At 43.7% G+C, this 576,716-nt stretch overlaps 12 protein-coding genes and 4 long non-coding RNA genes across 42 annotated transcripts in view; 7 read left to right on the top strand and 9 right to left on the bottom strand.

The window, feature by feature from the left end:
* The window catches only part of LOC308484919, a 6,312-nt gene extending 264 nt beyond the window's left edge, over window positions 1-6,048 (bottom strand). Inside the window, exons 1-3 of the long non-coding RNA XR_013990163.1 lie at window positions 5,814-6,048; window positions 1,070-1,266; window positions 1-320 (exon numbers count right to left, since the gene is read on the bottom strand). The exon at window positions 1-320 is cut by the window's left edge and continues 264 nt beyond it. This is a non-coding gene — a long non-coding RNA (uncharacterized lncRNA). The remainder of the gene's footprint in view (window positions 321-1,069; window positions 1,267-5,813) is intronic.
* Window positions 1-7,076, bottom strand: part of PLCL1 (phospholipase C like 1 (inactive)) — a 188,441-nt gene extending 181,365 nt beyond the window's left edge. The window contains exon 1 of the mRNA XM_081015810.1: window positions 6,334-7,076. Within this exon, the coding sequence (XP_080871936.1) occupies window positions 6,334-6,516 (183 nt within the window). The 5' untranslated portion in view covers window positions 6,517-7,076. The remainder of the gene's footprint in view (window positions 1-6,333) is intronic.
* Window positions 7,077-21,016: 13,940 nt separating this feature from the next.
* On the top strand, window positions 21,017-57,753 carry BOLL (boule homolog, RNA binding protein). Of its 6 annotated transcripts, none has more exons than XM_081018765.1 (12): window positions 21,143-21,291; window positions 32,706-32,849; window positions 33,474-33,565; window positions 37,972-38,026; window positions 39,277-39,352; window positions 41,359-41,486; window positions 42,386-42,457; window positions 43,518-43,565; window positions 44,549-44,677; window positions 49,078-49,173; window positions 52,654-52,692; window positions 54,006-54,098. In XM_081018765.1, the coding sequence occupies exons 1-11, from the start codon at window positions 21,202-21,204 to the stop codon at window positions 52,681-52,683; spliced, it is 960 nt and encodes a 319-aa protein (XP_080874891.1). In that variant the 5' UTR covers window positions 21,143-21,201; the 3' UTR covers window positions 52,684-52,692; window positions 54,006-54,098. The 6 variants fall into 6 exon arrangements, with proteins under 6 accessions (XP_080874887.1, XP_080874891.1, XP_080874886.1 ...); XM_081018760.1 differs by lacking the exon at window positions 52,654-52,692 and adding an exon at window positions 54,853-57,753 and having other exon boundaries at window positions 21,145-21,291; window positions 54,006-54,196; XM_081018764.1 differs by lacking the exons at window positions 21,143-21,291; window positions 52,654-52,692 and adding an exon at window positions 21,462-21,556 and having other exon boundaries at window positions 54,006-57,753.
* Window positions 57,754-66,512: 8,759 nt separating this feature from the next.
* RFTN2 (raftlin family member 2) lies at window positions 66,513-113,530 on the top strand. Of its 2 annotated transcripts, none has more exons than XM_081017864.1 (9): window positions 66,513-67,209; window positions 71,748-71,931; window positions 72,237-72,348; window positions 73,937-74,252; window positions 78,720-78,923; window positions 81,638-81,759; window positions 84,235-84,338; window positions 107,495-107,573; window positions 112,732-113,530. In XM_081017864.1, the coding sequence occupies exons 1-9, from the start codon at window positions 67,071-67,073 to the stop codon at window positions 112,993-112,995; spliced, it is 1,524 nt and encodes a 507-aa protein (XP_080873990.1). In that variant the 5' UTR covers window positions 66,513-67,070; the 3' UTR covers window positions 112,996-113,530. The 2 variants fall into 2 exon arrangements, with proteins under 2 accessions (XP_080873990.1, XP_080873989.1); XM_081017863.1 differs by having other exon boundaries at window positions 66,519-67,209; window positions 112,729-113,530.
* Window positions 113,531-114,053: 523 nt separating this feature from the next.
* On the bottom strand, window positions 114,054-141,260 carry LOC308484430 (MOB-like protein phocein). 4 transcript variants are annotated; one of them, XM_081019392.1, is made up of 11 exons: window positions 140,084-140,133; window positions 139,565-139,627; window positions 138,493-138,562; window positions 137,855-138,019; window positions 123,998-124,060; window positions 123,349-123,449; window positions 122,490-122,532; window positions 122,211-122,297; window positions 118,576-118,655; window positions 117,540-117,651; window positions 114,054-116,331 (listed from the first exon to the last, which is right to left on the bottom strand). In XM_081019392.1, exons 1-11 carry the CDS (start codon window positions 140,128-140,130, stop codon window positions 116,200-116,202), a joined length of 963 nt encoding a protein of 320 aa, XP_080875518.1. In that variant the 5' UTR covers window positions 140,131-140,133; the 3' UTR covers window positions 114,054-116,199. The 4 variants fall into 4 exon arrangements, with proteins under 4 accessions (XP_080875518.1, XP_080875515.1, XP_080875516.1 ...); XM_081019389.1 differs by lacking the exons at window positions 137,855-138,019; window positions 138,493-138,562; window positions 139,565-139,627; window positions 140,084-140,133 and adding an exon at window positions 127,712-127,870; XM_081019390.1 differs by lacking the exons at window positions 114,054-116,331; window positions 117,540-117,651; window positions 118,576-118,655; ... (2 more) ...; window positions 123,349-123,449; window positions 123,998-124,060 and adding exons at window positions 134,655-134,868; window positions 135,871-135,960.
* Window positions 141,261-141,719: 459 nt separating this feature from the next.
* On the top strand, window positions 141,720-156,276 carry HSPD1 (heat shock protein family D (Hsp60) member 1). The gene is made up of 12 exons (XM_081017081.1): window positions 141,720-141,868; window positions 144,106-144,281; window positions 147,504-147,756; window positions 149,224-149,306; window positions 149,582-149,677; window positions 150,270-150,363; window positions 151,390-151,558; window positions 152,292-152,391; window positions 153,418-153,663; window positions 154,547-154,721; window positions 155,396-155,574; window positions 155,676-156,276. Exons 2-12 carry the CDS (start codon window positions 144,108-144,110, stop codon window positions 155,820-155,822), a joined length of 1,716 nt encoding a protein of 571 aa, XP_080873207.1. The 5' UTR covers window positions 141,720-141,868; window positions 144,106-144,107; the 3' UTR covers window positions 155,823-156,276.
* COQ10B (coenzyme Q10B) lies at window positions 156,122-175,406 on the bottom strand. The gene is made up of 5 exons (XM_081019381.1): window positions 175,249-175,406; window positions 167,724-167,873; window positions 165,267-165,459; window positions 164,455-164,556; window positions 156,122-157,602 (listed from the first exon to the last, which is right to left on the bottom strand). The coding sequence occupies exons 1-5, from the start codon at window positions 175,323-175,325 to the stop codon at window positions 157,435-157,437; spliced, it is 690 nt and encodes a 229-aa protein (XP_080875507.1). The 5' UTR covers window positions 175,326-175,406; the 3' UTR covers window positions 156,122-157,434.
* On the bottom strand, window positions 157,635-161,197 carry LOC308484949. The gene is made up of 2 exons (XR_013990206.1): window positions 159,419-161,197; window positions 157,635-159,295 (listed from the first exon to the last, which is right to left on the bottom strand). It is a non-coding gene; the product is annotated as an uncharacterized lncRNA (long non-coding RNA).
* A 3,773-nt stretch (window positions 175,407-179,179) lies between the features above and the next one.
* LOC308479996 lies at window positions 179,180-188,156 on the bottom strand. The gene is made up of 3 exons (XR_013987915.1): window positions 187,969-188,156; window positions 184,994-185,150; window positions 179,180-183,251 (listed from the first exon to the last, which is right to left on the bottom strand). It is a non-coding gene; the product is annotated as an uncharacterized lncRNA (long non-coding RNA).
* A 5,511-nt stretch (window positions 188,157-193,667) lies between these two features.
* Window positions 193,668-219,044, top strand: SF3B1 (splicing factor 3b subunit 1). 7 transcript variants are annotated; one of them, XM_081015538.1, is made up of 25 exons: window positions 193,669-193,823; window positions 199,264-199,430; window positions 199,631-199,732; window positions 201,125-201,239; window positions 203,047-203,126; window positions 204,134-204,301; window positions 204,942-205,179; window positions 205,682-205,894; window positions 206,156-206,277; window positions 208,000-208,197; window positions 208,290-208,391; window positions 209,007-209,186; window positions 209,713-209,799; window positions 210,039-210,309; window positions 211,367-211,512; window positions 211,607-211,753; window positions 212,279-212,404; window positions 213,087-213,308; window positions 214,326-214,508; window positions 214,599-214,710; window positions 214,806-214,926; window positions 215,161-215,292; window positions 215,995-216,267; window positions 217,449-217,665; window positions 218,400-219,044. In XM_081015538.1, exons 1-25 carry the CDS (start codon window positions 193,796-193,798, stop codon window positions 218,556-218,558), a joined length of 3,909 nt encoding a protein of 1,302 aa, XP_080871664.1. In that variant the 5' UTR covers window positions 193,669-193,795; the 3' UTR covers window positions 218,559-219,044. The 7 variants fall into 7 exon arrangements, 6 of the variants coding, with proteins under 6 accessions (XP_080871669.1, XP_080871667.1, XP_080871668.1 ...); XM_081015539.1 differs by lacking the exons at window positions 193,669-193,823; window positions 199,264-199,430; window positions 199,631-199,732; window positions 201,125-201,239 and adding an exon at window positions 201,300-202,717; XR_013989271.1 differs by lacking the exons at window positions 204,134-204,301; window positions 204,942-205,179; window positions 205,682-205,894; ... (15 more) ...; window positions 217,449-217,665; window positions 218,400-219,044 and adding exons at window positions 201,426-201,479; window positions 202,662-202,717 and having other exon boundaries at window positions 193,668-193,823; window positions 203,047-203,123.
* Window positions 219,045-230,156: 11,112 nt separating this feature from the next.
* Window positions 230,157-387,336, top strand: ANKRD44 (ankyrin repeat domain 44). 10 transcript variants are annotated; one of them, XM_081016185.1, is made up of 28 exons: window positions 230,157-230,337; window positions 290,750-290,833; window positions 296,755-296,833; window positions 315,607-315,677; window positions 320,816-321,016; window positions 322,532-322,619; window positions 327,662-327,804; window positions 329,295-329,507; window positions 331,705-331,783; window positions 333,794-333,908; window positions 336,415-336,497; window positions 341,606-341,723; window positions 344,194-344,262; window positions 346,787-346,927; window positions 351,834-351,917; window positions 353,618-353,729; window positions 358,829-358,900; window positions 362,692-362,893; window positions 365,471-365,549; window positions 367,819-367,936; window positions 369,628-369,844; window positions 371,077-371,164; window positions 373,036-373,119; window positions 373,911-374,056; window positions 374,389-374,471; window positions 376,678-376,760; window positions 377,146-377,237; window positions 380,291-387,336. In XM_081016185.1, exons 1-28 carry the CDS (start codon window positions 230,311-230,313, stop codon window positions 380,557-380,559), a joined length of 3,240 nt encoding a protein of 1,079 aa, XP_080872311.1. In that variant the 5' UTR covers window positions 230,157-230,310; the 3' UTR covers window positions 380,560-387,336. The 10 variants fall into 10 exon arrangements, with proteins under 10 accessions (XP_080872311.1, XP_080872317.1, XP_080872313.1 ...); XM_081016187.1 differs by having other exon boundaries at window positions 230,158-230,337; window positions 341,660-341,723; XM_081016184.1 differs by having other exon boundaries at window positions 230,159-230,337; window positions 341,660-341,723; window positions 381,813-387,336.
* On the bottom strand, window positions 378,226-380,284 carry LOC308484982. The gene is made up of 2 exons (XR_013990263.1): window positions 379,918-380,284; window positions 378,226-378,488 (listed from the first exon to the last, which is right to left on the bottom strand). It is a non-coding gene; the product is annotated as an uncharacterized lncRNA (long non-coding RNA).
* A 7,432-nt stretch (window positions 387,337-394,768) lies between the features above and the next one.
* On the top strand, window positions 394,769-459,794 carry PGAP1 (post-GPI attachment to proteins inositol deacylase 1). Its single transcript, XM_081016420.1, has 27 exons — window positions 394,769-394,971; window positions 410,219-410,372; window positions 412,883-413,058; window positions 413,806-413,977; window positions 420,555-420,715; window positions 422,261-422,313; window positions 422,427-422,493; window positions 422,631-422,736; window positions 423,768-423,823; window positions 424,827-424,910; window positions 425,058-425,107; window positions 432,431-432,482; window positions 432,757-432,834; window positions 433,945-434,020; window positions 434,401-434,474; window positions 434,601-434,652; window positions 443,336-443,402; window positions 444,161-444,269; window positions 445,500-445,538; window positions 447,958-448,051; window positions 448,745-448,835; window positions 449,015-449,212; window positions 451,999-452,134; window positions 453,214-453,264; window positions 455,064-455,296; window positions 457,185-457,289; window positions 458,687-459,794. Exons 1-27 carry the CDS (start codon window positions 394,819-394,821, stop codon window positions 458,823-458,825), a joined length of 2,826 nt encoding a protein of 941 aa, XP_080872546.1. The 5' UTR covers window positions 394,769-394,818; the 3' UTR covers window positions 458,826-459,794.
* A 7,948-nt stretch (window positions 459,795-467,742) lies between these two features.
* Window positions 467,743-491,050, bottom strand: LOC308484288 (maestro heat-like repeat-containing protein family member 7). Its single transcript, XM_081019094.1, has 14 exons — window positions 491,034-491,050; window positions 489,088-489,434; window positions 487,772-487,914; window positions 486,164-486,295; window positions 484,272-484,351; window positions 482,472-482,577; window positions 478,486-478,581; window positions 476,859-476,963; window positions 475,199-475,334; window positions 473,586-473,680; window positions 473,092-473,244; window positions 472,875-472,971; window positions 471,364-471,504; window positions 467,743-470,624 (listed from the first exon to the last, which is right to left on the bottom strand). The coding sequence occupies exons 3-13, from the start codon at window positions 487,787-487,789 to the stop codon at window positions 471,449-471,451; spliced, it is 1,074 nt and encodes a 357-aa protein (XP_080875220.1). The 5' UTR covers window positions 487,790-487,914; window positions 489,088-489,434; window positions 491,034-491,050; the 3' UTR covers window positions 467,743-470,624; window positions 471,364-471,448.
* A 2,436-nt stretch (window positions 491,051-493,486) lies between these two features.
* Window positions 493,487-524,576, top strand: GTF3C3 (general transcription factor IIIC subunit 3). The gene is made up of 18 exons (XM_081016577.1): window positions 493,487-493,697; window positions 495,724-495,829; window positions 497,282-497,469; window positions 498,333-498,456; window positions 500,637-500,828; window positions 502,196-502,361; window positions 503,801-503,948; window positions 507,936-508,005; window positions 508,823-508,926; window positions 510,639-510,810; window positions 512,239-512,441; window positions 515,108-515,209; window positions 516,358-516,493; window positions 517,021-517,258; window positions 517,690-517,880; window positions 519,622-519,746; window positions 522,610-522,762; window positions 523,745-524,576. The coding sequence occupies exons 1-18, from the start codon at window positions 493,596-493,598 to the stop codon at window positions 523,865-523,867; spliced, it is 2,643 nt and encodes an 880-aa protein (XP_080872703.1). The 5' UTR covers window positions 493,487-493,595; the 3' UTR covers window positions 523,868-524,576.
* Window positions 524,577-525,090: 514 nt separating this feature from the next.
* CCDC150 (coiled-coil domain containing 150) lies at window positions 525,091-571,402 on the bottom strand. Of its 3 annotated transcripts, none has more exons than XM_081016150.1 (28): window positions 568,803-569,004; window positions 566,849-567,069; window positions 564,098-564,276; window positions 561,954-562,022; window positions 560,169-560,285; window positions 557,765-557,894; window positions 554,950-554,993; window positions 554,563-554,655; window positions 553,431-553,538; window positions 552,698-552,822; window positions 551,725-551,902; window positions 549,878-549,946; window positions 549,309-549,401; window positions 548,520-548,603; window positions 545,281-545,388; window positions 543,958-544,020; window positions 540,352-540,480; window positions 538,482-538,651; window positions 537,039-537,129; window positions 536,537-536,706; window positions 535,715-535,841; window positions 533,327-533,521; window positions 531,033-531,101; window positions 530,208-530,369; window positions 528,342-528,428; window positions 527,411-527,536; window positions 526,516-526,654; window positions 525,091-525,241 (listed from the first exon to the last, which is right to left on the bottom strand). In XM_081016150.1, the coding sequence occupies exons 1-27, from the start codon at window positions 568,967-568,969 to the stop codon at window positions 526,550-526,552; spliced, it is 3,279 nt and encodes a 1,092-aa protein (XP_080872276.1). In that variant the 5' UTR covers window positions 568,970-569,004; the 3' UTR covers window positions 525,091-525,241; window positions 526,516-526,549. The 3 variants fall into 3 exon arrangements, with proteins under 3 accessions (XP_080872276.1, XP_080872275.1, XP_080872274.1); XM_081016149.1 differs by having other exon boundaries at window positions 525,091-525,196; XM_081016148.1 differs by lacking the exon at window positions 525,091-525,241 and adding an exon at window positions 571,310-571,402 and having other exon boundaries at window positions 526,199-526,654; window positions 568,803-568,973.
* Window positions 571,403-576,716: the final 5,314 nt, after the last annotated feature.

Below are 576,716 nucleotides of genomic sequence, written 5' to 3'. Positions count from 1 at the left end.
CGTGACTTTTATTTCATTCGCTCTATAGAAGTAACATTCAGAAACTTGCAGCCTCATCTAATGCATATTTCCTCTGAAGTCTTATTTAGTTCAAGGAGGTGTGCACAGTGCTTCATTCCAAGTTTGCTTTATTAAAAGAAAAAGACAGACGTGTACTCTCCTTCTGGCATCCTTGTATTGCAAACCAGACATCTGAAATATCTTAACTGCCTGACCCACAGTATCTTATAAGAGCACAAGCTGAATGAAATTAAGCATTAAATTCTCTGTTATCTGTGGCTTTTAAAGGGTAAAGATGTCAGTGAGATGAATAGAAGTTCCTGAAGCAAAAAAAAACAGCCCATTAGCAAGGCACTCGAATCACTTTCCTAGGCAAGACATGCCTTCCAGCTACTGAAAGTCAGAACAGCTTTCCTGCCACTCATAGCTGTTCAAGTTTAAGAGCTCCATGTGTCTCACCCCTTCCTCAGTCCATCATCCAAAGGATGTTGCATCATTCACAAGCGCTGTCAGAGACAAACTACACACTAAACATTACTGGAACAAATTGCCAACAAGGTTTGGTAAGGTGAGGGTTAAGGGTGTTCAGAGGAACTTAACCCTTCCCCTCACCATTTTTCTGTTGATCCACCTCTCCCCACCCCCCACAATCTACTTCTCCAACTCCCATGAAGTGCCAGGTGCATGCTTACAAAGCTGCACACTACACAAGCATGCTTTAAAAGCCCACTTAAAAACAAAATGAAATGAAAAAATGAAAAAACACCACCTTGCACTTGTAAAACTATCTAGTCAAAGAGAAGTATTTCCATTTACTATCTCCCTCTTGCAGCCTTAAGTGGCACAATCCACTATGCTGAACTGAGCAAATGTATAATCGCTAAACATGCTTCAGTCTTGTAAGGTCTTCAGAAAAAACCATAGCAGCACAATGCCCATGAAAGCGAATGAGGATTATGCCAGAGGGTCACCTTGAGGATGCTACTTACTCCACAACTAATAGAGAGTGACAACTTCCTCCATGAACGTTGAAATTAATAAAGAAAAAGCTGGTTTACAAGACGTTCACCGTCAGCAAGTCAACCAGTAGCCTTCTTTCCTACAGTTTTTTCTTCTAAGACTGGGAGGCAGAGAGAGAGAGAAAACTACAGATAAAAAAAGATCAAGCAAGCAGAAGAAACATTGCAACCAGATGGCAGCAGAAAGATACTCAAGGAATTCCAGATCAAAGTTTGTTCTGTCCTGCATGTTGGGTGGGGGAGCTTACTGAAACAAAGCAGATGGCAATCAGCAAGACACATGGCATCTTCTATCATTTCCATTCATTTCCATTTCTACATCAGAGTAAGACGTAATAAAAAGCTTCAAACACCTCTTATATGATTAATAATAACAATCAAATGTCCCTTCCAGAATACCATTTTTGAGCCTTACAATGTCTAAATATGTCAAATGTCATTCAGTGGGCGTTACTCCCAGATAAGTAGGGTTACGTTTGCAGACTTACTCTGTACTCTTTAATCTGACTACCAGCAACAAGCATTCTGATGGGGTTGTTGTTTTAAATTTTGTTCAATAATTATGATAAATACCATAATCAGTGACATGGCTCTGAAGGTCCAAACAAAAACTGAAGCTAATAGGTGTCTTTCTTGGTTGCTCACCACCTAGCTAGGTGAAATTAGTGGGCAGAAGTGAGATGGCCTTTTCCATGGTGGCACCATGGCTCTGTCCTTTGCAGTGAAATAACCATGAGAGTTGCGTTTTCATAGTTTGGGCTTAGTGAGTGTTTTATTCTTGGTGATTCAAAAAGAAATTACCCTGAATTTTAGATTTTTGCATTACTGTTGCATTTTTGCATTTTTATTATGTGTGCTACACTGAGACAGTTCTGCTCAGAAAGGCAGCCCTTAAATAACTTTTGATAAAATAAAATATTAACAACTGGCTCAGACTAGATTATCCACAGATAAAGCACTTTAGTTATTGTATTTTAATGCAGGAAAACTTAAAGCGCTGGTGGTAAACTCTGCATGATGCAGTCCCGAACACATTGGAAGGGACCCTGAGGATCATCTAGTCCAACCCCTGGCAGTGCAGGAATATGCAGCTGTCCCATACAGGGATCGAACCTGCAACCTTGGTGTTATCAGCACCTTACACTAACCAACTGAGCTATCCAGTGCTGTAGATACATGGCTGAACCTTGAATGTGTACATATGTTTCTACACAAAAAGCACATAGGTAAAGGTACCCCTGACCATTAGGTCCAGTGGCAGACGATTCTGGGGTTAGACTAGATTATTAGACTAGATTAGATTATTCTGGCTCAGACTAGATTATCCACAGATTTCAGGAAACAATCTACCAGATTAGCAATTATAGCAAGTGGTGCTGTGGGTTAAACCACAGAGCCTAGGACTTGCCGATCAGAAGGTCGGCAGTTCGAATCCCCGTGACAGGGTGAGCTCCCGTTCCTACCCGGTCCCTGCTCCTGCCAACCTAGCAGTTCGAAAGCACGTCAAAGTGCAAGTAGATAAATAGGTACCGCTCCGGCGGGAAGGTAAACGGCGTTTCCGTGCGCTGCTCTGGTTCACCAGAAGTGGCTTGTTCATGCTGGCCACATGACCCGGAAGCTGTACGCTGGCTCCCTCGGCCAATAAAGCGAGATGAGTGCCGCAACCCCAGAGTCGGTCACGACTGGACCTAATGGTCAGGGGTTCCTTTACCTTTACCTTTATCAGAAAATTAGCAGGCAGCAGCAAGGAATGCTCTTGTCTTGTGTATTCAACCTACCAAGGCACCTTACAATCACAACCCTACAAAGTACCGGTAAGTTGTTAGAGGGAGAGAGCTTTACAAGACCACTGAATGGTCAGCCACAGCAGGGCTGAGCAAGGATATGAACCACATCCATAGCTGAGCACTCTAGTCATCATACTAGCCATGTAGAATCAATGAACAGACATACGGTACCATTCCGCATGCTGACAAACCGTAACACATGCAGGAAAATGGGCAGGGAGATGCTTATCTTCCATCTGAGTATAAAGTATTTTTCCCACTTCAAAATATAATGCTCCACTGAACTCCAAGAATGACCTGTCTGCTGACACCCTACTTCACATCTCAAGAAAAGGCCACATATAGGGCAAATCTATTTCTTTGTTTACCCAGAAGTCCAGTTTTCATTGGTACTTACTCCCTAGTCAGAATACACAGGATTTCAGTCTTAGCAATTCAGAACCTCCCCAGTCAGCACATCATCGCTTATTATTACCTCCACTAGGTATGTTTTGTAATGTAAAAATATACTTCTGTGGTTTTCAGAGCCAACCCAAAGAAGCAAGTTTCATCATAGGTCACATACACAAACAGCATTCTCATAATACATCACTTTCATTTTTTCTTTTACATACAGATCTCTAGCTCTTTAAAAATAAAATACAAATGGTTTTTACATTGTTGTGGCTGGCTGGCAAGATAGCTACAGCAAGGGAAAGCTATTGAACTGAACTCCTGCTTTTAATATAATTTCATAACATATGTCCACTGTCAAACAACAATTAACACAATTACTAAATGCTTAGCAATCTGTATGTTGTGCCCCAGCATCTTAATAAAGCCTCTCTCTCAAAAACAGGCATAATACTTCCCTTTTCTCAAACTCTGTATTTAAGGTATTCACAGCAACTATTCCTTGTACAGTCACTCCCCCAAACAAAAACAAGAAAAATCACTTTCCGTATAATCTTCAATTCAAAATAACAACTACATTTGTGCACCCCAATCTTTATACTCCCCAGTCTTAACTCCTATGCTGTTCAGAAGATAACACAAGGTTATGTTTAGTAGTTTGAAATTGTCTAGAGGTCCAATTTCATTACTACCATTAGGCAGGCACCCTCCCTCTACTGTTTTAGATGCCTGCTTATTTCAACAAGCTTAGCCAGACATATAAATTTAGTTATGTACACTGGTTCTTAACATTTTGCCTAATTTATCTCTGCATTCTTGATTTTATATTATTTTACACACACCCATTACAGATCTTTTAAGATTAAGCACTTTAGTTATTGTATTTTAATGCAGGAAAACTTAAAGCGCTGGTGGTAAACTCTGCATGATGCAGTCCCGACCACATTGGAAGGGACCCTGAGGATCATCTAGTCCAACCCCCGGCAGTGCAGGAATATGCAGCTGTCCCATACAGGGATCGAACCTGCAACCTTGGTGTTATCAGCACCTTACACTAACCAACTGAGCTATCCAGTGCTGTAGATACATGGCTGAACCTTGAATGTGTACATATGTTTCTACACAAAAAGCACATAGGTAAAGGTACCCCTGACCATTAGGTCCAGTGGCGGACGATTCTGGGGTTGCGGCGCTCATCTCGCTCTATAGGCCAAGGGAGCCGGCGTTTGTCAGCAGACAGCTTCCGGGTCATGTGGCCAGCATGACTAAGCTGCTTCTGGCGAACCAGAGTAGCGCACAGAAACACCATTTACCTTCCCGCCGGAGCGGTACCTATTTATCTACTTACACTTGATGTGCTTTGGAACTGCTAGGTGGGCAAAAGCTGGGACTGAACAACGGGAGCTCACCCCGTCACAGCGATTCGAACCACTGACCTTCCGATCGGCAAGCCCTAGGCTCTGTGGTTTAGACCACAGCGCCACCCGCGTCCCCATAGAAAGCACATAGTCTGACTAAAACATAAATGGAGCCCCCTTGATGGTAACTTACTGAAAATACAAGCTGCATTTCCTGCCCAAGCCTGGTCAGCTCCTAGCCCAGGCTGCACAGCCAACCAACGGAAGAATCTTCAGTGACTCAGGGATGGGAAGAAGCACCTGAATGTCTCTGCTTTGCAAATTTACACAACTGAGTGGGCAAAATTGGGAGCCTAGTTTACCGCTCCTTAAGCATCCTTCCTTGTACCCAATGAAAACTGGGCACACAGCAATAATCAAGGATAACTCCAGGGCCAAAGCTGTGGGCATCTTATCCCATAATTCTTTTTCTACAAATATCCTCTTGATCCGACTTCATTTAAGCAAATGAAGAAGCTCCTCCCACTTGATTATTCCCCATACGTGTTGCATCATCTAAAAGTTTTTCTGCTGAGTAAAAAAATGTAACAATCACTGATGGTTTCCTAGTTAAGCTGGCAGGGCTTACTGTACTGTTACCTTATGATTTTACCTGCTTCACTAGCAGCAGATTCAATTTAAAGCAGATCTGAAATCAAACTATGGAGCACAATAGTTGCTCCAAGCACTTCCAGGAATAAGCAATAAAAAGGGTGGCGGCAGTACGTGAAGAGATGCCTGATTTGGAGTAACTCCTGCTATCCTGGATAGAACCAATTAGCTTAATGCAACCATCCGAGATGCAGCCTCCTCCAAGAACCCTTTAAAGCACCACTGCCAAACAGCATGGCCAAGCCAGTGCAAAGGATGAAATGCAGGCACACGACATAAGACTGAAGCAAAGCACAATGTAGCTACTCCCTGGAAAAAGGGAAAGTACAAACTCCTCTCCTGGCTGTTATTTCCAAGCCTAAGTTAGGAAAAGCAAACAACCACAGCACATGTTGACATGGCGTTCATAAGAACCAGTCATCCAACATCATCCTTACCCGCCAAAGACATTCCAGAGGATTACACATTATTCTGGTACAATAAATAGTCACAGCAAGAGGGGATGCAGGTAGCGGTAGATCTGACTACTGTATAGGGAAATTTCCTCTCTTTTTTTCTACTTCTATATTTAAACTATTTCCCTGCTTGCAACAAAGAGAACTGACCACGTGGTGAGCCAGTCCTCAGCAAAAGGAGGTGGAGGTGGCTCTCTCCATCCATCACCTGTGACAATCCTCTTTCTTTTCAGAAACTACCGAGCCCCCTTCCTCTCCGCATGTTCCACTTGCAGCCGAACCTCAGAAAAGAAACTTTTAAAGGAAGCAAGTCGGAAGTATCTCTACCTCTTCCCCCCCCCCCCCCAAAAAAAATCTCCCTCCTCTGCATGTACCGAAATACACGCCGGATCGCCACAGCTTAGGTGGCCTAGACAGGCGCCCCCAAACTGTGTGGGTTCATGGTTTTCTATTAGAAGGGGGTGGCGCTCGTCGGAGCTGCGTTACACGTGTAGCCACATGCCGGTCGCAGAGGGATGGAAAAGGAGAGGAGCTGATTTTTTTGTTTGGCGAGCTAGCAGCAGCAGCATCCCGGGTGCAGCGAGCGAGCCGAGCGGCTGAACACGCGCGGCGGCGGCGCCGGGCGTCACGTGTGAACCCACCCACCCACCCTCAGGCGGCCAATGCTTACCTTAATGATGCTGCTCCTGCGAGGGGTCGCCCTGGCCGCTTCGAGGAGGATCGCTTCGGGGTCGGCGGCGGCGGCGGCCAGAGACACCCCGCTCCTGCGCTCCCTCCTCCGGGGCGCCTCGGGCTCCGGGAAAGGCTCCGAGTCGCCTTCGCCCGCCGCGGGCGCCGGGGTTGCTTCTGCCATCGCGAAGCGGAGCCGCGTCAACTTCGAGGGGCGCCAGGCTGAATTAAAAAAAAAAAAACAACCCCTTTTCTCCTCTTCCCCCTTCCTAAAGCGCCGCTGAGGCAAGTTTCCGCGAAGGAGCCGTCGCGCTCGCCTGCTGCATTTTCTGTGGGAATATGAGGAGAAAAGCCGCCCCGCTCGCTCGCTCGGGCTCAGGCGCCCCTCCGCAGCAGCCGGGGCTCCGTCGCAAGCGGGGAAGGGCAGGGCGGGGAGGCGCTAAACTTGGGACAATGAGGGAGTTTTGCAGCTGAGGAGAACCGTGAGGCGAGGCGAGAGGCGCACTCCGCCTCCTTCTCTTGCTGCTGCGCGCGCTCTTCGTCCTCTTTCTCGCTTTCCCTCACACCCATTCACTCGCGCGGGGGGCGCCGGTCACGGCCAGGAGGCGCCCCCTATTTCCCGCCCCCTCAGAAGCCGCATTTGAGCGCGCACATCTCCGGGCTCCCCGCCGCCGCCGCCAGCCCGCCAACCGGCAGGAAGTGCCGCCGGTTTCAACTCCCCTCACACACACACACACTCGCGCTTCTCTTTCTTTTCTGTTGTGACAGGGCCGGGGCTTGTGTGTTTTGACAGGCGGAGGCTGACGGGCAGCAGCCCCGACCACTCCGCCGAGGGGAAGCGCTCCGCTCGGCCAATCGCCGCGCCGAGGGGGCGGGGCCGGGGAGGCCCAGAGCGAGCGGAACGCGCTCCCTTCTGGAGATCGCTAGGTTTCCCGAGGGGAGCAGAAGAGCCAAGCCGGAGGGGTTTCGACGGGGCGGGCATTAATTAGCCTTTGGCTAATGAAGCGGCCTGTGACCTTTAAAGTTGTGTGTGTGACGGGGGGTTGTTTTTGTTTGTTGTGTTTTTATATTGTAAACTGCCCTGTGATCCTCGCAGGAAGGGCGGTATAGAAATTTTAATAATAATAATAATAATAATAATTAATAATAATAATAATAATGCCACTCCCTTCCCCATGCAGGAAACCCACAACTACAGCCCAGTTTTATGTCTCTTTTCTCAAAAAGTAACCACCTTTTTAATCATTCAGGTCCACTGTTTGCAGCCCTGTCATAAGAGATCTGGAGGCCAAGATCACTAAGGAGTCTAACAGCCCATAATGATTTCAAATATAATAACAGCATAAAAACTCAAGTCGGCGAAAGTTAAAAAGGAACGCACGTTTTAAAGGGTTTTGAAATTAGAAAGGTAACATTTCCTGGCACCAAAACAGCATCAAAAAACGTCCGCTTGGAAAAAGGCTCTCTGGAAAGGGCGTTCCACAGCCAGGGAGCCACCACTGAAAAGATCCTGTATCCCGTGGCCACTTTACTATAGGTTCCGCCTTCAGTATTGTAAAACATACCATACCAAATGCATTTTCAGTGATGCTGGTTACTGCCCAAACCTAACTTAGTTAACGAAAGAGGAAGAGTATGATCCGAAATGAGTCTTATTTCTTTTTCACTTCACAGTTAGATGCAATTTTGTATAAAGTACATATTTTATCCCCAGAATCCACACAGTGTTCAAGGTTTCTTTCTATTTAAATAAATAAAACACTCAGCGCTGTAAAATTACTGCAGATACGATGCATGAACATGAAAGGGGATAAAATGTTGGATATTTCTGGAGGTACTGGGGAAATTGCTATCATAAATAATTAAGGGCATGTCATATCTTACCTTTAGCCAATTTACTGGTGGACATTTGTTCATGCAGTCCGTAAACAAACACCCAGGAGAAAGTGGAATTAGTTAGGTTAGCCTAAACTAGCTGTCAGGCTTTGTAGCTGGTGAAGTATCAGGAAATGATAGGATCTTTAGGCAGATGCAGTATTCATCTCCTCACTTACAAGGATTCCTATGGGATGAAAGATGTAACTGTTCCCCCACCACCACCATCCAGAACTGCCGTATTATCCCAAGGTGACTTGGGAAGAGCTGTTGCTTTCTTCTGATTGTGTTTCCTATGTGCACTGGATAGCTCAGTTGGTTAGAGTGTGGTGGTGATAACGCCAAGGTTGCAGGTCCAATCCCCATATGGGACAGCTATATATTCCTAAATTGCAGGGGGTTGTACTTCATGATCCTCAGGGTCCCTTCCCAGTTCTAAGATTCTACTTTTATGAGAGCTAAGGGATCTCTTTCTCTATTTCCATTTCTGTGGCCAGAATTGGATTAGTAAAGGGACCCCTGACCATTAGGTCCAGTCGTGACTGACTCTGGGGTTGTGGTGCTCATCTCACTTTACTGGCCGAGGGAGCCAGCGTACAGCTTCCGAATCATGTGGCCAGCATGACTAAGCCGCTTCTGGCGAACCAGAGCAGCGCACGGAAACGCCATTTACCTTCCCGCCGGAGTGGTACCTATTTATCTACTTGCACTTTGATGTACTTTTGAACTGCTAGGTTGGCAGGAGCTGGGACCGAGCAACGGGAGCTCACCCTGTCACGGGGATTCGAACCGCCAACCTTCTGATCAGCAAGCCCTAGGCTCTGTGGTTTAGACCACAGCACCACCCGCGTCCAATTGTATTAGTAGCCCGGTCCAAATATCTTGACTCGCAACAAGAGGCTGCATGGAAGGATCAGATCAGTGGTACTTGGGACTTAACGTACATAAATCACCCATGTTCAGAAAGTTTCAGAATATTGTTTCATTTATTTTATTTTAGATATCTTTGCCAATGTTTAAAGCAAAGCCCTCACAAGGTGGCTGACATAAAAAGAATAAAACAATCCTATGCAGCCATTTTAAAAAGTACAAATTTCTGTCCCAGCTTCTGCCAACCTAGCATTTCGCAATACACCAGTGCAAGTAGATAAATAGGTACTGCTGCGGCGGGAAGGTAAACGGCGTTTGAGTGCGCTCTGGCTTCCGTCACGGTGTCCTGTTGCGCCAGAAGCAGTCTAGTCATGCTGGCCACATGACCTGGAAAGCTGTCTGCAGACAAACAGTGGCTCCTTTGGCCTGAAGCGAGATGAGCATCGCACCCCATAATCGCCTTTGACTGGACTTAACCATCCAGGGGTCCTTTACCTTTACTTAACCTTACATTACATGCAGGGCTTTTTTCTAGGAGTACTAAAGGGTATGCAGTACTGGCACCTTGTTATTCTAAAAGAAATGCACTGCCTACATGATACTGCACTGTGGTTGGTGTGTCAAGAGAAAAAATACTTTAGCACATTACCCTTTCTCGTGTTCTGTCACAATGTGAAAAACCATGTGCTGATGTTGATGGACTTTGGAGAGCATGCCCAGAACCTTCACTCTTTGGTCCTTTGCAGCCTTGAAGGGCGGTGTACTTTTGAAAGAGTTTACCGTATTTTTTGCTCTATAAGACTCACTTTTTCCCTCCTAAAAAGTAAGGGGAAATGTGTGTGCGTCTTATGGAGCGAATGCAGGCTGCGCAGATATCCCAGAAGCCAGAACAGCAAGAAGGATTGCTGCTTTCACTGCGCAGCGATCCCTCTTGCTGTTCTGGCTTCTGAGATTCAGAATATTTTCTTTCTTGTTTTCCTCCTCCAAAAACTAGGTGCGTCTTGTGGTCTGGTGCATCTTATAGAGCGAAAAATACGGTAACTGCTTTGAAAAATAGCGCTGAGATCAGGCAAGAGGAAACTTTTCAGAAACAAGATCGCCCTCTAGCTTTTATCTGTAGAACATTCGCTCAGCAAAGGTTAGCGTTGCTCTCAAGGAGCAGCCAGATCCTGGAGGCTTCCCTTTGTTGGGCCTGCCAAATCAGACTGTTCTTCACCATAGAATGACCCTTGGAATCGAATCAGTTTAAATGCTTTGAATTTTGGTTGATGTCAAGGGCTATGAGCTGAACTCAGCATGCGCCAGAAATAATGACACACGCCAGGGCTCTCAAGCAAGTGTGAGAGAGCCTTGGGTAAGGTGCCCCCCACCCTGAGCTCCTGCCCACCCACTCCAGCAAAATTAACAGGGGTAGCAGGTTGGGTGGTGCTCATGTGGTGGGAAGCATCAGGGGTCGGCCCAGAGGTATTTCAGCACATTTAAAGCGCACAGCTTCTCCCAAAGAATCCTGGGGACTGCAGTTTGTTAAGGGTGCTGGGAACTGTAGCTCTGGACAGGGTAAATATGATTCCTGTGCTTATTTGGCAGGAACCATGTCCTTTAAATGTATGGTGTGGATGGTGCTCTTCATCAAAGTGGCATGCTCTTAAAAAAAACAAATGTTGATGATGCAGAGGCTAGCATTAGTCGTGGTGGGCTCTCCAGTTCCCACAGACCCTGGCACTCCAGGACAGGAAAACATGTTATTTATATTTATGTATCACCAGTAGCCATCTTGAACTGGGTAGCTGAAAAGTCGGAACGAACAAACAATCAGGATTACAATGTCCATCTTTGGGTGAGGTGTGAAGGAATATGAGGCCATCGCCTTGCTGAAGCTAATCAAGCCTTGGTCTGGTCAATACTTACACGGGTGATCACCTGGAATCCACATTGTGACATTCCCAGCAATCCCTCTCTGGACCCTGTCTCTGGATTGGTCAATCTCCCAGCTACACTAAGTCTTGACTTCTGCTTAAAATATCTGCTGCCAACACCTACTGACTTAGAGAGCAGCAGGACTCCTCCCCCCCTCCCGAAAAAAAATATTACAGTGGTACCTCAGGTTACATATGCTTCAGGTTACATATGCTTCAGGTTACAGACTCCGCTAACCCAGAAATATTACCTCGGGTTAAGAACTTTGCTTCAGGATGAGAACAGAAATCATACTGTGGCGGCGCGGCGGCAGCAGGAGGCCCCATTAGCTAAAGTGGTGCTTCAGGTTAGGAACAGTTTCAGGTTAAGAACGGACCTCCGGAATGAATTAAGTTCTTAATCCGAGGTACCACTGTACAATCATACATGTCCAAAGTCTGTTTTGGGGGCCTAATCCAGCCCACCATTCGATTTAATCCTGCCCCCGTGGCAGCTCAACAACTTTGGGGTAAAATTGTAAAAAAAAAAAGCTCAGCAACTTCAATCCTGTGCTCTCATGCAATTTTGCAGAGCAAACCCCCCCCCCCCAAGCCATGATATGGCATGTCACCCCAAAACACACATTTATTGGTGCCGTGCCCAAGAAAAGCACTTTTTTGGAGGGGAAATGTGATGCGAAATCACGCAAGATCATGGCAACCAAAATGGCTGCTGTGATAAAAAACGGGAAGATGGTATCCTGGATTTTGGCTTCCAGATGTTGGAGAGAATGCACAAGTGTTGAGGTGTAACATCCACTGAGCTTGAGCATAGATCAGGAAACATAGACATTTGTTTAATTAGTGAACCCAACAACTAAAACAAATTAAATGGAAATCATTAAAGGCTGCATGCTTCTGACTTAATTTTCTGACTTGACGTAAACAATGGCAGAAATTAAAACAAAACCAACGTAGCGTCAAAAAGATTTAAAATATCCAGTGACCTTGAAACACCTGGAGAAATCAAAAGGTCTTCAGGTGGTGAAGACAAGAAAGTTGGTGTCAACAGAGCCTTCCGAGAGGAGCATTCAATAACCAGGGCACCCCGGTAGAAAAGGCAAGCCTTTCTCAAACTCACCTTATTTCTGAATTTAGGAATTTGGAGAAAGGCCTCTGATGATTACATTAATAATTGGGTGGCTCCAAAAGGGAGGAAATACTCCTTCAGGTATCCAAGACTTGAGCCCTTTAAAACTCCTGTTTTTAAATGTGCTAGGAAATTGACTGGGTGCTGGTGTGTTACAGAATTTCTAAACTGGTGAGATGTGTTCCCCGATTCCAGTCCTGGTTAGCAATCCAGCTGCCGTATTTTGTATTAACTGAAGTTACTGATGTTACTGGATGCAACAATAAAGAAGTCCAATAACGCGACGTCAGAGCGTGGCAGGATAACTGAGGCAAGGTTACGTATATCTGTCCAGGACAGTTTGCAGACAGCACACCAGCTATAACTGGTAAACTTTGTGTCCCTGAGGGCTTCTGATTATCGGATCAGCTCCAAGCTGCAAACATGATCCTAGGGGAAGTGCAACCACGTAGAAATAAGGTAAAAATCTACTGCTTCTTTTTAATTTCCTCCTGGAAATCGTTTTTTTTTTAAACAACAACAACAACCTGTATAATTAGTAATAACATTGCTAGTAAAGTAATGTTTGGCAAAAGATAGATGATAGATAGATAGATAGAGATGTTGATGTTTCAAACAGTTTTGGGAGGAATGTTCTATTTCTTGGAAAAGTGTAGGGCTTTTTTTCAGCTGGAGCTGACTGGAGCTCTGCACCTCTCAGGTGGGCGCCATTGCCATTATAAGAGAAGAAGGGAGAAGTTCATGGTCAGTTCTGACACCTCTTTTTCTAGAAAGATAACACGGGAAAAGTGGATATGCTTTTGCAATTCTGGAATCAAACAAGTATTTGTCGCAATCTAAGCTTAGAGGTGTAAGAAATTATATTTTAAAAATACACAAAATGGGCACCCGTGCTTAATCACATTTTCTTTTTAATGTGAGTCTTATATGAATGGTCCACTGAATATGTTTAAGCCTTAATCAATTGCTTGCTAATTGATGGAATGTTTAATGCATGGCATATTTAATGACAACCTATTTCGTGTATTGTGTATATACACTTTTTCCTGTTTGTATCGTTTGTGATATAGCATAGCTTAGTGATAGCACCGTTTACAAATGAATATGCTGTGTTCCATCTTTTTGATATATTGGTATATTCATTTCACTCAGAGGCAGCTTACGCTAAAATCCCTCAAGAAATGCAATGAGGCACAAAAATATGAAGTCTGGATCAGAATGCACAGGTCCATTAAATTCACTTATGGGTGGGGTTTTTTCAATTTTATGAAGAAGTATTATGGACTTGTAATGTCAGCTGGTACAATGGAATCTATTTTTAACCTCAGTCTGCGACATAAACCTTAATTTTATACATATAAAATCATAGACTCATAGAATTGTAAAGTTGGAAGGAACTGTGAGGATTATCTTATCCAACCTCGTGGAATGTTATATGTCAGTCTTTCCTCTTTCTCTGTATTTCTTTCTCCTCCTTTCACGGACCTTTCTCGTCTTAAAAATATCACTTTTTAAAGGGGGAGGGCTCAGCTTACTTGTGGGTAAGCTGAAGACCACTTATCTGTACATCAGAAGATACAGTGGTACCTCGGGTTACATACGCTTCAGGTTACATACGCTTCAGGTTACAGATTCTGCTAACCCAGGAATAGTACCTCAGGTTAAGAACTTTGCTTCAGGATGAGAACAGAAATCGTGCAGCGGCGGCGCAGCAGCAGCAGGAGGCCCCATTAGCTAAAGTGGTGCTTCGGGTTAAGAACAGTTTCAGGTTAAGAACGGACCTCCGGAACGAATTAAGTACTTAACCCGAGGTACCACTGTAATGTTGTTTGATAGTGTAGCAGTAATAAACCAAACTGGGGCAGCATTTCATAGAAGTGAATGGGGACGAAATGTGAAAATGGACTGCCATTTTACAATGGTACCCACAATGACTACAAACTCACTTCCCTAAGAGTCTATTCAGTGTGTGTTATTGTGCCAATATAATATTATTTTTTCCAATGTGCACCATTATAATTTTTCAACATGAAAATCCATCAGCCATTTTGCTTCCCATTCACCTAGCTCTCTGGCATCCGTTTGTTCCTATTCACAGCCAGCTTAGACTTAATTGACCTAAAGCAGTTGGTGTCGTAATTTTGCCGTTTCGCTCCCCCACTTAGCCTCTAGACAATTCATTAACCTTTTTATTAAAAGGTAATAATGTAGATCTGGAGGCGGACAACCTTCATCTACCCCTGGTATTGTGAAAACTGACAATTCATTCTTATCTCTCCTCGAAGCAATTACTGAACAGTAATTACCAATACAACAGAATCGGTAATTTGTATCTTGTCATCAGAGCATCACAAAAGTTTATAACAGTGTGAAAGTAACACAAGGTGACGTCAGCAGAAGTTAACTCGCACTCTAATAATAATAATAATAATAATAAATTTTTATTTATACCCCGCCCTCCCCGGCCAGAGCTGGGCTCAGGGCGGCTAACACCAATAAAATCACAGTAAAAACATAATGGGAGGGGGGAAAGAAAAGGACCCCCCCCAAAAAAAACCAATTTAAAATACAGGTTAAAATGCAGCCTCATTTTAAAAGTAGCCATTAAAATAAGCTGCAACACACACTATCTCAGAATGCTACATTTCACTGGCAGATTGTAACATGCCCCTCTTAAAAACCTCTTTTAGCAAGTAAGAAAATGAAATATTAAAATAAAATGGGATGTGGAATAAAATGAATTTATGCAAATCCGAATAAAATCTAAATGAATATAAGGATAAAACAAACTGAAATTTCTGATTCTTCTCTGACAAGACACAGCATTCTCTCTTAAGAACTGTCTCCTCTTATCAGTTACTGCAAATAAGTCATTGTCCCAGGATAAAAACATTATCGAATTTGTCAGATGCTTTTTCCTGAAGGATGGGGCCTCCCTCTTCACCCACATTAGGAAAATCCCTACTGAATTACAACAGGACATTGCCTATTATTCCATAGCTTTGTAGGAGATGTGAGGGTTAGCCCATAAGGTTAGCAGTGAACAGTGAGATGAGATGGGGACACTTACCACACACACACACACACACACACACACACACACACACACACACGTCTATAGCTATCAACGTTTCCCATTTTTTAAGGGAAATTCCCTTATTACAAATAGGATTCCTTGCAAGAAAAGGGAAAAGTTGACAGCTATGCACCCGTCTCCCATGTCACTGCTGCACACTGGAATGGAAAGGGGTGAGGCAGCAACGAGTTTGCCATGTTGCAAACTCTCCAGGAGAGCTAATTGGGCACGCCTACCGGTGTATTTGGGACACGGGTGGCGCTGTGGGTTAATCCACAGAGCCTAGGACTTGCCGATCAGACGGTTGGCGGTTGCTCGGTCCCTGCTCCTGCCAACCTAGCAGTTCGAAAGCACGTCAAAGTACAAGTAGACAAATAGGTACCACTCTGGCAGGAAGGTAAACAGCGTTTCCGTGCGCTGCTCTGGTTCGCCAGAAGCAGCTTAGTCATACTGGCCACAAGACCCGGAAGCTCCCTCGGCCAGTAAAGTGAGATGAGCACCGCAACCCCAGAGTCGGTCACAACCGGACCTAACGGTCAGGGGTCCCTTTACCTTTACCTTTACCAGTGTGTTTGCACCGTGCAGATCTGACCACCGCTGTGACCCTCTGCATCTATGAAGCAGCCTCACAACCCTACCCTGCTGTCTGCTATTGCATAAGGCTTTTTTTGAAATCCAAGTATTGCTAAATCCATGTGACATCTCTGAAACACAGCAGCATTTGGCATGTGTATATGGGCCTCAGCACAAGTCCATACTGATGGCCAAAGTCATACATGTGACATCAGTGAGGGTCGTTTGCTGTTGCACAACTGTGCTTGCAGCAATGCTGTCTTAAAACAATTTGCAACGTTTACCTGTCAAGGGGTGTTTCACACACTAATCAAAAGGCACTATTTGCTGCTGATAGAAGCCTGCTGATATGAATCTAATAAAATTAGCATTTGTTATATTCTGTGCTTTTTTCCGAGGGTACTCAAAAGCATGCAGTACCAGCATACTTTTGTCCTAGAAGAAAAGCACTACTTATATTCACACTGATCACTGGTCAGATTTTCTCCCTTCTACAGCCGAAAAGGAACAAATTGCCCTTCCTCTTCATTCTGCAGCACCAGACAAACATGTTGTCCTTGTAGATATGTTGTTCCTAACACAATCAGTGTCTGACGTGTATTAAATTCAAAACTCAGGAAGGCAACCTTGAGTTTCTTTCTCCCTTTGCTTTGTTTGGGCTACAGCTTGCAGGATATACATTTTAAAATAAAGATACCTCGCAAAGAAGCAGAAAACAGAGAAGGACAAGGTCTCATGACACTGTCTGCAATATATTGGTGGTGGATTAGACACTAGTACAGCATGATAGGGAACATGCCCCCCCCCCGGCAGCATTGTTGGACTACAGTTCCCATAATCCCTGGCCAATAGCCTTGCTGGTTGAGGCATATAGGAGTCCTACAACCTCTGGCGGACCACAGGTTATTCACTATGTAGCCAAGCATTCTTTATTCAACACTGGCCAACGAGATGCCTCTGGAAAGTTCACAAGAAATTGAATTATATTGAAATTGAAATACTTTATTGTCACTTGTACGACTTGTATACAGCGAGATTACACGAGCACCCCCCACTCAGCTCTCTGAGTCTTAATTCCCCTCGTTTACTGACGCACACCCACCAAACCCGAAAGCCAGTTGCCCTGTTGTTATCTTTTCATTCAGCAGCCTAACAGCCCACGGATAGAAGCTGTTCTTTACCCTGTTGGTGCGACTAATCATGCTTCTATATCTTCTGCCTGAGGGCTGGAGATCAAGAAAGTGCCGGCCAGGGTGTGAATCATCCCTGAGAATTTTCCTCACTCTCCTAAGGCAACGTTCTTCTGCTATTTCATCCAGTGGATTCACGGGACAGCCCATAATATCTTGTGCTGTATTCACCACCCTCTGTAGGCACTTTCTATCAGCTGATGTCAAACCAGCGTACCACACCGTGATGCAGTATGAAAGGACACTTTCTATTGTTGACCAATAGAAGGAGACCATCAAATGTTGATTGACATTGTTCTCCCGCAATACTCTGAGGAGATGGAGTCTCTGTTGGGCTTTCTTAACCACCTGGGTTATATTTATTTTCCAAGTAAGGTCTTCACTGAGATAAATTCCTAGGAAATTAAAGGAAGAGACTCTCTCCACACAGCCCTCCCTGATGCACAGCAGGGCTAGTTCTCCTCTCTTCCTCCGAAAGTCCAACACCATCTCCTTTGTCTTGCTGATATTAAGGTGCAAGTTGTTCCCTAGGCACCATGTAGAAGAAGGACATGATGTAACACTCTCCTCTATTGTTCAGCCCCATTTTTGAATAATGGAGGCTCTATTTGTCTACATATCCCAAAACATTTCTCGGATGAAAATAGGGACATCCTATTTCATAATAATAATAATTTTATTATTTATACCCTGCCTATTTGACTGGGTTGCTCCAGCCACTCTGGGCGGCTTCCAACACATATAAAAACATAACAAAACATTAAACATTTTAACACTTCCCTATAGAATGCTGCCTTCAGGTGCCTTCTAAAGGTTATCTCCTTAGCTCTGGAGTCACATAACTCATAAACCTCAAACATATATCTGATGAAAATAGGGACGTCCTACCATACCCTCCAACACTTCTCTGATGAAAATAGAGATGTCCTAAGGAAAAGTGGGACATTCCAGGATCAAATCAGAAACTGGGACGGCTTTTGTAAATCCGGGACTGTCCCTGGAAAATAGGGACACTTGGAGGGTTTGCTAATATCCAATGATAGACCTGTCACGGCTAAAATGGCCGCTGTTTCTTTAATGCGAATAAAGCTGGGTCAGCATGAGTCAGCGGCCTGCACTGGGTTGTATATATAGAGAGAGAAATGTTAGGCTGGTGTTTGGGTTGGTTGGTTGGTTAGTGCTGGTGTGTATAGTTATTCAGTCGTGTTTTGCACAAAGATTTTTACGAATAAAACTCTGCAAGGATATTCTCGTGGACTCTTTTTGTGCCGACAAGGGTCCGAGGACCAGGCTGAGGAGACAAAGGGAGGTCAGAACCTTTTCCTCCTTTTTTGCTTTTTACAAACCTGTATTCCATTAATCTGTATAATCCGTATTTAATCACCCTCTGAAGATGGTTATTCAAATAGGACCGGAACAGCTGCAAAACAGTGCTACCCACACCAACTGAGACATCTGCTCCAGAAGAATACCATGGTTCATGGTATGAAAAAGTGCTGAAGGATCAAGGAGGATTAACAGGGACACATTTTCCCTTTCTCTCTCCTGATAAAGGTGTAGGGTGACAAAGACAGTTTCCATTGCCTGAACTTTGCTTTAAATTGATCTAGAAAGTCAGTTTTATCCAAGAGAGCTTCAGTCTGGACCACTACACTATTTTCCTTTGGGTGTCTCCTGAAAACTGTGGGTGGGATTCACCTAACATGCCCCATCTGTGGCAGCCCTGTGCAATGACTTCCACTTGCACGAACGCCTTTCCCACTTCTTCCCCCCAAGTCCCTGAAATTGACTCGGAGGGGTCAGGAGAAGCCCCAGAACAGCACATGAGGGGAGGAGACTGGGGATTGTTCTATCTGGCAAACTGAAATGCAACATTCATCATAGCTCTACATTGAATTTAGACAGGCCTTTAAGATGAGAATTTATTTTACCAACCAGTATTTTATTTATTGGTCGTGCTTTCACTGATCTTATTGCGATGCTGTGTTTTAATACGTTCTGCCTTGCTAATTTATTTATTTTTAGTACAGTGCATTTTATAAATATGTAAGTAAGTAAACAAATAAACGTAAAATGCTTTTTAGGTGCCCTTCCTCAGAGAAGTGTACAAAAATACAGAAACAATTTGCACAGCAGATAAATATGTTAATGACAAACAACAAAACCAAAAGTAGTCCTAAACCATAAAACTAAAACATGGGGTGGAAAGCAGTTTTGACTAACATTCTATCTAAAGCTCTGGGCAATAACTACCAGTAAAAGGAGCAAAGAGGAAGCATGAAAGAGAGTGGCAAATTATGTCCGAAATGAGAATGCAAGAAGAAATGATAGAATAATGTCAGTATTTTTCATATGATTATGCTAGTCTCTGCCTCTGGTTGCCACCATTTTGTTAACACGCGCTGGCCTAGGACCATCGTTTTTGGCTGTCTTAAGTAGGCTCTGCATGTAGCAAGACTAAGAACCTGTGTGTTATGTACTGAAGTTCTCACCCTGGGCCAGCAGGGGGATACTGTAGATAGTTTTCACTAAGGTCTGCATATGCAAATAAGGGATTGAAAGTGATGTTCAGTGATTGGATAGTTACAGAAAGTGTTACAGTTGCGTTGTAGTGGAGCTCTATATAAGCAGGCTGGCTGAACCCTTCAGTTCAGTTCAGTTCTGGCCTGTGAATAAACAAGAGCTGTTTGAAGAATCGCTGTGTCGTCTGATATGTTCGCCCACAACTTAACACTGCGTCCATCCAAAAATGTGATGTTGTACCGTCACACATTTTCTGAATGTACATATGGCAATGCAGAGGTGGTCAGTGTGGTGGCCTCAGATGTTTTAGACTGCAACTCCCAGCATCCCTGGCCACTGGAGCAGATGATTGTACTCCACAAAATCTGGAGGGAACATTAGCCACCCCTGAGATATACAACAGGAAATTGGTTTCCTTTTTAATCCACTTGTCTGCTTTTGCCACCTTGCTTGAATGCCGTCCACTTTTCTTAACCCCTTATGCTATTCTGTTCTGCTATTCTACTAGTATGGTGGCATCTCAGACTGCAGTCCTATGCATACTTACCTGTGCATCTCAGTGTTTGCTTCACTGAACTACAACTCAAGCCCCCTGGAAGAATTTGGTTCCTATTGCTGTGCTTGTATAATCAATCCGGTTTGGAGCAAGTAGAAAACTGTTAAGATTCTTCCACCTAACTAATACTTCAGTCTTCTACGCACTTACCTGAGAGTAGGTGGAGTTTACACGTACAAACTTGGGCTGCATATTGCTGTTCATGGTGCTGCCAGAAGATACATGTTTGGCAGTCAACTTTACCTTCTTCGCTTCTTACTTCTAATGCATTTGTTCTCATTTTCTGCACTCCTTTTGTGTAATAATGATGCATCACTCTTCCATCTTTTCTCTTTTGATGATTTCTGACTTTAGTGACATTTCTCTCACTCCCAGTCCTTCCTGCCCAGTTTTTAATTATTCTGATTTCATTTTCTCACTTTTATGGAAACCTTAGGTGTTTATTTCAATTACATTTAACAACTGGTACTAGGACTTGTGCATCGGTTTGTGACTTCGTTTTTCCTAGAAGGCAAATTTTGGGGATGCGGGTGGTGCTGTGGTCTAAACCACTGAGCCTTTTGGGCTTGCCAATCAGAAGGTTGGCGGTTCAAATCCCAGCAACGGGGTGAGCTCTGGTTGCTCTGTCCCAGCTCCTGCCAACCGAGCAGTTCGAAAGCACACCAATGCAAGTAGATAAACAGGTACCGCTGCAGCGGGAAGGTAAACGGCGTTTCTGTGCACTCTGATTTCCGTCACGGTGTCTCGTTGCGCCAGAAGTGGTTTAGTCAGGCTGGCCACATGACCCAGAAAGCTGTCTGTGGACAAACGCCAGCTCCCTCGGCCTGAAAGCGAGATGAGCGCAGCAACCCCATAGTCGCCTTTGTCTGGACTTAACTGCCCAGGCGTCCTTTTTTTTACAGGGCACAGTGAGAGAAATGTCAGCCACAACACAGTGGCATTTTACATATTGTATTACATGTTCATGATCCAGTTTATCATGAAAACTCTTGCATCACTCGTCTCTACTACCATTCCTGTTGAAGCCTGGCTGTCAACCAGCCTGGAATCAGGTGTGTGCGTGTGTGATTGTTGGCAAAACGATACCCCGAAAGGGGGAGGAGGAATGCAAGTGTCAGAAAGCAAACAGCACGCAGGAAGGGATCTGCAGCCAACGGCTAGATGCTGCCACCTTCTGCTGCTCTGGGCTTAGAAATAAGATATTACCCCTGCTTGGTCAGGCCAAGGTGTAATAATTCTCACTGCGCAGAGGTGAGTAACCCCCCCCCCGACTCCACACACTTTGTGGTTTGTGTGTGCAGGAGGATCTATGTAACTCTTGAGAGCTGAGCGTGCGTATTTCAGGACAGCAAGTTTCTCGGAGTGAGTGACAGCAGCAACAGGACAAGGGGAGGTGGCAGAGGTGAGCAGAGAGTCTTCTTTCCCAAGCATGGCAAATAAACGCTGGTCTCTTCTAAGCAGCACTAGGGGCGGAGGCTAAAACTACAGATAAGCAATGCAAGGATAATACGGAACGGTATGGGCATGAGGGAACCGGTGGTGATGATTTTTGGGACAGGGGTAGGAGGGGGACTACGAGGTGCAATGGACTGAAGGGGCAGGGTAGGTTTTCAAGGAGGGGACAGAGTTATGTAATCCTGGGGTGCAGGCTGAGATGTTATAGAAAGTGGCAAAAGGAAGGACCAACAGGCAACAAATGAAGGGGAATAATTAATGTGAACTGTTTAAACTGCACAATGCAATATGAAAAGATGGAATTGTATACTCTTTTGGCAGCCGAGATGTTGAGCTATCTTCCTCCTCAATATTCTCCTGAAAGACTGAAAAATGCTTGGTATTGCAACCTGAAGATCTCTCCCTATAGGCTAGTCCATAATGTGCGAACATATTCAAATGAATTCTGTAGCTGTAATAGGTGAGGAGGACCAATGTCAGAGCTTTGTGACTGCATGTAAGCCGATTTGTTAGGATGCGTTAGTTGGACCAACGATTATATAATGCTGGTGTGTAACGATTAACATACATAATTGCTGTCTAGCAATACAAGGCCGAAAGAAGAATGTGGGAAATAGGTTCAGCTACAAAATACCCATAGATGTCAGTTTATCAACAGGCCAGCCTTTTACTGGTCTGTATATAATTTGTTCTTCAAGCCATTTGATAGAAGGGAAGAATATAAAATCAGAAAAAAACCATTTGTGTCTATGTTTTCATTGTTAGCGCTCACATCTATTTCCAGGAGTAAAGGCTGGCTTGTCTCAGAATGTTGTGAAGTACCTAAAGCTTATGCTATTAAAAAAAACAAACCCAGACTTCCTTCCTTGACCTTTTTGCCACTACCAACTTGCATAGCTATAACCCTAAATTTTTTACTCAGATTAATTTACGGCTGAAAGCATTAAGGGTGAGAGCACAGTGGACACACTTGGAGACACTTGTCCTTAAGGTGCCAGGATTGCTGAAGTCAGGAGCTGAAAATCCTGTATATAAACTATGGTAGCATTTGTGTGGAAGCCATTTTTGGGAGAAAGTATGGGCTGCCGAGTGGCAACTAACACAAAATAGTCTTACGGGAGAGATGTGTAGAGATGTATACGATATTAATCCAGAAAGCGGCAGCTAGACTGGTGACTGGGAGTGGCTGCTGGGACCATATAACACCGGTCCTGAGAGATCTGCATTGGCTCCCAGTACGTTTCCGGGCACAATTCAAAGTGTTGGTGCAGACCTTTAAAGCCCTAAACGGCCTCGGTCCAGTATACCTGAAGGAGCGTCTCCACCTCCATCATTCAGCCCAGACACTGAGATCCAGCGCCAAGAGCCTTCTGGTGGTTCCCTCTCTGCGAGAAGTGAGGTTACAGAGAACCAGGCAGAGGGCCTTCTTGGTAGTGGCGCCCTCCCTGTGGAACGCCCTCCTACCAGATGTCAAAGAAATAAACTATCTTACTTTTAGAAGACATCTGAAGGCAGTCCTATTTAGGGAAGTTTTCAATGTTTAATGCTGTATTGTTTTTAATATTTGATTGGGAGCCGCCCAGAGTGGCTGGGGAAACTCAGCCAGATGGGCGGGGTATAAATATATTATTATTATTATTAAACAATACGGCAGCAAGTATAGGGAAGCCTTTTAACATGTAATGTTTTACGTGTTATGTTTTTATATATGTTGGAAGCCGCCCAGAGTGGCAGGGGCAATCCTGTCAGATGGGTGGGGTACAATTATTATTATTAGCGTTAAAAGTGCTGTTCCAATGCGCATATACTTGAGGGAAAAGCTGGATGCTGCTGTGTGCGTTAGGCCTAAACCAGCCAGGAAAATAGTGACAGCATTTCTGATACAGCCATATGGATGTGCTTGTGAATAACCTGAAACTAACAAGACTTGTGCTTTCATATTTGGATTGTATTTGCCTCCGAGGTCTGCTCAGAAACCTGAATGGAAATAAGTGTGTGTGTGTGTGTGAGAGAGAGAGAGAGAGAGAGAGAGAGAGAGGTTGGCGATGAAATGCTAAATAGGACAAAATGCTAATCTTCAAAGTCGTTCCTCTCTTCCTGCCTAGAGATTACACGGCTCACAACTGGTCATGGATGAAAGCCGAGTTTCTGGGCTTCCAGAAAGTAGGACTTAGGTGTAATTTGGGGGGCCAGGAGGCCAAATAAAGCTACCGCCCGCCTAACTTTCAGGCTCCGCCGAGTCCCCTAAACACAACCTCAAACCCTTTCCCTCCCGCTTTTACCCCACCTCTCCGCCCAGCCGAGGCTCCCACCACGTGTGGGGAGCGCGAGTTTGCCGCGCCCGCCCGCCCCCCGTTTTGCCCCAACTCCCGCTTCGCCCTGGGGCTGCGTTGAGGGAGAAGAGCTGCGTGCGCGGAACGTGCCCGCCGGGAGACCGCCGTGTATACGCGCGCGCGAGGGGAAGAGATGGAGCCCGACCCCTCGGTTAGTATTATTGGGGGGGGGGGGCAGGCCACCTATGGGGAGGAAACCGTTGGTTTCCTGAGGAAACCATTGGGGCAGGTTATCTAAACACAGGGAGGCCGGCGGTTGCGGCCGGGCAGCTCCGACGGCGGCAAAAAAAAAAAAAAAGCGTTTTATTAAGCGGTGGCGTTATTTTGTGTGGGTGGGCGAGCGAGAGGCGGGTAAGAGAGAGGGCGCGAAATCTCTTCAGAAGCCTCGACGGCGGTTTCCCGCCAAAACCGGCGAGCGAGGCCCATAACGCTCCCGCTCCCTCCCCTCCTCGCTTTAGGTCACGAGACAGGCGTTGGCCACGCCCTCCCTCCGTCAGCACGAGCCCCTTCCCGCTTTTATCCTTCTTCCTAAGATCCAGCCCCCGGGCTCGCGCCAGCTGCTTTTCTCCCCCAAGAGCGAGCGCTCCTTTTGCGCGTGCGCCCTAACGGCCGGAGAAGGGCGGTTGGAGCTGGGGGGAGGGGAGCGAGGTTCTGTCGAGGAAAAGTCAGTGCGAGGTGCTCCTAATTCCCCCGCATTCCTTCTGTAAGTGCTTCCTTCTCTCCGCCCGCCACTTTTCGACACCTTTTTGGCACTCATTTGTTGTTGTGTCGGCCTTTCCCAGTTTGCCCCTCTCTCGCCCCCCCCTCTTTTTAGCTTCTAAAACAGTGTTTCCAAACAGCTGTTTTTGGACTACAACTCCCATCATCCCTAGCTAGCAAGACCAGTGGTCAGGCGCGGTCTTGCTAGCTAGACGCAGGTGGCGCTGTGGGTTAAACCACAGAGCCTAGGACTTGCCGATCAGAAGGTCCCGCGATGGGGTGAGCTCTGTTGCTCTGTCCCTGCTCCTGCCAACCTAGCAGTTCGAAAGCACACCAGTGCAAGTAGATAAATAGGTACCGCTCCGGCAGGAAGGTAAACGGCGTTTCCCTGTGCTGCTCTGGTTTCGCCAGAAGCGGCTTAGTCATGCTGGCCACAAGACCCGGAAGCTGTACGCCGGCTCCCTCGGTCAATAAAGCGAGATGAGTGCCGCAACCCCAGAGTCGGCCACGACTGGACCTAATGGTCAGGGGTCCCTTTACTCTTTACCTTTAAACAGCTGGTTTTGGACTACAACTCACATCATCCCTAGCTAGCAAGACCAGCGGTCAGGAGCAAGAGCCTAGCCAGGCTTTATGTAAGGGGGGAGCAGAACCCCAGTTAAGTATTTGTTATTGATTTACTTGATTCGGGGGGGCAGATGCCCGCCCTTGTCTCCACCCATGGTCAGGGATAATGGGAATTTGGTGGTCGAAAAGCAGCTGGAGACCCAAGTTTGGGAAATACTGTGGAATCTAGAACAAGAGAGAGAGAAAGAGAGATAATAAAATTAAGGGAGAGCATCCGCTTTCTAGTAAATAGTCCGCGAAGAACTTGGCAGTGCCAAGTTGGTAACTTAACTGTGGCACTAAGGAGTTTATTAGATATGCCTCTTTCTCATTTGGTGGGTGTGTTTCACACGTGGTGTAGAGTTTTGGATCTGCATTTGGCGATTTGAATATAAAAATGAGAAGTCTGATTGCAGATTTATTTGCTAATGCCAGAATAAAAGGTGGAGTTCCTCTCGGTACTTCCAACTCGTGACACCTTTTGGCCTACTTTTGGTTTGTTAGTTAGTTTTCAATCAGTTATGTACATGGAATCTCCCAGTCCTTTTTACAAAGAGTTATTGATTGATTGAATTTATATACCGCCCTATACCCAGAAGTCTCAGGGTGGTTCACAGAAAAGACCACAATATATAAAACCAAAATAAAAGCAGTAACCCAATAACATCCCCCAATAACACCCCCCCAAGTGCTGGAGTGGGGAATACAAACACAGATTTTAACAAGTATACAATATGACAAAATGTAGTAAACAAAACATCCTGGGTGATTTTTTAAGAATGGCTTCATCTGGAGCTGCAAATGTAACCGAAATTGCACCAGTAACCTTCCCTGGGGAGACAATACATGAGGTGGGGTGCTACAATAGAAAAGACTCTATCCTGGGTCAATCCCATATATACACACAGAAAGATTTCTGATGAGGATCTTAATAGCTCGGCAGGTTCAGATGGAAAAATGCAGTACTTAACCCAGCAAGGATGGAGTTCCATGTATATTGAACATACTGAAAACCCTTGTTTTCTTGGTACCTCTACATATCCAAAAGAATCGTTTTTGATAACACATATGCCATGAAGAGAATGCCTCAAAATCATTATTTGTTTTATGAAGAGTGTCTCCATTTCTAGAGAACTTGATATTTTGGTTAGATTGAAGAAGTGAGGGGTGTTGTCTCTGTTATTTGCTGGATTGAATGAAATATCAGGACAGTTCCCTCGCCACTACCACTCTGCTCCAATTGCAAGTAGAGGACAGCAACTTGTTGCATTGCTCTTATAGGTATTCCATACCTGATGGGACAATCTACCACCCTTTTCTCCAGTTTGAGGCTTGGGAATAGGCAAGGGCTTTTCACATGCAGTATGTCAAGCAAAATTGTGCATCCCTTTTTCTTTATACATGTGGAGTCTTAGCATATGTACAAAAACATGCAGAGTTCAGTATGTTCAACAGATGTGGAAATCCATCGTGGGTTATCTCATGGGTAAAACTTGCTATTGCTAAAACTAAATGTGTAAGTACTCTACAGTGGTACCTTGGGTTACAGACGCTTCAGGTTACGCGATTTCGGGATGTGCACCGTGCCAAACCCGGAAGTACCAGAGCGGGTTACTTCCAGGTTTTGGCGCATGCACAAAAGTGCTAAATCATGCTTTGCACATGCGTAGAAGCGCCGAATCGCGACCCACGTGTGCGCAGACATGGCGCTGTGGGTTGCGAACGGTGCAGGTTGCAAACGTGCCTCCCGCACGAATCACGTTCACGACCCGAGGATCCACTGTAAATGTAATGCCAGGAACAGATTCAGGCGCAGACAATATGCTACTCACAAACACCTTTAGAAAAGGATAAGCTGTTTTGGAGTGGAACTTAACCTCTTCCTTCCTGCCCTCTGTTTCACTTCTCCAAAGTGCCTCCTGTAGTTTCTCCCTCAGAAGGGTTTCCCATGCATGTTTTGAGAAGTCACCAGGGTTCAAGCAGTTGCAGTTGAGGCCTCAATGTGTATGTTCAGTGTTATGGCTAGAAGAAATCCACATATTCATTAAATCCATTTATTCAGAAGTAGGTCCCTCTGTGGAGGTTTCTCACTAGGACATAAGTTTAGGGTTGTAGTACTAGGTAGGTAAACAGAAACCCCAGCCTGATAGAAAGGACAGCCAATTTTATTGTATTATATTTTTCTTACTTAAATCTTCAAGAAATTACTGGCTAAAAATAATACTCTGCATTGCGTTACTTGAAATTCTGCCTTATCTACATTACCCTGTATTATTTTGTATTTTTGAATTAAATTAGTTCTTCATAATAGCACTTCATCCTTGTGTTCTGAATTAAATGCTCATTGCCTTAGGCTTCTTCCTCTCACCATGTCATCTAATGATTGCTGTTATGCAGACAGTAAAGATGTGCTACGAATTTGCGTATTCCCATTGCATTTTTAAGTGTTTATCATCACAACCAAAATACAGATAAGTAATATACAGGAGCAGATTGCAGTCTTGAATTACCATAATGGGAATACAGTAATATTTTGTGTTGCAGTAAGAAATTATGCTGTGGGCAGAGCTTCAGTGCTGAAACTGAAAATACAGTATTAATGTTTTTCTCTTAATGGCCTATATGCACGTAACATACGTAGTAAAAGATTTCATTGTTAATAACATTAGAAGAAAGGACATGATTTTGTCTATTATGAGATCTCTGGTTGTGTAGGCAGCAACTATTTTAGGCGCTGACTTGCGGGTCCTTTTTGCCCTGGGGGAGGGCCGAATCGGGGCTGGGCATGCTTATGAAGGGTATGGGGAGTGGGAATGGAACCCCCAGGTGAAATGGTCTCCGCCTGTACAGTGGACCCTCCGGATACGAACTTCATTGGTTCCTGGGGTCCGTACATACCCCCAAAAGTCTGCATCTAGAGGCACTGCTTTTGCACACGTGTACAGTGCAATAGAGGGCTTCTGCGCATGCACAAAGCACGCAGGGTGCTTCTGCACATGCGCGCGTGGCAAAACCCAGAAGTATACACTTCTGGGTTTGCCGCATTCGCAGCCTGAAAGTTACGTTACCTGAAGGTAACATAACCCGAGGGTCCACTGTACTTCCTTTTACATAACCTTGCTTTGTGCTCTTAAGTTATTGTGGGGAAAAGAGTACTAATTTTATAATTTTACTGGATAAAATAGATTAAAGCTACTCTGAGGTTCTTTTGGTTCTGATTAGTTCGATATGGTCTGTTTGCTTAACTGATTAGCTATTTAAAACTCCATTTTTAAACCAGAAAATACACTTTAAAAATGTCAGAGTTGTTCCATGGAAAAGTTTCCAGCCAATATCTCAAAAAAGAGTCTCGGTTTTTCACAAGCTGCAGTAGATTTTAAGAGGGCCGCAGGTGGTGCTGTGGTCTAAACCACCAAGCCTCTTGGGCTTGCCATTTGTAAGGTCAGCTGTTCAAATCCCTGTGACAGGGTGAGCTCCAGTTGCTTTGTCCCAGCTCCTGCCAATCTAGTGGTTCAAAAGCATACCAGCATGAGTAGATAAATAGGTAGTGCTTTGGTGGGAAGATAAACAGCTTTTCCTTGCGCTCTGGCACTCGTCAGTGTTCCGTGTGCCAGAAGCTGTTTAGTCATGCTGGCCACATGACCCTGTCTGTAGACAAACACTGGCTTCCTTGGCCTGAAAGTGGAGAGGAGCGCCCCACCCCATAATCAAATTCAACTGGACTTAACCGTCCTGGGGTCCTTTACCTTTTACCTTTAGATTTTTAAATGCTTCTTTATGAAAAATTGTTTTTAAATCATGGTGAGGAAATATAGGCTGAATTGTGTTCTTCAATTACAATTTACTAATGTCTTAACTATTTCCTTTTAATAACTTTTAACCTCTCAATTGACATATCAGTGTATTTTTCTTTTCCAAATTGTTTTTGTTTTTTTTCAACAGACTCAGGAAGGACCTTGTCGTGGTTCTGTTGCTCATAGCAGACTGTGCTATGCTAACGCTTCCTGTGCATTCCTAGATACTACACTATGAACAATTATGACAATTTTTTCCTGGAAAAGAAGCTGATGTTTGGAATTTATTGGCTGATGATAATGTGTTTTTTATTATTGTTTGATGGTTAACAGCAGTAGATCTTTATCTCATGTTGTTCATTGTCATTCTGTGCCTTCAATCTGAAGCAAAGGGAGAGAAATTTATTATTATTTTAAACAATGATGTGTTTTAATTATTAAGCGGAGGTTTGGGTTTAGAAATGGTTAAAATAGGTATAGTGAATTTTTTCTTCCAGCTCTTCATTTATTTTTGATGGGTATCCATTACCATGATTCTTGTTGGGGGTGTGGGTTGTATATACGTATACAAATACACAAACAGTATGTACTGCAGGAATATATATTTATGAAGTTGAAATGGCACCATTTAGAAAATCTTTCTGGAACACCAGTGCCCCTCTGGTTGGGAATCACCCAGAATTGCCAATGAGAACTGAGCATGCTCAGTGGTAATGTAATGCTGACTGGCTGTTGGGAAGGATGGAATGGAGTGCCCTATAGGAGGGTATGGCAGGGTGTCTGAAATCCTGAACACGAGCATTCAATTTTACAACATTTTCTTGCAGGTTACACTTGTTTCAGTCTATTCAAAAACAGTTGTTACAAAGCTTTACGGCCATGATTTTTACAACAGAATTTTGTTCGGATTTTATACACCATTCCCATTCTCTGATAATTTCATGTTGTGGGAATATTTTTGCAGAAATATTTTGAAGAATATAATTTCTGCTGTGAAGACTAATTTCTAAAAAATGAACTAGATAATGTTTTGTACAATATAATTGTGGGTTTTTTCCTATGCAAATTTCAGTCTTTTCCTGGTGGTCTTGCCCAGCATAACAATAGTTACTACTGGTTTTAGTTTCTAGCTTATAAACTAATAATGGTGTACTTTTTTCATTATTTCTAGTACAGAAATAATGTTACTAGGGAAGAAGGTGTGGTTTTTTTAGTTAATTTTTGATAATTTTCAACATAGGATACAGTAAAAACTGAATCAATCTAAAGAAAGAAGTAACAAACCAAGAAAAAGAGAGAAAGAGAAAGCTTCCCCCTGTTCCTTCAGCCTCAAACCCTGAGAGAGCCTCTCTGGCTTACCTCACATGCAGGTTCCTTCATCTTCTGTCCATCACCTTCCTATTTGTATCTTCATTTATCTCAAATATAAATATTCAAAGAACAAAACATACATGTAAATAGGGTTAACAGAGAGCTAGAGTTAAAAGTCATAAAGTAAAGGTAAAGGGACCCCTGACCATTAGGTCCAGTCGTGAATGACACGGGTTGCGGCGCTCATCTCGCTTTATTGGCCGAGGGAGCTGGCGTACAGCATGTGGCCAGCATGACTAAGCCACTTCTGGCAAACCAGAGCAGCGCACGGAAACGCCATTTACCTTCCCGCCACAGCGGTACCTATTTATCTACTTGCACTTTGACGTGCTTTCGAACTGCTAGGTTGGCAGAAGCAGGGACTGAGCAACGGAAGCTCACCCCGTCGTGGGGATTCGAACCGCTGACCTTCTGATCGGCAAGCCCTAGGCTCTGTGGTTTAACCCATAGCGCCACCCGCGTCCCGAAATGTCATAGAAAAAGCAAGATATGAAGAAAAAAATAAAATAAAAGAGAGTCTTCCAATTCTCTGTCTACCAATTATGTATATGACAATTATTCAAAATATTTAAAGTATGCACTTCAGAGCAAATTCTAGCTGTATTAATAACCAGCTTTTTCTCATTCTGCTAGATGGTATTTCTCACCCTCCCTGGCATCTTGAATTCACATTTTTTCACTCATGAAGTCCAATATAGCACTTCAATTATTACCTTCTAGTGTCCAAAATAATCTCAGAAAGTAAATTTTAATCACCATGATTTTGCAGTCAGCAGCATTTCATTTGAACTGGGTCATGGCTCTGTAACCAAAAGTTCTCTTCCTTTGAAAGAAGGAACTTCTCCCATCAAAAAGTTTGCAGAGGGTAGAAAAATGGGATTCTGCTGTGCCAAATCGCCAATTTTAAATTGTCCAGCAAGCCACACATAAAGAATGGGAATGTCTACTTGCTTGTCCTGCTAATTTAAATTTTGGAAGAAGCTCTTTTAAAAGATCGCATAGTTTGCAAACCTACACACGTTTAGCTCTAAGTCCCACTAAATTCACTCGGACTGAGTGGACATATACAGGATTGCACTGTTAATCAGGTGTGATGTCTCTTTTGCACACATGTATATTCCCAGCCTCTTTCATATATGTCCCATCTCATCATGCAAGTTGTAAGGCTGTAGTCCTGTAGTCACACTTATCTGGGAGTAAATCTTTGAGTGGGTTTTCCCAAATAAATATGCACAGGACTGCACTGTAAATGACATAGAGAAGGAGGTAAGTTGTCTTCTTTTCATAACTATGAAAGGATCAATCTGCCAAGCTGAAATTCATCTCAGTTTCTTATTTTTCTGATACAGTACTAAGTTCAGTTCTCCACCTAAAGCTGTTGGAGTCAAGGGTCTTTGGGGCAAGGAGAGAGTAATTAGGGATGTAGGAAGTGCTTTCTCTTGGTTCATAATTCCTTAGCTTCAAAGGGATTAGAACCTTTAAAAACTTGTAGAGTTGGCATGCATCATGCGACACGACCCGCCCCCCAATACCATAAACAGTTAAGGAGTATGTATATCTCAATTTCCCCATCGTGTTTTCCTCCCCCTTAGACTATTTAGGGTGTCAGTTGAAGAAAAACTATCTCATGGAGGTCAGTGAGCATGGTCCTTGCTGGGTCATTTTAGGGGTGGTTTTTTCCTTCTCCTCGCCCTTTTAATTTACAAACAAATTGTTCTGTGCCCCACATAAGCTGTGAGTACCCTGGTTTCACTATTCCAATGAGAGGCCTGAGACCAAGTTTGCTATTGGATATAGCATGATTATGATAAGCAAAAACTTGGTCCTCTTCATTTTTCATTTGATTTGTATTGTATGAACCTTTTGAATTTTTTAATAAACCGTATTACTTTGCATGTGCATATAGGGTGGGATATAAACACATTAGTAAAATGCTTCAACATTCCAGACCACAAGTGAATTGGGTGTGTGTGGAAAGGTTTCAGTTTGTTCTTATTTCTTGATAATTAAAATAAGAAAATATATCATAATTAAAAATCATAAGAACATTAAATATTATCTACCATTCTCTTGTTGCTTTCAGAATGAATTTATTATGATTTCTAAACATAACTAGGTGCAACAGGTGAAAAAAAGGTAGTGTGTACCAGGTTGAAACCATTTATATGAAAGCAAATTCTATTAAAATCAGTGGAATATACTTTGAAGCAAATATTCAGTGAACTTATATGTATGTAGAATTTAGCTGGCAATCTTAGATTTAGTATATGTGGCATCCTGAATGAAGATACTACTGAAGGTAGCTTAGTACATCAAAAATTAAATAATAGCTGTGATTTGTCTTTTTAGCATTTCAATTTTTTTGTGTTGAAAATATATCTTAACAAGACTATATTCTCTTAAACAGCAAACTACAAATCAGATGCAAACTGATTCTCTGTCTCCGTCTCCTAACACTGTGTCGCCAGTGCCTTTAAATAACCCCACAAGTGCCCCAAGATTTGGAACAGTCATTCCTAATCGCATCTTTGTTGGAGGAATTGATTTTAAGGTATTTTTTTTCCTGATCTTTGTTCCTTAGCAATACAATAATTTTTTTTTCACTTCTGTCTTAATAGGTTGCTTATATCATTGGTTGTGTAGTTTTATGTGTATAAATGTAGAAATTAGGCTCTAATTTTATGTATTTGTTGGACAGGTATATTGCTACCGCACAAGAATTTCACGATACAAACACCAACCAATGAGAAAATACTGGATTTGTTCACTTTGCTGGTCCTTCTCATCTCTAGTAAACTGTTACTTAATAGAGAAGAAAAGGAGAAAGAGTTGTAATTTTGGACCTGGTAGAGCCTAGAAAGTATCTAGCCCAAATCCTCTTCCAGTACTGGTTCTAAGGGGGCAGGAACTTCTACTTAACCTCTACTTGAAAGGTTGCCTTTAAGGCCAGTAGACTAAAAAATAGCATTCACATTATGATTTTTAAAAATTGAATTTAAAAAGACAACAGATATGATTCAGTTAGTGGAACTGTTGATACAGAATGGTGTGATCAATATTAATGTGATTTAAAAAATAAAACATCCCATAAAGGAAATCAAAGTTAAATGATGATTTTAAGTACATTTATAGTAATGATTTGATGATGTAATCATTTTCTTTTTTCTTTTACTAGACTAATGAGAATGACCTAAGGAAGTTTTTTTCCCAGTATGGCTGCGTCAAAGAAGTAAAAATAGTAAATGACAGAGCTGGAGTATCAAAGGGGTTAGTACAATAAAGCATTTGTTCATCAAGTAGAAATAATACTAGTTCATGCAATACGTGCAGGAAAAATTCCTTATTAGGGTTAACAAGATTAACAAGACATGAGCACCTTAAAACGACAACCCCATAAACACTTAACTTGGATTAAGTCTCATTAAACTTAGTAGGGCGTGCTTTTGGGTAGATGACTTGTATAGAATTGTTTTTGTTGTTGTTTAGTCGTGTCCGACTCTTTGTGACCCCATGGACCAGAGCACGCCAGGCACTTCTGTCTTCCACTGCCTCCCACAGTTTCCTCAAACTCATGCTGGTAGCTTCCAGAACACTATCCAACCATCTCGTCCTCTGTCGTCCCCTGCTCCTTGTGCCCTCAATCTTTCCCAACATCAGGGTCTTTTCCAGGGAGTCTTCTCTTCTCATGCGGTGGCCAAAGTATTGGAGTCTCAGCTTCAGGATCTGTCCTTCCAGTGAGCACTCAGCTGATTTCCTTCAGAATGGAGAGGTTTGATCTTCTTGCAGTCCATGGGACTCTCGAGTCTCCTCCAGCACCATAATTCAAAAGCATCAATTCTTCGGCGATCAGCCTTCTTTATGGTCCAGCTCTCACTTCCATACATCACTACTGGGAAAACCATAGCTTTTACTATACAGACCTTTGTTGGCAAGGTGATGTCTCTACTTTTTAAGACGCTGTCTAGGTTTGTCATCGCTTTTCTCCCAAGAAGCAGGCGTCTTTTAATTTCGTGGTTGCTATCACCATCTGCAGTGATCATGGAGCCCAAGAAACTTCCACTGCCTCCATTTCTTCCCCTTCTATTTGCCAGGAGGTGATGGGACCAGTGGCCATGATCTTCGTTTTTTTGATGTTGAGCTTCAGACCATATTTTGCACTCTCCTCTTGCACCCTCAATAAAAGGTTCTTTAATTCCTCCTCACTTTCTGCCATCAAGGTTGTGTCATCCGCATATCTGAGGTTGTTGATATTTCTTCCGGCAATCTTAATTCCGGCTAGGGATTCATCCAGCCCAGCCTTTCGCATGATGAATTCTGCATATAAGTTAAATAAGCAGGGAGACAATATACAGCCTTGTCGTACTCCTTTCCCAATTTTGAACCAATCAGTTGTTCCATATTCAGTTCTAACTGTAGCTTCTTGTCCCACATAGAGATTTCTCAGGAGACAGATGAGGTGATCAGGCACTCCCATTTCTTTAAGAACTTGCCATAGTTTGCTGTGGTCGACACAGTCAAAGGCTTTTGCATAATCAATGAAGCAGAAGTAGATGTCTTTCTGGAACTCTCTAGCTTTCTCCATAATCCAGCGCATGTTTGCAATTTGGTCTCTGGTTCCTCTGCCCCTTCTAAATCCAGCTTGCACTTCTGGGAGTTCTCGGTCCACATACTGCTTGAGCCTTCCCTGTAGAATTTTAAGCATAACCTTGCTAGCGTGTGAAATGAGTACAATTGTGCGGTAGTTGGAGCATTCTTTGGCACTGCCCTTCTTTGGGATTGGGATGTAGACTGATCTTCTCCAATCCTCTGGCCACTGCTGAGTTTTCCAAACTTGCTGGCATATTGAGTGTAGCACCTTAACAGCACCATCTTTTAAAATTTTAAATAGTTTAGCTGGAATACCATCACTTCCACTGGCCTTGTTATTTGCAGTGCTTTCTAAGGCCCATTTGACTTCACTCTCCAGGATGTTTAGCTCAAGGTCAGTAACCACACTACCTGGGGTGTACGAGCCATCCATATCTTTCTGGTATAATTCTTCTGTGTATTCTTGCCACCTCTTCTTGATGTCTTCTGCTTCTGCTAGGTCCTTACCACTTTTGTCCTTTATTATGGTAATCTTTGTACGAAATGTTCCTTTCATATCTCCAATTTTCTTGAACAGATCTCTGGTTCTTCCCATTCTGTTGTTTTCCTCTATTTCTTTGCATTGCTCGTTTAAGAAGGCCTTCTTGTCTCTCCTTGCTATTTTTTGGAAATCTGCATTCAATTTCCTATATCTTTCACTATCTCCCTCACATTTTGCTTGCCTTCTCTCCTCCGCTATTTGTAAGGCCTCGTTGGACAGCCACTTTGCTTTCTTACATTTCCTTTTCACTGGGATGGTTTTCGTTGCTGCCTCCTGTATAATGTTGCGAGCCTCCATCCATAGTTCTTCAGGCACTCTGTCCAGCAAATCTAAATCCTTAAACCTGTTCCTCACTTCCACTGTGTATTCATAAGGGATTTGATTTAGATTGTATCTTACCGGCCCAGTGGTTTTTCCTACTTTCTTCAGTTTAAGCTTGAATTTTGCTATAAGAAGCTGATGATCTGAGCCACAGTCAGCTCCAGGTCTTGTTTTTGCTGACTGTATAGAGCTTCTCCATCTTTGGCTGCAAGAGAATATAATCAATCTGATTTCGGTGCTGCCCATCTGGTGATGTCCATGTGTAGAGTCATCTCTTGTGTTGTTGGAAAAGCGTGTTTGTGATGACCAGCTTGTTCTCTTGATAGAACTCTATTAGCCTTTGCCCTGCTTTGTTTTGATCTCCAAGGCCAAACTTGCCAGTTGTTCCTTTTATCTCTTGATTCCCTACTTTAGCATTCCAATCCCCTATAATGAGAAGAACATCCTTCTTTGGTGTCACTTCTATAAGGTGTTGTAAGTCTTCATAGAATTGCTCAATTTCAGTTTCTTCAGCAGCAGTAGTTGGTGCATAAACTTGGATTACTGTGATGTTGAAAGGTCTGCTTTGGATTCGTATCGAGATCATTCTATCATTTTTGAGATTGCATCCCAGTACAGCTTTCGCCACTCTTTTGTTGACTATGAGGGCCACTCCATTTCTTTTACGGGATTCTTGCCCACAGTAGTAGATATGATGGTCATCCGAACTGAATTCGCCCATTCCCGTCCATTTTAGTTCACTGATGCCCAGGATGTCAATATTTATTCTTGCCATCGTATAGAAATGTACTCATAGTTAAAAATCAACATTTTTTCCCTACAGCGGAGGAGGATATCCTCGTCTGAGTTGCTCCTCCTGCTCACTCCAGAAGGCAGAACTATGCAGTCATAGTCATTCATGGTACATTCAGGTCCTGGAAGGAAAGTACCAGCTCTTTTACAAAAAGTGAAAAGTTTACATAGAGTTACAAAAAGTTTCCTAATTAGAGGTAATTAGTATATATCAGTTTACGCTATGATTTTCCAAACCATAGGAACAAAAGGCAAGGTGGCATTTCATGTTTTCACAGACTAGGATACTTTAGGTTGACTATCTCACAACCACAGGCTTCCCCCCCTTGTGGAAGTTCTAAGGGAGACTCTGCCCACTGCCCTGCATGCTCTGCTTGAATTCTCTGCTCTAGCCTCCCTCTTTTTCAAAAGCCCACACTCCCCATCCCCAATTGGACTGCACAGGTACAGTGATGGGTAAGAGACCGCATGCATTTGAAAGTAATTCTGCTGTCAGATCTTGGTTGGGAGTGGTGCCAATTGAGGCTTGCAGGTAACTGAAGGTGGGTGGGAGTTTGCTTCCCCACTCTAAAGGTGAGCTAGCCAAATATGGGCCAACAGGCCCCACCTCCCAGGGTGGAAAATCCAACAGGTTGGTGCAAGACTTCTTATTTTCACCACCACCACATCCACGTTCTCCTTCAGCTCTTGCTACTGTCCTGAGGTCCTGGTGCTCCTCACTGCTCTGAACTGATAGACCAAAATGCCATAGGCATTGCATTTCCATCTCACACAGAGTGCTGAAGGAAAGCTGCTCCTCCCTCCACTTCCATTCAGCCCGACCTGCCATGGGATATGCTGCTACTTCTGTCAGTCAAGTCTTCCCAGTTCACAATGTGGCAACAATCTAGTGAAAATAAAGTATAGAGAGTATACATACATACATACATACAGGCAAGCAAGCATGTAGACAGACTTCTGGTTCATTATGTTAACTATACATATAAACATTTCTGTCAGTTATCTTTTTATTTGTGTCATCTTGGTTTAATCCATTCATTCACAAACTTGAATATGTAACAAATCCTGAAATTAACCCATAATAAGGTGTTGCGCATTGATAGAACAGATTAAAATAGGAAATTTTAATGACTAGTTTTAAGTAGAATAGTTTAAACTAAGTTTAAACCGCGGTAAAAAGCCACCATCCTGGGCCATGAGAATTTGTTTTGGGGAAGCCAGCCAAAAGATTATGTTTAATGGATTTTTAAATCTGGCTTTGTTTGATATGGTACATATACTGATCCATAGCGCTCAAGTCAGTCAATGGTTCTTCCTCATTTTATGTGATATTAGAGGAGGCATTCATTTTATGCATGTCAAGCAGCAGTTCTTGTTTGGGAAGGTTGCAAATATAGTATATGCTAAGAAAAACGTATGCTGTTTTACTTAGGTATGGTTTCATCACATTTGAAACTCAGGAAGACGCTCAGAAAATTCTACAAGAGGTAAACATGATTTCATTAAAAATTATATATTTGTGCACAGATAGGAACTGGTAATACCAAGTAACATTTGTTTATAGTATGGTAGTGGGGAGTGCCTGGTGCTGCCCACAAACCAAAAAATATTGTTATTTTTAAATGGATAATGTGGTTTGTGAGTTTGGACCTGCCACACCAAAAATCAAGTGAAGTTAATCTAAAGTCTCGTTTTGGTCCACTGCCTTGATTCCAAATGGTGCCTGGCATTCCAACGACAACAATCTCTTCCATCCCCACCTCAAAAAGTTTCATGCCAAGTTTGGGAACCATATTTTGAGAGGTGTCCAAACGTATAGAGTACAAACAGATGCACAGAAAAACGAACTACTTTGCAAAATAATGGGGTACATTAGACATGGGGACCTGCAAAAACAGTGTGTACTCTATTAGTTATTGGTTCATTTGTTTAGTTTATAATTTCACTCTTCACACAATATTCGTAACACAAGAGTAAAAGCATTGAATACAAAATATAAAACAGATAAACGTTACCAAAGTATAAATAAACAGCAACTGTCAAAATTACTGGCATATTAACTCAACCACTATCTGAAGGCTTGGACAAGGAGGTACATCTTCAACCGCTGTGGAAAGGTAAACTATTTCAATGCCAGATTTACTTCAGAAAGGAGGTGATTCCAAAGATAAGGTCCTACTACTGAGAAGGTCCCATTTTGTGGTACCTCAGGGAGGCTTGCCCAGCTTTCTTCATTACATATCTTTAGGTGCTAGGCCAAAACATTCTTCTTCTCCCAGGCCTTTGGCTAATTTAGCAATGCATGGGAGCTATTGTTTTTTGTTTGTGGCTATGGTTAGTTATAGTTATAAAAGTTATAAAATTTATAATAGTTATCAAAGTTTTATGGATCAAAATATTATGCATTTATATCCACTTGAGATGGTTTTATTTATTTTTTAATCCACTCTGTTTGATTCAATCCTTATGATCACTGTAGTTAGTTATAAAGCGCAGTTGAATACATTATTTAAACAAATACTTGTCCAGTTCAAAAGAGTCTTACTCACCATTTGGCACAAAACAAAGGACTGAGTTCACAAGACATTTCCATTAAGATTTGAGGTGAACTGAAGGTATCTGTAAAACGTGTTGTTGAGATGTTATTGGGATTTTTGAGACATTCATTATTTGAATATATTTGAAAAATAAACTATTAAGGTAAATAATTGTATGTATTTTCTTTGCTTTGGCTTAGGCTGAAAAACTAAATTATAAGGATAAAAAACTGAATATTGGTCCAGCAATAAGAAAACAACAAGTAGGGATTCCTCGTATGTATTTGCTTGCTTGCTTGCTTCCTACCCCCTATCCCCATCTTTTACGGGTGTTTTGGAAAAATCTTGGGCTATGCCAGTGCTGTGAAAAATTATTTAGGCTACAATCCTATACACACACACACTTGGGAGTAAATTTCTTTGAACTCAGTAGTATTTACTTTTGAGTAGACATGCATAGGATTGTACTGTTACTGTTCTATTTGCCTACTAGTGAGTGTTAATATTCTCTTAGCAAGATTACCGTATTTTTCGCTCTATAGGACACACCCAACCATAGGACACACCTTGTTTTAGAGGGGGAGAACAAGAAAAAAAAATCTCCCCCTCTCTGCTCAGCACTCCTTCAGCAAAGCGGCAGGAGAAACGGAGCCCCTTCCATTTCTCCTCCCGCTTCGCTGAAGGGGCACTGTGCAGCTCTCCCTCTCTGCTGAACCCAGGAGAGTCTTGCTCTCCTGGCTTCAGCAAAAGGAACCCGAAGCCTTCGGAGCACAGTGCGACTTCCCGCTGCAGTCCGAAGGCTTCAGGGATAGCCGCCTGAAGCCTTTGGAGCGCAGCGGGAACTCGCGCTGCGCTCCGAAGGCTTTAGGCATCTATACCTGAAGCCTGGAGAGCGAGAGGGGTCGGTGTGCACCGATCCCTCTCGCTCTCCAGGCTTCAGCGAAAGCAACGCGAAGCCTCTGGAGCGCGGAGGGAGTGCTCCCTCTGCGCTTCGGAGGCTTTGTGTTGCTATCGCTGAAGCCAAGGAGCCTGCATTCGCTCCATAGGACGCACACACATTTCCCCTTAAATTTTGGAGGGGGGGTGCGTCCTATAGAGCGAAAAATACGGTATCTATAGTCGAACTCATGCTCATGATAGTGGAAGGCTTCTGGCCCAGCTGAGGCACATGCCTTCTGATGGTGATACAGAGTTGCTTCTTTTCATCACATTAGTCCAGGCATAGGCAAACTCTGGCCCTCCAGATGTTTGGGACTACAACTCCCATTATCCCTAGCTAACAGGACCAGTGGTCAGGGATGATGGGAATTGTAGTCCCAAACATTTGGAGGGCCGGAGTTTGCCTGTGCCTACATTAGTCAGTTTCGTAGAATGATTGTTACTATTCTTAATATTAAATTGCAGTGAGCTGAAATTTTCTGTCAACACATTTTGCGATTTAGAGGGAAATTCTGATGTTGTAATTTGAGGGGATTAGGATGGGGTGGAAATGCTTCTCTGCTCTGTGTTGATGGGGGACATGTCTGACCCAGAGCCCACAGTCACATTTGTGGAACGTTCTGTAAGCTTAGAGGTACAGGATCAGAAATGGGACATATTGGAGATTCCCTTTGGTTTGCTTGATCCAACAGCATTAATTCCTCTGAGAGGCCCTAGGATTGGATCTCTCAACTACACCAGCCTGGAGCTGGCACAGTTAATCCCTCCAACCAATTATTATAGTTAAGTGAATTGGTTTCTTGCCCCAAAAACTAATGAGTGAGAAATTAAACAAAAGAACTGCCAAGATAAAAAGAAGAAGACCCAAGCATGCACACGTTTCCTACCTTGGCCAGCACAAGCCAGCAGGGCCTTGAAAATGGTGGAAACTTCTGCTTCGCTCCCTCCCACCCACATCCCAGTTAAAATTGCTCTACTCGTAATTGATAAAGTATATTTACAAGCATCATAGCTTGGATCCTAAAAGTGTGTGTGCTGTGTTCTGCTCACAGAATAGGGTTTTTCTGCCTCTCTTCCCATTGCAGTTCTCTGCATCCTTCAAAAAGCCACTTGTTGAGAGTCAGCCCCCAACCCCTCATCGCGTTTGTGTGCTATGGAGAGCTGTAACTGCAACCTAAGAAATTTGCAGAGGTTTAAGAGCTCTCGGTGTGCAAGTAGAAGTGCTTTCTGCTCTCTTGGGTTCAAGTGGTCTGTTGGATCCAAACCCATATGTATTAGAATTTTTTTTAAGGATAGAATGCAAAGTACCTGTGAGTTTTCAATTTTGTTACTGCTTATTTTAGGATCCAGTATAATGCCAGCAGCTGGAACAATGTACTTGACTACTTCAACTGGATATCCATACACGTATCACAATGGTGTAGCTTATTTTCATACTCCCGAAGTTGCTTCTGTTCCACAGCCATGGCCTGTACGTAATTTCTTTTGTTCTGAGACAATGCTGATGTACCAATAGCTGTTTGGGTTTGTTATTGTTAAATTTTGGAAATTAAAGCTAATCGTCTTCTCTGAATAGCTATCAGCACAAATTTATATAGTATACATTGTTGCCTTTCTAACTGTGCGACCTTGTTTCATACCTCTGTTGTAAGCAACTTTTGTGAAAAGTGCAACTCTGCTGTCCAGTAACAACTAAAAAGTATATTTATTCAAAGGGTGCAGTATATTCCCCTGAATATAAAAAAGCAATTGAGGGAGTCAGCAGGAATAACTATGAAAAAGAATTTGGATGGGCAAGCAAATGGCAAATGCATGCAACACAGAATTGTAGCCATTCTATGGGCCCTTGTAACTTTGATTAAATAATAATCATAGGAATGATCCTAGTCTGATTCTCCATAGGATTTCAAAGAATCATAGAATTGTAGAGTTGGAAGGGACCACAAGGGTCATTTAGTCAACCCTCTGCAATGCAGGAATCATTTGCCCAATGTAGGGCTTGAACGTACAACCCTGAGATTACTGGCAGTTTTGTGTATGCAGTATCCCACTCCAAATTCACTTTGTGGTGAGTTTGCGGCATTCGGGAGCCAATTTATTTGGGAGTCAAGCCGTTCCAGTACCAAGGTACCACTGTACTGTGGTTAACTATGAAAAGTGTATTGAAGGGGAATTTGTTTTGGAGGATATAGGACGATAGATAGCAAAAGCCCAAATGGCACTTCTGATCTGTGACTTAATGTAAATGATTTGTTTGTTTGTTTATAATTTAGTGTTTTAGTGTATTGCATAAAATGTATTTCTTAGTAGCATATTAATAATTCTTTGGACAACTCAGTAAGATTCTAATTACTGTTCTCTTTTTTAAAGTCACGTTCTATTTCTAGTTCTCCTGTGATGGTAGCTCAGCCTGTTTATCAACAACCTACATATCATTATCAGGTAAAAAAAGTAAATGATGCTTTTGGCTACTTTATAGCAGCATAGGAGAGGAAATTGTGCTTCATAGTTTAATTGACTTCATAGTTGTTTGTTTGTTTGTTTGTTTGTTTGTTTGTTTTACCACTCTATCCTAAAAAAAAAAAAATCTTAAGTGGTTTACAGTAATATTTATATTTAACAAAAAATATTTTCAGAAACCATAAACCATTATGGAAAGATGTATTCTTAAATGAAGCAGGCTCAGTAGTACAGTGGTACCTCAGTTTAAGAACACCCCCGTTTACGAACTATTTGGTTTACGAACTCCGCAAAACCGGAAGTAGTGTCCCAGTTTGTGAACTTTACCTCGGTCTAAGAACGGAAGCGGAACAGTGGAAGGGCACCGGCGGCGGGAGGCCTCATTAGGGAAAGTGCGCCTTGGTTTAAGAACGGACTTCCGGAATGGGTTAAGTTTGTAAACCGAGGTACCGCTGTAGATGGACAGCCAGTGTATATATTTTAACAATGGTGTCAAATGGAATCTTTGAATGTTGAATTGGAAGGGACATGTTCTTGGCCATGTGCCCCCATCAGTAGTCTGCCCCCCTGCCCCCCCCCCATTCTGCACCAGCTGGAGCTTCTGAACCGGGCACAAGGGCACAGTGCAGTAATCCAACCTTTAGGTTACCAACTCAAGAACTACTGTGGTTAGATTATCCCTGTCCAGGAGCAGTCCTAGCTGATGAACCAAAGCTGGTAAAAGCCACAGAGGACACTTGGGCCTCTGGTGACATAAATGTATCCAGAAGTACCCACAAGCTAGGCACTTGCTCCTTCAGAGTACAAGCTCAGCCAGAACAGGTAACTTGCCCATGTCCTGAACATAGGAACCAAAGATGATTAAACTATTATATGTTATTAAAGAAATAAAGATTGACAATATGTCCACTTTGGCGTATATTGTGTTTAACTCTGCTGTATTGCTGTTAATGTCTTCAGCATATATTTTATTTTACAAACGGTGTAAATGTGGAATTTGGGGTGTGTTTTTTTAGCATACTGTTGTTTTCAATTACCACAGGCTCCTGCACAGTGTCTTCCAGGACAATGGCAGTGGAGTATTCCACAGGTAAATCATATTCAGTCTCCATAATCTGTTTGTTTATTTATAACATTTATATTGCACCCTTCCTCTAAGTAGTGTAAGGCAGTATAAATAGTCCCCTTTCCTCCACTACTATCCTTGGAACAATTATGTAAGATTAGATTAGGGCTGTCAGATAGTAACTGGCCAGAGGTGACTAGTAGCCTTTGTGGCTGGGATTTGTGGTATGGATTTAAACCTAGTATACCATACTACTCTCTGTGGGTTTGAGGTATACACTTCATGATGCCACGTGATATACTGATTGCTCCTGGTAGACATGCAGGTCCAGACTTAATGGAATGAAATGGACTTTTAATTCAGGGGGATACTGCTGGTGGATGGGAGTAGGAGGAGTAATTTTTTGCTGTTTTCATGGGGTTTCAGCCCCTTACCATTCCTGAGAGTGGGGCTCCCTCAGCCCTCTGGGAGCAGTTATTCAGAGAGTGAAAGTGAGGAGGCAAAAGTCTGCCTATAGGAGCATCCCCTTAGTGGAATGCTGCTCAGGGAATATTCCTGCTGGCAGGAGCGAAGTGTGGGTACAAGCCAGTAAATTCACATCCTAGAAATTTCAAAATTATACAGTTTCAAAATACAGCCTTCAGTAGATTCATTACATTACCTCAGGTATTAGCTGGGACTGTTTTTGGCGCATAGTCCTAATTACTTGCTTGTAGAATTTTGGGAGGAGGGAATGTGATGGAGATGGAAGAGACAAACTCTTTGAGTAAGCTAGAATTCAATTCAAACTGGAAACAAGCTATCATTCAAATGCATGCACACGTTTCTGAACACATGGGTTTGTAAGTGTCAATGCTAAGAGTACGTCCAGGGGGAGAGCATTCCACTTAAATAATAGTTATCATATTTGCATTGAAATCATATATTACAATTTTTCTTCTTCTTTAGCTTGAATTCTTCTAACAGTTGAGAGTGTCATATGCAAAACAATGTTTTCTCTTTTTTAGTCTCCTGCCTCTCCCACCTCATTCTTTTATCTACATCCTTCTGAAATTACTTACCAGCCCCTGGAGATTGCGCAGGATGGTGGATGTGTCGCTCCTCCTCTTTCCCTAATGGAAGCTGCAGTTCCAGAGGTACTTATACTCAGAAAAAGTATTTGTAGGCTGCATCTGCTCTACCTATTTAATTATTTGTAGATAATTTGATAAGATTGCAATGTATGAAGAAAGAATTTGCTATAATCAAACATTTTAGAAATCTGCGGGGTACCTTTCAATGAGGGCTGTGTGCTAGGGGGCCATTCATAGACTGAGTATTCTCCATTCACATATGAGAGAAAGTAATTAGCAGTACTAATTAATTGAGTATACTACAGTGACACTTACCCCTTCAGTAGTCTCACTGAATGTAGTGATCCCTTTATTTTATCTTACAGAATTTTGAGGGAACAGTTTGGAAATAAAGCCCACTTCTATCAGTATAGCTCTGGTCTTTTATCGGTTCGGTATTGCATAGTCCTGATCTCATATCAATTTTGTAGGGTGCTTCCAGACAGGGACCTTATATCACAAGGTTATACAGTAAAGGCACTTCTGCTTGTCCTCCATGCCAGTGGGTGGAGCTTGTCAGATTGTATCTGGGTTGGGTTTTTTCTGTCTCTCCCCTCAGTCATTCCTCCCTTGTTCTCCCCTACCTTTTCCCATTCTGGGCATGTGAGCAGATATTTCTGTATCTGTGTCCATCCACCTTAAAAAATAATTATCTGAGAAGTGGTGTAAGAGCAAATGTTGTGCAGCTATGAGTTGAGTTTTTGATAGGTATTTCAATAATCCCCCTTTATTCCTGCTGCCAACATCAGATAATGTTTATCTGAACACACCCCTAGTGTTACCAAATAATAGGCATGTGGTATAATACAATTTATTTATTTATCTTTCTTTATCTTATTTGTTACTTTATTATACGTACAACAATGGCTACAATAATACTGGTTCTTTACTAATCAGCTAACCCTGCTACACATTCATCACCAATTCACACACCATCTACCAGGCACTCCCAACAACACTCCCACCCAGTCACCACTCATTCTCTCCCACTCTCCATAACGTTTAATTCCTCTAATTTACTTAACATTCACCTTGGGTACTCCATACATACATGTGCTTACAATATTATGTACAAAAGCACCAGTCTCACAAGGTCTACATTAAATTGCTGTATTAATCTTTTAAAAAAGTCTGATGCATATATTGCAATGTACTCCAGCATAATCCTTCACATGTACTATGTGGAAACCTTGAAAGAAGAGTTCCTCTGAAGTGGGTTAGTGGAAGTAGACACATTTACATTGGTTGGATCTAGACACAGCCAGGAAGCGCTTCAATTAAACACATCGCAAACTTTGTACAGTCATACATTGGAAGTCAAATGGAATCCATTCTGGAAGTTCGGCTTCCAAAATATTCAGAAACCAAGGCGTGGCTTCCAATTGGCTACAGGAAGCTCCTGCAGCCAATCGGAAGCCGCGGAACCTGTGTGGGACATTTGGGTTCCAAAGAGCGTTCGCAAACTGGGTTTGCGGCGTTCGGGAGCGAGTTCGACTCGCAAGGTGTTTGACTTCCGAGGTACGACTGTGAGAAATTGCGTTGGCAAAAATGGAACTTCACAGCACCATCTGGTGTCACAGTGTTATAATGCATATAAAACGCTTTTTCTAGCTGAGTCCATTGTTTTGGCTGCTAGAAACAAAATAGCTAACTTACGCTCATGTGAGGAGCCAGTAGAAATAGGGGTGCACTGATAGAGCCACCCACTGAAACATCATCACACACATGACAAACTGCCCACCCTAAAAATCCAGATGAGCAGTAACCATGGATGGATAATGGGTTATTTTTACTTCTGGGTTTTTGTGTTGAAATCTAGTTTAGATGTAAAAAGTATGTGTTGGCATTTTGATGGCAATGACATCATGTGGATGCTGTAAAAAACATGTCATCCACAATCCGTCTGGAAGCAATCTTAGTCTTGCTACTGTGTGACAGAACCCAGTAAACTAGCTTTTTTATTATATGCTATTAAATTCAGTTTGGGTTCTGCAAACATAGGCAGTATATTCCTGGCTGACATTAGAAATCCCTTTCACCACCAATGCTCATAGAAGCATTTGAAGGATCAAAATAATAATAATAACAGTAAAATGTATTATTATTATTAATTAATTATTACTTTCACAACCCAGCTTTACATTTCATGTGCAGTTATGTGTACTCTATTATAATGGTCTCATTTATGAGGTGAAGCCCTTAGTCTTGAAACTTGGTTTTAAAAATGTCACTTAGAGAGAAATGTACAAATGTCCCACTTTCAAATTTTTAAAGTAATCAGGATGTCTTGACTGCAATTTGACATCTAGCAGGACATAAAATTTAACTCATACTGAACAGCAAACCAGCACAGAATGGTCAAACCCACACATATTAGTATAGCTAAATTTATATAAGTGTATGCATGCATGCACACACAATAGCGGCATTCAAGCAGGCATGGAGGCTTCCATCAGTGGAAGACCTTCATGTAGAATCAAGTGGAAGGTTTTCCTGACCATGATTTGAGAAGTCGAGAAGATCCCAGTTAACTTAGGTGTTTGGTAGTTTCATTGTCCCATTCATATTGTTGCATGCCACTCCAATCTCCAACCAGTGTGGGATTCTAGGGTTCCAGGTGCTTACTCGGGGTTTGGTTTCCTCGGGATTAGGGACGGTGGAAACTGTGGTGTCTTTATGATATATGGTTTATTTGCACATATATACAACCTGAGCATACAATAGAGGGGCTCACAGCACCAACATTGCAGAACGTATTATTCCCCCAATAGCCACAGCCTTGGATTCAAGCAGAAATCAGACATGGCTCTCACTCAGGCTTCTGTCTGCTTCTGGCTCCCAGCTCACCCCCCTAACTCTGGTTTTTGTCCTTCCAATTGCTAGCCGGGGGGGGGGGGCACCCAGCCAGGTGAAGGGGGATCTACCCATTTATCCTCTGACACAGAGCAACTTCCTTTCTTATATTAACAAACCATACTTAGGGCCATTATGGCCCTTGGCTGGCTAACTCAACAATGGAATATTCCATTTCATTCCAACCCTTTTTGGAGCCAGGAATTAGAAGGGACTCAGGCATACAGCCTAACTCCTGCCCCTAAACTCTCAACAGTATGAATAGAGATAAATAGGAACCCTGATATCTTAGCAAGTTAAACATATTTTTTAAAATAAAAAATAGAAAAGAGAGTATAAATATAGCTGACCCCATAATTGTTAAGGCATACATGGAATATGAAGTGCTTCAGGTTTGCTAAGTTTAACAAATATTTCAAACAGCTGCTGGACTCCCCAGTAACCCTGCTGACTCCGGAGGGTTAAAAATAAATAACTTAATCATTCATTTCTCATCTACTTTCTGTAGAGTTAAAATAGGAGACACATAATCTGCAAAGAGCCTTGAGTGCCAGTAGGCATAGAAGGGGCATAGGCAATCTTTAGTCAAGATATGTTGGCTCAATAAGTACCTGAGAGCAAGCTAAATTGGGGGCGGGGGGGGCACTGTACAGTAGGGATGGAAGGATCTGTCAATTTCAGTTCTCATTTTCTCATTTTTCTAATCTTCATTTCAGTTCTCCACGCTTCTGCAGCAATTTGAGAAAATCCTCATGAAAATTCTTCAGCATTTAATTTCTCCTAATAAACACATATTGTATACATGTTTGACTAATATACACATTTCGCAAGCAATTTTTTCTAATATAATGCATTTTAATCTGTTGTTTTCACTAATATATAATTTTATGCACACTTTTCCCTAATATATGCATTTTTTTATAAACGTTGAGAGAACTGCATCGCAAAATGTGGATAGGTGTGACTTTCTTACGGTGGCTGGGTTTTGGTTCTTATATTGTTTCGGAAAGTGCAAATTGGATTGATTCGTTTTTAATGCAATAGCAATCAAATTTCTTCCCAGCCCATTGTGCAGTAGATGGGCCAAAATTCTATAGATATATTGACAACTTTATAACTTGCAAACCAAAGAATAAGATTTCCCCCTTGCATCATACATTATATACATTTAGCACTGCCAGTTCTGCATTATTACATGCTTCCACTAATTATTTAAATATACTGTGGATCTCTTCCAGTCATTTTGAACCTTCTTGGCCCCAAATCAGGTAAAAGGGTGTCTGTAATAGCCCTAACATCTAACCTACAACAAGCAGAAGTCAGAATCAGGTCTGTACCTTTACATCTATTCTGACAAAAAAAACCAACCTGGAAATTTGCAGGTAAACAATTAGCCCAAGGTCAGTTGGGTTCTTGGATAACTAACATAACATTAAAAAGCAGTTCTGAAATGATGGAATGAAAATTGCTTTCTGTGCACTTTTTCCCTGTTTACGCTATTTTTAATATATACTTGTTTTGTAAATATATTTGTTTGTAAATATGTTTTTCAATATTCATTTGTTTACCAGCCATATTCTGATCATGGAGTTCAAGCATATCACCAAGTTTATGCTCAAGGTGCCATAGCCATGTCAGCCCCTGTGATGCAGCCTGAGTCTGTTAAAGTAAGGTCTATAACCTTCTTTTTCTTTGGGGGCGTGTTTTAGCTGATGGGGACACAATTCAAGTTGGATTGGGAGGTGATAGTGTGAGAAAGGCATAAAATACCCTTTCCCTTGCAAAAGTATAGGCATACTTAGTTTTAATTTTTTTATTGTAAATCACATTGAGCTTTTGGAAAGGTGAAGTAAAATAGATTAAATAATTAACAAAAAATGAAAATCCTTTGCCACTTTATGTTGTTCTTTTTCTGACTTTACACTTGAAATTCTTTGAAACATTAGATGTTTGAGTAGATACTTAGTATATGCCATAGTCACAAAAATATTTCCAGTAGAGGGTGCTACAGTACTAAATGACATCACCAACAAAATTCAGTAGGAGCTAATCAATAACAAGCTATGAAAAATAATAATCATAGAAATGTTTCAATGAATTACAAATTCTATTTTCCTTTTCTATATTTTCTTTTATTTTTCAAAAAATTAATTACCTGACATTGTTGCTAATTGTGTGAATAGTGACATTAGCAGTAGCAGCCGGTGAGGTGGGATGAAAGCAATACTCAGCTGCGAGTGGGAGCGAGTGTCCTTGTGGCCATCAGCAGCTGCCTCTGCTGTAACTTTGTGGTGTCTTACCAATAAGGGCAGAGGGTGCCTATACTCCCCACTGCCTGCTATTGATTTGGGTGAATATTTGGTGTGTAGTTAAGCCTGGCAGAAACTATTAAAAGACATTAGTCTACTGCAGAAGAAAGAGTTGCTCTTCCTTTGTTGTTTTAGTTAGATTTGTAAAATCATTTTGTAAAAGTTATATCACGATGTCTTATTTTTTTCACTTCCCTATTTATGTTGCAGTATATACTCTTAGCAAAGTGTAAAGGAACTTGTCCTTCAAAATCAGTTCAAATTAAGTTAATTAGCGATACACATACTTGCTTTGGGCTAGACTCATTATAGGCAGAAAGAGGGCTAACAATTTCAATGCAGTCTTTTTTTAAACTTCCTGAAATAATTCTACACACTGCTCTGCTTACTTACGCTATTGTACTGTACAGTACAATTGCATCATGCACAGAGGTTATGTTCTGGGGATGGCACTTCAACCCCAACCCCAACCCCCCTCATGGCCATCTTTACCTTTAAGCAATTTGCAGGGCCGTCCAAGTTCTCACAAGAGCCTCCGAAAGCCCTGCTAGCAAGCCCGAGAGCTTAAAAGCTCTTTCCATGCCAGGAAAAGCCAGGGCAGAACAAGGTTTTGAGCTCTTCATTTTGCGTGCAGTTAATTTGCGGTATTTCAACCAGCCAGCTTTCAACCACATAAGGTTGAAATCATGCAAGACACCATTGTACTGTAGTTCTTTTTTCCTTTATTTCAGGCTTAAAGAATTTTAGCTGTAGTTAGCTGCATTTAGAGCTTGGGTTCTTTTCCTCTCCCTTGACCTTAATGGGCTACATAGCCTTCTGATACTAGAACAAGGAGTAAGAATCCTAGCCAGACATGCAATTGGATCTGTGATTATGTTTCTGTTTTCCTCCTCCTGTGGCGTATGTCTTCCAAAGCAGAATCATGCATCTACCATACTTGAGAAACTTGCATGTTTTTATTAGTATAGCTGTCTACATGTACAGCTCTGAGTATGGAAAAGTTCTGAAGCTTGGCTGACCAGTGCTGTAGCAGATGGTTTACAGGGTGTGCATAGAATCATAGACTTGGAAGGGACCCTGAGGGTCATCTAGTCCAACCCCCTGCAATGCAGGAACGTATCTTCCTGCTTAGATTTTTGTGTTTTGCTGCTGCTGCTGTGGCAACAGGAAATTTTGTTTTGTGGCTGCTAAGTAGATTCTTTTTCCTTTCCACTATTTAGAATTCATTAATAAAGCAAGCTATTGGGTAGTTGTGTTCCCTCATATATTTTCATTTGGGAATCCTGTAGACCTCTGAAAATTGGGGAGGCATGATGTGCCCAACTCAGTATTAATCACAGCTGAAGAGGCATACTCAAAGCAACATCGTGCATCAGCCCTTGGTACTGAGCTGATTTCTAGAGATGAGGAAAAAACATAGAGAAGGAAATGGCTAGAAAGCAGTCTACATAGGACACAACTTGCTAGACTAGCTGTGCAATAGGCCACCCACAGCTGAGAAAATGGCACACCCATTGAGTTTTCAAAGTCAGATTTTCTGAGCTCTGAATGAGAGGCAGGTGTTTTAGTTTTAACATTGTGCATATTCCCTGGAAAAGTGAGTGGAGAAAATGTGGCAGTTCCACAGTAAATGCAAAGTGTGGAAGCAGCCCAGGTGACAATCTGTCAAGGAACTGAGAGGACAGAAATTCTCTACACCATGAAAACTGCATGTCTGAAAGATGACTAAGCTAGAACCCTACTATCTGATATCCAGTATTCAATATGTTGAGAGCTTTAGCGCCTTCCCTTTTATGCCCACCTGGGGAACTCAGGTATATGGTATCCAATCTGGACTGCATGTTCATGTGTTTTCAGCCATTTTAAAGAATGGAGTGCCTTGACTCCTGAATGCATAGCATCACAAGCCAGTAATTTCTTTTAAATAAGATTAAGCCTAACATTTGTTATCTAGGGATGTGCCTTTTAAAACAACAAATATGCAACTAACCAGGACCTATTATTTCAACTTAAATTTGTTATAAAGCTAATGAACATGCCCACCAATATCTTCTAAATGTCCTACAGCTCACATACCATTGCCACCCAAATTCGCCAGAAATCCATCCCTGGTTGTATCCTGACAGATTATAATTATTTGGCTTCAAATAAATTCAGCATTGTGTTTGGACCCACCAAAGAGATGGCTACCAAAAGCAAACTTCTCCAATGAAGAATCTCCAATATTATAGAATGGAGTTGCTACATCTGGGCATTTCAGTAAGAATGGGGGTCCAGCGGGCTGTTTTCATGGAGCTGGATACCATGTCCCTAAATCTTGACACCCCACTGCTAGCCCTAGTATGTCACGAGTGCTTACTTGCCTTCCATGTTCACAGAGACACCTGGAACTGGAAATAGGCAGCTGCATAATGTAAGAGAGACAGACTGGAGTTTATGCCTTAATCTAAACCAGGGAACCTTTGGCCTTCTCGATGCTATAGGCTCAGACATGTTGGCTTCTGTCTCTTGTTTTATCTGCAGTTATTTGCTCAAACAACAGTTTTCTGTGACTTACCTTGGAGTAGATTACAAGATGGATTTAGAAAATCCGCCCCTCCCCAGTTTTCAACATGAATCACAGTATATATAGCTCAGTTGGGGTGAGGAATCTCCAGCCTCCCAGTTGGGCCTCTAGGTCTAAAACAAATGGGGAAACCTTGAAATAAACAGGATAAGCTTCACATGCTCACTTAGGAATGTAAAGTGAACAAAGTAAACACTAACGAATATTCAGATAGCAATTGATCATACTGTTTCTGTCTAATAACTAACAAGGTGGAGTTAATTTATTCTCAGGGTTTGGAGATGCTGATGCAGTACTTCTAGGAGTGATAGGTATGCTACAGTATTTTCAGTACCAGTTCATCAACCTGGGTATTGTTCATCAACCTGTATTTTTTCCCACCCAGTTATGGGCAATTCTAAAAGACTTGGGTAATCTCTTTCCCTTAGATTAGAACAAGACACATTCCTTTGAAACCTCAGCCTTGTTCAGATAGTTCCAGGCTGATGAATCTTTCTTGTGACCTCTGTGATTACTTCCAGATAAGTACCATCCCCCCCCCCCCCAAGAAGAGTTGTCCAAAGTGGCTAACAACAAATATAAAAATAAGCGACAGACAATGCAACTGATTTAATAAAGTGTCTCATAAGATTTAGCAATGGTTGGGATTTTAGGAGCGTTGTCTTTCTACACAATGCACACACATTGCAATAATCCTTTCTAGGAGCAATGAACATGAGTGACCATGGCTGAGTCTGGCTGCCCAAAGAACAGGAAATCAGAAATTAGTCATGCTTTAATGCCATTAAAAACAGTGGGAATTAAGTTAGACGTTACTACCTTAAGTCTGATTAGTTCCAGTGTGGCTAAAATAGGACTAGTTTCCTCTGGAATACGTGAATTAACCCAGATAGTACTGGGACTACCTTGACTGAATAGAGAGCTGGCGTCCCGCAAGTACGTCATTACTGAAGCTACCTGAGAGCCTAGGAATTTCATGGTTGTAAAAAGAGAGAGAGAAAGAGGTGATTTCAATCTCTTTCAGAAGCTGCTGTTCATGAACCTGATTTATAGGAGACTGTTCTTGGCACAAGACTAATCGAGAAGAACGATGTAGTACGTAACATGCTGAAAAGCAAGTGTAGGAATTTGCATACATGTACTAATTATTTGTGGATAAATAGAAAATTTTGCATAACTGACACTTGGTAATTCACATTTAACCAGAGTGATCACCTAGGACTGATGGGTTTGCTGATCAATCAGAAAATTCTTTGAAATTATTTTCCCTCAGGAAATTGAAAACAATCAAGAGCAAATTTGCTTTATTATGGTATAACTCCATAATCTTCAACAATTCCATGGGGAAACTAACGTGCCAGAGTTTCTTTTAGTGCTTTTTTAAGTCGGGTGGGAAATAGTTTTATATAGTCTTGTTGTTGCTGTTACTGTTTTAATGAAATAGATTTGTGTACCACTCTTTATCCAAAGATCCCAGTTTAGTTCACATGTGGTCATTTTGTGTTGTAAATTAATTCCTTCCTTTGCAGACTTTGTTTATATATTTAGCAGAATTGTCATATACCTACTTAAAATGTATTGTAATAAACTGCTATTTTGAAATGTAGTTTTTTCCTCTTTATAGGAAGCCAGGATACATTCTGTAAGAAGAAATTTTTCTCATCCTTCTTCTATGAGTTTAAAGCCTCGTTACGCACGAAGTCCTCACTTTCATCCTAGAAAAGATTACAGATCAGATGACACAGTGCTCACTGCTCCTTCCTCTACAGACACTGTTAAATAGCACCATAGTTATACTTTATAGCTAATATGAAGGTGTGTAATTTTGTAGCTCCTAATGTATATTGAATACTGCTAAGTCAAAATGTCCTTGCTTTTTGTAAGGTGTTTAAAGACCTTGCACTTGTAAACATAAATTGCAGGATAAAATCATGGTTACCTTTATCAATTGGTATTCTTATATGGTGACAGACTTGTAATTGAGAAATATGCAGGCTATACATGTGCTGTTTATTATGCCATTTAAAACTAGCGTATTTGTGCTGCAAACCAAACTTAAAATTCATTTTCATCTGATAGGTTACAAGAATGACTAAGTACAATATTAAAAAACGTTTTTGCTTGATGGAAAACACATGCTATGCTGGAATCCGAATATTTTATTTAACATTTGTATTTAAGCATATTTTGGGGTTTTTTTAAATAATTTGGTGCAAATACTGTTTTACATATTGCAACTGAAATAAAATCAATCTTTTTTTTAGTTTATAAAAATTAAAAGTAGTTCCATCTGCTTATGTCCACATATTTTTTTCTGATTTTTGTGACTGATACTGTTCTGAAGGATATAAAATACTACACACATTTTTGATACTATTTTGGATGTGCAAAAATACAAGCTTTGCATTAATAACATAATCTATTACAGTATTTGAAAACTTTCATTAAGCCTTTGTCTTCTCCCTGTGCAGGATCAAAATGAATCACTGCCTGTATCATGTCCTGAGGAGGAATACAATTATCCTCTTCACTACAAGGATTAGAATTGTTTATTCCCTGCTTTTGTTTTACAAGCTTTTTGCTGTAGTCTTTCAATTTATACTTATTCTGGCATAATAAATATGCCTGCTGTATTCAATTAGAATTGAAGCCTTTTTATCAAAGGTGAAGTCCAATTGTTTTATTTTTAAAAAAAAGTCAGGTAAGGATTTCATAGAGTCAGTAATACAACGTCAGCAAGGTAGCATTTAAATAAATCTTTTAAGAACTACTGATACTGTCTTAACAGCGAACAGGAAATAAACAAACATTTAAATACAACCATATTACCTGCTTTTCCCACAGTGTACCTACCATTACACGTGGTTGGAGTTAGGATAAATTCAGACTTTTACTAAAAATTTATTTTTCTAGTAACATGTTCACTCTTGAGTCTTTAAATAGGTTTGCACCTTTATAGAACGTAAAAAGATCATATGCAAAAATAATTTATACCTTTTGTAAAAATGTTTGTGATAACCCAGCAACTATCAGATTTAAGTAGTTTTTATGTCAAGTATAAAGAACTTGAATGGTTGGGGGTTATCTGTTTAATGTTACTGTTTTTATATTTGCAGAGGTTTTAAAATATATCTGTATAAATGTGTTCACATCTATTGAAACTGCTTTATAACTGTGAAAGGATTTGCTCAGTTGTATATATCCTTGTAAACAATATAAAAGTAGCCAAGAAAAGGCCATGTGTTCTGTTACTATGGCATTATTTCTAAGTATATCATGAAACCATTGTATATAGCTAATTTCATCCAAGCAATCAGGATCAGTTTTGAATCTTTTGCTTGGGTTCCCATTTTTACTTCGTGTATTAGACTAAAAAAAACATAATATTCTGAAAATATTTCAAAATTGAGATGTCCAAAGAATGTCTGGCATTTAGAACTGCAATTTAGAAAACAATGTCATTTATACTTGAAATCCTTTGTTCTTACTGCTTGCGTTACGGAGTTATTGATATTTATATCAGGTTAAATAATACCCAAGACTTTCCATTTTAGTTAATTCATTTAAGAGAGCAATATAAACATCAGGATTAGATTTTTTTTATCCCTGTTTGACGAAGAGTAACTCAATACACACAAGTATAGTAATATAAAGAAATGTCTAATGCATAAACAGGTCCCTCCCTCATACCTAATTCTAAGGGGTTATAACAGAAGTAAGAAAGCTGTCTTCTACCCTTTGTATCTGAGGGCTGTTATCAATCCTTTTGAAATGCATGGATTTTTTTTTTTAATGCAACATTACATTATAGAATTTGGGCTAATACCTGGTCAACCATATTATCTTGAAGGCTAGTTGAATCTAATCTATTCCTTCCCCAGTATTATGTTTCTCCATAGAAAAAAATAACTCCTGAGTCTAGTGTACTTATTAATTCACCTCATTTATATATTGAGGGTTAGCAAGCAAACATTAACAACACCACTCTGTGTTACAATCCTGATTTTAAAACTTTTATTTGGGATACATGAGAGAATCATATTTGCCATAGATTTAGAGATTGAATGAATTATTTAAGTAATGTTTATGATCATAACTCCAAACGTATTTTAAGAAATAAGTGAAGAACTACCATAATGTTAATTAAAACAGGACTTTTCCTATGACTGTTTTGAAATGTTCGAAAAATGTGAACACCAAATTGTTATTTGTGCTAGCGAACTGGGGAAAATTCACTTTAATCATCACATTGTCATTTGACATATCACTTTGCTATTTCTTTATGCTTTTTAACATACTCTATAATCCATGTAACAAAATAAACTACTCAACAAACTGCATTCTACTAATAAGATAGACAAAAGTAACAGAACACATGGCTTTGCATACAGACTTTCTACCTGTATTTTAGTATAGTTTTACAATGTAAGTTTATTGTAATATGTGTTAGTGTAAATGTTAGGGTAAAATGGTAGTTTTGAGACGCTCATACTGCACCAGCTTTTTAAGAAATGTAAATGTCACAAGCAAGATATTTGAAGAGATACGTATACAAATATACTAAGACACTAGATTTTTTTAATACACGGTAATTCCATATTACTGTGGAGCTCTGATTTTGAACAATGCTACAAAGTATAGCAGAAGAGTATTATTTTGTTTTGGGCTTCATTATTGGACAGTGTCGATCAGAGCTTTTGGTGTGATAACAAAACATAGCTGTAAAATGGCACTTGAAAGCAGGATGTATCGTGGGGTATTCTTTAACATATTTTCAAAGGAATATAAGAGTTTACTTTTGCCATGGTAATAAGGAGTAGTTCATAAAAATGCTGATCATAAGTAGAGTGTTTTTGCATTGTCATACAATTCTAGCTAAATTAACAGGGTACCAACATGGCTCCTTATGCATTTACTATAGTTCCTGCAACCTTAAGTAAGTTAAGATAAATGTACAGAAAGATGTTTTATCAATAATTTTATAGTACTTCAAAGTTTTACAGATTTGTTCTCTAATCATTTTTTGTTTCAACTATGGGTATAATCCAGTCACACTGAAGGATTCTGTTAGGCTCAGTAGAGCCTTGATTTACACAAATCCCAAACAAGCATGAGGCAAGGAAGCAGCGTTGTAGGCCTATGTATGGACTTTCCATTCAACCTAATGCCTTTTGCACAACCTCTATACACACAATGGAGAAAGCATGTCTCTATGAACTATTTGTGCAGGGCTGCTAGGCCCACACTGGACTGGATTCTGCCATGAATGTATGATATACAGTAACAATATTGGTTCCTGTAGCTTGTACCATTTTTAAGAAGCCAATGGCTTTGTAACAAAAGTTTCATCTAAATAAAGTATTCTTTATCTACTATTGGTAATGCAGATTTATTTTTTAGAAAATAATAAGAGACAGCAAAATAAAAGCAAGTTAGGGGGGTTTCATATAACACCTTATCATCAAGAAACAGAATCCTGGATAGAACTATTTTGAAGGTGTCGGGTCATGGAATAGTTTAGATCTTAATTATTCCAATTCAGGGGTATTCTAGAGGGAGGACAAGGAGGGGAGGTCATTGCTCCCCTTCTGGTATTTCAGACCACATGGCCACATTAACTCTACCTGTGTATTGAGCAGCTATTGTTATAAACAATAAACTGGGCAATGTGTTGCTGTTTGATCTTAGTTGCTGCTGCTGTAGTAATAGGATGTAAAACGAAATTAACCACAAAACATAGATCCTTAAAATACCCCCCCCCCCCGTTTAATCTTGAACAGAATTTCCAAGAGTAAGCCTTTAAACCTAGCTGAGAAACTCCTCTTCTCAAATAATTTTGCCCCTTTCCATGTGAAATGGCTCGCAGCTCCGCTTGTATTCTATGGACAAAATTAATGGAATGCAGTATAAGACCAGGTGCCCCTCACCAGCTCCAGTTGTGCTATTGAATGCATGCCTTTAATTTGTTTCTGACCCAGCTACGTGAGAAGTTGAGGCAGCTGTGCACAGGAGGTCCTGGGTCCCCAGCGATACATAGGAAAGGTGCTCCGCCTACAAGAATCCTCATCCGGTGTACCCAGTGACTCTAGTAGTTATCCTGACACCCCACTATGGCTCCCCTTTATCACATACACAGCCCAACAAGACAATGACAATAATCCACCAACAGCATACAAATCAATATGGCTAACCTGATCCAAAACACCCACCCACCTCACTCACACACGAAAACAAAGATCACCACAGCCAATCACACCCTAGGCCAACCCCAACCTCTCTCACCACCAAAGGAACACAAGTAACGCTGACACCAAACTCTACATACATTAAGCATAATAGAAACATCGCCACCCGACCCCACCCCCATCCATCTTCCCTCCCCCCACTCCCCCTTTCTTTTTCCTTTCTTTTTTTTTTTCTTCTCCCCCTAATGCCTCAACAAATGAAATGGATTTGTAAAAATGTTACATGGAAAAAAATACGAGGCATTACACTTACTTCTGTAAAACAAGAAAATCCTTAATAAAAAAAAAATAGTAGTTATCCTGACTCCAAGGAGCCTTCCACTAGCAAGTGAGGTGTTGTAGGCAAGGTGCAATAATGGCAAAATGCAATATCGAGACAGCATTTTGGCTCCTCGGGTACAACAGAAGAACTGGCTTTATATTTGAGGGCAGTTGGTTCATCAACAAACATATGGGACATTTTGAATTGTTTTAAATATGGTTTTTAATGCTGTAACCCACCCATCTGTTGTATGTGCAGCCTTTGAAACCTTCAGCACGTTCCTTGAGAGGGCAGTGGGACACCCAACAGGTCACCCACTGCCTGGACATTTTTTGTTTGTTTGCGGGAGCTGGTGAATCCAGGGGCTGCCAGGACCTGCTAGCGGCCTTCAAGTGGCTATATGACGACTTAAGAGGTAGGTCCTCGCTGCCCACAAAAAAGCTTAAGGGTCTTCAGGTAAGCTCATTTATTTGGGCCTCTGGGTAGACTCTGGTAGCTTCCTCAATCCCTTCCACTCCTGTTTGCCATGGTGGCGTTTAATGCTGTACATCTCCCATGGGTGCTTCCCAGCCGACTGGCAGCAAGAAACATCCCAGCAGCAAGGGCTGATGGAATGCAGACCAGATCTTTGCCCTCCTGCCATGCCAACCCTGCTTATCTGCTGTAAAACCAAAATTAAGTGGCCTGTTTCAGCCCACAAATGCCTATTCATTGTGCTTATTTCCACTGCTCCAACATGCCTGGTACAGAATGATAAACTGATGGAGCAACATGAGATTTTTAAAATCTCAATTTGACATGAAGACCAGGAACTAAAAATAACCCCTGCATGACTAAGCATTTTTTTTGTTGTTTAGTCGTGTCCGACTCTTCGTGACTCCATGGACCAGAGCACACCAGGCACTCCTGTCTTCCACTGCCTCCCGCAGTTTGGTCAAACTCATGTTAGTAGATTCAAGAACACTGTCCAACCATCTTGTCCTCTGTCGTCCCCTTCTCCTTGTGCCCTCCATCTTTCCCAACATCGGGGTCTTTTCCAGGGAGTCTTCTCTTCTCATGAGGTGGCCAAAGTATTGGAGCCTCAGCTTCAGGATCTGTCCTTCCAGGGAGCACTTAGGGCTGATTTCCTTCAGAATGGATAGGTTTGATCTTCTTGCAGTCCATGGGACTCTCAAGAGTCTCCTCCAGCACCATAATTCAAAAGCATCAATTCTTCGGCGATCAGCCTTCTTTAGGCTCCAGCTCTTACTTCCACACATCACTACTGGGAAAACCATAGCTTAAACTACATAGACCTTTGTCAGCAAGGTGATGTCTGCTTTTTAAGATGCTGTCTAGGTTTGTCATTGCTTTTCTCCCAAGAAGCAGGCATCTTTTAATTTCATGACTGCTGTCACCATCTGCAGTGATCATGGAGCCCAAGAAAGTAAACTCTCTCACTGCCTCCATTTCTTCCCCTTCTATTTGCCAGGAGGTGATGGGACCAGTGGCCATGATCTTCGTTTTTTTGATGTTGAGCTTCTGTTATGTACTGAGTTGAATAGGATCCAAACTGTAGCAGTCTGATTGGTCCTAGAACAATAGGATCCAAAAGGCAGCAGTCTGATTGGTCCTAGAACAATAGGATTCAGAATGCAGCAGTCTGATTGGTCCTAGAACAATGCAGCAGTATGATTGGTTGGCAGGAACCACCCAATCCTGCTCCAGATAGAAGTGAATCCACAACCTGATTGGCTTACAGTAGAATTCCAGAATTAGCCAATCATGTGCAGCCCATTGTGTAAATAATGTATATAAAGCAGATACTGTGAGGGGACATTCATTCATTCCTCCTCACCACTATGAGCTGAATAAAGAGCATGAAATCACTTTGCGACTCTGAGTATATTTCACTGGCGACGAAGGTGGGATCCCGCTGAGCTGACTGCCACACACAGCACCGCAGCACCGCCAACTGCCGCACCGCTGCCTCGCACCGTGTATCCAGGCTTCAGCTCCGGGGCACAAGGAACTCAGAATGGCAGCCAACAGCAGCTTCTCGCCATTCAACCCAGCATCTGGAGACTGGGAAGCGTACGCCTCCCGTTTCACCTTCCTCCTAGAAGCCAAAGGGGTCACCGACGAAGAAGACGCCAAGAAGAGGGCGATATTCTTCAGCGTCTGCGGAGAGGAGACGTTTGAAATCGCCCGGGCTCTCCTTGCGCCTGAAGACGTCGCTACTGTTCCATACAAAACAATAATGGAACAGCTGAAGGGGCACTTTTCGCCGCAGCCCTCAGTGGTGGCTCGTCGAAATGCCTTCTACGCAAAGCGGCAAGCCCCTGGGGAAACCATAACTGGGTTTGTGACCTCTCTCCGCCAAGCCGCCCGGTTCTGCAACTTCTCAGAGCTGGAGAACATGCTTCGTGACCGCCTCGTCGGTGGCCTGAAGGATGAGAAGCTGCAACGACGCCTCTACGCTAAGAAGGACCTAACGTTCCAGGTCGCTCTGGAGGAGGCCCTGGCAACAGAAGCTGCCGAGAGGTCGACCCAAGAGGCACGGCCGAGCCTGCCATCCCAACCGAGGGTCCACCATGAAGACCTCACCGACGACTCAGGATCCGACAGGGAGGAGGTGCACCGAGTACAGCAGCGCACTCAAGCAGCGCACAGACCACAGCTGCCTCGACGAGAAGGAGGGAACTGCGCAAGCTGCGGGGAGAGTCACGAGAGGAGGACCTGCCGTTTCCGCAACGCAGAGTGCAGGCAGTGCAGAAAATCGGGACACATCGCCCGGGTGTGTCGGGCTCGGCCCACCCGACACCAGGCATCAGATGACCAATCCAAGAGCCCCAGGTCCCGGGGCCCAACGCACCAAGGCAACTCGACGGAGCTCACGGACTTCCAGGTATACCAGTTGCCCCACCCCAACGTAGAGAAAATTTATGTAGAGGTACAGATAGAGGGGGCCCCATGCCGCATGGAGCTTGACACGGGTTCAACTCTATCCATAATCTCGGCAAGGACCTTAAGGAAACTGTGTCCCACTGGGGGTCCCAAACTCAGGCCGGCCCCATTCACCCTCCGGGACTTCCAGAAACGTAAGGTCCCCACAATGGGGGTGGGGACCTTCAGGGTGCAATACCGAGGGCGGACGCGGCAACTGGACTTGCTTGTGGTCAAGGGCCCCTACATTAGCTTACTGGGATTGGCATGGTTTGGACCACTGGGGCTAGCTGTCACCGGGGTGAACCACACTAGCTTACAAGTGGACGTGGACGCCATATGCAAGGAATTTCCAGGGGTTTTCGATGGGAAATTGGGACAGTATACGGGCCCCCCCATTGCGCTACAGCTTGACCCCGCAGTACGACCGGTCAGGCTCAAGGCCCGCCGGGTCCCGTTCGCCTTGAAACCCCGTATAGACGAGGAATTGGACCGACTCGTAGAGCAAGGAGTGCTGGAGCCGGTGCCTAATGCTCCCTGGGAAACCCCAATCGTCACACCCGTCAAGCCTAATGGTTCGGTCCGCATCTGCGCAGACTACAAATGTACCATAAACAAGGCCCTCACGGCCCACGCATACCCAGTGCCAGTGGTCAGCCATGTCCTTGCCACCCTGGCTGGGTCGAAAATTTTTGGCAAGCTGGACTTGGCCCAAGCATATCAACAGCTGCCAGTAGATGAGGCCACAGCAGAGGCACAGACGATTGTGACGCACAGAGGAGCGTTCAGGGTAAAGCGGCTGCAATTCGGTGTCAGCGTGGCACCAGGCATATTCCAGAATATAATGGACTCTCTCCTTAAAGGGATTCCTGGCGTCACCCCCTTCTTCGATGATGTGTTGATTGCCGGCCCCACACCAGAGGAGTTTGAGGACCGCCTCCGCACCGTTCTGCACCGTTTCCAGACGGCGGGTCTCAAGGTGAAGCGGGAAAAATGTCTACTAGGAGTGCCTCAGGTGGACTTTCTGGGATTTATGGTGGACGCAGAAGGGGTCCACCCGACTGGGGACAAGGTACGGGCCATTTGTGATGCCCCAGCGCCCAAGAGCAAGACTGAACTTCAGGCCTTCTTGGGGCTATTGAACTTTTACCATTCCTTCCTTCCCCACAAGGCGGCGGTAGCGGAGCCCCTACACAGACTCCTGGACAAGCGGGCCCCTTGGGTGTGGGGCCAGCGCCAGGAGGCCGCATTCCAGGCAGTCAAGGACTTGCTTGTCTCAAACTCGGTCTTGGCACACTTCGACGAGAGGCTGCCGGTGGTGCTAGCATGCGACGCCTCACCCTATGGCATTGGAGCGGTCCTGGGGCACCAACTCCCGGATGGAAGAGAGGTACCGGTGGCGTACTTTTCCCAGACACTCAACACAACCGAGCGGAACTACTCGCAAATCGACAAGGAGGGTCTGGCAATCGTAAAGGGAGTAAAAAAATTCCATGATTTCTTGTACGGGCGGCCCTTCACCGTGGTGACTGACCACAAGCCGTTGCTTGGCTTGTTTGCCCCCGAAAAGCAGACCCCCCAAGTGCTGTCTCCTCGCGTCCTCAGGTGGTCAATTTTCCTTGCCAGCTACCAGTATGCACTGATTCACCGACCTGGGAAGGCGATGGGCCATGCGGACGCCCTCAGCAGGCTACCACTACCGGAAACAGGCCCTGACCCAGCACCTGCACAAGAGGTTATGAGCCTGGAGCTGCTTCCCGACCGCCCCATTCAGGCACAAGAAGTTGCACACCATTCCAAGAAAGATAGGGTCATCTCCCGGGTCCTGGACTGGGTGTGGAGGGGATGGCCCAGCAGCAGCCCCGGGCCAGAATTCGCCGGCTACACAACCCGCAAACATGAACTGTCGGCCCACAAGGGGTGCCTGTTATGGGGAAGCAGAGTCGTTGTTCCCCAGCCCCTCTGCAAAAGGGTCCTCACAGCCCTACACGAGACACATCCAGGGGTAGTAAGAATGAAGGCCCTTGCCAGGAGTTATGTGTGGTGGCCGGGGATCGATGGAGAGATAGAGGCCTGGGTCAAACACTGCCAGGCCTGCCAAGAATCCCGCCCAGATCCCCCAAGGGCCCCAGTCCAGTCCTGGGAGTCCGCCCGAGCACCATGGTCGCGCCTGCATGTGGATTTCGCTGGCCCCTTTCAGGGGAAAACATTCTTCATAGTGGTGGACTCCTACACCAAATGGCTGGAAGTCGCACTGGTACCGTCCACTTCCACGTCCGCAGCCATCCGGGTACTACGCAGGCTGTTTGCAACCCACGGGCTCCCTGACACTCTCGTCTCAGACAACGGGACTGCATTTACGTCAGGAGAATTCCAAACCTTCACAGCGCAGAACGCCATCCGCCACATCCGTTCGGCGCCGTTCCACCCTGCCACCAATGGCCAAGCAGAACGCATGGTGCGGACCACCAAGGACACCCTTCGCCGCATGACGCAAGGGGACTGGGAGTACCGCCTTGCCACATTCCTTCTAGCACAGCACAGCACCCCCAGCTCAACGACTGGCCGGAGCCCCGCTGAACTACTAATGGGTCGGCGCCTTGCAATCAGATTGGACCGCCTTCACCCCGATAGAGCTCAGGATGAGATAGTGGTGGGGGAAGGCAGGAACCCCCGGACCTTCGAGGCCCAGGACCCAGTGTACGCAAAGAATTTTGGGGCAGGCCCAGCATGGGTACCCGCCACAATCACCAGGGTCACTGGCCCCGTGTCGTACGTGGTGCTAACGGATGGGGGGCAATGCTGGCGCCGCCACTGCGACCAGATACGGCGACGATTCCCGGGAGAAAACCAGGAGGAGGACAGGTCAGAGGAGTCCCAAGGGAACAGCGGGGCAGTGAGGCCCATAGAGCAGGAGGGGCCAGCAGGAGAGGCAGAATCAGTAAATACAGAGAGGACCCGTGAGGCCGAAAGGACACCGGAACCAGAACCACGACTGAGCGAGCCGGTTGCACCAGACCAAACAGCCGCATCACAGCCAGCATCCTTGGAACACGAGCCAGAACCCGGAGCCCGGACCAGGGAACACCCCAGGCCACAACGCACACGTAGGCCGCCGGCATACCTTGAGGACTATGAATGCGACCTCCCGGGCAGGACTGGAACTTAGAGGGGAGGGGTGTTATGTACTGAGTTGAATAGGATCCAAACTGTAGCAGTCTGATTGGTCCTAGAACAATAGGATCCAAAAGGCAGCAGTCTGATTGGTCCTAGAACAATAGGATTCAGAATGCAGCAGTCTGATTGGTCCTAGAACAATGCAGCAGTATGATTGGTTGGCAGGAACCACCCAATCCTGCTCCAGATAGAAGTGAATCCACAACCTGATTGGCTTACAGTAGAATTCCAGAATTAGCCAATCATGTGCAGCCCATTGTGTAAATAATGTATATAAAGCAGATACTGTGAGGGGACATTCATTCATTCCTCCTCACCACTATGAGCTGAATAAAGAGCATGAAATCACTTTGCGACTCTGAGTATATTTCAGCTTCTATGGGAAATTTGGGCTGCTTTGTCTTATACAGCTGCCCCCAGTGCCTTTCTCTATCTCTGCAAGTCTAAAGAGAGAGATAAAAAATTCAAAACAGTGTTAACTAATATGAATAATTTAATAATAATTTTATTATTTATACCTATAACTATAAATGTGTTGTCTTACTCTCAAGGAAACTTAAATAAGCTGTATAAAGAAATCATTCATAGACGGGTCAAAGCTGAAGCAGTACATTTACTTGTAAGCGCTGGGATCATATAATCAGAATTGTAGAGTTGGAAGGGACCTTTAGGGTCATCTAGTCCAACCCCCTGTAATGCCGAAATCTCTAATGCTAGCTGCCAACTTGCAGGGGGCTTAAGACGCCTTTGAACAATGCAGTTGATAAGATTGTGGCTTAACTAGGCTGCATGCCCTGAAGAAATTAAAACAAATACAGTGGTACCTCGGGTTAAGTACTTAATTCGTTCCAGAGGTCCGTTCTTAACCTGACACTGTTCTTAACCTGAAGCACCACTTTAGCTAATGGGGCCTCCTGCTGCTGCCACACCGCCACCGTGTGATTTCTGTTCTCATCCTGAAGCAAAGTTCTTAACCCAAGGTATTATTTCTGGGTTAGCAGAGTCTGTAACCTGAAGCGTATGTACGTAGCCTGAAGTGTATGTAACCCGAGGTACCACTGTATAAGCAACTAGTTGAAAATTCACTCCTTTGCTCTTTGTTTGCAAAAAGCCCCTAAAACAGAAGTTTTAAGAATTAACAGAAGCTTAACAGAAAGATTGCCATAGAGCTCTTTCTTGTATAATGTGAATCAAATCCCTCCTCCGGGTTTGCTATGATGTACATTTCTAAATGGGACCTATCAAAAGCAGAGAAGGTGCTTTTTTATATTTTTTAACTTACTAAGTTAATTACTCCAAATACAATTTGTACTGCTCTCTAGCCAAGAGAATCTTTTGCTATTGTGTGCATTTTTCCCCCAGCTGTCCTGTGCGAAGGAAGTCAGATCCAAACTCACATTTAAAACAAGAGTCTGAACTGCTTTTCATTTACTTTGCTCCCCTTTGAGATGCCAGAAGCAATTTCCTCTTGAAGTTGACTTCCTTTCTGGAAACGATTTTGTCTCAAACCATGTTGAGGCTCTCTGGTCCCATTATCTGACTGACTTGCTCTTTTTTGTTCCCTTTTCTTTGCTACTGCAGCAAAACAGACCTTCTGGCTGCAAGGGAATCACACTGAAGTTTTGCAGGAACTTTTTATTTCGGTTGTTTTCTCACATCATTATCAGCCAGCCAAGAGGGACAGACAAAGCACTCATTGGTGCCCTCTGCAACAGAGCACTGCTAGCGGGGGCTGGCTGTAAATTGACGTGGCATGGAAAATCTCTGCTAAGTTTGTAACACTTTGTATGTTCCTGCAAGAGCAGTAACACTCTTGCCCAGGAGGACTTCGTCGCCTGAAAGCATAAAGGGTTATACGCCTGGGTGTAACTATGGCTGGAAAATTCCTCCTGTTTCTAACTTGGGACTTGAAGATTCTTTTTTCTTTGGTGTTGTGGCTAGCAGTAAACAGCATCTAAAACTTTGAGATTCCTTCCTCTTCTTTTTTTTTTTCTCCAATCAGAGGGAAACAGATTTTGTGGCATTCTCCATTTCTACCTCCACCCTCTTTGCACCTTCCTGCTCCCTGCCGGCTGTGACCATGGGGTGCGGACTCAGAAAACTAGAAGACCCAGATGATAGCAGCCCTGGAAAAATATTTTCAACGCTAAAGAGACCGCAAGTGGAAACAAAGACGGACTCTGCTTATGAGTACATATTGCTTGATTTTACTTTGGAAGGTAGGTATCTTGTTTCAGCAGTACTCTGTGCCAAAGGCTTAAAGGGGCAAAAGTTTTCCTTATTTTATTTCTTTGGGTTAGATACGGGGAAACTAATTCACGAGAATCTTTCAACACCAGTCACTGTTAATCATTAGGCCAATGGTTTAGAAATGTGTTAAATTGTGCGTATGAATGCCAGAAAAAAATGTGTATGCACGTAACAGTTAGCACATTGGTGCCTCTGTTCAGAAAAAAAGGTCTTTTTCCAAATCTGTGCATAGCTGAAAGCCAGTTTCTGTCAGTATCGGCAGTTCTGTTAAACTTGACAGTAAGCACTACTTAAGAGCACTTCTACAGTGGAAAATACCTTTTAGCTTCCTATTCTTTGTTTCATGTTCTGTTTTGTTTTTGTAGCTTAGGCATGGAAGGAAAACTGAATTTTGTGCAGTTAAAAGGCAGACAGTGTGGGTCTACTTCCCTCTTTTGTAGGGTTTTTCTTGTTCCTAACCAACTCCCTGTCCCAGAAAGTTGAAAACATAAACAACCGACCCCAGACGGCTTCCCATTAAAAACAGGCAGTTCTATTCAGCTGTACAGTAGTTGCTTCAGGGACTCATAATTTTTGCTGAAACGTTTTGGTGTAGCTTCTCCATGGCTATACAGCAGTTCTTGTGGGTAGCTGATACTAGTTTTAATTGCCATGGTTGCAGTAGCCAGAATATATTAATGCAGATTACAAGTATAGATTTCATGAAGATTGTTGTGCAGGACACATTTTAGTCCATTACCTGCATTTTTGGCTTTTCATTCCGTATGCAATTCATTCATTTCTCTTTGGGTGAAGCAAAACTTCTTTGTGTGGAGAAACAGTAGCAACAACGACAACGTACTTTTGAGTCTCATGCTGGATTACCTAATACATAAGCGATATACCGGTCTATAAGTTTAAATTGGCAATCGATTTAATGCATTCTAGATTTTGTTTGCAGCTTTTGTTTTGCTACATAGTACGTAGCATTTTGAGTTGCATAGCTTTTGCGTTCCTGAAAGTAGTCTGATGGTGGTTATTTCTTGTGAAAAACAATTATTTTTCATTAAAACATACGTTTTAGCAACTGAACGCAAGGAGGAGGGGAGGTGTCTTTACATCACTGCAGTGTTCCATGACATATACCAAAAAAATCAGGGTTCGAGCTAGAATTTCGGTTTTGCAAATGGAAAGACTCTATTCGTGGAAAGGGTTGCAATCCAGCAGAGACTCCTTCTGGAGGAATGGGGGGGGGGCGTAGTAATCAGGCCCAGAGTCAGCAACTGGCCTGGTGGGGGGCAAATGTTAAGCCCCAAAGAACCCACTGGGGCTGACAACAGTCGCTGGCATCTTCCTTCTACTTTTTCACTACTAGGGCAACCCACCATTTTCTTTTTCCCAGAATGCTTCTGGGCATAGATGGCTGCAGCCTTGGGCGGCGCTCTGCTTCAAAGAAATAAAGATGTTGGTGACCAGTCATCCCTCGCAGCTGTTCTGGAACCCAATATTTCCCCCAACACATCAGCTGTGCCCTCTGATTTGGACTGCCTCTGCCCTACCCTGGCCACTGCAACAGGAGCCTCTGCTGAATTGCGGACTCTTCTGCAAACAGGAGTCCTTCCTGTTTACAGAAATCTGGGACTCCTGTGCACCACCTGGCGAGCTTATTACGGAGGATCTTGCCAGCATCATGGATGTTTTGTGTGTGTGTGTGTGTGTTTCCCAGAGGGCATCATGCCCAGATCCCCCCAGAACTGGTGCCAACCCTGGAAGCAATTTTCACAAATTCATCCTTCCTCTCCACTGCCTCCCACACTGTTATGGAGTACCCCTCCTTGACCCTCTGGAGCAGATTTTCAGAGAGGAGGAGAGATCTGTTGAAACCCATTTCCCACAAGCAGCACTGTGAGCGAAGTTCCCGCTGCAGCAACTCTGAATCTATAATCTGTCAGCAATATTGTGCTTAAATCCTTCCCTGTTGTTAAATTCGCAAACCCTTCAATGAACATGATCTGAATGTTTAGATGCACTCAGCTAGTTTTCTGTACAGTGGTACCTCGGGTTACATACGCTTCAGGTTACATACGCTTCAGGTTACAGACTCCGCTAACCCAGAAATAGTGCTTCAGGTTAAGAACTTTGCTTCAGGATGAGAACAGAAATCGTGCTCCGGCGGCACGGCAGCAGCAGGAGACCCCATTAGCTAAAGTGGTGCTTCAGGTTAAGAACAGTTTCAGGTTAAGTACGGACCTCCGGAACGAATTAAGTACTTAACCTGAGGTACCACTGTAATCTCATTAGGATTTCAGCAAAGACACAAGACCCCTTTTACTTGCAGTCTGATACAGTGATGCATATTTACTCAAATGTAAGGCTCATGTTCAAAGGGACGCAGGTGGCACTGTGGTCTAAACCACTGAGCCTAGGGCTTGCTGATCGGAAGGTCGGCGGTTCGAATCCTGTCGACGAGGTGAGCTCCTGTTGCTTGTTCCCAGCTCCTGCCAACCTAGCAGTTCGAAAGCACGTCAAAGTGCAAGTAGATAAATAGGTACCGCTCTGGCGGGAAGGTAAACGGTGTTTCTGTGCACTGCTCTGGTTTGCCAGAGGCAACTTAGTCATGCTGGCCACATGACCTGGAAAAACTGTCTGCGGACAAACGACGGCTCCCTCGGCCTGTAAAGCGAGGTGAGCGCTGCAACCCGAGTCATTCGCGACTGGACTTAACTGTCAGGGGTCCTTTATCTTTACCTTTTTAAGGCTCACGTTCAGGCAAGTATTATTGCAACCATAATCACCTAATTATGGATGTCATCCTAATCCTAAAAGTTCATAATGATGTGTCTGTCTGCAGCTCAGAGGCAAGAGATACATCTCAGCAGTTCCATGGTACAATTACTGCTTCTAACGTTCTTGTGCAGTCTTTAGAACATTTAATCTTATGTTTTCGTTTGCTATCTTACCAAAATTTTGGAGCTGGCTCTAGGTCACCTTGTGCAGCTAGGATTGACGTGTGTGTGTGTGTGTGTGTGTGTGTGTGTAACAAACAACGCCATCTAAATATGACACCTACATGTAAACACTGTACAAAACCAAGAAAACACACTTAACGTTTGGAATAATTCATCTACCTTACATGAACATTCCCAACAAGCTTCAGCCACATGATACAGCTATAATATAATACCATTTATGTGTGAATATTTTATTTAAGAGCATCCACATATTAACTGGTGAATGTCTAAAGGGACTAATTATATTGTACCATTTTATGGCTACAGTTGGGTACTTAGCCTGCATTGTCCTGTACTGCGTATTTTAATGCATAAACTGGAAATTTATTTACGTATTTAAAAATGTACTTATAGATTACCCTTTCGGGAATAGTTGAACATTGATTGATACATCTAGCATACACATATTTGTTTAGGTCTGGTTCTTGCCTAAATACTGTCATCAAGCTGACTGAAAATTAATTTATAGACTCTGCATGTCATTTAAGTACAAAGTTTTCATTTCATTTCATTTTTTATTTTATTTTTGTTTGCCTTCTGTCCATCCCGGGGGAGAAAGTTACTTCTAGCATAACCAAGTTAGCCTAACAGTGGTTTGCCATAAAATGTTGATGTCTGTAATCTATTGTTTTATATCTGTGTTACTGGGATTCAACATTATTTTGTTTTCTACGTTCTTTGAGCCACCTTGAAAGGTCTCTGTCCTGAAAGGAAGCTTAGAATATAACTATACAGAATCAGTTCAGACCCCAAAACAAATGTGAGCAAACCAATGGAAAAATGCTGGCATCTGAGCTCGTCTAATTTTGCGATTTCCATTGACTGAAATTATGGTTCAGAGCTACCGACAACTCTATGGTACAGAATCTAATATTGAGCAGAAATTCCGCCTGCTGAAAATCTCAGCTTTTTCCTTCTTATTTACTTTTAATAGATACAAGTTCCTAGCTCCCATCGATGCAAAAATAGGTTCGACAATATGTGAACAATGCCTGATGAAATCTAAAAAGCCATGGGATAGGTTAAGTAGGACTTGTAGGGGACAAGGCTTTGGTGCCTTATCCAACTCCTTAGCCCTGCCCACAAGTAGCAAAAACAAAATAAATTGTGCCAGGTAAATGCCTACCTACAAATGTGTGTGGTTTATATAGGTCAGAGAATCTAGCTATCTTGATGTATAGAGTTTGCGTTTCTTAAATAAAGGTTTTTAGTATAGACTACATTCCAGCCCTCGATCTGTACTGTAGCCGTAATAGCTACTATTTTAATTTTTATAGCTTTCTCCCTGCACCTGTTGTTGTAACCACTAATCCTCCCAGCTTCTCTGAGTCAGTGGTGTGATATAGAGCCATAAGCAGAACAGCCAAGTTGTTTTAATTTCTCCTATTAGCAGATACCTACAGCGAAACCCCACATTGCAGCTTAAATTTTATATACAGAATATATATATAAGCTACTGTTTCTGTCCAGTGCCGTTGGAAGTCACTGAAATGTTTGTGTAATTGAAATCCCTTTAGCTTCCTCAAATCCAGAGGCGATCAAGATCAGCTCTGTGCTGGAAATTGCAAAAAAGGTGGAGGAATATTATACGAAAGGATATGTGGTAGGAGCTATTCACCCTGTTTTATTGTCAATTGGACGAAGAAGACACTTCCCAGCAAGTCACATTTATCGAGTCGTACTACTGCGTCTCAAACTGAGGTATGTACCATAGTAAATAAGTGTTTCTATTATTGTTTAATGTATTTATATCCTGCCTTTCTCCCAAATAGATAAGATAAACATAGAGCCAGGCCATAAATACTTTGTCTCAAAAGGTAATTCGGTTGCGTTCCAAGTAACACATTTGGGCGACTTTGTAATCAGGCCTCCATGGAGCATTAGCCAAACAAAAGAGTTGCCAAGACTGAATTCATAATATTTTGGAACGAAGGAAGTTGTGCGTGCTGGCATTTTGCACAAGATACATCAGACTGTAACAAAGGCTGCTTTCTTTCTGTCTCCAGCCAAAAGCATCAAGCATCCAGAGGACAGAGACAACCCCGACTCGTGATTGAGGAGTGTCCTTTGACATATGAAACGCTCACAAATGAGGTGGTCAAAGGACTGTTGGAAAAGGTAGGACGGTCTTAACAATTTCTCCTTGAAATATTTTGCTTGTAGGCTTTTCAACATGTCATGTAGGTTAATTTTTTCCACATATGACTGAGCCTCCTCCCCTCATGTGCTCTTCTCAATTAGTCACCTCTTGATTTGCAGACCATAGTTTCATTTTAAATATGAACCTGCAAATGATGGTTTGTTCTTGTCTCGCAAGCCTGGGTTATACACCAGGATTTAATCCTGCTTCATAGGGCGGGCACAATCCATAGTTTGCTAGTTCAGATGTAATGAACTATGGCTTGCTACAATCCGCAATGTAACTGATGATGGATATGTTGTCACGTCACTCCTTGGTGTGTGGAGTGCCGCAGGGCGCAATCCTCTCCCGGATGCTTTTTAACATCTTTATGCGCCCCCTTGCCCAGATTGTCCGGAGCTTTGGGCTGGGTTGTCACCAATATGCTGATGACACTCAGCTCTATCTGCTGATGGATGGCCACACCGACTCGGCCCCAAACACACTGACCAGATGCTTGGAAGCTGTGGCTGGGTGGTTTCGTGGGAGCTGATTGAAACTAAATCCTTCGAAGACAGAGGTCCTCTGGCTGGGTCGGGATGGTATGGGGATGAGGGACCAACTCCCTTCTCTTGCGGGGGCCCAATTAGTGCCATTGCCTTCCGTTAAGAGTTTGGGTGTAATCCTTGACGCCTCCCTTTCCATGGAGGCGCAAGGTATAGCAACAGCCAAGGTAACAGTTTTCCACCTTCGCCGCATCAAGCAGTTGGTTCCTTACCTTTCCTGCCCTGACCTGGCCACAGTGATCCATGTGACGGTCACCTCCAGGCTTGACTACTGTAATTCGCTCTACGCGGGGCTGCCCTTGAAGCTGTCCCAGAAACTCCAGCGGGTGCAGAATGCTGCAGCGAGGCTCCTCACGGGGTCTCTGACATGGGAGCATATTCACCCAGTGCTTTTCCAGCTGCACTGGCTCCTGGTGGAGTACAGGGTCAGATTTAAGGTGCTGGTTTTGACCTTTAAAGCCCTTCACAGCCTAGGACCCTCATACCTATGGGACCACCTCTCCTGCTATGCCCCCGGAGGACCTTAAGGTCCATATATAGCAACACCCTAGAGGTCCCAGGCCCTAAGGAAGTTAGATTAGCCTCAACCAGAGCCAGGGCCTTCTTAACACTGGCTCCGGCCTGGTGGAACACTCTGTCTCATGAAACCAGGGCCCTGCAGGATCTGATTTCTTTCCGCAGGGCCTGTAAGACAGAATTGTTCCACCTGGCCTTTGGCTTGGAATCAGTTTGATTCCCTCCCCCTCTTTCTTTTTCCTTTCTCCTCCTATGAAGAGATTGCACCCTAATGTTTTAATGTTGTATTTTAATCTTTTAAATTGTATTTTAATCAACATGTGCTATTTTCGCACACCAGTGCGCACTTCTTTCTTCCCGCACCCATACTCCTGTATAAGGAAAGCATCACATGCAAATGACCCCTCACCGTGTTTCTAATTTCTGAATAATAATTTAGAAATGATTTCTAAATGCACACAGCTTAATTATAACTGTATTTGTGTGTTGGGGGGAAAATATATAGATCAACGATGCCGCAAAAAGAGGAATGAAGTTTGTTGGATTTATAACACAACCTTGTCCAAAATCGAAAATCTGCAATGGCACAAGCACAGATGGGAATGCAGAGTCCGATTCAACCCTAAGCAGAAGGAGTAGGGAACAGAGAAGACACAACACAGATGACAGTGATAAGCCCTGGAATGAAGGGACTCTGAGTGGACAGTCCTCTGAGAGTGGCATAGAAGAAGAAATCCAGCCAGACATTGGGCAGTTGCGGGAGACAGATTTTCATGATGGAAGAGAAGGCAGTCCTAGCCCCACTAAACTGAGGAAAGAAGGTACTGAAAATTGCTACATATATAGTCTTAACTATTTCCAAGGAATGTAAGTATCCGTTTTTGGACACGATTACCATCCAGACTGGTTCAAGATCTGAAGGTGCTTTTGGACCCAGCCACCCCCCCCCTCCAACATTAGCAAATACCGTATTTTTTGCTCTATAAGACTCATTTTTTCCCTCCTAAAAAGTAAGGGGAAATGTGTGTGCGTCTTATGGAGCGAATGCAGGCTGTGCAGCTATCCCAGAAGCCAGAACAGCAAGAGGGATTGCTGCTTTCACTGCGCAGCGATCCCTCTTGCTGTTCTGGCTTCTGAGATTCAGAATATTTTTTTTCTTGTTTTCCTCCTCCAAAAACTAGGTGCGTCTTGTGGTCTGGTGCGTCTTATAGAGTGAAAAATACAGTGGTGATGGCAGGAGGTGATATATCAATATATCACCCAAAACCATTTTGAAGTCCATATTGTTATACTGGTTTCATAATTTTTGTCCTGGCAATATATCGCAAATTATGGTGTGTGTGCGTGCTATGCAGAAATCACAATGTGGAGAAAACCGTGATGCCAACCACCCTTAGCTCCATCCTTATTTCAGACATCATGATGTATCAGTATATCACAGTGTTTAGCTGGCGATATATCGTGATGTTGAAATCTAGATATTGCCCAGCCCTACTGTTCGCCTCTACATAGTTCCATCCTTATTTCAGATATTGTGATATATTGATATATCATGATGTTTAGCCGGTGCTGTTTCGCGATGTTGAAAACCAGATATCACCCAACGTTGCTTCCCAAACACAAAGCTCGCTGTGGGTAACTGAGAGGAGGAGGGGCAGGGCAATCAGCATGGCAAAGGCACAGTGTCAAGAGTGTCCGGTTGGTGGCAGCGGTGCACCTGCACTGCTCCAACCTCCCCACCTCCTTGCACTTCTCCTTCTTAAGTTACTGGCAACAACCTCCATGATGAGAAGCTGGGTAAGCTCCACCAGCCACAATGGCCAGCTTCAACTTTTATGAGTTCCTCTTGCTGTGCAAGCTGTGCCCCTTTTTAGAGCAAGGAAATCTTACCATGCTGATCCATGGTTTTGTGACCTTTGTTATTGCAAGGTACTCCTTAAGTGCGGGTGGTGCTGTGGTCTAAACCACCAAGCCTCTTCGGCTTGCCGAGCAGAAGGTCGGTGGTTCCAATCCCTGTGACTGAGTGAGTTCCCGTTGCTCTGTCCCAGCTCCTGCCAACCTAGCAGTTCGAAAGCACACCAGTGCAAGTAGATAAATAGGTACCACAGTGGTGGAAAGGTAAATGGCATTTCCATGCATTCTAGTTTCCGTCACGGTGTCCCATTGCTCCAGAAGCAGTTTAGTCATGCTGGCCACATGACCCGGAAAGCTGTCTGTGGACAAACACCGGTTCCCTCGGCCTGGAGTGAGATGAACGCCACAACCCCATAGTTGCCTTTGACTGGACTTAACCGTCCAGGGATCCTTTATCTTTACCTTCACTCTTAAGGCTGCTCTTGAAGATGAACTTCCACAACAGGGGTGGGTCCCCAACATCTGGAGAGTCACAAGTTTGCCACCCCTATGGTATAAGATAATCTAGAAGAGGCAAGGGCTTTCTTGACAATGACATTCTCATTATTGTAAGGTCCTCTCCAAAAAGGTTCACCTGGTGACAACACTGCTGACATTTGATAGCAGTCAGCAGAATTTTTATTTGCCCATGCATTATAATAGATTATATTAATTTAACTGAACAAGTTTTAGTCTGTTTGAAAGTTTTTTGCTGATTTCTTGTTTTTGATGGGGTGTGGTGTGCTTTTATGCTGCACACCGCCCTGATATCAGATTGTTTATTTTTAAATAAAATAAATATTAATTTAGCCTGGAGCGCTTACAAAATGCTTCAGCCCATCTGCTGATGATTGTGGCAAGAACATAGGTAACCCGTTCCAATGTAACTCCACTGAATGCTTGTGGCGTTTTGGGCCCAGCTCAACATGTTGGTGTCGACTTCACAGCCTGAAACAAACCTAATTCAGGGAACTGCCTCTCTCTGTGTGAGTCCCTTTGCCAGCTGCAGTCCTCAGAGAGAGCGTTGCTCCATATTTTCACATGATGCCGCATGCAGTCATCATCAGCTGATCACAGGACTTTTGTTGCAGTCACCCTGAGGTTTTGGAATGTCCTCCTGAATGAGGTCAGAAATAGCATGTCCCTGATAGCATTACAGAAAGCTTGCAAAATTCACCTATTTTGCATGGCATTGCTTCAATGAATATGATGGTCATTGGGTGTAGTCTCAATTGCTAGGATGTGGTTTTGTGAACTTGAAATTGAATTATTGGTCATTATTACATGCATGCATTAGGGACGCGGGTGGCGCTGTGGGTTTTATTAGGGATGCGGGTGGCGCTGTGGGTTAAACCACAGAGCCTAGGACTTGCCGATCAGAACATCGGCGGTTCAAATCCCCGCGATGGGGTGAGCTCCCGTTGCTCGGTCCCTGCTCCTGCCAACCTAGCAGTTCGAAAGCACATCAAAGTGCAAGTAGATAAATAGGTACCACTCCGGTGGGAAGGTAAACGGCGTTTCCGTGCACTGCTCTGGTTCGCCAGAAGCGGCTTAGTCATGCTGGCCACATGACCCAGAAGCTGTACGGCAGCTCCCTCAGCCAATAAAGCAAGATGAGCGCTGCAACCCCAGAGTCGGTCACGACTGGACCTAATAGTCAGGGATCCCTTTACCTTTACCTTTATTACATGCATGCACAGTGCCCTTATCCAGAAGGTCCCCATAAACCTATGGACCTGTTTTGCCACCTCCCCAACCCCAGCTACAAATGTGGATGTGGATGGAAACAGGCATGTGAGTATGCTACACACAGCAACAGGATGGCCTTCAGTAGGAACAAGGGGTCTGTACTATGAATGGGGCAGAATTTCAATTGAATTTGCATTTAAAGGCCAACCTACTTAATTTGCAGTTACTGAAACGATGCACAAACTGAAACACGACTAGCCTGTGAGAACAGCACTTCTCCGAATTTTTCAGTGCAGTTTTCCCACCAGGAGCTGTGTGTGCATATACTGGGCTCAAGTGTGCATAAAATGCACGTGTAAGTGAAATCAATGTACAAAACAATGAATTACATTAGGGGAAATTGTTTTGCAAAAAAAAAAAGATATATTTGACAAAAATGTCTTGCGAAATGAGTATGATGAGGAATTTTTGGAAATAATGGTGAATTTTCAAAAGGAGTTGGGTTGTTTTTTTGTTTTAAGTAAACTGATGTGGTATTGTGGAGTACTGAACTCAAGCTTGGGAAACTGAAAAACAACAGATTTGTGCATCCCTGGTCTGTGAGCATCCCCATTTAGCCCCCTGACTTTCCTACAAGTTACTTAGATTGCACATTCAGCTCAAGCAAAGAGACAGGGGTGGCGTACAAAAAATATGCATTAACCTCCCATTTCTCCTAAGCACCAGTTACACCATCAGTAGGCATGCCAGCAGGTGACATGGTGATGGTGAAACAGAACTTGGTTGACATACGGTCCCATGTGGCTGTGCCCACATTGGATCAAAAAATGCTCTTCCTCTTCTCCATCTTCTTCCCCATCTTCTATTTAACACAATGTGGTTTTGACTACTGGAGGAAGAGAGTAATGTAAACCTTTTGTGGCTTAGGGAAACTGTTCTATGAAAGTCTTACAGACAAATGAAGCTCCTAAGGTCTTTGCATTTTCCAGACAGAGGCAGTGTAGGCATTCTGTATTAACCGAAGAACAGATATAGGGCACGAAGATAGGTAATCAAGAAGAAAGTTATAGCAACTTAGGCAAGTATGCGCAGAGTGAGAAAGGTGAATCTTGGAAATGTTGAAAAGGAAGTTGCCGTTGTCTGAAGTTCAGTATGGGGAAAAATCAGAACTCTTTGAAGGGATGTCGGCAGCATAATTGCAGAGACCAGATTATGCCGTGAGATGCCAGCAGTGTAAAAATAGATTGGATAGATGAGAAAATTAGAGCACTGAGAAAGGGGATGTAAAACAAGACGGGCAAAGTGCCTAGGACTGGGCAGGGAAGATTCAAAAGCAGAGCTGTCCAACTTAAAAAGAGACAGAGAATGAGCATTTTGAGAGTTAGGAAAAGAACTCAAAGATGAGACAACCTTGTTCTGTCTAAGGAGAAGGAGGATTTCAAATGTTAAGCACCTCTATTAAGTTGTCTGTTGGCTCAGAAGCTTCCTGCAAATTGACTTTCAACACCCCACTTGAGTTTAAATAGTTTTCATTTGCCATGTTGAGGCTTTATGTCATGATGTATGGACAAGTTTAAGTCCTCTCCACTTGAAATACTGATAACTGCTCTTGATAAGTGTTCCATTTTTAAAAGGTTAATCTTAGTTACTCCATTCCTCCAAACCCTCGTTATCCCTGACTTCTTTATTTTCTAATATCTTAACAGATAACAAATTGTATACAGTCTTCAACGTCTTTGAGGATGATTCCACCTGTTGGACATATCACGACGGTGTTTTGTCTCTAAAAGTGTCGAGGAAAGGACCGGTGATTAGTACTTTGGATGCTGACTGGCTAGAGTTAACCACGTTTTATTACAAACAAGGGTTGTCCTTAATTGACTCATTCGTACACTGGGAGGCTTCTAAAGGTAACTGTAATCATACCATTCGTCTCTTTGCACCTGAAAAAGGCGATAATAGTATTATTTATTTCAGAACAGTAAAGGACCTAGATAATGTAGTGGCTTCTCTTACTTAATCAATGTTGTACAATAAGAGTAGGAAGGAGGAAATGATTATTGTGAAGGAAGACACAAATAGTAGAGAAATATTCTATTTTTTCAGCAAGTATTATTTTTCTAACAACATTACCGTATTTTTTGCTCTATAAGACTCACTTTTTCCCTCTTAAAAAGTATGGGGAAATGTGTGTGCATCTTATGGAGCAAATGCAGGCTGCGCAGCTATCCCAGAAGCCAGAACAGCAAGAGGGATTGCTGCTTTCACTGCGCAGCGATCCCTCTTGCTGTTCTGGCTTCTGAGATTCAGAATTTTTTTTCTCCTGTTTTCCTCCTCCACAAACCAGGTGCGTCTTGTGGTCTGGTATGTCTTATAGAGCGAAAAATACGGTAATTTTTCTTACAGAATTAGATGGCAAAAAAGTAGGGGTGTTTGTGAGTGAACCGACCTGATTCACAACTCCTAAACTAATACACGGATAGGAACACATTTGTCTTTCGTTTTTCTGAATTTTGTGATACCATTCATAGCTCTAATAATGCATCAAAATGCATATAAAAATGTGTCTTTTAGGATACCCTATTTGATATGGATGTTTCTGAAGGAGGAGAATAGCACATAATTGGTTACTTATGTGATTGGAAGTTCAGGCTTCAGTGTGATTGTTTGGTAACTGAAAAGCTTCAAGTTCTTTAAAGTAGCATGCTAATTTTTCACCCAATATTCATTTCTTTACTGTTACTATCACTGTTTGTGATAGCTGGGTATGAATGGAACAAAGGGCATCAAGAACAGTTTCTTTGTGTGAGGTCTCTTCTCTGAAGAGCTGCTTCTAACAAACATTTCACACAGTCCTTGTATGGAAGATATTCAAGTGAGAAGCATTAATAGCTAAATGATAACATTAAGAAAACCTCTTAAGTGAGTAATTTTATGCCTGCTTAGTGCTTTATATGTTACACATTAACATAAAGTATATGTAAACAAACAATAACGTGGTTCATTTAAGAGGTCTTCTTAATGTTATCATTTGGCTATTAATGTTCATTTTAATGCTTTCCATAACTGATTTTCCCTGTATGGAAAATAGTTGAACATAAACAATTTTAATATGGCAATTAGATATATTTATTAAAATGTTTTTATTCCTTTATCTTTGGAAACTAAACCTTTCTAGATTTTGTTTTAGTATGTTGTGGGTGATTGACTGTGTTTGGCATTTACAGAGGAAAGTACATACAGTATAGTAACGTAACAGATCGTGGAATTAAGTGTGGGGACTCCACAAGTTGCTAGCGCCATTACTTGGAAATAGCAAATGATGCCCTGGGTTGATCTGTAGGAAAAATGTGTCATCTCCCTTTCTCAAAAGGACCTCTAAAATGGTCATGTGTTAAGAGAGAGAAGGAAGAGTGTGCTCCCAATGTCTCACCTGATGATGTCACTTCTGGGCACACTTAATTCTGCAGCATACTTCACAGTGATGATAATGTGTGAGGGTGTGACATCTTGGTATATGCAGGTGGCGCTGTGGTCTAAACCACTGAGCCTCTTGGGCTTGCCAGTCGGAAGGTCAGCGGTTTGAATCCCCGCGACCGGGTGAGCTCCCATTGCTCTGTCCCAGCTCCTGCCAACGTAGCAGTTCGAAAGCACACCAGTGCAAGTAGATAAATAGGTACCGCTCCGGCGGGAAGGTAAACTGCATTTCTGTGCGCTCTGGTTTCCGTCATGGTGTTCTGTTGCACCAGAAGTGGTTTAGTCATGCTGGCCATTTGACCCGGAAAGCTGTCTGTGGACAAACACCGGCTGTCTCGGCCTGAAAGCGAGATGAGCACCACAACCCCATAGTCGCCTTGGACAGGACTCAACCATCCAGTGGTCCTTAATATCCTAAGAAGTGTGTGAGAGAGAGGCAGGCAGGCAGAGATCATCTGAACATTATACAGCTACAACAGATCAGAGGACAACAGTTCAAGCACTGTTTCTCTCTCTTTATCTCTCTCACACACACCCTTATATCTAGCACATGCAACGTGCCAGGAATCAGGTACAGTGGTACCTCAGGTTACATACGCTTCAGGTTACAGACTCCGCTAACCCAGAAATAGTGCTTCAGATTAAGTACTTTGCTTCAGGATGAGAACAGAAATTGTGCTCCGGCCGCACGGCGGCAGCAGGAGGCCCCATTAGCTAAAGTGGTGCTTCAGGTTAAGAACAGTTTCAGGTTAAGTACGGACCTCCAGAACGAATTAAGTACTTAACCCGAGGTACCACTGTACCTCCTTTTTACAGGCTCTTTAGGAGAGGGAAATGACATATTTCTTCTACACAGTAATTCCATACCAGGTTGTGTGTGTGTGTGTGTGTGTGTGTGTAATCTCTCATGGAGAATAGCACTAGAAGCTGGTGCAATCCACACTTGATTCCATGATCAGTTTAGTTAGTAAAGGTGACATTATTTTTCTCTGTAGACTCCAAACACAGAAGAGTGCTGACATGCTAAGACAGAATAGGAAGAAAAACACCCTAATTTGAATGTAATAAAAAGCAGCTACAGTAATGATATATTTCTTAACAATTCAAGGTTTCTATCATTTACTTCCTTCTTTTCTTGTTTCCCCAGCTGACTACTTGCCCAAATCATTAGAAGGTTTATTTATATATGAAGAAGAAGGCACAGGAGTGCCCGGTTCAAACAGGAAAGGAAATGATGCCATTGTTGTAGAACAATGGACTGTAATTGAGGTAAATGCCTTGTTTTTGTTTTTATGTATGCAAGTTAGTCTCAAAGGTTTGTTTGTCTCCTGATTCAGAATGATATTGATTACAAATTTAGTTCAAATTAGTAAATCAGTATAAGCCAGTCTGTAAAATGGGTGCAACTGAGTTGGCTTGAGTTGGAAAACCCAATTACTATATTTTCTTGTAAACGCTCTTAACTAATACATAAATATTACTAAGGAAATATTGATAGTGTAGCTGTTGGTCAGGCCTTTAAGGTTACATACCGATTCAAACTTTTGAGGCACACACTAGCAGATCATAGTATCTGCTACTTAAAATACATCATAGCAGATTATTTCATTCAGCAAGAAGCCTCTGAATAAATATCAGGAGCTTGCCACAGTTGTATATTGCGATTTCTGCGTCACACATTCTTATTTGAACATTCCGTGCAAAATATGCCTGGCAGACAAACTTGAAAAACCACACATAGGTTTGGGTTGATGTTTGGTTTGGGCCAAAGAAATTAGCCATTGTACTGCTGACAGTATATATGTGGTGGCAGCTTCTGCTGGAAAAACTGAACCTCTTGCTGAAATGATGGAAATGGTTTCTAGGAAATGATGAAGCACAATTAGCTGACTCGTTAAGTTCCCCAATCAAGGTGGCCTCTCAAAAATGTGTTTGCCTTTGAAATATTTTTTCCCCACCCCGCTTTGGGGATGAGGGCAGCTTTTCTAACCACTAGGCATTCTACTTTTAAATTACACTGCATTTCAAAAATCCTTAACTTTGGAAGGGTAAGCCTTTTGAAAAAAAAAAAAAAAGTAAGGGGAAGTAGTGCATAAAATAAGTACCGTATTTTTCACTCTGTAAGACGCACCAGACCACAAGACGCATCTAGTTTTTGTAGGAGGAAAACAAGAAAAAAAATATTCTGAATCTCAGAAGCCAGAGCAGCAAGAGGGATTGCTGCGCAGTGAAAGCAGCAATACCTCTTGCTGTTCTGGCTTCTGGGATAGCTGCACAGCCTGCATTCGCTGCATAAGACGCACACACATTTCCCCTTACTTTTTAGGAGGGGAAAAGTGAGTCTTATGGAGCAAAAAATACGGTATCTAGTAAAGTAGTTCTGTTAGCACAGGGGCTTTTGGCTGAGCAACTGAGCTTCCTCTCCCCGTGTGCCTCCTGCACACCCCATAAATCTGTTCTCCCTCCTGAGTAAATTTGAAGTATGGGGACATGCAGAGAGAGGAAGTTCCATTGTGTAAAAGGAAATCCTAGAGCTCGCAGAACTACTTCAGAACTACTTTGTTGTGTTATACCACCCAATGGCTCAATTCTGATGTCCATGCATTCAAACAGAAGGAAGAAGCAGGAAACTTAATTTTTCATTTTAAACATGGCTTGTTTCCTCATCAGCAAAAGTGGCTTTGGCAGAATATCCAGATTTCTCCCACACACAATTGCTATGTTTGATCAGCATTAATTAAGAAAGCAGAATCACAGACTCATAATTTCCTTGTTTGCTCTCAGTTCAGCGACAGAGTTAAAGGTCAGTCAGGCACATAACATCCTTTTCCCTTTTCTTTTTGCTTCTGTCATGGGAGGAAGGGCAGGGCATACATTAAAGTTAAAGTAATAATATAGTAAAGTAATTATAATAACAAATAACAACTGGGTATGGGGGAAAGAGGGGAGATGAAATTTATATGTGAGAATAACATGCAAATCAGATCCAATGTACGTTTACCAAGTTTGAATAGCTAAATAACCAAGAATAGCCTAAAAGCATAAACAGACTTTGCCAGTAATTGTCTGAGATATCTAACTTCTCAGGTTTAGCAGAGTTAATTGTGTTGGGCCAATAATGCCATTTTTCAGAGTTCATCTGCCTGCCACGCACATTCTTTTTCAGTCATGGGATTAATTAGGCATTAGAACTGCTGTGCCCTTCCTGATGGGGGGGCAGATGCCCCCGCCTCCTATCAGGAAATGGATCCTAGCCTGTACCCTGCTTTGGCAAATGGGGATGCTGGCTGGGACTTGGGCTGCGCCAGGGGGCGGAGCTGACAGAGCGGGTAGGCTTCCCTCGGATCTGCCCATTTAACCAGCCCCTACCTGGGGCTCTACCTGTTCGTTCCCTCGCCGATTTTCTCGACCCACCCACCCTCAGTTTTTAGCTGATAGTCAATAATAATAATAATACAGTGGTACCTCGGGTTACATACGCTTCCAGAGGTCTCTTAACCTGAAACTGTTCTTAACCTGAAGCACCACTTTAGCTAATGGGCCCTCCTGCTGCTGCTGAGCTGCCGGAGCACAATTTCTGTTCTCATCCTGAAGCAAAGTTCTTAACCCGAGGTACTATTTCTGGCTTAGCAGAGTCTGTAACCTGAAGCGTATGTAACCCGAGGTACCACTGTATTTGGCTTGTGGAAATGCTTGCTGCTCTCCCCAAATATACTAATGCCTTTGGTTGTTTTTTTTATATAGGGCAGTGAAATCAAAACGGATTATGGTCCTTTGCTACACACCTTGGCTGAGTTCGGTTGGCTTTTAACGTGTGTGCTGCCTACTCCAATCATCCGACTGGACAGGTAGATGAAAACGGTGCCTTTCTCTCTCTAGTGCATGGCAGCCCGACTTGCGGGGACATACCTGCTCCTGACAACACACAGGGTCTGAAGTGATGCCACCTGGCAGGCAGGGCTTCTGCTTTCACCTGAGCAGCTCTATCTCAGAGGCACAGTTCTCCAGAAGCGCCAATCAAGGGCTTTCAAATGAGTCACACGCACGTCCAAAATTAAAATGCTGAGCAGGGTCTCCATCCCTCTTGACTATAATAATAATAATAATAATTTATTATTTATACCCCACCCATCTGGCTGAGTCTCCCCAGCCACTCTGGGCGGCTCCCAATCAAATGTTAAAAACAGTACAGCGTTAAATATTAAAAACTTCCCTAAACAGGGCTACCTTCAGGTATCTTTTAAAGATAGGATAGCTGCTTATTTCCTTCACATCTGAAGGGAGGGTTTCCACAGGGTGGGTGCCACTACCGAGAAGGCCCTCTGTCTGGTTCCCTGTAACCTCACTTCTCGCAATGAGGGAACCACCAGAAGGCCCTCAGCGCTGGATCTCAGTGTCCGGGCTGAACGATGGGGGTGGAGACGCTCCTTCAGGTATACAGGGCCGAGGCCATTTAGGGCTTTAAAGGTCAGCACCAACACTTTGAATTGTGCTTGAATTGTACTGGGAGCCAATGCAGATCTCTCAGGATCGGTGTTATGTGGTCCCGGCGGCCACTCCCAGTCACCAGTCTAGCTGCCGCATTCTGGATTAATTGTAGTTTCCAGGTCACCTTCAAAGGTACCCCCACGTAGAGTGCATTGCAGTAGTCCAAGCGGGAGATAACTAGAGCATGCACCACTCTGGCGAGACAGTCCGTGGGCAGGTAGGGTCTTAGCCTGCGTACCAGGTGGAGCTGGTAGACAGCTGCCCTGGACACAGAATTAACCTGCGCCTCCATGGACAGCTGTGAGTCCAAAATGACTCCCAGGCTGCGCACCTGGTCCTTTGGGGGCACAGTTACCCCATTCAGGACCAGGGAATCCCCCACACCTGCCCACCCCCTTTCCCCCAAAAACAGTACTTCTGTCTTGTCAGGTTTCAACCTCAATCTGTTAGCCGCCATCCACCCTCCAACCGCCTCCAGGCACTCACACAGTTAACCAAGTCAGCCTGAGGAGGGAGGTTTCTCAGTTCTGTTTGTAAGCAGCAGCTGTTGGGTTTCTTACCTCATTGTGAGGGTCTCCAGCTGTTTCTGGACTGCAACTCCCATCATCCCTAGCTAGCAGGACTAGTGGTCAGGGGTGATGGGAACTGTAGTTCAAAAACAGCTGGAGACCCAAGTTCGGGGATCCCTGAATTAGAACAATTATGGTATCCCTCTTCTGTGATAGATTCAAATAGGAGTGACCGTTTCACCATAATTACAAAGGCTACCAACTACTTCACCAGAGTTTGTTGCTTGGGAAGGAAAACTGTCCGCGTAATTTTGGTGGTGGGTGGAGTAGCTCAGGAACTGATCCAAGCAAATACGTATTTTTTCCAAGGGAGTTGACCTAGTTTCTGAATCAATTCTTCTTTTTAAGTGGAAAAGCAGCGCTAGTGTTCCAGATAGTGTTGATAAAATACTCAAGTGCAGGGGTTTTTTTCTAAGGGAGAAGAGTACATTGTTGTCCCAGAAAAGAAAAACAGAAGCAACTGAGATTTGGGAGTTCCCTGTTTTGTTTTTAAAAAATTGTAGCCTGAAAATCTCCATCGAGACTTAAGCTCTGATTAAAAATCTGTCCTGAAATATTTGGTGGGGTTTTTTTAAAGAGAAGAATCACGATTTTGTTTTTGTTTTTTGTCCCATAGTTTCATTCTGAATATTTTCCGCACTTTTGTTGTGGAAAATAAATTGGGGATTTTATTTATTTATTTATTTATTTATTTATTTATTTATTTATTTATTTCTAACCCATCTGGCTGGGCTGCTAGTCATACAACTGAATCACAAAAACTGTTACGCAGTAGTGAGACATCTGTCAAAAGACATTCATTTTAGCATGAACATGGTATTGCTGTTGTCTGAATATGCTCATTCTTTTCTGATCAACTGAAACCTTTAGAGCAGCATCGCATTTGCTATTCTTCAGGATCTGAAATGATCAAGTAGGAACAACCAGCAGAAGGGAAATTGTCCCAAATTGCTTTCCATCAACATCCTTGCGGATTTTAACCACAACAAGCGTTTAAGGCAAACAGGAAACGGCTCCTGGCTTGATTGCCTGTAGAAGGGAACTGGGGCATCATAAGCAGAAAAGGGGAGGTAGAGGAAGTCGGAAATATTGCATAACTAGCCAACTCTTGCAGACAATAATATGTGAGTTATTGAGTGGTATGATTTATCATGTGCTAATACTGAATGAGCACTGTTTCTGAACCATGATGGGTATGATTGTGGAAATAAAGGTAGAAAATTAAAGGAATATTCCAGACATCGGTAGACTAAGGAATCTCCACCAGATGGTGGGGTGCAGATGTGCATTATTGAAATATACTCAGAGTCAAGAGTGGATTTCATGCTCTTTATTCAGCTCATAGTGGTGAGGAGGAATGAAAGTTTCCCCAAAGTATCTGCTTTATATACATTGTTTACACAATGGGCTGCACGTGACTGGCTAATTCCGGGATTCTCCCGTAGGCCAATCAGGTGGCGGATTCACTTCCATCTGGAGCTGGATTGGGTGGCTCCTGCAGACCAATCAGACTGCTGCATTGTTCTAGGACCAATCAGACTGCTGCATTTTGGATCCTATTCAACTCAGTACATAACAATTATCAACAGCACATGCAGCCAACCTCACAGAATTGTAGAGTTGAAGGGGAACACAGGGGTCATCTAGACCAACCGCCTGCAATCCAGGAATCTCAACTAAAGCATCTTCAGATGTCTTCTAAAGATTGTATAGTTACTTATCTCCTTGACATCTGGTGGGAGGGTGTTCCACAGGGTGGGTGCTGCTACCAAGAAGGCCCTCTGCCTGGGTCCCTGTAACTTTACTTCTCGCAATGAGGGAACCACCAGAAGGCCCTTGGAGCTGGACCTCAGTGTCCGGGCTGAACGATGGGGGTGGAGACTCTCTTTGAGGATGAATGAAGCCGTTCAGCCGTTCAACACTTTGAATTGTGCTTGGAAACATACTAGGAGCCAATGCAGATCTTTCAGGACTGGTGTTATGTGGTCCTGCCAGCTGCTCCCAGTCACCGGCCTAGCTGCCGCGTTCTGGATTAGCTGTAGTTTCCGGGTCACCTTCCAAGGTAGCCCCACGTAGAGCGCATTGCAGTAGTCCAAGCGGGAGATAACCAGAGCGTGCACCACTCTGGAGAGACAGTATTCATGTGAGATGTTTTAATTGCTTTCAAACTGTTGTAACCCATCCTGGGACTTCATGGTGAAAGGCAGGCAAGTAATCTCAATAATAAACAACAGTAATAGGAACAATAACAGCTACTCTTAAATAGAAGGGCTCCAATCCAACAAAGTGTGCATATAGACTTCTTTCATTTCATTTCATTAGTAAAGACTAAATGGGGGCCTCCTCCTTTACTGACTAGCAATTCCAATTGCTGTTTGCATAGCCCAGGATGTTAGATCAGGTTGGCGAATCACACACCTTGCACGTGAATTCCTCATCTTGCTAGGGTTCAATCTAAGGAAGTTAGATTAGCTTCAACCAGAGCCAGGGCCTTTTCAACCCTGGTGGAACGCTCTGCCTCATGAGACCAGGGCCCTGCAGGATCTGATTTCTTTCCGCAGGGCCTGTAAGACAGAGTTGTTCCGCCTGGCCTTTGGCTTGGAGCCAATTTGATTCCCTCCCTCTTTCTTTTTTCCTTTCCTTCTCCTCCTGCGATGAGGCTACATTTTAATATTTTAAGGTTTCAATATTTTAATGTTGTATTTTAATTTTGTTTTTAAGTTGTAATCATTCAACTTGTTTTTATTATTGCTTGTAAGCCGCTCTGAGCCCGGCCTTGGCTGGGGAGGGTGGGGTATAAATAAAAATTATTATTATTATTATTATTATTATTATTATTCATCCAAATGTCTGCTTCTGGCACACACATATGTGAGTTGGAGTGCTGGTGTAATGTCTGGCAAAACCATTACATGATTTATATTCAAAATTTCAGTGTTATGTCCTTCAACTGATAAATCATTTCCACTGGTATCTATTCTGCAAAGTAAACATAGCAACAACATCATTAAAAATAGGCAGACAGAGGAAATGCCACATTAATTAGTATTTGTCTGATGGGTTTTATGCTGTCTTTCACATGGCGGATTTCCTTAAGAATGCAAATCACATGTCTGAATACAGAACAGCATATTCTGCAGTCTACGGTTCTCTTTCCCTCCCCGCACCCCCTGCCACTGACTTTGAACTCTTAACATCAGAACTCCTGTTGAATCTTAATAACTTTTAGTATCCCAGTGTCTTGTACCTTTCGGTGCTAAATGTAAGGACAGAGCTGTTGTTTTCCCCAAATCAGCTGGCGCAGTGCTCTGTGCAGAGAATTAAATCAGGGAATGCCTCCCTAAAAGAATAAATAATAATGGGAAATTATGGGTTGGTTCCTAAGACACAAAAGCAGAGTTCTACTCACATAACAGGCCTTTCCTGCTAAGTCCCTCTGGGCACTCTGAAAATCAACTCGTGAGGCTCGGGGTATCAGAGATGGAACCAGGGAGACTGTACCTTTTTTGAACAGGTGCCTTACTCACGGTAACCTTTGGATCCAGCCATATGTATAAACTTCTCTGGGCAACTACTAGAGTAAAAGCAGTCACACACTTGAGAATAAATAAAACAGTGAAAGAAGCACTCATTAGCTTCCCTCAGCAGCTTTCGTTTTCACACTCATATTCTACCAATTAACAGTTTTTTGCAGACTGCCAAGCCATCCCACCAAGTGATGATGCAATTGCACTGCTTTGAAAAGGTGTGAATCTCCAGTAACTTAGCAGTAAGAACAACAAAAGAGTCTTGTGGCACCTTAAAGGCACCTTATGTTCACGGACCACAGTCCACTTACATCTTTTTCCTTTTTTTTGGTGAAGCAAATGAGAGCAGAAGGAGCTCCCCTGACTTGAAGACTTTTGGGTCTGGCTGAGCTGTTTCAATAATAATAATAATAATAATAATAATAATAATAATAATAATTTATTTGTACCCTGCCCATCTGGCTGGGTCTCCCCAGCCACTGGGCAGCTTCCAACAAAGATTAAAAATACATTAAAATGTCACACATTAAAAACTTCCCTGAACAGGACTGCCTTCAGATGTCTTCTAAATGTCAGGTAGCTGTTTATCTCTTTGACATCTGATAGGAGGGTGTTCCACAGGGCTGGTGCCACTACCAAGAAGGCCCTCTGCCTGGTTGCCTGTACAGTGGTGCCCCGCAAGACGAATGCCTCGCAAGACGGAAAACCCACTAGACGAAAGGGTTTTCCGTTTTTGAGTTGCTTCGCAGGACGAATTTCCCTATGGGCTTGCTTCGCAAGACGAAAATGTCTTGCGAGTCTTGAGATTTTTTTTTCGCTCCCCCCCCCTTTATCTAAGCCGCTAAGCCTTTAATAGCCTTTTAGCAGCTAAGCCGCTAAGCCGATAAGCCTTTAATAGCCGCTAAACCGCTAATAGTGCTAATCCGTTAAGCCGCTAATAGGGTTGCTTCGCAAGACGAAAAATCCGCTAGACGAAGACGCGGAACGGATTAATTTCGTCTTGCGAGGCACCACTGTAGCTTGTTTCTCACAGTGAGGGAACCGCCAGAAGGCCCTCAGCACTGGATCTCAGTGTCCGGGCTGAACAATGGAGGTGGAGACGCTCCTTCAGGTATACTGGGCTGAGGCCATTTAGGGCTTTAAAGGTCAGCACCAACACTTTGAATTGTGCTCGGAAATGTACTGTGAGCCAATGTAGGCATTTCATTTTTCTCGTTGCTGGCTTGATAGACATATAGACTATCTGCTGCTGTTATTTTTAACTTGTTTTTATTAAGGGTTGTATCCATTGGTGCCCTTCCACAACCAAATTCTTCCGTTCACAGTCTTTGCTAACAGGACAGGAAGAGCAATGATTATTGCCATTCCTTCCTTCCTTCTGCCGCAGCCCACAACCACCATCGTAAAATTACCAGAATCGTAAAATTGTAGATTTGGAAGGGACCCTGAGGATCATCTAGTCCAACCCCCTGCAACCTTGGCGTCATGAGCATCACATTCTAACCCACTGAGCTACCCAGTCCCAGAATATCGGAAGCAGATTTTCAGGGAACTGTACAGGAGAGGGAAATTGGCAAAAAGCCCCTCTCCTCCTCTTGCAGGGGATGCAGGTGGCGCTGTGGGTTAAACCACAGAGCCTAGGACTTGCCGATCAGAAGGTCGGCAGTTCGAATCCCCGCAACGGTGTGAGCCCCCATTGCTTGGTCCCTGCTCCTGCCAACCTAGCAGTTCGAAAGCATGTCAAAGTGCAAGTAGATAAATAGGTACCACTCCAGCAGGAAGGTAAACGGCATTTCCGTGTGCTGCTCTGGTTCGCCAGAAGCAGCTTAGTCATGCTGGCCACATGACCCGGAAGCTGTACGCTGGCTCCCTCAGCCAATAAAGTGAGATGAGTGCCGTAACCCCAGAGTCGGCCACGACTGGACCTAATGGTCAGGGGTCCCTTTACCTTTACCTTTTACCTCCTCTTGCAGAGTCATCCTGGATCAAAAGTCTTCCCGCGAAAAGAAGAGCACCAGCAAATTCAGCCCCAAGAAGTGTGCAACATGCCCTCTTTAAAAATAATTAAACGTCTAATCCCATATATACAAAAACCAACATAGCCCCAGCAATTAATTCATTTCTAATTACTTCTTTCTCTATAAAATATCATGAAGTAGGAAGCACATCCCTCTGGCCATGACTGTGGCTCCCTAAGCCTGTTTTTCAGTCAACTTTATTTCCTTTCCCAGGATACTGCAAGAGAAGCCTGTTCTGCCCTCAACAAACTTGTAACAGCTATCAGCTTCAACAAATGAACTAAATATACCCTTCAAAGCAGCCAAATTAAAGGAAAAAAACACAACTGTTAGGAAGGCGAAAAACAGTGCTAGAAAGGTAAACTAATTGCAGTGGCGTGCTATCTCCTCGTCAGCCTAAGTTATGCATTCTTTGGCAAAGGCGTAAAAGAGAAAGCGGGGTGTGTGTGAGAGAGATTTAACTTATAAAAGAAACTTCCTTTTAATGCACTTTCCCTCCCTCATTGAAATTCAGTAGAAATTCCACCATCACTCAACTCAGTTGTGAATTAAAGTAAGCCCCTGGACATTGTCGTGTTCAGCATTTTAATAAGCCCAGACATCACACATGTTAAATTTGCTTCCAGTCTAAGTAGCACTCGCTTGCTTCCTTGTTAAAATCAAAGTTTTGCCGTTGTCAAACTATTTTAATTATTCCATGCCTTTGTTCAGGAGGGTACACAGCAAAGGAAATGCCTCGTTGCCAGACAAATTCCTGGAATCAGAATCCTGCACATTTTTTTACCTATCAGGAAGGTTTGCATGTAATACAAAGTTTCTTCCTTCTCCCCCTCTCACCTCCCTAGTCTTTCCTAGTGGAATCTTTGGAGTTACCGTATTTTTCGCTCTATAGGACGCACTTTTGCCCCTCCAAAAATTAAGGGGAAATGTGTGTGTGTCCTATGGGGCGAATGCAGGCTCTTTGGCTTCAGCGATAGCAACGCGAAGCCTCCGAAGCGCAGAGGGAGCGCTCCCTCCACGCTCCGGAGGCTTCGCGTTGCTTTCGCTGAAGCCTGGAGAGCGAGAGGGGTTGGTGTGCACCGACCCCTCTCGCTCTCCAGACTTCAGGGATGGCCGCCTGAAGCCTTCGGAGCACAGCGCGAGTTCCCGCTGCACTCCACAGGTGTCAGGTTCCTTTTGCTGAAGCCAGGAGAGCAAGACTATCCTGGCTTTAGCAGAGAGGAAGAGCTGCACAGCACCCCTTCAGCCAAGCGGGAGGAGAAATGGAAGGGGCTCCGTTTCTCCTGCCGCTTTGCTGAAGGGGCGCTGAACAGGGAGGGGGAGAATTTCTTTTTCTTGTTCTCCCCCTCTAAAACAAGGTGCGTCCTATGGTCGGGTGCGTCCTATAGAGCGAAAAACACGGTATTTCAATAGCCTGAACACTGGCTCCTTAGGCACATACTAGTATGTGGTGGTACTTAATGCCAATCGACATGTTTCACAGAAGATGCAGGTATCAACCTTCTAGTGTATACACATGTCTGTGTATGCATTGTTTTTAATTAAAAGTAGCAGGGCTGCAAATTTGATGGGAAGAGTTGGTCCCTGCCCGCCCCTCAAAAAAACTCCCAAACAGCTTTTTAATTGCTCCTCTTGCAGGACCAGAGACATCACCCATTAACTCAGCAGGGCAGTGTAAGAATATGTAGGAAGCTCAAAAGTAATAACCAGCAATAGCAAAGGGAAATGGAAATGAGCTAAAGAGAGTGGAAATGAGGGAGAAGAGACAGGTTCAGATTGTTCGATGGGTTAGGAGGCCCAATAACTGCGCTGCGTGAAACTATCTTAATAAAATAAACTGCTTATATTTGGAGCCCTTCCAGACAGCCTGTTTACGGAGGATTCATTCTGATTTACCTAATGGTCAGGGGTGCCATCGGGTGGGGGGGCTGAGGCCCCCCAAAAGATTTCAAAGAAGGGTTTGGGTTTTGCCGCGGCTGGGTGCACACAGTTGCTGGTGGTTATGTCTTTCTAATAATAATAATAATGTGTTTTTTATACCCCGCCCATCTGGCTGGGTTTCCCCAGCCACTCTGGGCAGCTTCCAACAAAACACTAAAATACATTAATGCATCAAACATTAAAAGCTTCCCTAAACAGGGCTGCCTTCAGATGTCTTCTAAAAGTTTGGTAGTTATTTTTCTCTTTGACATATGGTGGAAGGGCGTTCCACAGGGCGGGTGCCACTACCGAGAAGGCCCTCTGCCTGGTTCCCTGTAACTTGGCTTCTCGCAGCGAGGGAACTGTCAGAAGGCCCTCAGTGCTGGACCTCAGTGTCTGGGCAGAACGATGGAGGTGGAGACGCTCCTTCAGGTATACTGGGCCGAGGCCGTTTAGGGCTTTAAAGGTCCGCACCAACACTTTGAATTGGGCTCAGAAACGTACTGGGAGCCAGTGCAGGTCTTTGAAGACTGGCGTTATATGGTCTCGGCGGCTGCTCCCAGTCACCAGTCTAGCTGCCGCATTCAAGCGAAATATAACTAGAGCACGCACCACTCTGGTGAGACAGTCTACGGGCAGGTAGGGTCTCAGCCTGCGTACCAGGTGGAACTGATAAACAGCTGCCCTGGACACATAATTGACCTGTGCCTCCATGGACAGCTGTGAGTCCAGAATGACTCCCAGGCTGCGCACCTGGTCCTTCAGGGGCACAGTTACCCCATTCAGGACCAGGGAGTCCTCCACACCCGCCCACCTCCTGTCCCCCCAAAACAGTACTTCTGTCTTGTCAGGATTCAACCTTTTGGAAGTGGATGTGATAGACCAGAGATGTCCAACAGGTCAATCACAATCTGCTGGTAGATTCCTGTGAGGTTTTGGTAGATTGAGCTGGATCTCTGGATCCCTTTCCTTAGCGCCGCTAAAATTTACTCCTTCCCTGCCCCCTCACCCCGCCCTCCGTTGTTGTTTGATCTCTGGAAGGGAAGATGGAGCTTTCTCTGCGCTGCTGTTTTCATCCATAGCGATCTTTTTGTGAGTGACTTTACCCCTTTGTCCCTTGCCTTTAACCCCCCCAAACGGAAGTTTAACCCTCCAAAAAAGCTTTTTTTAACCCCCTAAAAAACGGGGCTTTTCTGCTCCCTAAAAAAGCTCAGCAACTTTGAGCTGAACCCCCCAAAACGGAGGTAGATCACTGCCAGTTTTTAATTCTGAAAGTAGATCGCAGTCTCTTGAGAGTTGGCCACCCCTGTGCTAAACCAGTGTCTTGCCTGGGCAGTGGGCTGAGTGGTGATAAAAATGACGACGATAAAAATAATAAAGGAAGATCGTACAGTGTATCTTAATTTTCTTAATGCAGGGAAAGTCAGCACAAGCAGTCCAACCATATCCAGTCATCTTTCTGTGACAAGGCTTTGTGCCTTGAACAGCTGTGATTTGCATGCGGAAATTCAGCAGTTCTGTCCCCACGTCAGGAAGAGTTGCACCTGTTGGATTTTATCAAGCAGCTGTTAAAGGCACAGAACATTTGTCAAGGGGGAAAAAAGGTAGCGACTCCAGGCCATAGCTGTCAACTTTTCCCTTTGGTTGCAAGGGATCCTATTCGGAATAAGAGAATTTCCCTTAAAAAAAGGGAAACGTTGACAGCTATGCTCTGGACATAACAGACCAGAGCCTTGTCTGGATTGTTCCTTCAAGGTGCAATCTGTCCCTGTCCAACAAACACGGCTTCCCCCATAAACAGATGGTGATCCAGGATTTAATCTAATATGAAACATTTTAAAGAAATAGATTTTGCCCCTTACCAGATTCAGGAAATAGAAAATTGTTTTCAGTACTTCTAGATAGTTCACTGAAAACAAGATTTCTGTTTCAGTTTTAGCTAACTTTAGTTGCATCAAGGCCTAACAAGTCTAAAACATTTAGACTTTGATGCAACTGAATGTAGTTGTGGCGTGATTCAGTTCATTTGAAATCAGTGATGCAAGTTAATGGCGACTGAATTAAATCCTGTTGCTTTCAGTGGTGCTGTAGCTGTGCACCTACCTATCTGAGAAAGTAAGAGTTGTTCAACAGTGGGACGGTCTCCATCGGGAGCTTGTGGACTGTCCTTCATTGGAGGTTTTTAAGCAGAGGTTGGATAGCCATCTGTGGATGCCTTAGGTGAAATTCTTTCATTGCAGGGTTTGGACTAGATGACCTCTGGGGTCACTTCCAACTCTAGGGTTCCATGAAATACTGTTGTTGTTGTTGTTGTTTAGTCATTTAGTCGTGTCCGACTCTTCATGACCCCATGGACCAGAGCACGCCAGGCACTCCTGTCTTCCACTGCCTCCCGCAGGTTGATCAAACTCATGCTGGTAGCTTTGAGAACACTATCCAACCATCTCGTCCTCTGTCGTCCCCTTCTCCTTGTGCCCTCCATCTTTCCCAACATCAGGTTCTTTTCCAGGGAGTCTTCTCTTCTCATGAGGTGGCCTAAGTATTGGAGCCTCAGTTTCACGATCTGTCCTTCCAGTGAGCACTCAGGGCTGATTTTCTTAAGAATGGTTTGATCTTCTTGCAGTCCATGGGACTCTCAAGAGTCTCCTCCAGCACCATAATTCAAAAGCATCAATTCTTCGGCGATCAGCCTTCTTTATGGTCCAGCTCTCACTTCCATACTCGGCATAGTTCATAGCTTCTCTGAGTTATTCAAGCCCCTTCGCCACGGCAAGGCAGTGATGCATGAAGGGGATGGAATACTGTATCTTCATGCCTTTCCGCCCCCCAAAACCAGCTTCGATCCGAATTGAGAAAAAGAATAACCTCACTGTGTTCCAAGCTAGTAGTGTTGCGAGGATTGTGATCAAAATGGGGCCATTGTGAAATAACAGAAGTATCAGTATGGTTGGGGGAATCCCAAGATTTGCAGAAGTACAAAAATATCTTCACACACACACACACACACACACACACTCACACACAAGATCAGACTGGTGTAAGGAAGCTAACAACAGTGCAATGAGGAACGGTGGAACGTAGACTGTCAGCTGGAAAAGAGAAATGGAAAGAGCGTGGGAATCCCAGATTGGAGAAACTAGCTGTCTAGAGCGCTGAACAGAAGCACATTTTACATGCGGATCCTTTTGAATGAAAGGGCAGGGTAGAAATCAGTTAATTAACCGAATATTGAGATAAGGTGATTCTTTATTTACTAGTCTTTTTGCTTTTGTCTGTAAATGCAACTGTCTCGTTAAAACCAAGGAGGAAAATGCACAGACAATACATTTGAAATCTACGTTTGCAAGCGAGTTCTCGATGGAGGTTGCAATGTCGTAGGAGATGCTTTCACACCGAGGGGAAAGCCTATAAATGACTGGCCGCAAGCCAGAACAAAAGTTGATATGTTTATGAAGCCCTGTTGGTTTCAGTGAGATTCATGGCTGTTGTCTACAGTCATTGCTATCAAGTTTGTTAATACTGCTGATGGGATTGTGAAATCACAGGAGTGATTTTATGACCTGTTCTTCTTATGTTCTACTTCTGCTTTCGTCTTTCTTCTTTATGTGACGCTTTGCTTCTTCTAACATCCTGACACCTCTTTCTTATTTAAGCCTCAAATAATCTAACAGCATAATCTCAACACGGTCTACTGAGAAGTCCTATTATATTGCAGTTTTATGTTGCAAACTCCCCCAATATCTATGGGTATAGGGCTGTATACTAACTAAATCAATCAATCAATCAATCAATCAATCAATCAGTAGGGCTTGCTCTCAGGAGGTGAGGGAGTAAGCACTACTGAATTCAGTGGTATTTATTAGTGCAGGTGTTCCATTTGTACGCCACCATTTTCCTCCAAGAAGCTCAAGGTGTGACATACATAGTTCTGCCTTTTTTCATTTAATTCCCACATAAACCCTGTGAAGTAGTTTACCCTGTGAGAGGCAATAACTGGCCCAAGGTCACTAAAGGACATTCTGGTCTCCCAGATCTTAAAGGTAAAGGGACCCCTGACTGTTAGGTCCAGTCGTGGCCGACTCTGGGGTTGCGGCGCTCATCTCGCTTTATTGGCCAAGGTAGCCGGTGTACAGCTTCCGGGTCATGTGGCCAGCATGACTAAGCCGCCTCTGGCAAACCAGAGCAGCACACGGAAATGCCGTTTACCTTCCCGCCGGAGCAGTACCTATTTATCTACTTGCACTTTGACATGCTTTTGAACTGCTAGGTTAGCAGGAGCAGGGACCAAGCAATGGGAGCTCACCCCGTCACGGAGATTTGAACCGCCGACCTTCTGATCGGCAAGTCCTAGGCTCTGTGGTTTAACCCACAGCACCACCCGTGCCCCTCCCAGATCTTAGTCATACTCTAACCTCTATAAAAAAATCCTTCCAGTAGCACCTTTAAGACCAACTAAGTTAGTTCTTGGTATGAGCTTTCGTGTGCAAGCACACTTCTTCAGATAGTGTGCTTGCACACGAAAGCTCATACCAAGAACTAACTTAGTTGGTCTTAAAGGTGCTACTGGAAGGATTTTTTTATTTTGACTATGGCAGACCAACACGGCTACCTATCTGTAACTCTAACCTCTATGCAACGCTGCCTATATGTCTACTTCTGAGTATAAATGCTTAAAATTGCATTGTTCATCTGATTCTTCAACTCTGCATCCTTTTTCTTTGACTGCTTCCATTCCTTTCCATAAGAAGTTCAACTTCCGTCGCCCACTTTTAGAGACACAACCCCCATTTTTCTCTGCATTCTCTTGCTGCTATTTTTATTATGCTCACTTGCCTTTCATCCTGAGTATTGTGCCCCTTTGCTCTCTCCCCCCTCCAATCCCAACCAGCTCTTTCTCACTTCCTCTTCAATTGCCACCCTTCCCCCTCTTTCCTTTACATTTCCTTGACTGCTGGTCTGTAGGCAAGGCCACAGCTTCCTTAATCACTAATACAGAAGCTAGTTTTCCTGTAGGAATCCAATAAAAATACTGTTCTGTATCATCAAAGATGCTAAAATTATACCGCCTGCAGAAGATATACCGTATTTTTCGCTCTATAGGACGCACTTTTTCCCCTCCAAAAATTAAGGGGGAATGTGTGTGCATCCTATGGAGCGAATGCAGGCTCCTTGGCTTCAGCGATAGCAACGCGTAGCCTCCAAAGCGCAGAGGGAGCGCTCCCTCCGTGCTCCGGAGGCTACGCGTTGCTTTCGTTGAAGCCTGGAGAGCTCTCCAGGCTTCAGGGATAGCCGCCTGAAGCCTTCGGAGCACAGCGCAAGTTCCCGCCGCGCTCCGCAGGCTTCAGGTTCCTTTCACTGAAGCCAGGAGAGCAAGACTCTTCTGGCTTCAGCAGAGAGGGAGAGCTGCGCAACGCCCCTTCAGCCAAGCGGGGGGAGAAATGGAAGGGGCTCCGTTTCTCCTGCCACTTCACTGAAGGGGCGCTGAGCAGAGAGGGGGATAATTTTTTTTCTTGTTCTCCTCCTCTAAAACAAGGTGTGTCCCATGGTCGGGTACGTCCTATAGAGTGAAAATTACGGTAAACATTTGAAGATTGCCTGACTTAATCCAGCCAAAGCTTAACAATTTGGATTGATTTCAGAGTCTTCCTTTCTCGATGAAATGAATTGAACTTTGAAGTGATTGACTTGACCTGGCTGTGTACACATTAATGTTTACTCCAGCTCAAGCGCACTCCCACCGCTGGCATTTGAAGCCAAGTAATGCGGGTGGCGCTGTGGTCTAAACCACTGAGTTTGGGCTTGCCGATCAGAAGGTCGGCGGTTTGAATCCCCATGACAGGGTGAGCTCCCGTTGTTCGGTCCCTGCTCCTGCCAACCTAGCAGTTCAAAAGCACGTCAAAGTGAAAGTAGATAAATAGGTACCGCTCTAGCGGGAAGGTAAACGGCGTTTCCGTGCGCTGCTCTGGTTCGCCAGAAGCGGCTTAGTCATGCTGGCCACATGACCCGGAAGCTGTACGCCGGCTCCCTCGGCCAATAGAGCGAGATGAGTGCCACAACCCCAGAGTCATCCGCAACTGGACAATGGTCGGGGTCCCTTTACCTTTACCTATGCATGACATAAGACACTGTCCCTAGGTATCCTGCAGTTTCTTGAAAAAATACTCCCGTTTGATGTGCTTTCCTTCAAACCAGCTTCCATCTGATTAGAAAACGGAAGCCATGGTTGAGCTGAGGTGTGTACATTGCAGGCAGTTGTCGCACATGCTCAGATGACCGCTTCCGTGAATTGGGAGTTTGGTGCAGGGAAACAAATCAGGTAATGGGCATAAAGTGAAGGCATTGCTGCCCCTGCTCAGGTGTCTGCAACAACATAAAATGTGACTTGAAATGCAACAGGGGATAACGGCCTTGCTGCATTTTAAGCCGCAAATTTGTACGCAGCCTGGGTCGTGCGCTATCTTTGCAAGGACTGAGTTTAGTATCATAATGGCACATTGTGCATCAGCGGCGTAGCTAGCTGCTTGGGTGCCTGGGCAGCGCGGAGCATGCTGGCAAATGAGCCACTACATCGCTCCCAGGAGAGAAGCATGGCTCGGGCACAGTGCAGGCCCCGCGGTAAGGGCTGCCCCCCGCCCCCCCCAGCTATGCCTCTGTTATGCATTTATATGAGTTGCAGAAGAAGAAGAGGAGTTTGGATTTGATATCCCGCTTTATCACTACCCGAAGGAGTCTCAAAGCGGCTAACATTCTCCTTTCCCTTCCTCCCCCACAACAAACACTCTGTGAGGTGAGTGGGGCTGAGAGACTTCAAAGAAGTGTGACTAGCCCAAGGTCACCCAGCAACTGAATGTGGAGGAGCGGAGACGCGAACCCGGTTCCCCAGATTATGAGACTACTGCTCTTAACCTCTACACCACACTGGCTCTCCTGCAGGAATGGGGTGGGCCAAATTGTTTCCCTCCTTTCCAGTCCCTAAGGGGGAAAGGTAATAGGGTTCACAGCAGTTGGCGGTTTCGTTTCATTCCACTTTTAGTTTGCATAACCGCCTTTCTATATTACTCTATGCAAGGCGGTTTACAAGCTGAAGAAACAACAAATATCACACACCTTATAACAATCTGATCCATTTATTTTGTTTTTATATTCTGCTGGAAGCCACCTGGAGTGTCTGGGAAAAACCGAGCCAGATGGACGGGGTATAAATAACAACATTATTATTATTATTATTATTATTATTATTATTATTATTATCCAATGCAAGACATAAGTTAAAAATAATCAACTTACATCAAATAAAGTAATATTCAATAATCCGTTATTGCGGTATGAAATTAAGTATCAGCAAACAATAATTAAAAAGAAGTTCACTCTTAACAATTACAATTAATGATTATAAAACTGTAATCAATAATCTAGGCTATGTGGGAATAGAGGAAGCTGCTTTATACTCAGTCAGACCATTTGTCCATCTACTCCAGTATTGTCTACACAGACTGGCAGCAGCAACTTTCCAGGGTTTCAGGTAGGGGACATTGCCTGGAGTTGCCAGGCATTGAACCTGAGACTTCCTGCCTCCAAAACACCTGCTCTGCCCCTGAGCTGTGGCCCTTCCCCTGAAGGAGCGTCTCCACCCCCATTGTTCAGCCCGGACACTGAGGTCCTGCTCTGAGGGCCTTCTTGCAGTTCCCTCCCTGTGAGAAGTGAGGTTACAGGGAACCAGGCAGAGGGCCTTCTTGGTGGTGGCGCCCGCCCTGTGGAACGCCCTCCCGCCAGATGTCAAGGAAATAAAGAACTATCTGACTTCTAGAAGACATCTGAAGGCAGCCCTGTTTAGGGAAGTTTTTAATGTCTGATGTTTTACCGTGTTTTTAATATTCTGTTGGGAGCTGCCCAGAGTGGCTGGGGAAACCCAGCCAGATGGGCGGGGTATAAGTAATATATTATTATTATATGTAGGAACCCCATGCAAAATGCACATCAGCGTGTAGGTATTTCCATTAACACTTTACTAACCCCGCCTCTCCTCTCTCTTTGACATGCTGCTAGAAAGTGAACCACCAAAGGGTAAGCTGAATTGTGCAGTATGCAATTTCCACAAGGACATTCCTGTGTTTCTCGTCTTTTGGGGGTCAACTCAGCTTCACTCAAGGCAGGCCTGGAAGGGGTGCTTGGAGCTAGAATCTTTAAATATGGTGGACTGGACTGTCTTAATTAAATGCATAGTGCCCTTGCTGAGGAAAACATTGCTTTGCGTATATTGATGGAGAACAGAAGCGACATGATTTTGGTCACAGCAATTCACAAAGTGTGTTGCTGTTTGTCTTAAGCCCATTTCTGTGTTCAAATAGAAGTGCTGAAACTGCTTTTGTGAAAAGCGTCTGGCTTAGAGGTGGTGAACATGTGGTCCTCCAAATGCTTTTTTTGGTACTGTTTTTATTAATATTTCATTAAGAGAATTTCATTTGTAAAAAAGATAAAGAAAGAAGGGGGAGAAAGAAGGAAAAGAATGAGAGAGATTGAAAAAAGAAAATAAAAAAATGCTGTTACATTTCCATGCATTATTATACAGATCTATGTATTCTTTTTATCCTAATACAGTGGTGCCCCGCAAGACGAAAGGGTTTTCCGTTTTTCAATGCGCTTCGCAGGACGAATTTCCCTATGGGCTTGCTTCGCAAGACGAAAATGTCTTGCGAGTCTTGAGATTTTTTTTTCGCTCCCCCCCCCCCTTTATCTAAGCCGCTAAGCCTTTAATAGCCTTTTAGCAGCTAAGCCGCTAAGCCGCTAAGCCTTTAATAGCCGCTAAACCGCTAATAGCGTTAATCCGCTAAGCCGCTAATAGGGTTGCTTCGCAAGACGATAAAAACCGCTAGACGAAGATACTCGTGGAACGGATTAATTTCGTCTTGCGAGGCACCACTGTAGTCATATAATTGTCAGTAACCTAACCCATTCTGTGTAAACTCATTCCAGATACCATTGTATTAATCCAAAGAAAGACTGCGTCTATAAACTGTCCATTCATATGTTCCCAGTGTTGTCAAGCCATTGTTAAAGGGGAATCGTATCTCTATTTTTCCCATTCATCAGTATCAGTCTCTTGGTCACCATTAGTGCACGTAGAATCCATTTTCGCTGTCCTATTGTCAATTTCCATACAATGGGTATATAGTTCAAGAGCACATTCACCTCTGAAAATCTTAAAAATTTCCCCAAGTGTCTTGCTTATAGAATCCAGCACTTTCTCCTAAAACTTAATAAGTGTGGGACACAGTAAAAGCATATTTTTCGAAGAAGCATTATCCATATTACATCTCCAACAAAGAGCTACATTAAATAGTCTTTTCTTATACAAACATAAGGGAGTCCAATAGATTCTAAATTGTATTTTCTGTTGTAGAAGTCTTAGTTTAAGATCTAGCGATATATCAAATGCCAAAGCCAAATGTGGTCCTTTAAACATTATTGAACTACGGTTCACAGCAGCCGTAGCCAAAGTAGACAGTGATCAGGGATGATGAGAATTGTAGCCATTTACCACAATATCAGTAAAGAAAAAGTAAAGGGACGCGGGTGGCACTGTGGGTTAAACCACAGAGCCTAGGGCTTGCCGATCAGAAGGTCAGCGGTTCAAATCCCTACGACAGGGTGAGCTCCCGTTGCTCTGTCCCTGCTCCTGCCAACCTAGCAGTTTGAAAGCATGTCAGTGCAAGTAGATAAACAGGTACCGCTCCGGCGGGAAGGTAAATGGCGTTTCCGTGCGCTGCTCTGGTTCGCCAGAAGCGGCTTAGTCATGCTGGCCACATGACCCAGAAGCTGTACGCCGGCTCTCTCGGCCAATAAAGCGAGATGAGTGCCGTAACCCCAGAGTCGGCCCCGACTAGACCTAATGGTCAGGGGTCCCTTTACCTTTACCTTTAAGTAAAGATCATTACAGGCTTTGTGATAATTCTGTGGGCAGGCTAAATGACTTAAGAGTCCTCAACTCCAGATGCTTGATGGAATAACATGTAACATTGGCTTCCTTAGCAAATTCCAAACTTATGAACTGGGTGACATCCAACTAAAGTTGAAAATGAAAAAAAATAATAAAATTAATAGCAGCTGTGACTCAGGGGATAGCATATGGCTAAGCTGAGCACACACCAAGGCAATTCTGAGAATGTCCCTTTCTCAGAAGCTGCTCTCCACAGAATTCCCAAATTGCTGTTCCCTGGACCCTGAGTTCAAGACAGAGTGCTGAATTCATCTAGCCCAGAACGCTAGCAGAAGGCAGCTCAAGGACTCCTGCTAGCACAACTGCCCCCCCCCCCTTAGGCTTGTACAATAATCTACAGTGGTACCTTGGGTTACATACGGTTCAGGTTACAGACTCCGTTAACCCAGAAATAGTACCTCGGGTTAAGAACTTTGCTTCAGGATGAGAACAGAAATCGTGCAGCGGCAGCGGGAGACCCCGTTAGCTAAATTGGTACCTCAGGTTAAGAACAGTTTCAGGTTAAGAACAGACCTCCAGAACAAATTAAGTTCTTAACCCGAGGTACCACTGTATCCATATATCGCCCAGGACCGGTATTAGGGGCAGACCGCCATGACGGCTCCTGAGTCCTTCTGCTACCATCGCCCAGCACGCTGAGGGAAAAACAAACTGCAGCCAGGCGCTGGAGGCAGAGGGACTCGGGAGCAGTGGCAGTTTCGCCAGCGATGTACCCCTGAGTGAAACCGCCAGCTTGTTCCTCCCTCTGCTTCAACAAGCCTCATGTCCCTCTGGCTGGAGCACGCTGAAGGAACATGGGGCTTCCTCAGCTGGGGGGCAAGAAGGCTCGAAGAAGCACTCCTGCCCCCCAGCTGAGCCTTGCCAGTCTCCCTTGCCTTCCGCCACCCTGGGATGGGTGAGGGGAGGTGCCAATGGGCTGCTTCTTCATCCAGGGAGGGAGAGGCTTGCTCCCGTCCCTGCCCGTGCCAAGGCAGCGGATGAGGCAGGACTACAAACAGAGGGTTGGCACCGCTGCCTCATCCGCCGCTGCTTGGACATGGGCTCTTTTCTGACACTGTGATGTACAGTGGTACCTCAGGATGCGAATGGGATCCATTCCGGAGCCCCGTTCGCATCCTGAATGGAACGTAAGACTCGACGGCGTGTCTGCATGTGCGCGGACCACGTTTTGCAGCTTCCGCGCATGCGCATGATGTCTTTTTGAGCATCTGCGCATGCACGAGCGCCAAAACTTTTGGGTTACTTCCGGGTTGCCACGGAGCGCAACCCGAAAGCGCTCAACCTGAAGCACATTCAACTCGAGGTATGACTGTACCGCCACATCGCGGTATTTAGCGGGCAGTATATTACGACGTTGGCAAATAGTTATCACCCAGCCCTACCCCCCATGCCTGCCCGAAACTTACTCTGGAGGGTCAGGAGAGACCCCAGGACAGTGCACAGGGCAAAGGGGGGGGCGTGTTCCATCTGGCAAGTAATAAATGCTTGCACTGCTGGGACCATCAGAAGAACATGGCATCAAGTTCCCCTGACAGTCTGGAAATTTCATGTGCTCTTTTTCCACAGGCAAAATATTTTCAGGGCATGAATATGCTGTCTGCCCAAGTTTAAAAACCTGTTGAAATCATTCCCCCCCCCCTTATGTGCAGCCCTTTGAGACAAAATTCAGCTTGTATCTAGGTGGTCGGTGGATATACCACTGGGGAATGCAGCCAGTTTTCGATACGATACGATATCTTTATTGTCATTGTCCCATACAGAACAATGAAATTGAAAAATCTACATAAGACATTTAAAAACCCCTAAAAACTCTGAAACCCCATTTTAAAATACAATATACTATAGAGACTGCTTATAATGCGTTTAAAACCAGAATTGCATTTGGATAGAAACTGTTTCTCAGGCGGCTAGTCCTGGTCTTTATAACCCTATACCTTCTTCCAGAACGCAGAAGCTGAAAGAGATCATTTCCGGGGTGCGTACTATCCTGTGCTATCTCTGCAGCTTTCTTATGGCACCTGAAATCATAGATTTGATCTAAGGTGGGAAGAGTGCACCCAGTTATTCTCTCTGCAGTCTTTACAACCCTGGACAGCATTGTTTTTTCCCTGGCCGTGCGGCTCCCAAACCACACACACAGACCATGAGTTAATAGACTCTCCACAGTACAATGGTAAAATGCCATCAACAGGTCCTTTGAGAGATTGTTTTTCTGGAGGATTCTCAGAAAATATAACCTCTGCTGTGCTCTCTTCACCAGGTCTTTGCTGTTTTCTCCCCAGGTTAGGTCATCTCTCAACTCCATTCCCAGAAATCAAAACACCGAGACCTGTTCCACGCACTTCCCCTCAATAATAAGTGGCTGAATATTCAATTTACATTTCCTAAAGTCCACAATAATCTCTTTTGTTTTCTTTAAGTTGAGGAGTTTCCTCTTTTTAAAAAAAAGAAAAAAAGAAAGCTGGCTAACCGTAGCCATTGCATCAGTAAGTTTCTGCTTAGATTAGTAAGAAGAAGAAGAGCTTCAGCAGTGGGCAAGACCGGTCAGGGAGCCTCATCTCCTGACTTGACATCTGGCAGGAAAAATATCTTACCCTGGAGAAAACTAAGGCGTGAAGGAGACAGCTGGTTTGGAACGAAGGGGAGATTAAAAGCAGCTTTAAAACAACAACATAACCTTGCATGTCAAAATTGGTAATGATAGCGCTGTCCAATGTGACTAAAATGAGATGGGCTGTGTTCTTGTGTGTGGACTGTGGAGGCCAGGGGTTGGGAACTTTGTAGCCTCCAGATGTTGATAAAATGCAACTCCCATCAGCACCAGCAAGCGTGGCCAACAGCCAGGGGTGATGGGAGCTATAGTTCAGTAACATCTGGAGGACCAGAGGTTCCCCACAGCTGGAATAGATTGATAATGTGGGTGGGCGTGAGACGTGGCACAAACTGATCCTAAGTTAGTCTCTCACATTTCAATTAATAATAATAATAATAATAATAATAATAATAATAATAATAATTTATTTATACCCCGCCCATCTGGCTGGGCTTCCCCAGCCACTCTGGGCGGCTTCCAAAAAAATATTAAAATACTGTAATACATCAAGCATTAAAAGCTTCCCTAAACAGAGCTGCCTTCAGATGTCTTCTAAAAGTCTGGTAGTTGTTGTTCTCTTTGACATCTGGTGCGAGGGCGTTCCACAGGGCGGGCGCCACTACCGAGAAGGCCCTCCGCCTGGTTCCCTGTAACTTGGCTTCTCGCAGTGAGGGAACCGCCAGAAGGCCCTCGGTGCTGGACCTCAGTGTCCGGGTAGAATGATGGGGGTGGAGACGCTCCTTCAAATATACTGGACCGAGGCCCTTTAGGGCTTTAAAGGTCAGCACCAACACTTTGAATTGTGCTCGGAAATGCACTGGGAGCCAATGTAAGTCTTTCAAGACCGGTGTTATATGGTCTCGGCGGCTGCTCCCAGTCACCAGTCTAGCTGCCGCATTCTGAATTAGTTGTAGTTTCCGGGTCACCTTCAAAGGTAGCCCCACATAGAGCGCATTGCAGTACTCCAAGCGGGAGATAACCAGAGCATGCATCACTCTGGCGAGGCAGTCCGCAGGCAGGTAGGGTCTCAGCCTATGTACCAGATGGAGCTGGTAAACAGCTGCCCTGGGCACAGATTTGACCTGTGCCTCCATGGACAGCTGTGAGTCCAGAATGACTCCCAGGCTGCGCACCTGGTCCTTCACCTGGTGGAAAGGTGGGGAAACCAGTTTCCAGAACAATTTAGCATCGTTCTTTAAGGAAGCGTTTAATAGTAAGGACCAGGAAATATATTCAAACGGCCTTTTCTTCGTTGCTGACAGTGCTTTATATTCTCTTTTAAATTCAAGATACGACTTAAGACCCACTTTCCTATACTCTCTGCAAGAGTCCCCAAGATCTTTTTTCTTTCCACGACAATCATGGTCGAACCAGTCACACCCTGTGGAATTAATGGTTTTGTCACCTGAATTTTCATTAGTTGAGACCACATCCTTTAGGAATTCAGTAAGATTATCATGTGCCTCAATAGAAGCTTCTGCAGATTAACCATTTATAATTTTTGATCTTAAATGAATTGCTGGTTCCAAATTGAGTCTGGTGTTAACTGCAGTAGACTACGGTGGTACCTCAGGTTACATACATTTCAGGTTACAGACGCTTCAGGTTACAGACTCCACTAACCCGGAAATAGTACCTCAGGTTAAGAACTTTGCTTCAGGATGAGAACAGAAATCATGCTCCGGCGGCAGCGGGAAGCCCCATTAGCTAAAGTGGTGCTTCGGGTTAAGAACAGTCCTCCAGAACAAATTAAGTACTTAACCAGAGGTACCACTGTACTTCAGAGACCGTTTTATTCTTTGCTTCATAGGGACGTCTGCCTCGCGGTTTGGCATCTGTAATTAATTAACTAATAAGCAAACGTTCTAAAAGCAGCTTCTTTCATTTTTCAGCGAGGGAAATTTGGCCACAAAGCAAGTTGTTTTCCTCCAGAGGCCTGTTATGTGGAGTCCAGCTGCTCAGACGCCTGAGGTAAGAACGATGATCTGAGTAGGTATGAGTGAACGGAAAGATGCAGGTGTGGCGCAACAGCTGTTAAAATTAGCCTATGTTGTTTGCATGCTTCCACTGTGCTTCATGACTGACCAAGAGGAGTTTAAAGCCTCAGCCAGAGTTGTTGGCTCAGAGGATTTTGCCCAACTTTTCTCCTGTTCTCTTCTTTAAACTTGCTTCTTCACAAATAGGCTAAGATAACACTGTGTAGACTTAGAAAATAATACAACAACCACTAGCTCCCCCCCCCCTTAGATTCTTTGTTGAATTTTCTGCAAAACCATTTGGCATTCCGCTGCAATCCAGGGCAAGCAGACAAATTATGCCTGGGGCTGTGTCTGGGAAAGAAAGAACTTCATTATAACCCCAGCAGCAGCAACAGAGGTTTCCTTCCCCCTACTCCACAATAAGGAGCACATTGTGTGGGGTTACGCAATGACTAGGATGAGCTGTGCGACAGACTATTATCCGTTTCCTCACGGGTTGGAAAAAAAAGACGTTAAAAGGGCTCAGAATAGTTTGTGCAGTTGCTGACCTCAGATGATCCGTCGTCCAGCTGGGTAATTTCCCTGCGAGGAGTATCTGTGCAAAAACCACACTGGCTATTTTGCTGCTGCCTGAGCAGGGTGTGGTGGCAGAGGCCCCACGGCTTGCAGTTGCCCTCTCTCCATAGTCACCGTGGCCAGATCACTGGGTTATTATTAACATTTTCTTTTTTTTCTTCTTTTTTATAAATTTTTAATTAGATTTTCCACAAGGATAACACAAACCACAAAGCAGAATGATACACAAAAACAGAAGGGGGAAAAAGAGAACAATAAACAGATAAACAATAACAACAAACTTCAATTCTTCAGAAATCCAACCTTTTAAACATCTTGGTTGACTTCCGAAAATCCCTCCCTTCTGAGTTTCCTTGTAATTAAAAGTAACAGCTTTCCAATATCATTATTAAATAAACAGTTTCCAATTATAGTCCATCTTAGTCACTTTTCTTAACATTCTAAATCCCATTTATTTAATTATAACTTAGTTTAATCCTAGGCCTATTTGTTTCTTTCAAGTAATTTCTAATTTTTTATATTACAATATTTATTCAAATAGTCCTTAAATTTCCTCCAGTCCTCTTGAAACTCCTCTTCTTTCTGGTCGCGGATTCTTCCAGTCAGGTCAGCTAGCTCCGAAAATGTTAATTTATTAACATTTTAAATGTTAAATTATTAACATTTTCCTTAACAGGGCATCCCTACAAGCTACTGTTATGGATACCTTAAATGCAACCTCTGGCAGTGAGGTTCATGTATTCCCAAACTTAGGGCTCCAGCTCCTTTTGGACCACAACTTCCATCATCCCCAGCTAGGATTTGTAATCCAAAAACAGCTGGCGACTACTGCGGCCCGTGTTTTGTCAGTCCCAAAATGGAAAACGAGCGAGGTCCCAGCTAAAGAAGAATGACAACTTAAACTGGTGGGATATGCGCAGCTTGAGGACCTAACACAGAATAAGAGGACATACGTTTAAAGAAGATTGGGAAATGTTTATTGAATATTTTGGGGGGGATTGTGCACACTTGAAAACGTTGGCAGCGTTAAGATAAATTCAGCCGTGTATACAAGTTTTGATGGATGTAATAATGGGAAAGTGAATGTTTTTGTTTATGTAAAATATGCAGGGATTTATATGCAAAATGTACCATGGAAAGTGAAGAAGGGAAGTCAGTGATGTTTTAAGGTTGTTTAAATGAATATTCCAAATTGTAAAACAGAAAATTTAATAAAAATATATAAACCGCTGGTGACCCAAGTTTAGGAAACCCTGCTCTAAACTAAAAAGTCCCAAACACTGTTTCCCCATCCCTTCAGTCATTTGTGTTGCCCTTTTTTGAACCTTCCCCAATTCTTCAATATCCTTTTTGAGGCGAGGGAACCAGAACCGGGCAGAGGACTCCAAATGCAGTCACACCATAGCTTTGAATAACAGCGTTATGAAATCAGCAGTTTTATTTTTTATTCCTTTCCTAACAATCCCCAGCGCGAAATGTACCTTTTGCCGCAACTGCTGCACACCGCCTCTGATCAAAGCATTCAGAGATGGCTGCACATTATTCCTGTTCGGGCATCAGAAACATGCAAGCAGCAACTGTCTGGTGCATCCAGTTCTCACTCCATGTATGCACAAAAGCCTGTTTCCATGGGCACATGCGTTGCTCTCACTGATTCAGGGTGAATGGCATGTGCAATAGAAAACATCTCCTATTCCTCAGTTTGTTCAAGGCAAATTCTGGATGTGCCCAGAAAAAGTTAGCAACACTTACACTGCAATCCTGCACATATCTACTCACAAGTACTAATTAATTCAGTGGGGCTTACTCCCAGTATATAGGTCCTATTGAAATCAGTGGGATTTAAGTCATCATGACTTTTTGAATTCCTTTCAATGATATCAACCAAGTTGCGTTGGATCTAAGTTAGCATAAACTTTTCTTTTAACATTAAGTGCCAACTTTTTAAAAATTATTAAATTGACATTCCAGAAAAACTGTCCTTTTAAGGAGCTCCAGAAAGGCACATTCGTTAACATTATCCATTATCTTCTAAGCTATTAAACCTAGAGTGCAATGCAAGTTTACTCAGCAGTTAAGTCCCAGTGGGGTTTGCTCCCAGGTCAGTGTGCTAATACAATTGCCTTAACAACTTTCTGTGCATAACATCCTCAGAGACTTAAGATTAAAATGTGAGACATCAAGCACAAACCGCCCCCTCCAATTAAGAAATTTATTATTCCTACTTTTATTTTATTTTTTTAAAAAATAACCTAAAACAAAATAACTAGAGTACAGTAATGTAACATTTACCGTATTTTTCGCTCCATAAGACGCACCAGACCACAAGACGCACCTAGTTTTTGGAGGAGGAAAACAAGAAAAAAAATATTCTGAATCTCAGAAGCCAGAGCAGCAAGAGGGATTGCTGCGCAGTGAAAGCAGTAATCCCTCTTGCTGTTCTGGCTTCTGGGATAGCTGCGCAGCCTGCATTCGCTCCATAAGACGCACACACATTTCCCCTTACTTTTTAGGAGGGAAAAAGTGAGTCTTATAGAGCAAAAAATACGGTATTTAAAATTATCTTCAGTGAATTGGCAGCCCTCTCTCTCCCTGTTTCCTTCCTTCGCTGCTTTTTTATAATGAGGAAAACAGAAGAAGGAAAGAAATGTGATCGGGGGAGCAGCTCTGTTTAAAAACCTTCGCTCTGGCTAAACCTCTGCTGCATTACATGCCGAAGTAATATTAAGTTCTGGGAGATTTCCTTCCAGAGATGTAATAAGCTAAGCAGCACAGGAAGCATTTAAGAACTCCCATAACTTTTACGTACTTTAATGTGCCCTGTTTTTGCATAGGAAGGATATCAGCTGGCTGCCCCATTCTGGCAAATACCTCCCACATGCTAGTCCAGGAGGCTGAGGTTTTCAGTTACAACGAAATAAATGAGAGGGTACAGAATGGCAACCTTATGCCTCAGTACCTCAAAGGCTGCAAAGGTCAAACAACTGCTGATTCCCACCCCCAGGGCTATTTGACACAGAATATTTAAACCGTAGGGCAGAGACAGACGGCCCTCCTCTTCTGTGCTTCAAAGATTCACCCGTCCCTTTTGATTCAAAACCTTTAGAAGCATTTTTCAAATCGCAGTCTCCTATAGCTAGCAGCTGCCATTACGTTGCTAAAGTTGCCCATGTTGTGGCGCCTTGTAAATGATGCTGTTTAATAAACCATAGGCGCTTTGATGAGACAAAGGCTCCAAGCTTACAGGGCCACCCTGACCATGTCTACTGAGAAGTAAGTCCCACTGAATCCAAGGAAACTTATTCCCAAGTAAATGGGGTTGAGGATTGCAGCCTTTGTGAACAGACCCATTGAAATCAATGGGATTCGTCGGTTTCGATGGGTCTTCTCGAGGCGTTTTTAGACTTTGTAGAAGGGAAAGGGGAAGAGGACAAATCTTATTCCTAGAATTGCTCACTCAGTACTAAACAGAGGCTAGGTAAAGGTAAAGGAACCCCTGACCATTAGGTCCAGTCGTGGCCGACTCTGTGGTTGCGGCGCTCATCTCGCTTTACTGGCCGAGGGAGCCAGTGTACAGCTTCCGGGTCATGTGGCCAGCATGACTAAGCCACTTCTGGCGAACCAGAGCAGCGCACGGAAACGCCGTTTACCTTCCCGCCAGAGCGGTACCTATTTATCTACTTGCACTGGTGTGCTTTCGAACTGCTAGGCTGGCAGGAGCAGGGACCGAGCAACGGGAGCTCACCCCGTTGCGGGGATTCGAACCGCCGACCTTCTGATCGACAAGTCCTAGGCTCTGTGGTTTAACCCACAGCGCCACCCGCGTCCCTAAACAGAGGCTACAGGAAACCAATTTTCCAGTGGGAAGAGCAATGCTCTAATCACACACGTCATGCTCCTGAGACTCAGATACCAGTTCAAGTATTGGCTATGAAGTATTGATTTAGATTCCTAATGCAGACCCAAGTCGTATCTCTGAGAGCTTACTTTTATGTTCTGCTTGGTTAAGAATGTCTTTGGAGAATTATTCTAGGTAACCCTCTAGGTCAAAATCAAAAGCAGCATCTCCAGCATCACAAAAATATGCTTTTGAGCCCCAGCCTGTTATGCAGACAGGACCAAATTAAGGATTCTTTATCCAAAAGTTTCAATGGGTGTTGGGAGTGTGAGATTCTTTGCCTGTTGCATTAATTTTTGGTCCCTGTTACAATGTAAGAGTATGGTGCAAAGTTATTACTTGGCAGGGTCCCCCCGTAGCTCACTTGCACAGCATCTAAAGGCTTTTCAAACTCCTGGGAACTTGGCTTTCCCCAGCATTGGCCACACATAATTATGAAGACAGGGATGGGGAACTGCATGCCAGAATTGGAGCTAACTTTCGCTTCAGACAATAGATGTCAAGGTTTCTATCACTGCACAGGAAACCAGTGCGTGGGACCAGACTGTAAATTCTGCAAATATTCAGCCATTTCATTCCCGATTCTTTTGTTCCCAGATCCAAGTGCACATTCTTTCAGCTCCCTTCCTCTGTGAACTCTTAATTCAAATATTCTTTTTTTTTTCCGTTTCAGAAGAAATCCACCAAGCAACTTAGAGAAGAAAAAGGAAAGGCTCCCAGCAGAAGTGTTGGATTAGACACAGCTACTTCCCAGCCTGCACAAAATACACAAGCTACGGATGAGTTTCATCTATCGCCTTCTGCAGAGTGTTGGCCCAAGGACAGAGCAGTCCACTTTGAAAGCTTTGCCGGATTCAGCAGCAGTGATGGCATACTAAGGGAACTAGATGATGGGCAGTTTGACCAAGAAGATGGAGTCACTCAGGTCACTTGCATGTGACCAGGAAATGGATTAGATGGACCTGTACATATTTTTTTAAAAAATGTAAAAATAGAAATTGCTTTTTATATGTGTCGGTATAATTTTCTCCCTTTGTCTTATACAAACATGTGCACATTATACTTCCCCTCAACTCTGTAAATATGCTCATAAAAAAGGTAAATAGCACAACTCTTATTTGTTTAGTGTTGGCGGAAGTGCTAACTTTTGAGTGAGGTCTGTTTTACTGGGATTTTGAATTTCTAGAACAGCACTATATGACATCTCAGCAGTCTTTCTGTCACTTGGAAGCAACTGCAGATAGGGTGTTGCCTTCTGCTCTTCTGCAAAACATAAGACTTTTTACAAAGTGCTTGAAATGTAATACAGCAGCATTTCTCTTAATATACTGTTTTAAATATCATAAGGTTTAACACCAAATTAAAACTGTACATAGAGAACCGTGTGCCATTTTTAGGTTTCAGGTTTAAACTCTCCTCGTGTTAAAAGAGTGCAAACTCAAACACTATAATAAAAAATTGGTACTAAAAACAAATCACTAATAGTGTGCAGTCATAAGTGTTATTAGGTGGCTATTTGTGAATGACTGGAAATCATGACCTACAGAAGAGGGATAAACGGGTTTAAACCCAGTGCCTTGATTTACTTTTTGTTGTAGAGGCCTTATGAATATATGAAGCTGCATTGTACAAAGGTTCAAAATACATGTGAGATTAAAAGTTCCTGTGCAGGCTTTTAAAAACACAAATTGCATCAGCAGGAGTGATAATTAACTGGATCAGAGCAGCCAAGGGGTGGGAATTCGACCCTTTCCACCCCTGCAGTGGTTCTGACGAACATTGCTCTTCTGAAGCTGATTATTTCCTTTATGGGAAAATCCTCCAGGTAGCTTTATTTCTAATAAATCCTCTGCAAGTAAGACACGACACATTCAAGTCATCTCCAGTTAACTCAATTAATACAGACTCTTTGGCTACACCAAGGAATTCTATATATGAAACTTCAGCAACTCTGTTGATTAAAATAATTTCAAAACAATTTAGCAAAATAGACTGGTATGGAAAAAGAAAAAGATTTAATTGCAACCTCTACTTTTTTTTTTACAATGTAATTCAAAAGACAGACACATCTCAGTTTCCCTATAATGCAGAATGTAAGTTAAACCCTCAATATATATTTACCATACAAAGTCAATAGTTCACTTATGCGTACTGAAGTTCTACAGTATCAGCCAGGCACATGTGTGCACACATTATCAGAGGTACTCGAGTCAACAGCATTAAAGAAGGTTACAAGCAGTGCCCCATTTACTTAACTTGATTATATGAAGTCAAGTTTACAGTGCAGAATTGGATTTATTTGATAAAAACAAGATGAGCCATTTCAGAGGCATACACCAGAATAATATGGAGATGCGTTGAGATTTTGTTGCAGCCTCAAGCACCACGGACTTTCACAGAAATGCTTAATGGTGCTATTTCATTTTCCGGCTGGGGGAGGCTGCCCTGAATCAGCCATTTCTTACAATAACCATATATATCCTGCTACCTCTGAAAGGGAAATTCTTTAGCCACTTGCTTTGAGGTATCAATCGCATCTACATTACTCAAGGTAGGCCTTACATTGGGTGAACTGACATAACTAGCTGTTGCTAAGAACACATCTGATGTGATGACCCTGTTATCCATTAAAACCATATTTTAAATTGAAAAGTAAGAACAGCACAGAGGGGCAGAACCTCTCAACAAAGTTGCCACCAACATAGCCCTGTTAAAAGCAAGTGGGGCTAAGTGTCCCTTCTCCTGTAAAGGGATGTAAGGTTGCATTCTTGCTGTTAGATAGGCCCAATTTGAAATATTTTTTTTTGCAATTAAGGCATGTACACAATGCTAATCTGAAACACAAATTATGAATATTAGGAAATAAATTTGCACCTTTCATTCTGCGTTAATGAGCACTCTTCAAAATGAAGTGTGTGTGTGTGTGTGTGTGTGTGTGTGTGAAGTCAGCTTGGCAACATAAAAACCAAAACTTGCCCATTTCAACAGATCAAGGGGCACTGGTTAATGTTTTAATGTGAATGGAGAATACACCCACTTCAAAAAAATAAAAAATCTCTCCAAGTCCATTTGATCACTGCTAGTGCTTTTAGATTTCTGCATTCATATACACTAACACAAACCTGCGAATGCTATTTAAGGAACATACACTTAAGATTTTGGGGTGGGGGGTGGAATTCAATTACTAGAACATAAAGCAGGTGGTATTTGCATGGATGAAAGGTAAGACAGAATCTCCAGCTGCATGTACTGTGATGAGTAGGGTTCAAAATTCCACGGAACCCTTTTGTTACAAATGAGCAAGGCTATTTTGGCACACTCTGCAGTAGTGTAAAATGAACTTTTAATGCAAGGTATCACCTGTAAGCAATTACTATAAATATGCACAGGTATAAGCCACAGAGCACTTTACTGTAGGCAGAAAGGAACACAAATTGCTTTTACCCACTGGCAAGAGGTGCAGGAAGGAAAACACGGAGGGGAATCTTTGCCTTAAGGTGACTGAAGTGAACATACGGCCTTTTGCGATACACACAAGTCTCCACCGATACAGAAAGGCAAGTCCATAAAGAAAAAATCTAGAATACACTTTTGGCAGTATAATAAGTGTTATCCTTTTGGTATTAATACTGTAATAATGAATATTTGGATACACACATACTACAAGAGTTTAGACGCTATATATGCGCACACCCAAAAAAGCAAAAGTTGGGCACTAAAACAAGGGTACTTTCTATAAAATACAAAACGTAAAGAGTTAAATGGACTTGCAAGCTTCTGGTGTTAGTCAAACTAAGGCTAAAATTCCAACTTCATCAGTATATAGGAAGCTTCAGGTTTAAACTGGACAAGGTCTGAAGATTGTGATCCAATGATTGTTTAGCAGCAATTTTACAGAACTGTAAATTCTTTTATTAACAGGCAGTATAAACAGATAATTCTAATTTTATTTAAAAACCATGAGTGCCACATTGAAGAATATACAGCTCATGAATAACTTAAACCATATTCCATATTAAGAGGCAACGCACACAGCATACAAAAAGTATACTAAACAAAGCTCTAAGGATACATGATTGACGTTTCTAAATGATATATACAGTACACAATGTTAATTACGGAATCATTCAGTCCACGACACTCATCATGCCTCACTTTCGCCAGAAACTGAATTCTGCACCTCCTCTTCTAAAATTGGTACGATCAGGTTATCCTTGGACATCAGGTTGTATTTCATCACAAATTTGGTAAACCGGTGACACAAGAAGGTTTCATTCTTAAGACAGAAAAATAAAAAATGCATTAATATACACACATACACACACAGCATGAAATACAGACTTAGGAAAAAAGTTATTCAAAATTCCCATATGGAGACTTCCGTTCAGGAGAAAAGAAGATACCGCAGGCCCACCAGGATGAAAAATCAACACTCTGCTCTTGAGACTCTTCCCGCTCACAAAAGCAGGGGGGTCAATCAGGCAGACAGAAATAAGTCTGGGATGCTGCTGCAGTTTCATACACAGAATGCTAGTTAGGTAGGCACTTGTAACAAATAAGGATTGTTGCACTATTGTCAAATCATCTGAATTACTGCTTAGTACATGGAAACATTTTGTAATTTCTGCTGAATCTAAAGGACAGGGTTTCTGCAACAAGGTAATGCACACTTAAATATACTAGGAAGAAAGCAACATAATTTGCTTTCAGATCTGAGGCACGTGAAACTTTTAAGTCCCACTGCCTATCTCAGACAAAACACTGCACACTAAGTATGTGAAGAAGAGCCAATATTCACCTACTCTCACTGGAATCTGTCTGGAGTTTTGGATATTTTGGAGTAAAAGGTAAAAGACCCCTGGGTGGTTAAGTCTAGTCAAAGGCAACTATGGGGTTGTGGCACTCATCTTGCTTTCAGGTTGAGGGAGCCGGCATTTGTCTACAGACAGCTTTCTGGGTCATGCGGCCATCATGACTAAACCGCTTCTGGCGCAACAGAACACTGTGATGAGTGCCAGAGCACATGGAAATGCCATTTACCTTCCCGCCGCAGTGGTACCTATTTATCTACTTGCACTGGTGTGCTTTTGAACTGCTCGGTTGGCAGGAGCTGAGACAGAGCAACTGGAGCTCACCCAGTCACGGGGATTTGAACCACCGACCTTCCGATCGGCAAGCCCAAGAGGCTCAGTGGTTTAGACCACAGCGCCACCCACTTTCCACAAGCTAAACAGAATTTCTACACATACTACATTTTGAAGCAAAAAATGAGACTCAGCAGTGGTCTCTAAGAACAACTCAGTTTCAGTTGAGTTCAGAAATAATTGCTGGTACTAAAACAAAGTGTCAAAAAGAGCAGAGCTCTCTGACCAATTGCAACATGACCTCTAGTTCAATACCGTATTAAGGTACTTATAGCACAAGCCTCTATCTACTCCCAGGCAGGTGGGTATAGAATTGCAGCTTTAGTATCAGAGTACTTACTTCGTATTCATCAAATATTTGGCGATGATGAAAATATGCATGTGAAAATATTCTGTAAATCCTACGGCAGACCGATCCTAGTTTGGCTACGGAGGATTCCTTTATACTAACCCTGTAAGTAATAATAAAAAAAATTATACATGGACCTTACTTTCTGCTATTGTTGGACTAAATGTTTAATGATGGTTGACAGTATTACTTTCATATATTATCCATGTAAAAATTATTTCTGGCAATAATTTGTTCACCAAATCTATATATAGATTCATTCAGCCCTGACATTGAGGTCCAGCTCCGAGGACCTTCTAGCGGTTCCCTCACTGCAAGAAGTGAAGCTACAGGGCCTTCGCGGTAGTGGCGCCCGCCCTGTGGAATGCCTTCCCATCAGATGTCAAGGAAATAAAAAGTGATCTGACTTTTAGAAGACATCTGAAGGCAGTTTTTAAATGTTTGCTGTTTTGTCGAATTATTATTGTTGTTGTTGTTTAGTCGTTTAGTCATGTCCGACTCTTCATGACCCCATGGACCAGGCCAGGCACTTCTGTCTTCCACTGCCTCCCACAGTTTGGTCAAACTCATGCTGGTAGCTTCGAGGACACTATCCAGACATCTCGTCCTCTGTTGTCCCCTTCTCCTTGTGCCCTCCATCTTTCCCAACATCAGGGTCTTTTCCAGGGAGTCTTCTCTTCTCATGAGGTAGCCAAAGTATTGCAACCTCAGCTTCTGGATCTGTCCTTCGAGTGAGCACTCAGGGCTGATTTCCTTAAGAATGGATCGGTTGGATCTTCTTGCAGTCCATGGGACTCTCAAGAGTCTCCTCCAGAACCATAATTCAAAAATTATTATTATTCTATTATTAATAATAATATTCTGTTAGGAGCCGCCCAGAGTGGCTGGGGAAACCCAGCCAGATGGGTGGGGTATACATAATAAATTATTATTATTATTATTATTATTATTATTATTATTATTATTATTGCCTTCAGAACCAATCATGAATATTTAAAAAAGCAAGCAGATTCACACAGAGCTTTACCTGCTGGGAAAATATTTATTGCTATTCAGAAGACATGCAGCTCCATCCAATGTGTGTCTGGTGTAGTCAATGGCAGGACACTAGAAAGGACCCAAGAAAGAGAGAAGAGAAACTGGAAATCCTCTTGCACAATCAGGTTTCCATTACACAAGTGGGTAGGCATAACTGAATGCCATCTGAAGTTATTACTAGCTCTGATCCTACACCCATAAAGATGGCATAGTAAGGGGAAAAGGTTGTCTTGCTTTAGGGGAATGAGCTTTTGTAGGAAAACACTCAGAATATTATGTATACTCCTGGCATGAGAGTGACACACACAGAGTCACAGTAGCATACTCTTATTTATTCATCCATGTAACAATTACAAAACTCATTTCCAAAAAATAAACTCCTGTCAAACCTTGCGCTTCCCTTGATATTCTGTTCTCATTATTTTTAAAATGTCCCATTTATCAAACAAACATAATATTCTGGGAACTACAATTTCCCCTGTGAATCAAGTCAGTTAATTTGCCCATCTCTTCAAGTTCTAGAAACTTAACTAGCCATTTCCATATAGCCAAAATACGGGCACAAGATTTTAGCTGCTAAATTTATTTTTAAATGTCACTCCCCATGCAATATCCTCCTCAATCTTAATTTATGCTATGTATTATTTACACATCCCAAAATCAGATGCCATCTGACAATTCCACCACTTCTCATACTGACAGACTCGATGAGAGACTTAAAAAAAAGACCCCACCAGATCTCATTCCATTTTTCTCCTGGGACAGAAAAATCAAGACCCATTTCCTACCTAATGCTCATTATACTGATCCTTCTTCCTAAAGCCAAAAGTACTTTGTAGTTTTTTGCTGACATGCCGTTTGACTTTTTCTTCAAGCTGTCAAAAAGACAACTGTCTTAATGCAGTTGTGATGCGCCCCCCCCCCCCATCCTTAAATGGAAGTATGGAAACCGTAAAAATGTCCACACTCCTTTTTGAGTAATTTCATACCTTCATAACATCTCCCCATTCCCTTCCAATGGCTTAAATAAGATACACCATGAATTCCCTAACTTTCAGAATCTTCTGGTCCATTTCCCCTAAGAAACCTAATACTATGCCTTCATAGAGTACCTAACAGATAAATGTACACACTTAATTTCCTTCTTCCATATTATAAAAAGTTGCTGTGGAATCAGATTTTGCTCCAACTGTTCTCCTCTTTCCTTGACACCCACACCAATAATCCTAAATAAGTGTTGATATAAAGCTATTCCAGTTAGTATACGCCTTTATCCTTAGTTTGTAATAACCATACATTTAGCCAATTCAATTGAGCAGCTTCATAAAATGACAATAAATTTGTAACTGCTAGTCCTACTGTCTGATTGGAGGTATTAGCTTCTATTATTGGTGTACATCCTGACATATAGTTACCAAATTCTCTGCTTTTCTATTCATGCAAATCAAGCAATATTCACAATGACGTAGACAAAAATAGAAACCTTCATAAAATTGCTTGATCATATTTTACTTTGGCTATCCAAGACAAACTCATTTTTTCCATCTTTCTAAATCTAGTTTTACTTCCTGATCCAATGGCTAGTAATTTTCTCAGCCCTTTGGCTATCTACACCACCTTTATTCCTAGATATCTAGCTTGTTTCTTTGTTATAATCACACACACACACGCTTTCTGCCTGTTTATCTTATATCCCAAAATAGCACCAGAGTTTTCTATGATCTGAAACGCATATTTTTCCAAGGATAAAATTATGTCATCTAGATATGGTGCATTCCAGATCTGCCCTTTCAACCTGACACCACAGATCTTTCCATTTTGCTATAGTGAGTGGCTCTATTGACAATACAAGTAATAGAAGTGAGGCGGGCAACCCGCTCTTGTTCCTCTAATTGTCTGTTCACTAGTATTCTTGCTGATGATGCAGAATAGAGATAAAATGGATTAAAGCAACTGAGAAGATTAAAGGCTTCCATGACAGCAAGAAAGCAAGTCAATTTGACCCTGTCAAATGCCTTTGTGGTATCTAAAAACAGTAATAAAGTTGTGTATTGTTATATGCTCATAACCTGTATGATTATCCAATCAAATACATGACACATGGTTAGTTTAAGCCATGGGTAGGCAAACTAAGGCCCATGGGCCAGATCCGGCCCAATCACCTTCTAATCCAGCCCGCAGATGGTCCGGGAATCACCGTGATTTTACGTGAGTAGAATGTGTGCTTTTATTTAAAAGGCATCTCTGGGTTATTTGTGGGGCCTGCCTGGTGTTTTTACATGAGTAGAATGTGTGCTTTTATTTAAAATGCATCTCTGGGTTATTTGTGGGGCATAGGAATTCTTTTCTTTTCTTTTCAAAATATGGTCCGGCCCCCAACAAGTTCTGAGGGACAGTGGACCGGCCCCCGTCTGAAAAAGTTTGCTGACCCCTGCTTTAAGTCCTCAACAATGTGCCTGATCTGTGGATGACTTAATCCTGGAGTTCCGCTTGGTGAGCAACAGAGAAAAAGAAAACAAATTAGGGGAATGTAGGAGTAAGTACCTGGATTTATTACCCTATATATTCACACTGTATTTGATATAAAAGCCCTGTGATCTCCTGACCTGGCTGTCCTGACTCTGACCTAAATGCCAGAGGTTTTCCGTCTTGCTTGTTGAAAGGCTTACAGGATGCTGGAATTTTCTGTCAAACATACAAAATCTAAAATTTATGAAAGTTGGAGGTTGCACCACCCCGACAAGACTGTGTGCTGAAGAGAGATTGTTCCAAGTTGCTATTTGTAAGATGAATATGTGCTGTAAAATAATAGGTTTTTGTTTTAACACTGGAACTGAAATTTAGAATTTGTCAACACTGTGCACATTATCACAAAGGGATACAAATTTTTCACTAATCCGGGGGGACAGGGACAAAGAGTATATAAGGAATTCAATCATCAGAACTGACTGGAGTCACCTGGAGTCTATCACTACATCCAAAGGCTGTAACTGGCAATCACGATCCATCTCTGGACCAAATCCCCTCAGCTATTTCTGTATATATTCTTGTGTAAATGCTCAGTAAGAGCTTATCCATGGAAGTGTCTGAACATATTTGTCTTTTCACGAACTATTAGTATTCCAGTGTGAAGGCTCTGAGCAACATGCTACAGGGTAAAACTACCCAAGTTCTTATGCAGAAAAACAAATTATTATTCGGCTTGGAAAAGACTAATGAAAACTTTTTTAAAAACCCAGTAAAATGTGCAGTCATGGCTAGAAAACTAAGTTTGTCATAAGATGATGTCAAGATTCAACAGCTGTGGGCCAGGAGCAAATTAAATTGAACCATGACTACTATGGTGACGTGGTTTGAAGGAATGACACTTGTATCTACTACTACCCACTACCAAATCACAAGTACACAGTAACTCATGGTAGCAGGTAAGTATACTCCTCAGATGAAAATTATAGCTGATCTCCAACTTGCACGTGTGCTTATCCTTCATGTTGAACAACTGAACCATCTTACAGACAAATAGTGAATGGAAAATGGTAGCAGGATAAGGACTGGAGGTCCAGTTGTGTGAAGTTGATAAGCAGGGAAGAGTCTTGGCAGCTGCTTTTTATATTCCTTTCTTACCTCTTTGGGAGTTTTATGGGCTGCACAAAGAAATATCCACTGCTCAGTTGCTGTCATCTGCGTGCATGTATCCGGATGGCATTCAGTCTGTTGAAACATTTGTACAATAAATAAAGATTACACCAGGCGTAGGACCTCACATTCAAATTTCTCTCTCTCTATTCCTACAACCATGATTAATAAGAAACAGAGCACTGAAGAACAATATGAAGCATTAAGATGCAAATACATAAAAAAGTTATTCCTAATTGTCAAAAGGAAGATAAAATAATAAATTACCTGAAGTTTAACCGCAAGGCCATTAAGCTCAAGACAGAACTGCCTAAAATTTTAGAATACAGAAGGTTAGAATTCAGTAGTGTCCAAACTTTTTTCAAAGAGGGCTAGATTTGATGAAGTGAAGCGCCATAAGGGCCAACCGAAGGGCCGACCAAAATTGTTAACCTTTTTTTTTTTTTTAGGATTTTACCCCAGGAAATAAACTGCCACAGGGGCTGGATTAAACTGACCGGCAGGCCGGATTAGGCCCCTGAAACGGACTTTGGACATGCCTGGGTTAGATAATCGCTTCCCTCCCCCATTAAAACACCACAGTCCAATGATTATGAACTACAATATTTTGGATTATATCTAGCATTATAAATGATGTCATTTAGCATTCTCTAACTTGGTGTCCTTCACATGTTTTGGACTACAACTGCCATCATCCCTGATCATTGGCTATTCTGGCTGGGGCTGACCAAATATCTGGAGAGCAGTAGGTTCAGAATCCTGAAACCGTAATTTGTTATTTCTGGAATTAAAGTGCGGTTGTGGGGTAGGTGGGAATCATACAAAAACTGGCTGGCTAGAGAAGCCAGGATGGCTGCATTTGACCCTTGGCCTGAAGTCCGCCCCCCACCCCGGACTGTAAACTTGAGTATATCATAAGAAATTTGAATTTAATCAAAATGGCTTTGGTAGTGACAGAAACAAGTATGTTTAACCGTAAAATATATTTTTTCTTATGATACGGACAATGAATTGGACAATACCAAGCAGGCACTCATTCAAGGATGAAGGCCCCAAGGCCTTTTTTCAGAGACTGGTTTCAGTTAAGCTCAAACAATTTATTTATTTTTTACAGCACAGATCATACCTTAAGTGTTCATACTTCCAAACACCTTCATCCTGTCCTTCTGGAGGTTCAAGAATTTTGTCGATGTTTGAACAATCTGCCCTTATGTTTTGCTGGATATACTAGAGGAAAGAAATATTTAAATAAGATACATTTCACTGATGTTAATAATAATGTCAGAAATAAACTTAAGTGTGTTCAAGACTGTGGTAAAGTTTTATTTAAAATGCATCTCTGGGTTATTTGTGGGGCACAGGAATTCGTTCATTTTTTTTTTCAAAATATAGTCCAGCCCACCACATGGTCTGAGGGACGGTGGACCGGTCCACGGCTGAAAAAGGTTGCTGAACCCTGTATTAGAAGAAACATGGGCTCAGTGGTCCAAAGGCTATTATTGTGAAGGCATTTGAGGATCGAACAAACCCAACTATAATTGCAAGGAAGAAAGCTAAGTAACAGCATGCATGGAACACCACTGTCTTCCTGGTGTGCTAAAGGCTAACCTATCACAAACAAGCACAGCTGCTCTTTACATACCACAAGTAAAATTGTCTTTGTAACTATAGAAATGCACTGATATATATTCTAGGCAATTAACAAACAGTAAGAAGCAGAAATAAATGAAATGGGGAGGGGAGAGGTGGACAAAATGAAATTAAATATGATGTACCTGCTGAACTGCCAATGTGCTGTCCATTTCTTCAAAAGATTCATCAGGCCAATTATAAAAATCCTAAGATAGTAAGGGGGGAAAAGACTTAAAGCAAACTGAAGAAAAACAGAAAGATTCCAGTCCAAAAGATATTCATTACCGCAAGAGCACATAGGGTGCTATACATCAAAACAGAACAGACACAGCTGTATACTGTGCAGTTGCGTACAAACGTCCAAGTGCAATTCCATTCTATTATTAGGAATGCTCAGCTGTTCCAACAAGACTGTAAAGTCCTTCAGGATATCCCCAATTTCACCATCTCTATTGTCCAATTCTGAGTTAATGCAACTAGCTGAATGTGGGGATCTAGTAAAAGTAGCTATTGCCAAGGCAGCAATATGCAAGCTACACTTACAGCAGGGTCAGGTAATGACATCAGTGCAATATCACAAGCCATGACACTGCAATGATGTAGCAGTCTCTGTATCCCATCTGATATACTTATCGACCAGCAAAGAAAGAAGTGAAGCCAACTGCAGCATTCTAAATATTTCACTACAGATTGCAAGGGGCGGGGAGGAGAATATCTTAGTTATTCTGCTGAGACATGTTCACCTATTACCTAATTGTCCTCAGTGACTACAAAATGTCAGCTGCAACTTTGCACACTTAAACAGAAGTCACACAAATCAGTGAAACTTACCTGGCAGTGTACATGCACAGGGCCAGGCTATTAGACTGCAATCCTAAATTCTTTGGTTTTGAAAATAGTGCTATTTATCTCAACAGAACTTAACTCCATGCAAAAAAATGTTCAGGGCTGCAATACAGAGTTTCCAATATCCCAGTAGTCAATAGTAAACTAGTTTTCTGTGATGGGCATTTTGACTATATGTACTTTTAATGAAATAGGTTGAATAACTATGATAGTAATAATTCCAGATCTTTACAGTGCTATAGTCTGTCCTTGTTTGCTCTAAATGAATGCACTGAATTTTAAGATGTGCCAGGAGAAACTCAGAAAAGTCTGCAATCTTTTCTAAATCTATCTATCCATCTATCTGCCTTTATATAATACAATGACAGTTATCAGCCCACACCCCTTTTACAGGAGACATTTAAGGTATGTCTCCCACAGCTTTCTCAAGAGGATGACTCATGAATCTTTTCAACTGGAAAAAACACCATGTTCCTGAAAAAGAGTAATGCTATAGATAAGAACATACATGAAAATGACTAACTAGTCGCATCATATTTTTTTTCACTATTCATAAAGGAAGTTACAATCAGATGGTGGACGAAAAATATCCCGAGTATGTCACAGTTTTCCTGCTACTTTATTCAAGCCATAATGCTTTACCAGAAGGCACTATAAAAACGCAAGCCATAAGACTTAATTTGCACAGAAAAATGATGACCAATACTTTATACAGAAATACTGTATTTTAAAAAGGCCTGGCTACATAACTTTAGCAGTAAGAGGAATAACTTGAAAATAACAACAGAACTCATATCTAATTTAGTATCCAGCCATTTGTATGACACCAACATCTCAATGCTGCATATGATATGCAATCCTTCAAGATGAATGTACCTATCTAGTTACCGTATTTTTCGCCCTATAGGCCGCACTGGCCCATAGGACGCACCTCCTTTTTTGGGGGGGGAATGAATAAAAAAAAATCCCCCCCCAGCCCCCAGAACAGGCTGCTACCCGCAAGCCTTGCGAGCCCGGTGGCAACTCCCGCTGGGCTTGCAAGGCTTGCGGACACCTGCGCAAAGCACAGGGCACCCTCCGGAGGGCGCCCTGTGCTTCGGGCTGCAGGCTGCTGCCCGCAGGCCTTGCGAGCCCATGGGAACTCCCGCCGGGCTCTCCAGGCTTGCGGATAGCTTCCTGAAGCCTGGAGAGCGAGAGGGGTCGGTGCGCACCGACCCCTCTCGCTCTCCAGGCTTCAGCGAAAGCCTGCATTCGCCCCATAGGACGCACAAACATTTCCCCTTCATTTTTGGAGGGGGGAAAAGTGCGTCCTATAGGGCGAAAAATACAGTAGTTTGCTATAGAACCCACTTATTACTGGGCATTTCATGCACACACTCCCTTTTCAGTTGGTACATTCCTCTATTATCCTAGGATAACTTCACAAATGTTTTCTTTAAGCTAAATTATAAAATGAACTTACTTGCCTCCAGGTTATTTCCTTCAGTCAAAATAAGGCACTTTGCTGTATACAAGAGTCCCAATGATACAACAAATACATATAATTTATAGCCGAGAATTTGTCTTTAATAGTCAAAACTTGCAGGCATGGCCAAGCTTGGCCCTCCAGATGTTTTGGGACTACAACTCCCATAATCCCTAGCTAACAGGACCAGTGGTCGGGGTGATGGGAACTGTAGTCCCCAAACATCTGGAGGCCCAAGTTTGGCCATGCCTAGAAATTGTTGTGCTTGTTTTATTTATCAGCAGTTCAGCCTACGAAAAAAAGAGGGTAATACTACCTATACTTTTTAACTTGCCAAGTTACTGACGGTTGAAAAGTCAAGCAAGATGGACTAAATTTATATGTATACACTACATGAACTGCTACTATAAAAGGATGGCAAGTGGGGGGGAAATAAATAAGACAAAACATACATCAGTACAAGTTGCATCCAGTTTTGAGAGGAAATGGCTGGAACACACATACTCAAGACAGCAGTTAAAACAATACACCGAGAAAAGGGAGAGCGAGAGACAGAAAAGATTCACATTTCTCAATACAGTAACGCCAACTGTTTTGAAAGGTTAAACACAGATAGGTGTAACCTGGGTCTTAATTACAGCAGGCAAGATTCATGTCAACACGAATCTCTGCCAAATATGCATTTTTTAAAAAAAATATAGACAGCAAGTACATGAGCAACCTCACAGACACCAGCCCTGAAAAATACAGGCTAGACCGCTTCTACTCCAACCACCACCCTCCAACTCCTCCCAGCTGTATTCATGAAGTCACTGCCCCCTTTACACGCAATCTTCCCTGCACCCAGCACCTGAAGTCACCTTCCCAAGACCCCACCCCATGGACTCTCTCCGTGGGGCAACCAACTCCGTCAAACTCTTCCCTGCGCCCCTATATTCTTCTCCCCCAAACACCCTCTTTCCTCCCTGCACAGGTTACATACCGTTTCTTTTTCCTTTACCTTAAACCCTCCCTTCCTAACCAACGTCACGTCCCTAAATTCTCTTTATTTCCGAAGCAGCTGCTTTGAAAAAACAACAACCCCACAACCCACGTCCCTTCCCCGCAACTCCCTCTTATTCTCCTCCCTTTCCAGAAATCCCTGCTCGAGCCGCAGGGACACGCAAGGCCGTTCAGACGTTCGCGAAGTACACGGGGGTGGGGGGGAGGGGAAGAACCGCCCACCACTTTTTGGTCAAAGCCGGATCAGGACCCTGCCTGAACCCCCGACCCTCCCCCAAAACCCAAAAAAAATAGAGCGGCCTGCCATTTTGAGGGGAACATCCCACCCTCGCGTTACTTTCCCCTTCGCACCGGGCGGCGGCGGCGCCTCATTCCACTTCCCCGGGGAACGGAGCGAGGCGGAGAGCGAGTAGGCCTCGGCCGCCGCCGGCTTCTCGGCCCCCGTCACCCCCCTGCCGCGCCACCGGGTCCCCCTCCGCCGCCGCCGCCGGCACCCCGCTTCCCACCCGGAGCCAGGGACCCATCGAGCGGGCGCCGGGCTTACCTGGGCCTTGGTGCCCGGCCTGTTCCTCCTCAGCACAGCCGTCCCCTCCGCCATGACCATAGTGACAGCGAGCGGCGCCAGGACCCGGATGCGGCGGTGGCACAGCAGCAGCAGCAACTAACCAAGCGGGGAGGGCGGGGGGAGGAGGGAGGCGGGAGAGGCGCGAGACGACGGACGGGACAACGCGAGACGAGCGAGCTTCCTCCGCGGGGAGGGGGGGGGCCGAAAGCCCGGCGGGAACGGGTAGGAGAAGCACGTGATCGGCTACGTCAGGTCGGCGGGGGCGGGAGGCAGGCGAGAGCGCCGAAGAGCAGAAGTCTCACAGGGGCGGGGGTGAGGGAGGAGCAGAGGGTAGAACAGCGCGCGCGCGGGCGCCCCCTCCTCCTCCTCCTCCCAATAGCGGGGAGGAGGGCGAGAAGCGCAATAGAACGACGAGGGGAAAGGGGGAGGAGCGAGTATGCGGAGGGCGGGAAGGAAAGGGCGGGAAAGGGGGTTGAGGAGAGGTTGTGAGCCGCCCTGAGAGCTTGTGAGGGAAAGGCGGTGTATAAATCTAGATACAATGGATGCCATTAATCTGATTTTATAATGAAATGATTTTAGAATGTTGTATTATTTTATTGTTGTTAGCCGCTTTGAACCCGGCTTCGGCTGCGGAGGGTGGGATATAAATAAATTATTATTATTATAGATAGATAGATAGATAGATAGGGCGCCTCATATATAGGCGAAACTGCGCGGGAAGAAAGCATAATAATAATAAAAATTGCGCTGCACTAGAAAGAGGCCTGGACAAAAACAAAGGACGTGCTGTTTTTCAAAAAAAAATAATGGGTGTGTCAAAGAAGCTTGCTTCGACGTTCACAGGAACAGGAGGAGGGGAAATAAAAAACACCCTTAGCAGCGGGCGGGAGTCGAAATACCATATAATTATTATTATTTTATACCAAGCCCCTCTGGCTGGGTTTTCCAACAGAATATTATTATTAATAACAATAAAAAGTGGTAAAACATCAAACATTAAAAATTTCCCTATACAGGGCTGCCTTCAGATGTCTTCTAAAAGTCAGATACAGTGGTACCTCAGGTTAAGTACCGTATTTTTCGCTTTATAAGACGCACCAGATGCACCTAGTTTTTGGAGGAGGAAAACAAGAAAAAAAATATTCTGAATCTCAGAAGCCAGAACAGCAAGAGTGAAAGCAGCATTCCCTCTTGCTGTTCTGGCTTCTGGGATAGCTGCGCAGCCTGCATTCGCTCCATAAGACGCACACACATTTCCCCTTACTTTTTAGGAGGGAAAAAGTGAGTCTTATAGAGCAAAAAATACGGTACTTAATTCGTTCCGGAGGTCCGTACTTAACCTGAAACTGTTCTTAACCTGAAGCACCACTTTAACTAATGGGGCCTCCCACTCAATTTTTGTTCTCATCCTGAAGCAAAGTTCTTAACCCAGGGTAATATTTCTGGGTTAGCGGAGTCTGTAACCTGAAGCGTATGTAACCCGAGGCAGTGGCGTAGCGTGGTTTGTCAGCACCCGGGGCAAGGCAAGTAATTTGCGCCCCCTAACCCGTGGATTTTAGCACTCGAGTGCAAGCGCCCCCCCCAGGTGTTGCGCCCGGCCCCCCTGCACCCCCCCACGCTACGCCACTGGGGCTGGGGGCGAGCGAAGGAGCCAAGGACCCCCCCCAAAGGCTCAGCAGGAATTTATTAAATTTATTATTTGCGGAGCCCCCGCGGGCCGAGGCAGCCGAAGCCCCCTCCCCTCAGGCGCCTCCCCGCCCCCTCCTCTCCTTGGGCTGTAGGTGGAGCTCCAGATCCGGGCTTGGCGAGCGCCTCTCCTCCTCCCGGCCGGGTCCGGGGGCTTCCAGCCGTGCTCCGTCCTCGCCCCCCCCCGCGGTTGAGACTTGCGCTGAGAGCCGGAGCCAGCGGCGCCCCCTTCTGCCGGGAGACCCTCACCCGCCCGCCGGCTTCCTCTCGGAGGGTTTTGGGGAGCGCAAGGCGCGGCGAGGCCCCTCGGAGCTCTCCTCCCTCCCAGTCAGCAGAAGCAGCCGCCGCCTGTGGCTGGGCCGAGGGGATGGCGGCGGGGTGCAGAGGCTGCCCGTGCCCGGCCAGGCGTCGGTGGCAGCGTCGGCGCTGCTGCAGCGGCTGCTCCTCCTGCGAGCAGTGAGTGGAGCGCAGTCGCAGCGGCGGCGGGGAGCGCGCACGCGCTAGGGCGTAAGGCTGGCGGTAGCGGCGGGGAGCCCGGTGGAGGAAGGAACTTGTCCCTTCCCTCTGGACTCGCGCCCCCCCCAATGTTGCGCCCGGTGCGGCCGGCACCCTTGGCACCCCCCACGCTACGCCACTGACCCGAGGTACCACTGTAGTTGTTTATTTCCTTGACATCTGCTGGGAGGGCGTTCCACAGGACGGGCGCCACTACCAAGAAGGCCCTCTGTCTGGTTGCCTGCAACCTCACTTCTCACAGAGAGGGAACCGCCAAAAGGCCCTCAGAGCTGGACCTCAGTGTCCGGGATGAACGATGGGGGTGGAGACGCTCCTTTGGTTCAACTGGTGCAAATAGGTTTTTGGACAAAAAGGCGGAGGTGTTTCTCATCGCTTGCGACCATGCTACCTGCCCTTGCTAACTTTTGACAACAGGGCAAGGCAGTGGCCAGAACATGTCACCTCGCAGATGCTTCTCTGAAACAGCACATTATTATTATTATTATTATTATTCCATTTACAACATAACCAACTTTTCCTCCAAGGAGCTAGAGGTGGCATGCATAGGGCTCCCCATTCTCTCCTCACAACCACCCTGTGAGGTAGGCTAGGTGGAGAGGCAGTGGCTGCCCCAAGGTCACCTGGTGAGCAAGTTTCATGGCTGAGTAGGGATTTGAACCCTAGTCTCCCTAGTCACCATAACCGCTAAGCAGCCTGGAGAAGGCCAGACTGCCTCGGGGGCTTTTGAATGCGCCTTCAGGAGAACAGTGCTGATCTGAAGGGGGAAGCTAGGAAGCAGTAAACAGAAATATTGCATCCGCTTTTATTTGTGGTCAATCCAGCACATTTCTTAGCCTGTCCATTGCAACATAAGAGTCATAAGAGTTCAGAGCTGGGTTTCCTTTTAACCTCTGAATGGAGCCTTTCCATTTTAGAAGAAGCACGGGTGAACTCAAAATCTTATAACTTTGGTCTATGAAAACAAACCATTACTACACCCTTAGTGCCTATGCCAAACATGTCTACAGCTTCCCATCATTCACCAGGGCCAAACCCCAGCTTTTTCCCTCTCAGAAAACTTCGCTCACCAAGCCCTTTCATATTTGCTTGCTTTTCAGAGCGGGTTTAGCAAAGCAAGCAGAATTACCGTAATTGCCCTTGAGAAGATCTTCCCCACGGACAGAAAACTGGCCACAGCTCCTAACCTTAGTGGCAGGTCAGGGAGCCTAGCTTTCATCTGTTGGCATCAAACCTTTCTATAAAAGGTAAAGTAACATTCAAAGAAGGTTTGGGGTTTAAAATTTAAAATTTGACTTGTTGCTCTGGTGGATCTATTCCATAACAAACAAAAAAAGGGGGGGGGGGAGCCTGGCTTTTGGTTTAATCAGGATCACTTTTTCACTCTAGAAGGGAAGGTTTGGCTTATATCGAGCTTTTTATTTTAAGTGTTACAGAAATTGACAATTATTTGCACTCCTGTCACTGAAGCAGTGCAATCGCATGAACTCACTCTGTTCTTTAATAAAAATAGCTACCAACCCCCCCCCCCATAAATAAATTTCCACCTAAAAATTGGGGGGGGGGTGTAAACTAACCTGAATAATAACCATATGTGCCAGGCAGACTAGACAATGGGACAAGGTGTGTAAAAGAACAGTACAACACCAAGTTTATCAATTTTTTGTTTTGCTTATTACATTTACATTTGTAGGCGCAACATAAACTATGGGAACAAAACTTTCATTGTGACTTGGCACCAAAAAACAGGTGTTTCCAGTGTCACTTCAGTTTCTGGCTAGATCAATTTCAACTCAGCTACACTAATTTAATAAAGATGACAGGTGTTGGGTCTCTTTGGCATATTAATAGGATCCAAAATGGTTTAAAAGAATACCCTAGTATTTTTGTGTAGGAGCACCAATCTGGCAGACCACCTACAGTACAGTGTGGCTAAAGAAAGGAGAATTATGTAAGGTGACTGTGCACAAACATACCTTTGTCTGCTTTACAACAAATTGGATTTTGGGTAAAACATTTACTTGACAGAAAGCTAGAGGGAGCAAGGCACTTGTGTCATTATTTCCTTTCATCTCAATGAGAACCTGGATTTCTGGCAGTGGTCCACATCTTTCTAAGGAAGTTTGGGTAGAAGCAGGGGAAAGTGGGTGCACCTTTCTGACCTCTCAGTCTAATTAAGTCTACCGTTTCATTCTTATCCAACTGTGTTATCTGGTAACACTGGGAGATCTGTGGTGCAGGTCTTTTTTATTTGCAACTTATTTGCATTCATTTCAGTAGACAGTGCTTCAAATTCTATGATATTCAGAGCCACGGGAGTTTAAGGAGTGACCTCATTTATACCATTCTAGAATTAAAGCAAACAGCCACCCATAAAGTTCTGCACACTTGGAGGGTGGGGTTCAGATAGCATTTCTTGAATAGAATCCCCTCACCCATGCCACATGGCAAATCTATTTGATGATGAGGAAACTTTTCAAAATTAGCAACGGTGTCAATATGTGCTGTTAAAGGCAAAATCCAAGCCCTTTGGGCATACTTTAAAATAGTTTATTAAATCCTGGGCCCATACTATCATGCTTTGGATTTGTTTATGGTGTTGGAACTTTTTTTTCTCTCCCTCTCCACATGCACTTCATAAATTCCTTACAATATTGACTATCCCTGCTGTTAAGGGGAGGTGTAAAATATATTTTGGTTGTGATCCATAATTAAAGAGAATCATGGTTCGCAGCAATGCCCCTTCCTGAAGCTGACCTATCAACCACTAAACCATAAGCCAGTTTCAAATAAACAGTACTGTCCTTGTTCTCCGTGATATAGCCTTGCAGTGGATGATATAACATTCTCAGCTGTTGCGCATAACATTCTGCATAGCTTGTGCATCATGTCCCCCCATAATTTACAAGGGAGAGGCTCTTTATTTCTTGGCGTTTGAATCCTAAACATAGTGGCTTAGATACTGTTAACTTAAGTAAGTACACAGAAGGAAAGATTCCCAATTTTTCCTTCCCCCTTTTTTCCTTCCTTTATGGAAGATGGGGAAGGGGTCTACGATGGGGTAGGTGGTAGAGGTCCACTGAGCTCAACTTCTCTCAGCTGCCAATTAGGGTTTGAATGCTGTTGCTTTAACCGGGGCAGAAGTCACATGTTGGATTTCCATCATTTGGATTGCTCTCCCCATCTGTTCTCTAGCCAAGCAAGTATACAGTATTCTAAATCAGGTTTCTCATTCATCAAGAGCATTGATTATTTCAGTGTCAAAGTTTTGCATTTCATTTCCAAGTCTCTTGTTATTGTGATTTTGCAGGTCTGGGTCTTGATGTGCCTTATATTATCTCTGCATGCCTTCCTCCATTTTGTTTTTAGGGCAAAAGTATTTCCCACTTCTTTTCATTCCTTTAAACATTTTGAGAGATATCATTACATTAATCAAAATGGGAGGTCTTCAGAGCACGAATCCCTGTGGCCAAGCTATCCCTGTCCAGCAATGGCTAGCAGGAGCGAAACCTGGGCATAAGCACTCCATATTACCAAAGAGCCCTGGCTCCAGTGACTATGTGGTATTGAGGAACAGTCCTAGATAATGTAACTGTTCCTTCAGGGTATGTGCAACTCCATAAAAACAGGTGGTCCCCCAATTCCCAGACCTAGGAAATACCCCACTTCCACATATTAGTGGCATCCAAACTTCAAATTTTCTGATGACCTCATACAGCAGTTTCATATAGAGAGAACGGGACAGAATAGAACCCCGAGGGACCACATGGATTAGTTTTCATGGGGCTGAATGGAAACCTCCCTATGATACCCTCTGAGACCAGCCCTGCAATTAGGAGCAAGTGCCCTCCACTCTCAACCCACAAAGTTATTTCAATAAGATACTGTGTCTACAGTATCAAAAGCCACCGAGAAAGCCAAGAGAATCAACAAAGTTGCACTCCCCTCTACACTAAACAAGGTAATCAGTCGTGGAAACCAAGGCTGTTTCAGTTCCAAACTGGAGCTCAACACCAAACTAGAATGGATCCAGATAATGATGTCTGGAGCCGACCAGTAGGTGTCATCATTTTATATTTGCCTGACAAAGCTAGTTTGGTTTTCTCAATATTGGATATGCTTCCCCTTGTTCGATTTGCTGGCATGCAGCATTTTGAACAGAACACAGTAGCTTTTCTGGGAACTGTTTTACATCCCTAATTTTAAAGAATTGCACATTTTATTTCCCTCAAATGCTGGTAACCCTTCCGTAACAGCGCAATAGCATGGCCATTTTGAGTTTGTGCACCAGTAGCTCCTAGTGAGAAATGTGATGTTTTCCAGGTTGGAAGCAATTATTTTATTCATTGACTTGAATAATTTTAGGGATTTAAGGGATAATTATACTTGACTTGTGAACTCTCCAAGCATTCTGATGCTCCCCCCCCCCAAAGATGGAGAAATTGGTCCAAAAAGCTCTTTAGGATTCCACGTTGTAATGGCATGATGTAAAGAAGGCTGTGATGCAGCACAGGAGGGATGCTTTTTTGGGGAGGCAGGAAACTAAACCCCAAACTGGTTTCATGGTTCTTTGGCTCCTAGTCTATAGCTCCTTTTTTATTATTATCACAAGCCATCACTGTTTCACCCTGAAATGCTTTGGCTACTTAATTAGCCAGCAAGCTGCTCTAAGTATATTTAAAAAAAAAAACAGAACACACGGAATAAGATAGTAAGAAATGTATTTTGGCTATACACATTGTTTTATTTTGAAGTCACAATGATACTTGGTAATTTGGGAGAATTTGCATTTATTAGAAAATAAAATTATTTACATGATGGAACAGAACCATTTGAGCACTTTTTGTGGAATGAAAACTTAATGATAACGCAGCAAGATGAACTGTTCAGTCCACGTATTTTCCAAGAATATCACCATCTCTAAATATGAAATAGTCCTGCAAATAAAGAAAACAAATTTGTCCATGTTGAAGATAAACAATTAAGTAGTTCAAAAACTGGAACACTGACGCTCTTCCAACACAGAGATTTATGACATGTCCTTGGATCAGTGCTATACAAATATTAACCCAAGGACAGTTCTTCTACTTCATCATTGCTATTGCTCTGAAAGGGGCTTGAATTCCCCCAGGACAGACTTCAGATGAATTGACTGGAATAGTTTACAGGGGTTCAAAAGAAAATTAAGAGATTCAGCTGGAATTCTTCTATAAAAGACCCATGTACTCTTGAGATTTTAAATCTCACCTAAGGTTTACATACATATACATAAACTTTTAACTTTCCCCCACTTTACATTGGTTTGCAACCTTATTTCTGCAGATGGTTTGGCCCTAAAATAGTACATACAAATGCTATAATTTGTGCAATGGTTGTTATTTTTGAAATGCAGGTCACACACTTAGCAAACTTCTGTTCCAATACAGACAAGTTAAACCACAAGGAAATTACTGCAGTGACTACAAGGGGCGAGTTTTGCCTGTTCCATACTCAGGTTTCTCCCCAAGGAGGTAAGTCACAAATGTGTTTCATTACTTCTTGGTAACAGGCCTAAAAGCAGTAAAATCTCTTCTCCACCTCCCACAACAAAGGAATGGGGTTGCAGAAAGAGGACAGTGGCTATTCCAGTCACAGTTACTTCTGGATGGAGATGAAGGAAAGCAATGAAATGTTTATAGAAGGTAGGCAGAGACTGAGGCAGTGTGCATACATCTCGGAATATAGCATATGGAAACTATTAGGTATATGAGAGTTAGGTGAGCAGACCACTGAGGTTTCTTGAGAAAGGGCATGAAGATTCTAACAAAATGTATGTGATCTTCCATAAAATTAAGAGAAGCACTGCTTTTGGCTTTGTTTATAAAATAAGAGTTTAAGCAAGTATAAAAGTGGCATACAGAGTATAATATACAGTATAGAAATTTAATTCACATACTAACCTTGTCATCCAGTACAACTTTTGTTCCACCATACTCCGGTAGCAGAACCTTCTCACCAACTTTTACACTAACTGGACGAGTTTCTCCCTCCTTAAGGGGACAAAGAATAGTTACTGACAACGTATGTTACAATGCTCTTAAAAAGTTTTCTGTAGTGGAAATGCAGCTGCAATATTGCATCAGTTGGAGCTTCTGCACCAGGCCCAAGGGCAGCCTCATACCAAGCTCACTGCCCTCATCCAATCTCAGGGCTACTAGTGCATGGTGGTCAAGTGATCCCGATCTATATATGGCTGTAGCTGGCAAACTAAGCAAAACTGGTAAAAGGCACTCGCAAGTCACAGAGGTCACGTGAGTCTCCAACGACAAAGATGTATCTAGGAGTACCCACAAGCTACGTACCGCAACCCCATCCAGAACAGGTTACTGGGGCCACCTATCCAGAGAGCATCTTCCCAGGCTTTCGGCAGAAAGGCAAAATATAAATACAGGGCTGTATCAACACTACTGTTCCAGTAGCTTGGCAGACTTCTGCATGCTCAATGTAACTACACACCCTCAAAAACTGCTCCAGGATACACACACCTGGAACAGATTTTGAGGGTACATGCAGAGAGGAAAGGAAAGAGGTGTCCAGTTGTGAAGTACTGGGTGCAACCCATAGTAAGTAAATAAACACCACATTGACCACGGGTGTCAAACAGAAGGCCCGCGGGCCGAATCCAGCCTGCCAGACCTCGTCATGTGGCCCGTGTAGCCGCCGCTGACCTTCACCTTTTATTCTCGCTTTTTTTTTATTGACACAAGAAAGCCGCCTCTTCAGCGCATGCACGGCAGCCTACAAGCCAGAGAACGTCTGCCCTCTAGCGGCGCCGGCCGTTCTACACAGGAAACCTCCACTTTACATGCATTCAGGAAACCTCCACTTGTTTTTATATTGAGCGCATGCCATCCTGCGATGTGACAGATCCAACGGCTGCCTGAACCCTTCTCTCCTGTACTGTAAGTACATATGATGTATGGGGGGGTCTGCTTATTATTCTGCTTAAAAGTCTGAGCGGTAAACTTTGGATATACATACATTGAGGTTATGACTTGTTTGCGGCCCTTTGAGGGTGACCAAACTGCTGATGCGGCCCCCGATGAATTTGAGTGTGACACCCCTGACATAGACCATTTATGAGCCACTTACCCAACAGGAGGAGGCAAGTAAAATGCATTTAGATGAGTGCCCTTTGCCCCCTCCCAAAACCAGAAAAGACACAATGAGTGGCTGGAAGAGGAAGTGCTCAACACAACCTTCACAGTGGCCTCCAACCTGATGTTTTGTTCTCCAACTCCTATCAGCACCAGCCAGCCATGGTCAAGTGCAGGGATGATGGGAGATGCAGCTTAGCAACAACTGGAGGGCACTGGGATGGGGAAGTCTGCTCCATAACATACATCTGTTACATGCACAAAAAAACCAGTTCTTTCTTTCTTCCAATCTTACATCCAAATCCTATGAAAGCTTGCTTGGAGACAATGTTGTGCCACATTTAATGGGACTTACAGATAAGTTTGCATTGAGTTACAGCATTATAGGCCTTATCACTAAGAAAAGCAAGGAGTTCAGCTACCATTAGCTCTGTGCTATGAAGACATGCCAGAGCGTCAATGGCAACTGCCCATTCCAATTCTTTCTCAAATAGTCTAAGAGCTTGGGGGAAAGAATCATAGTGGTGGTTGAGGAAAGAAGAGGCGTATGATGATGCTGATGTGCAAGTGAGGAAAGGCAGAAAAACAGCTGGGGGAGAAAAGCCTAGGAGAGCAGCAAGCAGATAATCACACCTTGAAATGTTAATTAGAAAGCTGTTGCCACTGTACCACACTGCTCATGATGCTTGATGTAGAGTGGAGAGGTGATTTTGCCTGGAGCACTAAGAAATCTCATGTTTCTTATCTGAAAAGCTATAAAAAGCTTTGATAGGAAAGGTCTGCTTACCTTGCTTTTAGAGCCTGTTCCAATTGCCACAACAGTGGCTTGTAACACTTTTCCTTGTGATTTTTCTGGAATCATAATGCCTCCTTTAGTTACTGTCTCAGCTGCACACCTTTCCACCAATACACGGTCGAAGAGGGGAAGAAATTTTTTAAATGCCTGTCCTGCCTGTTAAAACAAATCACAAGTCATAATGTACCATAAGCAAAATTGTGTCTCTCAGCCACAAGCACATTGTCATCTGAAGCAGCAAACATGTGATTCTACCACTTTTGCACCACAGTGAAAGGAATGGTGGGGAAATAAGGAAAAATCTGGGGGAAAACATAGTTACACATATACAATCCCCATTATGGCCAATGAAGTGTTACACATGTCAGTACATTTTAGGTAAAACAACTTCAAGAAAAAGTTAAATACTTTGTGTAGGTTTTTACACATGATCTTAAGATACATGCTTCCTAATTACTCAGTGACTCCTTTCTACAAATAAAGGACATCATGAATGTTAACCACCACCAAAATTATTGGCATCGCATGCTGTTAAGAAATGAGTCTCACTCCACAGATCTTGTTCAAAGGAAGAATTCTGCAGAAAAAGCTATCTGAAAAAGCCATCTTCCCTAAAAAAGATTACCCACCTTATTTAAATATACCTGGGTGATCTTATTTAAAACAGTATTAACTGCATTGGAATAAATAAGGATGTGACTGGAATATAGAAATGAAAGGTAGAGAGTTATATTGCTTATGTGTTTCAAATTGGAAGAATAGGCATGCCTGTAGTAATGGCTTTCGGACAACTTCCAAAGCTTTGGTGATTTAGAAACTTACAGATACCACGGAAAATCTACCAACATTCAATTTAGTGTAATAGCTTTATTAGGGCAACCAAATTATATCACAGAAAGGTATGCAAGGCTCATCAATAGGAACCTTAAGTTCAAGTTAAACTAAGCACCACAAGAAAATGTTTAACAGCAAGAAATGTAAATTAACATTCCACAGTGTAAAGCATGTTGAACTTTGGACATTATTAACAGTTTTTTGGGAGGCCATTACTTGTGCCCACCCACTGGTGCACTGGAAGTTCGCTTGCACAACTGAATACCCCTTCCTCTTGTTCCCTCATAACCCCAATTCTGTTCTGACTTGAGGACTCTGGGGCAGACTTGGAGGGCATGGAGGAAAAGGAAGGGAAATATTCTCATGCAATTTTAGATATTACCCATTAACCAAAACATTTTATCCAATAATGTTTTGATCTGGAAGCATTAAAATAGTAAAGGGTGGACTTCTACTTTCTGTAAAAAGCAACGTACAGTATTCAATTTCATATTTAAAAGGAAGCTTTTTGCAAGGCTAGATGCAAAACAAATCCACATTTTTAAGCAGGCAACTATGTATGGGTTAAAGAGCAACTATGTAGGAGTTAAAAGAAAACCAGAGAGTGCTAAAATGAAGCTAGCCAGATCACATGACGCTGGCTCACTTTCCCGGCCTTCTCGTGGTTTCCAAAGATATCCAGCATGGACACTTACAGAAACAGCTAGAAACCAGGAGAAGGCCGGGATTATCTGTACTCTTTGGACACTAGAGGTCGCTACCGCAGAAGGAAATTTGAAAGTCTTCTCGAACAAGCTGAGCAAATGGACAATGGAACCAGAGAAGGAATTACCTAAATGTGACCAGCAATTAAAGTATTTCCATTACCTGGGAGCGAGTCCCACTGACTTATTTCCACAGAATCCAATTTCAAGTCTGCAGTCTTCAACTCTGAAGACGAGTGATTAAGAGACTTTAAAACATCTGAAAACCCATCCTCAATAGTTTATTAAGAGATTTAACATGTATGTTCCTTCCAAGAGTATTCAGCAACAAATATTATTAAGTAAAAATAAAAAAGAGTGTCAGCCACCTATTTGGATACAAGTCAGTAAAGCTTTTGCTAGAAACTTCTCTAGAGCTAGGAATTTACAATACATTGTGCAAAAATACTTGGGACTCTACACAAACTTTGGTTTACATCTTAGTAAGAGCATATTGTCAGCACCAACTCTTTCAACTGGTACCAAATTGCTTTAGATTAGTCCATCATATACCCCACTTTTGGCAATAACAATCCCTGCATGTTCCTACACTATTATGAGCAAGGAGACTGCTACAGAGGAGCAAGTCCCATAGAACTTACTTCTGAGTACGTATGGTTAGGCTTGTGCTGTAGGGATTTACCTTAAATCAACTAATTTGACCCAAAAAGGATTCATCTCATCTCCCATTATTTTGTCGCTTGCCCAATAATTCCTTTCCTTTGAAGCACTACTGAACCAACAACTATCCACTCTCAGTAACAGTCAACGACTGATACAGCAAAAAAACCTCTGACTTTGCAATTTGCACTCTTCACCACACAATAGATACAACTTGTTGCAAAGCAGAGGACGTTCCTGTCACTCACTGTCAAGAGATTCAGAAGATAAAAGGATAAGACAATAAGGAAGAATAAAGAGCACATGGAGTTGTCAGAGTTGATTGACTAGTAGTAACCACTCCTTCATATACTGGGGAAGACAGGGTCAAGGAGGCATGTGCAAAAGACTTCCTCCTCACCCCCTCACACCCCTTCAGGACTTGGAAAAGTACGATGGGCTTGAATCCCTGTACTTCCATGCTGCACGTGTGTACTTTACCAAGGGTTGGAAGGGATCACGAGAGTCAGCTATTCTCACTCCCTGCAATGCAGGAATCTTTTGCCCGAAGTGTTGTTTGAACCCATGACCCTGAGTCTCACGCTCTACGAACTGAGCTACCCCTCTGCACTAACAGCTAACGCTATGGAGTTACTCTTCCAGGGATTTGCCTCGTCCACCTCCCGCCATCACGCCTTGTGGAGGCGAGTCCATTCATACGTGCATAACGCGGATGCTCCTGTATTGGGTGGGGTGGGGTGGGGCTAGATGACCCTGGGGAAACCTTCCGCCTCTACAATTCTAGGTAGGCGTCCGCTCTCCCCTGCCCTGGGCTCTGCACTTTTGCACCGGGGCCGCCCCACCCTTCGCCAGCCAACTGAACCCCACTGGGGGGTCCCCTTCTGCCTATTTTACAGGAGAACACCTTTCATCGTGAATGGGTGGAGACAGAGACTCAAGAGTTGCATTAATGAGAGGGAGGGGGGAGAAAGAAGAAAATATGGATTATTCTTCCCAACCCTTTGCAAATACTTCTCGAGAGGAAAGCGCGAGCAGCTTACCATGGCGCGCGCTTTACAAGGCCTCCTGCTCCCGCTGCGAGGACTCCTTGCACCCCTGACCGACCCACAGAGCTAGCACGCGCGGAAAGGGTCACGGCCCGCGCGTGCGCAGACCTTGCCCCGGAAATGGCGGGGAAACTACTTCCTGTGGCGGTTAGCTGAGGCGTAGTGGGGGTAGAGGAGAATAGTTGGGATAGACTTTAAAACTTTTTCGGTTCGCGCTTTCTCATTACTTGCCGCGAACCAGATTTATTTAAAAAAAAAAAAAACACCAGATAAGGTGTTCGGGTTTGTGGGCGTGAGGCGACACTCCCGCCATCTTGAGCGAGGGCGAAGGGGAGCGGAGGTGACGCAACGCCCCGCGCGACCTTTCGCGAGCATGGGCATTCCAGAAAATTCTGGAACCGCGGGGCCCGGGAACCTGCGCAAGGCATAAACGCCCGCGGTGCCTTTTGCATTTTGAAACCCGTCCGAGCGCAGAGCGCAGGCGCTCCAAGCGAGAGAGCCCCGCCCGCTCAACCCACCCCCGACGTCTCCTGCTCCCGAGGCGAGGATTGGGCGGGGCGCGAGCGTTATGCCGCCAGGCTGGTTCCCGGGTTCCCTTCCGCGCCAACCTGTCACGTGGGCTCTGGAGAGGGGAGGAGGAAGGGGCGGGGCGCCGGAGGAGAGTCGCGAGAGAGCCGCGCTGCTTCCCAGGCTGTGCGCGTGCGGTCCGAGCCGAGCCCGCTGCCGTTGGTACTGCAACCGCTTCCAGCCGCCGCCAAAGAGTAAGCGGGCGGGCGGGGGGGGGCGAAGGAGAGAGGAAAGGAAGAGATTGACCAATGGGAGCGGGGAGGGTCCTGTGCATGAAAACGGGGTTTTCCCTCCCCGCATGGTCTCCTGACCACCCCCCTCCCGGCCGCACGAGGTGGTTTAGTCCCCATAGGGGAAAGAGTAGATGGGATCAGGGAACTCCTTATGGGGGGGGGGGATGGCGGCGGCGACGCGTGTCTCAGTCCTTGATTTTATAGAGGGGTAGCGGGAGAGAAGAGCCCATTTATGAGGGGGAAGAAGCGGCCTTTGCAGCAGCCACGCCAAGCCTCTCCTTCAGGCCGAGCGCCTTTCTTCTCGCCGCTCCCTTGTGTGAATGTGTTCACACGTGTGTTGGGAGATTGGGGGGGGCGGGACCTGCGAGTCTTCCATGCCGAGGTCCGATCTCCGCTTAGGCTGAACCTCCCTAAATCACAGCCTTGCTAGGCTCTCGTGATCGCTTGGCCCTTTTTTGCGTGGGGACGCGGGCAGAGGCTGCTTGGGACCCTGGCACGTGCTCTGGCGCCCCTCTGCGACTTCCCTGGGGAAGCTGCTGCGGAAGGAGACCTTTCCGCGTTTTTCCCTCCATGTTAAAGGTGGGGCAGCTCCCCTCTCTTTCCCACCCCCACTCCGCCCTGGGGGGGGCGGAAGGTGGGCCAAAGTCAGCCTTCCCCTTGCATTGCAGCGCTGCCCTCCTGGCGGCAGGGGGAGGCCTGGGTCCGCATGACCTTGTGTGCCGACCTGATGGTAGGAAGGAGCACGTGCGGGGGGCAAAGGATACGCTGGGCTTGTTCATTGAACTTTCTTCTTACCTGTTTTCTCCTCCTGAGGCCTCTTTCCTCTCTCCCACACATTCCATCCCACTCCACCTCCCCGTTTTCCTTCATCGGCTTTTCCTTGATGACCTCAGCAGTTTCCCTATCTCCATTATTCCTGGTGTTTGGTTAGTTCAGCATTGTAGTTCCCTCGGCTCCTTTGCATTGAAACTTAACGTCAAGGTAACTAATTGGAATCAATAGGATACCCCTTCCGATTTTTAGGACCATAGAGTTGGAAGCGTCCCTGTGGATCATCTAGACTAATGCCCTGAAGAAAGCTGGGATATGCAGCTGTTCTGTATGGGGATCAGACCTGCAAGATTGACATTTTCAAAACCAACTGAGTTATCTAGATATGCCCCATTAAACAAGCGTTTGCTCAGTAGTTCTGATCATGTGTATATGTTCTAAAATGCACATGCATTCTGTTGAAATGAAATCAGTGCTGAAATTATATAATACTTTCTCCCTCAGGATAAATATGTATGCCAGGGTTGTGAAACGTGGTTCCCTCCTGTTGTTACGTTCCTAACATTTATCAACTGCATCAACTGGGCAGTGGTTAAGGAGCAGTAGTCCAGCAATATCTGGAGGGCCTTAAGTGTCCTATGCTAGCGTACAGGGTTAATTGGTGCTAGCACATAAAATAATAGAACTTTAGAGTTGAGAGGAACCCCGAGGGTCATCTAGTCCAACCCCCTGCAAGCAGGAATCCTGCCCACAGCTGTCCCTAGGTGGGCTTGACACCTTCTGGTTAACAGTCATTGTGCCACCTGAGGGACCTTCAAATGAGCAACCCGTATGGGTACATATTGCTGCGTTGCAGGGGCTTGGACCAGGTCAGGCATAGGCAAACTTGGCCCTCCAGATGTTTTGGGACTACAACCCCCATCATCCCTAGCTAACAGGGCCAGTGGTCAGGGATGATGGGAATTGTAGTCCCAGAGCATCTGGTGGTGCCTCGCAAGACGAAATTAATCTGTTCCGCGAGTCTCTTCGTCTTGCGGTTTTTTCGTCTTGCGAAGCACAGCTATTAATGGCTTAGTGGCTTTAAGAAAAAGGAAACAAACTCGCAAGAACTCGCAAGACGTTTCGTCTTGCGAAGCAAGCCCATAGGGAAATTCATCTTGCGGAACGACTCAAAAAACGGAAAACTCTTTCGTCTAGCGAGGCATTCGTCTAGCGAGGCATTCCTCTTGCGGCGCACCACTGTAATTCAGTTGCCATTTTTCAAAAGGCAGTGCTTGCATTCAGATGACTTCAGCCACTTTGTGTACCTTCAAGCAATGGTCGCGACTGAGCTCATGGCTACAGGCATGGAATACTCTCTAGCACGTGCCAGATAAAGCAGTGGTTGTGTTGGCAGTGATTTCTTTTAAAATTTCATTCGTTTGCAGAAATGCTCCGTTTACCAACAGTGCTGCGTCAGATAAGGCCGGTGTCCAGAGCACTGGCCCCGCACCTTACGAGATCCTATGCAAAAGAAGTTAAATTTGGAGCAGATGCTAGAGCTCTTATGCTGCAGGGTGTTGACCTTCTCGCTGATGCTGTGGCCGTCACCTTGGGACCCAAGGTACTGAAATGGCTTTACTTGCTGTTATGCGGAAGCTTGTGCTGAAGGGATGAGCATAGTCCAAAATATATCCTACATGCTTGGGGTACGATCCAGTCAAAATTAAGAGCTTTGGGGTCTGACTGGTTTTTCAGTGAGAGAGGTGAGCATGTGCTTAAATAACCTTCCAATGGAATCATTGGGGCTTAAAAGTGCTTCACTTTGACTGGACCTTGTCCTTTGGGTCCTCTTTAAAATGGTTTGCTAGAGCATTCCTGTAAATTTATTGCCACTGGCATGCATACTTAACACAAATTAGAATTTGTTGCCTGGCAAGTAGATGAATGAGATAGTTGGGACATGTTCTTTCATGCATTCTCTCACTTTGTTATTCCTTTGAGCTAAAATCCTCAAAGGTTTCAAGTCTACATGGCAGCTGCATATATAGCTAGTTTGAGAGAGGCAGAATGCATCACTCATTTGCTCTCCTTTTTGCCTTAATGGTGGCTAGACCTTCAGGCAGGACAAAGGGTATCAAGAGGTGTGTGCACAAGGTGGCCTTCATCTGAATTTCTTTTGGGCTTCTAAGGCCAGCCAGGGGAAGCAGCAGCAGGGAGTCTCGCTAAGTATTCTAGATGGAACCTTACAATATGCTACAGACATGAATCTTTAGTAATACGTAAAGTATCTCAGTTAACCATTAACAATCCCAAAGCTCTGTCCGTCTTCATTGCAATCACTCACTGCTCTTCAGTCACATGCTCTTCCTGCCTCTCCTGCTCCCTACTTTAGTTTCCTGCACCTGTGTAACACATTCCTCTGCTCCTTTGTAGTCGCACCATTGTTCACGTATAGCAGTCCATAAATGTGCTCATCACTGGTAAAATGTGCTTAAAGTGAGCAAAAGTCCCAACAGTACTCTGGACAGTCGCTATCCTTGACCTCACACTGAACAGAGAGGCTCAGGAAAAAAACTGGTGATATTTCTTTGGTGAGCTTTTTGGCTCAGCGCAAAGTTAGAAAGTTTCCCACAGCCCAACTATGCCATTCAATACCTTAGTCAAGCAAGACCTTGTTCCTCAAAGAGTGTCATTGCCAGCAGTGGGCAGAAAGTTTAGCTGGTTACCAAGGCTAATTGGAATTGGTGGGCCCTCGTTTTAAGCGGTTCCTCTGATGTCCTCAGAGCTGGTAATTTTTTAATTTTTTACTAATCTGATAAATATGACAAGGTGATTTGCAGACAAATTCTTAGAAAAAGTTAAAATAAGATACAAGAACAACAGAGTTTAGATATAAAAGCCACACGATAACGAACAACTAATTTACATTTTGTATTATCTATACCAACAGTTTAAATGGAACTGTTCCTTTACATTCACATTATCTGTGCCCACACTTCCTTACGTAAGATATTGCTGCTGCTGCTGCTGCTTCTCCAACATTCATTGTGGTTCCAAATGCACCATGTGTACGGATAAATAAATGTTACATATTGCTATATAAATATCACAAAATATGCCCCTACAGGCATTGCAGCCGTGGCTGATGTGCTACTGTTGTGTCAATAGGTGGCAGAGAGGAACAAGCTATGTCTACGCTCAGTGTTCTGCAACCCGTGAGCACTCAGAATGATTAGTAGCTTGACAGGTGTCCCATAAATAAATATCATACATTGAAGTTTTACAAGGGTCCTGTTAGAGCAAAAAAATTGTGCTTATGTAGCAGAATGTCCGTCCCACTCGCATGAGCACTAGCTATCCCCATATCTGTTCTAAAAGGTAGAGGGAGCCCCTAAAACAGATTTATTTTTGTTGGGGGGGGGAGTTCCATTGTTCAAGTGCAAATACTTCATGCAACATTAGTTGAATGCCTGCTAAAAATATTTTTGTATGTATGTAAAACCTGAAGTTCAGAGCTGGTTCCATGTGTATACCAAGCATCTTGACATAGCTCTCTGCTTACTAAGGGATCATCTGCTGGTGGAAAAGTCTGTAAATGTTAGCCAAAGCCAGATTGTGCATCAACATTGCAAGCCACACAACACATAGTTAAACTAGTGGAACTTGCTGCTGCAGGAAGCAGTGATGACCACCAATTCAGATGGCTTTAAAAGAGGGGTGGACAAATTCATGGGGGAAGAAGGCTATTAATGGCTGCTACCCCCAGTGGTTCTGCTTTGCTACCACTGCTGGAGGTCATAGTGCTTCCAAATACCAGTTGCCGCAAACAACAGGAAGGGAGAGTACTCTTGTGTTCAGATGCTTATGGGCCTTCCACAGGCAACTGGTTGGCCACTGGGGGAACAGGATGCTTGGCTAGATGGGCCGTTGACCTGATCAAGCAAGCTCTTCTAATCTTCTATAATCATGTCATCAAGGGACATGGAAAAGAGTTAAGAGCCTCGGACACAAGATCACCAGGTTGATGGACCATATGGAATTGATAGAAAGGACTGGCAGAATCCGAGACCAGGGAGAAGAGACGGTGGAAGAAGACTGGAAAAAAGTTTAAAATTTATTTATAGAAACATTGTAAAATTAATGAGTGTTAGAAAAATGTTGGAATGAAATTACACGGTTTTAGTAGAAATGTTATAAGGAGTTAAGTACAAATAAGTTTTAGGGCATTAATGGTAAGATAAGGTTAAAATAAATTAAGACAATTATATGACAGAAAACAGTGAAAGATGGAAAGGATTTGCTGAAATAATTAATAATTAGAACACAAAAAAGGGAGGTGTGAGGAGGTCGATGAAACAAGTTAATGAAAGACAAAGATACGGAAATATTGGATGTGTTTTTAATTGTTTTTGCTTTTGTTTTGATGTATTGTGGTTTTTTGTGTTTTTGTGTTTTTTGTTTTTATGTATTGTAATGTACTGATTTCTATTGTTTATTTTCTTTCTTTTTTCCTTCTTTCTGTAATCTTTAAACTTTTAATAAATATTATTTTTTTTAAAAAAAAAATCTTCTATAATCATGACATTGTAGAGTTCAGAGGGTCCTCTAGTCCAACCCCTGCTATGCAGAAATCTTGGCTGAAGCATCCATGACAGATGGCCATCCAATCTCTGCTTAAAAATCTCCAAGGAAGGAGAGTCCACCATCTTTCAAGGGGGTCTTTTGCACTGTTTGCACTTTTGCATATCTGCCTTCCTGGAAGCGTTGCGGCTTCCAGCCTCAGGAAGAAATTACCTTAGTAATCCAGTGTTTCATTGTGCGTGTGTGTGTCATGTTTTTACAGGGGAGAACAGTAATTATTGAACAGAGCTGGGGAAGCCCTAAGGTGACGAAAGATGGCGTGACAGTAGCCAAGTCAATTGACTTGAAGGACAAGTACAAAAACATTGGAGCCAAGTTAGTTCAGGATGTTGCCAACAATACCAATGAAGAGGCGGGAGACGGTACTACGACCGCAACGGTACTGGCACGTTCGATTGCCAGGGAGGGGTTTGAAATGATCAGTAAAGGAGCAAATCCAGTGGAGATCAGGAGAGGTAATGATGTGGATAACGTTGGCTCAGACCTGCCAATTCCTCTAGTTATCTTCCTTGTTTATCTTGGAATTTGTTTTCAAATTACAGTGGTACCTCGGGTTAAGTACTTAATTCGTTCCGGAGGTCCGTACTTAACCTGAAACTGTTCTTAACCTGAAGCACCACTTTAGTTAATGGGGCCGTCGCCGCACTGCCGGAGCACAATTTCTGTTCTCATCCTGAAGCACTATTTCTGTGTTAGAGGAGTCTGTAACCTGAAGCGTATGTAACCCGAGGTACCACTGTATGTACCAATGTTGCAGAAACATTACAAGGTGCTACTTTCGTGAAAAGAAAATGGGAAGTGGGGTGTCTAATTTTCTGGTCATAGATATGCGTACATCCCTTCCTCGTACGCAGGTGTCCAGCGACCCACATCCAGTGGAGCTGTGGGCATGCTATTAGCGTTAGCTGAGTATCAGCAGGAAGTGAGTGTAGGTATTTGGCATTGCAAATGCTTCTTTATTTACAGCAGATCAAAACAACAAACATGATTGAATGTGAGCAGCAGCTTCACACACGTCTCCTCTGTCCGAAAGCAGAGAACAAAGAGAGAAAGTACAAAAGCACATAGAACGGAAGTACAGTGTCTGAGTTCTGTTCCCACACTCCTATCACTATAGAATGTGGATCATGAGATCCAACAGCAATGAAAGAATGAAATTACTAACAATATATTGTGACCCCTGTTAAAGCACATTGGTCAGTGAATTTTTGTATATTGTTTCTGGTGACCGCTTACGTTACGTGTTGTTTACCGAGCATAATGGTACCTGGGCCTTTATCGGTCTTTTATAAAAGAGGCACATAAAATGCTTTTGTGGTCTTCTTAAAAGCATGAAACAAGTGTGTTGAGGATTAAGACCCTGAAGGTCTGACTGCATGGCAGGGTAGGAGGGACAGTTACTGCCCAAAATGAGTAGCACATGCCCGCAGATAGGCAGTCTTAATAAGCAAATTGCATCTTCATCTTACCTCCTATCTCTGCCTTGTGTTGTCTGGCACTATGAAAGTTGCATTTTTGGTTCTGCCTCCTCTTGCCTTTTTAAGGCAGAGACAGATTCGAGTGAACCTGCATGGCATCAGATTGGTGTTTCCCTAGCTGGTGAAAAGCCCTTGATGCTGGAGGTGGAGGTAACCAGTGGCACAATGCGCTGTGTTTTCCTAGGTGAAGAACCCCTCCTAGTGAATGCTTTTTTGGGGAGAAATTCATGATGCAGGGAAGAGGAAGAGGCAGCTCTGTGACATGTGTGGACCCTATCTTCCTGGTGTTTAATGTGATAACTGCATCCTAGCAGTCAGGGATAATGCATTGTATGATCATTTATAGCCTTTTTGTTGCTCTTGGAGCATAGTACGATGGTGAAGTTTTGTTTACTGTTGACTGAGTAGACTGTTTAATTGCATAGCTGTACCGTGTTCCCTCAGGGGTGATGCTCGCTGTAGATGCTGTAATTGAGGAATTGAAGAAGTTGTCCAAACCAGTCACAACTCCAGAAGAAATTGCTCAGGTAAATGGTATCTCTTTCGTAAAACAAACATCTTCCTTCTCCCTGCTACTTTTATATTGTGTAGGTGCACCGTTTAAGAGGGCTTGCTAAATGTAATATTTCACTCCTTTAACAATATTGTATCTGTGAGAAAATGTTCTTGACGCTATTCCTTAAATTTGCGTTAGTAATGCCTCTTTGACTATGCTTTCAATACTCCAGCCTCTTTTTTTTTTTTTTTAAAAAGGTAGTATTTGTAGCTAGTTCACGCAGACCTCTCTCTTTTTGTTGTACAGGTTGCTACAATATCTGCAAATGGCGACAAGGAAATTGGCAACATAATCTCTGATGCCATGAAAAAAGTTGGACGAAAAGGTGTTATCACAGTTAAGGTAAGGGTAACTCTAGTAAGGTCTACTTATTGTATGCCAAAATAGGATACTACAGTGGTGCCTCGCAAGACGAAAAGAATCCGTTCTGCGAGTCTCTTCGTCTTGCGATTTTTTCATCTTGCGAAGCAAGCCCATTAGCGGATTAGCGCTATTAGCGGCTTAGCGGATCAGCTGATAAGCGGCTTAGTGGCTTAACGGATCAGCTGATGGCTTAGCGATCAGCTGTTTAGTGGCTTAGTGGATCAGCTGATAAGCGGCTTAGCGGCTTGGGAAAAAGGGGGGGGAGGAAAAAACCCCCGCAGGAACTCGCAAGACATTTTCGTCTTGCGAAGCAAGCCCATAGGAAATTCGTTTTGCGAAGCACCTCCAAAACGGAAAACCCTTTCGTCTAGCGGGTTTTCCGTCTTGCGAGGCATTCGTCTTGCGGGGCACCACTGTAGCTCAATGTTGAGGAAAAGACCTCATCATTGTAGAAAAAGTGCAACATTATGGGGGAGCCAAAGATCTAAAACAGAAAATGAAGCAGCTTGTTATGAGATAGGTTGTGCACACAGGGTGCAGCTAATTTCCATGACCTTTTTTAAAAAAACAGGACGGAAAAACTTTGAATGATGAATTAGAAATTATTGAAGGCATGAAGTTTGATAGAGGCTACATCTCTCCCTACTTCATTAATACAGCCAAAGGTAAGTTAGAACAGGACTCACACTGCTCGTTTGCCTTAACAGCTTGGTTCTGTTGGAATAGACTAAACGCAATTTTTAAAAAAATCTTAGTAATGTGTTCCTTTTTGCCTCAAAATAGAGGTGTCTGCAAATATTAGAACCCACTCCCTAATTTACAGAATTAGATCTGTGGCACAAGTTGTGCCATCTTTTCTGGCATGTGATGTAGTTTGTACATACGGATAAACACGCAGGGAAAGGTGAGAGCTCCCCATGCCACTTGTCAGGAACTTAATCTCACAATCCAAACCTTAATGAAGCTCTTAGGGTTCCTGATGGAATACCCTAGGTACGTAACACGTGTTTGCCCTTTTGTGTGCCGTTGCTGACGAAGCTGCCTCACAAATTATAGGTGCTGGAACTCTCATGCTTGCATTTTATTTGCATACTTGTGAGGAGGCAAATTTGGGTACAGGCAAAAAAAAAAGAAAAAAAGATTGCTACTAAAATACGTAAAAAATGGAATCCAGCTTTAATCTTTCCCACAAGTAACAAATTATATTTCTCCCAAGCTTCCTTCATTTTAAGCAGCCTAATTTAGAGGGAAGTTGAAAAAGCTTGTTTTGTTTTGACCGTTACACCATTGTTAAAAATTTGCAAGCCAGAAATCTTTGATCTGTTGCAGATCACAGAGAGATCTACCAGTAGATCCTGATCTACCTTCTGCCCATCCCTGAATTAAACTGAAATACTGTATGTTACTGGTTTCAGGTAAACAAAACCAGTAACATACAGAATTATGCAAGAATTAATAGTCCTGTTTTTGCATGTCCTTTGGTAGCATTTTAACAGCACCAAGTTCAAAGAAAAGTTGTATGTTAGAGACCATTGAAAGTCTGCTGTAATTGGGCATGTTTTTTGAAGCATTTCAAAGAAGGTGGCTGCATAATGGCTATGATAGGATTAGAAACTGAGGAATGTTAATAGTCACTATCTCTTGAGATAGTATTTTGTAATTTATTTCAATAACGTTGCTTTCATCTGTAGGACAGAAATGTGAATTCCAAGATGCTTACGTGTTAATCAGTGAAAAGAAGATTTCTAGTGTTCAGTCCATAGTACCAGCTCTTGAAATTGCCAATAATCACCGCAAGCCTTTAGTTATTATTGCTGAAGATGTTGATGGAGAGGCCCTCAGTACCCTTGTATTAAACAGGTAGGCGTGGAACAAGTATCTGTCTTTATTTTTAACACTTTTGAGTTTAATCCATTTGATCTTCCTTAGTAATCTTGCTGCAGAAAGGGGTAACTGTTGCAGGGTAGGGCAAAAATCTTCGCTATAATTAGATAAAACCTTTTTTTCCCCCAGGTATTGTCTGGTCCAAGAAATTGTACACTTTATAGCCAGATCATAAAGGAAATAAGCCTTATTGATTGAAGTAGAAAGTCCATAAAAGAATACTTAGCATTGCAGATCTAGTGGGCTTAAACTATGTGGGGGGGGGGGATGTTCATCAGTACAGTGGTACCTCGGGTTACAGACGCTTCAGGTTAAAGACTCCACTAACCCAGAAATAGTACCTCCGGTTAAGAACTTTGCTTCAGGATGAGAACAGAAATCGTGTGGCAGCGGCGGCGGGAGACCCCATTAAATAAAGTGGTACCTCAGGTTAAGAACAGTTTCAGGTTAAGAACGGACCTACAGAACGAATTAAGTTCTTAACCCGAGGTACCACTGTAGTCTTCAGCCTTTAATATGAAAACAAATTTAAATCCTGACAAATAAACAAACAATGAATAGGAGATCACTTTCACTGATTTTCGGTTGAGTTTTCAGTGTTGCCAACTATGGAGAGCCTTATTTTACGAGAACACAGTTGTACCATTTCGGAATAAAGACGTGAACAACTAATAACTCGGAGTGCTGACTTTCTCTCCTTTTTTTCCAGACTGAAGGTTGGCCTACAGGTTGTTGCCGTGAAAGCGCCCGGTTTTGGTGACAATAGAAAAAATCAGCTTAAAGATATGGCAGTTGCTACCGGCGGTGCTGTAAGTAAATTTTCATACGTATCTTAAGTATTAACACTAAATAATTAGCATGGAATACTCGTTTACCAATTTTTTGCAGAGCCATAACTGATTATATGTACTTTTCTAACAAAAGACGTTGGATGTTAATTCAGATTGCCGTAGGAACATGGGAACTTTATACAAAGACAGGCCATTGGGCCACCTAGCTCAGTAGTCTTCCTAGTCTTAAGAACTCCAACCAACCATCAACAGATGTTTGGGAGATGTTTTCCTGGGGTTCAGGCAGGAATCTTTCCTCTTTTTGCCTAAAGATGTCAAGAGTTGAACCTGACACCTTTTGCATACAAAGCACGTGCTCTACAACTGAGCTACAGATGTGTGCCAGTTTAAAGAAAGCACCACGCACTGATCAGTTGAGTCAGGCCTAAGCCATGCTATGCCCTGTTCACCGTTGCATACATCATTGGTTGTTCAGAACATAGCCCTTCTTTCCAGTCATAAAAGATTTGCTTAGAAAATAGATAACATTGCCAGTGTAAGCTCTGTGCGTTAAGAAACCAATTCAGAATGTGAATGTAACGGGCGGAGACATTCGTAGTGGTTGAACCTAGGTTGGGAGTCCAAATCCGATTCAGCCATGGAACTTGCTGGGTGACTTTGAACCACTTGCTGTCTCTCAGTCTAACCTACCTCAAGGTGCTTGTGGGGATAAGATGCTGAGAGCAAGAGCTTTGTATGCAGCGTTGAGGTCCCTGAAGGAACGGTGGGGCATTACCGTAGAAGTAAATAAAATAAATCAACCAATTTTTGCAAATGTCCAGGAAGCTGTTACTTCCTGTAGGTCACTTTGCAATTACAAGTACAGAAAATCTAGGTGAAGAATTAAGAGTGTTAATAAGCCCATTCACTGAATTTAGTGGGGCTTTCTCTAGTGAGTGTGTTTAGGATTGCATTCCCAATGAAGCTGTCCGAATGAAACCAGCTAATCAGTAATTTGAAAAAAGCTGTGGACTTTTTAAAGTATTTAATACTAATCTGTTTCAGGTGTTTGGGGAAGAAGGCTTGACCATAAATGTAGAAGACATTCAACCTCATGACTTTGGTAAAGTTGGAGAAGTCATTGTGACGAAAGATGACTGTTTGCTACTTAAAGGGAAAGGTGACAAAGTACAAATTGAAAAGCGCATTCAGGAAATAGTTGAACAACTGGAGGTTACAACAAGTGAATACGAGAAGGAGAAACTCAATGAACGCCTGGCCAAACTTTCTGACGGAGTAGCTGTACTAAAGGTGAATCTTCGTATTACTATTTTTTTATTATTTTTTTATTTATTTATTTACTTACTTACTTACTTACTACTACTACTTTTATTTGTTGCTTATTGCATAAAATTATTTTACTATTATATACTACCTTGGAAGTCAAAATGAATCGGTTCTGGAAGTCTGTTCGACTTCCAAAACGTTCTAAAATCAAAACATGGCTTCTGATTGGCTGCAGGAAGGTCCTGCAGCCAATCAGAAGCCATGGAAGGCCTGTTGGACTTTTGGGTTCCAAAAGAACGTTCGCAAACCAGAACAATCACTTCTGGGTTTGCGGCATTCGGGAGCCAAAACGTACGAATTCCAGGGCGTTCGACAACCAAGATACGACTATACCGCCCTTCACTCAAGGACCACAGGGCGATTTACAATAATGAAAACACACACATACACAAAATGTTTCTAAGCAGTTTACAGTTGTTTAAAAAAACTTTACTGTAGATGTTTTAATTTGTAATATCAGAAGAATACAGTATTACTATTTTATTTACTAAATGCTCACCCAATAATATTATGAAAGAAAAAGTCCTATACCTGCCAACTAAAAGATGATCACCACAGTGACATTCACCGAAAGTAGATCACTGCACAACGATAGCCTTTTCCCCTGCAGGTGCAAGTAGCGCTCTCTAGGCTATAAAGTGAGAATAGGAAGCCAGTGGCCCTCCAGATGATGGTAGATTCTGACCCGCATCAGCCCCAGCTACCCTGGCCAGAATGAGAGTTTTCCCTCATTCCCTAGGGAAGGCCATAGATCATCCACCTTCCCCTGCTATAGAGCTGTCTTTGTGAAATAACTTTCAGATTAGAGCTCGGAACAGCAGCCTTAAAATAAGATTTCTTTTCTTAGGTTGGAGGAACGAGTGACGTTGAGGTGAATGAGAAGAAGGACAGAGTCACGGATGCCCTCAATGCCACTCGTGCTGCCGTAGAGGAAGGCATCGTTCTAGGAGGCGGCTGTGCGCTGCTTCGGTGCATTCCGGCACTAGATACTTTGACTCCAGCCAATGAAGATCAGAAAATTGGTAGGTGCGCTATACATGCTTTAAAGAAATGAAAGTAACAGTTAAGAGCTTGGATCCTGATAAAAACTAACATGAGGTTCCCCAGTACCTTCTCCCTCCCTCAGTAGTTCCTTGCATAGAAACCTTGGTTTCTTGGGAGCATTTAACAGCCTTTCTTGGGGGGTGCAGACAGTTGAGTGGGCAGGAAACTCCTTTGGCTAACCTGTCTTTGAATTGCTCCTATTGGCTATGTTGGTGGGTGTTGGGAGTCCCTATATCTGGATGCCCTCGAGGTCATCATCCCTTAGAGCAGGGACTGGGAACCTCAGGCTCAGGGGCTGAATATTTCAAGTTTAAGGATGCTTCTTGCTTGCCTGGGTAGAAAATAGGGGGGGGGGTGTTGAAACTGGCCTACCATTAGGTAACAATTTTATTTACTGCTCTGTCCATCACTGGCATATGTCCAAAAGGTTGTGCAGGCCAAAGGTTTCCCCAACCCTGATGTGGGAGGTGTTAAGATTTTTGAAAGGAACAAAAGGTCTGCTTGTTCTTGCAGTCTTCTGGCAAGCGTATGCGCAGGATAGAGAGGGTTGCTATAATCTTTGTTGGCTCCCTTGCTGGTAATGGGATTTCAAATGTACCCATTCTGTTGCCGAGACTAGTTTCTGCTAACATCACTTACCTTTTCCTTTAAGGTATCGAAATTATCAAGAGAACCCTGAAAATTCCAGCAATGACTATTGCCAAAAATGCAGGTGTTGAAGGATCGCTGATAGTTGAGAAAATCATGCAAAGCGCAGCCGATGTTGGCTACGATGCCATGCTTGGCGAGTTCGTAAACATGGTAGAGAAAGGCATCATTGATCCAACGAAGGTAAGTTCTCTTTATTTCCCAACGGGCCTATCATCTCAACACAATAGATAATGAGCTGTACAAGTGTCTCACTGAAATATATCTTAAACTTCTTTTTTTAGGTTGTAAGGACAGCCTTGATGGATGCAGCAGGTGTTGCTTCCCTTCTGTCTACAGCTGAAGCCGTAGTAACGGAAATTCCTAAAGAGGAGAAGGAAGCTGCCATGGGAGGCATGGGGGCTGGCATGGGAGGTGGTGGCATGTTCTAATGCTCAGCTACAGGGATGTCCCATCATGGAACTACAGTGAGTGACCTGACAGTTTTAAGTAAAACTTCAGGTCAGGGTGAAACAGGATGGATAGTGACTGCAGAAGGCCCTGTGTTTGAAGAATCACTGTAACAATAGTTACTGGGTTTCAGTTTAGACATGCATAATCGTTTACAGTCATTGTCCATGCCTACAGATAATTTATTTTGTACTTTGAATAAAGACATTTGTACATTCCTGATACTGGGTGGAAGATCCGTGTACTAATGCTGTGCTCTAAACAGTTCAAGCACTTGCCGTTCTGTTAAAATCAGACTTTTATTGGTGCTTGCTATCACTAGGACATGCAGAAGCCATTGTGTGCAAGACTGAATAAAAATTGTGTACAAAGTAGACAAATATACAATTATGTGACAACTTTATGTAATAAAAGATTGCTCAAAAAGGTATGAAATGTATTCACTTATTCACAACTCCATCCTGTTTTGTATCGGGTATGTGAGCCTGAAAACATTTCTGGGAGTACAGAGCCAGATGCCAATCATCCTTAAACCTTTTTTTTTTCTTCTAGGAATGGGAGAAACGTTAGCCTTAATAGCTCCTTTGCCATCAGCTATATTAATTTTTGCTGGTTTTGCTCAAATTTGGAGGGCCCAAGGTTGTATTTCTTGTTCTTGCTCAAGATTAAGAGCTATTAAAGTTTAGGCAGCTACAGTCTTTGCTTTATTACTTTAAATTTGTGCAACCCAGTGTATTTAGCATCACTCAGGATAAAATGCCACGGCTTCTCTTGATTATGATGCCTAAACTTTAAAGACTCTTCCTAGTTAAAGGTAGTAATCTTGAAGCCGTTTCAGGAATCTGTTGAAAAGGATACATTTAGCTGCACAGCCAATTATACAACTTTGGAAAATGACAAAATTCAGTGCTAGCTGTAGAGAGGATTGCCCAAAAACTTGCTTTAGTCTAGACAAAGGGAATAGTATGTTTTTATCCTAGCAAAGTTGTGCTATAATATACAAACAGATCTGTGAAACTCAAGTCACTTTAAAGTTTGAATTCATGACTCCTTACAGATTTACCTGCTAGAATCTTGTGAAAGCACTTGACAATGTCTTTTTAATCAATGTTTATTGATTAAAAGAGCCCTTTATATATTCATTCCACTTACACACTAAACATTCCCTACTAAGTATAGTTACACATACTGAGAAATTTGTTCTCAGAATTATATGTGCTAATTTAAAGCTTTTCCTGAATAGCAAAAATAACTTAAATATGCATTTGAAAGACTAATAACTTAAAACTTGATTCCAATAGTAAATATTAGAAACACTGCAAAACATTAGGCAGCAGACAGTGCTGTTTCATAAAAACTGGCAAGAGGAAGAAGGCAATTTTGGTGTAGTTTATAGCTGCCACTCTTTATCAGCACCTTATAATTGCACTTGATTGAAGCTTTATATTATATACATCTGCATCTTACAGGCCTGTGTTGTACAGTAGTATTATACATAATTTTCAAATTCCCATGTAACTAGAAGCCCGCATGGGAGAACACTTCACGTAAAAACACGATGTCCAAGTAGTTTAACACGACTTCGCCCCCCTTTTATGTGTGATGCACTTCGTGAAGCATTAGCTCTCGAGGTATGATTGTTTCTGGACCGTACAACTTGGATGCTCTTCTTTCAAATGCTGCAACCATCTGCTTAACGACTTCATCGAAGAACAGTGTGGCAAGCTGAGAATGTAGAAGGGAACGAAACTCAAAAGAAATCTGTTAAAACAAAGGTAAGTTGTGTCAGTCACTCACAAAAAGATGGCTAGGCCCATTCTTTCCTGCATCCATTTCAGCAAAGGACCAAAGAACTTTGTTGGATATATTCAAGGCAATTATGGAATCATAGTAAGTTCCCCTGGGTATTTTCCTCTTGGCTGCATCTTCTCATGATAGCCTCCCTCAGCTTGCAGCTAACGAAACCCCCTTGTACAGAAAAGGTTTTAGCTGTAGCTCTTTGCATTTTGCCTTCCACTTATGCATAACCTTTTCAGTGCATTTTGAATTTAGGTGCCAACAGCCACATACCAATGTAAACACGAAACATTTCAGTGTGGAGTACGTTTCTCTTTTTGTTTGATTTTCTGTAGTTGGGCAGTCTTCTGAGTTTCCCTCGGGTCTCCTAATTTTTGTGGATGGCATTTCACTTGCATAAGCATCACCACTTAGAGCTGAATTTCATTAATAAAAGAATTTATATAGGCTGAAATTTTAAGATCTGACGAAAGAAAACTGCTGCGCACCACCTTTCTGCTGATACAGGAATTAAACCGGTCACTCTTTCAATAAATGAAACAAAAGCAATTCCACTACTGCCACTGTCATGTTACAACACGTGGTTGCAACCAAAACTACACATTAAGGATATGTGTGAAGTTACTGAGAATGTATGCCTATTAAGGACATGACTCGTAAAGAAGTGAGAGGTCCAGGGGGTCTTTAGGCACCAGGCAAAATGTTCCGCTGTAATCAGGCCTTTGGCCTTTAGATATCTGGTCTTTTAGAAGTGGGTGGGATGCTTTGAATTATATATTTTCCTCTTGGTTTTAATCTGGGTTAATAAATAAAATCAAGCTGTTTATAAGCTGCTCTGAGTGCAGGGTATGCACCTTACAAACCTATGCAGATGTAACACAGGTTGGAAAAGGGATCGTGGAGATCTGAAATTGGGCTCTACATAGCCCCATGGGTTTGGCCAGATCCATTAGATCATTACTGTTTATAATTAATGACAATGCAGATCAGATCTCCAAGGAGGCCAATTCCATAAGGATATCCACCATGTGAGCAGTTAGGTGGAATGGGCTGGGTTGATCCCATTCCCATGCAGATACAGTCCTATCTTGTCTTCAGCAGAGTTTGCTGTTATCTACTGCCTCTTCAGTCAGTCATGACAAAATCAAATTGAAAACAATGAAACAATTAGTTACTGTATTCGGGCATAATCCTAAACTATAGCAAAGAAAATATTTTAAAAGTGGAATCCCCAAAAAAGGGGGGGGGAGTTAATTTGAAAGCTTTTGGCTAGAAATCCCTTAGCACTGAACATTTCCCTCTTCGTACCAGACTATGGTTGCAATGTCTAAAAAACTGCTTGGGATTTATTCTGGTAGAACCACTCAAAAGGTCTGCAATTCTATGCAATTCTATGCAATCATGTACATATGTGAAGGCAGAACTAGAATTATCACAGCAAGCACAAGTTTGTGTGCTGAGATAATTGGGTGGAGCGGGTGAGGGGCACTGATAAGAGTTTTTAAAAACCCTTCGCATGCTGATTCTTCCAAGCAGTTTTTCTTAGTTGTAGAGCCCAGCTGGAACACACACTTTTTGGGGGGTGGGGGACTATCAGCAGGGCAGGATTAGAATTGAGGATCCTGCTTCTGATCACCTATTTGCAGTTGCAACCACTCTCAATCATCGCATTAGTGTTACAGGTAGACGAGGAAAGATGGGGTTACCAATGTAACATTGAATTTCATCCTAAATTTATCTGAGCCAAGAGCAGTTTGTGCAAGTGCTAACTGAACACAACAAAAAATACAGAGTCCACCCAGTTTATTAAGAAGGTTCAACTAATTTGCAGAAAGTACGAAGGATCGGGAAATGCTATAGAATAGTCACATGCTTCACTTCCTTTCCTGGCAAGGTTTGAAGATGGTTTGTAAAAATAAGGCTGTTGCTGTTGTTTTAAATGTTGCAAACAGCAGTTATAGACTTTCAGAAGCACCAGAATTGGAAAGAGAGTGTGACTGAGCGTGCATAGCAACACACATTTATTCTTATTAAACTTTGACAAAAAGTCAGAATACCCAAAGTGAAGGGATAATAGGAGACTCTTAATCTCAGGGTTGTGGATTCCAGCCCCACATTGGGCCAAAGATTCCTCCATTCCAGGGGGTTGCACTAGATGATTAGATTTAAAATGTGGAAGAACTAAAAAACAGCCCCTGGATAAATGAACTGTTTGCAACAGTTTGGTTTTCACTAGTTTGAACTTGCATGGCAATTCTCAAACCAATGTAGCTAAAAGTAAATTAAACAAATTCTCAAGTTACAGAAATGATCTCATCATACAAGCTGTGCTCCTTTTTAAAAAGAGGAACGAAAAAGGAAGCTAGGGAGTTAATGGCAGGTGTTAGCAGAACTTTTGGACAGACTATACTGTTCATTTAAAAGTGCACTGGTTTATTAATAAGTTTATAGACTCCAGGAAGAAATCCATGAAAAATATACTACTTAGGTTTATTTATTATGAGGCCTGTGATATAAAATTTACAATAGTCCTGCTAGGTTAGGCACCGGTGTGACCAGTCTGGATAATTTCATTGCAACCCAGCCAGATGGGTGGGGTAATAACAACAACATTCAAGGCAGCAACATCAGGATATGAGGAAAAGCCTGTCATTTCATTGAGTGATAGCCAACCTTGGTATTCTCTTGGCAGTGTGTCCTAGAAGACCTCCCTGCCTTGCAGGCCTTTTTCCACCTGACCTGGGATGGCGAGCCCTGACTGACTCCAGCTAAAAGAGCTGAGGTTGCTAAGCAGACTCTTGGGCTGGGGCATGGGTAGGCAAACTAAGGCCTGGGGGCCAGATGCGGCCCAACTGCCTTCTAAATCCAGCCCGCAGACGGTCCGGGAATCTGTGTTTTTACATGAGTAGAATGTGTGCTTTTATTTAAAATGCATCTCTGGGTTATTTGTAGGGCATAGGAATTTGTTCGTATATTTTTTTCAAAATATAATCTGGCCCCCCACAAGGTCTGAGGGACAGTGGACTGGTCCCTTGCTGAAAAGGTTTGCTGGCCCCTGAGCTGGGGTATTGTTTAGGAAGTTTGCTTAGGGTGTGGTTTGTTGCTCTTATTGCTGTTAATTTTTTGTATATTTTACATCTTATGATTTATGAGGAAATGGTTCAGTTTGGTTGTGTACTTCTTGATATTTTATTTATTGTTTATGACTCCTTTTGTTATGTTTGTAATCATGCAATTTTTTATATGTTGCAAGCCGCCTTGAGCATGGTTTTAATTTCTGAAAGGGAGCGTACGCACAAATAAAACGATGGATTGTTCATTGTTTTTGTGCAAGTGGAAATCGGTTCATTCTCCCCCTCTGAAGCCCCTTGCACCTACCCCACCTCAAATCTACTCCTGAAGGTTGGAGGGATCTTCTGGAGAAAATTAAGTTGGGGTGGGACTGCAGGAGGGAGGGAGGGCAATCCCATCATGCTCTCTGGTGTGATGCTGGATCCCACCCTCTGTGAGAGCTCCAAGGCTCCCTCTGAACCATAAGAAAACTACAACCATGAACCATAGGAGTAGTGTCAGGGGTTCAGGAGCAGAGGCAAGGGCAAGGGAGGAAACAGAGAGCGAGGGAGAGGAGGCAGAAGAAAAGATGAGTGATGACGACGACCCGAGATCTCCGAGTCTTTCCAGTGAATCAGAAGATTCACAGAAAGGAGCACCAGTGGCCAGGGCAAGGGGGGAGCCTAGGGGGACACCCCAGGAAGATAGAGCCAGAGGGGACTCAGAGGGGAGCAGTTGGAAATCGGGACCAGCGTCACCGCCAGAGAGCAGGGAAGAGGAAGGGCGCCAGGGATCAAGCGCTGGCAGCTCACAACAGGGGGGAGGGCACGAGTCAGGAGTGGCCACACCTCCATCGGGGAGCGAAGAAACGGTCAGACGGAAGGTGGAAGGTTGGGCGCGCGTGCCAAGTTCAAATGCACAGGAAAGTGGCGCAGTAGGCAGCCCGGAAAGGGAGCCAGGTCCTAAAGCCCGCCGAAAGGAGGGAGAAGAGTCAGGGGGGTCAGCGTCAGCGTCAGAGGAATCCCGGAAGGAAGAGACCCCGGGGGGCAGAGGGACCCAGAGAAGAACAGTCAGGCGGAAAAGGTGGAGCAAGGCTAGGATATTAAGTTGGTGTACAAGGGGCGGAGACTCAGATGGAGCTTCGCCGATCTAACCATGAGACGTAGAGTTGCACGCAGCAGCTTGAGAATGGAAACTGTAACTCAATAAAGACTTTTATTTAATGATCGCTGGCTAGCGTGATCCTCTGTGAGCTAGGATCTGGAAGCAGCTCTGACAAGTAGGTTCTTGGGACTAACTTTCATCAATGCTATCTGACACATGTTTTCGTGCTCTTTTCCTTAGAATGAACAATATATGGGCAGGGTTGGTTCTACAAATCCAAGGGGCTTACAGCAGTCAACCCTCTTCCTCTCACTACATGACATACCATTTGGAAACTAAGGGGACTTTCAGAAACATAGTGGAAGGAGGCATGAAAGATCTGCTGTTGAAAGAGGGAAAATCTGCAAGCTCTTTGGTGTGCCCAAAATGGCACTTTGGATCCTGCCCTATGTTGAAACTACAAATCAGTAGTAGCAAATGAGAATCCATCTTTCTTCTGAAAAAATAATAAATGAAAAACAAACTAAGTTTGAATGATAAGCTAGAAACAACACAAACAATGGTGTTGAATTGCTTAGTGAAGGAAAGTGCGATTTAGAGTTTTCCAGTACCCCAAGTGTATTCAAAGCAATTAAGAATCAGCCTTCTTTCATAACATGTAGATAAACACATTTGAAGTGAAGATAGTTCACATACCACCCCTAGCAGAAAGAAAACTTTAAAGTTTATAATAATTTATGTTTATATATACACGTTTAAAAGGCATGTTTAGAATTCAGGTCGCTTTTGGTTTCTTTAATTAAAATAAACACAGTTGGGAGCAACACACTGACGGCATTTGCACATTGTATTAAACTGCATTTACAAGTATCAGGTTTGTGCTCCCCTCCTCCCATGGAGTTTGGAAGCTTTCACTTCTCCTTTTGATTACCCACATTGTGGCACACAGGTATTATTAATAAGGGGTGACCTTGAAAGCCAGAACCCCAGGTCTTTTGTACTGGGCCTCAAATCGCTTCCCCATTCGCAACTTTATAGAAAAATCTTTTTGGCTTACAGGGCAACTGGGGACATGCTGCAACACACAGGAACAGAAGTGGTAGAACTAGAGCTGCACTTAGAGGTCCAGCCTCTCCAAAATGAACACCCATAGAACAGCAGAAAATGGGGGTAGAAGCAAACATGCCCCGTGACTGTGGTCACTGCATCATCCTCTCTTATTTTTTAAAGCACTCTATTGTCGGAGACAGCTGACTAGGCATGTACATATTGCTACTTTTCTTTTAAAAAATATACAGTGGTACCTTGGTTCTCAAACACCTTGGTACTCAAACGCTGAAAACTTGGAAGTAAGTGTTCTGGTTTTTGAACGTTTTTTGGAAGCTGAACGTCCAATGCAGCTGTCGGCTATTGTTTCTGGGGCGCCTGAACCAATCAGAAGCTGTGCTTTAATTTTCGAACATTTTGGAAGTCAAACGAACTTCCAGAACAGATTAAGTTTGGCGCTTTTGTTTTTGCTATTTATTTTGCGTTTTTGTCTTTGAGGCTTTTTCAGTTAATTTGTTTTTGTGACTGTGTGGAACCCAGTTCAGCTACGGGTTGATTGACTGTGTGACTGCAGATATGGATAAAAGCCCCCCATCCAAACAATGACTATCATCAGTGAAGGTAAGGGAAAAAATTAATTTTCATTTTTATCATCTACAATACTGTCTCTATTTTATAGTACAGTACATTGATTATTGCTTTCATTTTATGAATCAGTGGTCTCGTTAGATAGTAAAATTGCTGTTTTAGGGATTGTTTTTCAAAGTCTGGAATGGATTAATCCATTTTGCATTACTTTCTATGGGAAAGCACACCTTAAAAGTTTGAGAACCAAGGTGCCACTGTATTATATGTTTCCCAAACAAAATGTGTATTCCCGAGTAATCAAGATGGTGCTATGACTTAAGTGAGTTTAAACTGTAAAACTGCACATGTTCAGAGTATTCTTTTTACATAAACTAGGTTGACAAAAATCACCTAGCTGTACTAATGTATGCCATCTAAATTTGTTTCTTTACACAGAAATTATCACACAAATTATCAAGCAAATTTGTGTCATGGGCTTGGGCCCCAGTCTTTTTAACTACCTAGCAATATCCGTGGCTTATCACGTCATCTAAATATAGTTCCAGGTCAGATTCTAACTATGGTTAGTTTAAACAAGCCAAGCTTCAACAATCATGGTTAGTTCTGAACAAGCTAATGTCAAATCACAGTCAGTGTTAACCAGAGTTTGTTGATTTGGGTGACTTAACAAACGGCAGTTAAGCAAAAGCTTCCAAACCCCTCGCAACCATGCAGCAGGGAGAGGAAGGAAGTGCACAAATCAGAGGTTCATGGCAGCTCATTCCCGCTCTTTCACACCTTACTAAACCAGGGGTAGTCAACATGGTGCCCGGCAGCTGTTGTCTGACTACAACTCCTTCATCCTTCACCACCAGCAAGGCTGGCTGGGTTAATGAGAGTTGTAGTCCAACAACATCTACTGTGCAACATGCTGGCTGCCCCTGCCTTAAACTATAGTTTAGTGTGACATGCAAGCACAGCTTGTTATGGCTTTAAAGGTATATTTCGGTAGTCTGAAGAGCTTGGAAGGCTTATTCTCATACTTACTGAAAAATCCAAGGTACACGTTCTTGGATAGCCAGGGATTCCTGGACTGAAGCGCCACACTGTTTCCAGATGATTAAATAGTTTTCCATCTGTGCATGATGCCTAGGAAAAAGGTTAACCGTTTTAACACTTTTGTATTGGATTCAAAACCCTCAGACCTAGATGTTCAACTTATTTCGGCTTCCACATAAACTAGAACTACAAGACCAGAATAAAATCCATAATTTCTCATTTGTTATTTCATAATGTTAGAAAGTGCTTCCTTTTTATGCCCGGAGAAGGAGGGGAAAAAATAAAAGTCCCAAAGGTATGGGTAGAGACCATGGATCAGTGGGGGTCCCAGATTCAAACTCTAGTATCTCCACTTAAAAAGTTCTTAACAATGCCATCCGCGCTGAAAAATAAGCAAGGAAAAGGAGCCTCTGTTGGATTCAAGTGCTGTTCATGGAAAAGACAAATAGGATCCAACCCAATGAAACTGAAGGGAGCTGTTGCAAGTTTTTGAAGAATCTCTACAAATGTGTCTTATACTAGAGAAAACTGGCAATGTACGTTCCAGCGTATTAGCTTCAGGTTTCTTTTCAGCGGATATAAAAACAAAATAATGCATTAATGCAAAATAGGTGCATTATTTATTGCACTTCTGTTCTGTATAGAGAACCCATAACTTAAAACAAAAACTGGATGGGGAGGTAGCAATTTCTGGAGTGTGTGCAATCTGTATTGAACAAGCACATCTGTCTACATATAATAGAATGGCAGGAAAGCTGCAAGCAATTATACAATACAAGATGCTTTTAAAAAATCATTACCTTAACCAAATGAGGTCTCACTAGTGTACAAACCGAAGTGTATTTCTCCAACACAGGAGGAAATCCAACTTCTAAGTGTGCCTTGCAATATCCTGAGCGCTTGGATAACACATCTGACTTTTTGCACCATGGCACAAAGTTCTTGTATTCACTTACAACTGCTACCACATCATACATTTCTTGCATAGAATACCTGACAAGAAGAAAAGTGGAACTTAGTATTACAAGCAGTATTCAAAGGACCAAGTCATGCATCATTTTTGTGCTTTCCTATGCTTGAGCTGGGACGCAGGTGGCGCTGTGGGTAAAAGCCTCAGCGCCTAGGGCTTGCCGATCGAAAGGTCGGCGGTTCGAATCCCCACGGCGGGGTGCGCTCCCGTTGCTCGGTCCCAGCGCCTGCCAACCTAGCAGTTCAAAAGCACCCCCGGGTGCAAGTAGATAAATAGGGACCGCTTACTGGCGGGAAGGTAAACGGCGTTTCCGTGTGCTGCGCTGGCTCACCAGATGCGGCTTTGTCACGCTGGCCACGTGACCCGGAAGTGTCTCCGGACAGCGCTGGCCCCTGGCCTCTTGAGTGAGATGGGCGCACAACCCTAGAGTCTGTCAAGACTGGCCCGTACGGGCAGGGGTACCTTTACCTTTTATGCTTGAGCTCTTCAGTTATGAAATGTATCTCTTCCTTACACACACACACACACACACACACACACACACACACTAGCCTACCTCACAGGGCAGCTGGGAAGATAAAAATGAATGGAGGGTGAAGAAATGTGTGTGCCAACCTGAGAACCTTGTAGGAAGGGCAGGTAACATTTTTCTTTGGGGTCCCATTAGCTCCTGTAGCCTTTTAACATTTATATATATAGTTTTGGTAAAAGGTAAAGGTAAAGGGACCCCTGACCATTAGGTCCAGTCGTGACCGACTCTGGGGTTGTGGCGCTCATCTCGCTTTACTGGCCGAGGGAGCCGGCGTACAGCTTCCGGGTCATGTGGCCAGCATGACAAAGCCGCTTCTGGCGAACCAGAGCAGCACACGGAAACACCGTTTACCTTCCCGCCAGAGTGATACCTATTTATCTACTTGCACTTTGATGTGCTTTCGAACTGCTAGGTTGGCAGGAGCAGAGACTGAGCAAAGGGAGCTCACCCCGTCCCGGGGATTTGAACCACCGACCTTCTGATCGGCAAGTCCTAGGCTCTGTGGTTTAACCCACAGCGCCACCCGCGTCCCTTCATAGTTTTGGTACACACACTTCAAAAAAAAAATCTACTCCAGTTTTCTTGACCCAATTAAAGTTTATTTTATGATAAAGGCAAAATGCGAAGGCTTTCCCTACCCTACTTTGAGAAATTTCTGAGCATACAGTGGACCACAGTTACCTTAAGTGTTTGGTATTTTCACTTTTCCATTCATTTCAATAGGAGTTAAATCAGGCTCAAACCTGTTTTACAGCACAATCCTATGAATGTACTCAGAAGAAACTCCACTGTATTCGGTGAAGCTTAATTACTTCCATGTAAATGTCCGTAAGAGTCTCCTTCACTCTATGGTGCTATTTGACTCAAGGGATTTATTTTTACACTTCAAGCCACATTGTAACAGCATAGCAATTTCTACCAAAATTAATATTGCCAGTACAGCTCTGCAAATTATTAACACAGAAATACACGCTTCAGCAACTTAACTACGGTAACCTACTTATGTATGGGAATCCTTGCACTGTAAACATGAAGACTGCTTAACTGTTTCTAAACAGTGTAACAGTTTTTATAACTTTAGGCAAAGAGCCATTCTGTGGTTTGGATCCAAAACATACTTTGCACACGGAGAAAACAACTTCCAGTTGGACAATTATCTTCTCTCTCTGCAGCCCTCCAAACCTGTATTCTGTGCTGTTCCCAAAAAAACCCATTCTGAAGAGCAGGTTTCCATGGATACAAGGGGATGATGAGCCAGAAAAACCCAAGCACGGGCGCAAAACATAATAGCTTCATCAAATTTGTTAAATACCCTTGCCTTCCAAATTAGTAAAAAAAGTTCACATGTGTACTGGTGTGACAATATGACACTATACGGTGCACCTAATTTAAGCACACCATGTACTTTCTAAACTGCACTGTACAATATATTTGCTTCTAAATTAGACAACATGATCTCAGTGAAGATCCCCATCCCCATATAAAAAATTATGCAGCATCCCCATACAAAAAATTATGCAGCAAAGAGAGAGATGGGAGTCCCATGTTTGCCTCATAATGTGACTATCTGTGAAACGTAAATTCTTCAAAGACTGAGAATGAAGTAACTCACAAATAAATAAGACTTGAATCAATTTTAAGTAAACACATCTTGGGCAAAACCAATAGAAGTCGAAACATTGATCAAAATTTGGTCATGCAAATCAACACCATGCATTCATATACAATTGTAATTCTACTTATTTGTATACAAACCCTATAATTCTTCTTTCTGAATATTCTTTCCTTTTGTTCCCTAATGGTGAAGTAATGTTGAAGAAAGTTCTTCTTGAAAAAACACAGTGCGTTCCAGGTACTTGAAGCAGAGGGGCCTTGCTCAACAAAATTTCCCAAGAAGTCAAATGCCTGCAATGATTTAAATTTCTTTATTAGAATTAGCCCATGCTTAACAAAATAATTTATCATTTATCTAAATAATAATGTGCAAGATCCAGCGTCAAGCCAGAGGGCTGCCCCATCTCCTTTCCCTGAAGCCCTCCCCTCCAATCTGCTCCAGAGGGTTCTCCAGAATTTCTGGAGCTGATTGGGGAGCTGAAGGCTTATGGGGAGAAGAGGAAGGGAAAGTCCCATTTGGCAAGTAGAAGGCTGTTGCGCAAGCAGGACGTCGCAGTTGGATCTCGCTCATTAAATCAAAATGTAACACAAGGACAATCATAGCTTGCAAGCTGTTCAGGATTAGGCTAACTTTTTAGGACAACCTAAATATATCTCAGTCATGAGAAAGAACCTGGCAACAGTACAATACAAAGGCCATCCACCCCTTAAGACTTGGCTCCAAGTCAGTCTGAGGCCACGTTACCCTATGCTCATCTGTTTGAACTGCCCTATAGCATCTCTAATACTCTGTCCCTTTCTGCTATAAAACAGTAAAATAAGCTTGAACCATACATCCTTGAAAACAGTAATTCTTGTTCTTGCACAGGCAGGGATTCTTCAAGCTAGAAGTAGTAGTCACGTGCTCCTCTGTACCAAAATGTTTTCTCACCCCTCTTAGCACACCGAGAAGAGCAATCTTGCATAGGAGTCTTCTAACATCTTCTGTGACAAACTTGCTGGTAATGGTCAGGGGAAATTTCTCCCTACCCCTGAGGGTCCCACATGCCACAGATCTGCACTGGTACAAATGTTGCTGGCTTTGAATGAAAGGATCTAGATTTTCAAAACTTAACCATGGTGGCAAAAGCAATTCCACACTAATGTCAACACTGCTTGAAATAGCAACATTTTTCCACAAATGAAGCCCCCCTCCCCTAGACATCTACCGTATTTTTCGCTCTATAACACGCACCCGACCATAACACGCATGTAGTTTTTAGGGGAGGAAAATCCGTAGGCATGCCACCCGTAGGCATTCCCTCCATAACACGCACAGACATTTCCCCTTACTTTCTAGGAGGAAAAAAGTGAGTGTTATGGTGCAAAAAATACGGTAAATTCTTACCCCCAAAGTAATAGTGCTGGCAATATATGTGAAAGACCCTGAAAGGCAGTCACTTAAATAATTTTCTTGCATAATTTTCTTACATAATTTAGTGTTGCCATATACGCTCTGGAAGTCCAGAAGCAAGATACAATAGTGATGACCATTTTGTATAGTGGTCCTTCAGTATCCAGAATTCATATTCCCTCTCTAAACACAGTGGTTCGTGTTAGCTATCATAGCTGATTACTGTTGTATCATAAATTTGTTTTAACTTACAGTCATACAAGCTTCTGAAAAAATCAGGAAAAGTAGGACGCCTTTTTCTGATCTCAAAATCCCTCAGTGTTGTGTCCAGAACAAAAAAATTAGTGCAGATATTTTAATATATGCACTCAAGCATGTGCTAATAACTCTTTTTATGTTGGGATTTCAATTAAGAAATCTTCTACTTAGCTTGATGGCAAAATAACCACTTTCTTTAGCAGGACCAATTATTTTTACTTGCAAACTAAACACTGAAGCTTCTATTGTGTGCAGGATTTTTTTTTTTTTTCATTTTGATCTAGCAAACTCTGTCCAGATCTTTGATATTTCACTTAACTGCTAACAATATTCTTTGGGAAACAACACTGGATGCAAAATTAATCAGAACATTAGGCTTCAGCACTGTTTTCAATGGAAACACCTTTCCCCGCTTAGAGCAAGGAACTGCAAATAAAGAAACTGAGAGATCACGTTGAGCCCTCAGAGGTTTTACATTATGTCACTTATGATGTCAGGTGTGGGGTAAGTGGATGTGGTTGGGGGGAAACAGCCTTATGGGTCAAACTGGGATCCCTGACAGACAAAGCTTGGTCTGCAGACCAGAGGTCCCTCACCCCTACTATTTTATTATTTATTCAATTTCTATACCACCCTTCGTTAGAAGATCAATGTTCACAGTTATGAGTTGAGATTTCAAAGTGTGTATGTTTGGGGGGGGGTAATTTAGCTTAGTGGCTGGGAATCCTCTATGTATCGGGAAAGCTGTGAAGCTTTTCACAGTACTGTATGTCCTCATCAAAACCTCAAATGTATCGCTTCAGCTATAAAACTAGATTAGAATTACAACATTAGAATTGAACAGGCACAAGGATGAGAAGTTAGAAATGAATTTGACCTTTCCCAGCTGATCTCCTTGATCAAAAAGGTAATCTATGAATCACAGAACTCAAATTATCAATGTTTCAAAGTGCTGTTTATTCTTCTTCTGCCTTGGGTCTCTGAACAAAGACAAGTACATATTGCATGTACCAAAATGAATAGAAATGGGAGACAGGCACTGCAGGGGAACCTTAGAGACAATAGCTAGCGTACTGTTGTACCAGTTTCAAAGGAATACTTTTTGTGGGCAACACTGAAAGCACTACTATACAGACTGTTGTAGTTACATAACATTTTTTGAAGGGCAACTAATTTTAACTTCTTAAATATGTATGTTAAGCAATGCCACAACTACAGGGGGGGATAGCCGAGGGTTTTGCCCTGGGTGAAGCCTCCAGAGGACTCCCAACCTGTGTGTGTACGCAAATGCACATGTGGGGGGTGCCAAACTGGGTCTTTAACCCAGGTGAAATAAAGTTTAGTTTCCCCCTGTGTTTACTGTAGCAGCAGGCACATTCTTTCAAAGTACCGTATTTTTCGCACCATAACACGCACCCGACCATAATACGCACATAGTTTTTAGAGGAGGAAAACAAGAAAAAATATATTCTAAACGAAACAGTGGATGTATGATTTTTGTGGTTCATGCTGTGGCCACAGACATGTGATCTGACGGTGAGTTTGGGGTAGCCCAATGCAAAAATCCTGAGGATCCATGTGGATCCATGCTTTGTAACCATGTTTTTGCACCACTGCGGCCCCAGGCAACAGTGGGTGCGTGCTTTTTTTGGTGCAAGCTGTAGCCATGGACATGCTATGTGATCTGATGGTGAATTTGGGGTGACCCAGTGCAAAAATCCTGAGGATCCATGTGGATCCGTGCTTTGTAACCACGTTTTAAGTGGGGAGGGAAGGAAAAGCACTCAAGGGACAAGGAACACGTGTGGGGTGGGTGGAGAAGGATGCTGTTAATAATGCAGAAGAGGGGTATAAGGGGAGAAGGCTCCTCTCCTCTCCCGCTTTGCTCCTTTAAAGGCTCTGCTTCTCTCCCTCCTCCCCGGCTCGCTGAAAAACTTTGCTGCTATTTAGCCAGCTGAGTGGGGAGGAGAGAGGAACAGAGAGCCTGCTTGCGAAAAATTTTGCTGCTATTTAGCGAGCTGTTCTCTCCCTCCTCCCCGGCTTGCTGAAAAACTTTGCTACCATTTAGCCAGCTGAGTGGGGAGGAGAAGGGACAGAGAGCCTGCTTGCGAAAAACTTTGCTGCTATTTAGCGAGCTGTTCTCTCCCTCCTCCCTGGCTCGCTGAAAAAAATAGCTCCGGACTCATGTAAGCGGCTCCTCTCCTCTCCTGCTTTGCTCCTTTAAAGCAAGCAGGCTCTCTGTCCCTCTCTCCTCCCCATTCAGCGGCTCTTCTCCCGCTTTGCTGTTTCAAAGCGAGCTACGGAGGAGGGAAGGAAGGGGAACCATGGATCCTCTGCTCACGACTGCAGCAGATCCCCCTGCCATCCGTAGGCATTCGCTCCATAACACGCACAGACATTTCCCCTTACTTTCTAAGAGGAAAAAAGTGAGTGTTATGGTGCGAAAAATACAGTATTTTCCATTTAATCAGCAGACCATAGAATAAAAACCTTGCAGTTAGAGAGATTGTCAGTATCAACCAGATGTTACTAGACTCCAAATCTCAACATGCCCAATCAGGAATGCTGAGAGTTGTAGTCCAACAACACCTGGGAACCCCAAGGTTGAACAACACCAAGTTAGAAGATACAACGATTAATTGACAGTTATTATTTGACAGATGCAATGATTAATTGGGGAGGTGGGTTCTGGCTAGTGATGCAGGGTGGGTAATTTCCAGTGGGGGGAATATTTCATCATTTTGTTAGCAACAATAAATGGATGCTAGTTACAAGTAATTATTAGGCAATTTTAGTAGCTGCAGGGTTTTTAACTTTCTTTACTAAGTACAACAAACATGCTAAATTAGTTCACTCAAGGGCATCAGAAAATTTTCTGATGCATATAATTCAATGCAACTTTACCCTAATTTGCATAGGGTGTTACAGGTAGGTAGCCGTGTTGGTCTGCCGTAGTCAAAACAAAATAATTTTTTTCCTTCCAGTAGTACCTTAGAGACCAACTAAGTTTGTTATTGGTACGAGCTTTCATGTGGTACCTGAAGAAGTGTGCATGCACACGAAAGCTCATACCAATAACAAACATACAGTGGTGCCTCGCAAGACGAAATTAATTCGTTCCGCAAGTTTTTTCTTCTTGCGAGTTTTTCGTCTTGCGATGCACGGTTTCCCATAGGAATGCATTGAAAATCAATTAATGCGTTCCTAGGGAAACCGCCTTCAGACCAGGTCCGGGGACAGTCTGTCCCCCGACCTCTTCTGAAGGCTGGGGGGGGGGGGGGACAAGGGCTTTTCTTCCCACCCCCAGCCTTCAGAAGGCTGTTCTGAAGGCTGGGGGTGGGAAGAAAAGCCCTTCTCCCCACCTCCCGCCCCGCAAGCTCCGGGGACAGGAGGGCTTTGCTGCCGACCGCCAGCATTTTAAAAGCCCCCGCTGTCCCGGGGCGATTTTAAAATGCTGGTGGGTGGCAGCGAAAGCTTCGCTGCCGCCCGCCAGCATTTTAAGATCGCCCGGGACAGCAGAGAAGTCTCCGCTGCCCCGGGAAGGCAGGCGGGGGGAGCAAAGACTTTTGCCCCCCGCCGGCCTTCAGAAGAGGTCCAGGACCTCTTCTGAAGGCGGGCGGGGGGGGGGAAGACTTTGCTCCCCCCGCCTGCCTTCAAAAGCCGTCCGCGATAGCGGGAAGCTCTTCCCTGCTATGCCGGACTGCTTTTAAAATGCTGGCGGTGGGGAGCAAAGCCTTTCGGCCCCCGCCGGCCTTCCTGGACCTCTTCTGAAGGCCGGAGGGGGGGAAAGGCTTTGCTCCCCACCACAGCATTTAAAAGAGGTCCCCAGAGATTTCCCTATGGGCTTTCGTCTTGCGAAGCAAGCCCATAGGGAAATTCGTCTTGCGAAGCGCCTCCAAAACAGAAAACCCTTTCGTTTTGCGGGTTTTCCGTCTTGCGAGGCATTCGTCTTGCGGGGTACCACTGTAGTTTGTCTCAAAGGTGCTACTGGAAGGAAATTTTTTATTTTGTTTTGCATAGGGTGCTTTGCACCAGAAAATTTTCATAGGAAAAGTTACTCTAATTTGCAGAATACAATTCTCAAAAACACAACAACAAGCAAAAAACCAACCCACATCATTGGTTCTATTATAAAGACATCAAGAATCTATTTCCCAAGTTGAATATCTTATGTGGGGCATGGAAACGGGCAGGGTCTCTGCTATCAGTAGTTACATTTTACCCTTGCCAAAAAACCCAGGGATTTGGAACATCCAAAGGGTGGAAAGGGCCAAGGGCTGTACAATCATGCAGGACATGGCAGCTCATAGCAGTGCAAAGGCATTAGGCTCTTAGTGGAGTCTGGGAGTTGGAAAGGAATAAAGGCAGGCGAAAGTGAGCAAAAATGTGCTAAGACGATGAACAATCTCTGATGTTCACCATCCAAGCTCAGATGACAGGTACCAAAGAGCAAAGGGTCTTTGCAGGAGGAAAAGACTATCCTTTCACCTCTGAAAGGCAAAAGGGCTCAGTTTACAGTGCATGCATTGTATTGTTTCTTTACACAACAATGTTTTTTGTTAGCGGCTTTGGATACTAATGGGGAAGTCGAAGAAAAACATTAATGATGGGAGGCTGCAATCCTGTATTTGCTTACCCTGGAGTAAGTCTTCTCAAGCTCAATGGGACTTACTTCCATAGGACTGCACTGTAAATAAAAGCCATAGGACAACATATCCTTTTCTTGCAGTCAGCAGCGTTTTGCAAACAAGATGCCACAGAAACACTCCAGACAAGCGTAACAGGCAAAGCGTTTCCGAGAATTGTCTCCTAATGTTAATGAACTCCAGGCGGGTAGACAAGAGAGTCTCATAGTGAAAGTATTTCACTATTACATCCCCCTGCCCCTTAATATGAGTAGTTACAACAACAATGCACATTTAATTCCATATAATATATAGATGTTTAACAGGTGTGGGGCTCTTTTAAGCGAAATAATTCCACTTCGCTCCCTTCATTTCGTAGAGCAAATTAAAGCTGACTTCCTACAACTCATCTTGGTTCTCTGGGCTTTTTGTTTCATTTTGTTTTGTTGCGACCAGCTTTGTCCTGTGCTTTGTCTTCCATGGCAGAGGACCAAGTTAGACAGCCTCTTAAAAAGCAGAGACATCACCTTGCCAACAAAGGTCCGTATAGTTAAAGCTATGGTTTTCCCAGTAGTGATGTATGGAAGTGAGAGCTGGACCATAAAGAAGGCTGAGCGCCGAAGAATTGATGCTTTTGAATTCTGGTGCTGGAGGAGACTCTTGAGAGTCCCATGGACTGCAAGAAGATCAAACCTCTCCATTCTGCAGGAAATCAGCCCTGAGTGCTCACTGGAAGGACAGATCCTGAAGCTGAGGCTCCAATACTTTGGCCACCTCATGGGAAGAGAAGACTCCCTGGAAAAGACCCTGATGTTGGGAAAGATGGAGGGCACAAGAAAAAGGGGACGAAAGAGGGCGAGATGGTTGGATAGTGTTCTCGAAGCTACCAGCATGACTTTGACCAAACTGCGGGAGGCAGTGGAAGACAGGAGTGCCTGACGTGCTCTGGTCCAGGGGGTCACGAAGAGTCAGACACGACTAAACGACTAAACAACAACAACAGGAGGAGGAGGAGGTGGAGCGAACCCAATTCTCCAGGTACCCAAGCCTTGGCCCCTTTCCACTCCTCCCCACAGCACAGAGCGTGAAAGCAAGCGCGAACGCCACCTGTTGAACTTCTGCCTGTCACGCTGAGGGAAGAAGAGGCGGAGAAAGGGGAAACCAGAGCAAGCCTAACAAGGGCAGGGAGCCACCCTCAGAGCCGGGGGTGGGGTGAGGTGACCTCCCTCGCCTGCCTGAAAAAGCTCCCCGGAGAGGTCGGGCTGCGAAGGGTGAAGCTCCTCGCACCCCTCGCCTCCCCACAGCCGGCCTTTTCTGGGTCTGAGGAAGCTATTTCTCCCCCACCTCAGAGAGCGGTGGGCGGAGCTTCTCACGACCCCGCCTTTCATACCTGAGAGCGGCTCTCCGCGGAGTCAAGGCCAGCCGCGCGGCGAGCGCCTTCCCAACGGCCCGGCCGCTCCGCGCCATAGTCGACCCTCCGCCGCCGCCACTTAGGTCTCCCTCACGGCCCCCATCCCAACCCTTCCTCCACTCCGGAGACACCCGCCCTCCCGGCGGCTTGTCAACTCCTGGGCCCCGCCTCTTGCCCCGCCCCGCTCGTCGGCCGGCCCAATCGGCCCCGAGTGCCCCCCAGCTCTCAGCCAGTCAGCGGAGCGCTCGCCACGCGCTGCCCTCCCCCCTCCCCTGTCTTGACGCGCCCCTCTCCTTCGCGGACGCCTCACCCCGCCCACCCTCTTCCTCCCACCCCCGCCTCCCCAAGGCACGTGATTTGCCGAGCTCGCGCAAGGCCGTCGACAGGTTCGCGGGGCCGCGCGCGGTCACAAGGCCTTTGCAGACGGGCGGGCGCTTGGGTTACATAAGGGCCTTTTAAGCCCGTGGAAAGTTAAAATTAGCAGCCGATTGGTTGGCGGGGGTGCCTGTCACTTCGCTCTGTTGTTCCGCGGCGCCGCGCGAACCCGCCAGTCATAGTTGGGTGTGGGAAGACGTCGGAGCTCTTTTCCCTCCCTCTGCCAAAAATGTCCTCTCTCTTTCTTATATATTATATAAAATATAATAACATATTATATATATATATATATATATATGTTTTTAAATATATTATATATTATGTACGGTATATTTAACCGTCCCCTTACAGGGGTGGAGAGATAAAATAAACATGTACACATAAGAGACACACACACACACAAACGGGAAATGGAGATATTATCTATCTCCCCTCTCCCATAAATAAACAGGCAAAAGTTCATATTCAAGTTGTATGGCTTGTCCTTGCTCTCAGTTTTCCCAACACAACAATCTGAAGTTTCAGATTCAGGCACTGCTCATGGCATCTCTTGGCCCCCAATCAATAAACTAGTAAACCCTCCCAACTTCCAAATGTCCCTATTTTCCAGGGACAGTCCTGGAATTAGAGAAGTTGTCCCGGTTTCTGATTTGTTCCGCTTTTCCTTAGGACGTCTCTATTTTGATCAGAGAAATGTTGGAGTGTATGGAGTTATGCGATCCCCTGCCCCAGCCAAGGAGATAAGTCACTATATAGCCTTTAGAAGTCATCTGAAGGCAGCCCTGTACAGTGGGACCTCTGGTTAAGAACTTAATTCATTTTGGAGGTCCGTTCTTAACCTGAAACTGTTCTTAACCTGAAACACCATTTTAGCTAATGGGGCCTCCTGCGGCCACCACGTGATTTCTGTTCTCATGCTGAAGCAAAGTTCTTAACCCAAGGTACTATTTCTAGGTTAGCGGAGTCTGTAACCTGAAGTGTCTGTAACCTGAGGTACCACTGTATAGGAAAACTTTTTTAAAAAATGTTTAATGTTTTATTATGTTTTCGTGTATGTTGGAAGCCGCCCACTGTGGATGGGGCAACCCAATCAGTTGGGCCGAATATAATTATACGTATAATGGAACAGGACGTCTCTATTTACATCGGAGAGAAAAGCTGGGAGAGTATGGACTAGACCAGGCACCCCCAAACTCGGCACGCCAGATGTTTTGGGACTACAACTCCCATCATCCCTAGCTAACATGACCAGTGGTCAGGGATGATGGGAATTGTAGTCCCGAAACATCTGGAGGGCCGAGTTTGGGGATGCCTGGACTAGACATTTGCCTGGGTGGGGTATGTGTGTGTTGAACCCAGGCCTTGGTTCCTGCCAAACCTAACAATGTGTGTGTTTGGCAGGGGCAGCCACATTTTGCCTTTTCAGAGGAGTAAAGCAAGCCGTTTCATAGAATCACAGAATCCACAGAGGTGGAAGGGACCCTGAGGGTCATCTAGTCCAACCCCTGCAATGCAGGACAGGTGGCCAACCAAGCTCTGCTTAAAAACCTCCCCCTCCCATCCTCCTATGTCCTGGGTCCCCCCCACCCGAAACCTCCTCAGGGAACAGTTGGCCGTCACCAGCAAAGGTAAGTGCTGGCATCTGCACCCCCAGTCATGCGTGTTCCCTCCCAGTTCCATCACAGCCAGGACCCCCAAACAGCTGCATCTCTCCTGCCCAGGGAAATGGCTCCTGACCCCTGCCCAGCACCACCCCCCATCCCCATATGCCCTCTGCTTGCAGAGCCCAGGGACCCGAGTTCTGATCCTGCGCCACGATGGCTGGCTGGCCTACAACTACAACTGTCAGCGAGTGAAGCTGGTCCTACTGAAAATGTGAAAAATGCAAAAACAAATAAATAAAATTATTTATTAAATTTGTACACTGTACTGCCCTTCATCTGAAGACCGCTGGGTGGTTTGCACATACAGTAAACCCGCAATGTAAGTGCGAGTTATGTTCTAGGGATCACATCTAAAGCCAAAAGCACATATAGGGTTCAAAGTCTTTCCCCCCCGTATGCCTGTTCCTTTTCTGCCCCGTATTTATTTTTTCAAAAGTTTGCCAAGCATGTAAAGCTCAGTGTGCAGAAACTAAATGCACATAAGTTGCGGGCTTATCAAATGTTCTGCACATGACAAGAAGAATGGCAGTCCAAGAATGGGGAATAGAAGAAACAGCTTTTTACTCTTACAATTTCCTCTTAACTCCTATCTTCCTCTAAAACTGGTAACTTAAAAGCCCAAGGTCTTACTTAACAATATGTTAATGAAAGAAGAATAAAAAATGGGGTCCCTTCAAGTGGTTCAGCTTCTTGAGGAAGACTGGACCTTCGGAGAGAGTGTACCTTTTAAGGCTCAAACCGGTCGAAAAATGAACATAGACCAGACCAGCAATGTGGCTATAAGTCTGATCTTTACTAAAGCTGTTGCAACAGGGTGCTCCCCCCACAAGCAGGAGAGAGGACGACCCAGGACAAAGGTGTGCAAGCCCTTATATAGACTTTGAAATTGCCCACCCTGTAGCTCCAAGCACGCCCTATTCATATCTTAAATGTGTCCTTAAGACAGGATTTGTGAGAGACAATGGGGAGATTTCCTATTTCCTTTGACCTTGCAGAGAAATATTTGAGGTTCTTTTGGGGAGATAGAAAATGGTTTCAGGACTTTTCTGTGGGTTTCAGACATGTGGTTTACATATTTGTATGTATTTGCTTGGTACATTTGTGAACATCTATTATATATATATATATAAAAGACCTTAAAAGTCTTGTAACAAGACCTATTATATCGAAGGCAGTAGGAATGCGGTAACTACTCAACCCTGCCTGTTTCAGGCACAGAGGATTCTAAATGAATTATCTGCTGTTCAGGATCACACTCTTCATCCCCCAAGCAAAGTCTGATTCAGTCACATTTCTTGCCTCAACATACTTTGCTGAAGGGAAACAAAATCAGGATGGGGCTATACTATAGAACTAATAGAATAATTAACATCACACTGTAAATAATGAAACTCGATGAGATGGGTGTAAGTCTGTTTCAATAGCCTTAGGCAGAATTAAGCCATTATGGTGAAAACTTCAGCCTGCTGGATCTGCTTTTCTAAGTTTCAAGGAGAAATCCTGACTCCAGTTGACCTTCAGGTAATTCAGGACTGGCAAATCTCCCACCCTAAGCAAAGGAAAGAGCATTTACCATTTTTAAAGGAAGAGTTCTGCAACATCCGTTTCAAAAAGTTTCCGCCAGGCAGAGGCTAATCTTCCAGATATCTGTTCTATGTTTAGAAATGAGAGTGGCTAAATTAGGCACTGCATTAATTAGATTCTTATTTCACAAGCAGGAGCACTTAGGAAAGTGGGGGATGCAGTCCTGTATGATTTCCACCCCCTTGGGGAATATATTATCATCAACAGGCATTAGAACCAAATTCTGCAAATTTCTGGGATTAGTATATTTAGCTGTCCCCCCTTCCCTGGCAAACATCAGAAGGGACTACATTCAAAACAATGTATATGTTTATTATAAAAATAATTATTTATATAAACAACAAACATTTGTTCAAATATCTAGAATACAGTTAAGATCCTTTTGGGTGGTAAGTCAACTAACTCATACACATAATGTACCTACTGAAATAAAGTCTTATTGATTTAAATGGGCCTGCTCTGAATTTTAAAAGCATTGAATGTCGCTTTTTATTTTTAGACTGCTTTCACAACTGTATATTGCTAAATATATATATACATATATATTTAGATGAGTCAATAAAAAATGTCAGTTCCTAAAACTGTAATGTTAATGGACACAGATGTATTTTCCCACTCTATGTATTAATCATTATCCTTTTAGTGTGAAGTAGAGCTGCAGTTTTCATGAGGATTTTTTTTAAATGTCAGCAGAGAATGTTTATATCTGTCATCGTCTGTCTTAACACACCACACTCCCAAGGAATGAATGAAATACATGCTAATAATAATGCAAATATAACCAAAAGCTATATATCTTTTTCAAAAGCCTCTTGCAAATTTGAATTCTAAACCTAATAATTTATCTTGTCATACAGATACATTTTGTTTTGCCATTTATATCCAGATTTTAGAAAAGTTCATTCAAAAGCTCTCCAGAAAACTTAGGTCTAGGTAAGGAAGCTTTGGTTTGCATTTAAAGCTAGCAGTCTAACAATTACATAAGAAGCTTGTAATCAGTATGTTTACGTATTTTAAAAAGTCAAGCTACAAGTTGACTCCATTTTCTTCTAATCATTTATGCATTCACTGCTCAGTTCCTGCTATTTGTCAAATATTCATGCAATAAGCAGCTCATTTTGGTATGGGTTTTAATTTGTGTGTTGCCAGAAGATTATTATTGGTGATTAAATCTGACACAAGTACCAAAACACGTTGACTTTTAAGGCCTTGGTATAATTGTTGTAAAACTTAAAAACTCCATGCACTGTTGTCTAGAAATAGACACCTGAAGATTTGATGTTTGCACTAAACTGAAGTTGATGCCCGCTTCCAATCCTGCCCATTGCCAATGTTTACTGTTAGGTTACTGTATTCTGAAAGAACAGTATTATTCCGAAAGCAAATTTAAAACTTTACTAAATTCACACTGAGCTACCATTAAATCCTTGCTCGATACAACTTTGGAGTCACTTATCAATATTTTTATTAAAATATCCTACTGACTTCAGAGGAGTAAATTAAGCAAACTTAAGCAAACTAAGTTTAATATACTAATTTCAGGGTTTGTTTCTCATCAGAGAATTGGTTTTCCTATTTTAGTTCTCAACAGTAGATGATGCAAACATGTTGGCTAGGATGTAAAGAAATGTAAACCTAGTTCTGTGTTCTCAGACACCCAACAAAACCAAACTGCTTTTGAAACTGAAAGGTGTTTCAAAAGCGGTATGTGATATGGTGTGACAGTCAGCTGATTAAAGGGAAAGGAAGAGTAGATTTCACTGAGCTGACTCAAGCCTTCTACATGAATCTCGGCAGCTCTATAAATTCCAGTCCCTGCTTCAGCATTTTTACATGCAGGACTGCACAATAAATATTGTCGCCAGGTAGTATAGTCTGATTTTAAGCTATTTTTAAGAACGCAGAACCGTTTTTAAATGACAGAAGAGAGTAACATGAAGTAACAGATTTTAAGAACTTGAGATCTCTCGCAGTCTCACTAGCTGTGAGCACCTGGAAGCCTGCAGCAGAGGCAAAATACAAGGCATATTCAAAACTACATATTTTATCAATGGTATCTTACTTCTGCAGTAAAAGGCAGCATGTTTCAGATAATACACAGAATTGAAAAACCAGTGGAAATGACACTAAAAACAGTGAATTCATTAGTAAGAGAATGTCAGAAAGGCAAATAGTATAACTGCAAGTCACTCAATGTTCTTATAAGAATGCAATTTTTAAAATCTTGACTTTTTCTTCTTCAAAAAATATCATCGTAGCCTTCTATAGCATCCTTGCTATTAGCAACAGCATAAAATTCACTACTGAACAAAGAAATCATCTCTTTGGATGGCTGAAACTGGTTGCAGCAAATCTTATTTCTGTGCATGTAAGCTCTGATCCTTAGAATATTTTCTAACAGGCTGTCCTGCGGCCTGTTCTTCAGCTTGTGCTTTATCAGATTCATTTGTGAAACTGTACACTCCACGGCTGCACTGCTGAAGGGCAGAGTGAGAAGTGCAAGGGCAAATAATCCTAGCTCAACAAAATCTTTATCTCCCACCTCATCTGCATGTTTTACAACCTCTACCCAGAACTGTTCTATCTGGCTATCTTCTGTGTTCGTCCAAGAAACTGTATCCAGATTCCTCCACTGTTGCTCCAATTGCAAGTGATCCCCTCTGTATAATGACAAAAACGACCAAGCTGAAAATGCAGGTCTTAGGGGACTCAGAACAACTGAAGGATTTAGAGCGGTGAGCGATTCAAGATGATCCACATTTGGGGGCAGGCGAAGCTTTATTTGGTTTGCAAGCTCAAAAACACAATCCCGACACGTCGTTTGAATGGCGTCCCTAATTTGGCAAGAGATTTTGGCTTCTGATAATTCCGAAAGGAACAGTTGCCCAAGATTAACTTCGGAGAGGGACAGGTAGTTTCGCTTGCTTCTAATGTCATAGTTCATTATGGATGACCATGTTGGAAAGGCAAAAGGCTTCACGACTCTCTGTAACAGAGTCTTGTAGAACATCACTAACTCAGTAATCAGTTTAACTGGATTAGCAGTTTCCAAAAGAAATACCGTATTTTTTGCACCATAACACTCACTTTTTTCCTCCTAGAAAGTAAGGGGAAATGTCTGTGCGTGTTATGGAGGGAATGCCTAGGGGTGGCATGCCTGCGGATTTTCCTCCTCTAAAAACTATGTGCGTGTTATGGTCGGGTGCGTGTTATAGAGCGAAAAATACGGTAACTTACTGAGCCTGTTTGCTTCCTGGACAAGAGGCTGCAGAAAAACCAGGTAAAGTCTGTTAAGAGGCTCAGAGTACATTTGATAGAGCAGTTCAGCACTGTAGTCCTTTTCAGTGTCTTTTACAGACTGAAAATGCAACTTCAGAGTATCATACAGGCTAAGTATTCTATTAATGCAGGGGCTCATAGACAGCCATCACGTGTCGGTAACTTGCAGCACCTTCAGGGCAACCTCTTCAACGTTGATTGCAGCATACAGTTCAGCGTACCGTTTCTGGTGAAACGTGCTTTGAGAAAACCACAAGTAGGTCTGCGCAACCATATATTCTAGGTTCAGGGGAAGCACATCGATAGCTCTCGATAAGCACAGATAAATGGAGTGGCATGTGCACTTAATAAAAACACCGCAAGGATTGAGTTCATAAAACTTTTTGAGCAGCGAATTTTTATGACCACATATACTTGCGCTGAGCCCATCGGCACCGATCCCAACACACTTCTGTATGTTGAGCTTATTTTCATTTAGGAATGATAAGAGGGCCTCTGTGATTAGATCAGTGTCACTGAAAGTAATTAACCCTACAAAGGAGGATACAATGTATTTCAGCTTGTCGCTGAAGTATCGCACCATCAAGCAAAGTTGCTTCTGCAAAGATGCGTCAGAACTTTTGTCAATGATCAAGGAGTAGTGTCCGTTGCCGATATCCCGAAGCAGCTCTTTGTGGACTGTAGGACCTATGATATCTCTTATAATTGTAGAGCACTTTGTCCTATGTAGGCTTATGTCTTTCTCGGCCATTCCACCAATAATACATCCCAGGTGATCAACAGTAAAAATGCTCATATGGCAAGCTATGTGTGTGGCTAATTTCAGAGCACACACATTTATGGAATCATTCATTTCCATATGCTTGAATTCATCGAACGTGTCCAGTTTGGCTCCAAATGACATTTCTTTTTCAAGTTGCCACTTTTCAAACTCATAGGAGTGTTTATCCACATTCATTGAAGGCTGTGAGAGCAACGCAACATGCTTCTTATGCTTCTTAGTTTTACTGTGTGACACAAGATCACTGTGGTGAGCTCTGATTTCACACATGCAGTATCTGCATGCGGCTTTTGACTCATCTCCTGGTACCCTCCGAACCCAGTCTTTTATTTTTTTTTTTTATTTTTTTTTAAATAATATTTATTAAAATTTTCAAAAAAAAGAAAATACAGAAAGCAAGAATTTACATATTTTCATATATCCTTATTTTCATATATCCGCTTTCTGGGACTCCCCCCTTCCCCCACCCCTACCATATTCCTTTTTCACATTGTTGGCTCCACAAGCTCTCAGTTCTAATTAAAAACTTAATTTGTTAAACCATTATTCGAATTTAAAATTTCTGCACTCCACATCAATACCCTTAATAAAACACAAAAAATTTCTTTCCCAAGGCCCACCCCATTTTCATTCCACAATTTCCCTTTTTTTAATAATAAAAACTCCCCACATAATAAAAGTATCAGAAATAAGAAATAAAGAGTATAATAGATAAGACAAAGCTAGTTCAAAAAAAGAAGTTAACAAGCCTTTGGATTATAGTTCTCCCCCCCTGTCCCCGGTTTAATTTCCCCCTGACCACCAAACCATGTTATCCGCCTGGGATTCTTACAATCCATAAATCACCTATTTCCCCCGACTCCTTGCTGGTTGTTTCTTTTCTTTTTTTTTTTTTTTCCCCTTTCATAAACATTTTTAGAACACTTAACTTCAGATCTGTAATAAAACTCCCCCCATTGTTCTTTCCAAATTGTAGTCCAGTTTCCTCTTGTTCCGCTGCTGAAACGTTCTAATTCAGAAGCTTAGTAAGTCTGCAGGGATTATTATTATTCAGGAACAAAAACTTGCGTTCAGTCCCTTCCTTTCTTCAATAGAAAATTCTATTGTCTCCTTTAGCTGAACACCCTGTAGACAAAATATTGTTTCCGTTTCGCAGCTTTCCCAGAAGATAACCAGTCCTGTAAAATTCCAAAGGTGTTTTTTTCACTTACGACCATCTTTGTAATGTCCCGAAACTCCTCTAGGGGGATTGTTATAACTTTGTCTTCTCTAGTCCAAAAGTCCGATTGTTATCCATATTTTCGCCATTTTGTATCCAAGTTTTAACAAATTGTAGCAAATTGTAACAAATTTAGCCAGCAAAGTTCTCATAATAAAATCCTCTCTGCTTTCCGACTTTGACAGCTACTTTGACAGCTGTCAAAATCTCCGACTCTTTTCACCAGGCTCTCTCTTCAATCACCCCGGTTCCCAGGGGGGGGGGGTTACGTTTCTTCTCCCTCAGTTCATCCTCCAGCACAGTTCTTATAATTCCCCATCGTGAAATTCTTAGTTTTTATCAGCAATACAAATCTTTTTGGACCTTGGTTGCCCCGTCCTTGTCTTGAAGGGTTTACAATAGGGGGGGGGACTGACTTCCTTTTTGGATCCCCCCCCGCTCGTATCCAATTCAAAAAGAAATTCTTTTTTTCCTCCTTTTAAACCCAGTTTCCAAATTACTCACGGGTTGTTGTCTAAAAATCCGAATTTTCAATAGAAGAAGTCAGCGCTCTCCGCCGGATGGCATGCGGCTGCGCTCGGCAGGGATAGCAGAGGACTCAAAGCACCACGCTTCTCCCCGGCACCCGATCCTTAGCCTTTAAAAAGGCTCCTTCACGAGTCGGGAGGGCGCTAGCGGTGCCAGCCGAGTCTCCATGTCCACGACCCTCGTGGCCGTGGTTTTTAAGGGTCCCCGCATCGCCGGTGCGGTAGGACCCAGCCCCTGCCGAGCAGACTCCCTCCGGAGCTCGGAGGGAGTCCGCCATTCGGCGATGGCGCCAACCCGGAAGTCCCCTCCGAACCCAGTCTTTTAATCCAGCTTCTCTTTCCCAGTCTCTGCAATACCTTTTACCGTACTTTTCCCACTTTCCAGTCTGCTTGTGAGCCATCACGGTAGCATGCTCACCAGCACTCTTTGTAAACAAAGCACTGTTTTCTCTCTGAAAACAAACCAGAAAATATTTTTTTAAATGAAGTTTTAAACCAAGTTTATTTTGCCCTTGTGAAAAAAACACACCGCACAGTAAAGATTGGCTTGTGCTATAACATTCCCACTAACAAAGGTGGTAGATTTGTTTTCCTAAAGCAGTCAAGTAATGACTGCCAAGTTCTGAATTCTGAAGGAGCATCTCCACCTCCATCGTTCTGCCCGGACTCTGAGGTCCAGCGCCGAGGGCCTTCTGGCGGTTCCCTCGCTGTGAGAAGCCAAGTTACAGGGAACCAGGCAGAGGGCCTTCTCGGTAGTGGCACCCACCCTGTGGAACGCCCCCCCACCAGATGTCAAAGAGAAAAATAACTATCAAACTTTTAGAATACATCTGAAGGCAGCCCTGTTTAGGGAAGCTTCTAATGTTTAATAGGTTATTGTACTTTAGTGTTTTGTTGGAAGCCGCCCAGAGTGGCTGGGGAAACCCAGCCAGATGGGCGGGGTATGAATAATAAATTATTATTATTATTATTATTATTATTATTATTATTATTAATTATATTATTATTATTATTATTAGGTGCCATCCCCACTCTCTGCCAAGTGGTACCAAGATCCCAGGGGTATTCCAGGCGCTCACCCAGGGTCTGTGCTCATTTGGAGAATTGAAGATGAGGTGGAGACAGTTGTAGCTTTAAGAAATATGATTTATTCACATATTTACACCTGAATTTGGATGGAGGGCGTCTAGATCTTACACTACGGTCATCTCCAGCAGGACTTGTTGCCCACAGCAGTGCAGCACTGGATTCCCAGCCAGCCTTCAGCCAACCTGCCCAAGATGGAGCTCAGTCTCCCCCACTTCTCCTTCCCAGCACACCTTGATAAAAACACTCTTTTCCTGTCACCTCTCTCACCACCCCATCACCTTGGCAACCTCTGTCTGCTCAAGATTCCTCTTAGATGGGCCATCAACGCCTTTGGCCATGTGCCTCTATCCCAGGTGAGGCCCTGGCTTGGAAAGGAAGCTTAGCCTGTATTTTCCCACTGGTCTGAATTCCTCCCCCCCCCAACCCAGAACAATATTTATCCATGTAGTATCTCAACTGCAAAGTTCGTGAAAGCTAATCACCATTGATTAAACATAGGAAGGAAACAATGTGTTGCTGTGAACGAGCTGATCAAAGTTTGTTCTAGCAGCAGGCAGCTGGGCGAGACCCGAAGAGTATTCAATTCCCACTTAGCCATGGACCACCGAATGGCCTTTGTCAAATCGTTGGTCTTATTCCTCCCATATAAGGGGAATACAAATGACTTCCGACAAAAACATAGATGCAGCCAGAGCAGGGGTGCCAACTTGAACAAAATATTGGGGAAGGGGGGCAGGTAAGCCCCACCCCACATAATAGATCACATGACACGGCACCCCCCATTTGAATGGCAATGCTTATCAGCTTGGGGGGCCTGGCCCCCTAAATTATTTTATGGGGGGCAAAGAGACCTCAGCCCCTACGAGTTTGGCTCCTATAAGCCAGAGATTGAGCCAGAGACCCTCTGCATCTAAGCTAGATGTTATATCATAGAGCCACAAGCCCTTCCCTGAAGTAAAAGAGTGAGATTCATAGCATTAACCTGCTATGAATGGAGCAACTAGCAGTAGATGCTACAGTTTTAGAAACGAAACAAGGCACAGCATTATTCATGTAGAGACCTACTGCACAACCAGAAAGAGGAATCTAGGGCAGGCATCCCCAAACGCAGCCCTCCAGCTGTTTTGGGACTACAATTCCCATCATCCCTGACCACTGGTCCTGTTAGCTAGGGATGATGGGAGTTGTAGTCCCACAACAGCTGGAGGGCCAAGTTTGGGGATACCTGATCTAGAGCCTCATTCCCAATGTGCAGTCATGGTGGTGCTTCAGAAGATACATAAATAAATACAAATATGATTAAATGGGACCTGCAACAAAATGTTGCAGTGGAACCTCCCTACCAGAGGTAGGAAAGTTTCAAGCAATGATTCCCTCCGTGCCAGCGGTTCCACTCCTCTTGACCTGCACCAATCTGTTTTTCTTTTATGGCTGCCAGTCTACATACCATGTGTTCATTCAGCTGCTTTAATAATCTTTTTTGCTTTAAATTAGCTAAAAAAACACTTTCCCAAACCTCAGGATCCCCTTAAGCGTTGCTGTTACAAAGAAAGAAAAAGAGGTTGATTGCTGTGTTCAGTGACAACTGAAAAACTCGAGCTCTGGCCAGGCTTGTAGTAGTAGCTTAGAGGCAGTCTTTTCTAGTACTGTATTGCTTCTCTTATAGTATTTGTTTTTTAAAGAAACAACCCATAAGCACCTGGCATTTCCCTGATCAAGTGAATCTCTCCCTTGGATACCTTTTCATGGCACTACGGAAACAATCTGGACGGGGAAAAAGAGAGAGAATGGAGCCTTTTTCTCTCCAAAGCCTTGATATATAAAATCTAGAAATCACCCCACTCTACCAGCGCGCTTGATATCCGTCCTGGCCACGAAGGAAGGCAAGCACAGAAACCAAGCGAGCTTACAAATTGGGGATCCAAACACATTTCTTTGTAAGCACCTACGTGACAGTCACCTTTCCACACTCGGGGGATGATGATGCCACGAGGCAAAAGTTATCAGGTTACGCGCATGCATGTATACATTACGAACCCATTCTGCAGCTGCCCGTTTGCAACTCGTGCCAAATCCTCGGAATCGGTTGATGTTTCTGCAAAGCCCCTTTCGTCCTCTGTCCCCCACCCCTACCCACGGAGCCTCTATGCGCCCTACTTTTAAGATCCCCGACTCCCTTACATCTTAGGCCGGCAGGAGAGATCAGAAGCCCTTTTGCAATGCAATTCCTTCCCAGCCGGCTGCAAGCACAGGCGCTTAGCCTCGAGTAGCGTGGAGAGGAACCCTCTCCATTCCGGAGACAGCAGCTTTCTGCCTTCACCCGTCCATTTCCTCTGCTAGCAACAATCCCGCTTTGGCTAAGGCCCAGCCAATGGAGCCGCTCTCCCGCCTAGCCCAGCCCAGGGAAGCGCGCTTTTTGGAGAGCGCATGGCGGGCAGTTGTGGAAGCGGCTGGCAGGTTTCTCCTCGCGGCTGCAGATGTGAATCCGGCGGAGACTGACCTGCTATTAAAGCCGAGTGGTAGTCCACTGGGCCCATCACCTCCTGGCAAATAGGAGTAGAAGAAATGGAGGCAGTGAGAGATTTTACTTTCTTGGGCTCCATGATCACTGCAGATGGTGACACCTGCTTCTTGGGAGAAAAGCAATGACAAACCTAGACAGCATCTTAAAAAGCAGAGAATTCACCTTGCCAACAAAGGTCAGTATAGTAAAAGCTATGGTTTTCCCAGTAGTGATGTATGGAAGTGAGAGCTGGACCATAAAGAAGGCTGATCGCCGAAGAATAGATGCTTTTGAATTATGGTGCTGGAGGAGACTCTTGAGAGTCCCATGGACTGCAAGAAGATCAAACCTATCCATTCTGAAGGAAATCAGCCCTGAGTCCTCACTGGAAGGACAGATCCTGAAGCTGAGGCTCCAATACTTTGGCCACCTCATGAGAAGAGAAGACTCCCTGGAAAAGACCCTGATGCTGGGAAAGATGGAGGGCACAAGGAGAAGGGGACGACAGAGGACGAGATGGTTGGATAGTGTTCTCGAAGCTACCAGCATGAGTTTGACTAAACTGCGGGAGGCAGTGGAAGACAGGAGTGCCTGGCGTGCTCTGGTCCATGGGGCCACGAAGAGTCGGACACGACTAAACAACAACAAACAACAAAGTCCATGTGGGTGGGTGCAGGGAAGAAGAAACGAGTTGGTTAGAGCAGGGCGATGGGAACACCAAGGTTGCTGGTTTGATCCCCGTTGGGAACATCTGCATATACCTGCATTGCACAGCAAACACTCTGGCACCGCGCAGCCGGACCTCCTCAGCACTCTGCTCAGCCTCAGGAACCCATCAGCACAGCAAAGAAAACATTCTTCTTCTTTTTTTGCATATAAATTTTTATTGTTTTCCTTACATAATCTTTTTTCAACAACATCCATCCATCAAAATATACAGTGGTACCTCGGGTTACATACGCTTCAGGTTACAGACTCTGCTAACCCAGAAATATTACCTCAGGTTAAGAACTTTGTTTCAGGATGAGAACAGAAATCGTGCCGCGGCAGCGGGAGGCCCCATTAGCTAAAGTGGTGCTTCAGGTTAAGAACAGCTTCAGGTTAAGAACAGACCTCAGGAACGAATTAAGTACTTAACCCGAGGTACCACTGTATACCCTTTTGCTCTGCCGAGCCATGACTTCCCTCCCTCCCTTCAGTTGGTATCCCTTGTCACATTTTTATCACATATTTTATTCTCGCATCTTATCTATTTTGCATTGTAGGTGTTACTTCAACCCTGCTAGTGTTTTTAAGTTTTTACAGTTCTCTTTTAAATACTCAAAAAATTTACTCCCAATTGTCCTGGAATCTCTGGTCATCCTGGTCCTTCCTGTCAATTTGGCTAATTCCATGTAATCTGTCATCTTCGCCTGCCACTCCGCAATGGTAGCAGCAAAGAAAACATTCTGGGCCATAACCTGTCATGGAATTCCACTCAGTATTGATCCAGAGCAGATTCCAGTGTATAAGTCAGGACCTCACACTTTTCCTTCTCTCACCTGTGGTTCTGTGGATATTGGCCTTCCTCTTCTTCCTGTGAGAAGCATGCTACTCTGGTAGCGGCAGCCCCATTGGACTCGTCAATGAATCTTCCTTGATTAATGCTAAAGAGGATAATAATTGTTTTGTGCAAGAGAAGGGGAAGCTGAAGACCTCCATGTCACTGAAATTCTACTCAGTATTGATCCAGAATAGATTCCAATGTATAGTTAGCAGAGTAAAACTTAAACAAGTTGCAGGATTCCCAAAAAATAGACCAGAGGCAATTATATTTCATTCAGCAGAGTTTTACTGCTACTGAAGACAAATGAGCATAATGGTCACAAATCCAATACATTCAGGATTGGCACTGTCCATAAGAAGTCCATTTGCTGCAGACTTAATTTAAACTTACAGTAACTTATAACAAGACTAAACCTTAACACTATATTCATAACACCACACCAGAAGGAAAGAAAGATAGAAAAGAGTGAAACCCAAGCTGCTTCTGTCCTATTTTTAGAGTCAGCATGACCTTGACAGAAGAGATAAGAGAACCAGTTTAAGCCAGCTGTACTCAGCTTCTCTGAAGGAATAACCCAAACATCATGAAGCTTCTGCTTGTTTCTTTCACGCAGACAAGCTTCCAGAACCCTCTTGAATTAAGTAGAATAGGAAAGATCTCTACACATCAGATCAATACTTTCTGCAACAAGAAATGCAGTTTTTTCTCCAACTTTTAGTTCAGATGCCAACAATCGCCTTCATCTATTTTTAATACATTGCACATGTACCAGCCACATTCATTTCTTCTTCTTTCCCTTACTTTTTTTTACTTCTCTCTCCTTGCTGTAGGCTTTGGTCACTGCTTCCCATTTTCTGTGTCCTTGTTTTTTAGTTTAGGAATTGTTTCTGCTGCACTTAGTATCATGGCTTTACGTGTTGGAAACCGATGTTGACATGGTTTACCATCTTCTGTCTTCAGCTGAATGAGCACTCTTCCTCTGTACTGTGCATGACGGTTCCACTCCCTGAGATTCATTTTGTTTTCCTCCAAAAACACATTAAGTCCAACTGCTGCACATACATCTTGAATTTCTGTAGATGTTGGATTTTCAACTGCTTTCTCAAGCGGTATTCCTTTTGGTATTGTCTTCTTGTTATTCACATAGGCAGGATATATGCAGATAAATCAAGACTTATCGGTGCCTTCCAAAGACTTTTATTGCCTTCCAAATGTTTCCTGTGTCAACTACTATTTCCCCTATACAGTCGTACCTCGGGTTACATACGCTTCAGGTTACATACGTTTCAGGTTACAGACTCTGCTAACCCAGAAATAGTGCTTCAGGTTAAGAACTTTGCTTTAGGATGAGAACAGAAATCGTGCTCCGGTGGCGCAGCAGCAGTAGGAGGCCCCATAGGCTAAAGTTGTGCTTCAGGTTAAGAACAGTTTCAGGTTAAGTAAGGACCTCTGGAATGAATTAAGTACTTAACCTGAGGTACCACTGTATTGCAAATTGGAGTTTTGCCCACTTTATGGAAGGGTTGTAGTTCAGATTGTTGTCATCCTCATATTGCAGGTGTGGAGCAAGGATCACAACAACCGTGTATCTTTACAGCATATTCTGGATGTGTGCAGGCGCTGATGTATACAGATTTATGACAAATCTTAAGCACCTATTCTATATAATCATCAGTTTCTCTGGTGCTTTACAAAGTTCAAGGGGACAAGTCCCTGCCCTGAGGACCTTACAGTCTAAGAATGGGAAACAACAAAGGGGAGGAAATGGAAGCACAGATAAACAGGGAAGCAATATGTAGTTATTTCAGTTACACATGCTTAGGCTTAGTTGCAGGCTGAGTAGGGCAAAGGAACTAGAGATGCAATTTTAAAAAAACCAAAAACCACCCCTCCACTCCAATCCATGTACAGGAGTTTAATGTTACTTCAGCACCGGAGATGGGAAAGAGTTCTACACCGCATCTCGGTAGCAGGTTAACTAGGGGTGTAGTACTAGCTCCATGGCAAGCACAGCTCTCACTTCCAACACCAGCCCATACCCCACCCACAGCACCTGTTGCCTTGGGGGGGGGGTGGCTGCCTAATGGAAGGGCCATTAGGAAATTTGAAGTAAGAGAGGTGGCATCACACAGGTGTTCTGAGCGGCAATTGTGAGCACATAGGGCAGCCAGGGAGCAGGAGACACTCAGGATCACGGAGCTCGGGAAATGATGATGATGAGTTATTGCATTGATATCCCACCTCCTTCCTCCAGAGCTCAAAGTGGCATTCATGGTTCTCCCCCTCATTTAATCTTGCAGCAACCCTGTAAGGTAGGGTAGGCTGAGAGGCAATGCCTGGCCCAATGTCATCCAGTGACCTATACAGCTGAGTTGGGATTTGAACTCTGGTTTCTCAGGTCCTAGTCTGACACCCTAAACATATTATATTATATTATATTATATTATATTATATTATATTATAATTATAATTATATTATATTATTATTAATTATATTAATTATATTATATTATACAAAAATATTAATGACAGTGCTTTTTTTCTTGAAAAAATGTTTAGGGGTCCTCTCATTTTTGACTCAAGAAAATCATCATTATATAGTTCAAATCAGGAAAAATACATACAGTAAATGGACAAAAGTACAAAGATTCACAAAATGTTTAGGGGTATGTGTACCCCTGCGTCCCCCCAGAAGAAAAGCAGATATGTATTGTATTGTATTGTATTATTACAATCCCACCCTTCATCTGAGGTTCACAGGGTAGTTTACAATATAAAATATAAAAATATTTCCAATATAAAAACACCAAAAATGTACTGTACTATAGTAACAAACAAAAACATTAACTCCCGCTCCAGACAGGGATGTGCTGGAGTACAAGAGACCCTCACTGCATGGAGTAGAAAAGCAAAATAGACAGATGTTTCAAGTGAGCTTACTTCTCTAACTGCCCATGTTTAAGGTTCTGAGATTATTATTTATTATCATATAATAATAAACTTCAGATGAAGGGCGGTATACAAATTTTATTTTATTTTATTTATTTATTTAGTGCCCTTCACCTACAGCTCACAGGGCAGGTTACAGCAGTTTTGAATTCAGTACAGTATTTAAAAGCAACTCCCCCCCCCCCCAAATCAGCTAATCAGTCATACTGAAACCAAGACAGGAGAGCAACCATATTAAACACAAGCGCTGCTCAGCTGAGATTCTCTATGAGCAGAAATGGAAGAAGTTGAAGGAAGTTCCCACCAAAGAAGAATGGACAAGCAAGGGGAAGGATTCAGCAAAATTACTGTTTTAAAAATGCTAAAATAAGGTAACCTGATGATAACTGTTTCATGGTTAGAAGCCCTTTTCGCACTTAAAAAAAATATATTGTAACATGATTAATTCACGAGCAGAACTTAGAGCTTATGAGCAGCAGAAATAACTAGAGGCTATTTGTGTTATGGTTACGCTAGAAAAGAGTGAAGGATAAGGTGCAGCAATGAGATGGAATTTAAAAACAACAAGAAGAACGGGATACGAAGTCGATTAAACAAGCAAAAGTTTTATTATGTGTTGGAATGCTATGCAAAATTTGTGGAAACTTAATGACACATATTTTAAACGCGCGCAGGGGGTCTGCGAATACAACGGAAGCTGCGCCTTTTCCAGTACACAAGGAACCCTGCGCGTCTCTAGGCCGAAACTCGAGGGCCGCTTGGGCGGAAGCAAGGCCCGAGGGCCTTCTTGTTCTCGTCTCTATGGTTTCCTCGGCCAGCGTATACCGCCCCACCCCCGCTTGCCTCAGCCGCGCTGCTCCGGCGCTTGCGCAAGACTCTCGCGCCTTCCTCCCTCCCCACGCCCTCCGGCCTGTCGGTCCCAGATAGCGGAAGTCGACGTCGACGAGTGGGCGGAGCTCGGCGGGCCCCTTCCATCTCGCTCGCTGTGTTTGTCCCGAGCTCCACACAAAATGGCGAAGATCGCCAAGACTCACGAAGGTAAGGGACGGGGAGGGCTGGGCTGGGCCTTCTTCTCCGGCTCGACTCCGGGCCTGAAACCCTCTTCCGCTCCCCCCCCCCGCCTCACGCGCTTCGGGGAAGCCGGAGGGCCTTCTTCGGGCGGCCCAACGGTTCGCGCGCCTCGGCCCGGGGCTAGGCCTGCGCGTAATGGCGTCGCTGGCGCGGTCTCTTCCTTCCTCCTTCCCGCTCTGGCCTCTGCCTCCCGCCTTTCCTGAGGCCTCCAGTCCTCAGCTCAGGAGACCCACAGGAAGCCCAGCCGAAGATGTGTGTGTGTGTTGGTGTGTTTGTGAGAGAGAAATGCTCTGGACCAGAAACCAGCGTGAGCCGCTACACCCACCTCCTCCCCCCCCAAAAAAATTCACAAAATAAACACCATATTTATTTGTTTTTATTAGTTTTACAGTACAAAACCGTGCGCGCAACACCGCGTTTCGCAATACTCGCCACGGAGGGCAAGCGCGAAAAGGAAATGGGCCCCTCGCATGTAATAATACTCGCAAGACGCACGCAGAGGGCCACGATTTCCTCCATTTCACTTCGTGCCTGCGCTTTATGATTTTGGTGGTTTTGAGTCAGTCTTCAGAGCTCCACTTGTTCGAGGCGCGTTTTGCGGCGGGATTTCAGTTTCTGAGCTGTGGGCGCAGTACTGTGCCTCAGATTGAAACTGCAGAGTGGAAGGAAAGGGGGGCCTTTTTGTGCCCCCAGCTGCTCTCTGAAGACTGGAGAAGAGACCCTCTTAAGAATATTATGGGGGGTGGGCATGGGAAGGACTAGACCAGGGATTGGCAACCTAAGGCCCGGGGGTCGGATGCGGCCCAATCACCTCAGTCCGGCCCGCGAGGGTCCGGGAATCAGCATGTTTTTACATGAGTAGAATGTGTCCTTTTATTTAAAATGCAGCTCTGGGTTATTTGTGGGGCCTGCCTGGTGTTTTTACCAGAGTAGAATGTGTGCCTTTATTTAAAATGCAGCTCTGGGTTATTTGTGGGGCGTAGGAATTCATCCCCCCACCCCACACGGTCTGAGGGACGGTGGACCGGCCCACAGCTGAAAAAGGTTGCTGACTCCTGGACTAAACGATGTGAAAAACGAACATATTTTAGCTGCAGTTCATTCATGTTCAGCTTTGTATTCTTGTTATAAAAAAGCCTAGATATTCTGTTGTTGTGCCCATAATCCAGGTTTAAGGTGCCATTTAGCTCCTAGCTTTCATATCTCAGTTTCTAACACTGGTTCAGGCGGAGGTTCTGTTTTTATAAACAGATTTATAGATATTTGTTTCTTCAACAGTGTTTGTAGCCTTTGGCTAGTGCAAGAATGCTTGTTTACTTGCTCTTTCAGCTTTTGATTCAGTTTGTGGAAAGTGTTGCACATATGGTTCTTGGGGAGGGAGGCTTATTGCTTAACTTTGAAGGTTTTTTATAGTGGGTCGCTGTGGGGGGGGGCAGGCCACATGGCCCAACAATGCCATGAAACATACTGAGGAAAGCTGCTAGGAGATGCAGAAGTGAGAAAGGAGGTCAAGTTAGAAGGTGGGGCGGTGTTCATAGACTTAAGCGGCTTTTCTGCAAGCTTTGTGGCAAGAGCTGTGTGTGGTTTTTAGTGGCGTGTGCAATTTCCTAAGCGCATTGGTGTGTTTGGAGAAATCTGGCTTTGCCCTTGGGAGGGAACGGTGAGCCCACCAAGGGCGCTTGTGTTTCACTTTAAGCTTGATACTGTAGCAGGTGTCTGCCTAGAAGTTCCTACCTGGTTGAACAGCTGTGTTTTTGTAAGGCAAAAGGGATGAATTTCTTACTTGAAAAGATTACAAAGGGAGTAGCTTTCCAGACAAGGACACTGAACGAGTTTAATGTGGGAATGCCTTTTTTCCCTAAACAGGAATGATGCCATTGTAACTGAGCAGTTAGTAATATACTTTATGCAACATTCCCATGTTGATGTGGACAGAACCCTGTAGCAGAGGAGATTCTCCACTGCTTTCCACAAATGCAGTAACTATAAAAGGGTTAACCATGTCCCCTTTCTTCTAACTAAAGCAAGTACCGGTACATAATCTCTTTCCTTCTGTGGTTCAGTACTGGAGTTTAATATACAGATGCTTTCTTTGCAAAGATGTGACTACTGTAGATTAGCATTTAATCTCAAACGCATTTACTTGAAAATGTCAAATTGACATTGTCTAAACCATTATTCTAGGTAAGTGTGCTTTGGATTGCAATATTAGGAACTGTCTTCTCTTTCATGGTTTCCCCATCATATATACTCGTGATCTTGCTGCAACATGTGTTGTTGCAAGACTTCTTAACACAACTTCAGTGTGAAATTATAAATTATAAGCTTGTTAAGTATAAGAATATATAATTAATTTATGGTGCAGTAAGCCTAATCACAATAATACATAGTGATCTTTATTATTGAGATTGGATGGGTTTACGTTTATTGTTAAGTGGAGATTAAATGTGGGCACCTCAGTTTTACTATTGAATGGATTTTAGATGGTTCTGTTGGAGGCAGAGTGTTCTTAATAGTTGGGGTATGCCCAGTTCCATTATGTCATAGTCACGATTCAGAGTTCGACAATCCTATCGTTAAATTAAAAAAATAAAAGTGCAGGGCTGGAAAAGGCTAGATAACTTGAACTCAGAAGTAGGGGGCTGAGTCAAATGAAGTACCCTCTTTAACAAAAGGGCTTATCTGCCTGCGCAACAGGACCGCCTCTCTCTTGTCTCTCACTGTGCACCTCCAAATCTATTCTCAGCTCCACCAATACTTCGGAACAGATTGGGAGAGCATGCAAGGAGAGGGGAGAGAGATGAAGTCCTGTTGCACAGGTGGAATACTTTGTTCTAATGGTATGGCTTGTTGGATGCAGCCCTAGAGCAGCATGTAGTAAAATTAATACAGTTTAACAAGAATTACCGTATTTTTCGCCCTATAGGTCGCACTGGCCCATAGGGCGCACCTCGTTTTTTTGGGGGGGGGAATGAATTTTAAAAAATTATTCCCCCCCCAGCCACGGGGCTGGGGCGGGGGAAGCCCGAGCTTCCCCAGCCCCCAGAACAGGCTGCTATCCGGAACTCCCCCCGGGCTCGCAAGGCTTGCGGACACCTGCGCGAAGCACGGGGCGTAATCCGGAGGGCGCCCCGTGCTTCGGGCTGCAGGCTGCTGCCTGCAAGTCTTGCGAGCCCGCGGGAACTCCCGCCGGGCTCGCAAGGCTTGCGGATAACTTCCTGAAGCCTGGAGAGCGAGAGGGGTCGGTGCGCTCCGATGCCTCTCGCTCTCCAGGCTTCAGCGAAAGCATGCATTCGCCCCATAGGACGCACACACATTTCCCCTTCATTTTTGGAGGGGGGAAAGTGCATCCTATAGGGCGAAAAATACGGTAGTTCCTCTCTTGCTCAAACCTCTTAATGCAAGCCATTTTGTATGTAATATCTTTTGAATGGGGAAATCATCTGGGCAGGCAGACTATTTGTATTTGTACTAGTTGTGCCGTACCTGGTGGTTTGTTCAACTTTTTGCTGATAATAAGACAAAGTCGGACATATACATGCAAGTGTGGTTAAGTGCTGCATCTTTGATTTCGCAGTTTTGGCTGTAGCAAGTTTTGGTGTACTGTATACTGGGGACCCCATTTGATAATAGCTTCTGTAGAACAAAAGAGGCAGGTATAGGGTTTTGAAGCCCAAAGGATAAAATCTTCATTTTGTTTACTAAAGTGGTGTTCTTAACGAAAACCATCACATACAACCCTTGATTTCCCAAACTAGGAAAATAATGAGTGCAGTAGCTTGCTCTTATCCTAATTTTATTTGTAAAGATGGTTCAAATAATGTTAATGTAAAAGGTAAAGGCACCCCTACCCGTACGGGCCAGTCTTGCCAGACTCTAGGGTTGTGCGCTCATCTCACTCTAAAGGCCAGGGGCCAGCGCTGTCCGCAGACACTTCCGGGTCACGTGGCCAGCGTGACAAGCTGCATCTGGCGAGCCAGCGCAGCACACGGAACGCCGTTTACCTTCCCGCTGGTAAGCGGTCCCTATTTATCTACTTGCACCTGGGGGTGCTTTCGAACTGCTAGGTTGGCAGGCGCTGGGACCGAACGACAGGAGCGCACCCCGCCGCAGGGATTCAAACCGCCGACCATGCGATCGGCAAGTCCTAGGCGCTGAGGTTTTACCCACAGCGCCACCCGCGTCCCTATAATGTTAATGTAGCTATACTTTAATAAAACCAACAGTATTCACCCAGGCATGTGGGGGTGAAGGATCTTGAAATATATGTTTCCTGTAACTTTGCAGTTATTAGATTAATCCTATTTTGTTAGTTTTTAGGGTTTTTAATGTATTTGCTGCCTTGGACTCCTTTGGGAGGAAAAGAGGGGATAAAAAAACCTAATAAAAATAATAGCCAAAAGTGGAAACAAAACCTTCAGAACTCCCAACTCCTAGCCGTAGAGGAGGATCAGAAAGGAAGCACAGAAGACTCACTACAGCTAATTCCTGTTAAGTTATATTAGAGTGACATGCAAACATGATCATTTTAGTGCATGTTTTATTATCTGGGTATACAGTATTTAGAAGGCCTACAGGAGAGTTGTCATAGTATGACCTTACAGTGGGCAGATCCAACAAATCCTGCAAGTGAGGCAATATTTTATGAACAGTGATAATAATAGTTAATAATAGAAACTTCGAGTTGGAAGGGACCTTGGAGGTTATCCATCTCCGTCATCAACACGACAGCAACTTTCCTAACAGAAAGTTATTTCATCCTCTGTCAGGCCCTTCATCTTTGCATAAGCCACACTGCTTCCTAGGAATATGCTCACTCTCCTCCTCCTCTTATACCACACCCCTCCTCTGTGCCCATTTCAAGTCCTTTTGCTGTGCTGGATTGCACCCTTGAACTATTGACAGTGCATTTTGATTGTCTGAACGGAGGATTTGTGGGGGTTGTGTGTGTTTATCTCAAAACCTTTGATTTGTGTGACTGGAATGTCTCACCGTACAAAAGCATAGGTTACATCAGTGATGGCCAAACTTGGCCCTCCCGCTGTTTTGGGACGACAATTCCCACCATCCCTGACCTCTGGTCCTGTTAGCTCTGGATGATGGGAGTTGTAGTCCAAAAACAGCGGGAGGGCCAAGTTTGGCCATCACTGGGTTACGTTCATTGGTCCCAGAAAGGTTTCCCCTTGGGGTGGGTGTCCCTTGATCTGAATACTTCCATCCCTGACTTAATACAGTAGTTTCCTACATATGCTATATGTGTTCAGCCCTGCAGAACAGTTGCTAGATTGCTCTTCAGTTATGCCTTGGAGAAGTTGATGAAATGCTTCCAGTAATACCTTTCGACATGCCTGTGTGTGTGTGTGTGTGTGTGTGTGTATTAAAGCATTTGAATTTACCTTTGTCATAGATATTGAAGCACAGATTCGAGAAATCCAAGGCAAAAAAGCTGCCCTTGATGAAGCTCAGGGAGTGGGCCTTGATTCTACAGGATATTATGACCAAGAGATCTATGGCGGGAGTGATAGCAGATTTGCTGGATATGTAACTTCAATCGCAGCAACTGAGCTAGAAGACGTAAGTACACCAATACATTACTGTCAAAACAAATTCTATCATATTGTTGAAATTGTTCTTAAATGAAAAGGCGTGTAAGTTTTACATTTCCGGCTACAGCTCCCATTTAAAGTTTGCAAAAAAGCCTTCCATCCCGAAAACCATAATTTAAATACAGAAATGAACAATTAATTACATCTTAAATGTTCCTGCTTGTATAGGATGACGACGACTACTCTTCTACAAGCTTGCTTGGCCAGAAGAAACCTGGATACCATGCACCAGTGGCACTCCTTAATGACATACCACAGTCAACCGAACAGGTGAACTTTTCAGTATATAATACAATAAGGAAGTAGAAGCTTTCTATTTCCATTTCTGAGAGGAATAATGGGGACAAAATACTCAGTGAGAGGTGTGAGAGATTTTACCTGTGGCAGTGCACACGAACATACACACTGCATGTGAATTAGTAATTTATTCTGTAAGCTGCTGAAACCTCCATGCAATTGTGTGCAATGATTACATTTCGTTGTGTGCCACTCACTGTTTTTAAATTTTAATTGTATTGTTTAACCTGACTTCTTCATTTAGAAGCCACTTAATAGTATTAAATTATGTGGTGTACAATATTTTTTAAAAAACCAATATGGTTAAAAGTACAGCCTAAAACCAAAAAAAATTGATATAAAAATAAAATAGGAACATGGGGATTGAAATTTAAAAGGGTCTGATCTTACGGGTCCAGGGAAGCAGTTCATGGTTATTGCTTCGTGTATGGCAGGGGGAAGAGCGTTCCGTAATACAGTTGCAATGGCAGAAAATGCTCAATTTCTGGTCATTGTCCAATGTTATAGTATATCTTGCCACCCCATCGTTCTGCCTGGACACTGAGGGCCTTCTGGCAGTTCCCTCACTGCGAGAAGCAAAGTTACATTGAACCAGGCAGAGGGCCTTCTCAGTAGTGGTGCCTGCCCTGTGGAACGCCTTCTCATCAGATGTCAAGGAAATAAAACAACTATCTAACATTTAGTAGACACCTGAAGACAGCCCTGTTTAGGGAAGTTTTTAATCACTGATGTATTAATGTATTTTTAATCTCTTGTTGGAAGCTGCCCATAGTGGCTGGGGAAACCCAGCCAGATGGACAGGGTATAAGTAATAAATATTATTATTAATAATAATAATTTGCCTGGATGATCTATGTCACCTTAGAGGTTTGTACAGGGGAAGGCAGGTAGCCCGGTCCTTTCTTGTTCAGGACTTTATATATAACAACAAGACCTTGAATATGAGCTGTTTGGCAGCTAGTGTAGTTCACACCTAGCAGGTTTAATATGTGCCTGTCCAGGTGCTCTGCTTAACTTTGCTGCAGCATTCTGCCCCAGCTGCACCTTCTGCACCAAACATAAGAGTGATTTGGCAAAAGACACCAGCTGTGAAGTTTACTGTTGGCAGTGAAGAAAAATTCTTGCTTTGGAAGGGTTTTATAGGGAATAATGATTAACTGTTTTTAAAATAAAAGCTAAATTAATTTGTAAGTGGCATATGGAATATAATCAGCTACGAACTGTAGTGAATTGGGAACACAATTTTCATTCAGCTGAAGTAGTCTTTCCTTTAAGAGGAAATAGAAAACCTTGGGAAAATTTCCTTATCTTTTTACATTGCTGGCTCACAAAAGAAAACCCATATTTTGTGTTTCTGGTTCTTAGTATGATCCGTTTGCTGAGCATCGCCCACAAAAGATCGCTGATCGGGAAGATGAATACAAAAACCGCAGGCGGATGATGATTATTTCCCCTGAGCGTCTTGATCCTTTTGCAGATGGTAACTTACTTTCTCTTTTTCACTGGATCTTACGAGTTTTGTTCCCTTAAAATTGTCTTTAGCCCTTTGATTTCTGTTGGCATGCTTATAAATTCAGGAATTTTTAGTTTATGTAGTTTTAAGAGTTGGTTGAAATCGTAGTTTGCCATTTTGTTCCATCTTTTATAATACAAATTTTCTTTCCAGGTAGAAGGACAAGAAAATAATGAGCCATTGCCATAGAAACACAAAGGGTTAAAGGTTTCTCTTTTTTCTCTTTTGCTTTGGGTTATGTATACTATACTTTGAGCAACTTGTATATTTAGTGCTCAAGAACCTTCCAGCTTTCTGGAAGGGTTCACTCCAAAATTAGAACACAAGAGAATTGCTGCTTTTAAAATGCTAAGCAAACATGGCAGTTCATTCTCAGTAGTAGGATTAGCTACATGAAGCAAAAGTAACATTGAGAGGCTTTGGTACTTTTTAATAGTTCAAGTCTGTTCTGATGGTTTTAGACTGTAGGTCAGTGCAAGGGGCAGTAGTGGGCCTGATGGAAATTTTCCTCAGGTGAGTCAGCTTGACAGGTAACCTGAGGGCACCTGTTGGTTAAAACTATAGTTGGTTGCAGGTTTTTGTAAAGTAGCATTTCAGCCTGCATGAATTGATAGGGATATGGATTTTACTTGCTTAACTGTCATTGATATAAACATGTATTGTCAGAATTCACAGGCCCATACTAACTGTCCTTAATTTCTTTCCTACAGCAGTACTGCTATATGCCAGTCCTGTCTGCATTCTTAAGGGTGCAGTTCAACACATCCTGTGTAGATAATGGTGAAAAAGTATCCCAAAGGAAAGTCCTTATCAAAGCTAGTGTCAGAATGACACTGCCAATTGGGCAATGATCTTCAGCATAGAAAATGTATTAAGAATTTTATTTTGTCCTAAATATTAATGCTATACTACATGTATAGCCAATCTGCACATTAAGAGCAGTGCATCCTTGCTAAGTTTGTTACTATATAGTTGGGCTTCTGTAAAATATTTAAAAGTTAGAATAAAATTTAAGATATAGATTGGTATCTCTTATGATGTGGGAAAAACAATCATTTGCCTGTGAGTATCCTTATAGTGAATATAGTTTATTGGAATCAGCTCACAATGTAATAATTGTGCCTTCAGAATCAGTGGGGGGAGAAATTGTGTGCTCTTTAAATGAAGGCCTTTAACATGTCACCACAAAATGAGAATCTGGGAATGGTTGTCCAGATTCATCGAAGAATATACACTGGTCTGTATGATAAAAAACAATTTTGAGTTATTATCTAGGTTTACAATAGTTCGTAGTCAGATAACATAGGCTTTATCAGCTTGAACAAGGTAATGTGTTGATTATAAATATCTTTCCAAAGTGTTACTAATGGTAAAGAGATAATTTTCTAGGCTTCTATTCTGCTGCTTGAAGTCAGAACTGCTGATGGAGACAAAGGCACGAAAGTGTACGTATTCCGGATTAGCAACCCAGGAACCCATCACTTCTGAAGACTCTTTTAACTGTGCTGTCATTTTATCATTCTTATCTCCTTTAAAAAAATATTTGTTTTAAACTGTTGTAGTTATGTTTGTGTTCAAACAGGTTAAATTGATCAGCAAAGTGAATAAACGTAAGATACATGTAAATCTTTTTTTAAAAAACAATTCAGTCAAAACAGTAAAATTAATTGATTTTGGCATAACGTAATGTTAGAGTAGGGCAGTTTTAAAAGCCAACTTTTCCTAATCTCCTGTACTTATTATACTTCTGTCCTGTTGCTGTTCTCTTCTGCAGGAGGGAAGACACCTGACCCTAAAATGAATGCGAGAACATATATGGATGTTATGCGTGAACAACATTTGACAAAAGAAGAGGTGGGTTAAAATTCCACTTTAAATTTTAATTGGTTGCAGTCTAGGCTGATGATCAGGCAGCTTTTGAGAGCCCACCAATGCTCAGATCTCTCATGAATTGGTTCTCCTCCCTGTCCATCCTCCATTGACCTGTTTGTCCAGTTGCACAAACAAGTTTAAATTTTCCTGTATGTTTTGGAGCAACACCATGTTAAAGCATTGTGAGGAAATTAAATGATGGGTGGCTGACAACTGCCCACTGTGGATCATAGTGCTGTTGCCAGTAAGTTCACATACAGAGGCAGCAGACATTGAAGGCACCCGGAAGATCGCCAGGAGTTCCTCAACTCTGATCCTAGTGCAACTGCATGTGACGTTCTTGGTGGACAATATGTGCAAATTCAGTGAATTGAATATTGTGGATTCAGCAAAACAAATGTTATCATGGTGAATTTGCACATGTTTTTCGGAAGAAAACATTTAATGGTCTTGTTCTTTTGGCCGAAACATTGAATCTGTTCACAAATAAAAACCCAGGCATCTGAGCCATGGTATGGAGCACCAGGAGCAAGCTTTAGTGTCAAGGATTCCTTCCTCCTATCCCAGTTGAGCGGGAAGAAACCAATTTATTGTCAGTTCAGACGTAATGGCAAAGGATTGCTTGCACTAAGCAGGAATATATAAGTTAGGGAGTCTGAGCAAGGGAGCGCATGCCATGGTTTGGAGGATCAGGAATATTGTGAGTACATCATGTTCAGTGTAGCCTGTTGATATTTTTGGCTAAATTATTTGACACTAATAATTGGCAGATGCTTATCTGCAAAATTAAGTTACAGCATCAAAAAAGAAAGAAAAAAAGATTGCAGTTAGGGGATAGCCAACTGAATAGCTTACAGGTTGACAAAAATGCAAATAAAAGTGTAGATCAAAAGATTTGAAAAGGCTCCACTAGCACAGGAGTGTGGAATTTATTTTAAGCTTGATAGTATTGGAGGAATAAGTCATTTATTTGTTTTATCTTTTAACAGAGGGAAATTAGGCAGCAACTAGCAGAAAAGGCTAAGGCCGGCGAACTTAAAGTCGTCAATGGTGCTGCGTCCCAGCCACCATCAAAACGCAAACGGCGTTGGGATCAGACTGCTGACCAGACTCCTGGCACCACACCGAAGAAATTATCTAACTGGGATCAAGCCGAGGTAAGGGTGTGATGATAGTGGGTGCTTGTCTCAAGTCATTGAGTCCTGGGGTTTCATGAGCCTTTGCTGTATTTAGAGCTATCCTTTTTTCTTACTTTGTGAATTCAAGGGCCACTGTGGAGAGGGTAGAGTCCCCAGCATACAAACCAGGCATATGCCCAAAATGCACTGCACATATAGCAGTGTTCCCCAGCCTGGTGCCTTCCAGCTGTCCAATTGACTGAGATTGATGGGATTTGTAGTTCAAAATATATAGAGGGCACCAGGTTGCCTTAAGACCTCTCAATCAATGTACCGTATTTTTCGCTCTATAACACGCACCCGACCATAACACGCATGTAGTTTTTAGAGGAGGAAAATCCGTAAGCATGCCACCCGTAGGCATTCCCTCCATAACACGCACAGACATTTCCCCTTACTTTTTAGGAGGAAAAAAGTGAGTGTTATGGTGCAAAAAATACGGTAATGCTCCAGTGTAGAATATATAAAAGCCTCAAAGGTGAATGAAAATACCTGCTGGGTTAGAAAAAGACAACCAGTGATCTGCACCTGATAGTTGATGTGAATTCCCAAGTATTTTGCAATCTTAAGTACTTTTGCAAGTAGTGCAATATAACACCTGTTTCTTTGTTTTATTCAGACCCCTGGACATACTCCGTCCTTGCGATGGGATGAAACGCCTGGCCGTGCAAAGGGAAGTGAGACACCTGGAGCAACACCTGGATCTAAAATATGGGATCCAACTCCTAGCCATACACCAGCAGGAGCTGCAACACCTGGGCGTGGGGATACTCCTGGGCATGCAACCCCAGGCCACGGAGGTGCAACTTCCAGCGCACGGAAAAATCGATGGGATGAGACTCCCAAAACAGAAAGAGGTATTTTTATCATCCTGATCTGTTATTTGCTTGTCAGTGTACATGAAACTCTAAGGCCAAATCCAAAGAACCTCAAGAAGTTCTATGCAGTCGAGAGAGTACTGGATGTTTTTCTCAGGTAGCAATCTCCTTTGTTACTATTAATACTAAGAAGAATGTCAATTCTCTGTTAGATGCGTGTGTCTTCTGGCCAAAGGGGACAAAATAAATCTTCCATTTTAGCAGGTGGAACCCCTCAGATTTATTTAAAGAAACTTATTTTAATCTTGATCTCTGAAATAAAAGCTAATAAAAGGATTGCAATCGCTCAGCAAAGCTGTGTATAACTAATATAGCTTTACTTATTTGCGAGTAACATTGTTCATGGTTGCATTTGAACATCTTGGGGAAGTATGAGATTTGAAAAGGTTCTTGAAACCTGCAGTGAGTTTTCACTTTCAGAATAGATCATCTGTCTCTGTACACTGGAATCAGTTTGAAGCAAGTGGGTTTTGTTTTACAGATACTCCTGGACATGGGAGTGGTTGGGCTGAAACACCTCGTACTGATCGAGGTGGCGATTCCATTGGCGAAACCCCAACCCCTGGGGCAAGCAAAAGAAAATCACGTTGGGATGAAACGCCTGCAAGCCAGATGGGCGGGAGCACCCCTGTGTTGACACCCGGCAAAACACCAATTGGTACACCAGCTATGAACATGGCAACCCCTACACCAGGTATGCTTGAATTATTTTTTTAACAGCCCAAGCGTAAAACATGGAACTCAGCAACGACCTAATGAAATAGAAAAGCGGTTTTTAAGCTTACTCTGCTTATCCCTAAAGGGGCGTGCAATGCGTGTCTGCTTAAATAATTCGAGCTTGAAATTTGGCCGTGTGCGATAATGATGTATATATGCCTTTGCTTGTTTCGCCGTGCATTTGAACAGGGAGATCATTTGACGCAGTTAACAACATAATCTGTTGATTTCAACGTAGGTCACATCATGAGCATGACTCCTGAACAGCTCCAAGCCTGGCGGTGGGAAAGAGAAATAGATGAGAGAAATAGGCCCCTTTCTGATGAAGAACTTGATGCCATGTTTCCTGAGGGATACAGGGTAAGCAGATGGACCCAAGCCATCACTTGCAGGATTAGCATGAATTTAGATAATGTTTTCCTTAACTTTAACGTGCCTTGTTCAGGAACGGACCTATGTTTTGAATATTGCCTGCATGTTGTGAATCAGGACCTGACTGATGTATCTTCTCCGTTCGTAGTAACCTAATAGTTTTTGTGCCTGCACTTTGTGCGATCCCTTTGTTATTTTGCTTTTAAAAATCTACCATGAATGGTCTCAAAATACTGGATGGAATCCAGCCATTTCCTAAACTTAACCATGGGAACCTGGATAGCTCAGTGGGTTAGAGCATGGTGTTGATAATGCCAGGGTTGCAGGTTTGATCCCCATATGGGACAGCTGCATATTCCTGCATTGCAGGGGATTGGACTAGATGGTCCTCCGGGTCCCTCCCATCTCTATATGGTTCTGTGATTCTATTGGGCCTAACCCAGAGAAGTCTTCTTTGTATAGCTGGGCTCAGTTTCAAAAGCAGTTTGCATTGGAGAGCGAGGTCCTCTTAAGGGAGAAGCAGTCTAAAAAGCCCTTGTGCTTAGAATTACTTGCTCTCTCACACCTCTCTTTTTGGAGATCCAGTGTGGTGTAGTGGTTAGAGCGGTGGACTCGTAATCTGGTGAACTGGGTTCGATTCCCTGCTCCTCCACATGCAGCTGCTGGGTGACCTTGGACTAGTCACACTTCTCTGAAGTCTCTCAGCCTCACTCACCTCACAGAGTGTTTGTTGTGGGGGAGGAAGGGAAAGGAGATTGTTAGCCGCTTTGAGACTCCTTAGGGTAGTGATAAAGTGGGATATCAAATCCAAACTCTTCATCTTTAGTTCACACTAGCCATGGTCAGTGCTCTCAGTCTGAGGTGCTGAATTCTCCTTGGCAAAGCTGCTCAGGGTCTCCAGTGTCATCCCCTCCAGAGCAGCTTAAGCAGAGACAAAATTGGAAGACGAGCACGCTAAATTCAGTACGTGAGAGTTGGGCAAGATTTTAGAGCTGGCTCGCAGCACCTCATTTTCCCAGTGACATTAAGGAGGCCTCTACACTGACGCACAGGCTTTTTCTGGGGCTCTTCCAAGAAGCTGAGAAAGCTGGTGCCAACTGGCTGAGATCCGACAGATTGGACAGAGTTGTTTCCTGAGCAGACTCTTGAGAAGTGGCGCTGCTCAGGTGAGCAGCAGCCTGTAAATTGCCACTTCTGAGCCAGTTGGGGGCAGTATGGTTGCCAGCTGGCACATAGCTGTTTGTGTTTAGCAATTTTAATCGGAGCTAGCTGACCTGACTGGAAGAGTCCACGACCAGAAGGAGGAGGAGTACCAGGAAGAATGGATGAAATTTAAAGACTATGTACTTAAATACGTTAAGATAACTTAATTGGAAAAACTTGCAAATATCAGATAGGCTTAGGATTTAAACATGTGATGTTAGAGAATAATATGCTTAAAGTTAAAACAAAAAGAAAGAAAGATGTTAAGTGATTAAGTTAATATTATGAGAAAAATTGGTTTTGGAAAACTGTTACAATGATATACACTGAAATTCAGCTAGGGGGATTTGAGGAAGTCACTTAACAATGTTACTAAGATTGGATCAAGTTCAGTTATGATTTATGTTTGTTTGTTTGTTTAGAATTTTGGAAAATCAATTTTAAAAATTTGGGGAAAAAATTAATCTCTCCGATGATTGGTTTGAACACTTAACCTTTTCATTTTAGGTTCTCCCTCCTCCAGCGGGTTATGTCCCTATCCGTACTCCAGCTCGTAAACTTACAGCGACGCCAACACCTCTGGGCGGCATGACTGGATTCCACATGCAAACTGAAGACAGGACCATGAAGAGTGTCAATGACCAGCCCTCAGGAAATCTTCCTTTTCTAAAACCAGATGACATACAGTATTTCGATAAACTACTGGTGAGATTTTGGCTTGTCTGTGTTGTTTTCTTACACTGTATGGAGGTTGGCGTTAAATGTCTATTAACCAACATACTTGTAATTAAATGTAGGTTGATGTTGACGAATCAACACTCAGTCCGGAGGAACAGAAAGAAAGAAAAATAATGAAATTGCTTTTGAAGATTAAGAACGGCACCCCTCCCATGAGGAAGGTAAGTTAGATCACTGCCCCTCTTACATCCACTGTTTATGCTCACTTTGTCTTGTGTTTGCCCTGTAATTTATGATTGAATTTTTTATTATTATTATTATTATTATTATTATTATTATTATGTTATATAGGCTCACTTTATAATTTCTTGCCGGAGCTGGACAGCATTTTTGGTTCCAAGACCCATCATTACTAAAATATTTAGAAGAGTGCTTCTAAAGACTGCTTAGAAGAGTGTGGCTGTGTTGATTTAGAAAAATACTTATACAGCTGAGTCATGCACAAAACCTCTAAGTGGTGTACAGCAAAAATAAAAACAAAGATTAAAAACAGAAATCTCATATGCAGCTTGCCAGTCGCCTAAAATTCATTTATGATCTTGTTGAGATTCCTGTATTTCAGGGGCTTGGAGTGGAGGACCTTTAGGGTTCCTTCCAATTCTACAGAAAAGGCCTGGCCTGTCAGTAAAATGAATCTTAGAAAGATGTCTTTTAAAAAAGGAGCATTAAATGCCATAGAAACATATTTCTTTATTTTAATTTTTTGACTTGCTGGGCTTTAAAATGAATAGAGCAGACTGTATCTAATGTTACGCTGCATTTCCCCTCTTCCATAGGCTGCTTTGCGACAGATTACTGATAAAGCTCGTGAATTTGGGGCAGGCCCGCTGTTCAATCAGATTTTACCCTTGCTGATGTCACCAACTCTTGAAGACCAAGAACGCCATTTGCTTGTCAAAGTTATTGACAGAATCTTGTACAAATTAGATGACCTGGTCCGACCATATGTCCACAAGGTTTGTCTCTCTGAAATTTAGTACTTCCATTCTGAATGACATAATTTTAATGTAAGCCTGTGATGTATATATTCAGAATAACAGATGATTGCACTCCCTATTGTGTTGCAGGCTCATAGCTATAAATATATTATTTCCACAATTAAATATAGAAAAAAGCTGTGTTGTTAAAACACTGTTGGTGCCCTTCAGATAGCTGTGTTTAAATTTTGAATTCCAATTTATTAACTTAGCTCCTTAAGTTCTAGCTGCCACAGCTATAATATCATTTTTGGAAGTAGGAATGGTCCTTATTAGCATTAAATTATTAGTGCAAGGTACCAAAGTAGAAGGATAACAGAGAATTGCAATGTGGATTAAATAAATGCAAATGAATAAATTCCAATTTCGTTGGAATTGGAAAGCGTGAAACCTTCAACTTCTATGAAGCTCATTCTTGAGTTTAGCTACTACTGAAGTTAACACAGTTTTAAAGCTGTATTTGCATAAAACCTAAGTGTTTTAACTTTCATTTAACCCTTTTCAGATTCTTGTGGTCATTGAACCGTTGCTGATTGATGAAGACTACTATGCCAGGGTAGAAGGCAGAGAAATTATTTCCAACTTGGCTAAGGTAAACATACCATAAATTCTTTCTTTTTATTATGCTAATACTAGCAGAGATTGAAAACTTGACCTGGGATAACATAATAAGCGTATCAGCCAATCTGACTGCATATTGTGAAAAGGCAAGATACTGTTGCTTTATGGCTTTGAAAATGAGCACAGCCTTACCCGATCATGAATTTAGATTGTAGAATTGCTTTGTGCAAGTCAGCAATAGCAGCCTGTTTGCTTATTTTGTCTTTTCAGGCTGCCGGACTGGCAACTATGATTTCCACTATGCGACCTGATATCGATAACATGGATGAATATGTTCGTAACACAACGGCTCGAGCCTTTGCTGTGGTCGCCTCTGCTTTGGGCATTCCATCTCTGTTGCCTTTTTTAAAAGCCGTGTGTAAAAGCAAGAAGTCCTGGCAAGCTAGGCACACTGGTATCAAGATTGTGCAGCAAATTGCTATTCTTATGGGCTGTGCCATTTTACCTCATCTCAGAAGTTTGGTTGAAATTATTGAGCATGGTAAGTAGATGTAAAATTGCATAGCGTTCAAGTCCTAAAGCAGGGGAGTGCGTTTTAGCTGAATGCTGTTAATGGGTCATATAACAAATCAATGTTGTATCAGAGCATCTTTGATTTTCTCTTTGCAGTGAAGTCTGCTGGGTGTATGAAAGCAAAATGCAGAGAGGAGAATTTGGACTGTTCATAAAATGCATCTTACCTTTATCTCCATCAGCAAAGTTGTGCATTCTGGTTATCGCAGTATTGCAAGTGATTAGCAGCTGGCATACCAATGTAGTGTGTACTTGGTGGTGGAGATAACATCAATTTTACAACTTTCTTTTTTAAAAAAAGATATTAACTGAGTTTATATCAGTCTTGTCCCTTTTAACGCTATACAGATAAATAGTTAAGCTATGGGTAGACGAGCCTGCAGTATAGGAGACTAGGATTGGAGGCTATGCTGAAGTTAGGTTTGCTCTCCTGTTTGCCTCTTGGTGTTGTGCTACTCTTCAAGTTAAGACTTCTTTAGACCAGAGACAAAGCTATACCAAGAAGTTGGTCAAGTACTGTAGTCATACACTTCAGAGTGGGGTGTAGATTTGTGACACCCTTTGGCCAAAGGCTTACCACCACTGGATTAGGCTGTAGGATTGGGATGATTTTGGATAGTCTCACTGACTTGTTGAGGTCTCTCAAGACATTGCTTTATAGCTCCAAAAATATTTTAACATGACTTGTGCGGGTTTTGGTAAGCATAGGGTGGGATCCAATTTAATGCCTGCACGAGAAGGTTTGAGAGTTGCCATTGTTGCATAGGTGGTAGCACACAAAGCTAAACTGTCAATGAGTTGCACTTGTGCCAGGGGGTTCACAGTCTCTCTCACAAGCACAAGATTGTGTGCATCACTTGTGTTGTACTAAGAAGGGACTCCTGTTCACAGAATGCCTGCTGTGGTGCAAGCTGACTGCCACAACTGGGCATCACCTGAAATGTGTTGGTTGTGCCCTGATATCTGTTGACGTCACTTCAGTTGTGTCTCTGCAAGATGAAACGAGCAATGTGTTTGTTTTGCAGGCTTGGTGGATGAGCAGCAGAAAGTACGTACCATCAGTGCTTTGGCTATTGCTGCTTTAGCCGAGGCAGCAACTCCCTACGGCATAGAGTCATTTGACTCTGTTTTAAAGCCCCTGTGGAAGGGTATACGCCAGCACAGAGGAAAGGTAAGCCAGAGTTGCCTCAATCAGCTCATTTTTAAGACAACATGCCTGGATATTATTGATTTTTAATCATGTTTCTAAAACTATGTACCATCAGGGTCTGGCTGCCTTCTTGAAAGCTATCGGGTACCTTATTCCACTTATGGATGCAGAATACGCCAATTACTATACCAGGGAAGTAATGTTGATCCTTATCAGAGAGTTCCAGTCTCCTGATGAAGAAATGAAAAAGATTGTGCTGAAGGTATGCAAATGTAATATCTCCTGATTGTTATTTGAGGCTTTAAAGAGTTGGATCTATGCAAATCACGAAGAAAGTTACACTTCCATGTGCTGGGAGAGATGTATTGGTAACTGTCAATTTTAACTTGTTAATAAAAACAAGTGTAATATTTTATATAATATTTTTTATACTATATATATTAATTACACCGTTTGTGTGTGTATGAGAGAATATGAAATAGACATGGATCCTGAAAGGTAATAGTCTCACCATAGTGCAGAAAGGAATACTGACATCAGGAGAAATGGGGGCTTGCTTAAGATCAGCCCAATAAGTTTGTGCTTGAGCTGTGCTTTGAATCAGGAGATTCCTGGGTCATGCTGTTGAATGCATTTTTTAATTAGTTGCCTTATAAGACAGTTTTTTTACATACTGCTTTTCCAGAATCATTTTGTCTATTTGAAATTGGGTATAATGAAACTTTTATCCTAACTTTTTCTCAAGAAGAAATAGGGTATTCATGTTGGCTGTTTCCTCTCCTTCCAGGTAGTAAAGCAGTGCTGTGGAACAGATGGTGTTGAAGCAAACTACATTAAGACAGAGATTCTGCCCCCATTTTTCAAGCACTTTTGGCAGCACAGAATGGCACTGGACAGAAGGAATTACAGACAGGTACTGTTGGCTTCTTAGTTAGAGAAGGCTTTGAACAGATTTGTTGGAAACAAGCAATATTTGTACCATCATGGGTAGTTATAAAGCAGTTTCAGAAGAAACCATAAAAGCTAATTCTGGGTGGATTACTGGAAGCCTTATTATTCATTTCAGCCATTTGTGTACCACTTCACACCTTAGTCTCTAAACGATGGACAGTGTGGTTAAAACAATAAAAGAACCATGTTTACACTACTGCTAGTTTTAATACAAACTTCAAGTTGCATAAAGTTTTGCAGTTCTTACTCAGTGAGAATATTCAGCTCAGATATGCTGTGTTTCAGCTACTCACATATAGTAGTGATGCCACCAATAATAGAATTTTAGGACTGCAGTTCTATGCATATGTCTTAAGAGTAAGACTTTTTGAACATAACAATTACTTCCAGGTAAATATGCATAGGAGCGGGTTGTAAGTTACCCATGCAGATCAATCTATAGGGCCTACACCAATAGCAACCCTGAAGTTTCTGTATTTCCTGCATACTAGCAACCACCCAAAACCTGATTTTAATGCTCACCCAAACTCCTTGTTTTTTATTCCTAAAACATAGTTTTGCTTCTATTTCTTTTTGGAGGAACAGAATAGGGGTGGTATGGAACTTGCTTCTTCGAAAAATAAAATAAAAATTGTCTGTTTCAGTTGGTTGACACAACGGTGGAGCTTGCAAACAAAGTTGGAGCAGCGGAAATTATTTCCAGGATTGTGGATGATCTGAAAGATGAAGCTGAGCAGTACAGGAAGATGGTTATGGAGACGATTGAGAAAATCATGGGAAATCTGGGAGCAGCTGATATTGACCACAAGCTGGAAGAACAGCTTATTGATGGTATCCTGTATGCCTTCCAAGAACAGACCACAGAGGTATATGGAAACACTCATAATTTCTATTCATAATTTCTATTTCTAATATTTGTGTCGGAAAGGGAAAATCTAGACTTCAGAATTAAAAATTTAGCAGTAACATAGTCCATGCTCAAAAACAGCCCATCTGCACAAACATTCCCACAAGTCATTTGGGACTCTGGGGGTAATAAAAGTTGTTATCCCTTTAGTTGTTAGGGGGCCATAGGAGATCTCCGACTGAGCCCACACACTATTTTATTCCCAGCCCAACAAATGACTGGCAACAGTCATCTGGATGGAGAGAGAAAGTACTCAGGCTGCAGTGACAAGGTCCTTCCTGTCTTTGATTTTGAATGAGTTGAGGTACTTGTGATGCTTGTGTCAGTTAAACCCACTTCAGTATACGTCCCTACTAAGCAGCTGTCAATGGTGAATTGTTTGTTTCCATTTTGGGGCTCAAATCAGCTTTTACCATTCTGCTGATGTGATGATGCTAGAGTTCAGGGTTGATGCCTGAAATTGTGCTTGACTGTCAAGTCATGAGAAAAGTAAAGGTAAAGGGACCCCTGACCATTAGGTCCAGTCGTGACCGACTCTGGGGTTGCGGCGCTCATCTCGCTTTACTGGCTGAGGGAGCCGGCGTGCAGCTTCCGGGTCTTGTGGCCAGCATGACTAAGCCACTTCTGGCGAACCAGAGCAGTGCATGGAAACGCCGTTTACCTTCCCACTGGAGCGGTACCTACTTATCTACTTGCACTTTGACGTGCTTTCAAACTGCTAGGTTGGCAGGAGCAGAGACCAAGCAACGGGAGCTCACCCCGTCGCAGGGATTCGAACCACCGACCTTCTGATTGGCAAGTCCTAGGCTCTGTGGTTTAGCCCACAGCGCCACCCGCGTCCCTATGAGAAATGTACATAAGGTCAAAACCTAGCCTATCAGAACGAGACCGTGAGGCTAGGAAAGTCAAATAACCTCCAATGTTGTTGACAAAACAATATTAAGACTATTCTGCTTTATAACTTCCTTGTAAACAGGACTCCGTGATGTTGAACGGATTTGGAACAGTGGTCAATGCTCTCGGCAAGCGAGTTAAACCGTACTTGCCCCAGATCTGCGGTACGGTTTTGTGGCGTTTGAACAACAAGTCAGCCAAAGTAAGGCAGCAAGCTGCTGACCTGATATCCCGTACTGCAGTTGTCATGAAGACTTGTCAGGAGGTAGATACTTTTCCTTATCACTTTTCTTAAACATTGCTTTTGTGTCTAGAGACGTTCAATTACAAGCTGTTGCTTCTTTTTTGTTCATAGGAAAAATTGATGGGACACTTGGGTGTGGTATTATATGAGTACCTGGGTGAAGAATACCCTGAAGTGTTGGGCAGTATTCTCGGAGCACTTAAAGCTATTGTGAACGTCATAGGTAAGTGTAGTTTTTATAACAAAAACATCCAAGTGAGTTTTTGATTTGGAAGGATGAAAATTGAGGCTTAAGCTATCCTTTTCTATGTTGAACAGGTATGCACAAAATGACCCCTCCGATTAAAGACTTGCTGCCAAGGCTCACACCTATCTTGAAGAACAGACATGAAAAAGTGCAGGAGAATTGTATTGACCTGGTTGGGCGTATTGCAGACAGGTAAATGATTTTTTGTTGTGGTTAAGTTAACCTTCAGGTCTATATTGTGTAGAGTATCTTTTATATATGTGTGTACTGTAATTTCTTTTGCACTTATTAGTACCTCAACATTTGCTGTAATGTTCAATCCAAAATAAATAGTGCAACTACATCTTGCGGATCTAGGTGTTTGCGTAAAAGGTTTCCACTTCCTTTTCTTCATTAAAAAATAACTTTCCTCTCTCTTTTATCCAGGGGGGCAGAATATGTTTCTGCAAGAGAGTGGATGAGAATCTGCTTTGAACTGCTGGAGTTGCTAAAAGCTCACAAGAAAGCTATCCGAAGAGCAACTGTGAACACATTTGGTTATATTGCAAAGGCTATTGGGTAAGCATGTCCCTTACTGTATAAACGCACAGCTCAACACAATCTATCGTATTTTTTCTGTGGACAAGACAGGGTTTTTTGCTAAAAGAAATTAGTCTAAAATTGGGAAATCGTCTTATAGATGAATGATGAATGCACAGGTATTCGGGTGTGGGTGGTTCTGGCCCGGGTTCAGGCTCTGGCCCGATTTCTTAATTTTGTGTTCAGAAAAATACACGTCTTATACACGGAAAAATACAGTACTTCTCCCTCTCTTTGAAGTAGTGTTAACGTCCCGTTTTCCAACATACAGGGTGATTTTAACCTCCTCCGACTGGGCCCATTGACATTAATGGACTTAAGTAATTAAGTCTGTTGATTTCAGTACTTCTCGATGTCAGTCATGCGTGTCTGGGGTTTGGAGAATGAAAAGTTAACACAACTGCAAAGAAAGTTTGAGTTAGATCCTTTTGAGCTATGCATCTGAATGAAAAAACTGGAGAAACAATGGGTATAACTTAGTGAACCAATTACAAACCCACAAAATGTAAATCCCATCAAAAATTCGATGCTGCATTTATACCTTTTCAATTGATAATATTAATCTGTGTGCATTACATATTACAAGGAGCAAGTATGACGGGCCTTACCCCAAGGGACTTAGTCTGTGGGTGCCATGGTTCCTTTATTTTAACATTTTTTATTGCTTTATTCTTCTTCCAGACCACACGATGTGCTGGCGACGCTGCTAAATAATTTGAAAGTCCAAGAAAGACAAAACAGAGTGTGTACAACAGTAGCAATAGCTATTGTAGCTGAAACCTGCTCCCCTTTCACAGTGCTTCCTGCGCTCATGAATGAATACAGAGTTCCAGAACTGAATGTCCAGAATGGTGTATTAAAATCACTTTCCTTCCTCTTTGAGTATATTGGAGAAATGGGGAAGGACTACATTTATGCTGTAACCCCATTGCTTGAAGATGCTTTAATGGACAGGCAAGTAAACTCCCCTCCTCAGCCTTAAACTGTGCTACTGTCTTCATCTTTCATTTGATGCACTTCTTCTGGAGAATATTAAATAGGGGACAGACACAAGACTTGACTTGCTTTCTAGGCATGTAATAAGCAAACACTGGAAATATTTGTAAAAGCAAAATTGACCAGAATACATGATAAACAGCCTGTGTGAGCCACCAGTTCTGGGAAGAAGGAGTGGGACTGATTTTCCTGGATCCCAAGTGCCTTCCCCTTCCCTGGAGGGATGGATGTTTAGAATCCCTGCCTCTTTCTCTTCAGTATACATAAAGCAAGCTTAAACAATTGCCACATTGCTTGGCTGAACTTCATTTACATAGCTGTGGCTGGAAAAGATGGCGCTTGGTGTAGCGTAGCTTTCCACTTTTCTACTCTTTTTGGTTGATTAACATCTGCCCAGGGAGGCGGTAGTTAAGCCACTCTGAATTTATCCCCTCCTGGACTCTGGGAATTGTTCCAACTGCTAGCCTGTTACCATTTTTTTTTTAGCAAGATCAACACTGGATACCAGTCTGTTTCTGGGTACAATTTGAAATGTTAGTGTTAATTTATGAAACTCTTAGTGGCTTGGGGCTAGAATGTTTGAAGGCCTACCAACTCCCACATGAACTTGCTAGATCTTTAAAATCATCTTCAGAGGCCCTTCTCTGCCCCAAGTTGAGAGATTAAGCTGGTGGTGTCTGAGGAAATCTGGGAGATACCAGCATTGTCATTTGGGTGCCAGGCTATTCTCCAAGGCTTCACATGGTTAAGTGGCCTCTGCCGTTTAATTGTTCCCTTAATCATTTTTTATTATATTGTTTCCCGATTATTACAGCTGCCTGCTTATTTCTTTGTGCTTTTTCTCTACGCCATTGTGTGAATTTTACTGCTTTTGACGTGGTTGGTTTTTATTAATATTGTGAGTTGCTGAAATGGCGAAGCAGTGTATAAGTATCTAAACTGATTGTGGCTCTCACCCAGACATACTGAGTTGAATCTATTGATGAGTGCAGCAGGGAGAAAAGAGGATGGACAGTGGTTTTAAGAAGCCAAATGTCACCAAAATAGGTTAACTTCCAACATATAGTTATGTTGTAACATACATTCTGTCAACCTGGTAAAAACCAAACCTAAACACGTCTATGCAATTTCCTTTTCAGGGACCTTGTTCACAGACAAACCGCTAGTGCTGTAGTACAACATATGTCGCTTGGAGTATACGGCTTTGGCTGCGAAGACTCTTTGAATCACTTACTGAATTACGTGTGGCCCAATGTGTTTGAGACATCGCCCCATGTCATCCAAGCAGTTATGGGAGCGCTGGAAGGACTGAGGGTTGCTATTGGACCTTGCCGAATGTTGCAATATTGTTTACAGGTAAATTTCCTTAAGTAAAAATATTTGGTTTGTGAGCAGACCTTGGAATAAATCCCGTATCGCATTTTTTGTCAGCGTTCTCAGGGTGACTTCTATGAACAAACACCATAAGCTCGCCTGAATAAATCGGGCAAGGAAAAACATTGATTAAATATTGCACGACCATAAAACAGTTAACGAAGTCAGGGGAGTTCTTTGACATATTAAGAACTATTGAAATACAATTGTAGCGGTAGAATGACTGCTGGAATTTTTTAATTATAAGACACCTTTTTATTTTAGGGCATAGCTCATTCCTAATGACTTGCCTTGAAGCATCGTATTTAGGAAGCCTTGATAAATCATTAGCTGAAAATAATCACAAATCAGTGTAACATTTGGTTTGTGCTGTAACTGAGCTAAAGAAGACAGTGGTTGTGATGGGGGAGCCATCTGGGTGGATGTGAGAGGTTTTATGCATCTGCAGTGTGACTTTCGCCACTCCCGTCCTCTGTGTTCCACTATACAAGATGTTTTCAAAAAAGTTGAGCTTCAGCAGCTTGCAAGTTTCCTGGGGTGAAGGGAGGGTTAGAAGAGGGGAGAGGTATCCCCATTTTGTATATATTTAGTTGTGTACACCTTTTGCAACGCCTAGGATTGTGGCTCCGTATGGATAAACTGGTCATTTCTTTTAAACAAATTAGGAAAAAAAACCTTGGAAATGTGATTTAATTCCCCTACTTATATTTTCTTAGGGTTTGTTTCACCCTGCCAGAAAAGTCAGAGACGTGTACTGGAAGATCTACAATTCCATCTACATTGGTTCACAGGATGCTTTAATAGCACATTACCCACGAATCTACAATGACGAAAAGAACACCTACATTCGTTATGAACTCGATTATGTCTTGTAATTTTATTTCTCATTCTTTTTTTGTGTTTAGTGCACAGCTATTCCACACTTGGTTCAGATCTGGTGATGTACAATTTTTAAGACACCGCAGATCACCGTAGAGCGGATCAGAGGCGCAGAGCTTTAGAAATCCAGTAGCATGATTTTTACATAACATGTCCTTGTTGATTTTGATGTTAAAGCCAGTAGTGACCAAGAGCAGTGATTTACAGAGTACTGGAAAGATTTCATTTTGGATTCATCTTGATGAGGATTTAGATTCCATTCCTTGTGTTTAAAGGGGCTGTTTATTTGAGAAATAAACATTTATGTATAAAATATTAATGGTTATGTGTGTGTGTGTGTGAGCATTTTTCAGAAGGGAGACACTTTAACAAGTCTCTGATAGATCGTCAAGCAGTTTATGTAAAAAGGTGGCATACTGCATTTTAACCCTCTTTGTCATACCCTAGCTTTTGAATAAATAAGAGAAATGTTCACATTTTGATTGTGGCGTCTTCATCCTGTGCTTGCTGTGTGGCCGATAAAATCTACAGATTTTGTACTCGCTGAGCGGTAGTGAGTTTCTGGCTTCCTTCACTCAATTCTTTTTCCAAAATCCCTTACCAAATTCCTTATTCTCAGCAACTTTTTATTCTTGTATTGTGCTACTCTGTTGTTTTCTGTGAAACTGAGGTGAGATGTTCTAGGAATACAAAAGAGGGTTATTTTTACTAAGCCTGGGAAAAACTGGTTGATGGCTCTTGATCATTACATGGAAAACTCTGATATAGAGAAAAGGCCAGTAGTCTGCCGAGACAAAGAATAAATTATTACAGTGGTACCTTGGTTCTCGAACTTCTGATTGGCTGCAGGAGCTTCCTGCACTCAAGTAGAAGCCGCGTCGGATGTTCAGCTTCCGAGAAATGTTCGCAAACCGGAACAGTTATTTCCAGGTTAGCGGCGATCGGGAGCCAAGCCGTTCAAGAACCAAGACACCGCTGTACAGTGGTGCCTCGCAAGACGAAATTAATCCGTTCCGCGAGAGTCTTCGTCTAGCGGTTTTTTCGTCTTGCGAAGCAACCCTATTAGCGGCTTAACGGATTAGCGCTATTAGCGGTTTAGCGGCTCTTAAAGGCTTAGGGGATTAGCTGCTAAAAGGCTATTAAAGGCTATTAAAGGCTTAGCAGATTAGATAAAGGGGGGGGGGGAAAGCGGAAAAAAAAATCTCTAGACTCGCAAGACATTTTCGCCTTGCGAAGCAAGCCCATAGGGAAATTCGTCCTGCGAAGCAACTCAAAAACGGAAAACCCTTTCGTCTAGCGGGTTTTCCGTCTTGCGAGGCATTCGTCTTGCGGGGCACCACTGTACTAGTTTTTGCCAAGGTAGAGTTCTGCAAATTTATAGTTAGATTATTTATAGTTTTCATCTGCTCGCAAGATTTGTAGTAAACCGCATAAATGTGTATGAAAGAACAAACCCTTTGTTTTTGATACAGCCTGTAGATCCAGCAAAATAGAAGTGTAGGAAATGCGTTTCAGGTGAATAGTGACTTCAATTTGTAGGCATAAAAAACAAATTATCCTTTAGTCTACACTGGCATGATTCAATGCATAGAGGTGATATCCAATGTGGGTGTGGCCGCTTGCAAAATGGGACTTTTGGTTTCTCTTCTCCCTCCACTCCCCTCTATGCTGTCAAAATCTGCTTCAGATGGTCCTTCAACCCTCAGGGAGAGGGAGAAGCAGCAGAAGCCCCATTGTTCAAGTAGACACTTGTTCACAGCATCCTGGATCTTATCGGATCCAGGCAGTGATTAACCCAGAAAGAGATCTTGATGTCATGGTTGAGATCTCTGTTAAAATATCGACTCAGTGTGCCATAGCTGTGAACAAGTGAGATTCCAGGGGTCTTGGCGCTTTCCCAGAGTTTGTGTTTGCTTTGGGCACAGCAGAGACTTGTATTTTTGAACTATGGTTTATTTACATACATAAATACAACCTGAGTCGACAGTGGAGGGGTTCCCAGCATTCACATCTCAATATTATTCTTGGCTCCTGTCTTAGGAGCAGCAGGAACTAGTCTTGTTGCCTGTCTTTGTTCCAGCCACCCCACCAGAAGCTCTGTAGGCCTCCCTTCTCCCCTGCTTTTCAAACCTTGCACAGATTTCCTTCAGCCTACGTTCAAGCTGAAACCTAAACCTTTTCCCTGCCCGCTAACATGCACAGCTGGAGGGAGAGTCCATTTGACCTTGTCTGGCCATCTCACCTTTTGATGGTTCATCATCAGCCTTTGTCCCCTGCTTAATGGTCCATTTTAGCAGCTATGCCAAGTTGGCCTGGGTTGTAGGCATAAATAAATCTAGGGGTTTTAGTGATTGGCACAGATTAATCAAGCTTTGATTAATTATAACACTAAATCAATGAATTTTGGGGATGATCTGGCACCCTGGAATTTGAATGAATCTGCATAACATCATGATAGTGGTTGCAGAGAGCTACCTCTCCTTAATAGGGACGTGGGTGGTGGTGTGGTCTAAACCACAGAGCCTAGGGCTTGCCGATCAGAAGGTTGGTGGTATGAATCCCCGTGACGGTGAGCTCCTGTTGCTTGGTCACTGCTCCTGCCAACCTAGCAGTTCGAAAGCACGTCAAAGTGCAAGTAGATAAATAGGTACCACTCCGGTGGGAAGGTAAACGGTGTTTCCGTGCGCTGCTCTGGTTCGCCAGAAGCGGCTTAGTCATGCTGGCCACGTGACCCGGAAGCTGTACGCCGGCTCCCTCGGCCAGTAAAGCGAGATGAGCGCCGCAATCCCAGAGTCGGCCACGACTGGACCTAACGGTCAGGGGTCCCTTTACCTCTCCTTAAAATGTGGAGGACCAGCTTTTATTTAGCACAGCTGATTCACCTAACTGCTGCCACCAAAACACTCCCCCCCCCCCTTTTTGGAATTTGAAGTATTAATAGAGCATTACATCATTGTCTTTTCACTTATAATTAGGTTGGCTTTTGCATTTTCTGAAACTAATTCAAACGTAAGAGGTGGCGGCTTGAGTTTTTACATAGGGCAGCCATGTTTTTTGTGCACCATTCAGTGATTGAGAGGGCCACTTGCTCTGCTATATTCAAAGGGCAGAAGCAAGAAGCCCTGTGTGCTAGCCACTCGAGGCTGTGGGTAGCTGGATGAGCTATTTTGGAGTTCAGTCGTACCTTGGAAGTCGAATGGAGTCCGTTCTGGAACTCGGTTCGACTTCCAAAACGTTTGGAAACCAAAGCGCGGCTTCCTGCAGCCAATCAGAAGCCGCAGAAGCCCTATCGGGCGTTCGGGTTCCAAAGAACGGAAGCCGGAACAATCACTTTGGGTTTGCGACGTTAAGGGGCCAAAATGTCTGAGTACCAAGGCGTTTGGGATCCAAGGTACGACTGTATTGTAAAATGCAAAAAAGAAACCTTAAAAACTTATCAGGGAGGCAGTTCTGCAACCCTCAGACACCTTATAAAAGCATCCTCAGGACTGCGGATTTTTAAGAACTCAGGATTTGATGCAGACAATGGTCTGCCTATTCAAATCTGGCGAGTTTTGCAGATTCTGCCTCCATCCTTCACTGGCAGGGCACTACAATTGCACTGCTTTCCATTGGCCATCATATAACTGCATTTAAAGAGTGATTCACCATCCGCAAGCTCATGCTCGATAAAGATAATGCTGGACCAGAGCGAAGCAGATCAGAAAGAAAGGAGGTGACATGGGGAACACAGCGCCAGTGAAGTAAAGGAAGGCACCCATGTTTTAACTGAAATTCCAGTATTTTAACTCGGGCAATATATTTTTCTCTTTGTCCAAGGTTTTTACAGTGCAGGCATCCACATCTCTCTTCAATCTTTGCACAGTCCTGTAACATCTCTAGTGCTTGAGAGCATATTTTTAGGACCCACAGTAGTTGTGATTGTAATTTCTTTCTTAATGGCTTTATTGTATTTTAAATTACGACCACAACCTAGGACCTTGTGGGGAAAGGCAGGTAATGACCCTAATAATAGCAATAAATGCTGGAACCAGGAAATTTTAATACCGAACACTGGTCTTGGCCTACTATTTCTTACCTTTTGCTTTTTATATTTTAAATTAAATATTAACTTTGTGGGCAAAGAAAGACTAAGGTATCGGGAATAATACATATCTTCCTGTATTGCTCTCTGGGGTACAATCGCTCTGAAGGAAAGCACTTTGATTTTCTTTCTTTGAAACATCCTTATTAGGCATCTGTAAAACATTTACATTCCTAGTTCTGGATCAAACTCTTTTTGTGCCTCATGTTACTTATTCCCTTCTTTAGCTAAAATGCTGTGTGGGATGTGGGGGGGGGGAGTGTATTGCTCTCCTTTAACTTTTTAACATGTATAGTGATAGTATTATATTTCCCCCCTAACAGCAGTTCGTTTTAGAAATTAACAGATAATGGGCGACCAGCAGGGAGATGAAGACACAGTGTGGGATTATCTAAATTAAGTAGAATATTCCACATGATGTAATTGGGAAATTCATCATCGGAGGTCGCAGGGCTTGAATTCTTATTCAACAGAGTGGTCTGAAGATCTGTGCAGGAGTTTTGTCTCAATTAAATTTTCTCAGGCGCTTAAAAGAGTGTCCGTTGAATGTCATCTAACTTAGGGAATGAGCAAACTTCAGGTTTGTAGAAGCGACTTTTGGGTTTTTTAATTGAACCCTGAGATCCGCCAAGTGGAGGCACGTACAAAAAGATACGTATCTAGAATGCCAAAAAATAATGAGAGCTCAGAAATTTGTTTTGAGCACCGGGGCTGAATGGAACTCACACAAAAAACCTCCACCACTCCTTCTTATCCCAAACTCTGCATTTCAGGGCAGCATAGAATAAGTATTTTGCTGTTGCTATTATTAAACCCTGTGCTGATCTACAAAAAATCCACAGATTTTTGCATAAAAAGGTAAAGGTACCAGTGCCCGTACGGGCCAGTCTTGACAGACTCTAGGGTTGTGCGCTCATCTCATTCTAGAGGCCGGGAGCCAGCGCTGTCCGCAGACACTTCCGGGTCACGTGGCCAGCGTGACGAAGCTGCTCTGGCGAACCGGCACCAGAGCAGCACACGGAAACGCCGTTTACCTTCCCGCTATAAAGCGGTACCTATTTATCTACTTGCACCCGGAGGTGCTTTCGAACTGCTAGGTGGGCAGGAGCTGGGACCGAAGGACGGGAGCTCACCCCGCCGCGGGGATTTGAACCGCCGACCATGTGATCGGCAAGTCCTAGGCGCTGAGGTTTTACCCACAGCGCCACCCGCGTCCCATTAAACCCTGTGCTGATCTACAAAAAATCCACAGATTTTTGCATATTCTCTCTTATATATATATACACACAGAGAGAGAGAGAGAGAGAGAGAGAGAGAGAGAGAGAGAGAGATTGGCTGGAATTGAGTATATGCTTTCAGAGTTAATACTAAAGACATTACTTCTGATAAATGAGCCACCATAGCCTGAAAATTTGTGTCCGGAGCTTTTTAGACCCATCTACTCATGTAGAATCTGAAACCAAAGGGGCTCATTGGTTGCCTGATGTGAAATATATTGGCATTATTTTCAGCTCACCTGCCCCACTATCAGCTCATTCTGCCCTCCCCACTTCTGGTCCTAAGACATTGAATCCAACTGTTCACCTTTCCTGATGTTGCTGGTGGACATAACAATGCCCTCGCCTTTCTTCACCCTGATGTCAAATGCTTCACATTAGGAATCATTCTGTATGGAAAATTGTCTTGCGCTGGACATCCAAGCTGACGCTTCCTGATTTTCCAAATTCAATTACCATATTTTTCTGTGTATAAGATGCCCCCATGTATAAGACAACTCCTATTTTTTGAGCCCAAAATTAAGAAATATTTTAAACATTCCATATTTAAGACCACCCCCAATTTTAAACTTAAAAAATCTGGGGGGAAATATAGTCTTGTACACGGAAAAAATGCAGTGATTTCATTTTATGAATTACGTCTGCTTAAACGTTTTGAAGTAGTTAACAATACCAAAATCAAAACAATAAAAATAATAAATACAATTTCATCGATAAAAGATGCAAAATCCAATGCTGATACAGACAGGAATAAAAGTCTCCACTTAAAAGGCTAGTTGAAAAAGAAAAGTATTCCACAGGTGTGGAATAGGCAGTAGAGGTGGAATCTCCGGAAGAAAACTTGAGATACTGCTTTGAATAAAACTGCCATATGTCCGGATTTCCCCGGATATTACTGGGATTTCAAAGGTGGAATTGACATCTGAAGTCAATAGAAAAATCGTTGTTTGGGGGGGGGGGTTTTTTGGAGTTTTTGTAAAAAAATAAAAGAAAAAGCGGCTCAACAATTTGGGGGGCCTCCTAAAGAAAGCTCAACAACTTTTGGGGAGTCCTGGTTTTTCCTTTTCGAAATATGGCAACCCTAGCTTTGAATATTAACAAAGCAATCCCATGTGTTATCTACTGAAAAGTTAAGTTATATTGAGTTCAGTTTTGTTTGCTCCCAGATAAAGTGTGAGATTGCAGCTTAAACGTGTAAGTTGGTTAGAAAGTACATTTTTATTATTTTTATTTGTGATATTGTTGGTTTGACCCAAGGACTTTCCTGTTTCCTGATCGCAGGCCAGAAATGAGGCTGGGCCAAACCTGGGGAAAGGTGGATGCAGGCCAGTGGCTACGGTTGTATTCCCTGCGGTGTCCCATCTTTGAAATTTGCTTTTACAGTGGTAACTTTAAGATCTCCAAATGTACATTGCATGCACAGTTACCTGGCATTCTCTACATGAGGGAATAAATGGACTGGGAACCCCAATAGCCTATGCTGTGAGGGGGGGAAATGAAGCACCTGTGACAGTTGAAAGACTATGTGTGTTTATTTTTAAAAAGGCGTATGTTTCCACAGGCATTAAGTGAAGAATCAAACCAGGTGGATACATAGTTGACTCAACTTCCTGCCTATTCAATTACAGATCTTTAAGATCAGGAGCACAAGAGCTTAGGTTCAAAACAATCTCAAGATGACACATGTCTCCAGTTAGAGTAAAAAGAATAACACAAACAACAAAAACAATTGTTTCCTATTGCTTATTTATTTGTAAAGTCTTATTATTTAAAACTCAACAAAATAATATCTACATATGAAGGATGTTCCGGCCTACGAAAGCTTATGCCATAACAAAAGCGGTCACTAATTTCCCACAGACTGTTGTTTTTCAGATGCCATGTTGTTGTTTTTCATGGCGCCTGAGAGACCACTGTGGCAAAATGGTTATTGTTCCTGTAAAATATGCTGAAGATTTTATTTGTATTTAATATTGTGGAGGCTCTTGACTTGGTTCAGTTTTCTTTAAAGCTTTTCTGTATGCAGTTTTGAATTGGGTGGAGCCAGAGCGAAGGGCCAAGCCATCTTGTGAGGGCCATATTTAAGGCAGGATATAAGTGCTTAACAAACAAATAAACACTGGTGGCAAACAGGAACAAAACCCTGAAGAATCATGGAAATTGTGTTGAAGCTGCTTTGGAAAGGAGGCCATGTGAGCCTGTCAAAATTTTTACACAGCACTTGGGAAGACAGGCGAACTAATGCCAGTGTACTGGAAGATGCAAAGATCACTATTCTTGAACATCAACTTTGTTGGACTGGTCATGTTGTTGTGTGGATGCCTGATCATCGTCTTCCAAAGCAACTACAGTGGTGCCTCGCAAGACGAAATTAATCAGTTCCGCGAGTGTCTTCGTCTAGCGGTTTTTTCATCTTGCGAAGCAACCCTATTAGCGGCTTAACGGCTTAGCGCTATTAGCGGTTTAGCGGCTATGAAAGGCTTATCGGCTTAGCGGATTAGCTGCTAAAAGGCTATTAAAGGCTTAGCGGCTTAGATAAAGGGGGGGGAGCGGAAAAAAATCTCAAGACTCGCAAGACATTTTCGCCTTGCGAAGCAAGCCCATAGGGAAATTCGTCCTGCGAAGCAACTCAAAAACGGAAAACCCTTTCGTCTAGCGGGTTTTCCGTCTTGCGAGGCATTCGTCTTGCGGGGCACCACTGTACTCTATTCCAAACCTAAAAATGGAAATCGTAACGCCAGTGGTCGACAAAAGAGGTTTAAAGACTCTCTCAAGGCAAATCTAAAAAAATGTAGTATAAACACCGACAACTGGGAAACACTGGCCTGCAAGTGCTCCAATTGGAGAACAGCCTTTAGCAAAGGTGCCATGGGCTTTGAAGAGACTCGAACTCAGGACGAAAGGGAGAAACGTGTTAAGAGGAAGGCACGCTTGGCAAACCCTCACCGTGATCAACTCCGCCCAGAAACCTATGTCCCCACTGTGGAAGGACGTGTGGATCCAGAATTGGCCTCCACAGTCACTGTTAAGATCTTACTCAGCAATGAGTTATTGCCAAAGAAAAATGCATGGCATTGACTTCTCCATGGGAATGGAAGTTGGAAGGCACTAGTCTGATCTCTGCTTATCACCCAATAACTTCCCAGTTTTTATACCTCCTCCTAACTCCACTTACTGGGGAGTAAGCCCCACTTAATACAGTAGGACTTACTTCTGAGCAGGCAAGGTTAGAATTGTGCTGTAAACCTCACTACATTTGGAGCTGGAGTTCTGACTGCTTAACTCCCTAAATCAATAGGATCTTTGGTGTGAAAACTGCTTGTACATAAATCAAGGTACACAAATCATATCCTGGTCTGTAGTAGCTCCATTGCAAACTTTGGAGCTTCTAGTCCGGAGTTAAGATGAAGTGATGGTCGGTAAAACTATCAAGTAAGTTGGCAACCTTAAATGTATCTTGGGAGTTTGCTCTGTTTCAGATCCAGCACATTTTACAGTGCTTTTAACCTCCCCTTGAGCTGAAACCAGGAATATAATCAACCTGCCCCTGTGGCAACAGCCTAGGTTTTTTATTTAATTAATTTCCCCCACAAAAGAAAAAACCACAATTATTATTTTTTGGCCTGGAATTCTGATTTAATAAAGTGTTCCTGGCACCAGGCTCTGCCTATAAGCTACCAGCTTAGGCTGCTTCACCCATATTCTTCAGTATTTGTGAACCCTCCAGGGAAGTCCTTGAGTGAGATGGGGTATTGGCTTGCCTTAGTTCAAGGCAAGCTATGTGTGTTAGATGTAGTATTTAATGAAGAATGACAAAACAGTTCAAGTGGACTTACTTCCAGTAAGCGTGAGTACGACAAGGCTGTATATTGTCTCCATGCTTATTTAACTTATATGCAGAATTCATCATGCGAAAGGCTAGGCTGGATGAATCCCAAACCGGAATTAAGATCGCCGGAAGAAATAGCAACAACCTCAGATATGCAGATGACACAACCTTGATGGCAGAAAGTGAGGAGGAATTAAAGAACCTTTTAATGAGGGTGAAAGAGGAGAGCGCAAAATATGGTCTGAAGCTCAACATCAAAAAAACGAAGATCATGGCCACTGGTCCCATCACCTCCTGGCAAATAGAAGGGGAAGAAATGGAGGCAGTGAGATATTTTACTTTCTTGGGCTCCATGATCACTGCAGATGGTGACAGCAGTCACGAAATTAAAAGACGCCTGCTTCTTGGGAGAAAAGCAATGACAAACCTAGACTGCATCTTAAAAGCAGAGACATCACCTTGCCAACAAAGGTCCGTATAGTTAAAGCTATGGTTTTCCCAGTAGTGATGTATGGAAGTGAGAGCTGGACCATAAAGAAGGCCATCGCCGAAGAATTGATGCTTTTGAATTATGGTGCTGAAGGAGACTCTTGAGAGTCCCATGGACTGCAAGAAGATCAAACCTATCCATTCTGAAGGAAATCAGCCCTGAGTGCTCACTGGAAGGACAGATCCTGAAGTTGAGACTCCAATACTTTGGCCACCTCATGAGAAGAGAAGACTCCCTGGAAAAGACCCTGATGTTGGGAAAGATGGAGGGCACAAGAAGGGGACGACAGAGGACGAGATGGTTGGATAGTGTTCTCGAAGCTACCAGCATGAGTTTGACCAAACTGTGGGAGACAGTGGAAGGCAGGAGTGCCCGGTGTGCTCTGGTCCATGGGTTCATGAAGAGTCGGACACGACTAAATGACTAAACAACAAGAAGCATGCACCAGATTACTAACCATTCTTACTATTAATTCTGCAGATGCAAACCAATAAAATGGGAATTACCCTATTGCAGCCTTTGAATCCACTGACCTGGGATAGCTCAGTCGGTACAGCAAGAGACTCCTCTGTTGGGTTGAAATAAACGACAGACGAATGACAAGTGTCATATGGGAGGCATCTCTCGAGCATGTCTCGGGGAGTCCCTTTTATTGAATATTACAGCATTGCCACATATGTGCTTGTTGCTGATTGGTTAACACAAATACAATGCAAGGGTTGCATATAGGCATTAATCATCAATAGATTAAAGGTTGGGAAAGGGAACACATGGTTGGACAGGTATGAAAACCTCCTTACTAAACTATTACTAGTGATTGATATTGCAAAACTTAAAAGAGCATAACAATCGCATTCCGTAGATGTGGTCAACCATGCATTAAGAACAGGTCAGGGTACGATGTTTCATGAACTCAATGTGAACTAAACATTCTAGGGTGGATGAGGAAGGAATGCTTCAGCTTAGAGCGGTTTGCCAGACTCATGTGCAGAAGCAGAACTTCCCATCACTCCTCAATATCAGGGTTGCGGGTTCGAGCCCGAAAGATTCCTGCATTGGGGGTTGAACTAGATGATACTTGTGGTCCCTTCCAACTCTACAATTTACAGATCTTTAGCACCAGATTTAGGGCAGTGTGTGGACCTCCCGCTACCCCAAAACAGGGCACCAAGCTGAAGGGGTGCAAAATCGAGAATACCCATAGTTAAGAAGATCCATTTGAGGGTGCCAAATTTTGGCCTTGCTTAGGGCGATATATTACCAAAGATTACCAAAGTTTACCAGTGGATTCTGATATCAAGCTTAGATTTCAGAATCAACATGATTAAGACCGAGCTGGAAGCTGCAGTGTCTAAAAATAAAATAAAGAAACCCACAGTATATGGATGGATAGAGGCAGTGGTTTCTTTCTGGGGGGATGCAGGGATACGCATACCCCTAAACATTTTGTGCATCTTTGTACTTTTGTCCATTTACTATATTTGTTTCCCCCGGTTTGGACTATAAAATGGTGATTTTCTTGAGCTAAAATTGACCCCCAAACATTTTTTTAAAGCACTGCAGATAGGCTTATATTATATATATATTATTATTACTATTCTTTTGCATGTGTGAGATACCTATAGCTGACTGAAGGAGCTTCAGCAGTGGAGATGGAAAATTGCAAAGGGCAGGCTTCGGGGTGGGGGGGGAGAAGGGGGCGAAAGCCGAGAGAGGAACAAAGGATAGAGAACGGGAGCAGCAGGCGGCAGCAGATTTCCGGAAACGAAAGGGAAAGCGGGGAGGCGAGGGTGCAAGCGGCCAGAGGTGCTTTTCGCGGCTCTGGCCGGCAGGGGGTGGCTTTGCGCGCAGCGGTGCGCGCCCGCGGCTGGCCGGGTTTTGTGCACCCCGCACTTCCTGCATCCGAGCAGGCTGGGCTTTCAAGACCAGCAGCCTTTTCTGCTCCTGATCTAACAAGCGGCAACCGAAGCAGCAGCGGCAGCAGCAGCAGCAGGCGGCTTGTCCAGCCCCGGTCTCCGTTTCTGGACCCTCGCGACCCAGCGGATCTGCATGCGCCCGGAGGGAGAGAATGGCAGTGCTCAAGCTCGCCGACCAGGTAGGAGGGAGAAGCCACGATGGGAGGCTGTGGCGGGGAGGGGATCCGGCTGAGCCCGGCCGCAGCCAAGGAGCAAGCGGCAAGCGGGGGATCGGCTGCCCTCCGTTGCTGTCGAGGGCCGGAGAGGAGAAGTCGCAGGGGAAAAGAGAGGGGGGGGGATCATGGATTCCCCTCCTTCCATTTAACAACGCCAGCCCTGCCCGCCCCTCTCCTCTCCTCTCCTGCATTTCATTCCTTGCAAGCGTCGAGCCCTGTTGTCCTTTCCCAGGCGGTTTTGCATTGTTGTTGTTGTTGTTTTGCAAAGGCCTTTCCCCCTTTTGCAGAAGCGGCATGTTTCTGTCTAATGTAAATCCAGAGAGAGAGAGAGAGAGGAGGAGGGCCGGGGGTGGCGTCTCTGGATTATTATTTCCAAAAGGCCCTTTCCCTTTTGCAGAAGCGACATGCTTGGGGTTTATTTTTTTGCTCCGAAGCAAACACACACACACACACACACACACACACACACACAGTCAAGTTTCTCATTGTCTTGGGGGGGGAAACGAGCAGTTGTCAAAATACTCGGAGGTTTAGTTATTGAGTGAATCTCACGACATCCGTGCATTTGTGGCTTGTGGTTTTGTTGCCGTTCTTTTCGGAGGAGGAGGAGATATGGCTGTTGGGAATCGCATCGCCCAGCCATCGAGGCCTTTTGTCCTGCTTTGCGGCGCGGGGGCATTTGTTGCCCCCCCCCGGACGTGAGATTCCGCCACATTTTCCTCCTGGTCCCTCTTCCTCCTCCTGCTGCTCCACGATTTACCTGCGCAGGGAGGTGGCGGTGCGGATGTCAGGGTTTAAACGCGCGACAAGGGGAGAGAGACTGATGCTGTCAGTTGCAGCGCCCCGTCAAGCCAGGTTTCTAATCCTCCCTCATTGTTCCCCCCTTTTTAAAACGTGACACTTTACAGCTGGCTGCATTCAGGGCTCTTAATTGGCTGCTCAATCAGGGCCAGTCCCCAGTCGCTGGAGAAGCTCAAATATTTATGCAGCCTTTTATCAGCGAGAACTCCAAAGGGGAGCCTCTAATAGGCTGTTTGTTTAACCAATCCACGGAACTGTTGGATCCATTTAATCCCCAAGCCTGGGACTACTGGGTTTTAGTGGTGTTGGGAAAACCCTCCCCTTCATTTAAAAGCAAAGGGGATAAAACTGTATTCATATTTGTGTTTTTAGAGGGTGCTTGTTGCTTTCCGACTCGTAGAACAGTGTTATTGCGACAAGATCAACAGCCTTGCTCCTTTTTTCCCCCGTAAAAAGAAAAATGGAAAATTGAGCAGCAGGATTTGTGCTTTTGGTGTGGGATACCTACAGTAGCTCCTGCCAACCTAGCAGTTCGAAAGCCCGTCAAAGTGCAAGTAGATAAATAGGTATCCCTCCGGCGGGAAGGTAAACGGCGTTTCCGTGCGCTGCTCTGGTTCGTCAGAAGCGGCTTAGTCATGCTGGCCACATGACCCAGAAGCTGTACGCCAGCTCCCTTGGCCAGTAAAGCGAGATGAGCGCTACAACCCCAGATTCGCCCACGACTGGACCTAATGGTCAGGGGTCCCTTTACCTTTACCTTTTACCTACAGTAGCATGAAGACCCATTAAATTGCTTATCACAATCTATAAGCAGTGAGTTAGTCAGAGATAGGTGCTCCTTATTAAATTAGTCAGAGATAGGTGCTCCTTATTAAATTGACGGGCTACATCATGGAATGGGGAATGTCAGCTCTTCATCTGCTTTCGCTGTATGTTCCACAATGCAGATATGTCTACTTTTAATTATTACGCTGGCACCTTGCGGTCAGATTCCTCTTGAGAGTATTGTGTGCCACTTTACAATTATTTCTAAGATTGCAAATTACCCTCTTAAATTTGCAGAGTAGTATGAATGCTGTAATTTGATATGAAAACTGCATTATAAGTGTTCCTGGTGTCTTTTAAAGTTCTGTTGTTGACTGTGCAAACAATATTTGTTTTTGTAGCTATTTTTGGATGTGAATAGCACTTCAGAAGGCATATGTATTTTACTGCTTACTCCTTCGCTGCATATCTTGACTGAACCGGTACTTCCATAGCTCACTTTTTTTCTTACCGAGGCTTCAATTCTCTGTTGACCTACCCATTGAATTGAATGGGTCTTGCTTCTGAGTAGGCGTGTGTGGGATTGCGCTGCAAATCTCTTACCATTAATAGCACAAAGCATTAAAAAGGGACATTGTGGCTCTTATATATAGTGGCCTCATTTATCTACTGACTGTACCAACTGTTGCAAGCTTGCCTGGTTTAATCTGCTAATTTTGGTTTAACTTGGTCTGTTTATAATCAGTAGCATGGATATCAGCCGAAATCCCCCACTGCTTCTTAAACGGATTATCAAGTTCTTCTTAGATAAAGACCACTGTGATGCACCTTTCTCAATTTCGTGCTTTTTAAAAATATATTGCCTGCTGAAATCCGTTGTTTCGTTGCTTCTGCCATGCGTGGAAAGTTTGGAATGGAAAGTGTCCTTTCGATCTCATAAAATAAAGGCAGATATTGAAAGTAGACTGCGTTGTCTTCTAATAGCCAGATGTGTGTTTGTAATTGTGCAGTAAGCAATGTTTATAGCGCTCTCTGTGGCACATGCCCCTTGATGCTGCCTTGTCTTCATATTTGATTCTTCTCACTAATGGCAAAATTGTTTCACACCAAGAGACTTTCTGTGTGCGCTGCAGGGTAGCACAGAGCCTCATAAATCAGAAGAGCCAGGTAGGCTCTGCAAATTGAACATCCCGGCTGCAGTTAATATTGGAGGTGTCTGTGCTCTGGCTGATAAAGTGCGGCGTTTCAGCAGCGCTTAAAGTCTTAGCCTGAAATCATGTCTTCAGTGCAGTCCTCTGGGGAATTATGGCTCTAAAGGTTTTAAACCTTTACTAAACCTGGGGGGGGGGGCGCAGAAGAGAGGAAATGAAATTTGCTTCTGACACACTTCGTGATAGAAAGAAACTGGCTTTGCTTTTGCTTTAAGAGGCCTATGTTGTAGGGCAAACCCTGTGCCCCTTCTCCTGTCAGCCGACTGGCCAGGTTCCCGCTTGGATTATCGTTTCCCCCACCTTTTTACCTTGTTGGAAATGGAAGCTATGAAGGCAGCCAGGAGTAAGGAGGCGCGTCGCGTGATCCACACCATGCATTTAAAACCCTCTCGTACCATTTTGACAGTCCTGGCTTCCCCCAAAGGATCCTGGAAGTTTGCTAAAGAATATTGTAGTTTGTGAAAGCTTGTTAGGGGAATCTTCATATAGTTACAGTTTCCTAATAATAATAATAATAATAATAATAATAATAATAATTAATTTATACCCCGCCCATCTGGCTGGGTTTCCCCAGCCACTCTGGGCGGCTTCCAACAGGACACTAAAATACAATAACCTATCAAACATTAAAAGCTTCCCTAAACAGGGCTGCCTTCAGATGTCTTCTAAAAGTTTGGTAGTTATTTTTCTCTTTGACATCTGGTGGGAGGGCGTTCCACAGGGCGGGTGCCACTACCGAGAAGGGCCACCTGCCTGGTTCCCTGTAACTTGGCTTCTCGTAGCGAGGGAGGCCCTCGGCGCTGGACCTCAGTGTCTGGGCAGAACGATGGGGGTGGAGACGCTCCTTCAGGTATACTGGACTGAGGCCATTTAGGGCTTTCAAGGTCAGCACCAACACTTTGAATTGTGCTCGGAAACGTACTGGGAGCCAGTGTAGGTCTTTCAAGACCGGTGTTATATGGTCTTGGTGGCCGCTGACAGTCACCAGTCTAGCTGCCGCATAACTACAGTTCCCAGAACAGTGAGGAAATGCAGGTGGTCTCGTTGAGAGCCCCTGTAGCTCTATCTCCATTAAGACTGCACCACAACAGAAATTAATTATTGGCCATTATCGACACTGGGCTTGTCCGCACTGGATTTTACAGTGTTTTTGCAGCTGTTTGCGTTCCTGTTCAAATTTGTGCAGCCCACATGATGTTACCTTCAATATCAATCTTTATGCTATCCCTGTGTAAATTTGGATCTACCTGATAATGGGAATAATATGATAATTTGGGGAAAATTGGGCTGCAATCCGCTCCCTAAAGAGTGTCTCCATCGTTCAGCCCAGGCACTGGGGTCCAGCTCCAAGGGCCTTCTGGCGGTTCCTAGGGAACTGGGCAGAGGGCCTTATCGGTACTGGCACCCTCCCTGTGGAACGCCCTCCCATCAGATGTCAAGGAAATGAACAACTTCAGATGTCTTCTAAAAGCCAGATAGTTGTTCATTCTGCAGTGCTTCCATTTCTTTTCCAGCGTGCTTTTAACAGTTTCCTGTGTGCTCCTAAACCTGAAGAATATTTTTCTTTTGATTCCTCAGTTTTGCACAAAGCTGCGCAGGCAAACCATTTTTAAAAAATATGTCTACACCAGATTTATTGCGCAGCAATCTGAAAAGTGTGTGCTGAGAATTTACAATTGCTATCATTTCTTTTCCAGCGTGCCAGCAAGCGTGTGCCAAGAATATAGCGATAGATAGATAGATAGATAGATATTCATTTGATCCTTCATATTTGCCCCAAAGCAGAAAACTGCAGAAGCAGATTAACAGTTTCCTGACTGTGTACTTATGCACACTTCCTGTGCAGGGAAATTGTTTAAAAAGCAAGATGTACAAGCAGATACTTGTGTGCATTGCCCGTCAGTACTTCATCAGCATAATTAGACACATAATAGACACATACAAATTTTGATATAGAATTGGCATGGGGGAAATCCGTTTGCATATCAGTTCTGCAGGAAATCTGCAAAATAAGAAAACAAGTACAGTCACACCTCATGTTGCGTCCACTTTAGGTTACGTGTTTTCGTGTTGCATCCCACGGCAACCTGGAAGTACTGGAATGGGTTACTTCCAGGTTTTGCCGCTCACACATGTGCAGAAGCGCTAAATCGCGCAACGCGCAGATGTGGTGCTTTGGCTTGCATCAGTTCCGTGTTACGGGATCCGTTCCGGAGGCCCAGCCATAACACGAGGTTCCACTGTAATAGGAGCAATTCCAGAATTAGCCCTATTAAAGATCTTCCAGGACAACAACGCACATTTACACAACGAGGAACTGATTAAGTCACGTACTCTCAGAAGCTAGAAGCATTGTAACTAGACACTGGAAAAACCTATCAGGAGTGAACATACACCACTGGTACGAAAATGTATGGGAAATCACCCTATTAGAAAAGTTAACCAACAAACTTGAACTGGCACGGGGACAAGTAAAGGAGGTCTGCCCCCCCCCCGGTGTGGCTTCCCTTTATCACATATACAGCTCAACAGCATACAAATTGATATGGCTAATGTGACACAACGATGCCGCCCCCAATACAAACAAGCCACACGGCAACCAACCGAATGCAACCAACCAAGTTCTAGCAATGCCAACAAAAATAAATAAATGTACATAAAGGACCTGTCCATGTGACACTGACAGAAAGCTCATTATCCCCCTCCATCTCTCTTTCCCTCCACACCACATAATGCATATGAGAGGGTGGGAGAGTGACGTGTATGTAAAAAAGGTAAAGGGACCCCTGAACATTAGGTCCAGTCGTGGCTGACTCTGGGGTTGCGGTGCTCATCTCGCTTTATTGGCCAAGGGCGCCGGCGTACAGCTTCGGGTCATGTGGCCAGCATGACTAAGCCGCTTCTGGCTAACCAGAGCAGTGCACGGAAACACCGTTTACCTTCCCACCAGAGTGGTATCTATTTATCTACTTGCACTTTGACATGATTTCGAACTGCTAGGTTGGCAGGAGCAGGGACTGAGCAACGGGAGCTCACCCCATTACGAGGATTCGAACTGCCGACCTTCTGATCGGCAAGTCCTAGGCTCTGTGGTTTAACCCACAGCACCACCCGCGTCCCTGACATGTACATCACCCCAAAAAACCCCAAAGAAAAGATATTTTCCTTCTCAAAACAGTACATTTTCTTCATAGGCAAATGAAAAGGGATTTCAAGGAAGAATTGGCTAAAATTCATACTGTGAATCGACCAAGATTTCTGTAATTGGCAGGCAGTCTGTGTTTCCACTGAGCTAACATCACATTGTGCAATAGAAAAGACCTACCTAGAGTTATTAGTCTGTGATGGCTTATTATTTGCATGTGTGAGACATGAATGCATGCCACATTCAACAAGCGGTGAACATATACGTGTGAACCGGCCCCTCGGGGCTCCTAGCTACTGTTAGTGGTAGTCAGCATCTTTTAATCTTGCTGAAGTTATTGCTTTCATCAGGTGCTTTTTTTGGGCCGCAGGCATCTGGTCTTTGATTGCTCAGCGTTTGTTTCAGCACAGCTGAGTCAAGCGTCAGGTTGAAGGCTGCAGCCCTAGCCCCACTGAACTCAATAGTGAGAAACGCAGGATTGTGCTGCACAGCTCCTTTAGAAGCAGTGGGCCCAATCTTAGAACCCACTTCTGCTTGTTGCTGAGGGTGAAGGACAAGTGGTTTCTGCAAACATCCTGCTTGTGGGCTGTTGCACGGAGGTTGACGCAAACCCTCTTGTGACTAATCACTGGTTACAGCAATGTGTGTTTCCATGCAAAACAAGACACTTCACCCTCTCTGCTCCACAAGCAAACAGTCTGAATTTTATCTGAGGCATGTGGCTTGAGGAGCAATTGTGTGCAGGTTTTTGTTGTTGTTTAGTCGTGTCCGACTCTTCGTGACCCCCTGGACCAGAGCACGCCAGGCACTCCTGTCTTCCACTGCCTCCCGCAGTTTGGTCAAACTCATGCTGGTAGCTTCGAGAACACTGTCCAACCATCTCGTCCTCTGTCGTCCCCTTCTCCTTCTGCCCTCCATCTTTCCCAACATCAGGGTCTTTTCCAGGAAGCCTTCTCTTCTCATGAGGTGGCCAAAGTATTGGAGCGTCAGCTTCAGGATCTGTCCTTCCAGTGAGCACTCAGGGCTGATTTCCTTAAGGATGGATCGGTTTGATCTTCTTGCAGTCCATGGGACTTTCAAGAGTCTCCTCCAGCACCAGAATTCAAAAGCATCAATTCTTCGGCGATCGGCCTTCTTGATGGTCCAGCTCTCACTTCCATACATCACTACTGGGAAAACCATAGCTTTCACTATATGGACCTTTGTCGGCAAGGTGACGGCTCTGCTTTTTGAGATGCTGTCTAAGTTCGTCATTGTTTCCCTCCCAAGAAGCAGGCGTCTTAATTTCGTGACTGCTGTCACCATCGTGTGCAGGTTTACTAAGAAGTAAATGGTGGTGTTTTCTATTTCCCAAGTAGGTTGATTGCATCCATAAACAGTGTTTGCTAGTGTTTCTTTTTCCTTTCCTTTGAAGAGGCCGTTCAATTCTTGGACAATATGTGGTGAACCTAAAGTGCAGGAAGAATTTCAGACAGTAGTAAAGCACGTGGCTGCTGCGTGTTGCAATAACTGATGCAATTCAGTTCAGCATTTTCACAGAAGGAGCAGCGAAAATAAATCTTCTTTTCCTCCAGCTCTGTCCTAACAATGCATTGGGGTTTTTTTTTGGGGGGGGGGTAGCTTGACAGGATTTGAGGTGGATAAATTAAAGAAGCTTGCAGCAGGGCTCATTTCTGTTAGTGCTGTTTAGTATGCTTACTCACTCGGGTTTTGAAAAAACGGCCATGTTCCATGTTCAGAAGGTTCCACTTCTGCTTCCTCATCCACAAGACAGTTGCACAAGTGAAATCGAGCCACCTCGTGAAGTCCCCTTCTGCATGCAAAGGCACAAGCTACGTGCACAGGACAACCAGTTCTGCACGCAGGGTGTGCAAGCGTATGCACTCTCAGGTAGAACTGTGCACGTGATACTTTTCTGTCCCCCCAACCCTTTCATTCCCAGCCTGAATAATAATTTAGAAAGCAATGAGCAGTCCTTGCTCTGTGTCCTGGTTTTTGAACTGTGCTCTGCAGCTGCCCCTTTAACTGCAGTTTGAGTGGCATCAATTAGCAAGGTGATAGTGCCCATGAAAGTGTCACCTGCTGCTTTCTGCATATCAGACCCCTGCTAATGGCTCAGGAAAGGCTATAAGCCCAGGGTAGGCCTTTTTCTCCTCCTTCTGGTCAGCTGGCAAGCTTACTCTGTGGATCAGACATAAAAATACAGTGGTACCTCAGGTTACATACACTTCAGGTTACAGACTCCATTAACCCAGAAATAGTGCTTCAGGTTAAGAACTTTGCTTCAGGATGAGAACAGAAATCGTGCTCCGGCGGCGCTGCAGCAGCAGGAGGCCCCATGAGCTAAAGTGGTGCTTCAGGTTAAGAACAGTTTCAGGTTAAGAACGGACCTCCAGAACGAATTAAGTACTTAACCCCAGGTACCACTGTAGCTGAATCTTCTGCTTCAGAAACCAAACTTCTGCGCGCACACCCACACCCACACACACACCCTGAGGCTGACAGTGTTCCTAATCCTGAAACACTGTTCAGGAGTTGTCCAAAGTGACTTGGTACTCTTGGGCTTGGAGATGTCTTCTGGACAAAGGGGTCTGGAATTGTTAGACAGAAGCTGCTGCCTGGGTACAGACTAGAAGTCATGTTTCCCTGATGGCCCACATGACACAGTCCGGCCCTACCATTAGGAGTGAGGAGCAGTGGCAAAAAGTTAGTAGAGCAGGACTTGACCTGCACTCCTTAAGCCAGGCACAGTGGAAGGCGCCAAATGATGGTGTGGAATATACAGCCGGTCCGATTGGCTTCTGTACATGAAAGGAGATGCTTGTCCTGAACCTTCCAGAGCAGAATGTCTTGGACCAGTCTTGGAAAAAAACGTACCCTTCTTTCTCCCTCATTTTAACATGCACTTTGCTGCTGTCACGGAACTGCTTGTGCAAATAATAATAATAATAAAAAAAATAAAATAACCATGCAACCTTATCACGAACGCAACTTTTATTTGTCTTCATTACTTTTTCGGACCTCAGTCGATTCTAGTTTCAGGTTTCCCTGCAGTTTGGCGACCTTAATAACTAAGAAGGCTTCTGTCACCATCTTTGCTACTTGTGCCCGGTATGATTTGTGCCCACGCTCTGAATTAAAGAAGATTAAGCTGTCATTGTGTGGAAACAATGGCTATCCCAAAAGGAATTGAACCAGGAGATATGCCTCTTCCAGAAAGCGACCGCATGAACCCCCCACAAACAGTTATAATTGGACAAATGGAGGGGGGGGGGAGAAGTGATCTATACAAATCTATTACGCTGCGTATTTAAGTCTCCCTGGGTGTGTATGTCATGAGGTTTCACTGGCCCTTGAAATATGAGTGGCATCCAGCAAAACCGCATGCTTCTCAAGGTGTGGTATTTCATCTCCGCATGACATGTGGCTTTCAACCTTCTCCTGCTCAACTACAAAATAGGGACATGGTTGTCATGGTGACACGGGAGCTCTGTCCTGCCTGAAAGCTCATAGCTGCCCAGCGGTGATCTAAGGGTCGTGGTTGACCTTAGGATTTGTGCATGTTGGATAGGACCGGGGCAGAAAGGTAAAGCTTGCCTATTCCTGCTTTGTCCAAAGCTCATTCTTCTGGAAGAATGCAGAACATCCTGACCTTTTTAAAATCAAACCATGGGGATTTCAGGGTGGGGGAGAATGTTCTACTTCTCCTTTCAGCTGTGCCAGTCTGGGTCAACGGTAGACCTTGCCAATAGTGGTGTAGAGTAGACCTTGCCAGTAGTGGTGAGAGCCAGTGTGGTGTAGTGGTTAAGAGCGATAGACTCGCAATCTGGTGAATCGGGTTCGCGTCTCCGCTCCTCCACATGCAGCTGCTGGGTGACCTTGGGCTAGTCACACTTCTTTGAAGTCTCTCAGCCCCACGATCACAGAGTGTTTGTTGTGGGGGAGGAAGGGAAAGGAGAATGTTAGCCGCTTTGAGACTCCTTCGGGTAGTGATAAAGCAGGATATCAAATCCAAACTCCTCTTCTCTAGGCTCTGGGGGCATCTGTAAGTCAGGGGCAGCCCGCTACAGCTCCCAAAATCCCTGACCGTTGGTGGCACCTGGTGGCAGTGATGGCCACCGATAGCTTTGAAAGAGAATTAGGCAAATTCATGGAGGATAAAGCTATTGTCAGGGAACTGCCATCAGCTCAGAGGTGAGAGGTGGAAGGGCAGTTGCGTTACAGGGAGCCTCTGAAGATCTTGCGAAGCAACACTTCCTCCGGCGAGGAGGGGAGCCCCACCTCCAGTGGGGAAGGGATGCAGGAATCAGAAGATGTTAGAGAGAGCCGCAACACTGAGCCTGAGCAAAGCAGAGGGGAGGCAAGTCCCCCTTTGCCAACGCCCTCTCTGCGCAGGCGGTTTGTGCGCAGAGAGGGGAGGAGAAGGATGGGGGATCAAAAGACTGTTACGCTGGGGAAGGTTTAAGGACCGCCCACTCCCAGATTCTGCTAGCGACTGAGCAGACATGGACTTGAGACGCTCAGCACTGTAAATGGTTTTGTACGGATAATAAAGCTTGGAAAAGACAGGTGGGAGTCTTGCCTGTTCGCTCTCGAGCAACCACGCTGGCACATAACAGCTATCACTAGCTGCTAACCCTGATGGTTATGTCCCACTGTTGGAGGAAGTATGATTAGAATACTAGTCTCTGGAAACCACAGGAGGGGAGAGTGGCGTTTGGGTCCTGTTGTGGTTGGCCATAAAAAGTTCCAGGGTTAGGAACTCAGATATAAAACCTAAGTGCCAGATGGCTCCTTAAACCAAGGTTACAATTGCTAAAATGGAATGTCTACTTACCATTTTGGGGCAAAACTGCTCCCAAGTCTTATTTTTCAAAGGATGGACTGACTGTGGTTGATTATCAGTTAAACATCTGGCTAGTTCAGAGGTCCTCTTTGAGCTTGGTCAAGAGCTTTGAGAACTTAGAGAAAAAAAGTCGCTTGATCCAGGGACAGTTCACATATACATTGGCCTACCCCCGACCTCTTTTTCTTGATGGCGACTGCTCCTGCTCAGGCTGCACAGAAAAAGCATTTTGGTTTCAGAAATACATTCTGATTGTGGAGATAAAATATAACTGATAGAATTCTACAGTGTGGGAGTACAGCATGTGAGAAGTCCAGATCCAATGATCCTCAGACGGTGGAGATATCAGGCACTATCTTGGTGCCCAGGAATCTTCACTTGGTCACAAATGGTTGGTAGCCAGGTGCAAAACGCGAGGTTTGTCGTTTTTTGGGTGGGTCCAAGGGCCTCATTCCGTATGGAAGTGAGAGCTGGACCATAAAGAAGGCTGATCGCCGAAGAATTGATGCTTTTGAATTCTGCTGCTGGAGGAGACTCTTGAGAGTCCCATGGACTGCAAGAAGATCAAACCGATCCATTCTGAAGGAAATCAGCCCTGAGTGCTCACTGGAAGGACAGATCCTGAAGCTGAGGCTCCAAAACTTTGGCCACCTCATGAGAAGAGAAGACTCCCTGGAAAAGACCCTGGTGTTGGGAAAGATGGAGGGCACAAGGAGAAGGGGACGACAGAGGACGAGATGGTTGGACAGTGTTCTCGAAGATACAAACATGAGTTTGACCAAACTGGGGGAGGCAGTGGAAGACAGGAGGGGCTGGCGTGCTCTGGTCCATGGGGTCACGAAGAGTCGGACATGACTAAACGACTAAACAACAACAACAAGGGCCTCATTCACTCTCAGCTAATCCTCGAAGAATCACGTGTCAGCTGTGTGTGTGGCCAAAACTCTAGCTTTTTGACTTTCTTCCTTTCTTTCTTTTTGCTGTCCCCAAAGTCAGTAAAGGCCTATGGGTCCCGAGAAATTTGCTTTGGGGTAGGGACTGAATGAGCCCCACCCCCCAAACTTTGATTCACCAGCTTAGGTTTTAGAATGAAACACGCACATGTCGCGGGAGGCGTGATTTTCAAAGAGAGATGGGAGAAGCAATCTTTTGACATAGTGCTTCCATCTTCAGTTTTAATAAGTCATTGCATCATCATCATCATCATCATCATCATCATTATATTATGAAAAAAGCTTTTAAAAAAATCTGTTGCCTAATTAATTGGGGTTATCTTTTGAGTCAATCCGAATGTTCCTAATGAACTAATCAACTCCATTAATTGGCCAGGATGGTTTTTTCCCTCTAAAGTCATTTGATGTGAAATAGTAGGGTAAATGTTGTGAAAGCTGACCCAAATCTCATGCGTTGGTAAATTGAGTTCACTTACAGGTCTTGCAACAGAAGCTGAGTTTAAGTCAGCACTGTGCCATTTGTCATCCTCAATTATATAAAGCTCTAAGAATTTCCTCCCTCCCCACCCAAAAAAACACACCACTTTTTACTTCCTCAAAAAGATAATTTGGTATGCAAGTGTAAAAGAGGAAGTCGAGGTTCTGCAAAAACATTTTGTCAAAGTGAGTTTTTCTGAACACCCCAAGTCTTGTGATGCCTTAAAGATGAGCAAGTACATGACAACACTGTATTTCACAGGCCATTTCATCAAAAGCAGCCATTGTGAGGTGGTTATGAATAGCGTGAAGCTATTTAGAAATCACTAATAGCTTGCACAGTAAGGATCTCACTTACCTTGAGTTTGTGTCTGTAGCCATGAAGACCTGGTTTAATGCTCTGAACCCTCCCCATTGTTCACTGATGCTTTTATGCACTTACAGATTTTTTAAACCACAGCTTCTTAATTTCCCTTCTGCAGAACGATGGCTGACTTGATAGCTTGCGTATTTCTCAGCTGGACGAAACCAAATGAAACAGCAGAAGTCGAAAGATCCTTGTTGACTCTGCTTTATGCCTTCAGCTTATTTTAATTATCTCCGCCCTGGATCCTTTCTCTTTCTTCCTTTTATTAATCCTAAATTTATTAAGCGAATGGATTCCTTGTATATTCATCTTTGGTCCTTCATTCACATGGATGGATAGGCAAACTAGAATTTCTGTTATACTCCTGCCCGGTGCTATTTTTCTAGAAAAATAGGTGCCGGAACTCACTACAAACACCTCTTCTCGTTCCCTTAGAATGGCAATGCCGCCCACCTGAAAGGTGGTGGAACTGAGTTCTGGCGAGTTCCCCCAGAAAAAAAAGCCCTGCTCCCACCCCCTCTATTGCTGCGTGCGCATTACTGGCATAAAATGTTTTGAGGTTGGGTTTCAAGTCACATTCGCATGATGTTGAACACGTCAGTACGGTTTGATGTGCCTGTTCACTTTCTGTCCGCACCCAGTGGATGCAGAGGGGGCTGGGATGTAATCCATCAGGAACTCCTATTAGCGAACGTCTCATCTGCACACGTGCAGCAGCTCTCTCAACTGTACACACCTCAGTTGAACTGTGACGTGAATGTGCCTTTAAGTTTCCAGGTCAAATCAAAGCTGCTTCGAGGGGAGGGAAGTCCATCAGGCCGCAGCCCTTCACAAGAAACTAGGATAGCTCTGCATGGCGGATAACAACATGGGTAAAGGTAAAGGGACCCCTGACCATTAGGTCCAGTCGTGGACGACTCGGGTTGTGGCGCTCATCTCGCATTACTGGCCGAGGGAGCCGGCGTACAGCTTCCGGGTCATGTGGCCAGCATGACTAAGCCGCTTCTGGCAAACCAGAGCAGCGCACGGAAACGCAGTTTACCTTCCCGCCGGAGTGGTACCTATTTATCTACTTGTACTTTGACATGCTTTTGAACTGCTAGGTTGACAGGAGCAGGGACCGAGCAACGGGAGCTCATCCTGTTGCGGGGATTCGAACCGCTGACCTTCTGATCAGCAAGCCCTAGGCTCAGTGGTTTAGACCACAGCACCATCCATGTCCCTTAGCAACATGTGTGCTAATTCAAAAACCTGCAGTGGGAGTGCACTGAAGTCAGAGTAAATGGTGATATGTACACAGTCTCCCTCTCTCTCCCCCCCCTCTCTTTCTGTCTGTCTCCTTGGCCAGATGGAAGCTTTCCTAGAATGCAGTACAGTCATACCTCGGGTTGAATGTGCTTCAGGTTGAGCGCTTTCAGGTTGCCCTCCGCGGCAACCCGGAAGTAATGGAGCGCGTTACTTCCGGGTTTCGCCGCTCGCAGACGCTCAGAATGACGTCATGTGCATGTGCGGAAACGGCAAAATGCGACCCGTGCACGCGCCAACACACCATACGTTCCATTCAGGATGCAAATGGGGCTCCGGAACGGATCCTGTTCGCATCCCGAGTTACCACTGTACAGTGGTACCTCGGGTTAAGTACTTAATTCGTTCCAGAGGTCCGTTCTTAACCTGAAACTGTTCTTAACCTGAAGCACCATTTTAGCTAATGGGGCTTCCTGCTGCTGCCGCACTGCTGGAGCACAATTTCTGTTCTCATCCTGAAGCAAAATTCTTAACCCAGGGTACTATTTCTGGGTTAGTGGAGTCTGTAACCTGAAGCGTATGTAAGTGTATGTCACCCGAGGTACCACTGTATAATAAAGGGAGCCTCTTCCTCACTCCACAGCCCAGAAACCAAGAGAGGAGAGGTTGGCATAATTTGGGTGAGCAGTTGCAAAAGAGGAAAGGGTGATGGTCAATTGGCAACCCTAGCTGTTTCGGGCATTTCTCCAGGTTTACTATTGGCCCCTGTCTTAACTTATAATGCATCCCTCCCCATCCAGACAACAGTGTTACACGCATGTATGAGCCAGTCTGTCGTGCAGTGTGGACTTCCCCAGCCCCGTGCCCTGCAGATGTGGCTAATCAACATCTGCTTTTGTCTAGCTTCATATATCGCCTTCTTCTTCTCCCAGATTTTGCACTTCTTCCTTTGAGCAGCATGCTACTCTGTGTTAGGATATTTCCGTTCCACCTTAAAAGGGAGCAGGCTTTGTGAGTCACAGAGTCTGCGTATTTCCTGTTCACAGGAAGTTTATGTTTTGTCTATTGCTTTCGTTTCTCTCTCTGTGCCTGAGACACCGAAGCAGGCAGTCATGTTTTCTTTGTTCTGACCAACGCTGAATAAACTTGTAAATAATGCTCTCCTGCGTGCATCTTTCGCTGTGTGAATTCTGCTGATAGAGCGTGCATGAGCTCTGGAATGTGGCAAGCTATTTCTGGAGCTCGTGTCGCTAATTGCTGATACTGTATCTACGGGAGATCGATGGACGTCCGGAGGCGACGTGGAGTCATGATGGACTTTGTCTCCCTGGCAGAATCCCAACACTCTGATCTGAGCAGCCCCCTTGGACCTCTCAGTTAATCTCGCTGGGTTGGGGGGTGGGGACGGACAAGGCTCTCTAAAGAAAATTTGCCCACTTGCTCATCATAGAACGTTTCCACGGGATGTAATCCTAAATCGTAGAATCATAGAGTTGGAAGGGAACCAAGGGTCATCTAGTCCAACCCCCTGCAACGCTGGAATCTCAGCTAAAATAAGTTCCAGAAGGTGGTTTTATGGCAGACTGGGGAAGCAGTAGCCCTACCTTACCCTCGTTAGACCTAGGCCTGTTGTCAGACATGGTGGGGGTTGATGGGTGTAGATCAGTATCTGGTGGGTGCTGGGTTGGAGAAGACTGGCTGGTATCACCAGTTCAGGTAGTGTTGTCGTTTGCTGAGAACGGATGCTTAGAGACAGCAGTGTGGTGCTCCTCTAGTAAACCCTAGCAGTGGTGCATCCAGATATAGATGTAACTTTCCAATGAGATGAAAGTGCAAGCTATAGTTCTGTGCAGCCGATAATATCCTCTGTATCTCTGTCCTGATTGAAGTGCTGAGGTTTACATATGGCTCCTGGACCTTTTGCAGAGACCACCTAGAGCCAGCGGTGAAATCGGAATCTCTCTCTGATTCTTTTACACCGTATATTAAAACCTGCTGACCTGAAAGAGGGATGTGTGGGGCCTCCTGGGGGTCTTCGTTCTAACAAAGGAAAGCCAGAAATAAAATACAATAGGAAGAACTATGCCACGCGTGTGTCAAGGAACAGGTTTGAAAGAGCGTGCACTGATGCGAAAAAAGGCTGTAATTCGGGCAACGTATTTGCAGCACAGCACACACCACCAGTGAATGGATTCTACCCCACCCCTCTTACAATTTGTAAAGACAATATTAGCCATACACTCAGCACACAAGTTTCGGCTGCCTGACATCTGCTTGCAGTAATCTGCTTTCAATATGCGGTAGGCATAGTTTAGATTTCAAGCCGCAAATGTAGCACAGAGAAGTTTACGGGTGTAGAGACACACACACTGTCTAGCCATGTGTTCTCATTCTTAGGTGGGGAGACTCTATACATAATTATCTGTGTAGATGTGTACTCTGCCTGAGCTGCAGGGCAGTGGTAGAGTTGTCAGCTTTGCATGCAGAAGGTTGCAGGTTCAATCCCTGGTTTCCTGGTAATCACCATCATCATCTGTTTAAACTCTGCCCATCTGGGTTTCCCCAGCCACTCTGGGCAGCTTCCAGCAAAATATTAAAATACAATAATTAATCAAATATTAAAAGCGTCCCTAAACAGGACTGCCTTCAGATGTCTTCTAAAAGTCAGATAGTTGTTTCTTTCCTTGACATCAGATGGGAGGGTGTTCCACAGGGCTGGCGCCACCACCGAGCAGGTCCTCTGCCTGGTTCCCTGTAACCTCACTTCTCGCAGTGAGGGAACCACCAGAAGGCCCTCAGAGTTGGACCTCAGTGTCCGGGCAGAACGATGGGGGTGGAGACGCTCCTTCAGGTATACTGGGCCGAGGCCGTTTAGGGCTTTAAAGGTCAGCACCAATTGAATTGTGCCTGGAAACATACTGGGAGCCAATGTAGGTCTTTCAGGACCGGTGTTATGTGGTCTTGGCGGCCACTCCCAGTCACCAGTAGGTAGGGCTGCAAGAGTCTTTTGTGAATGAAATTCTGGAGAGCCACAAGGCAGCTTCCTAGGCTTTTTGTTGTTGAACTCTGTGGACTTGGAGAAATGCATCTTCGGTTAAAACAGGGTGCAGTGTCCAGCCAGATGTTGTGGGGCTACAACTCCCTGGTCCAGCCCTGACCATTGGCCATGCACCCTGGTTACCATAATAGGATGGCATGGCATCACCACAGACTGCAGTGCGGCTTATGGCAGTAAGTCGCCGGACAGCCTGGAACAATTTTGCACATCAAATCAAGTACTCAGCTCTTTCATCAGTGACTAAGTGGTAGATCTTCTCTTGAATACCTTGGAGAATTTCCATGACTCTCAATATATGGCCAAAAGGCTTTTGAAGTTTGGGCCTCATTACTTTGCGATCTCCATAAAGCGAACACAATAATTGTCCATATGCTAAAATGTGTGTTTGCTGGCTTGTTTTCCTGTCTGAGGAGTGTTGGCTTTCTAAGTTAACTTCCTATAAAAACCCCAAACAAAAAGTAAGTCATTCCTCTAAGGTTGTTCTAACTGCTCCAGCATAACTAGGTGACCTAGTTATGATTCCAGAAATCAACAGCAAGGAGGCACATTCTTGAATTAAAGGAGATGAGCTGCTGTTACCTGAATCAAGAGTAGCTAATAAACAAAAACCAAGTTTGAAAATTCCTTACGCAACTTAACCTTGAATCTAGTAGGAATAGCCAGAATTGCAAGGTTCCAGTATTTTCTTCTAGAGGCTATTGTATGCATCCTGCAGTGGTTTCTGAATAAATACGTTGTGATTAACTAAGCTTTGAGCTCTGAAGGATTCTAGTTTAAAAGTTCATTCTGTCCAACGTTTGCATGGGACTTTTCATCCACATCCCAATAAAGCGAATGATGGCGATCTAACTGCATGTTCAATTCTGGGGGGCAGGGGGCCCATAACTTTCCACAGGGGATGATGGGAATTATTATTTCACCATGGCTTTATGGAAGGTTTAGCCATAGCAGTAAAGCAAAGTCATTCAGTCCATTGTAACCCAGAGCTGCATTTCTGTCACAATTCCATTGCTTTCTCGGTTCAACTTAATAGTAGGAGCCAGATGTTGCCACATCTGGCTGTGTTGCTTTTCTTCCTTTGTGGTTGCCCTGCATCCTTGTTTGCTTGTTGTCTTGAAGCTGCCCACATAGTCTAAATCCTCTCACACGTGCATATTTTGACAAGTTGGCTACACTGTGCCAGGAAAAAAGTACGTCCAAGTTGTTGCCCTTACACGAGAGACAATGGAGCAGCGGTACATTGGGGATTAAATAACTACTAGACGTTGAAATTCCATCTTGAGATGGAAATATGCTATCGTTGAACATTACAGGACATCATTAGTAATGAGCGGGGTTTAAAAATACTGTGCGACTCCAGAGTGTGCTTTGTTCTGGAACCGAAATGCTAATAAAGTTATTCCTGGAAAATGTGCAAAGGAATCCTTGAGCTTTGTGGGATTCAGTAAGGCTGTCCGCAGTTTCAGAACAATATTATGATTAAACAGAATTTGGGTCAAAATATGCGGTTTGCTGTTTTAATTCCACAGCAGTCCTTGCTCCTCAAGAGAGGTAGGGGAGGCAGCAGGACTGCTGTTATTACTCATGCCAGCTGCTGAACAGTCTGCAGAAATTATTTGCGAATGCAATTAATCCAAGAGAGAGGTCTTTGCAGGCAATGCTTTTGTTTTGCATAATGATCGGGAACACCCACAGGGGTGCCCTGGTCACAATTTCAGATCTGTACCTGCTACCATTCCTGCTTTATGTCAGGACCTCATACTTTTCCTTCCCTCACCTGTGGTACTGTGGATATTGGCTTTCCTCTCCTTCCTGATACAGTGGTACCTCGGGTTACATACGCTTCAGGTTACAGACTCTGCTAACCCAGAAATAGTACCTCGGGTTAAGAACTTTGCTTCAGGATGAGAACAGAAATCGTGCTCCAGTGGTGCGGCAGCAGCAGGAGGCCCCATTTGCTAAAGTGGTGCTTCAGGGTAAGAACAGTTTCAGGTTAAGTACAGACCTCTGGAACGAATTAAGTACTTAACCCGAGGTACCACTGTATTGCACTTCTTCGTGTGAGAAGCATGCTACTCTGGTCGCAGCAACCCCATTGGACTCGTCAATGAATCTTGCTGGTTAATGCTAAAGCGGATAATAAGAATTATTTTGTGCAAGAGGAGTGGAATCTGAAGACCTCCATGTCATTGAAATTCTATGCAATATTGATCCAGAGTAGATTCCAATGTATAGTTAGCAGAGTAAAACTTAAACACGTTGCAGGATTCCCAAAAAATAGACCAGAGGCAATTATATTTCATTCAGCAGAGCTTTACTGCTACTGAAGGCAAATGGTCACAAATCCAATACATTCAGGATTGGCACTGTCCATAAGAAGTCAGTTGCAGCAGACTTAACTTAAACTTGCAGTAACTTATAACAAGACTAAACCTTAACACTATATACATAACACCACACCAGAAGGAAAGAGAGATAGAAAAGAGTGAAACCCAGGGTCCTTCTGGCCTTACTATTACAGTGGTACCTCGGGTTACATACGCTTCAGGCTACATACACTTCAGGTTACACACTCTGCTAACCCAGAAATAGTGCTTTAAGTTAAGAACTATGCTTCAGGATAAGAAGAGAAATCGTGCTTTGGCGGTGCGGCGGCAGCAGGAGGCCCCATTGGCTAAAGTGGTGCTTCAGGTTAAGAACAGTTTCAGGTTAAGAACGGACCTCCGGAACAAATTAAGTACTTAACCTGAGGTACCACTGTATAGTCAACATGACCTTGACAGAAGAGATAGGAGAACCAGTTTAAGCCAACTGTACTCAGCTTCTCTGAAGGAATAACCCAAACACCATGAAGCTTTGGCTTGTTTCTTTCACACAGAGAAGCTTCCAGAACCCTCTTGAATTAAGTAGAATAGGAAAGATCAGATCAATACTTTCTTGCACCAAGAAATGCAAACTGACACTATATCACTCTAATCCAGCCGAGCTAGCAAGGTCAGTGGTCCGACATGCTGGGAGTTGAACCTATTGTTGGCATTCCTTGATGGATTATTGCAGGTTGGCTCTGGTTATATTCCGCCATTAGGTTAATTGTTTGTTCCTCGAAGGGTTTGCGCTCCGAAAGGTACCTTTCCAAGCTATCCCGTTGCAGTTCGAAGCAACAGTGAAAGTTGCGTAGGTTGTTCCTGGCACTGCTGATAGGGATCCGTTGTGACTTGTTATCTAACCCCTCAGGGGGAGTGTCGGCTCCCACAGGGGAGAAGTCAGTTCTGCTTTACTTCCTATTCCCCCCCCCCCCCGCCAGCAAAGAAAGTCTGAATGAAGTATAGTCGTACCTTGGATTCTGAACGCCTTGGCACTCGAACCTTTTGGCTCCTGAATGCTGCAAACCTGGAAGTGATTGTTCCGGTTTGCAAACATTATTTTTGAACCCAAACGTCTGGCACGGCTTCTGATTGGCTGCAAGAGCTTCCTGCAGCCAATCGGAAGCTGCGCCTTGGTTTCCGAATGCTTTGGAAGTCGAATGGACTTCTGGAATGGCTTCCGTTAGGCTTCCAAGGTACGACTGTATTTTTCCCCCGGGACCTTGCTCTGGTGGTGGTGACAGCAGTCTATTTGGGGTCAGCAGCATCTGATTAGTTCAGTTTAATATTGGGATAATGAACTTCTTCCAGTGCTTAGGAAACGTACTCTGTGTTCATAAATACACGGCTCACTCCAGTAACTCTTAATTGAGACGGCTTATAGCAGCCTCATTAAACTAACCATGTTATCTTTTAACAGCAGTCATCTATATGAACCTGATAAAATTAAATGATCATGGCTGTAAACAATTCCAGGAGCAAACAGATTGCTGCTAATATCAGCTGTGGCTGTAAGAACTGTAACTTCAGGAACTTCTGTTTGAGATGGTTTTCCCCTACTCTTCCTTTTCCCTTATGCATCAAATCTTTATAGAGATTTTTCCTTTGTGACACAGACCTTCTTAGGAATGATTTCTGTAAGTCATTCTGAGAGCTAAAGGGCAGGGTATAAATTCTATAAATAAAAAAAAAATGATAATAAAGAAACAATTGTATAGATATCCCGTCAGGACAGGTTTAGTAGCAGCATAAAAGTGACTAACCAGTGTGGTTTTTATGCATGTTTACAATTTCCTTGGTAAGTGCATACAGTCTAAGGCCAGGAACCAAAATTTGCTAGCATAACTTCCCCAGTGACTGGTGAAATAGACTGTGTAGCTGTAGCTGCTTGAAAACCCAGTATGGCATTTGTGCTTAAGAGCATGAAGAGCACCTTTCGGTATTGCAACATTGACCCTCTGCTTGCGCAGCACCATAATAACATCCACAAACAGGAAGCAACACATGGCGTCCGCATGCAGCTGGGAGATCTCTGGGGGGAAGGAACCCTGAGACATGCAAGAAATTTCTGCTTAACCCCTTCCCCATATTACCTCTTTAAAAAACTGGTAGGGATCAAGCCTGTGTAGATGCTTTGGCAGAAGAGAACAACACAGAGATGTGAACCAGCAGTTACTTTGAAAGGAACCAGGTACGGCAACCACTTAACCCATCACAAGAAGTCCTCTTCCACCATGTTGGACTTTGCTGAATGGGTTGACACTTCCTATTTTGCGTTTGGCAAATAGGAATTTGTGTATTGCTTTGGAGCGTCTGATTTTTAACGAGTGTTAGAGTATTTTTTTTAACAGACAAGCAACTAAATTTGTTCATAAATACTAAATGCCACTACATAATAAACATCACTGCTAACCAACAGTCAGAACATTGAAATCTTATGTTGGTCAATGAAAGTCGAAGTTAAATAACCAATTCCGAAACACAGATACTATATCATCCTTGAGTATGCAGCAGATATTCCGGTTGTCAGAAAATACCAGAATATTTGACATCAAGTTTTATAGAGGTGAATTTTTTTAGGCCAAGATTGTTTAAACTCGGACTGCATAAAAATTTTCCACCAGGTGTTGAGCAAACATTAAACATGTTTCATACAGTGGAGAAGAGAGGCATTGATTCACCAAGTTTCCTACTTCAAAGAGACTTAGGAACATCTTGCAAGTTGTAGCTCTCATTTTGAGGGAGTCTTCCTGCAAGTTGCTATGTTGAGTAAAATATTGCGGTGTGATAGGATATTTCAGACAGAGAAGTTGGTAAGGGTTAAAAATGTTTAACCTGAGAAGTGGCCCTGAATCCTCTGAAATAGTACTTTTTCATCTTAAATGTGAGCAAAATGAATTAAACTCGCTATGTTACTGGTGATAAATGGAGATAAATGGCTTTTTAACTCCTGTGAGTTTTGACCGATGGTTCACAGTGCATTTTTAAAGCCATAGTGCACTCTAACAAAGGACACTTATGTCTCTAACGTTATCCTTCCCTGGGTGCAGTTTTATATAAGTAATGAATTCAGGGAGCAGAACTGCAAACTCCAGAGTGCCTTCAATCTTCTGCCGCGTGTAGAATCTGAAGCTTTGTAGAAATGTGAGGCAGTAAAGATCATACAGAAATACGTTTGTTGTATGACACTGGCACAACTCCTTTGACTTCCCATTACACTCTCACAAATCTCTTCCAGGAAAAGGAATTCTTCTGTCCAGGATCCTGGAGAACTACTGCCAGAACAGAGTAGACAACGCGGAGTTAGTCTATATAAGCCGACTTCCTGTATTCTTGCAAGGTTCCAACTTTATGGATATCCAATGCATGCATATCCGTAAAATGTAACTTGCAAAGGGCCCTCTGAGAAAGGATATTGTGCTCGTACAATATATTTGCATGGTTTTGGTTTCACATTTGCGGTGTGCTGGCGATCAGCCAGTTAGAACCTTTGCATCATGCTGCTATCTTGCTTTGTGTGCTGGGATAGCTCTGTTGGAAGAGCATAAAGCTCTTAATCTCAGGGCTGTGGGTTTGAGCCCCACGTTGGGCCAATTTGCTAATCCAGCCTTCCACAACCGAGTGTTTTCAGTTTTAAACTACAGTTCTCATTATCCCTCACCATTTGCTCTAATGTCTGGGGCTGACGAGAAGTGATGTTGAACAACATCCGAATGACAAGAAGTCCAGGAAGGTTGTACTGAAACACTACTTACTGAATACTAATTGGTTTCTTTTTTAAACAATAAATATTTCTTTCTTTTTATTAATGTTACATAATAAAGGTAAAGGGACCCCTGACCATTAGGTCCAGTCATGGCCGACTCTGGGGTTGCGGCACTCATCTCGCTTTATTGGCCGAGGGAGCCGGCGTACAGCTTCCGGGTCATGTGGCCAGCATGACTAAGTTGCTTCTGGCGAACCAGAGCAGCGCACAGAAACGCCGTTTACCTTCCCACCGGAGTGGTACCTATTTATCTACTTGCACTTTGATGTGCTTTCGAACTGCTAGGTTGGCAGGAGCAGGGACCGAGCAACGGGAGCTCACCCTGTTGCGGGGATTCGAACCGCCGACCTTGTGATCAGCAAGTCCTAGGCTCTAAGGGTTTAACCCACAGCGCCACCCGTGTCCCTTTTGTTACATAATAGGTGTTACCTAACATCCTAGTTTACTAAGAAGACGAAAGACAAAGTAGGAAAGAAAGGCTACCCAAATGTGTGTTTGAGTTATAATCTATTACAGAGAACTCTGGAATGTCAATGATGGAAGAAACCAACAACTTTTTTTTGCAGTGTAGGAATGAGTTCTTGTGTGTTTGTGGAATGTTGGGTGCCGATAGCGAGTTAATAGAAAATTTAATATAGGATTTCTTTTTGGTAATTCCAAAGTAAGCTCCAAACGGTGGGGAAAACTGACATTGAGAGCAGACGCCTCCTTCTTGGTACCCCATAGGCTTATGTTATCAGTAGGATGATGACAAGACTTGCACAGGTTCAGGCGACCGTGACCAAATGCATTATTTGTGACTTGCAGAGATAGCAGTTTGGAGAGGCGGTTGTCAAGATAAGGAGAAAATCCGCTAATGCCTGCCATTTGCTATAGAAGTACATATAGCAGAAGTACATATGAATCCGGAAAGTCAAACCTATAATTATCTTTATTTGAAAGAATAAAGTTATAGAATTGGCCGGGACTAGCACCAGGGGATGGCATTCTTGGGCACCTGTTGAGCCCAGCAGGGGCCTCAGTGGCTGCTCTCCAGAACCTTCCAGCCCAGTTGCTTCCAATTGAGCCCACCGGGGGGGGGGGGCAAATATATGCACATAAAAAACATTTTGGTTCCTGAAATTCATTCTGATTGCGGATATAAAATATAACTGATCCCCAAGGCATGCACCTCCAGATGTCAGGCGCCCTCCAGGTCCAGTCGTGGCCGACTCTGGGGTTGTGGCACTCATCTCGCTTTATTGGCTGAGGGAGCCGGCGTACAGCTTCCGGGTCATGTGGCCAGCATGACTAAACTGCTTCTAGCGAACCAGAGCAGCGCACAGAAACGCCGTTTACCTTCCCGCCGGAGCTGTACCTATTTATCTACTTGCACTTTGACGTGCTTTCGAACTGCTAGGCGGCTTCCAACAAAGGCCAAAAATACAGTAAAATGTCACACATTAAAAACCTCCCTGAATAATAATAGGTTTCAAAGGTCTACGAATACCAGGGCTTCCCCACGCAACTGGAACTTGACAGATTTCAGTTCCAGCACCTCTCAGGTGGGCACCGTTGTCATTATAAGAGAGCAAGGGAGGTGTTCATGGTGAGTTCCGGCACCTCTTTTTCTAGAAAAATAGCACTGGTGAAGACTATATATGCCTGGATTTTTAATTGCTATGGTTTTGCATGAGGAGTGTGGCTTGCTTAGGAAATGTCTCCACAACATTTGTTGTTGTTGTTTAGTCGTTTAGTCGTGTCCGACTCTTCGTGACCCCATGGACCAGAGCACGCCAGGCACTCCTGTCTTCCACTGCCTCCCGCACTTTGGTCAAACTCATGCTGGTAGCTTCGAGAACACTGTCCAACCATCTCATCCTCTGTCGTCCCCTTCTCCATGTGCCCTCCATCTTTCCCAACATCAGGGTCTTTTCCAGGGAGTCTTCTCTTCTCATGAGGTGGCCAAAGTATTGGAGTCTCAACTTCAGGATCTGTCCTTCCAGTGAACACTCAGGGCTGATTTCCTTCAGAATGGAGAGGTTTGATCTTCTTGCAGTCCATGGGACTCTCAAGAGTCTCCTCCAGCACCATAATTCAAAAGCATCAGTTATTTGGCAATCAGCCTTCTTGATGGTCCAGCTCTCACTTCCATACATCACTACTGGGAAAACCATGGCTTTTACTATACGGACCTTTGTTGGCAAGGTGATGTCTCTGCTTTTAAGATGCTGTCTAGGTTTGTCATTGCTTTTCTCCCAAGAAGCAAGCGTCCAAGAAGCAGGGTTAGAATTGCCCTCCTGCATGCAATTCTAACCACGTGGTGCTACTGAATTGAAGGACATCACCTGACCATTCCAGACTCCTTAGTTAAATCCAAGACTCTGGACAGGAGTTATTTGGGGCTGGAATTGTCAAGATGGCATGCCCACAGCGATATTCCTGCTTTGCAGAAATCTGAGAGCAGAGCTCCCAAAGAACAATTGCGTTGCTTTTCCAGCAACTGAAAGCAAAACATCAAAACAAAATTACCCGGTGCAGCAGCTATTAATCCCAGAAGGCGATGCTAATAGGCTGGCTGATAGCCATTTTTCTCTGTACCGCCGTGGGGGAGAAGACTTAAACCCCTCCCCTCCCATGCATTGTGGTCCCAGTAACAAACCCCTGACAAACCCAGCAACTCACATACCCACAGCGGCCATCTAACCACAGTAAAAACCCGGCATCAGCACTTTAAGCAATGTTGTTTAGTAGTCGAGTTTGGCTCCAAAATGAGCTCATACCTCAGTTTCATTTCAGAGCTCTTGTGTGTTTTTGTCTAAAGTGGCTTGCCCGAGGCTGCTTGCCAAATTTCCTCTGCCCAAAGGCTGCCCTGTGTGCAACTGTTGAATGGGCCCTGCTTGAAACGAGGTCTCTGCCCTGCCAATAACGCTGTGCTTTGTGAGGCCTGCTCTCTTTTGAAGAGAGAGCCCTTCTGTATTTCGTACATATGGAACATATTTTATATGTTTACCTGCTGCTCCGGCGCTTTTGTCTCACAGCGACTCTTTAATAATGAACGGTATAAATAATAGATTGGGCTAACAGCCCTGCGTGAGGCTTTCTAAACAGAGAGGCCTGGATCTAATATGCCAGGCTTACAGGAGGGAGCAACGCCCTTGTTTCTGAAGCCCAATTTAAGCTATGCAGCCCCCTGATGTTAATCACATCTGTGATGGGGCAGGACAAAGTGTGCGCATCTAGCCCTCTCTGTTGCATGTCTCGGTATCTAGTTGGGGGGCAGGGACTCATCTGTAGCCCAAGGCCTGCTGTGTGATATAGGCTCCCCCCGTCCTGATATTTTAGAACATGATTAAATTGCCTTTACTGATAAACCGGCTGCCTTTTGACCTTCCGTCAACTGCTGCCTCTCAGCAGCTGTTTCATCAGACTGCCTAAACTGTTCCCATCTCAGTGGGTTGTTTGGGAGCAAGCCTTTAAGTAGGCAGTGAAGATGCATTTGTTTCAGGTGGGTTTTAAGATTCTGTGGCCTTACAGGGTTTTCATCTTTGAGGTCTTAAACTGGTCTTAAACTGATTATGCTGATCTGAGCAAGTTTTGTTACGGTTTTATACACACATACCATTTGGTTATAGGGACGCGGGTGGCGCTATGGGTTAAACCACAGAGCCTAGGGCTTGCCGATCAGAAGGCCGGCAGTTCGAATCCCCGCGACAGGGTGAGCTCCCGTTGCTCGGTCCCTGCTCCTGCCAACCTAGCAGTTCGAAAGCACGTCAAAGTGCAAGTAGATAAATAAGGTACCGCTCCTGCGGGAAGGTAAACGGCGTTTCCGTGCGCTGCTCTGGTTCGCCAGAAGCGGCTTAGTCATGCTGGCCACATGACCTGGAAGCTGTACACCGGCTCCCTCGGCCAATAAAACAAGATGAGTGCCGCAACCCCAAAGTCGGTCACGACTGGACCTAATGGTCAGGGGTCCCTTTACCTTTACCCTTTACCATTTGGTGTGTCCCCCCCCCCGTTTAGTTTGTTTTGTCTTTTATTATTGTGGACGTTATTGTATGGAAGCTGTCTTGGGAAGGTAGTTACCCTAAAAGGTGCCCCTGAGTTTGCCCTTTTTCTCCTCCCTCTCCATCCTTTTTCCTTTGTGCGTCATTTTTAAAAATTATAAACCTGTGGACAGGGACTGGTGATATATCACCCTAACACATCATGATTTGCAATATATTGCCAGGTCAAAAACTATGAAACTGGTATCACAATATGAACTTCAAACCGGTTTTGGATGATATATCGAGATATCGCTCAGCCCTAGTCCTGTAGTTAGAAAGCACTGGTCTGAACGGTTTTTCCCTTTGCCCTGCTCCTTTCCCAGGAAAAACCTGCTCTTTACTGCTAAATCGGAGCAAACGACAATCTGGAGAAAACCTGAATTGCCATTTGCTTCCACTGAGCGCTAAAGAGCAGTTTTCCCTGGGGGAAAGCAGAGGGACAAGAGGTCTTCATGTCAGAGTGTGCTGGCTGTCAGAAACAACCAGTGTGGCAGATTGTCTGGCTAACAGAAGGAAGACAGCATGTAAAACAGGTAAAATTAAAGAATTTAATGTAAGCACAATATGGCCATTCCTTGCCCTGCTTTAAGCAGTTATCTTTTTAAAGGAAAAGGTAAAGGTACCCCTGCCCACTAGGTCCAGTCGTGACCGACTCTGGGGTTGCGGCGCTCATCTTGCTTTATTGGCCGAGGGAGCCGGCGTACAGCTTATGGGTCATGTGGCCAGTATGACTAAGCCACTTCTGGCGAACCAGAGCAGCGCACGGAAACGCCGTTTACCTCCCCGCTGGAGCGGTACCTGTTTATCTACTTGCACTTTGACGTGCTTTCGAACTGCTAGGTTGGCAGGAGCGGGGACCGAGCAACGGGAGCTCACCCTGTCGCAGGGATTCGAACCGCCGATCGGCAAGTCCTAGGCTCTGTGGTTTAACCCACAGCGCCACCCGTGTCCCAGTTATCTTTTAGCCAGGTTCTAATACAGGGAGAAAATGGCTTAAAGCAGCAGAGCCCAGCAAGGTCAGAAGGCAGCCAGGTGAACACTCTGCTCCCTTCCCTGCATTCTCTTTTCAATAGAAAAACTTAACCCCACATATTACTGTTTGATAGCCAGATAGGCAAGCATAATGTGAATGAACAAGGAGGCATAAATTTGATTTGGTAATAATAATAATAATAATACAGAACTGGATCTTGTTTGTTGCTTATTGGGATGAGGAAAAATTGTGATCATGTAAATACAGTATTTTAATGTTGGAATCCACTTGTTGCATTTAAACAGTAAAACAAATGTTACTAATAACTTACATAATAAAAGCCACACAAGGAGCTCTTCACAGCATATACACAGAAGAGGAACGCGCTGAAATTATTATATAAATATCCCTTGAGTGTTTTTCAGTTAAGGGGTTTTTGTGAGGTGTTTTTAGGAGCCAAAATGCGTTTAGATTAAAATAACAACCACTTCTCCTGTCCTCAGTGAGTTTTTTCTATAAGCAAGAATAACAAGCCTTGTCACGCGATCCTTAATAGATTTAGCATATGTCCTCCAATACTTCCTTGTGGATGTGTGGGTGTCGGTTTTTGTAAATTTGGAACTTAGAACTTTGGATGTGCAGGGAATGTCTTATTGATAAAAGCCTAGGTCTAGGAAGAAAGTTAGCCAATCTTTCCCAAGATGGAAGCTTTGGAGCATTCTATTTAATCACACTTCATCTACCCATTCATCCATCTTTCTTTCTTTCTTTCTTTCTTTCCCTCCCTCCCTCCCCTCCCTTCCCTCTAGAGAAATCATGGATGAGCACAAACAGGAAATAGTATTAAACAATCAGGTCCCTTCACCCTCCGAGTTCATGTTCTATTTTAGGATCAGGCTTGAGTTCAACAGAATATGCTGTTCCTGTAGGAGCACACTTTCTTTATATAATAGACAAACAGGCAGTTTTAATAGTAGGCAAGCGGAATCATACACTTCCATGAGGTGGGAACAAAACAGTCTGGAGTTCTATGGGGCTTCTATAGGGGGTCCACTCGTTCCTTGTTACACTGTTCACTATTATTGATTTTTTTCAGTTATATTTGTGTTTGCATTAATCCCTGTAACACTTGGATTGCTTGTTGCCTACTTTGCAAACCTGAGATGGTTAAAAACCCGTATCTCCTGTTGTAAATAAAAATATGCCCTTTTCCCTTATGGGGTATCCAAGAGCCCATATAGAGTCCTTACATAGGTTCCCTATTGGTAGGAGAAAATAACAGAGGCCAACCAGAGAATATTGAGAAGCAAAGCAGCTAGTAAGCTGGATCTTTATTGATCTGTTGCAACAGGGTGCTCCCCTCACCCGCAGGAAAGGAGGAGGACCCACAAAGATGCTGTGCAAGGGCTTATAAAGACTTGAAATTCCCATCCTGTAGATAAAGACCACCCCCAGAAACATTATGCATACATCACAGAAGGGGTGTAACCTAAGACCACCCCTCAGATACATCCCACCTACATCACAGAAATTTAAATGTTGTTTTTCTCTTGTCCTTGTTTATCTCCTGTCTGGCAGGTTACTTGATTGGATTTCCTTGGTAGCCTGGCCATTCTTTTGTAGTGATAAATAGTTCCTGGCCATGTCACAGGCTCACATCCTATTCAAACAGACATACTTTTAAGACAGGATTTGTGAAGGAAAAGACAATGGGGAGGCTTTTCCAGTTTGACCTTGCAGAGAAAACATTTGCTCAGTTTAGGAATCAAAATGGTTCCAGGTTGGCCTTCCTGTGTTGATCTATGTATGTGCAGTTATGAACATTACCATACTGTATATCTTAAGACCATAAAATTCCTATCACACTCCCAAGACAGAATCCACCCTTCTTCTCCCTTCTGGATTATGGTGCCTCTTTCAACAAGTGGGTGATTGCTTTGGCCTCCCCACCTTCTCTTCGATGACTTGGTACAGTGGTACCTTGGGTTATAGACGCTTCAGGTTACAGGCGCTTCAGGTTACACACTCGGCTAACCCAGAAATAGTACCTCGGGTTAAGAACTTTGCTTCAGGATGAGAACAGAAATCGCGCGGCGGAGGTAGTGGGAGGCCCCATCAACTAAAGTGGTGCTTCAAGTTAAGAACAGTTTCAGGTTAAGAACGGACCTCCAGAATGAATTAAGTTCTTAACCCGAGGTACCACTGTACTTGGGTATCCATGATGCTATCTCCTTTTGCAAGCTAACGTAACAGACAGAAAGGAACATGCGAATGTTGTGCGAGCACTTAAGAGCAGGGGAGGTGCCAGTGAAGACCATTTTAGAAACAGGATGTTGTCAACCCTATAGCTGCACCAGACTACCAGGTCTTTAAAAAGCTATGACCTGTGCAGGAATTGGTAAAAGGAAGCAAGAGAATGTTGCAGCTTTTGAAGAAAGGATTTGTGTTTTTTACGGTGCTGAGCATGGGATGTTTTCTCAGATCATCAGGCCTTGTTTCTGCTTTTTTTCTGCTTTGCTGTACAGTACTTAGAAAGAGAACCCTGCGGAGAAGAGTTGGTGGAAGAAGATTGGAAAAAATTTAAAGTATATTTACAAAAACATTGCAAAATTAATGAATGTTAGAAAGATGTTGGAATGAAGCTATATGGTTTTAACAGAAATGTAATAAAGATTTAAGTAAAAGTTGATTGATAATGGGTAAAAATGGAAAAATTAAAGGTTAGACTGTTAAGATAAATTATAGAATAAAAATTGAGAAAGATGGAAAGAATTTGATGAAATAGTTAACTGAACTAGAATACAAAAAGGGAGGTGTGAGGAGGTCGATGAAACAGGTAAATGAAAGGTAAAGATAAGGAATATTGGATGTGTTTTTGCATGTTTTTTGTTTTTGCATGTTTTTTTGTTTTGTTTTTATTGTTGTGCTGCATTGTTTCCTTTTTTAATCTGGTTTTTATTTTCTTTTGATGTAATGTAGTGTAATTTTTTACTGTTTTCTTTTTTTTCTCTTTTTCTGTAATTGTTAAACTTTTAATAAATATCTTTTAAAAAAAAATAGAAAGAGAACCCTGCTTCAGTGACGGAAGTAGTTGCAACCTAACTACCACATGTCAACACTGTTTGGTCTGTTGCTAATCCTGGCTATTTTCAGAGATCCAATATAATTAGAAGCTCAGGAAGGCCTTGGGTCATGCACCCTGCAAACGAGGCAGCTGGCCAAATTGAGGATTTTTACATATATATAATGTGTGTAGAGTGGTCTGTGCTATTGAATGGATTATTAATGTTGTCAGAAGACAAAATGTACTGCAGGAAATGGCATCAAATGGCTTCATTTATTCCTGTAGTCCTTACTTGCCCTTGCCAGCTCCTTTATTGCTATGAAAGAATAATGTGTTCATACTTTGGGGGGGGGGACTGCAAGCGCTAACAGTTTGTGGGGTTCAATAGTCTGGCTTTTCTGGTTGTTAGCATCATTTTTTACGAGGGCTCTGATCTTAGAAGGTGTGTCTTCATGTTAACACAGGTTTTAAAGGGGGAAAGCTATTCATCAATATACCTGCTATAATCGTCGTGTAAATTATCTGGAATAATTCAAAAAGTGTGTGTAGGCAGGGTTAAAGGTGGAAAGCCAAATTAATATATAGGATCTGGTTTCATATTAAGTTGCTTACTTGCATGTATAAAATGGACACACAAACTTTAATAAAAGAAACTGATTATTTTGATTGGAATGGCTCAAATTGGATTGGAATACACCAGTTTTAATTAGGGGTTGACTACCCCTGCTCTAACCACTATACCATACAGTGCAATACAATAAAAACATATTTTGTAGTTGCTGCTCAATATGTTCTGCAATTTTTAAAAAATAATAATGACGACAACCCAGGAATTTCTTCTTGGACAATTTGGCATGTTTGGTTGATGGGTGTGAATACCTATGCTTTTAAAAAAGTTCCTAATTCTTTGGACACTTTTAATGTCTCTAGATTAGTAAGGCATATGCTTTAAAAACTTTGGACAAATTTCTGCACACATTTGGAGCCTTAATGCTTTCTGCAGCCAAGTAGGCGAGAGAGGTTTATTTTGGAACAGTTTCTCCCCTTTCTTGGCTGCTTGACAGCAGCTATGATCACTTCAGTTCCCTCTTGAAATAAAAATGCATGTTCAGTGGCGCTCAAGAGTCTGTAGCCGAACTCTTCAGACATGATAAGGCGTCATCCTGCCAAATTAACGAGAGCAAAGTCCACTGCTGTACTTCTGCAAAGGAGCAGCTTTGGTTTCCAGTTTTGAGGCACTGAAGGCAGGGGTTGGGAACCTGTGGCTTTCCAGATGTTCCTGGACTGTAGCTCCCATAATCCTTGGCCCATTGGCCATGCTGGCCAGGACTGATGGACGCTGGAATCCATCAACATGGCATGAGCTCTCCACCTTTGCGCTAATGGCAGAGAACGCTTGATCTGTAAAGTTTTGGCTAAGTTCCCCCCAGAGAGTTGTGATGTTCTGTTTACATCTTAAAACATTTTATGTTTCTGGGTGTATGTGTAATACGCTCCGAAATCGGCCCATGCTCCTCGTGCCAGAATGCTGGAGAGAGAACCTTCTGTACTTGCTCTAATCAGTGTTTGTGAGATGGTGATTGCACTGGACCAAAGGAAGTGAAGGGAGGCCTTTTAAGGCACCTGAGGCCCAGCATGGCTGCGTCCACACTGGTACATTTAAAGCATGGGAGTGGGTGGCGCTGTGGTATAAACCACTGAGCCTCTTGGGCTTGCTGATCTGAAGGTTGGCGGTTCGAATCCCCGTGATGGGGTGAGCTGTTGCTCTGTCCCAGCTCTTGCCAAGCTAGCAGTTCGAAAGCACACCAGTGCAAGTAGATAAATAGGTACCGCTGTGGCGGGAAGGTAAACGGCGTTTCCGTGAGCTCTGGTTTCCGTCACAGTGTCTCGTTGTGCCAGAAGCGGTTTAGTCATGCTGGTCACATGACCTGGAAAGCTGTCTGTGGACAAACGGCGGCTCCCTTGGCCTGAAAGCAAGATGAGCGCTGCAACTCCATAGTCGCCTTTGACTGGACATAACCGTCCAGGGATCCTTTAACTTTTACCTACATTTAAAGCATGCCCTCCTCTAAAAAAACATCATGAGAACTCAAGTTGACCCTTCACAGAGTCACAGTTCCCAGCACCCTTAAAACTATAATTCCCGTGTTCTGTGTTCCCAAATGTATGGTGTGTATACAGCCTAAAACAATATTGAATGCTTTTACTCCCAGTAATCCAAAAAAATCCAAAGCATTCTAATGTCTTGAATCAAATGATAACTTTTGTGATTAGGAATGATAGCTATAATCACAGTTCTTCCCAATTCATCAAGAAACTGTAGCCTATGTCCGTTACAGTGGTACCTCAGGTTACATACGCTTCAGGTTACATACACTTCAGGTTACAGACTCTGCTAACCCAGAAATAGTGCTTCAGGTTAAGAACTTTGCTTCAGGATGAGAACAGAAATCGTGCTCCGGTGGCGTGGCAGCAGCAGGAGGCCCCATTAGCTAAAATGGTGCTAATTAAAAAGTACGAATTAAGTACTTAACCTGAGGTACCACTGTACAGTGGTGCCTCGCAAGACGAAATTAATCTGTTCCGCGAGTGTCTTCGTCTAGCGGTTTTTTCGTCTTGCGAAGCAACACTATTAGCGGCTTAGCGGATTAGCACTATTAGCGGTTTAGCGGCTATTAAAGGCTTAGCGGCTTAGCGGCTTAGCTGCTAAAAGGCTATTAGTGGCTTAGCGGCTTAGAAAAAGGGGGGGGGAAAGCAGGAAAAAATCTCAAGACTCGCAAGACATTTTCGTCTTGCAAAGCAAGCCCATAGGGAAATTCGTCCTGCGAAGCAACTCAAAAACGGAAAACCCTTTCGTCTAGCGGGTTTTCCGTCTTGCGGGGCACCACTGTACTTCTATTCGTAGAAATAAGAGAGCCTAGCTCAGCAATAACACCTTGCATAGACCTGTAAATTAAGGAGGTTTTGGAATGCCAAATTCAGGGACATATTATGAGCCTTTCTAATTGAAGAAGTTAATTGCCATTTATACAGGGTTCAGAGGACAAACTATGGGTCTCTATGGATTAACTGCTTGTTGTATTATCTAATGCACATTGCCCTAGATTCCCCACCTCCCCAGCAGAGCTCTTTAAAGTGTGACTAATCACAAATCTTAAGAGTAACCCTGCTAGTCTGGAAAAATTGGTTCTGCAAATCGGCTCCTTCAGTTTCTTCCTTAATACCTTTCCTGAAACATCCATTATTATATGACCCGAATAAGCTTCTGCAATTTAAGGGCAATGAAGTAGATGTTCAGATTTAAGGGCTTATGTGCATTCAGAACTTACTGCCTTCCTCCCCCTCCTTCTTCTTTTGTCTATATGCCTATCTACTACCAGGGGTCAGCAAACTTTTTCAGCAGGGGGCCGGTCCACTGTCCCTCAGACCTTGTGGGGGGGCCTGATTATATTTTTAAAAGAACGAATTCTTATGCCCCACAAATAACCCAGAGATGCATTTTAAATAAAAGCATACATTCTACTCATGTAAAAACACCAGGCAGGCCCCACAAATAACCCAGAGATGCATTTTAAATAAAAGGACACATTCTGCTCATGTAAAAACACGCTGATTCCCAGACCGTTCGTGGGTTGGATTTAGAAAGCGATTGGGCCGGATCCAGCCCCTGGGCCTGAGTTTGCCTACCCATGGACTAACCCCTTAGTTTGTTGCAGGGTGGATAAAAATCAATGATTTTTTTTAAAAAAGTCGATTTTTAAAATCAGATTTTTTTGATTTAAATTGGATTTTTAAAAAATAAAGCGCTTTTGGAGGAAAGATCTTTCTAAAGATAGTTTTCTATTTAAATTACATTATGGTCCAAAGGCTATTCCTCAGGAAATAAGGATTTGTTTTTAATTATGTAGCATGAGGCTTTATATGCAGTGTTTAAATTGTTTGGTAAATGAATTCCATTAATCCATTCACAATGTCATGCTCTTACAGAGGTTTCTGTAAGATGATTTGGGGCAGTTTTTCTAACGAGAAGGTATGTATTTTTTTAAGCGAATTAATACAGAAACAGAATAGAGCTATGTAAAAATATGTGGAAATGACATGGATAGGAAGCAAACAGACTTGCCCTTCCCTACTGTTAAAATATTGTAAAGGCCAGCAATCCGGTATGGGTGTGTGTGTTTGCATGTGAAAGGTCCCCGTTTCAGTTGCCAATGTATCCAGTGAAAAGTGTTCAAGGTTTGTCTATCTTCCTATATATATATAAATGTAAGGCTGTCGTCACTCTGCAGTTGGCATGGCCACCAATATGCAGCCATGCCAACTGTAGCATAAGGAGCAATAGGCAAGCAAGTTAGCAGCATTGCTATTTAACAGGGGGGGGGGACCACTGTGAAGTGCCTCCCCCTCTGTCAAGTGAGCCTGCAGCTAGGTTTAATGGTGGAGAGGTGCTTCACATAGCAATTTAGCAAACAGCTGGGTGAAGTGCCGGACCCCTCCATTAAACATTTGGAGGGGAAAACACATTTAAAGATGTGGGGAGTTAGTGTGAGGTGAGTAAGGTGTAAAGGGAGGAGGGGGTTGGTCAGGCGCAAGGGAAGGGAGGTTGGCAAAGGGTAGGTGGAACTGGTGAGCCGAGCGAGCATTGGTGGCATTCTCTAGTGTTTGCATTTGTGTGTTTTGTGTGTGTGTGTGTGTTTAAAGTAATAGGGGGCTTGCTGATCGGAAGGTCGGCGGTTCGAATCCCCGCGACAGGTTGAGCTCCCGTTGCTCGGTCCCAGTTCCTGCCAACCTAGCAGTCCGAAAGCATGTCAAAGTGCAAGTAGATAAATAGGTACCACTCGAGCGGGAAGGTAAATGGCGTTTCCGTGCACTGCTCTGGTTTCGCCAGAAGCGGCTTAGTCATGCTGGCCACATGACCTGGAAAAACTGTCTGCGGACAAACGTTGGCTCCCTCAGCCAGTAAAGCGAGATGAGCGCCACAACCCCGGAGTCGTTCGTGACTGGACTTAACTGTCAGGAGTCCTTTACCTTTTTATTTAAAGTAATCAAGCTGCTAGGGTGGAGGATTTCTTTCTCAAATGCGGAAATGTTCCTAAAACTACACTCAGAATATTTTACGGTTGGGAAAACTCTGGTCTTCCCTTTTCAGTTTGCAGCTATTTTTAAAACGTTTTAATGTTTTGCAAATTCAGTTATTCCAGTTTACTTGTCATGCGTAGCAAAAGCAGGAAGTTTGGTTCCCAACCTGTCCTGTGACCTCTTTTGCCTGGTGAACATGGCATTTCAGTGTCCCAGAGGGGTAGCCATGCTGGAGCAAATGTGTAAGGTGCCACAAGACATTTTTCTAAGATGAAATGAGTTATTGTGGCATATGCTTTCATGGAATACAGCCCACTTTGTCAGAAGCATGAAGTCTTATCTGCAGTTGGCAGGTTTTATATATCTATGTATGATGTGTAAAAATGGTAACAGTGTGACCAGAAGACCAAGAAATGCAAAGCTCAGTTGTGTGCAAGATAAGCACAGTGACCATTCTCCAGTGATTTCATGCTGTCTCCTTTTCAAGCTCTGTGGCAGAATTTATCAGTAAGTTTAATTCTATTTGTTTAGAACTTGTCTGAGGCCAAGGTTTCTGTCTCTCATACACACTGCATATGTTAAATTAGCAAAGCTCTCGTTGCATTACGCCTCTTCCTGTTTGGTGCGGTGAATCGATCTTGTGAGATTGCAGCTTCTGATCTGATCATGCGCCACAGCATTTGTAACACAAGACCTGTTACTGACCTTGTGGCATCTTCCACCTCGAAATTCAGCTATGTCCATCAAGTGTACAGTGGCAGGGAAGACGATGGGAATAGCCTTCAAAGTGCATCTGCTTTATGATGTCATCAAACATTGTGTAAGTAGGAAACTAATAAAATAACATTGACTTCTCTTGGCAGCTCTCAATAGAAGCAATTTGGCTTGCATCCCCTTGGTTTTGTTCTTGGTGGATTGAGTTTTGCAGCAGGAAGAACCCTGATTGAAAGAAAAGTGGATATTTGTGTGCTGTCTTGTAGTTTATATACGCTGTCGTGTCTCTTCTTTTTCTGCTGCTGCTGTTCCAGAAATTGCATTATAATTGTATTTATATAATTGCTTTGATTTTATGCTCTACAGATATTATGTTATGTAGTGAAATATGTTGTATATGTTGTGTATACCAAAGGATGTGGGTGGCGCTGTGGACTAAACCACTGAGCCTCTTGGGCTTGCCAATCAGAAGGTTGGCGGTTCAAATCCACACAACGGGGTGAGCTCCCATTGCTCTGTCCCACCTTCCTACCTAGCAGTTTGAAAGCACACCAGTGCAAGTAGATAAATAGGTACCGCTACAGAGGGAAGGTAAACAGCGTTTCCGTGCGCTCTGCTTTCCGTCACCGTGTTCCGTTGCACCAGAAGTGGTTTAGTCATGCTGGCCACATGACCCAGAAAGCTGGCTGTGGACAAACGCTGGCGGCTCTCTCGGCCTGAAAGCGAGATGAGTGCCGCAACCCCATAGTCGCCTTTGACTGGACTTAACCTACAAGGTTTTTACCTTGTATATTGTAAATTTCCCCTTGGTCTTCTGCAGCGTTTGCAAAATTCCCCCATCTGGAGGTGCATGCCTCAGGAGCCTTAGATCAGGACTGTTTTCAGACACTAGCAACACATCTTGTAGGATTCTATAGACGATATTTTATCTGAACAATCAGAAAGAATTCCAGGAACCCAAAAGTCTTATTGAAAGATACAGTATGACTTTCGAGCCATCTGGCCCAAACTAGGCATTCCGATTTGGTGACTGAAACCCTGGTTTAAGGAATCGTTTGGCGCCTAGCTTTTATATCTTGAGTTTCTAACACTGGTTCTGATAATGGTGATGGTGAATTAGGGGACAGCATAATGCAAATATTTTAAAGGATGTCAAAATGGTGGTTGTTATATGATAAGTGCATGTAATTTTACAAATGTTTCTTATAGTTTGCTGCCATTCAGGTATGTATCCAGGCTTTTCAACATTGTACTCTAGGCTAGGGTGTTCCTGGAAGTTCCCTTCATATGACCTTGGAGGTTCCCATTCTCCAAACCGTCTTTAAACAGTGCAACATCAAATCCTCTCCTGGATTTTCTTAAGGGTGGTGATGTATCAGGAATTTTGTGGGATGAGAAGAGAGAGAGAGACACTCCGGCAGACTCTGAATGGCAGTGCTGATGCTTTTTCCTTTGGAAGAGAGTAAAGAATAGAGAAAAGTGGGAGGTTTTATTCTCCTGCAGATGGAGACTGCACATGTGGAAAGGAGTTTGGACTGAGCACAGGAAGGAAGCCATAATGAGAGGCAAATCTGGTCATGTGGCTTGTGAGGTGGCAAAATGATAAAAAATGCTTGGGAGAGACTAGTTGAAACAATCTGATGCCCCTTCAGACTTTCTGGAATCCGTCCAGCATTTGTGGCAAGCATGTGTTATGCTTAAAAAAAAACCCCAAACACCCACACACAGCCCCCATCATGAGAATTCATTTCTTAAAAATGAATTTCATGAGGTCTTTACCATGCTAAGAGAGAGAGAGATTATTATCATTCTTGGCAAGCTTTTGCTCTTACATAGTTGCTCTTTTACAACCTATAGCCAAATATTGTTCCTATTCCCCTTTCTGCCTTTCCAGAGAGATTTGCTAAATAAGCCAGTATGTTGCAAGGAGAGTTGCCGGTGGCTGTCTCTCCTCGCTTAATGGTTTTAACCTCAGTAGATTTAATTCTGGAATAAGTTAAGTGGGAACACTACACAAGGCTATGTAATAGTGCAGTACAGTCATACCTCGGGTTACAGACGCTTCAGGTTGCGCGTTTTCGGGTTGTGCACTGTGCCGAACCCGGAAGTACCAGAATGGGTTACTTCCGGGTTTCGGCGCTTGTGCAGAAGCGCTAAATTGCGCTTTGCGCATGTGCAGAAGCGCTAAATCACGACCCGCGAGTGCGCAGACATGGTGCTGTGGGTTGCAAACGTGCCTCTCACACGGATCAGGTTCACAACCCGAGCGTCCCCTGTATTCACTCTTCTCTGTCCAGAAAGAAGTTCTGGAGAGCTGTTTTTACTAGTTTTCTTGAGGTTGGGGGGAATGGGTGGGCTGGGGGGTGATCATTACATGCTTGGGGGGGCATTTAGAATGGTGTGGAACAGTATAATGATGTTCAAATGCACAGATTTAGAAGGAATACCACAGTAATCATTGGTGACTATGTTATTGCATCAATGCTGTATGTCATAATGGTTGGAAATGTTTTCCAAAGCCTCATTACACATCAAAGAGGTTCAGTCTCAGTGCAGGTTTTATTAGGACTCCGGGGCTAAAACTGAACTAGTACCCTACTTCAGTTTTCCGTACAAAGCGTATGGGTCTTTCACGACAGAGGTATCAAAGGAAAATGTGACTCCACTTTAAAAATGTAAAGGGTAAAGGGATCCCTGACCATTAGGTCCAGTCATGGCCAACTCTGGGGTTGCGGCGCTCATCTCGCTTTACTGGCCGAGTAAGCCGGTGTACAGCTTCCAGGTCATGTGGCCAGCATGACTAAGCTGCTTCTGGCGAACCAGAGCAGCGCACGGAAACGCCGTTTACCTTCGCGCCAGAGCGGTGCCTATTTATCTACTTGCACTTTGACGTGATTTTGAACTGCTTGGTTGGCAGGAGCAGGGACCAAGCAATGGGAGCTCACCCCGTCGTGGGGATTCGAACCACCGACCTTCTGATCGGCAAGTCCTAGGCTCTGTGGTTTAACCCACAGCGCCACCCGCGTCCCTCCCTTTACTTTAAAAATGCAGGCCACGGCAGCTTTGGTTTTTTATTAGATGATCGAGCTGTGCATGACTTTCCTCATTTTCTATCTCTATGTCAAACATAGCCAGTACAAAATGAATTCATTTTTCTTTCTCCACTTTACTTGTGCACCACTTACAGGAAAGTCATATATATTACCTGCAGGCTGGATAGCCAGAGTACAGCTGGAAGGTCACTCCCATCAATGTCAGTTGCTCTCCTTAACATATGGCCCCACCTTTGTGAGAAGAGGATCTCATAGAAAGAAGGCAAGATCTAGCTGTGGTGTTAACACCATTGTTTATGAATTTGGAAGCAAATTACTGTGCAAAGTCCCGGCTATTCTTATAATCATTTTCAGTCTTGAATCCAGTTTTCTGTGAGGCATAAAATAAACAATACATTCTGCTATGGAGGTGACTTCTGGGTTCTTTTAAACACGCCGTCTGAATCCATAAATATTCTTCATCCAAATGCAGAGGTGACATTTCTTTCAGGACTATCTTGCCAGTATATTACTTCATCACTCAGGGTTTTTTTCCCCAAATAAGGAGAAGGTAACTGCTCCTGGAAAGAATTTAATTAGTCCTTAATGCACATCTTGGCCATACTGCTTAAAGTAGTAGAAAGAGCCTTCACTTCTCCCTCTCTGTTTCCCTAATCATCTTAACGAGAAAGGCCCTGAAAATGAAAGTGTCTGAGCAATAAACCAAAATTAGAAGTTTGCTTTCCCCCTTACGTTTGCAAATTTGAACTAGGTTCATGTTGACATACCACAAATGGCTTGCTAGCCTGTCATGCCAAAGCTGTAGGATCTACAGAAGGTGATTTTGCCCCTTAAAACCATTTTGGTTCATTCTCTCTGTAAATATCATCGGAACGTTTCTTGAACACTGTATTTCAAAAGGTAAAATGTAACATGTATGAGTCAATTTTATTCCTCCACAAAAGTGCAAGGAAAAGAGGTGGAGTACTCTCCAGAGTAAGTGCAAGGAAAAGAGGTGGAGTACTCTCCAGAGTAGGACTAAAAGGACTGTCCCCTCACAGATGAACTATAGCAAGGTTGCGGGTGGAGACCCGTGGCCCTTCAGATGATGTCGGAATCTCAATTCCCTTCATAGAGTTGGAAGGGACCCTGAGGATCATCTAATCCAACCCCCTGCAATTCAATAATATGCAGCTGTCCCATATGGGGATTGAACCTGCAACCTTGGCTTTATCAGCACCACTCTCTAACCAACTAAGCTATCCAGGGACACAGTCCCAGTGACCAAGGCTGATTGGAAGACACTTGTTAACCCAGTCTTATAGATTCCTCCCTTTTTTTTGACTCCTCCTCCAGAGCCGAGCTTTGGTCTTTCAAATTTCAGTGGTGCTCTGTGCAAACCCAAAATTTGGTTCCCCACCTCCCGCCTTCTGTTCTGCTCAATACACTACATCAGGTATAGGCAAACTCTGGCCCTCCAGATGTTTGGGACTACAATTCCCATTATCCCTAGCTAACAGGACCAGTGGTCAGGGATGATGGGAATTGTAGTCCCAAACATCTGGAGGGCTGAGTTTGCCTATGCCTGCACTACATAATAGTTGTGACGCCCTGTGGTAGAACTGGTTGCACTGCCCTAAATCTGCCTCTGCCTCCCCTGTGCCCCTGATACATCATCATCATCATTATTTTAATGTACCTGAGGTGCTCAAAGTTATTCACACACAAACTGTCTCAGAAATCTATATACCAGATTGCAGCAAGGCAGCTTATTGTCCAAGACTTGGATAAATTAACTGTACAATTGTGGTATAAAAACGTGTGGAGCATTTTGGGGTGGGGGAATACATTTAGTTTAAAATTAATTCAAGGCAATGGGCAACCTTTGGATTTTTGTGCAGTTTTGTGGACTTTTATACAATAAGCTAATAATAATAATTTAAGTGACTTCATCCAGAAGTAAATAAGAATGTTTGGCAGCTGTGAAAATGTAAGAAGTTGTCGTCCTGTTTGTGGATAGAATATATCTTACTGCATTGTCTTTATACTTTTAACTTGGTTTATAGCATTTGTGCTCCTAATGATTATGGCATAATGCATGTTTATTAACATCACAGCAAACCTAAAGCAACAAATAACAACATTTATAAGAAATGAATCCCGCGAAAGGGTGAGTTTCTGTTGCTCTGTCCCAGTTCCTGCCAACCTAGGAGTTCGAAAGCACACCAAAAAGTACAAGTAGATAAATAGGTACCGCTCCGGCGGGAAGGTAAACGGCATTTCCGTGTGCTGCTCTGGTTTTGATGTTCCATTGCGCCAGAAGCAGCTTAGTCACGCTGGCCACATGACCTGGAAAAAGTGTCTGCAGACAAACACCGGCTTCCTTGGCCTGTAAAGCGAGATGAGCTCCGCAACCTCCGAGTTGTCTGCGACTGGACTTAAGTGTCAGGGGTGCTTTAAACATACCTTTACTTTTACTTTTTTAAGAAACGTAGCAAAAATGTGAAATGACGTGCATTCTGTTTCTTGATACAGTGGTACCTCGGGTTACATACGCTTCAGGTTACATACGCTTCAGGTTACAGACTCCGCTAACCCAGAAATAGTACCTCAGGTTAAGAACTTTGCTTCGGGATGAGAACAGAAATTGTGCTCCGGCAGCAGCAGGAGGCCCCATTAGCTAAAGTGGTGCTTCAGGTTAAGAACAGTTTCAGGTGAAGAACGGACCTCCAGAATGAATTAAGTACTTAACCCGAGGCACCACTGTACTGTAAAATGGGCCTACCTTCCTTATCCATTGTTTATACAAGTTGGTTGAATTTGTATGTTGCTATACTGAAAAATAATAATAAGGGACGCAGGTGGCACTGTGGGTTAAACCACAGAGCCTAGGACTTGCTGATCTGAAGGTCGGCGGTTCGAATCCCCACGACGGGGTGAGCTCCCGTTGCTCGGTCCCAGCTCCTGCCCACCTAGCAGTTCAAAAGCACGTCAAAGTGCAAGTAGATAAATAGGTACCGCTCTGGCAGGAAGGTAAACTGCATTTCCATGCGCTGCTCTGGTTTGCTAGAAACGGCTTAGTCATGCTGGCCACATGACCCAGAAGCTGTCTGCGGACAAACGCCGGCTCCTTCGGCCTATAGATTGAGATGAGCGCGCAACCCCAGAGTCATCGGTGACTGGACCTGTCGGTCAGGGGTACCTTGAGCTTTATTGTGGGTGAACAAGGGAAAAGGAAGGCCTCTGAATGGTTTGGGCCCTCACTGGTTTTAGGGCTTTGGCCTTCTATAAAGGTTCCCTTTCCCCAACTTTTATTTTATTTTTGCAACAGAGAAGACTAGCCACATAAGCCTAGTGACGGTTATACCTCCGGAGTGATGGGCTCATCCTATTACAAGGGCACACATGGCTGTGAAGTTACCCTGGAACTGCAAAATAGATTAATCAGGAGAGAATGCATATGTAATTTAAGCTGGGGAAGTTAGCAGGTGCACTGAGAAGTAGGAATTTAAAACATCAGTCCTCTCCTTGTACCAAGATTCCAGTATAAATCCCGCAGTAAATATATTCTCTCCTTTTTATAGCAAAACACCCACTGCCAATGGAAATAAGTAAATGCTCACTGGGAAGGCGAGACTCAGGAGGAGCAGAAAATAGCAGCTAATATAAACGCTTGCAGTGGAGTCTGTTGCTAGTCATGCAGATCGCACATTCATCATGGACTGCCTTTGGATGATGTTCCATTTGAATGCATTCTAAGGATTAGTGACCTACCCCCCCCCCCAACAATTAGTGGTGATGGAACTAGGGAGTTATGTGGGATTTCCCCATCCAACTCTGCCAACAATCTGGCTTGTATCATCTATGACCCATTACGTTGAATGCTGCCCTACCAACAACAACATACTGTGGACCTGCTATAGACTTGACAACCCCATTGAGGTCCTCTATTAATACATAGCTGTCAACTGTCCCTTATTTGGCGGGAAAGTCCCTTATCCCAGCGCTGTGTCCCGCTGCTGTTCCTTATTGATGATGCCCCTTAAATTTCCCGGGTTTCAAAGGAAGCAGCTCCTCTCCCTCCCTCCCTGCCGGTCAGCCAGGGAGGAGGGAGCCTCCAACTGTGTTGCTTGGCTGCGTTGCTCACCCAATAAGGAGTCTAAGAACGACTGGGGGGCGGAGCTTGCATGCCTTGCGCCGATCAAATCGGCTGCATTGCCTGGGGACTCGCTTTTGCTCAGCGCTTCCCAGCGGAGAGGTGACGGTGGTTTTCCATGCTGCATCCCCATTGCCGGGTTGCTGCGCTGTGGACACCACCGCTTGAGGCTTCGTTTGGCTGCTGGCTGGGCTTTCTGCCTTTGGCTCGGAGGGGTTCAGAAGTTGAACCGGAAAATCCCTTATTTTGGCTGCTGATCCCTTATTTTCGAGGCTGCTGGTCCCTTATTTTCAAATCTGTAAGTTGACAGCTATGTGTTAATAGTCAGAGGCCTCCGTTTGGGTTGGTCGATCACAAGTTGTACAAGCTGGTGTTGCCTCCTGATCTGTAAGGCCTCTGCCTTCCTCCCTGAAGACCATCCCTCCACTTCCTTGAACTAACGTCGTTTTTGCTATAGCAGAGGTCTTTTATTCCTTGTATGTGGTCACTAGACATCTCCATGGAGCTGCTTTTTATGTTAATACAAAAGGCTCATGCTGGTGCGATTTACATAATTAGGTAGCCAAAACTCCGCAAACATTTCTGAAGGTTAAATGCAGGTACTCTGCCATCCATGCAGAACCATGAAATCAATTTTACTGGTGATTGTTGATTCTTTCAGGTATGGCAGGCAGGTGCAGCTATGACAATATATTGCTGTAGTGCATTAATCTTGGTTGTGACTGCATCCTTTCAAAAACTTGTATTCCTGACACTTAGTATATAAAAGCTAAAAATAATGTGTATTATTTTTAACAGAATTCATGTACAGTGGTATCTTGGGTTAAGTACTTAATTCGTTCCGGAGGCCCGTTCTTAACCTGAAACTGTTCTTAACCTGAAGCACCACTTTAGCTAATGGGGCCTCCCACTGCCGCCACGCCGCCGGAGCACGATTTCTGTTCTCATCCTGAAGCAAAGTTCTTAACCCGAGGTACTATTTCTGTGTTAGCGGAGTCTGTAACCTGAAGCGTATGTAACCTGAAGCGTATGTAACCCGAGGTACCACTGTAGTTAATATCCCACTGAGTATATGTTCCTGTATTGATTCCCTTGTGACTGAGAAAATTAGGAAGTACGTGTTAAACTACATTGTGAGCAGCAGTTTTATCATAATCAGGGTTAGGAATATAAAGTTTTAATTAAAAACTCAACATAGCACCTTAATAGGCATTACAGACCGTGAATGTCCTTATTTCACAAAAAGCTTACACATTTTGGGTATCAGATTGTGATTTGTGAACCACCGGTGTTCTGCGGTGTGTCTGTGGATTTGTGGTTGAAGGTGGGAATGAACCGTTGCATTAAATATCTAATGGCTTAATAATCAGTGTTTCTTCTCATGGAACTCTGGGAATTGTCACTCTGTTAGGGGAATAGGTGTCCCCTAGAAACTCTCAGCACCCATAACAAACTGTAGCTCCCAGGATTCTCTGAAGGAAGCCATGTCTGCATAGCCTCCAACGTTTCTCTGATGAAATTAGGGAAGTCCTATTCCATTATTATTATTATTATTATTATTATTATTATTATTATTTTATTTATACCCCACCCATCTGACTGGGTTGCCCCAGCCACTCTGGGCAGCTTCCAAGACATATTAAAACATTAAAAAAATTAAACATAAAAGAACTTCTCTGTGTAGGGCTGCTTCCTAAAGGTAGCATAGTTACTTATCTCATTGGCTTGGAGATCGCATAACTCCATGTCCTCCAACATATCTCCAATGAAAATAGGGATGTTTAAACCCGTCTGATAACTCCAGGAAGAGTGGGCTGTACACGCCACAATAAGGAGTGTATCTTTTGATTTAATTGTGATCCGTAGCTTATTTTTTTTACGTTGTTGCTTTTTTATATAGGTTGTAATCGTTTTACTGATGATTTGTTAATTGTTCTATAAGATTTATGCTGCATTTGTGATGTCCTATCATGTTAGTTATTGCTACTTATTGTTTTTAAGCCGCTTTTGGATTCATTTGAATGAAAAGCGGTGTAGAAATATAATAAGTCAAATCAGACAAATCAATTAAATGCATAGAAAACAAGAAAATGGACAATGACTGACCTGAGCAGGTTAACATTTTTCATGTTGGAACCTTTCTATAGACAAGGACTGGACGCAGGTGGCGCTGTGGGTTAAACCACAGAGCCTAGGTCAGAAGGTCGGCGGTTCGAATCCCCACGACGGGGTGAGCTCCCGTTGCTCGGTCCCTGCTCCTGCCCACCTAGCAGTTCGAAAGCACGTCAAACTGCAAGTAGATAAATAGGTACCGCTCCAGCGGGAAGGTAAACGGCGTTTCCATGCGCTGCTCTGGTTTGCCAGAAGCGGCTTAGTCATGCTGGCCACATGACCCGGAAGCTGTACGCCGGCTCCCTCAGCCAATAAAGCGAGATGAGCGCCGCAACCCCAGAGTCAGTCATGACTAGACCTAATAGTCAGGGGTCCCTTTACCTTTACTATAGACAAGGACAAGGATTGTGTTATAGGTGTCGTGTCCACAATTCATGAGGTGCTCAGCAATGAATGTTCTGGTGGGTGTGGGTGGGTGTGTAAGAGAGAGAGAGAGAGAGAGAGAGAGAGAGAGAGAGAGAGAGAGAGAAAGAAAGAAAGAAAGGTGTTTTATGTTCCATTGACCAGTATACACCTTGCCCAATTTAAGAGTTGACTTGGTGTGGTCACGGTGACATTTCACTGGGGCAAAAAGTGCAACGTGTCCCTTTAAATACTTGTCCTCTCTCTGTGGTTGTTGCGACCATGCTGTGTTGGACTCAGGGACCTGATTCAGACAAGTGTTCCCCATTTGTGAAAAGGCTCCGTCAGCCACCATACCAATTGGGGCTTTTGTGCCAGCTTGGCCTCTACTACAAGGAAAGCTCAGATAAGTGGATAAAACCTTTCCTCCGTTTTAACTCTGTTTGACAAGCTCTAATTACAAAGGGCTGCAGCGTATCATCAGCCGCACTTGGTGCAAATGCAAGATTGCGGAGGTTTGACGATCTGAGACTAGGCTTAGGTCTTGTGTGGGAAGAAGGAAAGGCACACAGAAGTGTGAGATCCGGCGGTCAAAGTTTCTTGAGTTTCCTGAGGGTTTTTCTCTGAAATTTCGAGAAGAAATCTCTACGAGGAGTTGGGTGTGTGTGTCAGTAATATTGTTAACGGCTGAGGGCAATAAGAGGACCAGTCCCCTTTTGCAGCATGGACACAGGTGCAAAAGTGGAACCTCAGGGTTTCTGTACTGCATTTTAAGTTATTTACAATAGTGATAAATTGATTTCATGTGTTTGGTTTTGAATAACTAAAGGCCTTTAAGAGATAGCACCAAGCAGAACGGTAGGATAGCAGCTTCTCATTGGCTCTATTTCTGCCCTGTAACACAGTAAAGCCATTGATTATGGCTTGAATGCATTCAGTCGTTGAATACAGCGCTCATAATCCCTGATCATTGGCCATGCTGGCTCCCGTACACCGCAAACCCAGAAGTGAGTGTTCCAGTTTGCAAACGTTCTTTGGAACCCAAACATCCAACGCAGGTTCCAATTGGCTGCACGAGCTTCCCGCAGCCAATCGGAAGCCGTGCCTTGGTTTCTGAACATTTTGGAAGTCTAACGGACTTGCAGAATAGATTCTGTTTGACTTCCGAGGTACGACTGTATTGCTAGGTCCTGGGGGAGAATGAGCAGGATTGGAACCCCACTGTGTAAAAATGTAACAGTGACTGCACAAGATCCCCCCCAAGAGAATAACTTTGCTGCAGTTCACGAATATCCCAGAGCCAACTGGTGAGCTTTTCAATGTATATTTTCTATAACGTTGCTTGAAACTTTTGCTAGGAGTGGAATGGCGGAGAAAAGACAAAATGGGGTTTCCAGTCTCAGCTGAACACCAGCGCAACTCTTTTTCAGGGATCTGTTTGTGCTGAGTACATCTGATCCCTGCAGTGTATATGGCCAGAGGTTTTGTGGGGAGCTGTGAAGGTCTCCTGCCTGGAGGTGATTGCAAGCTGGGCAGTTTGCAAGGTGGTGGTTTCCTGGTTGCAGCGTTGAGGCATCCTGGGATGAAAAGTTACTACTTCCGTGGCTAAATTAAATGTGGCACTAAATGCCTGGCTGCCCCTGAAAATGGCATCTGTTTTTTCTTTCCCCTCAGTAACATCTGATAGAACTGACCCAATGCCTGGTATGAGGCTGCTAGTAGTGTTATTGCAAAGAGCTTAAGTTTACAACGCTGTGCTGGAGTCATGCGAGTCTACAACGCACATGAGCTGTAGTATTGTTTATAATTTCTCTATGACTTTGCGGTGCCCAAAGTGTGTGAACACATCTTATTTAATGACTTAGGGACCAGGCAGCTTAATGGGCAAATAAAGAGATTAGTCTTGACATATCTCATTAAGCTGTGGTGCACGCATTCTTGGTGTGAAAGAAAACTGTCCGCTTGCAAAATAATCTCTACATTTGAATCTTGTTAGAACTGGTGTTCTTTATGACTCCCCTCTCCCCTCTCATTGAATGTAGGGCAAATTGACACCAGGTGTTCTCAGTGATGGTATAAGATTGGTTTTACGGCGTGAGTCCAGTGCAGAATTACGTCTTGAAAGGTTTTTAATAAAAACTCAGTTATGTGTTGCTGCTTTCCATTCAATTACTTCCCCCCCGCTCCAAGCTAAGATCTGAACTCCAAATGCTTTCCTCCACAAAATGACTAGTTACGGCTAGTCCAAGACATTTTGGTGCCTGAGGCAGAGATCAGGATGGTGCCTTCCCCCATCCCATGTGCAAAAGCCAACTACATTGGCAGTTGCTTAAATGCTGATGATGGGAGAGTGGCCTCTACTGTACAAGAGGGCAGCAATGTAGCTGAGGGGACACAGGGCACACTGCCCAATACAGCTCTGTCTGCCCCCTATCTGTCTGCCTAAGGAAGCTGCTTCTCTCTGCCTAATGATAGGGCCGGCCTTGCATTTGCATTCTTCTTTATTTGTGTTTTGGGTTTGCCAGTGAAGGGAGGGGAGAGAGACTCAATTCTCAGTACAGTGGTACCTCGGATTAAGAACTTAATTCGTTCTGGAGGTCCGTTCTTAACCTGAAGCTGTTCTTAACCTGAGGTACCACTTTAGCTAATGGGGTCTCCCGCTGCCGTTGCACAATTTCTGTTCTCATCCTGAAGCAAAGTTCTTAACCCGAGGTACTATTTCTGGTTAGCGGAGTATGTAACCTGAAGCATCTGTAACCTGAAACGTCTGTAACCCGAGGTGCCACTGTAGATTCCGTTGAGTTGTAGAGGACCAAGTACAGTAAGTGGGCTGCAAGTGGCTGGCAAGATAGAGGAACTTGTGCCCCGGAGTACTCTTCTTTGCTTTCTCTCATTTTCTCCTTTGGGGAAAGATAAAGTACAACATTTAGCGATACAAAATTTATTATACGTTCCCCCACATGCACCAGTTGCTATGGGTCTTAGTGGGTGTCCTTGACCCATGTGTTAAGGGTGTTTTGCTAATTAAGGAATAGTTGCCATTGGGGAATGCTGAAAATGAGTAGGACGGCTGGATGCAGAAGCTATCGGTCAGAGATCTTCCTGTGTTGCTGGTGCTTGGGGCTGCATTAACAGGTTTTTGTCATTGTAGTTTTTCTTCTGGGTTTAGGTGCTGAATGTTCCTCATTCTGTCAGAGCCCTGATGTAAAAATTGGGCTTTTGCTTTTGCTGCCTAACTCCCCATGGGACTCTTGAGTCCCCTAAGTCCTTGACTGGTCAGAGAAGAATGGATGGAGGCAGGATCCAGTTGAAAGCAAGGCAGATATTTATTTTTCTGTTGCATTGCAACCGAGTTCCCTCCCCTCCTTCAAAGGAGGGAGAGACCTTGAACAAAAGTGTGCAGGAACCTTTAAAGACTTTTAACACTGCCCAACCCCCTTAGTCAAAGACCACCCCAAAATCATTATACGTACATCATAGGAGCTGGTCTAGAGCAGAAATCCTGTCTGCCAGGATACCTGATAATGGTCACTAATTGCATTACCTGGGCAGCCTGGCCATTTTTTTGCGATGGTTAATACTTTAGTTCCTGAATCCAGGTCACAGGCTCACTTTATTCCTACACAAATATGCCCTTAAGACAAGATTGGTAAGCAAAAAGACAATGGGGAGGCTTTCCCCATTTGCCTCCCTTACTGCAGAGGAATATTTGAGGTCATTGAGAGAGTCAAAATGGCTTCAGGATTGCTGTCCTGTACTATTTCAGACACGTGGTTTATATCATGGGTAGGCAAACTAAGGCCCGGGGGCTGGATCCGGCCCAATCGCCTTCTAAATCCGGCCCGTGGACAGTCCAGGAATCAGCGTGTTTTTACATTAGTAGAATGTGTGCTTTTATTTAAAATGCATCTCTGGGTTATTTGTGGGGCATAGGAATTTGTTCATTTCCCCCCCTTCAAAATATAGTCCGGCTCCCCACAAGGTCTGAGGGACAGTGGACCGGCCCCCTGCTGAAAAAGTTTGCTGACCCCTGGTTTATATATTTAGATATGTGTGCATTTATGAATATTTATTCTATATTTGAGACCTTAAAATTCTTATAACGGCCCTAAGTAAATAGCGGAACTGTGTTGCAAGATCACACTTGCACCTGTTGCTCACAAATTTGCTCTCAAAGGGAAACATTCTCCATGATGTTTGTAGCACAAAGCATGGAAAGCTGGTTGGCTAGAGACTTGCTAGTCTTTTTAATGCCCTTTGCAACTCCGAGGAAGAAGTGGGGAGGGAGGAGATTGGTCAAGCACTTAATCAGCTTCGCCACAGAGACTGCAGGTGACCCTCACCATGTATGGCTTAACAGAGCAACCATGTAGGATATTTTAAAATTATAGCTATACGTCAGCCGGGTGCTTCCTGGGCATGCTGTTATTAAAATCACATCGCACCCATTTGCTATTAAATTTCAAAATCAAAAGCTTGTCGAAGAGGTTTATAGGGTGTTGTAGTCTTCTTACAAGGGATGTGGGTGGCGCTGTGGGTTAAACCACAGAGCCTAGGACTTGCCGATCAGAAGGTCGGCGGTTCGAATCCCCATGACGGGGTGAGCTCCCGTTGCTTGGTCCCTGCTCCTGCCAACCTAGCAGTTCGAAAGCACGTCAAAGTGCAAGTAGATAAATAGGTACCTCTCCGGCAGGAAGTTAAACGGCGTTTCCATGTGCTGCTCTGGTTCGCCAGAAGCGGCTTAGTCATGCTGGCCACATGACCCGGAAGCTGTATGCCGGCTCCCTCGGCCAATAAAGCGAGATGAGCGCCGCAACCCCAGAGTCATCCACAACTGGACCTAATGGTCAGTGGTCCCTTTACCTTTTCTAGTCTTCTTACAATCAAGTCAATGGGTGGGTTCCTCAAGTGGGGGCACCAAAACTTTAAAGCACATGGCTCCAACAAAGAATACAGTGGTGCCCCGCAAGACGAATGCCTCGCAAGACGGAAAACCCGCTAGACGAAAGGGTTTTCCGTTTTGGAGGTGCTTCGCAAAACGAATTTCCTATGTGCTTGCTTCGCAAGACGAAAATGTCTTGCGAGTTCCTGCGGGTTTTTTTTCCTTCCCCCCCCTTTTCCCCAAGCCGCTAAACCGCTTATCAGCTGATGGCTAAGCCGCTTAACAGCTGATCGCTAAGCCGCTTATCAGCTGATCGTTAAGCCGCTTATCAGCTGATCTTTAAGCCGCTTAACAGCTGATCGCTAAGCCGCTTATCAGCTGATCCTCTAAGCCCGCTAAGCCGCTAATACTGTAGCGCTAATCCGCTAAACCGCTAATGGGCTTGCTTCGCAAGACGAAAAAACCCGCAAGACGAAGAGACTCGCGGAACGGATTCTTTTCGTCTTGCGAGGCACCACTGTATTGGGAACTGTAGTTTACCTCTCACAGAGCTACAACTCCCAGCACCCTGAGCAAACCACAGTTCCCAGGATTCTCTGCGGGAAGTCGTCTGCTTTCAGTGTAAGGGGTTCGCTGTCACCAGTTTACATTTCCATGACTCCTGTGAGTAAGACACTAGTAGGACACTTCAAAATGTCTGCCGTACGTTAACTTTTGACGTGAGCCGATTGTTGAGTTTTCTGGAGTTCTGACAACTGAGCTCAAGGCCTGTGTACGTTAAACTTACGATAAATCTCTCCACTTCTATTCATTTCCTGCCTAAATGTGCTATGCTTAAGGAATAAGCAGAAACTATATTCTCCCAAATTGCTGCCATTTGGAGATTGGGATAAGTAGTCAACAACAACAACAACAATAATAATTACAGCTGCTTTAATGCTTCAGTCAGTCTTTCTCCGCCTGCACATGCATTTTAAACATGGACTGGTGGGTTGTTGTTGTTTTTTAAAAAATACCACTACTGAGAGAAAAGCCATACATAGGGCATTAGTGTAAAACTAAAATGCTCAGCTTGTAGTCTTTAGTTAGAGAAAACCTCATTGCGTTAATTTCCTGTTATCACTGAACTAAGCAGAGAAGAGTGAAGCATCGGTTCCTAGTTTCCGGAGTTGAAACATTCTGAGAGAACCATATGTGCCAAATATCTGTGGCCTGGCTTTTAAAAATGTCTGTCAGGTTGCTGCTCAGCACAGTAGATAAAGGAAAAAAAGACAGGGAGTTTAAAAAGAAATTACAGAGAGGAGTGGGCGTTGAGACTTCTTTGGGGAGCGCGGCTTCCAAGAAAAATGAAATTGTCTTATTCACGACAGGATAATTCCCTTCAATATTATTGACAGCTCTTCTAGACTTTGAGATTTGTTTGCTTTACAGATTACATGTTACTGGGATATTATTTTTTTTAACTTCTTCATTCTTGGCACTAATCTCAAGTTGCATTCATTATTTGCTTCCATTTATAGCCCACCTTGTGATCAGTATTCCAGACTGGTATGAGAAAGAAAAAGCAGAATAAAATGATTGAGATTGAAAGGAAGGTCAATACTGAGCCTCTTTTGTAGGAGGAGGAACAGATAACCACAAAGTATGGTTACTCACTAAGATAACAGCTGAGCTGGGATCTGAATCTACCTTTTCCAAGACTAGCACTTTACCCAATGAAGTAAATATACATTTTCTGTATCTAAGATATGTAGTCTACTGTTCTCTATTTATTTTTTTATTAGAAAAACAGTGTGTAATCTCTCTCAGTATATAGAGATCTCTATATAGATATAACTTTAATGAATAATAATAACAATCAGTGCAATTTTATTGAAAAAGAGGTGCTGGAATTCACCATGAACACCTCCTTGTTCTCTTATAATGGCAATGGCGCCCAACTGAGAGGTGCCAGAATTGAGTTCTGTTGAGTTCCGGCTGAAAAAAGTCATAATAATAATCATAATAATCATAATAATCATATCTATACACATACATTATATCCAAGATTCATTAGGCTTACAGTAAATGAAAAGTCCCTAGATAATGTGTGTGTGCCTCTGTCCTCATGTTCATGTTCATCTTGATATAATTGGCAATTTAATTGAATACCACAGGGTCGTGTCAGAAGTGGTACAAGATATATTCCCCTCTCTTCTCCCCGTGCCCTCTTGAAAAGACTGGATGTTTGCGGAAATTGTCTTTGCTCATTTCTTCGGGGGGGGTTGGAGGGACTTGGAATGGTGAGGAGGAATAGGAGATCCCCTTGGCACAAGTGCTGCTCTGGCCGGCTGCAACCCATAGTTATTACTACTGTGGAAAAGGAAACAGGATGGAGTTGGCAGCAGGAGCACGCCATTAGTGGAAAGGAGCGAAAGTGGCTGAAATGGTCTGGGATTTCCTGCCCCAGTAAATGAATAAAACCTCTGAAACAGCGTCCCGTATTCCCGATTTGTGTAAACGAATCTCGCCTGAGTTTGCAGATTTCGCTGGGGGGGGGGGAGGGGACTGCTCGCGAGTTAGAGCAACGCATTTTTATAACAACAGGAAGCCCAGGATTAGGGAAGTTAAAGCCTTTTTTTGCCATCGGTCCTATTTCTCAAGAGACTTTCTCAGCCGACGTGCTTTTAAACCCAGCAGATGAAAGCCAACTTGACCACAGGGGGATTTCAGTGCAAACGGGCCTTGCGGAGGAGATTTCTTATGCCTTCAGACTCTTGCTGCCTCTCCTGCATCTGGCAAAGCAAGTGGAAAATGTTCTTGTTGGCTTTTAGTGGGTCACTAGAGAGCAAAATGTTTACATCCTACCCTTTAAAGAGAGGAGGTGGAGGGGAGAGAGAGACAGAGAGGTTTCCAGATCGTGTTAATAGATGCAACACAATGCACTTTAGTTAACTGCAATAGTCTGCACTTGTGAAGAAGGCAAGATTGATGTGATGTGATGTGATGTGATGTGTATCACAACTCTCTTATTCACTTCAACTTGCCTTTCCTTTAAACTCTCCGTACCATCCAAAGTTTTACAGAGACACTTTCAAGGATCCATTACCTAAGCACCCCTCCTCATCTTTAGCTCCTGAACATTGTGCATTGTATTCATTTTCTCCCTTGGCTTCTGAATCAGAGTGTTTTGGCAAACTAAACTGTTAGGGTTTATTTATTGATATTGACTAAACTTATTAAGACAGGAGTGCCTGGCATGCTCTGGTTCATGGGGTCACAAAGAGTCGGACACGACTAAACGACTTAACAACACAAAACTTACTAGTTCACAGGTCACCCGAAGCTTTCCAAGCAGCTTGCATTATAGAAAAATACACAACAAATGCAAAAAGGAGGGGAATCCTATAATACATTAACATTTCAGACATCCTGCAACTTAGGGTTCTAGCTACTGCTAGGCCTAGTCAGAATAGGCCTATTGAAATCCCTGGGCATGACTAATTTAGGCCTATTAATTTCAGTGGGTCTACTCAATGAGTAGGGCTTAGTTGGCTACAACTCATTATCTTTTTTTCTTTTTAAACCTACAACAATCTCACAGTGAACATGATTGTACACAACTACTTAATAGAGATCAGATGTAGTCTAACCCCTGTGTAAGCTTTTTGCAAGCCAAGCAGGACGAATGATTAAAAAAACAGGTTTCTGGAGGGGTGTGTGTGTTTAAGTAAGAGTTTGGAAACTAGATTTTCATGCTATAGTGTCCTTTTATTTCCTTTTCCTTTTGGATTCTGTTGCCGCCATCCTTCGAAGCTCCTAATAAGGCTGGTAGCTTTAAAAGAGATTAGCAAGAGATTAACAAAGCTGGTGGCTTAAAAAAAAGGGGGGGTCGGGAAATCTTGTGAGGAAAGGCCAGCCAAAATGTCCAGTGAAACATTTTCCTGGTGAAGAAAAGTGTCAGTGAGAGAATAATGATTCTCAAGGCCAAAAGACTAGATATCTCAAGAACGAGGAAAGCGGAGTGTTGTGTTGTTGTCATCGTCAAGGTTGTTTATATTGTGCTTGCTGATAATACTTGGTGGATCATTCCCCTGCCTGGGAAACAAGAAATAGTGGATGGGGAGAGGCCCTGAGTTTTACTCCTTAAAGTGCCTGGGCCATAAATGCTCTGCTTTTCATTATCCAGCTGTCAGAAGAGCAGAATTGACATGGACCGCTTTTGGGGGTGGGCTTTGGCTGTGGGCTTACCTGGTGACATTGGTAGATTGCCATTTTTTTAATTAAAAAAAATAATCCAGTGCCTCAGGACGACCAGTGTTGCGTTGCTCTGGGGCATACCGCAAAATCCTAAGCAATTTAAAATGTTATTCGTAGTTACCCAGGGAAGGCTATGGGTGGACTCTGGGGGGATGTTGGAGCCCCAGAGTGCTGGTTGTGGATGGTGAGGCCTGGCAAGGAAAGGGGCAAAATACAGGTTAAACAAAGCTGGGCATGTTAGGTATAGTTAGCCCATTTCCCAGGTAAACCTCGGTTGTATTTTAAAAAATAAATTGTACAGTTAAAGATTCTCATGAGCCCAAAACCATGTATGGTGTCTCCAGCCATTTTCTTCTGGGGGCACGGGGTGCTGTGTGTGTGTGTGTGAGAGAGAGATTTTCCCTGCTTGCGACTTCTCTCCTCAAAATCTCTCCATCCTCCCCTGAGCTGACATTTTGCTTCTGTAAGGTGGATAATGTAGTGGTGCAGATTTGAAGCAAAAAAAGAAGTTGGAGGTGGAAGGATTAAACGCCCCCTCCTTCCTCCTCCCCGTTTTCTCTGTTCAGAATGACATCCTCCCAAAGCTGCTTAGTTCTGTTTTTGGTTAGTGTACTGTACTTTAGAGTCTAATTCGTCTCGAATGCTTTATAAATACCTGATTTTCACTGTGCTTTCTTGATGATTTCGATTTTGGCGTGTAAACCGCTTCACAACCAAGTTGGTATATAAATCATGTCAAATAAATCTCTCTCTGTGTTGTTAAAAGTTTGGAATTAACTGCCCTAAAATATTTTCTTTGAATTTTCTGAGGTCCGCCCCCCCCCCGCTCCCACACTTGCAGATTTTAGTATTGGAGATGATATTTGAAGAGTGGATCATAATCACCCCCCCCCTATTGAACTACCATTAACTATGGGAGAGGGTTGGAATTGCCATCATGAAAAAGAGTGAGTTGAAAATGGAATGGAAATTCATCTCTGCTCTTTTTCCTTTTCAGAAGTGGCACACACATTTCAAAAATGCCTATTTTCAGAACCCCACCCGCTTGGTTTGAAAAATGTAGGTCCGTCTTGTTGTCAAAACACAAACAGCTCAGTTGTTGCAATTTTCTGTGGTAGGAGAATAGCTAGGTTCCAGGGGGAGAATACAGGAATTGGCCTCTGTTTCACCTGGAAACATTAGCAATCCTGAGGGCAGGAGTCTGGTTATACACAGAAAAATGGAAATGAGCCATTTTGAAGCCAAGCTTCTGGCCAAAATTAGCTCAGAAAGCCGAAGGGGAAAAATCTGTATTTACTCAGTGTACACCTCTAGCATACTGAGCAACCTGACTGAAGATCTATAATGTTATTTATAGGGCTTCAAGACCTATTATTATGAGGTCTTATTATTAGGCTAGCTATTTAAGGGCTTAAAGACTTTTGTGTATGTGTAAAAGATGCGTCAGCAACTAAGCGAAGGCCCGCTATGAACATCATGCTCCCTGTTAGCCAATTTGTGGTTTTAGATTAGGGGGTCAGTGTTACTTCTGAAATGCAAGTGACAGCTATTGCAAGTTAAGCGGTGAGATGAACAGTTACTAGCAGCTTGAGTAAATAACCAGGTTTTAACCAGGCACCAAACTGAATAAGGTTATTGCCAAGCAAATATCAGATGGGAGGGCATTCCACGTGGGGTGCTGTCACAGAGAAGGCCCTGTCCGGTGTCACCAAGTAATGTGTAACACCCAAAGGTGGGACTTTAAGGAGGGACTCCCCAGAAGATTTCAGGACACTCAGGTACCAAGGTGACTTCAGTGATCCACTATATTAGATGACTTTAATGATACATTTTACATCCCTGGGTAATACTGGCCAGATCTGATAGAATGGGGGGAAGAGATTTGCCTGTTACGAAGTGTGTCTCAAGCATCAAATTATTTATTTTAAAAAAGGTGTAGCACAGCACTGATTGTCAGCTGATCATGGGGAAGTGCTGCATACAAGATTTCCCAAGCGCCAACCATCAGCTGATAGTTAGTGCTTGGGAAGCACTTGATGTCAAACAGCATACAGGTGAAACTCGGAAAATTAGAATACAGTGGTACCTCAGGTTAAGTACTTAATTCATTCCGGAGGTCCGTACTTAACCTGAAACTGTTCTTAACCTGAAGCACTACTTTAGCTAATGGGGCCTCCAGCTGCCGCCGCGCTGCCGGAGCACGATTTCTGTTCTCACCCTGAAGCAAAGTTCTTAACCTGAAGCAATATTTCTGGGTTAGTGGAGTCTGTAACCTGAAGCGTATGGAACCTGAAGCGTATGTAACCTGGGGTACCACTGTATCCCCAAATCAACACAGACTGTGGAAACTTCAAACTGGACTTCAAGCATCTGGCATTGTGTGCCTCTCCATTCTTCCTCCAGACTCTGGGTCCTTGGTTTTCAAATGAGATGCAAAAGCTGCTCTCATCAGAAAAGAGATTTGGGGAGCCATGTCATCAGCTGGTGTTGGTCCACTGTGCTTCATTAAGTCCAGGGTCAACACAGCTGTCTACTAGAAGATTTTGGAGCACTTCATACTTCCTTCTGCAGACAAGCTTTATGGGGATGCTGACTTCATTTTCCAGCAGGACTTTGGCACCTGCTCACACCCCCAAAGTACCAAAACCTGGTTCAATGCCCATGGGAGTACTGTGCTTGATTGGCCAGCAAACTCGCCTGACCTGAACCCCATAGAGAATCAGTGGGGCATTGCCAAGAGAAAGATGAGAGACATGAGACCGAGCAATGCAGAAGAGCTGAAGGCTGCTATTGAAGCTTCCTGGTCTTCCATAACACCTCAGCAGTGCCACAGGCAGATAGCATCCATGCCACGCCGCATTGAGGCAGTAATTTATGCAAAAGGGGCCCAAACCAAGTACTGAGTACATATGCATGCTTCTACTTCTCAGAGGTCCAGTATTGCTCTATTTGCAGTCCTTGTTTTGCTGATTTCATTTAATATTCTAATTTTCTGAAATTGTTAATTTGGGGTTTTCATCAGCTGTACGTCATAATCATCACAATTATAACAAATAAAGGCTTGAGATATCTCGCTTTGCATGTCATGTGTCTATCTCATATATTAGCTTCACCTTTTAAGTCGAGTTACTGAAATAAATGAACTTTTCCACGATATTCTAATTTTCCAAGTTTCACCTGTAGGCAAAAAAATGTTACCTGATGTCATTAGGGCAGGAGGTGAAATGGTATGTGGGTGGCTTTGCCCATGTGCCAAACTTGGTCCTCCGGGGGTGAATGGAGATAAGGATCTGGCGCCCCAGCCCCAGCCAGTTGCCCACCTCTGCTTTATGATCATGCTTTTAAATAAGTTTAAAGGATGTTAAGAACCACGGATAGATCTCACCTCTAAATATAGACTGAAAGGGGCAGCTTATGGTGAACTCTCGGAGCAGATGTTTCTTTCGGTCTCATCAGTAATATTTTCCAACTACTGAAGGACCAGCTGCTTAATTATTTCCTGCTTTAGCCATTCACACTATATCCTAGATTCCATGAATGTGACAGCAATGATGTCAGTTTCCCAAGCGCCCTTCCACTGCATAGAAACATATGAACATTGTGTGTGTGCACTTATGGTTGTAAGTGCTGTGCAAAGGCAAATGCTGCTTTTTCTCCGGGGACAGGCTATGGGTTCAAGTGCCCCCTTTCTTACTCCTGTGCAAAATCACCCTCTATTCTTTGGCCTTTGTTAGCAGACAGCCAGGAGAATATGGTATTCAGAGTGCATATATTTTTAAAGTTGCAGAAGGATGTTGACCAGTTTTCAGAAATCTAGCAGGCAGTTATAAAGAACCATTGTTAGCAGCTGAGATAGCACATAGAGGGTTGTTGGTGTAAGTCAATCTTGGCCTGTTAGAGGGTTCAAGTTGGTTCATAAGACCATTTCCCCCAAGCCACCCAACCATCAGTTGATGTCACTTGCGATGTCTTATTGTTTCCATTGATGTATTGGACGTTTTGCACTTTCATTGTATATTTATTTTGTATTAATATGGTACAGTGTTGCCCACTGCTTTTGGGGGGGAGGATTTGCACTAAAAAGCAGTTCGCTCTATAAGACGCACCCGACCATAAGACACACCTAGTCTTTAGAGGAAGAAAACAAGAAAAAAATATATTATGAATCAAATGTTGTTGAAAAGGCTTTGTGCAGCTATCCCTGAAACCAGAACAGCAAGAGGGATTGCTGTGCAACAATCCCTCTTGCAGTTCTGGCTTCAGCAAAAGCAACACAAAGCCTCTTCAGTGCAGTGGAAGGAACGCTCCCGCTGCGCTGAAGAGGCTTTGCGCAGCATTCTCTCCATAAGACGCACACACATTTCCCCTTACTTTTTAGGAGGGAAAAAGTGTGTCTTATAGAGCGAAAAATACGGTAAATAAACCAGGCCATATCAAAACCATGCCATCTGATGGGCGGAAGAGCAGCTTAAATCCTGTGTTGGCTGCATGCCTCTTTCTCTTGCAGGAAACAGGGGTGTGTTGCCAAAGCAGCAGGATTTAATGCCCCCAATCCTCAACCGACTAGCGGGCAGTTGATTTAGAATTCAGGGCAGTCTAGTGTAAATACGACATTTAACATGGCTGGAAATATCTTGGAGCGTGTAATGGGTTTGACATTAAATCATTCCCCCGTCTCTTATTTTTTGTCTCTTCTAGCCCCCGCTGGTCCAAGCAATTTTCAATGGTGATCCTGATGAGATACGTATGTTGATCTACAAAACAGAAGATGTCAATGCTCTGGTAAGTGACTGTGTCTAATCCCCCCACCAAAAAAACCTTGTCTTATGAGATTTGACCAGCAGAAATGCTGATTCTTTTTTTTTTTTTTTTTTTTTTTTTGAGGTGCAGAGGAACTTGGTCCTTCCTCTACCCAAAGTCTAGAGGCCTATTCTCAAGATTTGGGCCCCATCCCCAATAAAGTACACTTGGGATCATTTTTATACCTTAATAGCTAATGGGACCAACAGTCAAGAAGGTGGTTTCTACATGTGCTGCAGAGAAAAGTGAGGGGCAGATAAGGTTCATCAATCTGAGAAGGTAGCTTATATAGGAGAAGGAAAACTCTGATCCTCAACCTCTGCTTCCTTGTGGGACATCTTTGGGAGAAGAAAAGGCTAAAGAGTAAATTCTATACAAATCCGGAGTAGAATCCCTAAGATGGTTGGATGACATCTTGTATGCTTCCTTCTGGCAACTCCTGCAACCAAGCTGGTGTTAAACGTATTGTTGTGCTTTCCTTTGGACCACACCAGCAAGGCCGAGCGGGGTGGGGTGGGGTGGGGTGGGGGTCTTGTTGTCTGGGCAGGCCAGGACCTCCATACACACTGCCAGGCTTGCACACTTTGAAAGGTCACTTCGGTGCTGGCAGTGCAACAGTTTGACTTCACCCCCAAAGGTGGACTCCATTGTCTCTTGAGACAGACAGATGCGAAAGGCAGGCTATGACAATTCTTCCTTCCCTGCTTTTTCTAAGTGGAGAGATTTATGTAGGAGTGGCTTGCCTAAGGAATAATCCCAAGTGGTATGAAATTCTCCCGCTGGTGTTGGCCAGAGAGAGAGACTTAGTTGTTGTACTTAACCAGCGGCTGAAAAATGCAATTGTCTAATTATCATGATTTTCAAATTCCAAGTCTAGCAACAGCCCTGTTGGGAAGTGTGAGTGGAAGATGAGATGATCATTTTCGTCCATTTTCATGTGTCTGGCTCTGACTGTCACCTGTGATCTGTTTTTACTGGCTTTCTGCTTTCCTCTCTGTGAGGAATTTTCTGCACAATTTTCCTGATAGTCCAGTAAAGCAGGGTTGGGGAGCTTTTCTCCTGGATCAACTTAGACAGGTGAGTGGGACGATCCAGTTGTTTAAATTCCATGGTGAGGTTCCCAAGTTCCTGGCCGCCAAGCCACCACAGAATAAAACTTTGTCATTTCAAGCCATGTGAGAAAAGGCTGCTGTTCCTTTAACCGATGAAGAACTGTTGCACAGTTTAAAACTACAATATAATTGTGGTGCGTCGTTTTGGTTCGTTAGAGTGGCCATTGTCATGTTTGCTGCGTAATGTGCATGACTGCCCTGACGAAATTGGAACAGAATTCTTTGTTTTCCTCCCTAATCTGCTTGCATGGGTTAAAAATATTACCGTATGTGGACATAAAACAGACTTCTCCTTCGGCAACATACTTGTTGGGGTTTGGAAAACCACTTGTTTCGTTCATGCAGTTAAGACGGCGATTGCTCCATTTTTCTTACTGAACGTGAGGAGAAATGAGATGCTGGTTTTTCGTTTATGACATTGTTGATTTCTTATCTGTCCACTCGTCGTTGTAAACACACTGTTCCTGCATGTGGCTTCACTGGCCCACTGCCCACAGCTACAAGGAAGTTTTGAATTCCTGTTATCGAGTTTTCTAGGGCATTATTCTCTTGTGCCCAACCTAAATAATGTGGATAGTTCAGGGAACCAGCTAAGTAGACTCCCTGACTTTGTGAAGGCTGCCAGCTAGCCTAATTAAACCACATCTCATCCTATATCTTAAAGAACCAATGCTTCATGGCTAGATTAACCTTCTTTATCAGTATCACAGACCCAATTTTCTGATCTGCTGTTTTCCCAGTCTGACATAGACAGCATGTGCACCATAGCTTTAAAACAAATTATTTCCCTCAAAGAATTCTGGCCCTTTAGTCTCCCCCTCACAGAGTTACAATTCTCAGCAACCCTTTATATCAAACTGCAGTGCCCTGAATTTTTTGTGGGGAGAAATGTGCTTTAAAGGTTCAGAGTCTATGCAAGTTCAAAAAAAATTTTGTGTTTTTGAGAGAACACAATTTAGGTATTTTGTGTGCATGTAGTGGCTGCTCATTCAGTTTTTTGGATGTGTCAAACTGGCAGTGCCCCTCTTTGGTATGCAGAACAATGTATGAAAGGTGTTGAGTTTGAGCCATTTTGATGGAAACCAACCACCAAAACGCAATTCATGTGTTGGAGCATTCTTGAGATTAGTTCCCAACTCATCATCACAAAATTATTTTTATTGTTGGCCGTGCCCTGAAAGTTGCCACCTTGATATAGTTTTGTGGATTGTGCCAGCTTTAGGTTTATTTTCCCCAGCCATGACTGGAAAAATGAAAATAATGAATTAGGCATTTAGCTAGTAACCTTAGAGTGTCTCGTTCTACAGCTGATTTTAAAAACGACACCGAGAAATCTCCATTTTGGAAATTATCTTGGTTTGTTGACACCTTGTTTGAAACAATGGCAGGACTGATTGTCTTTGCACATATTACTGTTCTAATTAAACAGACTGTTAGGTGCAAGGCTAATCAAAGACTTGCCTACCTTTCAGAAGAAGAAAGTGTACAAATGCTGTTTTTCATGAACTGCTTTTCACTACTGTTTATTGTCAGCAAGAAAAATAGTCATTGTGATGCATCAGTCTTGAGACAGAACAATGAAAAAGTTCAGCGAGGCGAGGCCAAGAGATAAATTAATCCTGCCTCTTCCTTCAACAACTATATATTTAGCCTTGTTTAATGGTATCTATTGTCTTGGACAGGCCTTTTTTGTTCGTTTTTTAAAGGACTGTATACTTGAAACATGGCGCTACTTACACTAACAACATGTGCAGTCCTTCCTTCTTCTGTTGTTTTAGACCTTTTTGTGTGTGGGGGGGGTCATTTATCTGGTGGAATCACCTTCTTATGCTGGAAGGAAAATATTTGCACTATTTTGGAGATTGTGAGATATTCTAGAGAAGGGGGAAAGCAGCTTCCCAGCTGCCAGACTTAACTTTTTGGGGTCCTGGTGGTTACTGAATGCCTGAAGTTTTGCAACCCTCACAATAAACGTGTACGCACAGGACTGAGTTTATGGAACGAACCGTTGACTGCTTGGCCATGGACTAGATTGGACTTTGGGCTGATCCAGCAGGATCTTACTTGTTGGTTGTCCTTTATAATTTTTGCATGAGATTAATAGCGAGAGCAAGACAGTGTGGCAGACCTAGACATCAATATCTCCTGCTGCTTTTTGTAGCCACCAACTGCTTTCAGGCGAGCCTTCAGGCGAGGGTTGGTATCAGGTGTGGGTATTGTTGGGCACCAGCTAAGGCCCACACCTTAGCAGGGGACCCACTGCCAACCCTTTGGGGCCCCTGGCTCTGTCGTTCCTTCTCCATACTCTTGCTGCCTGCACACCTGTCTCTTCCAAGTGAGTTCACAATAGAAGGAACAAGAAGAAGGAGCAGCAGCTTCCACTCATTTTGCCCTCTCCCGAAGCTCCCAAACAGAAGAGGGCAAGCAAATGAACAGCGGGGACCAAAGCAAGGAGGAGCTGGGCTCACTTAGGGAGGTACCTGTTTGAGGACATCTTGCCTCCCCAAACCTTGGAGCTAATACCATTGTCACAAAGGCACCGTGCTGTAGAATCTTGCCTAAAACAACAGCAACAAAGGTTTATCCAGAAATCATGTCTACTTGCACACTGCTTCATACGCGGTTATTTCTCTTCTGCTTGCTGCCTTTTCCTTCATAATTACCATTCTGCTATCATAATTATCATTATGTCTAGATGGAATACAGGTGGAGAGTGAGATGCAGATAATTGCAGAAACCTTTTGGCAAATGCTTGAAATTTTGTGCTCCAGCTAACGCAGATCATTGCTACTTAAAAAACGAGACCCGGTGTGGATGAATGCTAGGAGGTACATGGATATGGAAGCAAAGTCTCCTTTACTCACAGGGAAATACAGTATTCATGAAAAATTTAAATATCACTGCTGTATATCCCACACATCTTACTCTCGTTTCCTTCAATGTAGATCCCGCTTTCATAATCAATGTGGTCAGAAGGGAACCAATCTGGTGTGACCAATCAAAAGTTGGTCAGGGGGCAACCTGAATTACAAAATGTAAAAAGCCTATATATAAACCCCCCCCCCCCCGATCTCTGACTTCTACAGTTTTAAGTCATAAAGTGAAAAGGCTGTATTGTGAGCAAAATATTGCTAACAAATCTGTTCTCCCATCTGCAAAAGTGCAAGAGGCCCAAAAAGAGCAGGTCTGGATTTGTGGATCAGCCACAGTTAATGTAAGGGACGTGGGTGGCGCTGTGGGTTAAACCACAGAGCCTAGGACTTGCCGATCAGAAGGTCAGCGGTTCGAATCCCCGCAACGGGGTGAGCTCCCGTTGTTCAGGCCCAGCTCCTGCCAACCTAGCAGTTCGAAAGTACGTCAAAGTGCAAGTAGATAAATAGGTACTGCTCCAGCGGGAAGGTAAACGGCGTTTCCGTGTGCTGCTCTGGTTCGCCAGAAGCGGCTTAGTCATGCTGGCCACATGACCCGGAAGCTGTACGCCGGCTCTCTCGGCCAATAAAGCGAGATGAGCGCCGCAACCCCAGAGTCGGCCACGACTGGACCTAATGGTCAGGGGTCCCTTTACCCTTTACCTAAAGTTAATGTGAAGGGGAAATGAGGTGAAAAAAACATATAAACAAATGCATTATATTAGGAAAATTGCATTGCAAACACTTGTGCATTAAGCAGAATTGCATACAAAAATGTGTATGGTAGGAGAAATGAATTTCCATGAGGCCTTAGAAAAAATGCCAACTGGTGTGGAAACGTGCATAAGGTTGGAAAATGAGAAACTGAAACCCAAATTGACAAATTTGCCCATCTCTACAAAAGACCCAATGCTGTCCCAAGAATGCTGTGATATTCACACTGCGTGGAGGATCGAAGGAGTTCAGAAGTGGCATGACAGAAATCTCTGTTTTGTGTGCCTAACATAAAGACCCCTACGCCGTCGAGTCCCAGAGCCAACTCTGTAGGCGGCAGCAATTGCTCCATCTTCACACTTGTGGCACCCTGACCGGAAGCAGTAGAGGGTGAAGCAAAACAAAGTTTGATGACCGTCTGCTGGCAATCCCTGTACAGTGGTGCCCCGCAAGACGAATGCCTTGCAAGACGGAAAACCCGCTAGACGAAAGGGTTTTCCGTTTTGGAGGTGCTTCGCAAAACGAATTTCCTATGGGCTTGCTTCGCAAGACGAAAATGTCTTGCGAGTTCCTGCGGGGTTTTTTTCCTCCCGCCCCCTTTTCCCAAGCCGCTAAGCCCTTATCAGCTGATCCGCTAAGCCGCTTAACAGCTGATCGCTAAGCCGCTTATCAGCTGATCCGCTAAGCCGCTTAACAGCTGATCCGTTAAGCCACTTATCAGCTGATCCGCTAAGCCGCTTAACAGCTGATCCATAAGCCACTAAGCCGCTTATCAGCTGATCCGCTAAGCCGCTTAACAGCTGATCCGTTAAGCCACTAAGCCGCTTATCAGCTGATCCGCTAAGCCGCTTAACAGCTGATCCGTTAAGCCACTAAGCCGCTTATCAGCTGATCCGCTAAGCCCGCTAAGCTGCTAATAGCGCTAATCCGCTAAACCGCTAATGGGCTTGCTTCGCAAGACGAAAAAACCGCAAGACGAAGAGACTCGCGGAACGGATTCTTTTCGTCTTGCGAGGCACCACTGTATCTTGAACTGCATTGAGGGAGCTTCCCAGGAGTGGCCTTGACTGTGTCCCTCAGTGGCTGCAGCCCACAGACCTGCTACAATGGCAGCCTGTAGGCCTTTGGTTAGTAATTCTGGAATGATCATGTCTCTTTTGCTCCTTAGGACACAGAGAAGAGGACCCCTCTTCACGTTGCTGCTTTCCTGGGGGATGCAGAGATAATTGAGCTTCTAATCTTGTCAGGTACGTAGTTCCTGTGTCACCATTAGGAAAGTGAAATGGCCATGGGTGCGTGTAGATGTCGGTTGCATATCACAAACAGGTCATTCAGATCTGAGTTTTCTGTGTGCATGTTCAGCACCTTGTCCCATCAGCCGTGATATTCCCATCAGTCATAATATTCATCGCCCTTCTCCTGGTCACTGTCCACACAAGTAGGTGGAGCTTGATATTCAGGCTGAGTTTCTTTTGTTCCTCTCCTCAGTCATTTCTCAGCGAGAGACAGAGGCCGGAGGGCCCAGCAGGCTGGGAAATTATCCCTACTCTGGGCGTGCAAGGCCAAGCGCCACCATTGGCCAGTTGGTCCCGCGCCCCAGGGAACACCTTTTAATTCCTGCTGCCATTGGCCAATTTGGTGGCAGGAGGACGATCCGGCCTGCAATAGTCCAGTTCACAGAGGAGGCCCGGGGGCCTGCCCGCAAAGTCACCCACCCAAGAAGGGGCAAACAGACTTCTCCCCTTCTCTTCACTACCCTTTGCCGATTTTTGTGTTCCTCTACCTGTGTACATGCATCTTTTTTAAAGAGAAAACTCATTTTTAAAATAATTTTTAAAAAGAACATTCTCAGGGAAGTACACAAGACCTCAAGAGCAAATGTTACCAGCCTTGAGTAACTTGCTCCCCCAATGGACAAAACTGAGGTTTGTGTTTTTCAGGGGGTGGAATGGAGGCAATCTCCATTCCTACGATTCTGTTTTTTAAAAGGGAGGCAGACCTTTTGGAACTGTGATATTGACCTGACCATGGCTTGCACCAGAGATAAGACCTCTATATTTACAAAATAAATAAATCTTGATGTATGCACCGTGATGACAGTCTTCAAGATCACATGTGTTGAGATCTTGAGAGAATAGCTCCTTCAAACTGGGTTGTTGAGCTTTGGACGTGCCTTCAGTATGCAGCAGTTGGTAGAAATATGCATGCTTGTATTGTTTGGGATTTGTTACATTGCTCATGGTGATTTTCTGAATGATGTGGATACATTTTGGATAGCGATGGGGTGATAGTTTGCCGCCATACTCTCCCAACATTCCTCAGATGAAAATGACCCTACTTCACCTGAGGAACGTTGCAGGGTATGGACCACACATCTCAAAAAGGAAAGTGAACCGCAGTACAGCTCTACCTGTGCCACCAATATTCCCCTTTGTTATGTAGTGTAGTTTCACCCTGGGCCAACAGGGGGATACTGTATATAGTTTTCACTCAGGTCTGTAGATAGTTTTCACTCAGGTCCGCGGCAGTTATTTTAGGCGGGAACTCTGGGCTGTTGTGGTTACAATGTTGACAGCCGGCTGCCTATAAATACAGGCCGGCTGAGCTGTTCGCAGTTAGTTCTATTCCAGCTTACCATAATAAAGAGCTACTTGAAGAAATCGCTGTGCCGGCTGCTATGTCAACCCACCACCTAACACTGGCGACGAGGGTGGGATTGATGGACATCAGAGCACAGCCAGATGCGGCCAGCCTCTGAACTGAGCTGAATCACTGAGCTGAATCACAGAGCGAAATCACTGAGCGAAATCACTGGGCAGAACCAATTCAGAGCTGACTGTTCTGGCTAGAGCACTGTGTTCCATCCATCGCCCTTCACGCCGGCATCGGAATCATGGCTTCACTTGTGCCTCTACCGCCGTTTGCGCCAGCCTCTGAATCATGGGACTCCTACCTCGCTCGGTTCGACTGCTACCTCCAAGCCAACGAGCTGACAGAAGTATCACAGGAGCGGAAGCGGGGCCTATTCCTCAGCCTCTGTGGGCCTGAGGTGTTTGAGACGGCCCGAGCGTTGGTTGCGCCTGAAGCAGTCCAGGCAACACCATGGGACACGATCCAAGAGAAGCTCCGCAACCACTACGCACCAAAGCCGTCCAAGATTGCTGCCCGCCATGCGTTCTACCACCGGAACCAGGCAGAGGGGGAGTCAATCAACAACTACACCACCGCCCTGCGACAGGCTGCAATGCACTGTGAGTTCCGAGACTTAGACGATGCCCTGATGGATCGAATCGTCTGCGGGGTCCGGGACATCCATCTGCAACGGCGCCTCCTAGCCAAGCCAGACCTCACGCTACAGAAAGCCATTGAGGAGGCTGTGGCCTCAGAAGCTGCTGAACGCTCCGCCCAGGAGATCCGCAAGTCCAGCAGCCCGCGTCTTGCTAGGGAGCCAGTTCCGGTGCATCATGAAAAGGCCAGCAGTGAGGAGGCATCCTCCAGTGAAGACGATGACGTGCACCAGACAAAGCGGGAGCGCAGGAAGTTCCAACAGAAGTCCAAGGGCCAACCGGAATGTGCTGGCTGCGGAGGCAACCATTCCCGTGCCAAGTGTCGATTCAGAGACGCCATCTGTAGGAAGTGTTCCAGAAGGGGCCACATCGCTAAGGTCTGCCAATCGGCTCCGTCTGACACCCCCCCTTCATCGATTCGCAAGTCCAAGTCTTCACTCCAGTCTGCCAAGGAAAGTTGTTTCGCTCTCACCAACTGCCGCTGCCCGTCTGGAACCACGATTGGCCAAACCGACTCGCCTACGCGACGCAAGCTGAACGTCACAGTGCTCATTGAAGGAGCTCCATGTGACATGGAGATCGACACCGGGTCTGCCCTGTCCATCGTGTCATGGAGCACCATCAAAAGACTGGTACCCAGAGTGTCCAAAAGGCAACTCGACTCTCACCGCGTACACCTGAGAGACTACCAGGGAAACGACATTCCCGTGGTAGGCGTTGGCCGGTTCCGGATCGCCTTCAAGGATTTTTCGGGCCTGCTCCGGTTGGTGGTGGTCGAAGGTCAGCGGCCAAGCCTCCTAGGGCTAGACTGGTTTGATGCCCTCGGCCTGGAAGTCACCGGCATCAACTGCATCTCTAACGCAGAGACTGAGGGTCTGGTCAAAGACTTTGCCGAGGTTTTTGACGGCACCTTGGGCCAATATACAGGTACGCCCATCTCCTTTAGCCTTGATCCACAAGTCGCCCCCATCAAGCTAAAGCCACGCCGGGTTCCCTTTGCTCTCAAGGCTAAGGTGGATGAACAACTGGACAAACTGATCGCCCAAGGAGTTTTGGAGCCGGTTGACCACGCAAAGTGGGAAACCCCCATCGTCACGCCTGTCAAGCCAGATGGGTCGGTGAGAATCTGCGCTGACTACAAGTGCACGATCAACAAGGCACTTCAGCAGCACGCTTATCCGGTTCCTGTTGTCCAACACCTGCTGCATTCCCTGGGTGAGGGTAAGGTCTTCGCTAAGCTGGACCTTGCCCAAGCCTATCAACAACTGCCAGTCGATGATGCCACTGCTGAAGCCCAGACGATCGTCACCCACCGGGGGGCTTTCCGTTGCCGCCGGTTGCAGTTCGGGGTGAGTGTGGCTCCTGGCATCTTCCAAAGCCTTATGGAGCGTCTCCTGCAAGGGCTTCCGGGCGTGGTACCATATTTTGATGACGTCTTGGTGTCTGCAGACTCACACCAGCAGCTGTTCGAGCGCCTCCGTGCCGTGCTGACCAGGTTCCAGGAGGCCGGGCTCAAGGTAAAGAGGGAGAAGTGCCAGATCGCCGTTCCACAGGTAGAGTTCCTGGGCTATCTTATCGATGCCTCCGGTCTTCATCCAACCACATCCAAGATCCGCGCTATCCAGCAGGCCCCCACCCCAAAGAACAAAACGGAGTTGCAGGCATTCCTGGGGCTGCTGAACTTTTATAACATGTTCCTGCCCCACAAAGCCACAGTGGCTGAGCCTCTTCACCGACTCCTTAGCACTAAGACGCCTTGGGCCTGGGGTCATCGGGAGACGGCGGCCTTCAACGCGGTCAAGGCTCTCCTTTCTTCAGACAGTGTGCTGGTACAGTACAGTGAATCCAGGCTGCTGGTCCTTGCCTGCGACGCCTCACCTTTTGGCATCGGTGCTGTCCTTAGTCACCGTTTTCCAGATGGAAGAGAAGCACCGCTCGCCTACTTTTCCAGGACACTATCTCCGACGGAACGGAATTACAGCCAGCTCGACAAGGAGGCATTGGCACTTGTGGCTGGAGTGAAGAGGTTCCATGAATACCTCTATGGCAGGACTTTTGACCTCATCACTGACCACAAGCCACTCCTGGGCCTCCTCGCCGGTGATCGTCCAACTCCACCGGTCCTCTCACCACGCATGCTGCGATGGACTGTTTTCCTGGCTGCCTACCACTACCGGCTCATCCATCGCCCGGGGAAATCGATGGGCCATGCCGACGCCCTCAGCCGTTGCCCTCTTCCAGCATTTGTGGAAGACCCGGCTCCAGCTTCATCGCTCCTTCTGATTGAGGATCTTCCGGCAGCGCCTGTATCGGCTGCCACTGTGGCCTCCGCATCTGCCCAGGATCGCACCATCAGCCGGGTGCTCAACTGGGTGTGGAGGGGGTGGCCACAAGGGCCTTTTGCATCGGAGTTCCAGCCCTTCGCAACCAGACAACATGAACTCTCAGCTCATCGTGGCTGCCTGCTGTGGGGAGACCGCGTCGTGATTCCCCAGGGACTCCGTCAGCGCGTCCTGGAGGCTCTGCACGTTGGCCACCCGGGAATTGTCAAAATGAAGGCGTTGGCTCGGTGTTACGTCTGGTGGCCTAATATGGACGATGCCATCACTGCCTGGGTGTCCGCCTGTCAAGCGTGCCAGGAGTCGAGGCCTGCACCACCGGCAGCTAAGGGACACACCTGGGAGACGCCAAAGACACCCTGGTCGAGGGTGCACATCGATCTGGCTGGCCCCTTTCACGGCCGGACCTTTATGGTAGTGGTGGACGCCTATTCCAAATGGCTGGAGGTCGCCCTGATGCCCTCCACCACTACCGAAGCTGTCATCCGGGTGCTGCGAGGCCTGTTTGCAACGCATGGGTGTCCTGATGTCCTTGTCTCTGACAACGGACCGCAGTTCACGTCAGGCACGTTTGAGCGGTATCTTTTGGGACTGGGCATCCGCCATGCCCTAACGGCACCTTTTCATCCATCCAGCAACGGGCAAGCGGAAAGAATGGTGCGCTCGACAAAAGAGGCACTGGCGCGCCTGGACCGGGGAGACTGGCATGAGCGGGTCGCCGAATACTTGTTCGTGCAACACATCACCCCTCATGCGGCCACAGGGAGGAGTCCTGCTGAACTGCTTATGGGCCGCCGCCTCAGGTCACCGCTCGACCGGCTACACCCAGACTTTGCCGTGGCTGAACCCCCAGGCTGTGCCAACGCACCACGGTCATTTGTCCCAGGACACCAGGTCTTTGCCCGGAACTATGTGGGGGACATCCCTTGGGTGCCAGCCACAGTAGTGGGAGTCACTGGACCTCGCTCGTACCAGGTGGCACTCGAAGACGGACGCTTGTGGCGACGGCACATAGACCAGCTTAGGCGCAGGGTTGGGGACTTGGACACTACCGAGGTGCCCCCAACTGCGCTTGCGGCTCCAGAAGAGACACGTACAGATGGCGAGGCCCCACCTACACCTCCCTCACAAACTGCCAGCGTGGAGCCGAACCAAGCCGTTTCAGAACAGACTCAGACCACTCCACTTGCGGAGGCTCCACCCACAGCAGCGGATCCAGGGGAGTTGGTTCCAACGCCACCTAGGGTCGCACCACAGCCTCAGCGAGAACTGTGTGGCCCTCCGGACTTGGCTACCAGTCCCCGGCGGTCTGGCAGAGTTTCCAAGCGCCCAACTTATTTAAAGGACTATGTTGTTGGACAGGTATCACTGTTGGTCTAAGTATGGGAGATGTAACCGATATGCTTTTGTGCTTAATTGAACCATTACGCGTAGTGCTGTATATAAGGAAACCATTACGATTGTAACTAACGCCTTATCTCGGTGGGGAGGGGTGTTATGTAGTGTAGTTTCACCCTGGGCCAACAGGGGGATACTGTATATAGTTTTCACTCAGGTCTGTAGATAGTTTTCACTCAGGTCCGCGGCAGTTATTTTAGGCGGGAACTCTGGGCTGTTGTGGTTACAATGTTGACAGCCGGCTGCCTATAAATACAGGCCGGCTGAGCTGTTCGCAGTTAGTTCTATTCCAGCTTACCATAATAAAGAGCTACTTGAAGAAATCGCTGTGCCGGCTGCTATGTCAACCCACCACCTAACACCCTTCATCTGTGACCCAGAGTGCAGACTGCATACAGTACAGCTTTGATGGACCTGGTGGAAACATTATTTGTATCCAATGGCTAGAATAGGTTGTTGGAAAACCCAGAGTTGGTGCAAAGTCTTTGTTCTGAGCAGTGGTACAAGTAATGTTGGACTTTGAAGTTACTATTCTTATGTACCACCTCTTTAGGTGGTAATGTGTATTACCTTGGTTACTGCAAAATGTGGTAAGTCTGGAGGCCCTCCTCCTCATTCTGCTGAGTCGGCCCTTTCCTCCTTCTCTCTTTGCTTGTTACCTACGAAGGCCTTGTCCGTCCTGGGCCACACAATCTTTATTTGAGATCCTTTAGTTCGGGGTGAGAATCCTCCAGCCCTCAGGCCTAATGAGGCCTGCCAAGCCTTCTGAATTGGCTTGCAATAGTGTTTTGGCCAAGCCACACCACCTTGTACTCCTCCTAATGCCACCAGGCATCCCTGGGCACAGGGCATAGAGTCCAGTTCAGCAAGGCAACTTTTAACTTCAGACTCTTTGAAGCCTTGGTGGTACCGTATTTTTCACTCCATAGGGCGCACCGGACCATAGGGCGCACCTAGTTTTTTTGAGGGTGGGGATAAAGAAAAAAAATTATTTCGCCCCCCCAAGCCGCGGGGCTGGGATGGGGGAAGCCCGAGCTTCCCCCGACCCCAGCCCCCAGAACAGGTCCAGGAGCGGCGGCAAGATTGCGCACAACCTTGCCGCCACTTCCAGAGCTTGCGGGGATGGGGACCCCAGCCCCCAGAACAGGCTGCTATCTGCAAGCCTTCGGAGCCCAGCAGGAACTCCCGCCGCGCTCAGAAGGCTTGCGGATAGCTGCCTGAAGCCTGGAGAGCGAGAGAGGTCGGTGCGCACCGACCCCTCTCGCTCTCCAGGCTTCAGCAAAAGCCTGCATTCGCTCCATAGGACGCACACACATTTCCCCTTCATTTTTGGAGGGGAAAAGGCGCGTCCTATAGACTACTGCAATGCACTCTACGTGGAGCTACCTTTGAAGGTGACTCGGAAACTACAACTAATCCAGAATGCGGCAGCTAGACTGGTGACTTGCAGCGGCCACCAAGACCATATAACACCGGTCTTGAAAGACCTACATTGGCTCCCAGTACGTTTCCGAGCACAATTCAAAGTGTTGGTGCTGACCTTTAAAGCCCTAAACGGCCTCGGTCCAGTATACCTGAAGGAGCGTCTCCACCCCCATCGTTATGCCCGGACGCTGAGGTCCAGCGCCGAGGGCCTTCTGGCGGTTCTCTCATTGTGAGAAGCAAAGCTACAGGGAACCAGGCAGAGGGCCTTCTCGGTAGTGGCGCCCGCCCTGTGGAACGCCCTTCCAGCAGATGTCAAAGCGATAAACAACTACCTGACATTCAGAAGACATCTTAAGGCAGCCCTGTTCAGGGAAGTTTTTAACGTGTGATATTTTACTGTATTTGTGGTTTCTATGGAAGCTGCCCAGAGTGGCTGGGGAGGCCCAGCCAGATGGGCGGGGTATAAATAATAAATTATTATTATTATATTATATAGAGTGAAAAATACGGTATTTGAAACACTGGTGGCAGTCCTACATCTGACATGGGGTCTTCTTTCATATGGACATGATGCATGTATTAGCATGGAATTGTTTGTCTCACACTGTCTGTACCACCATGGCTTGGATTTGAAGATGTGGATGACCACATCTAAGCCTTGGAGACAGTGAATCCGGCAGCTATTGTACCAGTACAAACTGTGGGGATCAGATGTGCAATGCAGAAATACAACACAAGGGCCATGTTTTCTTTACTGAAGGTGTTAGAAACAATTATTTTCCCTCCCTGTCAAATCCTTTGCACAGAAATCAAGGACATGTGAGAAAGCCTTTTGACAATTAGTGCTGGTCTTAAACATATGCTATTAGACTTCATAAAACATGTTTAAATGTGTAGTGTCTTTGGCAATGTACAACATTTCCTGTTTCTTGAAAGCTTTATTTTTTAAACGGTATTTTTCATTATACAATTACAGTGGGATTATCTGCAAAGCTTAAAGACAATCTCTATCTGCTTTATAAAAAAAAAAAAAATTCCAGCTGTTGCTACTTCATCAATGAGCCTAGCTGCAAAAATGGACTGGAAGGGCATGAAGTGACAGAAACATAAATTTTGAGAAACGTTAGAATAGAATTCAGCAACTATGAAATTGGTGGAGCACCCAGGATGTGTTGTGTTCTTTAAAGGATTTCGACACACACATAGGCAAGTGTATGTGTCGTCTGTTATTCCTAGTAACATAAGATCAAATGCTGAAAATTATAAGCAGAAGACTGATCTTGAATGTCAGAGAGTCACACACCTACATTATAGTTATTGTTTAAATTTCTGCAATATTTGAAAACAGAAACATCTCATAAGACACATGTCAGATCCTACCAACACAAACACCCGCAAAAGTCTGGAAGCAAATCAATTACAGCTGTTAAATAATAACCAAATGTAATAATTTACTGAAACTTGTAAAATATGCAGGCAAATCAGAGTAGACTTCTGAAAAACTATTATTAGTTGTAACTTTTATTTGCTTGCATCTTGCAATATATCCCCCCACCCCCCCACCCCGGCCTGCTTTCTTTACTGTCAGAAATGCAATGGGAATATTAAAGAACATGACTAGCTCACATTGTCTGGTTCTCCTAATGGCTGGCCCGAAGTATACAGCAGGATACTTATTCTTGGCTTGATTTGTCGTTTCCTTTGGCGGGACAGGGGTGGATCAAGTGAGGGCTGCACCATGCCCTTATAAAGGGTAGCCAACTCAACTGTGAGCCTGCTGGGGAAGGTTCTCATTTGACCCTTTAAGTACAAGCAAACAGAAATCCAGGACTGACGGAAAAAGTGGGGCAGTTAGTGTCAGCATCGCCCTTGAGCCAGTGCCACCAACTGGACTCATCCACTTCAGCCCCGACTGGGCTAGGCGAGCTGGGTAGCACTTCCAGAGACCACCTTCTGCACAGGAACAGGTCAAAGTGCTGTGGACTCACAGCTTAGAGATGTGAGCACCCGATTCACTTCCACAAGAAGACAGTCGTCGCACAGCAGAGTACAGCAGAGTATATAAACAACTTGGAGAGCAGCTCTGTAGAATATCTTCTTTATTCTATCTACAACCAGTGTAGTGTAGTGGTTAAGAGCGGTTAAGAGAGCCAGTGTGGTGTAGTGGTTAAGAGCGGTAGTCTCGTAATCTGGGGAACCGGGTTCGCGTCTCCGCTCCTCCACATGCAGCTGCTGGGTGACCTTGGGCCAGTCACACTTCTTTGAAGTCTCTCAGCCCCACTTACCTCACAGAGTGTTTGTTGTGGGGGAGGAAGGGAAAGGAGATTGTTAGCCACTTTGAGACTCCTTAAAGGGAGTGAAAGGCGGGATATCAAATCCAAACTCTTCTTCTTCTTCTACAACTATTATACAACTATATACAGAGCTAAATAGGTCTAAGCATAAATAAATGCTGCACTGCACTGAGTGTCTGCAGCTGCTCTTAGCAGCAACCTTATCTCTACGCACGATCTCTAACACTCAGTCTCTCTCTCTCTCTCTCCGACACTGACTGACTTACTGACTCGGTGCTGGAGCAGAATAAGTAGAGAGCAGAACACGCCTCCTCCTCTCTGGAGAATCAGCAGACTCCTCAGGAGATTCTTGGATATGGGAGGGGTGAAATCTCCTCAGTTAGTCGCATCGTTTGTGAACTGGCACTTGGCCATTTACGACACTGGATCCCTGCCACACTGTGACCATTCCCGCGCCACGAAGGATTCAGAATGTTGGGGATGAGATTTCTCTGGGTTGAGGCAATCTCTGGGGCATCCTGTATCCTGTTACATGAGGCTAGAATCTGAACCTTCAAGCTTAGATCTGTGCCGTCACGTGATTCTAACACCACACAAGTTCATATAACATAAGAAGGGCCTACTGGATCAGATCAGTGGTCCAACTAGTCCTGCATCCTGTTTTCACAGTGGCCAGTCAGATGCCTGCAGGAACCCTGCAAGCAGGACTCGAGCATCGTCATCATCATCATTATCTATCTATCTATCTATCTATCTATCTATCTATCTATCTATCCATCTATCTATCTATTGAATTTCTATACCACCCTATACCTGGGGGTCTCAGGGCAGTTCACAGAATAAAATCAAGATATAAACTACAAAATACATAATAAAAATAAAAATGACAACCCAAGAACTACCCCCCCCCGCCCATCCCTACATTTTAAAAAGGCATAGGGTGTAAATCAAATCATCCAGAGGCCTGGTTGAAAATTAATGTTTTTGCCTGGCTCCTAACGGTGTATAATGAAGGCGCCAGGTGAACTTCCCTGGGGAGAGCATTCCACAGACGGGGAGCCACTGCAGAGAAGGCCCGTTCTCGTGTTGCCACCCTCCGGACCTCTTGAGGAGGAGGCACATGAAGGAGGGCCTCAGAAGATGATCTCAGGGTCCAGGGAGGTTCATATGGAAAGAGGTGGTCCTTCAGGTATTGTGGTCCTGAGCCGTTTAAGGCTTCATAGGTCAAAACCAGCACTTTGAATCGGGCCCCGAAACTAATTGGTAGCCAGTGCAGTTGGACCAGGATCGGTGTAATATGCTCAAACCGTCTTCCTCCGGTGAGCAACCTGGCTGCTGAATTCTCATCCTGTGGTTTCCAGGAACTGGTATTCAGGAACTGGAAACTGTCAGGCATTGAACCTGGGATCTCTTGCGTGAAACACACATCTTCTGCCACTTAGCCGTACATATAGACATAGCTGTCAAGTGTCCCTTATTTGAAGGGACAATCCCTTATTCCAGCGCCATGTCCCGCTGCTGTCCCTTATTGATGGATGTCCCTTAAATGTCCCTTAAATGATGTCCCTTAAATTTCAAAGGAAGCAGCTCCTCTCCCTCCCTCCCGGCCGGCCAGGGAAGAGGGAGGCTCCAACTGTGTTGCTTGGCTGTGTTGCTCACCCAATAAGAAGTCTAAGAACGACTGGGGGGTGGAGCTTGAATGCCTTGTGTGTGGCTAGTTAATGCAAGCTGAGGGGGTTTTTGAATGCTGGACGCCATTTTGTTGCACATGCTGCTGCAAACTTTGCAGTGCAAAGCCAGGCCGGGGAGCCATCTTAAGTTGAGGCTGCATAGGTCTTGTGGTGCATGTGATTCAGATTCTATTCAGTTAAACCTCTGGTTACAAAGTTGGTTGGACAGTGTTCTTGAAGCTACCAGCATGAGTTTGACCAGACTGCAGGAGGAGAGGAAGACTGGAGTGCCTGGAACAGGTGAGGCTGCAGGTCCCTTATTTTGGCTGCTGGTCCCTTATTTTCAAGGCTGCTGGTCCCTTATTTTCAAATCTGTAAGTTGACAGCTATGCATATAGACAGGACTTAAAAACCCACAAACCCCTCTCTTCCTGCCCTACTTCATCATTTCACTCCAACTAGGCCATAGAAGACCCTCAGACAGCATGAACTCACATAGCCACAGTGACTTCATTTTCACAGTGCCATTTCAACACAACTGGCCGCAGGTCTTCTACTTTACCCCTGAATAATTTCTCTTTTAATGGTAACCTAGAGGCCCATTCCTGACATGTTTCAGTGCACAGGACATATGCTTTATTCATTAGATGCTATGTTTATTTGTACTGCCACCAGTTCATGTGCCACAAGTCTAACTACGAGCATATTTCACAGAATGTCTCTCCTGAGTCTTGTATGAAATTCAATGGGCTGATTCTTTTTGCAGCGTCTAGCCCCGCCGACAATATTGCTGCTGGTTGTAAATCTTTCTTGCGCTCCCTTTAAATTAAAAAACAAAAGATGCAGAGAGTTATGCCGCCTGCTGTTCACACTTACCACATTCATCCATTTCCAACCTTTCTGAAGCATCGCTGAAAACGTAAGCCTAAAAAAGAAAGAAAGAAATTTGACTGCAGCTTTGATAGAGAGGGCTTTGCTTCTCATCTAACAGGTTGCTGCAGCAAATAAATTTAGAAGTCATATAAACTTGGTGGTATTCCAGAGGGGCATGAGCAGCAATGTGCTGTGTGAGAAATAATACTTCAGAGGTTTTTTTAAAAAATAGCAGCCAGGAAACACACAGAGAATATATAGCAGCAGTCCCAGCGCTATTTTGCACAAGGCCTCATAAAACATGATTATGTCATATTTCTTGCTCACAAAGAAGCTGAATGATTCAGGCCCAAATTCCACACAGTGCTAGCACACCAATAATAATAATAATAATAATAATAATTTATTATTTATACCCCGCCCATCTGGCTGGGTTTCCCCAGCCACTCTTGCCAAAGTTGCTGGTATAAAAATGTGAATTATTTTTATCAGAATTATGTTTGAAATAATCTTTATTACGTTTCTAATCCTTATGCTTTCAAAAACATGCCTAAATAAAGAAACGAAGGCATCTTACTTAATTATCTAAGATACTGGGCAAATATAATCCCCACATATTAAAAGTACATGTTATCTATTTTTTGAGATCCACTGCACAACACCCACCACAAACTAGAGGGTGCTAGAGAGTTTTAAGAAGGCTAATAACTTGTGTAGAAGGTGGCATTGCAGCAATGGGCTCCGCCCTCCATAGGATGCATGCGGAGTAGAGGCCATGTATATAGAGAAAACTCTATTCACATATCTGGGAAACTCTGCCGAAGTCAGGAGTGGCATGTTAGTCATGTTTAGTGTTTGAAAAGGGCTCCTTTCCTTCTCCAACATCCTCCTGGAAGTTAACTTGGTGCAGCAGCCAAAGGCCAGTTCATAAGCTGCTTCCTGATGTCAGTTTCCTCTTACGCAAGCAGCGAGCAACATTACAAATGGACACTCGCAGATTTGGGCTGCAGCAGCTTCTTTGATCAGTGAGCTTCACGGTGGTGCTGAATGAATGCAGTTGCTGTGCCTGACACCCACACGTTCCCCACTCACTTATTACTCTATCCATGCATGTAGACTCCTTGTGTGAAAGGAACATTCTTTTAAAAAGCTTAAGGCAGGACTGTAGAACCTGTGTGTCCTTCCAGATGTGGTTGGAGTCCTGTTCTCATCAGCCCTAGCCAGCCTGACCAGTAGTCAAGGACGATAGGGAGTCGAAGTTCAGCAATTTCTGGAGGGCATCGTATTGGATGCCCTGAATTAGAGTGTAGGATTGTGGAAACCCAAGTTCAGATTCTTACTCAGCCATGGAGATCTGCAGATAACCTTGGACCCGTCAACTACCACCAGCCCCTGCCATCATGGCCAATGGTAAGGGATGTTGGAAGTTGTAGTCCAGCTGGCGCAGTGGGTTAAACCACAGAGCCTAGGACTTGCCGATCAGAAGGTCAGTGGTTCGAATCTCCTTGATGGGGTGAGCGCCCGTTGCTTGGTCCCTGCTCCTGCCAACCTAGCAGTTCGAAAGCACATCAAAGCGCAAGTAGATAAATAGGTACCGCTCCGGCGGGAAGGTAAACGGCGTTTCCATGCGCTGCTCTGGTTCGCCAGAAGCGGCTTAGTCGTGCTGGCCACATGACCTGGAAGCTGTACACTGGCTCTCTTGGCCAATAAAGCGAGATGAGCGCCGCAACCCCAGAGTCGGTCACGACTGGACCTAATGGTCAGGGGTCCCTTTACTTTACATTTGAAGTGCCACAGGATTGCTATCCATCCTGTAGCCCAATATTGACTTCTCCAATGGGCGGTATCAGTAGTTCTCCTCAGGCAGGAGACACAATCTGCTACCTGATCTTTTTTTAAAAAAACAAAACACCTAGAGATTCAAAACATTTAACATGGGACTAGTGAGCTACAGCTCTGCTCCAAAGTAATCAAAATTACTTTGCAGAAATCCATAGGGTAGAGAACAGATTCAACTGCTTGCTGCTACTCTACCTGAGTTCAGTCTACCCTGTCCCAAGAGTGGCCCACGTCTTGAGTGAGGGACTTAGTAGCTCAAACTCTTAACTACCTTGAGTGAGGGGCTTAATAATAATAATAATAATAATAATAATAATAATAATAGTTTTTATTTATACCCCGCCCTCCCCAGCCAAGGCCGGGCTCAGGCCGGCTAACAAGCAATAATAAAAACAAGTTGAATGAATGCAACTTAAAAACAAGATTAAAATACAACATTAAAATATTGAAACATTAAAATATTAAAATGCAGCCACATCACAGGAGGAGAAAGGAAAAAGAAAAAAAGAAAGAGGGGGAGGGAATCAAATTGGCTCTAAGCCAAAGACCAGGCGGAACAACTCTGTCTTACAGGCCCTGTGGAAAGAAATCAGATCCTGCAGGGCCCTGGTCTCGTGAGGCAGAGCGTTCCACCAGGTCGGAGCCAGTGTTGAGAAGGCCCTGGCTCTGGTTGAAGCTAATCTAACTTCCTTAGGGCCCGGGACCTCTAGGGTGTTGCTATTTATGGACCTTGAGGCTCTCCATGGGGCATACCGGGAGAGGCTGTCCCATAGGTACGAGGGTCCTAGGCCATGAAGGGCTTTAAAGGTCAAAAGCAGCACCTTAAATCTGACCCAGTACTCCACCGGGAGCCAGTGCAGCTTGAAAAGCACTGGGTGAATATGCTCCCATGGCAGAGACCCCGTGAGGAGCCTCACTGCAGCATTCTGCACCCGCTGGAGTTTCTGGGACAGCTTCAAGGGCAGCCCCGTGTAGAGCAAATTACAGTAGTCAAGCCTGGAGGTGACCGATGCATGGATCACTGTGGCCAGGTTGGGGCGGGAAAGTAGCTTAGTAGCTCAAACTCTTAACTACCACACCAGCTCTCCAGTGAGGATGGCTTTGCTATACTAAGCAGTCTCCCGTGTGTAAACCAATCGTGTGAAGAAGTTTTCAAGTTAAACAGAAGTTCTGAACGATAGTCATGCAGGTCAGTAGTGGAAAGCAGGAATAGTTCTGCTTCCTCTCTTCAAAGCCGTTCATGAACGAACATTGCGAAGTCAGACGAAAAGGCATGGTTTATGACTGCAACTATTCTGTTATTGCCACATCCTTTCTTCGCATTATTGTGGCAAATCCTGGGCTTGCTCATAACAAAAGCATGCGGAAACAGAAGAGAGGTGCAAGTCTCGAGTGAATTCACAAGGAAACCACTGTGGAATATCAGTTGCATAGCATAGGCTGAAGTTTCCTGCAAGCCTAGTAAAGAGATTTTATAAATATTAACCTTCAAAACAGTAATGGCCCTATGGAGACATAACCACGGTTAAGTCTTATGTCTGAATGTCTAAGCCATGGTTGTCTACAAAGCAGACTCGCTTACTTTCAATAATAATACTCTTATGGGCTTTCAGTGTACCTGATCAACACCTGAACTTCCCACAGGAATGCTTTTCTGCTATGATCTGGAAGAGAGTGTGCGCAACAGAGGCAGATAGTGGTGGAAATATATGAAGATATATTTTGGGTTGTTCTGCCCATGTCCTGCTTGAGGACTTCTCAAAGGCTACTGTAAAAACTGGACCAGATGAGTTTGGGGGCTGATCTAGCAGGACTTTTCTCACGTTCCTATGACTTCTGCTCTGTTCTTGCTTTAAGTGTTCAGTTGTTTAATTTAATTTCATTGTAGACAGGTTGTACAATGGCAATAAAAGGTATTATTATTGTTTATTCCTGAAACATACAGCGAAGATAAAACACATCCAAGCACACCCAGTGATAAACAGATCTTCTGAATTTTAAAACTCTTACTTAAATAGCCTTGTTAAATGGGCCAAGTTCCTCTGGGGAAATTAAATTAATGAATCTAAATTTGCCATGTCCATTAACTTCTAAGGATTCTTGATAGAACAAGTGTTGACTACCACTCATAGGATGTGTCCAATGCTAGCCCTACTCAGAGTAAACCCATGGACAGTAGTGGACATAATGATCTTATACATACATCTCTGAGTAAGGATAATGTTGGCTCAAGTGATTGGTGAGGCTGCAGATCTTAAGATGAGGGTCAAGGGACCTCTTTGGCTTTTAAAAAAGGTGGTAATGAACTGCAATGCTTCTTTTGTGCTTGACTGAATTTTTCATAGGCTATAATAATTGCTTTACAAATACATGTCGATTGAACGTGCAGATCATTCCTCTCTGTTAGGTAAACAGCACCTTGCAAACGTGAAGGAAGAGGATGTGGAAGCCAGAATGCGATGAAACTGATAGTGTAGTAGCTTATTTCAGGACTGTGGTCGTTTGACTGTTATAGTTTAATCTGTTTTCTTTTTTGGCAATAGAACTAACTGCAGCAACCAACGTTGAACTTATTATTATTGTTTTTTTCGGAGGGCCTACCAAATGATAAGTGAACGAATGTCACAACCACCTTATAAGGCAGTCTTCAAATTCCTCTTCAAAGACAACAGCATGCTATTCAGTTTGCACATAGGGTTGGAGGAAGGGATTATGGTATGGGTAACTTCTTCCCCCTCCTATTCAGTACTAAACAACAAAAAACACCCTGAATTCACTGTGGTGAAGGAAAGCATACAGTGCAGTATGCTTTATACAGGCAGTAAATAACTCTTGGAAACAGTCCCGAGAAGAGTTTAAAAAAATACACAATAAAATAAAACCCACAGAATGGTAGGGCTTTTCTTGACAGGTGGGTTAGAGGATAGTATTGCTGGAGGATAACTGCACTTTTATAAAAAGGTTAGATGCAGGAGTGCCAACTTGGCTCCGCAGTCGTGGGTGCCATGAGGCGTGCAAGGCCCTGGCACCAAAATTTGTGGGTGCTTGGGCACCCAGGTCCCCAGGGAGTTGGCACCTATGGTTAAATGTACATATTTACGTGGGAGTGGTAGAAGCAGGATGTGTTCAACCTCTTAAAAGCGTTAGCCTTAAAGCATTCGCTTTATATCCAGCCAACAAAAAGTGGTGTGAAATACTTTCCCCTTCTTTGTCTTTTGCACTCTTTGCTGTTGCCCAGTCGCCTGGCCCCAGGTACAGATGGCCACATAATAGGAGCACATAGCACAATTTCTGAGAGATCTGCATTGGCTCCCAGTACGTTTCCGAGCACAATTCAAAGTGTTGGTGCTGACCTTTAAAGCCCTAAACGGCCTCGGCCCAGTATACCTGAAGGAGCGTCTCCACCCCCATCGTTCAGCCCGGACACTGAGATCCAGCGCTGAGGGCCTTCTGGTGGTTCCCTCATTGTGAGAAGTGAGGTTACAGGGAACCAGTCAGAGGGCCTTCTTGGTAGTGGCGCCCGCCCTGTGGAACGCCCTCCCTTCAGATGTGAAGGAAATAAGCAGCTATCTTCTCTTTAAAAGACATGTGAAGGCAGCCCTGTTCAGGGAAGTTTTTAATATTTAACGCTGTATTGTTTTTAACACTTGATTGGGTGCCACCCAGAGTGGCTGGGGAAACTCAGCCAGATGGGTGGGGTATAAATAATAAATAATAAATTATTATATTGCTAGCTGTGTGAGCATTAAAGCTGCCTATGCCAAGGGCCTTCTCGGTGGCTGCTCCCAGACTTTGGAGCTCCTTCCCTAGAGAAGTTAGACTGGCTCTCCCCCCTTGTTGTCCTTCCATCGGCAGGTGAAGACCTCTTCTTATTGCAGCAGGCTTTTGGGAACTGAGTACTTTTATTGAAATGGCTGGTGCTGTGCTGTTTTTGCCTTTGCAATCATTCAACTTGAGCTGGGCCATAGCTGTCAACTTACAGATTTGAAAATAAGGGACCAGCAGCCTTGAAAATAAGGGACCAACAGCCAAAATAAGGGACCTGCAGCCTCACCTGTTCCAGGCACTCCAGTCTTCCTGTCCTCCTGCAGTCTGGTCAAACTCATGCTGGTAGCTTCGAGAACACTGTCCAACCAACTTTGTAACCAGAGGTTCAACTGAATAGAATCTGAATCACATGCACCCCAAGGCCTATGCAGCCTCAACTTAAGATGGCTCCCCGGCCTGGGTTTGCACTGCAAAGTTTGCAGCAGCACGTGCAACAAAATGGCATCCAGCATTCAAAAAACCCCTCAGCTTGCATTAAGTAGCCACGCACAAGGCATGCAAGCTCCACCCCCCAGTCGTTCTTAGACTTCTTATTGGGTGAGCAACACAGCCAAGCAACACAGTTGGAGCCTCCCTCCTCCCTGGCCGGCAGGGAGGGAGGGAGAGGAGCTGCTTCCTTTGAAATTTAAGGGACATCATTTAAGGGACATTTAAGGGACATCCATCAATAAGCGACAGCAGCGGGACATGGCGCTGGAATAAGGGATTGTCCCTTCAAATAAGGGACACTTGACAGCTGTGAGTTGGGCCGTTCTTTTCTTCTGTCTTCCCACCACCACACGCATACAAACATGCTCATCTCCAGGAGGAGGCGCTTATATTAGGGATGGCGGAACCAATCTAACTTGTTCGTCTTTTCTGTTGAGCTCTTCCTAGTTGAATTCTCTATAGAGAATCCCCTGAGGGCAAATTAGCTTTGCTATCGACCCTGTCGATGTTAAAAATGAATCTGCAAAGTCTGGAGCGCAATCCTGCATCGTTCTGCGCCCCAAGTTGCATGTGTGCAATGGAATTATTACCAGTTTTGTTTCAGATGGTGTGAAAGATGTTTCTCTTTTCATTTGCAGGGGCACGTGTCAATGCCAAGGACAACATGTGGCTGACCCCTCTGCACCGAGCAGTTGCGTCAAGGAGCGAAGTGAGTGATATATATATATAAACCACTGAGCCTCTTGGGCTTGCCAATCACAAGGTCGGTGGTTCGAATCCCCACAACAGGGTGAGCTCCTGTTGCTCTGTCCCAGGTCCTGCCATCATAGCAGTTTGAAAGCACACCAGCGCAAGTAGATAAATAGGTACCGCTGTGGCGGGAAGGTAAATGCCATTTTCATGCACTCTGGTTTCTGTCACGGTGTTCCATTGCGCCAGAAGTGGCTTACTAATGCTGGCCACATGACCCGGAAAACTGTCTGTGGACAAACGCCGGCTCCCTTGGCCTGAAAGCGAGATGAGCGCCGCAACCCCATAGTCGCCTTTGACTGGACTTAACCGTCCAGGCTTCCTTTACCTTTTAGCCTTGAATATCCAAGATATTGTGAAGTGTCGGTTTCATGTATTTTGCTGACAAAGTAAACCAAACAAATAATTTATGGACAGTATTGACCCCCCCCCCCCAACAGCATCTGTGTTCTAGAAAAGAGTTGTGGGCTGAAGCACAGTTTTTTAAAAAATCTATCAATTAATAACACTACAGACTTGCGGTACTTGAAAAAGGAGTAGACATAGATATTTTAAAAATATTAAGTGGTTTAGAAATGCTTTTAAATAAAAATAGCTAAATAAATGTATTTTATTTATTAAATCACCATGAAACTAGAAGCATCCTAAGGCTCAGAATGTGATAGACTGAGGGGAAGAGGAGGGAGGAACATGGACCCTCTGCCCAATCTGTGGCCATATGGCTTGGCAATTGTGATCATGTTTGTCTTTGCTAAGTTGCTGGTATTGGCCAGGCCAAACACAAACCACCACTCAGGTATTGTGGCTTGCTAATGGCTTGATGAATCTCCAATTTTGCTGTGTGCCTTAGACTGCAAAGAAAGAAAGAAAGAAAGAAAGAAAGAAAGAAAGAAAGATTGCTTGCAAGCCACAATCTGTGGGTAGTTAGCTGTCTTCTGCTTAGTGGTGTGCTGGTTATGCAAGTCTCATGCATTCAACTTTTAAAATATAATTAGAAACATGTCAGGTGTTCCCCAATGTCAAACTGGTTGTTAATTGTATTGCATACTTTGACCTCTGGTCACTCCTGTCTGTGACCAACTTGGGCCAAAACAAAAACAATCTGTGGCTTTCACGAATGAGATGCAAAAAACGGATCTCTTGTTTATTTGTATCCCATCAAACATGGCTCCATGGAACCCTTTTTAGTAAGCCTTAACATGGGTAACTGAATTTGCTCCTCAGGATTGATGAGTGAGGTCTTGGTGTATGAGTGCTGCTCCTAATTGTACTAGAAAGGCAATTAATTCGACTTGCCTTGGAACGTAAGTATAGCAGGCACTTCTTATGAAAGATCAAGATTCAGGGTAGATATGGTAAGCAAACATGTCCAAATGTGTAGGGGAAGAGAATAAAAACTAATGGCAAGTGGGTGCTTAGCAAAGTTGATTAAAGCTGTGAATATGTTTGTGAGGAAAGCTGTGCAGCTGCTAATGGACTACTCAGTATAGTTTAAATCAGGGGTGGGAAACCTTTGCTCTTCCATATGTTGTTGGACATTGTTGCCTTTTGGAGGTCATAGTTCTCTCTTATCCAGGGATCAAGGTCCCAGACAACCGATTCTAAACAAACCAGAATGTCCCAGATCTCAGCTGGTTCAGTAGCAGAAGCGGGGATATATTTGCCTGCTTCCACCTAGTTGGTTAATTAATTGGCTGTAATCAAGGCCTTAGGCCACGAGGCTATTGCTAAAATTTCAGCTGGAACATTTAAGAAAGATATACCTTTGCGACGCTCGCTGGTCGCCCATTACTTACCTTGTATTATCTTTTTCCTGTCCACTGCCACTAAGCCACACACAGTCAAAAGCTGTAGGAAGGAAAAGTGTAGGTTTTGCTGAAAGCAAATTTTATTTTTAACTGAAGCAGAAATCGTTAGCCACTGCCTTCCAACATCCCGGCAGAGGACCTTCGTTAATGTGACACTTGATTTGTAGCGTAGCAGGAAGCAGAACACGGAAGATAATAAGACGCTGGAATAACCTTGACATAAATGGGACATTCCCTAGAGATTTGCTGGCTTAGGCTGCAGCCCTGTGCACAGTTAGGTTGGAGGCACACAGCAGTTTTCCAGACAGAGGGTATGATATAGCTGTTCTCCTACATACACATTTCATTTGTCCAGAGCTGTCTGTCATCAGGCTGGTTTTAGAAGGACTGAGAAATCTTGCACAGCCTGTTTGAGAAGGGTGATATTGGGCTGAGTGTGCACATCCTAAATCAGGTCACCTTCAACTCTGGGGAACCCCACCCCACCCCGATCCCCATCGTGATCTGGCTCCAGCCTTAGACTGCTTTAAATGCCATTGATGTCTATGGGAGTTAAGTGGTCTAGCTGTATGCAAGACTACTGCTGTCAGCACTGCTAGCTTTTAGGGAACAATGAGTGTCGCATGCTTTTAACTAGTTTGTTTTTATTACTCTGTATTCTATAACTGATATTTTTTAATGGTGTAAGCCACCTTAAATCCCAGCTTGGAAGAAAGGCAGGATATAAATACAGTAGTACCTCTGGTTACGGACGGGATCTGTTCTGAAGGCCCGGCCGTATCCTGAAAAGTCCGTAAACGGAGGTGCCCTTCTGCGCATGCGCGCGGTGCGATTGAGCGCTTCTGTGCACACACGCAGTGCACAGTTCACTTCTGCGCATGCGCGCTGCATGCAGATTTCTTGTGTACATGCGCGCTGCACACAGATTGTTTGTGCGCATGCGCGCGCAGCAAAACCCGGAAGTATACACTTCCGGGTTTGCCGTGTTCGCAACCTGAAGATTACGTACCCAGAGGGATACGTAACCCAAGGTACCACTGTATATTAAATTATTATTTATGTGAACCTACCTTATTTGTACTTCCTGAACCACGCATGAACCAAAATTATGCTCTCCTTTTAAATTTTTCCTTTCTCTGAATTTTGCAAAATGTGTAAACGTGTACCAAAAAAGCATATATTAGGGGAAGTGTGCACAAAATGTTTATGTTAGTGAAAACAGTATACATAAATGTGTTACTTTAGGAGAAAACGACCTAAGAAAGGGATATCTTAGGAGCAATACATATACAAATGTGAACTTTTTAAAAAATAATGTTCACAAGTGGAAATGGAGGAAGCTGAATTTAAGACTGAGAAAAACGAGAGGCTGAGAGAAACTGAACTGGACAAGATTTGTCCATTCCTAAGAAAAACACAAAACAACCAAGCAGGTCGGAATTTTCAATGATTCCATCCTCTCATTCTAAGCTGTCGTTTTTGTGTTTGCGTTTTCACCATCCAAACACTGAGTCGAGGCAATGCGTGCCGGTGAATTGGCTGCTGAGTGTGTCTTCTTTTGAAAAAGTTGCAAGCTGGCTTTTCTCCAGAGATGGATGGAATTGCTTCAGCAACCACTGGAGCACTTGCCAAGCCTGGAGGCACAAATCCTTGGAGCTCATTTCTGAAGTCGAGGACTGTCGGGTCACTCCTGGAGCTTCCCAGCTGCTGGCTTCTGACAAAAGTCCAGTGAAAGAAATCTCTAATGGAATACAAATGCTTGGAAATAAATGAAAGTTGGGGGGAGGGGTCTGCACACACAAATAGCAAAGGTTAAACATCCAGCTATAAAAAGCAAAGAGGTACAGCTATTATCTTTATGACCCAGAATTGCAACCTACTGGGTTTGTTTCATATGTCAGAGCTGATGATTTTGATTTAATATGACAGTCTGGCTGACAAGATGGATTTGTAAACCCTTTAATATATATCGATTCTGAAGTGTCACCCTCCCCCTTTGCTGTGAAACACTAAAATAGTGATGTGGAATTGTGTGACATAGGTGACAGCTCCCTGGGGCCCTGGATGCCTGAACACCCACAAAATTCCCCATGAAGGGGCAGGGCACCCACAAATTTCAGTGCCAGGGCTATGCACGCTGCATGGCACCCACGGCCCTGGGCACCCACAGTTGCGGGGCTATGTTGGCACTCCTGTTTTGTGCACACTTTAGGAGGATTGTTTTTCCGGCATAACCTTCTTCCTTTGAGTACATGCATTCATGTACACTTATCATTCTCCTTGTGGGGGATGGTTGGGCGTGCTGTTCTCCCGGTCCATGAGGTTGCACAGCTCCCCAGGCCTGTCCCACCAAACATCCATCAATATTAAGGTGCTTGATGTGTGGTGGTGGCACACGATTAGAGGCTGTGTACACATACCGTATTTTTCGCTCTATAAGACGCACCTTTCCCCCTTCAAAACTTAAGGGGAAATATGTGTGCGTCTTATGGAGCAAATGCAGGCCCCTTGGCTTCAGCGATAGCAACGCGAAGCCTCCGAAGCGCAGAGGGAGAGCTCCCCCCGCACTCCGGAGGCTTGCGTTGCTTTCGCTGAAGCCCCTGGAGCGCAGCGGGAACTCCCGCTGCGCTCCGGAGGCTTCAGGCAGCTATCTGCAAGCCTTCGAAGTTCCCGCTGCACTCCAGAGGCTTGCGGATAGCCGCCTGAAGCCTGGAGAGCGAGAGGGGTCGGTGCACACCGATCCCTCTTGCTCTCCAGGCTTCGCTTGCTGGAGAGGCGCTGCACAGTTTTCCCTCTCTGCGAAGCAGGAGGAGAAATGGAAGGGGCTCCATTTCTCCTACCGCTCCGCTGAAGGGGCGCTGCACAGAGAGGGGGAAACCCCCCCCCCGTTCTCCCCCTCCTATGGTCCGGTGCGTCCTATGGTCCGATGCGTCCTATAGAACGAAAAATACGGCAACTCAAAATTCAGCTAGGTTCTTTTTCTCAGTTCGGATCAAAGCTGGGTGGTGGTGGAAGGGGGGACCCCACACATCAAAATGCAACATTTGATGAGAAATGACAGGATAGATACAGAATTGATAAGGATTGTGGCTCACATCGTGTGGCTTCCCAGCGCATTGGATGCAAAGTGAATGGGTTGTGTGCACAGCCGATATCTCGAATACCAAAGGGTTTTTTGTTTTTTTTATAGTGGTGGAATGATGTGGCCACAATGCAGGAGATTTGCAGGTCTGATTTGCATTTATAATAAACGCTTGCTTGTAAGAATTTAACTGTGCTGCCTTTGTAGGAAGCAGTGCAAGTATTGATTAAACATTCGGCTGATGTGAATGCCCGGGACAAGAACTGGCAGACACCCCTGCATGTAGCAGCTGCAAATAAAGCCGTGAAGTGTGCCGAAGTGATCATTCCGCTTCTGAGCGGCGTCAACGTCTCTGACAGAGGGGGTCGGACCGCGTTACACCATGCAGCTCTGAATGGCCATGTCGAAGTGAGTGAGCTAAATAGCGTGGGCTGCTATAGCTCGGGACCTTTTCATGTCAGTGCGTGGGAAGGCAAGCATTCTTCTTAGTTGCTATTCGTGGTGTTAGCCCCAAGTTGAGTGCCAGCATTATTTTATCGCTCCCCATGTAATGGATCAGGGGATAATTTTGTTGCAGGGGATAATAATAATAATAATAATAATAATAATAATAATAATACAACATCTGCTGTCTTTAGTCATAATTGGCCAATGACAAATTGTGATGAGCTTGACAGGATGTTATAGAAACTCTCAATGGAATCTCAAAATATTCCTCTAGAATGAAGAGGGGAAAGAACCCCTACCTTTCTCGCCCCGACCTGGCCACAGTGATCCATGCAACGGTCACCTCCAGGCTTGACTACTGTCAGTGGCGTAGCGTGGGTTGTCAGCACCCGGGGCAAGGCAAGTAATTTGCGCCCCCTAACCCGTGGATTTGCGCCCCCTAACCCTAACCCCCAGATGTTGCGCCCGGTGAGGCCGGCCCCCCCTGCACCCCCCACGCTACGCCACTGACTACTGTAAGTCGCTCTACGTGGGGCTGCCCTTGAAGCTTTCCCAGTAACTCCAGCGGGTGCAGAATGCTGCAGCGAGGCTCCTCACGGGGTCTCTGCCATGGGAACATATTCACCCAGTGCTTTTCCAGCTGCGCTGGCTCCCGGTGGAGTACAGGGTCAGATTTAAGGTGCTGGTTTTGACCTTTAAAGCCCTTCACGGTCTAGGAGCCTCGTACCTACGGGACCGCCTCTCCCGGTATGCCCCACAGAGGACCTTAAGGTCCACATATAACAACACCCTAGAGGTCCCGGGCCCTAAGGAAGTTAGATTAGCCTCAACCAGAGCCATGGCCTTCTCAACACTGGTTCTGGCCTGGTGGAACGCTCTGTCTCATGAGACCAGGGCCCTGCGGGATCTGATTTCTTTTGTAAGACAGAGTTGTTCCACCTGGCCTTGGGCTTAGAATCAGTTTGATTCCCTTCCCTTCTTTCTTTTTCCTTTCTCCTCTTGTGAAGAGGCTGCATCCTAATGTTTTAATGTTGTATTTTAATCTTTTTTAAATTGTATTTTAATCAACTTGTTTTTATTATTGCTTGTTAGCCGCCCTAAGCCCGGTCTTGGCTAGGAAGGGCAGGGTATAAATAAAATTTTATTATTATTATTGCTTAACTGTAAAGGTTTGGCTTATTTACAGGAAAAGCTTTAGTCAAAAGATAACCGGCACAATTTGAGCTGCACTTTTCTAGAAGTTTTTAAAGCCTCACCTAAGACTGATTGGATGCTCTAAAATTTTGCTCATAAGAACTGATTGAATACTATATTATAAGAATTGATATTATGTTTCACAGCTATTTTTCATCAGAGCATTACATCACAAGCACCTCTATGACATAGCAGTCTTCATTAAATGGATTCCTGTGCTGTCCATAACAACTGATAATCGCTTCTTCCGTTTTTTGACGTTCCTTTGTTTGCTTGCTTCAGATGGTGAACTTGCTTTTGGCTAAAGCGGCAAACATCAATGCCTTTGACAAAAAGGACCGGAGAGCTTTGCACTGGGCTGCGTACATGGGTAAGAGCTTCTTTTTAACTCTTTGACAAAAATGGCAATAACAGGAGAGGCAATGAGATTCTTTTAAACCCATTTAGAAATATGCAGATTGAAAGTTGCAAGCTCTTGAGAATTTGCACCATCGATATACTAGCCAAAACAGCTGGAAAATGTGGATTGCATTCCTTTAGAAAAAATCCTTAGCATGAAAAGAAAGATGGTAATGGACACTACTGAGCAGCTGTCAGTTGAGCCTTCATGCAAGTTGTGCTTAAAAAAAAAATCCCAACTCTTCTTTCTTGAACTTAATTAGCACATTTCTTGCGCTTTTCATTGTTTATGTCTTACTGCAGTTCATGTTACGGACGTGATGATTTTTCTAAGGCCATCTTCTGACTTGGATGGTTTCATAGTGACCCCAGTCTGATTCTTCAGTTTTTAGCCATTGATCTACAGTGATATTTGAATGGGGAAGTAGGTTTAGGGATGGATCACTCATACACATTCATTACTTGTTGACTGTAGCCTCATGTTTGGACTTGTATGAGTCCTCGTAGATTAATCCACACAAATTGAATTTTCGTATTATTTCATGCCAGCTCAAGCACAAAGGTATTGAAACAATATCTTTCAGTTGAGACAGTTAAGACATTTGGCTGAGGACTGTCAAGACAGAGCAACCAGGTTACAATAGATTGAAGAATGGTGTGAGAGCTGCCCTGTACTTATGTGAATGTTAGCAAGTTGAGTGTGTAAAGTTAATAATTAAAGCAGGGGTCAGCAAACTTTATCAGGAGGGGGCTGGTCCACTGTCCCTAAGACCTTGTGGGGGCCAGGCCCACCCCCTCCTGAAAGCATCCCCCCAAAAGGACCCCCCTCCCAAAAGGACCCCCCTGCCGCCACTCACGCTGCAGCTGCCGATGCCACCTCGTCTTTGGCAGTGTCACCGTCATCCTCTGCCTCGGCCAGGGGTCTGTGGGATGCACAGCCCATGTTGCTGGCCTGGGCAGCGGAGGCAAGCCTCCCCGCTGCCGCCGCTTCCTCCCGCTCGGCTCTTGGCCATACGCAGCCACCTCAGCGGGAAAGAAGGGGCGTCGCCTAGAGGCGTCTGCAGCTTTGGATTGGCTGCAGAAGCTCCTGCAGCCGATCCAAAGCCGCGCCAGCATCGCAGAAGTCAGTCCTCGCGTGGCGAGGCTGCCGCACCGGTTTAGCCCAGGGACTGACTGAGCGAGCGTCAGGGTCTGCGAGGATTGCGGGCCGGATTAACGAGCCAGTAGGCCACATCTGGCCCACAGACCTTAGTTTGCCGACCCCTGAATTAAAGGAACATGTTGGTTCTACCAGTGCTCGGCTTGGGGCTCGGTCAGAAATCACAGGTTGTACAAACGCAAGTCACTTACGTCTCTGTATAATCTGGGTAGGTACAGAGTTCGCCCATAATGTGTACTTGTATGATGTCACCATGTAAAAGTTACCTATTGCATTTCATCGCCTCTGCTCTAGTCTATTGGTTGCTGCTTGGATCTTAACATGGTGATGTCATATCACACATATCTATAACTACCGTATTTTTTGCTCTATAAGACTCCCTTTTTCCCTCCTAAAAAGTAAGGGGAAATGTGTGTGCGTCTTATGGAACAAATGCAGTCTGTGCAGCTATCCCAGAAGCCAGAACAGCAAGAGGGAATGCTGCTTTCACTGCGCAGCGATCCCTCTTGCTGTTCTGGCTTCTGAGATTTAGAATTTTTTTTTTCTTGTTTTCTTCCTCCAAAAACTTGGTGCGTCTTGTGGTCTGGTGCGTCTTATAGAGCGAAAAATACGGTATATATTATGGACACAATGGACACAGAAGAGGTGGAACTTGTCCATGGATGGCCTTTTCTTTTTGGTGAAATGTTTGTATTTATTGTTTGGTTCAGTTCTGCCTTCACTCATTGGCAGACCCAGGTAGGTAGTCGTGTTGGTCTGACGCAGTCGAAATAAATTTAAAAATGCATGCACACGAAAGCTTAGACCCAGAACGAACTTAGTTGGTCTCTAAGGTGCTACTGGACATTTTTTTAATCCATTGGCAGACCTTCGGAGATGGTTTAATAATTCGGTCTTGCTAGTTGATCAGTGCAGCAGCCATACTAAAAAGCACTTGCACTCATTGTTTGGACCAGCTAAGCTCAGTGTATGTGGACAGCATACTTAAGGACTTGTCGTGAGCCTACCTGGCTCTTCACTGGTACAGAGCAATCTTCACAGTAGGAATGATCATTTGTCCATTATTGCTGGGCTGTTTCAGAGAAAATGTGCCCATGTCTCCCAGGGAGACTTCCACTTTCTGTGGTAGTTTATTTCTGGGCTCAGCGGGTACAAAGCCAGCAACTAGGTGGATGTCAAAGATATGCTAGTGTACAGAAACACTGGAGGGGAAATACACTATTAATTCAAAATCATTGCCATCCTTTGAACGCTTCTAATTTTAGAATGCTAGGGAACTCAGTCAGTAACCAACCTTTAAGGGTTAGCTGTAATTAACAAGAGCATCGTCGATAAATAAAACAAGAAACAAAACGAAAACCCTCTATATCTGTGCACTGTGAAATTTAGCAGAACAAAAGCGAGTCATTAGTAATCCTTTTTCTAAAATCTTTACTTTTCCAGCTGTGCATTCAGCACATTCCCTCGCAGTTTTACTGTTAAGGCCATATGTTACCAGTCTTGCCGTTATTAGAAAAATAATCCAAGTATTTTGCTAGGAATATTTGGTAACAGCGAGGGTGTTTTGATTGAGGTTTGAAGCTTTTAGGGACCTTTTCGTGAATAGACTTTCTGCATGCGAAAAGAAAAGCCTCATTATTGGGATAGTTCTGTGTTGTGTATGTGACTTGAGGAGAGACTGAAACCAGAAAGACACAGTTAATGATAACCAGCTGTGAACGTTTCTTTGTCTGAATGAATGAGTTCTTGAATCTGAGTTGCATTGAAACATGAAGCAAAGCTGAAGGTAGAATTCAATAGATAACTACTTAAAATTATTTCTATATTTCTATATGCACATACTCATTCATAGGAATACCTGTTTTAGTTCTTTGAAATGTGTTGGTTTTGCACCCCTTTTTTTCTTGGCTTAGGATTCTCCATGTTTGTTCCACCAAAAGTTCCTTTAGACAAAACTGTTCAAGAGAGGGCTACAAAAGTGTCTTTGTCTTGACTGATCCCATTCATGCAGCTGGTTCAATAGATGATATTAATAATGTACTATTTTTGGAGCCTCCTAACGTTGTCATACTGATTTGTCACTGGCCCATTGAATAAAGGGAAAAGTAGGAAAAGATTGTCTGCAAATAAACAGAGGGAATATGGAAGAACTGGGTAATATAGACCTGCTTTATGGGTCTGTGTCCCCCTCTCACCCTCCAGGCAAGGCATGACACCTGTGATTATTATTTTTTCTATGTCTGGTGTACACACCCACCCACACCCCAATCTTGTGTTAATAGAGTTGGCCAAAGTCTTTCACTACCCTAGACAGAGAAGCAAATCTCTCTCTCAAATCTCTCTCTCTCTCTCTCTCTCTCTCTCTCTCTCTCTCTCTCTCTCCATGAAAGGACCATAGTTCCCAATGCTAGTGAATATATTTTGACATCTAAGGCAGAAAACCTCCCTCCCCGGCAGTAAAAATACAATTAAAAAAAAAACGAACAATGAAGAATTTGATGCCCTTTCATGACTTCTACAATCTGTGATAATGAGAAATACATTCAGCTTGCTTCCTAGTCAACCTGTGAACACACTAGAATGTGGTTTGACATTTCTCCAAGGCAAATACAGTGTGTTTTTTCAAAACATTTGCCCCCGTTTTGAAGTTTCTCGCTGCAGGACTGTGTAGATGTGAGAGGGTCCAACAGTGACCCACAATACAATTTTTGATGGATTATCTAGTAACGACAGATTTTTGCATTTTGCTACATTGGAGGACCTTGATCAGAGCCACGACATAACTTCAAAGAAAGATTTTAAGCAGGAATGTATACAAAGGATCACAATTGTATCTGCTATGCATGTTGGAAGGATGTTAGCTCCCTATACATTTGGGCAGCTCTTGACATATCATAACCAAATTTTGTATGGTGGTTCCTGAGATCAGGGAGCAAGTTTTTGTCTGTTTGGATATAACTGGATGCCATTTTAATCAAGATGGCAGACTGAAAGTTTCAAAACTGCACTGGTTTTTTGTTTTCTAAGAATTCCCAGGTAATGCTGGGTACGAGGCTGCCAGTTTGTTGTAACTTAATTGTTAAGAGATCTATTCTTTGTGAATTTAAAAAACACAGTGGTGGAACACTGGAATTCTTGTTTCTTTTTCTTTTTTAATAACTTTTTATTCAAAATTAAAACAAAACATATTATCCAGAAATATATCATCCTTATTTCCCCCCCCATTTTTCCTCCCTCCCCCTCCCTCCCCCCACAGAACCCACCCCCACCCCCACTTCCCTCAGTTCCAGTCTTTGATTTCTCTAAAAATGCTGTTTTCTGCATGTTACACAGTTGTATAGATCCTCAAACTATTTAGCTGATTATTATCAATAAAAGGTTTGTGAATGTTTATTCAAAACCAGCCAAAGAGTCTAGTTCGCTTTGTTGCATCTTCAAATACTTTGTAAAGGGTTCCCATTCATCTTTCAAGTCACAGTTATCCTTGTCCCGTAGCTTGTATGTCAGTTTTGCCAGTTCTGCATAGTCCATCAATTTTTCTTGCCATGATTCTTTAGTTGGGGTTTCTTCAGTCTTCCATCCTTGTGCTATTATAACTCTCGCGGCCATTGTCGCATATATGAAGATGTTTTTCAGCTTTTTTGGCTGCTGGAATTCTTGTTTCAATCAAATGGGTGGTAGACAACATAAATGGTGGTATGCCCCTTCTGCCAATCCTAGCACCCAAGAGGGCGTGCAGTGAAGGAGGTGGAAATTTAGGGTTTGGGGGCCTGAGTCATTTAGGGCTTGAAACGCTAACATGATCACCTTGAGTTACTTGATGTACGAGTAATGCCCCATTTCTCTTTTCCAAGGCCACTTGGAAGTTGTTGCATTGCTGATCAGTCACGGTGCGGAGGTGACATGTAAAGATAAGAAGGGTTACACTCCACTTCATGCTGCTGCGTCGAATGGGCAGATCAGTGTGGTGAAACACTTTCTCAATCTTGGTGTGGAGGTAAGAAGCAATTAATAATATTTTTTTAACAGGCTAGTGAACACAGGGCACACTGTGATTTTCATCGGTATAATTCCTTCCTGCTGGAATTTTCATCCTGCTATGAAATTAGATTCTCGCTGCCTTTTTAAAATTTATTCTCTCATTGGTAAGGTTTATGGAGGAACCCATTTTGTCACCTGGGTTATTGGTTTTCTCATATTTCTTGCCCATGATGCTAATATACCATAGCAGTTGAGAGTGACATGTTTAGGTGTGATTATCTTGCCTTCCTTTCTCCACCAGGCTTGAAATAAAAATAGGAATTCAGAGTGTGGGTGGATACATAGGGGGAGGTACCTCTGAAACCTATTATATATACCAGTTGTACTTCTGGAAAATGAGGATAATAACTTCCGTGTTGATGGGCAGACTTTTTCCATATTTTGCAGTGTCATTCCCTCATCTGACAAAGTAGATCTATTCAGCAATGAGTTAGAGTTCTTTAACCTAGATGAAGTGTGAGGACAGGGAAACCTCTTTTTTTCTAATTATTTTTCTTCGAAATTTATATTGAATGCCAGAAAAGATCAGGCAGTCTAAAGATTCTCCTTGATGATTTCCATCAAAACATTGAAGACACACGTTCCATCAAAAAAGATAAGCAACACAATGGATTTTGTTTAAAAAGTTGCATCATGAAATAAAAGGTTCGAATAAAAAGAGAGAGAGAGGTTTCAGAACAAATATTTCCTTGTTAGGGGCATTCAAGTTTAATTGTCTCATTTGGAAATAAACTAGAACAATGGGACTTGACACCCCTAGCAAAGTAAGTTCTTTACAATTATCACATTTATTTTGTAGTGTGATTTTCCTATTTCCTAGTGTTGGTTTCCTATTTTCTTGAAATAATGCTTTCTTCCACTTAGAAAATTTTCAAGACTTAAGGGTTGTTATTCTTCACTGTCATTTCACACAAATTTTGAAGGGAAAAAAACCTCCTCCCCCACCCCCTATTTATGGGTCTAGTTAAAAGCTTTCTAGTTCATAGCTACATTGATTTATTTATTATTTTCCACGGGGAACTCTCTCTCTCTCTCTCTCTCTCTCTCTCTCTCTCTCTCTCTTGTCTAAAGGGAACTACATACCTAATTAATTGCTATTTACTGGAGTATTTTTGTCAATGAAATCTCTCGCATACAGTAAAAAATCATATCCTGGAACTGACAGTAAGAGCTGTTCGACAGTGGAATTTGCTGCCAAGGAGTGTGGTGGAGTCTCCTTCTTTGGAGGTCTTTAAGCAGAGGCTTGACAACCATATGTCAGGAGTGCTCTGATGGTGTTTCCTGCTTGGCAGGGGGTTGGACTCGATGGCCCTTGTGGTCTCTTCCAACTCTATGATTCTATGATTCTAACTCTCCTGCTCTGTCAAGATGCAGTCAGTGGTGGGTTAGGCAAGGCCAGGGAGCTGATGTCTGTAATTTAATTAAATTGGCCTTGTTTTGTTGCAGATTGATGAAATGAACGTCTACGGAAATACTGCACTTCATATTGCTTGTTATAACGGGCAGGATTCTGTGGCTAACGAGCTGATTGACTATGGAGCTAATGTCAACCAACCTAATAACAGTGGATTCACTCCCCTGCATTTTGCTGCTGCTTCTACACATGGAGCTCTTTGTCTGGAATTGTTAGTGAATAATGGAGCAGATGTTAACATTCAGGTGAAACAATAGATTTCACACCTTTGGTTTTAATTGCCTGAACTTGATCTCTGCAAACTGGGTGAAAATGGAAGCAGAAGCCCAGAGGCAACTGTTGGCTACCTCTTGAGATGCTTCCACATATTGCATTTCCTTCTCATTCCACTTTTAACAGAATATGGGATTGTAGTTCGAGGGCCCGACCCCCGCGATGTGAAATGAATACACAAGGACACGTGATATAAGGTTTATGGGCATGGAAAGGCCACAACTTTATTGGTTACAGCAGTGAAAAGGTATTGGCTTAGGCATTGGATCTCTAAAACAAGTGGGTTTATTCACCAGTAGGTGGAGCCTGTTGATGCTAATCCAACTATAGGCTCCCCCCGATGTCACCGAGGGTCGTGCCATGGCCTCCCGCCAAGCAGGCATCGGACAGAACACACGACCGCCAGATTCCTTTAACGGAATACCCAAAAATTGAAGGCATAGGCGATGGCCACACCTAGCCCTTCGACACACCACAACACATTATTCCAATGCCTAACCTACCCACCAATACCACGAAAGTTGTGACGATTGCTACGAGGTAGGCGAAAAAACCAAAAAGCCTAATGCCAAATGGAAAAACTCCTACCAGGCGCCCTGGACAACCAGGGCGACCAACCTAAGGTCCATAGCAAGGCCAATGACCCAAGCCCTAACTCAAAGGGAGTGGAGGGTGGGTGACTCGCGGCGAGACGACGGCGAAGGATGAGGCCGGGGAGAGGCTGGCGCCGCAGCAAAAGGCTGCTGAACACGCCCCCTCCGAGGCACCCGGTTGGATGCCTGCAGAGGGGGCGTGGGCGCCAGCCAGGTGAGGTGGAGGCAGGGGGCTACGCCCCCTGCTAGGGGCGGTGCTCGGGCTCCCGCCCACAACCACTCCCCTCTCTTCCAGGGAGGAGAGTCTTTGTGGTTCGAGGGCCCGACCCCCGCGATGTGAAATGAATACACAAGGACACGTGATATAAGGTTTATGGGCATGGATCCCATCCACGCCAGTGGGGCAGTTCATGTCTGAAACTGCCTGTTTTTCTCATGCGCAGACCGTCCCCTTTCTCCATGCTTCCCATCCGCTACACCTCACTTGTATCCGTAAATACACCAAAACCAGCACTTTGTGCTTAGCCCGGTAGTTCATTAGCAGCCCATGCGATTCTTTCAACAGTGGGGTGACATGTTGGCGATATTCTTCTCCAGTGAGCAGTTGAGCCCCTGCATTTTGTACCTGCTGCAGCTTATGGACTAACCTCAAGCACAACCCCACTTAGATCACATTGCAGTAATCTAGCCTGAAGATTGCCACCGCGTGGATGACTGTGGTGAGGTCATCCTGGTCCAGAAACAGCCATAGTTTTCTTTCTGGCCAAAGCTGGGGAAAGGCACTCCGAGCTACTGAGGTCACGGGGGTCTGTAGTGAAAGAGAGGGGATTAGGAATCTCCTTCTTCAAGGGGAATATGACCTTAACTAAAGTAGGGAATTGACCAATTATCCGGACTTGAGAACCACCCACCCACAGCCCCTCTGTCTTTCCAGGATTCAGTCAGTTGTAGCTGATAAATTCACATAGTTTGCCCAGCTTGTGATTCTTTTTATCCCTTTTGGGTAGAAGTGAGAGCTGCCTGTAGAAAACAATGGAGAAATCCAGGATTTTATCGTAGCTGCGGTATTCTCCCTCACAGCAAAGGTGAGGGCACTTTCCAGGAAATATCTCTGCGCCCTCAACGTTTTGTAGGTCCTGGAAGCACACAATACTATTTGAGTGGTGCCTTTAATTTAAAAATAAAATAAAACACAAACTTACGTGTTTCTGCACACCTAGGGAGACCTCTGAATGAAACCACTACCTTACTTTTGGGTGGCTCTCTTTCACTTCCAAACTGATAGTGAGTTTAGGTCAGGCTTCCTCAAACTCGGTCCTCCAGATGTTTTTGGCTTACAACGCCCATGATCCCTAGCTAGCAGGACTAGTGGTCAGGGATGATGGGAATTGTAGTCTCAAAACATCTGGAGGGCCGAGGTTGAGGGAGCCTGGTTTAGGTGGTCAAAGATGAATGGCTGGATTTACTAACAACTCGTAACATTTCAGGACACCTTGCAACCCCGTGCTTATGATTAACCTGAATTGTGGTCAAATGGCAGTGGTCAGTTTGGGGCATTTTGTTTTGTTTTTGACAGAGTAAAGATGGGAAGAGTCCATTGCACATGACAGCCGTGCATGGGAGGTTTACGCGGTCTCAAACTCTCATTCAGAATGGTAAGAAGGTTCTTCCTGTTTTCTTCCTGATCCAAAGAAACCATTAATGGGGGGGGGGGGGGATTCATCGAGTTTCAATTAATTTGAATTTATTTATAAGTTGCTTTTCTGCAAAAGTTTTCAAAGCGGTGTACAACTCCCTCCCAGCTCAAATCAGATCAGCCAAAAGAGACAGCAGAAGCTGCAGATAAGACTGAATGATCTTCAGTTTATAAGTTTTTCAAACAAGCCTGTTACAATTCAAAACTCAAAGCAGCTAAATCATCACATTACAAAAGTAACCTTATATATACTTACTGATGAATTGAATTCAATGGGGCATAATTCTGAGTAGACATATATAAGATCACACTAAAACCCCTAGTGAGCAACCAAGTTTTGACTTCCATCCTGAATTAAGAAAGAGCTGGTGGCTCCCTATCGTTCTACCCGGACACTGAGGTCCAGCGCCGAGGGCCTTCTGGCGGTTCCCTCGCTGCGAGAAGCCAAGTTACAGGGAACCAGGCAGAGGGCCTTCTCGGTAGTGGCACCTGCCCTGTGGAACACCCTCCCACCAGATGTCAAAGAGAAAAATAACTATCAAACTTTTAGAATGCATCTGAAGGCAGCCCTGTTTAGGGAAGCTTTTAATCTTTAATAGGTTATTGTATTTTAGTGTTTTATTGGAAGCCGCCCAGAGTGGCTGGGGAAACCCAGCCAGATGGACAGGGTATAAATTATTATTATTATTATTATTATTATTATTATTATATATTGTTGGGGTAGGGCATCCCACAGATTAGTAGAATGACTGTATATTGGATTGTGTTGTTGTGACCATTTATCAGCAGCAGGAATGTGGAATGCTTTCCATTTGTAGGCGATGACATGCAGTCTTATTTTCTAATACAGAGCATAAGCCCTTCCCAGTTGAGTAATTCTAGCAATCTTCTAACTGCTGCTTTGCTTTATCTTGCCACTTCCTCTTAACAGTTGTGAATCAATACAGTCAGTACAGGCCAATCGGAGCCAGTTTAACAAGATAGTACACCCATGTATGGGAGTGTTATTGCCTTATTGTTTACTTGTATGCAGGCTTGGCCATAGATAAACCAGATGACGGAGGTGGTTCTTTCTAATTTTGTCAGTTCGTCATCTCACAAAGCTGCCGAGGGGCATGATAAAGAAAAAGTTTATGATATATATGGACAATGTAGGTCAGCTTCCCCTAACTTGGTGCCCTCCATGGTAGATTGGGGGTTTAGATTAAAGCCATCATATCTAGTTCTGCCCTCAAAAAATATTTTCTGTCAAAGAAAATCTAAGACAAAAAATCTAGATGTTAATTTTGCCTAAATCTGAAAAAGAAATTTTATAGCATCCTTTACTGGTGAGTAGAACGCTGTTGTTGTTGTATTATAATGTAGCATAAGATCTGCTACCAATGTATTGGAGAAGCAATGTGAATAAAATATTTCAGCCTATTTGGTAGAGATGTGATACACACACACACACACACACACACACACACACACACTGAGCTAAATAACTTCCACAAAAGAAGAACTCTTACCTAGAAAGTTTCAAGACAGAGCTAGAGGTGAACTTGCTAACTGCATTCAAAACTTAGCATATGTCATTAAAAGTATGTTAGCTTTCTATCTAAAGAGGTTATTAAATGCTCTGAAGTTGAACAGATATATTTGCCCTATTTATATGAGCGAGAGGGGAATTATTAAGTAAACTTTCACAATTGCATGGCAATAATTTTCAGGTGAGCCTGTGTAATATAACATCACACACTCAGTCATTATTTCTGCTGTAGGAACACAGTGAGTGCACAGCTAATGCCTAGCTTACCCTGCCCCCGAAATCGTTTATATTGTGACTAGTGAGAAGACTTGAAATAACTTGCATCATCTCTTCAGGCTGGTGTTGATGAGTGACCTATATTCCTAGTGAGTAATGTGAAATCTTTGGTAGCTGAATTGCACTTGATCCTTATTTCTGTGTTAAAAATGTCATTTCCAGGAGGTGAAATTGACTGTGTTGATAAGGATGGCAACACCCCTCTCCATGTGGCTGCAAGATATGGACACGAGCTTTTGATTAACACCCTAATAACCAGTGGAGCTGATGCTGCCAGGTAAGTTGCTGAAGAAATACGTTTTTTGGAGGTTTAGCAATGACTGACTGTATAAGGTTTGTTGTGAATATGCTAGCACAGGGGTAGGCAACCTAAGGCCCGGGGGCCAGATGCGGCCCAATCGCCATCTCAATCCGGCCTGTGGATGGTGCGGGAGTCAGCGTGTTTTTATATGAGTAGAATGTGTGCTTTTATTTAAAATGCATCTGTGGGTTATTTGTGGGGAATAGGAATTCATTCCCCCCCCCCAATATAGTCCGGCCCCCCCACATGGTCTGAGGGACAGTGGACCGGCCCCCGCTGAAAAAGTTTGCTGACCCCTGCCCTAGAATATATGATCTATGTTTACCAATAAATCATTGGAAAATACTTCCTAGATTTTTGGTTTTATTAATCTCTCTAGAGCATGGGTAGGCAACCTGTGGATGGTCTGGGAATCAGTGTGTTTTTATATGAGTAGAAAGTGTCCTTTTATTTAAAATGCATCTCTAGGTTATTCGTGGGGCCTGCCTGGTGTTTTGACACAAGTAAAATGTGTGCTTTTATTTAAAATGCATCTCTGGGTTATTTGTGAGGCATAGGAATTCGTTCATTCCCCCCCCCAAAATATATATATATATAGTCCGGCCCCCCACATGGTCTGAGGGACAGTGGACCAGCCCACGGCTGAAAAAGGTTGCTGACCCCTGTGCTAGCACATAAGTGCTCATTCAACATGTAACCATATGGATTCCGCGGTTGCAAATTCTTGTTTTTTAAGATACCTAATTCCTGGCTGATACCAAATAAATGTCGATAAAACCACAGAAGGTACAGAATAGCATATGCTTAACTATCTTTACCGAAACCACTGTGAATTAAAATGGGTATTTAACTTTGGTTGGATTATATCAGGGATCAGCAAACTTTTTCAGCAGGGAGCCGGTCCACTGTAACCTCGGACCTTGTGGGGGGCTGGACTATATTTTGAAAAAAATAATAATAACAAATTCCTAGGCCCCACAAATAACCCAGAGATTCATTTTAAATAAAAGGACACATTCTACTCATGTAAAAACATGCTGATTCCCGGACTGTCCACGGGCCGGATTTAGAAGGCGATTGGGCCGGATCCGGCCCCCGGGCCTTAGTTTGCCTACCCATGGATTATACTGTATATAACATTTGCAAAGCTAATTTAGTTATGTCGCTGTCTTTTGGATCGCACAGTTTAAGAAATTTTTATGCTTCTATTTGCAGTGGAAAACGGAAAATTATATAGTGTTTAGATCGTTGCTCTATATAGATTTAGAGGCGAGGTGGGTCGGGAGATGACCATTTTGAGAACTGCAACCTTTTTGGCTTCTTCCTTTATAAATTTCAATCTACTCCTTTTCTAAGTGTTTAAGGTAAAAAAAAAAAAAAAAGGAGAGAAGAACGCCAGCATGAAAACTAGGTTGAGCAATCTGGGTTATCTGCTCAAAATTTCTATTACACGCTTCAGTGACCTGTAGGTTGATCAAATAAAACAGCTCTGTCAGTGGCTGAAATGCCCAGTGAAGTGAAAAGCCGGCTTGGAAGTACTGGGAAGACAGCCATTATAGAAGGAAATTAGTTCCCAGGGATCTAGAATGAAATTCTGAGACACCCATTTGTCAAGATCCTATTGTGATCTTCTAAGTAGATGTCGAGCAGTAGGGATTTTGCTGTGGAATGAGCAGAAAAACAAAGCAGAAGGCCATTAATTAAAATAGTTATGTGTTATAAAGGGATACGGGATAAAATCAAGACGTGGACAGCTGGGTCATCAGCTTATCCTTGGTGCAGCAGAGGGAGCGCATTGCAGGAGAGAGACCGGTTTATATTCAGATGGGAATATTTTTAGGCTGTAGACAGAAATTATGCAATAGCCGGTCTATCAGAGGACAGAAGCTGCGTTGGACCATTTATTTATTTTTTGCAACATATGGAAGAGCTCTGCAGATTAATGCAATGGTTTTGCCAGCCTGTCTGGCCTCATATTTGTGTGTCACAGAGATTTCAAAGTGTTTGATATGGCAGGCTTCTTGCTAGGAGTTGTGTAAGCATGAAAGTGGTCTATTAAACTCAAAGCCGAATAAGGCACCATTAGGAAACTCACGGTGCTTGTCTGCTGCATTCAACCTAGCTTTAAGCAGATCATTCTGTCCGGGCAAGGATTCCAGATTGTATATTAGAATAATCTCCCCCCTCTCCTCCTCCAGTGCACCCCCTAAATCTCTTCTGGGGATTCCCCTGACCCTCCAGGGGAATGTGGGCATGTGTGGGGAGAAGAGAGGGACAAATTCCACTTGTTTTAGTTCTGGCACAACTATTTAGTTGAATACTACTCTCCCTGACTGTTGAATTTGCCTAGGTTTCCCTGAGATGACAGCCAACACTTAAATAACTTCCCTCTTGAGTAGATCAAAAAAACAACAACTTTGAGATGGCTCCACCTGATTTCTTTCTGAAAGAATTTGCACAGAGGTTCCTTTGTGTTTTTCAGATGCGGCGTCCATAGAATGTTCCCCTTACACTTGGCAGCACTAAATGCCCATGCAGACTGCTGTAGGAAGTTGCTGTCATCAGGTAAGCAAATGAAGAAAATGCAAAGCTCAGTTAACATTGCAAGTGAGCTGCTTGTGGGTCCTTCTTTTGGTTAGCGTTGTGTGCTCATGTTACTAAAATCTAAAGGCTTCATTTCCTGTTTCATGTTTGTGGCGCTAGCTGCATGTGCTTATTTGTGCAAACCCCTACCTATGTGCATGCGTATGAATTCCTATCATCTGTACTGCTTGTGGTTGAAGCACAGTGTATGCTTTTTTCTTCACTGATGGCCATAGGGAATTAGGAACTTTTGTCTATGGTATGTTCCTGGTGGTGGAAGTGGGGTGGGGGTGGGGGAAGCAATTTTCAAGACTTCACCCTGCAGTAGCCTGAAAATCTGCACCATAGGGTTGGAAGACCCTGCTCCAAGAGTGTGGTGGCATGCTTCAAGGAGAAGGAGAAATTGGAAAAAAATTGCTACCCCCCTTCCCTGCCATTGGAAATCTCCAATGGAACAGCAACTTGGGATCCAAGGCTTAGATTTCAATTCTGCATCCACATAATCTGGAAGTAAATCTCACTGGATTTAGGCCCCACCTGCACTTCACATCTAAAGCAGTATCATACCACTTGAAACAGTCATGGCTTCCCCCCCCCCCCAAAAAAAGAATTCTGGGCATTGTAGTTTGTTCAGGGTGCTGAAAGTTGTTAGGAGACCCCTGTTCCCCTCACAGAGCTATAATTATCAGAGTGGCTTAATAATCAGTCCTTCTCCAAAGAGAACTCTGGGAATCACAGCTCAGTGAGGGGAGTTAGGGGTCTCCTAACAACTCTCAGCGGGACGTGGGTGGCGCTGTGGGTAAAACCTCAGTGCCTAGGACTTGCCGATCGAAAGGTCGGTGGTTCGAATCCCCACGGCGGGGTGCGCTCCCGTTGCTCGGTCCCAGCGCCTGCCAACCTAGCAGTTCGAAAGCATGTCAAAGTGCAAGTAGATAAATAGGGACCGCTTACTGGCGGGAAAGTAAACGGTGTTTCCGTGTGCTGCGCTGGAACGCCAGATGCAGCTTTGTCACGCTGGCCATGTGACCCGGAAGTGTCTCCGGACAGCGCTGGCCCCTGGCCTCTTAAGTGAGATGGGCGCACAACCCTAGAGTCGGACACGACTGGCCCGTATGGGCAGGGGTACCTTTACCTTTAACAACTCTCATCACCTTAGCAGACAAGTATAGGATCATGTTGCTCTTGTATTTTCAGAGTGAATGATAAAACTTTGGTGCATTGTAAGATTAGGAAATTGGTTTTCCCTTGCTGCCTTTTTTTTTTTTAAGCGCTTTATCATATTTTAGATTCCTAATTTGGATGTAATACAGTTTTTATTATTATCTTCTGCATGTGTAAGAACTCAGAAATATTATAATTCATATTATTTATATAATATTAATATTATTTATAGATGAAGTTGGCTAAAAGGATATAGAAACCTTGTGTTGTACCAGTTTTAATGTCCCTGACTGCATAAATCAAGAGTCTTAAGCTCAAATGCATTGGGTGGGAACCAAATCCATCGCCATAAGTTTTGATGTGTGAGTGGAGGCCAGTAATAGAAGCAGTGACTTGGTTAAATTTTATTAAAAATGCCCCAACTATCCCAAGCCAATATCCCACCTTTCTACCACGTCTAACAAAATTCCTTCATTAGCATTAGCACTATTGGTGTCTTCATGTGTTGGCTCCCCACATCTCGACCTGCACCTTCAGATGCCCCACCATTTTCAGCTCCCCCTCCCCCAATGTACTACTCCTTCTCCTCAAAATTATTAAAACAACTGAACCCCTCTTGCCAATCTAAATAGTTCTTGAATCTTAGTTTTGTTTCCTGCTTTTTGCACTTGGCTGCAAATTTAAATGGAATGGAGAAGAGAGAAATGCGCTCTACGTGGGGCTAACTTTGAAGGTGACCCAGAAACTGCAATTAATCCAGAATGTGGCAACTAGACTGGTGACTGGGAGTGGCCGCCGGGACCACATAACACCGGTTCTGAGAGATCTGCATTGGCTCCCAGTACGTTTCCGAGCACAATTCAAAGTGTTGGTGCTGACCTTTAAAGCCCTAAACGGCCTCGGTCCAGTATGCCTGAAGGAGCGTCTCCTCCCCCATCGTTCAGCCCAGACACTGAGGTCCAGCACCGAGGGCCTTCTGGCGGTTCCCTCACTGCAAGAAGTGAGGTTACAGGGAACCAGACAGAGGGCCTTCTTGGTAGTGGCGCCCGCCCTGTGGAACGCCCTCGCACCAGATGTGAAGGAAATAAACAGCTAACTTCTCTTTAAAAGACATGTGAAAGCAGCCTTGGTTAGGGCATTGCTAAGGGCATTGCTTCTGAATGTGAAGGTTCAGTAACTGGTGTGGAAATGGCATCGTGAACTGCCATTCGGGCTTTTATTTCTGACAGCCCTTTCAAAAACCAGAAGCCACGCTTACGAAGCCACACTACTGGCTTCACATACAGAAAGTTGGTGCCACGCAAATGTGATCAGACATAGTTTCGTCCAGCTCCACACCCGAAACATTTGCACAGACAGCGGCCTCTCCTTCCTCGTGTTCTACATTTTCCGGTGTCGAAAATATTGGGGAAGTAGGCCATTTTGTAATGTGGGAACAACCCCTGCGTTACAAAAACGGAGCTTCCCTTCCCTCTGGGGGGAAAACGTGTCGTTTAAAATGCCCCACGTGTTGTTCAGTGTATGGTTAGAAACTTGTCAGCATTAATCATTTACGTCCCCGCTTCCTAAGCATGGATAGAAGTGCTTTGTTTAATCTGAGGTACAATGGCAGCTTGCCTTTCTCTGAAGAGGCCACCTCTATGACTTGACTGTTCCTTTTTAAAGCTCCTGCACTGAGGGAGGATAAGCCGCTCTCACTCCTTGTCCTTGCATTTTTAGCAGCCCAGCTGTCTGCTTAATTTTAAGACCACCAATACTAGAGCGAACCACACTGGCAGGGCGTAACTGGGCAGCTGCACCTCCAAATTTAGGAGAGTGGTGCAAGAGTATTAGAAACATGGCTTAGGATTTTACCTCTCCATATCTCTTAGGGATCGTCCCTACTTTCCTCAGGGAGACCCACTCAAATGCTGAATCGGAGCAAACGTTGCTCTACCGTATTGATGTTTGCTCTAATTCAGTGGTAAAGAGCAGGTTTGTTTACCCCCCCCCCCAAAAAAATATTCATTTTATAACACAAATAAAAAACACAAACAGAAAAGACAAACAATACGAACAAATTCTTGTCATATCCTTATTTTTCTAAACATTGTTAAGTGGGCTTCCCCACTTAACATGTATCATAATTTCTAACCATCTTTTAGGTTTGTCATTGTTATTGTTATTTATTAGATTTATATACCGTCCTTCATCCATAATATCTCAGGGTGCTTCACAGAATAAAATACAGGATAAGGACGAGTAAATAAGTAAAGCCAAGCAGCCAAATAATAACCTCCCCTCGCCCTTCCTACAGAGCCATTTAAAAGGCTGTGGAATATTAATCTGCCAAAGGCCTAGTTGAAGAGGAATGCCTTCGCCTGGCGCCTAAAATATATATAATGAAGGTGCCATTCGAATCTCCCTGGGGAAGAGCATTCCGCAAACGGGGAGCCACCACAGAGAAAGTCATGTTGTCACCCTCTGGGCCACATGTACACGAAGGAGGTACACGAAGAAGGGCTTCAGATTAAGATGGTTTATATGAGGAGATGTGGTCCTTCAGGTATCCTGAGCTATTGAAGGCTTTTAAGCTGTTTAAGGTTTCCCTGTGGGAAAGTGGCCGGGCAAGCGAAAGTGTGGATGAGCCCATAGGTGACTCAGAAGCATAGAAGCTGCCTTATACTGACACAGGCTTTTGGGTCATGTAGCTTAATAGTTTCTACACTGATTGACAGTGGCTCTCCAGGATGTGTTTATTTATTTCATAAAATCTATACATCACTTGATTGTAAAAAACAAAACAACAAAAAAAAACCCTCAAAGCGGTTTACAAACAGGAGTCTTTTTTGGGATGCAAAACATATGTTGTACAACTGTACTACTGTATTCTTTATAGAGGTAGTAACAGTAGTATGATCATTATTGTGCTTGGGTGTGGCCTTTTACTGCCCTCCCCCCACCCTGATCACTGAGGAATCACTAGTCTTCTACTAAACTTAAAAAATTAAAATAAAAAATCAGTTTACAACTTTTCCAAAAATAGTTCCAAAACTGCTCAAGCATAAGAGGGAATTGTCCGCTCGCCCATCAGTTAATATGGTGTCACAGGCATATAAATATGACAAGGACAGTAACAGTAAAAACGTATCATCTTTTTTCCATAGTAGCACCAATTGAGCTGTGTTTGGGATTTTTATTAGGTACCTCCTCAAAAAACAAACAAACAAACAAACAAACAGACAAACACACACCCTTTCCAAGGAGTAAAAAAGGACAAAAACCTTTCTCCCAACAATAGGAAATAAATAAATAAACCCATGCGCATGATGCACAGAACAAAGCAGTCAGAAATATTTCCACATCTGTGAGAATGTATTGTCTGTAGGCACCCTTAGGGAAAAATAATCGCAATCCCTTTCTCCCTTTCCCAAAGAATATCCATCCATTCCACAACTTAACGGTGAATTTTTACCGTGCCCTTGCTTCGATAAACTTTTGCTGTTTTCCATATAAAGCGTTCGCATTTTCCTAGAAAGTCACCCTTTCTCTCTCTCCCCCCCCCCCCCGGCACAGAATCTGAAGCCATCAATAAATAAAAATCCTATTTGAGGCCTGCTGAGGCAATCTCTGTGACTCCCTTGTTTCCTTTGCAGAGCTTTCTGCCTTCGTGCCCTGCTGTCAGTTCTCTCGATAGCAATCTGCCTCATAAATGCCTGCTGCATGATTTAAATACTTATATAGCACAGGGCTGAATGTGAAAATAGATTCTTTCTGACTTTACGGTTCTTCTTTATGCAGCTGCCAAGCTTGAGCAGCCCCTGTCCGTTTCCATGACAACCTCTTGCTGACTACAGTTGTGTCTGCATTCTCTAATTTTTGTGTTGTTGGGGTTTTTTTCTGACTAACTGATTTTTCTGTCTCTGCAATGTTTCTTGCGGTTTAACTAGGACAAAAGTATAGCATAGTATCCATGTTTAGTAATGAGCACGTGCTGTCTGCAGGCTTTGAAATAGACACCCCAGATAAATTTGGAAGAACGTGCCTCCATGCCGCTGCTGCAGGAGGGTAAGTGGTTTTGAAATCGTAACTGCCAAGTTATATATAATTTCAGTTCTGTGGCCTCTCCGCAAAATAAATTGGTTCCAAATAAGGAATAGCGAAAGACTGCATAAAAACGTTGTTTCCGAGGATTGGTATTTTGTGTTTCACGCATGCAAACTCACACTTGAGGAAAAAATAAACTCTGTGCCTGTTTAAGCAAACACCACTGTTCTCCTGTCATAGATTGCTCAGCCCTCATTTGAGTCTTCCCTCCTCTTCTGACTCATTGTATTCTCAAGCACTCATGTGACTGCTGTGGTTTATCATTTAGGAAATCCCATCTGCAAAGCTTAATCTTGCAAATGAATCGTATGGCCCTCGCAATAAACTGGGTTTTGTGGGAGCAGCATTAAATTAAAAGATCCGAGGCCTACATGGAATTCCATCTTCTCCCTGTCCCATTTGTCCATACATGCCACTTGCAGAAAAGAGAGCACCATATCCTATACAGTGGTACCTCAGGTTAAGTACTTAATTCATTCCGGAGGTCCATTCTTAACCTGAAACTGTTCTTAACCTGAAGCACCACTTTAGCTAATGGGGCCTCGCGCTGCCGGAGCACGATTTCTGTTCTCATCCTGAAGCAAAGTTCTTAACCTGAAGCACTATTTCTGGGTTAGCGGAGTCTGGAACCTGAAGCGTATGTAACCTGAAGCGTATGTAACCCGAGGTACCACTGTCATCCTAAACCACAGCATAGAATGCATTGCTTCTCAGCAGGCTGCTAATTTAATACATCGTTTTTCTCTCTCAGCGGGGAACAGTACAGTGCTACCTCGTCGAGCGTCCGGTATCCATTCTGGAGCCCCAGACGCTCGACGAAAGAGTCGCTGACAGAGCATCACTCTGGACGTGCGCGTGGAGCAGTTTTGCACTTCTACGCGTGCGCTAAGCAGCAAACCCGAAAGTAACCCATTCCAGTACTTCCGGGTTTGCTGTGGACGTCCGCCGAAATGGACTATCGAAGGGGCGGACATTCGCAGAAGTATGACTGTAGCTACTCCTTCCATGACAAGGGAGTTGCCACCATGACCTGATCTATGTGATACTATGTGAGACCTAGCATGTCTACTATGTCTACTGCATTAGACAAGGAACTATATTTTAACCTGGGCCCTCTGCTATACCATACTTAAATACCCTAAACGTTGATTTAAACCTGGATTGAGTTAATAATAAGTGGCCTTCTGTTAGAGAGCACAAGTTGCACTAGATGGTTGTTTACTACCTCTTCTGCCTGAGCAGATTTTTTTTTGTCCTGTCTTATCCAGGCCAGACCAGCTCAAAGAAGTGAACACTTTGTTCTTTTTTCATACAGGCCAAATAACTAAATTGCCATCCTGGAAGGCAAGTTGCCAGAAAGAGGGGAAAGCAATCCTCATCCTGTAATTCTGTAGCCAAATCTTTCATTTTAACAGACTGTGCCCTCCCCTTGTATCAAAGGCTAGCCGTAAAACAAGTCTTAACGTCCACCGTTCCCACATTTGTGCATATCAGGACTTAGTTTTTAGCATGAAAGAGGCTAAACAGGCAACAGATTTTAAGGGGTTTGGTACAGTTCTGATGTTTAAGAGACAGACCAATTGAAAAAGAATGTCAGCTCTTTCATTCATAATAAGTCCTGCATCCAACAAACGTCAATACTGGGGGAGCCAACATACTGCTCCCCAAATGCTGGTCTTACAACCCCAGTCAATATGGTGAATGGTATGAGATGATGGCAGTTGCAGTCATCTGGAGGGCACTGCATGAGATACCCATTTAGCAAACTGAAGACACCTCCCACATTGAAGGAAATTCTCCTGCACATAAAAAACTTGCAACAATGAATGGGGACTGTGATTTCTTGACCACAGTGAGAGTTGTGAAGGAGAACTTCTTGATAGATCATGCCTTTAATGTCTTAACAAAATTTTGAAATGAATTGGCTGCAGTGGTTCTTTCCGATTAAACGGTTGGGGTTAAATTTGTATAGATTAATTTAAAACAGTCCTTTGTTATATGCTCTGAAGAAAATCACATTGGTTTATTCAGTGGCAGGTATTATGACTTAAAGTAGGTTAACCGGGGCTCCCAATCCTTTGGAAGAATTATTCATGGCTCCCATCAGACTGCCTATGATCACTCATCCACCAGAGGCGTAGCCGGCATGTGTGGTGTTGTCAAAGGAACATGGCTACCCTCACATGTTCCTGGTACCATTTGCCTGAATAGGACTATGCTGGCTAATTCAGAAGGTATCCCAAGGATTTCTGTGTGGACAGAAGAGATATTTACAAATTGTTCTTTCAGTTGTTCTTGCTTAGATTGCTTATCCTAGCTGGTTCTTCCCAGAACCCGAACTGTTAATGGAGAAACTCCCTGCCCCTCCATCAATGCGAAGTGTCTGTTTTATTTCAGTTCATGCATTCTCTTCCTTTCTTTGTCTTTTCAGTAACGTTGATTGTGTAAAACTCTTGCAGAGCAGTGGAGCAGATTTCAATAAAAAAGACAAACATGGAAGGTTTGTAATTTACCGTACTTAAAAAAAAATTCAAAATGAAAGACAAGAACTTTAGCCCTAACAATACATGAGTATAACAGACAAAACTAAAGGAAGCTCATCCTTGACTTCTAAAACTCGACCCTTGATGAAAGCTACATAACACAATTCCTGATGCTGGCATATTTCTGCTCAGATCTAGAATGCCACAGACAAACATTGGGCTTCTGCATCCAGATCTCAAATCTGTCTAAGGGCTCTTGAGTACGTAGCCCGGTCCTGATTTCGTAGCACTGGGTTTTTTCCGCCCCTCCCTCCCTCCTGAAGTTTTAGGTTATTTTTGATAGGCTGAAGTGTGAGCATGAGAAGATGAGAATGAGAAACTGAGACAGATGGTGGCAGTGGTTATACGTTGCTGTGGGGCTGCCCCTTATTTAAATCTCCACCTGAGCAGGACAGGAAAAAGGCATCCCCTGTAGTATATTGCTGCCTCAAGTGTAATGCCAAAAAATACAGGTGCAGTCTACACTGAATCCATAAAATAGATTTTTGTTCTTTCTATTAAAAAAAATCACCTGCCACCAATGGCTTATTCTTTCCTCTTTCTTTCCCAATACAGTTTGGATTCTTGAATGCTTTTAACTGCAACTGCTTTTAGAGTACTTTTGACTGCAATAGTTTTTTGAATGTTTTAACTGGTTTATAATGTTTCTGCTCTTAAATTGTGTATCTGTTTGCTTCTCTGGGCTCCTTCCGGAGGAAGCTTGGGATATAGATTTGATAAATAAAAAATAAGCAATTTTTGCTTTGCTTTTGGCCCAAACTGCATTAATGTGCCAATGTATAAAGAGGTCATCGAGCAGCACTCATTTTTATCAAGTATTGCCAAGCGTATGTATAACCAGTGCTCCCTAACCTTACATGCAGTGCTTTTTTTCTGGGGGGGGGGTACGCAGGGGTACGCATACCCCTAAACATTTTGTGAATCTAAGTTTGGCCTCATTAAGGGGCAGTATATGTTAGTTTCTGTTTGCCACTGAGCAGCTGCTTAAAGTCACAAGGCTCTGTTTACATTCCAGAGACAGTCCAGGCTATTGGAAGTCTCATAGGAGAAGGGAGACGGATGTGACGTACTGGTTTCTCTGTTCCTTTGTTCGTTTGTTGTTCAGTTGCTCTCTGCTTTCATAGAGAGAGGATGTATATTTCTTTGCTGTCTGCGTAAGAAATAAAGCATAGTGATGTAGCCATAAATCTCATCACTTCCGCATGCTGTTTTGGATTCTCTGCTGAATGGGGGAACGTGCCTGAGGCCTTATCAAAGGCTCAGGTCGTTAATTATTCGCCGGAGGGCGATTCTGAAGGACTCGGCCTGAAGATGAGCTTTATCAGCTTGGCCGAGTGGAGATTCTGACAGTATTTCAGTATGAGTAGGAAAATGAGAGCACCCCTAAACATTTATATATTTTTTTTAGAAAAAAAGCACTGCTTATATGTGTTTCTGGATGTAAGATATACTTTTCATAAGTCTTGGTGGAGAAGATGGCTAAGTTACTGCCCTTAGTCAAGCAACAAAGTAAGAGGGCAAGCTTTGTTGAAAAGGCTAACAAAGAATCACAGTGAAGAAAGGCTTCATAGGGCAGGGATGGAGAACCCATGGCCTCCCGGATGTTCTGGGTTACAATCCCATCTCTAGGAGGAGGGCCACAGGTTCTCTACCCCCACCACAGAGAAAGCTCCTGGAGCTGCAGTTGATATTATGGTGAGTACAGTGGTACCTCGGGTTAAGAACTTAATTCGTTCTGGAGGTCCGTTCTTAACCTGAAACTGTTCTTAACCTGAAGCACCATTTTAGCTAATGGGGCCTCCCGCTGCTGCCGTGCTGCCACTGCACAATTTCTGTTCTCATCCTGAAGCAAAGTTCTTAACCTGAGGTACTATTTCTAGGTTAGCGGAGTCTATAACCCGAAGCGTATGTAACCTGAAGTGTCTGTAACCCGAGGTACCACTCACTGTACAGAACTAAGCAGGACGGTGCTCCCCTCTCAGTGAATGCATAGGTGCTGAAAATAATGTTTACATCCTCAACAAGATAGAGAGGAGCACCAGTTCCTTGGCTGGAGCTCTGGAATGCCCTTATAGAGTTGGCGTATTGCAGGTGCAAAACCTATAAAGGGAATTCACAGGCACAGCGTAGGAGAAGAATTATCATTATTTCTCCCTATCCTCCCTTTCAGGAGTGTTCCTTGTTTCTTCCTTGTTTTTAGTGGGTTTTTTGTGAATAACATTCCACATCCCTCTGTTTGTTCAATTCTTCTCTCCGTACTCCCCCCCCCCCCGCAGCCCATGGTCTTTTGCATTTCCCAAACGCCTACTTCTAATCTTCACCGCAGGAGGAAGAATATGTTCTGCATTCAATTAAATAGCTGCTATTGTTACCTCAAAATGGGTTCCCCCTATAGTAATGTTGCTGTCAGGAGCAGTTAACGTAACGCACGCCGTTACTCAAGGTAGTGTCTGAGCTAATTCGTTTCTATTTATTTTTCAGGACACCTCTGCATTACGCAGCTGCAAATTGTCATTTCCAATGTATGGAGACGCTGGTGACCACGGGGGCCAATATTAACGAAACAGATGACTGGGGACGGACGGCTTTACACTATGCTGCTGCCTCAGACATGGACAGAAAGTAAACAAGCCTATTTGCATTCCTTGTTTCATCTTCAGCGCTAAGCCAGTGTCATTTCTGGTCTCTTTATGCAACAGTCTTATTTCAGAAAAAATACTCCCAGAACCAAAAGTATTCCCTTTCCCCTTCATGAATGCATTCAGCTACTTTGATTACTTTGAATAACTTATGTCCTCTGTGTACTGAGAAGCCTCACAGTTCCCTTCAAGTTGCTGTCATATCTGCAAATGCAGCAGCTTGGACTTTATTTATTTATTTATTTATTTATTTCATAAAATTTAGACACCGTTTGATTGTAAAAAAACAAAACAAAAAAACCCTCAAAGCGGTTTACAAAAAAGATAAAATGATAAAACCGGGGGAGAAAAATCGCAATCATACATACAAAAGTTAGAATGCTAAAACAAATTGAAATCGCCTCACTTTTCATTCTGTCTAAACAGATTAAAATTACTTCACTTCTTTCTAATACCATCTTTCCATAGAATTGTTCCCTCTTGAGGTTAGTTCCTCACACAGGTAGAAGCTGTGTGTGATATGTAAAAAAATTCACCTAGAGCCATTTTAGATTTCATGAGCCTACTGGTAAAACCAGGTCCTTAGTTACTAAGTTATATAGGATCTTTCTTCATGCAGACAGAAACAAGAGGGACTCTGTTTACCGGAGAGGAGCACTGTAGATGTTTTCTCCCTATGGTAATGTTGCTGTGATGCCGTTCCTCAAGTTTCTGTCCTCCTGATGTAAAAGTGTAGGTGGGTTTGTGGTATATGGCTGCTCTTCTCAAAAGGAGAGAACACAAAGGGCCACAAGTGTGTGGCAGCAAAGACGATTCAGTCATTTGATACAGTGGTGCCCCGCAAGACGAATGCCTCGCAAGACGAAAAACTCGCTAGACGAAAGAGTTTTCCGTTTTTTGAGTCGTTCCTCAAGACGAATTTCCCTATGGGCTTGCTTCGCAAGACGAAACGTCTTGCGAGTTTGTTTCCTTTTTCTTAAAGCCGCTAAGCCACTAAGCCGTTAATAGCCGCTAAGCCGTTAATAGCCGCTAAGCCGCTAATAGCCGCTAAGCCGTTAATAGCCGTGCTTCGCAAGACGAAAAAACCGCAAGGCGAAGAGACTCGCGGAACGGATTAATTTCATCTTGCGAGGCACCACTGTAGTTCAGGTATTCAAGCCCTGCATTAGGCCATAAATTCCTATGTGACCCTCATGGTCCTTTCCAACCCTACAATCCTATGGTTCTTATTCTAAGAACCCATTGCAATTCAGAACATTTTTTGTATACCTGGAGATACAGAAATATCAGACGAAACATGCATTAGGGGAGGCGTTGAGACTATTCTGTCATAGGGCCCCATCACATCAGGCACTCAAGAGATGACAGAAGGATTCGGCAGGAACCTTGCACTGTGGCAGAAATTAAAATACCCCCATAATACTGCTCTCCCTCAAATCTCCTGGCCCAATGACTGAGGGCAGGTCCACTCCACACGTTTAAAGCACATCCAACTCACATTTGAAGCATGTGGCTTCTCTCAAAGAATTATGGGAACTGTAGTTTTCCCCTCACAGGGCTACCATTTGCAGCAACCTTAGTATACTACAGTTCCCAGGATTCTTTGGGTGTGTGTGTGTGTGTCATGTGCTCTAAACATGCATTGGATGTGCTTTAAACAGTTGGTGTAGATCTGCCTGAATTCTCTTCCTCCTTGTGTTTGTGTGTTAAATTTACCACATATAATAGTCACAGCTGGGTGAATTTGTACCTTTGTAGCCTGCCATAATGTATTGGTACCAGAGGATTTGATTATAATCTCTCTTCCTGTAACCCCCAAGTCATCGTAACATGATTCCTTTCTACCTAGCTTGCTACAGATTCCATAGCAGCTGGGGACGTACCCCGTGCTTAAAGTCTCCAGCAAAGATAATCTCAAAAGCTATGCCGAAGAAATGGATCTATCTGAACTGCCTATGAATATCAAAGAAAGAAAAGGGGGTGGGGTGGTACCTGATGGAATAGATTTCCATGATGTAGAGACAGAAAATATTTTTAGGGGGGAAAGGAAAGGATATGATTAATGCTCTTTAAAATTGGCTCCATACAGCAAATATTGGTACCACTTGTACTTACAACCAAGAGGTTTAGCCAATCCCAGTTCCCTGGCACATGTAAATGTCCGACACACGTATCTGAAAACATCAGTGTGCGCTATACCTGTGCATGCTACTTACATGGGGGCATTGTAAAATGTTTTAGGTATAGCTGTAAAAAAAGGGGGGTCAAGTTGCGATGGGCCTTAAAAACTGGACATAGTCATTTTTCTCCAGTCAAGGGTTTGAAAACAGAAATATTTTAAGTGGTCTTAAAATGTTAAGGTATATATTGTGGCAGAATTCTTTCCTCAGGCATTTACAACATTCCACTGTGATTGAGTGAATGGCATGGTTCAAGTGTTTGCTGCCTTTCGTTTTGTGGCATCAACCCTTTGGAATTCGCTTCCCTTAAATATTAGATAGGCACCACCTCTTTTGTCATTTTGGCGCCTGATGAAGATCTTCCTCTTTCAACAGACCTTTTCAGTTGAGATATTTCTGCATTGTATTGGATATGCTTTTTATATGTTTCTATAATTTTATCATCTGTTGTTTGCTGCCCTAGAATCTTTGGGAGGAAAGGTGGGATATAAATTTAATAATGAATAAGGTTCTTACCAACTACTGAAGTGGCAAATGCCACAAACAACAGCACTGGGTGCTTAAGAGAGAAGACCAGACCTTGTGGGGAAACAATTCTGAAAATAGGAGTGCTGAACTTTTTGTGCCTTTTCCTCTTTTGTCTCTCTTTATTAAAATGGACATACCAAGCTTCTCATTTTGACTGACCTGATTCGTTAACGATATTCCTGGACAGGGAGCCAATTATGTATGAGGAAATGCTTTTGGGCCGCATTCAGGATTTCTGCTAATGAAACAGAATGCATTCATATTTTAATAGTGATAAACCCCAAGTCCTCATTTCTTCCATTCTATTTTAAGAACAGGAACATTCTGAACTCCCAAGGAAGAGTCTAGTTAGAACAGGTTTGCTGCTAGTGGCATCATGAGCTGCCATAGAGTTTAACTTTCTTGTTTTGTGAATCTTCTTTAAGAATGGAAAAGGCCAGGAACGAGTCCACCAGTGGTAGATTAGGTAGATCTCGGTTAAACATGAAGAATACAAAAGCAACCTTAGGGAATCAAACGCATGGTGCATCTAGCCCAGGAACCTCAGTGAAACATCAGTTTAAAGTGGTTGATATAGGATAGCTGCTACATTTCTAGGAGACACATATTTCTCCAGACAGGAGTTGCTGGATTACAGCTCCTTTCATCCCTGACCATTGGCTATGCAGGCAGAAGTTGATAGGAACTGCAGTCCAAAAAGACCTGGAGGTATTGAAACAGTTGTGCAGGCAGTTACAGCAAACATGACAGTAACATCTGCCCTGTGACAATAATTTTGCAAAATTTCTGGAACGTTTGTTATGGAAGCTTGATGTGACTCTTAGCCTTGTCCATAGGTCAGACAGTCAGTTATTTTATTATTATTATTATTATTATTAATACCCCACCCTCCCCAGCCAAGGCCAGGCTCAGAGCGGCTTACAAGCAATAATAAAAACAAGTTGAATGATTACAACTTAAAAACAAAATTAAAATACAACATTAAAATAATGAAACATTAAAATATTAAAATGTAGCCTCATTGCAGGAGGAGAAGGAAAAGAAAAAATAAAGAGAGGGAGGGAATAAAATTGGCTCCAAGCCAAAGGCCAGGCAGCACAACTCTGTCTTACAGGCCCTGCGGAAAGAAATCAGATCCCTGGTCTCATGAGGCAGAGCGTTTCACCAGGCTGGAGCCAGTGTTGAAAAGGCCCTGGCTCTGGTTGAAGCCAATCTAACTTCCTTAAGGCCCGGGACTACTAGGGTGTTGCTATATGTGGACCTTGAGGCTCTCCGTGGGGCATACCGGGAGAGGCGGTCCCGTAGGTACGAGGGTCCTAGGCCGTGAAGGGCTTTAAAGGTCAAAACCAGCACCTTAAATCTGACCCTGTACTCCACCGGGAGCCAGTGCAGCTGGAAAAGCACTGGGTGAATATGCTCCCATGGCAGAGACCCCGTAAGGAGCCTCACTGCAGCATTCTGCACCCGTTGGAGTTTCTGGGACAGCTTCAAGGGCAGCCCCGCATAGAGCGAATTACAGTAGTCAAGCCTGGAGGTGACTGTCGCATGGATCACTGTGGCCTGGTCGGGGCGGGAAAGGTAAGGGACCAACTGCTTGATGCGGGGAAGGTGGAAAAATGTTGCCTTGGCTGTTGCTGTAACCTGCGCCTCCATGGAAAGGGAGGCGTCAAGGATTGCACCCAAACTCTTAACGGAAGGCAATGGCACTAATTGGGCCCCCGCAAGAGAAGGCAGTTGGTCCCTCATCCCCATGCCATCCCGACCCAGCCAGAGGACCTCTGTCTTCGAAGGATTTTGTTTCAATTGGCTCCCACGAAACCATCCAGCCACAGCTTCCAAGCATCTGGTCAGTGTGTTCGGGGCCAAGTCGGTGTGGCCATCCATCAGCGGATAGAGCTGAGTGTCATCAGCATATTGGTGACAGCCCAGCCCAAAGCTCCGGATAATCTGGGCAAGGGGACGCATAAAGATGTTAAAAAGCATCAGGGAGAGGATTGCGCCCTGCAGCAATATTATTATTATTATTATTATTATTATTATTATTATTATTATTAAGGTTTCCTGGTGGCACCCTTAAGTATGTACACTGCTCTGAAGTGAAAATGATGGCTGGTCGCTTATGCGAATCTCTGAAGTGTCAGTTTTCAAAATGAGTTGCGTTTTTCTGTCCCTTATGTTAAGAAGAAAGAATATTTTGGGTAACTCCCATGAAAATGCTGAAGAACTTGAAAGAGCCAATGAAATGAAGGAAAAAGCAGCTGCATTGTAAGTTTGGTGTCACTAGAGCAGTTTGACTCCATCTCCGTATAATGCTTTTGCTTCCGTGGGTTGCAGTTATGTGCATTCCTTATTTTTGCTCACCTGCTGTGCTGCTACATTCAACCGCTGAGGCGATGAAGCGCTAACCTTTGAATTATGGTCTATAGATATTTGTGTATGTGTGTGTGTGTGTGTCCTTTTAACTTTTCCGTTCTGGCTGCCGCTGTAGCGTTCCGAGGCATTTTAAATGTGGTGTGCTGTTGTCCAAATCAAATGCATTGTGATAATATGCTGCAAGGAATATATGTCCTTCACAAATTTAATATTCATAGCTGATGTTCCTTATGCCATGGTTTTTTGTTGTAGTGTTTGTGTCGATTGTCAACGAGGTAGAATATGCATGCAAGGAAGTGACACAGAAAGTGTCATCGAATCTCTTTCCTATGGAGCTGTTCCCAAGTAAATAGACAACATGAGGAAAGCTGTTGGTTTTGAGAAATGCATAGGTTGACATTTATAATGTGTGGGGTTATGTAGCTGAAGCAGCGACTCTACTACAGCAGCTGATTCTTCCAAAAGAATGGGTTTTAGAATCTGGAGCAGTAGGAGAGCTGATCATAAGGGATCTTATGACTTACGACTTTTAGAAGACATCTGAAGGCAGCCCTGTTTAGGGAAGTTTTTAATGTTTGATATTTTATCGCTTTATTATTATCATTATTAATATTCTGTTGGGAGCGTTAGGATCGTCCTACTCACGTGTAGCACCCTGGCAGAGACACATGCCAAACTGGCATGTTCTCTCCCTCCTGGTCGGTCGTTCGGGAGCTTCAAAAGCTTTCTCCAGCCTAAACATCACAGCGACTGATACCAGGTGGCATTAGCACGCTTAAGGATCCTGCAGATTGTTAGCAGTTTGCGTAACAAACTCAGTAGCAACATTTTGGCTAATCGTCTTTATTTACATATAATACACTCGGAGCATTCTGACTTAGCTCCTTCCTCTTTCTCATCAGACAGCAAAGAGAAAGAACAAAGGACAGTAGTCCCACATCACGGAAACACAGTAACATAAACATCCTGTCTCCATCACTTCCCACTATGTGGAATGAAAACATACACTGTCATGTGATAGAAAACAATCCCATGACTGCAAGCACGGAGCAGGAATCCTTACAGGGAGCCGCCCAGAGTGGCTGGGGAAACCCAGCCAGATGGATGGGGTATAAATAATAATAAATTATTATTCTTATCCACAACACTGGTTATTTCTGTACAAAATCTAAGTGAATATGATGGAAAAGCCAGCATGTAACAGGTGCAAGATTCCTTGCACAATGAAAAAGCTAGTTACCGTATTTTTCGCTCTATAAGACGCACCACACCACAAGACTCACCTAGTTTTGGGAGGAGGAAAACAAGAAAAAAAATTTCTGAATCTCAGAAGCCAGAACAGCAAGAGGGATCGCTGCGCAGTGAAAGCAGCAATCCCTCTTGCTGTTCTAGCTTCTGGGATAGTTGCGCAGCCGGCATTCGCTCCATAAGACGCACACACATTTCCCCTTACTTTTTAGAAGGGAAAAAGTGAGTCTTATAGAGCAAAAAATACGGTAGTTTATACTCAACACCAGGAAATGTTGTCGTCTTGGCATCTATGGCGAATCAGCTGGTACAACTTCGCATTTATACTTACAAATATTCCACAGGTGTCTAGAATTCCTTCTTCAAAATGAAGCCAACCCGTCAATCCAGGACAAAGATGGGTACAATACCGTGCATTATGCTGCTGCTTATGGACACCGGCAGTGTTTAGAACTGGTGAGTAGGCCCTGACTGCTACTGAGATGCTGCATGCCATGTTAGTTTCTGACAAACAGTTTGTCATGTTCTTAACTCTGCAGGGCTGTGGTGGTTGTTTTTGAGTCCTATTAGACTTTAATATTGGGTATGGGGTTAGGGAAGGGTGGTTCCCCAGAACGGACAGAATTCAAGACTGCATAAAGTAGACCTTGGAAATGGGGAGATGAATGGCTGGCTAATCAGCACGAAATCTCCAAAACCCTTTTAGACTGCAGATGTGAGTGGAAATGCCTGAGGCTAACTCTGCTGATTGATGGCCACAGTCAACAACTGCTTCTGTAGTTTGACAGTACCCTTGGCATACCAGCTGCCGAAAGTGAAGTGTTGTTTTCCATATAGGGTTGTTGATTCCGTGACTCTTCATGAACGGGCTAGGTATTGTGGGCCACTACAGAGCCTAGGACTTGCCGATCAGAAGGTCAGCGGTTCGAATCCCCGCAACGGGGTGAGCTCCCGTTGCTCGGTCCTAGCTCCTGCCAACCTAGCAGTTCGAAAGCACATCAAAGTGCAAGTAGATAAATAGGTACCGCTCCGGCGGGAAGGTAAACGGCGTTTTCGTGCGCTGCTCTGGTTCGCCAGAAGCAGCTTAGTCATGCTGGCCACATGACCCAGAAGCTGTACGCCGGCTCCCACGGCCAATAAAGTGAGATGAGTGCCGCAACCCCAGAGTCGGTCACGACTGGACCTAATGGTCAGGGGTCCCCTTTACCTTACCCCTTTACAGTAAAAGGCACATGGAGGGGAAGACTCGTTTTCTTGAGTTACACCGTAATGACCATCTTTCCTCAACGCTCCTTGTCGCAGAGCACGTGTTGAAGTCCCCATTGCAATAAATGGGGTATGCACCATGTTATCTATGAAACTAATTGAATAATAAGCTTCATTGCGGTGGGGGAACCAGTTCAATTCCATGCCACAGTTCCCCCCGCCCCCAAAGCAAGCTGCTGTCTTCTCTGCGTTACGTTTTGCTGCTCCTCAGTAGGGAAGCGGTGATATTTAAAATACTGACAGATGCAGCCTTTAGCAGAGTTTCACAAGTAACGGCATTTGTTATCATGGTACTTCAGTTTTAATATAAAAAGTGTCGAGAAGGCTTTGTCTACCAGACTTTGCATAGTCTGGGAAGTAAATGAGGCAGCGACGCCATCTTAAATAACATGTCACAAAAGGAAAAGGAGTGATGCAGATACTTGGAACTCATTCATCTCTATCTGTGGTCAACCATTCATAAAGCGTTTGAGTGACAGTCCCATGTATTGCTATACTAAAAATAGCCTCTCCCCCTAGTGTATTCATTCCTCTCTGGGCTAATTCTTTTGAGCCTTCATTAATCAGAAATAGAAACTGAGATCATTTGATAATATTTCATGGTTGTGATAAGATTAACATCCTTGAACTGTATTGGTTTTTTCCTAAGCTGCCATTCCAAAGAAAAATTCAATTATAAGTCTGATAAGTATGACATGTTGATTGCTGTCAAATGATACATGGAAGGCTATTGAACTGATAAAATATCATGTATAAAATAAATGTCTTTCTGCAGTGCTTCTTAGCTGGCCTACCGGACATACCGTATTTTTCCGTCTATAAGACACCACCATGTATAAGACGCCCCCTATTTTGGGGCAACAACCAATTGCCAATCCACCCTTGGCACTATCCGTGTATAAGACGTCCACTGATTTTTACATTTTTTGAGGGGGGCCCTAGCCTTATACACGGAAAAATACGGTACTTATTCTCCTGCCCTGTATCCCCTATATTTTCTGTGTCAATATAGTATAAATAAACTTATAATATACTTTCATGACATATAATTCCCCATTTTTTTTGCTCTTGGAGAAAGAAAGTGCAACTGAAACACTGTTAAGACTTTGGCATCAAATCTAAATCTAAATCAAATCAGTTGTGCGCTAGTAAATCAACCATGTTTGTTGAGCTGTGCATTTGGACATTTCAGTCCACATAATATTTTCAAAACTGCAAATTATGTAGATTTACATTTAAATGTGAACTGAGTCAAATTCCCTCCCCCTCCACATCCCTAAGATAGGATGAGCGATGTACGTGACTAACTAAGCAAATTTAGATTGGCCTTGCAACTTTTTAATTATATTTTTTTATTTGCTTGCTAAAGTATGTAGTAAGTAGTCTAGTTACCAACTGCCAAAATAAAGAAATGTTCAGAGAAAGGGGAGAAGAAGGGAAAACAAAATTAGAGAAAAGGGGAAGAACAGGATCGTGTTTGACACTGCAGTTTTAAAACACACTGACTAGAGAAATAATGAAAACAATAATTTTATTTAAAATATTATTATTTTATTTCCTATACCCTTTTAAAATGTGGGTTTTTTTGGGGGGGGGAGTTATTGGGTTGTTGTTTTTATTTTGATTATGTATTTTGTGGTTTTATATTTTGATTTTGTTCTGTGAACCACCCTGAGACCTCCAGGTATAGGGCAGTATAATTATTATTATTATTATTATTATTATTATTATCCATACCCTGCCCATCTGATTGGGTGGCCCCAACCACTCTGGGTGGCTTCCAACATATATAAAAACATTAAAAAAATTAAAAGGCTTCCCGATACAGGGCTGCCTTCAGATGTCTTCTAAAGGTTATATAGTTACTCATCTCCTTGACATCTGATGGGAGGACGTTCCACAGGGCGAGTGCCACTACCAAGAAGGCCCTCTGCCTGGTTCTCTGTAGCTTCACTTCTCACAGTGAGGGATCCACCAGAAGGCCCCCAGAACTGGACCTCAGTGTCTGGGCAGAACGATGGAAAAGACGCTCCTTCAGCTATACATTAGACACAGTGCCATTGGACTTAACGGGAATAATATTAATAATAATAATAATAATAATAATAATAATAATAATTTTATTTATGTCCTTCCCATCTGGCTGGGTTTCCCCAGCCACTCTGGGCGGCTTACAGCACATAAAAAATTGTAAAACATTAGACATTAACAATTTCCCGATACGGGGTTGCCTTCAGATGTCTTCTAAAAGTCAGATAGTTGTTTATTTCCTTGATGTCTGATGCGAGGGTGTTTCACATGACTCGATACATCACGATGTTGAAAATCAGATATCGCTCAGCCCTGTTAGGTGCTTTGGAAGCTAAGTTTGAGAGAACTGGTCGGATAAGGAAGCTGATACCTTTGTCCCCGTCACTGGCTATAATCCACAACTGTCAGGAGTGGCAAAATGTGTTAGCAAGGACTCATCTCATAAAAACCCACTTTTAGAAAATTAGAATACAGGTTTTATTAATTGAAACAGCCAATCTGACAATTTTAACATAGTCTTAATACAGATAATTAATTTTAGTGTCATTATATTTGAGAATCAGATGTCGTGGAATGAGTTAGAATCATAGCTGCATTCCCTAAAGGCAACCCATTATTCCATCACCTGTTTGTTCCTCTATCAAATGTGGCAATACAGTCATACCTCGGGTTGAAGTAGCTTCAGGATAAGTATTTTTGGGTTGTGCTCTGCGGTGACCCGGAAGTAATGGAGTGCGTTACTTCCGGGTTTCACCGCTCGTGCATGCGCAGACGGTCAAAATGATGTCACGTGCATGCGCAGAAGCGGCAAATTGCAATCCGCGCATGCGCAGATGTGGGTTGCGTTCACTTCTGGATGCGAACGGGGCTCCGGAACGAATCCCGTTTGCATCCAGAGGTACCACTGCAGTAATAACAACAACAACAACAACAACAACAACAACAACAACAATAATAATAAAAATAATAATAATTTTTATTTATACCCCGCCCTCCCCAGCCAAGGCCGGGCTCAGGGCAGCTACTATCAGCAAGTGTTGAACCCTGTATAGACTGGTAGACCTGAAGCTTGAAGGCATTTACATAGTAACAGATATAAGCATTTCTCCACCGTGTCTGTTTCTCTGGCGCAATATATAATTATAGAAAATCCCCATGGTAATTTATCCTCAATTAGCGCGAAGAATTACGCCTGGCAAGAAGTACTGTAAGCTAGGGAGCTATCAGTTTTGCTGGCAAATTTTGTGTTGACATTAGAGCAGAAGAATTCAGCATTCTGGGTAGTAATCTCATTAGCTTTTCGCCCCCCCCCCCCATTCTAATCAGGGTTAAGATTAAAAACCAGCGCCACTCCCCAATCCTGCCTTTTCTTAAATAATAAACTCCCCACCCGCATTATACAGTGGTGCCTCGCAAGACTATATTTTCTATATTTTCTATATTTTCAATTATACATTTTTAGGCTCACTTTCCCCTAATACACACATTTTGGTACAGTTGGAGAATCACTGCAAAATTCAGAGAAGCACAGATTTCAAAGAATAGCTGGGTTTCAGATATTGTTTCAGAAAGTGCAAATTGTGTATGTTTGTATTAAAATCCCAAAGGAAGCAAATTTCTCCTCCATCCATGGTTCTGGCGGCCTGTCTCTGTGATATATGTGTGTTCCTTTTCTCAATTCTAGCTGTAGACTTAAAGTTCACTGAATAGTAGACAGCATTCCTATGTGTGTTAACTTATAAGGAAATGGTTATAGGAATGAAGCTTATACACAGGCAAAAAGTTCATAACAATAACATTAGTGTTGAGTATAATCGTAACGCTTTATTTTTTGTTTTGGAAAAGTGCCACCATTAACAGTGAGGATTCATTACGAGATAAGCTGATTAAAGGCTCTGTCCTGCTGTCACTGAAGTCAGTAGTATCTAAATCCAGTTGTCTGTGTGGTTTTGGTTTATTTTATACATTTTTAAAAAATATTATTTTTAGGTACTTGCACTCCTCTTTCCTTAGCCCAAAGCAGCTTACAATATCAAACTGGTATAAATACAATATAAAATAACAGCAGCAGCAGCATCAACAACAGGTGTTTTCCGTTAACTCTGGGGGGTATTATTTAGCCTGAAGACTAAATAAAATTAATCTTTTCTGATATGCCCGCTTCCCCCAAACATGCATGTTTTGTCAATCATCCTCTTTCATGTGCATTATCATTTCAGCAGAGGTACAAAGCTCTGTCACTTCTTTATTTGTTGTAGCTTCTGGAGAAAACGAGCCACATTTTTGAGGAATCCGATTCAACAGCTACAAAAAGCCCTTTGCACTTAGCTGTAAGTACACAGTTTTGGTATTATATTGCTGCCTAACTCAAATAACAACATACAAGGTGTTTGGCTGCCCCCCCCCCCCGCTTAGGATTCTCCCACCCCCCACCCCCGCCAGTATTTTGTTTTTTGTACTTCTACAAACCTTGGGGGTTCTGATCCCTTTCTCAAGTACATGGTCGGTGCCGTCTTGGTTACAGAAGCACACATGCACTTGAGAATACATTTGCTATCAATATATAGGATTTCTTGCTGGAAAGAAAAAGGAGGATACTAAATGAGGTACTCAAAATGCCCATTCCCCCAGTGTTCCTTTTGTGTATGGTCATAGAATCATAGAATTGTAGTGTCTGAAGGCACCACAAGGGTCATCTAGTACAACCCCCTGCAATGCAGGAATATTTTGCCCAAGGTGGGACTTGAACTCCCAACCCTGAGATAAAGAGTCTCATGTACCAACTGAGCTATCCTGACCACCGACCATACTAGCTGGGTGTCAGGAATGAGCCAGCTCCAAGCAATGGTTTGCAGCCAACTACAGAAAGCAGCCCGGAACAGAGAAGCTTAGATTTTACTCAGGCAGGAGAGAGCCGACAGCTGCAAACTTCGGCTCTTCCTGATCTTGAATGGCAAACTGATAAGGCAGTAGGTGAGAGCAGGCTGGAACACAGCCAAAGCTCTCAGGAAGCACAAACAGGCATGAACAAGAGACAGTCTTTCTGAACAGGAAGAGGCTGGAGCTGATCTGCTAAGTCTGAAGAGTCGGCGAATGGGAGGGCTGCTAGATAGGAAGCTAAACAAGAGATGTAAGGGTCCTAAATTCAGTATCTTCTGTCGACACCGGAAGGAGTCTTCAGAAGGGTCATCTTGAGTGATGCTGCCAGAGGCTTTGTTAGAGCCGTCCGGAGCTATCTGTTTGTTTTTGCAATTAAATCCTCCTTTTTAATTAGCTATGCTCACTGTGTCATCAAGCTGGGAACCTGGACTCCTGACACTGGGACTCATGGTAATTGTAGTCCAATTCCTTCCTCTGTACAATGAGTACACTATGCTAAGCTTTGTAGGGCCCTCTTAAGCATCAACAAAGAACGGGGTATCCCATTTTGCAGCCTGCAAACAAGGCTACAAATTTTGTTTTGATGCAGTCCTAAAATAAAAATTAACTTTAATCTCAGGTGGTGCTGGGAATCAGATTGCACATTTTTAATACCCTATTATCACATTGAAGGCCTTGTTTTCGTTTTCATCTAGTTTATGTCGTTACTTGAAATAAAGGAATGTAAATTAATATGAATATACTTCCCCGCAGAAAAGGATATGAACATGAACACATGTCATCTTTAACCAACAGTCTATCTCATATGCTTAAAACATAAAATTCAATATGAATTTTAATGCATACCTTCCTGCATATTCTGTTCTCATTAACATTCATAGGAATTGCACATCAATGAAATAATTAGAATTTTTAATCCTATTTGAAATGCTGCAGCTTTTAGCTTTGATGAAAATAAGATTTTAGAATGAATGTAAGATAGAAATAATTTTGTATTTGCCTCTTCAGCATTAAAGCCCTATTTTGTCAACTGAACGGACAAACCCAAAATTACAACAACACTACAATTACAAGCTACCCTGGATAAATGCAGAGAATACACATCCAAATTTAATTTTCATAAGAGATCTTTATCTACACTTGTGCTGCAGTTGTATGCAGTGAGCATTTCATTTTTTAAAAACCCTTTTAAAATGAGAGTTGAAACGTCAGATAACAAAATACGTGAATTTCAATGAGAATTTCACAAATTTTCATGTCTGTAAAGGAGCATTGTTCTTGTTCAACTGAGAACCAGAAAAATGGTGTTAAACTGTATCTAGCCACAACTGCATGTAAACTAAGCTCAGTGCTTTTTAGATATCCAGTAGCAGCTCCACTAAACGCTCCCATAGGCAACCCATTTGTTGACCACTCTTTCTGATTTGCATCCGTTCCTTATTGAGCATTCTTTCTGATTTGTTTGCTAGGTGGCTGTATGAAAATGAGCATTCACCCCACATTCATCCTGATTTGCTTGCAGGATGTCTTCCCGTTCATTCATCCCACACTTTCCCTGTCACTTTCCTAACTGCAAAAAGTCTGCTCCTTTTTAAAAGTGTGCTAGGGTGACAGAGCCAATTAATGCACTTTAATTGTGTAAAACTGAAGTCTGGTATGTGCTTGGATCCCACCTACAAAACACTGGAAGTCTGGAGGTGCCCTTAAGCTGCAATCTTAAACATAGGATTGCATAGGATTAGTAAGACTAATTGAACATAGTGGAGTAGACAAGCACAGGATTGTGCTGTCAAAGTATCTGTTGTTTAGCTTCTGACCATCTCCCATTTTGTATATATTTTTAAAATTAACCTAAAGTTGATCAAGATAATACAGAATTGGCCATTATATATCGTATTTTTCGCTCTATAGGATGCACTTTTCCCCCTCCAAAAATTAAGGGGAAATGTGTGTGCGTCCTATGGAGCGAATGCAGGCTCCTTGGCTTCAGCGATAGCAATGTGAAGCTTCCAAAGCGCAGAGGGAGCACTCCCTCCGCGCTCCGGAGGTTTCGCGGTGCTTTCACTGAAGCCTGGAGAGTGAGAGGGATCAGTGCGCACCAGCCCCTCTCACGCTCTAGGCTTCAGGGATAGCCGCCTGAAGCCTCTGGAGCGCAGCGGGAGCTCCCGCTGCGCTCCGGAGGCTTCGAGTTCCTTTTGCTGAAGCCGGGAGAGCAAGACTTTCCTGGCTTCAGCAAAAGGAACCATAAGCCTTCGGAGCACAGCTATCCCTGAAGCTATCCCTGAAGCCGGGAGAGCAAGACTCTCCCAGCTTCAGCAAAAGGAACCTGAAGCCTTCGGAGCACAGCGCGAGTTCCCGCTGCGCTCCGAAGGCTTCAGGTGGCTATCCCTGAAGCTTTCGGAGCGCAGTGGGAACTTGCGCTGCGCTCCTAAGGCTTCGCGTTCCTTTTGCTGAAGCCAGGAGAGCAAGACTCTCCTGGCTTCAGCAGAGAGGGAGAGCTGCGCAGTGCCCCTTCAGCGAAGCGGGAGAAGAAATGGAAGGGGCTCCGTTTCTCCTGCCGCTTTGCTGAAGGGGCGCTGAGCAGAGAGGGGGAATTTTTTTTTTCTTGTTCTCCCCCTCTAAAACAAGGTGTGTCCTATGGTCGGGTGCGTACTATAGAGCGAAAAACACGGTAACCTAAATCTCTTGCAACATAGATCTCATAACTTGTATGTGGATTGTTTGCAATTGTACATACCTACGCTTCTAGAGGAGAGCATTTGTAACTTGATGTGTTTCCTGTAATCACTACGACCCAGTTTTTGCTAAGTCACTGCATAATGATTTTAATCAGTTTTTCATGGTATCTTGCATTAGTGTCGTGTCAGATAAAAGCATTAGAAACTATAAGTTGGTGTGGTAAATACTAAATGCAATGAAACCGGATGCTTCAAGACAAAAAAAGCATTAAATGAGCTATATCGCCAGTATAATGACTTGTCTTCACTGTCGAAATAAATTAAATTGTCCAGTAGCACCTTAGAGACCAACTAAGTTTGTTCCGGGTGTAAGCTTTCGTGTGCATGCACACTTCTTCAGATACACTGAAACAGAAGTCACCAGACCCTTATACATAGTGGGAGGGTGAGGTGGGGTTTTTCTTCACTGTGTTCATTTTTGATTATTATAATAAGGACTATCTCCCATATGTAAAATGCTTATGAAGTGCTTTGGTCTAAAGTAGTAACTTTTTGACCTCTAGGCCTATAATGGTCATCATCAAGCCTTGGAGGTGCTTCTCCAGTCTCTGGGAGATCTGGATATTAAGGATGAGAAAGGACATACTGCCTTGGACCTGGCTGCATTTAAGGGACACACTGAATGTGTGGAAGCACTCATCAACCAGGGTGCTTCTGTTATGGTGAAAGATAACGTCACCCAACGGACCCCGCTTCATGCCGCAGGTCAGTGAGATGCTGTGATTTGTACGTGTTGGCTGCAGCGCAAGTAAACTGCATGCAGAGAAGAGAAGAATGGGGCAGGGTTGTAGCCTGGTGATGGTGCAGCTACTTAGCTTGAGAAGAGATCCCTGTTGGGAATGCTGAGTCAGATGGACCGATGAGCGTGGCTCAGCGCAAGGCAGCTTCCAATGTTGCTAAGAACATGTATAGAGTGTTTGCTGTTGAAGAGGCAAGTTGCTTTTTTAGACCAAAGGGCACCTTACCTCTTCAGCAGTGGGAAACAAATTCAGCAGAGACCGAAGCTATGGTTGGGCCTCTTCCAGTAGTAACATAGATTGAACCTATTTCATTGCCTGTGCTAGAAATCTTGATCAAATATCTTCAATAAATTGTACTCCTTCCTTACCCCCTTGAGACTATTACCAGTTATCATTACTTACTGAACTGGCTATTAGGCCTTTTTTGAAGCTGTCTGTTCTGTATTCACACAAACTCACCTGTAATTGATGACTAAGTGTCGACATGTTACTTTTTCCTATGTTCTGGTTTGGTATGGAATGCATACTGCTGTTTATCCAGTGTATTTATCTGCATGGTACCAAACAAACAGGACTAGTGCGATCTTTTGTACTGACATATTGCAGCACCTCAACATGGTCTGACAGAGACCTCTATTGGCTGAATAAAATTTGTACACCATACACTAGTGGCCAAACTTGTGGAAACCTTTTGGAGAAAGTGTATTTCCAATCAGGTGTCATCTTGTTTTGGCAATGATGGCTCATAAATTCTAGCATTTAGACCATATTCCTGCAGTCTGCGCCAAACAGTCCTTGCACTCATATCACATTGCGCCATGTCATCTTGTATACACCCAGATGATTTTCTTATATCACATAGGCACAGTCTCTCAATTCTTCTATCGTCACTTGCTGTTGTGCACCTTTTTCTGCCTTTACCAGTCTGATTTTGTAGTGACTGAGTCTCCTTATACCTCTTAAGAAATTTAGAAATGCCACCTCTGTTTAAGTTTCCACCAATTTTTCTTCTAATTTATTCATAGCTGTAGCCTTGTGCACTTAATATTACTATTTTACATCACTTTCTGGGTGACCAGTCAACTTTTTGCGCCATTTATTTAATTTTATTACGTTTTACAAGCTCACTAAATGAAAGAACAAGAAACCCCAACCAACTTGATAGCAATCACATAACACACTGACAAATGGCCTCCTTATTTATGTTGTAATAAATAATCCTCCATAAAAGTTATTGTATTACATTCTTCATTAAATTGTCTTTCCATTGATATATAATTTTATTGAATTACTCCCCACCCCCGAAAGTGGTGCTATGAGCCATCATTGCCAAAACAAGATGACACCTGTTTGGGTCTCTAAACACTCCTTTTTCTGATTATTTGGCTATAACTTTTGATAGAATACAGATAATTGAAGAAACCTTGTTGAATTACATTCTTCATTAAATTATCTTTCAATTGGTATATAATTTTATGGTATTACTCCCAAAAAAAGTGGTGTTATGAGCCATCAAACCTCAGAAATACACTTTCTCCGAAAGGTTTCCACAATTTTTGCCGCTAGTGTATGCTAATATCAGTTCACTCAGACCGGGTTTGAGCATGCTGCATGTGTGTATGTGCAGGCACACACTCAACATTTTAATGCTCTCTTTATTACAACTGGTGGCACAATGCAACGTTTTTTGATGTCAGGAGCTTGTCCTGGCTCTTTGGGGACACTGTCCCTCACAAGAAGTGTCCATTGCTATGCCACCAAAGACAGTCAAAAAATTCAGGCAGTTGTGTTGACCCACTATATACAAATAAGTACATTCTATACCTATATCTGGGACGCAGGTGGCGCTGTGGGTTAAACCACAGAGCCTAGGACTTGCCGATCAGAAGGTCAGCGGTTCGAATCCCTGCGATGGGGTGAGCCTCCCGTTGCTCGGTCCCTGCTCCTGCCAACCTAGCAGTTCGAAAGCACGTCAAAGTGCAAGTAGATAAATAGGTACTGCTCCGGCGGGAAGGTAAACGGCGTTTCCGTGCGCTGCTCTGGTTCGCCAGAAGCGGCTTGGTCATGCTGGCCACATGACCCGGAAGCTGTACGCCGGCTCCCTCGGCCAATAAAGCGAGATGAGCGCTGCAAACCCAGAGTCGGCCACGACTAGACCTAATGGTCAGGGGTCCCTTTACCTTTATACCTATATCTACTGGGGGAGTGCCTCTTGTTCAGCAGGCCCCCTCTCCCTGACTCTGTTTCCCTCCCCCTGCCCGAATTTCCTTTTCCAGCTCTACAATATCTCCTTGTCTGCCTTCATTTCCCCTCCATATGTGTTCCCCCTGCACTATACCAACTGATCTTTTGGTCATTTGATTCCCGCTAGATATAAATCCATATATTCAAGTGCTAAGTAGGGAACATCTCTTTCTTCCTTTGGGGTGCACTTTAGGAGAAAACGCCTAGAATTTGGGACAGCTGTGAATAACTAGATGTAAGAGTGCATGAGCTTCTAGGCTTTATTTTCAGAATGCTAAAATGTTTTCCCTTTTTGTAGTTATCAATGGACACACTCCATGTTTGCGGCTTTTGTTAGAAGTAGCAGATAACCCTGATGTGACCGATGCGAAAGGACAGTAAGTCCACTTTGTTTTTTATCTGTTTGCGTGACATGTGTGATATTGGGAACACCTTAAGCCCTAGCATTTAGATCAAAATCAAAATAATGTAATAGACTCTTGAGAATCGCTGCTTCTGTTTCTTATAAAGTTAGCTGCAGCACAGAAGCAGCTTTGGGTTTGCAATTGTGCATTTTGCACTAATTATTTCGGTCTTGGAAGCACACAGATTAATTCCGAGTTTAGAGGATATTCTGACCTTTCCAGACTTAGGCAAAACAGCCACGCTGAAAATGATTGGGGGGGGGGGGCAGTACCTTGACAACCTGCTTCTGAAGTACGTTTCTGAGCACAATTCAAAGTGTTGGTGCTGACCTTTAAAGCCCTAAACGGCCTCGGTCCTGTATACCTGAAGGAGCGTCTCCACCCCCATCGTTCAGCCCAGACACTGAGGTCCAGCGCCGAGGGCCTTCTGGTGGTTCCCTCATTGCGAGACGTAAGATTACAGGGAACCAGGCAGAGGGCCTTCTCGGTAGTGGCGCCTGCCCTGTGGAACGCCCTCCCAGCAGATGTCAAGGCAATAAACGACTATTTTACTTTTAAAAGACAACTGAAGGCAGCCCTCTTTAGGGAAGTTTTTAATGTCTGATGCTGTATTGTTTTTAATATTCAGTTGGAAGCCGCCCAGAGTGGCTGGGGAAACCCAGCCAGATGGGCGGGGTATAAATATTATTATTATTATTATTATTATTATTATTATTATTATTATTAAAGCTACCAGCAAAGATTCCAGCAGGCAGGAAGAGGCCGGGGGGGGGGGGATTTTGCCGATACCCCAAGGGGGAAGAGTGATGCAGTGCATGTACTGTTCTTGCATCTCTATTACAACCTCTCTGTGTGGTCTTTTGTCAGTGGAGACCAGGCCACTGCTGGTAAATGGGGTTCAGGTGGTAAACCTTTTGCAACAGACTCCCTGAGGGCAATGTTTTATTTACATTAGGAACTATAATGGTATGGGGTTGCTCGTCCGTAAGTTGCCACCTCTCTCCCTGCTATGTTGCCTTGTTAAACCTTTCTGTCTGGACAGCCCTTCAATTCGTGGCTGCCTCAGTCGCTAGCAGAATCCGTCAGTGGGCGTTTCTTAAATCTTTTCCAACATAAAAGTTGTTTGACACCCAGTCTCCTCCTACTCTATCTGCGCGGAAGTCTTCTGCGCAGGGTGGGCGTGGGTAGCGGGGGACGCGTGCTCTCCCCGCTGGTGTCCGGTGAAGAGTCTTGGAGCCCTCTCGCCGATATCCCCATCAGCCCCTCTCTTTCCCTGGTGTTGCGCTGATTAGCTTCCCCCTCTGCGGAGCTGCCTCTCTCCCTGCTGGGCCCTTCTCCAGCATCATATGAGAGCCTTCCCTCCGCCTCGAGCTCCGATGTCAGTTCCCTGTCAGGAACGTACAGAGGCAAGAGTAAGGGGGTGCATTGAAGGATGTTGTTAACATAGTTGGGATCTGTTTCCAAGGCTGGCCCTTACCATGAGGCTGCGTGAGGTTTCCGACACTGGGGAAAGTGGGGCGGCCATGGCATCACTTCTCACGTTTCCTCCTGAGCCTCCTGGCTTTTGGTCGGAGGCAGAGCAGTTTGTGTGAGTGATGGCCTGCTCTGCACTCTCTGATCTGTTTCTTGGGGCTAGTTTATTCAATGAGCATATGTAGTAATTTCCTGAAATGTGTTACTTTAGGCTCTGGCTTGGTGGGAAATTTATGTGCAAATGTTGCCCTGCGGAAAGAAAGAAAGAAAGAAAGAAAGAAAGAAAGAAAGAACCCAGCACTTGGAAATATAACATGCCAGGGGGAAGGGTTTAGCCTGTTTCTCTCTCTCCCTCTCACCCCCATGGGACAACATCAGTAAAACTCTGAAATTGTTGCAGTGTAGAAATACCTTCACCACTTGATTTTCCTGATTGAATAAACAGACTGTGATTCATATTAGATCGGGGTAACCCAATACGATGGCCCTGTGTGTTGTTGGTCTTCAGTACCTATTAGCCCCAGGCACCAAGGCCAGGAATGATGGGGATTGTAGTCTGTGGAAGGCTACACTAGCTGCTCAATTTAGAAATATCTGTGGATCGGATATCTGGAATTATGTGTAGCAAGTATGTGATGCAATAATAATGTTGGAAAGAGGGAGCATCATTAAAAAGTCTGGTGAAAATGGCAGGTCCTTTTGGATAGCATGTTGAATAAAAAACCCCACAGAAGTAAGATTAAAACTGCTGTTGTCTCTCGTTTCTTAGAACTCCCTTGATGCTAGCTGTGGCTTATGGGCACATAGATGCCGTCGCCTTGTTACTTGAAAAAGAAGCATCAGTGGATGCAGCTGATTCCTTGGGATGCACTGCTTTACATCGAGGGGTAACTGCTGATTTTAGAACATTTTGTCCTATGTGTCTGCTGCATGCCTTTTGAATTCTGCCTGAAACATGCATAATAGTATTCAACATGAGTACAGATGACCAAAACAAAGTATAAATGTTGTTGAATCAGCCCCCATCACCCCAACATCTAGATTACCAACATCTAGAGAACAATAGGTTCCTCATTCCTGATCTTCCAGATGCATCTGGGTCCAGTTCAGCCAAGCAACTTTTATGTTCTAATAAAAAAAGGCAATTATTTAAAAGAGAATTGCCATGATAAGGAAAAAAAACCAAACAATCAGGGATATGGAATATATGTAGTAAAATGAACTTTTCTTCTTCTTAAAAAAAAACTAACTCCACAAGTCATGTTTTATATTGAAAGGTGTGTGTGTGTGTGTGTGTGTGTTTAAATTGCTGACAATTAAAAGCTTCAACATTTTTAACCGGAGGAGAGAATAAAAGGTAACAAAAACCATGGGAGGAATTCAACATAGTGCTATGGCAATTGTGCATCAGCACAAGCTTTTCAGCATGCCAGATGGAATTGTCCTCCCTCTTTCCCTCCGTATGCTGTTCTCAAGGTTACCCTGAACCCCCCAAGCCATTTTGAGGGAGTGGATTTCTCAGGGGAGGCAAGAACCAGAGTCCCATAACGCACACTTCCATTAGCAGGATATGTTAGTTGAATCCCGCCCAGTATGTGTACATGTAACAGTATGCTCTTGAGAAGTGGGCTTGGGGGGGCTTGCTGTTTTGGTGCTGACACTGTGGAACACAGTCCCAGCATTACCTGTCCCTAAGAAATGTTTTATGTGCATTACCCTCAACATTCTTGTTGTGTTGTAATCTCTTGTTTGAGGTGGTCACCACTCTCTGAGGTGGTAACCACAATGATCTGTGTTGAGTCACCATGTGGTGTGGCTGCTGATGCTACCAATTTAATTCATTTAGGCAAGCAAAGTGGTAACTTCACTGGCCACATAATTCGTGTAAAGTGTGGGTGTATACTTATAAACAACACTATAAAGAAGCCAGGGATATCATTTTTCAGAAATGCAGACATGGTGCTTTCTTTTGCATTCAGCTCTTTAAGTCAGGCAGTAGTATCCTTAAAAGCCGAAAGCCATGTTTTCCATGCATGTGAAACAAATGGGCAACGGGTGGCTTATTTGTGTATGCCGCTCCACTACATTTGCTACGATGAATCTTTCCTTTTATTTTTAAATTAATTTTCTTACCTGATGTACAACAATGGAACAGGAATATAGAACTGGATTGCATGCGATGGCCATCAATACTTATCACATTAGCCATTTCTAACCATGCTGCCACTACTTCCTGGGCAAAATTTATTTGTTACATCTTTCAAACATACTAAGTGGGACTATGTTTAAGGGTCTCTGTGAGTAATGGATGTATTTTTGCTGTGATTTCTGGCCTGCCCCTGTAGCTCACCCACCACTGGACTCTTCCCACCACATATGAAAACAAGTTGTTTGCAACCTCTCCATCATTCTCATTTAGTTTCCCTCATGATTTAACTTCAGGAGCACAATCTTCACGATGTTGCCCCCTTAACTGTGTCAAACACCAATTTAAAATGTTTTTCTTACACATCCCCATCCAGTTCTCTTCTGAATGTCCTCCCCCACCATATATTTATGCATGTGTGTTTTAAATCAGATTATGACAGGGCATGAGGAGTGTGTTCAAATGCTGTTGGAACAAGAAGCATTGATAATGTGTAAGGACGCCAGAGGCAGGACACCTCTACATTACGCAGCAGCTCGTGGTCATGCCACATGGCTGAGTGAATTGTTGCAGTTGGCGCTTTCAGAAGGGGACTACAATTTTAAAGATAATCAGAGTTATACACCTTTGCACTGGGCTTCTTATAATGGTAAGTGTCGTCCCCCCCCCCCAGCGTACTATGTTCAGGTTGGTGTGGAGTTCAAAGTAAAGTTGAAGCCAGGATTGTAGACTTTTCTAAACTCTCAGAAGAGCAGTCAGGCAAGCATGTAGGTGTGAGACTGCAAGTGTGAATAAATGCCAGGCACCACATTCTAATACAGTGGTGCCCCGCAAGACGAATGCCTCGCAAGACGGAAAACCCGCTAAACGAAAGGGTTTTCCGTTTTCAATGCGCTTCGCAGGACGAATTTCCCTATGGGTTTGCTTCGCAAGACGAAAATGTCTTGCGAGTCTTGAGATATTTTTTCCGCTCCCCCCCTTTTCTAAGCCGCTAAGCCTTTAATAGCCTTTTAGCAGCTAATCCGCTAAGCCGCTAAGCCTTTAATAGCCGCCAAACCGCTATAGCGCTAATCCGCTAAGCCGCTAATAGGGTTGCTTCGCAAGACGAAAAAACCACTAGGCGAAGATACTCGCGGAACGGATTAATTTCGTCTTGCGAGGCACCACTGTAATCACAACCCAAAGCAGAATTAAGGAGGGATGGAGCAGCTTGTTCCGTGTCACTTGAGCGTGTACTCAATCATTGCTCCATTCTGTCTCTTTGTTATCCCTGCATTGCAGGGGGTTGAACAATTCTATGTTAAAAGGTATTTCTATTTTTTCAAAAGCACCAAAACTTGCACTTATATCCAGTCATTCATTCCCCTAAAACACACATTTTTACATGTTTCACAATGCAAATGCATGCACTTTTATGTGCACCTTTTGAACCAAGGCTTCATCAGAAAATTCAGAGAACATAATCAAAGCGATAGCTGTATTCCAATCTGAATACAGGTAGATGAACCAGCAGTTTGACTCTGTATGAGGCACCTTAGTACAGTGGAACCTCGGAAGCCGAACGCCTTTGAACTCAAATGTTTCGGCTCCTGATCGAAAACTGGAAGTGATTGTTCCGGTTTTCGAATGATTTTCGGAAGCCGAACGTCCGGCGCAGCTTCCACGGCTTCTGATTGGCTGCAGGACACTCCTGCAGCCAATTGGAAGCCTCACCTTGGTTTTCGAACTGTTCTGGGAGCCAAACGGACTCCCATAACGGATTAAATTTGAAAACCAAGGTATGACTGTATGCTGAAGTGCTAATTTGCGTTATATAAGCTAGTTCAGTTGCAAGCAATCCTGAAGCGCTTTTGTAACATGAAATCACCCAATTTCTTACAGGTAATGAAGGCTGTATAGAGGTACTGTTGGAACAGAAACCTTTCCGCAACTTTATCGGGAACCCTTTCTCTCCATTGCACTGTGCTGTGTAAGTAGAAACGGCTGCATCAGATCTCACGTCTTGTGGCTTTAACGGAAGGTCAAGCTAAACTAGGGACACAGCAGCAGAAAATTTCTAGAGACGATATTCTTGGATCACGTCCAAAAATACATATATCTGTCTGGTGTTAAAATGCTCCCCTTCTCAAATCATTGGTGTAGGAATGTACACTTGTCACATAATAACCTCAAGGCATTTGAAGTGTTAACTAAAATTAGGGCAAATTTATAAATGCGGGTTTAGTCACTCTAAGGACAAAAGGAATAAAGGTTACAGAATGTCACAGCCCTGCCTAATTCCCCTGCTTGTCAATTATTGTGTTATGAACTCTTCACTCCGTCACGTCAATAAATATAATCTAGAAATGATTATAGTGTTTGTATTTGAGAACGCACCACCATAATTTTTGGATTTGATTGTCAGCTTTTCTGTTACATGCTATGTTCCTAGATTTCACATTGTGCTCTGATCTTTTAAATAGGAACTGTATAAAGCCCTCTGTAGAACCAGTAATTTTACATTTGCCGGGGATGTGTTGGATAACATTACCGCTACCTCCCCACACTGGCCATGTTAACTTGTCACACTAAACTTAGTGCGGCTTGCATGGGCTCTAGAATGAGCCTCAGGCTTGCATCTTCCTCGTCACCCTTATTTCTCCCACGTAGCTGGAAGGAGAACTTTGGAAAAAATTCTGTTTCCTTTAAAATCAGCTTGTTGCTGCATCTGAACTGGGGGTTGTGGTTTACCCTAATTAGAGTCAGTTTAAACAAGCCAGCTTCATGGCCAGTGGTTTGAAGTTAGCATGTTTCAAAACTGACCAGAATTCTAGTTTGTACATACCACACCAAACTATGGTTTAGTGGGAAATGTGAAAGTGGACAGTGTCTCTTTTTTATTAACTAGAAGGAACTAACATCTCTTGTTGTGAAGTACCAAGAAAAGTCAAACACCATGACTGCAATCCTATACATATTTACCCATGACAAAAACCCACTGAAATTACGTGGGTGGCGCTGTGGGTTAAACCACAGAGCCTAGGACTTGCCGATCAGAAGGTCGGCGGTTCGAATCCCCGCGACGGGGTGAGCTCCCATTGCTCGGTCCCTGCTCCTGCCAACCTAGCAGTTCGAAAGCACATCAAAGTGCAAGTAGATAAATAGGTACCGCTCTGGCGGGAAGGTAAACGGCATTTCCGTTCGCTGCTCTGGTTTGCCAGAAGTGGCTTAGCCATGCTGGCCACATGACCTGGAAGCTGTACGCCGGCTCCCTCAGCCAATAAAGCAAGATGAGTGCCGCAACCCCAGAGTCTGCCACGACTGGACCTAATGGTCAGGGGTCGCTTTACCTTTACCCATCAGAAATGGCGGTATTAGTATTGCTTAAAATCTTTACTTGCACTGAGAAGCTTAGGAATAAAGAATGACATTTGAACACTACATCTTATTCAAGTTCATATAAAACTAGCTTCTAATTCATCAGGAGAAGAAAAGCACTTCAGTCAGATTCCTGCCAGAGTTTTTACTGAATGTGAATCCTCAGCTGTGTGTCAGAGCTATAAACAGGGAGCACATAAAAAAAAGACTGCGCCCACATACCTTTGCTGGCCCCCTATACGCATTCGTCGTAACTTGTGGAAGAGCTTTTCAGGTACAGTTTATATCCGCAGGTGCAAACCCCCTCCTCTATGCATATTTTTGGAAGCATACAGCCTCTGACATTGACAGTAGCCCTTGATGTAGACTTGTTGCCTAGGCTTTGTTGAGTCAGAAGTACAACCAGGGGGAAAGGATGTATGTTTGTGAAATGAATGACTTATTAAAGGAGAGTTCCAATTTGCAAACCTGTTTTCTCAATAGAATCAACGATCATGAAAATTGTGCGTCGCTACTCATTGGGACCATTGGTGTTGGCATTGTCAATTGTAAAGATGACAAAGGAAGGTAAGGACTGCTCGGATAATGATTGTGTGTGTGTTTTCATTGAACCCATTACGATATGTTCGAAATACATGATTGATGGTCCCCTGAAAAAAATCAGGGCTTACAGATTTCTCAGTTCTCTAAGATAAGACTTAGGCCCAACCATACTTTCTTTGGTCCCGTGATTTCAAGTCAAGGGACTGAGAGTGGGTTTGTTGTTTTTGTCCTGTCACTTTCCCTGTGATAGCCAGCTGTTTACTGCTGAAATGGGGGGGGGGGCGCTTCAATCCACAGAAAACCCAATTGATACTTGTTTCGATTCAGCAGTAAACCACGGGATTTTCCAGATAAAGCGGTGGAAGAAAACAAACAAACAAAAAAACCTTCTTGAACTCATTACTTGAAATCATGGGACAAATCAAAGTGGACTTGATGCATCCCATGTGTGCATGTTTCTTGTGCCATCCACAAAACAATGTTCTCATCCGAGTAGCAGCCTGCCATCCCACCCCCTTTAATGTTGAATTATTGGGTTCATTGTTTTGAAAAGTTGTAAGCTTGGACTTAGCAGTGGAATAGAACTACCGTATTTTTCTGTGTATAAGATGCCCCCATGTATAAGAAGCCGCCTACTTTTGGGGACCCCAAATTTAGAAAACGGGCATTTGCACTATGTGTGTATAAGACACCCCCAGATTTTTAACCTTATTTTAAAGTAAAAAAACCTAGTCTTGTACATGGAAAAGTAAGGTAGGTAATAATGCTAGTAAGAAATTCTCTAGTGTCTAAAAAAAGGTGTTATTTCTTCTTAGAACACCACTTCACGCAGCAGCCTTCGCGGACCACGTAGAATGCTTGCAGCTTCTCTTAAGCCACAATGCACAAGTAAATGCTGCGGATAATTCAGGGAAAACACCACTTACGATGGCTGCTGAAAAAGGACACGTAGGTGCTGTAGGTAAGTACCTGGCTGCTGGGAACTGATGAGAATGAATACCTTTGTACAGGTCTACAGATATTCTGTATGCGTGTTTAGCAAGAAAAAGCCATCTTCGTACAGCGCTGCTGCTGCTGCTGCTGCTGCTGCTGATGTCACTGGCAGACACTCCAGATTTCACTTCAAAACACTACTTTGCCAAGACTTTCATTAGGGTGTACAGGACTAGAGTCTCGTTAGTTTTAGGAAATGCAAGGAGCACACTAGGAAATGGGATATTCTGTGAACAGAGATTGAAGGTAATTTAACTGTCTGAGAGTAATTGTGTGGTCTGTTTTTCCCCTGTATCTTAGATTTTTTGGTGAACAGCGCGAAGGCTGATCTAACTTTGAAAGATAAGAACTCGAATACATCCTTGCACTTGGCTAGCAGTAAAGTATGTTTAAAAGAATTTGTGTGTGTTTGTGTGTGTGCATGTGTGTAGAAGACATTATTAAAAGTGTGACAAAATAATGATACTTGTATCAGAGGCACTTGGTACTCAGTAAAATCATCCTGTTCACGCATGGACTTTTGATTACAAACTTCCCCTCTTTCTTCTCTCCCTGTGCACCCCAACCCTGAATTCCCCCTCCCCGACTGTCCAGAGCGAATTTTGGGGTGACAGGTGGGGAGGGGAGAGGAAATGGAGTGGAAGTTGCATTGCACATATGGAAATCCTTGCGCAAACCCAGATTTACCACGTGAATTGGGCTGCGTGTGCAATGGAGACATGATAAAAAGTAGTTTCTTTGTTTGTTGCCTGCCCTTCATCATAAGGCCTAGAGGGGGCTACAACATGAAAAACAATTTTAAAACAACCCAACACCATAAAAACAAGGGAGGTGTACCCCCACTGAGTGTGTAGTTAGTTTCTTCCTAACGCTTTTTGCAAATCTCTGTGAACCAAGCAAATGCCAAACTTAGCCAGTATATCTTCTGAACGCTGGGAATAATTTTGAAAACTAGTACTGTCTTACGAAGGAGGGTTATGGAAAATCAATCAGTGAGTAGGTGGGTGAGGAGATCAGAAGTGCAAACAAATAAGCCTAAAACAACACTACTCCAAAATCATTACCCTTTATTTTTGGTGCATTTTGAGATAAACTGAAGAGAAATTGCATTTTATTGTTGACTTTTACTATTTGCTAGTGGGAACACCAAAGGGCAGAGGATAAACTGGGCTGAAGGATTCTGCTCATAGTTGTTGTTTTTTTCATTTTGGGGAGTAGGCTGAAAGTGGAATAATCATCACAGGTTGGATAAAATATACTCATATTTATTTTTTTCAGTATATTGGGGCTCACCATTGTATATGGAGTGGCAGAGGGTATTTACCGTATGTTCTGGCGTACAAGACGACTTTTTATCCCTGGAAAATCACCCTAAAAGTCGGGGGTCATCTTATACGCCGGGTATACGCGTTGGAAAGGAGGAGAGGGAGCCGGTGAGCAGAGGTGCTCCTTCTGCCGTCGCTCCTCCTCCCTCCCCACAGAAGGGGACGCGGAAAGTCCTTCCGAGCGCGGCGCTCCCCCGCCAAACGCCTCGCCTCGGGCTGCTGCTGCAACGGCAGAGGGGTGCACACTCTGCCCCTGGCGGCGCTCAAACTCTATAACTCTAAAACTCTAAAACTGAACAGCAAAAGTTGAGAGTCGTCTTATACACCCAGTCACCTAATACGCCGGAATCTACGGTACCGTATTTTTTGCTCTATAAGACTCACTTTTTCCCTCCTAAAAAGTAAGGGGAAATGTGTGTGCGTCTTATGGAGCGAATGCAGGCTGCACAGCTATCCCAGAAGCCAGAACAGGAAGAGGGATCGCTGCTTTCACTGCACAGCGATCCCTCTTGCTGTTCTGGCTTCTGGGATTCAGAATATTTTTTTTCTTGTTTTCCTCCTCCAAAAACTAGGTGCGTCTTGTGGTCTGGTGCTCTTATAGAGCGAAAAAATACAGTACTATAGAGCGAAAAATACGGTACTTTCTTTCTCAGATTTTTTCTCAGATAAAAGCTTTGCTGCAACTTGACACAATGGCAGAGCTGGTATCAGCAGCCCAGTGGCTTTCTTCCTACTTTGCAATGGAAAAAACCAATGGGAATGAAACTGGAGGTAGCATTGTCCCCCTGATACTGTTGCAAATTAGGGGGGAATCCCCTGGGGTGCTGCGGGCAGCTCTGTCGCCTCGTCAAGCTGGTGGCACAGTTTTTTGCCGGGGGAAAAACATAAAATTGTTGCAACTTGACCATGTCCCCAAAATATGGTTCCATGACTTTGGTTGGGGAGTGAACAGCAGGCTTGTGGTTAGCATATGTGCTAATTTGAGGTTAGCACTGCTCAGAGATTACACACACTTACAGATAAAAGATCCACCAGGTGTTCTTGCTCTCAATTCTAATAAATTTCCCCAGTTTTCGTATGCAATTCACTCCTCGTCTGCTCATATCTGATAGCGTTCCTTAAAAATTGGCCTGGATCAGATTACAGAAAGCTAACCTGTGATAGCATAAAAGGGAGCTGTGCATACTGAGTCATGGCTTAAATACTGTCAGATTCTCATCATTTCCTAAACCGAGAAGGACATAAATGCATTTATATATTCCAGGGACATGAAAAATGTGCCTTGTTGATACTTGACAAGATACAAGAACAGAGCCTTATCAATGCAAAAAATAATGCATTACAAACGTAAGTATAACCTAATGAAATTTTATTTTTTGTTGACCCAAACTGGCATTTAGTGTTTTTAAAAGTCTACTTAACGTATATTTTTGCATTCTATAAATATGGTGTTCATGTTTGGGTTTTGTTTTTGGGATATTTTTAAGCAGAGGTTGGATGGCCATCTGTCATGGATGCTTTAGCTGAGATTTCTGCATTGCAGGGGGTTGAACTAGATGACCCTTGGGTCCCTTCCAACTCTAAGATTCTATGATAAGTACATGTTGAAATTGTCCAGAAAAGAATTTCTAATATCCTATACTTTAAGCACGTGAGCGTGCTCTGCATAATATCCCAACAGACCTTTTGAAATGCATCAAGCCTACTTGAATCTAGATGTTATGTTTTCTAGACCTCTTCATATTGCTGCACAGAATGGCTTGAAGATGGTAGTTGAGGAGTTGCTAGCGAAAGGGGCATGTGTACGAGCCGTAGATGAAAATGGTAAGTGAAAACACTCATCCATCATTATTCAACACGTGTGTGTTTCTAAAATACACACCGGTAGGTTAGACAATGCTGATTGTAACAAGATGTTCAGTATGCCTTTGTTAAACAGTTATTTTTATCATCACATTTTGCTTTAGCGTAGATAAAACACAATAGCTTATTTTCCTTTTTTGCTTTGTTTTGCCCTCACTGACGGCTACCAGTCATTCTTGAACACAGTAAGAATTAGAATCTTCTAGTTGCACAAAAGGCATCAAAACATTTTAACTTCTTTGACTGAAGAGTGCTGTGTTGTAAATGCCTAATCAAAGCATGCTCAGGAAAGCAGAGAGATCCAGCAGTTTAACTGTTTCCTTATTCATTCTGAGATCATACTGTCTGCAGTTCGGACCACATGTGGTATGCAAAGAAAGTTACTGCCACCCTGTGGATGTAGATGCAGAAAATATTACGTGATTTTAAGTATTCAAGTAGCACTGCCATTCATTGAAAGCCGCTTTTGAGTTCCATCTCTCAATAATATTATGTCAGACTGAATTCTGTACAACCAATCACTTTTTGCACTGAAGCAAATTGCTGGATGAATGGCGATCTGATACTGAAAACGCCTTGAGCAGGATCCAAAATGCCATGCGATAAACTCTACATGCTCACGGTGGTTTTGGATGTAGGTTTCTTATACAAAAGTCCTCCAGTGCTGCATGGCAAACCACTTTTAAGTTTGAAGGAAGTTTCAAAACCCTTTGAGGTATGGTGTGAGGGGTTTTGGCATAAAAATATAAATATTAAATGCTCCCTGGACACATGCAAGTCTCTGAGCACACTTAAGGTCACTTTTTGTATCTCATCCTTGAACACCTAGAGATGGCCAGTATTAACGAGGTAACTAAATGCAGGCCAAATGCAGGCCAAATAACAGTAATTTGGAATTTAATCTCATCTTCATTCAATATTCATACGAATATTTTGTAAATATTTTAAAAACAAACATATAGTTTTCTTACAAATTGAACCTGCCTAATATTCACACACGAACGCTAATTCAGATACAAATGGATATACACAGAATGAGATGGTATGTCTACTAATAAAGAGGAAAATAAAGGGAATCAGTCAAGCAGGGGTCTTTTGTAGTAAAGCAAAAGGAGATTGTGGTCGAACGTTATCATGAGGCTTGCTGTTCCAAAACTTCTCAGAATCCATTTTTCAACAGACTTACTCATTCCATGCTCATTTGGCAATCTTCTGTAATAAATTAGCTTAGATAATATTGTCATATTCCATACCTTCCTATAGCAGACCAAAATGAACAAAACAGTTTCCCCCCCTCCGCCCCCAAATTTGCTGCACATTTGAGCAGCTGTAAGTAGGTTAATACAGGTTAACCTGACACGGGTGGCGCTGTGGGTTAAACCACAGAGCCGAGGACTTGCCGATCCAAAGGTCGGCGGTTTGAATCCCCGTGACGGGGTGAGCTCCCATTGCTCGGTCCCTGCTCCTGCCAATCTAGCAGTTCGAAAGCACGTCAAAGTGCAAGTAGATGAATAGGTACCGCTCCAGCGGGAAGGTAAACAATGTTTCCGTGCGCTGCTCTGGTTCGCCAGAAGCGGCTTAGTCATGCTAGCCACATGACCTGGAAGCTGTACGCCGGCTCCCTTGGCCAATAAAGCGAGATGAGCGCTGCAACCCCAGAATCAGCCACGACCTGACCTAATGGTCAGGGGTCCCTTTACCTTTACCTAAGTAGATTAACAACCACTTCCAAGTCGGTGACATTGACTGGAGCCTTAAGATAACCTAAAAAAATATAACGCTAGGTTCCTTTGGTAATAAATATCTTGTAATTTCCTTAATTAAGAACAGAAAGTGTTCCAAAAAATGTGTATTTTAGAACATTCCCAAAAGATAAGTAGAGCACCAATAGTTGCCCTGTATGAATGGATAATTCTTGCTCAATCTATGGAGGTTCATGTACCATTGGTCCTGGGATTTTAAATTCATTGGCTTAATTAAAAAACCTTTATATGGTCTTGATGTGGGGAGGAGGACCACAGTCAAGCTCCCTAAAAACTTGTGCAGCATTCTCATCATGTAAATGATACTTGCCCCCAGCCCACCAAGCATAACTGTGAACTGTAAGGGATGACATTTCGTGCTGGCAGAAAACTCTCTCCATTGTGTCACAGGGTTTAAAAACTAGAAAGTTGAATTATTTTCATGAAGAATTCATCAGCATATACCAAAGCCTGGTTCACAATGTATATAAGCAGTTTATTATTGTATTGTTTCTACACTTTATAACACAATAATAATCTGCTTGAGTACAAAGAGATCCAGCTCTTATCACATTTTGCTTAAAATTACTCAGCTCTAGTTGAGATTAAGTATTTGGATTCTATACAGTGGCTTCCATGTATTTCATTTCGGTAGGGCCTATGTTACATTTACTGTGTATTTCAATAAGTTTCGCAATCTTCCTTAATGAAAATACTGTTTGCTTAATGGCAGTGTAAATAGTCTAGAATTAATCATCCATCCATTCCTCTCAAACGACTTACTTTGTGAAATTATTTGCCCATAAAAATAAATGCCTCTATGATTCTAAAACAGTCAAATATCACTACGCAGTTGCTTTGGAATGAAAGTCATTGTTCTCAGAATGAGAGTTACTCACATGATATTTGAGGCTAAATACGTCTTGGTGCATTAAAGTTGCTTTCAATTTATATTGTCCTCGTGGAATGTTGGTTCACCTGTGTTTATTTCATTTTCGTGGAGGCTGTAAGTTGCCTGCTGTTTTCTTTTTTTAAAAAAAAAATTAAAAATAAATTGCTTGTAATGAGATTAGCTTAAAACCTCTTTGTGAATTGTGTACGTCCCCAGCATGCCTAATTTTAAAGTGTAACACTGCCTTGCCTGCTGTGATTTGTGACTAAACATACATCTCCAGGCTGTAAACCCATCTGGAGATGTATCTGAAGAATGCTCGGGTCTTCTTTTCATAGTTCCCCAGTACTAACCATTGCTTTGTCTGCGTTTGTGCCCAGGTCATACTCCAGCCCTGGCTTGCGCTCCTAACAAAGACGTGGCTGACTGCCTGGCACTCATTTTGGCTACCATGATGCCTTTTTCTCCTTCCAGTACAATGACGGCTCTCAACTTCGTTTCTTTTAAAAAAGACAATTTGAGCAGGACTCACCTCTGCAATAGCTCTAATGCGAGCAGCACCATTGACTCCTATAGCAAACCCTTAAGTAATGATGTAGGAGCAGAAAATGGATACAATGAAAACGATTCTGATTCGGAAACATTTTGACTTCGGCATTCAATGCCCTTTCCCTCAGTTGCATTTGGATCTAAGTTGGTATTTTCCTTTAAAAACAAAACAAAAAAAGAATAAAAAAGGACAATGAATCCCAGAATTACAGTTGACCTTCACTTTTGACTGGAATGAGTACAGTTAGGCAACGGAAGGCTTACAGTTGCCGTTAAACAGAGCCTTTAAGAAAACTGGGTTTTATTGAAATGCGTTCATGTTAATGTTCTGCTACTTCCAGCTATCATGCTTTCCATAGGTCCTCGTGACTCCTGTGGAAGTCTCTACCTCCTATTGTATGCAGAAAGCGAAACCTGCCCTATTCCTTTTGACAGCACAAGTAAACAGGGGAACTGTTGTGTACATATCACGGTGTTAGCTAGGGTATACTGCAAATATGAAGACATTTTTTTCCAGTACAGTATTTGTAGATCATGCGAAGAAACTCTCCACCTCCCTTCACTTTTATTACCTATAGTTATCTAGTCCTCGTTTTTAGATATCTTTGTTATACAAACCAAAGATAAAGCCACAGGTTGTTTTTTCCGTTTCGTTTCTGTGTTGTTTGCAAGCACTGCACTGCCAGTATCACCACTTTCTACGGAAATTGAAACTTCTAAATTCTACATGAGATGTATTGAGCACTTAAGTACACAAAAGGCACTTTTAAAAGACATCAGCCACAATTTCATTTGCAGTTTGAAAGTTTTAGGATCAAATCTTGCTTGCCTCCGTCATTGCACATATCCACCCACAGCAAAGAGATTATCGGTAAAGCAAACATTATTTGCCTTCCTTTTTCATTATTTGGCACAATCTTGCTTGGCTATTTGCACTTCGCAGTTAAGAATCCCTGGAAATGTGTTGCCTGTGCTGTCAAGGCAATGATATGCTTGAGAAAAATCAGCTATACATTTATAATGCACCTAAATGTTTGTTGTTTGCCAAAATGAATTATCCCCCCCCCCCCTTTACTTTAGTGTTTATAAGTTGTATTTTTTTTATCTTGAGCATTTTCTGGTTTAAATATTCTGCAACATCTGGGCTACGTCATGTTGCTGTTGTCTCTAATTACTATTACTGTGCTTAAGCTATACACAGCAGATAAAACCAAAACAGGCGAAGTAAAAAAAAAAAAGGCCAAACAGTCATCAGGAACTACATAAGGCAATTGCAATATATTAAAAAGGCCTGCTGACATCAGCTTTCTTATTAAACATCAGCATTATGAATATCTACTCCTTCTGCCAAAGCTTCTAGGTCAAATGGACCCTGTTCCTCGCCTGAGAAAGATGTGCGGAAAGAAGACTGAGACTCTTAAAATACAAAGAACTAACCAGCTATACCACGAGGACCAAAAGGCTTCAGTATCTTAAATGGGAAGATGTATTATTTTTTTAATAATGCAAGTGAAAATTCAAATAACTTTTCTAATCACACGTGCACACAAAAGTCTTTTATGTAATTAAAGAGTCTTCTTGGCTGTATTGTACACTTTAAGACACAAATTTCTAGTAGACATTTTGACATTTGTAACTGATGGATGATGTGTTGATCACAGTTTATTTTTCCAGACTAGAAAATGTTCATACTTTTAATGTTAAATGTGTTTATATTTATTTGAAATGAAACAAGTGCCCAGAAAAAAGACCATGGTTTGTTCCTTTTCTTTTTTTTTAGTTTTTATTATGTCTTATTAGCTATACATATAGGCAAGTCTAGCTACTGAGTTTTTTGTTTTCGTATTTTGGTTCTCCTATAGCAAGCTGGGTGAAATGTGAAAGCAAAGCTCTGTTTGTGCCCAGTGTGGCACGGGGAATGGAGGTGTATATTGCATGATTCAATAGAATTTGATGCCAGAGTAGAGGGGTCTGCATTTTAAAAAGTCTATAGTGTATTTGTTTTCCCTGTAAGGAAATGGTGTTCCACATCTCATAGCAAAATGAAGACTAAAGAACCAGGAGGGGACTGCCTTTCCTCATGAAAACAAGTTATATTTTGGGTCTGGGGTGGAAAACCTCAGTCCCAGGGACTATATGTGGCCTTGCAACTGCCTCCATCTTGCCCTTGAGACTCACCCCAGGATACACCTTCTCATCCCTTCTCCCTGGGCCATACCATTCGCTGGCCCTACTTGCACCCTATGTGTAGAAACGTAAGCTACCATTAAAAGGTAATATTTGCATTCCTGGCTCCTCCCACTTTTGCCTCTGGCCTTGTTCACTGCAGGTATATGACCCCCCCCCTAGGGAAGTTGCCCAGAGCGGAATGTAACCCTTGGTCTGGAAAAGGTCCCCCATCGTGGCTTCAGATCAGGGTTTCCCAAACTTGGGTTTCTAGCTTCTTTTTGGACTACAACTCCCATCATCCCTAGCTAGAAGCCAGCCTCTCATTTTCCACCACCTCCTTTCCTTGGCCCTCTTTCACTCATTCCTGCCTTTCCTCATCTTCTCTTCCTGCATGCCATATTCCTTCAGAAGCTGGAGGGTTTCATGCTGCGTGTGCAGAGCATGAAAAATGGGTGTTGAGTGGCTAGGACTAAGGGGGACATGTTTTCCTCTACTTAGTCCTTGTCCTGGTTTTGAGCTGTCTTCCTTTTATCTCCTCCCTAGGCTCCTGCCTAAGAACTCCTGGCTTCTCCTGGCTTCTTCGGAAGTCTTACCTGTTTCTCCAGCCCACATTCCTGAAAGTGCAGTTAGCTGAAGAACCTTGTTAGCTGGAGAACTTACCGTATTTTTCGCTCTATAAGACGCACCAGACCACAAGACGCACCTAGTTTTGGGAGGAGGAAAACAAGAAAAAAATATTCTGAATCTCAGAAGCCACAACAGCAAGAGGGATCGCTTCGCAGTGAAAGCAGCAATCCCTCTTGCTGTTCTGGCTTCTGGGATAGCTGCGCAGCCTGCATTCGCTCCATAAGATGCACACACATTTCCCCTTACTTTTCAGGAGGGAAAAGGTGAGTCTTATAGAGCAAAAAATACGGTATGCTTTTTTTCTTTAAAGGAAAAAAAGAGGCTTCCTTTCTCTAGGATCAGATGGTACCGAGGGCCACAGCACCCAGAACATTTTGTATGTTGCCACAAACCACTTATGCCCGCAGGTTCCCCATCCTAATACGTACTTCTGCAGTAGGAAATGTAGTGTGAGAGCTCTCCCCCAGTTACAGGTCTGGTCCCCATTAACATCCAAAGAAAACTGACACAGGGTGATTCATAACCCCCACTGTTAGGCTCGACAAGGAATAATCTACCTGTAAGTTCACAGGCTGACCAAGTAGTCAGCAATTAGAGCTCCTGCTTTTATGGAAAACAACAACCTTCCAAGCTTGCTTTGAGCAGAACAGTTCTGGTAGAGGTGTGATACTACCGGGAGGTTGTGCCGAAAGGGAACAGGCTAATGTGGGGCTCTAATAATTTCTGTCTACGCTGATCATGCATCTTAGTCTGTTTTGTCTGGAAGGACTTGAGACTGTACTACATCAGATCCTGTAACAGGCATGGCGAAAAACTTGAAGGTTTTGCCACAATCGGGTGGTAAAGAAATTTTGTTAAGGGAATAAAATAAAGGAGCATCATATAGACTGGGAGGCCACTGATTACCTACTTAGGGCCTTCGTATTTACGGGACTGCCTCTCCTGATATGCCCCGCAGAGGACCTTAAGGTCCATGAATAATCATAGTTTAGAGGTCCCGGGCCCTAAGGAAGTCAGATTATCCTCCACCAGGGCCAGGGACTTCTCATTGATGGCTCCGACCTGGTAGAATGCTCTGTCCCATGAGACCAGGGCCCTGCAGGATTTAACTTCCTTCCACAGGGCCTGTAAGACAGAGCTATTCCACCTGGCTTTCAATTTGAACTTAGCCTGATCTTTTATTCCCCTTCCTTCCCTCCCCCTCCCCTTTTTATGAAGATTACCCGCTCTGGGATCCGACAGCTAATTCTCCCATGGTCTCCTCGCTGGCCCAAATGGGACTAATTTAGCCAGCTAGCCCTGGTGATCATCTAATGTTTATTGGATGGATGGATTTCCCCCCTAAATTGATTTTTGAATTCTGAATTTATTGTTCTTCACATTTTATACTCTATTTTATGCTGTTTTTTGTTGCATCAATTAAGTGTTTTAAATTTGTTTAAATTAGCCGCCCTGAGCCCGGTTTTCTGAACGGGGAAGGGCAGGGTATAAATAAAAATTTATTATTATTATTATGCTAACAATATTCCATAAGGCATGCCTGAAAATCCCTTTTTAATGAGTGGTAAGAATGTTTACTGCTCAGAGCCATAGGCCTCAATACATACAGAAATACAAAGTAGATATAAAAATGCACATCAATCTAACATATTGCATCAAACTTATTCCATCAAACAAAACACATAAAAAAAGAACAAATAAAATAAAATAAAATAAGGCTTCCCCTCCAGAACAAAAGGGATACTGGGCCGCCCTGTAGATTAGCACATAGGTACTAGAGCAATCTTACTCCTCTTAGAAATTACCTAATTAAAATATGCAGTGTCAGGGTAGGGCCTGAGAAGAACAGAAATATAATTTAGTGCCAGTGAAAGCCAACCAATCATAGTAATCCAATGTACTGTATTTAGCCCAGCTATTATGGATCAGATTGGTGGTGATTGTAAAATGGAACATTTCCAACCCTTTAAAACTGAAATGCAAAAAAACTCTTTTTTTTAAAGATTCCTGTTTCCTTCTTTCTTTCTGTGTCAGCCGCACTGGGAAAACTGAGCATCTAAACCATGAGTTTTCCCTCTCAGTACTGTAACTTTTTATAACCAGGGAAAAAAAACACCATTCTAGTATATTGCTGAACAGCAATAACTGATACTTGGAGCGCTTAAAATGAGAGGTGTCTGTGTAGAACTGAGCAGACACCCCACACCTGTTTCTTATTATTTCTAGGCTGATCACTTGTTTAAAGAGCAGGGGTGTGGTAGTGCTTTACAGCAGATAGAATATTTACTCTTCTTTATTTCTTCTTTAGAGCATCAAGGTGTGAAATCCAACTTTGTGTGAGTAGACCTCTCCTTCTCCCATGTGCCCTCCAGATCTGCTGTAGAGGGCATCCCAATCCTCTGGAACAGATCCTAAGTTTGTGCAGCGGGAGCAGAGGAAGGAGAAGTCCCCTTACACAACCAGAAGTCTGGCAGCATTAGATGCCATCCCATTGTTTACTGACAGCAGCTGGAAGTACTTGCAGAATTGCCTTTTCGGCTGCATCCTTACATGGAAGTAAGCCCCCCTGAACCAAGTGGAACTTGCTTCTAAGTTCATGTGTTTAGGTCTTGGCTGCATATTAGGAACCTAAGACGCTGCCTTATATCTAGCTCAGCAATGTTCTCTGGGGTTTCATCTTCTCCAGCTCCGCAAGGGACCAATCTACGCTCGTCAATTTAAAACATTAAAGATGCGTTATAAGCGTGTGGGCACCAGAGGGCTCTGTAGAGCAATGTAAAACCATCAATGTAAAATTCCATTGAGAGCTACGTAACGTTTCTTTTTTTACCGTTTTTACAATCAGTATAGAACCAGCCTTGAAGATCCCAGTGGGCTGTCTTTCTACCCCAGATGCCTTTTCCCCCTACCGCTAATTCCAAGCCTATTTGAAAGACAATGTTTTAAATTAGACCCAATATTTTTGATAGTGTATCATTAAAGTGTAAAAGAACAGTGCAATCCACAGCCATTTAAAGAAAAATATAAGCGAGATACTGGCAATCAACTTCAGTGCGATGCGGATTACACTCTTAACTATTCTCTAATCTAAATGGCAATACTGTTTTGTAGCAGACAAGGTACTGTATTTAAACTATAGGTAAGATCAGGTTTGATCTGTTTTTTTATTTGTTAAATCTGTCGGAGGCTAAGCGCTCTGTCTGTTCCATTGAAATTGGTGGGACTTGCTTTCAAGTAAATGTGTTTATGACTGAGAAGCATGAACTTGATTGTGAGTAGTAATGCATGCATCCCCTTCTATGCCCACATTTCTGTGTTGACAACTAGTATTTAATTCTTGTGAAACTTCAACTGCAGGGTTATAATGCATGGCACTTACTGCTTGCTGGTCTCTATTGTTTCAATTGTAAGAATAACTAGCTCAGGGTTTGGTTTGGTTTTTATCACTACTAAAAGGGCACCACATTATGTTTTGGTACTTTTCCGCAGCAAACATCTGCTGTACTTAACTATGAATCAAATGCTTAAACTCAATTTATTGTCTACTCTTGTTCAGAAACTTGACAATGTGTTTGGGTTTTTATCATCTAAGAAACTTTTTAGAGTGCCTTTTTATATTTGTGTATGCTGGTATGTTTTGTGACTTGTCTTTCATTTGAGTGATACTGAAGCAATATAATACATGTACATTTTCATTTCAAACCTTTCTTTGAATGTTTCTTTTTTAAATCTTGTGTTAAACATGGAAATTAATATGCTAAATTTGTATAGAAATTGTGCATAACTTTCTGCAGTGCTGCAAACACTTTCTTATTACACAAAACAAACCTTAGGTTAGTGTTATTGAGAAGGGTGTTTTAAAATGGTGACAATCTTGAGTGTGTATAAAATACAATTATACATGGTTGTAATGCAGTGATATAAATATTTAAAAAGCCAATATCTAATGTTTTTTGTAGTTTTGTCTTCATATTCTATGCTTTTAGCATGTGCAATATATCTTTACAAACCATGGTGATACGAATCTGGTGCCAGTGTTACATTTTGTAAGAACTGTTTGTAATAAACAATATGAAATATTGTTGAATGGTTTCAGTGTGTTTGTTGCTGGTTATTTTTTTTAAAACATAAACTGAACTTCAGTGACATAACTATGTAATTAAACGACATGGTTGCACAAAATGGGTATAAGAGATCAATTTAGACCCTAGGCACAGTTCAGTATCTTTTTCAACTACTGAATGCTGTGTTAGTTGTAGCTTGATTCAGATGGATATTTTTACAAATAAATGGTACGAGTATCGTGGCAAAGCTTGAGTCCTTTTTGTAAGTACTTCTGCATATTTTCAGGTTTCTATAAACATGCACACATAAAATTAAGCAGGAAAATGCTGATCCAATCCCAGGATTAAAGACTGCTAGACAATAAATAAAAATGAGTTTTATATAAACACAATCAAAATGTGTAAAAACATAATTAAAAAGCATGAACTATCATTATGATAAAACCAGTGTTATATGGAACTAATAATGATTAATAATAAAAGCACATCTAAATTAGGATATTGATTTACATAAAATACATACCCTCCATAATAAAACAGCAATCTGAAAACTTTCAAAATCTAATTAAAAATCCAAAACATATAGAAGAACAACTGTCCTTACGTGCTGAGCTGAAGGGGACCAAATGAAGAAGGGAGTTTTCATGGTCTACAGAATGTCCTGTTCCTCATAATCATTGATTTAACCTTGGATGGAAGTGGGATGCAGAACAGAGTGTCTCCTGAAAATCTTAATGCATTGGCAGAATTGTGTAAAAGCAGGCAAATAAGTACATGTTAGAGTGAAAATGTTTAGGGTAGGGCATGGGACGCGGGTGGCGCTGTGGGTTAAACCACTGAGCCTAGGGCTTGCCGATCAGAAGTTCGGCAGTTCGATTCCCCGCAACGGGGTGAGCTCCCGTTGATCGGTCCCTGCTCCTGCCAACCTAGCAGTTCGAAAGCATGTCAAAGTGCAAGTAGATAAATAGGTACCACTCCGGCGGGAAGGTAAACGGTGTTTCCGTGTGCTGCTCTGGTTTGCCAGAAGCGGCTTAGTCATGCTGGCCACATGACCTGGAGCTGTACGCCGGCTCCCTCGGCCAATAAAGCGAGATGAGCGCCGCAACCCCAGAGTCGGTCACGACTGGACCTAATGGTCAGGGGTCCCTTTACCTTTACCTTAATTTGGCCCAAAACTAAATAAGAGAGACAGCAAAGAATGAACAGTATTGGAGTAACAAGTAGGATCTGCAACAGTGTCTGAGGAGTTATCCCTCTTAAGGTTTTTTATACGTATTTCTGTACACGGTTGTTTCTAGCATATTGCTTAGATGCAAAGCAGGTGTAACAGCAGCTAAATCTACCTTTTCAAGGAAAAAGGGGAAACTTCTTTGTTACAGTGTATTTGATCTTTCCCATTAACCCAGGGGCAGCAACCTTTTTCAGCCATGGGCTGGTTCATCGTCCCTCAGACCATGTGGTGGGCCGGACTATATTTTGAAGGGGGGAAAAATGAACGAATTCCTATGCCCCACAAATAAACCAGAAATGCATTTTAAATGAAAGCATACATTCTACTCATGTGAAAACACCAGGCAGGCTCCACAAATAACCCAGAGATGCATTTTAAATAAAAGGACACATTCTACTCATGTAAAAACATGCTGATTCCTGGACTGTCCGCGGGCCGGATTGAGAAGGCGATTGGGCCGCATCTGGCCTCCGGGCCTTAATTTGCCTACCCCTGCATTAACCTCTGTGCTGACAGGCTTCCTTTGGGTTGTATCTAACTAGGTCATACTCAAGAGTAGACCCAATGAAATCAGTAGACGTGACTAAGACAGTCCCACTAGTGTGGGAATCGGTATACACACAACTAGGGTTGCCATATTTTATTTTATTTTAAATCCTCCAAAGTATTTTTTTTTTTACAAAAACGCTAAAAAAAGCAATTTTTCGGTTTACTTTCCTAAGATCCAGCACATACTGCCACTTTTCAGAAATCCCACCCCCCAGACATCACTTCCGCCTTTGAAACCCCAGTAATGTATGTCAGCTCTACATTAGCCACAATCCATATCTATCCTGCTGTTTCTTACAGAATTCTTGCCTTTTCATGCCATTCTCCCCCAAACCATCTTCGATCCAAATTGAGAAAAAGAATGACCTATCTGTGTTTAAGGCCATTACAGTGGTACCTCGGGTTACATACGCTTCAGGTTACACGCTCCGCTAACCCATAAATAGTGCTTCAGGTTAAGAACTTTGCTTCAGGATAAGAACAGAAATCGTGCTCCGGCGGCGCGGTGGCAGCAGGAGGCTCCATTAGCTAAAGTGGTGCTTCAGGTTAAGAACAGTTTCAGGTTAAGAACGGACCTCCGGAACGAATTAAGTACTTAACCTGAGGTACCACTGTAATGTGCGCACACCCTTTGTCAAGTACATTAATTCCAGTGTGCGTATTCTTGAGTATGACCCAGCTGAATACAACTCTTTTAATATATAGCTGTTTAGGCTAGAATTGGTGAATAAATTCATTTGTTTTCTCATTAACTAACAAAGTATTTCACTAAGGCCACTGGGAATTCAGGAATGTATGCAGCCAACAGCTTTCTGTAATCTCAAGTATTTTATAATACAGACCCTCCAAGTGTCCCTATTTTTCAGGGATGTCCCTTTTTTGAGAAGCTGTCCTGGTTTCTGATTTGATCCCAGACTATCCCACTTTTCCTTAGGGTGTCCCTATTTTCATGGGAGAAATATTGGAGGGTATCGAGTTATCTGACCCACAAGCCATTTGCAGGCAATCCTGTATAGGAAAGGTGTTTGGTTTTTTTAAAATGTTTTGTAATATTATTATAGGGACACGGGTGGCGCTGTGGGTTAAACCACAGAGCCTAGGACACGGGTCTGCAACCTTTAAGACAAAAAGAGCCACTTGGACCAAAGAAGAAAAAACTGGGAGCCGCAAAACCATTGCGACATTTAAAACAGTGGGGAGTGTCGGGGCACACAGTGCGCCTCCTCCCCTCGCTAGTATCTGCCCCGGAGCCGCGGCAAAGGTGTAAAAGAGCCACATGCGGCTCTGGAGCCGCGGGTTGCTGACCCCTGGCCTAGGACTTGCCGATCAGAAGGTCAGCGGTTCGAATCCCCGTGATGGGGTGAGCTCCTGCTGCTCCTGCCAACCTAGCAGTTTGAAAGCACGTCAAAGTGCAAGTAGATAAATAGGTACCGCTCTGGCGGGAAGGTAAACGGAGTTTCTGTGCGCTGCTCTGGTTCGCCAGAAGCAGCTTAGTCCTGCTGGCCACATCACCCAGAAGCTGTACGCCGGCTCCCTCGGCCAATAAAGCGAGATGAGCGCCGCAACCCCAGAGTCGGCCACGACTGGACTTAATGGTCAGGGGTCCCTTTACCTTTAATATTATTCTACATGTTGGAAGCTGCCCAGGGTGGCTGGGGCAACCCAGTAAGATGTGTGGGGTATAAGGTAAATAGTAAAATTATCATTATGGAATGGGATGTCCCTGTTTTCATCGGAGAAATGTTGGAAGGAATGTATAATATCTTTTTGGATCAGAGACATTTAGGTGTCATGGCTCCCTGTTGGATGGTGCTTGTGACCCGATGAAGTGAAGGCAACTCTAATGGAGCACTCAGCCACGCCTTGGGGCTTTTGTTGTGTTTTTAAGGAAGAACTGCAAGCTTACCTGCTCCTCTTGCAGTGTTCTGCGATTTCAGGAACCTCTTGAAACTGACTGTGGATAGTGGTGATGGCCTTTTGACTGAGAGAAAGGTAAGTTTCAAAGAGGCAATGTCCTCTTCTGTTAATGTAAAGGCAGTACGATTTCCTCCACACGGAAAAGCTGTGCTTTGCAGCTTGTCTGCAGCGAAGCTACCTCTTTCGCATCATCTGGGCATCGTTCTGTATTGAATGGCTTCAATTTAGTGCTTCATATAAAATGCCTTTCCTATGGTGATGGCCAGTACGCTTGCTGGTACAGTCATACCTCGGAATAAATGTGCTTCAAGTTAAGTATTTTTGGGTTGCGCTCCGTGGCGACCCGGAAGTAATGGAGTGAGCTACTTTCGGGTTTCGCAGCGCGCACATGCGCAGATGGTCAAAATGACGTCATGGGCATGCACAGAAGCGGCGAGATGCGACCCACGCATGTGGGTTGCGTTCACTTCAGGATGCGAATGGGGCTCCGGAACGGATCCTGTTCGCATCCCGAGGTACCACTGTACAGTGGTACCTCGGGTTACATACGCTTCAGGTTACATACGCTTCAGGTTACAGACTCCGCTAACCCAGAAATAGTGCTTCAGGTTAAGAACTTTGCTTCAGGATGAGAACAGAAATCGTGCTCTGGCGGCGCGGTGGCAGCAGGAGGCTCCATTAGCTAAAGTGGTGCTTCGGGTTAAGAACAGTTTCAGGTTAAGTACGGACCTCTGGAACGAATTAAGTACTTAATCCGAGGTACCACTGTACCTCCTATGGTGCCAGAGAGAGGTCTCAGTAAGAATCCTCTCAAAAACTCTTAATGTGTGAGAGATTGTTTGCTTTTCCTGCACAATTGGTACGTACACTGGCTCAGCCCTGCCTACATTGAATGTGCTCCCTTAAACATGCCCAGATTCCATGCTGAACAGTGGAAAGATGCAAAGAGCTTCTGCGAACAACTGAGGCAATGAGTCATGTAGCTGCCCCGCCTTCCCCCATCGATAGGAAGGCATGCCCACACCATTATATGGTCCTGACTATATTTCTGGTATTTTAGATGTGGCTGCCATTTCATGTCATGCCATGTCCCGGGGGCAGCCATTTTGCTAGGCCACACGCCCCACACCGGCCATTTTGTGACAGGTGACCATGGCACTTTTTGGAGTGCAGGAAAGGAGTGGATTTTAGATTAGGAAAGCATCCAGGAGAGGTGAACCACCGCTTTGAAGACTTCCATGTAGGAAGAAGTGCTTAAGGGCGAACAAATTTAGTCTTAATAGTTATGGTAATTCTGTTGCCTTGTGCATAAAATCTATTGTGACTGGTCATCCTGGACCATCAATGTCACGTAAAAAGGACTTGGACACCAACCGCAAAGCGATGCTTTCGGAAGACCAATGCGAAGAGCTGCAATCTTCATTGCGAAGTTTCATTGCAATCCCACCACAAAGTGTGTGCATTTTTGGGGCCTTTGCCCTCAGTAACATGAGGGCTAATTTTAGGTTAGAATACCTCTCATCTCCTCTTTCCTAGGGCATATCCTCTTGGCACTGGCAAGTGTCCAAAACCTGATTCTCATCTCGATCAAAAAACTTCTGCCCTCTTTCCTTCAGGTCCAAAGCTTCCTTTTGCTTCTCTAAGAAGCAAAAGGAAGCAAAGCAGAAAAGGAACGGAGGCTGGGTGACCCTAAGTGATCCTATTTCCATCAGAGACATGCAAAGCCTCTTTATTTAATCCTTCCCAAGATTTATTTTAGGGGCGCAAGGCTTTATGTTTTTTTGGGGGGGAGCAGAAAGTTATCTGCTATGCAAATAGTCAGTTTGTTGTTGTTGTTTAGTCGTTTAGTCATGTCTGACTCTTAGTGACCCCATGGACCAGAGCAGGTCAGGCACTCCTGACTTCCACTGCCTCCCGCAGTTTGGTCAAACTCATGCTGGTAGCTTCAAGAACACTGTCCAACCATCTCGTCCTCTGTCGTCCCCTTCTCCTTGTGCCCTCCATCTTTCCCAACATCAGGGTCTTTTCCAGGGAGTCTTCTCTTCTCATGAGGTGGCCAAAGTATTGGAGCTTCACCTTCAGGATCTGCCCTTCCAGTGAGCACTCAGGGCTGATTTCCTTCAGAATGGAGAGGTTTGTTCTTCTTGCAGTCCATGGGACTCTCAAGAGTCTCCTCCAGCACCATAATTCAAAAGCATCAATTCTTTGGCGATCAGCCTTCTTTATGGTCCAGCTCTCACTTCCATACATCACTAACTCAGAGAAGCTATGAGCTATGCTGTGCAGGACCACCCAAGATGGACAGGTCATAGTGGAGAGTTTTGACCAAACGTGATCTACCTGGAGCAGGAACCGGCAAGCCACTCCAGTATCCCTGCCAAGAAAACGCCATGGACAAAGAAAACAAGTCAGTTAGTTGGGCATTTTTATTTATTTACTTGACTGGGGGGGCAGTTGTCCCTCTGCACCCCTGGTCCTCCCCATTTTTGTTTTCACGGGAGGTGCCTTTATATATATATATATATGGTAGGGATCATCTAGGTTTGCCCGATTCCCCCACCCTTTGAATGCTCGCCTCTTATTTTGGTGAGCTGAGTAGAATTGCACACTTTCATTCCCCCCCTCTCAGGTAAAACAACACCCAAAGCTTATGAGGGCCTTCTCGGTAGTGGCACCTGCCCTGTGGAACACCCTCCCTTCAGATGTGAAGGAAATAAGCAGCTATCTTCTTTTTAGAAGACATCTGAAGGCAGCTCTGTTTAGGGAAGTTTTTAATATTTAATGCTGTATTGTTTTTAACACTTGATTGGAAGCCGCCCAGAGTGGCTGGGGAAACTCAGCCAGATGGGCGGGGTATAAATAATAAATTATTATTATTATTATTATTATTATTATTATTATTATATGATGACATTATAACGAAGCGCTCCTGCGCAAGTGCAGAGTGCTTCTGATGTGTCGCTAATAACGGCAGGGAGCATTTGGGCGGGAAAGCGCGTTGGCTCGTTTACTATTAGAAACCTTTACCGAAATAATATACCATAATGAATATAATGGAAAAAACAGATTAAAGAAAATGAATACAGAGTATTTGTTAAAGAGAAGCATTGAAGCCGCAAAGAGATAGAGGGAAGTCAGCTAATATAATAGGGATCCAGACTCGTTTTCCGCAGCAGAAATAAAGTGACCGTAAAGAAAGAAAAGAAGGATTGAAAATGTATTTCTTTCTGAGAACCTGCTGTATAGAACATTCAAATTAGTGTTTGTGTCTTTTGAACAATTTTACTTGACTAATTCCTTTTCGTTTTTCCTTTTAACTTATTATTTATCAATTTTCTTTCCCCCCCTCTCATTTTTTTCATTTTCATTTTCGGATGTCTGGGTGTAATGTTTAATTTATGCTTTCTTTGTAATTCTTTTTAAAACGCAATAAAGATAATTTAAAAAAAAGAAGAAAGGAACTCTTACTATTCTCTTCTTATGCCGGCGGAATATATAAGCGCGGCCCCTTTAAGCGCCGACCCTGCCAAGAAACTCTCCCCCTCCCCTCCGCCCCAAGTATTGCCCGCCCTCCGGGAATCCCAACATGGCGCCTAATCCGGCCCTCATCCGACCTTCCAAACATGGCGATGGGCCCACCTTCCCGCCCTTCCCCTTTACGCTTCGAAGCCGGCCCCGCCCCTGGCCCCGCCCCCAAGAGCTTTGCCCCGCCCCCACGCGGGGCGTCGGTGTGTAGCCCAGTGAGGCGAACCTGGGGAAGGAAGCGGAGGGAGACCCGGCGAGCGGAGACGCGGCGGGCGGCATGTGGCTGGAGGCGGGCAAGGTCCCCGGAGCCGCGGCGGTCTTCTACGGGGCTCTGGCGGCGCTGGTCCTGCTGGGCGTCCGGGACGTGCTCTTCCAGTACGAGGAGAACCGGTGCAGCATGACCTACATGTTCGAGTACCCCGAGTATTTGGTGAGGGGCCGGTCGGAGAGGGACCGGCGGGGCCGGTTAGCGGGGTTGGGGGGCGGAAGTCGCTTTCTCCTCAGAAAGGGCGGCCGGTGCTTCGCCGGGAACAAGACACTGGACGGTTTCAGGGCGGGGGGGGGGGAGGCAGGACCTCGGTTGACGCCTTCCACCCCCCTGCTTCAATAATAATAATAATAATAATAATAATAATAATAATGATTTTGTTATTTATACCCCGCCCGCCCATCTGGCTGGGTTTCCCCAGCCACTCTGGGGCGGAGAACTGGGCAAAAGAAACGGTCTGACTTTTTAGAAGGCAGCCCCCCCTGTGTCGGGAGCTTTTTAATGTTTGATGATTTACTATGTTCGCATATGTACTGTAAGCCAGCCCAGAGTGAGCTGGATAATAATAATAATCATAATAATAATAGATTTGTAAGCATGCACTTCCCTCTCTGTTCGTGTGAGAGAAGTACGTACTATGATGCCACTGTCTGTATACCAACCTTCCTGCATTTAGGGGGCACACCTTATTATTCGGATTTTGAGAAGCACTAAGATGTCACTGTATGTATATCAACTTTTGTTTCCATTTTTGGGTGTGCCTTTCCTATTATTATTATTATTATTATTATTATTATCATCATTATCATTATTAGCACTAAGATCCCACTGTCTGTAAATCAACCTTTTCCCATTTTTTTGGTGTCCCTTTCCTATTATTATTATTAGTTGTAGTAGTAGTACTAAGATGCCACTGTCTGTTCATCAACTTTTTTTTCCAGATTTTTGGCATGCCTTTCCTGTTATTGTGAGAAGCCCTAAGACTCCACTGTCTATGCATGACTGTTTTTCCATTTTTTTGGTGTGCCTTTCCTATTATTATTCTTATAATTATGAGAAGTACTAAGATGCCACTGTCTGTATATCAACCTTCTTGCATTTTTGTACAAGGAACATGAATCATGTTCAATAACATCAAACGGAACTGTGAACAGGGGTGTGGGTGGGTGGGTGTGTCAATCTGAAGTTATTGTATGGTTTATCTCTGCAGATCATAGCATAAGTATAAAGATGGACCTAACTGAAATATGACAGGGGGCCCTTCTTGATGAGCTCTGGCGACCTTGGTACAAGTCTGGTTCCAGCCTCATGTTCTGAAAGGCATTCAGGCATATCTTGAGTTCCTCATATGTTGCATAAAGGTCAACACATGCAGATTCAGTTACCAAGTACAGTCTACAAGATAATTTGAGGGCAGGCAAAAGATAGCCAGTTCAAGTCACAGCCCACCAGGGTGATTTTCATTCAATTCCATTATTCTTTCTAGTTGAGATTCCTGCATTGCAGGGGGTTGGACTAGATGACCCTTGGGTTTCCTCCCAACTCTACAGTTCTTTGATTCTTATCATGAGAAGTACTAAGATGCTACTGGCTATATATTAACCTTCTTGCATTTTTGTGGCACGACTTTCTTTTAATTCCTCACTCCAATATATCCTCTCCTTGATTTGGTGTGGTCTCAGTTGCCACAATCCCAGACATGGCTGTTCAGAAGTGGGCTCCATTGATTTCAGTGGGGACTTCCTCCCTAGGATGCATGTGTTGGATCTCAGCCCGAAACACCCATTCACGTTGGAGTCCTAAACATGCTTGCCAGTCTTGATTCCGGGGTGCTAAACCCGCCGAGATTTTCCTCTTCTTCTTCTTCATAATATTTTATTAAAGCTTTTTCATAATACAATAATATAAAAGAAACTAATCTAAAATGAAAACAGGAACCAAGAAAGAAAGAGAAAACAGAGTCCTCTCTCAAAGGTAGCTGTTAACCAGTGTCACGTACAGAAAGTGGTGGACCCTCCCAGTCTCTCACCCTGGGAGAACTTCCCTTCCTTGTGTCTCACTCATGGTCTTTCCACCAACCATCCACCACATTCATGGGTGTGTCAGGGATTTTCTTCAAAGGGTGTTTTGAATTGCACTGCAAGGCTGCATCCCTGAAAGCTCTTGCTTGTAAGTTTCATTGAACTCAGTGGTACTTCAAAGTAAACATAAATGGGGCCTTCTCATTTTGCACACAAGTGTGTGTCCATCTACTCTGTTTGGAGTGTAGTTTGGATGGTTTTTAAAACCAAAATTCACCTGTGTAACCTGTTCCAAGGTTGTTCAATTCAACACATGGAATTCAACAAATAGCTTCTGTCTGTGAAAAGATAGCAGGCTCTACCTGCCACAGTTCCCAGACAACATGTCTCCAAGGTTTTATTGAACCCTGCCATCTCTCCAACCAGAAACTGAATGCTCCATTTACCACTTTGTAACTTCCTTCCTACCAGAACAGACTTTGCTCGTGTGCTCAAGACATCGATTCCATAAACCATATTTTGTTGCATTGTGCAAAATATGAGCAAGCCAGGGCTGAACTGATACTACCCTTGCTGGTACCTTTCCCGGGAAAATCAGAGGCTCACTATTTCAGGTTCCTACTGGAAGACCAGACAAATGTTAGAACATAAGCAGTGGCAAAGTTTTTATCAGTGGTTGCAAGATCAAATGAGCTCTATATTCTAAACAAAATGCTTGTTTAACCTGGAGGTAGGCTGTATGAATTGTGTATTGTTTTGTAATGATTTGTTGGGTCTCTGGACCGTAATAAAGTTGGATGATGATGATTATGAGGGTGCAGGGTTCTTAAAGGTATGAATGTTGCTAAAAGCATATTCTTTGCTCCCAGAGTGTACTCCAGCATTCTGCTTCTGGTACAACAGGCTTTTCCAGTGCTGGCATCGCTCAAAACAATCACATTTTTTCACACCCAGTTGCATCCTGAGATCTGCTACTGATGGTTAGTGCTGCACGTCATTGCTATTTAACAACTACATGAAGCAACTTAGGAAATTTGAAGCGCAGTGTTGTCTGTACACTAATGACACACAACTCTGCGATATCTGAATCTGGAGGTGCTGTGCAGGGTCTGGACCCATATTGGACTGGATGAGAACCAACAAACTGAAACTGAATCATATATAGACAAGGGCCCCCCCTGTGGGTGAGTGGATTCCAGGTTTGGGAAATTGGTCAGTTACCTGCACTTCCTCTGAAGTATCAGGTGCATTGCTTGAAGGGTGCTCCTTGATCCAGCATTGTCACTGTAGACTCAAGTTTCTTGGAGTGCCTTTTACCAGCTTGGCTGATAGGCCATTTTATGAGTGTTGCTGGACAGAGTACGTACATGGGTAAACTCTAGACCTGGGTTTTTCTCTGCGGCAGCTTCTTGACAAAGCGTGACACGTCTGTTGCGCCCCCTGGCATTCTCTTTCATTTAGAATTGAAGCAGCCCCAATATGGCTAGGTTTTCAATATTTGTTGAAGACTTCTTGCAGGCCCCAAACCCATCTAGTCTTGCTTCCTGTTCTCACAGCATAGCTGTCAACCGTCCCTTATTTGGCGGGAAAGTCCCTTATCCCAGCGCCGTGTCCCGCTGCTGTCCCTTATTGTTGATGTCCCTTAAATTTCCTGTGTTTCAAAGGAAGCAGCTCCTCTCCCTCCCTGCCTGCCGGCCAGGGAGGAGCAAGGCTCCAACTGGGTTGCTTGGCTGCATTGCTCACCCAGTAAGGAGTCTAAGAATGACTGGGAGGTGGAGCTTGCATGCCTTGTGCCAATCAAATCGGCTGCGTTGCCTGGGGACTTGCCTTTGATCAGCGCTTCCCAGTGGAGAGGTGACAGTAGTTTTCCTTGCTGCATCCCCTTTGCTGGGTTGCTGCGCTGTGGGAACCACCGCTTGAGGCTTTGTTTGGCTGCTGGCTGGGCTTTCTGCCTTTGGCTCGTAGGGGCTCAGAAATTGAACATACCTGTGCTCTGAAAATCCCTTATTTTGGCTGCTGATCCCTTATTTTCGAGGCTGCTGGTCCCTTATTTTCAAATCTGTAAGTTGACAGCTATTCTGTAGACTCAAGTTTCTACAGTTTTGGAGTGCCTTTTACCAGCTTTGGCTGATAGGCCATTTTATGAGTGTTGCTGGACAGAGTACATACATGGGTAAACTCTAGACCTGATTATTATAATATGTGGGGCTGCACTTGAATTTGGTGCAGAAGACGCAGCTCGTACAAAACGCTGCTGCCGGGTTTTTCTCTGCGGCAGCTCCTTGACAAAGCGTGACGTGTCTGTTGCGCCCCCTGGCATTCTCTTTCATTTAGAATTGAAGCAGCCCCAATATGGCTAGGTTTTCAATGTTTGTTGAAGACTTCTTTCAGGCCCCACACCCATCTAGTCTTGCTTCCTGTTCTCACAAGCAGCCAAACGGATGCCTCTGAGAAGTCTGTAAGCAGAAGCTAAGTGTAACAGCACTCTCCCCACTTGTGATTCCCAGCAACTTGGTATACAGAGCTATATTGCCTCTGACAGTGAAGGTAGAACGTAGCTGCCTGGCTGGTAGCCATTGTATAATGTAAAGGTAAAGGGACCCCTGACCATTAGGTCCAGTCGTGGCCGACTCTGGGGTTGCGACGCTCATTTCGCTTTATTGGCCGAGGGAGCTGGCGTACAGCTTCCAGGTCATGTGGCCAGCATGACTAAGCTGCTTCTGGCAAACCAGAGCAGCTGACCAAAACGCCGTTTACCTTCCCGCCAGAGCGGTACCTATTTATCTACTTGCACTTTGACGTGCTTTCGAATTGCTAGGTTGGCAGGAGCAGGGACCGAGCAACCGGAGCTCACCCCGTTGCGGGGATTCGAACCGCCGACCTTCTGATCGGCAAGTCCTAGGCTCTGTGGTTTAACCCACAGCGCCACCCGCGTCCCATTGTATAATGTAGAGTGGTCTATAAATTATGATACAAAGCCATGGTAAAATATTGTGCCAGTTCGCACACAGTGATAAACTACATTTAATGGCTTATCAGCTGTGTGCTAAGTGCTATCTCCTTGATTGCTTCTGTTTTGCTCTTTCCCCCTTTCTTTAGTGCAGGCAGGAGCAGTGAGCCACGAAGTCTTGACTTGGTGTTACACACAAACTGAGATTGTGCTTTGTTTCTCCCTAGCAGACAATGGTTAGCAAGTGAGCAGCCTTCATGTCGACTTCCTCGTTGCGTTTTGTTAGGGAGAAGCAAACTGTGATTCCGGTTCGAATATCTTGTTGCTTGCTCCAGCAGAGGAGCAACTCACAAGCCATCAGGCATCCTGAATTAGCATGCTGTTCTGTCTCAAAAATCCTGGCTTTCTGTTATGTGGAAACAAGACCATCGTTCATTAATATCTAGATCAGCCCATCTCTCCCAGTCACTCTTTCTGCCGGCCTTTCCCCCTTCGGTCTTCAGAAAATGGCTGTGGCGCTAGCAATCTGACCTGTTGTAGGTAAGATCATGCTCCCATTTGTGGACCAAGATTTACCCAATGGAGACAGTTGCTGCAGAGGATAGCACTCCTGAACCTTGAAAAGAGAGAATTTTGCAGTTTGCTATTGCATAACATGGCAAGCACGAGAAAAGCCGCACCTGTCAACATTTTCTCCTCCACAGCAATCTTAGGGATTGGGTCATATTAGGGATAAGAGGTCACCTATTTTACTTATATTTCAGCCGCCAGTTTATTCTGGAGTGCTGATTGTTTCTCAGATGTGCGTTAGGTTTCCATTCTGTCTGCTTACATACCTCTGTTTCAATAAGGATTCAGGGACAGGGAACCAGCTTCAGCATAGAGGAGGGAGAACCATGAGAATTTTAATAGGCTTGAGAAAGGACACCCACACAGTTTTCTGCACCTGACTTGGGTTGCAATTTGGGTGTTGAAATCTGTTTTATCCTCAGGATATTCAGTGCAATAATAGCTAGGTTTCATGTGCAACGGGTGTGGGAGTGCCAACTATAAATACAGTATTTGCTGCGTGTTGGAGATGAAGGGGAGCGGGGACTGGTTATCTGACGGTTTAAGCGTATCTCTGCATTCCTAAAACCCTTCAAATAGTGGATGTAATAATAATAATAATAATAATAATAATAATAATAATAATAAATTTTATTTATATCCCGCCCTCCCCAGCCAAAGCCGGGCTCAGGGTGGCTAACAACAATAAAATAGTGCAACATTCTAAAAACATTTCATTATAAAAATTAATTAAAATCAAGTTGATGGCAACCATAAGCTTAAGTTCTGTAAAGATTGCCAAAGGAGGGAGTCAGGCTGCGCCCTGACCAAAGGCCTGGTGTCAAATCCCGCAGGGCCCTAGTCTCTTGTGACAGAGCGTTCCACCAGATTGGAGCCGCAGCCGAAAAAGCCCTGGCTCTAGTTGAGGCCAGCCTAACCTCTCTGTGGCCTGGGACCTTGAGGATGTTTTTATTTGAAGACCGTAAGTTCCTCTGTGGGACATACCAGGAGAGGCGGTCCCGTAGGTACGAGGGTCCTAAGCCGTATAGGGCTTTAAAGGTTAAAACCAGCACCTTAAACCTGATCCTGTACTCCACCAGGAGCCAGTGCAGCTGGTATAGCAGTCTCGCCGCGACATTCTGCACCCGCTGGAGTTTCTGGGTCAGTCTCAAAGTACTGAAATAAAGTAAAAGATAACAGCTGTCTTAATATAGAACGGGCTGATCCTTAACATTCACATTGCTGTGATTTTGCTGATTTTGTTGGGTTGGAGGGGGAAAAAATTGTTACAACTTCTTTTAGGTGTGCAATAGGATCACATCTTGTGTAGCAATGGCATGCATATGCAAAACCGTGTACAGTGGTACCTCGGGTTACATACGCTTCAGGTTATATACGCTTCAGGTTACAGATTCCACTAACCCAGAAATAGTACCTCGGGTTAAGAACTTTGCTTCAGGATGAGAACAGAAATCGCACGGCGGCAGTGGGAGGCCCCATTAGCTAAAGTGGTACCTCAGGTTAAGAACAGTTTCAGGTTAAGAACAGACCTCCAGAACGAATCAAGCACCGTATTTTTTGCTCTATAAGACGCACCAGACCATAAGACGCACCTAGGTTTTGGAGGAGGAAAACAAGAAAAAAAATATTCCGAATCTCAGAAGCCAGAACAGCAAGAGGGATCGCTGCGCAGCGAAAGCAGCGATCCCTCTTGCTGTTCTGGCTTCTGGGATAGCTGCGCAGCCTGCATTCGCTCCATAAGACGCACACACATTTCCCCTTACTTTTTAGGAGGGAAAAAGTGAGTCTTATAGAGCAAAAAATATGGTACTTAACCCAAGGTACCACTGTATACTCTAATTGCCCCCACGGAAGCATCCTTACCTTCTGGAGCTGGCACACCAGGTGGGCCTTGCCCCCCAAAAGCTTGCTGGGCAGGTCCTGCTCAGCACATGGGCGCTGGAATGCTATCGCAAGTTCTCAGAAATAACAGAAATAAGACTATCCTACATTGAGGTTAGGGACGCGGGTGGCGCTGTGGGTTAAACCACAGAGCCTAGGACTTGCTGATCGGAAGGTCGGCGGTTCGAATCCCCGCGACAGGGTGAGCTCCCGTTGCTCGGTCCCAGCTCCTGCCAACCTAGCAGTTCGAAAGCACGTCAAAGTGCAAGTAGATAAATAGGGATCGCTCTCTGGCGGGAAGGTAAACGGCGTTTCCATGCGCTGCGCTGGTTCGCCAGAAGCGGCTTAGTCATGCTGGCCACATGACCCGGAAGCTGTCCGCGGACAAGTGCCGGCTCCCGGCCTCTTGAGCGAGATGAGCGCGCAACCCCAGAGTCGGTCACGACTGGACCTGATGGTCAGGGGTACCTTTACCTTTACACTGAGGTTAGCAGAGTATCTAAGTCAAAAGCCCCTAAAACCTGAGAAGCTTAGGGTCTAACAAATATAAATATGTCTTGTACAGAATAACCATCTTGTCCAGGGGCTTTCCCGGACGTCATAAGTAACATCCCTAATTTCTTTGACCTGTAGTGGTTTTGTGAGAATTTCATTTTGAGAAATCTCACAACTGATGGAAAAGCAGCTGCAGGGGAAGAAAATTCAACGTCACAGCTCATAGGATCCTTAACCTTCTTCTATAATTTAGAATAATACTTTGGGAAATGTAAATTTATTTCTTTTGATGTTGTCTATACCATATTATACCCACCAATAATCAAAGGAATAAAATTCTGACTTTTTTCTTTGCTTTAAGCAATAAGACCAAATTTTACCCTGCCTCTGTCCACTCTCCCAATAGCTGTGGTGCAAAAATACCAGAGTAAATTCAGCTCTAGCAGAACGTAGATTATCCAATTCATATTTAATGTGTTGCAAACACAGGTAAATTCCTGTTGTGTCCCATGTAATGCATGCCAAACACCAACCAATCCAGATTCAGCCATACATCCCTTCAACAATCCTATCTAAAACTGGATCTAATTAACACAATTTAGGGCCATAATATATATCTACTGGTATACCCAAAACCTTCAGGACACCTTTTAGGGCCTCAGCTAAAAACCACAGCCACCCCCATATAAGTCATATTCCCCCTCTCAAATATATTTGTAGGCACCCATAAGAATGTGTAAATTGGCTCTATGATATATAAAGATTCTTAAATCAGGAATATTTTCTTTTGTTTTATGCCGCTGTACCTGGCTGCTTATTGCACATCCCAGAACAGCTTGGTTTGTTGTTGTTGGGTTTGTTTTTTTTAAATTAATCCATTTGTCTATCGGCTGTTCTCCATTTTATATGATTATGATTTAGCAGGTTATTTAATCTTGTGGCATGAAATAAATGGTAAACTTTGCTCATTATTTTAAAGCTGGGACCTCCCCCCTGTTTTGTAGTGCTTTGAAAGTATAAAGCTTATCTCATATCAAGGGTATAACTGTAAAGGCTAATTGCTGGAGAGCTTATCTTCATTAAAGAAAACCATTCAGGTGATTAGGCTGTAGAAAAATACACAATGCTGCGAAAGGGGAATACTACTGATATCTCAAAAGCTGAAGTGTCTAATTTCATTTACATCAGAATAATTGTAAATTGAATTGACATTTCTTAAAATTCAGTACAGTATCTTTTAAGCAAATCTGACTATACTCAAATAAAAACTCATAGTTTGAAATTTCTTATTTTGCATTAATTGGTAAATTATCATTAGTATTCATATAGATATTGTTCAAGTTTCATAACTTGCTAATCCTTATCTGTTTCGTGAAGCAAAAACCTGCTTCATATCTTGCTAATCGCTTTGTAAGGTAGGCAAATACCGTATTTTTCGCTCTATAAGACGCACCAGACCACAAGACGCACCTAGTTTTTGGAGGAGGAAAACAAGAAAAAAAATATTCTGAATCCCAGAAGCCAGAACAGCAAGAGGGATTGCTGCGCAGCGAAAGCAGCGATCCCTCTTGCTGTTCTGGCTTCTGGGATAGCTGCGCAGCCTGCATTCGCTCCATAAGACGCACACACATTTCCCCTTACTTTTTAGAAGGGAAAAAGTGAGTCTTATAGAGCAAAAAATAAGGTATTCTCCGTACAAGGCTAGAGTCTGGAAGACAATTGTGTGAGCTTAGACGAGGCACTCAGTTGATAGCTGAACTGGGATTCCAGTTCATAGCTTATGCTTTAAAACATTGATTCACAAACTAAGCCCCCTTGGGAGGCATGGAACAGTGAGACCTTCCTTCCTTCCTTCCTAGCCAAGACCTGGGTTGATTGTATCTCACTTGCCAATGGACTCTCACTCGTTTGGGGAAGAAAAAGAGCTGCTGTTCATAGCTAGTTTAGGATGAGGCCAGAAAGATCCAGTACAGCTTTCTGTTAATTCTCTTCAGGGCATCACATGCAGCAGCAGGCTGTATTCTGTATTCTGGGGAGCAATCCCTAGAAAATAGCAGAATTGTAGGTGAGGGACAAGTTCAAAAGGGTTGAGAAACCTTTCCAAACTAAACCGCCCCTGCTTATACTTTTGCGGCTTCTGAAAAGTGATTCATTTGGTAGAGAATTTAAGCATATACAGTGGTACCTTGGGTTACATACGCTTCAGGTTACAGATGCTTCAGGTTACAGACTCCGCTAACCCAGAAATAGTATCTCAGGTTAAGAACTTTGCTTCAGGATGAAAACAGAAATCGTGCTCCGGCGGTGCGGCAGCAGCGGGAGGCCCCATTAGCTAAAGTGGTGCTTCAGGTTAAGAACAGTTTCAGGTTAAGAACGGACCTCCAGAACGAATTAAGTACTTAACCCGAGGTACCACTGTACTCCTTTCTACCCCACCTTTCTACAAAAATATTCAAGGAGGCTTCCAATCAAAGTGGTAAAATAGAACAGAAAACAAAGCTAAAAGAGACTGAAATGTTAGCAACAGCAGTCACCCAAGTTAATGACAAAATTCTAACAAAGGTCACTGAAATTGCATTGTCTGCTGTTCACCTAAAGGCAAGCAGTAACAGGGCCAACCAGGTGTACCCCTCATTGGAAGCTATTCTAGAATTTAGGGGTCACAGCTGAGAGGGGTTTCTTGGGTAGCTGCCAACTAATTCCCACTGCAGGGAGACCTCAGGAAGGAACTCCAAAGTAAGTTTCTGGACACATTTGCATGGGAAAAAGCAATGTGATTCTTGAGATGTTCTACAGAGAGTTAAGAGTAACATAAGCGTTTTAGCCAGAAGAAATGAGTTATATCTGGCTAGGCTCCTAAGACTCAAGATAGAATTACAAGGCCATGACAGGTTATCTAAGCCAGAGGTGGGCAGAAGATTAAGCACAATCTAATGGTTGGCCACTGACCAGTTTCTGAGTTTCTCACAAAGAATGCTGGACTAGCTGAACCACAGTTCTTAACCAAGAGTGCGCATTCAAGATCATATAACCATAGCTGTCATCTTACAGATTTGAAAATAAGGGACCAGCAGCCTCGAAAATAAGGGATCAGCAGCCAAAATAAGGGATTTTCAGAGCACATGTATGCTCAATTTCTGAGCCCCTCTGAGCCAAAGGCAGAAAGCCCAGCCAGCAGCCAAACGAAGCCTCAAGCGCAGCAACCCAGCAAAGGGGATGCAGCAAGGAAAACCACCATCACCTCTCCGCTGGGAAGTGCTGAGCAAAGGCGAGTCCCCAGGCAACATGGCTGATTTGATCGGCACAAGGCATGCAAGCTCCACCCCCCAGTCGTTCTTAAGACTCCTTATTGGGTGAGCAACGCAGCCAAAGCAACACAGTTGGAGCCTCCCTCCTCCCTGGCCGGCAGCTCGGGAGGGAGAGGAGCTGCTTCCTTTGAAACCCGGGAAATTTAAGGGACATCATCAATAAGGGACAGCAGTGGGACACTGTGCTGGGATAAGGGACTTTCCCGCCAAATAAGGGACGGTTGACGGCTATGCATATAACACATGCTATGGCTTAAAATATCCTGACAGCACCTCTTGCATTTAAAACACATTGGTTAACCATGAAGATTCTAACAAATCGAAAAGGTAGATCAGGTAGATCACACACAAATAAGCAAACCCCAGCCTAATTGATTCCTTTTTCTTCTTATTTCAACCATAGGTACCGCTATCATAAAAAGTAGCAAAAGTTTACTCTAAAAAACATAGAAATCAAATTGTTTAGAACATCAGTGTAACTGTCCAATGAAAGATTAATCCATAGGCTGTTGTTTTGTTCCTGATCTGATCTTGCACATGTGGATGTGTTCTATGTATATACGCACACGTGTCCTTGCCATCTGTAAACATGACCAAACAGCAACAGTTACACTGCTGTATTTAGAACACGGTTCTTACTCTAATATCTAAGTAACTGCTAATATCCATTGAGAGGATTTGAAGTGGAAATAAGGTCTCCTTCCTTTACTGTACCAGGAATTCTTGTACTATACTGGTGCATGTTCGCTGTACATGTCTGTTTTAGCCTTGGGTGGGACAGATATGAAAGGTGCTTGTCTTATAGTGAAATCCTAACCATATATTCTCAGAAGTGGCGTTTGTTCCTAGAGTAGGTGGGGTTAGGATTGTAGCTTTAGTTGCTACCTTTTAAAGAAATTCTAGCTAGAACCTCTTAAACCTGTTAAAGCCTTACAGTGTCTAAGATCCAGGTGTTTATTGGTCCACCTCAAACAAAGGTGATTATTTGAGTCTTTCTTCTGGGTGCCCTCATCTTCTGGAGTGTGATGGGTAGTGACCAAAGAGAGGGCTTTTTAAATATAATGGCACATTGCTTCTGGAATGCCCTTACATTTTTCCATGACCTGGAAAAGAACTTATTTTCCCTGACTACTTAGATATTTTTAATTGGAATGTGTAACACTCCTTGACTAACTGATTTTGTTTTTCCACTTATGTCTTTTTTTATTGATTGTATTGATTACTTTGGAAGGTGCCCTGAGAGCTCCTAGTCCTGAAATTCTGGGGTATAAATTTAATGATAGCTAAAGAAAATAAGCAAAAACCCTATGGTACTTCGGCTATATTTATTGGCTTTCAAATATAATAACTTACCCTTCTGCCCTTTTTCAGACAAACAATCCATTGCAAGGTTCAGATTGTCCCATTTGGTTTCCATGTCTGCTACTTCCGCATCTGATACTAAATATTTTATTTGAAAAATAAGCTAAGAGATAAAGAAGGAGTAGTGCATATGCCAAGCAGATTGGGCTTTTAGCCGAAAAGCATCATGAAAGGAGGCCAAAAACGAGATGCATAACAAAACAACTTCAATGTAAAACTGTTATGGAGGAAACAAAAACATGCAGCAGCTTTCCTGATTGCAGTGCAGAACTGAAAGTAAACTGCACAGAACCTGAGAGCTGACCTGGCAGTTCCTGGTTTGGCAAGCCAGGTGGGCCAATGCACAGCATCACCTGTGCAATTGGTGAACAGAATTTAGTTGCTTTACTTTTACATCTTTCAGGCTTGGGTTCCCCCCCAAATTATGGCTTTCTCCATAAGAATTTATTGCTTATATTTGGTATGCTGCGCTTATTGTGCTCAGATGTATCACTAGAGTAGGGCTGAGAAACCTCAGGGTCTGGATCTCTCCTGAGCCACACCCCAGACACACACACAAACACACACGTACGTATTTGCACCCTCCATGATTGCTTTAGCTTGGCTGGAATGTGACCTTGAACTCTGTTAATGACTTGCTTGCCTAGCGGAAGGATTGAGTGGGGTGTGTGAGTGTTACTAGAAATTACCCTTCCGTACAAAGGCAAAATGCCATATAGTGGTTCCCTGGCCAGGGAATAAACCTGACTCTGTTTAAGCACATGTAAGAATGTGTACAGCTAAACCCAGGGGTCACCAACTTGGCAGGCACCAAGGTGCCTGAGAAGGCTTTTGTTGGCATCCCCAGGCAGGAGCCTTACTCTGAAGTTTCATTTTTAAAAAAGTAAGTTTCTAGCCCTCCTAGAAAGCATGTTATGGAGCAAAATGTGCAGATACCCTTCTAAGTGATTTCTGTGAAATGAGCAAGTCAGGGCTGTGATTGGTAAGCGAGTTGTTCTGACACTAGGCCGGGGTAGGCAACCTAAGGTCCGGGGGCCGGATGCGGCCCAATCGCCTTCTAAATCCGGCCTGTGGATGGTCCGGGAATCTGTGTGTTTTTACATGAGTAGAATGTGTGCTTTTATTTAAAATGCATCTCTGGGTTATTTGTGGGGCATAGGAATTCGTTCATTCCTCCCCCCAAAAAATATAGTCCGGCCCCCCACATGGTTTGAGGACAGTGGACCGGTCCACGGCTGAAAAAGGTTGCTGAACGCTGCACTAGGCAATGGAAGCCCCCTGTGTTCCAAAGAGCTGCTTTTCCCATTCCCCTTTAATGTACTTTTTCTGCTTCAAATTTCCTAGGCTGAAATTCAGTAGGTTAAGCCTTTTCTCATATGGAAATGCAATTCTGGGGAAAGCGTTACAGAGACTTAAATCTCTAATTTTGTGTTGTGCCGCGCCTCCCTTGGCACCCATTTTGTAACTGGTGCCTCCAGCACTCTCAAAATTCAAAATGCATCCTCTCGTCCAAAAAGGTTTGCGGCCCCTGACCTAATTTTTGAGAAGTATATTACTTTGATTTTCACACACATATCGCCGTCACCCTTTTATAGTCTATAAAATTCAAGGGTTGGCGGCAACCTTTAGCATTTTTAGAGCAAATGTCTTTCAAGCTAGCTGCTAAGTTACGATGTGCTTGTATTGCAAGAAGAAGCTGAAAGGCTGCGTCCTGAATTCTTATAAGTGTTTGAATTCATCTGCAATTCATGTGTTGGCCGGTATTTATCTAGCTGATGACGTATGACTGACTGGTGCCAAAGCAGCAAATTTTAAATGAATTCAATTTCACCTCCCCTGACATTTTATTCATTATGATGTAAGCCTATTAAGTTAGTCAGACAAAATTACATTCTCAAAGGCAACACTTTTTTGTATTCCTTCTGGCATGCAAAATGCTTTTGGATTTTTATTTCACTCATTGTTGCAACAACTTCCAAGAAGGCCACCTGTATTTCTTATATATATACATACGTGTGTGTGTGTGTGTGTGTGTACGTTCGTGTACACACACACATACAGAGACTCAGATATAAATAGAAGTGATTTGCTGGTCCAGGACACATGGGGTTGAAATGGGGCTTCTTATCTAGATTTCCTACATAAGTGAACCAGAATATCTTCCTTTTCAGCAAGATACTGTATTTTTCACTCTATAAGACGCACCAGACCACAAGACGCACCTAGTTTTGGGAGGAGGAAAACAAGAAAAAAAAATTCTGAATCTCAGAAGCCAGAACAGCAAGAGGGATCGCTACACAGTGAAAGCAGCAATCCCTCTTGCTGTTCTGGCTTCTGGGATAGCTGCGCAGCCTGCATTCGCTCCATAAGACGCACACACATTTCCCCTTACTTTTTAGGAGGGAAAAAGTGAGTCTTATAGAGCAAAAAATACAGTAAGTACTGCATTGAAACTGTTGGATAAACTGATGTCGGTGGAAATAACTTTCCTGGCTTCTAATGCTATTTTATCTTTTATTAGTAGGTTCAGTTTCTTGTGTGTAGTTGAGCTGAAATGGGATGGAGGGGTTGAGAGCAAGATAGTTTAGGGTGATGAAAAAGCATCTGCATCATTTCAAAACTCCCAAAGCTCTCTCTGCTAATTACAAATATACCCCAGCTTGAAGTTGCCCAGCTACCTCCTTTTGCAGTTAACCGTTTCTGTACTTAAGATGTACATTTCAGATTTGAACAATAAATTATTACCTGTGGCATACATAAAATATTATTTAAGTATAATTGTATTTTAGAATTATAATTGTATGCAAAATTGTATTTTACAGAAAATAAAACTTCCTAGGAAAGTATCCAGGCGTTATCCAGCCTACGAGCTCTATCTTTATGGGGAAGGAAGTTATGCAGAAGAAAATAGAAATCTGCTCTTAACTGGGATTCCGGTACTCTTCCTCCCTGGCAATGCTGGGAGTTATAAACAAGGTAAGCTATATCTGAAGCAGTACTGATGTGTGTATTATAATCTTTCATAAAGCAGGAAATGTATGAAGATCTGTAGAATGTTACCTTTTTTTAACATAGGTCTTTGTGGAAGTATGTCTTCTGAATATTTTGTTTATATGTAATTGTTAACAGAATTACCAACTTTCTTTGTTGATGTATTTGCATCATTTAATAGCGTAGGGTAGAATGTGTGAACAGTTAGAATACCCAAATTATGTAAAATCGCATAAGATAAGCTAAAAACAATCAAAACTACAAATCAACAAAATATATTGCGACTGAGCACTATTTTTACACTATATCTTGATTGGCATTTATTTTATTGTACATCAAGCATGTAAAAGAGTTGTCAAAGAAAGTGGTGTTGGGCAAGGTTTTAGAGATTTATCAGGAAGCGATCCTTAGCCCTGGGCTTCTAAGTAGATTGAGAGCTAGGCAAACCAGCTCTGCTACAGGATTATTCAAATAATCACAGAAGATACCATATGGGCATCTGGAAAATGAACAAAATCCCATGTGAATCATGCTCCCAACTGCCATTTGGAGAAACAGAATGTGATTTCAACCTGCAAAAAATGGAATTTTCTCTGAGAACTGGGGAAATATATTTTACAAGCGGAATACTAAAAGTAGTGGTACAGGCAACTCCTGCTTTAGGCATGTGTGCGCAATTGCACAGATGCGCACGGCGCTGAACCCAGAAACATAATAAAGATGTCACTCAAAGGAGCAGGGCAGGGAGTTTGCAGGCTTTTTCAATGGGTTTCCGATTTCGCGCAAATGCACAGTGACCCCGGAATGCAAACCCCACGTAAATGGGAGTTGCGTGCACTTGACTTAGCTTTCGTTTATGTAAGTGGCATGAATGAATGAATGAATGAATGAATGAATGAAATCTTTGTTGCTAAAAGCTATAATCCGCCACAATTGGTCACAATGCGTAGAATACAAATAATTGATTTAAAACTGAACAACAACAGCAGCTAAGCAAACATACAAAAATGCGAAAATCACAGCTGTGTAAGTTAAGCACTCCACATCTCACACTCCCCCTTATGATACTTATCTTGTTGCCTAGCTCTCAACTTACTTGCAGCCAAGGCAAATTTTGCAACCAGTTCAGTAATAAATGTAATTGACTTGACCACCCAGTGCCAGAGGGCCATGAGCAACTATGTTGATATGTACATTGCGATGTCTCAGAAGTGCCATATGAAACCAAGAGGCTATAGCAGTCAATTTGGAGGATGGGCAAATATAAACTTGGACCACCCTCTGACTGCATATCATCAAGAGATCTACCAGTCAAGTTACACCTTACTACAAGGTGTAAGATCTGTATTCCTTACTGTTTGTATTATTTTTGCCCTCATAATCCATAAATACATTCAAGGAGTGCTGTCCATTCATAATTCAGTTTCCGTAATAAAAGCTAGGGCAGGTATAGCAAACATGATGCCCTCCAGCTGCAGTTATCACTGGCAATAGGCCATGCTAGCTCAGGGTAATAGAAGTTGTAGTCCAAAAACATCTAGAAGCACCACTCCTGATCTAGAATAATTAAATCTTGACCATGGATTCCGCCCCCCCTCCCATTCTGGGTAAGGGTTAAACTCTTTAGAATTTGTCTGTCTTCCAAGAACATGTTTGTGTTTTAATATGATGGACCAGTACCCTGTTAATTATGCTGTTTTAAATGTGTATTTTGTATTTGATTTCATTTAGCAGTGGTTTTTTTTTTCTTTTTGAAATGTTTAAGATTTTTTTGGTTAACTCTGTTTTAATTATGTATTCTGTAGTTGACCTCCTTTGTAATATTATCTTTAAGATAATAGTTTAGTTTTCTGTTAATTATGTTGTTTTGACTGTATACTCTATATTTGACTTTCTTCAGAAATGTTTGATTCTGGATTGTTTTATTGATGTTTTAATATGCTGTAAACTGCTTTGAGATTTTTCTAAATAAATAATCTCTACTATTTATAAGAATTTCCGAAGTAGCTGCTGTGACGAGAGCCTCTTGCCATTAGTTCTTGTCTTCATGGAAGTAAATGCCGATCAGCAGCTATGTTGTGGTTTTTTATCAAACCAGCTATAGATCGGTATAGGGTTATGAAAATAAATGGGTATCAGAATGCATTTGAGAATGGTGCAGATCTCTGTGGTGGAGAAACACCTTTCCCATGCTTCTGTATTGTTGAGCAATCTAGATACAGAAGCAGCCAGGCCTTATCATGATCTGTTCCAAAGCTCCTTGCATAAATCATATCGTTCTCAGGTAATACCTCCATATTGTATGTTAGGCCATGGTTTCTCTAGCATAGAGTTTGGTGACACCCAATTACAACCAGTTGCATATTCCATTCCACTTTAACAATAGATCTGTATCTTTTCTGTCCCCTGAGGTCAAATTTTAGTGCTCCGCCCTAGCATCAAAATCTAGAGATATTAAACTACTTTCTTCTAATAATTCCTGTGTGCTTTTTCAGTACGTTCCCTTGGGTCAGTAGCACTCAGAAAGGCAGAAGATGCTGACTTCAAGTATCATTTTGATGTCTTCAGCGTCAACTTCAATGAGGAACTTGTCGCACTCTATGGTGGAAGTCTACAAAGGCAAACTAGATTTGTGCATGAGTGTATTAAAGTTATTCTTAAATTGTATAAGGTATGGAGATAAGCATTATGCACTTATTTAATTCTGTCAAATTATTAGCTGTATTGGATATGACAGCTGCAGATTGGGAGAGAAATACTGTTGCTTTGTGTTTTATGGTTGGGATACCTATCATCTATCTATCTATCTATCTATCTATCTATCTATCTATCTATCTCCATGATTTGGTATAGGGTCGTGTTTTCCAAACTTGGGTCCCCAGCTTTTTCTTCTTCTTCTTTCGAACTACAATTCCCATCATCCCTGACCACTGGTCCTGATCAGGGATGGTAGAAGTTGTAGTCCAAAAACAACTGGAGACCCAAGTTTGGGAAACACAGTGTTTCAAATTCTCCCTCTCTCTCGACTACATTCAGTAGCATTATTTGAAAGTTGGGTCCTTTGAAAGTTGGGTCCTTGTCTACCTATAATAAGGTGATACCTCAGGTTAAGAGCAGTTTCAGGTTAAGAACGGACCTCCAGAATGAATTAAGTTCTTAACCTGAGGTACCACTGTATTATGCTGAGCACCCTCAATATAGAAATGTCTTACTGATTTAGATTCAAAATCCAATTAACTGTACTTGAATTGCAGTCCTAGTCTTTGTAGTAACTTGATTTTCGGCGAATGACAATAAAGTACATCAGAATTCAAATACATCAGCTATTAAGCAGGAGGGTGCCTGTGATTTCATACGATCTCAGTGTGTTTGATGTCAAATCATTTCTTCCTTATGCTTCCTTTCTCTTTTTTTTAAGGGCCAGGGGTTTGCTCCACGTAGCGTTGCAATAGTAGGTCATTCCATGGGTGGCCTTGTTGCAAGAGCACTGCTGACGCTTAAAAACTTCAAGGTGGAACTCCTCAATGTCCTCGTTACTCAGGCCACACCTCACATTGCACCTGTAATGCCTTTAGACCGATATCTTACTGGTAAGTTTACGCCTAATATGACCACTTGGTAGACATCAGCAAGATTGTTGTTGTTGTTTAGTCGTGTCCGACTCTTCGTGACCCCCTGGACCAGAGCACGCCAGGCACTCCTGTCTTCCACTGCCTCCCGCAGTTTGGTCAAACTCATGCTGGTAGCTTCGAGAACACTATCCAACCATCTCGTCCTCTGTCGTCCCCTTCTCCTTGTGCCCTCCATCTTTCCCAACATCAGGGTCTTTTCCAGGGAGTCTTCTCTTCTCATGAGGTGGCCAAAGTATTGGAGCCTCAGCTTCATGATCTGTCCTTCTATACCTTAAAGTGCTATAAAAAATTTGTTAATGTGAATCAATATCCTTTTTCTGTCATAATAATTTTCAAAGGGTACTAGATAACCCCAATATTAGTCCTCCTAATGCTTTTTAATGTCAGTTCAGGCAAAAATATCTTGCAGTGCTCCTGACAAAGCTCTGATGAACTCCCAAGGGAAGGTTTCTTTCAGTGTAAGAGGGGTAAGGTGCCAAGAATGTCTCTACTTGCCCTTGTTGTTTGATCATGACCTAGAAGTGGAGCTGGTGGGTCTTCTTTTTTTAAATTTAACTAAGAAAAGAAATGGCAGTCTTTAGTTTGGGAAGGCCCAGTCCATTCAGGGTTTCATAGGTCAAAACCCTGCATTGTACCTGGAGCAGCCAAGGAAAGCTGTACAGGCCACACAATGTTTCATACAAAATGCTTTTGGAACTTGGCAGTCCTAGGAGGTGAGGTATTGCCTTCAACATCAGCCACCAAGCGTTTTCCTACAGCAGTTCTGTGCGTCTTGCGCTTGCCATCCTTTCTTAAATTATAAGTGGTGACAGTAATATCTTAACCCAAGAAGGAGAGCAGAGAGCATTGCTTTAGATCAGGGGTCAGCAAACTTTTTCAGCAGGGGACCGGTCCACTGTCCCTCAGACCTTGTGGGGGGCCGGACAGTATTTTGGGAAAAATAATAATAATGAATTCCTGTGCCCCACAAATAACCCAGAGATGCATTTTAAATAAAAGGGCACATTCTACTCATGTAAAAACACGCTGATTCCTGGACTGTCTGTGGGCCGGATTTAGAAGGTGATTGGGCTGGATCTGGCCCCCGGGCCTTAGTTTGCCTAAACATGCTTTAGATGGAGCTGGTAAAAAGCTTTCCCAGATTCTGCTATTACTTGGACACTGGGGTGGACAAGGAGTGCACCGTCCAAGGGAGTTGTCTCTCTTTTCTCTGGCTCACTGTGTTTGTCGGTCATAAATACTTCGGTCATCTCTAGATTTGGCTTCCTTGATTTGCCTGCAGCCTAGGGCTTGCTGATCGGAAGGTCAGCAGTTCGAATCCCTGCGACGGGGTGAGCTCCCGTTGCTCGGTCCCAGCTCCTGCCAACCTAGCAGTTCGAAAGCACATCAAAGTGCAAGTAGATAAATAGGTACTGCTCCGGCAGGAAGGTAAACGGCGTTTCCATGCGCTGCTCTGGTTCGCCAGAAGCGGCTTAGTCATGCTGGCCACATGACCCGGAAGCTGTCTGCGGACAAACGCTGGCTCCCTTGGCCTATAGAGTGAGATGAGCGCCGCAACCCCAGAGTAGTCTGCAACTGGACCTAACGATCAGGGGTACCTTTACTTTAGCTTTGAGCTCTGAGCTAGGCACTGGAGGCAGGACTGGGGCTAAGATGAGAAGGGAGACACAGGATGGAGTGGTATCAGCATATGGGTGGAATCTTGCTCCAAATCTGTTAGTTTCAGCTGGTAGCTTCTTGCACCTTAAACAGGAGCAGGGGCAAACAAGAGAAGCAATCGGTGGCATCCACCTTGCCAAGAACAAGGGAAGCAGTCCAAGAATTTTCCTGTGAGCAGCCCTCCTTACAGTTCATAACAAAGTTTCTAAAATATCAGCAGCTTGCCGTTCTGATTTCTAAGCATATAAATTATCAACCAGGATCGCATTCAGTGTCAGGCCTACGAAGCCGGTGTAATTTACGCAGGTGTAAATTGTGCCAGTATGGGACACGGGTGGCGCTGTGGGTTAAACCACAGAGCCTAGGACTTGCCGATCAGAAGGTTGGCGGTTCGAATCCCCGCGACGGCGTGAGCTCCCGTTGCTCGGTCCCAGCTCCTGCCAACCTAGCAGTTCGAAAGCACATCAAAGTGCAAGTAGATAAATAGGTACCGCTCTGGCAGGAAGGTAAGCGGTGTTTCCGTGCGCTGCTCTGGTTTCCCAGAAGCGGCTTAGTCATGCTGGCCACATGACCCGGAAGCTGTACGCCGGCTCCCTCGGCCAATAAAGTGAGATGAGCGCCGCAACCCCAGAGTCGGTCACGACTGGACCTAATGGTCAGAGGTCCCTTTACATTTACCTTAAATTGTGCCAGTGCAACTTAACCTTATTCCAAACATTTCAGGAGTGTGGCTACTGACAACTGAGCCAGCCCAGACTTGGCAGAAGGAAAAGAAGCCTTTACTGTAGAACATTGCTTTTAGAAGGCGGCATTTAAATGCGGGCATTAAACAGCTATAGTTTAGCTTCCCTTTAGAAACCCGTATTTCCTGTACAGTACCGTGTTCTTATTAGGTTTTGCTCCAGGCCTTTGGAATGAGTTCAGTCAATGTGTAATAACTGAAATGTTTTGGCTGCAGGCTACACTGGCAATGGGCCTGAGAATCCCAATGTGTCCAGGCGCAGCTTAAACATTAAACTTAATTGTCGGTTTCATTTTGGGGAAGTGTTGGTGAGCCGTTGGTAACTGGCAGAGAGACTTAGACACAAGGGTTGGTTATTTGGTTATTTGTGACAAGTTGGTTATCTTAGTTTTCTCGTATAAGTGTGGATGCTCTGATTATTCTATTATCCTGATGCCTGAGCTTTGACAGAACTGGGACACTTGAGAGAATCCCTTGAATATCAAAGTCTAATGGAATGACTTGCAGCTTTCTAAACTCAGATTCTTGACTAATGGAAGTATTACAAGAAAATGAAGGACTTTGAAATCTAGGCCACTTGAAGGTTTTACCGAGTGTTTTTGATGCAGTTTCCTCTGTGCAGGATTCTTTTGTGTTAGACTTCTGATGACCAAGACCTCTGTCACCTTGACTAATCCTGTGCATTGTTTTTCATGAGCTTACCCCTCATGCCCTAAGCAGCTTGAAAGTTAGGCAATAGCCAATACAGTGGTACCTCGGGTTACATACGCTTCAGGTTACAGACTCCGCTACCCCAGAAATAGTGCTTCAGGTTAAGAACTTTGCTTCAGGATGAGAACAGAAATCGTGCTCCGGCGGCGCAGCGGCAGTAGGAGGCCCCATTAGCTAAAGTGGTGCTTCAGGTTAAGAGCAGTTTCAGGTTAAGAACGGACCTCCGGAACGAATTAAGTACTTAACCCGAGGTACCACTGTATGCATAATTGCTAGCATCAAGTTAACTGCAGCATGAGTGTAAACGAAAGACTCCAAATGGAGCAGGAGTCCGTTAGTATGGTTGCCATGGTGACAATGAATTTAATTCTCACAATCAGAATTTGGAAGCAGCATCCAACAAGAAGCAGCTGTTCTATTTTGCCCTTTAAAAAATAAAAACAATCTGCCAGCATTTTCTTTTTCTCTCTTTTTTTAATAACTTTTTTATTCAAAATTAAAATGAAACATATTATCCAGAAACATATCATCCTTATTTTCCCCCATTTTTCCTCCCCCCTCCCTCCCCCCACAGAACCCACCCACCCCCACCCCCTGACTTCCCTCAGTTCCAGTCTTTGATTTCTCTAAAAGTGCTGTTTTCTGTATGTTACACAGTTGTGTAGATCCTCAAACTATTTAGCTGATTATTATCAATAAAAAGTTTGTGAATGTTTATTCAAAACCAGCCAAGGAGTCCAGTTCACTTTGTTGCGTCTTCAGATACTTTGTAAAGGGTTCCCATTCATCTTTCAAGTCACAGTTATCCTTGTCCCGTAGCTTGTATGTCAGTTTTGCCAGTTCTGCATAGTCCATCATTTTTTCCTTCCATGATTCTTTAGTTGAGGTTTCTTCAGTCTTCCATCCTTGTGCTATTAAAACTCTTGCGGTCGTTGCCGCATACATGAAGATGTTTTTCAGCTTTTTTGGCAGCTCTTTCCCTAGAACTGCCAGCATTTTCTCGATTGAGCAGGTAACCCCCAGGCTGCCAGCAGTGGCAGAGGGGCGGTCGGCCCTGGGTGCCACTTCTAAGGGGGGGGGGGACAAGAAGGCACCCCGTGGAGGGCTCACCCCGCCGCCCCCGGGCGCGGTGGCGTAAGCTGCCACCATCGCACAGCCGCATGCAGAGGATCCTCCGCTCACGGCGGCAGCGGCGAGATCCTGCAACTGTCCATACGGCGCTCAAGCGGCACCATCAGCAAACTGCCCAGCTGCGCATGCACTGTCCGTAGCGGTGCTGTGCATGCGCCATATGTAGCGGTCCCTCGCATGCACCGTGGGGCGGTTTGCTGGCATTTGAGTTCCGTACGGATGGAGGTGGGATCCCTCCGACGCCACTGCAGCTGTGAGCGGAGGATCCCACTGCCGTCCGTACGTCGCTCGAGTGGCGCTCTCAGCAAGTGGCCCCGTGGTGCTTGTGCAGTGCTGCTACGTACGCCGCATGCGCTGAGGCACTGAGGTCCAGCGCCGAGGGCCTTCTGGCGGTTCCCTCGCTGCGAGAAGCCAAGTTACAGGGAACCAGGCAGAGGGCCTTCTCCGTAGTGGCACCCACCCTGTGGAACGCCCTCCCACTAGATGTCAAAGAGAAAAAGAACTACCAAACTTTTAGAAGGCATCTAAAGGCAGCCCTGTTTAGGGAAGCTTTTCATGTTTAATAGGTTATTGTATTTTAGTGTTTTGTTGGAAGGTGCCCAGAGTGGCTGGGGGGGACCCAGCCAGATGGGCAGGGTATAAATAATAAATTATTATTATTATTATTATTATTATTATTATTATTATTATTACTGCTACGTACGGCGCATGCGCCGCCGGGCAGTTTGCCCCGACACCCTGCACCAAGTTTCGGTTAGCCTTCCCTCGCCCCTGGCTGCTAGGCCAGTCTCTGCCATTGTGTCATTAATGCTGCCACACCTTACAGTCCTCTGACTGTTGGAGTGGGAACTGTTTGCATCATTTCTAAAGTCTTTTTTGTTTAATGACATCTATGCCCTTTTTCGCCCTTTTTCTCTCCCTCCTGTCACTTCATTTCAGCAGTCCTCTCCTCCTCCTTCAAGTCTCCTTTTCTTTCTCCCGGACTTTTGCCTGCAGCCACAAGGGAAGAGTTGCCTCAGCGGTTGGCCTCTTTCCCAACCTCTCATTTATGTCTGAGAAAATGGAAGGTTTTTTGTACTCCCAAAAAAGAGAAATAAAATTCCCCAAAAGGAGAAGTAAAACATAGCATGCTGGTTTTATTACTTAAATATACTTAAATATACAGTCATACCTTGGGTTACAGACGCTTCAGGTTGCGGTTTTTCAGGATGTGGACCACCGAAACCTGGAAGAACCAGAACAGGTTATAGTGGTACCTCGGGTTAAGTACTTAATTTGTTCCGGAGGTCTGTTCTTAACCTGAAACTGTTCTTAACCTGAAGCACCACTTCAGCTAATGGGGCCTCCCGCTGCCGCCGCTGCCACTGCAAGATTTCTGTTCTCATCCTGAAGCAAAGTTCTTAACCCGAGGTACTATTTCTGGGTTACGGGAGTCTGTAACCTGAAGCGTATGTAACCCGAGGAACCACTGTACTTCCAGGTTTTGGTGGTCACGCATGCGCAGAAGCTCTAAATTGCAACCCGCGGTGCACAGACAGGCCACTGCAGGTTGCGAGTGTGCATCCCGCACGGATCACGTTCGCAACCCGAGCGTCCACTGTACTGCTCTTGTTTGTTTAAAAAACAACAACCTGCTTGACATTTACAGTTTCCGAAATTGTGTTGGGAAGTCTTTGCAGCCTGATTCTAAACACATTCCCTCCGAGCTAATACTGATTTTAGTTGGGACTGCTAAAGCTGCTGCCTTAATTTGCATTGTGCGGGCTGATTCACATGTCATCTGTGGATGGTTTTGCATAAGTGGGAGCCAGCCTCGTCTCTGCATTACCAGAAAAAAGGTACTGTTTGAGGTGGTAATATATGGATCTCACTTTTGGATAGATTCCTATCCATTACTGAGTATGTGGGCCTGATCAGGAGTGAGAGAGTTGTACTGAAACCTCAATTATTATTTTCTTTCCAAGTATGCAGACGTGAGAGTGACTCTCATTTGTGCTAACCAAGAAGAATGCCGTTTCTGAATCAGCCGTGAGACTCAAAAATAAGTTGTGCTCATTTTGTTTGAGTAGCTCGCCTTCCTTTCCCTTTTACTGTGTAGCATTTAGCTGGTGGTTTTGATACATATCTTTTTGATGTTGCTGTCCTCAGACGATTCTTAATACCCAGTATGAAAGTATAGCTTTTAATGTACGTTGTGGTTGATCACTTCACTTATTCCAGATTCAGAATTTGGACTTCTCTAAACAAATGCTGCTAAACTAATGTTTAAAACAATTTTTTCCCCTCTGGAAGATTTTTACAGGACGGTAAACCAGAAATGGATTCAGAAGGCTAAAGAAATAAAGAATCTAACAACTCTTTCCGTGGCGGGAGGATTTCGAGATTATCAAGTTCGTTCAGGATTGGCTTTTCTGCCCCGAACAAGTCATCAAAGCAGTGCCTTATGTGTTGTGGTAAACTAAGCACCCATTCTTTTAAAATTAAAGTAATATTTACAGATTTGGGGATAAGTAATTTGCAACCCTAGGGCTCTTGTACACACTGAAGGATTCTTGTTAAAGGTATTGCATATTTAATCCTTGCCCTGGCATTCACCGTATTTTTTGCTCTATAAGACTCACTTTTTCTCTCCTAAAAAGTAAGGGGAAATGTGTGTGCGTCTTATGGAGCGAATACAGGCTGTGCAGCTATCCCAGAAGCCAGAACAGCAAGAGGGATTGCTGCTTTCACTGCGCAGTGATCTCTCTTGCTGTTCTGGCTTCTGAGACTCAGAATATTTTTTTTCTTGTTTTCCTCCTCCAAAAACTAGGTGCGTCTTGTGGTCTGGTGCGTCTTATAGAGCGAAAAATACGGTACTTTAACCGGAGTGATTAAAGTTGTATTCTAGATTCAGCTCTCGGTCCCAGTGGAAACAGTGACACTTGTTACCAAACAAATGTGGATTCCCTATAAGATTAGAAGTGTAATGCTTGGGCCAGTATATAAACGTTTTTCTCCCAAATTCCTTTTCTGATAAAAGGGCCTAGCAGGAAGAAATAAGAAATCCTACTGGACATGACTAAGAGATGGGGCTTGCCTAATTAAAGTAAATTTTTGGATTCTGTCTAAAGACTGCAGTCCTGCATTCAGCTGGCTGAACAGAAGGATCCAAAGAACCACACATCAAATTTTTACATATCCAAGGACACTTTTAACATTCCCCTTCCCGAACAGCCGCTCTCCGTGCTACATAGCTGTCAACCGTCCCTTATTTGGCCGGAAAGTCCCTTATCCCAGCGCCATGTCCCACTGCTGTCCCTTATTGATGATGTCTCTTAAATTTCCTGGGTTTCAAAGGAAGCAGCTCCTCTCCCTCCCTCCCTGCCGCCCAGGGAGGAGGGAGGCTCCAACTGTGTTGCTTGGCTGCCTTGCTCACCCAATAAGGAGTCTTAAGAATGACTGGGGGGTGGAGCTTGCATGCCTTGTGCCGATCAAATCGGCCACGTTGCCTGGGGACTCGCCTTTGCTCAGCACTTCCCAGCGGAGAGGTGATGGTGGTTTTCCTTGCTGCATCCCCTTTGCCGGGTTGCTGCGCTGTGGGAACCACCGCTTGAGGCTTCGTTTGGCTGCTGGCTGGGCTTTCTGCCTTTGGCTCGGAGGGGCTCAGAAGATGAACATACCTGTGCTCTGAAAATCCCTTATTTTGGCTGCTGATCCCTTATTTTTGAGGCTGCTGGTCCCTTATTTTCAAATCTGTAAGTTGACAGCTATGCCGTGCTACATGCCAAACCAATTTTGACACTGAGTTGCAGTTCTGAGGCATAGTCATCTGCTATTACAGGGCGAAAGGCAGAACTTCTGCTGTTCTGTGCATGTCTAAACTAGCCCTTTGAATCCCTGCCGTTGGGATTTTAGCTGTGGGCAGGATTTCAGCAATGTGATTTCTTCATTAAGATAATATTAAATGTTTCTCATTAGTAATTTTTGAAAAGAAGTAACAGAAATCTCTTCTTAAATAGACTTCAGCCATTCCTCGTGTCTGGGCTTCAACAGACCATCTCTCCATAGTTTGGTAAGCAGCTAGAACCAGATTAGGTACCCGAATTGACTCTTCTTTTGTTGCTTGATTTCATTTTTATCTGTAGTTTTTATAACTAGCCTTTTCCCCTTACACTCTTTTTATAGGTGTAAAGAATTGATCTTGGCTACCATCCGAGCATTTTTTGACCTTATTGATGAAAACACTAAGCAGGTTTGTATTTCTGTTGTAAATAGTGATGGTATTAATGTTAATTTGAATCCATATTCTGTCTTGGGTTTAGTATAAATATGCTTCATTGCGACCAAACTTAAGTTAAAATTCTTCTGAAATCACGTGTTAATTCTTAGATAACAGAAGATCCACAGAAGAGAATGCTAGTGTTAAATCATCACTTTCTGAGGCACCCTGCAAAATTATATGAAGAGAGCCCTGAATCTGTTGCTGAACTAACAGGTTAGCTTATCTTTCTTTTTAATACAAGATCAGGGTTGGTAGTGAGTCTAAGCAAAATGGGTTTGAAATAAGCTGTGTTTTCTGGTGAAACTAAACACTGGCAGCTCCTTTTCCTACCTGATGCTTTACTTGGGCTTTTCCCATTTTGTGCACATAGCACCAAACCATGGTTTAGCATTGTATATGCCAGGCTCCTAGGTCTCGGCTTCCTCCCCCCATTTGGCTGTAGATAAGCAGGACAAAGCGAAAAGAGTCCCTTACCATGTAATGATCACAGCAAATGAACAAAGCATCCATTCTTGGAATGAAGGTGTTCCCAGTTAAGAATTCCACCCACTTCCTTCCTAGTCACTTCCGCATCTTGCAACCTGATCTCGCAACCACCCTTCTTGTTGTGTAGCCACCTTATCTGCTCTACGTGACCTTGGACTGATAGGCTGAAAACTTTCCAGGGAGAGAGTGCCTGTTAGCTCTCTCTCTTCCTGTTCTTCACTTTGTTGTTCACCCCCCAGTTCTTCCCAACTTTTGTCTTCAGAACTATGCCCCTCTGTAAACCGCTGTTCCAAATCTATACTGCTCCACTGCTCCTGGGCACCTCAGAATCCTGGTCGGGGGAGGGGGAGGCTCCCACCATTCCCCATCAGAGCAGTACTCCTCAGCCTGGTCTCTGACAGTATATGAACATGGCCTGTGTGTGGCTTCTCTAACTTCTTGAACCAACTTCATACTGCACCATCACCACCACATTATTTTAGGGGGAGAGTTCACAGAACAAACTAGTTCTAAGTTGGTGCTATACTTTCATGTCATTAAATCTTGGGTGGTTTAGTACAACACCATCAGGGAAATGGATCTTTGTATATTCTTAAGCTTATTCCTTATTTGTATGAAGTCCGGTCCTCGGCAGATATCATGGCTTGATACTATTTGAAGTTAGAAAGTGAAAAACCAAAACAGTGGTGGTAATTTTGTAGGAAGTGAGGAAGAATTTTATTCCTGGATGTGTGAAGAGTGATGTTGCTTGATTGCAGGAGAAGTAAACTGGATCCAGATTAAAACTTCAAAATGGTCCTATACAGTGTACAATGTGAGTTGCGTTGATTTCTTCTTTTAACTGTAACTTGTTTAATTTCGGATAGATGACATGGGAAGCTGCCCAGCAGGCAAATGCAGCAACTTAAGGCCTGCTTATTTGATCCCTGGAACTCTTCACGGGCCACAACTCCACTCCACCAGCCAAACTCTTCACTGGCCCTGGTCCACACTCACGTGTATTTTGCCTGCCTGAAATGCTTGTTGGGCTGGAGAATAGGTGTGTGTGTGTGTGTGTGTGTGTGTGTGTGTAGAATGCAGCCTACTGTTGTGCTGCCCATTTTTGCCTCTGGCCCCACTCGCCTCTAGCATACGGCCCTTGTAAGGTGGCCCAGAAGGGAGTTCAGCCTTGGGCTGCTTTGATGAGATCTCCAACCCTAAGGTAAAGGGACCCCTGACCATTAGGTCCAGTCGTGACCGACTCTGGGGCTGCGGCACTCATCTTGTTTTATTGGCCAAGGGAGCCGGTGTACAGCTTCCGGGTCATGTGGCCAGCATGACTAAGCCGCTTCTGGTGAACCAGAGCAGCACACGGAAACGCTGTTTACCTTCCCACTGGAGTGGTACCTATTTATCTACTTGCACTTTGACGTGCTTTCGAACTGCTAGGTGGGCAGGAGCAGGGACCGAGCAACGGGAGCTCACCCCGTCGCGGGGATTCGAACCGCCGACCTTCTGATCGGCAAGTCCTAGGCTCTGTGGTTTAACCCACAGTGCCACCCGCGTCTCCAAACCTACCTTATACCAAATCAGACTCTCCAGGGTTTCAGACGGGTCTTGTTTCCCAGTCGTACCTGGAGATGCCAAGTATTGAACCTGAGACCTTCTGCCTGCAAAGTATGTGCTCTGCTTCTGAGCTTTTGGCCCACCCCCAGTAGACTGTCCAGGACTGTACATGGCTAATGGTGATTGGAAACCATGTCTGCTCAATCCCATTCCAGCAGTTCTCCAAACTACTACAGTTTCAATTCAGCATGTTTTTGTCCTTTTCTGAACAGGAATCGGATGGAAAATACTTTACTTTCCCTCTCTCAGGCCATCGAAAACCATACAGTCATGTCTACTGTCAAAGCAGTATGTTGGTGAGAAATTGCTTTCCTTTGCGGCTTGACTTAACTTATGTATTTATAGTAAGAAAACGATTTAAATACTTTCACTATTTTGTATGCCAAGCTATAACGTGTATTCTTACCTCTCTTTCTCCCCCACATACCTGTTTTATCTATCAGGACACAAATAGTTGGATATATGGCTGTATAAACAGTTCCTCACCTGTGTGGTAAATATATTTTACATTTCATAAACAAGTAAAATAGAACTGTTTGCAGAAGATACTTATGCAAATTACTGCTGTTTTTAATGTTCATTTAAAAATAAGGTTTGGTTTTGTATTTGCTTAAAACGAGTGGTTCTTAGTTCTGTTTTGTTTTCATTTTTGTGTTATATTTTCTGGCCTCTTCCGACTGTTGTGACATACTAGGAATTTAAGCCACCCTTAAACCTGCCTTAATCCACTTCTTGGATTAGGAGAATCCCTATAATCCCACGGTTAGCTGTGTATTTGGCTTTAATGAATAGGATTCCCCTGGGGACTGGTGGATTTTGAACATATTCAAAATTAGCTTAAGCACCCTGCAGTTATATTTAAATACTGAAGAAAGAACATTAATATAGCCATATTATAATATCACATTTAGCACTGTAACAATTTCATATGGTTTATCTAGTACATGAGAAAGCATTTTCAGTGCTCAAAATACCGGTAGTTCTTGCTCAAGGAAAGGCCTTCCAGTATTTGTTTGCAATATGCCAATTTATACATTAACAGTCTTCCATGTATTCCTTAGCCATTATTTTATTGTTTCCACTGACCGGTGACCAAAATGTTTGCACAAAATGGCAAGTTAAGAATTTTTAAATTTTTGGTTTTTTGGTAAAACATCCTTTAACTTTCTCTAAGAGGATGACAACAATATATAGAGGGAGTTTATGTCTGCTTGCTGCCTTCCCTTTATATATTTTTTTTTTAAAAGCAATTTATTAAATTTTACAATAAGCATAAACATAATAAACAATGTAACATTGATCTTAACATATTTTCACATTTTCTTTGGACTTCCTCACATCTCCCGCTCCCACTTTCATCGTTGTAACATTTTGTCAGCAATTTATCATCTTATTTAAATTCTTATATCCCTTCTATATTTCATAATCTTATAATTCTCAGAAGGAACTAAATTACACAGTCTTACTTATTTTCTTAAAAACTTCTAAATTTAGTGGTGCTCAGTTATTTTGATCTAGCATCTTGTTTAACATTCACTCAAATTGCAATACTTTTGTAAATAGTTCTTAAATTTCTTCCAGTCCTCCTCAATCCTCTCTTCTCCCAGGTCACGGATTCTGCCGGTCATTTCAGCCAATTCCATGTAGTCTATCAGTTGTATCTGCCATTCTTCCAGTGTGGGTAGATCTTGAGTTTTCCAATATTTTGCGAGAAGTATCCTTGCTGCTGTTGTTGCATACATAAAGAATATCTGGTCCTTCTTTGCCACCCCTTGGCCGACAATACCCAAAAGGAAGGCCTCTGGTTTCTTAGTGAAGGTATATTTAAATACCTTTTTCAGTTCATTATAAATCATTTCCCAGAACGCCTTCACTTTAGGGCAAGTCCACCAGAGGTGGAAGAACGTTCCCTCACACCCTTTGCATTTCCAACACTTATTATCAGACAGGTGGTAGATTTTGGCAAGTTTGACTGGGGTCATATACCATCTATAAATCATTTTCATTACATTTTCTTTCAGAGCGTTACATGCAGTAAATTTCAATCCGTTGCTCCACAACCTCTCCCAGTCCTCAAACAAGATATTATGCCCAATGTCCTGTGCCCACCTTATCATAGCCGATTTAACCGTTTCATCTTGTGTATTCCATTTCAACAGCAAGTTATACATCCTAGAAAGTACCTTAATCTTTGGTTCTAGCAGTTCTGTTTCTAATTTCGATTTCTCCACCTGGAACCCTAGTTTCTTATCATTTTTAAAAACTTCTTTAATCTGAGCGTAATGTAACCAATCTCGCACTTTGTCTTTCATTTTCTCCAAACTCTGCAATTTCCAATTGTCTCCATCCTTTTCTAGTATTTCCCAATATTTTGGCCATTTAGCCTCCATATTGGGTCTTTTTCGGGCCTTGGCTTCCAAAGGTGAAAGCCACCTTGGTGTTTTATTTTCCAACAAGTCTTTATATTTTATCCAGACATTAAACAATGATTTTCTGACAATATGGTTCTTAAAGGCCTTATTTGCTTTAACCTTGTCATACCATAAATATGCATGCCATCCAAAAGCATTGTTAAACCCTTCCAGATCCAACACATCAGTGTCCTCAAGAAGTAGCCAGTCTTTTAGCCAGCAGAACGCTGCGGCTTCATAATACAACTTTAAGTCTGGCAGGGCAAAGCCCCCTCTTTGTTTTGCATCAGTTAATATCTTAAACTTAATTCTGGGCTTTTTGCCCTGCCAGACAAACTTAGAAATGTCTCTCTGCCACTTCTGGAAGCACCCCGTTTTGTCCAAGACCTGAAGTGTTTGAAATAAAAACAACATCCTTGGCAATACATTCATCTTGATAGCAGCAATTCGGCCTAACAAAGAAAGTTTCAATTTTGACCAACTATCTAGGTCTCTCTTAATTTCAGTCCAGCATTTTTCATAATTGTCCTTAAATAGACTTAGATTTTTTGCTGTTATGTTTACCCCTAGGTATTTTACTTTTTTAACCACATTAAGTTCCGTCTCATTCTGAAACCGTTCTGACTCTGTATCAGTCAAATTTTTCCCCAAAACCTTAGTTTTCTGTTTATTTAGTTTAAATCCAGCCACCCGACCAAAATCATTAATCAGTTGTAATACTCTTTTCGTACTGGGCTCTGGCTTCTGCAGGGTCAAAACCAGGTCATCTGCAAAAGCTTTTAATTTATATTGTTTCTGACCGACCTGAATTCCTTCCACCAACCGATCCTCTCTAATCATGTTTAATAGCACTTCCAGAACCGAAATAAATAACAAAGGGGAAATAGGGCAACCTTGTCGTGTCCCTTTTTCAATTTTAAACTCTTCTGTAACCACATTATTAACTATCAGTTTAGCTTTCTGTTCTGAATATATCGCCCCAATCCCATTCTCAAAACCCCGTCCCACTCCCATCTCTTTTAAATTTCCCATCATAAATTTCCAGGAGATATTGTCAAAGGCCTTCTCCGCGTCTATAAAAATTAGAACTGCTTTTGTATTTATGTCTGTTTGCAAAAGTTCCAAGATATCAATAATGTTCCTTGTATTAGTAAACAGATGTCTTCCTGGGAGAAAGCCGGCCTGGTCCTTATGAATTACTTCATTTAAAACTTTTTTAAATCTAATTGCCAGAATGTCTGCAAATATTTTGTAATCCACATTTAAAAGAGAGATGGGACGGTAGTTCTTAAGTTGTGTCTTTTCAGCTTCCGACTTTGGTATTAATGTGATAAACGCTTCCTTCCACGACTCCGGTGCCCTCTTCCCCTCCATAATTTCATTGCTGACCTCCATCAAAGGTTGTATCAGATAGTCTTTTAATATCTTATAGTACTTGGAGGTCAGCCCATCTGGTCCTGGAGATTTGCCAAGTTGCATGTTCTGGATAGCTTGTTCGATCTCTTGTCGTGTTATTTTAGAATTCAGGATTGTCCTATTTTCTTGTGACAATTTAGATAGTCCATTTTTTACCAAAAATTGTTTAATCTCAGCATCATCTTGCGGCCCTTGGGTGTATAATTTTTTGAAGTATCTCTGGAAACACTTTCTAATGTCCACTGGATTCTGGATGTTTTTTCCATCAACCTCTAAGTTTGTAACAGTATTTAATCTTTGTCTTCTCTTCAACTGCCAAGCTAGCAGTTTTCCACATTTATTCGCCGACTCAAACGTTTTTTGTTTCATTAATTTAACCTTCCATTCAATTTCCTGATTTATCAATTTAGAATATTGTGTTTGATAAAGTTTAATTTCTCTCAGAGTTGGCTGTGACTTCGGATTCACTCTTAATTTCTTCTCTAATTCTTTTATTTTTTCCAAGATCTTATCTTTTTTCTCATTTTGTGTTCTTTTCTTTACTGCATTCTGTTGTATCAAGAATCCCCTCATTACAGCTTTACTTGCGTCCCAGATTATTCTTTTTTCCACCATGTTATTCATATTTATCTCAAAATAGTCCTTCAAAACTTTTTGGGCCTTCTTGGTAATTTCCTGATCTCTAAACAAATTGTCATTCATCTTCCATCTAAAGGATCCAGTTGGTATTAATGTCATATCCATCTTTACTGCATTATGGTCGGAGCAGGTCTTTGGGCAGATTTCCACTTTTCTGACCTTAGGTGCCAGGCCTCTGGAAATCCATATTTGGTCGATTCTTGTCCAGGTCAGTTGGGCTTCAGAAAAGAATGTTCCCTCTCTTCCTAGTGGGTTCTTTGTCCTCCAAATGTCAATCAAATCCATATTGTCAGTCATTTCAAAAAAGGTTTTAGGTAGTCTGCCGTCTTTTGTAACATTTTGACTTTGTGACTTGTCCATGTTAGTTGATACGACCCCATTCATATCTCCCATCATTATGATGTTGTTATAGTCTAGGTAGTCCAGCATTGTCTCCTGCAACTTCTTGTAGAATTCCGATTTCCCTTCATTAGGTGCATAGATTCCTAATATCAGCAGTTTCTCTCCTTGATGTTGTATCTCAATAGCCAAAATTCTTCCATGTTCATCTTTAAATAGGAATTTAGGTGACAGGCTCTCTTTTGCATATATCACCACACCTCTCTTCTTAACTTTGTCGGACGATACAAATTCCTGGCCCAATCTTTTATTTATTAACACTTTTCTGTGGAGCCTCGTCACATGTGTTTCTTGTAAACAAATAATGTCCAATTGTTCTTTTTTTAATATATGAAATATTTTCTTCCTTTTTTCCGGAATGTTACAACCATTAATATTCCAGCTCAACAGTTGCAGAGACATCCTGAACTATCTGGTTATTTTTCAAGGGGTGGTATCTTCTCAGGGTCTTCAGGTTCCACAGATGCTGATGTTGGTACTGGCGTTGCCTCAGGCCCAGAAGGTAGTTCAATTCCTTTTTGAAGGTCCTCTCCGTATGTAGACAAGAATTTGTCTCTCTCTTCCAGTGTTCTCACTTTAACCTTTCTCCCTCTAAAGGTAAAAGATATTCCTTGGGGAAATTCCCACCTGAATGGAATTGCGTTGCTCCTTAGTAGTTTAACAAGTTCAGAATAGGCGGCTCTAAGATCAAGCAGTAGTCTTGGGATATCTTTATAAATTTCAATTCTTCTATCCAAAACCTCCAGTGATTTTACAAAATGTAGTCCCAAAATCTTATCCCTTTCCTCCTTTGATCTCAATGTTATCAAACAGTCTCTGGGCCTCTCCTTCTTTATAAATCTTCCAAGTCTGAAAGCTGACACAATTTTAAAGTCCTTTTCTTCCAAGTTCCAGAACTTGGAGAATTCTTTGGTCAAAAACTCAGTTAGATGTCCTTCTTCTGCCTCTTGTAGTGATCTAATCCTTAAGTTGTTCTCACGGTTTCGCAGTTCTATCATAGAGATATAAATCTGGTGTTCCCCGACTTGTTTAGTGAGTGGTCTTACCTCTTGCTCTAAATTTTCAAATTTTTGTCTGGTGTCCTCAGTCAATTTCCGATTTTCTGCTGAGGCCTCCGTTAACTGTCCAATTGCTAATGCATTCTGTGCCACTTGTGTGGTTAGTTTATTTAAACATTCTGTGTTTTTATCAATCTTTGCTGATTGCGCATCTGCTTTCTTGTCCAGAGCTTCCAATTTTTCAAAAATTTTGTCTAAAACAGAAACAGATGCTCCTGAGGCCATATCTTCCAATTGTAACTGCTCTACTTCGCCCTCTCCCTCCACTTCTGAGGGCAAAGTAGTACTGCCTTCCCTTTATAACTTCCATGTAGAAATCTGCAGAACAGCTTATTTGCTAATTAGCTGTTGTGCAGGAACATCAGACACAGTAAATGTCTGGACCAGTGGTAAAGGGTAGTTTCTGCAGAGAAGGAAGGGAATAAAAGCTTGGGGGGGGGGGAGGCAAAGTTGTTGTGTTTGTTTTAGTTTTACCAAAAGTTATTGAGCTTTTTGGGCAAAATTGGAAAAAACAGACATTTTTGAGCTTTTTAAAAAGTAAAGGTAAAGGTAAAGCGACCCCTGACCATTAGGTCCAGTCGTGACCGACTCTGGGGTTGCGGTGCTCATCTCACTTTATTGGCCAAAAGAGCCAGCGTACAGCTTCTGGGTCATGTGGCCAGCATGACTAAGCCGTTTCTGGCAAACCAGAGCAGTGCATGGAAACGCCGTTTACCTTCCCACCAGAGCGGTACCTATTTATCTACTTGCACTTTGTGCTTTCGAACTGCTAGGTTGGCAGGAGCAGGGACCGAGCAACGGGAGCTCACCCCGTCGCGGGGATTCGAACCACTGACCTTCTGATCGGCAAGCCCTAGGCTCTGTGGTTTAACCCACAGCGCCACCCGCGTTTTAAAAAGTAAAATTGCTCAAAACAACACTGCTGACATGAGGTGCCATACACCCGCATTTTTCTGGACATTTTGCCGATTTCCACCTAGACACTGCTTCCAACAGCAGTATTCCAGTTATGTCTGGGATATTCCAAACGTATGGCAACCCTATTCACTATGGTTTGCTGAAACAAGCCAACTTCACAAATTACAGTTGGAAGATGGCTTATTTCAGCAAAGTACAGTTAAAATTAACCACAGTTTGTCGAGATTAAAAAATTGCAACATGCTACAGTGAATCTGAATTGATGCTTTTGAATTATGGCGCTGGAGGAGACTCTTGAGAGTCCCATGGACTGCAAGAAGATCAAACCTATCCATTCTTAAGAAAATCAGCCCTGAGTGCTCACTGGAAGGACAGATCCTGAAGCTGAGGCTCCAATACTTTGGCCACCTCATGAGAAGAGAAGACTCCCTGGAAAAGAGCCTGATGTTGGGAAAGATGAAGGGGACAAGGAGAAGGGGACGGCAGAGGACGAGATGGTTGGACAGTGTTCTCGAAGCTACCAGCATGAGTTTGACCAAACTGGGGGAGGCAGTGGAAGACAGGAGTGCCTGGCGTGCTCTGGTCCATGGGGTCACGAAGAGTCGGACACGACTAAACGACTAAACAACAACAGTGAATCCAAAATGGAAGTGAAAGCTTCTAAACACTTCAGAATTGTGGCCAGAGTCAAACTTTTTATGTCTTATCTCCATAATTTTAGAATGTGGTTATTGTGTTACAGTTTCTTGCCTGAGGGCATTTAGACCTACATTTTCACAAAGGCCTAATTTGACACTCTGGCCACTGCACCACATTAGCTATAGGTATCAATAATAGTGATATTAGAGTTGCTTTCTAAACTTGCTTACCAATTAAAATATACCATTGTGCATAAGAAACTTGAAATAAATATTCATGAACAACATCTAGCATGGTTCTCTAATCTCTAATAATTTTTATCTTAATTTTCTACAGTCTGCGAGGTGTTGATTTGAGTTGGAAAACTGAATTACTGCCAACAGTTAAGGTAAAAATTGTACCATTTCCTTGAAAACTAAACACTTGTTTGTTTATTCATTATTTAAGAGAATATAAATGTTCTGTGCACTTAAACACTAATGAATCCACTTAAACACATTTTGAAGAGCTTCTGTGATAAAATTAACAGTTCCAGTTTTTCCTTGTGGTTTAAGTGCTCTGCTGGAGACTTCGAAATTATTTTCACCATGATTTTTTAAAAAGACTCAAAATATACTTTTCAGGCCAGTTAAACATTACTTTTGCATGTATTGTCTTTCTAGACTGTGACTCTGAAACTTCAAGAATATCCTTCTTTGTCTCATCTTGTGCTTCATGTACCAGCCGTCAATGGTAATAAGGTAATAGAGAGGAGTGTCTAGTTTGTGTGTGTTTAAAACCAATACCACCTGAGTATTTTACATAACTTTTCCTGAAATGTTGTGTTTTTTAGCGCATGCTATAGCTTGTGATGAGAACTGTTGCTTTCTTTTAACAAATGAGCCAAGTCTTTGCTGTTAGACCAGGCATAGGCAAACTCGGCCCTCCAGATGTTTTTAAGACTACAATTCCCATCATCCCTGACCACTGGTTCTGTTAGCCAGGGATGATGGGAATTGTAGTCCCAAAACATCTGGAGGGCCAAGTTTGCCTGTGCCTGTGTTAGACCATTGATGGATTGACTGCAAGAGTTGTTTGCCTCTGTAGTATCTGGGGTAAAGCACAAACCATGCTTTAGGCTCCACAAGAGAGCCTAAAATATGCCTTAGTTCCAAATTACACATTTGAGAATCTGCAGAACATTTGCAGGTGATACAGAAATGACCACTATGCTTATTTCTGTTTACTAATACAGTGGTACCTCGGGTTAAGTACTTAATTCGTTCCAGACATCCGTACTTAACCTGAAACTGATCTTAACCTGAAGCACCACTTTAGCTAATGTGGCCGCCGCGCTGCCGGAGCACGATTTCTGTTCTCATCCTGAAGCAAAGTTCTTAACCCGAGGTAATATTTCTGGGTTAGCGGAGTCTGTAACCTGAAGCATATGTAACCCGAGGTAGCACTGTAAGGTGATTTGTTAAGTTTATGGTTGAGTCAGCTCTCGAACCCAGTTCTCCTGGTGTGAAGTTTAATACAGTGGAACCTCAGTTGCCGAACATAATCCATTCCAGAAGACCGTTCGACTTCCTAAACGTTTGACAACCAAGGCGCAATTGCCAGTCGGTAAAATCCATTGAAAAAATGGAGAAACGCACCTCGGAAGCCGTTCGACTTCTGAGACGTGTTCGAAAATCGAAGCATTCACTTCCGGGTTGTCAGCGTTCAAAAGCCGAAACATTCAACTTCCGAAGCGTTCGACAATTGAGGTTCCACTGTACCTTGTCTTGGTTTTCAACTTTGTGAGGATGAAATGCTATGTGGACCACTGCCAGAAATTCTAGAAATCACTTTGTATTTCTTTGTTGCAGTTTACTTTGGACTGCGAGTTCTTTAACGAAGCTTCAAGAACAGTACAGCTTCCTGTGACCCACCTTTTTTCATTTGGTAGGCCTCCTTCGCTGCATTTGGCAAATGCATGATTCTGGTTTCCGTGTATTTAAATAATTTTATTTTATTAATTTATTATAAATTTTATTTTATTATTTATTAAATAATTTAAATAATTATTTCTTGTTAAGACTCTAAAGTTAAGAGTTAAGACTCTAAAGACTGAAATCTTTAAGATAATATTTTAGTTTTCTGTTAATTACGTTGCTTTGACTGTATACTCTATCTTTGACTTTCCTCAGATTGTTTTATTGATGTTTTAATATTCTGTACACCACTTTGAGATTTTTCTTAAAAATATAAAGCGGTATAGAAATGAAATAAGTAATAATAATAATTTACTGACTACTTCTGACATGAGGCATTACTTTCTACAGGGCTTTCTTCAAGCAAAATTGTATTAAATTCAACTGGTCTTATTCACAAGGTTCAGCTTCAACATTTTGGTCAGGTATAAATACTGATTTATTATTATTATTATTATTATTATTTCAGGTACATATGTTTTCTGTTTTGGGTTAGTTCTTTTGGGGAGTTCTAGTAAACTAACATGTATTGCATTGTTACATTTGTTTAGATATACCAAGCTTTTAACATCCTTATAGAGAGCCGCTGCCAGTCACTTAAAGGTAAATTTATTTCCAGAAATCACTTTTAAACCAGTGTTGGGAGGGAGGGAATCCTTTGATGTACCTCATTACTCGCATGCTCTTATTTTTGTAATGTCATTCATTCTGTAGTCTTCATTTCTAAGTTCATTTTGTAGTCTGACTTGCTGTAAAATTAACCTTATTTGATTATTATTTTTTGGCTTTGTTTACTGATGTGGGTAGTTGACAGCACAATTCCATGTACTGTATTGAAACCTACTGATTCACATTTGAGCAAGGCACATCCAATATTAAGGCCCACCTTGCTCTTCCCTGCTTTTAAAATCTCCCAAATTTTGTTCGTTTTTCTTCAGTTTTGCTGAGATTTCATAACAGTCTTCTTCTTTTCTTGAAGTATAGTTTCAGTAGCTGAGCTTGCCAGTTCATTACAAAGCACTCTACAATTCAGATCAATTTTTCTGCAGTACCCAAGCTTGATTTCATATTATGTTAACTCTTTTAGCTGATAGATATATGTCAGGGAACTGACATCAGAGCGGGAGGCGAAGGGGAGGCTCCTAGATGATGCTGGAGAAGGACCCAGCAGCAGGGGGAGAAGCAGCTCAGTGGAGGGGGAAGCATTTAAGCGCAACACCAGGAACAAAAGTGGGCAGATGGGGAAATCGGAGAGAGGGCTCACGGACTCTTCACTGGAACTCAGTGAGGAGGGGACAGGTCCTCCGCTACCTACGCCCTCCCTGCGCAGAAGGCTCCCGCGCAGTGAGAGGCGGAGGAGACTGGGTGTCAAACAACTCACATGTTGGAAGAGATTCAAGAAACGCCCACTGACGGATTCTGCTAGTGACTGAGACAGTCATGATGAGAAAGGGCTGTGCAGTCAGAAAGGTTTAACAAGGCAAATTAGCCTAGAGAGGCACCAGTTTACGCACGAGTAACTCATACTCATCACAGCAATCCGTCAGTCCCTGAAAGTTGCTCGTGCGCAGCAGCAGGCAGGCAGCATCATGAGCAAGCCCGGAGAAGCAGGCACCCAGGGGGGAGCAGCTGGAGGGCAAACGCTGGTGGAGAGGAACCGAGAGTTGGAGCAGCATGTGGCCATTCTGACGGCGCGGCTGGATGAAAGGCGGTCTCAAGATGCACAGGTCAGACCCACCCCCATAGCAAGGAAGGTACCGGGACTGGTGCACAAGTTTGGGGGGAAGCCGCAAGAATACAGTGCGTTTCGAACGGAAATAGAGTACGCATTGGAATTGCAGCATAACGATTTTGAAGACGATGCGGCGCGGGTGGCATATGTTGTGGGTCACCTGCAGGACGGGGCCAGGGAATGGGTCAGGCCCCTTATGGCGACGCAGAATGCCGCCATGCAGGACCTGAGGAAATTCTTCCAAGCAATGGACGCAATGTTTTCCACTGATGTTCAAAAAAGTGTGACAAAGCGGGAATTGATGAACTGTAAACAGGGGAGCCAGTCAGTTAGGGACTACTGGTCGCGCTTTGCCATGATAGTTCACCGCCTCGGGTGGGAACTGGGCTCCGAACCCATACAGATGTTATTCGAGGAGGGGTTGTCCCCAACGGTTAAGGATGAACTTTCCCGCGCACCCCGCCCACAGGGGATGGATCAGCTGACCAAGGCTGTGCTTGCGATTGGCGTGCGCCAGGAAGCGCGGGCCCAGGAGAGGCGGGAAGGGAGAGAGCAACGTTGCCATGACTACCGCATTCCTGAAATACCAAGGCAGCCTTCCTCGCCAGCAGAGCCAATGGAAATAGATGGGGCACGCGCGCGGGAAGTTTCAAGCACCAGCGAAGGGCGCAAGAAGGAGGGAAAGGATTGGAAAACCTCCAAGAAATGTTACCTTTGCCAGCGGCCAGGCCATTTTGCCAGAGCCTGCCCTCAAAGAAAGGCTTGGCAAGGAATGGTGGGAACCGCAGGGGGTGAGGAGGAGGTGGTAAAGGAACAGGAACAGGGAAACGGGAACGCTTGGCTGCCAATCAAGGGGCACAACAGCCAAGCCAGCCACCAGTAAAAGTGCCCCAACCAGACCCCCCCAAGGCGGCAATAGCCATCGAAGTGGTGCTAGAACTCCCGAACGGGCACCCAGTCAAGGTGAAAGGGATGCTGGATTCAGGCAGCTCATGTAATTTCTTCAGCAAAGACTTTGCATTAGAGCACCAGCTCCACTTACTGCCTTTGGATTTTCCCTTGCAAGTGACCACCATTGATGGCAGGGAGCTTCTAGGAGGGGAAGTGACACACCAGACCCCACCAATGAGAATGAGGGTGTCCAGGCACTCGGAGACCATCGCCTTTCACGTCGCCTCACTAGCAGGACCCCCAATAATATTAGGGATGAGCTGGCTAGCACAACATGATCCAGTGGTGGCGTGGCATCAGAGGACAGTCACCTTTGGGTCAGCTTACTGCCTGGAACACTGTCTAGGGGGGGAAGCCCCAAGAATGACCGTGGCCAGGGTGGCTGGGATGGCGGTGGAGCGGAAAGGGGAGGTGCCGCCACAATACGCAGATCTGCGGGAGGTCTTCAGCGAGAAAGAGGCAGATAGACTGCCACCCCATAGGCCCTTTGACTGCCAGATCAACTTGCTTCCGGGGGCTCAGCTGCCAGTGGGTAAGCTGTACGCCATGTCTGACAGGGAGATGAAGGAGTTGCGAGAATTTATTGACAAGAACCTGAAAAGAGGCTTCATAAGAGAATCAAAGGCAGTAGGGGGCAGTCCGGTGTTCTTTGTGGACAAAAAGGACACGAATAAACCCAGGCTCGTAGTGGACTATAGAGCTGTCAATTTGGTGTCAGAACCCGTGACCTTCCCAATGCCCAGGATTGACGACATTTTAACGCGAGTGAGGAAAGGCAAAATTTTTACCAAGCTGGACCTCAGGGGCGCATACAATTTGATCAGGATGAGGGAGGGGGACGAATGGAAGACCACAATGTTCACACCCCTAGGTGCCTTTGAGTACTTAGTTATGCCTTTTGGATTACAGTCGGGCTCCGCCTGTTTTCAAGCTTTCATGCACCACGTGTTGGGGTCTCTGCTGTACAAGAACTGCGTAGCCTTCTTGGACGACGTCTTAATTTATTCGGACAATGAGGAGCAACATGTTAGAGACGTCAGGGAAGTGTTACAACGACTGCAGAAGCACCAGTTGTGGGTCAAGCTGGAAAAATGTCAGTTTCACGCCAGAGAAGTCGAGTTTCTGGGGTACAAGTTGTCTGACAAAGGCTTAGCGATGGACCCAAGCAAGGTGCAGGCAGTGCTGGAGTGGAAGGCTCCCAAAACGCGGAAGGACGTACAGAGGTTCCTAGGGTTCAGCAACTTCTACAGGAAGTTCATCAAGAACTTCGCCCACTTGACAGCGCCCATCACGGATTGTCTCAGTAGCAAAAAGAAGTTTGTGTGGACAGAAGAAGCCCAGCAATCCTTCGAAAAACTGAAGAAGGCGTTCGCATCGGAAGAGCAACTCCTGCACGTAGATCTGGAGAAACCCCTGAGGCTAGAGACCGACGCGTCCGACAGAGCCGTAGGGGCGGTCCTTTTGCAGCCAGGGAGGGGCAAGCAGGAATGGAAACCGTGTGCCTTTTTCTCGAGAAAACTGAGCAAGTCGGAGCAAAACTATACAGTGTATGACCGCGAACTGCTGGCAATCTACGCGGCCTTTCGTCGTTGGCGTCATCTACTGATAGGGGCGCAACAACAGATCCAGGTTTGCACAGATCACAAGAACTTGGAGTACTGGAGAACCGCACGAGTACTCAACCAGAGACAGATTCGATGGGCACAGGAGTTCTCCAAGTTTTTCTTTGAAATCCGCTACGTGCCCGGAGAGGAAAACGTAAGAGCAGACGCTCTCTCGCGCAAACCGGAGTACCTGGAAGGAGAGGGGCCGCCGGAGAAACGACACGTGATCCCCGAGGACCGATGGGTGTGTGGGGGAACTTTGGTGGGGAAACGAGAACTAGCCGGGCTGACCAGAAACGACGTGTTCGCGCAAACTAAAATCCGGGAACTACGAGACGGAAGAGGGACCCAAGAAGGGTTTGAGGAGAAGGAAGGGGTACTGTACTATAGGGGAGCGCTGTACGTACCGGGGGAGACCCTGAGGGGAAAGGTACTCAAACAACTCCACGACAACCCCACAGCAGGGCACTTTGGACAGCACAAAACCATGATGCTTGTGACCAGGCAGTTCTGGTGGCCCAGGGTGAGGGAGGATGTACGGGAATATGTACGGGGGTGCGACCGCTGCCAAAGGGCAAAGGGGGAGCGGGCTGCCCCCACAGGATTGCTGGAACCCTTACCCACGCCGGGGAAACCCTGGGAGGTGGTATCCATTGATTTTATGACAGATTTGCCCAAGTCCCGGGGAAAGACAGCAGTCATGGTAGTGGTCGACCTACTGACAAAAATGTGCCATTTTATAGCTTGCTCACATGCTGTAACGGCAGAGGAAACAGCCCGGTTGTTTGTGGAGCACATATTCCGGCTGCATGGCGCCCCCTTGAGGGTTATCTCCGACCGCGGAAAACAATTTACTTCCCGGTTCTGGAGGAAGCTCATGAGCTTACTGCAGGTGGAGGTGGGTTTCTCGACGGCGAGACACCCAGAGACCAACGGGCAAGCAGAAAGAGCGAACAGTATACTCCAGCAATACCTACGCTGCTATGTCAGCGAGAGGCAGAACGATTGGGTAGAAAAACTAGCGCTGGCTGAATTCACGTACAACAACGCGGAACACGTGTCCACGGGAATGAGCCCATTCATGGCCAACCATGGGTGTCATCCCAGGGCCTTCCCGGGGAGTGGGGAGGAAAGCTGGAGCGTACCCGCTGCAGAGCAGTTTGTGGAAGAAATGGAGGCCCTACACCAGCAACTTAAGATGAACTTGGAGCGGGCCAAGGAAACTTACAAGAGGCAGGCAGACAAGCACCGCAGGGAAGGGGAGACCATACGGGTGGGGGACCGGGTGTGGTTGTCCACCCAAGGGCTACCTTTCAAAGGGGGGTGCAAGAAGTTGCAGCCCAGACGGCTGGGACCTTTTGAGGTAACACAGCAAGTTAATCCCGTGGCATTTAAGCTCAGGTTGCCTGATAGCATGAAAATACACCCGGTTTTTCACAGGTCCCTGCTCTCACCGCATAGGGAAGGGTGGGAATTCCAGGGGCAAGAGGGAGAAGTCACCACACACCCGCAGGTAGAAGAAAGGGAACACCACCACAGGGCCACGGAAATACTGGACTCAAGGTGGCAAGGGCGCCGGGTGGAGTATTTGGTAGCGTGGGAAGGGGAACCCAGGTCCGAAAACACGTGGGTCCTCACGGAAGCCTTCGAGGACAGGTATCTGGTGGAGGTATTCCACCGCCGGTTCCCGGACAAACCCAAACCCCTGGAGAGATTCTGGGAGGAGCAATTTGGAACCACAGATGAGGAAGAGGTTTTTGAGGGATTTTCTGACTCCGAGGAGGAGGGAGGAGAGGTTTCGGAGGAAGAAGCATCAGACTGGGAAGACCACCCCGTTGGTAGGTGGAAGAGCGATTGGGAAGCGGGTTTCGAATCCACAGAAGATGGTGACAGTTCCTTCCGGGGGTTCCCCGCCTCCTCGGCCGACGAAGGGGACGAAGTTGGTCCCACAGGTCGGTCCAGGGGTGGAGGGGATTCTGGGGGGGAGGTGGATGTCAGGGAACTGACATCAGAGCGGGAGGTGAAGGGGAGGCTCCTAGATGATGCTGGAGAAGGACCCAGCAGCAGGGGGAGAAGCAGCTCAGTGGAGGGGGAAGCATTTAAGCGCAACACCAGGAACAAAAGTGGGCAGATGGGGAAATCGGAGAGAGGGCTCACGGACTCTTCACTGGAACTCAGTGAGGAGGGGACAGGTCCTCCGCTACCTACGCCCTCCCTGCGCAGAAGGCTCCCGCGCAGTGAGAGGCGGAGGAGACTGGGTGTCAAACAACTCTTATGTTGGAAGAGATTCAAGAAACGCCCACTGACGGATTCTGCTAGTGACTGAGACAGTCATGATGAGAAAGGGCTGTGCAGTCAGAAAGGTTTAACAAGGCAAATTAGCCTAGAGAGGCACCAGTTTACGCACGAGTAACTCATACTCATCACAATATATATCAGGTCTGAAAGGTCTGTTAATCTAGAAGATTTGATCTGAACTACTATCTCAAGTTTAGCAGGTGAACTAGTGAACTACAAATAAGCTAAGGCATCAGCATGTGGAGATGTTTGCTTAAATGAGCCAATTAGAGTGTGTGTTTCAGAATCCATTATTTTTTGTTTGCTCTTATCATGGGTAAGGGGGGAAAGGACTCTGTTACAAGAACTTTTTTTTTTAATCGGTTGATTTAAAAATTGATGGGTACTTGGGAGGCAAATTTAAGCTTACTTTTAATGCAAAGGCAAAATTCATTTTAGTCCATAGATTTTAATATTCTTAATCCCTTATTTATTGGGGTATTTCCTGAGCATCACAAGATTGGGCTGAAATGTTTGAAAGAAAATAAAGAGTGTGTGTGTGTGTGTTTCTTCCCCTCAAATGGAGCTAAAATATTTTCTAATGTAAGTGATAACTGAGATGTGACAGTAGATTCAGGACTCTGCTTCATTAATGGGGTGTGGACTGAGAATTTTATTTGATGATTTTATCACTGGTGAGCACCTGGTGTGTCCTGGTAAACCAGCTAAATGTGTGAGCTAAGTTTTATTCTAAACTCTGTTCTGATCGTTTAGATTTGGTATACAGTGGTACCTCTGGTTATGTACTTAATTCGTTCTGGAGGTCTGTACTTAACCTGAAACTGTTCTTAACCTGAAGCACCACTTCAGCTAATGGGGCCTCCCGCTGCTGCCGCACGATTTCTGTTCTCATCCTGAAGCAAAGTTCTTAACCCGAAGTATTATTTCTGGGTTAGCGGAGTCTGTAACCTGAAGTGTATGTAACCTGAAGCATATGTAACCCGAGGTACCCCTGTATATAGATCCCTGTGTGGGCGAGAGAGGAATTAAATGTGTGCAAATGTAGTTGGTATCCCTAAGATGCCTAAATTTGTTTTCTAATCTGTTTATGTTTCAGAGGGAAGCTTTCAGTTCATATGTATGAGATGGTATATGTGCTGTGTGTGTGTGTGTGTGTGTGTGTGTGTGAGAGAGAGAGAGAGAGAGAGAGAGAGAGAGAGAGAGAGAGAGAGAGAGACCCATTGGAAACATGGTGATGTGGATAGGATGCAAATATTATTCCTTTCATTAAAGTCAGCAGCTTTCAGGGTTCACAGTGGTAAAATGACTGGTTCATTATGCTGCAGGCACACAACATTTAAAATGAACCTGGTTTGCTCTTGAGGTTCTCCTCTTGCCCCCGCCCCAGAACTTGCAGGTTAGCATTAATAACAAGGCATGGTCTTTCGTTGTCCGTTGTGTTAGCAGACTACCAGTTTGTTACTTGATCTTTTGTAGTTATCCTTTCCCTAATCCAAACTGATTCGCTTTGTCTTGGGTAGTACTTGGATGTTAGGCATTACAAAGGCAGATTTATGTGGCTGGGTTTTTTCACTTATGATAACAATCACACAGCAGTTTGGCATCTTGAAGTCTCCCATTTATGCCAGCAAGGATGTGTAGAACCTTATCATCCTCATGCCCAAGAAGTGCGTGTCAGTGCAGAGAGGAAGCTTATGCATCGTAAGCCTGACATTTTTTAATTGCCACTTGAACTGGGTGGACGGCACTCTCCTTAATGTTGGCAATCTAATGCCACTTAAGAGTGAAAACGGATGAAGTGAACATACATTTTCTGTTCTGTGAATGACCTTCCCATTTATCTTGCTGAGTGGCACAGTTGCCATTTCTCTTTGCTCTTGTTGTACTTCATAAGCCTCTTTCTATTTCTTTCACTGTGCCTGCCTGCAGAGTTGGAATCGGGTAAATGATGATATCACACAGCCCTAATATTAAGTCTGCCGTGCCGCTTGAGTCTGCAGTGTGACGTGAATAATGAGAAGTGTGGCTCAATGCAAAATTGAGATAGACGAGACACATTGGCAAAGAAGCAAAAAAATTAAGATGCCAATCATTAGAGATTGTGAGCAACTGGGAGATGGTTATTGGAATAAGAGAATTACACATTACAGTGGTACCTCGGGTTAAGTACTTAATTCGTTCCGGAGGTCCGTTCTTAACCTGAAACTGTTCTTAACCTGAAGCACCACTTTAGCTAATGGGGCCTCCTGCTGCCGCTGCACCACTGGAGCACAGTTTCTGTTCTCATCCTGAAGCAAAGTTCTTAACCCGAGGTAATATTTCTGGATTAGCGGAGTCTGTGACCTGAAGCGTATGTAACCCGAGGTACCACTGTATTGTTATTTCAGTTGTTGTTACATTTCATTACAATTCTACAACCATACATTCTAGCTGTTTTATGACTATTTTTTAAGTGTTAAGATTTAAAGAAACAAAAAGAGAGTCAAATGACATTTGGGCGTCATTCTTGGTCTCTCATGTCACAGCAGAACCTAAGGTGTTGTAAAACACTCCTTGGACTTGCTTTTTGATAGCGTGATACGTTTTGAAAAGTTTATTTGTTTGTTGTAGCAGAGTCCTTTTGTAGTGGCCTGATTTAAACTGTATTTCATCACGTGCTTGGCTCTTGGTTTTATTATGTACTTTCATTTGCTTCTTTCAGAAAGGAAACCTACTGTGTACCAGCTTCATATACCATGGTCCTATGAAGACTCTTTAACTTTGTCACAGTAAGAGTTTATTTGATTTCTTTACGTCACTGAAAAGTGTCACACCTTAGGACTTCCATATATGATATGAATGCGTTCTCACAATATGTAGGTGAATAGGACCACAAAATTTGGTATAGCAAATGATCTTAACGTCAGAGTTTTTAAGGAAGGGTGAAGGTTTCGTGTGTAACAACAAAACACCGAATAATAGTTAAGTAGCCAGAAGATTCCTACTAATGCCCGTTTCTTCCCAAGTCCACATGAGACATGGCTTTGTCATGATGCTTCCATGTGTATGCCTCTCCTAGAATAATTCCAAAAAGGTATCATCAGTTGGAAGAGGCTTGAGCCGTGAATATGTTGCTGGTCACTTATTCATAGGTTCAAGCAGTCCCTTTACTTTAATAAATTATTCTTCCTTGCTGGCAGTGTTATCTCCACTGGTTAAAACCATGGCTCCTACCCTAATCAGAGTTTGCAAACTAGCTTCAACCATAGTTTCAAAGTCTGAATGATATGGAAACTTTGACAAGCAGTAGGTAATGCCACTTCTTAAATGAATGACAGCTCTGAATGTCTCGTTTTTAGCTCGTCATTAAAAAACAACAACCAGTGGAACCTGCAGCAAAAGCTAGCATTGTATCCTCCTGCACAAAATGAGTTCTCCTGTCTCATAATGCCATGCACACTTAAAAGGATCACATCAGACTTTATTTTAGATTGGACAAGTGTTCATTGCAGATCATTATTTTAAAAAAATAACCTAACCACCACAGGGTTCCATCTTCGACTGAGATTTCTGCAAAGCTGCACATTGCCCAGCCTGAAAATGACACTGCTGTTCCATCGTTGAACATTTATTCATCTTCAGATTGCCAATATGAAGTAAGTATAAAAAAGAGAGTTACATTTCCCCTACTTCCCTTCAAAACAAGGGGGCCCATTTTCTGTATTGTAGTAAAAGACAGACAGTGGAAGTCTTTTGATGCACAACTGAAGTGAAGTTTCCTTGGTTGTATTTAAGCCAACTGATTTTTGTTATATGTCAGAGTAGGAGAGGGCCTTCTTGGTAATGGCACCCCAGTTTTGGAATTCTTTATTTTCCCTGGTCTTTGCTCAGTAATTAGTGCCTGGGCCTGTTGTTCAGTGTTTCCTTATGATTGCAAATGGACTGCTTTGTTTTACCAGATATGGTTGCATCATTTTACATGGATCTGATTTTTAAATTGTAACCCGCTCTGGGATTGCTTTGCAGTGAAACGCTGGTAATAAAATATTTTAAATAAGATCAACCGAGCTTTCACCTTTTGTGAAGTGAGCATTTTAAGAGTGCTGTATTTATTTATTTTCCACTAAAATGCACATTTTGCTATTGTTAATAATTCTGAGGATAAAAAATAACAAAAAATAAAGTATAGTTGCCTGTCACTAAAAAAACCCCACATAAAATGACACTTAACTAGGTGACGCTTAACAAAGGCCTGGGAAAACATTCTGTGCTGGAAAAAAATCTTACCATGCTACTGAAAAGGCATAATGATTGTACTAAGTGGACTTTGCTGGGAGGGACATTTCTACACGCACAATGCTGGTAATCCCCCACCAGACCTCCAATACCTGGGCACAAACATGTGGTAATTGGGCAAGCTTTCAGGTTCCTGAGTCCTAAACTGTTTAGGTCTTACCCATTAACACCAGAAGTTTGAATTATGCTTGGAAATGGATTGGCAGTTGGTGTATGTTTAAGAACTAACAAAATATGATCTTGATGGTCTGTCCACATAGGAGCTTAGCATCTGTATTTTAAGTTTCCAGTCTTCCAAGGCTGAACAATACATTGCAGCAGCCTGAACTGGAGCCCATAAGAGCATGGTTCCCTGTGGCCCAGCAGTCAGTGTCTAGGAGGGATTGCAGTTGGTTCACCAGCTGAAAATAATGCAAGACACTTTGTACAAACCAGGGCTTTTTGGGCCTCCAGGGACACTGCTGGATTGTTAAACTGCACACCTTATTTTATCATAGTAACTGAGAGTATTCTCATTATTTTGTTCTTATGCTAAATTATTGTTTTGTGTAAAAAAGAAAGCTACTTTTTAAAATGTGTGTTGCAACTAGGTAATCATCAAGACCTCTTTTCTGCAAGTCCTTGGTCAGGTAAGAAAGTTTTGTTTCACTTAACCTTAAGCTGATAATGCGTAAAGATAACAAAACAAAAATAACGTACCTGGATCTGATAAAATGTATTCTGTGAGTGTAGCATGCATCTATAAAAATGGGGTGTAGTTCATAAAAGATAGTCCCAACTGCTCTAACGGATGCCTCCCCAAAATAGGGGTGTGGTGTCTACATTGCCAAATAATTCCCATCCATAGAGCCTGGTCGGTCGGGTTGGATGGGTGGAAGCAGAAAATGCTTTGCTCATAAGAGGTCCAGCTATTGCATGTGTTTACAGGTTTCCTGCCGCCAGGCAATACCATCCACGCATCACGTCAAGAACAAACAGTACTGTCTACATCTGTGGGAATTTCTTGGGAAGCAAGAAATAACATGAATGTAGACCAAACAAATGACTTGCTCAAGGCCATATGCTCAATTCAGTTCCCAGAACATCAGACCGCACCTCTCAGCCAGCACTTGCTGCTACTGCACTGTGCCTTTTTTAAAAGAAGACAAAGCAGTTATGAAAAATCGGAAGCAGACTGAAAAGCCTTAAATAGCTGTCTCTAAAGCAGGGCAGGTGGGACATGGGTGGCGCTGTGGCTTAAACCACAGAGCCTAGGACTTGCCGATCAGAAGGTTGGCGGTTCGAATCCCCGCGACGGGGTGAGCTCCTGTTGCTCGGTCCCTGCTCCTGCCCACCTAGCAGTTCGAAAGCACACCAGTGCAAGTAGATAAATAGGTACCGCTCTGGCGGGAAGGTAAACGGCGTTTCCGTGTGCTGCTCTGGTTCGCCAGAAGCGGCTCAGTCATGCTGGCCACATGACCCGGAAGCTGTACGCTGGCTCCCTTGGACAATAAAGCGAGATGAGCACTGCAACCCCAGAGTCGCCACGACTGGACCTAATGGTCAGGGGTCCCTTTACCTTTTTTAAAGCAGGGCAAGTCAGCAACAGAATAGCAAATGAAACTTATTTGTGCAAATTCAGTTTTGCTTAAATCCTATTAACTTAAACCAGGTCAACACAGCTTGTCATGCTTCAGACCAGCCATCATTTATTGTGTTGGTAATTTATTTTTTTGCTGCCTGCCTTAGATGGGTAAACAGCCAGCAAGTCAGAACACATGTTGGTGGATTGCAAGATAATTCAGGCCTGATTTGCCCAGGTGGCTAAAGCTACAGTTCTGATTATAAAGTGGCTGTGCTGGTCCCGGGGGTAAGGTACCTTGGGTGTAGCAGAGTCCACACGAAGAGGGGCAAGGTCCGAGGCAGAGAGCCGGGCGGGGAACAGGAACGCTGGAACAGGAGGCTGTGCAGGGAACAGGAACACCGGATGGTCGGGAACAGGAGGCCGAGCAGGGAACAGGAGTACCGGATAGTCAGGAACAGGAAGCCGAGCAGGGAACAGGAGTACCGGATAGTCAGGAACAGGAGGCCGAGCAGGGATCAGGAACACAGGAAGGTCCGAAGCCAACAACGACGTTGCTCCCGCAACCTGGGGCCGGGCTGACTGGGCTTTTATCCTCTTCTAAGGCCAGGGGCGGTCCCGGTCCCCAGGAGCCCCGCCTCCTCTGGCCTTAAGGCGAGCACTCCTCCTGGGGGCAACCAGTTCCCTTCGCCTCTCTGCCCTAAGCCTCTGCAGATCAGGAGAGGCCGAAGGGTTACTGGGCCCTGGAGGAGGCTCACCTGTGGCCACTGAGTCATCAAGCCCCTCTGGGGCCAGAAGGGCTTCGCCTGGGGCCAGCTCCTGATGCACTGCCACAGGTGCAGGCTCTTCAGCATCTAGGCCTTGCCCCAGTTCAGCCGGCCCTGGAGGCGGGGACTCCTGTGCAGGCTGGGATTCCTCTGTTTCATCCTCCGAATCGGAATCCCAGGCCATCACAGTGGCCATCTTTAATCACAGTCTGAAACTTGATTGTGCTAAATTTGAAGCCGTGTTCTGGGTTGATATGTACATTTATGGGAGCATTGTTGCTTTCACATCCCTACCCTTTCATGCCAATGCTGATGTACTTGATTGCAACTTGAGATTTGAGTCGCAGATTGATATGTCTGCGTGCTTTTTCTTGGCACTAGAATGTGTGGTACTCATACCTGGGGAAAAGAAACTGAGCCCATTTTTATCTTGAAAAAAGATATCCTGAGAGCTAGCGTAGCATATCGGTTAAGAATATAAATTGGGAGTTTTTAATGAAATCTCAGTCCACCCATGAATTTGCTAAGTGGTATTGAGCAAGCCATTTGTTGTCTCAGCCCTTCCACCTGTTATATAGGCATGTCTCACAGGTTTTTAATAATTAGATAATGTATGTGAAGTATTTAGAAAAAAAGCACTTATGTAAGTACTGAATTGTGGTGGACATTGGGTGATATTTGCATGCTCCATTTTTTCCATAAAACATTCTTGTTTTGTAGGTAATAAGATTCCATGGTGGCACTCTACCCGTGTACATAATTTCTAATATTCTTCTTGCTTATGGAAGACAGTTAAGGTCCCTAATTTCAACAGGTAACATTTCGTGAAAAGATTTTTAAGCGCAGGTTTGTTTATTATTATAAAACTAGAAAACAGAGTTTCATTGTACATTTCATTTGTAGTTCAGCAATTGTTTTGTTACCTTTTAAAAAAAAACCCTGAGATTTGTAAAGTGGTTGATAATCTCGTAGATACTGATAGGAATCTGGGGAGGGAAGCTATTAACTGGCAAGAATAAACAATAGTTATTGTATAGCTTATCGATTTGAATGTATTTTAAAGCAAACACTTTACAATGCTAAATAGAGCTTTTAAAAGTCAGTACATTTTTAAAGCTTGAGTTATATTTGATTTCTCAAATCATTAGGGAAATATCCACCAAGTTATTTGCCCTTTAGGGCAGGAGCTTCATTTTGGTCAGACCTGCAAGCTGGGGGGAAAACACATTTAAATATATTCATGGAACTGAGAATTCTGTGTCACAAATAATCAGTGTCTAAAACTGAATACAACTATTACTGTAAATAATTTCTGTCGGTCTGTTTCCCCACACCACCAGCGCATTAGTATTGACATTATATGACAAATAGAAGTTTTACTGCAGTGGAATTAGCATTTAACAATGGTTATAATATATCTTGAATTTTGGAACATTTATGATTTTTCTGTTAATATTTGAATTTACTGGCCCCATCTGATTCTTGTTATACGTTTTTCTTGTTCTAGGTCATTGCACAGATTTTGTACCTGCACTTACTAAAGCAGCCAGGCCCTATAAAGTAGAACCAATAGTGAATATTGTTAAATTCTTGTTGGGGTAAGTTCCTTGCTGGTATATTTTTCCATTACACCATGGAATTCTTCATGCAGCAATAAAGGTCCTCATCAGTAACATACATACTAAAAAAATATAGCATTTGAAATTAGGATTAATTATAAATTTTTGATAAGCAAGTAAAGCAAACAACTATAATCTTGTGTTTTCTCCCCCCATAGGCTTAACTGGCTTAAAGGAATCTGGGATATATTATCCTTGCCAGAATTAGATGCTGTTACACTGAACAACCAGAACTTGTGGTTTCCTTTTGTATCTCTAATCCTCTTTATGTTTGGAACCGGCATAGCCTATTGGTGTGGCAAACTCTTCAGTTCATTTCTAAGGATCTCATCCTCATTGCATGTAGCTTTGGCCAGGTAAAAAAACCAACTGCTCTTATTTTATGTGGGTGAAATGATAAAAGATGAAAATGTAATGCCTACTTATTAAACAGTGGTTATACTAAACCTGGGGATAGTTCTTAACTAGCTGAGAGAATGGGTTAACTTTCATGGGGACTGTAGAACATTGTACAATATTTTACTAGCTGTTAGTGGCATCTTTGTGAGATGGTTCTAAGTGTTGAACTACTAATAAGCCGAGTTAACCTGGCTGTAAGGGCAATTTGGTTAACTTGCATTTAAAGAGAGGTTTTTCTGCATAAGGTAGAACCTTATCGAGTGCTACCAAAGGATACTAAATGGTCAGAGGTTAATAGTTGGGTACTTGTTTAGTCCAGGACATCATTCACAAACTGACCATTGCCAGTTTGTAATTTTCCTTTCCAGTTGAAATGCCATTCTTTTTCAATCAAATTCTGAACAGGGCATAAAAGCTTTTTTATTTCATGAAGGAATAAACCATTTATTACATTTCTGTTCTAGTTCTGCAGTGGTTTTCTTCCATTTTTGTTCCTTGGCCTAATCATATCAGATTGAGTTTATTATCCTTCTTTTATTTTTTTAAAGGTTAGATAGGCTAGATATCATTTGTGGGCTTAAGGAGGTCTTTGATTTTGCTTTCAATTTTAGTTCTTGGAAATTGGAGCAAGTTTCTGCACTTATACTTATTGTACCAGGCAGAATGAAACATGCAGCTGCCAAAATTCATGGCCCTTGACTTGATTAAACTTGATTTTTCCTTTTTCTTTCCGTCAAATTACTCTTTTTAAATTCTTGGATTGTACGGTTGATCTTTCTATTTAGGACTCCTCTTTTTCAAAGTAACTTTGCTCATCTTATCCGGGCAAAGTAAAAAGTAATCATGCTTTAATTTAGACTTTGACCCAGAAAGCCACAGAATGCTTGATTCCTATCTCAGGTTTTGTCCAAGAAACATTTTTTTTCTAGAAACTGCCCCCCCCCCCGCAAGAAGCTAAACCATTCCAGTGTGTTTGTGCTGTTATAATTCTCTAGTACTAACATCTGCTTTGGGAAATATACATAATTGAAAAACAGACTGGATTCACTAAACTTCAATGTACAAAAGAGATATTTGGTAATACTGTGACTCCTTTTCCTGAAACGTGAAATGTTTATTTGCATGTTTAGGGGTAACATTATTTTCAGAAAACCAGGATGTGGCATCTTTAAGTAGTATTCATAAATACCAAAACTGTTAGTTTAAAAAAGAAATGGAAGGGAAAGAATACGAAAAACAGCAAATTCGGGACTCTGTGAAATGAATTGACCCTCATAGTTATGGATTTTGGTAAGCCTCCAGACGCAGCTGCATTATAGATGTAGTGCCAGAGTGAAATTGTAACTTTTCCCTACGGACACGAGGACACCCTCTGAAGGGCAATGTGCACCTCCTTTAGCTTGAGCCTGGAAAATGTCTATTGCATAGGTTCTAAACTTTGGTTAGCACAAATCGTAGTTTGGCAAGGTGTCTGAGCTGATCCGTTATACTTTATACATGATTAATGTTTGGCTGCTCAGGGTGTGAGCGGGCGGGTGTGGGGGATTCCCTGGTCCTGAATGGGGTAACTGTGTCCCTGAAGGACCAGGTGCGCAGCCTGGGAGTCATTTTGGACTCACAGCTGTCCATGGAGGCGCAGGTTAATTCTGTGTCCAGGGCAGCTGTCTACCAGCTCCACCTGGTACGCAGGCTAAGACCCTACCTGCCCACGGACTGTCTCGCCAGAGTGGTGCATGCTTTAGTTATCTCCCACTTGGACTACTGCAATGCGCTCTACGTGGGGCTACCTTTGAAGGTGACCCGGAAACTGCAATTAATCCAGAATGCGGCAGCTAGACTGGTGACTGGGAGTGGCCGCCGGGACCACATAACACCGGTTCTGAGAGATCTGCATTGGCTCCCAGTATGTTTCCGAGCACAATTCAAAGTGTTGGTGCTGACCTTTAAAGCCCTAAACGGCCTCGGTCCTGTATACCTGAAGGAGCATCTCCACCCCCATCGTTCAGCCCCCACTGAGATCCAGCGCTGAGGGCCTTCTGGTGGTTCCCTCATTGCGAGAAGTGAGGTTACAGGGAACCAGACAGAGGGCCTTCTCAGTAGTGGCGCCCACCCTGTGGAACACCCTCCCTTCAGATTTGAAGGAAATAAGCAGCTATCCTATCTTTAAAAGACATCTGAAAGCAGCCCTGTTCAGGGAAGTTTTTAATATTTAACGCTGTACTGTTTTTAATATTTGATTGGGAGCTGCCCAGAGTGGCTGGGGAAACTCAGCCAGATGGGCGGGGTATAAATAAATAATAATCATATTCTGTTGCATTGTGCGAAATATGAGCAGGCCAGGGCTGAACTGATACTACCCTTGCTGGTACCTTTCCCGGGAAAATCAGAGGCTCACTATGTCAGGTTCCTACTGGAAGACCGGACAAAAGCTAGAACGTTGGCAGTGGCAAAGTTTTTATCGGTGGTGGCAAGAACAAACGAGCCCTATATTCTAAACAAAGTGCTTGATTAACCTGGAGGTAGGCTGTATGAACTCTGTATTGATTTGTATTGTAATGTTTTGTTGGGTCTCTGGACCGTAATAAAGATTGTTGTTGTTTTCCTCCAAATAAATAATAATAATAATAATAATAATAATAATAATAATAACTGTTATTGTTATTGTTATTGTTAATAATAATAATAATAATAATAATAATAATAATTTTGTGTGAATTAAATTATGATTGTTTGCATTTGCCAGACCCTCTCGACTTCCACCAGAGCCCAGTTTGATTACGCGAAGAAGGTTGTGCGTAGCTGTTTGCATGTTTTTCCTTAGCTGGACTACATGTGGAGCTTTGGCTATATTAATGACATATGCTCATTACACCTTCAAGGTATTTAACCAGCATGTGGCAAATACAGTGTGTGGATAAAATGCTTTTAAAGTTTTTAAATCATAGGTTGGTTTGGGCAGTCTTCTTATAGGTTTGGTGCTGAGTGCGATGTGGCGTGGAAAATGAGAGGAAAAGATTGTGCTTGCCCTGCCTCCAAGTCATCCAGCTATCCCTGTTTTTGGTGCACATAAAATCCAACACATTTTGCTCAGATTTCTTGGTTGAATACTGTATTTTTCACTCCATAAGGCACACCAGACCATAGGGCGCACCTAGTTTTTAGAGGGGGAAATCAAGAAAAAAAATCTTATTTCCACACCGACGCCTCTCGCTCTCCAGGCTTCAGCGAAAGCAATGCGAAGCCTCCAGAGCGTGGAGGGAGCGCTCCCTCTGCGCTTCAGAAGCTTCGTGTTGCTATCGCTGAAGCCAAGGAGCCTGCATTCGCTCCATAGGACGCACACACATTCCCCCTTAATTTTTGGAGGGGGAAAAGTGCGTCCTATAGAGCAAAAAATACGGTACTTTTTTTACTGTTACCGCCCCCCTGGCCTTCTGTGCCAACTGAAAACCTACTTCAGAGGGTTGGGGAATCCTTCAGAACAACATGGGAGGTTGCCCTTCCCTCGTAGTATGAAAGAACGAGAAAGGAATTGTGTTTTAGTTGGATTTTGCAGAATTGGCAAAGTTGACAGCTAAAATAAGAGAACCCTAGTGACAAAGGTTTTGTGGAAGAGTGGAAACCCTTTTCAGATTATTTAAAGAAATATTATTATATGATGGGCACGCGAGCAGGATTGGGACTATGAGCAACAGAAGAGAGTAAAGAGAACAGTAGTTTCGTTAAGGGTTAAGAGATAGAAGAAAGGGCGTGACAGAGGGAGAGAAACAAACACCATGGAGAAGGGGGTGGGAAGTAAAAGAAAAAAAGTTTTTATTATGTACTGAAATGTATGTGTGAAATTTTTGAAAACTTGATTAAAAAACTTTAAAAAGGGAATTATGTTTTAGTCTCGGTGATGAAGATAAGTTGCACTTACAAGTTGATACACTGCAGTTCAAAAAGACTTTTTTTTTAACAGGTTATTAAACTGCATTCAAATGTCAGAACAGAACTAAGTGTCCTTGATACGGTAGGTTTGTTCAGTTATCAATTTAAAACTTTGGAAGTTAATTTAAACCAACAGTAAAAGAAACTTTAAACCATCTCAAAATTTACATGTCTGGATAGGCTTGCCTAAACAAAAATAGTTTTGGCATTTAATGTTTTCAAATGTTTGTGTTCCCCCTCTTCTACCTTTTGTTCCCTTTGTGCTTTGCCTTTTGTCTGGTACATCACTAGGGAGTGGGCATGCAGGAAATATTGGTGTGTTCCCCCATGGAACTGCAATGATGGCTACACTGGCATCATGGCAGCGTTGGGAAAGGAAAGGGCGATAGTATATCTTGGCTACATTGCTACTCAAGCCAGTGTAGTGTAGGGTCTCCCAAACTTGGGCCTCTAGCTGTTGTTGGACTACAACTCCCATCATCCCTAAGCTAGCAGGAAAAGTGGCCAGGGATGGTGGGGATTGTAGTCCAAAAACAGCTGGAGAGACCCAAGTTTGAGGAACCCTGGTGTAGTGGTTAGAGTTCTGGATTAGGACCTGGGAGACCAGGTCCTAATCCAGAATTATAAAGGATTATAAAGAAAAAGGATTTGATGAAAATAAATCAAAGTTTGAACTAGAGATATTAAGTAATAATTATAAAATTTTGTCTAAAATGTATAAATTGCTGCTTGAATGGCATTTGAAGGATGAGGAGGTAAAGTCGGTTATGATTCATTGGACTAAAGATTTTGGGTATAATATACAGCTGAATGATTGGGAAAAATTATGGAAAGAAGGTTTAAAGCTTACTGCATGCAATGCCTTAAAAGAAAATGTGATGAAAATGATGTATAGATGGTATATTACACCTGTTAAATTAGCTAAAATGTATAAAGTTAGCAATAAATGTTGGAAATGTAAAGAAAAAGAAGGAACATTTTGTCACATGTGGTGGGAATGTAAAAAAGTGAAAAGCTTCTGGGAAATGATATATAATGAGATGAAAAAAATATTGAAATATACATTCATAAAGAAACCAGAAGCATTTTTACTGGGCATGGTAGGAAGTGATATAAATAGAAAAGAATGTAAGCTGTTTTTATATGCAACGACGGCAGCAAGAATATTATTGGCACAAAAATGGAAGCAAGAAGAATTACCGATGAAAGAAGAATGGAGGATGAAATTAATGGACTATGCAGAATTAGACAAACTAACAGGAAGGATCCAAAATCTGCGGGACCAGAAATTCACAGAACACTGGTGTAAATTTACAGACTATTTGAAAAGTAATAGTGATGATCAAAATACGTTTGTAGGTTTGCAAGAAGTTTTGTGAGGTGAATTATTGGAACTATTGCAAAAATGGATATAGGGGAGGATGATTAGTTAAGATAATTAAAGGCAAGATGAATTTAAGAAATGCATAAGAAGTGGTTAAAACGGGGGATCATCAGAGGTGCTGATGGGAGTCCATAAAAAGATTGTATAAGTGGTGAAGTTTTGTGGTATGTATTATAATTCATATGTTAAAATTAATAAAAATTATTATTAAAAAAAGAGAACACTAAAAAAAAAAGGGTTGAAATCCTGAGTCAGCCGTGAAGCCCACTGGGTGACCTTTGGCCAGCCAGTCTCTCTCAGCCTCACAGAGTTGTTGGTGAGGGTAAAATGGAGACAGGGAGGGTGCGTATCCCACCTTGAGCTCCTTGGAGAAAGGTGGGATATAAATTAAATAAATAGCACTACTTGATATTTTTTTACCTTCCCCATGAAGCACTTTTTAAGTTCGCCTTTAAACTTTTTATCAACCTATTAATGCCTACACTTGTATTTTATAGTGCCCAAAGAACTTGGAACAAAACTCCGCTTGTTCCAAAAGAGAAACAGAAAAGAGCTGTGCATCATCAGATGGCCTTTCAGAAGCAGCAGCGGCAACATCATCACCTACGGGCAGCGCAGCCGTTGACAGCGTTGTAGACAGTCTTAAGATGCACGTCACCGTCCTCAACTTGCTCACGTTGATTGTGCTGCTCAGTTGCCCGTCTTTCATTTACTGGCTGAAGAATCTCAGGTAACCGCCAGAAGAACTTGCAGGTTTTATACAAGAATCCACGACGGGTTGGTTTCAAACTCAGCTACTCCATCCAAAGGCATTGATTTTAAAATTGGGGGAAGCTCATAGCAGCATCAGTATATGAAGTTTGTTGTATTATCTTTTACTGCGTTGCATATTGTTTCTTGTTCCTTCCCATGCCGTAAAATCGATTTCTGCTTGTGTAATCATTTAGAATCATAGAATTGGAAGGAACTCCGAGGGGCATCTAGGCCATGGGTAGGCAAACTAAGGCCCGGGGGCCGGATCCAGCCCAATCGCCTTCTAAATCCAGCCTGCGGACGGTCTGGTAATCAGCGTGTTTTCACATGAGTAGAATGTGTCCTTTTATTTAAAATGCATCTCTGGGTTATTTGTGGGGCATAGGAATTCGTTCATTTATTTTATTTTTTTCAAAATATAGTCGTCGTCCCCACAAGGTCTGAGGGACAGTGGACTGGCCCCCTGCTGAAAAAGTTTGCTGACCCCTGATCTAGGCCAACTAAATCATACATGAGAGATGACCATCCATCTCCTGCTTATGGCGCTTGGGGGGGAATTGTCATCGCGCCACTCCTTGGTGTGTGGAGTACCTCAGGGTGCGATACTCTCCCCGATGCTTTTTAACATCTTTATGCGTCCCCTCGCCCAGCTTGTCCGGAGTTTTGGGCTGGGTTGCCATCAGTATGCCGATGACACCCAACTCTATCTGTTGATGGATGGCCATCCTGACTCGGCCCCCAGACACACTGATCAGATGTTTGGAAGCTGTGGCTGGATGGTTACGTGGAAGCCGGTTGAAGTTAAATCCTTCGAAGACAGAGGTCCTCTGGCTGGGACGGGACGATATGGGATTGGGGGGGCAACTCCCATCTCTTGCAGGGGTGCAATTAGTGCCAGCACCGTCCGTTAAGAGTTTGGGTGTTATCTTCGATACCTCCCTCTCTATGGAGGCGCAGATTACAGCTATAACAAAGGCGGCATTTTTTCATCTCCGCCAAGCTAAGCAGTTGGCCCCTTATCTCTCTTGCCCTGACCTAGCCACTGTGATCCACGCGACGGTCACCTCCAGAATGGATTATTGTAACTCGCTCTACGTGGGGCTGCCCTTGAGACTGACCCAGAAACTCCAGCGGGTGCAGAATGCCGCGGCGAGACTCCTTATGGGGTCTTCGCTGCGAGATCACATTCATCCGGTACTATACCAGCTGCACTGGCTCCCGGTGGAGTACAGGATCAGGTTTAAGGTGCTGGTTTTAACCTTTAAAGCCCTATACGGCCTAGGACCCTCGTACCTACGGGACCACCTCTCCTGGTATGCCCCACAGAGGAACCTACGGTCTGCAAATAAAAACATCTCGAAGGTCCCAGGCCTCAGAAAGGTTAGGCTGGCCTCAACTAGAGCCAGGGCTTTCTCTGCTGTGGCTCCAATCTGGTGGAACGCTCTGTCACAAGAGACTAGGGCCCTGCGGGACTTGACATCTTTCCGCAAGGCCTGCAAGACAGAGTTGTTCCACCAGGCCTTTGGTCAGGGCCCAGCCTGACTCCCTCCTCTGGCAACCTGCACAGAATTTTGCTCAATGGTTGCCATTAATTTGATTTTAATTAATTTTTATAATGAAATGTTTTTAGAATGTTGGATTATTTGATTGTTTGATTATTTGATTGTTGTTAGCCGCCCTGAGCCCGGCTTCGGCTGGGGAGGGCGGGATATAAATAAAATTTATGATGATGATGATGATGATGATGATGATGTATTATCTACCACTTGTGCATACAATATTCTGTTGCTGCTACTTTGTGTTTCCTTTGCAAAATTTGATTTTCAGTTTATTACCATGCTCTTTGTTTTTTCTCCCCCAAATAGGTACCATATCAAGCTTGATCCTGATCCATGTAGATCAACTGCTTTTATGCTCATAGCCATTTTGGGTATACTCATGGACGCAAGCACTACAAAAGTTAAAACAAGGTACCTTAGTTGATGATCTTCATTTCCCCCACAGTTTTGGTGTTTGAAGGTGCAGTTTGGGGTGTGTGTGTGTTTTAAAACAAAACAATCACAATTATTTTAGTCACATACAGTACAAGCCTTTAAGAGCATCTTCTGCCTGTTCCCACCCTGCCCACTATGTATTATCAGGATCACTTAGCAGTGCTTCCCAGACTTGGGTCTCCAGCTGTTTTTGGATTACAGTTCCCATCATCCCTGACCACTGAGTCCTGCTAGCTAGGGATGATGGGAGTTTTGTGTTTTCAAGCTGTTTCCTTACTCTTTACTGTTCGGTGGGTGTGATTCAGAGAGGCTTCCCAAAGTGGGAGTGTCAGGGAAGATGTCTTCTGCCAATTTCTCCCCTGCAAGCCCCACATGTTATTATGGGGCATGCACCCCTGACTCTGTAAACCAAAAACAAGCCATGGTTGCAGCTCACCCCTTTTTTGGAGTGAGACAAACCACAAGCCTATGTTTGTGCCTAATGCTAAGCTAAACTGTGGCTTAGCTCTGGGTAGTGTGGCAACAGCAGGACCCAGGAAAGAGCAAATAAGCTGTGATTTTCTCTTCCAGCACCAAAAGGCTTGCACATTCACGATAAACCATAGTTTGGGTTACTGTTACGTGCCAGGCCCTGAGTGCCCCCCCTACACCCCCATTTTCAGGGGTGATGATGGTTCAGGTCAACGCTTGCCATGTTAAGCCTCCATTTAAATGAGACTGCGATATTGAAATGTCAGGCTAGGATATGCCAGAAGGTCGGGTGGTTCAGTCCGAGTCTTTCTTTTCTTTTTCGATTTTTTATGTGTTTATTAAAAGTACATTCAGTGCATGGGAGTAGCCAAGAAGGGGGGGGAAGGGGGGCAGCTGCCCCCCCAATCAATAAAAATACATAGCAAGCAGAGGTTCTGCCCCCGTCTAACAAATGGTCTGCTCCCCCACCAAACAAAAATCTTGGCTACACTGTGAATCAGTGCCTGTTTTCAAGTCTTCAAGTAATTCATGCAGGTCAGTTACATTCAGTTTGAGACGTTTTGTTATGGGGTTGCTGGGAGAAGAAGTGGGGAGACAGAGGGCTGAGGAAATAGGGGGGAAATAAACTTTCTCCCCCCCCCCCATAATATATGAGCGGACCTTTTGTGTCAGCCCCGTGTGGGCAGGTATCTTAATTTTGCTGGCGGAATGAAAGATCAGACGGCCCAGCAGATGGTTGGTTGCAGTTGATGGGTTGCCGTGCGCTTTGTTTATGTAATATGCAGAAGTACGAGATACTCCCTGGTATTTTCCTGGGAATATCTGCACTCTTCATTATGCCACACAGCTTGCAGCCTTAATAACGGCAGAATTGTTTTACCTTGTTTCCCCTTTCTCCACAGTAAACTGCTGAAGATTGCTGCACATCTCCCACTTCCTTTGTCTGTTGCCGCCGTGGTGTTTGCACCAATGCACTTAGACAGAATGCCATACTTTGTAATCATTCCTCTTTTTCTTCACGCGTTATGCTGCATTGTGTAAAGACTTTAGTTTACCAAAGCACCAAGCACACCAGGGAGGGAGTTGAACCAAGGATAATCTGGGACAACATGAAAATATCATAAACATTATCTTCTGTCCGTGGCAGAAGTGAAAACAACACTGGGCACATGTTGTGAATGTTGATCCAGTTAGAAAGCATAGGGTTTTGTACCTTACTGTTAAAAAAAAAAAATCCTTGTAGAAACTTACAGTTGCTTTATTTTTGTGGTGTTGGAGCAGGGTTTTGGGGTTTTTTAAAAACACAAATGTGCACTTGTGTGTCCCATATGCTCTTCGGGATGAAGCACCTTTACTGTTGGCAAAATCCATAACCGATAGGACAATCCGAAAGTTCTTTTTCCGTTAACGGCAGCTGAAGTTATGTTTTGTCCTTCCTTGGGTCTGTACTAAGCTACAATGCCGATGATGCTCGACTTGGTGACAAATCAAAAACTATTTCACAGCTTCCATGTTTGTGAGATTATTGAAAGTGGTTGTGGCCCAGTACATCGATTTATATTCACCGTAATATAGTTTACTAAGTACCATATTTTTTGCTCTATAAGACTCACTTTTTTCCTCCTAAAAAGTAAGGGGAAATGTGTGTGCGTCTTATGGGGCGAATGCAGGCTGCGCAGCTATCCCAGAAGCCAGAACAGCAAGAGGGGTCTCTGCTTTCACTGCGCAGCTATCCCTCTTGCTGTTCTGGCTTCTGAGATTCAGAATATTTTTTTTCTTGTTTTCCTCCTCCAAAAACTAGGTGCGTCTTGTGGTCTGGTGCGTCTTATAGAGCAAAAAATACGGTATATCAGCAGATGTGTATGCTCTTTGTACTGTTACACTGCAGTGTGAAGCTCAGGGCAGATTCTCGGGTGACTTTCTGTACATAGAGATTCATGCTAGTGTACATGGAAACATGTAGACAGTTACATGGATACCTTCTTTAGCAATACTTTGTGTTGGGAATAACACACCCATATGAGCTTCCCAATATGTGCATATGCTCAAGACCAAAATATATATCTGTGCAGCTATTTAAATGTGAGTGTTTTAGTAAGGCACTTCTGGCTTCAGTAATCATCATCACAATCATACGGCTTCCAGCCGAATAAAAACACAGCAAAACATCACACATTAAAATTTCCCGATATAGGACTGCCTTCACAGGTCTTCAGAAAGTTGTTTATATAATTTGACATTGATGGGAGCCACTGCTGAGAAGGCCCTGTGCCTGCTTCCCTGTAACTTCATTTCTCACAGTGAGGGAACCTCCAGAAGGCCCTCGGAGCTGGACCTTAGTTGTCCAGGCTGAACGATGGGGAGTTGGAGACACTCCTTCAGGGCCAAGGCCACTTAGGGCTTTAAAGGTCAGCATCAACACTTTGAATTGGAAGTCAATATAGAAGCTCAGATGACTAGGAGATGCTTCCCACATATATAGGCAGTTTCCTTGAAGGGCAATGAAATCCCGTACCATGTAAGCAATTTCTCTGCCTCCAGATCGTATCAGTCACCCACAATATTAGCTTTAATTCTACTATATTGAGCTTGTTTTCTCTCGTCCATAACAAAAGGCCCCCAGAAAGCCGTCGGCCTGAAATCTGGACTACCTCCAGTGGTTTCATACAGACATTATTAAAACAAAATGGACCCTGGAGGTACTTGGTGAGATAATGTGTTACTGATAAGTTACTCAACACCATGGCGGTAATGGGAATCGCCTGAAGGCAGAACTACACATTGGCACTCCCATCTCAACAAGTAGTCGGTGGATATGAGAAGCAAGTTTTTATCTCTATGTACAAAGAAGTTTTAAAAGAATCTGCCTTTGGGCCTAACTATTGAGTGGCAAATACTGATCACCTATACAACCATTTATAAAGGAGCAGCACGTTTTCTGGTACCTTCTGGTGAAATGTACCGGGTATTAATCCAACAGCAAACGTTGCTCCTCTTGCATTGCACCATCACCTTGGGGGAAAACTGCAGTCGTTTTGCAAATGTAGCCACTTACCTGCAAGCATAGCTGGTCGGCCTACCTGCATAGACACTTGTATATCTCGTTATTTATTTCTGGTGCATCCATTGCCTTGAGACCTGAGTGCTGATCTTACATGATGGCTCGCTTCCTCTCCCTTTTGTAATCGGGGAAGAGAGCCATTCCTCTGAACCAAGTTAACAGTGTACACATGTCTGTCTTGCCTTTAACCAGTTTGTACCATTCCTGCCTGAAGTGCCTCAGTTAATTCTGGCTTGTGTGTGTGTGTGTGTGTGTGTGTGTGTGTGTGTGTATCATTCAGTTTTCTTGGATGCAAAACCTCTGGATTTAAAAAGAAATTCTTTTAACTGTAGAACTGGTACCGCAAGCCTGCTAACAAGTTTAGTACTTAAAAGCTGTTGTATGAACCATGAAGAGCTTTATAACTAGAACAAGTATTTTAAAACACTTCATCTAGTTTTACGGTCTCAGTATCTTTACATAATTTTTATCCTATAAAAATTATATCCTTGCTACTCTTAAGAGATAAGGCCTTCGGGCAAACAGTACTCTTATTTCTTGAGATCTGAATTCCAGCTGATTACATGGAATTTAACTTGGTGTGCAAGCGACAAAAATTGAGTTGTTGGGGTACTCTGTTTGTGCACCTGCCCCTTGTTAGCTGGGTTACTTAATAGGCTGCGCTAGGAGTTAATCCTGATTGCTAAGTAGGGCTTCTTGCTTGCCATAGCTGGCGATGTGAAGAGAAGCTACAAGGCCTCCTGTGCCTCTTAATAGCTGTATGCTAGGGAGAATTTTGGCAGAGGCTTTTGCTCTCCCGTCAAAGTACTGCTCTGATAGAAAAGACGCTTGCCAAATGTTCTGTTGTACCAAGGGCACCACAGTGCTCTTCAAAGCCACGTGTTGGGCTGGGTACTTGGAAGCCTGCTGCTTCCAGTCACGATGCTGACAAGAGCTTTTCCTTCATAACAGGTCCAGGTGCTTCTGAATTACCTGGCTTCGCTTCACAACTTTCATGCTGCAGTTGGGGCAGGGGCAAAGCCATGCCCAGTTCCTAATTAGGTCATAACGGCACTGAACATAAGTTTGTCTGTGAAATGGGTGAGTTGACTGCTCTTTGAATTAACTTCGTATATGCTGTGTGGGTTATACGTAGTTCAGATACGTAAGTCTTTTTAATTACCTTTTCTATGCGAATCAGTTCGTTTGTAGTAACAGATTCTGCGGTGTTGCTTTTGCAATTTGGGTCTCTGACGTCGTTTGCTTTTTTTGCACTTGGGACCGTTTTCTCCAACCCATAAATAACACACACGCCCATTTTTGGCTTTTTTATTTGGGATTGCTGCTCTTCGTGAATTGAAAGACACCCGGTAGCACAAGCCTATCCAAGGAGTTCAGTGTGGTTTACTCCCAGATAAGTCTGCAGGTGTGCATAAGGCATAGCTGTCAACCGTCCCTTATTTGGCGGGAAAGTCCCTTATCCCAGCGCTGTGTCCCGCTGCTGTCCCTTATTGATGATGTCCCTTAAATTTCCCGGGTTTCAAAGGAAGCAGCTCCTCTCCCTCCCTCCCTCCCTGCCGGCCGGGGAGGAGGGAGGCTCCAACTGTGTTGCTTGGCTGCGTTGCTCACCCAATAAGGAGTCTAAGAACGACTGGGGGATGGAGCTTGCATGCTTTGTGCCGATCAAATTGGCTGCGTTGCCTGGGGACTCGCCTTTGCTCAGCGCTTCCCAGCCGAGAGGTGATGGTGGTTTTCCTTGCTGCATCCCCTTTGCCGGGTTACTGCGCTGTGGACACCACCGCTTGAGGCTTCGTTTGGCTGCTGGTTGACTAAAATCCCTTATTTTGGCTGCTGATCCCTTATTTTCGAGGCTGCTGGTCCCTTATTTTCAAATCTGTAAGTTGACAGCTATGGCATAAGGTTGCTATCTTACACAGCACTGGGTAGTGAAGGCCCGGACTAGGTGAGTCCTTACGAGGCCATTTAAAGTGACCCGCCAGTCCCTATCTTCCTTCCCACTGCATCACATGGCTGAGAGGAGAGCCTTAAATCTCTGCACCAAGCCCAACACTGATTGGGAACGAGTGTGATGGGTGCCTGCATCTACATTTGTGTTTCTGCTCTCTGTACGTGGCGATACATGTGTAAGTACAGAGCATGTACTTTGGCAACGGCCACCGTTGTTGGCGTGTGGCCCTCGAGGGTGGGCCCAACTTAAAGTGGCCCTCGGCCAAAAAAAATCCGCCTCTGCTTATACGAACTACCGTGGGAGTAAGTCCCGTGGAACATCACACACTTCTGAATAGACATGCATAGTGTTGCACTGAATAGACATGCATAGTGTTGCACTGTGAAAGGAATACGGAAATATTGCGACTGAGTATTTTGTTTAAATGAAAACACCACTGAACTTTAAGCCACATCCGAAGTAGCAGGTGTCTGTCTGGTTTCCCCCCTACTGCTGCCATCGCTGCAATTTAAGAAAATGCTCCCCTGAAAACATTTGAATTGCTTTTTATACGTCTTACAGATTCAGAAAGCAGTTTGGAGATTATGAACGATAGCTGCCTAAAGACGCAATGGTGGGGGTTTATTCCCCCCTTCCCTTTGAACTGTTAGGTATGGGAAGTAAAAAGTGGTGGGGATTTTTTTGAGGCCAACCAAGAAGGCCTATCATCCACAACTTTGCATAACTAGTTCCTTTGCCCCAAAGAGGTACTTCTTGACTTAGGTTTCTCAGAAAGCAACCCCTTTTCCCCCACCGCTGCATACCAAACCATTTTTGAAACTTGGGGAGAGGCTTTCAAAAATAAGTTTATGGTGGTTTGAAGCCTTGCTGTTCAAAGGAAGGATGCCTGAGTTCTTAAACATTCCCAGAATAGTTCTTTGGATCCTAGCCTAGGAATCTTTTTTTAAAAATTATTATTATTATTATTATTATTATTATTATTGATCAAGTTTGAGAATATTGCTTTGCCATTAGATTATATGCCTCAAAAAATGATTTGTTACCTCCACAAAGATGCTATGTATATCTAAGTTCTGATCACAAATTCTGCGCTGGTGCCTGTGAATAAATATCAGAAGTACATGGAAACCATTTTCTGATGATGAAATCACTTTAAGCAAAGTGATGACTTGCTTGCGCACTTGAACCTCAATGTCATTTTACGACGCGAGCTTTCATAAACTTCACTTCTTAAGATATGGTGTGTGTGCTCTGTACTATTGGTACAACAGTGCTTTGTCTGCTCGCTGCTGTATATGTTATGAACAACTTGAGAACTGTTAGCCACTAAGCAGCCTAAAAAGTTCATTTTGTAATTCATTTGTGTTTAATATGATAGATTCTTACTTAGTTTAGTATTAGATTTTTATATCCCTTTTTAGAAAAAATATATATAGCTAGATCGCAACAGGAACTAGCATTCTCTATAATAACACTATAAAGTTTTCATTTCCTAAAAACTCATGTACTTTACTAAATTATCATCAATTAACATACCTCTGAATATTTTTGCCAATGAACTATGCTTGATAAATGGATCTGTACTTTTGAAGCAATATGGCAAGTGGATTCTTTATTCGTCTTTACAAGTGCCTGGTATTCTGATACCAGTCTGCGTAATAAGGATTAATGATAATTCAGATTATCTACAGGAAAACCTTCCTTATGAAGCATCTTGTTTTTATACTTGATATAGAGTTTTACAGAGCACTTTCACGCATATCTGCATAGAGGGATGCTCCATTAAGTTTAATAGAACTTAACTCACAAGTGAGCGCCTGTAGGATTTCAGTCTTAGCCCAATTTTACCAAAAGTTTAAATTCAAAACGGCAGCACTTTCCATATCCCAAATAATGCAAGTTATATAGGAGCAAATTCTACAGTATTTCAGTAATGTGTGAGGACTGTATGAAAGCCCACATACCCTGAGTCCCAATCCATAGAACCGACACATTCAGACACACTTTTTAAATAGCGGCTCCCCTCACTGTGCATGACATACTACTAAAACCAAGTAGCATTTTCATGCAGAACGGGGAGGCATTTATAAAGATGGAAAGTCAGAACTACAGCAGTTGTGTGTGAAGGTCCTGGAGCACACCTTATAAAGCTCTCTCAGTTGTAGCCATTATTTGACCAAAATGAGTTGGCTGTTCGTGTATTTAAGCAAGACACAAGGCTTAATTTAAGGATCTCGGCCCAATTCTGTGCATCCCTCCATGTAATACAGGCAAGCAGGTGCCATTACTTGTTGATGTGACACTTGAGGAATTGGCAACCTTGTCTAAAAGAATTGCTTGTTTTAGAATCTCACTAAAATGTCACAGTAGGCCTTTGCAACATGTAATCCACCAGCCACATATGGCTGCTTTATTAGGAGCTTGCAAAATTTACTGGTTATGACGCCAGCCTTGTGATAGCAAAAAACCGGGGTGGGAGGAAGTAGTAGCAGGAGCAACAACTGACAAGCTGTGGCGTATAGGTCTTTGTTGAGTTTGGACCCGTGTCTTGCTCTTAAACTAACAATGCTGATAAACCTAATGCGATTTGTATGAAGAAATAGCTCCACTTCAGTGTGTGGATTCAGAAGTGAAATATATGAGACTACTGTCCAAAACCCTAAAGAGTGAAACCTGATTTAAATTCCCACTTTTCCAGTCAGGCGCATGCCTTAAATTAACTAATTGCATTTGTAACTATCTGTAGCACTAGACTGAATTGAGCCCAGTGAATGTATTGTGCCACCGTTTGGTAATAGGAAACAGGCACTTCATAAATGCCCTGATACATTATCAAAGTTGGGTCACCCTGTTTCAACACTTGGTTATGGGCATGGTCACTTCAGTGCACATACAGACCTACCACGCCCCAAATGTGTTGTTCCTCCAGTGGGTTTTCTGTAGATGGAGTCAATCCATACATGTATTTCATGGTATGTGCAAATTTGCCCCGTCCCCCCAGCATTGAAAACATTGATGGCTAACATAAACAGGAGGTCTGTGTTTATATCTGAAAGGCACTGGTCTCTCGAGGGAAGCAGTTAAACTTCTGAGTCAGTATTGCACAAAAGATGTGTTCCGTTATCACAGTGAGCTATGGTTTATTGTGAAATGAACAAGCCCAGGCAAGTCTTAGTCTCCTATTGCCCTCCTTTAGTGCAATCACAAGTAGGTGATTGAAAGCTTTCACTTTGTCCAAATCCAACAAACCACAGTTAATCTTAACGATGCTTTGTTTGCAAATAAATCAGCTTCGTGGCACATGGTTTGAAGTTGGCCTGTTTCAAACAAGCCATAGCTTAAGCTCCTCATAGCTTGCTGGGTTCAGATGAGATCGTAAATTGCAGTTTATCAAAAATGAACACAAAGGCTTCCTCAGCTGCACCAGACGAGGAAAAGAGCACAGAAGCCCACGGCTAATTATTTCTATACTGTCTTTCAATCAATAATAAAACAGTTAAAGTGCCAATACAAAAAGAAAAGCATAAAACAAGACTAAAATTGCATCTTAAAAGTTCTGAAAGGAAGAAGGCCTTTGCTTGTTGCCAAATGGACAATTAAGTAGGTGAACCTCTGAGGAGATCATCCCATAAACAGGGGAACCTTACTGAGATTGCCCACCTCAGATGGCATGGGCATCTACACGATTGTTGCCAAATACTGCTTTAAAATCTTATGTTTAACCTTTCATGTTCTTCACAGACTTTGTTAACAGCTGTGTTCTGGGGGGAAAGTGGGGTGTATTTTTAAAACCCTCTTATTGCAAATAGTTCCTAAAGTTTAAATGCATTTGTGTTGGATTCTTCTTCATCAGTTTGCTTCCAACGTTTCTTTAAAATACTAAGCTTATTTATTCTCTTCAGTTGTCTCCTTTCTCTATAAACCATTCCTTTTCAGTGTTTCAAGGACATTTCTTCTAATCATCTTTTTTAAAGTAGATACTTACTAAAGATGTGTGTGTTCATTCTTATATCTGAAATAGTTAAAAGAAATGAATGGAACAACAACAAAAAAACACTTTTGCCAAACTATCATATCATTCCATTTTATTAACTTGATCATTTTCAATACAAGAATGAATTAAAGATGTATGGTTATTTAGTGGAGTATCCAGGAAAGAGTTGTGGAAGAGATGATCTTGAAACATTTTGATGATAATTTCAGTTTTAAAAAGCTGACGTGATTCCTTTCAAAATTATTTTCCCATACAATTTAAAGACAATCATTGGCTTGGAAGCAGCAATGTTCTTGTGTTACCAATGGTGTCTTCTACTTGTGTAAGAGCCAAGCTCCATTTCACACCTCCAAAATGTAGGATTTGAAACTTGTGGGGATATCAAAGCAGTATAATTTTTCAAATTTATATTGGGAGTGGGAGAGTTGGTATGAATGTTGATGGAATTGGGCATAGGCACGATCAGTTTGACTGATGTGCGCATGACTCTGTTGATGAACCTACATGAAATGGTAATGAACACCTTTTGCACTAGTGGAAAACTGCACATGCGCTTTGACACTGACTTTGGGAGTGAACCGTTCATGTGTTCCATAATAGGCTTGCTTCTACTGTATACATAAACATTCATTTTTTAAGATGTGCATACATTATACAAAATTTTGTACAATCTATTACGACAAAACATTCATGCTCTCTTCGTACTGTATAGTGATACTTGTCATAAATTATACTGTTTTTATTTGAAAAGTGTCATTCAACTGACCATATGCTGTCATCTGAATATTATTAACTGTATTTCTACTTTGCTCAAGTGCTTTTGGGTGTCATAATGTACATTTTTTGCCTTCAGTCTTTGCTCAGGTACTTTGTGTTGGAGCATTTGGGTGCTTTTCTTTTTATCATATGTGGTATTTTGTGTCATGAGGAAATAAAATACCGAAACGGAAAGAAGTGTGTTAACAGCATTGTTAAGCTATTTTATTTATAAGTTTCTATAGCACACCATAAACAAAGCATCTAGTTGGTGAACATGGCACATTCATAAAGCAGCATACAAATACTTAATCAGCATTTAGACAGTATTACACAGTAACAGATAATTGAGCCATGCAATACGATTGCATCTTACGTGTGTAACTTGCACAGCCTCAGCCATACATAGTTGAAGGCCACGGGTTAAAATCTGACAAGTTAAATGCAAGCGAGGCAAGGAGCTTTAAAGCTCTTTCTGTGCTGGGCAAACCTAGAGCAAAAATAGCTTTCAAGCTTTCTGCTTTGCTTGTAGGAGAACAAAGCCCTATTGGTGTGCAGGCTTTAGTTCCAGTTCACCCCTGCCAAAAAGGAACTACCATATTTTTCGCTCTATAAGACACACCAGACCACAAGACGCACCTAGTTTTTGGAGGAGGAAAACAAGAAAAAAAATATTCTGAATCTCAGAAGCCAGAACAGCAAGAGGGATCGCTGCGCAGCGAAAGCAGCAATCCCTCTTGCTGTTCTGGCTTCTGGGATAGCTGTGCAGCCTGCATTCGCTCCATAAGACGCACACACATTTCCCCTTACTTTTTAGGAGGAAAAAAGTGAGTCTTATAGAGCAAAAAATACGGTAATTCCATTCCAGTTCAATTCACAATTCATTAATGTGGTCCTCCACATTTTTTCACTGCCTTCAGCATGTTACAAGCTGCTCTGCTAAACTATAAAATATCAAGACGACCATGGGTCGGCAAACTAAGGCCCAGATCCGTTCCAATAGCTGCCTAAATCCAGCCTACGGGAGGTCCGGGAATCAGCGTGGATCTGATCGTTTGGGCTGCACCAGCACGCGTGTTCTTTCCCTTGTGGCGCTGGCACCTCCTCCCTCCCTCCTGGCTTCTCCCCACCCTGCGGAGGAAGGGGGCTGGGCTTTGATTGGTGCCAGCAAACACAATATGTGCAGTGGGCATAGGAATTCATTCATTTCCCCCCTTCAAAATATAGTCCGGCCCCCCCAAAAGGTCTGAGGGACAGTGAACCGGCCCCCTGCTGAAAACGTTTGAGGATCCCTGAAGAAGACATCATTGCACACTTAGGGTGCTATTCACCTAATGAACTTCGTCAGCAGGTGTCCTAGGTAAGGATTTCTGCTTGTGCAGTGAGGCTCACTTCACCACCTCCCAACTCCTGTGCACCCTTTAAAGGTAAAGGGACCCCTGACCGTTAGGGGGGTTGCGGCGCTCATCTCGCTTTATTGGCTGAGGGAGCCGGCGTACAGCTTCCGGGTCATGTGGCCAGCATGACTAAGCCATTTCTGGCGAACCAGAACAGCGCACGGAAATGCCGTTTACCTTCCCGCCGGAGCGGTACCTATTTATCTACTTGCACTTTGATGTGCTTTCGAACTGCTAGGTTGGCAGGAGCAGGGACCGAGCAACGGGCGCTCACCCCGTCAAGGAGATTCGAACCACTGACCTTCTGATCGGCAAGTCCTAGGCTCTGTGGTTTAACCCACAGCGCCACCCGCGTCCCTTTACGCCCCCTGAAATTGGTTCCAGGAAGTCAGGAGAACCCCCAGAAGCAAGTGGAAATCTTTGAACAGACAAAACATTTGTAATAGTGTGACATTGAATTCCAGTGTGAACAATTGTTTTATTTATTTTACTCAACAATCTTTAAGCTTAAACATCATCATTCAGATAGGTAAAAATGATAAATGCAGTAGCAACAATCAAACACAAGAGTTGATGAAACCCCTTTATATATATATATTCAAACTGAGTTTATTTAAAAATTGCCCAAAGTTCCACTGCAAAAGGAACTTCATTTGCAATCAGTTCACCTTGACAACTATCAAGTGTGAGTCAGAGATTTTGGAAATAATTCTGAAGACCACATCAATTACCATTTCTACTTGGAGTCTACTATCCTGCAGAAAAGTCATTCAAATATGCTTTTACATCTTCAGCTTTCAAACCTCTGAAATTAAAATGTTCCTTATTCACCGCCCCCCAAACACCTCTGTATGATTGTATAATAAATCTCATCCTTCTTTCTGTTGACAATTACCTTGCTCCAAAATTGTGAAAGCCATATTTATGTTTTCTGTCTTCTACTGCTTTTTCAGTTACATTTTCTTTTTCTTTTTTTAAAAATTATCCATATTTATTCTCAGACTATAAATTGATTCTCCGATATTGCCAGTCTGTACCCCAGTCTGTTTTCTGCCGCCTTAATCATTGTGACTGTATCTTGCTTTAAAAAATAATTTTCAAAACTCTGAAATTCCCAAGAAATTAATTTCCTCGTATTTTCACTAGTGTTAATCTGTTTCCATATCTCCTGATACTTTTCAAATATGTCGTCTTGCCATCTTTATTTTCCCGGGGGAAACAAATCTGTTGTGTTGTTGCTTTCTCCTTCTACTCATTCCTTGCAGCATTCAAGCAGAAAACAGCAAATGTTGTCTGTCCCCTTTCTTTCCCTTCTTGCACAGGAATGGTGGGGATGATAGCGTTAATCAGCAAGGCAAGCAATGAAAATAAGGGGCAGGAGAAAACCCACACAGTGTCCTGGTTTACTCTTCTCAGCTCTGTGTGTCCCAGTCTCCTCCAGCCATTTCTTGAGGGCCACCTTCTGGTGGTCTGGACAGAAGCAGTAAAATGTATCCCCCTTTCCCAGAGGGATGGTGGGATTACATTTACCCAGCCAGCGTGGTGATGAAAAATGCTGCCAGGAAGCCACATTGGAGCTGATGGGGCAAAAGGCAAGGAGCCCGACAGTAGGTGGCGCCAGAGCCCAACGAAAGGCAGAGCCAGCTGATTCTAGTTTTGTCCGCATCCTCCACTACACGAAGTCCTACAGTGGCAACACAAAGGAGAGGTAAGCTTGACAGGAAGTACCATCATTTGATTAAATGTACACAAGAAGACAGGCAGGTGGCTGCTGGCTAAGGTTGAGATTAGTTGGACAGTTCTTGCCCTAATAGACCAGCCATCTCTGGGCCCCAGCTGAGCATAAATGATGGATATCTGCCCTCTTCTCTCCAGAGGGATGGTGGGGCTACCTGGATCTAGCAAGCAAGGGATGCTTTTTGTTCTTGCCCCTATGCACATCAGGCTTTTTCCAGAAAGCAACTCTGAACGTGACCCAGGAGGAGGAAGCAGCAGCAGCATCCAATATGCTAAAAGGTAAGGTCCAGTCATGGCTGACTCTGGGGTTGCGGTGCTTATCTCGCTTTATTGGCCGAGGGAGCCGGTGTACAGCTTCCGGGTCATGTGGCCAGCATGACTAAGCCGCTTCTGGCTAACCAGAGCAGCGCACGGAAACGCTGTTTACCTTCCCGCCAGAGCGGTACCTATTTATCTACTTGCACTTTGATGTGCTTTCGAACTGCTAGGTTGGCAGGAGCAGGGACCGAGCAACGGGAGCTCACCCCATCGCAGGGATTCGAACCGCTGACCTGATCGGCAAGCCCTAGGCTCTGTGGTTTAACCCACAGAATGCCCATCCGAGAGACTGGAGGTTTGGACACCTCCCACAGAAGGGATGAAACACTCGCAAGCCAAAAGATGAAAGAGAAAAATCGTGCTCTCACCTCTTCCCAAAAGGAAGCTGTTCCATCTGTCCAGAGGGAAGAAAATCCATCTCCGTGGAGAATAGGGGAAATGTTTTTTTTTCTTTTAAGCGAGCTCTGGAGATCCTGTGAAACCCAAAAGCTCTGGCCCCACATAGCCACCTGGAGAAAACATAAGGAAGAAAGGGAGGGAGGGAGGGAGGGAGGGAGGGAGAAAGGAAGAGGCGAGGGAGACAGAAAGTGGAGAGATGTGGACGGTTGTTTTACAACTGTACGTAATCATCAAGATCCTCCATCAGCACGTCACCTGAGTGGAAACGAAGAGAAGGCAGATTGAATTATACCAGCTTCATTTGACTTAGGAAAATGTTTGGGTGGGGTCCGTATAGATCATCAACATCACCCCACCCCTTCAAGGAGATCACAAATGGTAAATTAGGTGGAGAGAATGATTGGCCCAAGGTCACCCACAGACTTGACTGGAGGTTTGAACCCGGCTCTCATTGGTTCTAGTCCAAACCTCTAACCAGTTGGCCACTGTGGATTGGTGCTAAAATGTGGACGCATCGGTTATGGGTTGATGTTAGCAGGCATGCATTTTTATGCACACTTTACCTGAGTGCATACCTTTTTGTACACATTGTGTGGTGTGATAGGAATTTTGAGGTCTTAGATATATGGTAATGTTCATAACCGCACATACATAGATCAGCACAGGAAGACCGACCTGAAGCCATTTTGATTCCTAAACTGAGCAAATGTTTTCTCTGCAAGGTCAAAGTGGAAAAGCCTCCCCATTGTCTTTTCCTTCACAAATCCTGTCTTAAGGGTATGTCTGTGTTTGAATAGGGTGTGAGCCTGTGACGTGGCCCAGGAACTAAGTATTTATCATTACAAAAGATTGGCCAGGCTCCCCAGGCAATCCAATCAAGTAACCTGCCAGACAGGAGAAAAACAACATTCAAATTTCTGTTTAGACCGCCTTTTCTGTGATGTATGTATGATGTTTCTGGGGGTGGTCTTGATCTACAGGGTGGCAATTTCAAAAGTCTTTATAAGGCCTTGCAGCCATTTTTCTGGGTTCCTCCTCTCTCCTGCGGGTGAGGGGAGCACCCTGTTGCAACAGATCAATAAAGATCAAGCTTACTAGCTGCTTTGCTTCTCAATATTCTCTGGTTGGCCTCTGTTATTTTCTCCTACCAATAGGGAACCTATTTAAGGACTCTATATGGGCTCTTGGATACCCCATAAGGGAAAAGGGCAGTTTTTATTTACAACAGTGGCCAGAAAATGGCACTGCAAAGTTTGGAGAAACTGAATTTCAACTGTTTTGAAAAGTGTGAATTAATTGCACACCAAATCTAATTCCTCCCCTATCCGGCTCACACACAATACAACAATAAATTTAGGCAATTTGTGTCTTAAGAGACTGGTTGAAGCTGTGGATAGTGGTCTTTTATAAGTAGATAATTACAGCTTGTAATTATTCCATATCTTTGGTAGTGTTCCCCGTAACTGGAAATAGACATTACCTTTGCTTGCAGAGAGGCTTTGTACCGCCACAGGCAACTCATTGCAAACTCGAAATTTGTGGAGCTGATGCCATATTTTTTTCTTTACTTGTTTTTCCTGGAGAGATTGAGGGGTGAGGGGAATCCCAAAACAGTCAGAAGTCTTTTTTTTTATCCTGAAAGAAGATTTGTCCTTTATAATATACTTTTTCACAGAAAGCTTAATTTAGTAACTCACCTCCACATCCATTAGTTCTTCTGCATTCCCAAGGATAGAATAAACAAGGAGGATCCCTGCTTCACTGACCCTCCGGTCCGGACTATAAATAGCTAACAAAGCTGTTCTTAGAAAGGATCTTCTTTGTTGTTCATTGAAGAACGTCCCAAACACCTAAAAGCAAAGAAACCAAAACAAAGCAATCTTTGGATTGCTGCATGTTCATTGAATGATCCCTGCTTCTTCTTTCCCTCTCTCTATTATCACAACTTTGACATCCTTGAGACAGGATGTTGTTCCGTCTGCCCATGATGCTGTCAAGGACTGCATTGCAATCATATCTCCCAATGTGTCTCTTCACACAATTCTGCCAAGAACCCCTTAAGCTGATCCTGGTGTTTCCTGAAGGCAGAGAAGGGTAAAAGAAAGCAACCCACATTTCTCAGGTAGAGCAAGAAACCACGTGAGTGGTTTCGTATTGAAAGGGGCTTCTAGCATCGAAGGGACACCTTTACCTCTCCAACTTTCATCATGTTTATGTAAGAGAGCATCTTCTTCTCTTCTTGGTACCTCCTGCACCAGAGTTCTTTGGCATTATTCATCCGTATCCCTGACAGTAAGACACCAGGAGTTAAAAGCTTTGTCATTCCATACTTAAAGGTTTGGGGCAGGGATGGGAAACCTGTGGTCCTTCAAGTATTGTGCTTTTTTTTAATATAATTTTTATTAGGTTTTTTTTAAAAAACATATCATTTTCAAGAGTATTTAAACATACTTTTACATCTTATTCGAATTTTTGACTTCCATCAATCCTGTCTGAAAATTTTCCAATCTAATCTCTCAGTATGCATTTCTTATCTTCCCTATTACATTTCAAACTCATAACCAATATCTCTATCTTTTTCTACTTTGTAACACTTCGCATAGTTCTCCTTACAAAACTTCTTGTAGTCCTACTAGCGTAATTTGTTGATTACAGTTGCTCCTCAAATAATTCATATACTTCTTCCAATCTTCTGTAAATCTCTGGTCCTGCAGGTTTCGAATCCTTCCTGTCATTTTGTCCAATTCTGCATAGTCCATTAATTTTGTCGTCTTCAAGTATTGTTGAGCTACATGTTGCGACTGACCACTGGGCATGCTGGCTGGGGTTCCTGGGGATAGGACTCTTAACAATATCTGGAAGAGCCACAGGCTCCCCATTTCTGGGTTTAGGGCTTTTCAGACATAATTTATTCTGATGGCTTTGGAAACATTTTTTAGACTGGTGAGATTATATGTTAACATCCAGCTGGTTCCTTAAAATTCTATTTTTTATTGTATTTTTTATGAGCAGTAGTCAACAAAGTAGTCCCATTAGAACAAGGATGTCTTGTTGCGCAACAGGACTTCCTCCTCTCTCTCTCGTTCCTGTACACCCCTTGTGCCCTCCCCAGTCTCCTCTGGAGCATCAGGGAAGCCCCCAGAAACAGATTTAGGGGGCACACAGGTAGAGGAGAAGGCGAGGAAGTCCTGTAGTGCAGGCAGAAGACTCTGCCAGAGCACAACTACGTACTTTGATGGATACCTGTTCTTACAATTTGTTCACCACCTTGGTCAAGATTATAAATATTTAAATGAACGAATGAAAACGAATTTAGGCCTTTGTGTTTCCTTTGGATGATATTCCATAACTTTTTTTATGAAGATGTTTGCAAGATCCACCTCGAAAGTTCCCTCCAAGGGAATTTCTCTGACAACCTCACGTCTCATTCTGGTATCAGCCTCTGAGGCAAGACTCAAGAAACGAAGGTCAAATTCTGGCTTATATGGAGGAATGTCAAATGCTCTTGCATGCTGATCTCTCACCATCTTTGCTCAAAGGGTGGGCTCTGGGGAGAGTATAACATTGTGAAATACAACTGAACAAGACAACAGCTTCTTTCTTCCCCGCTGAGTCAACTTTGCAGGAAATGCACCATTACCAGAGAGTCAACATGAGACTCAACTGATATTAATGGGAAAACACACTATGAACTGAGACCAGAGGTTCTAATCATATTTCACTAGCGTGTAAAACTAAGGTGTTTAATGTATTCCATCATATTTAAGCATGGAACTGTTGTTGCAACTTTTCCAGCTTACTTGCCTTTCTGGTGCAGGAGCAGCTCGTAGAGACGGAAGATACTCTCCCTGGCATGTCGGCTGACTGCTGCTTGGGGGTCCCCAATACAAATTGCCAGCTCTGCCACATGGTGCCCCAGTTCTGGGAGTTTGCAAGTAGCCTAGCAAGAAGGAAAACCAGAGAGATTATTGTCCCCCACTTCTCTGTCAGATCCTCTCTATCTTTAATGTGTACGCCTCACCTCAAAATCTAAGCGCTTCTCAGAAACTCTTAAAATAATACTTTGCATCTCCAAAATGGGCAGACTAGGTCATAGCTATCAACTTACAGATTTGAAAATAAGGGACCAGTAGCCTCGAAAATAAGGGATCAGCAGCCAAAATAAGGGATTTTCAGAGCACAGGTATGTTCAACTTCTGAGCCCCTCCGAGCCAAAGGCAGAAAGCCCAGCCAGCAGCCAAACGAAGCCTCAAGTGGTGGTTCCCACAGCGCAGCAACCCAGCAAAGGGGATGCAGCAAGGAAAACCACCGTTACCTCTCCACTGGGAAGCGCTGAGCAAAGGCGAGTCCCCAAGCAACACGGCCGATTTGATCGGCACAAGGCATGCAAGCTCCACCCCCCCAGTCGTTCTTAAGACTCCTTATTGGGTGAGCAACGCAGCCAAGCAACACAGTTGGAGCCTCCCTCCTCCCTGGCCGGGAGGGAGGGAGAGGAGCTGCTTCCTTTGAAACCCGGGAAATTTAAGGGACATCATCAATAAGGGACAGCAGTGGGACATGGCGCTGGGATAAGGGACTTTCCCGCCAAATAAGGGATGGTTGACAGCTATGGACTAGGATAAACAGATGCGTCCAGAGAACATAGCCTCCTCTATGTCCTTTGGATGGGACTCTGAGAAGATGGATGTAGGGCCTCTGTGTATTTTGCCAGAACAGCAAATCCACACAGTTCAAGCCAAAAGAGGACCCCCAATGCACCTATCAACTAGGAATGCCAGGAAGAACCCAGTGGTGTGGATGGGAGCAGAGAGGTAAAAAGGTAAAGGACCCCTGGGACAGTTAAGTCCAGTCAAATTCGATTATGGGGTGTGGCACCCATCTCTGCTTTCAGGCCGAGGGAGCTGGCGTTTGTCCACAGACAGATTTCTGGGTCGTGGCCAGCAGGACTAAACTGCTTCTGGCACAACGGGACACTGTGACGGAAACCAGAGCGCACAGAAATGCAGTTTACCTTCCCGCCGGAGCGGTACCTATTTATCTACTTGCACTGGCATGCTTTCAAACTGCTAGGTTGGCAGGAGCTGGGACAGAGCAATGGGAACTCACCCCATTGTGGGGATTCGAACCACCGAGCTTCTGATCGACAAGCTCAAGAGGCTCAGTGGTTTAGACCCCAGCACCACCCGTATCCCTGCGAGATACAGGCTATCACTCAAAGGGACCCAAGAAGAGCATGCTGGTCTCATGCTAACAAAGCCATTCCTAGCTGCCGCCACCCCTTCAATTATTGGCTTTCCCCTCTCCTATTCCTCTAAGACTAAGATACTGAAAATAACATTCAGCTCTCAATATGAATTGGCTCTGGAGGGCGGGATAAATCTAAAAATCAGTTGTAGCCAACAAAGACCAGCTCTCACATTTGCTCCCTAGAGCAAAAGGGGGCAGCATATGAGGTCACACTTACATCAAAATCTGGCATAAGGACAGCAAAACGTAGGAGCGCAGCACTGCTTTTGATAGCTCTGATTCTCTCCACTTTGTATTTCGAGTGTATCCAAAAATGGATGTGCTGCAGGAGGAAGCAACACCTCAGGAATATTGCACTGGTACAACGTCTCATGCAACCCTTTTGCTCAAAACAAAGAAAGCAGCAGTGATCCATAATCCAAAATCCACAAGCAGTGGGGTTTTTTGTTTTGTTTTTAGGACCAACCAAAATGTTGGAAGGTTGTGCATCTGACACATGAGTTCTCCTAGGATGAATTGTTCCTCTTCATAGATATGCCTTAGTTCAGGAATGGGCAGGAAGTAGATCAGGATCTACTGTTTTATCTCTGGACGATTTGTGGTGGACTTGCAATGCTTCGTGCCTGATGAATAACATGGCATTTTAGCTTGGATGTACCCTATTAGCATGAAATATACTCGGTGTCGAGAGTGGATTTCATGCTCTTTATTCAGCTCATAGTGGTGAGGAGGAATGAAAGTTCCCCCAGGTTGTCTGCTTTATATACATTATTTACACAATGGGCCCCATGTGATTGGCTAATTCCGGGATTCACCTGTAGGCCAATCACTTCCACCTGGAGCTGGATTGGGTGGCTCCTGAGGACCAATCAGAATGCTGCATTCTGAATCCTATTGTTCTAGGACCAATCAGACTGTTGCATTTTGGATCCTATTCAACTCAGTACATAACACAGCATGTGGCCACATATGCCAGGGATAAGGCTTGGCAGGATCCTCCTAAACCCACTAATTTTCTGTGTTCAAGCATTTTTTAAAAATAAATATTATAGGAGAGCAGCTATTTGGTTTCCTGAGGCGGGGCAGCAGATAGTGCTGTCCTACTCCTCAGTCAGTCAAGGTAGAAAAGAACGAGGGCCCTTCCCTGGCAATAAAAATAGAATAATCTTAATTGTTAATTTAATGTGCCATTAAGGTAAGCTGGGGAATATGCCAATAGCATTGATTTTGAGGAGATATGGAGGGTGTTTGTAGAATTAGTACTGTTAAAACGGAAAGGGGTGTTGAAATTTTGGGAGGTGGGATAGTTACAGTGGAATGGTCTCAGTGGTTGGGTGCACATTTTTATTCTCATTTATGTATGGTTATTACTTTGTGAAAATAACATAATAATAAATAAACATAATAGAATAAAAATAAATTAAAAGACTATTCGTTGCCATTCTATGAAGGCCAAAGCCAGCTGCCTGAGGCAGCTACTTCACTCTGCATAATGGCAGGGCCAGCTCTGCTAGGGTATAATCTCTCAGTTGCACCCTGAAGCTTAACCACTATTTGATTCTATGAGTGTGTAAGTGGCCCTGAGTGCCCAAGGGAGAAAATAATACCTCCTAATAGACTGGACTGGGAGATATTAGTCTACTTGGTCGTTTCTCCCCTGAATGTTTGTTTTGAAACCTGTCTTGGTTCAGTCAGTTATTCATGGGCCTGGAAATCACAATATTATGCCCAAACTCTGCCAATGGAGGAAACCCTACAATAATGCATGGTGGGTGATTTTGCTTAGGTTGCGATATCTCCCTACCAGGCCTTCCTTTGCCGCAATTTCTCTTTGACGCACTTACTTTTAAGATCCTCAGCAGATGCTTGGTGGTCGGATCCTCTGCTAATAATGACCTGAGCAGGATTTCGAGTGTCGCTGAAGTTGTTCTATACAGCGCCTGGAAGGAAAGGGAAATCCCTGCGTGAGAGCTGGATTTTCTTCCCAACAAAGCATGCCTGCAAATAGGCTTCATCCCAGAGCCATTGAGGTCCGGCCATCAAAGGGAGAACCTCTCACTAGAAGTGGTTCCACAGATAACACGCTGTTATCGTTCAGCCTGGACACTGTGGTCCAGCGCCAAGGGCCTTCTGGCAGTTCCCTCATTGCGAGAAGTGAGGTTACAGGGAACCAGACAGAGGGCCTTCTCGGTAGTGGCGCCTGCCCTGTGGAACGCCCTCCCTTCAGATGTGAAGGAAATAAGCAGCTATCTTCTCTTTAAAAGACATCTGAAGGCAGCCCTGTTTAGGAAAGTTTTTAATATTTAATGCTGTATTGTTTTTAACACTTGATTGGAAGCCGCCCAGAGTGGCTGGGGAAACTCAGCCAGATGGGCAGGTATAAATAATTTATTATGATGATGATGATGATGATGTGAGCTATAACCAAGACCCACTTTCTAGCCTCTTTGTGCCTTGTTGAGGGGCACAGAACTTTGCCCGATGCACCCCGAAGGCAAACTACGAGGGATTCAAATAAGATAAGGAATCAGAGCACACATTTAAAGAAGACTGGGCAATGTTTATTGAATATATGGCTGAAAATTGTGCACATGTGAAAACGCTGGTAGCGTTAAGATAAATTCAACAGTGCAAGTAAGTTTGATGAATGCAATATTGGAATACTGAATGGTTTGGATTATGTAAAATATGCAGGGATGTACCCCAGAACCAAACTGAACCACAGAAGGAGAAGAAGGGAAGACACTCATGTAAGATTGTTTAAAGAACAAATCCCTACCAGAGAGGAATGGCAAAACTGACCGGAAAACTCAGGGAACAAGACAACAAAAAGGATTTATTTACTGGGAACTTTTTAAAATTTACTTAGGAGATCACTGCAAGCGGATGAAAACATGAGCAGCATTTTAATCACACTTGTATTGTAACAAATACTATGGACAATATGGACAGATATAAAATACAGATTGATATAATATGCAGTTGAAAATGTTGACATTAGGACCCATGGAGGGGATGGTGGGGGTCGTGAGAGCTATATGGATATTTGGTTTTGTTATAAATTTATATTTGTAAAATTAAATAAAAATGATTTCAAAAAAAATATTGTTTAAAGGAATATTTTAAAATGTAAATTAGAAAATTAATAAAAATTATTATTAACAAATGAATAAGATAAGGAATCAAGTATGTATTTGACATAGTACTGTAAAGGTAAAGGTAAGGGTACCCCTGACTGTTAGGTCCAGTCGTGGCCGACTCTGGGGTTGCGGCGCTCATCTTGCTTTATTGGCTGAGGGAGCTGGCGTACAGCTTCCAGGTCATGTGGCCAGCATGACTAAGCCGCTTCTGGCGAACCAGAGCAGCGCATGGAAACGCCGTTTACCTTCCCGCCGGAGCGGTACCTATTTATCTACTTGCACTTTGACGTGCTTTCGAACTGCTAGATTGGCAGGAGCAGGGATCGAGCAACGGGACCTCACCCCGTCGCGGGGATTTGAACTGCCGACCTAGGCTTTGTGGTTTAGACCACAGTGCCACCCGCGTCCCCTGACATAGTACTGTAGGGGTCACTAATTTGGGGGGGGGCATGTGGGCGCAAACGTGAATAGGAGTAACAACTGTGGGAACAACACATACTGCAGCCTATTCTATTGGGTACAATAGAATGCTTCTTTCAAGTCTAATTTCAATAAGAGGCCGACTTCCGGGTTGGCGCCATCGCCGAATGGCGGACTCCCTCCGAGCTCCGGAGGGAGTCTGCTCGGCAGGGGCTGGGTCCTACCGCGCCGGCGACGCGGGGACCCTCAAAAACCACGGGCACGGAGCCCGTGGACATGGGGACTCGGCTGGCACCGCTAGCGCCCTCCCGACTCGTGAAGGAGCCTTTTTAAAGGCTTCGGATCGGGTGCCGGGGAGTGGCGTGGTGCTTTGAGTCCATTGCTTCCCCTGCCGAGCGCAGCCGCATGCCATTCGACGGAGAGCGCTGACTTCTTCCATTGGAAATTCGGACTATCAACAACAACCCGTGAGTAATTGGGAAACCGGGTACAAAAGGAGAAAAAAAGAAATTTTTTTCGGATTCGGCACGAGCGGGGGGGATCTAAAAAGGAAGTCAGTCCCCCCCCCGATTGTAAACATTCTAAAACAAGGACTGGGTAACCAAGATCGAAAGAGAAGTTTATTGCTGACAAAAATCATTAATTCCACGAAGGGAAATTACAAGAATTGTGCTGGAGGAGAAGAGTGGAGGGTGAGAGGGAAAATGCAACCCCCCCTGGGAACCGGGGCGATTCGTAGAACCTGGCGAAGAGAGACGGAGACTTTGACAGCTGTCAAAGTAGCTGTCAAAGCTGGAGAATATAAAGAGGACTTTGTTACAAGGACTTTGCTGGCTAATTCTGTTACAATTTGACACAATATGGATATAAACTGTCGGAAAATAAGGAACAACAATTTGACTTTTGGATTAGAGGATATAAAGTTATTACAATCCCCCTAGAGGGGTTTCGGGACATTACAAGTGGTCGTATGTGGAAAATCACTCTGGGATTCGCACAGGACTTATCTTCCGGGAAAGCTGCAAAACTGACATAGTATTTTGTCTACAGAGGTGTTTACATTAAAAGGAGACAATAGAATTTTCTATTGAAGAAAGGAAGGGACTGGACGTAAGTTTTTGTTCCTGAACAACAAACCTCTGTAGAGATACCAGATTTCGGAATAAGAACGTTTTAGCAGCTGAACAAGACAAGAAACCTGAGAAAGTAAGGAATAAAAAGAACAAAGGACTAACTACGACACGGAAAGAACAATGGGAGGAGCAGCAAAGACCAAGGAAATTAAAGGCATCTATTAGACTGGATTTTTGAAGTTAAACATTATTAAAATAAACAAATTAAAAGAAAACCGGCAAGGTGGAATGGGAAAAATCTGGCCATGGACTTGAGATCTCCAGGCTGACGACATATAGACTGATGGACATGTGGAATTCAAACCGGGGAAGGGAAGGGGGAGTTTTGGAATCCAAAGGCTAATGTAACCATCTTTTTGAAACTTCTTATACTTTTTATCTTCTATTTCTTTATATAACTTTTGTATATCATGGTATTTTGATTTGGCATGTTTAAAAAAAAGGGAATTCGTGGAAGGAAATTGGGGTTGATCTTGGGGAAAAATCTTTTTTCTTTTTCTGTTAATGATGAGGGATGATGATAAAATTGTATAATTTAAATTGGTTAATGGGTTAAACATATTAAGTTTTAAAATGGGAGTGAGAGCTTGTGGAACCAAATTAATGAAAGGGGAATACAGTCGGGGGGGGGGAGGAGGGAGTCCTAGAAAGAAGATAACGAAAGTAAGGTTCTAAATGTATTCTATCTTTTCTTTTCTGTTATTTTTCTATATTATTGGAAATTCTAATAAATATGATATAAAAAAAAAATAATAATTTCAATAAGAGGCCGAGGAGATGGCCCTGTGGGTGCCAGGGAATGCCATACTGGCAACCCCATGGTTCGTGGGTTCAACAAGAATTTACCTACATAAGAGCAGATAAAGAACCTGCTGGATCAGGCCAATGGCCCATTTAGGCCAGTATCCTTGTGCTCACAGTGGCCAACCAGATGCCTGTGGGAACCAGGGAGCAGAACATGAGCACAAAAGCACTCTTCCCCTTTCCAGCAGTTGGTATTGGGAAGCATGGCGGCCTCCCAAGTGGGGAGGCAGAGCTCAGCCGTCACGGCTGGCAGCAGTTTGACAGCCCTCTTCTCTGTGAATTTATCCAATCCTCTTTCAAAGCCATCCAAGGTGATGGCCCACCGCTGCCTACCTGTTTGGTGGCACCCCCAGTCCCAATGTCCATCGTGAAAACCCCATGCATAGCCAACCGCAAGACACACGACTCCAGTTCTGGATCAAGTGGAGGCTTGATTTTACTGGTGGGGTGGAGGAAAAAGTATTAGATTATGCACTGCCAGAATTTCCTAATCTCCCGCAGGGAGGCTCCTCCTGGGACTTGAGAAGCACAGGACTTCAGATCCCAAATGCCAGGATGTGCACTGAGGACGGAAGGAGACCAGGCTCCCCTCCTTGGGCTTGGAGACTATATTTCCCAAGGTGTGGAGAAAACAAATGCCTTCTAAGATCTGTGTGGGCACTTCCAAGGGGAGTCAGTTCCTCCTCTCTGGAGCTTTTCAGAGTATCAGCCTCCCCACTTCTTTTGAAGGAGGTGAGGACAGGTGACCCCACCTAGGCCCGAAGTCACCCCAGGCCTCAAAACCAAATTTCCCCTTTCTCTCTTCTAAAAACCCACAGCTTCAGCTTTTCTCTGCTCTTCTCTGCTTTCTCACAAGATGCTGCTGCATAGGCAATTCTGGGCTGCATCAATAGGAGTATAGCATCTAGATCAAGGGAAGTAATAGTGCCACTGTATTCTGCTCTGGTCAGACCTCACCTGGAGTACTGTGTCCAGTTCTGGGCACCACAGTTCAAGAAGGACATTGACAAACTGGAACGTGTCCAGAGGAGGGCAACCAAAATGGTCAAAGGCCTGGAAACAATGCCTTATGAGGAACGGCTAAGGGAGCTGGGCATGTTTAGCCTGGAGAAGAGGAGGTTAAGGGGTGATATGATAGCCATGTTAAAATATATAAAATGATGTCACATAGAGGAGGGAGAAAGGTTGTTTTCTGCTGCTCCAGAGAAGAGGACACAGAGCAATGGATCCAAACTACAAGAAAGAAGATTCCACCTAAACATTAGGAAGAACTTCCTGACAGTAAGAGCTGTTTGACAGTGGAATTTGCTGCCAAGGGGTGTGGTGGAGTCTCCTTCTTTGGAGGTCTTTAAGCAGAGGCTTGACAACCATATGTCAGGAGTGCTCTGATGGTGTTTCCTGCTTGGCAGGGGGTTGGACTCGATGGCCCTTGTGGTCTCTTCCAACTCTATGATTCTATGATTCTATTTTTATCAGCACAAGAAAGCTTCAAAAAGCTAATGAATACGCTCTGTCAATGCCAAGAATAAGCAGGCCTGGGAACTGAGTCTTATCCCACCCAGTTGCAACAAATCGTGGACATGCTGAAACACAAGGCTCCTCAACCCCCTTGGCTTCTCAACCCCCTTTCCTGGGAAGGGCGCCAAGAGTCCCAAGACAGGAGCTTTCTTTTCATGCTCAGGGAAACTCATGAGGCAAGACTCCTGAGGAGGGGGAGAAGGGGGAGGGAACTGGAGGGGAATATATGCTCTGTGCAAATGGCTGTGAACTCGTGCTTAGCTTGTGGGTTATCACGCTTGCTCCTTCTACCAGCCCAGATGGTAGCAATAAAGCTCTTTCTCTGGATCAACCCTTGAGTGTCTGCTTGACTCCCACTTCCCTCTCCCGGGCGCAATGCTCTTCCAATCCATGGGCAAAGCCTGAAAAGGTTACACTTTCAGCCATTTCTGTTTCGAAAGTCTTTGACCTATTGTATCCGATTGTCTGGGCTACTCCCGGGCCGTTTACCGTGTTGCATCTGCTTCCCTGAAAATGTATTATTTTCTACCCTCATTCATCACAAATACAACGGTCTTCGCACGCGCTAATTGCTTCTTAGAAGGATCAGGAATCCCTGTTCTGCAGGAGGCATACCTCAAGTTGTAAATGGCAACCATGCAGCACGGTAGAACTGATGTGGGCACAGAGTGAACCGGGAGCTTCTCCATCACCACCTGGAAGAGACCAAGGGCCAGAACAGAGCAGGTGAATGACCTCTTTCCACAGATTTCAATGGGGCACTCTCATCCCAAATGGTTTCGTCTAAGCACTTTCTCATTCACAAGCCCATTACCAGTATACTCCCATTTTGTCCCCGCACCTCTGTCTTGTCTCACGACCTGTATTAGCCCAACAGGCAAGCAAAAACCTGCATTCCTTTCTGGCCATTTACCCAAAGCACCCATAAAACATCAGATGCTCCCTTTACAAAGAGGGTCCCTAGACTCTCCACCTCCTTTCCCTGGAAAATCTCCTGCCTGGATTTAAGCCTGCCGTCGAGAATTCCTCATTTCCCTGCTTTCCTCTGTGCATTTTAGTAGACTTAAGGATATAGAAACTCTCTCTGTTTCTCCCTTCCAACCATCTGATCTTTCATCTCCCTCCCCCCCCCCATCAATGCAGGAATGCTGCTGAATAGCCTTAGAGTCACTGTAGGCCTAGACACCATTTTGTCACCCACCCACCACTCATTTTCTTTTTTCTTTTTAAATCATTTTTATTGATTTTCCAATAAAAACAGCCAATTAACATATCCATATCATAATCCATCCTTTATGAGTGAGAGAGAGGGCTGAATGGATGTCTAGCAACTCCCCTTCTAGGTCCCAAAGGGGGGGATTGTGTGGTCTCCAGGAAGGCTGATCGATCGCCAGATAACTTATATCTGTGGAATACAGTTCATTTACATTGCAATATTGCAAACAGTATGCTCAACAATTTACAGTAACAACTTAACAACGTGGAAGTTACTACGCCATTAAATTTCAAACGAAAGGCTTGGACAACAGCCCGGAGTGGAATGATTTAACAACTTGGGAGTTGCTGAGTCATTAAACTTCAGACGATAGACTTGGACAGTAGCCTGGATTGGAAGATTGGAATAAAGTCAGGAAAAGCTGTGCTGGTAAATAGACAGTTGAAAGAAATATATATACACAAATAAAGCTGTACTCAATGGATGAAAGGATATATGATTTCTCACATGATTGAGAATCACATAGCCAGGGACAGAGAACTTTAAAGTGTTAAGATCGGAATGTGGAAAATATTAAAACAACAAGAAGAGGCAGGAAGGAAGATATTGGAGATACACTTCAGAGGTCCAGACTATGGGGAGCCCGAAAATAATAATTCATAATTAATAATTTGAACTGTAATTTGGTTGTTCCTTTATTTTAGTTTATTGTTTTTAATTGGCTCGTTTTCTACCCCTCTTTTCTGGGATGGTTTTCAGAAACATGGCTGTGCTTTGTCTTGTTCTTCTTTGAATAGAAACCTCTTTGGGGAAGTCCTAGCTTTGTTTTCCCACCTTCAGAACTTGAGGGGAATGCTTCACTGTCCAAATAAAGACTGGGCCAGCTCTGCCATACTGATTAACTGTCTGTCAGGAACAGAGCCAAGAGCTGCACAGAGTAGAGGTTTCCCTAACAGCCAACTCAGTTTCCCCCAGCCACCTATTACCCCAGAAGGACTTGTTGCTGAAACATGGGTTTCAGACACAGAGACAAATGCAAATACAGAGAAATACAGAGACAAGGGAGTCCCAAGCAAGCTTAGCAAGGAGGTCCTCTGCATAACACCTTGGGGAAGGAATTACAACTGCATGCCCGTAGGGTGTTTTCAAGTGGATTTGGTGACCCTATTCCAAATGGTTTCATAGTCCTTCCGCACTTTATTTCCACAGAACTAACCCCAAATCCAGACCTCGTGCCTCTCATCTACTGGCTATCTGCCACCTCCTTACTGGATTTCTGCACCTCACTTACCACGACAGCCTCTGTTAATTCGTCTTTGGTGTACAGAAGTTTCAGTTTGTTCCGTCGTTTATGCTGTGTAGCGATGCATAAAGCGGAGATGGCGCTGAGGAAACTAATGTCCCCGTTCTCATCCTGTTTGCTCTGTAAGTTGAGAGAGAACCGGGGCTATTAGGAGAGGGCATTGTCGAGCCTTTCTTGTGTCCTAGACATCCTTCCTGGTTGGCTCGGAATAAGAACTGAACTGCAGAATTAACCCACCTATTTCACAACTGCTCAGAGACGCTACAAAACTAGAAAAGTGATGAGCTCAGAAGAGGGTAACTGGGATCTTGCATTCCCACTTTGTAGCGAAAACAGTTCATTCCTTTTTTTATGGTTACAGCTACACAACCCTCCATGAGAAAGAAAATAAGTCTGTGTCACTGTGCATTCCTTGGGAGGCCAGATCTGCAGCCCCTGTGGATCCTGCCACCTGAGGCAGTCGCCTCATCTTGCCTGACGGGTGGGCCGGCCCTGTATCTTCCTATGTTTCTGCCCAGTGGAACTCCTACTGTGGCTAGATTTATTTTCTCCTGCTTGGTGGATGCCCCACTGCTGCCTGGGACTCTTGACCTTCCCGCATGGGTCCAAGCCTGCCCCTGTGGAGCCTGCTCACCCTCCCTCCCTCTGTGCATCTCGGCAAACTCAAGGCTAGGTAAAAGCTCTCTCTTTCACTCATCCTCCCTCCTGCCCCATCTTTCTGGTCACTTCTCACCCAAACCCCCTATTCTCATCCTCTCTGGGTGTGGCTGTTTCACTCTCTCCCTTCTGGGAGAACCTTCAGTAAGGTGAATGTAATCTTGTATACTATTTCCTTTTAGCAAGTACTCCTTTCCTGGTTAAGTCCTCAGATCTCGGCTCCGTTATCTGTCCCAGGAATCTTGTGCACATGCTCCACTACCCAGTCACAAGACTCTACATTACTGGTGATGTGTTTGTGTTCATTTGGCCAAAACATGCTTGTTTCTGGGCCAGCTCTACCAGACTTGACAACAACCTGGCAAGGATATTACAGTAGGAGCTGCTACTAGCATCCAACTTACCATATTTTTCGCTCTATAGGACACACCCGGCCATAGGACGCACCTTGCTTTAGAGGGGGAGAACAAGAAAAAAAAATTATCCCCCTCTCTGCACAGCTCCCTTTCAGCGAAGCAGCAGGAGAAACGGAGCCCCTTCCATTTCTCCTCCCGCATAGCTGAAGGGGCGCTGCGCCTTAGCTGAAGGGGCACCTACCCTTCAGTGAAAGGAACCTGAAGCCTCCAGAGCGTGGCAAGAGCTCCCGCTGCGCTCCGGAGGCTTCAGGCGGCTGTCTGGAGACCGAGAGGGGTCGGTGTGCACCGACCCCTCTTGCTCTCCAGATAGCCTCGGGTTCCTTTTGCCTTTGGGTTCCTTTCGCTGAAGTCTGGAGAGCAAGACTCTCCTGGCTTCAGCGAAAGGAACCCGAAGCCTCCGGAGCGCAGCAGGAACTCCCGCTGCGCTCCGGAAGCTTCAGGCAGCTATCTTTGAAGCCCGGAGAGCAAGAGGGGTCGGTGCGCACCATGTGCAGGAAGCATCATGTGCTGAGGGGTCTTGTACCTTGTCTTCCTCCTCCATGCGCTTGAGGATGATGTTGACGGCATCACCATCTAGTTCAATGCTGTCATTCACATCCGACCCGTTGGAAGTAGATGAAAAGACAGAGGAGGTGGAGAAGTGGTTGAGGCTTGTTGATGTTGAATCTAGGAATTGAGAGGGGTAAACATAGAACAGGAAGGCATATTAGTATCTCCTACCGTCTTATTAGTATATCCTACCTTCTTGAAATGGGACGCAGGTGGCGCTGTGGGTTAAACCACAGAGCCTAGGTTGGCGGTTTGAATCCCCGCGACGGGGTGAGCTCCCGTCGCTCAGTCTCTGCTTCTGCCAACCTAGCAGTTCGAAAGCAGATCAAAGTGCAAATAGATAAATAGGTACCGCTCCGGCGGGAAGGTAAACAGCGTTTCCGTGCGCTGCTCTGGTTCGCCAGAAGCGGCTTAGTCATGCTGCCCACATGACCTGGAAGCTGTACGCCGGCTCCCTCGGCCAATAAAGCGAGATGAGTGCTGCAACCCCAGAGTCAGTCACAACTGGACCCTTTACCTTTACCTTCTTGAAAGAGACCTAGCTTCTTCTCGTTGAATAATTTGCACATTCTTGACAACACCCTAAGCCTCTGGCATCTTCATAAAATCCTCCACCTCACCCACCCTAGGGATGGGTGAATCCATTTCAGTTTCTCTCAGTTTCTCATTTTTCTAATCCTAAATTCAGTTCCCCAAATTTCCACACCAGTTTGCAAATTTTGTTTTTAAAGTCCTCGGGGAAATTTGTTAACATTATAGTGCAAATTTCTCCTAATATAGTTGTACCTTGGTTCTCGAACAGAATGCGTACCATGAGTTTGTTAGACTTCCAGAACTGTTTGATAACCAAGACGCGACTTCCAGTTGGCTGCAAGAGCATCCTGCAGCCAATCAGAAGCTGCAGAAGCCGCACCAGATGTTCAGTTTCCGAAAATCGTTTGAAAACCTGAACACTCACTTCCAGTTTCCGGTCGTTCTGGAGCTGAAACGTACAAGTTCCAAGGCAGCAACCAAGGTATGACAGTAGACACATCTTTTTAAAGCAAGTTACTGTAACACAATAGATTTGTATCTTATCTCTACTAATATATACATTTGTATAACACTTTATCCTAGTACTTTCATTTTTGTATACTTTACTGCAAAATTCAGAGAAGTGTGAATTTCTAAAGATGGTTGTGTTCCAGTTCACATATTGTTTCAGAAAGTGTGAAGTAGGTAATTCCATTTCTCTTCCAACCCTCTCCTCCCGTGCAGAATCCCTCTCAGGAACCCTGGCCATCTCCTCACCTAAAACCGTGGACAAGCTCCTTGACTCTTGCTTAGTTTCCAGAACCTTGCATTCTTGGGACCAGACCTTTTGGGTTCCACAGCAGCTCCAGAACGTGCTTAATTTATCCCAATTCCTCAGCGTGATAGAGTTCTTTCTCCTGGACAGATGGAACCATTTCAGCTTGGGAAGGGAAGAGAATGCAACTTTGCCCACACGGCTTTCTGTATGGCTATAGAAATGTTCAAACCTCCGGTCCTGGGACTTGGCTTTCGATGAAGCTGCAGCATCTTGGCTGTCGCTTCCTCCTTTCCCCAGATCTTGTTTGGAGTTGCTCTTTGAAAACAGCTTCTGCAGCTTTGACAGCCTAAAACAGAGTGGGAGAAGATAGGCTGGCAGTATCCTCCTACTCTACACACCTAGACTGAACCGGGGCCACATGTGCTTGCTATCATAGGCAAATAGGCTGTCTTGTGAAGGAAGTGCTTGAAGGTCTAGAGCAGGGCAAGGGGGAGTTAATACATTGTTGGACAACAACTCCCATCATCCCTGGTCGTGCTGGCTGGGGATGATGGGAGTTGGAGTCCAATGACATCTGGAAGGCACTGTGGTGGTAACCATGGTTAGGATTATTGACTATTTGCTATCGCTAGCTATGCTGTGCACAGAACCTGCATTGCCTGGGGAGAAAGGAGCTCCCCTCAGACTGCCCTAGACAAAGCTGGAACCAGAAGGCAGAATCAGCTAAGAAATCCAACTTACATTTCCCCCCCTCACACACTCAGTCACACACTCTCTCTCTGTCTCAATACAGAAATGTTAGAAGCGGTCACAAAATGGCCAACAGAAGCATGAAGCTTCTCTCTTGCCAAATCACCTTTGCTCACCTGACATGTTCATGAGGCGCGTAGGGTGTGTCACAATGACCTTAGCAACCTAGCAACTGCGGCCATTGTTCCTCTGACATTACATTCATTGATACTGTATAAGACTCATATGTGCTGCGCAGCACTTTCTGTCTTTCTCCCTGGTGCCCACACCACACTTCGGCCATTTCTTACAGGCATCAGTGTCCCTCACAAGCAGCCACAGCCCTGCTTTTTCCAAGTGTCATTGTACTGCTGTGTGTGGGTCGCTCAGAAAACAGAAATGACTAATCTGTGATACATCTTCCTTGAGATAACAGTGAGAGCACATCAACCACACACAGAAACAAACACAGAGCTATGCATGGCAGGTGCACATGAAAATACATCTCCTCCTCAATGTACCATCCGTTCCATGCTTTTGTTACTAACCTCTGCAAAAGCAACACTGTCTTTAGTGACTTTCTTTCCTGTGTGATAGCTAGCTAGGTAAGAGTGTAAGTCATACGATCAAACAGGCAGGTCAAATCCTGTATGTCCATTTTGCCAAGAGGACCAAAATAAAATAAGCCAGATTTTTATTATAACTACCCACACCTACCCCCTGGCACTTTTATTTATTTATTTCATAAAATTTAGGTACTGGGTTGATTGGAACAAAAATGGCAACCGCCACAAAGTGGTGTACAAGGGGTTTCCCTCGCCACTAAGGTCTAGAAATGTGCTTATTCTCAATATAAGCATTAAGCGCTGGCTCCCCCTGCTACTTCTGTACTCCAATTTACCTCTCTGCAAACCCCCAAGTAGATGTGTCCTTGCAAAAAATATTTGTTGGGTTGGAGAATGAACTTGCACTTTAAAAAAACTTTCAGGAGTTGCCCCATTGCTGTTGGTCGACTAGAAAAACAGAACAAAAACTCCACAATTTGTTTGAAAATGAATTTGGCACATTACATGTAGATGTAGCAGAGGTGCCCATTTATGATGTTTGACTGTAAGCGCATTTGGTAAATGAGCTCTCGCTAGTGAAGTATATACTTCAGGTTTTCATTAAATATAATTGAGCTATTTTTCTAGAAAAGAGAGGTGCTGGAACTCACCACAAACCCTTGTTCTCTTAGAATGGTCATGGCCCCCACTAGGCTCCTGCGAGTTCCTGTGGAAAAGAAACCCTGGTTGTTGCAGTAAAGTTTATTTATCCCTCCCCCCCAGGACAAGACGCCAATACAACTCCTAGGTACACCTCTGTGCTTGGTTGCACTGTACAATTTTTATTGAATTTTCTGTTTTACATTTTAGAACATTCATTTAAACAACCTTAAAATATTATTTATTATTAATATTAATACTCACCCATCTGGCTCGGTTTCCCCAGCTACTCTCCTTCTCTTTCCATGGTTCATCTTGCATAACATAAATCCCAGCATATTTTATATAAACTAAACCACAGTGTGTGACATATCTGTCCAGGTCAGGTCATTTCTGCCCAGGGGAAAAAGGTGGCCATTCTCTTGGGGAAGAAATGGAGGCAGTGAGAGATTTTACTTTCTTGGGTTCCATGATCACTGCCGATGGTGACAGAAGTCACGAAATTAAAATACGCCTGCTTCTTGGGAGAAAAGCAATGACAAACCTAGACAGAATCTCAAAAAGCAGAGACATCACCTTGCCAACAAAGGTCCGTAAAGTTAAAGCTATGGTTTTCCCAGTTGTGATGTATGGAAGTGAGAACTGTACCCTAAAGAAGGTTGATGGCCAAAGAATGGGTGCTTTTGAATTATGGTGCTGGAGGAGACTCTTGAGAGTCCCATGGACTGCAAGAAGATCAAACCTATCCATTCTGAAGGAAATCAGCCCTGAGTGCTCACTGGAAGGACAGATCCTGAAGATGAGGCTACAACACTTTGGGCACCTCTTGAGAAGAGAAGACTCCCTGGAAAAGACCCTGATGCTGGGAAAGATGGAGGGCACAAGGAGAGGGGGACGACAGAGGACGAGATGGTTGGACAGTGTTCTCGAAGCTACGAACATGAGGTTAACCAAGCAGTGGAAGACAGGAGTGCCTGGCGTGCTCTGGTCCATGGGGTCACGAAGAGTCGGATACGACTAAATGACTAAACAACAATAGAGCTGCCCATGGCTTGGCCATCCTTGCCTCTCTATCCGTATTGCCCTTTCACTCCTCCTCCTAGCCTTAGTAACTCAGTTGTCTCCTGCCCTCTGAAACAACAAGTCAGTGTGGTGTAGTGGTTAGAGTATCAGTCTAGGACCTGGGAGACCAGGGTTCAAATCCCAATGAAGATCAGTCAGTGAACTTGGGCCAGTCACTGCCTCTTGGCTTAACCCTACCTCACAGGGTTGCTGTAAGGGGGGAGGAGTGGAGAAGCATGTGTGTCACCTTAAACTCTTTTAAGGAGAGGTTGGGATATATAGTCATACCTCGGGTTGAAGTAGCTTCAGGTTAAGTATTTTCGGGTTGCGCTCCGTGGTGACCTGGAAGTAACAGAGCATGTTAGGTTCTTCTGTGCATGCACAGACGCTGAAAATGAGACTCCAATACTTTGGCCACCTCATGAGAAGACTCCCTGGAAAAGACCCTGATGTTGGGAAAGATGGAGGGCACAAGGAGAAGGGGACGACAGAGGACGAGATGGTGGGACAGTGTACTTGAAGCTACGAACATGAGTTTGACCAAGCTGTGGGAGGCAGTGGAAGACAGGAGTGCCTGACCTGCTCTGGTCCACGGGGTAACGAAGAGTCGGACATGACTAAACGACTAAACAACAACAACAAATTTAACTTTCATCCCACCATGAATGGGGCCAAGAATTTAACAACCAGCAGAGCTGACTTAGAATAGATAGATGGCAACCCAGCCAGATCAGTCAGGTATTAATTCTTCTTCTTCTTCTTCTTCTTCTTCTTCTTCTTCTTCTTCTTCTTCTCTGTCACCCTTAACGTCTACCAGCATTGATAGCCCTGTTTATGGCTGACTGTGAAGAGAAGATAAAAAAATCCTTCCAGTAGCACCTTTAAGACCAACTAAGTTAGTTCTTGGTATGAGCTTTCGTGTGCAAGCACACTTCTTCAGCTTGCACACGAAAGCTCATACCAAGAACTAACTTAGTTGGTCTTAAAGGTGCTACTGGAAGGATTTTTTTATTTTGACTATGGCAGACCAACACGGCTACCTATCTGTAACTGTGAAGAGAAGGCATTTTGCAAAAATCTTCATAAGAGTAGCACGACTAAACAACAACAAAATCACGACGTGTAACATTTCTGCCCAGGTCAGGTCATTTCTGCCCGGGGAAAAAGGTGGCCATTCTCTTCCAAACACCAAGCTTCAGTAATATAAACGTTGATCACGATATGCTACTGACGTTCCCACCCTCCCAGGGCAGAGAAAAGATGCCCTTTTCTCTCTTCCTAGCGCAGGTTTACAGAACTGCGTGAAACGACGGCCTTCACGTGCAATAGTGGCGCATGCGCAGACAGTCGCCGGCGTCCTCCACGCCTCCAGCGTCCTTCCTTGTTTCAGCCCGGACTATTTTCAGTGCCGGACCGTTTGGTCCCTCGCATTAAGAACTCCCCCAGTCTCCTCGCTCTTTGCAGAAACAAGGCTTTCTGGATGGTTGCTTCCCCCGCCCCTCGCTGCAAAAATGTCGGGGTTCAGCCCCGAACTTATCGAGTACCTGGAAGGGAAAATCTCCTTCGAGGAGTTTGAGAGGCGCAGGGAAGAGCGCAAAAGCCGAGAGAGGAAGGTGAGATTTCACGACACCCCCCCCCCCCGCCATCTGCAGCTGAGGAGAAAGAAAGGGGTCCATTCCCTTCATGGCGCTCTCTTCTCGTGTTTTGGTTGGGGTGTGTGTTTTTTTGGCGGGGTGGACTCCTCGCTTCTATCTCCGAGTCCCCTCCCTCAATATTTGCAGCTATCGTGGGAACTTTTAAAATCACTCAAGGCAGACCGTCGTTTGCAAGCAAGCCTTGCAATAAAACCCCGCGAAAACACCGTCCCCCCAAAACCGGGTGTGTGTGGGGGGGGGGAAGGGTGATGCTGATGATTTTTTTGGTAAATTTATTTATTTGTGGGTTTTTCAAATTAAATTTTTACTATCGCAAATCAACATAAAATATAGAAATAAGATTCCACATAATCTCCTGGACTTCCCTCTTCCGCTTTGTGGGTCCTATTGTTACTCATTTCCTTCTGCATCTTTTATAATGATCCAAATCTTTTGCATCTCCCTTATGTCCAAAATTCACCATTAAACTGCAAGTGTTATTCCAATCCCGCGAACGGATTTTGGCTGTTTACAATAGTTTTTAAGATAGATTATAAATTTTCCCGAAATGCATTGTACCCATCATAATTTTTTTAATTATCTGCATTACAGATACAAAGTTGCACACTTGTAGTTTGGGAGAACGACTCCTGTTTTTATACTGGCAATCAAATCCCACTTCATCTGCTAGGAACACACATTGAAAGGATTAGAAAAATACACTCACTCACAGCTCTGATTGCATTAAGTGCCTTGATTACAACCACCTGCTTTTTGCCCAGCTACCCACCCCAACTGGGTGATTTAATTTGAAGTATCTTATTTATCTGACTGCAAGCAAAGTGATAGCTTTTGGGTTCTGGCTTTTTAGGATAATATAACTGAATAGTAGGGAAACCTTGATAAAAGGCACTGTTTATGATACTCTGTATTAAGTGCAATACACGGGGTGGTGGACTGTGCTGATTTGTTTGTTGCAACTGAGTCTAGCAGAAATTGAGCCTCCAGTTTTTCCCAGCCTAAGTGGGCAATGTAGTTTTAATTTTTAAAGTAGATAGAAAGTCGTAGTTGAACTGGTCTGCTGTGGCGGGGGGGGGGGGGAGAATGAAAGGTAACTATTCCCCATACAGATATACATATGAATAGCAATAATTCAATATGCTGAATAGACAAAATACACAACACACTATCCAGAAGCAAATATAGTATTCTAGGATCAAAAACATTTGGTTAAGAGGGGAGGCAAGATGCTTACCAATTTATGTGTGTATCAAAGATAATGGACTGGATCTCAAGCATATGGGTTTTGTCTTGGAAACAGAAATCTGTATGGCAAGTCTCATGTTATTTTTTTCACATAGATTAAGGCAACTAGCTACACTAGTGTTCCCAGTGCTTTTTTCTAAAAAACGTTTAGGGGTACTCTCATTTTCCTTCTCATATTGAAATACTGCCCCTCAATGAGGCCAAACTTGGATTCACAAAATGTTTAGGTGTAGGCATACTCCTGTGTCCCCCCAGAAAAAAGTACTGAGTGTACAAGTTTTTAATGATATACAGTGGAGTAGAATAATGTGTGTTTAAAAATTTGTAGGGCTACATTCATACAACCGTTTTAAAGACTAGTGACACGTAAGCTTATATGATTTATTCTGGGGAGCAAAAAACCCCAGCAACTATACAGTGAAAGAGGTAGAAAAGGGAAATGTGTATGTCTTACCCATATATATTTCCTGGAAGTAGTTCACTACAAATTTTTGTTCACAATTTCAGTGGAACAATTTATTCCAGCGTGTGCAATGTAAACCTTTGATAAATGAGTTTCAATTTACCAGCAATTTTGAGTAACAGTCCCTGATTCAATTGTACAACAGCAAACCAAATAATTGCCCACAATCAGTCCCATCACCTATGCAGGTAAATTGTTTTGGAACTGCATTCCATATTGACAGTAATGTTATAAAGTTCATATTTTCTCTTCATCGCATTTTGCCGATCTTTACAGGATGGAGAAAATGCACTTACTGAAGAAAATGTGGAAGATCCTGACGCTCCTTCTACATCTGCACAAGGACCATCTGTTGGACCTCAGGGTCACAATGAAGCAGAAGGTACATGTTAAACGTAATGTTTAACTGGAAGGATTTAAAGATGCCATACCTGCTCAGTGGTAGCTTTTAGGTGTAACATTAAGCATTGTTAAGCAAAATATTGAGTGTGCAAGCTCTCCTGCTTTGCTTCTCCTTTAGGCAAGCAGGAAAACAAACCAAGGAGCAGCTTGCTTAGACTAACGTACCAGCCAGTGCTTATGGTTTATTTTTCTCCAAGCAAATCATAATCCAAAGTCAAGGTTTGTTCTTGGCTTCCCTATAATGATTTATGTGAGAGAAACAATGTTTGCTGGTACATGCTTTGTATACAAAAGCACCTAGGTTCAATCACTGCTGTTCAGTGTGTAGTAGAGAATACTTCTATGTGAACCCTTAACCAACAATGCCACAGCATTTGATGCATCCAGGATATTCACTGATTTTCTTATAAGACTGGAGTGGGGGTGGGTCTTCTTAGGCTTGATTTCAGGTGCCAAGTTGTCTTCAGCTACTGGTGAAGAAGGCGTTACTTGTTATTGGCTGTAGCCAAAAGTGATCCATAGAACCAGATTGTTTGGAGATTCAATCACAAAAGATCTTGTTACCGTACTTTTCTGTGTATAACACGCCCCCATGTATAACACACCCCTATTTTTGAGGACTAAAAATTAAGAAAATGAGGAAAGATTAACCAGACTTGTTCAGCTTTTTTGCGGAAGATTGCAGAGAGTTGTTTTTTAGGGGGGGATTGCCAAAAATCACTCACCCGCCTGGCCGACGCTAACACTCACACATGTCGCAACAGCCTCCTAACATCTGTCACCTTGCTGGCAGAAGCAGCCTATTGCCCGCCCCTTGCTGCAGACACCAATAACACGCTGCAGACCATCTCCGGCTCACGGCATCAACCAATCCCATGTCCCCCCTAGGCACTACCCTTGTATAAGACGACCCCCTATTTTAAACATAATTTTTCAGTAAAAAAAACCTAGCCTTATACACAGAAAAGTACGGTTCGTTTTATGAAATAGATATTTGTTGGTTCAATCACTGTTTCTAGTAATTGGCTTCTCCATTATTTTCACTAACTTAGAAAATATATCAGTGGGCCCTTTGATCCCACTGTAATTATTGAAAAGGACTTAATGGCTCAGGCTGTATACAAATAATATTTTTCAAGCAAAGGGAGCAATTTCTTCCCAACTACTACCCATATTCCTAGCCCTGGCGTGGTAGGACCTACACAAATGCAATGTGGCAATTTCCCCAAATACAGGCACTTCCAATAACTTGAGTCTGTGGAATTGATGGCAACAGATTGTAGGAAATGTCAGTTGCAGTCAATTTGTGCAACTTTAAAAAAACAAAAAACAAGAAAATGTTCTTAAATAGGGAAAGATTGGTGAGAGGAGGAGGTAATTTTGCATGATTTCTCATTGGAGAACATTGTAACCTTTTCTCCCTCCCAATCAGAAGAGACATCAGATGGAGTCAGCAAATCTGTCCATCGAGTTTTTGCTTCTATGATGGGAGAGAATGAAGAGGAAGAAGAGGATGAGGAAGAAGAGGATGAAGACGAAGAGATCTCTGAACAGCCTACAGCAGGAGATGTTTTTGCCCTGGAGATGGTGCTTAACAGAGAGACGAAGAAAATGATGAAGGCAAGTGTTTTCAGACTGAAGAACCTCCAGGGGACTTGGCTATTGCTGAAATGCAGGGGAGAAAGTTACACTTTGAAAGAGATACTCCAATTCAGCGAGAAATGTCCGCAAGAGATGAAAGGGGGCTTCTCACACAACTGTTGTATATATTTTTGTCTTACTGGACATGTATTCTGATAGTCATTTCAGCTCCATAGAATTCGTTCTGTATTCTATGGGGAATTCTCATTTCTCCCCCCGAAGTTACTAATTGTTGCGTATGACTCAGGTGTAGTCAGGCCACAGTATCTAATATTAATTTCCCAATGGAGGTTTTTTCATATAACATATCCCCTGAGCCTGATACGTTCACATTTTAAGAAATGAATGCTGATTGCAGGAGTCTGATTAAGGTGGGGCTGGTGGTGGGGAGAATAACCCTAAATTTTTGTTTCATTTTCTGAAATACCAGACCAAAATACCAGAATTTAATCAATTTAAGGGATACTTTTGGTTCATGCGCTATTCTTATTAGGAAAAGAATAACGCACATATCATTGGAGAGCCAGTGTGGTGTAGTGGTTAAGAGCGGTAGTCTCGTAATCTGGGGAACCGGGTTCGCGTCTCTGCTTCTCCACATGCAGCTGCTGGGTGACCTTGGGCTAGTCACACTTCTCTGAAGTCTCTCAGCCCCACCCACCTCACAGAGTGTTTGATGTGGAGGAGGAAGGGAAAGGAGAATGTTAGCTGCTTTGAGACTCCTTAAAGGGAGTGAAAGGCGGGATATCAAATCCAAACTCTTCTTCTTCTTCTTCTTCATTGCAAGTTGAACTCTAGTGTCTAGTCGCCTTAATGAAATAAAAAACTGTTAATCTTTTTACTAGGAAAAACGTCCCCGCAGTAAATTGCCCCGTGCCCTTAGAGGCCTCATGGGTGAAGCAAACATCAGGTTTGCTCGAGGCGAGCACGAAGAAGCCATTCTGATGTGCATGGAAATCATAAGACAAGGTATTGTTTGGGGAGGGGTGTTGAGTGATGTTTTTGAACTGGCGACAACTTGAAAGGACCAATGAAATAAATTTAATACATAAAGTGCAGTGTATATGAGTGTAAACATTAGCAGCAGATACAGTGGTACCTTGGTTTAAGAACAGCTTAGTTTATGAACAACTTGGATTAAGAACGCTGCAAACCCGGAAGTAGGTGTTTTGGTTTGTCAACTTTGCCTTGGAAGCAGAACATGTTCCGCTTCCTGTTGAGTGTAAATTGAGTCCCCCACTGCTATGGGAAAGCACGCCTTGGGTTAAGAACGTTTTGGTTTAAGAACTGACTTCCAGAACGGATTAAGTTCGTAAACCAAGGTACCACTGTACTGTGTTTGGACATCTTTCTTTGTTTAGCATATATTATACAGTGGTGCCCCGCAAGACGAATGCCTCGCAAGACGGAAAACCCACTAGACGAAAGGGTTTTCCGTTTTTGAGTTGCTTCGCAGGACGAATTTCCCTATGGGCTTGCTTCGCAAGATGAAAATGTCTTGCGAGTCTTGAGATTTTTTTTCCGCTTCCCCCCCCTTTTTCTAAGCCGCTAAGCCTTTAATAGCCTTTTAGCAGCTAAGCCGATAAGCCTTTAATAGCCGCTAAACTGCTAATAGCGCTAATCCGCTAAGCCGCTAATAGGGTTGCTTCGCAAGACGAAAAAAACGCTAGACGAAGACACTCGCGGAACGGATTAATTTCGTCTTGCGAGGCACCACTGTATTGGCTTACCTAATTATATTGGTTAGGATCCAAGGAGATCGTCAGTAGCATGCTGTGAGCACCTACAGATAATCTAGGACTTTTCAATTTTATTTTCTGACTATAGCTTCCTATATTTAATTGGATACCTTTCCCAGAGATTACCTTAAGAAGAAACTGAGTTTAAAATCTCTAGTTGGTGTGTGTGCATTTTTTTTGGGGGGGGCGAGTTTTCTGCACAACCTTACAAATTTTTAAATTGACTTTACACAGATTTCTTCTTATGTATATTCTTTAGTCATATATTCTAGGATAAGAAACAGGAACTGACTTAGGTTGTCTTGCCATATTATAATGCACCAGTCTGTGAACTACTTATTGTTAAAAACATTTTTATCCGACCTTTCAACCCATATGGTCTTCAGGTAGTTAACAACACTTATTTGAAACAAAATCACAATCTAAACAAAATCTGAAGCTACCAAACATTTCAAAAGGGAGCACAAAACAGCAAATTAAAATGTTGCTTTGAGATAAGGTAAACAAAATCTTTTCATCTGGTGCAAAAAAAGAGATAATAATGTCAGCAAACAGGCTTGGGAAATGGTCGTCACAGGTAATTAACCACTTCTTCTCAAGGCTGGGCATCCAGAAGAGGAAATGCTGCAAAACAGCACCTGAGTGTAACAGCACTTAACTCCTCAGGGCCTCAGGTGATGATCTTAACAATTTGGCAGGCACCGTATTTTTCGCTCTATAAGACGCACCAGACCATGAGATGTACCTAGTTTTTGGAGGAGGAAAACAAGAAAAAAATATTCTGAATCCCAGAAGCCAGAACAGCAAGAGGGATTGCTGCGATGCCTCACTGAACTCAACAGTGTGGGATGTGATACATAAGTAGCAGTCAAGTACAACAGCGATCCCTCTTGCTGTTCTGGCTTCAGCGAAAGCAACGCAAAGCCTCTTCAGGGCAGCAGGAGGAACGCTCCCCCTGCCCTGAAGAGGCTTCGCGCGGCTATCCCAAAAGCCAGAACAGCAAGAGGGATCGCTGCGCAGCAATCCCTCTTGCTGTTCTGGCTTCTGGAATAGCTGCGCAGCCTGCATTCGCTCCATAAGACGCACACACATTTCCCTTTACTTTTTAGGAGAGAAAAAGTGCGTCTTATAGAGCGAAAAATACGTGTGTGTGTGTGTGTATATATATATATATATATATATATATATATATATATATATATATTAATGACCTTCAGATACTTTCTGAGTCTCACACCTTGGCTTACAGGTCAAAACCAGCACTTTGAATTGCATTCAGAAACAAATTAGTAGACAAAGAATGTTTGAGCAGCGGCAGAATATGCGCAGTCCTGGTTGTATGCACTAATGTTATACAGAGAGATGAGTTTCTTTAAAATGCTAAGACGTTTCTGTTTTTGATCTGAGCAGCACCTCTCGCTTATGAACCATTCTCAACCCTTGCCATGATTTATGAAGACCAAGGAGACATGGAGAAATCGTTGCAGTTTGAATTGATTGCCGCTCACTTAAACCCCAGCGACACGGAAGAGTGGGTTAGGCTAGCTGAAATGTCTCTTGAGCAAGACAATATTAAGCAGGCTATCTTCTGCTATGGAAAAGGTAAAGAAATGGATTTTTAAGAAATAGAACATCCTTTAGTTGCATTTTCTTTTCTGCTATTGATTGTTTTGCATCACTGTATTTTTTGCTCTATAAGACGCACCAGACCGTAAGACGCACCTAGTTTTTGGAGGAGGAAAACAAGAAAAAAAATATTCTGAATCCCAGAAGCCAGATCAGCAAGAGGGATTACTGTGCAGCGAAAGCAGCGATCCCTCTTGCTGTTCCGGCTTCTGGGATAGCTGCGCAACCTGCATTCGCCCGATAAGACACACACACATTTCCCCTTACCTTTTAGGAGGGAAAAGTGAGTCTTATAGAGCAAAAAATATAGTACTTACAACAGCAAGTTTATTAGCTGCTAGAATTTGGTTTTTGGCAGTGTTGTTGAACCTATTTTCACTGGCACACTCTGGATGATCCCTCTCGAATCAGATTTCGGGTTGTGTGGGGTGTGTGTGTGTGAGATGGGATGGGGAGCCATGTCTCACAAGCAAGTCCTTTTCCAAGGCTTCTGCTGATGGGTAAACTACACCCAATGTATTTATATTCAAGCTAGTTTAACAGCTTAGCTGGTTTAGCTAAGAAGTAACATGACACCATCAAATCATTCCTCTTGGTGTTCTGATAAAATGACCCATGAGAGCTAATCCTTGATAGCAACCTCATAATTTCAAGAATTACTGATAGGCTGCATGATAGTTTGAAACCACAACGCATCAATAATGTCTCACAACAAATATAACTGATCTGTAGAAAAGACTCTTAAAACCTGAAAAAGGATGCATGTACTTTTGTAAATCAAGAAAATCTTTAATCAAAATTATTTTAAAAAATAAACTTGACCGTGTTCTAGTGGGTCAGCATTCTTCTATAAACCTTTATTTCTAATTTTTAAAAAATGAAATACAGCAAGAAAGATGATTATAGTGATGCAAAGAGATGCAATATTACCTGTGTGAGAAAGAAAAAACACCTGCCATAAATTGCACTGGAGCCTAAGAATCCAGTCTTTTGCTGGATCAGACAAATCTGTCTGCCAAACCTAGAATTCTGTTTCCAGTGGAGACAAGTCCAAATGCCTTTGTGAGCTCACAGCATTTGATACACAGAGGTATAGCGCTTCTGAAAATTGGTGTTTCCACTTAGTAAATAATGAGAACAGTTTCTTCCGGCTGTAAAAGTCTGATTTTGTGTCTGTTTGTCTTGGCAGAGTTGTTAAAACTGTAGTAGTAGTAGTAGTAGTAGTAGTAGTAGTAATAGTAATAATAATAAAATAATATTACTATGATTGTTTTGTTATGTTAGTTTTGGTATTATTATTATAATATTATTGAATATAATAATGCCTCTTCTTATTTTTATAGCTCTGAAGTATGACCCTACCAATGTGCGTTACTTGTGGGAGCGATCGAGTCTCTATGAGCAGCTGGGAGAACATAAACTGGCGATGGATGGCTACAGACGCATTTTAAATCTTCTAACTCCTTTTGATGGGGATCGCTTTATGCATCTGGCTAGGGATATGGCAAAGTAAGCATTTAGTCAAACATTTTACAGCATGCCGAGGCAAAATATCTCATCGGTGCTGCTGTCCCAAGAATGTGTGTGCTTTTCTTGAGGCAAACAAGGGTGACCCCAGTTTTTGGGATTGAGACACACCAGGAAGGCAGGAAAGAGGTGAAGGAAGAAAATAGCATTTGATAATGTATAAATGACAAGAGGGTGCAAGGGTGTTAGAACAGAATGGTTCTCTTTATTATTTACATGTCAGATTTCTTGCACAATAGAACCCAAGGAATACATGAGATTCCCAGGTTGTCTCCCAGCCGGGCACTGACCAGAGTTGGGCCGGCTTAGCTGACTGGGCCATGTGCCCTAAAACCATGCCCTGATCCTTTGGCGTGGGGACAGTTTTATAGAAATGAGCTTTAAGGGAGACGGCTTTATACAGAAGGCTAATCCCATGCAAAAAGAAATGGATATTGCTGAAGTCATAACCATTAGATGGAAATTTGCAGAAATTAGTGAAATGCCAACTTCTCAGCTCATCAGGAACCGCTCTTGACTGCTTGCAATAAAACTCCTGAGAGCCAGGGTGGCACTGGGGTTCCAGAGCATCTGGGGGTCAAGGGCTCAAACTTTCTGCCTGCCAGGAAGCTCAGTGGGCAATGCTGGACCTCTTGGTACATTTCAGCCCGAGCCTACCCCACAGGGTTGTACTGATGATAAAATAGGGGCAGGGGGTTAACAGCTTTGTTAGTTAATCAAATAATCTCAAGGCGAATTGCATGTAGGCAAGATACGTACATCGGAGAGGAATAAAAATGTGGTTTGGGGACCAGGAGCAGATGGTCACCACATTTCTTTTATTTTTATTTATCTATTCAATTAATACACCGCCCTATAAGGGACGCGGGTGGTGCGGTGGGTTAAACCACAGAGCCTAGGACTTGCTGATCAGGAGGTCAGCAGTTCGGATCCCTGCGACGGGGTGAGCTCCCGTTGCTCGGTCCCTGCTCCTGCCAACCTAGCAGTTCAAAAGAACTTCAACGTGCAAGTAGATAAATAGGTACCGCTCCGGCGGGAAGGTAAACAATGTTTCCGTGCGCTGCTCTGGTTCTCCAGAAGCGGCTTAGTCATACTGGCCACATGACCTGGAAGCTGTACACCAGCTCCCTCAGCCAATAAAGCGAGATGAGTGCCGCAACCCCAGAGTCGGTCACGACTGGACCTAATGATCAGGGGTCCCTTTACCTACCTTTAGGGACACAAACGGTAAAGATGGACGCATTTTAACATTACTTCCATATACTTTGCACGAACACATGATAGGTCTTTTGGACAGGGGGGCATTTTGCTTTACGGCTTGCCTAGAAAATTCTCTAAACGACTTTATATGTTTTCTTTTAATTTTTAAAACAAATTATGACCTGCATTTAACTATATTACCTTACTGCCGTTTCCTATAGGAGCTATTACGAGGCCAATGACATCACTGCTGCTATTGAGATAATGGAAGAAGCCTTTGGTAAACACCAGAACCTCGTATCCATGGAAGATGTCAATATAGCTGCCGAGCTGTATATCTCTAACAAACAGTATGATAAAGCCTTGGCCGTAAGCATGTTAAATTAATTTCCTGTAAGGGCTAGCTGTGTTAGGCACATTGGAAGGGGCAAAATTTATAACTGTCCTTGCATTTATACCCCACCTTTCTTGTGTCCTGGGGTCCAAGGCAGCTAGGTGGGCCTCCCAGGTGGCCAGTTATCCAGGTACTGGCCAGACTCATACTTGCATGGCTCCAGAAAATTGGTGGCCTTGCATTCCTTCAGACCATACCCCCACTTTTTTAGGGTCTTGGGGTCACATTCGCACCATACCTTTCAAGCACTATTATACAACAGTCATGGAGAATCCGGAGTACTATAATTTGTTAAGCATGCTGGGAATTGTAGTTCTGAGAGGTCAGCGCCCATAACAAACTACAGTTCCCAGGATTCTCCAGGATGGTTGAAGCAGTATAATAGTGCTTTATGCATATGATGTGTATGTACCTGACACTCGCCATCCAAGATGCCGGGTAGCAAGCAATACGTTAAACAATTAATGCAATGTGTCCAAAATAAAACCAGTTTACTATTGTAACCTCCTGTGCTGCCTTAACCGGGTGGCGGGTGGGTTAAACCACAGAGCTTTGGGCTTGCCGATCAGAAGGTCGGTGGTTCGAATCCCCGCGACGGGGTGAGGTAAACGGCGTTTCCGTGCGCTGCTCTGGTTCGCCAGAAGCAGCTTAGTCATGCTGGCCACATGACCCGGAAGCTGTACGCTGGCCAATAAAGCAAGATGAGTGCCTTAACCCCAGAGTCAGCCACGACTGGACCTAATGGTCAGGTATCCCCTTTACCCCTTTACTGCCTTAACTCCTGACCATTAAAAACAGGCTGAACAAAAATGGTTGTGAAGCCTCCAGAATATTCTTGAACTTTCGTAATTATGCAGATGAAGGAGTTGTACAATAGTCAAGAGGACCGCTTAACTTTGTGCCCTTGCTGGTGTTGGGAGAAAATTTTTAAAGGGTTGCTAGACTGGAGGTATCCCTCCCAGAAACCCCAAAGGGAAAGAGGCAGGCTCCAAGTGAAAAGATAGGCCTTTATTGAAATGCTAATACACTCTGGGAGAAATAAGGAGGAAGACTGCAGAGAACCACATCCAAAGCAATATTTCTTATACACTTCCAGGTTGCATACATGATTTCTGTTCACCAATCTTGGGTTACGACCTGTTTTGGTTTACAGCCGGACCTCCGGAACGCATTATGGTTGTAAACCAAGGTACCACTGTACATATAATCATTTTTCAATTTCTTCCTTTATCAAGCCTGACTAATTTTCCTGTTCTTTAAACGTCTCCCTATATCCCTTTTCACCTGTCTACAAAACAATTCAAGATAAATCACAATGGCCATGCCTGGCTGATTCTATCTTCATGCATACAATGGCCACCATAGATTATAACAGTTTATTCTTTTTAGAGTTCTGTGGTGGACATTCACCGCATACAGTACCTAAAAGCAGCTAGTTCTGTTCTGTGAAAGATAGGCAGGTGCAGGCCTCTTCAGTTTAGCTAGGCGATAGGCTCCAAAGAAAATGGAATTGACAAAACAGTAACAGTTTGACGAAATCTCTGTTTTCTCCATCGTTGGCACAGCGTTCTTGGCTGAGCTTAGGGAAGGTTGCTGTCCTTTAGTTATATTGAGCCTGAGCAGGGATCTAAGAACCATCTAAGAGAGGGGCAGCAACCTTTTCCAGCCGTGGGCCGGTCCACCGTCCCTCAGACCATGTGGTGGGCTGGACTTTTTTTTTTGGGGGGGGGGTGAACAAATTCCTATGCCCCACAAATAACCCAGAGATGCATTTTATAATAATAATAATTAATAAAAAAAAATATTTATACCCCGCCCTCCCCAGCCAAGGCTGGGCTCAGGGCGGCTAACAACCAATAATAAAAATGAGTTGAATGAATACAACTTAAAAACAAGATTAAAATACAACATAAATCATTAAAACAATTAAAATGCAGCCTCATCACAGGAGGAGAAAGGAAAAAGAAAGAGGGGAAGGGAATCAGGGAATCAAATTGACTCCAAGCCAAAGGCCAGGCGGAACAACTCTATCTTACAGGCCCTGCGGAAAGAAATCAGATCCTGCAGGGCCCTGGTCTCATGAGACAGAGCATTCCACCAGGCTGGAGCCAGTGTTGAAAAAACCCTGGCTCTGGGTGAGGCTAATCTAACTTCCTTAGGGCCCCGGGACCTCTAGAGTGTTGCTATATATAGACCTTAAGGTCCTCCGTGGGGCATACCAGGAGAGGCGGTCCCGTAGGTACGAGGGTCCTAGGCCGTGAAGGGTTTAAAGGTCAAAACCAGCACCTTAAATCTGACCCTGTACTCCACCGGGAGCCAGTGGAGCTTGAAAAGCACTGGGTGAATATGCTCCCATGGCAGAAACCCCGTGAGGAGCCTCGCTGCAGCATTCTGCACCCACTGGAGTTTCTGGGACAGCTTCAAGGGCAGCCCCGCGTAGAGCGAATTACAGTAGTCAAGCTTGGAGGTGACCGTCGCATGGATCACTGTGGCCAGGTCAGGGTGGGAAAGGTAAGGGACCAGCTGCTTGATGCGGTGAAGGTGGAAAAATGTTGCCTTGGCTGTTGCTGTAACCTGCGCCTCCATGGAAAGGGAGGCGTCAAGGATTGCACCCAAACTCTTAACGGAAGGCAATGGCACTAATTGGGCCCCCGCAAGAGAAGGGAGTTGGTCCCTCATCCCCATGCCATCCCAACCCAGCCATAGGACCTCTGTCTTCGAAGGATTTAGTTTCCTAAATTTATTTTAAATAAAAACACACATTCTACTCATGTAAAAACACCAGGCAGGCCCCACAAATAACCCAGAGATGCATTTTAAATAAAAGGAGGCATTCTACTCATGTAAAAACACGCAGATTCCCGGACCATCCGTGGGCCGGACTGAGAAGGTGATTGGGCCGCATCTGGCCCCCGGGCCTTAGGTTGCCTACCTCTGAACTTAAAATGTTCAAGGAAATGCATGGTATAGTCCTCCTTACTGCTATGTTTCTCCTGTAATCTCTGGCTTTGGTGGGGGGGGCAGAGAGGGGCAAGATTGCATAGCTCCAACATCCAACTTTTCTTGATTATGTGGTCATTTCAAACAGTGACTCCTCCACTTACATTCTGAGTTGGTATAGTCCTATGACAAGACTGTACCGTTAGTTGCCTCCAGCTGTGGTAGGCATTGTGGGGCAGTGCCACAGGGCCGCACTCCCAACAATGGCATCACTTCTGCTTATCAGAGGGAAGGGGAGGGGCGGGTGGCAACTAGGATAGGGCTGTCTGGTTTATCCATGGAACCCCCCCTTCCGAAGCATAGCTGTCAACTTACAGATTTGAAAATAAGGGACCAGCAGCCTCGAAAATAAGGGATCAGCAGCCAAAATAAGGGAGTTTCAGAGCACAGGTATGTTCAGTTTCTGAGCCCCTCCGAGCCAAAGGTAGAAAGCCCAGCCAGCAGCCAAATGAAGCCTCAAGCGGTGGTTCCCACAGCGCAGCAACCTGGCAAAGGGGATGCAGCAAGGAAAACTGTCACCTCGCCGCTGGGAAGCGCTGAGCAAAGGCGAGTCCCCAGGCAACGCGGCCGATTTGATCGGCACAAGGCACGCAAGCTCCACCCCCCAGTCGTTCTTAGACTCCTTATTGGGTGAGCAACGCAGCCAAGCAACACAGTTGGAGCCTCCCTCCTTCCTGGCCGGCAGGGAGGGAGGGAGGGGAGCTGCTTCCTTTGAAACCCGGAAAATTTAAGGGATATCATCAATAAGGGACAGCAGTGGGACATGGCGCTGGGATAAGGGACTTTCCCGCCAAATAAGGGACGGTTGACAGCTATGCCCCTTCCCCAAGCTCACTTACCCTTGTCCAGGTAAATTTCTGGTGGCCTTATGTTAAAAAGTCGTCCCCCCCCCCATGCCTCCCACCGCCCCAGGAAAGCTGGTTTTATTTTCAAATGTCAATGATCGCTTTCTATTTTTTTAGGTCATTACAGATTTTTCAGGAATTGTACTGGAGAAGACAGAGGGACCAAACGATTCTTCAGAGAATCAAGGTACAGTATCGGTTCTTTCTTCAGTGAGCTGCACCAATATCTCCCCAAGTATTCTGTCACTAGATTCACAATGGCATGGCGTCGGTTCACATTTTGCCTTTATTTTTAAATGCCTTGGAAAACGAATGACTTGGCAGCACATCTGTACTGGAGCCAAAGATTCCTCTGGCCACTCTTTCCATCTGCTAGATGAAGCATGGTTATTTTTTGAGTAGGGGGGATGGAAATTGAATTGCAAGCCCAATTATATTATGGAGATATCCTGTTTATAGAGCAGTAGATCAGACCCTTATAGCATTTGCAGGAAAGAACTATTGGTTGGTTTGTTGTTTTCATTTGGAAAGTTTATTTATTAGCTACCCTTCTGGATTTCAGTGTCCTTCAATTTCTGATATTTCCCTTTAACTAACTCAGTTGCCGCAAAACAGGCGTCACAATTTACCAGCTAAATGTGAGATCCGCTTCTGCGCTGCCTTCAGATACAAAACCTTGCCTTATGTAATTGAGATACTGAACTTTCAGCTGCCATGGGATGGCGGGATAGATAGGCAATCCAGTTAATAATCATGTTATTAATAACGAATTTGAACTGTTTCTCCCCCTCCCCTCCATCCCAAATCAGTGTTTTGACTGGACTTTGTCATGTACTCTAAGAGCAAAATTATTTTTAAATTGGTTATTTAACAAAGCATATATACTGCTTGGTTGTAGTAGAAACTCCAAGTGAAGGATTGGGGTAATCTGGAAATATAACCTAGGTCCCACTTGTAAACGATACCATGCTGGTTAGAAAAAAAACCCTGCTATTATCTTCTAGTTGCAGAAAAGGTTACCTGTTCCATACCTGAGGGTGTTCCCATAGACATCACGGTGAAACTTATGGTATGTTTGGTGCACCTGAACATCTTGGAGCCTCTCAATGTAAGTCCAAAAGTGAATAAAGAAAAACAGAGAGAGGTTTTCTTGGGAGTCAGTGAGATTCCAATGAAGTTACAGTAAAGACAGGGGTGGGGTTGTTGTTTTTTTTGCTTCTATAAAAATATGATCTGGGCTCCAAGGAGCAGCTTGGGCAAATTGTACTAGCTGTGCGGACAGTTTCTCATTTTAATGTTTTCTTTGTAAAGGTTATCCTCTTGCCAAATCACTCCCCCCCCCCCAACTTCCCTCTGCTTTGCTAGCACTTTGTCATGGGGCATTCTGGGACTGCTTTTAAAAAGAGGAGAGGTCTAAAGTCCATTTGAGCTCATGAATTGGATTTTTAAAAAATGATTTGTAAGAGATTTTTTTTTAAAGGCGGGGGGTGGTGAGGTTCTGTCCATGAGCTATAATAATGCATAGCCTTTATAGCTTTGTAGTGTCAAGGGATATTAGCATGAGTGTTCTAGAATGTAAGCGATTCAGTCGACATTGGGAATATTTGCACCAATGAACCAGCTATGGCTCATTCCTAGTCCAGCTATACAAGTCTAAGCCACAGAAATGTGGTCAAAGCCTATCATTCAACCTCTGATCCATTTGCCGTTGTAGGAATCCAGCTCCCATTATTATTATTAATTTATTATTTATTGAATTTATATACCGCCCTGTACTCGGGACTCTCAGGATGATTCACAGAATAAAATCAAAATATAAAACCATGAAATACATAATAAAAATAAAAACAACAACCCAATAGCCGCTCCCCCCGCTCCGCACATTTTAAAAGGTCATAGGATGTAAATTAGGTCAACCAAAGGCCTGGTTAAAAAGGAACGTTTTTGCCTGGCGCCTAAAGGTGTATAATGCAAGTGCCAGGCAAACTTCCCTGGGGAGAGCATTCCACAGACAGGGAGCCACTGCAGAGAAGGCCCCGTTCTCCTGTTGCCGCCCTCCGGGCCTCTTGACCTTTGGCCATGATGTCTGGGGGTGAAGGGAGTTTGTGTCCAACATCATTTTGGGGGAGCGTAGGTCCCCTGGCTCAAATCCCCCTCTTCCAGTATCATGGTTTCCTCTACAAGGGTTCTTTGGAAAGGCTTGAAGGATGTATTTCAAACAAAGTTACACTGGATAGTTTTCGAGAGGTCGGATCCTACAGGAATCCATCATCCTGCTTATGGAAAATCTCTGGAGAAAAGCGTGCATCTTGCCATACCCTAAAGCAGGCATAGGCAAACTGGGCCCTCCAGATGTTTTGGGACTACAACGCCCATCATCCCTAGCTAACAGGACCAGTGGTCAGGGATGATGGGCGTTGTAGTCCCAAAACATCTGGAGGGCCCAGTTTGCCTATGCCGGCCCTAAATCAGGGCTGTGGAACCTTTGTCTCTTCCGATGTTGTCGGACTCCAGTTCCCATTAGCCCCTGCTTTCATGGGAATGGTTAGGGATGATGGGAGTTGTAGTCCTGTAGCATCTGGAGGAACTGAAAGTTCCCCAGTCCTCCCCTAAATAATTAGGGTCCTTTCATGACATTTTAAAAAATTAGTTGGTTTTTAGGAGAATGGGATGCTTCAATTGGGATGTCTGCATTTAATGTTTTCAATTAGAAATCCAGTTAATCGATCCTTTTATTATATATATTTTTGTATCTGTTTACGATGAATGTTTTCGTTTTGATTTTTTTGTGCTTGATTTTTGTTGTTGTCGTTCTGCCAGCTCCTATTGACCACACTAGTGGAGCAGAACCCCGAGGATATGGGAGATTTGTATCTCGATGTTGCAGAAGCCTTCCTTGATGTCGGAGAATACAATTCTGCACTCCCCCTTCTGAGTTCCCTGGTGTGCTCAGAAAGATACAATTTGGCAGTTGTTTGGCTCCGACATGCAGGTAATAACGCTGCTGAAATTGCTAGAAATCTCTTCTGACACACTAGATGGGTCGCATTTCGTAGTGGAAGATAAGGTGGCTGGTTTTTTTGGGACCCTAATACTAGGGGTGCCGATTTCAGGGGTGGCAAGACTCACAGTGAGGCTGAAAGATCCCATCCTGGATAGATTCAAGAGTCTCTTGCAGAAAAGCAATTTCTTTAGGAGCATTCCTTTTAATACCTTATAATGATTAGATTTTATATACCGTATTTTTCGCTCTATAGGACGCACCAGACCACAAGACACACCTAGTTTTTGGGGGAGGAAAACAAGAAAAAAACATTCTGAATCCCAGAAGCCAGAACAGCAAGAGGGATTGCTGCGCAGCAAAAGCAGCAATCCCTCTTGCGGTTCTGGCTTCTGGGTTAGCTGTGCAGCCTGCATTTGCTCCATAAGACGCACACACATTTTCCCTTACTTTTTAGGAGGGAAAAAGTGAGTCTTATAGAGCAAAAAATATGGTATTTATTAATCCTTATATTTATATGCCACTGGTCTCCTAAAAAAGCATCATAGCTGTTTACAACAGAATAAAAACATAAAACCAGAAACTAATAAAAGCTAAAAAAACAAGATAAGGTGCAAATCTGAATCGGATGTATGTTGGGAATGTAAGGAAACAAAAGGAACATTTTTTCATATGTGGTGGGCATGCAAAATAGTTAAAGAGTATTGGGAAAGGATATATAATGAGATGACAAATGTTTTTAAAAAACATTTCCCCCCAAACCAGAGGCATTCCTTTTGGGAATGGTGCAGACATCAGAAGTACCCATATGTCAGGAAAAAATATTTTTGTATGTAACGATAGGAGCTTGGATTTTGCTAGCACCAAAATAGCGGGTGAGTGAGGACCCCATAAGGAGGATTGGCAACTTAAAATGATAAGAGTATGCAGAACTAGCAGGTCTGATGAATAAAGAGAGCGAGAAGATCAAGTATATAAAGGGGAGTGGGAAATCTTTGTGGAGTATTTGGAAAATAAATGTAAACAAGTGAAAACAAGCTAGCAGGACTAAGATAAATTCAACAGTGTAATGTAAATACAGGGAGAAATTGAATTAAATGGATACATAAGAATATGCAGGAGTGGAGGGAAATACAGTGGTACCTCGGGTTAAGAACTTGATTCGTTCTGGAGGTCCGTTCTTAACCTGAAACTGTTTTTAACCTGAAGCACCACTTTAGCTAATGGGGCCTCCCGCTGCCACCGCGCAATTTCTGTTCTGAGCAAAGTTCTTAACCCGAGGTACTTTTTCTGGGTTAGCGGAGTCTGTAACCTGAAGCGTCTGTAACCTGAGGTACCATTGTAATAAACGTTTGCTATCTGTACCTCACCCATCTGGCTGGGTTGAGTGAGGCAGCAATTCTTTGCCTTCCTTTCCAGAGTGCCTGAAAGCCTTGGGCTACATCGATCGTGCTGCGGAGAGCTATGGCAGAGTTGTCGAACTTGCCCCTTTGCACCTGGATGCCAGGATCTCTCTTTCTACCCTTCAGCAGCAATTGGGCCGGCCTGAGAAAGCCTTGGAAGCACTTGAGCCCATGTATGACCCAGACACGCTGGCACAAGATGCCAATGCCGCTCAGCAAGTAAGCGTTCGTCTGTCCTTTGCCCGCCTGCCTGCTTGTCTCTTACTTTAGCCCTGTTTAGGGAAGTTTTAAATGTTTAATCCTGTATTGTTTTTAACACTTGATTGGAAGCCGCCCAGAGTGGCTGGGGAAACTCAGCCAGAAGGGTGGGGTATAAATAATAAATTATTATTATTATTATTATTATTATTATTATTATTATTATTATTATTATTGCATTCCTATCTCAACCTACTCTCCAAGGAGCGCAACAAGGAGTAGTGGTTTGTCATTGAAATTCTACTCAATATTGATCCAGAGTAGATTCCAGAGTAAAAACTTAAACACGTTGCAGGATTCCCCAAAAATAGACCAGAGACAATTGTATTCCATCCAGCAGAGCTTTACTGCTACTTGAGGGCAAATGGTCACCAATCCAATACATTCAGGATTGGCACTGTTCATAAGAAATCCAGTTGCAGCAGACTTAACTCAAACTTACAATAACCTTTAATAAGTCTAAACCTTAACACTGTATACAGAACACCACACCCGAAGGAAAAGAGATAGAAAATGTGAAACCTAGGCTCCTTCTGACCTATTTTTATAGTCAGCATGACCTTGACAGAAAGAGATAAGAGAACCAGTTTAAGCCAGCTGTGCTCAGCTTCTCTGAAGGAATAACGCAAACATCAGGAACCTTCTACTTGTTTCCTTCACACAGAGAAGCTTCCAGAAGTTTCCAGAACCCTCTTGAATTAAGTAGAATAGGAAGGATCCTCTGCACATCAGATCAATACTTTCTGTACTAAGAAATGCAAACTGACATGGTTCTCCTGCCACACCTCCATTTTATTCTCACCACAATCCCTGTGAGGTAGATAAGGTTGAGAGGCAGTGACTGGTCCATGGTTGCCTAGTGAGCTTCCTGGCTCACTACAAACCCTGCTTTCCCAGGTCTGACACTCTGTCCACTGTACCAAACTCGTCTAATGTGCCTTCTAGGGGACTTAGAGTAGTTGTTGTTGTTCTTTATTAAATTTATATCCCGCCTTTCATCATAAGTCCTCAGGGCAGTTCACAGAGTAAAATACTGGATTAAAAATCAGTAAAACAATAGAGCAAAACAATACCCAACCCACTTCCCACAGACAGATTTTAAAAGGCCAAAGGCCTGGTTTGAAGAGGAATGTTTTCACCTGGCACCACAAAATATATAATGAATTCCCCAGGCGGATCTCCCTGGGGAGAGCATTCCCCAAATGGGGAGCCACTACAAAAAAGGCCCATTCTTGTGTTGCCACTCTCCAGACCTCCAGAGGCACACAAAGAAGAGGTTTCAGATTATGAATGCAGAATCCAGGACAGTTTAAATAGGTAGAGGTGGTCCTTTAGGTACTGAAGCCCTGAGCCGTTTAAGGCTTTATAGGTCAAAACCAGCACTTTGAATTGGCAACCAGCACTTTGAATTGGCAGCCGGTGCAGGATCGGTGTAATATGCTCAAACTGTCTTTGTCCCAGTGAGCAACCGGGCTGCTGAATTCTGCACAAGCTGAAGTTTCAGAACCATCTTCAAAGACAGCCCTGCCATAAGGAGGCTGGTTTAAATCCATGGACTCTGTTAGGCTGATTAGGTCACTTCCTTCCCACAGTGCCTGCAGTCCTTTTTATTTGGGGTGGTTTTCCAAGGGCTCAGAGGAAAGAACCTGATCTGCTGCTTGAGGCAGTTCATGTCAACCGCTTAACGTACGGAAGTGGTTGCCGTGGAGATCGGCTTGAGCTGCCTTCTGCATCCGCACAGTCGCCACGCACCCAGCAGTTCAGCATCTCCATGTGGACAGGCCAGCACTTCAGCCCTGCATGAGATTTGTTCAGCCAGGCAGCCAGAAGCACACAAAAGGGAACAATTGTAGACATCTGTTCCTACTTCCTGCATCGACACTGAGATTGTGACTTGAGAATTCTGATCTAGGCAGTCAGGCAGATTTTTGTGGTTTGCAGCCAACAGTCATTGCATCTCCTTATAGGAACAGAGCAAAATACTAACCCTTTCCTTTCATTTTTACAAACCGCCTTGCTATTTCTTTTTGAAATGAAAGGTGGCAAATCCTTTTTTTAAAAAAAACACGTTTTTATTTGATTTTACAGATATAAATTTATAACAAAACCAAATACATATCCATATAAAGAGATTTCTCGAGTCTCTCCCCCCCCGCAACTCCTCCATGGGTCCTCTTGTCAACGTTTTCAACTGCATATTATTTCATAGTCTATATTTTATATCTATCCATATTGTCCATACTACTTGTTACATTACAAGTGAGATTAAAATCCTGCTAATGTTTTCATCTGCTTACAGGGGTGTCCCAAGTAAAATATAAATTTTCCCCAGTAAATAAATCCTTTTAATAGTAGCAAATATTATGAGCTTTCTTGTTTACATTGCTCTTCTGCGTTTAAATTATTTGGAAGATGCTGTGCTGTAATTCAGCTGTTTTCTTTACTATATGGATAAATGCAGTGGCTGTTGCAAGTAAAAAGATCCTTCTCTTTCTGGTCCCTCAGTCATTGGGGGATGGAGGGGGACAAACTTCTCTCTAATGCCAGTAGTCTATTGTTAATGTCTGTAAAGTAATAGATGGAAGAGAGGACTTTGTGCGATCTAACTTTCTCCATGTGGCGCTCAGGAACTGAAACTGCTGCTTCATCGGTCGACGCTGCTGTACTCTCAAGGCAACACATATGGCTACGTTGATTCGTTGCTCACCATGTTAGCCATGCTGTTAAAGGTAAGCGAATTATTGCATCTCCTCTTTCACACGGCACACCTTGTCTAAAAACCCCCCTGCTAAGTACATGATATTAGGTGTATATGGACATGATGACAACTGGGAAATTGGTATTATTATTTTTAAAAGAATGTGTGCTGTGTTTGGTGACTGCCTTATAGACATTACCCCTTGTTTGGGCCCAGTTTCTTTGGTTTCATGCAACAGGAACCTGTGGATAATATTCAACTGTTGACAGCTATCTGATTCAATTACACCAGTTTTATTTACAGATAGGTAGCCGTGTTGGTCTGCCATAGTCAAAATAAAAAAATCCTTCCAGTAGCACCTTTAAGACCAACTAAGTTAGTTCTTGGTATGAGCTTTCGTGTGCAAGCACACTTCTTCAGATACACTGAAACAGAAGTTGCCAGATCCTTCTATATAGTGAGAAGGTGGGGAGGGGTATTACTCAGAGGGGTGGTGGGGATGGGAGATTGGCAGATAGCTGGGATGAGCCTGCTGACGACTCTTAACGACTGTAATGGGTCTTACAGGAAAAGGCAAGGGGTGAGAAGGTGAGAAATGGCTTAGTCATGTATAATGGGATAAGAATCCAATGTCTTTGTTCAAACCAGGTTTCTCCATAATGGAGAAACCTGGTTTGAACAAAGACATTGGATTCTTATCCCATTATACATGACTAAGCCATTTCTCACCTTCTCACCCCTTGCCTTTTCCTGTAAGACCCATTACAGTCGTTAAGAGTCGTCAGCAGGCTCATCCCAGCTATCTGCCAATCTCCCATCCCCACCACCCCTCTGAGTAATACCCCTCCCCACCTTCTCACTATATAGAAGGATCTGGCAACTTCTGTTTCAGTGTATCTGAAGAAGTGTGCTTGCACATGAAAGCTCATACCAAGAACTAACTTAGTTGGTCTTAAAGGTGCTACTGGAAGGATTTTTTTATTTTGACCAGTTTTATTTATTTTACATAAACCTTATTCGGCGGCAGCAGAAATACTGGCACTTTTCAGCTTGAGTTTGGAATACTTTCACAAGTTAAAACGATTGTCTGTACCTAGCCATGAAATTGACTGCAGCATGGCTATTCAACTAACTTCCAATGTGCTCAACATCTTTAGACTCACCTTGACTGTCTTCCAGGTTGCCATGAACCGAGCTCAGGTGTGTTTAATATCTAGTTCCAAGTCTGGTGAAAGGCACCTCTATCTTATTAAAGTGTCGAGGGATAAAATATCTGACAACGATGATCAGGAAACTACTAACTGTGATGCAAAAGGTAAGGGCAGTGTGTGTTTGTATGTGTTTTCGTTTTTTAAAAAAGAGTCTTGTCCTAGAAAGCACTTTTGGCATGATAAAATTGCCTCTTGCCTCCTCCTCCTCCTTGTATGGTGAAGGTAGGGAATCCGACCTCTGGTATATGAGGCTAGGCTATTTCTATCCTGTAATGTTCTGATTCTGTGTTGTTCTGGAGTTTTGCAGAGGTCTACATCTTTTAAATTGTGCATGTTTGTCAGATGTATATTTCTGCTCTTCAGTTGCAAGAATGGAGAACTACCTGGTAGTTCTGTCAACTGGGTTGGATGCCATTGTGAAGAAGGTTTTCTTCTTATTGACAAGCACGTTATGGAAACAATTGCCTATAGATTATTTCTGCCAACAGTAGGCTTGTCTCCTTCAAATAGTTTTATTTGTAGCTTTTATCGCCTTAGGTTTTATTTTTGTTTTCCGCCCTGAGAATGGTCATACTGAATGATGAGCTCTTGATGTTCTGAACGGATTAAGATATTGCTTATTCTATTACAGCAATATTTGTGGTGCTTACAAGTGTGCTGACGAAAGACGACTGGTGGAGCCTCCTTCTGAAGGCAATCTATGCTTTGTGCGATCTTTCTCGCTACAAGGAAGCAGAACTCCTAGTGGACTCCTCGCTGGAATACTATTCGTTCTATGACGACAGGCAGAAGCGTAAAGAACTGGAATACTTTGGTCTCTCGGCTGCAATCCTGGACAAGAATTTCCGAAAAGCTTACAATTACATCAGGTGAGTCGCTCCGAAGGGCTTCATTGGGCTGAAGGTTGACTGCACAAAGAGCACTGCCTGTCTGGCATGCATCTGAACCAGACTCTTGCATTTACAGTGGTGCCTCGCAAGACGAAATTAATCTGTTCCGCGAGTCTCTTCGTCTTGCGGTTTTTTCATCTTGCAAAGCACAGCTATTAGCGGCTTAGCGGCTGTTAGCGGCTTTAAGAAAAAGGAAACAAACTCGCAAGAACTCGCAAGACGTTTTGTCTTGCGAAGCAAGCCCATAGGGAAATTCGTCTTGCGGAACGACTCAAAAAACGCAAAACCCTTTCGTCTAGCGAGTTTTTCGTCTTGCGAGGCATTCGTCTTGCGGGGCACCACTGTAGTGATTAAAGAACGATTCCTTTGGTCACTGTGTGCAGTCTGACTGGTGTTTGCTTCCTCCATAGGATAATGGTCATGGAACATGTCAACAAACCTCAGCTTTGGAATATCTTCAACCAAATCACCATGCACTCGCAAGATGTGCGGCACCATCGCTTCTGCCTTCGGTTGATGCTGAAGAACCCTGACAATCACGCGCTCTGCGTCTTGAATGGCCACAATGCCTTCGTGTCTGGTAGCTTTAAGCATGCTCTTGGTAAGAGAACATTAGTATTGCTTGATAAACATCACAAATGCAACCTCTGATGAAGGTGTTTGATGTTGAACTTCTCCACCCTTCCTTTAGAATGCAGTGTTTCTCAAACTTAGTTCCCCAGACATGGTTGGACTACAACTCCCATCATCCATCCCTAGTTAGCAGGGCTGATCAAAGTTCTAGTCCAGGGGTCAGCAGACTTTTTTAGCAGGGGGCCGGTCCACTGTCCCTCTGACCTTGTGGAGGGCTGGACTATATTTTGAATTTTTTAAAAAAAGAACGAATTCCTATCCCCCACAAATAACCCAGAGGTGCATTTTAAATAAAAGGACACATTCTATCCATGTAAAAACAGGCTGATTCTTGGACCATCTGCGGGCCGGATTTACAAGGCAATGGGGCCTTCTAAACATGCCTACCCATGTTCTAGTCCAACAAGAGCTGGGAACCCAGGTTTGAGGAACAATGCTTGAGAGAGAGATTGGGCTTAGATAATGTCCCTGATTAGGACACTGGAAGCCCTGCAGAAGGCTGCATGTCTGTGGGTATGCTCACGAAGCTCTTATCCACTCAGATCTGATGAGCATTGTCAAAACCGATTGCCTCTTAGGCAGATACCTGATAAACAAGACTCTAAACCAAAATAGCCTTTGCCATAATTAATCCGTTAGCCTTTTAAAGTGTCACACGACGCTGCGTGCTTTTGTTGCACTGAGTAGAGGTGAAAGGTGATGCTGGTTTGCTTTCATCATTTAGCTAAATAATTGTTAATGGACATAGTGTAAAGCGGAGCCTATACAGTGGTGCCTCGCAAGACGAAATTAATTCATTCCGCGAGTTTTGTCGTCTTGCGATTTTTTTCGTCTTGCGAAGCACGGTGTCGGGAAAGTTTTGGAAAAGCTTCAAAAATCACCAAAGTCTTTAAAAACCTCAAAAAAGGCTACCACACCGCGTTCTATGAGTTGCTCCTCGAAGTCAAGTCGCAACTGTATTAACGGTGTTAAGAAAAAGGAAACAAACTTGCAAGATGTTTCCGTCTTGCGAAGCAAGCCCATAGCGAAAATCGTCTTGCGAAGCAGCTCAAAAAACAAAAAACCCTTTCGTCTAGCGAGTTTTTCGTCTTGCGAGGCATTCGTCTTGCGAGGTACCACTGTATGTGTGTGAACATTTGTGAAGAATCTATAGGGAGTTTTTAGTAAGTAAAAAAGCATAGCAACTTATGGTCAGGAATGAAAAGGAATTTGCTGTTCGTAACTCACGCGCTGTGCAAGTTGAACCGTAAGCAGAATGCAGGCGTCTCCCCACTTCTGTGTGATCAGCACATGCACTCCCACTGATAACAACAACGCGTGTTGTTTTTGGCGCCAAAAGGGGGCAGGTGTGGAGGCAGAATGGGCGGCCGGGAACAGAACCCCTGCGTAAGTAAGGATTCCACTGAATCTGATGCTTGAAAAAAGAGTGTAATCCACATATGTAAGAAATCCATGGTTTGGATTACAGAGCTGTTATGTTCCCTTTGCCGCCTCCACCTCCTCCCTAGTAGGAGCCCTGCTGAAAAAGTTCCCCGATGGTTAGAGGTTCCTGCTGAATAGTGGGGTGGCGAAGGAAGATAGGGAAGAGGGGGTTCAGGCAAAGGCAACTTCAGTGAGCTGTGTTCTTTATGGAAGTATCCAAAAGCCTTTTTGTTAAGCATGTGGTTTTAATAAACAGTATTTCAAAGCCATTCGCTGTTTCCTCCTAGGGCAGTACGTACAAGCTTTCCGTAGCAATCCCAACGAGCCTCTCTATAGCCTTTGTATAGGCCTGACTTTCATCCACATGGCCTCTCAGAAGTATGTGTTAAAAAGGCACGCGCTTATAGTACAGGTGAGTTTATTTTTTTGGATTTTGATCCCACTCTTCCTCTTTTGTAGCACATGCTTACATAGCATGTTCTCATGCTATGATGTTTTATTGTGTTTTTAATATTCTGTTGGGAGCCGCCCAGGGTGGCTTAGGAAACCCAGCCAGATGGGCAGGGTATAAATAATAAATTTTATTATCTATCTATCTATCTATCTATCTATCTATCTATCTATCATGTTGAGTGGCAAGGGTTGAAATGGGTCTTATTATGGTTTCCCCTGAGTGCAGCTTACTCTGAAGTCATTATTGATCATTTTGTTACAGTTCTACACACACGTATGGCTATTCTCTCTGTTTAAATACTTGGTTTGCTGTAGAGAATATATGGGTTAGGTACATCGTGGGCAAATAGCCTCAAACATTTTGTGTCATTTCACCTCTATACCATTTTTCTACCACAGCTATGAGCACCCAGAATGTATTTTCTGCTGGGATTTAGCAAACAGACCTGTGCAACCATAGGTCTCTTAACACACAAATTGTACTGGAATTACTAAAAACAAACCCCTGTAGGCTTCGTTTTTCTTAACTACATAATAATTTTATTCTGCCTTTTCCCTATTCAAAACCAAAGCAGAATTTTCTTCCCTTATATTGATTTTATAACTCCTAAAAGCCCTAAGATTAAGGCTGCAGTTTTATTTTCACTTCCTTGGGAATGAATCTCATTGAACTCAGTGGGATTTACTTCCAAGTACAGAATACTTAGGACTGATATGTACACCGTTTTGAATATGTCAACAGGAACCTAACAAAATGTTGCTGCTGTTTAAGATTCCTAGCTTACTGCCTAAAGACTAAGTTAACATATATAGAGATGGAATGCAATCCAGTCCCAGTGAAACACTTCTTAAGTCCCACTGATTTTTAGGGGAGACGATTTGATGAATGTGAGCTTAACTCTCTCCCATTCCAGCTAACAAGAATGAAAACGTCTATGCCTTGACTGGATTGTATTCTACCTTTATACAGCTTGAAAACTATTTACCTTTTTGGATTTTTAGCCTTCTCTGAGTGGAATAGCTAACAGAACAAAATACTGTACATTATATCAAACTCTGGCCACTAAATCCTCACTTTGAGATCTTGCTGGTATGAGCAAAGGATTTTAAATGTTGCTGTGCAAGTCTGTTCTACTGCTTGTCTGTCACCTTGGCAGAGGAGTGTGTATTTTGCCTTCTCTTGTGTTTTCTTTAATCCAGTTCTGTTTGTTCCGTTGGTCTCTTACATTTGGATGTGGCCCACCCTTCTGGTTTTAAGTCTGAAATCACAGCGATAGTTAGGCACTCTTGGCTTCCTTGGTTACAGGGATAGGCTGAGATTCTTATGAGAAAATGGGCATGTTAAAAAAGAAGGGAGACTTTTAAAAAAATGGGCATGTTAAAAAAAGAAAATGGGCATGTTAAAAAAGAAGGGAGACTTGACAACTCAAGCATTGTTAAGTGAATTTGGCCTGGTAATTATCATAATGGTTTTAAAGAACTCTTCCATGAGTTTTATTCTCCTACATTGGAAGAAGTAACGTTTTGCCGGGGTTTTTTGCTTCGTTTTCCCAAACAAATTGGGACTGCAAGTAGTTACATATTAAGATTTGTGGCAGGATGCAGAGAGAAGAAACATATGTATTGAAATTGCCGCTTTGTGGGCTTTTCCCAAAAGACTCAATAAGCAAACAAAATGATCAGAATGCAATGTAAGATGGACTACAGATACAGGAGATAACATTGGGCAGGATCCAGGGTGAGGAGGTAGGGCTTGTGTTTTATCTTCCTAGGGCCACAGTCAATCTGCTTTCTTCAACTACTCATCCTTGTACTGTATGCTAGCATCTGACCATAGCTGTCAACCGTCCCTTATTTGGCGGGAAACTCCCTTATCCCAGCGCCGTTTCCCACTGCTGTCCCAGATTGATATCCTGTAAATTTCCCGGGTTTCAAAGGAAGCAGCTCCTCTCCCTCCCTCCCTGCCGGCCAGGGAGGAGGGAGGCTCCAACTGTGTTGCTTGGCTGCGTTGCTCACCCAATAAGGAGTCTAAGAACGACTGGGGGGTGGAGCTTGCATGCCTTGTGCCGATCAAATCAGCCATGTCACCTGGGGACTCGCCTTTGCTCAGCGCTTCCCAGCGGAGAGGTGATGATGGTTTTCCTTGCTGCATCCCCTTTGCCGGGTTGTTGTGCTGTGGTAACCAGCGCTTGAGGCTTCGTTTGGCTGCTGGCCCCTTATTTTCAAGGCTGCTGGCCCCTTATTTTCAAATCTGTAAGTTGACAGCTATGCATCTGATCAAGTCCTAGTTTTGAGGATTGGGAGAATGGTGGACTTAAAAACAGCCGTCTGCTCATCCAGAGAGAATGGCCCTGGGAATCCTTTCGACTGCCATTGCAACCTGCTCTTGACTCTTTCAGATTATTTTAATCTTGGACGACATTTTTAAACAACATGGGAATGGCTGGTTTTAAAATTCCATTCTCATTCCAAGTACAGTCGTTCTTTGGTTTCGGAACAGCTTAGTTCCCGAACCTTTTGGCTCCTGAACACCGCAAACCCAGCAGTGACTTTTCCAGTTTGCGAACTGTTTTTGGAAGCCGAATGTCTTGACGGGGCTTCCAATTGGCTGCAGGACCTTCCTGCAGCCAATCAGAAGCCATGCTTTGGTTTCCGAACGTTTTGGAAGCTGAACGGATTCCGTTTGACTTCCAAGGTGCGGGTGTATTCGAAGCTGGGGCAAGAAATCTTATTGGGGGCAAAGGCGGCTCTACATTTGACTTGTTCCTTAGAATTTCTGGTTTTCACACGAGACCTTTCTCCCTCTCCCACCTTGTATACAGGGCTTCTCGTTCCTCCAGCAATATCTGAGCCTCCGTGGTTCCTGCCAAGAATCTTTTTACAACTTAGGCCGTGGCCTTCATCAGTTGGGATTGGTACATTTGGCAATTCACTATTACCAGAAGGCACTGGAGCTCCCCCCTCTGGTCCTAGAGGTAATGTATGGAAATCTTAAAGGTAAAGGTACCCCTGCCCGTACGGGCCAGACGTGTCCGACTCTAGGGTTGTGCGCCCATCTCACTCTATAGGCCGGGGGCCAGCGCTGTCCGGAGACACTTCCGGGTCACGTGGCCAGCGTGACAAAGCTGCATCTGGCGAGCCAGCACAGCACACGGAAATGCCGTTTACCTTCCTGCCTGAGCGGTACCTATTTATCTACTTGAACTGGCGTGCTTTCGAACTGCTAGGTTGGCAGGCGCTGGGACCGAATGACGGGAGTGCACCCGGCCCCACCTGCAGCACTGGCTTTGAAGATGGCAACCCGCCTCCTAAAACAGCACATAATTCCGATCATTGTTAAGTCTTGCATAAACGTATGAGGAATTAAGACAATACCGCCCTCCACCGACAGGAAATCTATTCTTGTATGCATTGAAAAGTTGACTTTTGCATCTCATGGAAGCTGCCGGGCTTCAGTTTGCATGTTGCACTGCTTTGAGATGAGTAGACCACTAGTCCCATCTGAAGTGGCCTTTATGTTGCTGCTGCTGGAAGGAAAGGGACAGTTGACATTTCCTATGAAAAATCCTGTCCTTCCATTTCCCTAGCAGGTTGTGCACTAAGGAGGAGCTTGCTGCTTCAGAACTTCATCCGAAACACAAAGACTCAGCTATGTTGCTGGGCTTTAAAAAATAAGTTTGACCATCTTGACACACAGTTTCAGAGTCATCCCAGGGGTTTGCTTGCGTACCACTTTATAATTTCTCGAGAAGTGTAGCAAATTCAAAATCTGTGTTAAAAAAGAGTATGCCTCCCAGCACTTGCCTTCTGAAAGAGGATTTGAGACCTTTCAGAATGCGAGCTTTGGCAGGCTGGAATGTCTGCGATGGAACTGCTGGGTTGTCATGTATGCAATATGTGACAAGTACCCCTTTTGTTGCGCTTGTTCAGGCAAGTTGTTTTTCTTCCCTCAACCAGGGAATAGAAGCAGACCAGACAGACTTGCGAAGGGATATTGCCTTCAATTTATCGCTCATCTACCAGAGCAGTGGAAATATTAGAATGGCTCGGAAAATGCTGTACACGTATGGAATTGTGTGAGGTGAAAGCCGGCATCGAAAACTGATTGAATGAACTAAGATGGATTACTTTCCTTGCTTTCGAGGAACCTGGAAATACGCTGCTGCCTTTCATGGATATGAGGCTTTGTGACACCGGGCAAAACTATGCTTACAGATTTCTCCAGATTGGCTGAACGTGAAGCAGTCAAGTAGATGGTGCAAGTTTTCACAAAGAGGATCCCTGCTAAAGATTGAGCAGATCTGAGGCGTGACACTGACCCCAACCTGATAGGTGTGCTGGAACATGCAGTGTTCCATACAAATTGTGAACTGAGTAAGTCGCACATCTTAACAGCCAAGCACACGGAATGTGGGACATTTTGCTCAGAATGTACAATTGGGAGAGAGCACGAGTAAACGAAATGTGCTAGATCACTCACCAGCAAAAAGGCTTCTACCTCTTCAGTGGAAGAAGATCAGCTGCCTGCTTTCAAGGATATTTAAACATACATTAGTCCTCTGTGTCTGGAATACCCCATAATCAACGAACCTAGCAAAACCTTTGGATCCTTTTTCTGTGTGTGTGGTTGTCCAACAGTTCATTACTAAGGAGATTCTGAAGTTACTGTATTGTTTGTTTGAACCCATGTGAACTTGTCTGTGAAATCTAACCATTTTCTTGCTTTTCTGAAACCGGAGAGACAGAGATGGTTTGAACTAAAGCTATACCTGCTCACCTTGAAGAAAGACCCATTGCGACTTATTTCTGAGCAGACTTATACGGGATTGTGCTGTAAGGTGCTAACTCTACTAAGCCGCGCTTGATTGCCAGTATACTGCAAAGACGTGTCTGTCTAGTTACCCTTCAGAAACACAATCAACAAGGCAGCCCTGTGTATAGAAGTTTTTAATATTTGATGTCTTAATGTGTTTCAGCTTGTTGGAAGCTGCCCATAGTGGCTGGGGCAACCCAGTGAGATGGGTGGCATATAAATATTTTTATTATTATTAAGGGTATCCGCAACCATTCCTGTGCACAGGACTGCAGTCTTAAACTATGCAGTCACAAGCTCTCTCATTCCCTCCCCTGTCCTTTGCGTGCGTGCGCGCACACACACACACACATATATGTATGTGTGTGTGTGTGTGTGTATATGTATATATATATATATATATATATATATATATATATATATATATAGCTCTTATAAATGAGTTATTGGCTGCTTTAAAATAATTGTGGTTCCAGAAAGGAGCTAAAGCTTGTTTGATTAAATTCATACATTACTATATTTGCAACTGTCATTACTTCTCGTATACGCAACATGTCGTCCTACAGGTGAGCTCACCTCATCTTCGTGTATTGCAGCTTAAAGAGGAAGAAAAGGTTGTTCATCAGGGAGAGAAACACAGACTGTTGTAGAAAACAAGAAGTATACTTTAATTTTTAAATACACACACACCCCTCCTCCCTACACACACACATCAGATTTATATATTACACAGTAGTGGTCAAAAATAAGAGGAAAGATACCAGAAGTACAGTACATTCTTGCCCATGATTTAGGGTGGCTGTGAGGCTAGTTCTGCTTGGTACCCAAGCTTCCTTTTGGAGGCCCAAGCAACTGTTCCTAGCTCTGTGAATTTGTCACCTGCCCCTTCCACTTTAATGATTCTAGAATAGAGTAATCACAGCTTGCATAATATTTCATCACCAATGATATACTGGATTGTTTTGTGCCTTTGGGTTTGCCTTACCTAATAGTTAATGAGCAGAGCAAGGCACCCACACCTCTTGATACTGAGGGAAGAGGATAAGGTTCAGTACATAGCAGGAATAGCCAACATAGATAGTGCTGTTCAGATGTTTTACGCTACAGCTCCCACTATTCCTGCCCTGTCGTCCATGCCGCCTGAGGCTGATGTGGATTCAAGCCCACCATCCTGACGACATCATATTTGCTCCCCCTGCAAGATATAGGTGCGGACTGTTATTGTCCGAGTTGTTATGTTAGAGGGAAAACATTTTCCGCAAGCACTGCACTTTTACAACAGCAGGAGATGTATGTTGAAGGGTAGCTTTGAGCAAGCGCAAGTCCTATCCCATGGAACACGGCAAGCTGATGAAGGGAGACATTTCGGAAACCAGCATTGGTGCATTTAAATAATCTACGACACTGCCCTGTTTTAGGATTCAGCTCTGCTATTTTTCCAAAAGTCCCCAAGGCCTTTACTTACAGAGAAGCCTATCCTGTAGCAGTTACACCCTCTGGGCTGCTTGTGCATGTGTTTGGCCCAAGCTTGCCCCTCACTATGTATAGAGATGTAATTGCAGAGACCCCAGGGGGAAGCATTTAGCAGGGTGGGGGGCTGTAGAAACAGTTTTTTTAATAAAACAGTTTGAAAGTTCCCCAGAGGCATTATAAGAATCAGGAAGTTGAACCCAAAGATTTAGAGGATTCCTAGCTGCCAGTCAAGTTTGTGTGTGTGTGTGTATATATATATATACACTTTTAAAAAAGGACTTTTTCTTCATCCTATAGAGCACAGCTAGTCACACAGGAGGTCTTCCTCTGCTAGCTTCAGGAAGGAGATGGATGCTCACATAATAGGTCCAGCCTTAGGCTCTGCCTAGGTATAGCATCACCGGCAGCCTGAGAAGTGGTGTTCACAGGTACAGGATTATACCTTGCAGCCTGGAACCTCCTGGCAAAGCAGCCCTTCACTTGTTCAGCTCACTTAGATATTTCCTCTTGATGAACTGCAGGTGGTTCTTGGTCTCCCAGCGCTTCAGGCATGCCTGAGAAGGAAGCTTGGTCGGCCTTTCCTGTTGACACATAGGATGCTTAGTCAGAGCAGCAAGTAACTCACAGAACATGCAAGAGAAAATATTGATGTAAGGCAAGCAGATCAGCCTTTTTAGATTGATAGGGCCAGGTTGTAACTCTTGGCTAAGCCTAAAACACAAACCTCTAAAATCCACTAATCTAGTAAGCGGATGCCTTCATCTATCAGAGGAAAGTCAGTCCAGCAAGAAATATCTGGAACAGCCAGATAATCTGTTAAGTTCAGAACAGAGGTGAGTTTTCAGTGAGGGACACTCTCTCATGGAGGATGAAGGCTGAAGGGTTTGAGGAAGAAAGCTGATAAAAGCTTCAACGTCTACAATCCTTTCCATTTGTTATGATTATTCTTCCAATTAAGGTACCAACATCCTTCCTCTTGGAAGCCTCTATGCCTCTGGAAGGCACATGAAATGAAGGACACTGGCAGCCCACCTTAAGAAAGCTTCACCTGTTGGATTTCTTCCCCCAGACAGCTAGTATAATGAGCCATGAGTAAAAAAAAGGGCGCTCTCTCATGAATTCTTCACACTGCCATTTTAAAAACAAACAAATCTTGAGGTCTCTTGGCACAGGCATAAAGATTGATTGCAACCATCTTCATAGCGCATAAAACTGAATTTTTACAGGCACTCCCAGTATACTACTACTCTCAGCAGCAGCACAAACAAGGGAACAAACCATTAGCGAGTCTGTGTCACGACACCTTTTTTGTCTGCGGAAGGTGTTCCCTTACTGACCTCTTTCTCATGCTCCTCACAGAAGTATTCTCCAAGGTTCTTCTGCCTGTTTTTCACCAGTTCACGCTGCAGACTATCGAACTTAGACTTGAACCAGTGGTGAGCTTCCTCAAGGTTAGCAGTTATCTGCAGCAGGGAAGGCATTCAAACTCAGTTACATTCCAACCTCATGGACCAGGGATCCTTTGACACAAATCACCTTGTCAAAAGGTTTTACATCTTTGAACATCTTTCCGTAAAGACTAATCCATCAGGTTAATTCATCATGAGGTGCCTTCCTTGTTCCCAGTCATCAGTACAAGTCTGATAAGGATCAGACATATATCGTACTCCCCAAAACAGGATTGGATCCCGTTTTGTATTATTGTTATATAAAGCAAAATAAATGCTTATCATCTTTTAAGGACCCCTCTTACTGTACCTACCGAGCTCGGCCTCTTAAATATCTTGCTTGCAACTTAATTAACGAAACAATAATATCATTTATGAAAGCAAGACCATTAAATAGGTTTTGTGAAAACCAGAGTGCACATTTGTGGACACATTACAATGTTAGCACGCAAATGCGTAACTAATATTTTGTAATGTTAAGGTTAGGCATGACTGGGTAAAGTGAATATAGTTGTATGTAGAGTAGCCTAGAATACGAGAAATTGTGCACCCATCCTTTGCACAGTAAGGATTTAACAGCAGTGCTGTAATCTGAGGCACAACTCTTAGGAATGTGTCACCTCCAGCTGATTTGCAACGACATTCATACAAGTGTGTGTATATTTCATGTGAATTCCCCCTCGCATGCTCAGAAGTCTCTACGGCTATCATACTGAACTCTCTTTTTCTTTGATACGGTTACACTTCTCGCTGCTCAGCTGCGATACTGTTGTGTTATACTGACATGGCAATCCCTCTCCCTCTCTGCTTCAATACTTACATGTTCTGACTCTTTGCTGGCTTCTTTCAATTTCTGTTCAGTCTCCTCTTTACATTTCTTCAAGTGCCTGACTGTGTCTTCCAAAGCCTTAAATGTTACGGAAAAGTCAGAATGAAATCATTTGCCATTCTTCTGCAAAGCAGTTTGCTCTTAGGTCTAGATTCTTAACTGATGCCCCACACCGAACCTGGAAAACAGAAGCTCACTTCTATGGACCTCTTTGCTATGGGCTTCTTACGATGTACAGGTGAAACTCGGAAAATTAGAATATCGTGGAAAAGTTCAATTATTTCAGTAATTCAACTTAAAAGGTGAAGCTAATATATGAGATAGATTCATGACATGCAAAGCGAGATATATCAAGCCTTTATTTGTTATAAATATGATCATGGCATACAGCTGATGAAAACCCCAAATTAACAATCTCAGAAAATTAGAATATTAAATGAAATCAGCAAATAAGGATTGCAAATAGAGCAATATTGGACCTCTGAGAAGTAGAAGCATGCAAATGTACTCAGTGCTTGGTTTGGGCCCCTTTTGCATCAATTTTTTTTTAATAAGATATTTATTCAGATTTTTTAAAATATTACAATAAAAATGAAAAAAAAATGACAAAAATACAAAATAAAAATAGTTAAAAACACACAGATTTTCCATTACTTATTTTCCTTTGACTTATTTCCCGGACCTCCTCATACCTCCTTTTTTTGTATTCCACTTCAATCTGTTGGTTCAGCAAATCCTTTAAAAGTAATAATATTAAATTTTTACCTATTTATAACCCTTTTTTCATATTCCCTTAAAGCATTACAGCTGGAAACCACTTAATTACTATCCAACATCATTCTAGCATTCATTAATTTTACAATATTTCTGTAGATAATCTTTGAATTTCTTCCAATCTTCTTCCACTGACCCCTTTTGCATCAATTACTGCCTCATTGCGGCGTGGCATGGATGCTATCAGCCAGTGGCACTGCTGAGGTGTTATGGAAGACCAGGATGCTTCAATAGCAGCCTTCAGCTCTTCTGCATTGCTCGGTCTCATATCTCTCATCTTTCTCTTGGCAATGCCCCATAGATACTCTATGGGGTTCAGGTCAGGCGAGTTTGCTGGCCAATCAAGAACACTAATCCCATGGGCACTGAACCAAGTTTTGGTACTTTTGGCAGTGTGGGCAGGTGCCAAAGTCCTGCTGGAAAATGAAGTCAGCATCCCCATAAAGCTCATCTGTGGAAGGAAACATGAAGTGCTCCAAAATCTCCTGGTAGACGGCTGCGTTGACCCTGGACTTAATGAAGCACAGTGGAGCAACACCAGCTGATGACATGGCTCCCCAAATCAACACTTCACACTGGACTTCAAGCATCTGGCATTGTGTGCCTCCCCATTCTTCCTCCAGACTCTGGGCCCTTGGTTTCCAAATGAGATGCAAAAGCTGCTCTCATCAGAAAAGAGATTTGCTTCCTTCCGCAGATGAGCTTTATGGGTATGCTGACTTCATTTTCCAGCAGGACTTTGGCACCTGCCCACACTGCCAAAAATACCACAACCTGGTTCAATGCCCATGGGATTACTGTACGCCATGATCATCACAATTATAACAAATAAAGGCTTGACATATCTCGCTTTGCATGCCATGAGTCTATCTCATATATTAGTTTTACCTTTTATGCTGAATTACTGAAATAAATGAACTTTTCCACGATATTCTAATTTTCCAAGTTTCACCTGTACAGAGCTAGGGGGCTGGGGAAGAGAGCTGATGATGGAGGCCTAAGCAGCCACTGCCATGGAGACAAATGCCAAAATGTGCTCAGCAGCCACAACCCTTTAGCTTGGTGGGGCCGTGGTGCCATTACCTGACACTCTTCCTGAATCCGCTGCCTTTGCTTCTGTTCTGTGACCAGCTGGTTCTCAAGGTTTCTGTTTTCCGTTTCCATCACTTGCTGATTTCTGGCTAGCTGCTGCATCTCGCCTTGCAGGGTTGTTAACTCAGCGACAAATTCTTTGATCCTAAGGGACTACGGCATGAAAAGAAATCAGATCCCATTATGAGACAGACTAAGTTGCGAGATTAATAATCAGAGGGGGAAGTGAGCCATTGCTTTGTTATCATGTTTGGATTGTGTGTTTGATTTGGAAAACCCTCCCCTGGAAAGGCTGATTTATGGTGCAACTGGTCTGGGAAAATTAATGAGCAGACGCTTAGACTGTATTACATCGGAACAGACTAAAATGGCGCCTGCCGCCCAAGCAGGACTTTTGGATCAGCGTGTGGTGATTTAAGGAGAGCCTTACAAGGTTCACACAGAAATATAATGATGTTTGGTTTAACCTGCCTGCGGAAACAACTCAGAGGTTATTAAGAAGAAAAATGATAACAACAAGAAGACTGGAAGATGGGATTTGTGAACATCAAAAGCAGCAGAAATATGAGATGATTGGACCCTCACTGAACTTGAAACATGGGAATCCCCAACAAAATTTAAAATTCGGCAAAATATTTGGACTTTATAACATGTATTGGTATAATTTGGAATAATTAATGTGATGTGATTGGATTGTTGAATGGAAAACTTAATAAAAAATATTTTTTTAAAAAATAAATCAGATCCTGTGACCCCATGCACGCGTTTCAATCTGGTTTCCACTCTCCCACCTGCTGCACAGAAAAGAGATTCTACCTGCTCGTGGTTTTTCTTCTGGTACTGCTGCTTCATCTCCTCCATTTGCCTCAATTCCGTTTCAATCTCCTGGAAATAAATCACAAAAGCGAATAGAGGAACGTCCCGAGAAAACGCCTTGCTTCCATGACAGAACGAAGTTGTTATTAAGCGGCGCCTGCCTCTCTCCTGAAGGTTTGTTCTGATGCCATTCAACAACAGGAAGCATAGTTAAATCTCACCGGATTGAGTGAGGGGGAGGAGAGCCGTTGTTCTGTTATCATGTTTGTATTCTAAGTTCGATGGCAAATCTTCCCTGGAAAGACTGATTTATGGTGCAACTTGTCTGGGAAAATTAATGAGCAGACGCTTAGATTTTATTTCATCGTAACTGAGAAAGATGGCGCCTGCCGCCCGAGCAGGACTTTTGGATCAGCGTGTGAAGATTTATTGCAGGAGAGCCTTACAAAGTTCCCACAGAAGTATATGTTTACTTTAACTCGCCTGTGGAATTAACTCAGAGGCTATTAAGAAGAAAAAGGATAACAAGAAGATCGAAAGACGGGACTGGTGAACACTAAAAGCAGCAGAAATATGAGATGACTGGACCCTTACTGAACTCGAAGCATGGGAACACCCAACAAAAATTTTTAATTTGGCAAAATATTTGGACTTTAGGATATGCATTGGTATAATTTGGAATAATTAATGTGATATGATTGGATTGTTAAATGGAAAACTTAATAAAAATATTTAAAAAAAATAAAATAAATCTCACTGGATTGTGCCCACAAATAGTAAGCCAAGGAGAGAGAGGCTATAGCACTGCCCTCTAAAATAAAGCAATGTTGCACAGCTGTTGTCTTCCTTCCCCTTGGACATAAAAAGTGGGACAGAGTGTTGGGCAGCAAAAAGGGTTATGAAGCAAAGGCAGATTATGGGGACAGCCAACTAAAGGCCCAGGAATTTTAAGCGCTAGCACTGACAGCCCTAAGCAAATTCCTTGTTGCACCTAGGGCTGGGCAAATTCTGGTTTTCAGCTTCGTGATATATATCACCAGCTAAACACTGCGATATACAGTGGTACCTCAGGTTAAGTACTTAATTCGTTCTGGAGGTCCGTACTTAACCTGAAACTGTTCTTAACCTGAAGCACCACTTTAGCTAATGGGGCCTCCTGCTGCCGCCGCACTGCTAGAGCACAATTTCTGTTCTCATCCTGAAGCAAAGTTCTTAACCTGAAGCACTATTTCTGGGTTAGCGGAGTCTGTAACCTGAAGTGTATGTAACCTGAGGTACCACTGTACTGATATATCACAACATGTGAAATAAGGATGGAACTATCTAGAGGCATTGGCTGACTTCACAGTTTTTCCCACACTGCGATTTTTGCAAAACACACATGCACACACATCTTGATTTGAAATACATTGCCAGGTCAAAAATTATGAAATCAGTATCATGATACGGACTTCAAACTGGATTGGGGCGATATATCGATATGGCACCCATCCCTAGATAGATGCAACTTATCCTTAAATTTTCCTACTCCCTCAAAATCATTTGACAAGTGTACCCGGTGAGAAAAGCAGGTAACCGTGGTCTGTAGTAATGAGAGTAATGATGATCCATGTTCTATTACAGTGGTACCTTGGTTTACAACCATAATCCGTTCCGGAGGTCCGTTTGTAAACCAAAACAGGTTGTAACCCAAGGTGCGCTTTCGCCAATGGGGCCTCCCAAAAAAAAAAATTGTTTGTAATCCAAAAAAGGTTGCAAACTTCCGGGTTTGACGTGTTTGTAATCCAAAACGTATGCAAACCAAGACGTATGCAAACCAAGGTACCACTGTACTTAATACTTTTAATGCAGCAATTTCTAAAAATCCAGCCACAATTGCCTATCAAACCTGCTTCTATGGATGTGGAGCGCACACCTTTTGCCTATTTCCAAACAGCATATATAACTGAAAAAGCCAAACTCCTACCTCCCCGGCACTGATCCAACAAAAGACACTGACTTACCAGCTTTTATCTGTGCTGAAAATGCAAAGGAAACTTAAGAGATTACATATCAATGCAATTTAGTACTGTATAGTGCTAATCTACTTCTGCAAGAGCCAGTTGGTTTGCAGCTGCAATAGAAACTAAGTGGAACGCAATGAAGTCTCCTTTGAAGTCTCCAATTATCTATCTGGTATCAGGTTGATACCGAGAGGGCAACTTTCAAAATGGTAGATTGCAGGATGTGTTAAAATCATTTGCATGAAACACACACACACACACACACACACACACCCCTGCACACCGGCTCACCATTATCCTTCCTGCATTTTGCGCGTTGTTAGTCCTGGCATTGAAGTACTGCGTGATTAACGCTTTCTGTCTCTTCAGCTTCTCCTTCTGACTGGCCAGCGCTGCCTCCTGCTCGGCTATCTTTGCCCGCAGTTCCCTGTTAAGGCGTGACATTTCTCCAGATTTAGTGCAGACCTCCTCCAGGGCTTTCTTCAGCTACAGGGCACCAAGAAAGGGCAAGTTCATGCTCACTTCAAGAAGAAGAAAAAAGGGTGCTCAACACTCACTTCTAAACGACGGTTCTGCTCCCATCACCCCAAGAGCTTTCCAGGTCTTGGGTTCCTGTCCTGAAGGCAATTTGTCCAGGGCTTGCTGGTGGAAAGGGGGAATATTTTCAGTCCAGGGGCCACATGAATAGGGCCAGAAGCAAACATGGGTGTGGCCAGAGAAGGCAGGACTTGGGTGAAGAGGTGTCGCCCAGGGAGAGTCGCCAGACCAGGGGGGCGGGGCTTGGACAGCCATGTTTGATACATGGGTCTCAGGTTCCGCACCCCTGCTCTAGGGCTATTGTTATTTCTTTAGAGTAAGACAAGTCCCTGGTTAAATCTCCGGGTAAGCTGGATCAGGGTTTCCCAAACATTGGTCTCCAGCTGTTTTTGGACTATAACTCCCATCATCCCTAAGCTAACAGGACCAGTGGTCAGGGATGATGGGAATTGTAGTCCAAAACCATCTGGAGACCCAAGTTGGGGGAACCCTGAGCTAGATGGACAAAAAGTCTGACCTAGTCTCAAGCTGCTATCTATGTTCCCGTGATTTTAGCCAGCTGCAGCCTCATGAAAATTCACAGGGGTGCATATATCCATGGTGCCAAAAGGAATTGAAGTCTGCCATTTGAACCTTGGTTGACACCTTTAGGTCAGCTCTGAATGAAAATGCCACCCCAGGAAAAGAACACACATTTTATCTTCCTCTATAAAGGTAAAGGTAGGCCTGACCGTTAGGTCCAGTCGTGAACGACTCTGGGGTTGCGGTGCTCATCTCGCTTTATTGGCTGAAGGAGCCAGCGTACAGCTTCTGGGTCATGTGGCCAGCGTGACTAAGCCGCTTCTGGCGAACCAGAGCAGCGCACGGAAACGCCGTTTACCTTCCCGCCGGAGCGGTACCTATTTATCTACTTGCACTTTGACGTGCTTTCGAACTGCTAGGTAGGCAGGAGCTGGGACTGAACAACGGGAGCTCACCCCGTCGCGGGGATCTGAACTGCCGACCTTCCGATCGGCAAATCCTAGGCTCTGTGGTTTAACCCACAGCGCCACCCGCGTCCCATCTTCCTCTATACAACCCCACAAAACCTAGAAAATAAAATAACTGGCTGTTAAGTCGGGGGGGGGGGCATTGCTTCTAATCATAGCCCTCTTTGCTTCCCTAGGAGCAGTTTCCATCCAGACATTTTGCTCATGGTTGTTTAAGGTGTGGGTTGCTTTACAAACCATGAATTAACCTTGAACTGTCTCACAAAAATTCCAGTGAATAGCTTACTTCTCCAACTTTGTTTTCTCTTCCACCTGCTCTTTCATCACGTCTTAAGAGGCAATGTTGGGTTCTCACAATTCCAAGCCACAGTTCAAACAAGCCATGGTTAGTAAGCCAACAGCAAACCGTCGCTTCGAATTATTGTTTTGTTGACAATAAACAAACCAGTTATGTGTGAATACTGCCCAGCTGCCATGGTTTAACAAATGCTCAGCCACAGCTTAAGAAACAACAATTTAGCATTATGTGCAAACTAGGTTTAAAGGACGTTGGCCAAAGAGGAAAAGAAAATCAGAGCCATGGCACTTACGCTGAAATTAACTTATTATAGTAATATTGGACTCAGCTAAGCACATTTATTTATTGAGAGTTGGAAACTCAAATATATGGGAAAATATTCAGTTTCTGGATAGGATAAAAGCTTTTCATTTCTTTAATATAAAGAAAATGCATTCTATTTCCCTCCTGGTATGTTTGCATTTTGTAAAAAAATAAAGGGAGAATGAAAGGAAGAACAATTCTAGGAGAATTAAAAAGAGAACACACAAAGAAAACCATCAATTTGGGTAAGAAGGTGGAAAGAAGAGTGAAGGGAAAGGAACAACATATCGAGAGAGTATGAAAAGTTGAATGTGAGGGTGGGGAGAATGATCCATGATTTAAAGTTGGCTTGCTTGGAAGCCATTAACCAGAGTTTTCCAGGTTCATACGTAACAGGAAGCAATGTCTAAGTGCTGAATCCTGGCTTGTTCAGCTACTTGCCCAAAGGGAGCCCGTGCATATCCTGGCTTATGAAGCCAGGATTTTCACCTTAGCATTTACGTGCAACCGTGACCACCGAGAAAAACTCAAAACTCTTCCACCTCCTCACACCTCAGCCGATTCCTTTTGAGCAGCCTTCTTGGTTACTTCCCGTTCCGTCTGAAACTGTTTCTTCAGAGTTTCAAGGCGATCTGCATACAACTTTACTTCCAACTTGGTTTCCTCAATTAACTGGTCCCTTTAGCAAGGCAGAGGGAAATAGATTAACAGGAGGTTGCTCACTTTTTCAGGAAAGTAAAGTCTGAAAACATGAAGCACTGATGCTGCCCAAATGTAATAATAATAATAATAATAATAATATTAATAATAATATTAATAATTTATTTATACCCCACCCTTCCCGGTTCAAAAACTGGGCTCAGGGCAGCTAACAAAAAATTTAAAACACTTTAAAACATTTATAAAAGCACCATAAAATACAGTATAAAAACATGAATAACAATAAAATTCAAAAATCAATTACATAATCCCCAGGGCTGAATTGCTCCTACTTGGGCTAGCGAAGAGGCCAGGGGAGAATTAGCTGTGGGGTCTCAGAGCGGGTGATCTTCATAAAAGGGGAGGGGGAGGGAAGAGAAGGGAAATAAAAAATCAGGCTGAATTCAAATTAAAGGCCAGGCGGAATAGCTCTGTCTTACAGGCCAGACGGAAGGAGGTTAAATCCTTTTTCTTCCCTTTGCAATTCATTCCCCACCTAGACTCTGGGTTCCTCAGACAAATTTAAAAGCTGCAGACCTCCTCTGCACATTTAGGCCCCTGCCTTGCCAGGCTGACGGCTCAGCAGGTAGCAAGTTTCTACTGCCTTAAAGGTCAGATCCGGAATTCAGCTGTTCAGACTGGAAAGGCAAAATCTCCTGCCTATTTAAGTCTTACCTGCATTCCATTAGTTCCTGGCACTCGGCTTCTTTGCTTTCCAGCTCATCTCGAATAAGCATCAGCTTGCTTTGCAGAGCACTGTTGGTCTGCAAAGTTTGCTCTAAATTTTGGGCAAGTTTCTTGTTGTCTGCTTTGGAGGCCTCCAGAATTTTACAAAGAGCTTCCATCTTTTAGGGGGAGAAAAGCACAGGGTAGCAATGATTCTCTTTATGAAACATACAGTTGTGAAACAACAATTTTATTCAGATGATTAAACAACTTATGCAGCTGTCGCTATGAATCTTAATCTGGGAATGGCTTCATGGATGGGGAAAAACCCAGTAAAATGAACAGTCAGTTGCCAAATATACATTATGCTCAAACTAATTACACCAATTATTTATGGACAAATGAACTTTGTTCCTGCTTTGCCGGATGCAATCCTTCCAGACAGGCCATCTACGCTGAATGTATTGCTGGTTTTAGTCTATTATAGCCACTGGAAGATCATGATTTTTACCTTAAAGCTGTGTTGAGATTGCAAGGTCATTTTGCTGTGGCATTCCTCCAGCTCTGCCTCTAGCATCAGAATTCTTTGCTGGCTTTGGGTCCTGCAAAAGCAAGCAAAGAGACGATGCGAGAGAGAACACACAAAGGCAAAGGGCAATAGGGAAGCTTCCTCCATGTTTTCTTCCATCAAAAAAGAGCCTCAACTATGACTGAATTAATTCCACTCTGCTCTTGAGGCATACACAGTTGAAAGACTCCTTGAATATTCTCAGACAATGGTTTGGTTTGCACATAATGCTAAGCCGTGGTTTGCTTAGCAAACCACATTTTAACCACGAGTTGTCCCACAGACGATCCAACAAACCATAGCTTGTTCTTCAAAGTTTGCATTGTTTTCCAGCTGCTCCCTCTTCATGCCTTTGTAGTTTGCCAAGCTTCCGAGGTGGGGAGACACACCAAAGGCTAGGACTAACGCCGTAACACCAAGCCGTGGTTAAAGCAAACCATGGTTCATACGTCAGCAACACACCATGGCATCAGACTGTGGTTTCATGGTGCTGAACAAACACGTTAGGCTGCTGGGCAGGGTTCACACGCAGCACTAGACTATGGTTTAATCAATTGTCATTTAGATAAGCAATGGCTTGTACTGTTTTGCTTCCAAAGCAAATACTTCGCATTTTACATAAAGCATCCAAATTAATTACTCCTGGTTTTCCCAGTGGCATCAGTACAAACAGCATTCAAGGTAACTGCTCCACCCTTTCCTTTTCCCAGTGTGAGAGCCAGTGTGGTGTAGTGGTTAAGAGTGGTAGTCTCATAATCTGGGGAACCGGGTTCGCATCTCCGCTCCTCCACATGCAGCTGCTGGGTGACCTTGGGCCAATCACACTTCTTTGAAGTCTCTCAGCCCCACTCACCTCACACAGTGTTTGTTGTGGGGGAGGAAGGGAAAGGAGAATGTTAGCTGCTTTGAGACTCCTTAAAGGGAGTGAAAGGCGGGATATCAAATCCAAACTCCTCCTCCTCTTCTTCTTCTTTTCTTTTCTACAAACGTATTGAGAGGCCCCTTCCAGGTCCCTTGCCTTTCTTCCATTCATTTTCAGCCTAGTCAATGGTTATCATCATTCCCTCATTTGATCTTGATCTAGCTGAAGTTAAGTACCTCTCTCACAATTTCTACCCACTCTGCAGCCAGTTTCTTATTTTTAAATGGAGACCATAAATCACACAGTGTTTCGGGGAAGACCATTTGTAAAAAAGCAGATAGTCTGAAATGATTCCCCCCCTGAAATGATTCCTTATATTATTGTCTGCAATTATCATCTCCCCCCCCCCCCTTATATTATCCAACTCAGTGTGTTTTTTAAAGTTCCCACTAAATGTGTGTTTTGCTTTAAGCTTTGTTCCACCATGTACCTGGAATGCCATACAAAGCAGGGAGCCAAGTTACCTGTCCTTCTTTAGCTCAGCCACCTCGGAATCCTTGCGTCCCAGCTCAGTCTGAATCTTCTCCAGAGCCGCCTGCATTTTGTTATGAGAGCCCAACACATTCTCCAACATGGCTGTCACTTTGGCATTGTCTTCCTTCGACTCTTCCAGCTTGCGTCGCAGATTAGTCATCTGAAGTACGAAAGGAGAATGCAAAAGAGCAGGGGGTCTCAATCACGATTACTTGGGATGGTATTGGGTCACAAGCGACAGCAGAGGGCCTGCTTTGCTTGCTGAAGGTCCCAGGTTCCATTCCTGACATTTCTACTTCAAGGATATATCAGGTATCCTTGGCAAGACCTTTGAAACACTGGATGGCCAGACAAAGACCTTTACAGTCGTACCTTGGATCCCAAACACCTTGCGAGTCAAACGTTTTGGCTCCTGAACAACGCAAACCTGGAAGTAAGTGTTCCAGTTTGCGAATGTTCTTTGGAACCCAAAACGTCTGACGCGGCTTCCGATTGGCTGCAGGAGCTTCCTGCAGCCAATCAGAAGCCACAATTTGAAAGTCGAACGTTTCAGAAGTCGAACCGACTTCCGGAACGGTTTCTGTTCGACTTCTGAGGGACCGGTGTACTTTGGGCTCTGAGAACGTCACCTCAATTTCCTTCACCCCTGATAATAAGCATTTATAAAATGCCTTTCCTGAAAATTGAACTGTAGTGCACAGCCAAAATCAATGGCAATGAGACTGGCAGCTGCGTGCTGTCTGTTTGTCAAATGTTTGCATGGGTAAACATACAAATTGGTCAGTTTTTCTCCTCCTTCCCCGTTTTATACAGAGACATTTAATTTTAAAAAACTGGATAAGACTTATATCTTCCTTCAAGAAGCTCCACCAAGCTCACACAAAGTTTGCCAAGGTATTCTCCCATCCAGGCACCAAAAAGGAGACCTACTTGGCTTTAACAAGATTGACAGCACCGCTTCCCCTCAAATTATTTTTTGTGCCCCCAATTTTGTACCTTGGTACCTCGCAGACCAATACGAAAAACAAAAATGAGGCCTCAACGGCTGATTCATTTCATTCATTCCAGAGATTTCTATCCTGGCTTTCAAGACATATGTTTTCTCAAGGCAGCTCACAACAAATATAAAACAATTTTCAAATAGCAAACATCAATATCTAAACGATTAAAAACATTTCCCCCCCTAAATAGCAAGCATCAATATCTAAACTACAGTAGTACCTCAGGTTACAAACACCTTGGGTTACAAACACTTCAGGTTACAGACTCTGCTAACCCAAAAGTAGTACCTTGGGTTAAGAACTTTACCTCAGGATGAGAACAGAAATTGTGCGCCAGCGGCACAGCGGCGGTGAGAGGCCCCATTAGCTAAAGTGGTACCTCAGGTTAAGAACGGTTTCAGGATAAGAACAGACCTCCGGAACGAATTAAGTTCGTAACCAGAAGTACCACTGTATTAAAAACTAACACAACAGCATCAATGAGCTCAGCAAACCAATACAAGGAATGACAGAATGATTTAAAATTTAAAAATAATTTAAAACAAAGAGGATTGTTAATTGAAAATCCAGTCCATCTTCTCTCTAAATTGGCCCTGAGTGTGATTGTTTCCTCTTACACCATGTTGATTTTTTACTTCTTAGATGGGGCCAACTCTAATAATGATTCCAATCTCTAATAATGATTCTTACGCAGAAATAAGACAAGGTTTCTATTTGGGGAATTAGCACTTGAAAAGCATCCGCATCTCAGGACGGGAGTGACAGGTGATGTGGAGGAGAAATTTCAAAGCACACATTGTGGTAGGTTTGCTGCAACGAAGTCCGGACAAAGCTAAAGCACCCAAAGAACATTTTCTACCTTGTGTTTCTCTCTCTCTTCAGTTGCACTTATTTGCCCTTTGAGCTTCTGGTTCTCTCTCAGCGCTTCATCACGGGTTTTGACGGTCACAGAAAAATCGTCCTCTCTGCAGACAAGGGCAGACTGTGTCTTTTGCAAAAAGAGAGGGGGAGGGGAGGAGAAATGGTTCAAAGAGTACAGAAAAGATTTTCAGAGCATTTGGGCATCCTTGTCTTTTCAGCCCTGTAGATAAAAGTACAAGACAAATGGCCTGATCAGGCCCATTAAAAACACTGATAGGGCTGCCATACAACCAGTAATTTCTGAAAGGCGGCGCTTCATCCTGGATCTTAGACAACTCAATCAAAGAATCGCATGCCCCAGTTTTTACTTTTTGAAATACGGCAACCCTAAACACTGACCAGCCCATTCTCCTACCTGTGTGCCACGACGTTGTAAGGGCTTTGACGAGCTATTTGCTCAGAGGTTTTCCAGTAAAAAGGTAAGTGTAAAGGACCCTGGACGGTTAAGTCCAGTCAAAGGCGACTACGGGGTTGCAGCGCTCATCTCGCTTTCAGGCTGAGGGAGCCAGCGTTTGTCCACAGAGAGCTTTCCGGATCATGTGGCCAGCATGACTAAACCTCTTCTGGCGCAACGGGACACCATGACGGAAACCAGAGCGCACGGAAACACCGTTTACCTTCCCACTGCAGCGGTAACTATTTATCTACTTGCACTGGCATGCTTTCAAACTGCTAGGTTAGCAGAGCAACGGGAGCTCACCCCGTCATGGGGATTCAAACCGCCGACCTTCTGATCGGCAAGCCGAAGAGGCTTGGTGGTTTAGACCACAGTGCCACCCACAGCCCAGTTTTCCAGGACCTCCATTTCCCCAGTTCATATTAGATCTAAGGCGCACACAGTACATGGACCATCTTTTAACATACTGCCACGTTTCTCAATTTGGATCAGACCTCCTGGTTTGAGGAGATGGGGGGAACTCATCCATTGAAACACAGTATTTCGTAAGTAATAATAGGATAGGTACGCCGCTTCCCAAACCACTGGGGACACAGTGAACGCAGAGTAAACGGGAATTGTGTGCACAGCCTCAGTTATTAGGTTCGGCTACATTTTATGCCTTTTATACATTTTGTACATTTATGCATTTAGGGATGCGGGTGGCGCTGTGGGTTAAACCACAGAGCCTAGGACTTGCCAATCAGGTCGGCGGTTCAAATCCCTGCGATGGGGTGAGCTCAGTCCCTGCTCCTGCCAACCTAGCAGTTCGAAAGCACGTCAAAGTGCAAGTAGATAAATAGGCACCGCTCTGGCAGGAAGGTAAACGGCGTTTCCGTGCGCTGCTCTGGTTCGTCAGAAGTGGCTTAGTCATGCTGGCCACATGACCTGGAAGCTGTACGCCGGCTCCCTCGGCCAATAAAGCGAGATGAGAGCCGCAACCCCAGAGTCGGTCACGACTGGACCTAATGGTCAGGGGTCCCTTTACCTTTACCTCTCCATCTTCACCATTTTCAGGCTTGGCACTCACCCTCTGAAGATCTGTCCCCTCATTGGTTATATCCCACTCAGCTTCTAAGTCGCTGGTATCTTTTTTAGTGTCCAGCTTTTCTTTCATGGCCTTTATAGCCCTGAAGAGAACCCTCGGAGAGGCAGGGGGACAATCCCCACACTCGGAGGCAGCCTCCCTTCCGGGCAGATCTATCATGAAACGAACTCTGCGCTCAGGGGAGCACGCAGTGGAAGGTCGCCCACGAAGTCCCTTGGTCTCACAGGCCAGGCATGATCTAAAACGCTCATTGGATTTCTGCGGCCAGCAATTCTCAGATGACTTTCTTTTTTGGAGAGGCATTTTTACTATAGCACTAGCTGCCCGAGCAGAGGAAACCAAACAACTGGAGAAGGCAACGCGAGACGAAAACAGATGCCCCTAACGTCTGGCAACTTAATGGTTGGCAAGGGCTCCATTTGCAAATCCTGCCTCTCAGCCCAACGACGAGTCAATTTATAAGAGTTGTTGCGTCACTGAGGGAGTCTAAAGGAAGCCATTTTAAATCTGCGCTTCTTGGTGGCTGTTTGAAGTTTAAATGCTCAACAACCCCTCCTATCCAAAGATAAATCAACATGTGTTCTCTCTGAAGTCACCAAGACATCACCCTGCTCTATTTGTGATGTCATGAGGCCTAACCTCTGAGCTCAAAGTGTGACCCAAGCAGAGTAGAACAGCCCACCAATCCGGTTTCTTCCATTTAAATTAGGGGGAGGAGTTGCACAGACCGGTAAGTAGACCATAGCTGTCAACTTTTCCCTTTTCTTGTTAGGAATCCTATTCGGAATAAGGGAATTCCCCTTAAAAAAAGGGAATAGTTGACAGCTATGAAGTAGACCTGAATTCCACTCCTGATTATGTGTTTTTAAAACTACCTCTACACCTAATGTCTTTTTCGTTGTATGCTTGGTTTAGACTCCTTGAGAGCATAGATGCTCCTCTCCTCATCTTGTATCAACACCACTCACCTGATTACTTAGGAATGGCGTACCTTACAATTTTCCTGGATTGTATTAACCAAGTCCTATGTGGAGCAGACTCACTGAAATTAATGAACCTAAGTTAGTTGTGCTCATTAGCTTCAATAGGTCTATTGTGAGTAGGACTAGCTTTTAAAATCACCCTCTGTATTTCTCACACATGGACAAGGTGCATTTGAGCAATTAATCTCACACTGTGTTTCTTCCTAAAATTTAACGTAAAGGTAAAGGGACCCCTGACCATTAGGTCCAGTTGTGGCTGACTCTGAGGTTGTGACGCTCATCTCGCTTTATTGGCCTACAGAGCCTAGGGCTTGCCGATCAGAAGGTCGTCACTTCGAATCCCCGCGACGGGGTGAGCTCCCGTTGCTCCCGTTGTACGCCGGCTCCCTTGGCCAGTAAAGCGAGATGAGCGCCGCAACCCCAGAGTCTGCCACGACTAGACCTAATAGTCAGGGGTCCCTTTACCTTTACACACACACACACACACACACACACACTCACCCCTAAAGTGGGAAACAGCTTCTGGGCAGGAAGTTGTGTGTGTGTCAGAACAAGCTAACCACGCCCCCCTTTGGCGCCACAGCTATCCTGGAGGCAGTAGCGCCTCGCATTCAAGCGCTCTAGTCCTCATGACAACTCTGGGGAGGCCCAAGCAAGCCCAAGCCTTCCCTATGGCTTTGGGAGCTATAGAAAGTGATGAACCCTCAAGCCATCTCTTTGGCCCAGAGGCAATCATGCAGGAAGACAGTGGACTTGGAGGAAGGACAAGGTGGAAAGCCTTGTCTTCCTTGGCCGAGTTTCTCCCCTTCCCCCTGCAATATTTCTTCACTTACTAGCCGTACCGAGAAATCATATATTCATATATTATATTCATACTGAATATAAAGTCCCAGCACAGATAATGCATTTTGAAAGCAGAGTCTGGCCGGCCTTACAATGCCAGAACGATGATCTGAACAGCCACCGTTTGTTCTTATTCTGTATATTTGTCAGAAAGAATAGAGTCCTTTGCTGTGGACCCTTTGCTGTCCAAAACACGAGGGTGTTAACTGAAAGACATTGCCATTGGTCCAGTACCTGTTTTAGCTTTGCTTCTATCCTCTGCGTGTTGATCCTAATGGAGGCAAGTTCGGCATTCATCTGAAAAGCGAGGCAATAAAAAGCTGAAACAAAGCTCTTCAAAGACAGTTCGTTTCCACCAGCAATTTTTCCTGAGCTCTCTGCATTCCATGCATCCATTAACACCCATGGAATCTGGACACTGGCACAGAATTTATTTTTTTTGAAAAACCGAATTACAGTGGTACCTCGGGTTACGTACGCTTCAGGTTACATACGCTTCAGATTACAGACTCCGCTAACCCAAAAATAGTTACTCAGGTTAAGAACTTTGCTTCAGGATGAGAACAGAAATCGTGCTCCGGTGGCGCAGCGGCAGCAGGAGGTGCCATTAGCTAAAGTGGTGCTTCAGGTTAAGAACAGTTTCAGGTTAAGAACGGACCTCCGGAACGAATTAAGTACTTAACCCGAGGTACCACTGTATTCTAGCGACGCGGGTGGCACTGTGGGTTAAACCACAGAGCCTAGGACTTGCTGATCAGAAGGTCGTCACTTCGAATCCCCGCAACGGGGTGAGCTCCCGTTGTTCGGTCCCAGCTCCTGCCCACCTAGCAGTTCAAAAACACGTCAAAGTGCAAGCAGATAAATAGGTACCGCTCTGGCGGGAAGGTAAATGGTGTTTCCGTGCGCTGCTCTGGTTTGCCAGAAGCGGCTTAGTCATGCTGGCCACATGACCCGGAAGCTGTATGCCGGCTCCCTCGGCCAATAAAGCGAGATGAGTGCCGCAACCCCAGAGTCGGCCACGACTGGACCTAATGGTCAGGGGTCACTTTACCTTTTACCTTTACCACTGTATTGTTTTCCATTCCTAATGCTAGTGCAGAGTAGCTGCAAAATAGAATAACAATACCTGACCAATGCTCAGAAAGCTTGATTAAGACTTCTAGCACTCTGCTTCCAAATGCCAGGAAAGCCAAAATATTGCTGTTTCATTAATGCAGATAATATGAAAATATGCACCAAGCATAATGGGCAGTATTCTACTATCAGTGCAAGGATTTCCACTAGCACAGTGGGACTCCCCACCCCATCTCCTGAGTGCATCTTGCACCCTTCCCAAATCTGCTCTAAATGATTGGGGGAACCCCTAGGACAGATTTTGGGGGCACACAGGGGGAGGAGAAGAGTGGGAAGGTCTGTTGCACAAGCAGAAATCTTTGCGCTGACTTTCTGAGTACAGAATCTAATTATGTCATGGCACAAAGAGGAATTTCCCCAGCTTGTCCTTCAGCCCAGAAAGACTGGCAACCCATGCTGTAGGTCAATATAACTGGATCGTACCTGGTTACACTTTGTCTCCAAGGCGGTGTTCAGCTTGCGAAGCCGGCTGTTTTCCGAGCGTGTGTCCTGGAGGGACTGCGCCTTTTCTTCCAGCTGCTTCACTCTGGTCTATGATAAACGAAAGATGACACGTGTTCCAGAGCCTTCTAAAATACGAGCCTGCGATCTGGAAACAGGAATGGCGTTTGCCAAACTCGGAGGAAAAAGGGGTCCAATAAAGGCACAATCCGGGTGGTATTTAAATAAAACCCACACCGGCCGCTTACAGCTACTTTTCTGCGAGTTTGTGCAGGTACCTTGTTTTCAACTGAGAAAAGCTATTTTATGAATGCTGTCCTAAAGATACTTGCATGAAAGCTAAGACCCATTTAAATGAATGAGACATATTTCCAAGTGAATGGGGTCTGACGCGATACTTGGCAGCTCCCTGTGATCCTGAAAATGTATGCTTCCTAGCTGGTCACTTATTTCTGTCTCCATCCTCGTCTTCCTGTCTAAATACAGTGGTACTCAGGTTACATATGCTTCAGGTTACATACGCTTCAGGTTACAGACTCTGCTAACCCAGAAATAGTGCTTCAGGTTAAGAACTTTGCTTCAGGATGAGAACAGAAATTGTGCTCCGGCGGCGCGGCGGCAGCAGGAGGCCCCATTAGCTAAAGTGGTGCTTCAGGTTAAGAACAGTTTCAGGTTAAGTACGGACCTCCGGAACGAATTAAGTACTTAACCCGAGGTACCACTGTAGTCATAAAGACTCCAAATGCAAGGCATCATTTAAATCAGGCATAGGCAAACTCTGGCCCTCCAGATGTTTTGGAACTACAACTCCCATCATCCCTAGCTAACAGTGGTCGGGGATGATGGGAACTGTAGTCTCAAAACATCCGGAGGGCCAGAGTTTGCCTATGCCTGGTTTAAATTAAGACTTTCCCCCTTCCTTCTGCCTCTGTAAAGCCTATCTGTTAATTTCTGAGGCTGGGAGATTGGCAGTGTGTGTTTGTGTGTGGGGGGGAATGTATATTATATAGTTATACAAAAAAAACCACCACCGTTAGGGGTTTCCTTTTCACCCTCTCCATGCCACACCAGTGAGGCCGAGTTGTTGATTACTGGGGCCAGATGTCAGAACAGCAACGTCCAAGGCCATGTTAAGGAGGAATGTGTGTATGTTGTTTGGGAGGAAGCAAGATCTGTTTTTTCTCAGGCCAAGTGTTATTCAAGAGGTATCAGAAGGAAATGTTTGAAAACTTATGAACGACTATTATAGATAGATAGATAGAAGAGGGTTTATTCCACACTTGACTGTTTTGAGGACAGGCATAAAAAGGCATAGCAGAAATTGGTAACTGGACAGGTGATGTGTAGGGAGAAGGGATGAATGTATTTTGAAATGATAGTTGGAAAAAAGTTATTTTTTTTGGAAGCAGCAAAGGAGGGAGGAAAATGGAGGGGGCACCTGGGGTGGGAGGGAAGCCCAACTTTCAAATCTGTATTGAATTTGTATTGATTTGGTGACAATTCGTTAAAAATTATGGAACATCAATAAAAATAATTGGCAAAAGGGGGGGGGAGGAATCTGGTTGCTTTGTTGTTTATGGGCACACTTGGAACTGAAAAAGAAAAAAAAAACCATAGCGGAATGCCAGTGCAGTCTGGCTAGAGCCAAAATCAAATTTCAGGCTTCCTTTGAAAGCTTCAGGGGTGCCATGGAGGCAAGGTTCCCACTTACCCACCTCCAGACGCTGCTCCAATGTTAAACAAGTATCAAAAACCACATCAGAAGGACCAGTTGCTCTGTTTCTTACCATAGAAGCACCACCTGGGTTGGATCTTGCCGAAAAGTAGTTTACATGGTACTCCTGTAACGCTTTGAAGCAGGGCCGAGGAGCCTCCAAGTGCTGTTTAACACCACTTCCCATCAAACCCAGCTGGCATGGCCAATGGGCAGAGATGATGGGAGTTGTAGTCCACCACCATCGAGAGCCACAGGCTCCCCGCCCCCGATTTAAAGGGTCCCTGCGCACACCGCTTTCAAAATAACAAGCTCAAATGCATTCAGCATGATGGAGCCTTCTTTCCTTTTCCTTTCTTTAAAAAGTAATAATTTTATCTCGTAACAATACAAAGCTACCTCAGAGGTACCATCTGCCATTTTGCTTGGATGAAGAGACTTTTTAACAATGCACACATGCACTTACAAATTCCCTCTCTGCAAATTATTGCTGTTTGGGTTTTAATTATTTACTTGTTCATATCCTGTATTTCATTCTGTGAACCGCCCTGAGATCTTATGAAGAAGGGCAACATATAAATTTAAATTTTAATAATAATAATAATAATAATAATAATAAATCATACTAAACAGTGCCATTTTTCTAGAAAAAGGGTGCCGGAACGCAACCTGAAAGCCTCCCTTGTTCTCTTAGAATGGCAATGGCGCTCCTTAATTCCTTAAGGAATACATCAAAATTTATGTGGAAAAAGTAGAATTTCTGACAGATATTGAGTGAATCCAGAAAATGATTAGAGTGAAAGGAGAGTAAAGTCAAGATAGAAGAAGAGATTAAAGAAAAATAAAATAGCGTAACAAGAATGGCTAGAAGTCAAGTCACTTGGTGGGTGTCCGTGTGGGTTAGGTGTGTAGGTATGTTGATATGTACAGTACAGGTAGGTTTTATAAAGAGTAATGTAGGTATGTTTTATGTTATGAAAATAAGGTAGTGTGTTGTGTATGTGTATTGTGTAAATGTGTATGTATGTGTTTTATATCTTAATAAAATTTAAATTTTTAAAAAAATAGAATGGCAATGGCGCCCACCTGAGAGGTGCCGGAACTGAATTCCGGTGAGTTCCGGCTGAAAAAAAGCCCTGATAAGGTACAAAAGCCTGAGAACTAAAACGAAACAACCAAGTGGCCCTCAGCAATAAAACCACAGTTGGCCCCAGGATTTTGCTGCTCTTCTGCGTAGTCATCACTCAGCAGCCTTTCAAGAGACAAAAGGATGGCTGCATGGTCAGCACTACTTGGGCTGTGTTAACACCAAAAGACTAAAGCTCTAGTATTCTGATGCATTCTACTCTTGAGTCCTTTTAAGCTGGGTGGGAGCAGGGAGTGGTGATAGTTGTTCATCCCCACCCAGGAAACAGCAGCACTAAAAAGAGCAAAGCTCTATCGGCGGGGAAGAACTGAGAGAAGGCAAACAGCCAGCGGCCGGCCTTACTCCACAAGGCTGACATACCTGAAGTTTCCCTTTCTCGTAAGCCAGTTTATTTTTGGTGTCCGTCAGCTCTTCCAGAACTTGCTTTACTTGCTGTTGGGCATTCTGGGGGAAGACAAAAGCAGAGGTCATTCTCATTCACTCACTGATGTCTGCATTGCTCATTTAGAAGGAATGGGAGAAGAAGCTGTGGTGTGCAACAACAGCAACCATTACCGGGTCATTCTCTTTCCCTTTCAAAAAGGGAATCCTAACAGTAGCATTGTTCAATAATTTGTGAGCAGCCTGGTCAAGAGCCATCTAAAGGGCCACTTCCTGGGCCTGGTAAGAGCCCTCAGATCTCAGGTTCTGATTCTCTTGCTGGACAGAGATGGAGAAACCAAGATCTTCACTGTGGTCCACCACCACGGCGGAACAGTTGAAATAACATAAGCAAGCCAAATGAAACAGGCCATTTGCCTTAGCTCAGAAGCAGCCAGTGTGGGGTGCGCCTTACAGATGTTGTAGGACTACAATTCCCATCAACCCCAGCCTGTATTATGGTCAATGGTCAGGGATGATGGGAGCTGTAGTCCAACAACATCTGGGGCCACCAACATCTGGGCTGTCCCACCTTAGCTAATTAAAGGTATATTGAACATGGATATTAAAGACTGGTTTCCCAAAGAAACAACAAAACTCTTAGCATATTGGTTCTATATTGCTTACTATTTGTTCTTTTTACAGATTACTTTTCTATTTTTAAGGGAGAAGCTTGTTCTAGTATCATGAAAATATTATGAAATTTTTTCTGCTGAGACTGAAAATTACATGTTGGTGTTCCAAGGCAGCTTCCCGCTCCATTAATTTCTTGTTTTCTTCTTCCAACACCTTCACGGTATCTTTGAGAGGACCGATTTCCAACTTGAAAAAAAGAAGGGAAATTTACATTATTATTTGCTTGCTTCTTTATTTCACCAGGCGAATTCAAGGCAGATCACACACAAAAAGTAGTCTTAACTACTCACACTGGCGTGCTTTCAAACTGCTAGGTTGGCAGGAGCTGGGACAGAGCAACAGGAGCTCACCCCGTTGCGGGGATTCGAACTCCCAACCTTCCGATCGGCAAGCCCAAGAGGCTCAGTGGTTTAGACCACAGCGCCACCCGCATCCCAGTTGCTGGTACACCACCAACAAAGGCTGTTGATGTCCCAAGCCAAGTGAGGTCACATATGGCTTTGTATTCATTTTAACATCAGTTATTCTAACTGAATTTATTTAGAAGAACCATACTGGATCCAGAACGGACCGCTACGATCCAGTTAATTCTGATGCATCCCCAGTACCAACAGAGTGTAAACCAGTCTTGTTGGCAGCCGTGGTATGAATGACCACCATACCTTGTGTTCTGTTAGTTCCGCTTCCAATCTTTTGTTCTCTTCCGTTATTTCATGTATTGTTTTCTGCATCTGCCACCAAGGATTAAAAAACAGCTCCATCATCAACCTCACCAAAGGAGGATCCAAGCTGCTCTATTTTACCTCCCTAGGTATTTGAGAGAGAGAAAATAAACTTACCAAACCCCAGCCTGCCAGCTTCTAACTCTGTATTAGCACAGCTCCTTACATTTCCTTTTATTCCTCATTGCTCCGCTATTGATCTACACACACGATCCATTTGCCTGCACTTCCTCCCTGGAGGACAGTGGGCTCCCCTTGCACTTTTACAAAATAATCTTGAACTGGTGAAATTAAATATGTTGCCCTCCCCTCATCAAGGGTTGTTTACCAATATGCCTAAAGCCCCAAAAAGGTTAACAAGAAAAACTGCCATGTGCACACCACACAATCCACAACCAAATACACACAGCAACCTAGCTCTACTGGCTGATAATAAATTTTATTTATATCCCGCCCTCCCCGGCCAGAACCGGGCTCAGGGCAGCTAACATCAAAATATACAATACATTAAGACATTAATGCAGACTGCTTTTTTCCGGCCTAATTTCAGGGAGAGGGGGGACACGACCCTGCGGGGGTGTCAGGGAAAGACTCTGCAGACCCACCTGTAGGTCTCATGTGAGCAATCAATAACTCTGATGTAATTTTTTTAAATTAAAAGCAACTTTTTTTAAAAAAAAGTACTAGTGTAGAAATTTCCTTAACCCTTTGAAACAGCTATTATGAAAGGGTGCATTTGGCAAAAAGCTAGCTTTTTAGTTAAGAAAGGACAGTAACAAGGAAGGGCATATTACTGGGAAGGAACAGAGACATTTGTGCAAATGAAACACACGATTCGTGTATCTTTAATGACCTGTCAAATTCACGTCAATCTTCCTTTCCCAGGGGTGGGGCGACTCCCAGATATCATTGACAGTTCATAAACTGGTGTGCTAAATATACCAGTTCTTTGTGCTGCTTTCAGCGACAGGCTGCACAAAATTGAGTTAAAATAAGATAAAATAAATAATAAATAAATATTAATAATATTAATATTATTAATAATAATAATAATAATATATTATTTATACCCCGCCCACTCTGGACGGCTTCCAAAAAAATATTAAAATACTGTAATACATCAAACATTAAAAGCTTCCCTAAACAGGGCTGCCTTCAGATGTCTTCTAAAAGTCTGGTAGTTGTTGTTCTCTTTGACATCTGGTGGGAGGGCGTTCCACAGGGAGGGCGCCACTACCGAGAAGGCCCTCTGCCTGGTTCCCTGTGACTTGGCTTCTTGCAGTGAGGGAACCACCAGAAGGCCCTCGGTGCTGGACCTCAGTGTCCAGGCAGAACGATGGAGGTGGAGACGCTCCTTCAGGTATACTGGACCGAGGCCGTTTAGGGCTTTAAAGGTCAGCACCAACACTTTGAATTGTGCTCGGAAACGTACTGGGAGCCAATGTAGGTCTTTCAAGACCGGTGTTATGTGGTCTTGGCATTATATGGTCTCGGAGTTAGTACAGAAATCTTCCCCTCTCCGTTATAAAGCATAGCATTCTGTGGTACTAAGTGGTACATCTTGGTCCTTGTAGGCTGCTATTGGGGGAACACCACACATTTCTCTAAAGAGTGTTTAATGCCCAAACAGACGTTTAATATAATGACTTGTCTCAAACCAAGAGTAGGCCCACTGAGATTAAACAGACCTAAGTCGGCCATGCCCATTAAATTCAGCGGGTTTACTCTGGGTAGGCCTAAGATGCAACCCAGTATTTTTAAAATAACATGGCAAATGTTCATGGTACCTGTTCCTCTAGCCTCTCCTTCTCCTTCAGCAGAGAGTCCCTCTCCTGCACAGCTGCCTCCAGTTCGCTTCGGATCCTGGCAACTGTGGACTCCAGGAGCTCCTTTTGAGCGGTTGTGGTCTCCTGGAGTTCGGATGCTTCATGCCCGCAGGCAGCGTGTGCAACACGCAAGGCTTCTCTGCGGAGAAAAGCAGCAAACACCAATGCATTACGCACCTTTGAAGGTGACCCGGAAACTACAACTAATCCAGAATGCGGCAGCTAGACTGGTGACTGGGAGTGGCCACCAAGACCACATAACACTGGTCTTGAAAGACCGACACTGGCTCCCAGTACATTTCCGAGCACAATTCAAAGTGCTGGTACTGACCTTTAAAGCCCTAAACGGCCCTGGCCCAGTATACCTGAAGGAACGTCTCCACCCCTGTCATTCTGCCCAGACACTGAGGCCCAGCGCCGAGGGCCTTCTGGCAGTTCCCTCCCTGCGAGAAGTGAGGTTACAGGGAACCAGGCAGAGGGTCTTCTTGGTAGTGGCACCCGCCCCTTCAGATATCAAGGAGAGAAATAACTATCTGACTTTTAGAAGACATCTGAAGGCAGCCCTGTACTGGGAAGTTTTTTATGTTTGGCATTTTATTGTGCTTTTAATATTCTGTTGGGAGCCACCCATAGTGGCTGGGGAAACCCAGTCAGATGGGCGGGGTATAAATAATAAATTACTATTACTATTACTATTATTATTATTACTTCTGCAACCTTCAAAAGAAGCCAAAGGCCTCACATTTCAGACAGCAGATGTAAGCCACAGAATGAGACGCCTTGCATTTAAGACTGAAGTAGAGCTTGTATTAAGCTTTTATATACACGTATGTAAATATATATATATATATATATATATATATATATATATATATGGAATATGACATAAAAGGAAGCCAGGCAACGCATAGGAAAGCAATACTTTGGCTCTCACATCTCTCTCTGGAGCTGAGCTTTTTCATTCTGCACAATCTGCAGTTCCGCCGTAATACTGGCCCGGGCAGCATCCAGAATCAAGTCTTGCTCTTGCAGCTTCTGATTGATTTTATCCTGCTCCACCTATAAAAGAAAGAAGGAATTATGAAGGCGTTTATAATGATAAAATGAGGACCCAACGTTTTCAGCGTGAAAATCTTGGCTGGGAAGAGCTGGAAGTGCCGCTCACTGCTTTGCAGGCCTCTTTCCACCTGGCCTGAGAGGGCAGGGCCCAGACTGACTCCAGCTACAAAAGCTAAGGCTAGTGAAGAGGCCAGACCACCTTGGCTGCTTCTTAGTGCAGACTCAGGCTATTGAGCTTCCACAGTGTTGCCTCCAGATGTTTTGAGACTACAGTTCCCAGCATCCCTGACCACTGGTCCTGCTAGCTAGGGATCATGGGAGTTGTAGTCCGACAAATTCTGGTGACCTAAATTTGAGGAAACACTGTGTTACACGAAGCCCACTTTACATATTACAAAATATTAGTTGGTACAAAAGTCCGTCAGGAAGGGGGAAAACTGAGGAGAACGGGCTTGCCTCCCACAATTCTTTGCTCCTACCTTTGTCACATGCTCAGAGATAGAACCCAACCCAGATAACCCCTCACCAACCTATGGAAATTGTGTATGGCATACACATCGCAGATTAGTAGGACGGTTTCTGAAACGCGTGTGAAAATGGCTCCACACCTTTAGGGCGGCCTGGTGATCCGAGATGAGTTGAGCGTTCTCCACGGTAACACCTCGAAGGGTGTCGTTCATTTCTGCACACTGTTGGGTCAACTGCTCATTCAGCGCCTTGAGGAAGGACACAAGAGTCACAAGAAGTGTCTATCAATTCATTATTCCCAGCTTTCTTCCTTAAGAATATATGGTAAAATATTGCTCAAAAAAAGATATGCTAATATGCCTAGATTAAAATGTAAAGTATCTGAGGGAAGGTAAATTAGCAAGGAAAGGTAATAAGAATATATAGAAGATTTGAGGAGATTGTAAATGCAAAGATAAGTGTAATCTCAGAATGTAGAGGAAATTTGGTCTGTGACCGTAATAAAGTTCATTCATTCATGTAGAGGAAATCAAGTGGGGGCGGAGGGAAGCGGGGGGAGGGACAAAAGAATATTAGGTTTGATTGATGGATATACAGTGGTACCTCGGGTTACATACGCTTCAGGTTACAGACTCTGCTAACCCAGAAATAGTACCTCAGGTTAAGAACTTTGCTTCAGGATGAGAACAGAAATCGTGCTCCGGCAGCGCGGCAGCAGCAGGAGGCCCCATTAGCTAAAGTGGTGCTTCAGGTTAAGAACAGACCTCTGGAACGAATTAAGTACTTAACCCGAGGTACCACTGTATATGGGGATGGGGAGGATGTGGTGATGGCTTTGGTTTATTTATATTGTGATGTAATATGGAAAAAAACAGTAAAATATTGTATTGGAAATAATAATAATAATGATGATGAAGAAGAAGGGGGATTCTATGTGCCTTAGGTAGCTAGGTCCTACAGCCAATGTCAGGCAGGATTCAACTTGTTCTGGTTCTGTCCCCATCCTCCTCGCTGCCAAGTTCAACGCGGGCAAAACTGAGACTAAACAGGAGGTTGTAGGGGTAGCACCGCATTTGCCCTCAAGGAAAGACCGCGACCAGACATTCCTGGGTGACTGTTCCCCAGCCTCTAGTTCTTCAGCACCCATATTCCACACACATACAAAATGGCACATGCAAAATTTATCCAGACCTTGGCAAAGCAATCTCTTTTTTCTGCTAGACACGATTTTGAACCGAGTCCTTAAAATTTTTTTTTAAAAAATCCCATTACTTGCACTTTTTCTGCCACCTCTCGCAGAGAGGCTATTTCTGATCGCAGCTGCGTGTTCTCCTCATGTTCCCTGCTCAGAGACAGCCGTGCAGCCTAAAGGAAAAGAAGAGGAAACAAAGGATTCCCTGGGGGAAGATGCTTCAAACAGGCAAAGAATTGCAGGTAGTTAAACCAGGTGTGTCAATACATCCCGTTTTTCCATCTCATTTTTCATGTAATGGGGCAGTCCAGTTAAATTAGTACAGCTCTTGAATAATTAGCCTCATGCCCTTGCTGTATCAGCTGCACTTACCTGAACTGTAGGTATATATGGGGCCAAGACATTAAAAGCGGGGGGGGGGGGGGGAGAATCCTGCCAAATTCCACAATTCCTGTTTTTAAACTTACTTTCCCTTCTTCGCTGAGCCTGGAGATGGTATTCTCTCGGGAGTCTAGAACAGAACCCACAGAAAGAAAGCGTCATCGGGTTTTGAAGCTATTAATCAAAATGCTAACCATCATCACTTAGATGTTGTTGGGTTTTTTTTCCAAATCAAAACACCAAACATAGAACTCTGCTACAGAAACTGCTGTGCCAGGCTCCTTTTCTCCTAGAATACTGTTTTGGACTAACAAGCAAGGACAAATATTAAGATAGATGACTTTTCTTATGGTAAACCTAAGAAAGGATTGGCTCAGGGGGCCAGATCAGGCCCAATTGCCTTCAGGATCCGGCCTGCGGACCGTCCGTGGATCGGCGTGGGGCTTCTGTTCATTCGGGCTGCGCCATTTCCCCCTTGCACCATTCCATTTCCCCCCTCTCCCTCACACACACTGCGACGGCGCCTCCTCCCTCCCTCCTCCTGGCTTCTCCCTGGCCTGCCTAGAGGAGGAAGGGGGCTGGGCTGAGCTGGCTGAGCGCCATTTTAGGCAGCCCCTCTCCGGAGCCAGCCCTTTCGTGCCGCTCATCTTCCTTCTGCCGCCGCCACCCTGGTGCTCCTGTGGGCCAGAGAGCGGAGCAGACAAGCTCCCTCTGCCTACCCATGAGAAGCAGCGGCGGCAGCAGCCCCAGGGAAGGTAAGCGCAGCGGCTGAGGGTGGGGAGGAGGACTACTTTCCCCCTCACCTCTGCTTCCAGTAGACCGGCCTGCAGCTAAATTTTTTTGCCAACCCCTGGATTAGCTGCTGAAACCTTATGCAGGCTTATTTGCAAATACTTTCCATTGAACTCGGAGGGAATTCCTTCTGAGTAAGAGCTACAGGGCTGAGCTGTGGACTGTTAATGCTTTCACACAAGCCAAAGCAGTACAGTGGTACCTTGGGTAACATACGCTTCAGGTTACATATGCTTCAGGTTACAGACTCCGCTAACCCAGAAATACTACCTCGGGTTAAGAACTTTGCTTCAGGATGAGAACAGAAATCGTGCTCCGGCGGCGCAGCAGGAGGCCCCATTAGCTAAAGTGGTCTTCAGGTTAAGAACAGTTTCAGGTTAAGAACGGACCTCCGGAACGAATTAAGTACTTAAACCGAGGTACCACTGTAGTTTGTGTATTTCATTTTTTTAACAAAGAGGTCTTTAAACTCATAAAATGAACCCGGTGAGACTAATTCTGTTGCGTTCTCCGATAGTACTGCGGTTTATCATGTAAAAGATTACCTGGCCCTGTTAAGTGTTGATGAAAATCCGTAACAGCTACTGCAGATGAAACCGATCATCTGTAATTTTTTGTTGTTCAAATGCCCCAATAGCTATGCAGCCAGCAAAGAAACAATTCCCTCAAAGCTCAATCAACCCTCTTTTCAGCATCTCCAACAGTTACTACAACATCCTTAGGAGTCGGCTGCATAGCCACTTTCTACATTTTGTGTCATTTCTAAATGTATTTATTCTCATTCAGTTTGTCAATGCCTACGTAAAGGTAAAAGGACCCCTGACATTTAGGTCCAGTCGTGACTGACTCTGGGGTTGCGGCACTCATCTCGCTTTATTGGCCAAGGGAGTCGGCGTACAGCTTCCGGGTCATGTGGCCAGCATGACTAAGCCGCTTCTGGCGAACTAGAGCAGCGCACAGAAACGCTGTTTACCTTCCCGCTGGAGTGGTACCTATTTATCTACTTGCACTTTGACGTGCTTTTGAACTGCTAGGTTGGCAGGAGCAGGGACCGAGCGACGGGAGCTCACCCCATCGCGGGGATTCGAACCACCAACCTTCTGATTGGCAAGTCCTAGGCTCTGTGGTTTAACCCACAACGCCACCCGCGTCCCACTATTATTGCAGTTACTTCACTCTAATGTTAATGTTTGTTTTAGTTGGTGCTGACCTTTAAAGCCCTCAACAGCCTCGGCCCATTATACCTGAAGGAGCGTCTCCACCCCCATCATTCAGGCCTTCTGGTGGTTCGCTCATTGCAAGACGTAAGGTGACAGGGAACCAGGCAGAGGGCCTTCTTGGTAGTGGCACCCGCTCTGTGGAACGCCCTCCCAGCAGATGTCAAGGAAATAAACTACTGTATCTGATGTTTAGAAGACATCTGAAGGCAGCCCTGTTTAGGGAAGTTTTTAATGACTGATGTTTTAATGTATTTTTAATCTTTTGTTGGAAGCCGCCCAGAGTGGCTGGGGAAGCCCAGCCAGATGGGCGGGGTATAAATAATAAATTTATTATTATTATTCACAATTATAGGCCACCCTACATTTGGGCTCCAGACCTGCTAAGACATACTTTCCTATTTCGTCGAGCAGGCTGGGAAGACATCCAAAAGGCCCCTTCTTAAGACTTGAGCTGGTCTCACAGTCCTTTCACATGGGAACAGGCCATTGCAGATTTAATACCACAGGCAGAGCTTACACAATGCAATGGTTTTTAGCGAGTCACTTCACACATTAAACAGAGAGCCAGTGTGGTGTAGTGGTTAAGAGCGGTAGACTCGTAATCTGGTGAACTGGGTTCGATTCCCCGCACCTCCACATGCAGCTGCTGGGTGATCTTGGGCTAGTCACACTTCTCTGAAGTCTCTCAGCCCCACTCACCTCACAGAGTGTTTGTTGTGGGGGAGGAAGGGAAAGGAGAATGTTAGCCGCTTTGAGACTCCTTAGGGTAGTGATAAAGCGGGATATCAAATCCAAACTCCTCTTCTTCTTCTTCTGATTGTTACAGGTGGAGCGCATGGAGCATGGACTGGTCTTAAGGCATGAAGAAGATCCAAAAATACTTGCATACCTAGGTCTGATTTAAGCTGTGTACACTGCTGTTCCAGCCGAAGAGCTCTCTCTTCCTCCCTTTGCAGCCTCTCCCGAGATATCTCAATATCTTGGCGGAGGCTGTTACAGTCCTCCTGCAGAATGTGAACCTGTAATGGCATCCAAATAACACATTCAGTAATTTCTTTTTAAAAATAAAAAATAACCACCAGCAAAGCCTTTCATTGAGCTAGACAGCTGAAGAATGAACAAGCTATAGCTGTACTGTTTGCAACCAAAAAAGTTTTGTTTTTTAAATTTCATTTATTTGGTTTTTCAGATTAAGAGTTTTACAATCCCATATCCAACATACAAGATAAAAACAAGATTCCAAAGAATCTCCTGGACTTCCCTCCTCCCCTTTGTGGGTCCTATTGCTAGCCATTCCCTCCTGCATCTTTTACGATAATCCAAATCTTTTACATCTCCGTTTTGTCCAAAATTCACCATTAAAGTAAAAGTGTTATTCCAATCCTGCTAACAATTTTAACTGTTTACAATGGTCTTTAAGATAAGTTATAGATTTCCCCCACTCTTTATTTAAAATTTTAGTCTTCCTGATTTCTGATTCTTCCGGCTCTTTTTGCCATTTCGGCAACCAAAAAGTTTTTTTTAATACCATGGTACCTCGAGTTAAATACTTAATTCGTTCCGGAGGTCTGTTCTTAACCTGAAACCGTTCTTAACCTGAAGCACCACTTTAGCTAATGGGGCCTCCTGCTGCTGCCATGCCACCCAAGCACGATTTCTATTCTCATCCTGAAGCAAAGTTCTTAACCTGAGGTATTATTTCTGGGTTAGCGGAGTCTGTAACCTGGAGCGTATGTAACCTGAAGCATATGTAACCTGAGGTACCACTGTATTGCTTTTAATGCTGTAACCTGCCCTGGGACCTTATGGTGAAGGGCAGGTAATAAATAACCGCACACCCTTAATCTCCCCTCCCCCACACACCCTTAAGGCTCAGGGAGAGATCACTGGAAATCTTGGATTGTGATTCAGTGGCGGAGGCCATCTTTTGCATGCAAAAGATCTCAGATTCAACCCCAAGCAACTTCAAAAAGGGCTGGAAAAGAACCTTGCATGAATCTGCAAAGAGTGCCTACCAATATAGACTACTGATGATACTACTACTACTACTACTACTACTACTACTAATTTATTACTTATACCCCACCCATCTTGGTTACAGGGAAGCAGGCAGAGGGCCTTCTCGGTAGTGGCACCCGCCCTATGGAATGCCTCCCACCAGATGTCAAAGAACAACTACCAGACTTTTAGAAGACATCTGAAGGCAGACCTGTTTAGGGAAGCTTTTAATGTTTAACGGACTATTGTATTTTAATATTTTGTTGGAAGCTGCCCAGAATGGCTGGGGAAACCCAGCCAGATGGGCGGGGTATAAATAATAAATTATTAATTATTATTATTATTATTATTATTATTATTATTATTATTATATTATTATTATTATTATTATTATTTCATTTGCCGTTATGCAAGAATGTGTATATATTCTTGCCTGCACAGCAGGGGATGGTCATGCAGTAGGTCTGGAGAAAAGTTGTAGACCTTCCTTTTTAAAATGTGTATTATTTTTATTATACTAAAGAATTGCTATATTATTATTCTTACAGTGGTACCTCAGGTTACATACACTTCAGGTTACATATGCTTCAGGTTACAGACTCCGCTAACCCAGAAATAGTACCTCGGGTTAAGAACGTTGCTTCAGGATGAGAACAGAAATCGTGCTCCGGCGGTGCGGCAGCAGCAGGAGCCCCATTAGCTAAAGTGGTGCTTCAGGTTAAGACTAGTTTCAGGTTAAGAACGGACCTCTGAAACGAATTAAGTACATAACCAGAGGTACCACTGTATTAATTAATTTTTTACACCTCCCCATACCTGCAGGTCACAGGGCGATTCACTACATAGAATCACAATATTAAAAACGCAAAATAAGTAATAAAAAACAAGAAGAATCCAATAAACACCCCCCCAGCACATTTTTAAAGGGCTTTTGATGTCCATCAGCCAAAGGTCTGGTTAAAGAGGAACCTTTTTTTTTGCCTGGCACCTAAATGAAGGCCCCAGCCAAGCCTCCCTGCCATAGGAGGAGGAGGAGCTTTTTTATATTTAAATGTGCTGCGGAAGGGGAGATTGTTGGTTTGCTTCTGTTCTTACTATATATTATGTAATTTTTATATTGTAATTACATATTGAGAACCACCCTAAGATCTACAGGTATAGGGCAGTATGCAAACATAACCGATTAATTAATAATATGAATAGCATGCTGTGGAAACAATAGTAGTCTTGTCAATAGCCTGCAAAACTCTATTGTTCTGGTGGAATCCTAAAACGAGAACGGACGCTTCACCCACCTGCTTCCTTTCGTTTTCCACCGTCGCTTCCATTTCATGCATCCGATAAAGAAGGACTGCTTGGGATTCTTCCAAGGACTGCCGCATGCTGGACTCCTGGGACAGCTTCTCTGTCAGCTGCAAGCGACAAAGAAGGCGTTTGGGAAACCAGTTCCGCTTCAAACCAGCGCTACAAGAGTGGGAGATTCTAAGCTTCTCTTTCTTGGATAAACAACTTGCTTGGTGCTGGGAGGGAGCACTGGAAACGCGAGCCTGAGGGCCACGCTGTGTGCAATCGTCTCTACAGTGGTACCTCGGAAGTCAAACAGAATCCGTTCCGGAAGTCCGTTCGACTTCCGAAAACGTTCGGAAACCAAGGCGCAGCTTCCGATTGCCTGCAGGAGCTTCCTGCAGCCAATCAGAAGCTGCGGAAGTCGCAGAGGACGTTCGAGGTCCAAAGAACGTTTGGAAACCCGAACACTCCGGGTTTACCGCATTCAGGAGCCAAAATGTTCAAGTCGCAAGGCGTTCGGGTTCCAAGGTACGGCTCTATTTGCCTAATGCAACGTGGATGACGGCAGAACACTCTTAGCAAATACAGTGGTACCTCAGGTTACATACTCTTCAGGTTAGACTCCACTAACCCAGAAATAGTACCTCGGGTTAAGAACTTTGCTTCAGATCCAAATTGGAAAAGGAGTTATTAGACACTAAAGTTAAGAATATGTCTAAAAAACACAACACCAGTGCAGTTAGGGAAAATGTACGAAACTAGTTCAAATATATGTTGGAAGTGTAAGGAAAAGGAGGGAACATTTTATCATATGTGGTGGGATTGTAAGGTAATTAAAAAAATTTGGGAAATGATATACAATGAATTGAAGAAAATGTTCCATTTAACATTTGTTAAAAAACCAGAGGCATTTTTGTTGGGGATCGTAGGGAAAGACCTGCCAAAAAAGTTGAAAAACATTTTCATGTACGCGACAACGGCCGCGAGAGTTCTGGTAGCACAAGGATGGAAGACTGAAGAAACCCCAACTAAAGAATCATGGCAAGAAAAATTGATGGACTATGCAGAACTGGCAAAACTGACATACAAGCTATGGGACAATGATAACTGTGACTGGGAACCTTTCACAAAGTATCTGAAGATGCAACAAAGCGAACTGGACTCCTTGACATGTTTTGAATAAACAGTCACAATTTTTTTACTGATAATAATCAGCTAAACAGTTTGAGGATCTATACAACTTTCTAACATGCAGAAAATAGCATTATTGGAGAAACCAAAGACTGGAACTGAGGGAAGTCGGGGGGTGGGGCGGGGGGGTGGGTTCTGTGGGGGGGAGGGGGGGAGGAAAAATGGAGGGGAATAAGGATATGTTTTTGGATAATATGTTTTGTTATAACTTTGAATACTTTTTTTTTTTTTTAAAGAATATGTCTAAAAAGTATAACCTGTTGCTGGAGGCCCCATTAGCTACAGTGGTGCTTCAGGTTAAGAACAGTTTCAGGCTAAGAACATACCTCCAGAACGAATTAAATACATAACCAGAGGTACCACTGCATTCTACACCTGTCCATAGCTTGAAACAGTTTCATCTCAAATATTCAAAACACGCGCTGGCCTTCGAAACGGATGCAAGCTCTCCAGACAGAGGGGCACCTCATGGAGAATGTTCTGAGCATCGCCAGCAGATTTATTTCCTTGTTTCAACTGCCATGCCTTCTTGAATTTTTAGGGAGCTCATCTTCTTCACTCCCCGTCCCCCCGTGGTAACCCAAATACCCTTCTGCCCTTACCTCTTGCAGTTTACGGTTCATCTTATTTTTCGCTGCCCTCAGCTCATCTGCAGCAACAGTTACATCTCTCTGCAAAAACCAACAACAGTACATGGGGGGGGGGGGCTGGATGTGCAAATGTTTTTGGTTGTTTTCAAAGCTGGGCTCTTTGTAACGCATCCCGATTGCTCTTCAACTGATCTGCGTTTCCACCAAACTTTTCCGACACTTGATGTGGCGGTAAACAACTTTTGCAGCGCTCTGAGCCTGGCGTCAGACTACACTTCCCTCTACCCCTAAGTTTATAATATATATATAAGTCTGAGGATAAGTTTTTCGTAATAGGTAAAGATAAAGGGACCCCTGACCATTAGGTCCCGTCGTGGCCGACTCTGGGGTTGCGGCGCTCATCTCGCTTTATTGGCCGAGGGAGCCGGCGTACAGCTTCCGGGTCATGTGGCCAGCATGACTAAGCCGCTTCTGGTGAACCAGAGCAGCGCACGGAAACGCCGTTTACCTTCCCGCTGGAGCGGTACCTATTTATCTACTTGCACTTTGACGTGCTTTCGAATTGCTAGGTTGGAAGGAGCAGGGACCGAGCAACAGGAGCTCACCCCGTCACGGGGATTCGAACCTTTGACCTTCTGATCGGCAAGTCCTAGGCTCTGTGGTTTAACCCACAGCGCCACCTATGTTTAACATTAAGGGCAATTCCCTCGCGCCCCCCCACCGCCCCGAATTTGGAACTAGAATGAAGTCTAGCTCCCCGGAAAATAAAATAGGATTAATAATTGGGACTGGTGTTGTGAGATAAGAGGAGCTAACCCAGAATGCTGTTTAAGAGAGGAAGCCTACCTTCCTAGTAACAGCTAGCACATTTGCAAAGCTAAGCAGGGTCTGGTATGGTTGCAATACTGGATGGGGGACCACATGTTGAGATTCCTGTATTGCAGTGGGTTGGAATAGATGATTCTCAGGCTCTCTTCCAACTGTAGAATGTCCCGTCCCGTCCCCCAATCCTTTCCATATAAGCAACCAAACCAATAGAGCGTGAGATTTGCAATCTACTCTTCGGTCCAGCTGCCGCCATATGATTTCTAGCCCATTTTGAGAAATACAGCAAAATAATAGCAACTCTCAATCGTTCCCATTTTTGGTATAAGACGCATGTCTAAACCTTACAGCATATTAACATTTAGCAATCCTTTCGAAGTCCGCAATATAGCAACAGTGATCTACAAAACGGCAGATCTGTTAACAGCAGGGTGGATAAAAATCAATTATTTTTAAAAAATAATAATACCAAAAAAAATCAGATTTTTTAAAATTTAAATTGGATTTTTAAGGATTTGTTTTAAGTTTTTCATGTGTGCTAAAACTCAGTCTGTTTTTTTAAAAAAATGTTTAACCACATCAGTTAGCAAACATGGATACCTATGATATGATGTGTTTTTTTTGTTAAATAGTTTGTTTAAATTGTTATTAAGGAAATTATTGTTTTTCTCCTTTCAATAAAGTACAGCAGAAAAGTTGTCCAAATATAAACAGTTAACTTATTAAACCTCACAATAATTTAATAATTATCACTCTATGTATTTCTAATAGCATAACCTAATGAGTAATTTTTTATATAACTGTAAAAACTACCCTGAAAATTTCTTATTCCAAAAATGAAACCTTCATCTGGTTGTAAATATTAAGATTATACCAGCAAGAATAAGCCTTACAGTAAAAAAAGAGAGATTTAAATCAAGTCTTACTGACTAGTAATTTAAATCGATTTGATTTAAATCAAATCTAACAGACTAGATCAAGCTTCCTCAACCTCGGCCCTCCAGATGTTTTTGGCCTACAACTCCCATGATCCCTAGCTAGCAGGACCAGTGGTCAGGGATGATGGGAATTGTAGTCCCAAAACAACCTCGGCCCTCCAAATGCTTTTGGCCTACAACTCCCATGATCCCTAGCTAGCAGGACCAGTGGTCAGGGATGATGGGAATCGTAGTCCCAAAACAACCTCGGCCCTCCAAATGTTTTTGGCCTACAACTCCCATGTTCTCTAGCTAGCAGGACCAGTGGTCAGGGATGATGGGAATTGTAGTCCCAAAACATCTGGAGGGCCGAAGTTGAGGACGCCAGGACTAGATCACCACAAGTTTCAGTACCTTTGTGGCAGTTGCAATCTCCAGAGCGGCGCTCAGCTTTTGAACTTGACCTCTGGCTTTTTCCTCCTCTTCCCGGGACTCCCTCAGCTGCTGGCACAGCACTCTTCCCTCCATCTGAAGCACCTTCAGTTCTCCGATGTGCTCCTCCTGTATCGCGTTCAGGCGCTGCTCTAAATTAGCTGCAAGACAGCAAGGCAGAAACAGAGATGCATTGCACTGAGCCCGGCTTCTCAGGCTTCCGAGAGCAGACACCAAACTGGGAGGGGTGGCTAACACCCCAGAGGACAGGATCACATTTCAAAATGACCTTGACAGATTAGAGAACTGGGCCAAAACAAACAAGATGAATTTTAACAGGGAGAAATGTAAAGTATTGCACTTGGGCAAAAAAAAATGAGAGGCACAAATACAAGATGGGTGACACCTGGCTTGAGAGCAGTACATGTGAAAAGGATCTAGGAGTCTTGGTTGACCACAAACTTGACATGAGCCAACAGTGTCACGCGGCAGCTAAAAAAGCCAATGCAATTCTGGGCTGCATCAATAGGAGTATAGCATCTAGATCAAGGGAAGTAATAGTGCCACTGTATTCTGCTCTGGTCAGACCTCACCTGGAGTACTGTGTCCAGTTCTGGGCACCACAGTTCAAGAAGGACACTGACAAACTGGAACGTGTCCAGAGGAGGGCAACCAAAATGGTCAAAGGCCTGGAAACGATGCCTTATGAGGAACGGCTAAGGGAGCTGGGCATGTTTAGCCTGGAGAAGAGGAGGTTAAGGGGTGATATGATAGCCATGTTCAAATATATAAAAGGATGTCACATAGAGGAGGGAGAAAGGTTGTTTTCTGCTGCTCCAGAGAAGCGGACACGGAGCAATGGATCCAAACTACAAGAAAGAAGTTTCCACCTAAACATTAGGAAGAACTTCCTGACAGTAAGAGCTGTTCGACAGTGGAATTTGCTGCCAAGGGGTGTGGTGGAGTCTCCTTCTTTGGAGGTCTTTAAGCAGAGGCTTGACAACCATATGTCAGGAGTGCTCTGATGGTGTTTCCTGCTTGGCAGGGGGTTGGACTCGATGGCCCTTGTGGTCTCTTCCAACTCTATGATTCTATGATTCTACCATGTTAAAGGTTTCTTTGCCCGATTTGAAATGTGAAGTATGCCTCAATGCCGCACCCAAAAATGGTTCAGAGCAAAGGTGGGGGACTGGTGGCCTGCCGTTTCGAACCAGCCAGTGGGAGTGGCTGCTGAGACCATCTAACACCGGTCCTAAAAGACCTACATTGGCTCCCAGTACGTTTCCGAGCACAATTCAAAGTGTTCAAATCCCTAAACAGCCTCGGTCCAGTATACCTGAAGGAGCGTCTCCACCCCCATCATTCAGCCCGGACACTGAGGTCCGGCTCCGAGGGTCTTCTGGCGGTTCCCTCCCTGCGAGAAGTGAGGTTACAGGGAACCAGGCAGAGGGCCTTCTCGGTAGTGGCGCCCACCCTGTGGAACGCTCTCCCATCAGATGTCAAGGAGATAAACAACTATTGACTTTTAGAAGACACTCCGGTTTTGGGAAGTGTTTAATGTTTGATGTTTTATCATGTTTTTAATATTCTGTTGGGAGCTGCCCAGAGTGGCTGGGGAAACACAGCCAGAGGGGTGGGGTATAAATAATAAATATTATTTATTATATTATTACTACTCAGATATATGTTAGGTGCCAAATGGCTCCTCAAACAAGGGTTACAGTCGCCAAAACGTAATGCCTAGTTGCCATTTTGGTGCCGGGCGGCTCGAAAGTCCTGTTTTTCAATTCGACTTTCAGGTTCCTGAAATTCATTCTGATTGTGCAGATAAAAATGTGATGGATAGAATTCTACAGGATGTGTTGCTAGTGTGTGAAAACAGTCAAGACACAATGAACCCCAGGCATGCACCTCCAGATGATGGAAACATCTGGTGCCATCCTGGTGCCGCAAGTGGCCAATAGCCAGGTGCAAAATTTTGAACATGGAATCGGCCTAACGAGACTGCCCGAGTGGCTTGCGAGCCCCTCATTCATTTTATCAGTGGTAGCATCGCTGCCGGAAGAAATACAGTGGTACCTCGGGTTACATACGCTTCAGGTTACATATGCTTCAGGTTACACACTCCGCTAACCCAGAAATAGTGCTTCAGGTTAAGAACTTTGCTTCAGGATAAGAACAGAAATCGGGCTCCAGCAGCGCGGCGGCAGCAGGAGGCCCCATTAGCTAAAGTGGTGCTTCAGGTTAAGAACAGTTTCATGGGAGAGAGCAAGTGAGAGCTGGACCATAAAGAAGGCTGATCGCCAAAGAACTGATGCTATTGAATTATGGTGCTGGAGGAGACTCTTGAGAGTCCCATGGACAGCAAGAAGATCAAACCTATCCATTCTGAAGGAAATCAGCCCTGAGTGCTCCCTGGAAGGACAGATCCTGAAGCTGAGGCTCCAATACTTTGGCCACCTCATAAGAAGAGAAGGCTCCCTGGAAAAGACCCTGATGTTGGGAAAGATGGAGGGCACAAGGAGAAAAGGACGACAGAGGAGGAGATGGCTGGACAGTGTTCTCGAAGCTACCAGCATGAGTTTGACCAAACTGTGGGAGGCAGGGGAAGACAGGAGTGCCTGGAGTGCTCTGGTCCATGGGGTCACGAAGAGTCGGACACGACTAAACAACAACCCATGAATCTAACGTCATTGCATGCACCAGCCTTTGGTTCCCACCTTCTGAAGTTACCTGCATGCTTTGGGTTCAGCTCTTTTTCCGTCTGCAGCCGGAACATACTTAGCTTCATGGTCTGCACAACGCTTTCGAGCCGGCACATCCGATTCACGAGACTTTCGCAGGTCTGCCACAGTGTGTCCTTTGCTCCACCAAATGCCGTTCTGGCACGGACGGGGCTGATGGTCTGGTGGCCTTCAGAGTTCTCTGTGGGTTTCGAAGGGAAAAGTTCCACGCTGGAAGAAATAAGATGCCCATTCGTTGCTGCGATTCCACATGTGCATATAATATCCTTGGTATTACGCGCACATTATCTGCCTGCATGGCTGCAATCTGGAACTCAGCTAAGAGGCAAAACCCATTTCTCGCTGCAAATTGCGTAGGGCAGGGGTCCCTGAATTCACCTCCTTCCCTTTTTGCCATACAAGTGAACTGTGGGAAATCCCACAGTTGGGGACTATAGTTACTCATCACCCCTAAAACATGGGTGTAGCCCCCATCAAGTAAAACAATAGAAATACTTACCTAACTGACCAATCAGGCCAGTTCTCCCACTCCCTAAACAAAAGTCCTGCCCCTCCCCAACAAAAATCCTGGCTACGCCCATGCCCTGAAAGATAATCCACTCTCACCAACAGGGAATCCATGGAAGATGTACATACACAGAGAGTTCCCTCATTTGGATAATAAGCTCAACTTCGGTTTAGCACCACAGGCAAAAGTGTCACAGGCTCAACTGCTTCCTCGCCATCACCTCCCGCTTCCAGCACAGCCGCAAAGAGGAGATCAGAGGCTTTCTCCTCTGTTTTTAATTACAGCAGTTTATTATTATATCCAAACATGGTAAAATTGTGGTTAGTCTCAGCTATGGTTTCTAGTAACAAGCCAACTTCCAACTCTGGAAACAAGGCAGGAGTCACCACCAATGGCCAGGGATGATGGGACTTGTAGTCCAGCAGCATCAGTAGGGCACCACCACTGCACTAGGGCAGTTTCCCAAACTTGGGTTTCCAGCCGTTTTTGGACTACAATTGCCATCATCCCTGACCCGTGGTCCTACTAGCTAGAGATGATGGGAGTTGTAGTCCAAAAACAGCTGGAAACCCTGCATTAGCGTTTCTCAAACTTGGATCCCCAACTGTTGTTGGACTACAACTCCCATCATCCCTAGCTGGCAGGACCACTGGTGGGCACACCTGCCAGTGATCAATTAAGCAAGGGCATTTGATTAGCAGCCCCTGTCTGCTACTTAGCCTCTTAATTCCTATGGAAGCAGTAAGGGTGTATTTACTTTTTCACACATGATTTCTCCATCTTGGCTTTATTTCTGTTAAATAAATCATGACACGGTATAATATGTCATGTGTTGTTGTTTTTGTCTGGCGGGAAAGTAAACGGCATTTCCGTTATGCTGCTCTGGTTCGCCAGAAGCGGCTTAGTCATGCTGGCCACATGACCCAGAAGCTGTACGCCGGCTCCCTCGGCCAATAAAGCGAGATGAGTGCCGCAACCCCAGAGTCGGTCACGACTGGACCTAATGGTCAGGGGTCCCTTTACCTTTACGGAACAAATGATTGCTATTATGTCCCGATATGTAAACCCACAGAATTTGAAGAGGGTGCACTTTCTTTTTCCCCATGACTGTAAATAAAAAGGTCTGATCTTTATGTCAATACCTCATTCACTTCAGTGCCCTTCATCTGCAACAAAACTTAAGTACATTGACTCAAAACAATACGGTATTGTTTCAGAAGACTGATTAAAATCAGAATACGTTAACTTCTTAATAACTTGCATGCTGGTTGCAAAGGCCAGTCAGACGTTCAGAAAGAGGGAAGATCACACAAATAAAGGAAAATGCAGAACGAAGGTTGAAGTCCTGTGTTTACATCCCTGGAAATTACCGTGGAACTTACTTCCATGTAAACATTCATACATTTGTGCTTCAAAGCATTTATTTTGACTATACCTTTGTCCATCAATGCCCAGCGTATGCAGTTCCTTCAAAAGCGCATTTGTCTGCTCTTCAACTACTTTCATCCTCTGACTGAGCACCACAAAGGTTTCAGGAGCTGTTGAATGGACACTCACTGGGAAGATTATTGGCCTTGCCATCACAGTCTCAGCATTCAACATTTAACTGCAAACATAAAGTCAGAGATACCTCTTGATCATCCAATGGAAAGAGAGAGAAGCAGAACATCAAAAGAAGAGAACTGAGTCAATGAGATTACTACTACTACTAATAATAATAAATTTTATTTATACCCCGCCGTCCCCAGCCAAGACTGGGCTCAGGGCAGCTAAGAACCAATAATAAAAACAAGTTGATTAAAATACAATTTAAAAAAAACAAGATTAAAATACAACATTAAAACATTAAGATGCAGCCTCTTCACAGGAGGAGAAAGGAAAAAGAAAGAGGGGGAAGGAATCAAACTGATTCTAAGCCAAAGGCCAGGCGGAACAACTCTGTCTTACAGGCCCTGCGGAAAGAAATCAGATCCCGCAGGGCCCTGGTCTCATGAGACAGAGCGTTCCACCAGGCCGGAGCCAGTGTTAAGAAGGCCCTGGCTCTGGTTGAGGCTAATCTAACTTCCTTAGGGCCCAGGACCGCTAAGGTGTTGCTATTTATTGACCTTAAGGTCCTCCGTGGGGCATACCAGGAGAGGCGGTCCCGTAGGTACGAGGTACTACATCTCTAATAGGGCCCAGAGGATTATCTATGCCATGGCTTACCCTTAAGAATCCTGGGGATTTTGAATTAGGTGAAGATGCTAAAAATTCTCTATTTAAAATCCCAGTATCCACTTTCACAAAATGCATGGTCTCTCTAAACACTAGAACTGATTGGCAGTAGATGGAGCATAATGAACCAAAGAAATGACTTGTTCCGACAACACGCAATTAATTTATATCAGTGGCTGTGATTTGGAACACCTGCTGCAGAAGCAGTGCACCTCCCATTTATTGGAGACTCTTCGTCTGCTGACAGCTCCCCCCCTCGCCTTTCAATCCCAGGTGTTTCCACTGAAAAAGACCAGTTAAGCAGGTGGCAATGGCTCTAAGTGAGTGAGAGAGAGAGACACACACTTCAAGTCAAAGCAGACAATACAGCTGAAACATCCTAGGTGTTCAAAGGCAGCTTCACATGTTCCTTACAAAACAGACCCCCGGGAGAAACAATTGAGTGGAAGTCAGCTGCTATCACCTTGATGCCTTTGCGTTTTGGGTTTCCAGGGTCACCTGGTTGGCCCGTTTGCAGGCAGAAGCAATATCAGGAAGAAACATCACGGACAGAATAATTGCCAAACACAGGTTATAGATTGCGTGCCTCACTTGTAGTTTCATAAATCATTTAATGCGTCAATAAGAATGGAAGTTGTTAATATTGCAGTTGTTGCATAGGGGATTATCTTGACTTTAGTGTAATTGAAATTAATAAGATTTTGGAATGCAGAAATGAAGAAAACAATCAAACCATCCATTCTAGCACGTGGGAGGGGACCTAAACTATATAATTTGGTATCGGAATGTTTGGTATTAGTAATTGTATTATAATTTGGCATTGTTATAATGAGGCTATTATTGGACTGTAATTGAAAACTAATAAGAATTATCATTTTCAATCCATCCCAGTGATATCATTTCCCCGTGTTCTTCCTTCTCCTTCCAACCATTCCCTGCAGCTGAGACTCCAGTATATAATCATTTAGTTTTGAAAAAATACTATTAATATAAACTTGAAAACATGGGTGTAGCCAGGATTTATGTGGGGTGGGGCCCCCAGAACTGAGCTATCTGCAACAAGATTGATCAGTTAGTTATTTTTATTTATTTACTTGACAGGGGAGGGGGTGCAGCTGCCCCCCACCCCCTTAGCTACGCCCATGCTTACAAAACCGATATTGGCAAGATGCAGAAACAACAAAACCGTCACTTAAGAAGTGAAAGTGCTCACCGTTTTCAAATCCCCAAGACTTGCTGCAAAAGGCCAATACAAATGATAACAAAACAGATATCCCTACCTATCTCTAATCCCCACCCCTTAATTAAATCACCATTATTATTATTATTATTATTATTAGCAACCCCTAAGCAGCGCACCCAGTCTGCTGGTGCCTGGCTATTTTGCGCCCTAGGGGAGGCTAACTTATTTGCACACACCCCAACCTGGAGGGGGGGAGAATAAAAAAAATTGCTAACTTCCATTTCCAAAAAACCCAGAAACGATAGGATTCTTGGAAATCCAAAAGCAAAAAAATCACCAGGTTTTTTTTAAAAACAAAAGCTAATCTGTATAGAAACGGTGCCCCTCAACGGTCAATAAACGAGGTCTGCGTCCCAGTTGGCCTAATTGATGGATTACTGATTAATGATCGCACCGGCTCTGAGATGTGCAGCTGATCCTCCTTTTCCTCGCCTCGCCCTGCACACTCCGGATCCACTTCACTTTCTTCCTTCTTTGCAACTTACCGCTTTCCCTAGAGGCGGCGGGATGCGCCCCGGCTCTCCGTCTCCCCGGCTACCTCCGGAGCGCAGCGGCCGCGGATTCCTCCTCCTCTCCGCCCCGCGCCGCTGCGCGCGGAATACGTTTCCATGGAGCTCCTCCCCGGCTTCAAACCGACATGCTTTGCCCCAAAGGGGCGGCCACTTTCGCTGCATTATGGGACTTGTAGTCCTCCCCCCCCCACTTGCCCAACGTAGCAGGATCTTAATGGGGAAATGATTGCGCGCGGGGAAGCTGCGCGCAGGATCAAGTTCAATGCAAACCAAAACACCGCCTCGGCGCAGAGAAGCGCACCGGGATGGGTCGTTTCTGGGTGCGCGCGTTTTTGTTTGTTTTTTGTCGCTGCAGCTCTTGCTGGATTTCAGAAAGTGTTGTTTCCTATCTGTCTGTCTGTTTCTCTGCCTGGAACTCAAGAGCTGAAGGTCGCCCACGGTAAATATGTGGCGGGCTCATACATACAACAAAAGCTAGTGTTACGGTAACGTTGGGCGCCAACTGTTACGGTAAAATCTGGGTGCGGGGCTACTCTGCCACCCAGCTCGTCGGACTAGGTCCGCAGGTCCCTGCGGAAGAAAATGAGCTCAGCCGGAGACAGGAGCAAACTGCAGAAGATCCAAGTTTATTGCGCAACAGGTTCAAGGCGAGATTGAACAGCGAGAAAGGGGTGACATGAACTTTTGAAATTTCCCTCTATGTCCCAGAATACAGTGCAAAATACATCCCAGTTACATCATGAATACATTAAGAAGAGGTTGGGTTACACAGATTACATCATGAATATATTAAGAAGAGGTTGAGTCACACAGGATTAACATAGGGAGGGGGGAATATGCAGAGCTGGAGATATGCGCAGATAAGCACATCCTGAGTACATGATGAGAAGACAATGGTCCATGTATGCATAGTCTGTCACCTGGCATCGCCCGGAGGAAAGGCTTGGCAGAGTGATTTGACAGGATTAGGGTCTTGACACCTTGCTTGAGGGATTATGGAGGACAGGGGAGGTGTCATGGAGTCCTAGAGAAATTGAGCAAATTGGCACGTTGATTTTCTATGAATTTTATAGATTTTAGTCCCTTTTGACATTGACAATTGGAAATAAATGGATATATTGTAGCGAAGAAGGAGGTGAAGAAGACATGCCCCCCCCTTCCGTATCAGCTAGAAACCCATTATGGCTCACACTATACCCATATAGCAGAATGGTTCTTTTCCCCCTGCATAATAAGCAACGATGTGGGAAATTATACCAAAACCAGGAAGAATCAAGACACACACTTCTGGGTGACCAAAGAATCAGAATGATTGTTGGTAAAGGATTGGGTCTCCTCCTCCTGCTGGGTCAAAAAATGATGTACAGTGGTACCTCGGGTTAAGTACTTAGTTCGTTCTGGAGGTCTGTACTTAACCTGAAACTGTTCTTAACCTGAAGCACCACTTTAGCTAATGGGGCCTCCCGCTGCTGCCGCACCGCCAGAGCACAATTTCTGTTCTCATCCTGAAGCAAAGTTGTTAACCCAAGGTATTATTTCTGGGTTAGCGGAGTCTGTAACCTGAAGCGTATGTAACCTGAAGCGTCTGTAACCCGAGATACCACTGTACTGCTAACAGACCGAAATCTAAATACAGTGGTACCTCGGGTTACATATGCTTCAGGTTACATTCGCTTCAGGTTACAGACTCCGCTAACCCAAAAATTGTGCTTCTCGAAACCGAAGGTATGACTTTGTATTTCTTATAAAAATTGATACATTCTGTTCTGCAAAGTTCACAACTTAAGTTTTCAATCCAAGTGGTTTAAAAACATTGCTTACTGAACTTTTAAAAATAAAAGGATAGAATAAAGAGGTTTGATACATTTTTTTAAAAAAATAATGATATACAAACATATCATAAGCATAAATGTTTCTAATAAACAATTAGCTTTCTTGGTTGCTAAATACATAAGTTGTCTCTAGTGCTTCTGCTAATTAGATTTACGAACTTCCTAAAGTCACGTTTAAAATTGCAAAACGCATTCTAGAGTGGCAAGACTTGCCAGAATGTTCTGTGTACATTTCATTTTCACTCCATGGAAAGTAGTTGGCAGAGTCAATATGTTGATGTTTTGGAATAGTCTGTTTCATGGGGAAACCATCAAGTTCCCCTTATTTAAAGGCCATTTGAATTAAATACCATTAAAGAGCATTTGAATTCAGAAATGAAATGAAAACAAAATTCGTGTTGTCCGCGGATTGGCAAACTCATGTCACAAGGGAAGCAGACAGAAATATTTTGAGGCTGCCTGCCGTCCATCTCTTACAAAGCTTTCAGCTCCATCAATTAGTACCGAAGCTGATGAGAGCTGTGGGCATTACATTCCACTGGACACCCCTTCCTTGGCATTTCACCCTGTCTCTGGCTTTGCATAATCTGATAACCAATCTGCTGTGTTCCGATTAATTAAATTATCTGGTATTTCTGGTTTGAAATGGCTCGGGTTTAATCAAGATGCACTGGACTTTGTGATTTGTGGTTTGGGAGATAGGTGGCGGGGAACATTTGTGGCAGGGAAGAGGGAGGCAGGGGAGCGATCAGAACGTTGGGCTATATTTATGGCGCTCTTTCTCAACAGTGTTTCAATAGCTGCATGCCCAAGAATGAACAATAAATAATAAAAATGGAAGGATGTTGTATTTGCTTTATGCTGCTGCTGTGGTATGAATGATAATATGCAGCAATCCCACCAAACCAGCTTGCCAAAATGTATAAAAACCAGGATAAAACTTGCTGGAAATGCAGGGAGAAGGAGGGGAATTTCTTGCATATGTGGTGGACTTGCTCCAAGATTAAAACCTTTTGGGATAGTATATACAATGAATTGAAACAGGTATTTAAGTATAATTTCAGTAAAAAATCAGAGGCTTTCCTGTTGGGGTTAATTGAGGAAATTGAAGTAAAAGATATAAATTTGTTCATGTATGCAACAACGGCCGCAAGAATACTCCTGGCCCAGAAATGGAAGCGACAAGAACTCCCCACATTGGAAGGTTGGCAAGTAAAGATGGTTGAATATGTGGAGCTAGTGAAGCTCATGGGGAAGATTCGTAATTGCCATGATTTGTTTCAAAAGGACTGGGGCAAATTTATACTCTATATGAAAGAAAACGGTAAACAGCTGAATACGTTTGTAGGTTTAAGTTGAAATGTTTGGTAATGGGAAATTAAGAAGCTGATTTACTTATAAGAAGGTGATTGTTAAAAGATTGATTTAAGGTAAAAAAGTGAATTTAGGAATGTGGAGAAATCAGTAATGAGATATGGAAGTCTGTTTGAGGGAAGGAAGGAGGTCAATGCTTTGTTTAAGCAATGTTTTAAGTCATGAATTATTATTATTATTATTTAATTCATTGATACTGAAATGTAATAAAATATGGAAAATTTAATAAAACTTATATTTTTAAAAAAGATAATATGCAGCAATCCCTTGGCATAAGAAGTGTTCTTTAAAATTTTATACACACGCATACACAAACGTACATATTGAAAGCCATTCAGAGGATAATTATAGATAATAAGCAGCTATTTGCATTGTGTCCAAAGCTAGCATTTATCTTTTGCTGATAGAGGCACTCTGACTAGGCAGGTTGTCACATCTAGCACCATCAGATGTTTCTAGTCTTTAAGAGCAGCCCCTTGAAAAGTACATTGCAGTAGTCAATCTGTATAACTACCAAGGCAAGGTCTCTGATCTCCAAGTAGGAACTCAGCCATATTAAACCGACAAAAAGTTGGGCTTTTTTAAAAGATCAGCAGCACTCATTTTGCACTTGCACACCATGGTATGTGTATCTGTCTTTGTGCAAAATAGGGACTGTGGAACATCCCCATTTTAGCCGGTACAGTGGTACCTCGGGTTACATACGCTTCAGGTTACAGACTCCGCTAACCCAGAAATAGTGCTTCAGGTTAAGAACTTTGCTTCAGGATGAGAACAGAAATCGTGCAGTGGTGGCGCAGCAGCAGCAGGAGGCCCCATTAGCTAAAGTGGTGCTTCAGGTTAAGAACAGTTTCAGGTTAAGTATGGACCTCCGGAACGAATTAAGTACTTAACCTGAGGTACCACTGTACCTCTTCTATATGGGGTTACTCCCCGCAACCACCAATACTTTCAGTCCCTGAGGAAGCTGCAGTCTGGAAATCTAATACAGTGGTACCTCAGGTTAAGTACTTAATTCGTTCCGGAGGTCCGTACTTAACCTGAAACTTTTCTTAACCTGAAGCACCACTTTAGCTAATGGGGCCTCCCGCTGCTGCCACGCCGCCGGAGCATGATTTCTGTTCTCAACCTGAAGCAAAGTTCTTAACCTGAAGCACTATTTCTGGGTTAGTGGAGTCTGTAACCTGAAGCGTATGTAACCCGAGGTACCACTGTAGCAGCCTAAATAAACCCCTATACCAAGAGTAGAAAAAGCAACTTCTATTTAGGTCAAATCAAAACTTTTGAAGGTGCGATCCTAATTTGAGCTAGATATTCAGTGACAATATTTGGCAAAGGACTCTCGTTTTTAAAAAGCACCCTATGAATTTTGCAATGAATTCTGTCAGATGAAACAAGGTTCATCATTTGGCTTTCAGTAAAGAGCAAATTGATCTCCTTTTCTCTCTCCCCCCCCCCCCATTTGTTTGAGAAGCTGCCATTCAGTCAGAAGAGATGGTGCCAACAGAAATATAACACATTAAAGTTGCAGAAGCCCCCCCCCCCACTTTCTGTTCTTTTTAATATGGTTCACCCAGACAGCAGCATATCTGATCAAAGCACATGCTGCTAAGAAAAGAGAGAGAAATTTTTTTTATATATTTTGTGTAACAGGCTTTTACTATTGCCTCTTAAGGACTGGAAAAGTATATACAGTATTTCCAATTCTGCCTTAAGTTGCTGCATTTATGAAAATTGTATCACAAGTCTGAGTTCAGATCTCCTGCTATCAAAATGCCTTAACTGTCAGTAAGTTGACATGATTCGGGACAGGGGATGGTAATGGCTAAAAGCCCAGGAATCTGTTTCTACTATCTTAGGCATGGGTAGGCAAACTAAGGCCCGGGGGCTGGATCTGGCCCAATCACCTTCTAAATCCAGTCTGCAGACGGTCCGGAAATCAGCGTGTTTTTACATGAGTAGAATGTGTGCTTTTATTTAAAATGCATCTCTGGGTTGGGGGGGAATTGTCATCGCGCCACTCCTTGGTGTGTGGAGTACCTCAGGGTGCGATACTCTCCCCAATGCTTTTCAACATCTTTATGCGCCCCCTCGCCCAGCTTGTTCGGAGTTTTGGGCTGGGTTGCCATCAGTATGCCGATGACACCCAACTCTATCTGTTGATGGATGGCCAT

The sequence above is a fragment of the Podarcis pityusensis genome (genome assembly GCF_964106645.2).
Source record: "Podarcis pityusensis genome assembly, chromosome: 1".
Lineage (NCBI taxonomy): Eukaryota > Metazoa > Chordata > Lepidosauria > Squamata > Lacertidae > Podarcis > Podarcis pityusensis.
The sequence above is the reverse complement of the archived record's forward strand: the minus strand, read 5'-3'. Positions and strand labels throughout refer to the sequence as shown.

Bases quoted from the DNA above. Each gene is read 5' to 3' on its own strand.
- BOLL (XM_081018760.1), top strand. From the start codon at position 21,202: ATGCTGCCACCTTCTGCTGCTCTGGGCTTAGAAATAAGATATTACCCC. The intron at 39,353-41,358 runs GTATGTATTTGC...TGCTTATTTTAG, and splicing joins ACAACAAGTAGGGATTCCTC to GATCCAGTATAATGCCAGCA. The intron at 44,678-49,077 runs GTACTTATACTC...TTTGTTTACCAG, and splicing joins TGGAAGCTGCAGTTCCAGAG to CCATATTCTGATCATGGAGT.
- ANKRD44 (XM_081016183.1), top strand. From the start codon at position 286,730: ATGATTTCGATTTTGGCGTGTAAACCGCTTCACAACCAA. The intron at 362,894-365,470 runs GTCAGTGAGATG...CCCTTTTTGTAG, and splicing joins GACCCCGCTTCATGCCGCAG to TTATCAATGGACACACTCCA. The intron at 376,761-377,145 runs GTAAGTATAACC...TATGTTTTCTAG, and splicing joins AAAAATAATGCATTACAAAC to ACCTCTTCATATTGCTGCAC.
- COQ10B (XM_081019381.1), bottom strand. From the start codon at position 175,325: ATGGCGCGGAGCGGCCGGGCCGTTGGGAAGGCGCTCGCCGCGCGGCTG. The intron at 165,460-167,723 runs GTTTGTATACAA...TCTTCTTGTCAG, and splicing joins TCAGAAAGAAGAATTATAGG to GTATTCTATGCAAGAAATGT. The intron at 157,603-164,454 runs GTAAGTATGAGA...TTGTTTTAACAG, and splicing joins CGTGTACCTTGGATTTTTCA to ATTTCTTTTGAGTTTCGTTC.
- LOC308484430 (XM_081019392.1), bottom strand. From the start codon at position 140,130: ATGGGAGATGAGATGAATCCTTTTTGGGTCAAATTAGTTGATTTAAG. The intron at 138,020-138,492 runs GTGGGTAATCTT...TTGTTTTAACAG, and splicing joins CCCAGGTATATTTAAATAAG to GCAGGACAGGCATTTAAAAA. The intron at 124,061-137,854 runs GTAAGCAGACCT...TTACTATCTTAG, and splicing joins GAACAGGCTCTAAAAGCAAG to GATTTTTATAATTGGCCTGA.
- LOC308484288 (XM_081019094.1), bottom strand. The intron at 484,352-486,163 runs GTAAGTGAGGTG...GGTCTCTTCCAG, and splicing joins AATTAACAGAGGCTGTCGTG to GTGGTGATGGAGAAGCTCCC. The intron at 482,578-484,271 runs GTATGCCTCCTG...CCACCCCACCAG, and splicing joins GTTGCCATTTACAACTTGAG to TAAAATCAAGCCTCCACTTG.
- HSPD1 (XM_081017081.1), top strand. From the start codon at position 144,108: ATGCTCCGTTTACCAACAGTGCTGCGTCAGATAAGGCCGGTGTCCAGA. The intron at 151,559-152,291 runs GTAGGCGTGGAA...CTTTTTTTCCAG, and splicing joins AGTACCCTTGTATTAAACAG to ACTGAAGGTTGGCCTACAGG. The intron at 153,664-154,546 runs GTGAATCTTCGT...TTCTTTTCTTAG, and splicing joins ACGGAGTAGCTGTACTAAAG to GTTGGAGGAACGAGTGACGT.
- RFTN2 (XM_081017863.1), top strand. From the start codon at position 67,071: ATGGGGTGCGGACTCAGAAAACTAGAAGACCCAGATGATAGCAGCCCT. The intron at 81,760-84,234 runs GTAAATGCCTTG...TTTTTTATATAG, and splicing joins AACAATGGACTGTAATTGAG to GGCAGTGAAATCAAAACGGA. The intron at 84,339-107,494 runs GTAGATGAAAAC...TTCATTTTTCAG, and splicing joins CCAATCATCCGACTGGACAG to CGAGGGAAATTTGGCCACAA.
- CCDC150 (XM_081016148.1), bottom strand. From the start codon at position 568,969: ATGTTGAATGCTGAGACTGTGATGGCAAGGCCAATAATCTTCCCAGTG. The intron at 567,070-568,802 runs GTATAGTCAAAA...TATTTCTTCCAG, and splicing joins CTGGGCATTGATGGACAAAG to CGTGGAACTTTTCCCTTCGA. The intron at 554,994-557,764 runs GTATGCAAGTAT...GTTCTGTTCTAG, and splicing joins ACAGCTTAAATCAGACCTAG to ACTCCCGAGAGAATACCATC.
- GTF3C3 (XM_081016577.1), top strand. From the start codon at position 493,596: ATGTCGGGGTTCAGCCCCGAACTTATCGAGTACCTGGAAGGGAAAATC. The intron at 516,494-517,020 runs GTAAGGGCAGTG...ATTCTATTACAG, and splicing joins TACTAACTGTGATGCAAAAG to CAATATTTGTGGTGCTTACA. The intron at 517,881-519,621 runs GTAAGAGAACAT...GTTTCCTCCTAG, and splicing joins TAGCTTTAAGCATGCTCTTG to GGCAGTACGTACAAGCTTTC.
- PGAP1 (XM_081016420.1), top strand. From the start codon at position 394,819: ATGTGGCTGGAGGCGGGCAAGGTCCCCGGAGCCGCGGCGGTCTTCTAC. The intron at 444,270-445,499 runs GTAAGTATAAAA...TGTTGCAACTAG, and splicing joins CTTCAGATTGCCAATATGAA to GTAATCATCAAGACCTCTTT. The intron at 452,135-453,213 runs GTATTTAACCAG...TTTTTTTAACAG, and splicing joins ATGCTCATTACACCTTCAAG to GTTATTAAACTGCATTCAAA.
- SF3B1 (XM_081015538.1), top strand. From the start codon at position 193,796: ATGGCGAAGATCGCCAAGACTCACGAAG. The intron at 211,513-211,606 runs GTAAGCCAGAGT...ATGTACCATCAG, and splicing joins TACGCCAGCACAGAGGAAAG to GGTCTGGCTGCCTTCTTGAA. The intron at 214,927-215,160 runs GTAAATGATTTT...TCTTTTATCCAG, and splicing joins GTTGGGCGTATTGCAGACAG to GGGGGCAGAATATGTTTCTG.